Source organism: Haliotis rubra, unplaced genomic scaffold (genome assembly GCF_003918875.1).
Source record: "Haliotis rubra isolate DU_JTF1 unplaced genomic scaffold, ASM391887v1 Scf131, whole genome shotgun sequence".
NCBI lineage: Eukaryota > Metazoa > Mollusca > Gastropoda > Lepetellida > Haliotidae > Haliotis > Haliotis rubra.
In genome coordinates, this window is record NW_025765237.1 from 1 (window position 1) to 576,716 (window position 576,716).

The following is a 576,716-nucleotide window of genomic DNA, read 5'->3' on the forward strand; positions in this document are numbered from 1 at the left end:
TGCCGCTACGTGTCATTGCTGCCAGGTTCCGTTCACCGGATGCGGGCCGCGCACTACCGTATCCATAAAATGTGTCAGGTCGCCGGACAGGAGTCTCCTGGCCTATATACCGTGTTGTTTTCCAGTCGATTTCTAACGGGTTTCTGACAGAGTTGCTGATGTGGAAGTCATTGAAGTTTAACATTGGACTTGGTGCAAAGAAATAATCGCCTGAACAAATCTAACTTTAGGGCCGCGTCTTGTCCAGCTGATTCTTTGCATGGTCTGCCTGAACGATGCAGATCCCTTTACATCACGTTGTTTGAGTGATATTTCCTCATTAGTCGACTGATTATTGAGAGGTGGTGACCTAAATGCCTGGCAATGTCTCCATGGACAACCCGGCATTAACCATACCTTATAATCTTGCACACCGTTTCAGAGCCTTTTAACTGCATGATTGGTTTAAGACAATAGAAACTATGCGTTTTAAGCTCAGTTTTCTAACAAGGGTGAATGAAACTGTACTTTCATAACACGAGGGTGCAAGTGTTTCGCCGCTATACGGTTGTTACCTGCACCACGTGTTTCATGGTATATGCGGAGCATGAAAATAAACGTCGGTTTTAGATTTTCCTTCTGCAGAAACGGATAACTGTTAACTCATTTAATGTTTTGATTGTATATTTTTGACAACATCTCCAACTCTACCTGAGCAAAGGCATTCCTTCCCAAACTCAGAATGGAACCCAGAAAAATGGTCTAAAAAAGAGCGCAACGGAAGGATCTCACGGGGATGGTACGGTGTTCTCCATGTTTTTCATGCAAGTCATGCTGCACGTGCTGTTGTTCAAGGACCAGCCGTATAGAATGCACCCCAAACCTGGATTTGAAACATTCCACATTACAACGTCAGCAGGATGCCGCGACCTCACGACGGCTCGTGGTGAGGAATCAGGCGCTTGGAAGACTTTGAAGCTGGCCACCACTACCACAAGCTGTTGCCAATCACTTCGATCCTCATCTACAGACTGCAGCAACGTTTCTGGGCCACCAACACCACAAATGATCGCCCCCGTACCGGTAGACTAAGGGTGACCAAGACGACAAAGACCGCCATCTTGTGCGACAGCATGTACAGAATCCCACATGCAGGCATCCGAAACAGACGCGACAGTAACACACACGGAAGACCACCAGTACTTTATGCGCCGCCGAGGTCTTAACAGCGGAACTTCCATTGCCGTAGACCTTACCGTGGACCTTATCCTCACCCCTCGTCATCGGCGTGAACGTCTACAGTTTGCCCCAACACCAAAACTTGCGATACCCCGGCAGGTAATGGGGAACTGTTCTGTTCACAGATGAGAGTCGGTACTGCGTATCAACTGCAGATGACAAAACAAGAATGTGGCGACGTCGCGCCAGTGCGTTACCTGCAGTCCAATGTTGGCGGAAAAGAGATTCATGGGGTGGTGCAAGCATCATGGTATGGGATTGAATAGCCCGGTTCAGAAAGTGGGTCCTATGGTGTTCGCTATCCAGGGAGGGAGGTGGCATCAGCGGTGCGCCGCTGACGACCGCTTCCTCAGATCTAATGTCATACCACATTTCGCACGTCACCGGAACAACAATGGCGCATGATAACGCCCGGCCCATACTCGCCAGAGCTACACGGGACTTCCTACAGCAGAACGGTGTCAACATTATGCAGTGGCCAGCCCTCGGGTCCTGATTTAAAACCCAATTGAACATCTTTTGGATGAAATTCAGAGGAGACTGAATAATGTCATACCCGCCGAAAAGCTGATTTATTGGTGCCCGGCTCCTCTCAGGGTGTGGTTCCAGGTGCCAGTGGCTCATATCAATCGATTGGTGCACTCCATGCATAGACGCTGTGCTGCAGTATTGCCGCTCGTGGTGGTCACACTAGACTGGTAACGTTCACGGTTCGAAACAGCCGAGTTATTCATTGATGCGTCAAGATATTGTACAAAACAATGTTTTGGATCCGCTTATTAAAAACACACCACACAAATCACAAACACCACACACATCACCAACACGTGCCACAAAAACAAGCACGACAAGTGCTACACAATACAAACACAAACACAACTCACACCTCAAACACACCACACACATTACAAACACAACACCCACATAACAAACACACACCACACCTCCAAACACACTACAACACATTACAAACACAACACACACATAACAAACACACACCACACACCTCAAACACACCACACACATCACAAACACAACACCCACATAACAAAACACATCACACACAATAAACACACCACACACACATCACAAACACAACACCCACATAACAAACACATCACACACCTCAAACACACCACACACATCACAAACACAACACACACATAACAAAACACACCACACACATCAAACCACACCACACACATCACAAACACAACACACACATAACAAACACATCACACACCTCAAACACACCACACACATCACAAACAAAACACCCACATAACAAACACATCACGCACCTCAAACACACTACACACCACATATATCACCACACGTGCCATTAACACACACACAAGCACGACACAAACGCCAATTATCAATAACCAAAACACCACCACTTACACACACACCAAAACACCAAACGCCACACATACACACACACACCAAACGTCACATCAATAACACCAAACGCCATCATCAATAACCAAATGATACTACCACCAAACACCAAACGCCACACACATACACACACCAAACACACACACTAATACCACCAAACGCCACTAACATACACCAAACGTCACGCACACCAAACGTCACTGTACGCACACCAAACGCCACACACACACACACCAAATAATTAACACATCGCACCCCCAAACGACACAAACACCCCAAACGCCATTACCAATACCAAACACCAATATTGATGCACTCAAAACCACAATATCATCAATCCCAAACGTCACGCACACCAAAACACTCAGCAGCATGGGCGTGACAGGCGCAGCCCACCAAGCAATAGTGCTCTCATGGAGTTTACGTTTCTTGTGTTTAACAGATCCAACGTCTCCTGTAAATCGTGTTTATTCAGGAATTACATCACTGAGTGCGTTGAGTCAGTAGAGCGTCTGATGATATTAGAAAGACACCCCGTGTCGGTGTTCACCCAATTATCACCTGGGACACCTGGGGTTGTGTTCCTGTCAACATAAAACGTTGGTGCATGGATAAACCGCTTCTGTTGACAATAAATCACAAAGGGAAAAATGTGTGTCGCACTGTATGGTTTGCGTTGGAAAAGCATTAACACAAATCTGATGGAGATGGAGAGCGTAAGCATAGCTACCTGACCCGCTGAGAGACAAGACGGACAGTGGGTCCACCCCCGCCTAATGTCCCAGAGTGAAGTCCTCCTCCCGGATAACCTTCCCGGCATGATGCTTCACTCTCGGTTTGTACACTCTCCAGCCAGAAGGCCCGTATGTTAATGTCTTGGTCTCTCTAAATGATATCGAGAGTCTGGTTGGTCACTCCAGTCACCCCTGCTAACACTAACTGTATGAACTATCTTGCCAGCGGCGTTCTGGCTGTGAACTATGAAAATGACCATCTGTTTTCGATGAACACATACGAAGCCGATACTTATTTCTCAATTATTTAATATTCAAGATCAAGGAAGCGATATGTCTTGTTCCTTTACCTACATGGAATGTTCCTTTCTATATAATCATAGATATATATGTTTACTTTCTGATAAGTTTATACCGTTGTGATAATGTTTGATTGTGTAACACGTCATTTTCCTTTCTGATCAGGTCGCACTGTAAGTTGGAAAGTTCATGGCCAGTCAACATAAGTCAAATTTATCCTCACACAATACACGCTAATGTAATGATTCTCCCTTTCCATAAACCATTCAACCCAGGTTTGGAGGACTGGACTTAGCCGTGCACTTTAATGATCCGCACCACGCCACGCCTCGGCCTACAGCAGCGAGGTGATCTACTAAACTCTGACCTTGGCCTTCACTGCCAGTTGTACATACCTGCTCTGACCTTGTTGACCTATATACCGCCAGGTGACTCGGCTATGTTCTGACCTTCGGCCACCACCGCCCGGTGACATACTAAACTCTGACCTTGACCTATATATATACCGCCAGGTGACCTACTATGTTGTGACCTTTGGACCTTACACACCCTCGCCAGGGTATTTCTGACCTTCGACCTTGACACTACGGCCAGGTGACTCAATGCTAAGCTCCGAACCTTGACCTACAGTGATAAACTTTGGTCCTGTCTGCTTTTCTTACCTGTGGGCCTCTCCAGGTCCTTCCGCTCCAGAAATGCCACTGCACGACTCCTTCGACGGCGGATGACTCGCAGAAGAGTATATTATATGGTTGGCAAAACAGCTATAACAAACTGTCCAGCAGCGTTCTTTATCCATATGTCACAAATGGTCCACGTTTCCACAGAATCTGATCAAACAATATATGGTGTAATGTCGGAATTCAACATTCTTCCAATCTAAGTGAAATAATTCCCTAACGGAAACATTATGTCTGCCATCATAGGTGAAATGCATGATATGAAGAATATTATGTCGAGGTCCTATATGGAGACCACACATGTGTCAGTATACAATAGTCCCACCCTGTAGTGTTAGACAGTAGAGATCCTCGTATATACGTGCTGCCTTCTCCTGCTCGTCCGCTGTGTCCACATCCAGCTCTCTGTGGATCATGATGGGCAGGCCTGCTTTGGCAGCCTGGTCCCGAACGGAACTGTAGACATGTACTGTTACAGGTATGATTAAGACATAAACCGATTGAACAAACTCAGCCTCGCTTTGTAACGTTTCTTTTCAATACCTCCTCCTGTTGGTGATAATACATTTTCCAGTAGGCTAGATCTGGGCCAGGGTCAATTTCACCAGCCAGTTCACTATTCACCTGTCATTGTGTCCCAAGCTACATTGGGCCCACGTGACAGCCATCCCTAACTTAACCCACAAACTCGCATGACCAGTTGATGAGAAAAGACTGGCCATGACGGGCCGCGATGTCGAATTCGAGGCCTCTAGCGACTCTGTATCCTAACACCACCAACAGGAACTCCGGACTTCTGGAACGTCGTGGCCTGGTCCAGATGTGCCTGCATACACGGATTAAAGGCGAGATTTACGTTGTAAGCTCTACATACATGCACATGGTTTGTCCTAAATCTCCATACAGCATCGCAATCCAAACGTTTACTTTCATTTGATTGAGATATTTCAAGAATACTCAACCAGGTGCAAGATATTCTACCGAGACCTACCAACAAGTTTATTATTAAATAAATAGATAGGGACTCATTCCGAATTTAACAAGTTTTCCGTAGTGACATGTGCTTCACACAAAAACACGTGTTGTCATAAAGATTATTTAATCTGCGCAAAGTAATTCGGAACTATTCTTAACCTATTTTGTACGAGCGTGGAAAATATTGCCTTACAAAATTGTGGGGCTTTTCACGCTATAATTCATCAAACCTGCGCCAGGTAGAGGTTGACCGTATGCTTTCAAACTGGTCAATTACTTCTTCTAGTTCCCCGACTTAGTTGCTGCCGCTGCGCTGCACTAGCACTTGCGTGGAAGCTGATCTACACGAGTCCAGGGTCAACTCAGGACGGACCACAAAATTAAACTGAGCTGAGAAGCTTGCTTAAAATTGAAATCCTATCTACAATGGGTAGCTCTCATACATGCCTGTCCCGAGTAAAGATGCCAACACACATTTGACTAGTACAGAAAACTCGTACATCAAACATGGAAAAAACTTTCACTGTCCATCCTCAATACTAACGAATGTATGTCATATGGCTGCTTGACGATGTTGTAGTCGTTGAGGAAGAGCTTAACAGCTGGGTCTGCTTTTATGTGTCTCTCTGAACATCCACATGGGTGATGTTGGGGTCTTTGAGTCTCTTGCTCGTAGAAGTCGCCATGAAGATTCTCGTTGTTGTTTACGTCCCAGTGTTGGAGTCTAGGACACAGACATCCATACAATACAATTACGAAAAATGTATGCAGAAATTGGTATGTAAGAATATGCGTGTGCGTGTGTGCGTGTGCGTTTGTTAGTCCGAGTTACAGCTGCTTCAGTGCTTGTCCATTGCTAACGTCATACACGTGTAGCTCTATATGGCTAACGTCACACGTGCACCTATACATGGCTAACGTTACACACATTTAGCTCTATATGACTAACTTTACACACATGTAGTTAAACAGGGCTAACGTCATACACGTGTAGCTCTATATGGCTAACGTTGCACACATTTAGCTCTATATGGCTAACGTTACACACATGTAACTCTATATGGCTAACGTCATACACACATGTAGCTCTATATGGCTAACGTTACACACATGTAGCTATGCATGGCCGACGTCATACACATGTAGCTCTATATGGTTAACGTTACACACATGTAGTTATACATGGTTACATTGCACACATATAGCTCTATATGGCTAACGTTACGCACATGTAGCTCTATATGGCTAACGTTACACACATGTAGCTCTATATGGCTAACGTCATACACATGTAGCTCTATATGGCTAACGTTACACATATGTAGCTCTATATGGCTAACATTAGCAGATGTAGCTCTATATGGCTAACGTCATACACATGTAGCTCTATATGGCTAATTTTACACACATGTAGCTCTATATGGCTAACGTCATACACATGTAGCTCTATATGGCTAACGTTACGCACATGTACCCCTATATAGCTAACTTTACACACATGTAGCTCTATATGGCTAACGTCATACACACATGTAGCTCTATATGGCTAACGTTACACACAAGTAGCTATGCATGGCCGACTTCATACACATGTAGCTCTATATGGTTAACGTTACACACATGTAGTTATACATGGTTACATTGCACACATATAGCTCTATATGGCTAACGTTACGCACATGTAGCTCTATATGGCTAACGTTACACACATGTAGCTCTATATGGCTAACGTCATACACATGAAGCTCTATATGACTAACGTTACACATATGTAGCTCTATATGGCTAACATTAGCAAATGTAGCTCTATATGGCTAACGTCATACACATGTAGCTCTATATGGCTAACTTTACACACATGTAACTCTATATGACTAACTTCATACACATGTAACTCTATATGGCTAACGTCATACACATGTAGCTCTATATGGCTAACGTTACACACATGTAGCTCTATATGACTAACTTTACACACATTTAGCTCTATATGGCTAACTTTACACAAAAGTAGCTCTATATGGCTAACGTTACACACATGGCTCTATATGGTTAACTATTACACATGTAGCTCTATATGGCTAACGTTACACATGTGGTTCTACATGGCTAACGTTACACACATGTAGCTGTACATGGCTAACATCGTATATATGTAGCATTAAATGGCAAACGTTTCAGGCATGTAGCTATGTTCTGAGCATTGGTGAGTTGTCACACAAAGAACAACTGAGTGACACAGAGAACACAGAGATAGGAGTACAGAAAGCGGACAAACTGACAACAATGAACACACAAGAGTTACGGGATACAGCCACACAACTTACTTCCCCTTCAGTCCCCCTACAACCCCCTGGATTCGTGTCGCCATGAGAGACTTGAGCTCCGCTGCAGGTTTATTGTACTGCCATTTGGGAACACTTTTCTTTACGTCCCAAAATATGTTGTGACCTTTCACCTTCTTTCTGAAACACGGTCCCAATGTACAATGACGTATAAATGTTTAACAGAGATAATAATGGTGTGTTTTGAAAGTTCATAGCAGCCGAAAGTACCACGTTTCTTCACACAACGTCCCGTAAACCATATACCCGCAGCTTCACACATTTCCCAAGTGTGATGCCCTGCTCCTGTGAAACAAGAACACATGGAACAACATTGTACAGCATAAAACGTCATTGGAGAGATGGTCCTGACACCAGGTGATTGGCGACACAAGCTATAGAAGAATAGAAGCATAATCCTTCTCATGATCATAAAACGTCTTCACTAGAAGAAGGGTCGTTTTACAATTCCGCCTGTACTATAAAAGACTGTTTGGGAATCCTTATCCAAGCAGTCATTGCTAAACAGCAGGTAAAACAAATGGTTTTAAGAATCAGGGCCTAGATAGTCGTAAGTTAATGTTAAGGTATGACACTTACGACTATCTTAGCGCTAAGAGCTTCGAAAATCTATGCCCTGAACATCTGGCATCCTACGACCATTACAACGTCTAGGACGTACCCGTGCTGAAGGAGGGCGTCCACGGCGGCGAATGGGACTGAGTAGTTGGTATGTCCCTGTGAACAGACACATTTCCTTCAGATATATATGTGTTACAATAGCATCCTCTTGGTATCGCTCGCTTGGTATTGTCCCAAACCGCAAGCAGTATTACATGTTATCAAGCTATATGCAAATACTAGTACATGATGTCATGTTACATGCAAACAATATTACATGCTTTCATGTTACATGCAAATAGTATTACATACTATAATGTTACATACATACATACATACATACATACACATACATACATACATACATATACATACATACATACATACATACATACATACATACATACATACATACATACATATTATACATACATATATACATATATACATACATCGTCATACATATATATATATAGTGCATTTTGATGTTTTGTATTGAACGAGAAGATGTCATGGGAGCAGAGAAACAACAAGTTCGAATAGGGAATTCGTATTGCACCCCTGAATTACTATCCTAAGTTTACATCGGTATATAATAATACAGGTTATCAAACTACATTCCAAGAGTATTACATGTTATCAGATAGTGATATCACGACAGACTCAACTGTATGGTGTGTTTCAACCAGCGATTATGTAGCTGGGTTTTTCAAAGAGTACGATACTGGGGAATAATCTCTGTACAGGTAGCAACATCCACATGTGAGGAACACGTCTGTTGTTTTGTTCTTTTCCAAAGCTAACATATATACACATGACCCAAGACTGAGGTACAGGTATATGTGTGTTCTAATCCAATAACTTCAAGCGTTCTGTGGCAGCGGTATGCATCCATGAACAGAGTCGTAATTGTATTACACAATGATTGTTTCTGTTAAGATTCAATGGCGCTGGTACTGTGTATTAGGATGGAGGCCAAGGCTACTGAGAAACCTTCTAGAGCAGCCGGAATAATCCAGCACAGGCTAACCTAGCATGTTACATACTAACCTAGCATGTTACACACTAACCTAGCATGTTACACACTAACCTAGCATGTTACACACTAACCTAGCATGTTACACACTAACCTAGCATGTTACATACTAACCTAGCATGTTAACTGTGCATGTACAACCTAGCATGTTACACACTAACCTAGCATGTTACATACTAACCTAGCATGTTAGCAGCATGTGCACTAACATGGCATGTTACACTAACCTAGCATGTTACACACTAACCTGGCAAGCACACTAACCTGGCATGTTACATGCCTAACCTAGCATGTTACACACTAACCTAGCATGTTACACACTAACCTAGCATGTTACATACTAACCTGGCATGTTACATACTAACCTGGCATGTTACATACTAACCTAGCATGTTACATACTAACCTAGCATGTTACATACTAACCTAACATGTTACATACTAACCTAGCATGTTACATACTAACCTAGCATGTTACATACTAACCTAGCATGTTACATACTAACCTAGCATGTTACATACTAACCTAGCATGTTACATACTAACCTAGCATGTTACATACTAACCTAGCATGTTACATACTAACCTAGCATGTTACATACTAACCTAGCATGTTACATACTAACCTAGCATGTTACATACTAACCTAGCATGTTACATACTAACCTAGCATGTTACGTAACCTGGCATGTTACATACTAACCTAGCATGTACACATACTAACCTAGCATGTTACATACTAACCTAGCATGTTACATACTAACCTAGCATGTTACATACTAACCTAGCATGTTACATACTAACCTAACATGTTACATACTAACCTAGCATGTTACATACTAACCTAGCATGTTACATACTAACCTAACATGTTACACACTAACCTAGCATGTTACATACTAACCTGGCTAGCTGGCATGTTACACACTAACCTAGCATGTTACATACTAACCTAGCATGTTACACACTAACCTAGCATGTTACATAGCATGTTACATACTAACCTAGCATGTTACACACCTAACCTGGCATGTTACATACTAACCTAGCATGTTACATACTAACCTAGCATGTTACATACTAACCTAGCATGTTACATGCTAACCTAGCATGTACTAACCTGCTACGCTAACCTAGCATGTTACATACTAACCTTCTAGCATGTTACACACTAACCTGGCATGTTACATACTAACCTAGCATGTTACATACTAACCTAGCATGTTACATTCTAACCTGGCATGTTACATACTAACCTAGCATGTTACACACTAACCTAGCATGTTACATACTAACCTAGCATGTTACACACTAACCTAGCATGTTACACACTAACCTAGCATGTTACACCTGGCATGTTACACAACCTAGCATGTTACACACATGTTACTAACCTGGCATGTTACATACCAACCTGGTATGTTACACATACTAACCTAGCATGTTAAGCATACCAACCTAGCATGTTGCACACATTCAACCTGGCGTGTTACACCTGCATGTTCCATACCTAGCATGTTACATACTAACCTAGCATGTTACATACTAACCTATGTTACTATTATCTTCCCTGTTCATGTTACATACTAACCTAGCATGTTACATACTAATACCTAGCATGTTACATACTTTCTTTACATACCAACCTAGCATGTTACATTACTAACCTAAGCATGTTACATACTAACCTAACATGTTCATACTAACCTAGCATGTTACATACTAACCTAGCATGTTACATACTAACCTAACATGTTACATACTAACCTAGCATGTGTTACACACTCAACCTAGCATGTTACACACACTAACCTAGCATGTTACACATAACCTAGCTAATACATAAATTTGGCCATGTTACAGATACTGACCTGGCATGCATCATGTTACACACCTAACCTAAGCATGTTGCACACTAACCTAGCGTGTTGCACTTGGCGTGTTTGCACTAACCTAGCATGTTACTAACCTGGCATGTTACATGCCAACCTAGCATGTTACATACTAACCTGGCATGTTACATACTAACCTAGCATGTTACATACTAACCTGGCATGTTACATACTAACCTAGCATGTTACATACTAACCTAGCATGTTGCGCACTGGCATGTTATACTAACCTAGCATGTTACATACTAACCTAGCATGTTACACACTACAACCTAGCATGTTACACACTAACCTGGCATGTTACATACTAACCTAGCATGTTACATACTAACCTGGCATGTTTACATACTAACCTAAGCATGTTACATACCAACCTAGCATGTTACATAACTAACCTAGCATGTTACATACTAACCCAGCATGTTTACATGTTACATACTAACCTAGCATGTTACATACTAACCTAGCATGTTACATACTACACACAACCTAGCATGTTACACACCAACCTGGCATGTTACATACTAACCTGTGTCCTTAGTATGTTTACACACACTAACCTAGCATGTTACATACCTAGCCTAGCATGTTACACACTAACCTGGCATGTTACATACTAACCTAGCATGTTGCACATTAACCTGGCATGTTACATACTAACCTAGCATGTTACATACTAACCTAGCATGTTACATACTAACCCAGCGTGTTACATACTAACCTGTTACACACCATGCTACCTAACCTGGCATGTTACATACTACAACCTGGCATGTTATACTAACCTAGCGTGTTACATACTAACCTAGCATGTTACACATACTAACCTAGCATGTTTACACTGGCTGTTGCTAGCAGCCTGCGTGTTACATACTAACCTAGCATGTTACATACATACTAACCTAGCATGTTACATACCAACCTAGCATGTTTACATACCAACCTTAGCATGTTACATACTAACCTAGCATGTTACATACTAACCTAGCATGTTACATACTAACCTGGCATGTTACATACTAACCTGGCATGTTACATACTAACCTGGCATGTTACATACTAACCTAGCATGTTACACACTAACCTAGCATGTTACATACTAACCTAGCATGTTACACACTAACCTAGCATGTTACACACTAACCTAGCATGTTACACACTAACCTAGCATGTTACACACTAACCTGGCATGTTACACACTAACCTAGCATGTTACATACTAACCTAGCATGTTACATACTAACCTGGCATGTTACATACTAACCTAGCATGTTACATACTAACCTAGCATGTTACATACTAACCTAGCATGTTACATACTAACCTAGCATGCTTACATACTAACCTAGCATGTTACATACTAACCCTAGCATGTTACATACTAACCTAACCTAGCATGTTACATACTAACCTAGCATGTTACATACCTAACCTAGCATGTTACATGTTACATAAAAAAGCAACTAACCTAGCATGTTACATACTAACCTAGCATGTTACACACTAACCTAGCATGTTACATACTAACCTAGCATGTTACACACTAACCTAGCATGTTACATACTAACCTAGCATGTTACATACTAACCTAGCATGTTACATACTAACCTAGCATGTTACATACTAACCTGGCATGTTACATACTAACCTAGCATGTTACACACTAACCTGGCATGTTACATACTAACCTAGCATGTTACATACTAACCTAGCATGTTACACACTAACCTAGCATGTTACATACTAACCTAGCATGTTACAGACTAACCTAGCATGTTACACACTAACCTAGCATGTTACATACTAACCTAGCATGTTACACACTAACCTGGTATGTTACATACTAACCTAGCATGTTACATACTAACCTAGCATGTTACATACTAACCTAGCATGTTACATACTAACCTAGCATGTTACATACTAACCTAGCATGTTACACACTAACCTAGCATGTTACATACTAACCTAGCATGTTACACACTAACCTAGCATGTTACACTAACCTAGCATGTTACATACTAACCTAGCATGTTACACACTAACCTAGCATGTTACATACTAACCTGGCATGTTACATACTAACCTTACACTAACCTAACCTAACCTGGCATGTTACACACTAACCTGGCATGTTACATACTAACCTAGCATGTTACACCTGGCATACTAACCTGGCATGTTACATACTAACCTGGCATGTTACATACTAACCTAGCATGTTACATACTAACCTAGCATGTTACATACTAACCTGGCATGTTACCTAGCATGTTACACCTAAGCATGTTACATGTTACCTAGCATGTTTACATACTAACCTGGCATGTTACATACTAACCTAGCATGTTACACACTAACCTAGCATGTTACATACTAACCTAGCATGTTACATACTAACCTAGCATGTTACATACTAACCTAGCATGTTACATACCTGGCATAACCTTACATACTAACCTGGCATGTTACATACTAACCTAGCATGTTACATACTAACCTGGCATGTGTTACATACTAACCTAGCATGTTACATACTAACCTGGCATGTTACATACTAACCTGGCATGTTACATACTAACCTGGCATGTTACATACTAACATAGCATGTTACATACTAACTACGCAACTAACCTGGCATGTTACATACTAACCTGGCATGTTACATACTAACCTAGCATGTTACATACTAACCTAGCATGTTACACACTAACCTAGCATGTTACATACTAACCTAGCATGTTACAAACTAACCTAGCATGTTACATACTAACCTAGCATGTTACATACTAACCTGGCATGTTACATACTAACCTGGCATGTTACATACTAACCTAGCATGTTACATACTAACCTGGCATGTTACATACTAACCTGGCATGTTACATACTAACCTAGCATGTTACATACTAACCTAGCATGTTACATACTAACCTAGCATGTTACACACTAACCTAGCATGTTACATACTAACCTAGCATGTTACACACTAACCTAGCATGTTACATACTAACCTAGCATGTTACATACTAACCTAGCATGTTACATACTAACCTAGCATGTTACATACTAACCTAGCATGTTACACACTAACCTAGCATGTTACACACTAACCAGAAACAATACATAGGCAGGTTCCAGGGGTGGAAATAACCAATTGCCCGACGCCCGAGTCCAGTGGGTTTTTTCTGTCGGGCAAGCAAATTTGTATATCATGCTGTACCGGTGTCTAGTTGACTTTCCAATTTTAATTTTGTTGTTTATTTAAAAAATCCACAAGAAAATCGGCCGGTATAGTGGAAGAATTATCAGGGCAAGTGACTTTACATATGCCACTGTACCGGAGTACACTAGCAATTTTAAAGGTGTTTCCACCCCTGAGGTTCGCCTTTCTATTTGGACATTACATGAAGACCAGCAGTTGCGGGAAGATCACTTTTCACCTTGGACACCCAGCCTAACCTATTTTGTTGCTGGTCAGTGGATATCTTCACCACCGTCTTTATTGTTGTAACCGTTGCTGTTGTGTTATATTGTCGCTGTAATTGTACTGCCACCCTGTTGTACTGCGACCCTGTTGTATGCCACCCTGTTGTACTGCCAACCTGTTGTATGCAACCCTTTGCAGTGATTTGTATGGATTTGTAAACCTAGTTCATACTCGTCTGTAGTACTGCTCGATGGTGTCTAGGAAGGACTCTCTATTTGGGGCAGTACCTCCACGTGTTCGGTGCCAGTCCACTTGAGTGCATTAGAGGGCAGACCCCACTCAAAGTTCTTGTAAAAGAAGTCCTGGTACTTTTTATAGTTGGGATCAACGATCATTTTGGCGTCTATAGCGGAGGCGATGATGAACTCGCTGTAGGTCTGCTCCAACTGACAATCAAACACAACTTAATGACTTCAGTATATGCACTCAAATATGAAATCTGCTATGTTTTCAACCGCATTGTTTAACCTACGACTTCGATTCTTCATTAATTATTTCTCCACGGGAATGTTATTTCAAGGGGGAGGTAATCCGTGAGATGTCTGGTGTGTTATTTTCAACATAGTGAGTGAGTTTAGTTTTACGCCGCTATTAACAATATTCCAGCAATATCACGGCGAAGGACACCAGAAATTGGGCTTCACACATTGAACCCATGTGTGGAATCTATCCCGGGTGTTCAGCGTGACGAGCGTAACACAATGTGAAAATATACTGATCACAGACATTTAACTTATGGGATTGTGATGGTTTTGCAGAATGTTTCTTCAATTATACAATTTACGATCTGGCAGTCTGGAATACGAGGTATGGTAAGGGCTAATTTTGGGGTCATGAAAAGCGAAAAGGTTCCTCAATTAAACATAAACAAGAAAAAAGAACAATTCTTTCTTTTCAATTCGAGTAAATTCCTAAACTTTATAAACACAAAATAACAATATTTTACAAAGACTATGGATGCCTATAAAGTGATAAACCGTATCTCTAATATAACATCTTGCTTTGCAGACTCGCTGACAGTGATTTTTCCTTTCGATTGTTCTTTGTAAGCCATCGCTCATATCAATAAACAAATTAAAATGGTTTTAAAAATGTTCCCTTATCATACTCCACACTTTACTTACATCAACAGTTAATCCAGCAGGGTCGATATCTGTGCCAGCTAATCTGTAAGTGGAAGAGACATTGCATTAAAAGTATGTGCAATATCCATGTTGAATAGTCGTGAAATTATCATGTAAAACTATTTCTTTGGAACTACAATCAAGTACACATACATATGTTTAGTATAATCATAATGTTCGTTCTGAACATGTGCGCCAATCTAAATGAACTTAATATACATGCTCCGTGGGAAATGTAAATCTTGTCACTGATCTTTGTAAATGTCAATCATTTGCAGTGTACGATAACTATGTGTACACGTGTGCCGCGTTATTACAAAGCATTCCATACATACAGACATGTGTCACCATGGTTACCTACTTGATAGTGACGTTTGCTTTCCTCAGTGTCTCTATCCTGTCGTCTGCTGCAGACCGGAAGTTGTGTAGAGGAGGTACTTCCTCAAATATGGCAGAGTCAAGGAGGTAGTTTACTTGTGGTTGATCGATTTCAATGTACACCTTAAACGTTTTGGTGTCTGAAATTGATGTTAATTCTTTCAGAAGATGTCTTCTGGAAATGTTTCGGGCAATCAACCCAATAAACTTCATGACTGGCCAGTCTGGGCCTGAATTCCAGTGACCACATTATAGAGTGAGATGAGTCTTTAATATAAGGGTTACTGCATAATCTCCATCTCCGTGTTTTTTATGATATACCTTTCCACGAACAACTGGTGGCAACGATTTGTTTACATAATTTCCATGGCAACGGAGACTTGTTACCACACTTATTGTTAGGTATGAGATAGTCCGCTCCTATTAGATGCCACCCTGTACCAAGATGTATGTAGGGAGACTTGTTACCACACTTACTGTTAGGTATGAGATAGTCCCCTCCTATCAGATGCCACCCTGTACCAAGCTGTATGTAGGGAGACTTGCCCATGTTGTCATAATGATGGTTCCCTGCACACAGAAGGGAGATTTGTGTGATACACTTCACATAAAGCACGGATATACCAGATATTGTTTTATTGAAAATCGTCAGTAGAAGGCAATACAAAGATACAATATGACGTCAGTAAAGGTCCATTCTGATTTCAAACTGTTTTAATTTTAACTGATAAGCATAGTGAACCAAAAGGTTATTAAGCTTAACAAATACCGTGTTAGTTGACCATGTCGATCATGATGTTGACGCCATGGTACAAGTGGCTGAGAAGACAAGTCCTACCATGTTCTATGGTTGTGTTACTTGAGAATGCAATTCCTACCCTGTGTTGTCACGATGTCTACGTTGATGTTGACGCCATGGTACAAGTGGCCTGAGAAGACAAGTCCTACCATGTTATATGGGCTGTGTTACTTGAGAATGCAATTCCTACCCTGTGTTGTCACTATGTCTACGTTGATGTTGACGCCATGGTACAAGTGGCCTGGTAACTGGTTCAACAGTTTGACGTAGGCACTGAAGGTGTATCTGTGACCTGGCTGGACCGGAACCACCTGGGCAGGACCTGAGTATTTGAACTTCCTGTAACAATACCCGGTTATGTTATAGCGTGATATCACTTTAATGCGAGGGAAGACCAAGATTAAAACTTCGACGGTTGACCTCAAAAGCACGAATATAGTTCTGACAACATCGGGACGGACGGGGATTTAAAAAGACAATTCCCAGGGGAAGCAACTCTGGACAGCGAATAGGCGACCGAGCCTCCCGGGTGAAAACGTCACCTGTAACAGGCAGTATTTAGTGTTCCAGAAACCTGTTGATGTTTGGAAGATACTGCATCCTTGTTATAACGTTCATTTGAGTCTTGTTTATGACATGGTTATTTCACATGTTTTCTACGTAATTGGTCCCATTCCAACTGGGAGTCAACAAGACTGTGTTAGATGACACAGTGTCGACCATGTCCACGGCATTACGTGTCGATGACAACACAAAGACAGATTGTGAGGTTCCCGTTTGAACATATGATACTAACTAAGAACCGTATGGCCGTTGGGGAGATCGGCACAGTTCACTCAGCCTTGAAGCCCTTTCTCAGTTAACACATTACGTCAGTAAACAATCTGCAATCTGTATGTGACGTCAGTTGTTTTTCTCATGACATCCTTCTTCGATTGAGAGTGTTTACTGTCAGGTAAAATAGAGCAGTTTGTACTTGTTGTTGGATCGGATGGATGTGTGTTGGACCTGGTTTACCGGACATTGCTCCGAGGCAAAGAATTTGTTCTCGAACCTGTCCATTATTTGATTCCGTCCACATCATAAGTATATATTTGGAATCATAATTAATATAGTAAATATTCTAGGTGTTCGTGAAAAGGAGATCACGCATGCTGTCCCACCTGTGGCACCCGTCAGAAACACATGCAAAGGCACGTCAATTGTCAGTCGATCTTATCAAAAGTGGGACAAGCAGTTTTAGATAGGAAGACTACCTGTTGTCAACCTTCACACTGTGACTTCCGGTGTGGCTGTCTGGAGACAAGGTCAGGTCGCACGAGCAGGTCCAAGCCGTTTTTGGATTTCCAGCCTCGAAGTCGCCATCTTGCAATACATTCGGAGCACACCATACCCCGATGATGCATAGGATAAACACAATAGACAACATGTCTGACGCAGGTGCGTGTAGGTCCAGTCCCAGTTGTGGTGCCACGTGACAGACCTACCAATCCTTATCTTGGTATAAAAATACTGACATCCGACCTGAGATAAGTTTATCATTATTCCAGCACTGGTTTCTAAATAGACATTGCTATATGGGTGAACCTGTGTGGACCTTGAACTGTATAATCCTAGAAGTCGGCCATGGATTTGCCAACAAGCTTTCGATTTGTTGTTGTTTGTGTAAGAGTGAGGGAGTGAGTTTAGTTTTACGCCGCTTTTAGCAATATTCCAGCAATATCACGACGGGGGAACCCAGAAATGGGCTTCATACAGTGTATCCAATGGCAACTCTTTGTAAGACATTTCCATGAAGCTGTAGATAGCGCAGGTACACACATGAACAATAATCACTTTCAAACATACACCATTACTAGACAGTGTGTTATGTGTTTATTGAAGATTTAATGTGCATATTTTACAGAAAGAGACGACACCAAGCCCATGCTTCATCATCCGACCAGTATCTGGGTCACGTGCGGCTGAGTACCTGAAATACACACACCAATATATCTTCCGGGTGCTGCTCTCATGAATATTGTAATATGTTATGTTATTTTTAAGCTGGAACTGAAGTGACATTTATTGATAGCCACCGTTTAACTTGTCCTGTATAGGGATGGGAGGTTAAAAACATATTTGTTCGGGTGGGCTTCACAAGGAAATTAAACTCCATTTCCCCAAAGAAAGGTCTTCGTGGTGTATATATTTTTCACTTTTGCTCAACTATCTTGCCCTCAAATCACGACATTATTCAAACACTGAGATACACGCACCTGTTCCGCTGAGAGACACAGTGAGGTCCACCCCCGCCTGTCCCAGAGTGAAGTCCTCCTCCCGGATAACCTTCCCATGATGCTTCACTCTCAGTTTGTACTCTCCCTTGAAGGCCCGTATGTTAACGTCCTGGTCACGTGATATCGGGAGGGTCTGGTTGGTTCTCCAGTCTCCCACACTAACTGGCGAACTATCTTGCCCGCAGCGTTCGGCTGTAATCATAGACAATTTGGAATGTTGTGGATGTAATAATATCCTAGATATTTAGAGGTTTATCTTATCATGGCGATTGCCTTTCTACAATGATAGGTTTGTTATGTACTGAATGACGAATAGATCCCTATGAAGAGTGGAGCAGAAGGTTCCTTTGTGGACTGAGTGATCAGTCACAGGGGTACAAGACGTTCACTGATCAGAATCACACAACCAACAATTATACTGTTTTCTGGTAAAGCAAGAAGCATAGAAAGCCGATCTAAGAGTGTACTCTACCTCAAACCCCTGTCTATATGCCTGTGACCTTGACCTACCGTGACATCCGGTCCCTCCGTCAGCACTGCCTGAGGTTTCCGAATCTGTCGGCTCCAGAAGTGCCATTGTACTATTCCCTCAACGGCGGGGTGGCTGCCGAGAAGAGTCAGTGTAACGTTGGAATATAGCTAACACCACCCCAAGAAGATATGAATCATTCAACCTGTGGACTGGAATTATACAAAAACTCAAACACGTTCTGGATAAAACACATCACACGATAAGTGTACAGACGGTGGAGATCCTATATGGGAAGATCACACATGTCAGTATACACGTCCTACCTGTAGTACAGACGGTAGAGATCCTACATGGGAAGATCACACATGTCAGTATACACGTCCCACCTGTAGTACAGACGGTAGAGATCCTACATGGGAAGATCACACATGTCAGTATACACGTCCCACCTGTAGTACAGGCGGTAGAGATCCTAAATGGGAAGATCACACAAGTCAGTATACACGTCCCACCTGTAGTACAGACGGTAGAGATCCTACATGGGAAGACCACACATGTCAGTATACACGTCCCACCTGTAGTACAGACGGTAGAGATCCTACATGGGAAGATCACACATGTCAGTATATACGTCCCACCTGTAGTACAGACGGTAGAGATCCTACATGGGAAGATCACACATGTCAGTATACACGTCCCACCTGTAGTACGGACGGTAGAGATCCTACATGGGAAGATCACACATCACAGTATACACGTCCCACCTGTAGTACGGACGGTAGAGATCCTACATGGGAAGATCACACATGTCAGTATACACGTCCCACCTGTAGTACAGGCGGTAGATCCTACATGCGAAGATCACACATGTCTGAATGTACACGTCCCACCTGTAGTACAGACGGTAGAGATCCTACATGGGAAGATCACACATGTCTGAATGTACACGTCCCACCTGTAGTACAGACGGTAGAGATCCTACATGGGAAGATCACACATGTCAGTATACACGTCCCTACTGTAGTACAGACGGTAGATCCTACATGGGAAGATCACACATGTCAGTATACAAGTCCCACCTGTAGTACAGACGGTAAAGATCCTACATGGGAGATCACAGGTGTCAGTATACAAGTCCCACCTGTAGTACAGACGGTAGAGATCCTACATGGGAAGATCACACATGTCTGAATGTACACGTCCCACCTGTAGTACAGACGGTAGAGATCCTACATGGGAAGATCACACATGTCAGTATACACGTCCCACCTGTAGTACAGACGGCAGATCCTACATGGGAAGATCACACATGTCAGTATACAAGTCCCACCTGTAGTACAGACGGTAAAGATCCTACATGGGAGATCACACGTGTCAGTATACAAGTCCCACCTGTAGTACAGACGGTAGAGATCCTACATGGGAAGATCACACATGTCAGTATACACGTCCCACCTGTAGTACAGACGGTAGAGATCCTACATGGGAAGATCACACATGTCAGTATACAAGTCCCACCTGTAGTACAGACGGTAAAGATCATACATGGGAGATCACACGTGTCAGTATACAAGTCCCACCTCTAGTACAGACGGTAAAGATCCTACATGGGAGACCATACATGTCAGTATACACGTCCCACCTGTAGTACAGACGGTAGAGATCCTACATGGGAAGATCACACATGTCAGTATACACGTCCCACCTGTAGTACAGACGGTAGATCCTACATGGGAAGATCACACAGGTCTGAATGTACACGTCCCACCTGTAGTACAGACGGTAGAGATCCTACATGGGAAGATCACACATGTCTGAATGTACACGTCCCACCTGTAGTACAGACGGTAGAGATCCTACATGGGAAGATCACACATGTCTGAATGTACACGTCCCACCTGTAGTACAGATGGTAGAGATCCTACATGGGAAGATCACACATGTCAGTATACACGTCCCACCTGTAGTACAGACGGTAGAGATCCTACATGGGAAGATCACACATGTCAGTATACACGTCCCACCTGTAGTACAGACGGTAGAGATCCTACATGGGAAGATCACACATGTCAGTATACACGTCACACCTGTAGTACAGACGTTAGAGATCCTACAAGGGAAGATCACACATGTCAGTATACACGTCCCTACTGTAGTACAGACGGTAGAGATCCTACATGGGAAGATCACACATGTCAGTATACACGTCCCACCTGTAGTACAGACGGTAGAGATCCTACATGGGAAGATCACACAAGTCAGTATACACGTCCCACCTGTAGTACAGACGGTAGAGATCCTACATGGGAAGATCACACATGTCAGTATACACGTCCCACCTGTAGTACAGACGGTAGAGATCCTACATGGGAAGATCACACATGTCAGTATACACGTCCCACCTGTAGTACAGACGGTAGAGATCCTACATGGGAAGATCACACATGTCAGTATACACGTCCCACCTGTAGTACAGACGGTAGAGATCCTACATGGGAAGATCACACAAGTCAGTATACACGTCCCACCTGTTGTACAGACGGTAGAGATCCTACATGGGAAGATCACACATGTCAGTATACACGTCCCACCTGTTGTACAGACGGTAAAGATCCCACATGGGAAGACCACACATGTCAGTATACACGTCCCACCTGTAGTACAGACGGTAGAAATCCTACATGGGAAGATCACACATGTCAGTATACACGTCCCACCTGTTGTACAGACGGTAGAGATCCTACATGGGAAGATCACACATGTCAGTATACACGTCCCACCTGTAGTACAGACGGTAGAGATCCTACATGGGAAGATCACACATGTCAGTATACACGTCCCACCTGTAGTACAGACGGTAGAGATCCTACATGGGAAGATCACACATGTCAGTATACACGTCCCACCTGTAGTACAGACGGTAGAGATCCTACATGGGAAGATCACACATGTCAGTATACAGGTCCCACCTGTAGTACAGACGGTAGAGATCCTACATGGGAGACCACACATGTCAGTATACACGTCCCACCTGTAGTACAGACGGTAGAGATCCTACATGGGAAGATCACACATGTCAGTATACAGGTCCCACCTGTAGTACAGACGGTAGAGATCCTACATGGGAGACCACACATGTCAGTATACAGGTCCCACCTGTAGTACAGACGGTAGAGATCCTCGTAGATGCGTGCCTTCTCCTGCTCGTCCGCTGTGTCCACATCCAGCTCTGTGATCATGATGGGTAGGCCTGCTTTGGCAACCTGGTCCAGACGGAACTGTAGACATACAGACACGAGTATTCAGAGACACATACGCAGACATACAGATATACAGACACCGACTAAATACCGAGATGCAGGTCGACGCTCTGATGTCAACTTGTTGTTTCAATGCAAACTTTTACACAATAGACAGTAGGTTTTATCCCGTTCCTGTCTTTACTGCCTAGGTGGCTACCAAACAGCACGTCAGATATATGTACTGATAGACAAAAGCGCATATACTCTCAAAACATCTACACGGGCAAACACTATGGAATCCTGGAAGGGACATTGTCGCGTTGTCGCCCTCTCAAATACAAGCAAAATGAGGCAAAATTAACCAAAACGCGACACGCGACATATTTTGACCTTGAAAATTGTCGCTATGTCGCCTGTCGCCCTTTTGAGGAATAGAAAAATATTATTCAAAACGCGACAATGCGACAAATGGGCGAAATGTCGCGTTGTCGCAACGTCGCGTGTCGCGTTTTGGTTTATTTTGCCTCACTTTACTTGTTTTTGAGAGGGCGACAATGCGACATGGGACAATGTCCCTTCTCAGTTCCATACAAACACAGATGAAATTACAAACACTCCCAATACACCACTCTCACATACGATCAAACACATGCATACCTCGCTTGTACATGTCGTGCAGATAACCCTAACGATCCTGTGTAATCTCGGCCAAGCCAATGTCCCGATGTAGAAACAAGGCGAGGCGCGCCTGTCCTTCCGGAATCTACTTCTCATCTTTGTTTCTGTTTTGTTTCAACCGGATGCGTCTAAGACCTACCATTATGGCAGCAGTTTAATTATCCACCTCTCACTGTTAGCGATAATGAATGGTACAAGAGGCTAACCAGTGGTCAAGGCCTTCAACAGCTAGAGCAAGTCATCATTATGTCGTTATGTCAGCAATCCACATTCCAAACTCAAACTCGATTAGTTTCGAAATATGTTATTGGTTGTGAGTGCATTAAGACATTGACCTTGACGGCCGCGATGTCGACTGGAGGACTCATGTGACTCTGTATCCCAACACCACCAACAGGAACTCCGGACTTCCGGAACGTCGTGGCCTGATCCAGATATGCCTGTATAATGGGGATGGAAGGACATACAATGTCGTTATGTGCATGCAAATAAATCTAAAATATGAGGTTTTTGACACTTAATAGGGCTTTTTTATGAAATCTGTCAATTTGACTTACTTACCTGAGAGTAAATGAACTTAACGTCACTGTGAAACCCTGTCAGTGTTTTCAGATGACAAAATATTGAACCAAGGAAGGATTAACAATATATGGATGAACAACTTCTTTTTCACAGTGAGAGCGACGTCTCGGTGTAGGTTCTAACACCGTTAGCAAAGGATTAACAGAATAAAGATTGAGAGGCATGTATCTACAATGGAGATTAGCATTGCAGTAGCATGCGGAAGCCACATTGCTTAAGATATACAAGTGTTGACACGTAAAGCCTGCAGTATACACAAAGGGACTGTGACTGATGGGGATCCTGGATGACCCTAACCCTGTAGGGTAAGTTTCGTCTAAATGTTTAACTCCAGATTCAGACAACATTTCAGCTACGTAACCTCGACATGTAAACAGTTGAATCTGGACGATCCGATGACCGATGTCATGAGCAGCCATGCACACCCCAGGGCACGGAGACTGAGTCGCATCTATAACATCAGTCGCCTAGGACCAATTCAAACCCAGAATCGCCATGGCGTGTGTGAGATGAGACCATACATTTCTCTCTCAGAAGCCGGCCGCCTCCGTGGTGTAGTGGTTAGAGCGGAAGGTCGCGGGTTCGATCCCCGATCGCGTCATACCAAAAGACCTTAAAATATGGTACTTGTTGGTCCCTGCCTGGCGCTCGGCATTAATGGGTACAACAAGGACTGGTCGGCTTGGAGTCAGTATAATGTGTCTGAGTGGGCTTCACTGCGGCATGGTATCTCAGTGGGCTAGCACTATAAAACCTTCTTCAGTCTGGGCTAGTACAAGCAGCCGCACATACACATACACACGCATGCACGTCGTCATAAGAGCGAAATATTCTCAAGCACGACGTTAAACCCAATTTCACCTCACCTCACCTCTCAGAAGCCAGCTCCATGAGTGTTAAAAACACTGATCGGTAGGAAACAATGTACTTCACATGTAATGGTGTATGTAGAATGTGGGCGTCACCCGTGGCTCCCACGTCATTTCAGTGATAAAGATACGTTAGGTATTTATACTGAACGTTTTCGGTGTAAGAACTGGCTCTTTACATATATGTTACTGTTTAGCATGAAACAATCAATGAAAATCAATATTTGTAAAAGAAAACATTCATTGTCACAAAGACAAACAATTGTTGATATATAGATGCAAAAGTGGACCTCCGTTCAACTAGTAAATGGATCTATAAGTTCTACAAACCACTGTTATCTACTGACAGTTTTTTAATGGATGTCAACCTGAAAAGGTTCAGAACGTTCATAGCACAACGTAGACGTAGTGCGCTTAGATTAAAGATTAAACTAGCACAATAATAGACTGAGAGATCACACATTGTGAACGCACTGTCGATTGGAGGAGGATGGACGCTGTACACTTACAATATCCCGATAAAAGACAATACCATACTATGTGATTCTTCAAAATACACCCGTGAAGGTCCGGGCTAGAATATTGATCTTCAGCAACCCATGCTTGTCGTAAGAGGCAACTAACGGGATCGGGTGGTCAGGCTCGCTGACTTGGTTGACACATGTCATCGGTTCCCAATTGCGCAGATCGATGCTCATGTTGTTGATCACTGGATTGTCTGGTCCAGATTCGATTATTTACAGACCGCCGCCATATAGCTGGAATATTGCTGAGTGCCGTGTAAAACTAAACTCACTCACTCACTCACTTCAAAATACATTTGTTTCCTTGATGAAGCCAGTCGACACTGATATTGTTTGTAACCTTTGCATATGTATCTTGCCATGGTAGTTGGTAAGTCACTGTGATGCGTGTAGTGGGGGCCTGTGGTATTCCAGTATTGAGAATAAAGATGTATTGACTGAGATGGAATAACGTCCCTGACGCACTACTTACAAACGTGTCCAACTGACTCTTGACGATGTTGTAGTCGTTGAGGAAGAGTTTGACTGCTGGGTCTGCTTTGTGTGTCTCTCTGAACATCCACATGGTGATGTTGGGGTCTTTGAGTTTCTGTTCGTAGAAGTCGCCGTGAAGATTCTCGTTGTTCACGTCCCAGTGTTGGAGTCTAGGGACAATGTATTCAATGATAAAATTGCAAATTGTGGCTATGTGAGAATTTTTGTGTGTGTGTGTGTGTGTGTGTGTGCGTGCGTGCGTGCGTGCGTGCGTGCGTGCGTGCGTGCGTGTGTTAGTCCGAGTTACAGTTGTTTCAGTGCTCGCCCATGATACTAGTTTAACATGGACACCTCACCCACAGACACAGTTCTCGTTGTCCGCATCCAATGAGGGGTAGGTTTTCTTGGAGTCCGTACAGGTAGTATAGATGTCACATTAATCAGCCAGGAGTGGGTAAGTCAGTCTCTGTGATTACAAACATGTCGAAACAAATATACTTCCAGGCAAAAGTTAGTGTGATCAACACATTTGTTTATATAAATGAGAATATATTTAACGCATTTAAACATTCAGATAAAGTACACTTAATCCATAACCGAAACAGGGCCCTGTCGGTAGTTTTGCGTGCGTATTTTGTGCTTTCAAGAAGTCAAGAAAAAAGGCATAAAACGTGCCCTTTTAAAAAGTGTGCCTCTAAGCCTCGAATCATTGTCACCCAAATCATTGTTTAGACGTCGGCGGGTCCGAAAAACATAATTTTGGAAGAATCTGCTTGCTTTCTCTATGCCACGGCTAACTGAAAATTAATGATGGTGAGCCATTGGAATGCTTGAAACCGGAACGCCCCAGCGTAACGTTGTATAGCAGTTTAACGTGCACAGGGACACCATATGCCGCTTTTGGAGATGTTATCAACACAATACCGTGGAATGCTTTTCTTTCAATATTAAAAAGGTCTCATAAAAAAAATATCAGTAGTCAATTCACATATGTAACTTCAAGTCAATCACAATATGTGAGTATATGTTCAAGCAGTTATGTCAATGCAACACGTTTAACCCACCTAGCATCACGGAATGAAAAGCAGGGCACACGATCATGAAACCGACCACTTACTTCCCCTTGAGGCCGCCTACCAGTTCGTGAATCCGTTTGGCCATGAGGAGTCTGAGTTCAGATCCAGTCTTGTTGTACTGCCAGTCTGGGATGTCCTTCACGACGTCCCAAAATATATTGTGACCTTTGACCTTCTTTCTGTAACATTAACACTTTATACATTGAAGGCAAGACGGAGTGCATTAGAACCATTCAGTATACGTTAACCACACTGCAATGAGGAAACAGTGGAAACCGCGTGAAACCCTGTCAGTGCGTTCCTGTAACGTGTGTACCATCGGTGTGAGCTGACATTGTTCTCTGAAAAGGTTACTAACAAAACCACTAGAGCTTCTGAGAAATTACAGCTGATGAGGTGAGGTGAAATTGGGTTTAACGTCGTGGTTGAGAATATATCGCTCATATGACGACGTGCATGCGTGTGTATGTGTATGTGCGGCTGCTTGTACTAGCCCAGACTGAAGAAGGTTTTATAGTGCCAGCCCACTGAGATACCATGCCGCAGTGAAGCATGAATACCCCACTCAGACACATTATACTGACTCCGAGCCGACCAGTCCGGGTTGTACCCATTAATGCCGAGCGCCAGGCAGGGACCAACAAGTACCATATTTTAACGTCTTTTGGTATGACACGGTCGGGGATCGAACCCGCGACCTTCCGCTCTCCGGGCGGGCGCTCTAACCACTACACCATGGAGGCGGTCTACAGCTGATGAACTGATCAAGGCTGGTGTTTGGTATTCCTGATGATCAATGGTTTTCGACAAGCCAAAACGTTTAGTGGCTGTATGCCTGAGGATGATTTGTGGTGAGCATTATTAATAACAACCATTGGTGCTCACCATTATTTGAGATCCAGATTCGATACAGGCCGTGAGTACATGGCTACATCATTGTCATAATTTGAACATAGACAACATTCACTCACTCACTCACATTCATCCACCCCACCCCCCTTTCCTCGTCCCTCATACGTCACCACCCCATATAACACCCTCCTGTCTGTGTGGGACATACCCGTGTTTGAGGAGTGCGTCAATGGCAGTGAAGGGCCGCGAGTACCGAAGTTGTCCCTGTGGAAAGAACACGGTTCTATCTTTAACACACTCTTTACCTCACAGAATGTGTCACATGATCTGTCACACAGAAAACATCTGTGAAACGTATATTCTTGTAAACAACAACTAACCAGCATCTGTGTCATGAAATAAGGTCAAGACTTATTGGAAACAACGTGGGAAATTAACAACACTGTAAATGAAAAATGTTTCACGGTGCGCTTCTTCAGTTCCTGACAGGTGAATCTCGACAGATGTTAAAAGGTTAAATTGACAGGATGGTTGCCCGATGACTGAAGCATTTGTTCGTCACACTAAAGACGTCCAAGAGAGGGTCCCTCTCTGGTATCCCAGGAAAATAAATACCTGTTCATTTACTTGAAAACCTATTTACGAGTACTCAAAGAATGTTGCACAATTTGTATGTTACAAAACAAAATTTCGACAAAATTGGCGTTTAGTAATTCTGTTGTATTGAAACAATAAAAGCTATACTTAATTACAAGCTAATGTAAGCGGAAAAACAAGAATGTCTGCTCCGGAGGTGCTGACGTTGTCTAAGATTCTCAGAATGTTTCTGTGTACCTCCACACGTTCCGTGGCTCTCCACTTGAGGGTGTTAGCCAGGACTCCCCACTCAAAGTTCTTGTAGAAGTAGTCCTGGTACTTCCTGTAGCTGGGGTCAACTATCATATCGGCGTGAACAGCTGAGCCGATGATGAACTCGCTGGAGGTCTGCTCTAACTGAAAGTCAAACATTACTTCAGTGTTCTGCTGTCTGTCCGGGAGTTAGTAGAGTAATGTTGCCAAGACGTCATGTATGCTGGTCTATGCTGGTCTATATCAACACGGGTAGCGACGACACAAGATTAAAGTAGAACTGTCGCTAATATGTATAGTGACATACACATTAAGGACTTATTGTGGACTTGTTGTGTACTCATCCTGAACTTATTGCAGACGTATTATGGACTTATTATGGAAAGGGTTCTGTCTCGTTTTTGTTCAACTAAATTATCTTCACCATCTGTTCCATGAAAGTCGTACCCATTATGGGTATCACACAATACACCGCATGTTAGAAACTTTTTGGAATCGTTTTGCCTCAAATGAGGTCTGGAACTGAATCTCAACAAATCCAATATTGTTGTGTTCGGTAACAGCGGCATCATTAAAACGAGTGAGGTTTCCGCAATCAACCGCAAAGGTAGTGACATAGTATAAATACCTCAGTATAATATTTTCGTCGAGACTGGTTTGGACAAAGGCGTGTGAAACCCTCGCTCAACAAGCATATAAAGCCTGTTTGCCTGTATTTATTCTTTTCCAAATGAAAAAGGAAATTACCTGTGCAACCGCTCGCACGATTTTCAACAAACAAATAGCTCGTATATTACTATGGAGCCGAAGTTTGGGGAGATACTTATTCTAAGGAAATAGACAGGATCCAAACGATGTTTTTCAAAAGATTTCTAAAATTGGTAAGTTTGCATCAAACAAAGCCATCCTCGGAGAACTAGGACGTCATCCCATGTTTGTACTCACCCAAATAAAAATGATTAAGTTTAGGTTCAAGTTGCTGTCAATGAACGAGCATCGTTACCCACCCACCCCCGACAGTGTTACAATATGCTTAAAACATTCGATGATGTGGGTAAAACCAATTGGACTACAAAAGTTGGATCCATATTATTCCTGAGCGGGTTCTCGAATGTGTGGATAAACCAAGGCGTCGGAGATGTGAGATTATTTATGTACATCTTCAAGCAGAGAGTTAAGGGTATCGTCTTTCAAACATGGCACACAGAAATCAGTAATTCCAAGTTCCTCGACCATTACTCACAACTTAAACACGACGGAAACCTAGAATTATGCGTAACAGAATTGAAATATCATCATTTTATCCAGGCATTCTGTAAATTCCGAATATCCCACAACAAGTCAACAAATATAGGACTAACAAGGAAACAACAACAACAGAAGTTTACTGTCCACACTGTGGTGCTCGGGAAATTGAAAAGGAATCCACGTTTTTTTCAATGTGTCAGAAATATCAGCATATACGAGATGAATATTTCTTACAGCTATAAAATGTTTATAATGGACAATTAACTATTTCAGCCATTTTCAAGTCTAAAAACCGTCACGTAATCCATATAACTGCTTTGTTCCTTCACCATATCTTCAAACTTAGAGCAACCTTTGTACACCGATGTTGACCACTATTAATTTATTCAAATGAATTGTAAACCGTATTATAGGCTACTAGGCCCGCATTACAAATAAAACTGTCTGTCTGTCTGTCTGTCTGCATGTTAGAAATGCTGTTAACAATGCCATTATATAAGGCGTTTCCTCTTTCAAGTAAGTAAACGGTTTCAAGTTGCATGTATTTTAGTCATGTCCCCTGTTGTCAGTTTGATATTTGAAGTAATGCAGGTCTTGGCTATTCACGGGTTCGGTGAAAGACTCAACCACAGGTATGGTGCCAAGTTTGGAATGGAACCAGCTATGAAAGGTTTCTGTCGCTCATGATGTCCCAAGGAAACACAACTCTCTGTTCCCTGGATGACTGGGCCACTAATGTCCATTTCAGTTGACACTGATTACAAATTACCTGAACATGTGTTTGGTTGTACAATCATTACTCACGTGATCTGAAACATACTTACATCCACAGTTAATCCCCTTGGGTCGATCTGTGAACCGGCGAGTCTGTAATCAAACAGCTTGGGTGTGTTAACATTGGTATGTGTCGAATGAAGCATTCAGCTTTATCAACATCTTTTTTAACTCACTGAAGATGCAACTATGTAGTTTTCTTCTAAATATTTGATAAGTATTCTTAATGTCATCAGTCACAAGCAGATGAGAAATAGTGTGTGTGATAATTCTCAGCATTCTTGCTGGTCTCTAAAACAACAAAGAATTAGATACAAAAGACATCTGTCACCATGGTTACCTACTTGATAGTGACGTTTGCTTTCCTCAGTGTCTCTATCCTGTCGTCTGCTGCAGACCGGAAGTTGTGTAGAGGAGGTACTTCCTCAAAAATGGCCGAGTCAAGGAGGTAGTTTACTTGTGGTTGATCAATTTCAATGTACACCTTAAACGTTTTGGTGTCTGAAATTAGTGGGTTTGTTTTTTTAAATTTCCAATATTACTTCATAATATCGCTATTACATTATACATAGCGAGCATGAGTATGATATTATCGCAGTATTCAGCAACATTCTATACGAGTAACACATAAAATAGGTCTCGCTCAGTACACCTATGTGAAAAATCAAACACGCGAACTCTTGAGGCCCACTTGTCTGCCCCAGTGAAGTCATCACAGTGATATTTTCTGCTGAGAGTTGAAAAGTGGTGCCTCCCCTTGCCCCACGGAATACAGGACTCCCCTGCACAGAGCATCCTGTGTGGTAAACTGTGTGTCAGTCATCGTGGGCCGACTCCGAGACTGACAACTCCTAAACTTCCTATGCTTGTTGGTGACGTCTCGCAGAAGCTACACATTCTTACAATTGCAGAAATAATATCTTAGAAATACGATTTGACGTTCGCCATAAAACAAGCCATTCGTTGTTTTGGTCACTGAATACAAATTGTTCGCTTAGATCATCTTTCTAAACAAACTATTCATTTGAAAATACTTCACACATGAAATGAATGAGACGTCTTTCCAAACTTACTGTTAGGTATGATATAGTCCCCTCCTATCAGATGCCACCCTGTACCAAGCTGTATGTAGGGATACTTGTCACCACACTTACTGTTAGGTATAAGATAGTCCCCTCCTATCAGATGCCACCCTGTACCAAGCTGTATGTAGGGAGACTTGTTACCACACTTACTGTTAGGTATGAGATAGTCCCCTCCTATCAGATGCCACCCTGTACCAAGCTGTATGTAGGGAGACTTGTCACCACACTTACTGTTAGGTATGAGATAGTCCCCTCCTATCAGATGCCACCCCTGTACCAAGCTGTATGTAGGAAACTTGTCACCACACTTACTGTTAGGTATGAGATAGTCCCCTCCTATCAGATGCCACCCTGTACCAAGCTGTATGTAGGGAAACTTGTCACCACACTTACTGTTGGGTATGAGATAGTCCCCTCCTATCAGATGCCACCCTGTACCAAGCTGTACGTAGGGAGACTTGTCACCACACTTACTGTTGGGTATGAGATAGTCCCCTCCTATCAGATGCCACCCTGTACCAAGCTGTATGTAGGGAAACTTGTCACCACACTTACTGTTGGGTATGAGATAGTCCCCTCCTATCAGATGCCACCCTGTACCAAGCTGTACGTAGGGAGACTTGTCACCACACTTACTGTTAGGTATGAGATAGTCCCCTCCTATCAGATGCCACCCTGTACCAAGCTGTATGTAGGGAGACTTGTTACCACACTTACTGTTGGGTATGAGATAGTCCCCTCCTATCAGATGCCACCCTGTACCAAGCTGTATGTAGGGAGACTTGTTACCACACTTACTGTTAGGTATGAGATAGTCCCCTCCTATCAGATGCCACCCTGTACCAAGCTGTATGTAGGGAGACTTGTTACCACACTTACTGTTGGGTATGAGATAGTCCCCTCCTATCAGATGCCACCCTGTACCAAGCTGTATGTAGGGAGACTTGTCACCACACTTACTGTTAGGTATGAGATAGTCCCCTCCTATCAGATGCCACCCTGTACCAAGCTGTATGTAGGGAGACTTGCCCATCTTGTCGTGGTGATGTCTTCCTGTTTACAGAAGATACCTTGCCTTAGTAGTCGGGTGGTTCTTTAATGGCTTCACAGGTTCTTTAATGTCTACACATTCACTTAAATATTCACTTAACCGAAAAGCAAGAGGAGAATTGTCCCCGAATCCCGTGAGTGTCTGTGAAAGGAGGATTCGAAATTTTTAGGAGGAGCAACAACTCATTTCGTTTTAGGACATCAAGAGAACAAACGTTTATAGATAGGGGAACCAAATCCTTAGACAAATACAGTTTACATATGATCTATGGTTGTGTTACTTGAGAATGCAAGTCATACCATGTTCTATGGTTGTGTTACTTGAGAAGGCAAATCCTACCCTGTGTTGTCACGATGTCTACGTTGATGTTGACGCCATGGTACAAGTGACCTGGTAGCTGGTTCAACAGTTTGACGTAGGCACTGAAGGTGTATCTGTGACCTGGCTGGACCGGAACCACCTGGGCAGGACCTGAGGATCTCGACCTTCTACAGATTCAATACACATGTATATTTTATTTATTTATTTATTTATAGAAATAGACATATATGTATTTGACATTAAACAGCATTTATCTTAGGATATGTACAGTCAGAACAAGCCAGGCCCTAAACAACAGAGACTAACAGAAAACTCGAAGAAATACAAACTTTACCTTCACAACCTCGATTATCTGACGCACCGACACCACGTTGCTTACATAACCTGCACATTTTGTATCATAAACCAAAGTTTATAGAAGGGAAATACCCTTCATGCAACATTAAATATAGAATGTTAAAGCCAGAGAAGTCACTTTCAATCATCGGCTGATTCCACTGGAAAGAAGGATGTGATGAAATAATGATGAAAATGACAGTGGTGATGCTTGATGTTCACAAATATGCTAAACAAGTCCTGTCCTCGTCCTGTAGCACATATTTCCAACAATAGAATCTACTATATGAATTATAGTAAAATGATAAATAAACTCTGTCAAAAAAGAAACGCAACCCCTGTCCTCAGATATGAAAAATTCGTTTGAATGAAGTTATTGCTTCCAAACTAAATTTTATTCGAATGTATTGAAATGATACACGTAATTAATGAAGATTACCATCCAAACAACTGCATTTGTACGCATAAGTGTATTTTATTGCTTATTCCGTCACAACGCATGAAATGACCCTCATGGTGACTTCGCACAAAAAAAACACATGCAAATGATGAAAATGGCAGTTAATGTAGGGGTGTATAAAAGCCCATGTGCTTCCGTATTATATTCATTCATTTGTCGCCGAAAAGCTGTGTTAAAAATGCCACGATTGAGTGCTGCCGACCGAAATATCGCCATTGGTCGTGTTCAAGCCGGAGAAAGTTTTGGAACTGTTGCACGGCACCTAAATGTTCACAAAACAACGATATCCCGACTTTGGAGCCGCTACAACAACTTCAATTTGACCAACGATCGCCCGAGAAGTGGAAGGCCAGAATCACGACCCCCGTCAAGACCGGTACATCCGGGTCCATCACCTGCGTAATCGGCATGCCCTACCAACCGTGACTGCCACACAAATACCAGGTTTGAGGAGAGTGTCAGCTCAAACGATTAGGAACCGTCTGAAAGAAGCGGGTTTACGTGCCTGTAGACCAGTTGTTGGACCTGTACTACGCCCCTACATCGACGCCGACGACTCAGGTGGTGCATCAACGTAAGGATACGGACTTTACAAAACTGGAGGCGAATCTGGTTTTCTGATGAATCACGTTTTCTTTTGCAACGTCACGACGGAAGACAGCGTCTGTATAGGAGACGTCATAAACGTTTTGCGCCCATCTGCGTCCGACAGGTGGACAGATTTGGCGGAGAAAGCGTCATGGTTTGGGGAACCATCTCATACAACCAGAAATCAGACTTGGTGATCGTTCCAGGGAACCTGACAGCCCAACGTTACATCAACCACGTGTTAGAGCTTCACCTTCTCCCGATTATTGACCAACAGACACAGATTTTTCAACGGGACAACGCCCGGCCTCATACTGCACGTGCAACAATGAACTTTCTGCAGAATTCCAACGTCAATGTCTTGCCATGACCCTCTAAATCACCAGACCTCAACCCTATTGAACACCTGTGGGATACTCTGGATCGACGCGTACGTCAACGTCAGCCGCCGCCACAGACGCTGCAACAGCTCGCCGTTGCACTGCAGGAGGAGTGGAGAGCCATTCCCCAGGAAAGAATCCGGCGTCTTATCCGTTCTTGTCCAAGGAGATGCCGTGCAGTGATTGCAGCGCGTGGTGCTCATACGAGATACTGAGAAAGACGCCCCCCTGGTGACAAACTGGTGTCTGTGAGATGACTTTTGAAATGACAATTTTAAACATGCCCATCTGGGTTATTATTCTGCCAAATTTCAGACTTCTGTCTTAAATAATAAAAATGCCGTGTCGTCCTAAAACTTCAGATCAAAATCTCTAAAATACAGGGGTTGCGTTTCTTTTTTGACAGAGTTTACTTTCTCAGTCGTAAGGACTAAATGTTTTAACATAACTGCTTCGTGAAAGATTTTCCTAATGCTAACTTATCTTTTATCTTAATAATCTCTATTTATCTCTCGTTCTCCCAAGATAAATAGTAGTCACTCTTCAGTGTGTTCTGGCTATTCCAGCAGGTACCGTTATTCCAGATGCCACATACAAGCTGAACACCCGTAAACATGTACCGTAAACAATATTGTTGGTATACAGCGAGTGGAATACTTTGTATATTCGCTGTTCAGGCTCCAATAGTCAAGCCACTCTCTCGTTCCCAGTTAAGTGTCAGTGGTACAGCACAGCACCGTCAGACTACCATATGTTAAGGACACTTGAAGTAAAACTGAAGTGTGTAAGTACAAAGTTCTCAAGAGTTCTCTAGAGCTGGAGCTAATTTCACCAGAGGATTTCCTCAAAGGGTTACTCTAAATCGCGTGTTGATTAACATTTTGACTCTCTATGTTGCCTTTTTATTTGTTTACCCTTTAATTGTTCGTATGGAATTAAAGCATCTTCCAGAAACAGATCAGATGAATTGCGTACTGTATTGTTCTTCCTTCTATGGTAGTCCACTCGGCCATGGTTGGATACACAGTAGCCCTGCACCAGTAGTACATCAACACACTCAGTAGCGTCAACACACTAAGTGAATATGGAAACTTACAGTCATTTTACGTCATTGGAAACAATCTGATGACACTACAAAACACTCTATTTATAGTTTCCCGGAGACTACCTGTTGTGGACCTTCACACTGTGACTTCCGGTGTGGCTGTCTGGAGACAAGGTCAGGTCGCACGTGCACGTCCAAGCCGTTTTTGGACTTCCAGCCTCGAAGTCGCCATCTTGCAATACATTCGGAACACACCATGCCCCGCCCAGGGTTAGGACAAACAGAGCCACAACCACCATGTTGGTGTCTAGAGAACACATTCAGTTTCTTATCTTCGTTGATTATATGTGGCCTTGACCTTTCGCCTCTACAGATGACCACTACAGTTTTATGTGGGTCTGAGGCTCAGACTAGCTGATTCCTTCAGTGTTGTACAGGCATGTTCGTATACAGCTGGGGCGGTGGGGTAGCTTAGTGGTTAAAGCGTTGGCTCGTCACGCCGAAGACCCGGGTTCGAATCCCCACATGGGTACAATGTGTGAAGCCCATTTCTGGTGTCCCCCGCCGTGATGTTGCTGGAATATTGCTAAAAGCGGCGTAAAACCAAACTCAGTCAGTCGTATACAGCTGATCAACCAAACCGTATAACCAATGAATGTGAACTCATCACCACAGGTTCCTTATACACACAGGGGACACAACTCTGCGTAGTGTATGCCATGGCCTCAATAGTGCTTAGGAGTGAAGTGTCTGCTTCTTGCTGCCCAAAGGGGCGGTGGGGTAGCTTAGTGGTTAAAGCGTTGGCTCGTCACGCCGGAGACCCGGAATCGAATCCCCACATGGGTACAATGTGTGAAGCCCGTTTCTGGTGTCCCCGCCGTGATGTTGCTGGAATATTGCTAAAAGCGGCGTAAAACCATACTCAGTCAGTCTTGCTGCCCAAACGTTTGGGTTTATGGAAATGATAATGATAATGACAGTCTGTGAAATAATGTATGAAATAAGGATGAACGGTAACCAAACAAGCTCACCACATCCAGACTGACATTGGTACTTGACCTGTTTTAGGAACTGAATAAATAGAAGCCCTTCTGACGATGCGTACCCTAATTCTTTGCACGTGATACACGCTGTTATACATTTTCCTGTCTTTCCCACATTTGTTTATGGGGCGACAATGGGACAATACGACGTAGTTTGACTGCAGAGTCGTCACTGTGGAGAAAACAACAAAATACAACCACTGTGCAAAATATCGCGTGACAAAATGACGCGATTTCTATATTGTGTGTTGATTGTGTCACATGGTGTTTGGTTATATTAGAGTGATAAGACAACTATGTCCTTTCCGGGATGGTGATACGTGCCAACATACCGTACACCAGTGTGCTTATTTCCTGCCTTTCAAGTCAACAGGAAAGGAAAGTACCATCCGGCTCGTCATACCATGCATATCTGACATAGCCTGTCACAGTAATTGAGACACAACCCTATCGAAACGCAAATGAAGAAAATCTAGGTTTTCCTCAGGTTCACATCTCATTGGGGTTCCTTTAAATTTAAATTGTTTTTTTGTTTCGATCAAAATTATATAATTTCATAGACTAAGGGTTAGTATATGTGTGTGCGTGCATGCGTGCGTGAGAGCGTGCGTATGTGTGCTTCGAAACAGGAAACGCAGATCGGAAACAATGTTTCATGTCTCGCTGGGCCGGGCCCCTAGTTTGTGTTACGTACTTGCACAATGTGTAGCATGACCCGTCGTTATCTCAAGTCACCAAGTCCCCCCTTCCCCCATCCCCGCCCCTGCTCTGTGGGCGATTGTTTACTGTGTGCCATTTAGTATTGTGATGTAGATCTGACCTTCCCATTGTGTGTTTCTCTGTACCGTCCCGCAGCATCAACACTGGGAGACTTCAACATGGTGGCCACCGCCATTGATCTGCTGGCTGTGGTGTGGTTAGGCACTGTTGTTGGCAGGTAGGTTCTTCACAGTTACATCATTTGGTTGTTTGGATCTTCATTGGTTTCCTGCTGACAGTGTTTATGTTCCCGTGTTACCTCTAATGGTTTAACTATGGACAGTGTATCATTATATTGGTGAACACAGTGTATCACAATAGATAGGTGGAAATAATGTATCACAATAGATAGGTGGAAATATTGTATCACAATAGATAGGTGGAAATAATGTATCACAATAGATCGGTGGAAATAATGTATCACAATAGATAGGTGGAAATATTGTATCACAATAGATAGGTGGAAATAATGTATCACAATAGATAGGTGGAAATAATGTATCACAATAGATAGGTGGAAATATTGTATCACAATAGATAGGTGGAAATAATGTATCACAATAGATAGGTGGAAATAATGTATCACAATAGATAGGTGGAAATATTGTATCACAATAGATAGGTGGAAATAATGTATCACAATAGATTGGGGAAGCAGTGTGTCATTATAGATTGTTAAACACAGTGTATCACAATAGATAGGTGGAAATATTGTATCACAACAGATAGGTGGAAATATTGTATCACAATAGATAGGTGGAAATAATGTATCACAATAGATAGGTGGAAATATTGTATCACAATAGATGGAGTGGTGGAAATAATGTATCACAATAGATAGGTGGAAATAATGTATCACAATAGATAGGTGGAAATAATGTATCACAATAGATAGGTGGAAATAATGTATCACAATAGATAGGTGGAAATAATGTATCACAATAGATAGGTGGAAATAATGTATCACAATAGATAGGTGGAAATATTGTATCACAATAGATAGGTGGAAATAATGTATCACAATAGATAGGTGGAAATATTGTATCACAATAGATAGGTGGATACATTAATAATAGGTGGAAATATTGTATCACAATAGATAGGTGGAAATAATGTATCACAATAGATAGGTGGAAATATTGTATCACAATAGATAGGTGGAAATAATGTATCACAATAGATAGGTGGAAATAATGTATCACAATAGATAGGTGGAAATATTGTATCACAATAGATAGGTGGAAATAATGTATCACAATAGATTGGGGAAGCACTGTGTCATTATAGATTGTTAAACACAGTGTATCACAATAGATAGGTGGAAATATTGTATCACAATAGATAGGTGGAAATAATGTATCACAATAGATAGGTGGAAATAATGTATCACAATAGATAGGTGGAAATATTGTATCACAATAGATAGGTGGAAATAATGTATCACAATAGATAGGTGGAAATAATGTATCACAATAGATAGGTGGAAATATTGTATCACAATAGATAGGTGGAAATAATGTATCACAATAGATTGGGGAAGCAGTGTGTCATTATAGATTGTTAAACACAGTGTATCACAATAGATAGGTGGAAATATTGTATCACAATAGATAGGTGGAAATATTGTATCACAATAGATAGGTGGAAATAATGTATCACAATAGATAGGTGGAAATATTGTATCACAATAGATAGGTGGAAATATTGTATCACAATAGATAGGTGGAAATAATGTATCACAATAGATAGGTGGAAATAATGTATCACAATAGATAGGTGGAAATAATGTATCACAATAGATAGGTGGAAATAATGTATCACAATAGATAGGTGGAAATAATGTATCACAATAGACTGGTGAACACAATGTATCACTGTAGACTGGTGAACACGATGTACCACTATGGACTGGTGAACACAATGTATCACTGTAGACTGGTGAACACAATGCATCACTATGGACTGGTGAACACAATGTATCACTGTAGACTGGTGAACACAATGCACCACTATGGACTGGTGAACACAATGTATCACTATGGACTGGTGAACACAATGTACCACTATGGACTGGTGAACACAATGTATCACTGTAGACTGGTGAACACAATGTATCACTATGGACTGGTGAACACAATGTATCACTGTAGACTGGTGAACACAATGTATTACTGTAGACTGGTGAACACAATGTATCAGTGTAGACTGGAGAACACAATGTACCACTATGGACTGGTGAACACAATGTACCACTATGGACTGGTGAACACAATGTATCACTATGGACTGGTGAACACAATGTATCACTGTAGACTGGTGAACACAATGTATCACTGTAAACTGGTGAACACAATGCATCAGTATGGACTGGTGAACAAAAATCCAGCTACATAGATCTATGTCCACCAGTCCATAATGCTACCTAGACCTCTGTCCACCAGTCTATAATGCTACCGGGATCTCTGTCCACCAGTCTATAATGCTACCGGCATCTCTGTCCACCAGTCTATAATGCTACCGGCATCTCTGTCCACCAATCCATAATGCTACCGGGATCTGTCCACCAGTTCATAATGCTACCGGGATCTCTGTCCACCAGTCCATAATGCTACCGGGATCTCTGTCCACCAGTCCATAATGCTACCGGGATCTCTGTCCATCAGTCCATAATGCTACCGGGATCTCTGTCCGCCAGTCCATAATGCTATCGGGATCTCTGTCCACCAGTCCACAATGCTACCGGGATCTCTGTCCACCAGTCCATATTGCTACCGGGATCTCTGTCCACCAGTCCATAATGCTACCGGGATCTCTGTCCGCCAGTCCATAATGCTACCGGGATCTCTGTCCACCAGTTCATAATGCTACCGGGATCTCTGTCCGCCAGTCCATAATGCTACCTAGATCTCTGTCCGCCAGTCCATAATGCTACCAAGATCTCTGTCCGCCAGTCTATAATGCTATCTAGATCTGTGTCCACCAGTCCATAATGCTATCTAGATCTCTGTCCACCAGTCCATAATTGTACCTAGATCTGTGTCTATCGGTGCATAATGCTACTTAGACCTCTGTCCGCCAGTCCATAATGCTACCGGGATCTGTGTCCACCAGTCCATAATGCTACCTAGATCTGTGTCTATCAGTGCATAATTGTACCTAGAGCTGTGTCCACCAGTCCGTAATTGTACCAAGATCTGTGTCCGCAATCCATAATGCTACCGGGATCTCTGTCCACCGGTCTCATAATGATAAGTAGATCGGTGTCCATCAGTCCATATTGCTATCTCGATTTCTAACCATCAGTCGATAATGTTAAATAGATCGGTGTCCATCAGTCCATAATGCTGCCTCGATCTCTAACCATCAGGCCATAATGTTAATTAGATCTCTGTCCACCAGTCCATAATGCTACCGGGATCTCTGTCCGCCAGTCCATAATGCTACCAAGATCTCTGTCTATCAGTCCATAATGCTACATAGGTCTCAGTCTACCAGTCCATAATGCTATCGGGATCTCTGTCCATCAGTCCATAATGCCACCGGGATCTCTGTCCATTAGTCAATAATGCCACCGGGATCTCTGTCCATCAGTCTATAATGCTACCTAGATCTCTGTCTATCAGTCCATAATGCTACCGGGATCTCTGTCCATGAGTCCATAATACTACCGGGATCTCTGTCTATCTGTCCATAATGCTACCTAGCTCTCTGTCTATCAGCCCACAATGCTACCAAGATTTCTGCATTATTTTAAAAGCATACCTTCCCACTTTTGTGTTTTGAGTTGTAACGATCATGACTCTAAACACAGTGTTTATTCTTCATACATATGTTACATTCAAAACAGAAACAAATGCGACAACCACCATGGATGATCTCAATCATCTGTTTGCAGCGTCCAAGAACCTGTGGTCCTGACCGTGGCGCCGAAACACGTCCGGTTCCTGCAGCGCACGACCTTGATGTGTAGCGCCGCGGGGGTGGAGGGAGGGGGGCTCAATGTGACGCTCAAAGTCAGGGATGAGAGCTCCACACGACCTTTCTTCAACCAAACTCTGTTCTTCCAGAAAGGTGGGCTTTAGCTAAATAAAGCTATGATTAGTTAGGATATATACTACCCATCAAAAGTTTAGACTCACTAGTGTAAATGTAGCCTCTTATTTCAGTCAACTGTTCTAAACTTGATTTTGCAAAATATTCAGTTCAGTTTAAGGGTACTGTTTACACATGAACTAATGCATTGTAAAACAAATTCGTAACGTTGAACAGATTATTGTCATGAGTTCAGTAAATGATGAAAATCAGTGAAAATTGGCGAATTCTTAAGAAAACTTTACACCAAAACGCAGCTGTTCACATGAACGATATTTGCACATGCTTTTTAGCAATTTGATGCATGATCCTCGTGCAATTCATCTACATAAAGTTTGCAGTTGGCTCCCCCAAGTTAGTGGAGAAATTCATCTTCGATGTAACCATATGTATATGTATAACATATAGTGAGTGCTTTAGGTGAGTCTAAACTTTTGATGGGTAGTATAATACCCTGCCGTTTCAGAACTCTGTGACATAGGACATAATATGCTGTCGTTACACAACCCTATGACGTAGGATATAACACTGTCGTTACACAACTCTGTGACGTAGGATATAACACTGTCGTTACACAACTCTGTGACATAGGACATAATATGCTGTCGTTACACAACCCTATGACGTAGGATATAGCACTGTCGTTACACAACTCTGTGACATAGGACATAATATGCTGTCGTTACACAACCCTATGACGTAGGATATAACACTGTCGTTACACAACTCTGTGACGTAGGATATAACACTGTCGTTACACAACTCTGTGACGTAGGATATAACACTGTCGTTACACAACTCTGTGACGTAGGATATAACACTGTCGTTACACAACTCTGTGACGTAGGATATAACACTGTCGTTACACAACTCAGTGACGTAGGATATAACACTGTCGTTACACAACTCAGTGACGTAGGATATAACACTGTCGTTACACAACCCTGTGACGTAGGATATAACACTGTCGTTACACAACTCTGTCACGTAGGATATAACACTGTCGTTACACAACTCTGTGACGTAGGATATAACACTGTCGTTACACAACTCTGTGACGTAGGATATAACACTGTCGTTACACAACCCTGTGACGTAGGATATAACACTGTCGTTACACAACTCTGTGACGTAGGATATAACACTGTCGTTACACAACTCTGTGACGTAGGATATAACACTGTCGTTACACAACTCTGTGACGTAGGATATAACACTGTCGTTACACAACTCTGTGACGTAGGATATAACACTGTCGTTACACAACTCTGTGACGTAGGATATAACACTGTCGTTACACAACTCAGTGACGTAGGATATAACACTGTCGTTACACAACTCTGTGACGTAGGATATAACACTGTCGTTTCGCAACTCTGTGACGTAGGATATAACATTGTCGTTACACAACTCTGTGACGTAAGATATAACACTGTCGTTACACAACTCTGTGACGTAGGATATAACACCCTGTCGTTGCAAACTGAAAGTCAACCGGAAAATAATCCGTAAAATAACTCGGTGTGAAACAAAGTAATATGAAATAATTACCAATAATATTCTAAAATTCACTAATTTTTCAAAATAATACCAATAACTGCAAAAGGTATTACCTTGGCAGTACAAATTCAAAGTGAGCATATTGCACATTCAGTAAGTATAGACAATGAAGGTAATATCCACCTCACTGCAGCAATAATCTCCACACACCTGCTGGTCTTCATGTAGCTTAAGATGAACGGCCACAGTTATCTCCCCTTATATACCTGAGTAAAATGTCTATAGGATTTTCCAACTCCCTCGGTCAGAATATATAGTAATGACCGAAACGATTGCAGTTAATTCTTGGAGTCTTCCCAAATATAGCACACCTCTAAATATAGACCACACCATTGCCCCCCTACTGAATGTCAAATGGTGCACGATATTACACTTGGAATATTGTATCACAAGGAATAACTGCCCCACTCGTAGAGAGAGGATATGGATACACAATGCCTTCTAGAAGATGTCAAATGTAACAACTGGTATATTTGGGATTACGTTTTCTTGTAACGTACAGATTCTAGCACACTTGGCCATTTCCAAAGCCGCATGGTGTATGCATAGTTTTCGACCATTGGAGTCGTGCCAATCTAGACTACAATGATCTAGACTACAATTTTATTAAAAAAAAGATTGTGGCGGGTTCGATTCCCCACATGGGTACAATGTGTGAAGCCCATTTCTAGCGTCCAAACCGTGATCTTGCTGGAATATTGCTAAAAGCGGCGTAAAACTGAACTCACTCACTCATTCACTTTTGTTTTGTGGAAGCCTCGGTAGCTGAGTGGGTTGGGTTGATGACTGGCGATTTGGTGCTTCTAAGTCACAATATTAAACTTCAGATGGCATCCAGAGTGTTACCTTCAACATGACCCCTGCTGACGTAAGTCCGACATCCGATTATCTGATGTTGGAAGCTGAAGGCCCCTGGACGAGAGAAGATAGTATCCCGATAAAACGTGACACGGGCTATATCATGGTGCAGACCGACAAGCCAATCTACACCCCGTCACAGACAGGTGAGTCACGCAAAGACAAGCCAACCTACACCTCGTCACAGACAGGTGAGTCACACAGAGACAAGCCAATCTACACCCCGTCACAGACAGGTGAGTCACGCAAAGACAAGCCAACCTACACCCCGTCACACACATGCTGGTCACACATAGACAAACCAATCTACACCCGACACACAGGTGAGACACAGAGAGAGGGCAAATCACACCTCGTCAGACAGGTGAGTGACACACATGGGCCGGTATTTCCCGACAGGTGAAACATTCACACAACTCACTGTTGTATAGTGTTGTAGCCGTCGGTTGTGACTATCCTGTGTTTGTTTCAGTCAAGTACCGGGTGGTGGCTCTAGATGAGGATCTGGCGTGGGCTCCGTGGACGGTCCAAGTGGATGTTGTGGTGTGTAATCTTTACTGTCAGTTTCAACCTTTCAGTTAATGCTTTCGCAAAACCAACATCAAGTCTGGTGCACAGCAATGCACTGCGCACGTAGATTGAAAGGTGGTATCTCGGCATGCTATCACGTGGTGTGAGACACAGACATAAACTCTTGTAGCCGACGTTCCCGCCATGGTGAAACCACAGTCAAACATCATATTTTTGGATACTCTGGGGATTCGAAACAACGGACAGTTGATCCTTACACATCTAAGGGAGGCCATTCTGTAAAAAAAATGTTTCTGCCTTTGGACCCAAGAGTCCAGTTACATACTACACAAACGGACACATACACAAACAGAAGGACAAACACATACCACCTCAACTATTTTATGAAATGTTTGTTGCCCAAAACGTTCAAAGGTGTGGTCAACCGTCTTGTGTGTAATTCCATCTTGCAAGTAGCTAGATAAGTCTGATATCTCTACCCCCAGAGCCCAAGCGGGATCATCGTTGACCAGATTCCCAGCCTGGACGCCAAGGCTGCCTTCAACACACGCGAGTTCCGTCTGCACGAGCATGGCATGTTGGGAAGGTGGCAGGTTCGAGCCTCGTTCCAACAGGAGGTCCAGGTAGATATGTGTGGTATCAGTTAGTGCTGCCTTACCGTTGCTGTCACATACGTGTGTGCGTGCGTGTGTGTGTGCGTGCGTGCGTGTGTGTGTGTGTACGTGCGTGTGTGTGTGTACATGTGTGTGTATGTGTGTGCGTGCGTGCGTGCACGCGCACGTGTATTACCCGTGTTAGTGTTACATCAGTCGGATTGTTGTGAGATATTTTGACTTTTTTGAGATATCTTGTGTATCTGTATATATTCAATAAGCCAGTTATGGCTGCGCTTGAATGATAACGCCATTCGTCTGTTTAATGACATCATTAGTTTGTATGGTCAGCCCGTGATCTGACTGGTTCGATCATTCGGATAGCAACGGGAACTTGTCGCATACTGTAATGGTATCAATGGCCATTTGAAACACGATAACCATAGCAGTGCATTAAGCGGTGTTTCTAACGAAAGCGTGTCATTGACAGGTCAAATTTCTCTGTCTGTATCCTCTCATTGCCCCGTATTGTCCTTCAGCTAACGACGTCAGCAGCAGCAACGTTCGACGTCGACGAATATGGTATGACCTTCACGTCATTTTAGCAAGACCTGTTTCCTTTATTTTCTATCAAGAAATGTTGGAATATTTAATTCATTTAATCAGAAGTATTTTTGTTTAAAGCGCAGTGAATGAATGTGATAGAATTGTCCATTAATCATGTTTCTTTCTCTAAAATATTTCTGGAGCATTTTACGAATTGTTCAAACTTACGATACTTTTCCACATACAATAATCCTAGTGTTAATAGTGTCATGTGATACAAGGTTATAAAACATATGTTCATAACAACACCAATATATACACTGATAGACTAACAACATACTTGACCCGTGAAGATCCGGGGTAGAATAGGTCTTCAGCAACCCATGATTGCCACAGAAGGCGGCTATGCTTGTCGTAAGAGGCGACTAACAGGATCGGGTGGTCAGGCTCGCTGACTTGGTTGACACATGTCATTGTATCCCAATTGCGCAGATCGATGCTCATGCTGTTGATCACTGGATTGTCTGGTCCAGACTCGATTATTTACAGACCGCCGCCATATAGCTGGAATATTGCTGAATGTACATAAAATTAAACTCACTCACTCTCAACATACTTAAGACAGATAGAAGTATATAATCACATAACGATGATTCATTTCTTGACGTATAATTTTTGTGTCTACTGGTGTTGCGTTGTGCCATTGAAAGATGTAGCCTGTTTCAAGAGTAAACTGTGATGTACTACAGTTTTGCCAACGTTCTCGGTGAAGACGGTGGTCCGGCCATCAGCCATTACCCAGGACACAAAACAGATCAGAATAATCATGACGGCCACGTGAGTAGATCACGTGATCGCGCACCTGTGGAATTATGTCGTTAAATTATATATAAATATATTGAGTTACGTTGTGGGAATTGGCGTGGTACTGTGGGGTAGGTGTTACACTAGATGTTAGAATAAGGAGATATGTTGTAACACTCCATCTCTACTTTACTGCAGATTCCTTAGTCATTTGCAGCACAACTTTCAGCCGTATCAAATTCAAGTAATTTCTAATGTTTCATTGTGTTAACTGGAAAATTGCAAACAGAAAATTTATTTCAATTTAAATCCACTACTTCTAGGTACGTGTTTGGAGAAAGAATACGGGGTGAAGGTCACCTGAGGCTTGGCGTGAAACAAGGAGATGTAGTGCAGAGACAGACAGACAAGGTCTACCGTGTGAAGGTGGGTGAGGGGTGGTTGGAGACAGAGACAGGCGTGGCTGTTGTCTATAGTGCTTGTGGGTCACACCCAGACCTAGGGTGGGGTGGGGTGGCGTGGTTGGAGACAGAGACAGGCGTGGCTGTTGTCTATAGTGCTGGTGGGTCACACCAAAACATTAAACGTCAATGGTCTGGGCTTGCTGGTTCTGACTTTGCAAATATAAGTGACATATAGTAGGAAGATATCATGCCATACAGAAATGATACTAGTAGTTGCTGGAGTTAGGATGTCACACAGCTTCATTTCCCCAACGCTGTGACATATTTCACACAAGTATTATACGGGATATCGCACCAAGAGCATCTACTCAGACTGGAGGCATGTGCTAATATCAGTCAGCACCCGTGAAGATACAGGTTTTAGTCTTTAATATATACCTGAAGGGTGCTTCTCACTATATATTAGACATGGCTTCTTTTCCCGGAATAACCGCATAGGAGGTTTTGTTTGCTCCCAGGTTTTACCTTTGTAAGTAAGACCTCTTCCCAGGTTCCCAGGCCAACACAAAAAATATATTCAATGTAGTCTTACGTCATTTTCAAAAGGGAGATCTGCCATTGCACATAGCCCATGCTTGTAGTAAAAGGCGACTGACGGGATGGGGTGGTCAGGCTCGCTTATTTGGTTCATGCATGTCATTGTATCCCAGTAGCGTAGATCGTTGCTCATGGAACTGATCTCTGGATTGTCTGGTCCAGACTCGATTATTTACAGACCGCTGCCATATAGCTGGAATATTGCTGAGTGCGGCGTGAACCAACATCTGTAGCCCTAGATGTATTGTTATGCCAGTTCAAGTCAGGGAGGGCCGCCATCAGTATCAAGACACGAGACCTAGCAGCCCTCCCCTCGTGGTGCTCGGACCGAGTCTCACACCTGTACGTAGAGGCCAACGTCACAGAGTCGGGCTACGGGGAGACGCAGACTGTGTACCACGTGACCACTCCTGTCTCCAAGGACGCCTGGCGGGTGACGTTCCCGAGCGACCAGCTTTACTTCTTGCCCTCGCGACCCTTCCTGTTCAGGGTGAGTGAGTGAGGTATGTTTGCACAATGCACTGTTCCAGCATTATGGCGGGAACCACTAAAGAGAACGTTCTGCATGTATTTGTTAAAGGTGCCACCGACGGGGCAGGATAGGCTCACATTTTCGCGAACACCTGGTATCATCACTATTTGTTGGTGATTCATAACATACTCTCAAGGTATAGTCGGAATCGTGTAGTCGATTGTTAGCAAAGAATTCTCATGAATACGGAAAGGGTTTAATCGCTTTTGTGCTCAACATGGGTCTTGATCATGGCTGATAGCCAGGTCCTTGATCTATCGTAACACGCATAGTTTAACACGTGGAAACCTAATTGTATGTTACAGAAAACTTCCAAAGGGCCGAAACACCAAAACATTGATAAATAGTCACTCTTCTACCTCAACACAAAGTTACTACCAAAGTATTTTACGAAATGAGTAAAGTCTCTCAGTAAACCTATCATTAAACAGCATAAACCCTTCACATGTTGCAGGGCATTCTGTCTTACGCTTCCGGGTTGCCTGCGCCTGGGGTGAAGGTCAAGGTCACGATGAAGGAAACCAACCATAAAGGTTTGAAGTACTTGTGAAGAAAACATTATAAAAGTGAATAAATATGAACATTATGTATATTAACATGATAAGTTCATCGAAAATGACTCAAAAGAGCTAGTAATAGAGTTGATAATTGAAAGATGACTCCGTTCCTTTTATCTGCCAATATATGTTGTGTCAGCTCCCACACTGAAGTCGAAGCGACTGACAACAAACGCGGACGGGGAGTTCGGCTTCACACAGACCATGCCAGATGTGGACCGTGTGTCCTTCCAAGTAGGTATGGCCGTGGCGGGCTGGACACTTTGGGACATTTGGGCAGGTTTGGGACGGTTTGGATAAGTGAAATGAAATCACTTCATCAGCCTTCACAAATAATGAGAAAATGATTGGTGTGGGAAGAGTGAACACCTATAAACAAGTACAGTCGAGGCGCGAAAATAAAACTATACGTGGCACATGTTTTGGGTTTGCTTTTTGTTTTGTTTTTGTTTTTTTGTTTTGATTTTATTTGTTCAAGCACGGTGTAACCAACTGATTATAACGGGTTAACCCCTGTCTGAGTATCACTACCCATGTAACCAGGTGGAGACTGTCGATCGACGGTACAGCACCCAGATACATGCCGACCACACCACGCAGGCCCTGACCCCCGGCAGACCCAGGATCACCATGCAGGCTGACGTCCCACAGGTAACATGTCACACACATCAGACAGACGTCCCACATGTAACACCTCACACATATCACACAGACGTCCCACATGTAACACCTCACACATATCACACAGACGTCCCACATGTAACACCTCACACATATCACACAGACGTCCCACATGTAACACCTCACACACATCACACAGACGTCCCACATGTAACACCTCACACACATCACACAGACGTCCCACATGTAACACCTCACACATATCACACAGACGTCCCACATGTAACACCTCACACATATCAGACAGACCTCACACAGGTATCACCTCACACATATCAGACAGACGTCCGCCATCCCAAAAGTCAGAAAAATGTCCAACAGGTAACGTATCACAAAAGTTATGTTGATGTGGTAATCTCCACATTCACGGTAGATTCGAGACTAAAGCATGACTGAGCTGAGTCCATAACATGTACCCCTTATTCTAAACAGTAAACAATCATGTCTATTGTTGTGGTTAATGTTTCAAACATAAAGTTTTGATAACAACATACGACTGTTTGGCACGAGTTGTTTAAACATTCAACGTAAGTGAGTAGGAGAATCATTCATGCACTTGATTGTCTAGCCATCTTGGGACTAAACATCCCCTCTCTACATGTAGTAAAACCCCGTGTGTTTCAGGGCAGCGGAGAAAACATTGCCGTCCATGTCGGCTACACGTCGTCAGTTAACGACAGCATGATGACAGTTATTGTGAGTGTCCTGGGTGGAACAACAATGTACAATATGTCAGGTGAACCACGCATGATACCAACTCTTGTGTACATGGCCCATGGTCGTGGTTTAATGCACTGCACTAAATTGAACCGATCAGGGATAGATCTGTTAATACTCTGACACCAGTGATGAACCGATCAGGGATAGATCTGTTAATACTCTGACACCAGTGATGTTGTATTTTTTCAGTTACTGCTGAAACAAAATTCCTCAATATCCATTAGTAAAACCATCTTGAAATACAAAAATTTCTATGTCAGACAAATCTTTTCAACAGTGAAACATTAACATTAACTTACATCATCTTGCTAACTGAAACCTGCGAGTCGTTCTCACATGACACCCTCATCATCTCGTAGGTCGAGGCCCGAGGACAAACCATCTATAGCCACTCCTTGATAATGATGGGCACTGACCTTCATACAGTCCAGATACCGGCCTCTTACAGGGCAGAGTTATCTCCCTCTGCAAATGTCCTCGCCTTCTTCATAACACAGGGCGAAAAAAGGAGTACCGGAAGTGATCTACAACACGATGACACTCGATGTCCCGGATGTATGTCTGGAGGAAGTAGGTTGAGCATCTCATTACCTTAACAACATAAGCTGATCTTTTACAACTGTCCTACACATATACCCCTGCTTGTATTGGTGCATCCTCGATAATCTCTAGGGTATACGTTACGATCACTCTCCACTATACCCTGGATGCATCCACGGCTTGGGGCGATGACTTTATTACCTCCCTTGGCTGGCTCCGCATTCTCACAGTAGCCAATCAGCTAAGCCGCCTTCACAACCGATCTTGCCAGGGTCAACAAAGATTGCGGTCGCAGTTGCAAAGGTTTGTTCGCAGTGCCACTCAGATTTTTGGGGAAATAATAAAGACAAATTCACAGATCTGAAACTTTAAAAAGAATATATGAAAGAACTCCTTCTACTTCTTTCAGAGTACCTCTGCATCAATTGTGTTGCCAAGTTTAAACGGTTAGATAATTTAAGACGCGAAAGTGAGTAGTGATTTGTACGCTCAACTTCCCAGCGTAGGCACCTGACTGGATAAAAAGCCAGCAAAGGGAGGTAATAAAATCATCACCCCGTGGATGCATCCAGGGTATAGGGGAGAGTGATCGTAACGTATACCCTGGAGATTATCGAGGATGGCATTGGTGTTGCATTCGGTGTAAATTCAAGATGGTTGTAATTAACGGATTACTGTCACAGAGTATGCAAAAACTATCAATTGAAACTCTATTATTGCGTTGTTTCTAATGTGAAGCAGTCTAATGATACTGACATCTCTACTCATGGTCAGTAGAAATAACATCAGTTGTCAACCCTAACATGTGGCCGTTATAAGCATGTCAGCGCCATGCTCTCACCTAAGAAAGTAAGATGCTTTATGGATAACAACTTCTTTATTATATATGATGCGACGTTTCGGTATAGATAGACAATAGGTGGAAGCCGATAGTCCGAGGCAGAAACAAAATATACATGGCTGATAAGATTATTTAGCAATGACAGCTGGATTGCTCTAATCTGTTGTTTTATCAGTTCATTGTATGCAGATTGGGTGAGATATCCCTGGTCTCTGTTGATTGAGGGTTGGTGTCTCCGGGTATGAACTGCGTCTGCAAGTTTTCTTGAGATGTCTCAAATTATTTTGTGATAAGGACAGTGGATGATGTGGTGCTGGTTCAGGTTTGTTGGTGGCCAGTTTTCTTGTTGGGTGAAGGGTGGTGCTGCTGATTTTATCGACTAGCTTTGAGGGGATAGTGTTTGAATTTTGTGAAAACATAGTGGAGGTGCTGAATGTCTGCAGTAAGACTGGTGGAGGACAGGTTGATGGCTCGTCTGGTGAGGGTGGAGATTATGCCATTTTGGTTCTCAAGGAGTGGTTGGAGTCAAAATGGATGTATTCGTCGGAGTGGGTTGGCTTTCAATAGACACTGGTTTGGATCTTGTTAACTGGGGTTCTGGTTGCGAGGACATCTAGAAAGGGAAGTTGACCATTCGTTTCTGTTTCTATGGTGACCTGGACCCGGGGGTGCTGTTGGTTGAGGTGTTGCAGGAGGGTTGCTGGGTCTTGGTCTAGTCGTAGAATGACAAACATCGTCCTTCCTGTACCAGCAGGTAGGTTTGATGGTTGAGGTGCTAAGTGCTTGCTGTTCGAAAGAGGTCATGCAGATTTCTGTGAGTATTGGGGACAGAGGGGAGCCCATGGGTGGGCCGTTTGCTCATAGTAGTCGTGTCCATAGGCGATGTACGTGGAGGTGATGGAGGTCAGAGCGATGATTAAGTCAGTGGTGAGGGGTTGGTGTCAAGGGGGTTCTAATCCGGAGATGCGTTGGCGGAGGATTTGGAGAGTTTCATCTATAGGGACACTTGTGAAGAGGTCCACAACATCGTACTCTCAGGATCTGGTCTGCTTCGGTTATTTCCAGGAGTTTGGTACAGAAATGAGTGGAGTCAGAGGTGAAGGACTCCGCTGTTTTTCCAAGTGGGGAAAGGATTTCTGGTAGGTGTTGAGCGGTGCTGTAGAACACAGTGTCTCTAGAGCACAAAAGGATTCTGACCTTAGGTGGGGGTCTTGTGGATTGTTTGGGGATCTTGTGAGTTGGATGTAGTTAGCTTACATAATACAGTTGCTGGCTGATTTTATATTTATCTTTCAGTTGTTTAAGGTTGGCTTTATGCTGTCGGTTGAGTTTTGCGATGGGGTCTTTCTTGATCTTGCGGTAGGATAGATAGAGATAGATATTCTTTATTTCCTCCATAGTTTGAAGATTACAAATGTATATGTATATTATACAGTCATATTACTGGCACATGATACAACAGAAATGCTCATGAAATAATTTATACAGGGTGGTAAGGTGAAATACAACAGTTATAAATATCTTTCCATTTACATACACAATTTGAGACACATATTATAACATTTTCCCACACATCATAGTTTAGCTGGTCCTTTACATCTTCCGGTATTCCGCCAAGCAGAAATTTTAGGAATTCCTCATCATCATCGTAGGTCCATAATTTTACAAAGATATTAACATCAAGTAAGTCACAAATTTGTTCAAATAAGACATTTCTTTCAGCAATATTAATCATACAAGACATAAAAACATGCTTTAAAATATCGTGCGCCACAGTGCCACACTCACATTCCTTTGACTGAATGGGAACAGAACCAAGTTTAATAAGAAAACCAATACGTTTATAGAACCTTGGTCTGTCAAGCGCCAGTTGCCATAGTCGATTTACACCGTCCGATCTTATTGACTGATACCGTATCAATGACAGCCTTGACTGCATGGCATACTCTGCTGCTTTTCTATCACATTGTAAGACCATTTCCCGTACCATTCTTGACCATTTCCTTTAACATAAAAATTTAGAACACACTACATATTGTTTAATTTCTTCCTGGATACCATATTTAGCTAATAATTCCAACATATGAAATATAGGAGATTTCATATCTCGTTTATGCTTTCTGCCATTCATAATTTCATTGTCATATTGCGAGATTCTATGTAAAAACAACTGTTTAAAAGAAAACTTAATACTGCTTGATCTTGCGGTAGGTGGTAGGGTCTTGGAGGATCCTGTTGACCATGTGGTGGAAGTTTGGTGTGTTTAGGATGACTGTGGCCTTGCCCTTGTCGGCTAGGACAATGGTGATGTCCTTGATCTGCGTCAGTCATGGATGGCTAGTTTTTCGGCAGCTGTCAGGTTGAGTGGTTGTGGGCTGGTTTTTGGCAAGGGGTTGTGTAATCTGGTGACGTAAGTAATCAGTCTTACCTCCTGGCGCTAGTTGTTGGGGGCCCTTTTCGATGTTGGTGAAGACATCGTCGTGGTTGCGGAGTGGTGTGGTTGGGATGGACTTTAGTCCCTTCGAAAGTACGTTGACCTCTTGTTCAGTGATGTTTTTTATCACTTAGGTTGACAACAGTCTTTCTGAGATAGTTGGATATGCTGGCGGCTTTCTTGGAACTGGTCTTGGGGTGGCTGTTCACTAGTTCTTGAAATATTTTATGTGATTGGTCTTGGTCTTCAAGCAGATCTTTTGGTTTGACTGATTTACAATGAACTGATAAAAACAACAGATTAGAGCACTCCAGCTATCATTGCTAATTAATCTTATCAGCCACGTATATTTTGTTTCTGCCTCATGGACTATCGGCTTCCACTTATTGTCACCAGATTTTATACCACCATTCATTGTTACCACCATAATAAAGAAGTTCTTGTCCATATAGTATCTTAAGTTTTTACTACTCACCAACTTTTAAAATGCCAATGAAACAGATCAGGCTCTTGCCTGACAATTATTGTGAAATAGGAAACTCATGAATAAACACCAAACACTATCTTGGATGTACTACTTTATATGAAATTGTAAACAACCAGAATCTGTTTTGGTACGTGCACTAAAACTTTCACTCTGTGCAGTTAACTCTCAGGAAGTACAACCAGAACAAGGTTTACAGGCCTGGCTTCAACACAAGGTTCCGCATTGACGGCGCCAACAACACGAGAGTAGGCCTGGTGGCAGTCGACCAGTCCGTGTACCTGCTGGCCGGGAGATCTTCACTGACCAGACAGGAGGTGAGTGTGTACCTCTTGGAAAGGAGATCTTCACTGTCCAGACAGGAGGTGAGTGTGTACCCCTTGGAAAGGAGATCTTCACTGACAAGACAGGAGGTGAGTGTGTACCTCATGACCGGAGATCTTCACTGTCCAAACCGGAGGTTACTGAGTACCTCTTGGATGGAAGATCTTCTCTGTCAAGACAGGAGGTGAGTGTGTACCTGCTGGCCGGGAGATCTTCACTGACCAGACAGGAGGTGAGTGTGTACCTCTTGGCCGGGAGATCTTCACTGTCCAAACCGGAGGTTACTGAGTACCTCTTGGATGGAAGATCTTCTCTGTCAAGACAGGAGGTGAGTGTGTACCTTTTGGACGGGAGATCTTCACTGACCAGACAGGAGGTGAGTGTGTACCTCTTGGCCGGGAGATCCTCAATGTCCAAACCGGAGGTTACTGAGTACCTCTTGGATGGGAGATCTTCACTGTCAAGACAGGAGGTGAGTGTATCATGAATCTGTACGTAGTACGGCAGAATCGTGGCGTATCAACTTGAATCACGGATGTATCAACTTGAATCAAGGATGCATCATGTTGCTTCAAGGTCGTGCATGTTGTTTCAAGGTTGTATCATGCTGTTTCAAGGTTGTATCATGTTGTTTCAAGGTTGTACCATGTTGTTTCATAAGTGCATCATTAATTCAGATGTTTCAGGCACTGATGGGCCACAGTCTGGCTTCATCTTCCCAGTTTCAGAGAGACACCTTCTCACAGGTAAAGTAACATGACATCGACCTCGCCGCCAACATACTTAAAGAGGTGTTCATATTTCCTCACCAAGTATAGTACGAAATCATCATTAGTGGAAATTAGTCGAATGTCAATCATTAGCTAGTCGAATGTCACAGGTGTCATTTCTTTCTCCTGCAGACGTGGACGATGAATGGTTTTGTTCTTCGATTCCTGGACACGAGAGGCACACCCCTCTTTGATGGTGAGTTGGTGTGTGGAGTGATGGCAAACTCTTCTGTAGTAGGTAGAGGTGTGGTGAGTCCATGGAAAACAAAAAATATATGAAAAGTAACTGCTCGGAAAATGATTTTTGCTTCAGATTTTAAATAGAAGAAGGCAATCGTTGTCCCCATATGATGTTTGGTATGTTTGTTTACAATATTATTGTTCGGCTTTGCCTTCGGAGAATAAGATTACGCCTCTTAAATCATCCACTAAACAAATTGTCTCTCTCATACAAACCTCAAGAACGCAAAATGGGAAAATGAATGTTCCCAGATTGTCTGTGTCATTGTGAAACACGCACACTGTGTTCCCCAAGGAGATTCTGGAGACGGCCAGTTAGCATCCATGTATGACAAGACCCGGCTACCACAGGCTAGACTGATGCTGCTTGTCCGGCTGCCTGTCCCTGTTGTCTGGGGTCCAGACACGGCCAAGACCCGGCCGACTCAAGTGTTAAGAGCCTAGTCACTCTGGTTAGGTCGTCGTGCATGGTTCCTCTTTATCTTGTTCTGCGCAGGTCCCGGCCTTCCTAACGACCTCGCGGGAAACATTTTTGCCTCCTTGCCTTCAAATCCAGAAGTGCAGAAGACCTTTGAGACTGTCAAGTTCGTGGTGCGACAGAACTTCTCTGAAACTTGGTTATTTGAAGATATACTTCTCTCCAGGTAAGAATTGTAAGAATCAATGTTCTTCATATAGCCTCCAGTTGTTCAACCAACCGACGATATACCTCGCTACGAGTTACTTGTTCACACAGGGCACAGTCACACAGTATATTCCATCTCCAGTCACACAGTATATGTAGTCACACAATCAGTGCATTCCATCTGCAGACCGAAACTGTGTGTGTTTCACCTTCAGTCACACATGAACATACAAGTGGTCAAATGTAGCAAATGCCATGTTTGGGATTACATGTACACTTTCTCAGTACAACATTACAGGCTATGTGTGTAAGATCGTTGACTTTGTCTGTTGGCGATTTGGTGCCTCGTTCTGAGGGCGTGAGTTCAAATCCCGGATGGCGCTCAATTATAAAAGGTTCTAGAATTTGAATACGTATACGTATCTTGTTTAAGGATATAATGTCCCAGTTGATCGCTACATATCCCGTATATTCCATGGTGTGTGATATACTCCGTACCCCAGGCGTATCCTCCGACAGGACCGGGCCATCATGTACTTAAACTGGACATTGCCGGACAGCCTAACGACCTGGCGGATGCATGCGGTGGGCGTGTCTAGTCGCCGGGGTTTGTGTGTGTCCGAGGCCGTGGACTTCACCGTCAGCAAGGAGTTCTTTGTAGATATACATATGCCATACAAGGTTGTTCGACTTGAGACTGTGAAGGTGAAGTTCTCTGTCTTCAACTTCAAGTCTAAGAGCATCAAGGTAAGACTTTCGACTCGAAACATCTTGTGTTGAACATGAACTAGTGAGCTAGTAAACGGTGATCTTTCCCGTACATTTGTCTCCTCTCAGATTAAATCATCCAGTCATGTTATTCCTATTACATCTTTGGCCAAACATTTTTCGAATCGGCACCGACTGAACTGTAGTTTATGTGGAACCAGGCTTTAAAACTAGAATCATTGTCTTTGGTTCTCAGCCGTACTGAATGGAACTGACGCGTGCAGTTTGCAGGTTTCCTACCGGGGCGTATATTAATACTTACGGAAGATCCAGCAAACCGGTTACAGGAGCATTAATACACGTGTGTGTGTTTGCCTGTAGGTGACGGTGACTGTGACGGTCCCAGAGGAGTTGTGTATCGTGCGGGAGGCGGGCCAGGACGACGACACCGACGAGAAGCGAGGCGGGCGAAAATTGCGGTACACGGAGCGGATCAAACCCAAGTCGGGGGCGTGGCATGACTACACCTTCGTAGCTCTGAAGCCGGGACATCATCACATCCGCGCCGTCGCCAGGGCCGGCCGCGTCACAGACACTGTCCAGAAGGACATGTATGTTGTGGTGAGGACACAGGTCACGTGACACATTCCGTCAACTCTTCCGACACTGCGCGTCTCGTATCAATCTGTATATTATCAGGTGACTACACCTGCCATATAGCTGTTGATAAAGATCAAGGTTAAACTTTGAAGAGTTGCGCCCTTTTTGTTCCTGGGTTAAAATTCAGGTGTTGTCCGGTTTATTATCCATAACCGTGAACATCCGGGTTAGCAATGGTCTTCAGCATTCTATGCCCATAATGGCGGCTAAGGAGATCGTGGTTGGGTCATGTCATCCCATTCCAGTTGTGGGATCGAACCGCCTCCGTGGTGTAGTGGTTAGAGCGTCCGCCCGGAGAGCGGAAGGTCGCGGGTTCGATCCCTGACCGCGTCATACCAAAAGACGTTAAAATATGGTACTTGTTGGTCCCTGCCTGGCGCTCGGCATTAATGGGTACAAGGACTGGTCTGCTCGGAGTCAGTATAATGTGTCTGAGTGGGGTATTCATGCTTCACTGCGGTATGGTATCTCAGTGAGCTAGCACTATAAAACCAGCTTAAGTCTAGGCTAGTACAAGCAGCGGCACATACACCTACACATGCATGCACGTCGTCATATGAGCGAAATATTCTCAAGCACTATGTTAAACCCAATCTCACCTCACCTCACCTCACCTCACCTCACCTCACCTCACCTGTGGGATCGATGCTTGTTAGTTATTTCATCATTTGCTCTATAGACTCAGCTATTTACATACTTCCATCATAAAACTGGAATATTGCTGAGTGCGTTTCTACCCGTGAAGATCCGGATTAGAATTGGCCTTCAACTACCCATGCTGGGTGGTCAGGCTCGCTGACTTGGTTGACACATGTCATGGTATCCCTGTTGCGTAGAAAGTGGTTTCTCGCTCCTCACGCTGGTCAGCCAAGCAGTAAAACCTTTTGACGCTCTAGCCGAGGTTCGAATCCCTATATTGGGACAACAAGTGATGCCTATTCCTCGTGTCTTCGCCCTTCATGTTGCTGGAATATGGCTAAAAACTGTTTAAATCTATACTCACTCACTCACTCAATCATTCCAACTGATACGCCCTAATATAACTGTAAAACCGACCAAAACGCTCCAATTCAATTTTTCCCTCCAATATTTCAGCCAGAAGGCCGCCGGATGTCCCAGACAGTCACTTTCCAGTTAGACCCATCAGCTCTGCTTCTGCATAACGATACGGGGCCAGCAAAGGACAACATGGCGGCCGCGCAAAAAGGGGAGAGAATTATATGTACGCCTGCAATACTACATCTTGTCTTTATATCATCTTATCGGTACCATACCAAAATATATAAAAGATGGTACTTGTTGCCCCCCTGTCTAGAGTTTCAGTAATACGTTCATCAACTCACCGACTACCGACACTTAAACCTGAACGCCCTCCTCTGTTCCAGCATCGTGGAGCAAACTGGAAGACGAGCAGACGACGGTTGTTGACCTGGCGCTGCCTCTCGACACCATCTCCGGCACCAGCCACACCAACATGTTCGCCTACGGTGAGTACAGACACGAAAGGCTTCCTTTACGCTACAAAACTGTTTCCTCTCGGTATTGACCTCGGAGACCAGGGGCGCCTTTCACAAAACAACCTTTACTAAGGTTAACCTTAACTGCCATTCTTTAACATTGAACTAAGGTTACCTTAGTGACTTACGATCACCTTAGTGCTTTGTGAAAGGAGGCCCAGGGTGCTGTTCTGCAAAGCGATCTTAGCGTTAAGGTGACCGTAACTCCCATGCCTTATCATAGGTTTAAGGTAGTCTTAGCGTTAAGGTGACCGTTACTCCCATACCTTATCATAGGTTTAAGGTAGTCTTAGCGTTAAGGTGACCGTAACTCCCATACCTTATCATAGGTTTAAGGTAGTCTTAGCGTTAAGGTGACCGTAACTCCCATACCTTATCATAGGTTTAAGGTGACCGTAACTCCCATACCTTATCATAGGTTTAAGGTAGTCTTAGCGCAAAGGTTGTTTTGCACAACAGCACCATGGCCCCGATTACCCATATTGGTACAAATACATTATAGTTGACTCACTCAAACCTCTAGGATTCTACTGGAGAGAAAAATAAAGACCGCGGAGCAGGATACTAGTCATCAGTGATATTTCTGTATTACAGGGGATTTGATGGGGGACGTGGTGAGCGGCGTGATCGTGCAGTCGGAGTCGCTGATGGAGGAGACGGCGGTGTTGGGGGGCAGGAGGGTGCTGGGGGATCTGGCCCCGGCCGTGACGGCCCTCCGCTACCTACAACGACAGGGGGTCATCACGCACGACCTGGAGACGAAGGGGAAAAAGTTTGTAAAGCAGGGTATGGCGCCTGTGTTATGCTCTACACAAAATGTAGGTGATATTCGCCACAGATTAAAAACAAATCCAAAGAGGTATCTGAAAGGCTCAGTAAGTATTTGGATGGACGATGGGATGATGGATCTTATTTTTACAATCAGCGATGTTGTTCATCCATAACATATCCTTACGTAGTACTCCAACGTGTATATGCCTCTCAAAGAAGAGGTGACTCGGCCAATACTGGATTTTCTGGTTTCCATGCGTCCTTTCCGACCCTCCTGACGATTGTCCAATGCAGACTACGCAACCAGAACACTATATACACAAATAGGTACCAAATCCCCATTTTCATGATGCACCTGAACATCATGGTACCGCGAGGGGAGTTATCCCATAGATGACACCCTTACCTTGTCAGCTTGCTGACAGGGTTAACCTCTTTGGTCATGTGGACAAGGCGTCCGACAACGGATCAGAAGGTCCGTCGTTCGAAAGTTTATGGCCGCTACATATACATCTTCCACACACTTCTCCTCTCACTGACACCCATCTCTCTCTGCCACCAGGTGTTTCGCAGCTTCTCAACTACAGACACCCTAGAGGGGGGTTTCTGCTGCTAGAGGGGCAGCCACCAGCTACGTGGTATGTGCTCTATAGCGTATTTTCTTGAATGGTGAACTCGGGGTTAGGAAATCAATCAATGCTTATCGTACTCAGCGGTCAGATTCGGGCTGACCCTGGTAGATATTGTCCCCAGGCTACCTAACACTTTCTTTTGTTTCTCATACAGGTTCACGGCGGCAGTGCTACAGACGCTGTGTGTTGTCAAGGAGATGAACTTCACCTACATCGACCAAACCCTAATTGATAATGGCGCACAGTGGCTGCTGGAGGGGATCGGGGACGAGATCGAGATGACAGAAGACTCACCACGTCACACTGGGGTACACTCCGACTTCCATAATATACGTACCTTGATACAAACACATAGACGTACCTTGATACACACACATAGACGTACCTTGATACACACAGATAGACGTACCTTGGTAGACACAGAGAGACGTACCTTGATACACACAGAGAGACGTACCTTGGTACACACACATAGACGTAGCTTGATACACACACATAGACGTACCTTGATACACACAGATAGACGTACCTTGATACACAAACATAGACGTACCTTGGTACTCACAGATAGACGTACCTTGGTAGACACAGAGAGACGTACCTTGATACACATAGAGAGACGTATCTTGGTACACACAGATAGACGTACCTTGGTACACACAGAGAGACGTACCTCAGAGAGACGTACCTTGGTACACATAGAGAGACGTTCCTTGATACACACACATAGACGTACCTTTATACACACACATAGACGTACCTTGATACACACACATAGACGTACCTTGATACACACAGATAGACGTACCTTGATACACACACATAGACGTACCTTGGTACTCACAGATAGACGTATCTTGGTAGACACGGAGAGAGGTACCTTGATACACACAGAGAGACGTACCTTGGTACACAAAGATAGACGTACCTTGGTACACACAGAGAGACGTACCTTGATACACACACATAGACGTACCTTGATACACACACATAGACGTACCTTGATACACACAGATAGACGTACCTTAGTACTCACAGACAGACGTACCTTGGTAGACACAGATAGACGTACCTTGGTACACACCGATAGACGTACCTTGGTACACACAGACGTACCTTGATACAAACAGAGAGATGTACCTTGGTACACACAGATAGACGTACCTTGGTACACACAGACAGACGTACCTTGGTACACACCGATAGACGTACCTTGATACACACAGAGAGACGTACCTTGTACACACAGACTACCTTGGTACACACAGATATACGTACCTTGGTACACACAGAGAGACGTACCTTGGTACAAACAGATAGACGTACCTTGGTACACACAGATAGACGTACCTTGGTACACACAGAGAAACGTACCTTGGTACAATAGATAGACGTACCTTGGTAGACACAGATAGACGTACCTTGGTACACACAGATAGACGTACCGAGGTACACACAGAGAGACTACCTAGGTACTCAGACAGACGTACCTTGGTACACACCGATAGACGTACCTTGATACACACAGAGAGACGTACGTTGTACACACAGACTACCTTGGTACACACAGATATACGTACCTTGGTACACACAGAGAGACGTACCTTGGTACAAACAGATAGACGTACCTTGGTACACACAGATAGACGTACCTAGGTACACACCACGTCACACTGGGGTACACTCCGACAGAGAGACGTACCTTGGTAGTCAGACAGACGTACCGAGGTACACACAGACAGACGTACCGAGGTACACATCGCCTGTCAGATTTTCCAATCTCCAGATTTTATGTATAGAGGGAGACTTGTTCTTTATACACATTGGAGATGGGGTATCCTAGTGGTTAAAGCGTTCGCCCGTCACGCCGAAGACCCGGGTTCGATTCCCAACGTGGGTACAATGTGTGAAGCCCATTCCTGGTGTCCCCCGCCGTGATATTGCTGGAATATTGCTAAAAGCAAACTCACTATCTCAGTCACTTTATACACAGCAATGACCCTTGGTGCGATGTCTATGAACTACCTATATCAACTGTTTTCAAATATCTCATCTATGATCATACAAGCAGCCCATAGTCTGGTAGTGCAGGAGACGTTGAGACTGTAAACTGCAACAGCTACTACCGCCGCCATCCCATGACCTATCCACACCACCTCACCTGCCCCGTGTATATTGTGAACTGTATTGCTGCTAATCCCGTCCTGTTAGCATGGAATACATCACGATGATGCATGACTATGTTGTACAAGAGCGAAGTGGTGTGACACAACCAGTGAAGAATGTACAATGGCCGTCTTCTCCTATGTGTTACAGAAGACCGAGGCTGACGATGTCGTGACATTGGTGTCGGAGGTGTTGCTGTCTATCTTGCAGTGTGAGAAACACATCCAAAAGAAGGTAAGGTACCGCTAATACAAAGAAATAGTCACCTAGGATCTTAGCGCTAAGGCGATCGTAACTCTCATGCCTTAACATATATTTACGACTTACGGCTGAGATGGCTGACTTTATGTGCTAGCGACTATGTGCCTTACGCTGAGAGTATGGATTTGAATCCCTGATGGGACTCTAACAAATGTACTTGATTCCGTGCTTTACTGAGACAGTGTAATCCCCAAAATAACATTTGTTAGACTTATGACAGTCCTAGGGCTAAGGTGATAGTAACTCCCATAACTTAACACAGACTTACGACTGGCGTAGCGCTAAGGTGATCGTTACTCCCATAACTTAACACAGGCTTACGACTGGCGAAGCGCTAAGGTGATCGTAGCTCCCATAACTTAACACAGATTATCACAGACTCACCCAAACCAACGTCCTCACTCACTCACCCATCCACCCATCTATCAATCCACCCATCCACCCACCCATCCACCCACCAATCCACTCACCGACTCGCTCTGTGCATCCTGCTTCCAGGAGTTTCAGGATGTGTCGGAGACGTTGAAGGTACAGCTGTGGGCGTTCCTGGAGGAGAGACTGGACAACATCTCCAGCTCACTCGCCCTAACCAAGGTCAGTCTGGCGCTGACCAAGGTCAACTCAGAATATGCGCATGTCGCCGTCAGGAGCGTCATCAACAACAGGAAGAACTCCTCCCAGGGTAAAGCAGTGTACTGAGCTTGAACATGTTTGTGTGACATTGGATGTTGTGTGAGTGTATTTAGACGGTTCTAGCAATACTGGGGTAACAGCCACGTCACACCAAACCTGCTAGCCGAGAAATGGCCGGACGAGGTGTGATGGGTACCATTCTTGGTCCTCTGAAAATGTCAAAACGGTATATTGTGAAATATTGGTCGGAAACTTTTCGGTAATATTGACATTGATGGCAAATGAACGTATCTTACCGCCCTGAATCAAAGATATGTGTAGTATTTAAAATAGTTTGCTTGAAGCCGATAGTGTGTGAGATTTTTTAAATATTCATTTGTGAAAATCATGGGCGTGGTCGCTGGAGGTTCAAAGTGACAAACAACGTAGGCGGTTTGGCAGCCTTGTGGTTAAAGCGTTCGCTCGTCACGCCGAAGATCCGGGGTCGATCCCCCACATGGGTGCAATGTGTGAAGTCCATTTCTAGTGTCCCCCGCCGTGATATAGCTGGAATATTGCTAAAAGCGGCTTACAATCATACTCACTCACTCACAAATAGCGTCCACTTTGGACTTTCCACATTAAGTTGACAGGAGAATTAGTGAAACAATGTTTAAAGTTCCTCTCAGCTCACAGACTCACTCACTCATGAACCAGATGCAAACTGAACTTTACCCTCAGGCTGCTATCAGTGTCACAATGAGCATGCATTCACATACATAGCAGAACCAGCATGAACACCCATACTAAGACACTGCCCCTCACCGCCTGGTACAGGTTTCTACTGGTCCGACACTGACCCGGAAAAGGAAGTGTCGTCCATGTTCAGAAGTCAAGTCGAGGCCCACTCGGTGGAAGCTACGTCGTTCGCGCTGATGACATTCCTGCATTCGGGGACGTGGTCTGACGTTACACCCGTGGCCAACTGGCTGGTCCAGCACCGCGGCCGACATGGAGTGTTTATTGGGATGATGGTGAGACCAGTCTGTGATTCTTCAACACATGCAGTCTCTTTCGGCTTAAATCAAACACTCACATGCCCCAAAGCGTATCCGAAATCTGTATCTAATTCCGTATAATACCACGTTTGCTCCCGAAGTAAAACCATGTTTCTTGTATTACTTGATTTAAAAGACATTTATTTTCAAACAAAATACAGTCAACCAAATTTTGCAAGCAACCGTTTTATTGAAATAAGCTTGCATTTGTTCTGACTCCCAGTGGGGCACAGTTCATCAAATCTGTTGTAGAAATATGTTGTAGGACACTAAGTAAATGTTTAGTTTTCCATGGAGATGATTGTTGCTCCCCAGGATACGATGGCGGCGACGGACGCCCTTGCGATGTACAGTCACAGACGGCAGTCGCCTAACTCCGACCTCCACTGCAACATCACGTCACATCAGTCCCACACGTACCACCAGACCATAGACTTCTCACAAGAAGAAGCAGTGGTCAAGAAAGGGGTATTAGGGGTAAGTAGTAGTTCCCTCACTACATCTCACAACATGTCCACGCGACTGAAATCGAATTCCTGACTCAATATATACTCCACATGGAGTCTCTCCGAGAAGTGGCGGTTTGGAGATTTCTTCTAAAAAGACTTCATGGGTGAGCTATCGTGCCTGACTAGTGAGCAGACATCACTCACTTTCAGCACGTCGTTATAGCGGGCTGATTCAAGGCGGCATACGGCTGTTTGTGGGCTGCTATACCTCTGTTTACTGGTCTTTGATTGGCATATAAAGTTGACATCCATAAAAAATCTCTTCCTCTGTTTCCTGTCCGTCAGGAAGGTGTACTGTACCTCTGTTTGCCGTTCATAGACACCCTCATGGTTGTGTACTGTACCCCCGTTTCCTGTTCACAGGCTCCGCCAGGGAGGTGTACTGTACCTCTGTTTCCTGTTCACAGGCTCCGTCAGGGAGGTGTACTGTACCTCTGTTTCCGGTTCACAGGCTCCGTCAGGGAGGTGTACTGTACCTCTGTTTCCTGTCACAGACTCCGTCAGGGAGGTGTACTGTACCTCTGTTTCCTGTTCACAGGCTCCGCCAGGAAGGTGTACTGTACCTCTGTTTCCTGTTCACAGACTCCGTCAGGAAGGTGTACTGTACCTGTTTCCTGTTCACACACTCCGTCAGGAAGGTGTACTGTACCTCTGTTTCCGGTTCACAGGCTCCGTCAGGGAGGTGTACTGTACCTCTGTTTCCTGTCACAGACTCCGCCAGGGAGGTGTACTGTACCTCTGTTTCCTGTTCACAGACTCCGCCAGGGAGGTGTACTGTACCTCTGTTTCCTGTTCACAGACTCCGTCAGGAAGGTGTACTGTACCTGTTTCCTGTCCACAGACTCCGTCAGGAAGGTGTACTGTACCTCTGTTTCCTGTCCATAGACTCCGTCAGGAAGGTGTACTGTACCTCTTTCCTGTTCACAGGCCCCGTCAGGGAGGTGTACTGTACCTCTGTTTCCTGTCCACAGACTCCGTCAGGAAGGTGTACTGTACCTCTTTCCTGTTCACAGGCCCCGTCAGGGAGGTGTACTGTACCTCTGTTTCCTGTTCACAGACTCCGCCAGGGAGGTGTACTGTACCTCTGTTTCCTGTTCACAGACTCCGTCAGGAAGGTGTACTGTACCTGTTTCCTGTCCACAGACTCCGTCAGGGAGGTGTACTGTACCTCTGTTTCCTGTCCACAGACTCCGTCAGGAAGGTGTACTGTACCTCTGTTTCCTGTTCACAGTCTCCGCCAGGAAGGTGTACTGTACCTGTTTCCTGTTCACAGACTCCGTCAGGGAGGTGTACTGTACCTGTTTCCTGTTCACAGACTCCGTCAGGAAGGTGTACTGTACCTGTTTCCTGTTCACAGACTCCGTCAGGGAGGTGTACTGTACCTCTATTTCCTGTTCACAGACTCCGTCAGGAAGGTGTACTGTACCTCTGTTTCCTGTTCACAGACTCCGCCAGGGAGGTGTACTGTACCTCTGTTTCCTGTTTACAGGCCCCGTCAGGAAGGTGTACTGTACCTCTGTTTCCTGTTCACAGGCTCCATCTGGGGAGGTGTACCAGTTCGACAGTCGAGGATCACGTCTAGGACAGATGCAGATCGACACGACGTATAACGTCGCTGTTGGCAAGAACGACCACTGCACCTATAACCTGAGCGTCTCCAGCAAACCATTTGACATCAGCAACTCTGGGTACGTTCAAGGGAAACACTAGAGAAGATATCCCACTGCCGATACATCTCCCTTTTGTTATAACGCCTCCAGCGAGGCCCGTGGCTTCAGTCATAATGTCTTCAGTTGAGCAAGTTACGGCAATATGTTATAACGCCTCCAGCGAGGCCCGTGGCTTCAGTCATAATGTCTTCAGTTGGGCAAGTTACGGCAATATGTTATAACGCCTCCAGCGAGGCCCGTGGCTTCAGTCATAATGTCTTCAGTTGGGCAAGTTACGGCAATATTGCACTGCCTGATACCGAGAACAAATGAAGCAAACATCTGACTCTCCTCTACCCAACACTGTACGGATACTCTTTCTATACTACCCATCAAAAGCTTAGACTCACTCAAAACACTCCCTATATGTTATGTATCTATATATGGTTACATCGAAGATGGATTTCTCCACTAACCTCGGGGAACCAACTGCAAACCTTATGCAGATGAACTGCACGAGGATCATGCATCAAATTGCTGAAAAGCATGTGCAAATATCGTGCATGTGAACAGCTGCGTTTTGGTGAAAAGTTTTGTGAAGAATTCACCAATTTTCACTGAGTTTCATCATTTATTGAACTCATGACGATAATCTTTTCAACGTTGTTTTACAATACATCAGTTCATGTGTAAACAGTACCCTTAAACTGAGTAGAATATTTTGCAAAATCTAGTTTAGATCAGTCGACTGAAGTAAGTGGCTACACTTACACTTTTGATGGGTAGTATATAACATTGCTGCAAGCATCTCAACACTCATTACTTTTGTCAGGACCACATTGTGTGAGCAGTGCGGCTTTGCATGCGCACACGACACTGAAGGCGAGTCATCACGCCGGAAGCGGAGCGCAGTTGCCAGCGCCAGCATCATGTGTATCGAGGTATGCCTGACGTAAGTAGCACTGACTGGGCATTACCCAGACAGAAGGTCATTTTTTTCAGTTCCATTCGGATTTTTAATCCAACCATTCTCATTTAAGCGTACAGATAACTTAGATCATGGCAAAATCAGGAACCGATAACGACCTTGTGGAAGCATTTTGTGACGTCTTTTGGCCGAGCTGAGGTTTCTATGAATAATCACCAAGCGATGACCTGATCTGTGTATCTTGTACCTATGTCCGAGAAGATCCGGGTTAGAATTGGTCTTCAGCAACCCGTGCTTGTCGTAAGAGGCGACTAACGGGATCGTGTGGTCAGGCTCGCTGACTTGGTTGACAAATGTCATCGTATGACAATTGCGTAGATCGATACTCATGCTGTTGATCACTGGATTGTCTGGTCCGGACTCAATTATTTACAGACCGCTGCCATAAAGCTGGAACAGTGCTGAGTGTGGCGTTAAACAACAAATACACATATTTTGTATCTGATACCAGCCGTATGTATTGATACCATGTTACGTTTCTATGGTGACTGTGAAGGTCTTTAAGGAATACCACCAGCCACAACGTTCGTGTGGACACAGGACTTCCGAGTGGTCACAAGATGATCCCAGTCACACAGGCCGAGGTGAGACCAAGGTCACATTTTTGTGAGAGTAGGAGGGAGAGACTGATAGGAATATTGTTGATTGCGGCCTAACAGTTTTGACACACTCAAATGTTGTTCTTCGTAAATAGCTGAAAATAAATAACTAAAAATGTGATTATAAATTTATGCCGCACATGGTAACTTCTTGTGAAAGAAGATATAATATCTCCTTATACAAACAGTGGAGATACCTCACGTGTTATGTAGGGGGCGCGGTGGGCGAGCCGGCTAAGGCGCCAGGCTAGTGATCCAGCGAGGATGAGGTGTCGGGATCGAACCCACCTGTGACCGGGTGTAAAAACCTTGGAGTCAACTTTGTGTGCAGACTCTTTCAGTGTTGTCACAATCCCAAGTGTACAGTACACAACCCTGTGCACATAAAAGAACCCACGAATCCGTTGGTATATGACCAGATAGTGGCCACATGAATACGTGCAAACACCTAGTTGCGGGTACAGCAACGTGCAGTGAACTTGGACAAAATACTGTGACTACGTGTCCCAGTCCACCCAGCTGTGAATGGGTACCTCGTTAGGATGAGAAAGCCACGATAACTCGGTGCGCCTAGTGGCTGCAAGAGTTGTATACCCCCCAGGGAGTTGAGATTGATAATAAGATGTGCCATTGAGATTGATATCCAATGATCGAGGGAAAAAATACCAGCGCCTTGAGCAAGCACTAGTGCGTGGATGTGTGCGCTATATAAATATCCTATATTAATAATAATAATAATAATAATGTATTGTTTGTTTTCTCAGATGGCTATTATGACGAGGAGAAAGGCGATGTTCCTGTACAAGGATGGTCTGTTTTCCGTGATGTTACACAAGGTGACACATGCCGTCAACCATGCTTCCCGTATCTGTGTCATACCCGATACCTCACTTTGTCAGGTCTATCTGTCTATATCTGTGTCCCTGTGTTGGGACCCATGTGTCTGTACCTGTGTGTCTCTACCTATATCTGTGCCCCTGTGTTAGGACCCAAGTGTCTCTACCTATATCTGTGTCAGGACCCAAGTGTCTACGTCCCTCTTCATTACTTTGCATTCTTGTGACTGTTGTTTGATACCAGGTGACCGAAGGTGAGAAGATCTGTTTCGGGTTCCGAGCCATTGACAAACAGGAGGTGGCCCATCATCAACCTTCCATTATCACCATCAGGGAGGAGCTACAGAAGGGTGGGTAGTGGACAGTGGTAGACAGTGGGAGCGTTAAAAGGGGAAAGTGTGTGGATGTCAGCTTCTGTTAAATGGGGAAGAGGACGCTTTCAGAGTATATTGAAGGAGTAAGGATATCCTTCGAAACGTCGTGTTCTCCATATTACAGTTGACATCAATAGACTTTCCTCTCTATGTAGGAGAATGTATAATAGATGGTGTCATTAGTCCTGAGGGAAAGATGTGAAGGCAACAAGAGATTACTGTTGTTGGTAAAGTGTATATACTTGATGAGACTATTTAAGTATCATATTGCTTCATAGTTGTTTGCTGGGCAGACTGGGTGTTCTGAAGACAATGTTATTCTGACTGTAAAAGGGATATTTGAAAAGACATAATGTGCAGATCCTTTTTATTCAATGTCAGTTTGTTACCATAGACCCTAGGAGGGCGGCATCTTCCTATTTCAGAGCCCTCCTGCAGCCAGGCGTATGACGCTAAAGACAGCTCGGTGACTCTGCCAGTCCTGTGTTCGAACCTGTCCCAGAGACACAAGGGTGTCTGCATATGTGCTTCAGGTAATTTTAACCCGTGCTTCAGGTAATTTTAACCCATACGAGTTCATTTAGTCTGCTGATGTCAACTGGTAAAATTTTGTATCAGAAACACAAGAAGTCTTGCTCATCGGTGTCATCGAATATAATACAGTGAATATTTGTCCAAATTCACCTACTATAATATTATTAGTTAAACCAATGGTCAGCCAATAACACTCTCATAGTGCGGTATGTATCGTCCATCATCAAACTTACCTGAATAAAGGTGAGGTGAAACGGGTTTTACGTCGCACTTAAGAATATTTCGCTCATATGACGACGTGCATGCGTGTGTATGTGCATGTGTGGCTGCTTGTACTAGCCCAGACTTAGGCTGGTTTTATAGTGCTAGCTCACTGAGATACCATACCGCAGTTAAGACTGAATACCCTAATCAGACACTTATACTGACTCCGAGCCGACCAGTCCTTGTTGTACCCATTAATGCCGAGCGCCAGGCAGGGACCAACAAGTACCATATTTTAACGTCTTTTAACGACCTTCCACTCTCGGGGCACACGTTCTAACCACTACACCACGGAGGCGGTCAACTGAATAGAAGAGAAGGATACTTGGAAAGAAAATCTATATATTTTTACTTGGTGAACCGGACTCAGTGATTCGTCACATTGTCTCAATGCTCGGTGACCTTGTCTGCATGCTAAGAGACCCAGACTTAGAGCTGGATGTCACAGACAGTCCTTGCTGACCCAGACTCGGTTCTCTGTGACCTGGACTCACTGCTCGGGGACCTTGTCTCAGTGATGGGTGACCCGAACTCAGTGCTTAATGACCTTGACTCAGAGCTCGGTGACCTTGACTCATGTATGTTGCCTCGTAAAGACTTCCTGTCAGCAAGCTCCCAGAAGCAAGTATGAGCGATGCTTTGAATAGCGATGTGATGTGTGCATGTTGCAGGTACGTGCGGCAAGTGCCAGCCACGCGCCGCGGTATGAGGATGAGAACCAAACACGTGAAGAGAGAGTTATGCGGAGTTGATTACGGTAAGCCCAACCTCACTCGGCACCACTCGGCTTTTCCGTCCACCTACAAAATACCTCGGTCTCTAATTATATTTTATTTTACGAGTAAACACCAAATACCACCTTTGATATTTCCACATCAGTCAGACATACACTTCCAGCCTCTGACATTCACAATCAGACATAAATAGTCTGACGTAAAGGTTCTCCTTGTCCGTAGGTTTAGACATTCCTCCACACGGTTACTTCCGTATAGAACCACTTATTTGTTTGTCAAATACTTCCGTATAGAACCACTGATTTGTTTGTCAAAATTAATGTTTAATCTGGGCGACTATGGAAAGAAGGAAACGTCACCTTATTGGTGTATTGTTTCACTTCCATCGAAGTGCCTCTCAGAATTGACAAGGGTTTTCAACTCCCGAAGTTGTTTTATGCTTCTAGTGTACAAAGTTGAGACGCGGGGTACGGAGGAAGAAGGGGCGTGGCGGCACACGGAAACCACGGTGCTGAAGACACATATTCAAGGTAACCACCTCTAGGTTAACTGACCAGATGTAATATGAGTGAAGTTTGCCTGAACACTTTACAGGATGTGCATCAGCAGAATATCTTACCGACAATATTTGACGAAATTGTTCCAGCCTGCCTATAAATTCTGCCGCTAAAGCTGGAAGTCTCCAGCTCAAGCGGCCTGTAAATGACATCATTTTCAATGGAGACAAAGACGTTGTGTTTTGCTTCCAGGCCGAGACCGGATACGGGTGGGACAGACGCTAATGTTCACCACCCCCGGGTACTGCGCCGTGTGCCCCAATTACAGGGTGGGACAGCCCCTGTACGTGATGGGGAGGGACGGGGATCGCCTGATGGATGACAGCGGCACAGTGATGTACGTATATTTATGGAGGTCAAAGGACACGCGTGACCTTGTGCGCCGTAATTGTCTGTACAGAGTAGCGTCCCTTGAGTTGCGTGTATGTGGTATATCAGCGAGAAAGTTTCTGAATGTCCAGCAAGTGTAAAGAGAATACAGGCATTCTGACATACGTGAACCTTATAACTCCATTCACACATTCAAGTGAGTGAGTGAGTGAGTGAGTTTATTTTTACGCCGCACTCAAGAAGTAGTGTCTTCTATACTCACAGACTAGAGACACTGGCAGATCAATCTGACAACAATGCTGTAGAGCATGTAAAGCCATTATCACGTTTTGCAAGTTTTCCAAATGACGTCGCACTTCCTGAACTATAGTGACGGTGCGGAAGTAAAGGGAACAGTGAGAACACGTGCATGTGTGTATGTGTGTGTAAGATATCCGTGAGAGAACCAACGATGTATACATATTGTTTCGTGACCAGCCATCTAGTTTTGCCAACTATCCCAGATTCCCATTGATGTTGCAGTTTCAGACACGTTGTGGACGACTCGATGGTCTTTCTCAACGTCACAACGACCAGGATCAAGAAAAGAGGATCCGCTGTGAAAGAATCGTACGTGAAACGAGCCATTAAAAATCACAAAGCGAAGGGGTGCATTGGTTCCAAGTAGCAGAGTAAAGTGTTTTGGAATACTGGTTTTCTGATGTGTGGACACATTGGACGTGGACAGGAAGTACCCCAATGAAGGGTCAACGGCTGCTATCATGTTCCTGACTTTAGGAAGGCTCCTGTAACAGCGTTCAGTGTTCGGGATTAATGCTTCCTTCTTGTATTTTATATTCACCAGTGTGGATGGTATATGTTCGGGATTAATGCTTCCTCCTTGTATTTTATATTCACCAGTGTGGATGGTATATATATACATATATAAACCTGTTTATATATAGTCCTCAAAGGTGCAACTTCAACACCATTCGCTCAGAACTAATGCATATATAGCTTGGTGTCGTGAAGGTTTATTTGTATGGCCCAGCTTCTGAAAGCGTGAAGCTATATACCTTAGCATAGAATACATTCCGAAGTCCCGACCCGAGTTCTAATAGATGTTTAATTATGGGCTCTGGTAGAACAGGCAAAAAGGTTTAGACGGGTTTAGTTCTTGTCCTTGTTGGCTGTGAAGAGGGCGGAAATCATTTTTATCACTCTCATTTAGTCTTCTCAGAATCAGTTGTGAAAATAGCAGGGGTAAAACACGGTGACAGTGCAGTGGTCACTTTTTATCAGTATTTCTTTATACAATTGCTAGTTTCAAAGTTTCAGTTAAATCAAAAGATAATGAACATGGTTTTGACATACAACATAGGAACAATGTTGGATTCCATTGGGCACATAACCAACAGTAGGTTTATTGACATCGGGCACATCATTATGCAAATAGTGCATCTTTTATATGTACAATATCTTTATTAAATAGTTTGCATTAGAGTTTTTCAGTTTTTCTGTTACAGTTTAATGTAATTATGTGTCAAAATACACCATCAAAGCTAAGAGTTATGAGGTGCCTCTGCACAAGCCAATGTTTTCGTGTAAGCCCCATAGGTTGCAAAACGTAGTATTGAGGGCTTGCCCACATTTTTAGCACAACCATGTGTAAGCCCGGCCTTTTTTTTAATATTGGTAGCTACGCCCCTGGGTGCCTCTGCAGGAGTGAGTGAGTGAGTTTGGTTTTACGCCGCTTTTAGCAATATTCCAGCAATATCACGGCGGGGGACACCAGAAATGGGCTTAACACATTGTACCCATGTGGGGAATCGAACCCGATCTTTGGCGTGACGAGCGAACGCCTTTAACCACTAGGCTACCCCACCCCCCCTCTGCAGGAAATACAACTGCCTGTGTACTTGCGTAAGGCAGGAGACCATCGCTTCTTCCTACCATCAGCCCTCGTCAACAAGATGAAGACATACTCTTCCCTCACATCACTCTCATGTATACAAACTGACACACTGACATGAGAGTGAGTGAGTTTGGTTTTACGCTGCTTTTAGCAATATTCCAGCAATATGGGCTTCACACATTGTACCCATGTGGGGAATCGAACAGTGATTTGGGGCGTGACGAACGAATGCTTTAACCACTAGGCTACACCACCACCCCACTGACATGAGAAGCAACCACAGTCCGGAGCTAACCGTTATGTGATAAATATTATAATCCATAATAGTGAACACAAAAAAATGCAAAATGTGATTCCTTAAACAGTTTGGTTTTGTGATGTTATTGTATCAAGGTAAGGCATACCATAACAAAACCATCAACCTCACACTACAGGACTGACAGAGGACACAACACTGTGCAGCCATCACAGCCTCCATGCAACAAAACTTTCATGTAACAAAACAATCAATAATACTTGTGTCTTTCTCCCTCCTAAGGGACCGTTCATAATTTATGGCTATGTGGGGGTGATGATGATTTTAAGGGGGATCACCCATTTTGTTCTGGGGAGGTCATCAATTTTGTACACGTTTCAAGGGGTGGTCAGCAATTTTGTACATAAAGATATTTAAAAATTATGCTTTAAAAATATGGAAAGGGGGAGGCAGGGTCATTGACTTTGTACATGACATGCAGGGGGGGGTGTCACTTACTTTGTACATAAATTTTAGTGGGGGTCATTCACATTGTACATGCTTCTCCATAAAAATCATCATCACCCCCTCTAGCCATGAATTATGAACAGTCCCTAATTCCCAGATTTCACTACCCATGGATACAATATGTCAAACCCATTACAGGTGTTCCCAATGCTGATTTGGCTTGATCATTATTAAAATAACTAACTACCTTTGCCCAGTCCTTGCCAAGAGTGCTAGCTTACATGCAGTCTGAAATATCCCAAACTACATGACATTCCAAACATCCATGAACGTCTTGTATTTCCTAACACCACCTCATGAGAAGCTGTACAGCATGACAAGACTGATGACGACCTGTACTGCTGTTGTCAAAGCACATGGTATGAAGGTGACAGAACTCGCCGGGAAAGCAGCTCCCAATATATCGATCTGGATCCAACAGGAAATGTGAAAGTGATTGCACAGAGGACAAAAACATCCATCCACTTTAACTTCTCTCTTCTGACTCTTAGTGAGAGATTAGCCTTAAGGTTGTTCAGCTGTCTTTCTTTTCCTCCACCGGGATCTTCTGAACTGTGTCCGCGATCCACTTCAGATATGGAGGGTTGCCATTGTCAATCTGATAAAAGCAAATATGTGCTCCATTTGAAACACTGTACATGTTACCTACAACAGGCACACCATATTGTCCATGTTCCCTGACATAGCTACACAGACACACCACATGCTCCTTGTAATAGCTACATCATGTTCCTACAAAATGTTCTTCAGACAGACATGCCAGTGTACAGTCCGTTTGATATCATTTGAGACTGATGAATTGCTCACTAACACATTATCTAATGATTTAACAAAACTAAATTTTGCACAGTCCCATGAAACTGACAGACCAACTCCTGATGATTTGGCTCCTAATTTTGGACACTCGAATAAAAAATTTGTTTAACAAACGCTCATTATTTTGTTGTCACTTTTTGCTATTTCTTACGAGGGAGGACCACTTGCTGGTGGAACAGCCAGGTAATCAACAAGCGTGTGCAGTGAAATTTCAATTTCACATGTACAACTTGCACACCTGGCTGGCCTTGTAAGAAATAGCACAAAAAGTGGCAACAAAATAATGATCGTTTGTTAAACAACTTTTTTATTCAAGTGTCCAACATTATGAGACAAATCATCAGAGTTGGTCTATCGATTTCATGTGACTATGCAAAGCGTGATTTTGTTGCATGTATTAGATTTGGTGTCAGTGAGCAATTCATCGGTCTCAAATGAAATCAAACGGACTATAGTCACAGTTTAACATAAAGTCTGAACTTGGAACACAGCTAAAGGATGAAAGCCGTAACTAAACATTACCTTTACTTTCATAAATATGAGAAATGAACCTCCTGTAACAATGGTTTATTCAAAGAAAACTGTACCAGTGTTCATTCCAGGGGCCAGCATTGCCACATGTTTTCAGTAATGTTATAAGCTATAATTATCACCAGCGTGTCAACTGGACACATGGTTTCAAATACAGAACTTCTCACACAATGACCTGTGTGATCTATTGTTATTTCAATAAATATATTTATGAAACTGCTTCACTTCAGTGTTTCCTTAAGGAGCATTTCCCTCATGATATGTGTGTGCTCACGTGCACGCACGCATGCACGCACACGCACGCACACACACACACACACACACACACACACACACACACACTTCTACAAAATCCTGGATCCGCCCCTCCACTTCCTCATGTTACAGAGGAATAGAGAAGTGAGCTCCTTTAGTGTGTGTCTCCCACATTACACTCATTTTTCAGATATGGTAGCACTAGTGGTGGTCCGATTAATTGAAATAATCGAAGATTGGTAGCAGTGACTAAACCACCAAGCAGTCGATCATGTTTTCTCATAATCGAACACAAACAATTCTGAAACACTTTTTGCATTAAGAATATTTTTCACAAGGCTGGTTTTGTCTGTTACGTTTCACGAAAACAAGCTCGTTCCAATTCATGATTGAATTTATCTTCAAGACCCCAAGAAATTTGTGTTACTAACATACAAGTCACCCTTTAAAGATGTGAAATTTGCACACAAAAATAAAACCAAAGAACTACATGTTTTTTCTTTATGTTTTTGTGCAAACAAAAATAACCAGGACAATTTCATAAATGAAACTAACCAGTTATTTTCGATGATTGATCGGTTGTATAGAACCAATCATCAATTATGAGATTTTAACCAATTCCCAACACTAGGAGCACTGGGAATGTAAAGTTCCCCTTTTAAAAACTAAAACACCCTTGTGATCCCCTGATCACTTGGCCTTACCAAGGGTTCCAACTGGAATGTACACTGCACGAGAGAAGGGGATACCTACCTTTGAAGATATCACCTCCGCACAGTCATATGGGTGGTTAGATCTGGAACAACAACCACGATTCTCGGTCTCACGATCAACACAATAACACGGCCTGCATTCTGTTTCAGCTCATGTCCACAAAGCATGGTGAACTTATCAAGCTTGGCCAAGGTGAAGAAGGGGATATAAAGTGACTGATGGTACGGTCTATTCAGTCAGGAAACACAATGTGACTCTTCAGCCCCACAGGGATAATGTTAGTGATACAAGGTATCTGGAACCTTGGTGGAGACACCAGCAGAAGGTACTAGGAACCAAGTGAGTGAGTTTAGTTTTATGCCGCACTCAGCAATATTCCAGCTGTATGGCGGCGGTCTGTAAATAATCGAGTCTGGACCAGATAATCCCATGATCAACAGCATGAGCATTGATCTGTGCAATTGGGAACCGATGACATGTGTCAACCAAGTCAGTGAGCCTGACCACCCGATCCTGTTAGTCGCCTCTTACGACAAGCATCAATATCAATACTGAAGATCAATATTCTAACCCGGACCTTCACGGGTCTGCTGGGAACCAGCTCTGTCTTGGAAACAGCAATGGGAGACCAACAGAATGTACTGATCCACCAACACAAAATAAAAAGTGTGGAACTATATTTCATCTTTGGGGAAGTATTTCTGGCCTGGTCTGTTAATCATTCAATAACCAAATGAAAACATTCATTTTGTTGAATATTGATAGTGCACCTGGCTTAAAAGTTGATTTACCAGTAACTGTCAATCATTGTAACTGATGAGTTGTTGAACCTTGTTGGTCAAGGGGACATCACTACACCGGCCACATGACAACCCACTGACGGTGGATGTAATAATTAATAATTTATCAATTTCTATAACGTATCATTCACAGTCCTATGCTTGTTGGAGTTGGGGTTTTTTGTGCCTATTTCCATGAACTCTGTCTTGTCCTGATTGAGCTATAGTAGATGACACAACATCCATTGCTTGATGTCAATGCAACATTGTTCTACCTTGAAAAAAAATGTTGTTGTTCCGATTACCCAACCGACCCTCGAATTCTGGTGCCGACCCTATCTTTTTTAAGCGGTATTAATAAAATAAGCTTTCAGATACCACTGTTTTTTCCCCTTCACCGACGGACATCTGTCACTGTGATAGAGAAAGTCGACATGATGGCTGCAAGCTTGATTGAATAAACAATTACACATTGATATATGTTATTAGTTTGTACTTTACTTCTAAAAAATTGTAAAACAATCCTTCCTACCTACCTACCCTATATTTCAAAGAGGTGTAATCGGAACCACTACATTTTTCTTATTTGGCCTGATCACACTTGTATCTGCATTCCCACTCTGAATCTTATGTGTATCTGACTATCATCAGCATGCTGATGTTGATTTAGACCATGCTGAGCGATTGAGTATACAGTGTTAACAAGATAGGGCCTAATATTCAGAGCTACAGATAACTTCTTGTGTGATTGAGTTATGTTCTCGTTTGTGTTCATCTCAATTGGGTATCCTAATTTTCCTTTGAGTAACCAAATAAATTGTACCCACCTCACTCAAATCCAATTTGGTATTTTGCCATTTTCCATTAATTGTAAAAATATATTAAAGTTTAAATGTTGGTTTACGTGTTTGTTATTCATATTTGATCTGTTATATGGGAAACGATAAGAAAGACTGCAAGTTGCCAGTTCAGGTGCTGAAATAGAACCTCTCAATATACCTCAGTTATTTTATCTATTTTTGTGTGTATGCATGCAAGATCAAATTTATTGAGTATTTACAAAAATTTAAGCGTACTTGTATGCAATAGACTTAATAGGAATTGAGTTTTCACATTATTATTTGCGTAATTTACACGGATACGCAGCTTATCTGTACCTTTGAATATTGAACCTTGTGGAACTCCACAGTGGCTTTCTGTAGGGACCTACCTGACATATGCTGACAGTTCATCTACCTTAGATGACTGAGTCTTGATCATCTGAAACAACATACAACATGTCACTATGGCGACTGTGAATAACTCTGAAACATATACTGCAAGTCAGACATTACCAGAATCCTTGCCATGAAAACTGAAAGTACAGTCACCCACAAAACACAGATCTCATAAACCTCTTTTGCCACTTTTGATCAAGAAAGTCAATGTAAATATTACCATTGGACATTCGCTGGTAGGGAGGAGGTAAGAATTTGTTTCAAACAGTATTGGAACTTCCTTTTAATATCTACTGAGGGTATATTCCGTTTTCTCTCCAGAAGAGTAAATAGTTTGTTCTTATAGCAACAATTGATACTGAGGAGGAGGTGGTTGCCATACCAACAGTAGTTCCGGATCTTCTTCCACTTTGTCTTCCCACTCATACCTGTAGCAGAACAGTGTGAGTGAGTGAGTTAAGTTTATGCCCAGTTCTAAGAGTAGTTCAGTCACACATCACAGCACACCTGACTGGTGTCGGCCACCTGATTTCATGCAGATACTAATGGTCAGCTTTGTAAAATACATGTCCTGACCAAATCATACCTTTGAAACCCCTAGTACTCTTCCAATACATTGTTGTCTGATTGTCAGATATATTGGTCTTACACCCCTATACCTATCTCCACTAGTGGTGGTCCGATTAATTGAAATAATCGAAGATTGGTCGTAGTGACTAAACGACCAAGCAATCGATCATAATTTCTCATAATGGAACACAAACAATTCTGGAACACTTGTTTTCATTAACAATATTTTTCACATGGTTGGTTTTGTCTGTTATATTTTTAAAGCACTACAAGCTCGTTTCAAGTCATGATTGAATTTATCTTAAAGATTCCAAAAAATTTATGTTTCTAACATACTAGTCATCCTTTAAAGATATGAAAATTGCCAAAAACCCAAAAGAACTACATGGTTTTTTTCCTTATATTTATGTGCATTAACAAATTTCATAAATGACGCTAACCAATTATTTTCGATGATTGATCGGTAGTAATGAACCAATCATCAATTATGAGATTTTAACCAATTCCCAACACTAATCTCCACCCAGTCCCTATCTAATCCAATGTTTGACCCACCCCACAACCCCTGGCTGAAGGTGTACGGAAGAGTGCGACATGCGACACTTACACGGAGGTGATGCCAGGGAGGATGTTCACACATGCAGCCAGCCTCTGCTTCACGATGCCACTGAAACATGGAGTTCAAAGAGACACGATTAGTGAGTGAGTGAGTATGGCTTTACACCGCTTTTAGACATATTCCAGCAATATCTGGCAAGAGGACACCAGAAATGGGCTTCACACACAGTACTGTGGGGAACTGAACACAGGTCTTTGACGTGACGAGTGAACACCTTCACCACTAAGCTACCCCAACGTCTCAATAAGCTTAGTAGACTGCAATATGACACCTATATAATGTGGCACCTTAATTGTTTGATAACAGCAATATAACATGAGTGAGTGAGTATGGTTAAGCCGTTTTTAGCAACATTCCAGCAATATCACGGCGGGGGACACCACAAATGGGCTTCACACATTGTGCCCAAGTGGGGAATCGAACCCAGGTCTTCGGCGTGACGAGTGAACACTTTAACCACTAGGCTACCCCATTGCCCCAATATAATGACATATAACTATTTGATAACATATATATAACATGGCATATGACCATTTCATAACATAAATATAACATGGCATATGACCATTTGATAACAGCTATATAATGTGGCATTATATCAAGTGCATAATAAAACTATAACTGCTTTATGACATTTATATAATATGACCTTTTGTCCATTTGATAACAGCAATATAAAGTGAAATATATATTCATTAGATAGTAAGCATGTCATGGAAACCAGGCAAACCAATGGTTGAAAGTATGATAGACAATCAGTGCTATCTGAAACACAGACATTGCTGAGTGGCATCAAACAACCAACCAACCAACATGGCAACACTACATACTAGGCCACCACCATTACACATTGCTGAGTGGCATTAAACAACCAACCAACCCACATGGTAACACTACCTACTGGGCCACACTTCACAGACCACCATTACACATTGCTCAGTGGCATCAAACAACCAACCAACCCACATGGTAACACTACCTACTGGGCCACACTTCACAGACCACCACCACACATTGCTCAGTGGCATCAAACAACCAACCCACCCACATGGTAACACTACCTACTGGGCCACACTTCACAGACCACCATTACACATTGCTGAGTGGCATTAAACAACCAACCCACATGGTAACACTACCTACTGGGCCACACTTCACAGACCACCATTACACATTGCTCAGTGGCATCAAACAACCAACCAACCCACATGGTAACACTACCTACTGGGCCACACTTCACAGACCACCACCACACATTGCTCAGTGGCATCAAACAACCAACCCACCCACATGGTAACACTACCTACTGGGCCACACTTCACAGACCACCATCACACATTGCTGAGTGGCATTAAACAACCAACCCACATGGTAACACTACCTACTGGGCCACACTTCACAGACCACCACTACACATTGCTGAGTGGCATTAAACAAACAACATGGTAACACTACCTACTAGGCCACACTTCACAGACCACCACTTCACATTGCTGAGTGGCATCAAACAACCAACCCACATGGTAACACTACCTACTGGCCCACACTTCACAGACCACCATTACACATTGCTGAGTGGCATCAAAGAACCAACCCACATGGTAACACTACCTACTGGCCCACACTTCACAGACCGCCATTACACATTGCTGAGTGGCATCAAACAAACAACCCACATGGTAACACTACCTACTGGGCCACACTTCACAGACCACCATTACACATTGCTGAGTGGCATCAAACAACCAACATGGTAACACTACCTACTGGCCCACACTTCACAGACCGCCATTACACATTGCTGTAGTGGCATCAAACAACCAACCCACATGGTAACACTACCTACTGGGCAACACTTCGCAGACCACCATTACACATTGCTGAGTGGCATCAAACAACCAACCCACATGGTAACACTACCTACTGGGCAACACTTCACAGACCACCATTACACATTGCTGAGTGGCATCAAACAACCAACCCACATGGTAACACTACCTACTGGCCCACACTTCACAGACCACCATTACACATTGCTGAGTGGCATCAAACAACCAACCCACCAACATGGTAACACTACCTACTGGCCCACACTTCACAGACCACCATTACACATTGCTGAGTGGCATCAAACAACCAACCCACATGGTAACACTACCTACTGGCCCACACTTCACAGACCACCATTACACATTGCTGAGTGGCATCAAACAACCAACCAACCAACATGGTAACACTACCTACTGGGCCACACTTCACAGACCACCATTACACATTGCTGAGTGGCATCAAACAACCAACCCACATGGTAACACTACCTACTGGCCCACACTTCACAGACCACCATTACACATTGCTGAGTGGCATCAAACAACCAACCAACCAACATGGTAACACTACCTACTGGGCCACACTTCACATACCACCATTACACATTGCTGAGTGGCATCAAACAACCAACCCACATGGTAACACTACCTACTGGCCCACACTTCACAGGCCACCATTACACATTGCTGAGTGGCATCAAACAACCAACCCACATGGTAACACTACCTACTGGCCCACACTTCACAGACCACCATTACACACTGCTGAGTGGCATCAAACAAACAACCAACATGGTAACACTACCTACTGGGCCACACTTCACAGACCACCATTACACATTGCTGAGTGGCATCAACCAACCAACCAACCAACATGGTAACACTACCTACTGGCCCACACTTCACAGACCACCATTACACATTGCTGAGTGGCATCAAACAACCAACCCACATGGTGAAACTACCTACTGGGCAAGCTTCTTGGCGACATCCATATTGGGTACAGTCACAAACGCCATGGAGGCGGATCCAGCGAGATAGGACTCGGCCATGGTGCTGACAGCGCGACAGACAACACCCACAAGTCCAGGCATACAGTACACACCGACGCCAACCTGGAACAGAACACCAGTTATATACTGCTGCAAACAAACAACAAAATACATGCAAGTACAAACAACAATATATGTATAGAACGTCATACTAGTGCATTTGGAAATTTTGTATTGAACTCGAAGATGTCATGGGAGCAGAGAAACAACTCATTTCTCTGCTCCCATGACATCTTCGAGTTCAATACAAAACATCCAAATGCAACAGTTATATACTTATCTGGCATGAATCTGTTACTTAATAAAATAAGAAAGCAGAACCGGCAGGGGTTCAATACAGAATCTGGGGTGCAATACGGAATTTAACCACGTCATCCGTATTGCACCCCTGTATTACGACCCTAAGTTTACATGGGTATATAATAAATTCTTATCCGTCTTTGTAAAGCACTGGGGGTGAAAATCTGGGAATAAATATATGAACATATGTGGTTTCACTTGTTCTCATACGTTTCCATGAGAGTATATGTTACACACTAAGATGATCGTAGCTCCCATACTATAACACAGACTTCGATAGTCGTAGTGCTCTGACTGCTTTGTGTAATGGGTCCCAGGGACCCAACTCCACAGAAAATATCAGCAAAATCCTCAAATGGAAAACATATTTGCACAATTAATTCAACATACAAGATGACTTCCAAGAGGAGGCTTGTACAAAACTGCTAAAAGCACCCATAAAGAAGGGAAGAGGTTTAGTTTTACCTTATTGCATTGCGCTCAGTGTCAAAATATCTTTGTGTTTGAGATAATAAAGGTTTTCAAATTTCAAATTTTGAAAAGAGCATCAAGAACCCCTGAAAGTGTCTTTCGATTGAAATAAATAAACATAAGTAATTGAAAGTAATGCTCTTGAGCACATTGAGATGTTACTGTTGGAGGAACCAACATGAAGTTTCAGCTTCATTAGTCCAGACATAGAGTCCTTGATTTTCAGCCAGGTCAGCAAAATATCTGTAGTATATTTCTCAGCACTGGTTTGTTTTAACATTGTATATATTAAGTCTCCATGATTTCAATCTTGTTCACACTCTAGGGCATTGATTGTTACTTCAGTGTCAAAATAAGTGGCAGATGTCAGAGATGTATCTAAGATTCTTAACTGAGTGCCCTTTGCAAACAGAGAAAAGAATCGCTATTTTGTTCAAAATTTGTAAGTTCACACTTTCTGGATCCAAATGTATCTTTACACATTTTGGAAGCTGTATTTAATGTAATATTGAAAACAATCCATAAAACCATTTCCTTTTTATTGGTCTTGTCAATGAAGCAAAGATTACTTCGATTAAATAATAAAATTATCTATTTGTCATTTGTCACAATGAAGATCTACGTGAGAATTAATTGGTTCTTAGGACAAGATGCCTATTGTCATAGGAGGGGTTATCTCCCATTTGACAGACACCCATTTGACAGACACCCAATTGACAGACACTGAACTAGAAGGTGAATTAGGGTAACACCTACGGGTATAATAGAACAGTCCACTGGCTTGTGAGTAGAGCAGGATGAGCCTGAAACAGGTTCGTTACTGAGAAGTTTGATTGTGGGTAAATAGAACTTTGTTGTGATTAAATGATAAATTATTTCTCTTCTCAAAATTGATTTTACTATCAATTACTATCGAATATAAAAACAGGTTTGTCACTGAGAGCTTTGATTGTGTTTATTGATAGAAAAGCCCCCTCCCAATAATAGCATATGTACAACAGAAGTTAACTGAGAAAACATTTTGTTGGAGAGATAAAAAAATATGTGCATATTTGAAAACATTCTGATTTGCATTCTGACCTGCATTGCCATGTAAGATACGATTAATACTTTCTAAAGATTGTAACAGTTTATGTCTTTGAGTAGTATACAATGGACATTCAAGGAAGTAATGAAAAACATTCTCACATCCATGGCCACATTGACATGATGTGTCACATTTTAAATATTTATTCTTAATAAATCGTAATTAAGTGCACTCATCATATCTTAATATTGTGCGCAAAACATAATAAAAATTCAAAATTCTTTTCGTCCATTTTTCAAAATAAATAATATAGCTTCAGTTTGTTCCTGTGTTTTTATTTGGACTATTCCATTATAAGGTGTAGGTAACAGGTAGTAGATAATCTGTTCACTGAACCGTAAATGTTGTTGTTTTAAGGTGTCTGCGAACTGGCTGTCTGCGTAATGGGAGGACACCGTAGGAGGGAACTATCAGGGTTGGGTGGTCAGAACTGCTGACTCGGTCAATGCATGTCTTTGTCTCCTTGTAGTGGAGACGGATGCTCATGGCGTCAATCACTGGATTGTTTGGACCTTGACTATTTCCAGACAGCCCTCATGCAGCTGAAATATTGCTGAGTGTGGCATCAAACAACAAAGAAAAACAAATTTGTTACATACATGACTTGGGAATTTAACTCCAGTTTGAAAATCTAACATGTCAAAATATCATTTGTCTTATGGATTTGAACATGTACCAGTGATGCACATATTCCTTGTAAACTTGCCCTGCGAAATTGTGTACCTTTGTTCTGACTATCATTACAAAGTAATAATCTGTGTATTAAAGTTAAACTTTCTTGAAATGCCACCAGGTATTTTCATTACTCAATATGCCTGATATTAGTGATAAAACACTATTAACCGCTTGTCAGCCGAACGGTTAAATCCTATGAGACACGTGGGCTAACAGATCATATGATCGATATCACCGACATTCCATGGAGTAATGTGAACGTCGCGTCATTTACCACAATCAGACTAAGAAATCCAATTATTCTGGATGAGAATATCCCTGTTGTTTTGGCACCTGCCACTTTGTTAACAACATCCACTTCTCCACTGAAGTTGAGATGAGCTTTCAGAGGACCGAGTAAATACAACAAACACTTTGATTGGTTGAACTACAATAAGCGACCAATCAGATTCACTGTAAGAATATGTGTCGATAAGGTGGTTATCGTATATCTCGCGACGCAAGCGGAAATTTAACAAGAGTGTGGATGTACTTCCGTAATAGCATGATTGAGAGTTAGGTGCGACTTAGAGGGTTACAGCTTATCTGTTGCCAACGCAGTCTGTGTTGTTTCAAATTATGTAGCTTATAACTTTAAATATAAACCGACATCATCACCAGAGCGTCGGTGGTGTAAAGGTTAGCATGGTTGCCTTCCAAGCAGTCGATCCGGGTTCGATTCCCGGCCGACGCATGTTTTTTTTTTTTTTTTTTTTGTCACTGATTTGTTGTTTCTGATTTTGTTTATGCTCTGAATGAGAATTTTTAACAGAGGTTTTCTGAAAAAGCGATCTAGCCCTGTTACGTGATTTGGTTACGTAGCAATGCATTGGTTCTCCTGATCTGTTTTGTGAACGGTGGTTTTCATGAGACGCTGGGTATTAAACTGAATTTGAACATGGTGACTGTGACCAGATCAAAGGGCCCGACAGTATGACCTGAGTACGGATGAACTTCTTTATTACACGTAGGAGAGGCGGTTCCACGTTAGTTCTAACCTCGTAACTTACCTTCATTACTGGGTTTGTACTACTGGATTCCCCTGTAAGGCCTTGACAGTCACTGAGTACTTGACATGTTTCTCCGCTGCATTGTACACATACCCCAGTCAACAGTATGTAGAAACACGTCCTCATACATACGCCTCGTATAACGACTGACGCTTAGTCTCTGAATATATATAATTTTGATAAGCAACAAACAATTCCTTTTAAATTGAAAAAAGCCCCAGTGAGATGGGAAATTGGGAACCTGAGAAAATCTAGACTTGCTTCATGTTGGGCTTTAGCATTGCAGGGAGGGATGAGCGGACCGGGAAACAAAGCGGTTCAGGGACTGTGAAACAGACCAACCTGTTTTTTTTATAGTGTTGGGAATTGGTTGAAATCTCACAATCGATGGCTGCTTCATTACCAACGAACAATCATGGGAAAAAATTGGTTTGCGTCATTTTTCAGATTTTCCTATCCAGGTTGTTACTGCAGAAAAGTATAACATGATGCAACTTGTTACTTTAAAGTGATGATTAATATATCATGAACATAAACTTCCTGGAGTCTTAGTGAAATATTCAGTCATGACTTTTCAGTTTACAAGTGAGTTTTCTAAGAAATAAACATGTTTCCAGGCCCTGACAACTTCTAAGATATGTTCCATTGTCAAGTATTTCAAAGACTAAAACAGTAGTTCCAAAATCGTTTATGTTCGATTATGAGAAAATGTGATCGATTGCTTGGTCGTTTGGTCACTGTGACCAATCTTCGATTGTTTCAATTAATCGGAACACCACTACTGTATACAGACCAACCTGTATACAGTTAGTGTGAGACAGACCAGCATGTATACAGTTAGTGTGAGACAGACCAACCTGTATACAGTTAGTGTGAGACAGACCAACCTGTATACAGTTAGTGTGAGACAGACCGACCTGTATACAGTTAGTGTGAGACAGACCAACCTGTATACAGTTAGTGTGAGACAGACCAACCTGTATACAGTTAGTGTGAGACAGACCAGCATCTATACAGTTAGTGTGAGACAGACCAGCATCTATACAGTTAGTGTGAGACAGACCGACCTGTATACAGTTAGTGTGAGACAGACCAACCTGTATACAGTTACTGTGAGACAGACCAACCTGTATACAGTTAGTGTGAGACAGACCGACCTGTATACAGTTAGTGTGAGACAGACCAGCATGTATACAGTTAGTGTGAGACAGACCAACCTGTATACAGTTAGTGTGAGACAGACCAACCTGTATACAGTTAGTGTGAGACAGACCAACCTGTATACAGTTAGTGTGAGACAGACCAACCTGTATACAGTTAGTGTGAGACAGACCAACCTGTATACAGTTAGTGTGAGACAGACCAACCTGTATACAGTTAGTGTGAGACAGACCAACCTGTATACAGTTAGTACTCCAACCTCTAATTCCATATCAAAGAAGAATATGACGTGAGTGAGAGTTGTTTACGCCGCTTTAAACACCATGCTTGCTATATTAGCTTATATAAATTCAGAATAAAGTAGACGAAAGACATAATAGTATGTTTTTGCCCGGGACGTTCATAGTCAACTACGAACCGAAACAACGTGGAAAATTGGGCAACATTACATTTTTAACGTATTCTGAATTTCTTGCTTGATAATGGTGTTAGAATCTACACCGAAACGTCGCTCTCACTGTAATAAAGAAGCTACTCAGCCATATGTTGTTATCTTTCCGAAATCCTACTGTTCCGCATAATCTCAAATTCATCAGATGTTCCTGGTCATGTCTAGACCACGTAGACGTCATGTAGACGATTTGCACACTAGACTTAGCTGGAATGTTGTTATTTAACGTGCGCTTTACCTTCCAATAGTTCCAAGTCTTCGGCGGTCTGTTTCCACATATAATAGATACTTTGGCGAATCAACTCTCGTGTCCATTCTTAGAAGATAAAGCTACTCTGTTTTCAATTTTGCTGTCCTTTATCGTTGATTGTAAACCAAAAGTCACTGTGTTCTTTCATCTGATTGGTTGAAAAACGTGATCAAATGGTATTTGATTCCCGGAAATTCTCTGCGTATTAATACATACAAACATCGCTCACACCATTGTATTGTTACGTCGTCAGCTGTGATGACGTCATTAAAATCATATTGTGACGTAAAGCCCGAATGACGTCACAAATGAGCAGTTCCAGATATTACCATGGGAGACAGTCGAAACGGCCGGCTGATGACATTTCCGTACTCGATGTCAATGAGAGCAGACACAAAAAACGTGTGTGGACCTTTCGGTTTACTTTTGTGTTTACAATGTCGATAAACATCATGATGTTTATCTCCTAATTTAAGACCGATAAATGTAATTTAAAAACCGAACGCGTTGAGGTTTTAAATTAAACATTTAGCGGTCTTAAATCAACGATAAAGGACCGCAAAATTGAAAACAGAGAAGCTTTATCTTCATTCTAGCACGTACTGTTTGGCGCGCAAGAACACAAGGCGCGAAGGGGCCTTTTTCCTGGAAATCGCTTGGAATCGTCCCGTTGAGGGACAGGTTATGTAATTAGGAGATAAACATCATGTGTTGGCCAATTTCCGGGTGTTATTGAGTATTTGAAGCACGGGAATTCATTTGGAACCGACGGCGTCAAAACCAAAAGGACCACACACGCTTTTGTGTCTGTACTCATTGACATCGAGTACGGGTACAGCAGTGAAATGTCATCAGCCGGCCGTTTCGGCTGTCTCCCATGGTAGCATCGGGAACTGCTCATTTGTGACGTCATTCGGACTTTACGTCACAATATGATTTAATGACGTCATCACAGCTGATGACGTAACAGAACAATGGTGTGAGCAGAGACCATATATATCTATTATATGGTCTCTGGTGTGAGCGATGTTTGTATGTATTAATACGCAGAGAATTTCCGGGAATCGAATACCATTTGATCACGTTTTTCAACCAATCAGATTAAAGAACACAGTGACTTTTGGTTTACAATGAACAATATAACACATTTTCAGCACCATAAATACTTATTTCAGGAACCAGTATGCTTGTATTTGTAACAAGTAGCATACATAAATTAAGAAAATACAGTTAAACTGTGTGCAAGTACAATTATTTGATTTTTCTCAAGCGAATTATTGATCTCCCCTACTGTATGACAATCGACTCGCCCAAATTCAAGACGTGAACTCGCTAAGTTTAGTCGCCGCTAACTTTATTCACGGAAATAATTGTTGATAGCCACCCAACTATTCCCAATTTGGAAAAGACCTGACATGCCACGTTGTATGTGGGATACATGGACAGTGGAAGTGGAAGGACTGGGCATTACGGCCGGGACGGAAGCGGTCAGGTTAGGACGTGTGGACCGACGTGTGTTGTCGACGTCAACACATGTAGATCTTGACCCGGTTTGAATATACTGCCGCTTTTGCGCTGCTGACGGATTTTCCAGCTTCGTAGTTTCTTAACTGTGATTAGGGTCAAGAAATTCTTCTTCAAACCATTCGCTTTTTACTTTAAAAAACAGCAAAGATGCTGCCGAGATAGAAATTGCCGATGCCCGACATGTTTGTTTACAAACAATAGGGTCAACGAGTTCGTTGTATTCATACGCGGTGAATCGGTCACTTTAATTAGCGGTCTTAAACTGTCATTTAAGTTCGGTTTTGATGAGCTCCCAGCCAATCAGAATCGAGTATCACACAATGTCGTGCTAGAATCCTCGTTATAACGCCATCAGCGTTGTGCATGATAAACTTATTCCCTGAGCCACAGAGTCACCTTGTGGTGCAAGTGAGTAAATTTAGAATGCTCAGTGAGTTAAAGGTGGTTCATCTGTATCAGTGCATGTGTACCTGTGAGAGTAGACTAAGGCTTAGTCTCTGAATATATATAATTTTGATAGTAACAAACAAGCCCATTTATATTGAAAAGGAGCCCTAGGGAGACCAGAGATTCAGAAGCTGAGGAAATCTAGACTTGCTTTCTTTAGGGCTTTAGCACTGCAGAGAGGGCTTGGCAGTAGGGAAATTAATGTGGTTCAGGGACTGTGAGACAGACTACTGTGAGAGCAACGCCCATAGTGACGGGGCACAGAAATCTAAATATATAATCAGCATTAAATGGTTATCTCAAAATAAGGGGATGTGCTATATAGTGGATATCTCACAATGGTGTGATGTGGTATAAGGTGGATATCTCACATGGTGTGATTTGGTATATGGTGGATATCTCACATGGTGTGATGTGGTATATGATGGATATCTCACATGGTGTGATGTACCAAATGGTTAGTGTCTCACAGTGATGGTATGTGTTATATGGTGGATATCTCACATGGTGTGATGTACCAAATGATTAGTGTCTCACAGTGATGGTGATGTATGTGTTATATGGTGGATATCTCACATGGTGTGATGTACTCAATGGTTAGTGTCTCACAATGGTGTGATGTGTTATATGGTGGATATATCCCATGGTGTGATGTGGTATATGGTGGATATCTCACATGGTGTGATGTACTCAATGGTTAGTGTCTCACAATGGTGTGATGTGGTATATGGTGGATATCTCACATGGTGTGATGTACTCAATGGTTAGTGTCTCACAATGGTGTGATGTGGTATATGGTGGATATCTCACATGGTGTGATGTACTCAATGGTTAGTGTCTCACAATGGTGTGATGTGGTATATGGTGGATATCTCACAATGGTGTGATGTACTCAATGGTTAGTGTCTCACAATGGTGTCATGTGGTATATGGTGGATATCTCACATGGTGTGATGTACTCAATGGTTAGTGTCTCACAATGGTGTGATGTGGTATATGGTGGATATCTCATATGGTGTGATGTACTCAATGGTTAGTGTCTCAATGGTGTGATGTGGTATATGGTGGATATCTCACATGGTGTGATGTACTCAATGGTTAGTGTCTCACAATGGTGTCATGTGGTATATGGTGGATATCTCACAATGGTGGGATGTACTCAATGGTTAGTGTCTCACAATGGTGTGATGTGGTATATGGTGGATATCTCACATGGTGTGATGTACTCAATGGTTAAGTGTCTCAATGGTGTGATGTGGTATATGGTGGATATCTCACATGGTGTGATGTACTCAATGGTTAGTGTCTCACAATGGTGTGATGTGGTATATGGTGGATATCTCACATGGTGTGATGTACTCAATGGTTAGTGTCTCACAATGGTGTGATGTGGTATATGGTGGATATCTCACATGGTGTGATGTACTCAATGGTTAGTGTCTCACAATGGTGTGATGTGGTATATGGTGGATATCTCACAATGGTGGGATGTACTCAATGGTTAGTGTCTCACAATGGTGTGATGTGGTATATGGTGGATATCTCACATGGTGTGATGTACTCAATGGTTAGTGTCTCACAATGGTGTGATGTGACAAACTTGTCTATCATAACCTTCAGAACTCTGAGTCGCACAAACTTCCCCACCCACTAAATTTCTATTCGTGAGAAGAAAATAAATAAAACACAAAGCTGTGAAAGTTCTATTTGGTTTGTTTTATTCAACATGAACAGGGCTTATATTACAATGATTCTGTACATGAGGCTGTCGTCAATGGTGTGTATCACACCGGCCTGGTGTCACGACGTTCTGTCAGTGAGTAAATCTGGTGTCAGTGTGCCACATCATGACTCACGTATCTTACAGAAACGTTCAGTATTGTAACACCAGGCCATACATCTGAACTAGAGGTACTACACCCTAACCTTTGAGCAGGGCCTCTTGCAACAACCTTCATTGTAACATTGAGTGAAACTTCTTGTAATACCTTCATCAGAACATTTAAGTTGTGCCTCACGTAAAGAACTTCATCGTAACTCACTTGAAGTACATCACCTGGGATGTAACACTCATATCTTTATTGACATAATAGCAACTTACTCCAAGGTCATCTGTTTGTTCTTCAATCTAGTTTATCTTGTATTCGATAGCAACTTTCTGTGTGGGCACTCTGCATCGTAACAAAGTGTCACATCCTTTATCAATCGCAACTTACTCTACATCGTAACAAAGTGTCACATCCTGTATCAATCGCAAATTACTCTACATCGTAACAAAGTGTCACATCCTTTATCAATCGCAACTTACTTTACATCGTAACAAAGTGTCACATCCTGTATCAATCGCAACTTACTCTACATTGTAATAAAGTGTCACATCCCGTATCAATTGTAACTTACTCTACATCGTAACAAAGTATCACATCCTGTATCACTTAAACTTACTCTACATCTTAACAAAGTGTTACATCCTGTATCAATCGCAACTTACTCTACATCGTAACAAAGTGTCACATCCTGTATCAATTGTAACTTACTCTACATCGTAACAAAGTGTCACATCCTGTATCAATCGCAACTTACTCTACATCGTAACAAAGTGTCACATCCTGTATCAATTGTAACTTACTCTACATTGTAACAAAGTCTCATACACTTAATAAATGTATGGACATTAACATATCAATATATCCAGACACAGTTTACATAATGTACCCCTGGCTGATGTATCACAATGTAATTGATTCAGATACATTGCAATCTCTGTGGCATTGTCCAGTCCTTGCCAGACCTCACTGGCATCAAATCATACATGTTAATCATCACAATTATCAAAATATAATGGTTATTCTTTATTTCATCCATTCTCACACAAATTTTGACAAACAACCCATTACAACTAACATTTCTTGTGTCTAAAAGTCTAATTTAACAATAAGCAAAGAACCAACTGACACACATCAGTATTGATTCTTGCATCCGAGACGACGATGATGGTGGACAGTATCAGGTTCTGTTATGTTTAGAAGTCACATGACTAGTGGGTTTTCTTTCAGACAATCATTGATTGGTGGTTCCTATCAATCTGGACCCCGATCCACAAAGCGTTCGTAAAGTTACGACTTGTTGCTACGAACGCTTTGTGGATTGGGGCCCTGGTCCCAAAAAACTATCAAATACCATTTTCTGTGTAGCAAGTATCCTGTACTCAGTGTCTAGTACTTGGTAGGTACCGGTACTTATTCTGAGGAAATGGTAACTAGTACTGGGAAGGGGTGACACTGCAACAGTGTTCACGAGTTACTACTGGTATTTCACGCAGTAAAGTATAATAATATACCAACTGTTATTTATGTTGTGTTTAAAACAAATTTTGTGCATTAAAGTAAACTTCAATTCATTATAGAACTATTATGTCATTGTCAGTTTAGTCCAAAGTATCAAAATAGTTACAATGATATCCGCCATACAACAGTTCAGCTGCTATCCCCCACTTGGTACTCAACATAGATTTTACGAATGCTTCTGTCAGTACTGTTATTTCACTATCCACTGCACATTCTCTAAGTCTCCCGGGAAACTGTCATGGTTTCTGGAACATCCCTTCCTTACAGTGATGCTCTCAGTTTAAGTTTCTGTTTGATTGTTGTTTAAAACTGTACTTGGCTAAACTCTTGCTGCAAATAACTGACCAGACAATCAAGTGATTGACATCAACACCATTGATCTACGTATGGTTCTTTTAGTCTGTGTGTTGGACACAACATTAACACAATTAGTTCCTTGACATAAACTATATATTAGAATTAAGTCAGTTAACATTTGCAAGCTGTCTTAATTATTTGTTCAAATAATGTGAGGAATATCTGGCGTAAACAGTCAAACAATGCTGAACTATCAGGATAATTATTCATTCATGTACAATGTCAACTTTTTTTCAATCACTTTCAGGAGACCCTTTTTCAATCGCACATACAGCTTAACTGGATTTGTGGGTGCATTTTTTGTGATCCCAACCCACAAAGTACTTGGCAATTACCAGGTGACAAGCTCCCGAGTGGTTGCCATGCTTCAGTGGGTGATTGAGTGAGTTTAGTTTTACGCCGCACTCAGCGATATCCCAGATATATGACGGCGGTCTGTAAATAATTGAGTCTGGACCAGACAATCCAGTGATCAACAGCATGAGCATCGATCTAAGCAATTGGGATATGATGACATGTGTCAACCAAGTCAGCGAACCTGACCACCCGATCCCATTAGTCGCCTCTTATGACAATCATGGGTTACTGAAGATCAATTGTAACCCAGATCTTCACGGGTCTTGCCATGCTTCAAGAAGAGGCTCTGGGTCTGTACTTACTATATGTATCAGATCAACTAAAGGGTGTGGCATTTGTGTCATAGATCAGGGACTAAAACTGATCATTTAGTATGTGATAAAAGACCTTCTTGTGAGAAACACTCCATCGTTAAAAGCCTGGGTTCTGCCTGGCACAAGGAAAATACTTGAAAGTGCAGTTACAATCACAGGCCCTCGTGTCTTTGTGAGGATTAAAGATTTTATAAAATATATACAAAAATTTGAGATGACCCCAGACTCGAAATGCTTCACAGCATAATACATTATGACAAGGCCGGACACTTCAGTGCACCCTACCCGACTGATTTGCCGATCGCTACGCTACCATCGCATACGATCGATTAAAACTTAATGTAAACATAATCATGGATGATTGACCTGTCGAGCACCACTCATGACACCTACCAATTCTTTATTGTTATTTCTTCAAGTCAATTGAAACCCGATTTTGACTCAACTAAACGATCTTGACACAAATGGGTGGCGATATATCCGCACAAAACGAGGGTGTGGTCGAAGCATTTCGAGTCGGGGGTCATCTCAAAAACAATATTTTTTTAATCATTTAATCAAAGACACGAGGGCCTGTGGTTACAATAACATAATAATGTGAGTTCATAACCCTGTTGCATAGGAACATTGTGTGTCCCAAGTCCACCATTGCAGACCTGCCCTCACACAATACACAGATATAGCACAGTTGGTAGAAAAATAGCCACATGTCATCGTCTACACTAGCATGTGATACTCTCACCTGCTGGATAACAGTTTATATCTCACTCGGTGCATATCTAAGTCTTCAACATTGTACATATATATAGCAACATCATACAGCTTATAGTTGTCAACATTGTACATTGAAACAGCATACAGTTAGTAGTTGTCAACATTGTACATAGCAACATCATACAGTTTGTAGTTGTCTACATTGTATATAGCAACATCATACAGCATGTAGTTGTCAACATTGTACATTGAAACATCATACACCCTGAAGTTGTCAACATTGTACATTGCAACATCATACAGTTAGTAGTTGTCTACATTGTATATAGCAACATCATACAGCATGTAGTTGTCAACATTGTACATTGAAACATCATACACCCTGAAGTTGTCAACATTGTACATTGCAACATCATACAGTTAGTAGTTGTCAACATTGTACAAAACCACATCATGCAGTTTGTAGTTGTCAACATTGTACATTGAAACATCATACAGCATGTAGTTGTCAACATTGTAACATCATACAGTTTGTAGTTGTCAACATTGTACATTGAAACAGCATACAGTTAGTAGTTGTCAACATTGTACATAGCAACATCATACAGTTTGTAGTTGTCTACATTGTATATAGCAACATCATACAGCATGTAGTTGTCAACATTGTACATTGAAACATCATACACCCTGAAGTTGTCAACATTGTACATTGCAACATCATACAGTTAGTAGTTGTCAACATTGTACAAAACCACATCATGCAGTTTGTAGTTGTCAACATTGTACATTGAAACATCATACAGCATGTAGTTGTCAACATTGTAACATCATACAGTTTGTAGTTGTCAACATTGTACATTGCAACATCATACAGTTTGTAGTTGTCTACATTGTACACATTAACATCATACAGCATGTAGTTGTCAACATTGTACATAGCAACATCATACAGTTTGTAGTTGTCAACATTGTACATTGCAACATCATACAGTTTGTAGTTGTCAACATTGTACATTGAAACAGCATACAGTTAGTAGTTGTCAACATTGTACATAGCAACATCATACAGTTTGTAGTTGTCTACATTGTATATAGCAACATCATACAGCATGTAGTTGTCAACATTGTACATTGCAACATCATACACCCTGTAGTTGTCAACATTGTACATTGCAACATCATACAGTTAGTAGTTGTCAACATTGTACAAAACCACATCATGCAGTTTGTAGTTGTCAACATTGTACATTGAAACATCATACAGCATGTAGTTGTCAACATTGTAACATCATACAGTTTGTAGTTGTCAACATTGTACATTGCAACATCATACAGTTTGTAGTTGTCTACATTGTACATAGCAACATCATACAGTTTGTAGTTGTCAACATTGTACATAGCAACATCATACAGCATGTAGTTGTCAACATTGTACATAGCAACATCATACAGTTTGTAGTTGTCAACATTGTACATTGCAACATCATACAGTTTGTAGTTGTAAACATTGTACATAGCAACATCATACAGTTTGTAGTGCCACACAAAAACAAGTGCAGACAGTAAGTCTATATCTGTCCTTAATAAGTAAACTTTGTATGATAGTGTGTTAATAACAATAAACTATTGGTTGAGCACCCCTGTTATGTAAAGTAACATAAACATATTGTTATATATATATCACACTACACCCTCTAGATGAGTGATCTCAAACACAAAAAGCTAGTAAAATACATTCATCAAGCTTTTAATCTAATCCAACAATTATCAGTCTAATAAATACATTACAAATATATACCGTCGTATATAACAATGTGAAGACTTTTCACTATCATATAATATCATTGTTGCAAATAAGTGCCATAAATTAATTACCATTAACATAATTGTTTCATTTCAACAAGATATACAAGCTCTGATTGTTAACAATACAGTTCATATTTCATTAATCCACTCATTTCTGTAGGACTGATGTTACACTCATTTCTGTAGGACTGATTTCAGGTGTTAGATGACTGAGTTGCAGTTTGAACACTTTGGCTACATGAACTGGACATCAGATGGACCCTGACGGACACAGCAACTGCTGGCCGAAACATTTTCCTTTCTTCAGTTGCCACAGAGGAGAAGCAAGCTCACTTCCTGTTTGTACCCCTCCACGAAAAATATAGTTGGATGTGGTTAGCTTCTCTTGGAAATCAATCAAAGTCACACCGAGAGTCCATTGTCAAGTTGCAACTCAGAAACACCGATTCACCTTCACAGTGCACACAGAATGGTGGATTTATTCAAAATTTGCTTATAGAACATCATACGCACTCAGAATGCTTCTTCCTTCTGCATTTGAGGTTTTACTGAACAAAGTTACAAGCTACCGTACGTACCTCGAAATGTTGTCCTTGTCTAAACATGTCTCTCATTCAATTCTCATCTGAAGATGGCAATACTAGAATTGTCTAAAAATTTGACAAAAAATAAATTTTATTCACATATTTTTTCTCAATTCTTCATACAGAAAATAGATATTTATCCATGTGCTGTCGTCCGCTACCCCAGTGGACATGTGGATGTCATGAGTTTGATCAGAAGAGTTATCAATATGTCAAATCCATGAAATATTGATCGTTCGTGTTCCGACACTTAAAGTGTTAATATATCATGTCGAAGATGGTCAAAGTTTCAAATTATTTATAAATGACACAAGTAAGTTTGCTTAATAATGTAAAGTATCAGATGCTAATACTGGTGTACAAACTCTCCTCCCGGTGTAAGCTAGGGGGAGCTGTCTCGTGCCGGCATACACCTTATTCATGACAAACCAAAGACAAACATTGGAAACACATGTTGATAAACACAAACCTCTTTAACATCACCAACAGAGGTCTTATTCTACAAATCATACAATCCAAAAGTGCTTTGATTTTCAGTTAAATGTAAAGTATAGATACAATAGCCCATGCTGCAACACTAGGTGCTATAAGCTGGTATAGCATGTGTCGTATGTACATGGGTATACACGGGTATACATGCTGTCATTGACCACTGCGTGCCCAGACAGCTAACATCCTTTGTGACACTCTTGTACAAATGTGTGTCAGTTTGTGCTATATACAAGGTCAACATCTGACACAGTTAATGTACACAGTAAATGTGATATGCAAAGGTGAATTGTATATGCAAAATTATATTTTTTTCTAAAATAGTTCAAACTGAGCACTATGGTGTAAAATGCCACAAAAACAAATCTAAACAATATGGGTGAGTGCAACACAAAGTCTTGTGCGGTGAGTATTGGCTGATATCTGAACACATTTCTCTCAGAAAAGAAAATATTAGACCAATTCATTGAAAAGATTACAAACCTCAAAAAGCTGTTCTGAAACAATGTACATATGAGAACAGTTGAGGACCAAGCTATACAGGGGAACTAGGGGTATACAGAGGTGATTCAGGTTCGTGATATGATGGTTGCCTGTCTACAAGCAGCCTGGGTGTGGTCGACACTGCCAACACTGCTGACTCGTACAGGAATGAATCAACCACATGGAGCATGTGCAGAAGACAAGACTCTTGATGAAGAGGTACCAGGATCAGCACCTCCATGTGGAGGTGCCAGGATCAGCACGGCCATGTGGAGGTGCCAGGATCAGCACGGCCATGTGGAGGTGCCAGGATCAGCACAGCCATGTGGAGGTGCCAGGATCAGCACCTCCATGTGGAGGTGCCAGGATCAGCACGGCCATGTGGAGGTGCCAGGATCATCACGGCCATGTGGAGGTGCCAGGATCAGCACGGCCATGTGGAGGTGCCAGGATCAGCACGGCCATGTGGGGGTCAACAAAAGCACAACTGACGTCCAAACTTGACTCTACTGGGTTAACTACTCAAGGCTTCAAACTCGTCCAGAGTCATGGTGTCCAGTCGGCGTGGGCCGGTCTGTGATGGAGTGTTCGATTCCTCCGAGTTATCACTGGCGTCATCGGAGGTATAACTGATCCTCATCCTCCACCGGTTCTGACCTGTCATACCTAGGGGGCGCTGTGGACTGCTGCTCAGGTTGTTGACCTTCAGGTCAAGCTTCTGGCGTGGCGACCCGACTGTATGCACGTCACGGTTGTCGTTGAAGTTGTCAAAGCGGTTGCCATGACTACTCTTGACTGTGCTGGTGTTGCTACTGGCATAAGTTGAATAATAGTCACTGTCCGACGGAATATTGGCATTAGAATCACGATCCCCCGAACTGGATGAACCATGTGCGGTTCGCGTAGGTCTCGAAATTTGGGTGGTGGATCAATTTTTGGAGTATGTGTTGTTCCACCCCTAAGATCCAGTCTGTTCCCACTGGCATCCTGCGGAGGACAGGGCGTGATAATCTTCACCTTGTCCTCATTTATCTCCTTCCTTCCGTCATCAGAATTGTTTGCGAAGGAGTTCCTGAAAGGATTGCCATTGATGTTGTTAGCGAGTGTGGTGGGTGGCACGGCACTTCCGTAGGGCACGCACCAGCCGTTGGACTCTGTGTGGGTCAGGTTGTAAGACAAACTCTCAGACGACATCTCGCGATGTCCACTGTCTGGCGAATCTGTGTCTAGACCTGCCTTTGTGTTCTCAAACAATGCGTTTTCGGACACATTGCTGATGTAGGAATTGTCGACCTCACGGAACTCGGGGATGTACACTGGCCCAGGGCGTGGCGTTGTTGGGTCCGGCAACATCGGCACCTGAAACACCACAGGTAACAGAGTGTGTGTGAATCTGTCAAGACTTACTTGGATTTAACTGCGAAGGATTTAAGTGGTTTTAACGGAGAAAACCCTCAGGTAATTGGCCTACAGCAGTTTGTTACAAGTCATTAAAACCCACTTTGTCTGTCTTCTGACTCACATGATATAAATATATTGATACACAGTCCATCTACACAAACACTATCCATCACAACACACTATCCAGCACAACACCATGCGGCACCACACACTATCCAGCACCGCACCACACACACTCCGGCACCACACTATCCAGCACCACACACTATCCGGCACCACACTATCGGGCATCACGCACCTCCGGCACCACACTATCACACACTACACTCCAGCATCACACCACTCGGCACACTATCCAACACCACACACTATCCGGCACCACTCTGGCACCACACACTAACCAGCATCGGGCATCACACACACTCCACTGCATTCACACACTATCCGCACCACACTATCCAGCACCACACACTATCCGGCACCACACACTATCCAGCATCACACACACTATCCAACACCACACTATCCAACACACACTATCACTATCTAGCACCATCCACACAACACTCTGGCACCACACACTATCCAGCATCACACACTATCCAGCACCACAGCATACACTATCCAGCACCACACACTATCCAACACCACACACTATCCAGCACCACACACTATCACACACCACACTCCAGCACCACACACTATCCAGCATCACACACTATCCAGCACCACACACTATCCAGCACCACACTATCCAACACCACACACTATCCAGCACCACACATATCAGCATCACAAACTTTCCAGCACCATACACTATCCAACACCACACACTATCCAGCACCACACACTATCATCACACACTATCTATCCGCACACCACACCATCACCATCCAGCATCACACACTATCCGCACCACACACTATCCAGCACCACACACCATCCAACACCACACTATCCAGCATCACACACTATCCAACACCACACACTATCCAGCACCAAACACCATCCAACACCACACACTATCCAGCACCAAACACTATCCGGCAACACACACTATCCAGCACCATACACCATCACACACCATCCAACACCACACACTATCCAGCACCACACACTATCCAGCATCACACACCATCCAGCACCATCCACACACATCCAGCGCACCACACTATCCAGCATCACACCATCCAGCACTCACCACACACCATCCAGCATCACACACCATCCAGCACCACACACCATCCAGCATCACACACCATCCAGCACCACACACATCCAGCATCACACACCATCCAGCACCACACACCATCATCCAGCACCATCCACACCGCACACATCCACATCACACACCATCCAGCACACACACACCATCCAGCATCACACACACATCCAGCATCACACACACATCCAGCATCACACACCATCCAGCATCACACACCATCCAGCATCACACACATCCAGCACCATCCAGCATCACACACCATCCAGCATCACACACCATCCAGCATCACACACCATCCAGCACAAACACCATCCAGCATCACACACCATCCAGCACCAAACACCATCCAGCATCACACACCATCCAGCACCAAACACCATCCAGCACCAAACACCATCCAGCAGCACACACCATCCAGCACCACACACCATCCAGCACACACCATCCAGCATCACACACCATCCAGCAGCACACACCATCCAGCATCACACACCATCCAGCACACACCATCCAGCATCACACACCATCCAGCAGCACACACCATCCAGCACCACACACCATCCAGCAGCACACACCATCCAGCACCACACACCATCCCACACTATCCAGCATCACACACCATCCAGCAGCACACACCATCCAGCATCACACACCATCCAGCATCAAACACCATCCAGCACCACACACCATCCAGCACCACACACCATCCAGCACCACACACCATCCAGCACCAAACACCATCCAGCATCACACACTATCCGGCACCACACACTATCCAGCATAACACACTATTCAGTCCATACCTGTTGCGGCGTCTGGAACAGCACCTCCGACGATGTTGCACCACTGACCTTGATCTCAAGGTCCTGTATGCGGGACACCAGCTGGGTCACATGATCAAGGAGGTCCCGGTTGTGCATCAGCAGCTGGTGAGCTCGAGCCTAGAACAGCGAGTGAGTGAGTGAATTCTTACTACAATGGGAGCACATAAAAGTCCTCTCCACACTGTATCAGTTTTTGTCCTATAAAACCATTCACTCATGTTTCATAGCCTCCATATGGGATCTTAGGATCACAGCAATAAAGCATCTTAACTTGGCTAACATTCTGACTTCTAAATGTCTCTTTGTCGTTTGTTTTACATGGACATGAAATGGTCACACAAACCAGTGATTGATGAGCACCATCATGAGCACAATGAGCACCAACCCACACAGGTACGATAATACCATTACCCACTGAGTCAGCCAACCTACACACTGACAACCAGCATCAGTCACCGGGACCAGTTCCAACCTGACTGAAGGGCACAACACCCAACACCTACAAATGTGACAACAAATTCCCCTGAGTGTGGAATACTGTACCTGTGCCTCGATCCTGGCGGCCGTCTCCGTCGACAACTGGTCCTTGAGTAGATGCACCTGCGCTATAGCAACCTGCGTCTGGTGCTGCTGCTGTTCCAACTGTTGCCGTATCAACTGCATCTGGTGGTGAGAACTGAGTGGGAGCTGGGACTCAGGGCCGTACTCCCCTAGCATCACTGGAGACCCGAACGGGGATGTGATGGTTGTACCCCCAACCTGATCCACAAACACAGAAATGTTCATCATCAAAAAAGTGATATGGAGATGTAAGATACTAATTTTTCACTTAGTATTTTAGATGTTTCCAACATATCAGTCAATATCCTATGAGTGTACGCTATTTAATGTTATATCAACAATACGTCAGCTGTACAGCAAGGTATATTTCATGTTATCTAATTCAAACATGTCTGTACCTATGTGAGAAGGAGGTAAAATCATTTTTGAGTGAAAATATATTCTGTTACTGTTTGCGGTTTTACCAAATAAATACAACAATTTATCTTTGGTCCCCTGGGAAAATAATAGTCTCCCCTAAAATGAAAACAAATTATGAGGAAAAAAATCATATGATTGACTAAAAAAAAGTTGTATGTGTATCTCAATCTCTTCAATTGCAGCAAAAACTAAATAGGAATATTTTTTTCTGCTTCACGGACAAACTAGAATGACAACAGCTGATGTGTACCCACCGTTGGAGAGTTGCCTCCCCTGGACTGGAGAAGCTGAGCTTGTTTGAGCGCCAGTTCTGTGGGTGGGGATACCTTGCCTTCCTTCACAGGCTCATCATAGCAGTCCTTGTTCAACTCCTTCTCCTCAAGTGCATCCTTGTCTGAAACACAGATTGACACATCAACCTTCACAGATAAACACTTCAACTTTCACAGATAAATACTTCACAGATAAACACAGGTAAATTCTCATCGATAAATACTGCAACCCTCTTCATCAACTGGCTCAAGTGTTCAAGCATCCAAAGCAGACAGTTAAAAAGTATATTTAGTGACTGTACAGTTAAGTGACTTTACAGATTTGTGACCAGACATTTCAGTGACTTTACGTAGTGACTATACAGTTAAATCACTTTACAGTTTAGTGACTAGACAGTCAAGTGACTTTATGTAGTGACTAGATAGTTAAGTCACTTTACGGTTTAGTGACTAGACAGTCAAGTGACTTTACGTAGTGACTAGATAGTTAAGTCACTTTACGGTATAGTGACTAGACAGTCAAGTGACTTTACGTAGGGACTAGATAGTTAAGACACTTTACGGTTTAGTGACTAGACAGTCAAGTGAATTTACTTAGTGACTAGATAGTTAAGTCACTTTACGGTTTAGTGACTAGACAGTCAAGTGACTTTACAGTTTAGTGACTGTACAGTCATGACATTGAAAAGAAACAAATGAGGAGTGAGATTAAAAATTTCCTACATACCAGACTAGACCCATTCTGCCTCACAAACTTTCACTTGCAGGAAGGTCAACTCCAACTGACCACAGACTGAAATACTGCCTTAAAACCAGGCTTCAACAGCACAGGATGTAATAATTCTCAGAAATAACTAGAATAACAATAAAAATCCACAGTCCCTCCCTTCTCTGACACAATCCGGCTTATGACACTATTGACTTCAGCGTCCACCTCAAGCCCGTGCTGGAGGTGAAACCGGCAGTCCAACACTGGGGACACACATCCAGCTAGAGGGCCACAACAGGGACAAGATGTCCACTTGATAACGGCCCAGCAGGAAACATCATTCACACCAAGCTGTCAAAACAAATTAACTCCGTCACGAGCTATTACCCTTCAAACAATCAAATGTTGGATTCAAATCAATACCATTTCTAAACTTCTCAAAGAATGTTTTCCTTGCGCAGCGTCCACCACAAACACGCAGCGTCCACCACAAACACGCAGGGCTCCAGTGTTTCTTGGAGAAGCTACCACACGGAATGTTGTCATGATTGTAATTAATGGTTCATGTTTTTATGCATTGTCAAATTAATCTGTTCTTTCTTTCTATATAACCACAGAATCAATCCAACAGCACTTCTTAAACTACAACTTTTACAGGGGAGGAGGATCGAGGGGTTCATTGATGCTGAAATATTGCAGAATAACCCAATATTCTTGTAGACGTGCTCTAAATCTTACCTCAGTGTGTGTACAGATTGTCTACAAAACTGGAATGCTTTTTGCAATAAATATATGTTATCTTAACTCAAAAGCTGTGAGGCATTATGGATTAACTGTCCCCCATGAATAAATGTATGAATAAATAATGCAGATACTCCGCAATTTGAGAAGAGAGTAGTTTTTTCTCTTTTCTCCCCACAGTAATGTTTCTGAAAACTTATAGGAAATTTAACATTTCCCGTTCAAAACTGAGATATCTCCGCAGCCAGTCTATTGCAGGAAGGGTGTCACATGACATCCTCTGTGGCATCATGAACAATGGAGGATCTAATGTTACCTACTAAAATGTGAACGCAAGTCATCACATTAGGGACCGTTCATAATTTATGCCTAGTGTGGATGATGATGATTTTAAGGGGGTCACCCATTTTGTTCTGGGGAGCTGGGTGGGGGTGGGGGTCAACAAGTTTGTACACACATACTGGGGAAAAAAGTAATTTTGTACATAAAAATATGTTTAAAATTATGCTTAGAAATTATGGGAAAGGGAGGGGGCCATTGATTTTGTACATGACATGCCCGGGGGTGGGGGTGGGGGTGTGAGTGTTCCACTTATTTTGTACATAAATTTTAGGGGGGTCATTCACATTGTACATGCTTCTCCTTAAAAATCATCACCACCACCCCAACCCCCACCCCAGCCATAAATTATGAAAGGTTCCCTACTACCGACCTCTATCCACACCACAAAGACAATAAAACCAATAGGAACGACCTAGCCAATCATCATGAAGCTATCATCACTATACCCATGTGGCATGTTAACATTATGTTTTTTCATATTGTAATAAATTTATAATATCAAAGCATATATGTTAAAGTGTCATATAAAGCCTTTATATATAGAAGAGATAAAGGTCATAAACACAAAGACTGCCTCATGTCGTCTGAAGAAATCAGTATATGTGAGACAAATACTGCAAAATACACATCACACAACCCCTTCTCTGGAAAAGAGTAATCGATAGCATTTTTCACTCAATCTTGTAATTTCAATAGTTATTGTGAATAGTTGACCCCTTTTAAACACTGTCTATAGCTTTATACTCAAGATTTTAAAAAACATTTAACAAGGAAGGTAACTCTGGATAAATATAACTGAGCAGTTGTAAGAAAACCAGACCTCCTGATAAGATTTAGCTCATGTGGGTACTGTACCCACTGTATTTTTTTAGAGTGGGTATTATGAATGTTGAGTGGGTATTTCATTTTCCGTTACCCACTGCTTTCAAATATGTGCGTATTTCAGTCATTTTACTCACTTAAGTATTATGTCATTGAGTAAGTTTACTAAGCAGGTATGTTCTGCCTTATGTCATATCTAATCAAAACCAACTTAAATATAAGGGAAATCACTCATCCTATACTGACAGTACAACACTTGCCCAATACTGATAGCAATCGATGTCATTTTCATTACGCAAGTGATTTTTATAAATATATTCCGTACGCATTTGCTTTAAACTTTTTGCGTATCTAACATTTTAAATGCGTAATTGGTACGCAACAATTATTTTTCAATGCGTAAATGGGAATTTTCTATGCGTATTTTACCCGGATACGCAGCTTATCTGGGCCTCTGAAAAACCCATCCCATTTCAAGCAGTTTGCACAAACCTGAAAAATACTGGCCAAAGGCCATAACTCTGAAACGAAATTAATTTAAGACACTAACTTTGGAACCCATTCAGATTGTGAAAATCATCACTAAGTGAAAGTGCATGAGGCAGGGGCCATAACTGTGTCAGAAATAAAGTTACGACTGAAATTCATTTCACATCATGACCATTTGCACTGGAGTGTAAAACTTCTGCTCATCACCTGAAATAGTTTTTAAGAAATTAAGTGGCCAATGAGAATCGGAGAGACAGACAGAAAGATGGATGGGCTCCATTCCAGTATCCCCTGCCCCAGTTTGTAACAGAGAGGTCAGTGACAATTACTGACAACACTGTACCCCATTTCCCTGTCTCTATAAGTATACTGTATTCAGTCAGTTGTTTCCACCATAGACAGCAGAACGAGATGACTTTTTTCAGTTAACTTTTGTAAATGTTTCATTGACTGTCCCTCAGTTTATCAAACTTTGCACCTGAGAATCATAAAAGTAACAATTCCAATGTCATACCTATGATACAGGTAACTTATCAACATCTCTTAACTTAATTATTCGACTCCTCACTTCTACGAGATAAAGGGTTAAATTCCAGAGTGAGTGCATCAGTGTTGAATATTCTGGTATTTCCACATAAAATTAAATCTTCAAGAGGTTTGTGTAAAGGAATCCTGTTCAGCTCTGACTGGGTGATACGGAACCATATCTACGTGTACTGCTTCCCCTCCAACTACTGATAGTGTAGAGGAAGGATGCAGCCGCTATCAGGGGAAGTAATCTCACATCTACTCCACGCACGAGAGAGCACCATTTTCCTGCTAGAAGCCTTAGTCATTATCAAGATAAAGGAATTAGAAACAACACAATCATTATGCGAGAGAACAAATACACATAATTGTCAGATAATCACTCTAATATCAGAGGTAAACACCATTGGTCATATTATATAAATCCAGCTAGCATTGGATCATTTTGGACTTGTGGCTTTTGTAATGTAATAACAAGTAATAACAAGTAATAACAAGTCTTTCAGGATTTTCACTCGTCTCAGGCTGACAGACTACTGTTGAGTCAATTTTGTTTTTTATGTAACCAGTTCAGTAGAGTAATGCTTAGTCTCTAAATACATATAATTTTGATAGTAACAAAAAACAAAACCATTAAAATTGAAAAGGAGCCCAAGGCAGACCAGAGATGCTGAATCTGAGGAAATCTAGACTTGCTTCATTTAGGGCTTTGGCACTGCATAGAGGGCAAGGCAGTAGGGAAAATAATGTGGTTCAGGGACTGTGAGACAGACTACCAGTCCAGTTGTCTGGAGGGCTGCCATTACCAAACAGGAAGTCCTGATTTATAACAAAATTTCCCCTGTAAATGATAGTGTATTTCTAACAGACACTCATACAGAAAGCATCACATGGACAAGACACTGATCCTAGTTAGATAATGCATGGTTCAGGAGAATATTTGCCTCTTGATGTGGGTTAATTGCGTGTCATAAATACCAACAGGCCATGTCGGCAGCATCAATAAACACCTCGAACTAAATCATTTGATATTTGGACAGCTGATGCAGGTATGTGAGGCAGTTGTGCAGAATGCTGTATCTGCCTGTGAGATGGTTATGTGGAATGCACTATCAGTTGGTAGGCCAGTTGTGTGGAAGGCACTGTCAGAAGCCAGTGTTATCTGATAGCTGAAGACTAGCCTGCCTTCCAGCAGGTGCCTGGTAGACCTTGACAAGTAGTTGCCTTGGGGTAGGTAGGGGGTGAGGTGGGAGGGGGGTGAGATGGGAGTGGGTGATTGGGTAGGGGGTGAGGTGGGAGAAGTGGGTGATTGTAGGTAGGGGTTGAGATGGGAGAAGTGGGTGATTGTAGGTAGGGGGTGAGGTGGGTGAATGTAGGTAGGGGGTGTACACCAGTGTACACACAATATTCATGTCCAGATGTGCGCACCTATATCCCTCCTCCCTTTGTGCACACCCTCTACTAACTGTCACATTCAGTGTGAGTTATTCTAATTGACATGCCAGGTAGGTGACATTAACTCCATGCAAGGAGCTGCTAAGATCAAAGAGATTCTGCAGCCATTCTGAACATGTCCGACGTCCACAGCTCCTCATATACCACATTGAGCCTAGCATGCTCACAGTCGACATATCAAGGAAATCCCTGTTTCAGGGAAACACTGGGATTAATTTTCAGGACTGACTGACTGACTGAGTTTGGTTTTACGTCTTCAGCGTGACGAGCCAACGCTTTAACCACTAGGCTACCCCACCACCCCAATTTTCGGGAAGTATTACAGTTAAAATCATTCCCTGTCTGTAGATCTTGATGTCATAGAAGTTGAAATCTTGGAGGAGGTAAACACATCCAGGACTATTTACAAGATGAGTGAGTGAGTGAGTTTAGTTTTACGACGCACTCAGCAATATTCCAGCTATATGGCGGCGGTCTGTAAATAATCGTGTCTGGACCAGACAATCCAGTGATCAACAGCAGGAGCATCGATCTGCACAATTGGGAACCGATGACATATGTCAACCAAGTCAGCGAGCCTGACCATACGAGCCCGTTAGTCACCTCTTCACGACAAGCATGGGTTACTGAAGGCAACATTCTAACCGAGACCTTCACGGGTCATTTACAAGATGAACATCACCCTATACTATTTATTTGATTCTTACAGCAATCGTAAATAAATTCCTGGAAATAATTTACATACTTTATGTGATGTCCATGACTTACTTTTGAGCGTGATTCTTCTTTCGTTGTCCTCCGATGACCGATCACTGTTGGTTTCCTCTATTTCTGTGTTGGGGCTGGTCTGAATGGTGAGCTTGTGACAGACCTCAAACGCCTGGCCAATCGTACGCACAATGCGCATTGCTTGACTCTGAAGCAACAAGGATGACAATGTATAAATGAACACTTTCCAAAGCTGAGATATATATGATCATCACGTTATAAGTGTTTTAGTCTGACCAGTTGTCCAGTAAACAGTCACCACTACATTCAGTCATCACCAGGCTCGGTCATCGCTACATGTGTCATCACTACATTCATCACTACACTTCATCATCACTACATTCATCACTACATTTGTCATCACTACATTCATCACTACACTTTGTCATCACTACATTCATCACTACACTTTGTCATCACTACATTCATCACTACACTTTGTCATCACTACAGCCAGTCATCACTGCACTTTGTCATCACTACAGCCAGTCATCACTGCACTTTGTCATCACTGTTGCCCTACCAAGAGACGTCAAGTGCTACCCTCCCTAGAGACATGTACTGCTGCCCTATCGGGAGACATGAACTATTGACCTACATAGAGACATCAACTGTTGCCCTACCTAGTGACGTCAACTGTTGCCCTACCTAAAGACGTCAACTGTTGCCCTACCTAGAGACGTTAACTGCTGCCCTACTGTGACACTTCAACTGTAGCCCTAACTAGAGACTTCAACTGTTGCCCTTCCTAGAGATGTCAACTGTTGCCCTACATAGAGACATCAACTGTTGCCCTACCTAGAGACATCAACTGTTGCCCTACCTAGAGACATCAACTGTTGCCCTACCTAGAGACATCAACTGTTGCCCTACCTAGAGACATCATTTGTTGCCCTACCTAGAGACGTCAACTGTTGCCCTATCTAGAGATGTCAACTGTTGCCCTACCTAGAGACATCAACTGTTGCCATATCTAGAGACATCAACTGTTGCCCTACCTAGGGACAACAACTGTTGCCCTACCTAGAGACATCAACTGTTGCCCTACCTAGAGACATCAACTGTTGCCCTACATAGAGACATCATTTGTTGCCCTACCTAGAGACATCAACTGTTGCCCTATCTAGAGATGTCAACTGTTGCCCTACCTAGAGACATCAACTGTTGCCATATCTAGAGATGTCAACTGTTGCCCTACCTAGGGACAACAACTGTTGCCCTACCTAGAGACATCAACTGTTGCCCTACCTAGAGACATCAACTGTTGCCCTACATAGAGATGTTAACTGTTGCCCTACCTAGAGACATCAACTGTTGCCCTACCTAGAGATGTCAACTGTTGCCCTACCTAGAGACATCAACTGTTGCCCTATCTAGAGAAGTCAACTGTTGCCCTACCTAGAGAAGTCAACTGTTGCCCTACCTAGAGACATCAACTGTTGCCCTACCTAGAGATGTCAACTGTTGCCCTACCTAGAGACATCAACTGTTGCCCTACCTAGAGACATCAACTGTTGCCCTACCTAGAGACATCAACTGTTGCCCTACCTAGAGACATCAACTGTTGCCCTATCTAGAGAAGTCAACTGTTGCCCTACCTAGAGAAGTCAACTGTTGCCCTACCTAGAGATGTCAACTGTTGCCCTACCTAGAGAAGTCAACTGTTGCCCTACCTAGAGACATCAACTGTTGCCCTACGTAGAGACATCAACTGTTGCCCTACATAGAGACATTAACTGTAGCCATAAAACACCAGACATTGCCACATCATAAAGAGGCTTTAAACAAGAAACATCTCATAATGTTTTGACAATCACTTGTGTCATACAGCTAGAAACTGATGTCCTGAAGGGAAAAGGAGTAAAACGTTTTTTTCACTGTTCCTCTGTGAATGAAAATTGAGAAACACTCGACCTACTTGCTGTCTGTCGTCCTTCTATTTCAATATTCATCTCTCAAATATGTCACTTTTTTCACTTTTATCTTTGTCTCTTTTCCCCATCTCCTGCTGCCCTGTGTAACAACAAAAACCTTCAACATCTCAAAATGTTAATCATTCATCTGAGGCCCTTTACTGGGCCAAAACCAGTTGTCCAACCATACCAATCTCCTGGCAAGGAGGCCACATGCTTGAATCAGTGCTTGACACACTGCTTCAACTTCCAATCAGGAGACAACAAGTTTTCAAGATACTGTTTCTTTACAACTAACAGTTTTTAAATGAATTTTGCTAACTCCAGCTCTCATGAAGTGCCATGTTTCACAAAAACTCAAAATTAATCAAACGTTCTGAAGCGAACCTGGTACATAGTATTAGCCACAGTTTTACAAGACAACTTACAATAAACAAGGGAATTTGAAAAAATGCTCTACATAATGCAAGTGGCAGCAACTGAATCTAGTACTCTTCCTCATAAAAACAGGCATAGTCTATTACAGCTCAATATATAGATATTTTTTAAAGAATGCTTAAAATAGTTTTGAAAATAGCCCCGAGAGCATAATGATATTGGCGTGTTTCACAAACAAGGATGTGGATTGAATGTGATGAAATTGCAAAAATGAGATAAATGAATCTTTTGTTTCTTGAAGGTATGAGTGAGTCAGTCTGTGAGTGAGTAAGAGTGAGTCAGGGAGTGAGTGATGTCACTTCTAATCAACACAATACACTCTGATGGTCGTCTCAAGACAGATATATTGCCGTTCAAGAATTTCAACAAATTTAGTGTTTGTAACTGATGAACTCAGTCATTCATTCAGGTCCAATACTGTACACTACAGTGTTGGCAGTCTGTTTGATACTCTCTTCTGTCAACCAATGATTGACAGAAGATACAATATTTACCTTCAACTTATCACATATCATACATTGTAAAACTTTCTTCCATGACCTTAAATATCTGCAGAAATCTAAATACTTCACCACATCAACTAACAGTGGAATATGACAAACATCCTCCAAGTCAATCTCAAAATTCAAATAATTAAGAAGCAATAATCGTGGAGGAAGCTAAAGTGTTTAGAAATCATTTTCCTCAATATGATTTGACCTCATCATTACAATACAAACACTCAGTCATTATTTCTTTAGGATGCCGATACTAGGCTGTTTTCTCTCAACATTTAGAAGAAACATGAGGCAATCATTGAGAAGCATCAGTGAAGAAAGAGTCTTGAACCAAGATGGCCACCTCCACAACCTGTCACGAAAGTCAGTTAATCTCAACATTGAATCAAATCAATTTAAAGCCTGTTATTTTTTACTCATGGGACTCGAAGAGTTATTTACGTAAAGATTTCTGGCAAATTCTGTCAGTCTTAAGAAACCATTTCCTAAAGAAGGAAATTATTGAAAGTTTTCTCTTCCTTGATTACCATGCAACCTAATGTGACCTGGTATTTTAAGAGCTGGTATTTCAAGTCTTGTACGCATTCATTGATCAGCTTTGATTTACAATAAAACCTCACTCCGCGGAGAAGGAATAATCTGGCGTGGACGTCCGTCTTGCTGCTCCATAAATAAAACAATATATATGAGCCACATGACTGACTTTGATTCAGTCATGCCAGGGTTTATGAATCCTGTCAGTGTAATTGCAGACAACAATTATGTTCAAGCACCGTCATGTTCCCACTCTGAGGCATGGCAACCTGTCACCTGGGCCACAGCTTACAGGGAGCATCTTTGATTTTTTAAAACCACATTCATCAATATGCCAGCTAAATGACAGTGATCTCTGAACAATCGGTTCCGAGCCAGACAAACTAGGGATTGATATTGCAAGCAACGAACTATGTCATTCCACACACAATGAACAAAGTCATCCAGCTTACTCTACACTGATCCAAGGGATTATGTAGCCTTGCTCCAAGGCTGTACTGAATGCTGAGCCCATGGATGTATAATAATTATATCCTTCGAAGGGCCAAGTCTAGATAAGCAGACAGTACATCTAAGGACCCCAGTCTGTTTTTTATTATTTTTTAGAAATTATCATTTAAACTCTAAATTTTTACCTTAGAGACTTGTGCTAGAGAATATGGGAAATCAGACTTAATGATGACATAGAACAAGGTTCACAATTACCACTTGATTGTCTGACCTAAGGTCAATATTTTAATGCTGAAATAGTGCTGAATGCAATGTCAAGCAACAAACACCCATTGTTGGCTTGACAAACAGAGTCCCCAGAATACAGGACACAATGTCTGGAACACAGGACACAATGCCTGGAACACAGGACACAATGTCTGGAACACAGGACACAATGCCTGGAACACAGGACACAATGCCTGGAACACAGGACACAATGCCTGGAACACAGGACACAATGCCCGGAACACAGGACACAATGTCTGGAACACAGGACACAATGCCTGGAACACAGGACACAATGCCTGGAACACAGGACACAATGCCTGGAACACAGGACACAATGCCTGGAACACAGGACACAATTCCCGGAACACAGGACACAATTCCCGAACACAGGACACAATGCCTGGAACAGAGGACACAATGCCTGGAACACAGGACACAATGCCTGGAACACAGGACACAATGCCTGGAACACAGGACACAATGTCTGGAATACAGGACACAATATATGGAATACAGGACACAATGTCCGGATCACAGGACACAATGCCCAGGACCTATGTTCGGTACAGGAAACGCGCTTATCATTGCACATGGAGACTTGCTCACTTTCCCAATATTTCAGAACATAGGAACAGGAACTGAACTTTCCCAAACTGCACTTTCTTTGCACTGATACATCTTCATACATTACTTTCTTACAGATAAAACTGAAATATTTTCAAACATCTGAACAATCGCAAAACCTGTGGAATGAGAGATGAAAGAGAAGGATTAACCATGACTGTCACCAGTTGACAGCCGATCGGTCTCACGAACACTCACAACTATTTATGTCTGTATTCAAAGTGAGAAACGGAGCTAACTGACAGCAAATCACGATGAACATCTTCCGTGATTACATCATTAAACAGGCAAACAGTGTCAACATCATCACCATTCCCAACGTCACAATCAATCACAATATTCCAATAGAAATCTCTATGCATGGGTTCTCTTCTTTTCATGTTTAAATCTAATTTCTGTTTTAAAAACAACCGAATATTCTTCAAACTCAGATGTGATCTTTGTTAAGGAGAACGGGCCATGAGGTCAGTAGGTCTCTGTGAAGTAATCAAGGATAATTACAACGTTTCTCCTATGTCCCCTGGACTGAGATCAACCAATCACCCAGCACATTCTACGGTCGAAGCAAATGGTTACCCTCCATTATCTAAACTGATGAAATGTAGAAATGAAATTATCCAATAAGACCTGAGCTCTTAAGAACTTCTTGAAATGAAAGCTTCGTGTCACCCACAGAGTGTCCCCTCGTTAACGTTAAGCCGTGTTAATTCCCAGGCTGCTCGTCCATGATGTGGCTGCTTCTCTTCCTCTTGGACTCTAATCAGACTTTCTCCCCCAAAAAAGATGACCAATTTGTCAACTCACCAGGGAAAGACACCAAGTCCCTGGAATGTTCAGGGAGGGGTGGGTAGAAGAGCAGGGGAGGGGTGGGTAGAGAGTAGGGAGGAGCAGCGTGTGTGTGTGAGAGAGAGAGAGAGAGAGAGAGAGAGAGAGAGAGAGAGAGAGAGAGAGAGAGAGAGAGAGAGAGAGAGAGAGAGAGAGAGAGAGAGAGGAGTCAGAAAAGACAGGATTGGGGGAGTTTGTCGTCATATTAGCGAAATATTCTCAAGCACGACGTAAAACCCAATTTCACCTCACCTCACCTGGGGGAGTTTATGGGGGAGGCGGATCAACTGTTGGGGTTTCTGGATTTCCATTAAATTATTCAGGACAGTAATTCAGGCAAGAGTTCCCTTTACAAATCTTCCCATCAACATGCAACCTTTCAATACTTCAACACGACATATACTAAACTTAGTTTAAGAAGAAAATGGCTCCCTAGATCTAATTTCGTCCTCTCATGAACCTAAGCTTTAACCTTACTGTTAGCGGTCGGCTTAAGATCAAACGTCCTTCCTTTGTAAGAGAAACATTCTAGCAGAAAATGGCCGTGTTTTGGCTCAGATTCAGTCAACATGGCAATAGGATAACACATGACTATTGGATAACATGTGCCTATTGGATAACATGTGACTATTTGATAACAAAGACTTATTTCTTTTTTTTCTGAATGATGAAGATCTTTAGACCATAAAAAGTTCATCGTTTTTATTGCATCCCCCATAATTGCATTTGGATCGTTTTCTAGAAAGAAAAATTTAATAACCATACAAGTCCACAATCTATCAAAAAATCACAGATCTTAAAAAGACGTTAATGTTGTAAGTCCTGACTTGATGACTTAAAGAAATCTGAAAGTCATCAGAAACTCATTACTCTTCGATAAACATGTCAAGTTGATTTTAATGACATTTCCATAAATCACTTAAAAGAATCATCAAAATCACAAAATCGATCGATCAGGAAGTGAGTACCGAGTTTTCTCCAGATAGCACCATGTGGCAGGCTGGGAACTGATCTCACTTGGACAAGCCGTCTGTACTCAGCCTCGTAACACAGAACACATGGTAAAACTAAACAGAATCACAAACTGCACAAAGTGACAAACCTTTTTCCCCATCTTGGGTTGTCCAAACCTGACTGTGGCCATGTTTTGTTTACAAACCGCTACATCCACTCTGAGAATCTGACCAGGTGGGTCTGGCTGCTGACCAGGGGGGCATCTGACCAGTTGGGCGTCTGATCGCAGGGCTTCTGACCCCCACAACAGACTGCAGGGTAGAGCTTTCTTTCACCAGGTGACCACAATCTACCTCCTAGCAGTGAAGAGCTCCACACTTTCACTCAACACATCGCCACGGAAACTGATACCACGGTAACCCATACCTCAATGCTCAGATATGCCAGGTTTTCAACAATAAAGATAAGTAATATGGATGCCTACCTTCCCCAGATCCCTTCCCCGATCGTATTACCTGACCTGCACAAACAAAACCTGCACATCCGAGGAACGCTTCCTGCCAGATGTTTCTCAGGTAATGCAATGAATTGTTTCAACAAGGCTGCCATCTGTTCCAGCCTACCTACCTTGCGCGCGAAGATCAAAACCATGGTTAATACTTCAGTTCTAGCATCACCCATGTTATGTTCACATTTGTGGAACTTTATCACACTCCCATCTTATTTCCCAGCAAGCAGAACTGAACATATGTACAGTAATCACTTGGTATTCTGAATCATTTTATAAAAGAGCTCTTGACTTTCCTCACATACTTCAACCCACATTTTTTTCAATAATATACCACTCAACTTTGATTCTAACTGACTGACTGACTGAGTTTGGTTTTACGCCGCTTTTAGCAATATTCCAGCAACATCACGGCGGGGGACACCACAAATGGGCTTCACACATTGTACCCATGTGGGGATTCGAACCCGGGTCTTCGGCGTGACGAGCCAACGCTTTAACCACTAGGCTACCCCACCACCCCAAGTCATTCTAATGTCGACTGGGTGGTGGTGAAGTAGCCTAGTGGTGAAGGCATTCGCTCATCACTCTGAAGATCCAGGTTCGATACCCCACATGGGTACAATGTGTGAAGCCCATTTCTGGTGTCCCCCGCCCTGATATTGCCGTAACATTGCTAAAAGGGGCATAAAACAAAATTCACACACTCACTCATATTGACTGGACATATGATAATCAATATTCTGCTTCATACATAAATACGAATATCACAGTCTGAAAGAGACTGGTAGGCTTTCAACACTGACAAAGAGAAATATTTCCTGGTGATATTTTCTTCAATTATACACAATTTAGATGTTTACACATTTCTCACAAGGACCATTTGTTACCAGATATCTGAAGTTCTCCATAGAGACTTACATCATCATCAATGTGAGTGAGTTTAGTTTTACACTACTTTTAGCAATATTCCAGCAATATCACGATGGGGACACAAGAAATGGGCTTCACACATTGTACCCATGTGGGGAATCGAACCCGGGTCTTCAGAGTGATGAGCGAACACTTTAACCATTAAGCTACTTCTCTGCCCTCATCATCAATGTTATCAAGCAACGTGTTATCACATGACAGAGGTCAGACCAAAAGCTGACAATATGGAGATGAGATCTTTGCAGCTACATCGCCACAACATCATCAACTCTGACTGCATCAGGGTGATAGCTGAGGACGATTATCAAATAACCATATCTCTCTCAGCAGTTCCTCAACTGCTGCATCAACATCTTCACAACAACATTAGACAGCAACATCATCTACGTTCTTCACACAGACAGCAACATCATCTACATTCTTCACACAGACAGGAACATCATGTACGTTCTTCACATAGACAGCAACATCATCTGTTCTTCACACAGACAGCAACATCATCTATGTTCTTCACACAGACAGCAACATCATGTACGTTCTTCACACAGACAGCAACATCATCTACGTTCTTTACACAGACAGCAACATCATCTATGTTCTTTACAGACAGCAACATCATCTACGTTCTTCACACACACAGCAACATCATCTACGTTCTTCACACAGACAGGAACATCATGTACGTCCTTCACACAGACAGCAACATCATCTATGTTCTTTACACACAGACAGCAAAATTATTTAAGATCTGCACGCATTGCCTCCAAACACACTTGGCTCATTACACAAACCCTTAGTTTCTGAATATATATAATTTTGATAGAAACATATACTTCACATTAAATTGAAAAAGAGCCATAATGGGATGGGAGATTCAGAACCTGTCAGGAAATCTTGACTTGTTTCATTGCTTTAGCATTGCAGAAAGGTGAGGTGAGGTGAATTGGGTTTAACGTTGTACTTGAGAATATTTCGCTCATATGACGACGTGCATGCGCGTGTATGTGTACGTGTCATACGGCTGCTTGTACTAGCCCAGACTTAAACTGGTTTTATAGTGCTAGCCCACTGAGATACCATGCCGCAGTGAAGCATGAATACCCCACTCAGACACATTATACTGACTCCGAGCCGACCAGTCCTTGATGTACCCAAATGCCAGGCAGGGACCAACAAGTACCATATTTTAACGTCTTTTGGTATGACGCGGTCGGGGATCGAACCCGCGACCTTACGCTCTCCGGGGGGACGCTCTAACCACTACACCACGGAGGCAGTCTTGCAGAAAGGACTGAGTGGGAGGGGAAAAAATGAAGCTCAGGAGCCATGAGACAAACTGTCGTCTCCTATGTCCCAAGGCTTTAAAAAAGCAGAAGAGTTTAATACAACCCGTATACATTTCATGTAAATGGAACGCCTCCACCTAATATCGAGATTGCTGTGATAATGTTTGGTACCGAAGTAGTACTTTCCGATTGTGTTAGGACAGATTTCCCCTACGACCAGCAACAACGAGGATGATGATGGTGATTACAGCATCAACTTTCACCTCTATCGTCGCCATAATGCAACATGTAATATCAGAAAGGTTATGGGTTGTGGTGATGTAGAAAAACTTCCTCTGGAGCTCTGACATTCTCTGCTGTAAAGTCAGAAAAACAATCAGTTACACTTTCAATCACAACTGATTCTCTGTCTATCGTTCTGTTTGTTTTCTGGGGAGGAATCTGACAGCAGCAGGGATTACCTCCCTTTAGGAAACTCCTGGTTGGGAGATAAACTTGTGGAAGATGATCTGATATACCTGACATTATCTGGGGGCTCCTCACGCCCACATCAATCAAAACAGATGTGTCATCTCAGGAACACGAAGAAAACAAGCAAAATATAAACTCTGTAATTTATGGTAAATACAATTAGTAGCTGAGTTAACTAAGGTCATGTGTTAGCCAGTTATATGAAGTACCGAGTTCAGCTCCCATCATGCACTGATCACGATGACTGTAATATTATCACATTCACCCAGTAACACAAGTTCCTTGGGTGGGAAACTGGTGCACAGATTGATCACTGATTATTTTTGATAATTTATTGACTGACTAATGATGGATCATGACAAAGAATAGGAAAAGTCAATTTCCTACAATCTTTGTTTGTCTTTTTTTGTGTTTAACACAACACAGTTCTAGATGGATGACAGCAGGATGTCAATGGTCAAGTCCGAACCACACGAACCAGTAATTAATATACTCATGGAAACAAAGGTGAGGTGAAATTGGGTTTAACGTCGTGCTTGAGAATATTTCACTCATATGACGACGGGCATGCGTGTGTATGTGTATGTGCGGCTGCTTGTACTAGCCCAGACTGAAGCTGGTTTTATAGTGCTAGCCCACTGAGATACCATGCCGCAGTGAAGCATGAATACCCCACTCAGACACATTACACTGACTCCGAGCCGACCAGTCCTTGTTGTACCCATTAATGCCGAGCGCCAGGCAGGGACCAACAAGTACCATATTTTAACGTCTTTTGGTATGACGCGGTCGGGGATCGAACCCTCGACCTTCTGCTCTCCGGGCGGACGCTCTAACCACTACACCACGGAGGCGGTCCATGGAAACAAAGAAGGGAACACGTGAAAGTACAACTGTTCCTTAATACTTTCCAGAATTACACCCACAGTGCATAACAAAACTTGTGAAGAAACCTGGAAAAGAGAATAAAGGAACACTTGTATTTTCACGTGTTCCCTTATTTGTTTCCCTGAGTTATAATGAACAGCATCAGACAACTTTCGATTACAATCACTCACACTCCACTATGTTACAAAAATTGACCTACTGATCACCTTTAGTCAGCTGTTTGGCTACTGGGCATCTATTTTAACCGGAGCCCCAAATGAAAAAATATCATTACAAATGTTTGAAACCATACCTGTATTCTGCAACACAAACATAACGGGAATGCTGGACTACAAACACTGAGAGACCTGGCTAGCTATTCTCGAAACGTTCGTAGCCCAAAGAATTTCTTAAACCCATTCTTAACACATTGGCTACGATCAAAGTTAAGAATTCTAAGGGCTACGAACGTTTCGGGAATACGGGACCAGGTGTATAGGAAGCCTGATGTTTTATTAATTTCATCATCACAACTCCCCTGAGTTGGTCAACACAACAAACATGGCTGGAAAATAAACATATTTAACCATCCAGGTTATAACCAAGTCATCCCTGATGGAATATAAGACATGAAGCAGATGTTGATCTACGGAGTCTCCTGATACTCGGGAATGCCATCAGCAACGTACTGTCAATACGTGATGCACAAAGTTCAAAGAAATCAAATATCCTTGATATACGAGCTGTCCTAATAACAGAGATCTCCAGGCTGGTTTTATAGTCCAGTTAATAAAGCACGACCACACCTATGATAATGATGGCTTTGAACTTTAGAAAAACAATCACAGACACCTTGATGAGACAGACAGACTTGGCTGTGACCTAGGGAGGGGGTGAAGGGGGGATAGACTGATAATGAGATTGACGGATACTGATGAGACAGGGCAAGGTGGTAGGTTGAGGGTAGCTAGACAGGCACTCCACCTCGAACTTGTCAGTGTTCTGACAACATCACATTCAGTGTGATGAGCTAATAAAGGATGTCGGCGACAACTGTCTGCTTACAACCACCGGAACTGGTCAGTCAGAACAGTGCATGAAGTAACAAGCATACTTAATACTACAACGTGAGTTCCTACTACAGATGGTTACTCAATGGACAATGTTCTGCTGTCATCGTTGTGTCAGGATGGGCGCTGAGATCAGGCTGTGGAAGAACTTTAAACAGTCTTAGGGTGTGGAGACATCATCAAGCATGTGCTGTTGGTGTCCAACTTTCTCAGATACAGACAGTAAATAAGGGTGGTCAAATGAAGGAATCTGTCTGAAAACATCACATAAGACTGGTTTATGAGAGGGCTTGCAGGGGCGGATACACAACTGTCATTTAATATACTTTCAGGACAAAGGGGGGTGTCGGGGGTGGGGGAAGAAAGAAAGAGGTATGCACCTCCGCATCATCGCCTCTCTGGGCCTTGTGTGGTTTTGTGACCACCTCCATTAAATACAGAATGTAAAGAGGTGAAGGTTGGGGTCAGATGGCGGAACAATTAACAATTGGTAACTGGAGATTGATTTGAAAAACAGGGTTCAAACAGATGTTTGGACTCTAAATTCAACCACTTTCAAGCATTTTTCAAGGGAAAAAAGTTTGTTTTCAAGGACAACCTTTGTTCATAATTGAGATCAAGTTTAGTACTTAAGTACAACAGCAAGTGACACTGATGTCACGGCACAATACCATATAGATTAACCTTTTTGAAGTTTTCCCACAAAGAGGACGTCTTCCTTTCATAAAAAAACAAATTTCCAATGATTTAAACACAATCTGAAGCAAACTATCTGCCATGTTTTTGTCACTTGTCGATCTGATGTTCATAGCCTCTTTTTGGGTCCTTTGAGAGTTGAGTGCAGCGCATGACAACCGTAATTAAAGTATATACAATGTGCAAAGGAATGAGCACACATAATGCAGTAATAAACAATAGACGATATTTCTTTCTGATTTGTGGCAACAGAGGTCTATGTGAGCAAATTGATTTGTGAGAGGCAAATATCTAGGTAGCGGTACCACAAGTACAATACAGAACAAACCAGTACAATGTAGACCCATGCAGTACAATGCAGTACAATGTAGACCCATGCAGTACAATGCAGTACAATGTAGACCCATGCAGTACAATGTAGTACAATGCAGACCCATGCAGTACAATGCAGTACAATGTAGACCCATGCAGTACAATGTAGTACAATGTAGACCCATGCAGTACAATGCAGAACAACTCAGTCCAACACAATTTGTACAAATCTGTACGTTGCAGTCTCAAGAAGACTTTCAGTCCATCATCTTGGTCTGCAAACCTGAATATCTGCTGTTTGTGACTGTTGTTTTGCACTAAATTCAGCAATATTTTAGATGTATTTCAGAAGTCTGAAAATAATGTGGCATATCCGTGGCCAACATCAGTGAGTACAAAAACACCTTTCTGACAGCTTCTGCAGGGAACAATAACTTATGAGAGAAAATACTCAAGAATACTCGAAATTATATCCGATGAAAACATTTCCAAAGGAAATCTTTACTTAGTTTATTACCTCCCATTGAATGAATCTCTAGTGGCGGAGATAAATATCCTGTTGCAGAATCTCCACTGGGTTCCTCAGTTTTATGAAACGTGATATCAAAGCAATATCAAACTTCAGGTATACACCAAGAATAATGAATACACAATGATAATAATAATAATAATAATAAATGGATATTTCTTATGCGCCATAGTCCATCCAGAGCATGCTCAAAGCGCTACATATAAAAAGAGTGACTAGAGTTGAAGAAGAAGATATGACAATTAGCCAAAAATAACCGTGAGAGTATTTTACAGTTATAGGTTGTAGACTTTTTTGAAGAGGAAGGTTTTGAGTCCCGATTTGAATGCTTCTAGGGATGAAGCATTTTTATGGGAGTAGGAAGACTGTTCCATAGGGTTGGTGCTGCAAATTTGAATGACCTATGGCCAAAGTGTTTGAGACGAACTTGGGGAACTGAGAGAAGATGTTGATTCTGAGAGCGGAGAGAACGGGCAGGCATATATGTTGACAACATCTCAGAGAGGTATGGAGGAGCTAGGCCGTGTTTGCAGCGGAAAACAAGAGTGCAGATCTTGAAATGAATTCTTGCTTCAACCGGCAGCCAATGCAGACTCTGGAGGATTGGGGTTATGTGAGTCCATTTGATGTTTTAGTGACAACTCTGGCGGCAGCATTCTGGAAGTTTTTGAAGTCTGAAGAGAAGATCATTGGAGATTCCAAACAGTAGGCTATTGCAATAGTCAATCCTGGAGAGAACAAGTGACTGAGTGAGAACTTTAGCAGCATCTGTGGTTACAAGATGGCGGATGTTACCAATAGAGTGGAGATGGAAGTAGCCTACTCTACAGAGATGGTTCACATGTTGCTCCATGGTGAGACAAGGATCAAGATGAACACCTAGGTTTTTTACACTGGATGAAAGTGGGATATCTGAGTTGGCTACTGTGATGTCCGTAGAGTTTATCCTTTTCAGACATTGCGATGTGCCAATCAACATAGCCTCAGTCTTATCATCATTGAGCTTCAGCTCATTTGTCATCATCCATGAACTAATTGCCTTCGTGCACTGACTCACTCTAGATCTGGCTATTTGTACATCCTCTGGTTTGAAGGAATCCATCAATTGGAGGTCGTCTGCAAATGCGTGGTGATTCAGATCAAAGTTATCAATGACCTTCTCCAAAGGGTTTGTGTATAACACAAAGAGAAGCGGCCCAAGGACTGAGCCCTGGGGTACACCACACTCTAGGATCGTTGACTCAGAGATGCTTTCAGAGACAAGAACTGACTGACAATGCCTTTTAGAAAGTGGCAAGACGTAACGCATGTTATGTTAGGGATTACTCTTTTTCACTAATCATTCTAGTACTTTTTGGTACTTTGGGGGTTGAGTCCCACCCAGGATTCAAACCGACACTTTCAGAGTCAGGCACATACTCGCCAGCACAAAAAGCTAGCAATCTAACCCACTCAGCCAAAAGTTTCCACAACAATGAGTGAGTGAGTTTAGTTTTATGCCCCACTCAGCTATATTCCAGCTATATGGCGGTGGTCTGTATATAATCAAGTCTGGACCAGACAATCCAGTGATCAACAGCATGAGCATCGATCTGCGCAATTGGGAACCGATGACGTTTCAACCAAGGCAGCAAGTCTGACCACCCGATCCCGTTAGTCACTTCTTACGACAAGCATGGGTTACTGAAGGTACATTCTAACCCGAACCTTCACGGGTTGTTTCCACAACAAACAGAAGCCTGACAACTGAACATCTAGATCACACACTTAACCCAAAACAGAACTAGAATCTTTACTTCACTGAGAAATTATAATCCCACAAATCAGATAAGTGTCAGGAATATCGTCTTGTAATGATATTTGGCATCAAACTTCATGGTCTGCTTGGCACGGACTTACACCGATCTGGGATGCCTGGATTGAACTGTTCCCCTGCACCTGGGCTTGTCACAGCCAAGTGACTTGATTCATTAGAGGTCATCATCCCCAGATTAGAATGATTATTGCTCATAACTAGAATCACTTGTTTGTGTGGTCCTGACTGGATTATTTACTGACCACTATCTTTTAGCATGAACATTGTCGAGTGTCGTCTTACACCACAAACAAACCAGATAGAAATTTGGGAGCCAAGTGTAACATCAAAGTGTAATGCAGCTTTGAAGAATATTTCAGTCCTACCACTATGATGCAGCTTGAGAGGAGCCCAAGTCAATGCATGTCTCAGACATTTACCTGTTTGGCAAAACCCATGAGCACAGATATGGTGCCGATAGGCTAGGAACAGATTCTGGGTAAATGAAGGATTGGAACCAATGGTTCAGGTATGCCTAGTGACGCCACCAAGTGACGCCACCAAGTGATTGCGCCCTAGTGATGGCGCCAAGTACCCTGGAACAATTGCGACACACAACTTACATAAACATTTATCACAGTAGTACTACCTGGCCTTCTGACATCTGAACATATTCAAAGAATAAAGTGAAACTACGCACCTTCTTGCTGTGTTTGGGACGTTTCTTGGGACACACAGCCGACATGACTGACAATTCGCACTCTTGGAGGTGCAACATGCACTTCTGTTACCACGACAACCAGACCACACCGTTGCCACTACCCTCTGACCAAAGTGAGCCAAACTTGTATGTAAACATACCGGACTGAGTATCTTACTGACAACCTACACTTGTAGATCAACTTTCACATCACATCTCATCTCTACAGCTGCACCAAGTCTGGAAGTCTGACGCACACATGTTGTTACCAGCGCCTTGAAGGTCTGGCGCTGTGGAGGTCTAGTGTGCCAGTAGATAGTGATGGTGGAGAACATGGGGTGCTAGGATAACACTAACACTCCTGTATAACATCAATATATCCTATGTAGAAATGTCTTTCTCAAAATCAAATTGACAAACCTACTGAAGCTTCCATTCTGGTATCTACTGAACATTGATTCAGTCAAGAACAACTGTGACTGTCGGAGTCAAAAAAAACGCACACAAATTATTAAAGAAAAACACATTTGGGAAATTACTGTCTAGCCATGAGATCTGGAATGAAATGAAACAACTTTTCTTTCAGACAAGATTACCATCACATTTAGATCTGGCATTTCCTATCTGACTACCATGTCATTTTCATCATTTAATATTGTAATCATATTTTGAGAAGATCATGAAATACATTCATGAGAGACGGTTGCTCCAGAAGACATAATCAATACAAAGCTTGCACTTTTTCAGATCAAGTAAAAGCAGAAATGAATTTTGTAATTGTTTTCCCGTTATGAAAGCCAGAAAGTTTCCTACTGGTCTCGGCTGTTTAGCAGTCACATGACCTTCCCAGGGAGAGGCATTGTGGGAGACAGGAAGTGACCCAGGGTTATCATCCTCATTACAACATGCACTTGAAACCATGTCATGCATGTCTCCCAACAGTTCCGGGACAATAAGGGGTGATGGGTGGACAAGATGGTCCTGTGTGAAATTGGTGCATTTACTGGTCTTCTGGGGAAATTAGACATGAACACGAGAAATAGAGGTGAATATCAATCCATTGTGAAATAGAAGTGAATATTATGGTGCTGTCTGAAAAGGAAGTGAACATTATGGCTTTGTGTGACCCAGAATGAATATCATTCTGTGTGATTAATTATGGCTCTGTGTGTGAAATAGAGGTGAATATCGATCTGTGTGAAACAGAAGTGAACATTAAGGATCTGTGTGAAATAGAAGTGAATATTATGGCTGTGTGTGACCTTGAATGAATATCATTGTGTGAAATAGAAGTGAAGATTATGGCTTTGTGTGAAATAAAAGTGAATATCATGGCTTTGTGTGAAAGAAGTGAAAATCATTTCGTGTGAAATAGAAGTCAATATCATGGCTTTGTGTGAAACAGAAGTGAAAATCGATGCATGTGAAATAGAAGTGAATATTATGACTTTTTGTGAAACAAAAGTGAATATCAAAACATGTGAAATAGAAGTGAATATTATGGCTTTGTGTGAAACAGAAGTGAACATCGATCCGTGTGAAATAGAAGTGAATATTATGGCTTTGTGTGAAACAGAAGTGAACATTTTGGCTTTGTGCAAAATAAAAGTGAACATCGATCCGTGTGAAATAGAAGTGAATATCATGGCTTTGTGTGAAACAGAAGTGAAAATCGATGCATGTGAAACAGAAGTGAATATCATGGCTTTGTGTGAAACAGAAGTGAAAATCGATGCATGTGAAACAGAAGTGAATATCATGGCTTTGTGTGAAACAGAAGTGACAAGCATTGTCACGAAGGTGACATATTCCCCCGCTGCAAATTATGAAATCAAACTTATAAAGTAATGAATGTTTAAGATGAAGTGAAATGTCAACAAGCATTGTCACAAAGGTGACATAATCCCCCGCCGCAAATTATCAAATCAAACTTATAAAGTAATGAAAGTTTAAGTTAAATGTCAACAAAAACATGACCAGTCAACCTCTCTTGATATCTTGCTCTTTAGTTGTTCAAACACACACATATTTTGAAGACTGACTTTGACCTTGGCATGAATGTCATAGTGTATGAAATATGCAAAAATAGTACTAAAGAAATTGCTTATTGAAAACCATTCAAGGGAAGTCTTGAAAGTCTATGAAGAAAATCCAGTGAACCGTTCTTGAAATATCTTGCTGACACTTCAGGTTAACATGCTGAAATCTTCAAAGGGTCGTCGTGACCCTGAAAATTATGTGAAGTTCACCAAAATTGACTTGGCCCTAGGCCTTCCCTAGATGAAGCTTGGTGTCAAATATGAAGAAAATCCAGTGAATATTTTGTGCGATATCTTGCTGTCTATCTTAACATGCAATTTAACATCCTGAAATCTTCAAAGTGTCTCTGTGACCTTGAAAATAAAGTGAAGGTCACCAAAATTGACTGGGCCCTGCGCCTTCCCTGGATGAAGCTTGGTGTCAAATATAAAGAAACTCCAGTGAATGGTTCTTGAGGTATCTCGCTGACAAGCATAACATGCAGGTTAATATGCTGAAATCTTCAAAGTGTCTCTGTGACGTTGAAATTTAAGTGAAGGTCACCATAATTAACTGGGCCCTGCGCCTTCCCAAGATAAAGCTTGGTGTTAAATATGAAGAAAATCCAGTGAACGGTTCTTGAGATAGCTTAACATGCAGGTTTACATGGTGAAATCTTCAGTGTTGCCATGACTTTGAAAATTATGTGAAGGTCACCAAAATCGACTGGGCCCTGCATCTTCCCAAGATAAAGCTTGGTATTGAATATCAGAGAAAATCCAGTGAACGGTTCTTGAGATAGCTTAACATGCAGGTAAAACGTTAAAGTCCCCCTTGTGACCTTGAAATGAAGGTCAAGGTCACTAAACCTGACTTGGACCTTTCTTATACTGTGATGAACCTAGGTAACAAATATGAAAAATATATAGTGAACGGTTCTTAAGATATTCCAATTCGTACGGACGGACGGACGGACGTAGCCTAATACTATATCCCCCGCTTCACCCTAAACGTGTGGCGGGGGATAACAATTGATCCATGTGAAATAGAAGTGAATATTATGGCTTTGTGTGAAACAGAAGTGAATATAGATCTGTGTGAAAAAGAAGTGAACATGATGACTTTCTGTAAAATAGAAGTGAATTTATTCTCGTTCTGTTGGAAATATAGTGAATGTGATGCTCCTGTGTGAAAAAGAGCTGCATGTGGTGGTTCTGTGGGTCGAGGTGACAATAACTGCGCTATGTGATCAAGTTGGTACTATTTTCATTATTCAATGTGTTGGCTATCAAACTGAGCATACAGGGGCATGAGGTGTGAACCGTTTATGGTGTCGAACAAAAGATGCTGAAAACATCAAAGGCAGTATTTTTTTCATTTAATTCTGTTTGACTTTTACAAACTTACGGAAGGCTCAATCACACATAAAAAATGTCTGCTTTGAACATCGTTTAAATAAAAAAATGAACAAAACTAACATAAACAGCTGGGAAGTTGAATAGACTACAATGTTTTATCTTTCGGATAACTATCTGAACAGTGTACAAGGTGTGAATTCCAGAAAAGCTGAAACGTAGGAGTAGAGAAGTAAGACGTGCAAGCTATCAGCTTGATCTGATCAGTGGGCACTAAGGACCCTGGGAGCAGCTTACACCTTCCCATCTTCTCTGTACCAGCAGACGAGCTTCATCTAGATCACCTGAGTAAACATAGCACCTACCTACTTCCCCTCATCCGTCTTGTAGCACTCCACGAACATCTCGCCCTTTGCCCTTCTCATGTGCTTAATTACAATAATTAAATGTGTTGCCATGTAGCGGAACCGCCACATGAACGGCTTCATTGGCCGGTGGAGACAAGCGGAGTTATCTTATCTTGCTTTACACAACTTCAGGGGAGCAGGCTGTTAAAGCAACACCTGGCTGGATTCCATTACCAAAGGGTCCACATTTGATTACCATTGAACTTGTCATGGCAGAATTCATGCAAAGTTTGTTATCAGGTACAACAAATTGTCATGTAACTTTTTCATTTATTTGTTGTTTATGCACCCTTTAACCAGCCCCCATTACAGTTGTGATACATTTTGGCAAGCTCCACCCTCCCTTGTTATCTACCCCCCCACCCCCATCATCCCATCCTTCATAAAAGACCAGTCAAAGTCCTACTTACACAACTCACACGTCCATCCATCCTGTGTCTTGGATTTACAAGTGATTGGTTTGTGCCATGAGAATACACAAAATGTCAGGGATAGAAAATATCTACTCTCAATTATCTCCCGAAACAGATTCCACCCGACATAAACAACTTAACAGTGTTGAATATTACTGACTGACTGACTGACTGACTGACCGAGTATCTGTAATGGTACCTGGGGTTGACGCCAGCATTCATATGGACAGAATATTAAAATATCGGGGAGATGTGTGGTTCAGCTCCTGACAACGTCTTCTCCATCCTATGTGATCTTTAACCTTTTTAAGCATACAACTGTTTTGAACATTTTCATGAGGACATTAATTATCATAAAGATACATTTGACATTTAAGTTTGAAGAAAGAAAATATCACAAGACAAATTTAGACTTGTTTTCCACAGATTATTCCTTGACATTCTGGATTGACTGTAATTCCTGAACATGGAGGCCAATAAACATTTCTCAACACTGGCTACTTGATACCTCAGTAACGTTTCACTGGATACCCATCCTGTTACCATGGCAACTGACATCACAAGAGCTTAAGTCACCTCTAATCCAGTGAAATGTGGCACCTACCATCGGCTGCTTGCAAAAGACAACAGTTATGTCAGAACCTTGTTGGCTAGAAATTTAGAACTCATTTTTTGCTAAAGCAAAATTATTTGTGTATAGTATTTTCTTATTTGTGTATAGTATGTTCTACAACAAAATATTTGTATTATAAACCTCCCAAAAGTTTGTCATTACAATACAAAGTGTCACTGGTGGCCAAGTGGGCAAGGTACCTCACATCAATGGGCAGAGCAGCATCATGCCTCTCAACCTATCATGTATTTTGTATTCCTGGTTCAACCTGATTAAGTTTCTGGGATTCTCAGTACATAGGGTCACCAAACGGTGAAAGGTCTCTCAGATAGACCTCCAGGTGTTAAACATCTGTAACACAGACCTCCAGGTGGAAAACATCTGTAACACAGACCTCCAAGTGGAAAACATCTGTAACATAGACCACCAAGTGGAAAACATATGTAACACAGACCTCCAAGTAGTAACCGTCTGTAACACAGACCTCCAAGTGGTAAACATCTGTAACACAGACCTCCAAGTGGAAAACATCTGTAACACAGACCTCCAAGTGGAAAACATCTGTAACACAGACCTCCAAGTGGAAAACATCTGTAACACAGACCTCCAAGTGGTAAATGTCTGTAACACAGACCTCCAAGTGGAAAACAGCTGTAACAAAACATCTGTAACACAGACCTCCAAGTATCTGTAACACAGGAAAACATCTGTAACACAGACCTCCAAGTGGAAAACATCTGTAACACAGACCTCCAAGTGGAAAACATCTGTAACACAGACCTCCAAGTGGAAAACATCTGTAACACAGACCTCCAAGTAGTAAACATCTGTAACACAGACCTCCAAGTGGTAAACATCTGTAACACAGACCTCCAAGTGGAAAACGTCTGTAACACAGACCTCCAAGTGGAAAACATCTGTAACACAGACCTCCAAGTGGAAAACATCTGTAACACAGACCACCAAGTGGAAAACATCTGTAACACAGACCTCCAAGTGGAAAACATCTGTAACATAGACCACCAAGTGGAAAACATCTGTAACACAGACCTCCAAGTAGTAAACATCTGTAACACAGACCTCCAAGTAGTAAACATCTGTAACACAGACCTTCAAGTGGTAAACATCTGTAACACAGACCTCCAAGTGGAAAACATCTGTAACACAGACCTCCAAGTGGAAAACATCTGTAACACAGACCTCCAAGTGGAAAAAGTCTGTAACACAGACCTCCAGGTGGAAGACATCTGTAACACAGACCTCCAAGTGGAAAATATCTGTAACACACACCTCCAAGTGGAAAAAGTCTGTAACACAGACCTCTAAGTGGAAGACATCTGTAACACAGACCTCCAAGTGGAAAACAGCTGTAACACAGACCTCCAAGTAGTAAACATCTGTAACACAGACCTCCAAGTGGAAAACAGCTGTAACACAGACCTCCAAGTGGTAAACATCTGTAACACAGACCTCCAAGTGGTAAACATCTGTAACACAGACCTCTAAGTGGAAGACATCTGTAACACAGACCTCCAAGTGGAAAACATCTGTAACACAGACCTCCAAGTGGAAAACAGCTGTAACACAGACCTCCAAGTAGTAAACATCTGTAACACAGACCTCCAAGTGGTAAACATCTGTAACACAGACCTCTAAGTGGAAGACATCTGTAACACAGACCTCCAAGTGGAAAACATCTGTAACACAGACTTTCAAGTAGTAACCGTCTGTAACACAGACCTCCAAGTGGAAAAAGTCTGTAACACAGACCTCCAAGTGGTAAACGTCTGTAACACAGACCTCCAAGTAGTAACCGTCTGTAACACAGACCTCCAAGTGGAAAAAGTCTGTAACACAGACCTCCGAGTGGTAAACGTCTGTAACACAGACCTCCAAGTGGTAAATGTCTGTAACACAGACCTCCAAGTGGTAAATGTCTGTAACACAGACCTCCAAGTGGTAAATGTCTGTAACACAGACATACAAGTGGTAAACGTCTGTAACACAGACCTCCAGGTGGAAAACATCTGTAACACAGACCTCCAAGTGGTAAACATCTGTAACACAGACCTCTAAGTGGAAGACATCTGTAACACAGACCTCCAAGTGGAAAACATCTGTAACACAGACCTCCAAGTGGAAAACAGCTGTAACACAGACCTCCAAGTAGTAAACATCTGTAACACAGACCTCCAAGTGGTAAACATCTGTAACACAGACCTCTAAGTGGAAGACATCTGTAACACAGACCTCCAAGTGGAAAACATCTGTAACACAGACTTTCAAGTAGTAACCGTCTGTAACACAGACCTCCAAGTGGAAAAAGTCTGTAACACAGACCTCCTCAAGTGGTATGTGCGTCTGTAACACAGACCTCAAGTAGTAACAGTCTGTAACACAGACCTCCAAGTGGAAAAAGTCTGTAACACAGACCTCCAGTGGTAAACGTCTGTAACACAGACCTCCAAGTGGTAAATGTCTGTAACACAGACCTCCAAGTGGTAAATGTCTGTAACACAGACCTCCAAGTGGTAAATGTCTGTAACACAGACATACAAGTGGTAAACGTCTGTAACACAGACCTCCAGGTGGAAAACATCTGTAACACAGACCTCCAAGTGGAAAACATCTGTAACACAGACTTTCAAGTAGTAACCGTCTGTAACACAGACCTCCAAGTGGAAAAAGTCTGTAACACAGACCTCCAAGTGGTAAACGTCTGTAACACAGACCTCCAAGTGGAAAACGTTTGTAACACAAACCTCCAAGTGGAAAACATCTGTAACACAGACCACCTCCCGAAACCCTACACACTCACTCCTGAAACCCTACAAACACGCTCCTGAAACTGGGGCGATGAGGTAGCCTAGTGGTTAAAGTGTTCGCTTGTCACACTGAAGAGGTACAATATGTGAAGCCCATTTCTGGTGTCCCCCACTGTGATTTTGCTGGAATATTGCTAAAGCGGTGTAAAACTAAACTCACTCACTCAGGACACAAAAGATCCAGTAGCGTAAGGTAAGGATCAACAATTCCATGAGTTATCTGATCTTTAGCTGATGTAAAGAAGTTGGTACAATGAATAATACAGTAGTCCTTAGAAAGCAACATATACTACCCACACTTTGCTAAGGATCACACAAATTTGCACCTTTACTTAAACATAGATTTATAATTTGAAATTGTATCCATTTAAAACTGGATAAATAATAATATGGTAAGACATCTTTAGGAAAACAGCCACTTTAATCTAACCTTATGCACTTGATACATGAGTAACCATCAAAATGGTTTACATGGCACCAATCAACCATTTTGCAAATCATGGCCCGGGTCACTGACAAGCACACAATACCTGTCAATAGCAGGTAGGGGATCCACAAGATACAGCGACATACTGAAAACTTGGATCCATGCTTGCAATTGGCTTAGATATTTAAACCAAATTTTACCACACATCATAGTATTCTGTTGAATCAATGATTTGATCCTTAGCAAAGTGTGAATAGTATATTATTTTCTGCATTCTCTTTCTTTACAATTATACTTGCTGGGTACTGCAACTCAGCCTTCCAGTTGTGGGTTTCCTTAACTTGTTGTGAGTAGTATATAACAAATCGGGAGAGCGGAAGGTCGCGGGGTTCGATCCCGACCGCGTCATACCAAAAATAACAAATATTTTATTGTCTGTGACAGTTTCATGGACTTGAGAAAGTGAATGCAGTTAGATCTCGACTTGACAGTTGACATATCTCGATGGAGTTACCACCTCTGGCACTCCCTGTCAGGCAGATCTCCATAAACTACAGTCCATTCCTCCACATTATACAGTGTTGTTTTATCAATACCGACATTTCAACTATGTCTGATATCTGTGAAGGATAAGAGTTATCTATCTTACGCTAGATGCCTCCGCATCAATACAATTCCAGTGATCTGAGGCAGAACCAGGGCGGGACACTGATAGTCAGGCAACACAACCATTACAGCCTTCATCTCAGTACCTGTGGCGGACTTACCACAGGGGGAGCCACCTGGTGGCTTGGGAGGGAAGATCTGGTGTGCGTACAGAACATGTGGTTCAGGTGTTACACAAAAGGAATTGAAAAGGAGGTGTTCATTGGCTGTATTTTATAGTCTCCCCAGATGGCTGTCTTTTCATCCCAGTAGCAACACACTACACTCAACATCGAATATGTGGCTGATTTACCATGAATGTGGATTTATTTCTCTAATTGTAAAACTTGAAACTAAAGCAAAAGTTAGAGATATTGGTTCAACAAAATACTCTGGAAGGCCTCGATCAGAGAGCTGCGTAAGCTTTGAAGTTTGTCACAGCTTCAACAACCCTTCAATCTCCTCTCACAACACATACAATAAAATCAAACAAAGTATCGTGTCGTAAGTGAAGCCTTCAAGGTCGTTAACGAGATTACAGACAAAATGGCCCATTCCAAGCAATAGCACTGTTTCAAGTCTTCTAGTTTCATGCAATAATGCACAATTAAATCGGCCAAGGTGATAGATAGTCATATTAGGCGATAACACAATTATTGCCCGCTGTGTTGATACGTGGAGTCTGGGGAATTACAGGAACACCTTGAAGAAAGCCACACCATCTTGACAGTTTCAGGAGTTAAGTGGCAGAATCTTCTGCAATTGATTTTGACTTCTGTGTTGAAATTGAGAAAGAGTGGCCACCGCGGCAATCCTTTCTGTCAGACACTACTGAACTGTGTAGATCATTAAATCAAACTGATAAATGTGTTGCGAAACATTTGAGTTTAAATGTCTGACAAAGCCATGCAAGACATTATTACCTCTGGTTCACTGTCTATTCCCAATACAAGAATATTTTTTATCCTTTAAGCATAATGTCTACATGTCGAGATCAATGACTTCTGTGAATGGCTCTTGGATTTAGTTGGTCCGCATGTCTGATGCTGGGTCTTTAAACAACATGAATCAGCACCTGTCTTCGTTTTACATCAACATTGGTAGATGGAGACTTGGGTTGGGTAGGGTAGCACTGTAGGTTAGGTTAAATAAAATTTAGCTAATGTGGGTACTGTACCCACTGTATTTTTTTGGAGAGGGTATTATGAATGTTGAGTGGGTATTTCATTTTCCGTTACCCACTGCTTTCAAATATGAATGTATTTCAGTCATTTTACATACCTAAGTATTGTGTCATTGAGTAAGTTTACTAAGCAGGTATGTTCTGCCTTATGTCAAACCTAATCAAAACCAACTTAAATATAAGGGAAATGATTTCATAAACAATCAGTCATCCTATACTGACAGTACAACACTTGTCCTATACTAACAGTACAACTTGATAGAAATCGATGTCTTTTTCATTACGCAAGCGATTTTTATAAGTATATTCCGTACGCATTTGTTTTAAACTCTTTGCGTATCTAACAGTTTAAATGCGTAATTGGTACGCAACAATTATTTTTCAATGCGTAATTGGAAATTTTCTATGCGTATTTTACCCGGATACGCAGCTTATCTGGGCCTCTGGGTAACATCTTGTCGACTCAAACTCACCAGGTGTGTCATTGTGTATGATCACTGTTTCCTAACTGTGGGTTCTGGAGTGACTTGATGTCATTACTGGGAACCAAACCCAGACTGATGTGAGAAGAGAACACTTCCACCACAAAGCTACCCCACACACTTATGGCCTAACATATCTTGGTGTTGTTGGCTTAAAAATACTTGGCTTGATTGAGGGCAAGAGTGAAGAGTGAGTGAGTGAGTGAGTTGGTTGGGTTTTACGCTGCTTTTAGCAATATTCCAGCAATATCATGGCTGGGGACACCAGAAATGGGCTTCACAAATTGTACCCATGTGGGGAATCAAACCCAGGTCTTTGGCATGACGAGCGAACGCTTTAACTACTGGGCTACCCTACTGCCACAGGTGAAGAGTAGACCTGATATAGGCAAGAGGACACTTGCATCAGGATGATGGTCCAACTCTCGTGGCTGAGATACACCACACATTGAAGTGTTCCTATAATCTACAGCTTGATTTCTCCAGGTTATCATAAACACAATCTGGGCATTCACTTATTCAAAGCAATCTCAAAAAGAACATAAAAATCTATGACTTGATTTAATTAGTAAACAATCCTGAAAAGGACTAAAAAAACACTACCAATCTTAACAAAAATTACAATATCTAAGAAATTGAAATTGAAATGCTGGTAGTTTCCCGGCTCCTGGTGACGGTTGTGTGATGACACAGGGAGGCAGGTCTCTTTCCATCGGTCCACGTGTATTGACGGAATGTCATGAATAACAATAAAATCCAGCCATCTTTGAAATTCAAATTTGGATTGGGGAGAGAAAGAGCTGAAAGACGCGCTTCTGAAACTTTAATTACTTTGACTTTTTGGGTAGAAATTGGTCAGTTAATGCAAAGATTTGTGGCAAGCCCTGTCAATGATGCATGATGGGTATTATGAGGCTGACACTGATTGGGAGATTTATATGTGTTGGTGGCCGTGAGCGTCAAAGTATAGTAGGACGGTGGCGCTGTCAGGACACAAGGAGATGGCAACCTGCCCCCAGCAACACTCAGTACTGGTTATTCATGAATTAAAGGGATTTTCCCTATTTATTCAGATAAAGCACCAGGGATTATGAGTATAGAGCTCACTGGTTAGTAAATACTTGAAGTTAGATCATGTGTAAAGCCTGTAGCTACACAGGTCTACCAGATGATGATGTATGGTGAGGGTACATGATGGCACACTTCTGTTCAGAAGCTAATATGGAACAGTTTACAAAATGTGAAGTTCTGTCAAGAAATAGGTTTAGAAATAAGTAGAAAATAGTCATGGCTAGAATTTCAACTCATCCATTGCCAGAATGGACCCAGTTGATTCAATATATGACAAAAGTTGTTCACCAACTAAAGATAGGATAGTTTTCCCACAACAAGTAACGCTTCCCCACACTCCTGTCACAAATTGAACTTTAGGCTGGCTGCTGCAAACCAGTGCGTGAGTGAGTTGATTTTTACGCCGCACTCAGCAATATTCCAGCTATATGGCAGCGGTCTGTAAAAAATCGAGTCTGGACCAGACAATCCAGTGATCAACAGCATGAGCATCGATCTGCCCAATTGGGAACCGATAACATGTGTCAACCAAGTCAGCGAGGCTGACCACCCGATCCCGTTAGTCGCCTCTTACGACAAGCATAGTCGCCTTTTGTGGCAAGCATGGGTTGCTGAAGACCTATTCTACCCCGGATCTTCACGGGTTTACTGCAAACCAGACTCTCCTCACCTCCTAACAGGACAATACCCCCTACCCCACCCCCAAGTAACAAGTGCACTACCTCAGTCTTGTCACTAACTGAAGCACAAGGTGGCCTGTAACTCTCCTCACCCCAGGGACAACAACTCTCTTCCTATATATTTCACCAATCTTGTCATTACTGTAGCACAACATGACCAGTGTAAACAGGACTGTCCTCACCCCCCGGACAATCTGTGTCTCACACCAGCTCAAGGAACACCCCCATTCGTCTTCATTAGTTAATCACGCCATGTTTTAATTACTTTAGATTAAGGGTATCACACTGAGCATGGCGACAACGCTGCAGGCAGCAGGACTGATGGGAGCCAGATAGCCAATTATGGTTGTCTGCAGCGGCACTGTGCCGGTACAGGGATGAGGAGGTTCATGACAGTGCTGCCCCTGATGACGATCCCCTTCTTAGGCAACTGTATTATCAAATATATCATCACTCACACATTTGCAACTTCATCTCACTATCAAAGAAGTTTCAGCTTTTACTTTTTAATATAATGCAATACACATAATTAATTTTGTTTTTATTCATGTTCACAGATATATATTCACCATCAATGTAGACGACATGACAAATATAATCATAAATCTGAGAAAAAGAAATATTCCGCTCAAGGTTCATATGAACCCTGAACTTAGCTGTCTAAAATGCATGGAAAACCTCTGCTCTTTGCCTAGCATACAAACCTGGCAAGTGAGAAAGCTTGATAATGAGGAGGATCATTTGTCCCAGAGTGAGTGAGCTAGTTCTAAGTTTGCTTTAAAATAGTCAAGTTCTATCAAAGCATGTCCACTTTTTGGCAGAACACACAAGCAGTGCAGATCTTGTTTACGTATCATTTTGGTGGAACACAAACATGGTACGGTGCTGATAAATCATGACACATAATCAGGCGAACCAACAATCACAGGGGTCTGCCAAGGGACATAACTCTTCAGAGTGAATTGCAATGCCTCAGGTGACTTGGCCATGTCGGTCCCCTACTTCTGTCCCTATGAAAGTCTCACATTGCAGTAATTGTTCCTTGCCATCGTCACACAGTAGTAGTGAGTGAGTGAGTTAAGATTTAAAGTCACATTGGCAATATTTCAGCCATATCGTGACTATAACTAGTTCTAAATTCATAATACGTACATATAATACACAAAACCCTGTCAACGAAGGACAGTAAAACCACTGAATTATCACAGATTGAGTTAAAACTAGCTAGCATATATCTTTGAAAGTAGAAAATTATTTTTGGACAATACAATGTAAAAATGGGCTATAGATCGCCAACAACTGAAGGTTGATCACCATACTAGGGACCATGGGGCACACAGAAGTAACATCATGCATGTAAACATGGTTAGTACGATTACTTGTTAATGATCAACAAGACAGCATATGGTAAACTGCCATTATCAAAATCATCTCAAGGGTCACAGCAGGGCCCTTCAGTGCAAACTCTCTTCCAGCAGTGCTTAGAGACTTCAAAGATGAGACCCTTTTGTCCTCCTCCCTTGCCAAGAGAGTGTGCTCCAGGGGAGATAACTGCTGGTGTTCAAATCACTACGCCTAATTACACAATGAGTTCATCATGACAGACTTCAAAACAGGAATTAGAGAAAAAGACACACTTTATTTGCTTTCATCCTCTGGGATATGTTTTTTAAAAGATAACTGTCACATTCCCAGTAGCCTTGGGATACAGAATCCTTGACAGGCAATGATCCGCTCGATGCATCAGTAAATGCTATCACCAAGAACGGACAACGCAAGATGCACATGTGTGTGATTTTAGTTACATTCTGATCAACTTGTAAACAAAACATCACATGGATTCAACTCTAAGCAACTCAGATAATGCAAGGAACCATTTTTCTATTTCAAAGTTTACGGCCATTACAGACTAGAACCTAAAACTAAAATGAGAAAACATAACAGTTTTTATTTTCACTTGAATACTCTTCGTTAATATTTCGAATCAATGTTGCGAAGTTCATTGATGATGTTTCCATGACAAACTCATTCTGGCAAGATCGAAATCAGAATGTTTCATGAATCTATTGTATGAAGTTGTTCCTGTCAGTTCCGTCATCCTTACACCTGTGTGTTGGCAGGCTGTATTCTTTGTCACAATTGTCTGTTCATGTATTTGTGTCAGAGAAGGCTTTCATCTATCAGTAAGAGCTGTCACATGTCCTCATTTACTACTGTATGGACAACGGTAGTTTGTATCTTTGTATTTTCATAATCCATCAAAGATTGATTGGGAAGGCAAACAAAAAATATATCAAATTTTTCTTCAAAGATTTTGTGACTGTGGCATCTGGCTCCAGCTAAAGAAATGAAATAGGCCATCAGATACCTAGCAACCAAAAGAATGACAGCTGAGTTATCAAACAACCAAAATTCTGAGAGCTGAGGAAGATTTACCATCAGCTGATGCTCAGGAAACTTTATCCAAAAGCAAATCTTGGTGATTTCTTTGAAAATGGTCCTATTTAGGCAACACTGCACAAACAAACACCCTGTGACATATACTGTCATGGTGTATATAATCCTTTATTACCTACAGTGAAGCAAGGATATGCAGGGCTTAACGTAGTGTTCTCGAACACTATAAACAATATAATTATTCTATCACTTAGGGAACCACGACATTGATCTGGATGACACGAGGATAGCAAAACAACTGCTGTCTTGCCTAGTTTGACAAACTGATTTAGTCACAGAATATTTAACCATGTTTGAAATTTGAACCTGATTCCAAATGGGCAAGTGAGAATATGTTTACATTTATTGCAGGGATAATGTTCCATGTCGGGGATAGAACCTTGGACTGGAAAGTGCCTGCTTCAGCCACCTCTGCTACTCCCCTACACATGGAATACAGTGGTTTATAGTGAGTGAGTTTAGTTTTACATGGCTGTTAGCAATATTCCAGCAATATCATGGCGGGGGACACCAGAAATGGGCTTCACACATTGTACCCATGTGGGGAATCGAACCCAGGTCTTCGGCGTGATGAGCGAACGCTTTACCCACCAGGCTACCCCACCGCCCAAAGTGGTTTATAACCACACCCTGCTCTGTTTTTAGCTAAGATTTGTCCTGATTATGGGAATGGTTTGTCTGTTAAACGTACAAACATGGCCTGGTCCTCGTCACCAGTGAGGCAGACTACCAAGGATCGGAGCCATTAACTGTGAGAAAAGAGAAAAGCCCTATTTTATTGATACGTTGTCAACGAGGGAAATTACACAATGGATTATTTGTCATATGACTGTCCTTCGACCATGTAGGAAGGTTTCCCCTGACAGCTCGCATGATGTAATGACGGCCATGATGACAGACATAATAATCTGAAGCCACGCATTAGGCAAAGTAAGAGCCAGGATAAATTCATTTTCAAATGTAACTTTCCAGCAACTGTGGTCTGTCAGCGAGAACATGACAATCCTTTTAGAGCCAGCTTATAGCTCATTACACCTGCCAGTTGTTACTGATAATGAATAGATTCATATGAATAGACATTCTCAACTCCCTGGGGAGTGTAATTCTGGCAGACATTGAGCTTCTGATCGACAAATATCATAATTCACCTATTAGGTTTTCCCCTGAGATTGATGGAGAAGGTTATAGCTGTGTGTGTGATAAGTGGTGTATCGCCCAACGATGGTACAATGTATGTTTCAGGCTATACACGTATATATACCATGTAGACATAGATACTCTGTTATATATTCCTGATTTGAACACCAGCAGTTATCTCCCCTGGAGCACACACTCTTGGCAAGGGAGGAGGACATCAGAATCAGAATGTTTCATGAATCTATTGAATGAAGTTGTTCCTGTCAGTTCCGTCATCCTTACACCTGTGTGTTGGCAGGCTGTATTCTTTGTCCCAATTGTCTGTTCATTTATTTGTGTCAGAGAAGGCTTTCATCTATCAGTAAGAGCTGCCACATGTCCTCAGTTACTACTGTATGGACGACCGGTAGTTTGTATCTTTGTATTTTCATAATCCATCAAAGATTGATTGGGAAGGCAAACAAAAAATATATCAAATTTTCTTCAAAGATTTTGTGACTGTTGCATCTGGCTCCAGCTAAAGAAATGAAATAGGCCATCAGATACCTAGCAACCAAAAGAAAGACAGCTGAGTTATCAAACAACCAAAATTCTGAGAGCTGAGGAAGATTTACCATCAGCTGATGCTCAGGAAACTTTATCCAAAAGCAAATCTTGGTGATTTCTTTGAAAATGGTCCAAGTCAGGCAACACTGCACAAACAAACACCCTGTGACATATACTGTCATGGTGTATATAATCCTTTATTACCTACAGTGAAGCATGGATATGCAGGGCATAACGTAGTGTTCTCGAACACTATAAACAATATAATTATTCTATCACTTAGGGAACCACGACATTGATCTGGATGACACGAGGATAGCAAAACAACTGCTGTCTTGCCCAGTTTGACAAATTGATTTAGTCACAGAATATTTAAACATGTTTGAAATTTGAACCTGATTCCAAATGGGCAAGTGAGAAGATGTTTACATTTATTGCAGGGATAATGTTCCATGTCGGGGATAGAACCTTGGACTGGCAAGTGCCTGCTTCAGCCACCTCTGCTACTCCCCTACACATGGAATACAGTGGTTTATAGTGAGTGAGTTTAGTTTTACATGGCTGTTAGCAATATTCCAGCAATATCATGGCGGGGGACACCAGAAATGGGCTTCACACATTGTACCCATGTGGGGAATCGAACCCGGGTCTTCGCCGTGATGAGCGAACGCTTTAACCACCAGGCTACCCCACCGCCCAAAGTGGTTTATAACCACACCCTGCTCTGTTTTTAGCTAAGATTTGTCCTGATTATGGGAAGGGTTTGTCTGTTAAACGTACAAACATGGCCTGGTCCTCGTCACCGGTGAGGCAGACTACCAAGGATCGGAGCCATTAACTGTGAGAAAAGAGAAAAGCCCTATTTTATTGATACGTTGTCAACGAGGGAAATTACACAATGGATTATTTGTCATATGACTGTCCTTCGACCATGTAGGAAGGTTTCCCCTGACAGCTCGCATGATGTAATGACGGCCATGATGACAGACATAATAATCTGAAGCCACGCATTAGGCAAAGTAAGAGCCAGGATAAATTCATTTTCAAATGTAACTTTCCAGCAACTGTGGTCTGTCAGCGAGAACATGACAATCCTTTTAGAGCCAGCTTATAGCTCATTACACCTGCCAGTTGTTACTGATAATGAATAGATTCATATGAATGGACATTCTCAACTCCCTGGGGAGTGTAATTCTGGCAGACATTGAGCTTCTGATCGACAAATATCATAATTCACCTATTAGGTTTTCCCCTGAGATTGATGGAGAAGGTTATAGCTGTGTGTGTGATAAGTGGTGTATCGCCCAACGATGGTACAATGTATGTTTCAGGCTATACACGTATATATACCATGTAGACATAGATACTATGTTATATATCATGTAGACAGATACTATGTTATATATCATGTAGATATAGATACTATGCTATATATCATGTAGACAGATACTGTTATATATCATGTAGACAGATACTATGTTATATATCATGTAGATATAGATACTATGCTATATATCATGTAGACAGATACTATGTTATATATCATGTAGACATAGATACTGTTATATATCATGTAGATATAGATACTATGTTATATATCATGTAGATATAGATACTATGTTATATATCATGTATACATAGATACTGTTATATATCATGTATACATAGATATTGTTATATATCATGTAGATATAGATACTGTTATATATCATGTATACGTAGATACTGTTATATATCATGTAGACAGATACTGTTATATATCATGTAGATATAGATACTGTTATATATCATGTAGACACAGATACTGTTATATATCATCTATACATAGATACTATGTTATATATCATGTAGACATAGATACTGTTATATATCATGTAGACATAGATACTGTTATATATCATGTAGACAGATACTGTTATATATCATGTAGATATAGATACTGTTATATATCATGTAGATATAGATACTGTTATATATCATCTATACATAGATACTATGTTATATATCATGTAGATATAGATACTGTTATATATCATGTAGATATAGATACTGTTATATATCATGTAGACATAGATACTGTTATATATCATGTAGACATAGATACTGTTATATACCATGTATACAGATACTGTTATGTATCATGTAGATATAGATACTGTTATATATCATGTATACGTAGATACTGTTATATATCATGTAGACAGATACTGTTATATATCATGTAGATATAGATACTGTTATATATCATGTAGATATAGATACTGTTATATATCATCTATACATAGATACTATGTTATATATCATGTAGATATAGATACTGTTATATATCATCTATACATAGATACTATGTTATATATCATGTAGATATAGATACTGTTATATATCATGTAGATATAGATACTGTTATATATCATGTAGACATAGATACTGTTATATATCATGTAGACATATATACTGTTATATATCATGTATACATAGATACTGTTATATATCATGTAGACATAGATACTGTTATATATCATGTATACATAGATACTGTTATATATCATGTAGATATAGATACTGTTATATATCATGTATACATAGATACTATGTTATATATCATGTATACATAGATACTGTTATATATCATGTATACATAGATACTGTTATATATCATGTAGATATAGATACTGTTATATATCATGTAGATATAGATACTGTTATATATCATGTAGACATAGATACTGTTATACATCATGTAGACATAGATACTATGTTATATATCATGTAGATATAGATACTGTTATATATCATGTAGACATATATACTATGTTATATATCACGTATACATAGATACTGTTATATATCATGTAGACATAGATACTGTTATATATCATGTATACATAGATACTGTTATACATCATGTAGATATAGATACTGTTATATATCATGTATACATAGATACTATGTTATATATCATGTATACATAGATACTGTTATATATCATGTAGACATAGATACTGTTATATATCATGTAGATATAGATACTGTTATATATCATGTATACATAGATACTATGTTATATATCATGTATACATAGATACTGTTATACATCATGTAGATATAGATACTGTTATATATCATGTAGACATAGATACTATGTTATATATCATGTATACATAGATACTGTTATATATCATGTAGATATAGATACTGTTATATATCATGTATACATAGATACTGTTATATATCATGTATACATAGATACTGTTATATATCATGTAGATATAGATACAGCGTTGCAAACTCCCGCCTGCCCGACCCGACCGTCCAGGACGGTCAGTTTTAAAAGGTGGTCTGGCTGTTGAATCAGCATAATTTTGTAATGTATATAATGACTGAAAACATTTAAAAACGTGTTATTGTGACAATAACCTGACATTAAACAGTTCCCTCCTCCTATTTACCTCCTCTATATTTTATCTTAATCCTGAAAATTCTGGACTGGTAACTTTCCAGCCGCTCTGGTAACTTTTGAGAGTTACCAGACCAGTTGTCTGGCCGAAATTTTGGGGAGTTTACAACACTGATAGATACTATGTTATATATCATGTAGACATATATACTCTGTTATATATTATGTAGATACAGATACTGTTATATATCATGTAGAGATACTATGTTATACATCATGTAGATATAGATACTATGTTATATATCATGTAGATATAGATACTATGTTATATATCATGTAGATATAGATACTATGTTATACATCATGTAGATATAGATACTATGTTATATATCATGTAGATATAGATACTATGTTATATATCATGTAGACATAGATACTGTTATACATCATGTAGATATAGATACTATGTTATATATCATGTAGATATAGATACTATGTTATATATCATGTAGACATAGATACTATGTTATATATCATGTAGACATAGATACTATGTTATATATCATGTAGACATAGATACTGTTATATATCATGTAGACATAGATACTATATATATCATGTAGACATAGATACTATGTTATATATCATGTAGACATAGATACTGTTATATATCATGTAGACATAGATACGTTATATATCATGTAGACATAGATACTATGTTATATATCATGTAGACATATATACTATGTTATATATCATGTAGACATAGATACTATGTTATATATCATGTAGATATAGATACAATGATAAATACCCTGGCATCAATCTTTACTGATCTTGTAAGTGAAATACAAGTTGTCTTTATAATGCAATTTAATTAGTTAAATATTATGTACTGTGATTTTCTTGTTTTTGTTTTCAAAAACATGTGTTTTAACATCTGTTGTAGACAAAAGGTGTAAGTTTGGGTTCTGAGCAAGTCAAGATAAATCTGTTTCCAAATCCAGTCTGTTGCTATAAAGAATTGTAACATATTTCAACTACAGATTCAAAAGAGGCAGGAGACATTTCATTTCTAGATTTATTTTTCCTGACCAATTTATCACTTGGACCATAGCGTGCCAGATCTCACATGTGGCTAGGAATCTTGTACACGAAATGTGGTGAGTGTAGTGAAGTGATTGGGATGAAGTGAAATAACCCATGGCCCTGAGATGCTTCATCACAGCGTATCATGAAGCATGGGGCTGTATCTGTGTTCTGTACACGTCTTGTGTAATAACCAGCAGGTTGGGCTTGCACTTGACCACATAGGATGTCTGACCGGGGAAGTCGAACTGGTCTGTACACATTCATGTGTCAGCTGGAACTGATGGGAGCCAGCGGAGCCGACAGAAATCAGCATGTGATTAAATCACGGTGGTGTATAACTTCCCTCCGCAGGTGGAGTTGACACAAATGTTATATATTTGATGGTCATGAAGCATCACCTTTGGACATGTATAGAATCATCTGGGTCTATCTAGTGTCACAAGACTCTCCATCATATGTTCGGGAGATCAAGGTCTTGAACATACAGCATTTATAGACAGATGACTGACTGACTGAGTTTGGTTTTACGCCGCTTTTAGCAATATTCCACCAACATCACGGTGGGGAACACCAGAAATGGGCTTCACACATTGTACCCATGTGGGGATTCACAACCGGGTCTTCTTTAAAGGACGAGCCAATTTCTTTGCTTTAACCACTTAAAGGCTACCCCACAGTGCCCTATAGACAGATGACGTTGCTTGTTTGACAGATGCAATCTCACACAGCTCACAATGTATTACTAACATCCTTTATCAGATTGTGTCGACACAATATGTTCCATCCACTACCATCTTGGCTTGTGTGTGGTTATCACCTGAGGACATTCATGCCTTGTATCCAGTGTATGCAACAACTGATGGTTATACAATGAAGGAAAACCAAGTTCTATGGATAGTCAACTTCTTTTGACTATCCATAGAACTTGGTTTTCTTCATCTATACAACTTCTAAAATGCCTCTCAAAGTGGTTACACAATGTCTGTCAAATTTGATAACTAAGAACATGTCCAAACTTTTGTCTCAATCAAAATGACTAGAGGGATATGAAACACAGCAGTGGACATCTTATACACTGAGCTTATACAAAGGTTAAACAGCAGAAACATGGCTGAGTTCCGCCTGGACACAAACACATTGTCAAAATATGAGTTAAATATACACACGCTCCCAGGGCCACAGGGAGCTGCAGATATGTTATCACCATAATTGTTGATATCTGATAAAAATGTTACAACATTGATGATGTACATACACTTTAGATAAGTCTGGGTTTAATCTTTTCTTCAGCTAAGGCTCATCAGCCTCCAGAACACATCACCTACCAAAATGCCAATATCATCTACCAGTTCAATGCCAATATCACCTGCTGGAACACCAACATCACCTACCACAACTCATACCAAAACATCCAAGATAGAAAGTGGGCTTACCTTCTTGTAGGCTTTGAAGACGTTGCACTTAAAGACGTTGCTGGGTCCGTCACGGGCAATGTAGCTCCAGATCTTCAAGTCCTGGGAATCATGGGATACATAGAAGATCCTGCAACCAATCAGATAAGATGATGATCACTGGTTTACAACAGAGTGCCATAAACAAATAGACATGTAAGTGTTTAACAAAGATTTCAGTTATTTTGTGCGAGGACGTCTCACAACCACTATCAAGTACTGAGGACGTCTTACAACCACTATCAAGTACTGAGGATGTCTCACAACCACCATCAAGTACTGAGGATGTCTCACAATCACGATCAAGTACTGAGGACGTCTCACAACCACCAACAAGTACTGAGGACGTCTCCCAACCACTATCAAGTACTGAGGACATCTTACAACCACTATCAAGTACTGAGGACGTCTCACAACCACCATCAAGTACTGAGGATGTCTCACAACCACCATCAAGTACTGAGGACGTCTCACAACCACCATCAAGTACTGAGGACGTCTCCCAACCACTATCAAGTACTGAGGACATCTTACAACCACTATCAAGTACTGAGGATGTCTCACAACCACCATCAAGTACTGAGGACGTCTCACAACCACCATCAACTACTGAGGACATCTCACAACCACCATCAAGTACTGAGGACATCTCACAACCACCATCAAGTACTGAGGATGTCTCACAACCACCATCAAGTACTGAGGACATCTCACAACCACCATCAAGTACTGAGGACGTCTCACAACCACCATCAAGTACTGAGGACGTCTCACAACCACCATCAAGTACTGAGGATGTCTCACAACCACCATCAAGTACTGAGGACGTCTCACAACCACCATCAAGTGCTGAGGATGTCTCACAACCACCATCAAGTACTGAGGACGTCTCACAACCACCATCAAGTACTGAGGACGTCTCACAACCACCATCAAGTACTGAGGACGTCTCACAACCACCATCAACTACTGAGGACATCTCACAACCACCATCAAGTACTGAGGACGTCTCCCAACCACCATCAAGTCCTGAGGACGTCTCCCAACCACCATCAAGTACTGAGGACTTTTCACAACCACCATCAAGTACTGAGGACATCTCACAACCACCATCAAGTACTAAGGATGTCTCACAACCACCATCAAGTACTGAGGATGTCTCACAACCACCATCAAGTACTTAGGACGTCTCCCAACCACCATCAAGTACTGAGGACGTTTCACAACCACCATCAAGTACTGAGGACGTCTCACAACCACCATCAAGTACTGAGGACATCTAGAAAACCAGCATCAACAAACACTTCCAGATTTTTCACAATTTCACAAAATTCAGGACCTGATATAAACTGAATGACAAGACAAGAGTGTGGGTGAGGGTAAGGTCTAATATTGCTTTGAACAGCATACATATTTACATCAGCCTTTAAGCTCAATGTGGAAGAAACAGCAGAGTTGATACTAATCTTACACAATGGTGGAACCACCAAACCAAGGAACAGAACCCAGCACAAGGGACACAATTCTGCATGTCAGTTAACCGCACTCCTGCACCCTTGTCCTCAGTCCCAACCCTTGTGAGAGAAGCTAAAGTCATAATACTGTAAACCTCACAAACACAGCTTCTATGCTTGTTGGAGGCTGCCCTCTCATATACTATTAAAAAGATGACCTTGTACACTCAAGGTGAAATCCCTCTCATTAAAAAAACATGAAAATAGTGTAAAGGAGGTGATGGAGAGTGAGTTTTTCAGTTGATCCTGTGCTGCCAATAACAAGTGCTCTGACATCGTGAAAGACTCCTGCCTTCTTATCATGTCGTGTAATGAACTGAATTCAACAGACAGTGTCAGCTTACATCCAAGCAAAACACAAGGTACATCTCCTAATCATGTTTTTCTGACATGGTGAATTATCAAAATGTCATGTGAATTAAGCCTTGAGCAGTTCATGAATGACAAACGAGGCAGTTGCTACTCATGTGGTTCAACAAGATGGACTCATAGAGCCATGAAACATTTTTTTAGAAGCATTAGAGCACTTTCAAGTTTGTCGTTCACCCCCACATTTGTATGGCAGGTGAAAGCAGATTCGCGACACGACCTACAGTTTCACTGTCAAGTCACAGCTCCCTCTTGTGGCAGAGGAAGGCAAGCGTCAGGTCACGAGTTGAATCGGAAGCTTCAACACTGCCCTCTCCTACCCCAATCAATACAACATTTCACACATCTTAAACTCTCGTTAGAAACAATTAGAGGCACCGTGTTTCATTAACTGTTGCAACTCTAGACCAATATTAAGTGAAGAAACGACGATCAGATGGAAGTGAGGTGTTTGGATTTGTTTGATGTCGCGGAAAGTGAATGAAATTTGAATAATCAGGATTTATTGAGATCTTGCAAGTCTATCAGATTGAGATCTTCTGACAAATCAGTTTTTGCCTGTATTTCTTCAGCAACGTTCATGTCCATTTACCGGCAGACAGGAAACTCTGCAGGAACAGAGGGGAGAGACAGTTGGGTGAGTGAGTGAGTTGGTGGGTGAGTGAGTGAGGGTGAGTGAGAGTCTAGCAGTGTGTATAGGCATGGGACTAGAAGGATACTAGCAGGGTGTGGATCTCGTAGCATGTGTGACCCATTGAATGAGCGAGTTCAGTTTTACGCCGTTTTTAACAATATTCCAGCAATAGCATGACGGGGAACACCAGAAATGGGCTTCACACATTGTACCCATGTGGGGAATCAAACCCGGGTCTTCGGCGTGAAGAGCGAACGCTTTAACCACAGGGCTACCCCACCGTCCCGACTCACAGCCCAGTTTAAGAGAGTGAGTCTCAGCTGTGAGTCTTGTTAATCACCAGTCAGCAATATGGAAAACTGATAACTCTGAACAGTGCAAACCAGTGACATAAGAAAGTATATCCGTGGCACTGTATCTAACCCAGATCAGTAGTCAGCACTTAAAAGACCAAAGACAAAAATTTGCTGTCTGCATTGATATTCAAACATTTTCTACCAAAATTAATTTCTGCTAAATAAAATTAAACAAATAAGCAAAAAATATCATATACAATGAATGGTGAACTTTACACGGAAATTTACCTCCTGCTGGAGACCCACACCCTGCTGAAGAATCACACCCTGCCAGAGACCCACACCCTGCCAGAGACCCACATCCTGCTGGAGTCCCACGCCCTGCCGGAGACCCTGATCCTGCTGGAGACCCACACCCTGCTGGAGACCCATCCCCCTGCTGGAGGCCCACACCCTGCTGGAGACCCACACCCTCCCGGAGACCCAAACCTTGCTGGGGACCCACACCATAATGGAGACCCACGCTCTGCTGGAGACCCAAACCCTGCTGGGGACCCACACCATGTTGGAGACCCACACCAGAGATGCCAACCCTGAATCTAAGGCTGAAAGCCAGGCCTGAGCACCAAAGGTGCGAGTTGGGGTGAGGGTCTGCCATTTTGTTTCACTTTCATACGGACTATGACATGCTGGAAACATCATCGTAACATGTAATATACACAATCGACACCCAAAGAATGCTAAGCTTCTGAATGCTCTTTACCCACAAATAACTCACTGGTGACTTACAAAATTGAATACAAAAATAAATTCAGAATTTTTCTCAAAAATGAGTGGTAGAAAATCGGAGTAACCCGCCCTGGAGTGGATGGCTCTCTGCCAGCTGGAGACCCACACCCTGCTGGAGTCCCACATCCTGCTGTAGACCCACACCCTGCTGGAGAACACGCCTGCTGGAGTCCCACACACCTGCTGGAGTGCTACACCCTGCTGGAGTCCCACACCCTGCTGGAGACCCACACCCTGCTGGAGTCCCACACCCTGCTGGAGTCCCACACCCTGCTGGAGACCCACACCCTGCTGGAGACCCACACCCTGCTGGAGTCCCACACCCTGCTGGAGACCCACACCCTGCTGGAGACCACGCCCTGCTGGAGACCCACACACTGCTGAAGTACAACACTCTGCCGGAAACCCACACCCTGCTGAAGTCCCACGCCCTGCTAGTGACCCACACTCTGCCGGAGACCCGAACCCTGCTGGAGTCCCACGCCCTGCTAGAGACCCACACCCTGCCGGAGACCCACACCCGGCTGGAGTCCCATGCTCTGCTGGAGACCCAAACCCTGCTGGGGACCCACACCGTGTTGGAGACCCACACCAGAGATGCCAACCCTGAATCTAAGGCTGAAAGCCAGGCCTGAGCACCAAAGGTGGGGGGTTGGGGGTGAGGGTCTGCCATTTTGTTTCACTTTCATACGGACTATGACATGCCTTTGGAAAAACTTTGTGAAACATCATCGTCAAAAACATGCAATAGGCACAATCGACACCCAAAGGATCACACGCTAAGCTTCTGAATGCTGTTTACCAGTGTTCACTCAAATAACTCACTGGTGACTTATGAAATTGTATACCGTAAAAATAAATTCAGAATTTTGAAATTTTGAAAATCGGAGTAACCCGCCAAAATCGGAGCGGATGGCATCTCTGCCACACCCTGCTGGAGACCCACACCCTGCTGGAGTCCCACATCCTGCTGGAGACCCACACCCTGCTGGAGACCCACACCCTGCTGGAGTCCCACATCCTGCTGGAGACCCACACCCTGCTGGAGTCCCACACCCTGCTGGAGACCCACACCCTGCTGGAGTCCCACACCTGCTGGAGACCCACACCCTGCTGGAGTCCCACACCCTGCTGGAGTCCCACACCCTGCTGGAGACCCACACCCTGCTGGAGTCCCACGCCCTGCTGGAGACCCACGCCCTGCTGGAGTCCCACATCCTGCTGTAGACCCACACCCTGCTGGAGAACACGCCCTGCTGGAATCACACACCTGCTGGAGTGCTACATCCTGCTGGAGTCCCACACCCTGCTGGAGACCCACACCCTGCTGGAGTCCCACACCTGCTGGATACCCACACCCTGCTGGAGTCCCACACCCTGCTGGAGACCCACACCCTGCTGGAGACCCACACCCTGCTGGAGTCCCACACCCTGCTGTAGTACCACACCCTGCTGGAGACCCACGCCCTGCTGGAGTCCCACGCCCTGCTGGAATCCCACACCCTGCTAAAGTACCACACACTGCTGGAGACCCACACACTGCTGGAGACCCACGCCCTGCTGGAGTCCCACACCCTGCTGGAGACCCACACCCTGCTGGAGACCCACACCCTGCTGAAGTACTACACCCTGTGTGAGACCCACATCCTGCTGGAGACCCACACCCTGCTGAAGTACCACACCCTCCTAGAGACCCACACCCTGCTGAAGTACCATACCCTGTGTGAGACCCACATCCTGCTGGAGACCCACACCCTGCTGAAGTACCACACCCTGCTAGAGACCCACACCCTGCTGAAGTAAAACACCCTGCTGGAGACCCACACCCTGCTGGAGTCCCACGCCCTGCTGGAATCTCACACCCTGCTGAAGTACCACACCCTGCTAGAGACCCACACACTGCTGAAGTAAAACACCCTGCTGGAGACCCACACCCTGCTGGAGTCCCACGCCCTGCTGGAATCCCACACCCTGCTAAAGTACCACACACTGCTGGAGACCCACACCCTGCTGGAGACCCACTCCCTGCTGGAGACCCACGCCCTGCTGGAGACCCACGCCTCGTCTGCTGGAGACCCACACCCTGCTGGAGACCCACACCCTGCTGGAAGTACCCACTGTTGGAGACCCACACCCTGTGGAGACCCACACCCTGCTGGAGACCCACACCCTGTTGAGACCCACACCCTGCTGGAGACCCACTCCCTGCTGGAGACCCACGCCCTGCTGGAGACCCACACCCTGCTGGAGACCCACACCCTGCTGAAGTACCACACCCTGTGTGAGACCCACATCCTGCTGGAGACCCACACCCTGCTGAAGTACCATGCCCTGCTAGAGACCCACACACTGCTGAAGTACCACACCCTGCTGGAGACCCACGCCCTGCTGGAGACCCACGCCCTGCTGGAGTCCCACGCCCTGTTGGAGCCCATGCCCTGCTGGAGACCCACACCCTGCTGAAGTACCACACCCTGCTGGAGACCCACACCCTGCTGAAGTACCACACCCTGCTGAAGTACCACACCCTGCTGGAGACCCACACCCTGCTGGAGACCCACGCCCTGCTGGAGTCCCACACCCTGCTGAAGTACCACACCCTGCTGAAGTACCACACCCTGCTGGAGACCCACACCCTGCTGAAGTACCACACCCTGCTGAAGTACCACACCCTGCTGGAGACCCACACCCTGCTGGAGACCCACGCCCTGCTGGAGTCCCACACCCTGCTGAAGTACCACACCCTGCTGAAGTACCACGCCCTGCTGGAGACCCACACCTGCTGGAGTTCCACACCTTTCCGGATACCTACACCTGCTTGAGTCCCACATCCCGCTGGATACCCACACCCTGCTGGAGACCCAGTTCTGGATCCACATCATGACAGAGCCACACCCAGTTTGACCCCAACACACTGGCTGATCCACATTCAAGGTTCAGGCGACTCACATCCTGCTAGACAACCCATCCACGCATATCCACACACAGCTACACTTGAACACTGTTGGATCCAGAACCTATGTAATATCCCTCTCTCATGCAAGGCTAGTACTTTTTACCTGTTTTATTGCAGTTACTTCAGATTTTGTTTTTAAGAAAATAATATTTCTTTGTTTGAGTAGGTTGCATGAATCTTAAAGATGCACTTTAGTACAAAATCGTTAACTCTCGTCTCCCAGAGTGCGACCTTGCTCCGGATTCCGAGGTGACCTCTATGTCGACTGTAAGTATGATCAGAAGACAAGGAACACCGTGAAGTACATTTCTCATCACATCAAACCCCCAATTACACAGAGAGAGACACACATTTCAATGTGGTTCTCTGACGCAAGCACTTCATCATGTGTCACCACGCAAACCAGCAGCAACGTCAGATGCTTCTCTACAGCACTATCGGAAATATGGAAAAAAACATGACAAAAAACTACACATTTAAAAAGGTCAGGTGTCAGGAGACGAGGCCAAGATGCATGCTGGAGACTTGACATGTCCGTTCACAGCTCAGGGTCAAAATCTCTCAGCCCATGCAGCTGAACACATCTAATCCCAGTCCCTGAAGAGTTGGGAGTCTGGAGTTGGAGATGCTGCACACATGATGGAGGGTAATGCAACCACATCAAAGATAGCAACATGATTATTCCAATATTTCAATAACCCTTTCTTTCTTCAAAAATAGAAAATCTTATGCAAAATTCTCAATGTTGCTGAATATGGAAAGATTCATGGCAATTATCAACTGGACTGATGGCTGTATAAGCTGCTTGTTGTGTGAAGTGATTGTTGTGTGAACTTACTAATGTATAAACTGCTGCTTGTTGTGTGATCTCACTATTGTTGCTATTGTGTAAACTGATTGTTGTGTGAACAAACTGATTGTTGTGCAAACTCACTATTGTGTAAACTGTTGTGTGAACTTACTAATGTGTAAACTGATTGTTGTGTGAAATTACTGTTGTGTAAACTTACTGTTGTGTAAACTGATTGTTGTGTGATCTTACTATTGTGTAAGCTGATTTCTATGTGAACTGATTAGTATGTGAACTGATTGGCATTTTGCACTATTTCTACAGTGAACTGACTTCATGTGAACTGATTGTCATGTGAACTGATTGTTTTGTGAACTCTCGTCTGAGTTGATTGCCATGTCAACTGATTGGCATGAGAACCGATTATCTCAATCGATTATCTGATCAAACTGTTAACTGTGACACCACCTTTAATGTCATGTGAACTGATTGTTTCGTTAACTAATTGTGAGATAAGTATTGGTGATGAAGTATCATGTGAGATAAGTATTGGTGATGAAGGATCATGTGAGATAGGTATTGGTGAGGATCATGTGAGATAGGTATTGGTGATGAAGTATCATGTGAGATAGGTATTGGTGATGAAGGATCATGTGAGATAGGTATTGGTGATGAAGGATCAGGTAAGATAAGTATTGGTGATGAAAGATCATGTGAGATAAGTATTGGTGATGAAGCATCATGTAAGATAAGTATTGGTGATGAAGGATAAGGTGAGATAGGTATTGGTGATGAAGGATCAGGTGAGATAGGTATTGGTGATAAAGGATCAGGTGAGAGAGGTATTGGTGATAAAGGATCAGGTGAGATAGGTATTGGTGATGAAAGATCAGGTGAGATAGGTATTGGTGATAAAGGATCATGTGAGATAGGTATCGGTGATGAAGTATCAGGTGAGATAGGTATTGGTGATGAAGGATCAGGTGAGATAAGTATTGGTGATGAAAGATCAGGTGAGATAGGTATTGGTGATGAAGGATCAGGTGAGATAGGTATTGGTGATGAAGGATCAGGTGAGATAGGTATTGGTGATGAAGGATCATGTAAGATAGGTATTGGTGATGAAGGATCAGGTGAGATAAGTATTGGTGATGAAGGATCAGGTGAGATAAGTATTGGTGATGAAGGATCAGGTGAGAGAGGTATTGGTGATAAAGGATCAGGTGAGATAGGTATTGGTGATGAAGGATCAGGTGAGATAAGTATTGGTGATGAAAGATCATGTGAGATAGGTATTGGTAATGAAGGATTAGGTGTGATAGGTATTTGTGATGAAGGATCAGGTGAGATAGGTATTGGTAATGAAGGATCAAGTGAGAGAGGTATTGGTGATGAAAGATCATGTGAGATAGGTATTGGTGATGAAGGATCATGTGAGATAAGTATTGGTGATGAAGTATCATGTGAGATAGGTATTGGTGATGAAGGATCAAGTGAGAGAGGTATTGGTGATAAAGGATCAGGTGAGATAAGTTGGTGATGAAAGATCATGTGAGATAGGTATTGGTGATGAAGGATCAGGTGAGATAGGTATTGGTGATGAAGGATCAGGTGAGATAGGTATTGGTAATGAAGGATCAGGTGAGATTGGTATTGGTGATGAAGTATCATCTGAGATAGGTATTGGTGATGAAAGATCATGTGAGATAGGTATTGGTGATGAAGTATCATCTGAGATAGGTATTGGTGATGAAGTATCATGTGAGATAGGTATTGGTGATGAAAGATCATGTGAGATAGGTATTGGTGATGAAGGATCAGGTGAGATAGGTATTGGTGATGAAGGATCAGGTGAGATAGGTATTGGTGATGAAAGATCATGTGAGATAGGTATTGGTGATGAAGTATCATGTGAGATAAGTACTGGTGATGAAGGATCATGTGAGATAGGTATTGGTGATGAAGTATCATGTGAGATAGGTATTGGTGATGAAGTATCATGTGAGATAGGTATTGGTGATGAAGTATCATGTGAGATAAGTACTGGTGATGAAGGATCATGTGAGATAGGTATTGGTGATGAAGTATCATGTGAGATAGGTATTGGTGATGAAGTATCATGTGAGATAGGTATTGGTGATGAAGTATCATGTGAGATAGGTATTGGTGATGAAGTATCATGTGAGATAAGTATTGGTGATGAAAGATCATGTGAGATAGGTATTGGTGATGAAGTATCATGATCATGGTGATGAAGATCATGTGAGATAGGTATTGGTGATGAAGGATCAAGTGTAGAGATAGGTATTGGTGATGAAGGATCATGTGAGATAGGTATTGGTGATGAAGGATCATGTGGATCAGATAAGTATTGGTGATGAAGGATCATGTGAGATAGGTATTGGTATTGGTGATGAAGGATCATGTGAGATAGGTATTGGTGATGAAGTATCATGTGAGATAGGTATTGGTGATGAAGTATCATGTGAGATAGGTATTGGTGATGAAGTATCATGTGAGATAAGTATTGGTGATGAAGTATCATGTGAGATAGGTATTGGTGATGAAGGATCAAGTGAGATAGGTATTGGTGATGAAAGATCATGTGAGATATGTATTGGTGATGAAGGATCATGTGAGATAAGTTGGTGATGAAAGATCATGTGAGATAGGCATTGGTGATGAAGTATCATGTGAGATAGGTATTGGTGATGAAGTATCAGGTGAGATAGGTATTGGTGATGAAGTAGATCAGGTGATGAAGGATCAGGTGAGATAGGTATTGGTGATGAAGGATCAGGTGAGATAAGTTGGTGATGGTGATGGTATTGGTGATGATCAGGTGAGATAGGTATTGGTGATGAAGGATCAGGTGAGATAGGTATTGGTGATGAAGGATCAGGTGAGATAGGTATTGGTGATGAAGGATCAGGTGAGATAAGTATTGGTGATGAAGGATCAGGTGAGATAAGTATTGGTGATAAAGGATCTGGTGAGATAAGTATGGCAACATATTGGTGACGCAGGATCTGGTGTCTCAACTAGGTGTAACATCCTTTATCTACATAGTAGCAATTCATGACAGGTGAACTAAGTACGACATCTCTTACCTGTATATCGGGTGATGCATGACCATAAGACGGCTATCGTCAAAAGACCACTGTGCTTTCTGAAACAGAAGACAGAAAATTCTGTGATGTAAGACTACTGAAATCTCAACTGGACAAAACACTGAAATTATAAGTATACAACCTGTGGACAGTTCACATCCTGGCCTGTAGTCTCAATACAGACTGATACAGACCGGATGGTATATGGGACAGTTCACATCCTGGCCTGTAGTCTCAATACAGACTGACACAGACCTCGGCCTGTATGGTATATGGGACAGTTCACATCCTGGCCTGTAGTCTCAATACAGACTGATACAGACCGGGTGGGATATGGGACAGTTCACATCCTGGCCTGTAGTCTCAATACAGACTGACACAGATCCGGTGGGATATGGGACAGTTCACATCCTGGCCTGTAGTCTCAATACAGACTGACACAGACCCCGGGGTGGGATATGGGACCGGGTGGGATATGGGACAGTTCACATCCTGGCCTGTAGTCTCAATACAGACTGACACAGACCGGGATGGGATATGGGACAGTTCACATCCTGGCCTGTAGTCTCAATACAGACTGACACAGACCGGGTGGGATATGGGACAGTTCACATCCTGGCCTGTAGTCTCAATACAGACTGACTCAACAGACCAGACGGTGGGGATATGGGAAAGTTCACATCCTGGCCTGTAGTCTCAATACAGACTGACACAGACCGGGTGGGATATGGGAAAGTTCACATCCTGGCCTGTAGTCTCAATACAGACTGATACAGACCTGGCCTGTAGTGGGATATGGGATATGGTTCACATCCTGGCCTGTAGTCTCAATACAGACTGACACAGACCGGGTGGGATATGGGAAAGTTCACATCCTGGCCTGTAGTCTCAATACAGACCATCCTGGCCTGTAGTCTCAATAGACCACAGGTGGGATATGGGAAAGTTCACATCCTGGCCTGTAGTCTCAATACAGACTGACACAGACCGGGTGGGATATGGGAAAGTTCACATCCTGGCCTGTAGTCTCAATACAGACTGACACAGACCGGGTGGGATATGGGAAAGTTCACATCCTGGCCTGTAGTCTCAATACAGACTGACACAGACCGGGTGGGATATGGGGCCTGTATATGGACAAAGTTCACATCCTGGCCTGTAGTCTCAATACAGACTGACACAGACCAGACACACACAGACCGGATGGGATATGGGAAAGTTCACATCCTGGCCTGTAGTCTCAATACAGACTGACACAGACCGGATGGGATATGGGAAAGTTCACATCCTGGCCTGTAGTCTCAATACAGACTGACACAGACCGGGTGGGATATGGGAAAGTTCCCATCCTGGCCTGTAGTCTCAATACAGACTGATACAGACCGGGTGGGATATGGGAATGTTCTGACTGACTGACTGACTGAGTTTGGTTTTTCTGACTGCCTGACTGAGTTTGGTTTTACGCCGCTTTTAGCAATATTCCAGCAACATCACGGCTGGGCACACCAGAAATGGGCTTCACACATTGTACCCATGTGGTGATTTGAACCCGGGTCTCTGGCGTGACGAGCCAACGCTTTAACCACTAGGCTACCCCACCGCCCCGGATTCCATAAGATATCATACTAAGAGGCAGATTGGCATTAGTGCTAAAATCTTTTTCTGAAGACATGATTGGTTGTTCAAAATGCTGCTCTTTTGCAAGGAGTATATATACTTCTATATTCCTGTATTACCTTTCTAACTGGGATTGATCAGCAGGTCTATCATGCATTATGAAAATATCAACCTATAATACACTTGAATGAGTGAGTGAGTTTTAGTTTTACGCCGCTTTTAGCAATATTCCATCAACATAGCAGCATGGAACCTCCGAAATGGGCTTCACACACTGTACCCATGTAGGGAATCGAACCCGGGTCTTCGGCGATGATGAGCGAACACTTTAACCACTAGGCTACCCCCACCGCCCCTAATATACTTGAACACATGATAACACAGATAACTATAGTTGTATGAAAGAATTGGGTTACCTTTAACTTCTTTTGAGTAGTATACACCAAATCTCTGAGAGCTATCAGTGGCTATGAGTCTTGCAGGAATAACTCCAGCAATATTGTGAAAATTTATTCATGAAAAAATCCTGTCCACAAAACATCCTGAGCAACCTCTTCCAAAATCCCTGTAAGGCTCCGTAACGACCATCAACTAGATCAGCCAATCACATCTTACAATCACAGGGCAATAAACAGTATATAACGCATGCTGATATCAAAACAGAATTTTTATGAACCATATAACATGAACTCATCCAGAATGATGCTCCCTATTTCTGGTTTAACCTTCCAGACGACACAATTTTGATAACCACCACTGCACAAGTTAGATCAATTTTGTCCAAATGGAGATTTTTCTATCACAAAAATGGCAACTAAATTCCCTGTGCTGAGGCTGTAAAAGCGGCTCCTGCAGAGGAGGTTCCTGTGGAGATGGTCTGTCCTGGCAGTTGTCAGTGAGTCCAGGACATACAGTCAAACCTCATGCCAGGCTCAATTTCCGTGACAGCCACATGAGGTCTTTGTGATTCTATCATCAGTCACAATGAGTGATAAGGGGTGTGCAATCTCCACAGTGCCTTAGCAGGACATTCCGGTCCCCCAACCTAGCCGTGTGTGTTGGATCAGTCAGGCTGGAAGAGAACTGTGTCAGTGTTTATGTGCCAGCGATGGGAACAATTCCTTGTCTACTGAACACCTCAGTCACAAAGTTACTGTATACCCCTGTCACAAAGTTACCGTACACCCCAACCACCAAGCTACTGAACTTTCCAACTACCAGACTACTGAACACCCCAACCACCAGGCTACTGAACACCCCAACCACCAAGCTACTGAACACCCCAACCACCAGGCTACTGAACCTACTAACCACCAAGCTACTGAACACCTCAACCACCAAGCTACTGAACACCCCAGCCACCAGGCTACTGAACACCCCAACCACCAGGCTACTGAACACCCCAACCACCAAGCTACTGAACACCCCAACCACCAGGCTACTGAACATACTAACCACCAAGCTACTGAACACCTCAACCACCAAGCTACTGAACACCCCAACCACCAGGCTACTGAACACCCCAACCACCAGGTTACTGAACACCCCAACCACCAAGCTACTGAACACCCCAACCACCAGGCTACTGAACACCCCAACCACCAAGCTACTGAACACCCCAACCACCAGGCTACTGAACACCCCAACCACCAGCTACTGAACACCCAAACCACCAAGCTACTGAACACCCAACCACCAGACTACTGAACACCCCAACCACCAGCTACCAACATCCCAGCCACCAGGCTACTGAACACCCAAACCACCATGCTACTGAACACCCCAACCACCAGCTACTGAACACCCAAACCACCAGCTACTCAACACCCAACCACCAGACTACTGAACACCCCAACCACCAGCTACCAACATCCCAGCCACCAGGCTACTGAACACCCCAACCACCATGCTACTGAACACCCCAACCACCAGCTACTGAACACCCAAACCACCAGCTACTGAACACCCAACCACCAGACTACTGAACACCCCAACCACCAGGCTACAAACATCCCAGCCACCAGGCTACTGAACACCCAAACCACCAGGCTACTGAACATCCCAACAACCAGGCTACTCAAAACCTCAGCCGCCAGGCTACTGAACATCCAAACCGTCAGGCTACTGAACACCCTGGCAAAAGACGATGGAGCGGATATCAGAAAGTAAGTGATGAATCTGCCTCTCAGTTATTGATCCTGAGACGGTGATCGGCTGTGATTGTAACTGACCAGTAATTACCAGCATTCAAACTGATCACGAGAGCATCCGCGTCTCTGCAGCTAACTGTTGAGCTCCAATGCATGCAGTTAATAGACTGCGATACCTCAGCACAAAATTGTGATGTGCGAAAGATCACACAGCCATTGAATTTTGCTTTACAAGCTCAGAGGTGGAAATTACAAACTATACCGTCATTATGACTTTCATTACGACGCCACACACTAATGCAGCCTTGGCGTAAGGAAAAGGCTGAATTGCGCTTTTCATGGCGTTCAGAAGAGAGAAAATTCTGTACTTAAATTCAAAGTATAACAGCGCTGGTTTCATCCTGAGAGAGAAGGAAATGGGGTTTCAGAAGGTAATAGCAGTGATACCAACACACCTCAAAATGAAACGCAGCAGGAAGTGGAACCGTGGTGTTTGAAAGGCCATAAAAGTGGCTGTCATGATGTCTTCGAAGCCATCATGGCCGACAGTTTACAAGAACAAATTTGCCTTAAATTCACTTCTAGCTTTTTTAAAAAGCTTTTAAAGAACTAAAAAGATTCTTTCTCTATTGAATTTTGTACTTTCTTCAAATGATGCTTTCAGTGGAAGACCTGGTGCTGATGGTCCTACCATTAGGTCAACATAATTACATGTCCATGTTTCTCAGACCTCAGAACACTCTTCTGGCAGGGATGCAAGAAAATACACCAACTACATCACCTTCAATGTGTACATGTTTATTATCCTAATCTTGTGTTACTATATCTACCCTTAATTCTTATTGGTATCCATTCAACCTAGAATCTTGTCTTTTCATATGCACAATTTATATAATTGCTTATCTTTCCAATATTTAAATGGATATCCAAATATCACCGAAGCATTTGTTCATTTATAATATTTCAATTTTCTTTCCCTTTCTTCTTCTCATTGCCTTACATGTTTTGCCTGACAAACTTGATAGTAAATGAAGCCACTGTATTCCCTACAAGCTTCAAAACAAGACAAGCCTCCCTCCCTTCCGCTGTAGTCAGCTTCATCATAAAGGCAGCCATTGTAGTCTCGGCACATTATTATGTATCAGGGAGTTTTCAAGTCTTTATTTTCTCCACAGATAGTCGTGCAAACAGAAAATGCTTTTTGACTTCAAGTGAGTACAAAAGATGCAAGATGCAGACCTCAAGTCTTCTTTCTGTTGACTTCCACCAGAGAACTTTAATCTGACAGCTATTTTCCTATTTCCCTTGCTAAGTCCATATCGTAATATCAAGATGGCGGCTAATCATATACATCATGTATGACTCCCTTGGCAAATGTGTAATCCTTGTGTAGATCTCACAATGCATGATGGGATATGCCTGCCCTTATTTAGTGCTCAAAACCATAATTCCCCAACATTTTCCCATGGGCCTACTAACGGCTGTACCAACTGTTCACTTTCAAATAATTATTTATTTGAACAAGTTCCATTGGTTCATATATGTATGAGTTTCTTTGAGACTAATATCGTTGGCACGAGTGTTCCTGAGTTCTGTGCACACTAAATAAGGGGGTTAACCATGAATGGTTCAATACTACAGACGACCTTGAGCCTCTCCTACTCTGGGTACAAACCACTACTATCAACTGTCATTGTCGTGTCACCCACATGGGCTATCTGTGAGCAAATTCCCAATTTGATAAACACTGTGACAGCAAAACTATTATTGGGAACATCCACACATCAAGCCATTGTGTCATTGTGGAAGTGTAAGATCTGCACATCAGGTATTCTGTCAGTGGTCACTGTGGAAGTGTAAGATCTGCACATCAGGTATTCTGTCGGTGGTCACTGTGGAAGTGTAAGATCTGCACATCAGGTATTGTTGGTGGTCACTGTGGAAGTGTAAGATCTGCACATCAGGTATTCTGTCAGTGGTCATTGTGGAAGTGGAAGATCTGCACATCAGGTATTCTGTCTGGTCACTGTGGAAGTGTAAGATCTGCACATCAGGTATTCTGTCAGTGGTCATTGTGGAAGTGTAAGATCTGCACATCAGGTACTCTGGCTGGTCACTGTGGAAGTGTAAGATCTGCACATCAGGTATTGTCGGTGGTCATTGTGGAAGTGTAAGATCTGCACATCAGGTATTGTGTCGGTGGTCACTGTGGAAGTGTAAGATCTGCACATCAGGTATTCTGTCAGTGGTCACTGTGGAAGTGTAAGATCTGCACATCAGGTATTGTGTTGGTGGTCATTGTGGAAGTGTAAGATCTGCACATCAGGTATTCTGTCTGGTCACTGTGGAAGTGTAAGATCTGCACATCAGGTATTGTTGGTGGTCACAGTGAAAGTGTAAGATCTGCACATCAGGTATTCTGTCAGTGGTAACTGTGGAACTGTAAGATCTGCAAATCAGGTATTGTGTCGGTGGTCATTGTGGAAGTGTAAGATCTGCACATCAGGTATTGTTGGTGGTCATTGTGGAAGTGTAAGATCTGCACATCAGGTATTCTGTCGGTGGTCATTGTGGAAGTGTAAGATCTGCACATCAGGTATTGTGTCGGTGGTCATTGTGGAAATGTAAGATCTGCACATCAGGTATTGTGTCGGTGGTCATTGTGGAAGTGAAAGATCTGCACATCAGGTATTGTGTCGGTGGTCATTGTGGAAGTGTAAGATCTGCACATCAGGTATTCTGTCTGGTCACTGTGGAAGTGCAAGATCTGCACATCAGGTATTGTTGGTGGTCACAGTGAAAGTGTAAGATCTGCACATCAGGTATTCTGTCAGTGGTCACTGTGGAAGTGTAAGATCTGCACATCAGGTATTGTGTCGGTGGTCACTGTGGAAGTGTAAGATCTGCACATCAGGTATTGTGACGGTGGTCATTGTGGAAGTGTAAGATCTGAATATATGATATTGTGTCAGTGGTCATTGTGGAAGATCTGCACATCAGATATTGTGTCAGTGGTCATTGTGGAAAGGGAAAAGAAAACAACATTGTTATGTTTCTACAACATCTGAGAGAGATGTCTCCCTCTGGTGTCTGGTACACACAACAGTCAATTACCTACTGTTTGTTGTAACAGGGCAGCTGTGAATTATGAATGCTGACCTTCCAACAACTATTGTAAGCTGTTAAGATGATTTGAATTGCCAGTGGCCATTTACTGTGGTTAATGAATTTAACTGCAATGTAAGGGTCACTGTAGGCTGAGGGAGCATCTCAGTCAATGTCTGGAAGGATACAGAATTACCTTGAAGTGGCATTCCAAAGCTCCATCACTTGTCATAGTCTCAGTGGTTGTGTGGCTGAGAAGTCAGATACACTGAGGCAGTCAGGAGGTTTGGGAGGGAGTTGGGCTGGTGCGTGAGTGAGTGCGTACATGAAAAGTCTGAAACACTCAGTGAGGAGGGAGGGAGGGAGTCAGGCTGTTGAATGAGTGAGTGAGTGAGTTTGGGAGGGAATCGGGCTGTTGAGTGAGTGAGTGAGTGGGTTTGGGAGGAAATCAGGCTGTTCAATGAGAGAGAGCATACATAAGAAGTCTGAAATACTGAATGTGTGAGTGAGTGAGGGAGGGAGTGAGCTGTTGAGTGGTTTGGGAGTGGGTTTTGGGAGGAAATCAGGCTGTTCAATGAGTGAGAGGGATTGGAGTGAGTGAGTGAGTGGATGTGGTAGGGAATCAGGCTGTTGAGTGAGTGAGTGAGTGAGTGAGTGGGTTTGGGAGGTCACTTAAATCAGGCTGTTCAATGTGAGAGAGAGTCGAAATACATGAGAGTGAGTCTTGAAATACTGAGTGGTGAGTGGAGAGGCTGGGTTTAAGAAGTCTGAAATACTGAGTGAGTGAGTGAGTGGGTTTGGGAGGAGGCATGAATCAGGCTGTTGAGTGAGTGAGTGTGTACATGAGAAGAGACTGAAACATTGACAGAGCAGGTTTCATACTAATTTTAAGGGTTAAGTTATGACCTTTGTGTATCTGTGAGATTGGTTTATCGACAGTCATATACAATAAGTAGTTTTGGGTTGGAAGAAAAGCATCAATTTCAAAGGCTGGATGATAATCTTCAATATTGCAACTTGAATCTGATAGGTTTAAAACTTGGTAAGACATAATTGGCTCCAAAATAGCAGTTAAAGATGATTGGCTGAAATATTTTAACGTTTTCACAGATCCTCTCCTGCCTTCAACAAATCTCACCAGCAATACCCATCTATTAACCCTCCATAAAGAAGACCATGACTTGTACAGCCATGTGATTACCTCTCTGTCCTAATATTACTGCCAACTATCAACTTGTCTCTAGCGATATTTTTCATCCAAAAAGTCAGGACAACTGATTTTACAGTCCAGGGCCTCTGCGGTCAAATAACCAGTGATGTCCCTCTAGCACTGATACCAAACTCCAGAACTTGATAATACTCACAGATAATTAAATTGCAACAGTCAGTGCAGTGGAAAATACAATATTGATCTACTGATGAACCCATCTAATAGCAGTACAATCAGTCACCTCAAAATGTCTCCCAATAAACACAAGTACACACAGGCCAATCTGCTGCTGGACAAAGCGCCAACATGAGAGGCGCCATTTATAAGCTGTTATCACATAGCCATGAAATAGGGAATCACAGAAATCGGTGCTTCAATTGAGTGATGGTTGAATGTTCTGAAGCATGGCCCCGTCGACAGACTGAGCTTCTCAACAAGATTGATCCCACAGAAAGTTAGCGTTCGACTAAACATGCCTTCTCCCCATGGTGTTATAAATAACAAGGCCCGGCAATAAAATATCTTGCCAAATTAAAATGTTTAAATGGATTTTCTATTCAGTCTGCTAAAAAACACTACCTTGAAATACATTATTTTCGCTAGTGGCCTGCAAACGACATACATCACCGATATCCCACAAGACAATTGGACCAACAAGCACTCGCCTCGTACACCGTCAGTGCAGTTGCTAAGTGTTTTATCACATTTACAAAACAAATATTCTTCCAAAAAAGCATAAGAAAACTTTTTTCCATATCAATTCACATGGTGCTTAAATGCTTTCCTCTTTGGTAAGGTGACTAAAAGCCCCTTCGATCACGCTGACGTGCTACGTGTCCGAACGAGAGCAGGACCGTGTTCTGTGATCAGACAGCGTTCAGTACATCCGAGAATGGCCATCTAACTCTCAGTGGGGATGATCATGCAGAAGGATGTAACAACGCCCAGCTACAAGGGAAGACATTCATTAACACTAATTCCTTCAATTTGAGATCAGGTTTCAAAGCATCCAAATTCTAACTCAGTCCACAGAAAATAACTCCATCTTAAATTGAAATTAACAAGGAACAATTTGTTCACCGGAGAGTTAATGTAATGGAATTGAAAACCTTTTTCTACTACGTTAAAAATAAATGGAGGCAAAATGTATCTCTACTAATAGAAACAACATTCAGGTTGAAATGTAATCAGCCTGCTGCCCATATAGGTACAGTATTGCTACGGGTTTTTTCAACAAAATATCTCCCTTTGGGATGGGTCCTTTCATGGACGACAAATAAATTGAAAAGATAAACCAACTTCAAAACCATTTAATTTGTGATTTGTTTGCTTGTCTATTGACTCCATGTTTGACACTAAATAAGATTACATTTTTTCCCTGCCAGTGAGTGCGTTATGTTCCTGGTGCGTCCCCAACCTTCCAGACACTTGTCACAGAGGACAACTCCACACCAACCAAGCTTTGTCATCCCGCCATTATTTCTATTTCCCTGAAGCACAATCTCCCCAATGCAGCTATTTGTCTTAAATTGTGTTTGCACATTTGGCTTTCTACATTTCAATTTTCAACCAAATAAAACCATCAACCTACGGCCAATACGTACTATAACTCACTTGCAACGCCACCTAGTGGGATTACTTGTCGTAGCTTTGCGACACTGCAGCGAAACAGCCTCTGTTTATTTCATCATTAAATGACCAGCGCAGAGGAAGTGAGATGCAGATTGAAATCCTTAACTGCGAAAGATCCGAGCAAATAAAAGACTTTGCAATAACAGGAAGAGAAAATGGTTTCCAATAAGCGAAATGGTTACATTTTTATCACCAGTCTGGCCAATGTGAGTTTTGTGTCGCAATATTTGCAAAGGCAGCACCACATTACCAAGGCCGGTTGTTCAATTTACCAAATGAAGGTCCATAAGAAAGTGTGACTGGTCAAACTTGAGAGTACCTGTGTATGGCATTAGAGGCTGCTATTTCTGTTGTGTCAATGTCTTTGTGGAAATCATCATCTCACTCTGGCAATGTGTAACTTTCAAGAATGAAAATATATTCAAATACAATGTACAACTCCTCTCTACAATAAATATCGAATGAGCCCATCATGGAAGCAAATATTTACAGATAAGATCTTCTTTCGAAGTAATTGTCAGAAGACATTATAAAACATTATATGTACAATTCAGATTATAGAATGCAGAGTTTTAGTTAAGAAGTATATTTTTTCAGGGAAAACACAAACAATGTATTTCAAGTTTTGGTGACAACAGACAGCATGATCTTAGGCTGTCTGCTGTAACACCACACGTCTTGTGTCATCATAAGCAACGTGATGCCACACTAGTATGTCATGTTTTCAGTCATTTGACCAGTAACATAGTTGTACACTCAGACCACAGAAGATTGATTTCTACTTTTCAGCACCTTTAGAAGTATATGTATTTTCACCCAGTTCCTGCGATATTGGTTAAACTCACACCACCCACTCACTCCTGCAGTCTTCTGGAGTCCTAGCAACAGACCGACATATATTAGACATATTTCTACAAGTGTACATGTAATGCAGCATAAAGAAGGGAAAATATAATGGATAAACTGACAAAGACTCTTTTTATAAGCCCTTTGCTTTAATCTGTAAAACAGCGAAAATTCGATATGGTGGTGTATGCAGTCATTAAGTTAGGGCTTATTATTTCCCCTGCAGCAGGCACACAGTTATTCACTGAAGTGGTGTAGCAATAATTTCTTCAGCAAGGACACCTGCACTCAACTGTTTCAATATTCATCACCTAATTTCACCTGAACAGTTTTCAAGGAAAAATTAATTTTTCATCAACAGGGGTGCAAAGATGAATCAAGCAGCTTGGTCAGACAGATGATGTGTACTACAGAGGCTATATGTACAATGTATTTGGTGTGTTTGGGTGAGTACTCTTTCTGCCATGTACAGTGTTCTGTAAATCTTAACAGTGAAACAACCTCAACTGTTCACCTTCAGATCTGTGCATAAAGATTTGGGCTGACGTAGGGTGTATCTATAAGACTGTAGACCAGAGAGATGACCTAAGATTCAGAATTTCGAAAATACTCTCCACAAGACTGTATGGCAAGAGACATCTACCCTCACTGCAAACAATGTTCCTGCAGCTCAAGCCTTTTTGTCTACATTTCACAACTACTCATGACACACCCTACCCACATGTAATGTAAAGATGACGATTTACAAAAATACAGGGTCAAGGAGAAAAGACACACCCTGTTCAGAACATGTCAAAGGGAATCATACTCTTGCTTAAAGGTTATTTGACCATGGTAACTACAGTAGAAGCCCTCTAAACCGGCAGCCCTCCAATCCGTCATGCTCTCAATATCGGCACTAAAATTTTGTCCCGGTAGAAACTAGTTCATTTAAGAAAAGTTCTCCATACTGGCATTTTTGCCTGTCCCAACCAATGCCGGTTTAGAGAGCTTCCACTGTTTATTCAAGGGTGAGTGAGTGCGTACATGAAAAGTCTGATGCATAAATGTCAAAAGTTATGGAATTCCCTTCTTTTACTGGTACCGTGTGCTCCCATGATTCTTCATGACAACAGTTGATATGCCTTTGCATGTATTTGTGTGGGTACTACTAGACTAACAACTAGTCTTGGAAATGAACATATTTACCAGGAGAAACAGTTCATAATAAAAAACATAAAATATAATGAAAAGTAGCCCTGAGACATTCTTCATTTTCAGAAATGTGGAAATCTAGACTTGCATGGGCTTTCTTGGATATGTTTGCTTCAGGGTCTGTATGACTGACTAGGGTACCACTTGCTGGGCAGGATATGCTCCCTTCTGCATGAATGTCTGGTATTATCATAATTTGATAGTGATTCTTAAGCTTATGTGAATGGCGTCATCAAAATCAACAATGGACTGTGCTTTTAGCAGAGATTTTTTCAGGATAATGGAAGTGGTTTTTCTCACTGAGATGAAAACTGCTCAGACACATGACAGGCTGGAGAATCAAGTCTCAAATCTTGAGGAGATATCACTCACTCACTCACACACACACTCACTCACAAAGGAAATTACCAACCTTAACTCATGTGTGTTTAAAGATAACAAATCATTATTTTACAAAAAAACATTCTTGTTATTCCCCGATAAAGGACATTTGAATTAATACCTTCACAAAACAGAATTATTGACGAGATGCTTCCATGGATGAGAACACACTTCAACCCTGCACGCCACCAACATGGAGGGTGAAATATCACAACTGCCCATGGCATGGCCTTTATTGCTGCGTGTACTGGAAGCACCACGATGAAGCATTGGAAAATGTCACTACAAGGTTTTTACCTTCCCAGAAAAACTTCCACAATAGCATTACTTCAGGAGGAACAAGCACATTTGTCATCTAATGGAAATTGACAAGTCTGAAAAAATATTATCTCAAAGGAAATAAAACTTGTAGAGATTCTACTTTAACATTTGAAAGTTCCTTCTAAATTGATTGGGTACATTGACAGGATAGTCAACATAGGTGCAGTTGTGTAGATGTGTAGTGGAGGGCATACAGTCTGCTGTATTGGCATGTATGCATGTGTGTGTGCGTGCGCGTGTGTGCGTACAGTGAAGGGCATACAGTCTGCTGAATTGGCATATATATGTATGTATGTATGTATGTACGTGAGTGAATGAGTGAGTTTAGTTTTACGCCACACTCAACAATATTCCACACTATATGGTGGCGGTCTGTAAATAATCGAGTCTGGACCAGACAATCCAGTGATCAACAGCATGAGCATCGATCTGCGCAATTGGGAACCGATCACATGTGTCAACCAAGTCAGCGAGCTTGACCACCGATCCCGTTAGTCAGCTCTTACGACAAGCATAGTCGCCTTTTGTGGCAAGCATGGGTTGCTGAAGACCTATTCTACCCCGGATCTTCACGGGTTATGTATGTATGTGTGTGTATGTGCATGCGTGCGTGCGAGCGGTGAAAGGTATATAGTCAGCTATATTGGCCTACATGTCTATTGTAGTGTACGGCATATAGTCAGCAAGATTATTCATCTTTTCATGAAGCTGATTGGCTGAGTTGCAACGTGTGCCAACAGTTTTCTTGAATAATTTATGAATTGAGTCTCCTGCCTGATGATGAAACATAAGTTGTTTCTTTTAACTTATGTAGGGTTTGAAACCGTGTAAACCAATTTATAAAATGTATCAACATCGACACAAGTTGCAGAAAGTTGAATGAGCTGAGTGGTGGGACGCCATTACGGAGGCTGCATCACAGCTCGGGGCGGTAGACGAGGGACTGGTTCAGGGAGTGAGACACACTCAATCAGCTGGTAATGTACATGTACTGTTGAACACTATGTGAATAGAGGCAATGAAGTCTCAGGCATGGCCCAGCCAGCGTTACAGCCGGTGCTGACAAACTCCAGCACTCAACTCACCCAACTTCACATCATTTTAGATGCTGATGCTGAATAGGATAACTCTCGGCACGTGCTTGGGTGAATTTGAAAGAAGTTAAAGAACCTAAGGTTTTTGAACCAAATCAATGAATTCCCAATTACGTTCAATGAAAGCAACACACACATAGAAAGAACGTCGAGCTTGATTTAGTATTGCAGCAGTTTGCCCGACAGATTACTCAGTCATGCTTTGATCCCGCGATATGCGATAATTCCATTTTACGATTATTTCAACTGAACCATGAATATTAGATCATTTCTGAGGAGGACTTGGCTACAGGTGGCCTGAATGCCCTCAGTCATTCTCACAACAAGCTTTCTTCTCAACACTCGTAATGATCCATGGAATATCGCGCAGTGCATGGTGTGCTCGCTGTTACCGTCTGCCTCTACATGCTGGTGTGATCAATGAGCTGGTCTAGAAGCCATTACCAGGGATTACCACAGACTTAAGGCAACCCTAAGTGAGAAGATTAAAACATGGAGGTGGTGTCCGACGTCTTAAGAGTCATTAAAGACTTTCCAATATGGGCTTAAGGATCAGTTAGCTATTACCCAGAAGTCTGGGTATCATCACCATGTGACCTAACAAATGAGGAGGAACTGGTGATGCCTGTAGAAGAGTCTGTCACATGATGATCGCATCTGACACTTGTCTGAGCTGACAATGGTGACCACCATTCCCTGGAGAGGCCACAGGTGGCAAAATTGACTAAGCTACCACGATTTGCAAGTTGCATCTTAAGCTGTACCAGGATCTGCTAATCATTGTTTCAAAGTCCATCCTGTAGTGGGATTCGCCGTCTCCACCCGTACATCAGGGTCTCCGATGTGTCCTCCAACAACAAACTCACCACACAGTTTTAGAAAACCCTACACTACTGCACCATGTGGAAGATTTGACCACTGAACATATCAGCCGAGAAGCTTCAGTGTATTATCATGATGAGCACAAGCAACAAGATGGAGAAACAAAATCCTAAAATTCAGGGGAAAAATTATCTGTCAGAAATAATTTTCAAACAGCTTGAGTGAAATACTATAGTTATGATAAAGTTAAAAGGACCACTACATTTGCTCGCTTTCACTGTAGTTCGGTTTAAATATACAGCAAGTTTCTGGGACAAAACGTTTGTCATATCCGTCAGTTCATTATAATGATGTCCGTATTGTAAATCTAGCTTACTGTACGATGGAAGGATAACATACCAAAGAAATGTTCTGATCGAAAAGGCGTATGTGTAAACCTATACATAATAAATCCACAACTTATCAATCTAGGGACACCATTACTCTCTTCTTCAAGCTGCCCATTTCAGATTATGTTTTTTGCCCGGACTCCAAACAGCAAAGTTTTTCTTATTCTGGGCATGTAATGGCTGCTGATGATTTACATGAAAACTGTCAGAGCCAGACTCTGTTGTGTCTCCACCGTAGTTCACATGAAAAATATTGACTTACTTTTTTCTTTTTTCTCATGAGCACTTTGACTCCATCTGTTGAGACAGTGATCACCACTTTCTTCTTTTTGATCGCTTTGGCTTTGAATTCATACTGCAATAAATAAACAATAATCAATGAGGGATCCATGAATAGTGCAGGTAAATAAGTAAGTGGTCTAGAAAATAATCACAAGTAAACAATAATGAAGAATTACTCCATAAAACAAGTAGAAAACAATAATTGTGGTTGTAATTCACATTTATACAGGTGCATGTTGCTGTAAAGCATATTTGTATCAATGTGTGAGAATTTGTATCAGTGTGTGATGTGTATCAGTGTGACAACTTGTATCATTGTGTGATGTGTATCAGTGTGACAACTTGTATCATTGTGTGATGTGTATCAGTGTGACAACTTGTATCTGAGAGTGACATCTTGTATCAGTGTGTGACAACTTGTATCAGTATGTGACAACTTGTATCATTCAATGTGTGACAACTTGCATCAGAGAGTGACATCTTGTATCAGTGTGTGACAACATGTATCAGTATGTGACAACATGTATCAGTATGTGACAACTTGTATCAGTATGTGACAACTTGCATCAGAGAGTGACATCTTGTATCAGTGTGTGACATCTTGTATCAGTGTGTGACATCATGTATCAGTGTGACAACTTGTATCAGTGTGACAACTTCTAGCATTGTGTGACGTGTATCAGTGTGTGACTTGTATCAGAGAGTGACAACTTGTATCAGAATGACATCTTGTATCAGTGTGTAATAACTTGCATCAGTGTGACAACTTGTATCATTGTGACGTGTATCAGTGTGTCACAACTTGTATCATTGTGACGTGTATCAGTGTGTGACAACTTGTATCATTGTGACATGTATCAGTGTGTGATAACTTGTATCATTGTGACGTGTATCAGTGTGTGACAACTTGTATCATTGTGACGTGTATCAGTGTGTGATAACTTGTATCATTGTGACGTGTATCAGTGTGTGACAACTTGTATCATTGTGACGTGTATCAGTGTGTGATAACTTGTATCATTGTGACGTGTATCAGTGTGTGATAACTTGTATCATTGTGACGGTATCAGTGTGTATCACTTGTATCATGTGACGGTAACTGTGTGTAACATGTATCATTGTGACGAAAGTATCAGTGTGTCACAACTTGTATCATTGTGGCGTGTACGTATCAGTGTGACAACTTGTATCATTGTGACGTGTATCAGTGTGTGATAACTTGTATCATTGTGACGTGTATCAGTGTGTGATAACTTGTATCAATGTGACGTGTATCAGTGTGTGATAACTTGTATCATTGTGACGTGTATCAGTGTGTGATAACTTGTATCATTGTGACGTGTATCAGTGTTCGACAACTTGTATCATTGTGACGTGTATCAGTGTGACAACTTGTATCATTGTGACGTGTATCAGTGTGTGATAACTTGTATCATTGTGACGTGTATCAGTGTGTGATAACTTGTATCAATGTGACGTGTATCAGTGTGTGATAACTTGTATCATTGTGACGTGTATCAGTGTGTGATAACTTGTATCATTGTGACGTGTATCAGTGTTCGACAGCTTGTATCATTGTGACGTGTATCAGTGTGTGACAACTTGTATCATTGTGACGTGTATCAGTGTGTGACAACTTGTATCATTGTGACGTGTATCAGTGTGTGATAACTTGTATCATTGTGACGTGTATCAGTGTGTAATAAGTTGTATCAAAGTGACGTGTATCAGTGTGTCACAACTTGTATCATTGTGACGTGTATCAGTGTGTGACAACTTGTATCATTGTGACGTGTATCAGTGTGTGATAACTTGTATCATTGTGACGTGTATCAGTGTGTGACAACTTGTATCATTGTGACGTGTATCAGTGTGATAACTTGTATCACTGTGACGTGTATCAGTGTGTGATAACTTGTATCATTGTGACTTGTATCAGTGTGTGACAACTTGTATCATTGTGACGTGTATCAGTGTGTGATAACTTGTATCACTGTGACGTGTATCAGTGTGTGATAACTTGTATCATTGTGACGTGTATCAGTGTGTGATAACTTGTATCAGAGTGACAACTTGTATCAGAGTGTGACAACTTGTATCAGTATGTGACAATATGTATCAGTGTGTGACAACTTGTATCATTGTGTAACAAGTTGTATCAGAGTGTGACAACTTGTGTCAGAGTGTGACAACTTGTATCAGTATGTGACAGCTTGTATCAGAGAGTGACGTGTATCAGTGTGTGACAACTTGTATCAGAGTGTGACAACTTGTATTAGAGTGTGACAACTTGTATCAGTGTGTGATATCTTGTATCACTGTGTGATATCTTGTATCTGTGTATAACAAACACAGTAATACTGTCAGATTTCACCATCTCCCCAGAAACCAGACCCATGCTATTTCAGCAGACAACCTTGCGACACATCATCAACATTGTGTACTAGTTGAGGTATCTAATCCCGGACACAGAGACACCAGGCACTAGGACATCGGTACACAAGCTCAATCTGTCAAGCTTCCTGTCTGTCATCGTACCTACTTAACATCCGAGTCGGGAATGAAGACATATGCCTCACCAACCAGGACAGCCAATTTTCTGCTGAGAAGAGCCATGTATGACAAAGATTATGTTCCTGTGTGTAATATGGCGGCAGAGCTAATATCCCCGTGCGTTATACAACAATCTGTCTACACTAACAGTGCATGCAGACAATCACCCAAGCCATCACTGGCTCAGCTTATACTCATTGTCTGGAGAAAGATTAGCAGAGTTTATGACCAAAGTCTGTCAAATTTGTGGTATCAAAAGCAGCCATATTTTCACATTTCGTGCTCGATTCCCTAGGCTCTTGACTTTGCGAGCTTGAATGCTATAATTCAACAAGTAATTTTCGTAAGAGGTACTTAACAAAGCATCTTTTCCATCGTGATTCTCCCATCACTGCTCTGAATGGGACACGCTCGTAAACAAGCCCAAAATGTCCCCTTGCGGACAAATCGATGGCGTGAGTATGAACACAGTCCACTCTGTGAGACGGCAGGATACGACCATACCCCTACACCGGGACCAGTCATTAGCTTTTGGCCCTCAGAAAATCCATAAAATCACCACCAGATTTGACAAATTAGGACCATTAGTGAAATTTGGAATGAAGATGGGGTTGAATATGGAAATGGACGTCCTTCGCTTAGCTAGTGATTAGAATTTTATGCTATTTGTCAGCAAACTAATGTGAAAAGTATCACTTGATGCGTTAACCCTCTCGAGGTTTGATGGGAATACAAATTGACAAAACATCGTGGACACATTAACCCTCCAGAAGCAGCAGGTAGAGCAAGTTAAATCCACAGAAACCTTTAATTGATGTGACGATGATGAGCACTGCTTTAATGGCAACCTCACTTGACAGTGAGTCACACATTCAATGTTTTAGCTGTAATTCCACTACAGAGACACATGTAGCCATGCAGGAGGAAAGTCGACCATCATCAGTCAGCACTCACTCCTCGCATGACACTCTCCCTGAAACGGGCAGCATGTCACTTAATCAAGTACGGCCCACTAGTCAATTTTTCCGGATCAACAACATCGTCTACACCTGAAAATAAAACCCAATCAAGGAATGGTTTTATCTCATCAACAGCTTTTACGGGAAAATATATCTTGCAACTCGGCAGGACTACGGACATTATTGGACTGAAATCTTTGATTTTCTCGCCGTTCAAGCATGCGGACCTGGGGATATTAAACTCAACACCCAGGCTGATTAACTCAGCACTTTATTGGGAAAGTTTGGGAAAGTTGACAATTAGTCTTCAGATGGGGCACGACAGCCAGCTTGCATCAGTTCCATGCTGAATCACTACCTTGCACTGCCTCAGTACTGGACAACCACCCAGCCATACTCCAGTAGTGGACAACCAGCCTGCCTTACTCCAGTACTGGACAACCAGCCTGCCTTACTCCAGTACTGGACAACCAGCCCGCCTTACTCCAGTACTGGACAACCAGCCTGCCATACTCCAGTACTGGACAACCAGCCTGCCATACTCCAGTACTGGACAACCACCCAGCCTTACTCCAGTACTGGACAACCAGCCTGCCATACTCCAGTAGTGGACAACCAGCCCGCCATACTCCAGTACTGGACAACCAGTCTGCCATACTCCAGTAGTGGACAGCCAGTCTGCCATACTCCAGTACTGGACAACCAGTCTGCCATACTGCAGTACTGGACAGCCAGTCTGCCATACTCCAGTAGTGGACAACCAGTCTGCCATACTCCAGTACTGGACAACCAGCCTCCCATACTCCAGTAGTGGACAACCAGCCTGCCATACTCCAGTACTGGACAACCAGCCTGCCATACTCCAGTAGTGGACAACCAGCCTGCCATATTCCAGTAGTGGACAACCAGCCTGCCATACTCCAGTACTGGACAACCAGCCTGCCGTACTCCAGTACTGGACAACCAGTCTGCCATACTCCAGTACTGGACAACCAGTCTGCCATACTCCAGTACTGGACAACCAGCCTGCCATACTCCAGTACTGGACAACCAGCCTGCCTTACTCCAATACTTAACAACCAGCCTGCCATACTCCAGTACTGGACAACCAGCCTGCCTTACTCCAGTACTGGACAACCAGCCTGCCATACTCCAGTACTGGACAGCCAGTCTGCCATACTCCAGTACTGGACAGCCAGCCTGCCTAACTCCAGTACTGGACAACCAGTCTGCCATACTCCAGTACTGAACAACCAGTCTGCCATACTCCAGTACTAGACAGCCAGTCTGCCTTACTCCAATACTGAACAACCAGTCTGACATACTCCAGTACTAGACAACCAGCCTGCCATATTCCAGTAATGGACAACCAGCCTGCCATACACCAACCCATGGCATAACAAGGTCACAATGCCCCATGGTATAACAAGGTCATAATGCCTCATTGTATAACAAGGTCATATTGTTCCATGGTATAACGTCATATTGCTTCATGGTATAACAAGGTCATATTACCACATGGTATAACAAGGACATATTGACATATGGTATAACAAGGTCATAGTACCACATGGTATAATAAGGACATATTGCCACACGGTATAACAAGGTCATATTGCTACATGGTAAAACAATGTCATATTGCCATATGGTATAACAAGGCCATATTGCCATATGGTATAACAAGGTCATATTGCTCCATGGTAAAACAAGGCCATATTGCCCCATGGTATAACAAGGTCATATTGCCACATGGCATAACAAGGCCATATTGCCACATGGTATAACAAGGACGGTATAACAAGGTCATATTGCTCCATGGTAAAACAAGGCCATATTGCCCCATGGTATAACAAGGTCGTATTGCCACATGGCATAACAAGGCCATATTGCCCAAATGGCATCAAAACAAGAATAGTTAGATTATTGATGGGCAGAGAAATGATCCATCAAAAGTAAAAAAAACCCTTCTTTACATTACAAACTGCGTCATGAAATCCCATATTGAGTGGAGTTTTATATTACATGACAATTTCAATAAGATCAAATAAACATCAATGTTTTATCCTACTTGAAACTTGTAAGAAAAAAAGCCAGGATTTGGACCAGAATTGATGCATGTGTTTGGAAGGTCACCCTGACTTGAGTTGACAACACGATCAAAGAACAAGCTGGTGTTGACAGCTTTAAACTTAACGTCATTGAACAGACTTATTAAGGCTCAAGTCTTTGATGTCCTAAATTAAATAGAAGGGTTTTACTGAAAGGTGAGTTTTACAAGATGTATGGAGTTGGTTCCATCAGTAAGTGGAAGGGCTCTGGTCCATTGCAATCATTCTCATCTAACAAGTTGGTTAACTTCCTGTATGGCATTCTGTTTCCTACTGTACTGGTCCACTCTGTATTGTCAAAATGGGAATAAGATAAACATGAAAATCCATGTGGCATGTGCTTGGTGAGTATAGCTTTATGCTGTTTCTAGCAATGTAATGGCCATATCGCCAGGGGCATGGACTGAGTGAGTGAGTGAGTGAGTATAGCTTTATGCTGTTTCTAGCAATGTAATGGTCATATCACCAGGGGCATGGAGTGAGTGAGTGAGTGAGTATAGCTGTTTTCTGTTTCTAGCAATGTAATGGCCATATCACCAGGGGCATGGAGTGAGTGAGTGAGTATAGCTGTTTGCTGTTTCTAGCAATGTAATGGCCATATCGCCAGGGGCATGGAGTGAGTGAGTGAGTGAGTACAGCTTTATGCTGTTACTAGCAATGTAATTGCCATATCACCAGGGGCATGGAGTGAGTGAGTGAATATAGCTGTTTGCTGTTTCTAGCAATGTAATGGCCATATCGCCAGGGGCATGGAGTGAGTGAGTGAGTGAGTGAGTGAGTGAGTATAGCTGTTTGCTGTTTCTAGCAATGTAATGGCCATATCACCAGGGGCATGGAGTGAGTGAGTGAGTATAGCTTTATGCTGTTTCTAGCAATGTAATGGTCATATCGCCAGGGCATGGAGTGAGTGAGTGAGTATAGCTTTATGCTGTTTCTAGCAATGTAATGGCCATATCACCAGGGGCATGGAGTGAGTGAGTGAGTATAGCTTTATGCTGTTTCTAGCAATGTAGTGTCCATATCACCAGGGGCATGGAGTGAGTGAGTATGGCTCTATACAAGATACCTCCAGGCATCTTGTATCACCAGACCATTCAGCTGAACAAAATCCCCAGGCATCTTGTATCACACAGACCATTCAGCTGAACAAAATCTCCAGGCATCTTGTATCACACAGACCATTCAGCTGAACAAAATCTCCAGGCATCTTGTATCACACAGACCATTCAGCTGAAAAAAACCTCCAGGCATCTTGTATCACACAGACCATTCAGCTGAACAAAATCTCCAGGCATCTTGTATCACACAGACCATTCAGCTGAACAAAATCTCCAGGCATCTTGTATCACACAGACCATTCAGCTGAACAAAACCTCCAGGCATCTTGTATCACACAGACCATGCTGTAAGCCATTATGAGATTCCCAGATTTGGACATGTTAGCAAACCACCACGTACTGGGTTCAACACATTCCAATGTTTGCAGTTTACTTCTGACTGGTCCACTAGAGCAAAACCCATACACGACCCACAGAAACATGATATCCCTTAGCCAATACACATCATGCTCACACTGGCCAATGGGAATCCTTGTTACATTAGTGTAGATTAACTTGCAGATAATTTACAAGAGTTCATCATAACAATATTTTCCAATTTCTCCATAATCAGATAAGAAAGAAATAATCTGATAAGACGGGAAAAAATATTGCCACTTATCCCAATTACTGTCTGAATAATGTCCTTGGCTAACGAAGTACAACTCATGAACATGTTCCCATAATGCCATTGGGCAGACACTGAACAAGACTAATTATCTACAAGTCCCCTAAAACCTAGGAGCACTTCCTCCTCTGCCTGCTGCAGTCCAGGGCTTGAAATACTACTTTCCTGAAGGCAGTGGTTGTGTTTTTGGTTCAGTGAAATATGCACTATTCAATACATTATTAGTAATTTGGGAGGAAACAGGGCATTTCTAAATGATTCCATGCCAGGAGTTTTTGTGAAAGTTTATTGGCTGATAGAGAAACTGCCACAGGAGGTGTGGATCCCTCAGGGCTAGGGAAGCCATTTAATTGCAGTGTGAAGGAAGTGAAAAGAAGTCTAAGTTCACCTGCCCTGAAACATGAGTTCTTTCATAACTTCATCCTGGAGAAGAAACTGGATTCAGTTGTAGAATTGTCATGTAGAGGTAGTTGAGGTGACAGATATGAATCCCATTCAACGCTATAGCAATGATCTACAGGATGAGGTATCACTACCAATCTCGTGTGTGTTCTGCACTCAGGAGCCTTCACATGTCCATAGCATCATCGCAAATGTTGAACTACTTAGGCTACACAAGTTGGGTTGGGACAGGTGACCTTGGTACTGGGGTTGGGACAGGTAACCTTGGTACTGGGGTTGGGACAGGTAACCTTGGTACTGGGATTGGGACAGGTAACCTTGGTACTGGGGTTGGGACAGGTGACCTTGCTACTGGGATGGGACAGGTAACGTTGGTACTGGGGTTGGGACAGGTAACCATGGTACTTGGGTTGGGACAGGTAACCATGGTACTGGGATTGGGACAGGTAACCTTGGTACTGAGGTTGGGACAGGTAACCTTGGTACTGAGGTTGGGAAGGTAACCATGGTACTGGGGTTGGGACAGGTAACCATGGTACTGGGGTTGGGACAGGTAACATTTGTACTAGGGTTGGGACAGGTGACCTTGGTACTGGGGTTGGGACAGGTAACCATGGTACTGGCGTTGGGACAGGTAACTTTGGTACTGGGGTTGGGACAGGTGACCTTGGTACTGGGGTTGGGACAGGTAACTTTGGTACTGGGGTTGGGACAGGTGACCTTGGTACTGGGGTTGGGACAGGTGACCTTGGTACTGGGGTTGGGACAGGTAACCTTGGTACTGGGGTTGGGACAGGTAACCTTGGTACTGGGGTTGGGACAGGTAACTTTTGGTCTGACCTCCATAAAACCTAAGGACAGTTCAGTCCAACCCTCCAAGGCCAGTGTTTAACCCAAACAAACCCTAAGGACAGTTCAGTCCAACCCCTCCAAGGCCAGTGTTTAACCCACACAAACCCTAAGGACAGTTCAGTTCAACTCTTCCAAAGCCAGTGTTTGACCCACACAAACCCTAAGGACAGTTCAGTCCAACCCCTCCAAGGCCAGTGTTTAACCTCCACAAAGGACAGTTTATCTCCATTGTCAGCGTTTGACTAAGGACATCAGCCAGCGTTTGACTAAGGACATCAGCCAGCGTTTGACTAAGGACATCAGCCAGCGTTTGACTAAAGACATCAGCCAGCGTTTGACTAAGGACATCAGCCAGTGTTTGACTAAGGACATCAGCCAGTGTTTGACTAAGGACATCAGCCAGCGTTTGAATAAAGACATCAGCCAGCGTTTGACTAAGGACATCAGCCAGTGTTTGACTAAGGACATCAGCCAGTGTTTGACTAAAGACATCAGCCAGTGTTTGACTAAGGACATCAGCCAGTGTTTGACTAAGGACATCAGCCAGCGTTTGACGAAGGACATCAGCCAGTGTTTGACGAAGGACATCAGCCAGCGTTTGACTAAGGACATCAGCCAGAGGGACACAGACAAAGCAGGAACAAACACACACACAGTTCAGGAGGTTTTGAGAAGATTCCAAGTATTTGTAGGCCAAAGTGATGACATATGTCTAGACCGGGGATCATACGATGATGCTATTCCATCGACTGTAATTGTTCTGAGATATGTCAAACACTGAGACATCCCTCAAGTTACATTCCAGTAGACATTCTAAGTAGTTACCATACCCCCTCAACTCAAGCCTCTGGCCGGGTTATTCCTTGTCAAGAAAAAAAACTGCTATTTCTGCTGAATCTTCATAAGTGAGATTTCATGTGGAATATTTATGTGTTCCTGTCTGTGAGCACAGATTCATCACAGTCAGTACAACGTGTCTCACAGAAGCCACAACAATTTCATTATTTTGTCATTATGAAAAACTATGTGTCACCAGATTGTGCCACGATCCTGTCCTGTGTAGCAAAGACAGACCCTTTTGGGGCTTTAGTTCTTAAAAGTTTTCTGTCTGCTTCGAGTGTAGACCTGCTGGAGAGCAGTGATCAAACGTAACCTAAATATGAATGTAGCTTGTCATTATCAGATTAAAGTTACATACATGAGATACAGAAATATTTCCATCATTATCATCATCATCATCATCGTCATCATCATCATCATCATCGTCATCGTCATCATCATCATTGTCATCAGCATCATTATCGTCTTCATCAAAACTCAGACTCGATTATTTACAGACCGCTGCCATATATCTGGAATATTGCTGAGTGCGGCGTAAAACTAAATTCACTCACTCACTCATCAAAACTTTTATAATTATCATCCTTTCCATTATTATCATCATTATCATCAACATCATTGTAAACGTTGTTCACATGTAACACTAGAAGATTATTAGCCTCCTATTCACATTATGCAGACACAAAAACTAATTTCTGTTTACACAGTTAATTTCCCAACAGTATGAATATCATGTTTGCATTAAGAATAAAAGAAATTCCTTGATGGTTTCTCTGAATGAAATGAGAGACTGGCACCAGTGTTTATCATCTTGGACTCCAAGAAGACAAGAATCCCAATAGACAATATCTCCACATTGACAGCCTGCCGCTATAGTAATGTTATACTACTTCCCCCAAGCCTTGTCACAATATATAGTGGTTAGACAATTGCAAGATTTTACCATGTCAAGAAGAGTAATGTCAAAACATGGATTTTTTTTCAAAAATGAAATGTGCCTAAAAAATATTTTGAAGTTGTTTCCAAACCTGAGCTGAATAAAAGTAAAGACTGACTGACTGAGTTTGGTTTTACGCCGCTTTTAGCAATATTCCTGCAACATCATGGCGGGGGACACCAGAAATGGGCTTCACACATTGTACCCATGTGGGGATTCGAACCCGGGTCTTCGGCGTGACGAGCCTCCAACGCTTTAACCATTAGGCTACCCCACCGCCCCATAAAAGTAAAGAAACAAAGAAGACAGTCATGTACAAAATGTGCATCTACATCTACAGATGGCGTCAACATGCATAAGCACCTTCTCTGCTATGATGCATTCAGATCATACCATGTGACACATACTTGCTGGCATTTATAACCTCCTGAGTCTGTCAAGTCTGTACTGTGGCTGGACGTGTTAGCCAATGACCAAAGCATTTACGCAACTTTTCCTTTGAACTTGTTCTCACAGACATTCTGTCGGAGACATCCAAATCTTGGCATAACTACACACAGATCAAATAAACAATCCACTTCTTTGGTGTTACTTTTTTCAGGACATACAGTTTTGATGCTGGAAAAAGCACAATCGAATATGAATATGCATGAAAACTGTACCATGTATCATGCATATTCATGAATAAGGAAATTACTTAAGTTTCAAATCGTTGATTTTCATTCATAACTTCAGTTTGTTTGAATTGGGCATGGTAGTCAAAGATATAAAGGAAGACCCATATATTTAACAGTATTTAGAAATATAACAGCAGTTAGTAACGTAACAGCAGTCAGTAACGTAACAGCAGTCAGTAACGTAACAGCAGTCAGTAAGGTAACAGCAGTTAGTAACGTAACAGCAGTCAGTAATGTAACAGCAGTCAGTAATGTAACAGCAGTTAGTAACGTAACAGCAGTCAGTAATGTAACAGCAGTTAGTAACGTAACAGCAGTCAGTAATGTAACAGCAGTCAGTAACATAACAGCAGTTAGTAACATAACAGCAGTTAGTAACGTAACAGCAGTTAGTAATGTAACAGCAGTTAGTAATGTAACAGCAGTTAGTAATGTAACAGCAGTTAGTAATGTAACAGCAGTTAGTAATGTAACAGCAGTTAGTAATGTAACAGCAGTTAGTAACGTAACATTAAAAATAAAAATAACAGTAGTTAGTAATGTTACAGCAGTTAGTAACGTAATGACAGTTAGTAACATTGTACTAACACGCTTGGGAAAGCAGACAGTTTAAATGTTCAGGTATTGATATTCCATGTATTAATCCCATAGAGCTCACAAAGCACTTTATTAAATGCACTTGATGAAAATTATGGTAGGTTGTATCTGAAAGGTGTAAACACTGTGGTAACATCATTCTTGTTAACAAATCACTGCAACAATATACACTCAAAGGTTCATCCGCTGGGAAGCAGAAAAAGTGCATGCATATTTTAGAATGAATGCTTTCACTTCATAATTTCAAAACAATTGAAATAATGTTTTGCGTGTAATCATTACAAAGTACAATATTTTGATTATTTCAGTTGGTGAGTAGGACATATACAGGAAACTATCAACCACTGAACGAGACGGGTCTTGAAGTGGAGTACCAGGTACTCAGTTCTTTCATTTATCTGATACTCCTGACTTGTAGCTTGGGAGCCATATATAAACAGGATCCCCTACAGTTAAATCCCTGCCCATTGTCTATACCTGATCTATATCCAGACACCTGTAATCAAGGGTCATTGTTTTCTTGTATTGACTATTTCACATAACATTCACTGTGTGATATAGATTACATACTCCATGTCCCCTGAATATTGTCTTGTAATCCCTTCCTACACCCAATGGTTCATATTCCATGGGTGTTATTACAAATGTTGCCTGACATTGAGGAATCAGTAGCGCCACATTGCCTGACTGTGGGTAATACAAAAGAGGCACTCAAAGACAATATGCACTTCAATACTGATGTCCAAATTGCATGGGAAGCTGGTCCCGATTGGTAGAGATGCAGATATGCCATGGGCTCCAGCTATAAGTCTGGGACGGGTGCACGAGGGGCAGAGAATGGCAGGAAACAGTATACTGACAAAGTGGAAGGGAGCAGACCTTCTGCATATTTCATTGTCTTCTCCCAGAACTTGTCAGCAGAGCTGGGTAAATCTATCAGCTTGATGTGGTTCATATCACCACATACATGAGCTTGAAAATCTGAATCAGAGTGCTTCTGGTTTCTCAACACCAAATTGGACAACAGTTCAGTTACATCTGTAGCGGCCATATAATTTCCGAGTCCTGTGCTGGGATTCAAACCACGGACCTTCTGATCCGAAGTCGGACACCTTCTCCAGATGACCAAAGAGGTTAACCCAATCAGCAAGCTGACAAGGTAAGGATGTCATCTGTGGGCTGACTCCACGCCCTGCTACATATCAAGTCTCATCAGCTTCATGTGGGTGGACAACAGATGATGCAGGTTCTTGATGAAACCCACTAGCACGAGTGTGGAGCAGACAAACCAGGATTCAAACCCACAGTTTGTGGTGCGCGACTCGGAACATTGAAGTGAGTGAGTTGGGTTTAATGCCGCTTTTAGCAATATTCCAGCAATATCACGGCGGGGACACCAGAAATGGGCTTTACACATTGTACCCATGTGGGGAATCGAACCCGGTCCTTCAGCATGACGAGCGAACGCTTTAACCACTAGGCTACCCCACGGCCCCTGGAGCATTGAAGCCCCATAGAAGACTGTGTCACTTGCCCCTGGTGTAATCAGCCCCCACATCCAGTACAGGTTCTGTACAGTGATCACATGACACATAGATGCCAATACTTTCTCAATCACAACCACCTTACAGGAAGTTTACACTGCTTTGCAAGTCCAGATTTCTTCAACTTCAGAACTTCTTTTACGTTCTGAACAACAACAGTTTAACTTCTGCATTTTCAGTACAGATAAAGCCTTACAAAAAAAATGTTGTGGTTCCGATTACCCGACCGACCCTTGAATTGTGGTGCCGACCCTATTTTTTTTAAGCGGTGTGAATGAAAAAAGCTTTCAGATACCATTGTTTTTTCCCGGCACCGACAGACATTGGTCATTCTGATAGAGAAAGTCGACATGATGGCCACAAGCTTGATTAAATAAACAATTACAAATTTTTGATAAATGTGTTATTAGTTTGTACTTTCCTTATAAAAATAATATGTTAAAAAAAATAAAAATTCCTACCTACCTACCCAAAATTTTAAAGAGGTGTAATCAGAACCACAACATTTTTTTAATCTGGCCTAAAGTGACAAACTCTGTCCAAATGTCCTGTAGGTTGTACATTGTGATATTTGGCAAAAAAACACTTCCCCTTGCATACTTAGAGGTCGACAGCAAGCTGTAACCAAAGGCTGGAAGACCAGTCTTATGTGACATATCAGGCAATAAAGCAAACTCCTTTTTTACTTTTTCAGGTTTACGTCTACCAGTTATAAACAAGCATTGCTAAGAAGAGCCCAGTTCTGGTATCAAATCCCCAATAGCTACGTGTTGTGTTCAAATGTATTCAAATAAACTTTGAAGCAAAAAATATCCTGACAAATATAATGCAAAGTTTCTGTCGCAGCTAAATTTCCCCATTTGTCCAGGGAATTGTGGGAGCATGTTGTCTCAGCTTTAACACACTTCTGTGAATGTTGGCGTATCACTACGGGAACATGAATCGTATTTTGTGTTTTAAATTCCGGTCTCGGGTGATCAATGTACAAACGTGACACTCGCACCATGTTGTCTGTGCTTCCAAGCTTGTATCACATCCAATCTCCTCAGAGAACCTATTAGTTGTTATTTATTTTTCCATTAGAAGTTCTTCAGTGAGAGCCTTGATCTGAAACAACTGAATTTAAATTGAACATTGACTTTCTTAAAAGTCGTTCAAATGAAGTGACACTTGAAGAGTACTGGCTGGGATAAGTCGACAGCGGAGTGTGTCGGGGCGATAAAGGTCAAGGCATCAGACAAAAGACTATGTTCCTAATCACGTATCGCTACAGTATTTGTTTATTTCACCAATCATGTTGCTAAACTCCTGTCAGGTAAGTGGGTAAAATGCAAATGACCAGTGACGCTTTTTATCATCAAAAAACATTCAGAATATGTTGCCATGCAAGAAGCTTTTTAAACTCTACCCATCAGCCACTCTGTTTAACCTACCACACACTTGTGAACACACTTAAACATAGTTCGTCCTACATAATGATGATATTGAGGGGAAACATTCTCTTGAGTGAGTGAGTGAGTTATTATTTAACGTCACATCGGCAATATTCTCTTGAGACCTAAACATCATGAAACATAGTTGTTAGAGAAACAGCTTTAAAAACCAATGTTCAAGAAAAGACCACAAATTCAAAAATGTAGGAACGGCAATAAAACAAAGAAAATTAACAAGATATCTTGTCAAAAAATCCCAGAATATGTGGATAAAAAAACCCAGCTATTGACCGTTTTCGTGTGTAAACTAGGTAACAAAATATAACTTACGCAGACATATCAGGATAATCAATTATAACTTCACAAAGAAGCATACTTAGATCAAAATCAACCTTGCAAAGATCATTATTATAACAAAACATCTTATGAACACTCCAGAGATACAATTTCGTCTAGACTCCTAATCGTGTATTGCTGAAAATAACACTTATATATATCAGTTTATACAATATGCAATAGTGTATATTACTTTCAGGACAATAAATCTTACAATGCATCATATCCACTCTACTGTCTGCCACTGATAGAATCTCTGTTGGATAACGGTCTTAATCAACTGCAACTACTTCCCCCAAAACTGATTAGCGATTTTCTGGAAATGACAACACTGTGACGATCATGTGATGCTATTGATGTAATCGTATCACATCCAGTTTTACTACCATAAAACAAATAATTCTGATAAACACAGAGTATAATCTGCTGTTACGTTTCCTCGTTATTTAGTCAAATGATGGCACAACCTGCTGTTTTACTGTAAACTGATTACAAGTAATGAGTGTTAGATCTACATCAGTGTCCTGCATACAAGCTGATATATATCCCTGATACATGCGAGAAACAGTGAGTGCAACGATGGTCTTGGTGTATCAACCTGTCAGACCCGGCAGATTCCGTACCTTCCATCATCAGACATTTCTACAGTTCAGTTAAATGTCGACAAGTGATACAACTGACTGTGTAGAATAATTCACTGATTGAGGCAACTGGTCATTATAACCACCATTGAACACACACGACCACAAGCTGCAATAAACTAGCAGAAATACATGGTGCCTTAAAGCAGCCTTCCACTCTGAATAAAAGCCATGACATGGGAATTGTTCTGAATATTCGGGCAGGGATTATGTAGGTGGGAGAATGAGCTGGTTGGCGCAGAGTGAGTGAGTGAGTGGGTTTTTAATGAGTGAGTGAATGTGGGTGAGTGTTGCGTGAGTGAGCCAGGTGAGTGAGTGAGTGTGCACAAGGCAGGAGGGTGGAAAAGAAATGTTTATCATGAGTGAGTAAGAGTGGTTATGTGGGTCTTGATGAGTGAGTGAGTGAGTGAGTGAGTGAGTGAGTGGGTGAGTGAGTGAGTGAGTGACCGACCTTTTGGACAATATTTCAGTATGTTCTTTATAACAGCAAATTTTCGAAAGCCTAAGATGAAGGTCTACCATTTTGTGAAACCTATGACAAATGCTGACTGTTCATGGACTACAAAGCCATGACCCGGTTCTGGCATGACCAACAACCTGGATGGAAACAGGCCCATCCAAGCCAGCATTCTGTGGGGTCCTTTCTGTGAAATTAGGATCTGTTTGGAATAGTCTGTCCTCAAGGTGGTGGTGGGGTTGGAATTGGGTTTAACGTCGTGCTTGAGAATATTTCGCTCATATGACGACGTGCATGCGTGTGTATGTGTATGTGCGGCTGCTTGTACTAGACTGAAGCTGGTTTTATAGTGCTAGCCCACTTAGATACCATGCCGCAGTGAAGCATGAATACCCCACTCAGACACATTATACTGACTCCGAGCCGACCAGTCCTTGTACCCATTAATGCCGAACGCCAGGCAGGGACCAACAAGTACCATATTTCAACGTCTTTTGGCATGACACGGGCGGGGATCGAACCCGCGACCTTCCGCACTCCGGGCGGACGCTCTAACCACTACACCACGGCGGTCTCCTCCAGGTACACCATGATGACAGGATATCAGATGTTGACTCTAGCCAACCTGCACAGGTTGCCTTGGCAACACCAAATATCATCATCCATTCCCAGCATGCAGTTCAGCACAGATTCCATCATGGCAACACGATGCCTGATATTTCACGGATATCATGAATCTGAACCCCAACATTGAATACTTTTAAAAAAACCCTGATCAGTCAAGGATTGTCAGTCGTGATTTAGTGGCTGGTTAAGTTCCAGGAATGATTGAACTGGACCGTCGTCATCGACAATATCTGACAACATTGACAAACCAATGAATTGTGGGTAAAAATGAAATGTGAAATAGATGTATCAAAATGTAATGTGTGATCCAGGAGAGATTGATGGCCGCTGTTTACACCGACATACTGAATTTCAAACCCATTACAGCTGAAGTAGGATATAACATGATATATCACCTGACACCAACAGTTGGAAGTTATTCTTGATGCGGTTTGATGGCCACTTCTGATGTTTGATGATGTTGAGATGACTTGTGGGAGATTCCTAATGAAATGTATTACAGTTTTATGGCATGCTTAATTATGACATTACCTGATAATAACTGCTGTTCCCCTGTACAGGTGTTGCGCAGGTGTTATGCAGGTGTTGTGCAGGTTGGACAAGTTCAAGGCAGTTATATTAATCGCCAATACTTAATGCACATTCTATGGAAAACATCTTTCTAATCACTTTTTACACAGGTATTTTACTGATAATTTAAGATGAATAGAGGCGGTAATTCTTTGAAATATCCAAAATATGGGTAATTCAAGACATTGGTGGAAATTGATCTGGATTTCTGTCAAAAAATTTGTTCCATAGAGAATTCCAAATCTTCCATAAATTGTATCAAACAGCAAAATGATTTCAGAAAAATATTCTTCAAATGAATGAAACTGGATATCAACATTCTTCAAATGGTACCAGCCCCTTGTCAAGTGTTATACTACCACTCAAATATGGTACCTGAGGCCCTCAAGTGTAACACTACCTCTCAAATGGTACCAGCCCCTAGTTAAGTATAACACTACCAGTCCATGGTACCAGCGCCAAGTTAAGTATAACACTACCAGTCAAATGGTACCAGTCCCTAGTTAAGTATAACACCACCAGTCAACGGTACCAGTTCCTAGTTAAGTATAACACCACCAGTCAAATGGTACCAGCCCCTAGTTAAGTATAACACCACCAGTCAAATGGTACCAGCGCCTAGTTAAGTATAATACTACCAGTCAAATGGTACCAACACCTAGTTAAGTATAATACTACCAGTCAAATGGTACCAGCCCCTAGTTAAGTATAATACTACCAATCAAATGGTACCACCCACTTACCAAGACAAGTAATACAAAAAAATATATGTTTATACAAAGATGCCATCATACAGAACATCCTGCTCTTAAAGCTTGTGAGAGAAACCTTCTAAGCATGATCAAAGACCGTTCCCCTTACAACTAATATTCCTAAGGCAAGAGTACACAGCGTTCAAGAGGATGAGAATTACCTGGGCATGAAAATCAGTGCAATTTAGGTAAAAAATTAATCTACATGAAAAAGAAGTTCAGCTTTTTATCAAAGTAAATCAAAGTAGTGTTTTATTCAGTTATAAAAAAACATGACTTTGCTTCAGGCAGGTGGGAAACTTGTATGTTACACGCTGTTCAATGCTTTAGTGTTAACAGGAAAAAGTGACTGGCATTAGTGGGATTATCATCTCGCCATCAACAGAAAAACCTGTATGAATGTCAAGTGTATTAACTTAATAAATGTCAAGGTTGTTTTAGAGACCGACCATGTGATATTCTAAAGGACAGGGGGAGGAAAGAAATGGGGTGTAAATAGTCTTTCACAAACATCACAAAAATGTGACTGACTGACTGAATTTGGTTTTACGCCGCTTTTAGCAATATTCCAGCAACATCATGGCGGGGACACCAGAAATGCCTGTGAGGTGCTAGAAGGTTATATTCACATGACTGATCCCACCAGGTACCCATTTTCTGCAGGGCGAACAGAGGCAACTTTGAACAAACTCACTTGCCTGAGGTGAGACTACATGTATCACATGTGCTTTGTTGTGGGGCAGGACTGAAGTCCTAGAAACTCTCAGGAGTCAAGCTGCCAAACACTGTCACCCATGCAAGCACTCAAGGAATAAAAAAGTTGTCTAAAGAACAATCTTATTTTGTTGTCACCTGTCATTATTTTGTTGTCACTTTTCGCTATTTCTTGCGAGGGGGGACCACTTGCTGGTGGAACAGCCAGGTGTGTGAGTTGCACGTGTGAAATTGAAATTTCACTACACACGCTTGTTGATTACCTGGCTGTTCTCCCAGCAAGTCGTCCCCCCTCGTAAAAATTAGTGAAAAGTGACAACAAAATAATGATCATTTGTCAAACAACTTTTTTATTCGGGTTTCCAAAATTATGAGACAAATCATCAGAGTTGGTCTGTAGATTTCATGTGACTGTGCAAAATTTGGTTTTGTTGCAATTATTAGATTTTGTGATTAGATTTTGTGATTAGATTTTGTGTTAGTGAGCAATTCGTCGGTCTCAAGTGAAATCAAATGGACTATAGATCTCGTATATAAGTCGAGGTCCTAAGTTTACCCTTAAAATCAGCATCAAAGTGGTATGTTCCGTACATAAGCTGAACCAACAACCTTAGTACATCTTCTCATCATGATCAGTCTTTGGAAATAGAGTGTGAACAAATTCATGTCGAATTACGTTAGTAAATTCTGTTGTTACACTATCTCTTAATAAAACATGTTATTTGCATATCAGGATTATGTTCATAATCTAGTTTATCAATTTTACTCCAATTATCATTCAATTACTTGTATATTCATTGCTGCGAAATCATGCATCCTTCGATACTTACAATTCCAGGTGTTATTTACTGTAGCTGACAGAAAATGGATATGAATCATTAGCTGAATATGCTATGTCATTGTTCATTTTGTCTCTGTTATTTCCCAATAGGCTTTATGCCCGAGTAGAGAACATTTAGTCAACACGAACATACACCTATATATAAAATAAAACTAAATCAAAATATTTGTTCCCATACAGCTGCAAAATCCTGGATAAACGACAGTGTAAGCAGCATAGATCTGTCCTGTCTGATTACATTGCTTGCTCCTCGACACTCTGGCAAGGAGATCCCCAGTTCAGAAAAGCAGTTGTTATTCACTGTGATATCATCAGGGATGTTTGCTGCAACTGTGTGAGACAGGCTATCTGTTGGTGACAAGCGGCCACAGGGACAGGATGAACCTCATCCTACCATCTGTGGATATCTCTGTTTAGCCTGAAGCCAGCTCCTATTTAGAGACAGCTCAGGGAGAATCTGGCGGAGGATCACAAGGACATCCCAAAAATAAACATCTATAGTGACAGGAGTATCTGTGGCACTTTGGGGTGGGTTTCAAGGGTGACATTGCCACGCAAAATGATAGATTAAACCATATCTCTAAGTCATGCCACCAATTACCTCAGCTTCTGTAACAAGCCACCTATTAAAGTCAACCAATGACATTCTGAGTAAACCGATCAAACCATGTCAAGCCACCTATCAGCACAGTAGTGAGGAACTATGGTACAAGGTAGAACTAAATCAGCGAGGGGGAAAGTCATTAGCATGGCTTTTAAATAGTGATGAAATTTGTGTACAGCAATGGAAACTATCAATGCTTTAACCGCTAGGCTACCCGCCTCACCAGAGTAAAGAAACTGGAGTCAAAGTCATGTGGTGTCAGCTCAAATAATGACCAGCAATAATCGCTGAACTGAGCAATATTCCAGCCATATGGCAGCAGTAAATAATTAAGTCTGGATGTGTCTAATACAGTGATCAACATAATGAGCATCAATCTACGCAACTGTGATATGATAGAAATTTATAAAAGCTGTACCATTAAACAGATGGTGTTACAGTTTGTCAGTATCTGACTAACAATAACATGATCTATTTTCTGTTGAGTGAGTGAGTGAGTGAGTGAGTTTAGTTTTACGCCACACTCCGCAATATTCCAGCTATATGGCGGCGGTCTGTACATAATCGAGTCTGGACCAGACAATCCAGTGATCAACAGCATGAGCATCGATCTGGGCAATTGGGAACTGATGACATGTGTCAACCAAGATAGTGAGCCTGACCACCCGATCCCGTTAGTCGCCTCTTACTGGGTTGCTGAAGACCTATTCTACCCCGGACCTTCACGGCCTACTGTTAAGTAGTCATTAATATTCTGCAGATAAAACTTAAATGAAGAGGTGATACGTGCTTACTGATATTCTGAAACTCCATTCCGAGAATAAAAGAACAAATCAGATATAAAGTTGATTTGTTAATTAAAACCTGGAAAGGTGGTAGTTTATTTATTACAAGCTGTAGTAAATGAACAGCTGACAGACATTACTGCAACATAATGTGTCTTTGTTTTACAGTAGAGAGCAGATTCAGTGACTGACTGTCATGTACAGACGGATCATACTGTAGTAGAGTAACTGAACTTTGGTCAAACAGTCAAAGACATTTACACCCATATTTGTGCCAAACAGACCAAGGTAATATAATTATTTATCAACCAATGCGACACTACTGACCAGGAGTCTTGTAGTTTTTGAAAATTTGAAGAAAATTTTAAAACACTTCCACTCTGTAAACACGTCTTCTGTGTTGTCCATACAGAAAAATTATGAGAGGTTTTCAACAACTACATTGTGACGTCACAGCTAAGGGAGATAACTGCATAACTCTTTTAAGCATACCACTAGGGATAGCTATGACTTAGTTAAAATTTTCATTTCCATTCTGTATGTGTCTGTGGAATCCACAGGAATAAGGCAACCATAATCTAGAGGGAATGTTTACGCCTATAATTTAATTATTTATGAGACACAGCCCAGACACAATTCGACCCCTGTACTCCTATTCAGGTAATTTCAGAAAATCACTCCTGAGTTTACTGAATTCTCTGGTTCACTGGACTCAACTACTGACATATTCCCTACTGACATCTTCTCCACGCCATCTTCTCTTTGTCAGAGGTAAGTGAAACAAACGAACGTAGGCTAAAACAGGAAGCTGCTACCAGGACGCTGACATAGCGATAGAGTCAGACCAATCAGAAGGCATGGAGCAGTAGATCAAAGCTGATTGCTACTCTGTTAGATATGGATGACAAGTCACAGAAATAGAATCCCCGTCAAGAAATACACGGTGGTATTTTGGGATAGATATTTTCTACATGGACAAGATATTGGCTTGTCTTTTATCTGTGATATAGCATGTCTACGCCGACACTGGAAATTAACACAACCTGACTGCTACAAAACTTTAGACTGAAATAATCGAAGACATGTAAAATGATGCATCATGCTTCGTGTGGTAATGTATTCTGATGTCTTCTGTAAATAGAGCGTTCCTACCTTACAGCCTACACTATCACAGGTTAGAGCAGGTAGATTTACCAGGGAACAAGCAGTTGAGTGAGTGAGTGGGTGGATGGAGGGATCTTGTTAGAGACAAGGGCGATGGGGTAGCCTAGTGGTTAAAGTGTTCGCTCGTCATGCCGAAGACCTGGGTTCGATTCCAAACATGGGTACAATGTGTAAAGCCCATTTCTGGTGTCTCCCGACGTGATATTGCTGGAATATTGCTAAAAGTGGCATAAAACTAAACTCTCTCACTCACCTTGTTAGCGACAAGAACATTTTTAAATCATTGTTTAAGCCATACAATCAACTCCTATGATACTCCAGGACAGTTTTTCCAGCAGGAACAGGGAATCATCCAAAGTTATGTCCCTCTGGTGCACCAGACACCAGTGATCCCTGGTTCAAATCCTGGTACCTCCCCACCATGCTTCTAGGTTTGCCAGCATCATACTAGTGTTTGTGGCAGTCGTCATCCATTTGTGTCAAGATCGTTTAGTTGGGAGTCAAAATCGGGTTTCAGTCGACTTGCAGAAATAACAATAAAGAATTGGTAGGTGTCATGAATGGTGTTCGATAGGCCAATCATCCATAAGTTTTAACGATTGCGTGCGATGGTAGCGTAGCGATCGGAAAAGCAGGCGGGTGGGATGCACTGAAGTGTCCGGCCTTGTCATGATGTATTGTACTGTGAAGCTTTTTGAGTCAGGGGTCATCTCAAAAACAATATTGTTTTCATCTTTAATCCTCGCAAAGACACGAGGGCCTGTGGTCAGTGGCTGCTCTCCTGTCATAACTGTCCAAATGTACGATGTGACTACACAGGGACTAATATACCATACTGTTCTAACTGGAGGTGAAGGCTCTAACCTCCAAGTACCCCGACACCCCTTTACCTGTGAATACATTCATCATACAGTATACATTTGACAAGACAAAAGGACTAGTGTCACTCATTAATACAAATAATATATTTTTACTATTTAAAAGGCACTATTTCACCCCACTAAAAAATAGATAATGCATTTCTCTCAATAATACGAACTATCAGCCCTCAGGAAAGCTACCATACAATTTATTAAAATAAAAATTAAAAAGTTCGAATGAATTAACGCAATGTTGCATTAAATCGACTCTTGCACCCTCTACCAGCTGAACGGGGCGGTGGGGTAGCCTAATGGTTAAAGCATTGGCTCGTCACGCCGAAGACCCGGGTTCGAATCCCCACATGGGCACAATGTGTGAAGCCCATTTCTGGTGTCCCCCGCCGTGATGTTGCTGGAATATTGCTAAAAGCGGCGTAAAACCAAAACTCAGTCAGTCAGTCTACCAGCTGAACATTATTTCAAGCGAAACCCATAGAGTTATGTCCGTTGGAGCACTCTTTACGAATATCATAGGCACAACTTGTGATTGAAACCAGTTCGGCAAACATCGACAACACAGCATGCGACAGTTTTCGATGTACGGAGCAATTGTTTAGATTCCATATATGGCAAGTGTTCTCTGTTTGGAAGCTGTTCGCCTTTAAGTTTCAATTATCAATTTCATGCAAGTCATAAGGGATAATAAGTCTTTCATTGCATCAATAGGAAGCTTATGTGAGTGCATATGCCCTAATATATATATAATATAGGTGAAAATATTGTCAAAAATGTGTGAAATTGTGCCTTTAATGTTCAGACTGTCACAATGATAATGATTCCTGTATACTTTCCATGGCAACAGATCATAAATCTTCAGCTTTCACCAAAATACTGCAGTTTAGAGATCACCACTCACTTTTTTTCAAACTTTTAACTCTCCTGAGGATGTTTCTCCAACATACGTGGAAGACCAACAAGTGACAATATACTCCTTCACAGTTCATAATGGACTATTAAAACAAATATAGTGCCAAATAATGTACCAGCAATTACTGACTTTACTCAAAAATAACTTTGTTGCCTAGCAACAGGAAATCGTTGCATGTTTGATGTCTAGGCAACAGGGACAAATCTTGGCATGAGGGAATGTCTGTGGAGAGAAAGCTTTTATCCCAGGAGGGATTGACAGGAGGGGGATCTTCCCGCCAGTACTAATACGCCAGACTAGGCAAGGACTTCCCAGGTACAGCCTTAACATGCAAATCCTAACACGTCAAGGGTTAACTATTGAAAGATACAATTGTAAGATGGAATATTTTGATTTCAGCAAAAAGCACTTTCATGTAATCTTATACAAGTCTGGTTCTCTTATGTTTGATGGTTTTGGCTGTAGTTCAGACATTTGTATTTAATGATAATTGGGAAATCTATTTATATTTGAAACAAAATTTGTCCGTTTTTGGTTAAGTATTGACATTCCATGTCTCTCCAGGAAATATAGCATTATTATTGCATGCATGTAATACTTCATTGGAAACCTTTATTCTTTGCTACTTTCAGTTCCATGGAAACAAAAAGATTGTTTATGTTATTGCCAGAGAAACTTGCAATGAAGAAGGAAATAAGTTTGAATAAGTTTAAATATATTTCAAAGTGAAATACGAAAATCTATCAGTCAGTGAAAATACATCTTACTCCTTTCCTAAGATACAACAGACCAAAATTGTCACACAATGACATCACAGTGACATCACCACCACTATTTGGTAGCGATGTCTATCAAGACACTGTGTCTCTATTCAGCAGTGATGTCTATCAAGACACTGTTTCTCGATTCAATAGCGATGTATATCAGAACAGTTTATCTATACCGCAGTGATGTCTATCAAGACACTGTTTCTCTATTCCGCAGTGATGTCTATCAAGACACTGTTTCTCTATTCAATAGCGATGTCTATCAAGACACTTTCTCTATTCCCCAGTGACGTCTAACAAGACACTGTTTCTCTATTCCACAGTGACGTCTAACAAGACACTGTTTATCTTTTCAGCAGTGATGTCTACATTATTGCCCCAAACAGAAAATCATCAATAAATTCTAATTCGACCCTTTAACATTAGTTCAAAAACATTTTAATTTTTCAAACAGCTATTTCCCAGGTTTATTTTTAGTTACATGAACAAAAGCCAATATTGTTCTCACTTGACAGGGAGTGTTTCTTGTTGTTGCAATATTCTCTCAGAATTATCTCCTGCGGAACCTGTCTTTGCTGCTGATAATATCTTGTTTTTCTGAGTGATGCAGAGAATACCATTCACCTGAACCAATACTTCCAGATTTGTCAAACCAGAGCTCTCGCTTCTCGATGAAATCGGATGAAGCTTATAAAAAATTGAAAAAAACATAATCTGCAACAGTCTTTCAGAATTGAGGATAAATTTAGCGTGCACAAAGATATTATTCCAATGAGCTAATATTGTGTGTAATTTGTTTACTGCGGAAATTTCCCTGACTATCAAGAAAATCTCATCGTCTTTTTTGACAGTCATTGAATCTAATTCATCACTTACACAAAACATCTGTGTTTAACATCATTACAACACATGATGTTCACTGTAGAACATTTGGGTCGTCTTACTGACTGGCGCCATGGTAACTCCCCATCCCTAGGTACCAATTACACAATACACAAATGTTTGTTTGTTGGGTTGCTTTTATACCCCAGCTGTGTGTTCCATTCAAATTTCACATCATGCAACACAGAGCATGTAAAAAAGCTCCGTACTGTCTTTGTATGCTTGGCAATATTCCAGCAACATGACGCCACAATCAGAAGTATTTCAGCTACTGTATATGACCGCAGGTAAGCCGGATTATGACGACCAAAAAAAGCAGTCTGTGGAATGGGGTCGGCATATCTCAAGGATACACTTTCATCAAACTCATTTTTCTGTTGTTAAGAAAATTTTGTATCGCGTCGTGTGAATGAACAAGAGAAAATGACTATTATTTTACCTAGAGAAATATATGCTGGCATTGTGTGTTTTTTATTGCAGGTTTTGTCTATAAATGTAAATATTTACAACAAATAAGGTTATGTGGGTTATTTGGTGTGTTGCTGGTTACGTTTTATGTATGAAACATGCAACGCCGTGGTTTACTGTCATGAAAACCGACTTTGTTCACATGTGACTGTCCAGCTACAATAAATGTGAATTTTATCGAAACAAATTATATATTGTAATAGGTGTGGTTTTCACTAAACTACCGTCGCCCAGTGACAGCTGAGTTAAGCTGACGTAGTTTATAGGAACATGATCTTGAATCAACCTTCCTTGGACTTGGCGTTGTGTACTTTTATTTTATAGGTGTGTGTTCGGGTTGACTTGTTCTCTACTCAAAACTCAGTGACCAGTTCGCAAATCGGGCATAAATCCTATTGGGCTCACTGACTGACTGACTGAGTTTAGTTTTACGCCGCTTTTAGCAATATTCCAGCAATATCACGGCGGGGGACACCAGAAATGGGCTTAACACATTGTGCCCATATGGGGAATCGAACCCGGGTCTTCGGCGTGACGAAAATCCTATTGGGAAATAACAGCGACAAAATGAACAATGACAGGATATTCAGCTAATGATTCATATCCATCTTCTGTCAGCTACAGTAAATAAGACCCGGAATTGTAAGTGTCGAAGGATGCATGATTTCGCAGCAATGAATATAAAAATTATTGAATGATAATTGGAGTAAAATTCATAAGCTTGATCATGAACATAAGTCCTGATATGCAAATAACATGTTTTATTAAGAGATAGTGTGACAACAGAATTTACTTACGTAATTCAACATGAATTTGTTCACACTCTATTTCCAAAGACAGATCATGATGAGAATATGTACAAAGGTTGTTGGTTCAGCTTATGTACGAAACATACCACTTTGATACTGATTTTAAGGGTAAACTTAGGACCTCGTCTTATCTACGAGATCTATAGTCCATTTGATTTCACTTGAGACCGACGAATTGCTCACTACCACAAAATCTAATAATTGCAACAAAACCAAATTTTGCACAGTCACATGCAATTGACAGACCAACTCAGATCATCATTTCAAACAGAGTTTGAATCCCACCCAAGTTCTCTAAGTATGGTCTGTGTGTGGCATGTGTGCAGTGTATTGTCCTTCTGTCGGTCGGTACCTCATGTATCGATTTGGTACCTCATGTATCGATACATATCATGAAACCTGAATCACAATATGAAACCTATCTCTGTACTTAGTCATGATATGATGCCATGTGGAATTGCCTGGAAGTCTGTTGACACTGTCCAGGGTCAGTGTCTGGGAGATAACTGAAGACCATTACCCCAGACCATTTGGTGTTAACCTGCAAGACAGTAGATAATGGAAGTGTGTCTACAAAGTTCTGAATCTGATTTAGCATTCTCAGGTCAAGACCATTATAACCCAAGCCCAGGTTTTTGCGAACCATGGCACATGACCTTTTTCAAAATTGATATAGAAATATAAAAATCAATACATGAACAGGTATTGTGTGTACCATACCAGCAGGTGCAAATCTTTAATGCATCAATGTATTGAATCTCGACCACCCCGGGGCGAATTCCCACGACACCACAGCAGGCATCGGGAATGTACAAGTTTCTAGTGTGGCTGGCGATATTACTAGTCAGCAGTTTTCCCATTTCATCCGAAACAGAGAAAGTTAGGACCCCAGCTGGCCTCAAGACCCATACACTTCACCACAGAGGTTAAATACACAAACACTTCTAATTTTTCACTGAAATAAACAGAAACCTATCAATATCCACGAGCTCAAACAACAGTCACCTGCTGGTTGTTCAATCAGAAGCCATGGAAGTGCTCGCAGGTTGCTTTGACACAGAATCACAGTGATGCCTTTTGTGGCAGGGTGAAGAAGACTCGTTCCCGTTAGATCTGTGCTGGCTGGAGATTGGGAGAAGAAGTTAGTGTTGAACAAGAAGTCATCAGTTACGGACAACACGCTAAGTGAGTGCAGAAAACTTGCGATTACACTCATGCTGCAATACAATTTACATTCTGCCTTTTTTCTGAAGGAAATTGTTTCTGGATTGAGAAACATCCCACCAGCAATGGCTTGAGCTTGTTGGCTGTTATTGTGAGGGCACCCAGTGCTGGCAGACAGAGCTGATGAAACACATCCTGAAAGTTGACTGACTCAGGTATTGAGTGAGGTTCAGCAGTATTTTTGTACAGGGTTGGAAATAGCAAAATTGTTTACTTGTTAGTAGAATATTCAACAATAAAACTTTATACTGGAGACAATTCATGAATAATGATATCATAAATTATACATATTTCTAACCTCTATCTGCAGGTGCCCTGAAGTCCTGTCCCCACTCCACCAACACATGTAGGCAAGAGTCCCCACCCCACAGATCTGAACCTCCCCTATCTGCAGTGCCCTGAAGTCCTGTCCCCACTCCGCCAACACATGTAGGCAATAGTCCCCACCCCACAGATCTGAACCTCCCCTATCTGCAGGTGCCCTGAAGTATTGTCCCCATTCCGCCAACACAAGCTGTTCACTAATTGTTTCTGAATCCCCATGGAATCAGACGATAAATGAGTAAAGATAATGATGCATGTTGGGTAATTATTTCAGTGTAATGATGTATGCGTATGTCCTCCTCGTGATCCCGTTACAACACACATGGGAAATTCCCTACAAAGCCCAGCCGACGCTGCCGTAACAAGCACAACAAAAAGCCCAGCATATGTCATAAAATCCACTCACAATGATGAAACATGTACTCTGTGACATATGAATCTGAAGTAAGGGACCGTTCATAAATTATGGGTGGGGGGGTTGTGATGATGATTTTTATGGAGAAGCATGTACAATGTGTATGACCCTCCCTAAAATTGATGTACAAAGTAAGTGACCCCCCTCATGCCATGAACAAAATCATGACCTCCCACTTCCTTCCCATTATTTTAAGCATAATTTTTAATATTTTTATGTACAAAATTGCTGACCGCCCCTTGTACATGTGTACATACTTAATGACCCCCCTAGACTAACAACTAGTCTCTGAAATGAACATATTTTACAGGAAACAAAGCTCATAGTAGCAAAAATAAAATATAATGAATAGGAGCCCTGAGACTTTCTTCATTTTGAGAAATGTGGAAATCTAGACTTGCCACATTTTCTAGACTTGCGTGGGCTTACTTGGATATATTTGCTTCAGGGTCTGTATGACAACCTCAACCTCCCCAGAACAAAATGGGTGACCCCCCCTTAAAATCATCATCCCCTCTAGCCATAAATTATGAACGGTCCCTAAATGACTTCTTCTTCAGACTTCCTTAATGATTTCCCCTAATGGGAGAGTGCGGCAATACTGCAAGGGTGGACATCAAAAGTCGTCATCTATCCTGAACCTAAAAAAGAGTCCTGCCATAATTACAGTTACATATCCTATCAGCTCCACACTGAATGAAAAACACAGTCATCTCATTCAACTACTGATGGAAAAACGCAGTCATACTCATTCAACTACTGATGGATCTGATACCACACCGTATATATCTACCATCTATCATTCTGCTACTGACACATGTCACTGAAGTGATTCAGTACAACCATATTTAAATGAGTTTTAGTTTTATTTTCTAAGTAAAAGATATATCGAGATGTAATAACTGCAAAAACATGGTTATGTCACTTTCTTCAATTTCACAGAGTTGTGTTCCATTATTTAAACGTCAAATGTTGCTTCAGTCCAATCTATCAGAGACATCCTGTCAGGGTGGATTAACAGATAATCAACTATAGAGTTGCAATTTAGTCTGAGAAAGACTGAGAAGAACAGTTGGAATGCACATCCATATTTGAAATATTTTCTCTGTAAGATATGATTTGTCAGTTTTAACAGAAACATCTTGGAGAATCAAGGCCATATATGCTTATTGCTAAGTTAAGTTAACAACATTCACATTAACCATGGAGCAAGTTATTGCCAAGTCAGCAATATTCCAGTTATACTACACACGATGTAAAGTGTAATTATTTGTTGAGTCAGCAATATTCGAGTTGTTTGTCAAGTCAGCAATATTCCAGGTATACCAAACGTCCTGTAAAGTTTAATTATTTGTCAAGTCAGCAATATTCCAGTTATACCACACGTCTTGTAAAGTTTAATGATTTGTCAAGTCAGCAATATTCCAGTTATACCACACATCCTGTAAAGTGTAATTATGCAGCAGATCAGGCAACCCCATCCACACCTAGCCCCACAGATATCTATAATCACAATATTCATAATCATGTCAAATTAACCAATGTGTCACCATAGCATTGACCTCTAAGGCCACAGGATCACATTGGTAGACAAATCTCATCTGTCTTCGGAGGCTTCAGTTTGATGACTCAGCGACTATGTTGGAGCATATACAGAGTGGTATAATCTACATAAAATGACGACCTCATGAATACAAGAGGTGCATCAGTCGGACAGCAGCTGCTGAAGCCGACGAACCTGAGATAAAAACTGGACAGCAGATCATCAAGGAGCTATAACCTCAGTGTTGAAAGTTGGGATAAAGTTCCTGTTTTCTGATAGAGTATGACAGGGTAATTATGTTGTGTGCCTACCATCTGCCAAACTTTCCAGTAAAAAATAATCATGTACAAAAGCACACGATTAGATTTCTGATGATGGTGTCTGTCCTGTCAGCGAAGCAACATGAGGATGAGATCATCTGATCTGGAGACCATAATCCACAAACACTGCATCCTTGTAAAAAATATTATATAACATGGCAACAAAAACATGTTTAATATTATTCATGTCAGCGTGGCTCGTTTTATAAGTGTTATCATAACAAGTAAAGAAAATGGAAAGGCTTGTTTAAATAATGGTCATGTCGCTGACTCTCAATATACCGATGGCTGTTGTGTGGAAGCAAGATGGCGTCATAATTGGTGAAAATTGCTTAGTTTTGTCCATTGTGAAACTGACAACACTGAGCTTAGTTTTGACTCATTGTTCATGTCCCAAAGGATGGAATATCTATACATCTGAGGTCCATACAAATGCCTGAAATGACTGGTGCCTGCATAATCACCCAATCTTTCATTTGAAAACATTGGGTGCTTATGAGTTTACAATAAGTTTGAAAATCCATTTCAGGACCTTGAAGGTAAGGTCAAGGTCAAATCAACTGAAGGAAATATCATTAAATTGGAAGAATTGGGTACACGTTCATGAGATATATCAACATGAAAATTGAGGCTGATCCCCGTTTATCAACAATAATCAGGGTTTTAATTTAAACACACATTTCAAAAAACGATCTTTAGCTTATTTATGATCTACATCTCAACATGAAAATTGTCATTAATGCTGTTTTGCTTTTATGTTAGGATTTGTTCAAGCTGTTTTTGTTAGGATTTCATGCATAAAAATGTCACCAAATACCAGTGGCGAGTGATATCGGAGTTAATACCTTTTTGCAATTTATATCAAAGTTACTACTCGACAAATGATTGATATGTAGTTAAGAGTGAGTGAGTGAGATTAGTTGTATTCTGCTTTTAGCAATATTCCAGCAATATCACGACAGGGACACCAGAAAGACTTCACACATTATGGACCCAATGTAGTTAAGAATTATCAATCACTGAACTATATTGATAACCAGCCCAAACTCCTTGTCAATATGTTGTTCATCTCCTGCCAGTGAGAGTGTAAGTGAGTGAGTGAGTGAGTGAGTGAGATTGATGGTAGTGTTCTGCCCCTCAATAAACCGACAAGTCAACGATCACTGTCTCCCTAACATTGATTCTGTGTGACCTGACAAGGACAAGCTTCTGTCTGACTAAACAAGAGTGACCGACTCAGTGACCATCATTGACCACAATAACTATAATCAGGGGGGCATGGTGATTGTCAGCGAGATTGGATTCAATGGTACTGTAGCTTGCAATTTGTCCAAGTCAATTGTCAGTGTGAACACAAGAGACAGAGTGTTAAGACAGTAATGACATGAGGCAAGGTGGCCGATGACTCCCCGAGGGACACAATGTGATCCAGATTTCTAACAGGGATTGCTGCCTGTTTGACCCCACTTACAGCAATATACCAGCTATATGACACCACACTCAGCAATACTACCAGCTATATGACACCACACTCAGCAATATACCAGCTATATGACACCACACTCAGCAATATTCCAGCTATATGACACCACACTCAGCAATATACCAGCTATATGACACCACACTCAGCAATATACCAGCTATATGACACCCACTCCAGCAATATACCAGCTATATGACACCACACTCAGCAATATACCAGCTATATGACACCACACTCAGCAATATACCAGCTATATGACACCACACTCAGCAATATACCAGCTATATGACACCACACTCAGCAATATACCAGCTATATGACACCACACTCAGCAATATACCAGCTATATGACATATGACCACACCCAGCAATATACAGCAATATACCAGCTATATGACACCACACTCAGCAATATACCAGCTATATGACACCACACTCAGCAATATACCAGCTATAATATACCAGCTATATGACACCACACTCAGCAATATACCAGCTATATGACACCACACTCAGCAATATACCAGCTATATGACACCACACTCAGCAATATTCCAGCTATATGACACTATATGACACACACTCAGCAATATACCAGCTATATGACACCACACTCAGCAATATACCAGCTATATGACACCACACTCAGCAATATACCAGCTATATGACACCACACTCAGCAATATACCAGCTATATGACACCACACTCAGCAATATACCAGCTATATGACACCACACTCAGCAATATACCAGCTATATGACACCACACTCAGCTATATACCAGCTATATGACACCACACTCAGCAATATACCAGCTATATGACACCACACTCAGCAATATTCCAGCTATATGACACCACACTCAGCAATATACCAGCTATATGACACCACACTCAGCAATATACCAGCTATATGAGCTATATGACACCACACTCAGCAATATTCCAGCTATATGACACCACACTCAGCAATATACCAGCTATATGACACCACACTCAGCAATATACCAGCTATATGACACCACACTCAGCAATATACCAGCTATATGACACCACACTCAACAATATACCAGCTATATGACACCACACTCAGCAATATACCAGCTATATGACACCACACTCAGCAATATACCAGCTATATGACACCACACTCAGCAATATTCCAGCTATATGACACCACACTCAGCAATATACCAGCTATATGACACCACACTCAGCAATATACCAGCTATATGACACCACACTCAGCAATATACCAGCTATATGACACCACACTCAGCAATATACCAGCTATATGACACCACACTCAGCAATATACCAGCTATATGACACCACACTCAGCAATATTCCAGCTATATGACACCACACTCAGCAATATACCAGCTATATGACACCACACTCAGCAATATACCAGCTATATGACACCACACTCCAGCAATATACCAGCTATATGACACCACACTCAGCAATATTCCAGCTATATGACACAATCGATACACAAAATAAACAAAGTTGTTATCCATTAAGTTCGTCAATATTGTACCAACATGTCGCAGCGATGAGAAATTCTGAAACTTGTAAGACTTGTAATCTGTTCAGAAACAAACAAACACCACAGGAAGGAGTGTAAGTGAGTGAGTGAGTTTAGTTCCAACAATATCACAGCAGGGGACACCAGAAATAGATTCACACATTCTAGGGGAATAAAACCCAATCTTTGGCATGACAAGCGAACACTTTAACCACTAGGCTACCACACTGCCTCCTACAGGAGGGACCTGTATGATATACTCACTTGGTTATATAGAATACATGTCATATACGTTTCAAATGTCGCACTGTATTCTCTGTTTAAAAGAGGTATCACAACAGCTTAAAACTATCTCATGCTCCAAGTTCCACAGTCAACAACAGCAATGTGTGCAATCTTCTCAATCAAGGATATAACTCATCTGGTTAACCATCCATGGAGATATAATCTTAATCCCCTGATCCCCGTCCCAAGCATGCCACGCTTCCAACGTTCTTCCCCGTGAGACGCCCGAGAGTCGCTGCACATCCCGGAGCACCAAGCTGCTACTTACTGCCAAACAAGGTTGGTATCAGGCTGACAGACGTGGCATCACAGGTGATAGTTGGGAATCTATTTAAGGTAGAGTATAAGCTGTGATGGACTTGCTGATGAGGTGTTATGTCAGTTTAATCTGCCATGATGGAACGGTGTGTTTGTTCGTGGCTCCGCTGGTAAAATGTCAATGAATGCCACAGAGTGTCCCTGTGGAAGGTGGAGATATCGGGTCTAAATCATCCTCTCCCAACATCTCCGCTTGCTATCAGACTTAATGGAAGATGGGGTTCACAGACTTTCATACAACAAGGAGAAAATCAAACAAATTTAATGCCATTTTTGTGTATAGATTATGAGATTCTCTGAGAAAATATGTCATAAAGCCCTGGTGAGAGATGAGCCTATGAAGCTATACCGTACTGAATGTATTGAGGACCACCAAACACTGACTGTGTCACCACTTAGTGCCTACACGAGGAATATCAGCACTTAGTGCCTACAACAGGTATATCAGCACTTGGTGCCTACAACAGGTATATCAGCACTTGGTGCCTACACGAGGAATATCAGCATATAGTGCCTACACCAGGTATATCAGCACTTGGTGCCTACACCAGGTATATCACCACAGTGCCTATACGAGGAATATCAGCACTTAGTGCCTACACGAGGAATATGACCATATAGTGCCTTCACCAGGTATATCACAACTTAGCCTATACCACAGTATATCAGCACTTCAGTGCCTACATGAGGAATATCAGCACTTAGTGCCTACAACAGGTATATCAGCACTTAGTGCCTACAACAGGTATATCAGCACTTGGTGCCTATACGAGGAATATCAGCACTTAGTGCCTACACGAGGAATATGACCATATAGTGCCTACACCAGGTATATCACAACTTAGCGCCTACACCAGGTATATCACCACTTAGTGCCTACATGAGGAATATCAGCACTTAGTGCCTACAACAGGTATATCAGCACTTGGTGCCTACACGAGGAATATCAGCACTTAGTGCCTACAACAGGTATATCAGCACTTGGTGCCTACAACAGGTATATCAGCACTTGGTGCCTACAACAGGAATATCAGCATTTAGTGCCTACAACAGGTATATCAGCACTTAATGCTTACACCAGCTATTTCGCCATTTAATGTCAATAGTAAGGATTCATCACAGCCATAAGTCCTGCAATATAATATTAAATGATGGGGCACTATGCTAGAATCAGAAAGGATGGTTTTACGCTCACTGAATGTTACATTTGTTAATTATATCTGTATTTCCACTGGTTGTGAAAGGGTCACATGACCTACTCTGCCGTTGAGAGATAAAACTGGTATTGCATGATTAAACCAATGGAGAGAAATACATTCAGCCAATCAGCGAGAGTGTCCAGTAAAACTTCGCATGAAGCAGGATCCAAAGCTGAACAACATGGACACACACAAGTTGTGGGCATTACTAAAAAGGAATCGCAGCAGTTCTCAACTCAAACTGAATACAACAGTTATTGACCACAGTGAATGGTCAATGGTTGATAAGCATGAAACAAATCCTTTACAAACCTGAGACATTGTGGAGAAATCGTTTGAGATAACACAAAGAAGCATTTGACCTTGGAATAACTCAAACATAAGAAATGCCACCACGAGATGTTTTCAGATTTCTAACTTGATTTGTTTACATGGAATTTGTCTCAGGTCTTGGAATACTAATTTCAAGGAGGACTGACACAAGCTTAATGTGATTGCTGGTTGTAGTTTGGAGACTGCTTCGAGCAGAATTGGATTCTAGTTCTCGGAGGACCATGCTTCTAACAAAGTGAAATGAACTCTCGTTTTGGGTCAACTGGGATGTTTTAGATACCGTCTGTGTTGATGCTGTCTACTTCATAGATCAAGTTTTCAATGTGAGGGAGGCGATATTTTCTTGGATCGAGTCTTCAATTCTAGGGAGGCTATATTTTCATGGATCGAGTCTTCAATTCCAGGGAGGCTTTATTTTCATGGATTGAGTCTTCAATTCCAGGGAGGCTATATTTTCATGGATCAAGTCTTCAATCCTAGGGAGGCTGTATTTTCATGGATCGAGTCTTCAATCCTAGGGAGGCTTTATTTTCATGGATTTAGTCTTCAATGCGAGGGAGGCTATATTTTCATGGATTGAGTCTTCAATTCCAGGGAGGCTTTATTTTCATGGATTGAGTCTTCAATTCTAGGGATGCCATATTTTCATGGATCAAGTCTTCAATTCCAGGGAGGCTTTATTTTCATGGATCGAGTCTTCAATCCTAGGAAGGCTTTATTTTCATGGATCGAGTCTTCAATCCTAGGGAGGCTTTATTTTCATGGATCCAGTCTTCAATCCTAGGGAGGCTTTATTTTCATGGATCAAGTCTTCAATTCTAGGGATGCCATATTTTCTTAGATCAAGTCTTCAATTCCAGGGAGGCTTTATTTTCATGGATTGAGTCTTCAATTCTAGGGGTGCCATATTTTCATGGATCAAGTCTTCAATTCCAGGGAGGCTTTATTTTCATGGATCAAGTCTTCAATCCTAGGGAGGCTTTATTTTCATGGATCGAGTCTTCAATCCTAGGAAGGCTTTATTTTCATGGATCAAGTCTTCAATTCTAGGGATGCCATATTTTCATAGATTGAGTCTTCAATCCTAGGGAGGCTTTATTTTCATGGATCAAGTCTTCAATTCTAGGGATGCCATATTTTCATGGACCAAGTCTTCAATTCCAGGGAGGCTTTATTTTCATGGATCGAGTCTTCAATTCTAGGGATGACATATTTTCATAGATCGAGTCTTCAATCCTAGGGAGGCTTTATTTTCATGGATCAAGTCTTCAATTCTAGGGATGCCATATTTTCATGGACCAAGTCTTCAATTCCAGGCAGGCTTTATTTTTTTCGTGGATCGAGTCTTCAATCCAAGGGAGGCTTGAGGTGTAACAGCCTGAGTGACTACCTGAGTGGCTATTATACCTTCCTGAACACAACATCTTCAAGGAGTAATCTACAGTAGTGTGTGATTGGGTCTTCCTGTCTGGTAATGGGTTGGTCTGTCTGGACAAGAAGCTCTGCCTGAAGGTGTGACTGACACAACACCATAACCCGTCCAGCTGCACAGGTAGACACTTGGTCTCCCTGCACAATGGTTGACCATGGAGATCACGTCACCATCCCTGCCCCACAGCGACCCGTCTGATGGACACATAACAGAAAGTGTTGGTACTGAAGATGACTCAGTCACCCTGCAGCATATGACAACGATGTCTGAAGATCAGGCCAATTCAATAAATATTTAATTACAGTATCCATTAAAGAACTGTAGAATCTGCTACAGCATTAATAACGCTTATATTTGATTGTCTTGTTAAGAATCTTCATCAGTTTTGATGGTGAGGCAGCAGAGGTGAGGTGAGGTGAGGCAGCAGAGGTGAGGTGAGGTGAAATTGGGTTTTACGTCATGCTTGAGAATATTGAGCTCATATGACGGTCGACCCCTGAAGTGAAATATATCCAAGCTTGAGAATATTTCACTCATATGGCGACATGGTCATTATATTACATTTTTAGGGGTATGAACTTTTCAGTGTAAAATATGTATGTGAACTGTTGTTAGTCTAGTGTATGCGGCTGCTTGTACTAGCCCAGACTTAAGCTGGTTTTATAGTGCTAGCCCACTGAGATACCATGCCGCAGTGAAGTGCATGGATACCCCACTCAGACACATTATACTGATTCCGAGCCAACCAGTCCTTGTTGTACCCATTAATGCCGAGTGCCAGGCAGGGACCAACAAGTACCATATTTTAACGTCTTTTTGGTATGAAGCAGTCGGGGATCGAACCCGCGACCTTCTGCTCTCCGGGCGGACGCTCTAACCACTACACCACAGAGGCGGTCGAGGCAGCAGAGTGGGTTGAGTGTTTGTTAACTATGAACATCATTTAGGTTGATTCCACAACAGTTTGGCATCCTTTTCTGTGATACCATATAGACAAGTGTTGTGTATTTGACTGCAGCTTTTAAAATACTTGTCCAGTTATTTTGTAAGTTAATAGAGTTAAAGTACCTACTGCACTGCTGTTTAATTTCTGCAGAGAATTTTCATATTGCGATATATTGCGATGCAAAAGCATATATTGCGATATGTATTGCAATATATTGCAAGAATTATTTTTGACAAAAACTACTTATAATTGAGTTAATGCTTGATTTATATAGCAAAAACACAACAAATCACTATGCTTGATTAAGCTTTAATAAAAAACTTTTAATCATGACAAAATAAATAATATTTGGCACAAATGAAACAAGGAAAAGAACAATCAACACAGTGGTTACTAGTTTGAACTAGTTTTTCCACTCTCCAAAAAAGCCCTGAGATTTTAGACAGCACCTTGACCTGACCAGGACCTATCAGATATCACAGGTCATTAATGAGTAAATATTTAAAACATTCAGATCCAGAACATTGGGAACAAAACTTAAGAACACAACTTCAAACCGAACTTTAACTTGGCTTCCGGTGGGAAAAACGGCAATATCCGAATACTTCCGAATGTTAAGAAGTTTCCCGAATGCATGTCGAAATACCGGTTTTCTATCAGCGTATCGCAATACGTATCGATTTCATGTTAAAACGGTAAATACCGGTAAACCGGTTATATTGCGCAGCCCTAGTACAGACACACATAAATATGGCTGCTCACAGCCACCTAATGTACAATGCTTCCCTGATAGTGACATTTCTTGTAAGCTCACAATTTTCACATTACTGTGTATGTTCTTCTGGCTGTGTGTACTAAGTGTACTTATACTGCACTAGTCCTCCATACACAAGGGGCATGGTCTAAACACTAACATCATTACCCCAGTCATTAGATGCACATTACCATCTCCCTACGGAGTTGGTTGGTTGGTTTGTTGTTTAACGCTGCACTCAGCAATATTCCAGCTATATGTCTGTAAATAATTGAGTCTGGACCAGACAATCCAGTGCTGAATGTCATGAGCATCGATCTCCCCAATTGGGATAGGATGACAGGTGTCAATCAAGTCAGCGAGCCTGACCACCCGATCCCGTTAATCCCCTCTCGCAACAAGCGTGGGTTACTGAAGACCAGTTCTAACCGGGATGTCCATGGGTCTCTCCCTAGGGAGTATACAACGATAGCTGCCTGTACTGATATTGCAGTCATGTCACAGAGGAGAACAAAAAAATCGTGTCACACAATGTGTTAATGAGCAGAACAAATCCCAGGTCTTCATCCCACCACTCATATAACACTGTGATGGTTGAAACACAAAGAAATCAACCCTGTGTCTCACAAGCCCTGAACCACATTATTTTCCCTTCTGCCTTGCCCTACCTGCAACACTAATGCCCTAAATGAAGCAAGTCTAGATTTCCTCGAGTTCTGAAATTTGTTACCATAAAAAATATATATATTCAGACACTAAACGCTAGTCTAGCATCAGAACTGCTCGCATTTCCAGAGATGTGATATCTTCACCCACATTATCTATTGACTGTGAGGCCTGCAGAATCACATTGTGATCCGATACCACCATCTTGCAGTCATCATCAACAGTTGGGTGACTGAGGGCAAACAATCATCATATTCCTCTCATTCTAAATATGTAATCAAGGCTTACATTTCACCCAGAGGGCTTTCTTTAATCACTTGCAAAAAGTAGAGAGGTTATTTCATAATTTGTTCGATGAATCTGCAACTCTTGTCTTCTTTACAACATTCCTGCAGCTACAGCAGAAGTTATTTATTGGAACATTAACCCAGATGCCCACTCGGCAGACATATTTCTTCTCTATGTTTTTTTTAATTGAAAATTGACATCCTTTTGCGACATTTTATGAGAAACAGTTGTAAAAGCCTCCCAGACAGATCAATACAGGACAGTTGGCCATAGTTTACTGTAATGGATAGGATGGATACCGAGGGATTACTTCACCCACAGATGGAGCACCCCGGATGTGACCTTGAGGGAGGGCCATCGTGTTTCACTGATACGAGCAGCATGTGATGCCACTTCTTGAAGACACAGGCTTGACGTAACAGGAACCAGCCCTCGGATCCACTGTCGAGCATGTCAGACATGGTACAGATGGGTGAAGGTTAAGCCAGTTCTGTTGCACATACAGATGGTGTATTGGATTCTGGGAACTGACAGTGTCCACAGAGCGTAACAACAATCATTGGCCTGATGGTGTCCAATACTTACTGCAGTTACATAGTGATTTTCATTGGATTATGAATAATCATTCTGATTCACTACAGCAAGAACAACAGGGCCTCCCATACTGTAAAGAAAGGTCAAAGGACACCCAACACTACTGTGCAGAGAGGCCAAAGGGCCTTTGACATTATATTTGAAAGGTCAAAGGACATCCAACATTGTTTTGGAAAGTAACAAACACTGTGTAGAAAGGTCAAGGAGCCTCCATCACTGTATAGAAAGGTTAAAGGGCCTCCAACACTGTGTAGAAAGGTCAAGGAGCCTCCATCACTGTAAAGAAAGGTTAAAGGGCCTCCAACACTGTGTAGAAAGGTCAAGGAGCCTCCATCACTGTAAAGTTAAAGGGCCTAGAAAGGTTAAAGGGCCTCCAACACTGTGTGGGAAAGTCTGTGTAGAAAGCACAAGGAGCCTCCATCACTGTAAAGAAAGATTAAAGGGCCTTTGACATTGTTTTGCAAAGGTCAAAGGACTGTCTGGACATCCAACATTGTTTTGGAAAGTCACAACGCCTCCAACACTGTGTAGAAAGGCCAAAAGGCCTCCAATAGTGAATAAATATTAAAGGGCCTTCAACACTGAAGAATTATGGTCAAACAGCCACCAAGACTGAAGAAAGGTCAAAGGGCCTCCAACACTGGAGAAGGCCCTCCAACACCGAAAAAGGGTCAAAGGGCTTCCAATACTATGAAAAAGAGGTCAACAGCTTCCAATACTATGTAAAAAGATTAAAGGGGTGCCTACATTGTACATACACCCAGGAGTATGGAGCAGTCCAAGGGCAGTGTGTATGTCCCGGTGCTTCTCTGCCATCTGTCTCTAGGATGGCCTCTGCAGGGATATCATGTTATTCTGCCATGACACCACACAGGGATAATTGCTGTGAGGCACCACTGCTGACTTCTCCAGTGTGTAAACAAGTAGTCTGTCTCACAGTCCCTGAACCACATAATTTTCCCTACAACCTAGCCTCTCTGCAATGCTAAAGCCCTCAATACAGCAAGTCTAGATTTCCTCAGAATCAGGGTCTTTTAACATCTGCAAGAAAACTAACTCACTTTGGGGATCAGGCTACCAAGTAAACATATCTAACTGCCATGGCTGGCCCAACCAACATCCTCACCAGTGGTCTGGAATCTTGCCTCACAATTTCATCTGTCAACTCTTAATTAACAAGCACATTGGGTGACATGAAGCTATAGTGGAAGCCTTGTTTACAGTTTCTGGTCTTGAAGAGACAAATCAAGTAAAAATCTTTTCTTATTCCTGGTATAGGATTATTGTGTGAAACTCTGTTGTGTTTTGAGTATCTCACTTTATCTAATTGCTCAACAGTAAAACTCTGTGTCAACATATGGCAGGGACCTATTTGTGCATAGGTTCAATCTAATTGATTTGATCAAGGTATTACTATCGCTCCTTTGTTCATATGCCAGGATTTGCTTCAGAAACAGAACTTCACAAAACAAACGAAGCAACAGTAACTGAAGTATCGTAACTCGTAGCACTCATGAAGAGTGAGTGAGTTTGGTTTTACATGCATTCAGCAATATTCCATGTATGGCAGCGGTTTGTAATTAATCGAGTCTGGACCAGACAATCCAGTGATCAACAGCATGAGCATCAATCTACGCAATTGGGATAGTTGCCTACTCATGAAGAACCAAATTGGAATGGCACAGTGTCTCGGAATTAAATCTGTTTACCTTCCTGATGTGATTGAGGCATGCAAGGTGATATGAAGTGATGATGATCTAGTATGTAGAAATATCCAGAACATCTTCAAGCATAAGACAGACACTCGTCTTTTTACTTCCATTGAACAGTTTGTTTAAAAAAAGGTTTATCTATATCCTCTTTGCATATCATATAAATGGAAACTTATGAATTTTGGGATAAGTTCAAATTCATGAATAATTTTGTTGGTGTTCCAGATAGATCTTACACCTTGGTCATCTCCAAGTGACATTGTGGGCTGCAAGTTTCCAAACTGTAAAATGTTAGGCAGTAGTGGGGCTTGACTGGCCCACATGAGGTGATGACAGCATAGAGATGAACAGGGCTTAACACGAGGACCAATAAATATGCCCGTCACTTATACCGTTATCTGATGGTTGAATGATGTGACTTCTAATTGGTAATGACCCCAGCACGTGTAGCCCCAATGCATTACAGGTCCACGATCTACAGTGGGATGAGATTATACCGCTCCTTTTAGTGACAGGGCCCTTTGGGGCCAACTGTCCTCCTCTGATCCCTAGGTTTATCTCAGAAAAAGGCTTGAGGTGACATTTGATTTCCATCCAAAGGAGACTTTTTGTTTAATTGATGTTGGCATTAAACAGAATTCTATCTCACACAAAGGACATTCATGAGCCTTTATCGGAGTTTGAACGACAATATTTCTTGTTTAAAACCTGTGAGCACTGAACCCAAACCCCCTATATTCCAGCTCTGCACAGTCTACTTGCCCACCCACTGTGTCAAGCACCACACAAACCACGAAAAGCAACAGCTGACTGCACCAGGACAAAAAGCTGTTCCCAGGAGTCAATTCTGTTTAAAGTTTCAAGATTTTCAATCCTCCATTCTGAAGAATATGTTGAGTAAAACAATCTGATAGATCCATGTCCCAAGCACCATTGGCAAAATATTAATTCTGGTTTCTTTATTTCATTATAGTGTCTGTGTTGAACAAAATCATTAGTGCATTTGAAATTGAAATTGTTTTTAAAAAATATTATTTACAGCAAACTATGAAAGAATTAACAGTTCAAAAGTACCTTCTGTTCTGTGACTGTAACTCTAACCAGATGCTGATACTCTAATCAAGAGAAACTACAGAGTCCTCCACAAACACAAGATGGATTAACCATAGTTCTAATCAAACTTTATCTGACTTTTTTCCATATCCCTAATTCAATGAATCCACTGAACTATGATGGTTTCACATGACCTTCAAAACCATGGTGATAAACTTGTATCTTGCTGGGGTAAATGGCTCCACAACAAGACAGGCTACAAAAACTGACCAATCAAATGTTAAGGAGATTACTTCTGGCTCCAGAATGTTTGGCTTCATCCTATTGTATTTCACCCAGCTCTGTTGTTCCAGGGAAATGATCGACATCATCGTATTGACATATGCCAGCTCAGGAAACTCACTAATACATGCCAATCTGTAAACACGAGCAAACACAAACAGATCCCCCATAGACCGTCTCCCATGATGCAACAGACCCCACATCTGACATCTGAAACACGTCCCATTGCAAGAAGGGATTATTACAGATCAAATCTCAAACACAACAGACCCATCATAAACACAGCAGAACATATAACAGAAAGATTGTTTTCTCAGAATTAAGAATTTCAAGCAATTTGCCTTGAGGCGAGCATGGTGCTCTTGTGGTCTGAGATTCCTGGAATACATCACATGGAATCGACTACACTTTTGGCAAAGATTCTATGAGCGTATCACATGAGGGCAAACACTGTGTTGGCACACGATTCTTTGAATAACAGTCAACCTATTCACTGAGAAATGAGTCAAGTTTGGCATGAAACACTTGATATGGACACTGTCTGCCATTAAACGACAAAGAGCTGTGTTTGCATATTAACATTATATGTGTACACATGCAAGCTTGTGGATATTTGTGTCGGAAAAGTGTGATATTGCATCAGTTTTGTCTCTGTTCTTGTGGCACTCAACCCAAACCAGTTCTCATCTTCCTCCAAAGGTCACATGAAGGTTTATAATCCTTGCTCAGTATTCCATCTCAATGTGTGCCATGTGTGCACGGTAACAGGTTTAGACATGTGCAGCTGTATATATATATTGGCTACACTTACATTAGCAGTAATGGGATCTCTGCATCCTTGATTCCCTCTGTCCTTGAGGTAACAACAGCTCATATTGACAATCCGGAACAGAGCAAACTGATGCAGCACACTTACTACTGTTGTACAAATATTCCGCCCGATGTTTACATTTGTTACCCGTGATATATAAGACAATACACACAACATAACTGTTATACATTGTAACCCGTGATATATAAGACAATACACACAACATAACTGTTATACATTACACACAACATAACTGTTATACATTGTAACCTGTGACAGAGATGGTGTATCCATGAACCAAGTATGACACTCCGAATGTGTTACAACACAGACATAGAATATCTGCTGCTTTCAGGAACAACCATTCCATCCTGTGCCATGTACATCAACAAACATGCCTTGCTGCAGTTTCTACAAGGGGTATTACCATTCAGTCAACAAAATCTTGATTTCTTAACAATTAATCAGAAATTGAAACAACAGAACTAAATGCAAACACAAACATATTGGAAGTTGGTGTGAGTTAATACTGGAGGTCGGTGTGTGCTGCTGTTGGAAGTCGTTGTGTGTTGCTGTTGGAGGTCGGTGCGTGTTGCTGTTGGAGGTCGTGTGTGCTGCTGTTGGTGATCCGTGCGTGTTGCTGTTGGAGGTCGTGTGTGCTGCTGTTGGTGATCGGTGCGTGTTGCTGTTGGAGGTCAGTGTCTGCTGCTGTTGGTGATCGGTGTGTGCTGCTGTTGGGAGGTTGGTGCGTGTTGCTGTTGGAGGTCAGTGTGTGCTGCTGTTGGAGGTTGGTGCAGTGTGCTGCTGTTGGAGGTCGGTGCAGTGTGCTGCTATTGGAGGTCGTGTGTGCTGCTGTTGGAGGTTGGTGTGTGCTGCTGTTTGATGTCAGTGTGTGTTGCTGTTGGAGGTCAGTGTGTGTGTTGCTGTTGGAGGTCAGTGTGTGTTGCTGTTGGAGATCAGTGTGTGTGCTGCTGTTGGAGGTCAGTGTGTGGTGTTGTTGGAGGTCGTGTGTGCTGCTGTTGTGCTGCTGCTGCTGTTGGAGGTCAGTGTGTGTGCTGTGGAGTTGCTGAGGTCGGTGTGTGCTGCTGTTGGAGGTCAGTGTGTGTGCTGTTGGAGGTCAGTGTGTGTGCTGCTGTTGGAGGTCAGTGTGTGTGCTGCTGTTGGAGGTCAGTGTGTGTGCTGCTGTTGGAGGTCAGTGTGTGTTGCTGTTGGAGGTCAGTGTGTGTTGCTGTTGGAGGTCAGTGTGTGCTGCTGTTGGAGGTCAGTGTGTGTTGGAGGTCAGTGTGTGCTGCTGTTTGATGTCAGTGTGTTGGAGGTCGGTGTGTGCTGCTTGGAGGTCAGTCAGTGTGTGCTGCTGTTGGAGATAAGTTGGCTGTTGGAGGTCAGTGTGTGCTGCTGTTGGAGATCGTGTGTGCTGCTGTTGGTGATCGTTGGAGGTCGTGTGTGGTGCTGTTGGAGGTCAGTGTGTCTGCTTGCTGTTGGAGTCAGTGTGTGCTGCTGTTGGTGATCGGTGTGTGCTGCTGTGTGCTGCTGTTGGAGGTCAGTGTGTGCTGCTGTTGGGAGAGTTGCTGGTGTGCTGCTGCTGCTGTTGAGGTGTGTGTGCTGTGGGAGGTCAGTGTGTGCTGTTGGAGGTCGTGTGTGCTGCTGTTGGAGGTCGTGTGTGTGCTGCTGGAGGTTGGAGTGTCAGCTGTTGGACGTCAGTGTGTGTGCTGCTGTTGGGAGGTCAGTGTGTGCTGCTGTTGGAGGTCAGTGTGTGCTGCTGTTGGAGGTCAGTGTGTGCTGCTGTTGGAGGTCAGTGTGTGCTGCTGTTGGAGGTCAGTGTGTGTTGCTGTTGGAGGTCGGTGTGTGTTGCTGTTGGAGGTAAGTGTGTGTTGCTGTTGGAGGTCAGGTGTGTGCTGCTGTTGGAGTCAGTCGGTGTGTGCTGCTGTTGGAGGTCAGTGTGTGCTGCTGTGTTGATGTCAGTGTGTGGTGCTGCTGTGAAGTCAAACAAGTGTGTGTGCTGCTGTTGGAGGTCAGTGTGTGCTGTTGGAGGTCAGTGTGTGCTGCTGTTGGAGGTGTGTGTGTGTGCTGCTGTTGGAGGTCAGTGTGTGCTGCTGTTGGAGGTCAGTGTGTGTTGCTGTTGGAGGTCAGTGTGTGTTGCTGTTGGAGGTCAGTGTGTGTTTTGCTGTTGGACGTCAGTGTGCGCTGCTGTTGGTGATCGGTGTGTGCTGCTGTTGGAGGTCGTGTGTACTATGTGTATCTGGGTACAGTATTATATCAAATACTATCTGTATCTAGGTACAGTATTTATATCAAATACTATCTGTATATAGTTACAGTGTATAATCAAGTACTATGAGTATCTGCGTACAGTTTTATATAAATACTATCTGTATGTGGGTACAGTATTAAATGCAAATATTATCTCTAAATAGGTAAAGTATATAATCAAGTACTATCTGTATCTGGGTAAAGTATATAATCAAGTACTATCTGTATCTGGGTACAGTATATAATCAAGTACTATCTGTATCTGGTCACAGTATATAATCAAGTACTATCTGTATCTGGGCAAAGTGCTATATCCAGTACTATCAATCAAGTACTAATCAAGTATCTGGGCACAGTATATAATCAAGTACTATCTGTATCTGGGCACAGTATATAATCAAGTACTATCTGTATCTGGGCACAGTATATAATCAAGTACTATCTGTATCTGGGTACAGTATATAATCAAGTACTATCTGTATCTGGGCACAGTATATAATCAAGTACTATCTGTATCTGGGCACAGTATATAATCAAGTACTATCTGTATCTGGGCACAGTATATAATCAAGTACTATCAGTATCTGGGTACAGTATATAATCAAGTACTATCTGTATCTGGGTACAGTATATAATCAAGTACTATCTGTATCTGGGTACAGTATATAATCAAGTACTATCTGTATCTGGGTACAGTATAATCAAGTACTGTCTGTATCTGGGTAAGTACTATCTGTATCTGGGGGTACAGTATATAATCAAGTACTATCTGTATCTGGGCACAGTATATAATCAAGTACTATCTGTATCTGGGCACAGTATATAATCAAGTACTATCTGTATCTGGGTACAGTATATAATCAAGTACTATCTGTATCTGGGTATATATAATCAAGTACTATCTGTATCTGGGTATAGTATATAATCAAGTACTATCTGTATCTGGGTACAGTATATAATCAAGTACTATCTGTATCTGGGTACAGTATATAATCAAGTACTATCTGTATCTGGGTACAGTATATAATCAAGTACTATCTGTATCTGGGCACAGTATATAATCAAGTACTATCTGTATCTGGGCACAGTGCTATATCCAGTACTATCAGTATCTAAACTTTCTATCACAAACTAGTTTGGAAGAACCTATTACTCAGCTATAATCAACAGAGGTCAGTGTGACCTTGGGTAATCTCATCAGAGACAGTAATGAACGCACCTAGAGACAACAAGGGTACAGACAGACGCATTAACCACAGGTGCAGCAGGAACATTCATCACGAAAGAATCGTTGCTGGATTTTCCGACCAACCTCTTGAAATCTAGTTGAATACAACTTTTTTTAAAGTTTCGGTTATGTACATGAATGTTAACAGATCCCTCAGCACAGCAGCCATCTTTGTTTCAGAGTCTGCATTTCTGTGAAGTTGCTGCTGCTGCCATAAAAGCACATTTGTTTGAATTTCCTGTTATTTAAAACATTGATGATGCGTCCGAGTGCAGTGAAGTGTAATCCTGTTGTGTGTCCAGGTCTCTATCTCGGGACACAGCGATCATCACATACATCCACAGCCAGTCGAAACACACACACAAGGGAAATCTAAATGAGAAGGTTATTCCAGATTTATGTTTCATTAAGAGCCATAAAATATTTGTAACTTTAAATTTAAACTTAAAACGAGGTTGAGCAGCTGCAGTATCAACATAAGGTCTTTGTATGGGGTTGTCCACCAATGGAACCTGTCAACACTGAACCGCCAGGGAATAACCTGTTTCAATTACCTACAGAGTGAGTGAGTTTGGTTTTACGCAGCTTTTAGCAATATTCCAGCAATATCACGGCAGGGGACAACAGAAATGGGTTTCACACATTGTACCCATGTGGGGCATCGAGATGAACAAAGATGAGGTTTACGGTTCAAGTCATGACTGAATACAGATCTTAACACTGTTTACTGAAAGCCACAACTCCATCCCTTCCAGTGAATGAGTGAGGGAGTTTGGTTTTATGCCTTTTTTAGCAATATTCCAGCAATATCACGGCAAAGGACATCCGGAAATGGGTTTCACACGGGGCATCGAACCCGGGCTTTCGGCGTGACGAGCGAACGCTTTAACCACAAGGCTACCCCTTGTCTGTGTACAAATGTCTGTCTGTACACGTGTCTGTCAAAAACAACCATCATTAGTCAACACATCATTAAAATGACAGCACACCACACAACCCTTGAAAACGGCAAATTTCTACTATTCCTTAACTATTGTTCTCTTTAGCAAGTACTGTCGGACTAATGCCAACTTCTACCAATGTCTGTCAGTTAGTTAATCTGTCTGGATGCACTCAAACACCTGACTGGCACTGGAGGAACTTCAACCTGACAATAGTGTTGTGCTTTGATGATAATACAATATAGAAAGCAGTTATTTCTGGCAGCAGGTATCCATGTCAGACCATCAACTTGTCTGCACCGGTACCAGTAATGGCTAAGTTTGTTTTATTTTCCAGACAATACAGGGAAAGCACTTCAGAACACGACTCCAGACAGCAGTGTGTAGACCGAACCAGCAGAAGCAAGCATGTCAAAATAAACATATGTGATGTCAGTGCCAAACATGCAGCATACATTAGATATACAGATATATGCTGTTTGAAACAACCGCTTTTCATGTATTCTTTGTATTCTCCCCAGGGAGTTGAGATTGATAATAGGGGCAGTGGGTAGTAGTGGTTAGATTGATAATAAGATGTGCCATTGAGATTGACATCCAATGATCGAGGAAAATATACCAGCGCCTTGAGTGAGTGAGTTTAGTTTTATGCCACACTCAGCAATATTCCAGCTATATGGTGGACCAGCACCTTGAGCATGCACTAGTGCGTGGATATGTGCGTTATATATATATCCTATAATAATATATTAATAAATCATCACCTATAAACATTTGTAAAACTGAAGTGTATTCATTTATATCAGCAGTTGAAAGGCATTATCACGTATACAGTTGATATCTTGAAGTGTCATGACATGACTTTCGTCATTTCAGGAACTGTTACCATTTACATGACAACAGGTCATGACAGAGGCTGCCTTCATTCAGATGTCACATGACACAGCCTCACCCATCTAGCAGGTCAGCAGTTGACACTATAAGTTACGTAAGTTGGGTAAGCAAATCATTCACAAGGTCATAAGTTCCACAAACACGATCCTCTCAATTCTGTCCCGATTCATATGCCTGGGCCCCATTTCACAAAGATATTGTAAAGCTACAACTGTCATAACTCATATATTGTAACAGACTTACGACTATGCTACGATAGCTTTCTGAAACGGGGCCATGGTCTCTACACAATTCCAGGACTTCACACACAGTTCCAGCTGCTAAAGAACCTTACTTCCCTCTCCTGTCGTGGCTGTGACAGACTGGCTCTCCACGATGTTGATCCGACTCAACCACTGATACCTAAACCCACCAGGGTTCATCATCAATCATCTCTTTTGCAAAAAAACAGAAGTAGCTTTAAATAAGAATTTATTTTCGAGGTTCATTGGCTGGTTTGGGAATTTTCGGAGCCCTGAATTCCTAGTGGACTACCTTCTTCTGTAGTTGGTTACTTCGAAACAGATCAAGAAGGAGGGGGAAATAGAATGAGACATGTTTCGAAGGAATTATACCGTTTTTATAGTTCATCATAAAGTGCGAAGAAGGAAGCTATTGCTCGTATTGACATAGCTGCAGGGAATGCTGGGATTGCCAAAGAAAATATCCTCGACATCTGATAGAGCTGTACCAGCCAAACTCTCATCCTTGCTTCCTAAAGGTAATCTGGGCTTTTATCCTCCAGCAAGTGATTGGAAATGTTTCTGTAAATTGAATAAGACTAAATGTTTTTGCTCCATTAGCATGTATAAATGTTCTGGAGTTTTTTCTCTCATCAGTGTTTGGATTGGACGATATCCAGAGCCTTGATTAGATATGCTTTTTTTATGATGTTAACTAGTCAAAACATTTTTTTCCATTTCTCCAATCACCATTCAATGGTGGCGTATAGCAACAATCAAATCCTTCCTGATATCTGGTGTATGGTTTCCCTGCAAATCCAGGACCTGGTGAATTCAGAATATGCAAGATTTCCATGCACAACTATTTCAGTTATGTCAATATGTGAACAATCATCGCCTGCCCCAGCCAGACTATGGGTGGTGTGTTTTCAGAAACAGGAGCATTTATAAACATATCATCCCTAACAAGAGAGCCATGGGATGCCGGGGAACGCTGGCATGTTGAGGAATAACGGTGAATGCTGGCATGTTGAGGAATAACGTCCCTGAGGTCTGCAAACAAGCAGCCAGAATGGAGTTTAATGTAAGGCACACCCGATATTTACTTTTAGTGCAGTGTCACATTTTCATCAGACATTATAATGATCTGTTATGTCATACCATGGCTGAATATATACTACTCACACTTTGCTAAGGATCACAAAAATTCGCAACTTTACTTAAACATAGATTTATAATTTGAAATTGTACCCATTTAAAACTGGATAAATAATGATATGGTAACGCATCTTTAGGAAAACAGCCACTTTAAGCTAACCGTATGCACTTCATACATGAGTCACCATAAAATGGTTTTCATGGCACCAATCAACCATTTTGCAAATCATGGCACGGGTCATTTCAAAGTACACAACACCTGTCAATAGCAGGTATGGGATCCACAAAAGATGAAATGACACACTGAAACCTAGGATCCATGCTTACAGTAAGCTTAGATATCTAAACCAAATCTGACCCCACATCATAGATTTCTGTTGAATCTATGATATTACACCAGGAACTGTTATCTCATACCATGGTTGAATATATTATACCAGGATCTGTTCTCTTATACCATGGTTGAATATATTATACCAGGATCTGCAGTCTTATACCATGGTTGAATATATTATACCAGGATCCGCTGTCTTATACCATGGTTGAATATATTATACCAGGATCTGTTCTCTTATACCATGGTTGAATATATTATACCAGGATCCGCTGTCTTATACCATGGTTGAATATATTATACCAGGATCTGCAGTCTTATACCATGGTTGAATATATTATATCAGGATCCGCTGTCTTATACCATGGTTGAATATATTATACCAGGATCCGCTGTCTTATACCATGGTTGAATATATTATACCAGGATCCGCTGTCTTATACCATGGTTGAATATATTATACCAGGATCCGCAGTCTTATACCATGGCTGAACATATCATACCAGGATCTGCTGTCTTATACCATGGTTGAAGATATCATACCAGGATCTGCTGTCTTATACCATGGCTGAATATATTAAACCAGGATCTGCTGTCTTATACCATGATTGAATATATTAAACCAGGATCTGCTGTCTTATACCACGGTTTGCTATCTTTTACCAGGATCTGTTATCATATACCAGGATCCAGGATATTTTACCATGGTGTGTTATACAAGGGTATAATGTTCTTGTAACCATGGTCTGCTATGTTATACAAGGGTCTGCTACATTAAACCACAGACTACCATCTCAACTGTTGTGTGCCAGGTAATGGTAATATAAGATTACTAATCTTCATATAAACAGTTGTGTGGACAGTAGTTACTAGTTTCCCTGTGTGTAGCAGTAAAGAAGAAAGTCCTACCCGGATTCTTCTCATGGCCGCCACAATCTCCACACGGCTGCTTGGTCTCGGTACATCCAATGTGCCGATATACTGCAAAAAAACATTGGAATTAATTGTACGTACAAACAAAACAAATACCCACAAACAAATAGTAGACAAATCCGCAAACAGACAGTTAAACTTATTTTAGATTTTGTCAGCAAATGCAGATTTCAATAGTTTAAGGAGGTACAAACCATAAACATTTCGAAGTCATTTCTTACAAATAAAACCTGTAAGTACAGTAATGGCTTATTTGATCACTATCATACCTTTAACATAAATAACACTGATTCAGATTAATTCCTGTTGCGTCTGAAGAGCGACCAACTGTCAAATACTGTCTGCTAGTAATTCTAGAGTGTTTGTCTGAACACATGCGTGACTCACGTGTCTAGTTCTGAAGTATGATTTATCATAACCATCATAACTAATATTCAACATGAAACTGTCACTGACTAAACACATCAGAACATCATAGCAGAACTAAGGCCAAAAAAGAAAAATGTTGCGGTTCCGATGACACCTCTTTAAAATTTAGGGTAGGTAGGTAGGATTTTATTTATTTTTACAAGTAAAGTACAAACTAATAACACATTTATCAATGTGTAATTGTTTATTCAATCAAACTTGTGGCCATCATGTCGACTTTCTCAATCAGAATGACCGATGTCCGTCAGTGCCTGGAAAACACAAGGGTATCTGAAAGCTTATTTTATTCATATCACTTAAAAAATATAGGGTCGGCACCACAATTCAAGGATCTGAGTCGGGTAATCGGAACCACAACCTTTTTTTTTTTCATTCCTAATGTCTCTGTGGGAATATGAAAACAGATTCCTTTCTGCCGTTAGAATCTGGACGTAAATTCAGGGGAGATGATGAGAACACTTTATGATCATGTTGTTGTCGATGACGATGATGCTGAGAGTGGCATCCACTGGTAATTGTGAACATACATTTCAAAGATGTAAAACTAACACTACTTGAGATGCATAATTATGGATAAATGACGTATCCATGACAACACGATCAAGAGGGGGAAATAATTCAATCTGTTTATTCTGGAAATAGAATCAACAAATTCTCACAATTTCACCACAACTGAATCTAAATAACTTAAACAATTTCCTGTTCTATAAAGATTCTGATCAAATAAAATATTTCAGAAGTGACCAAGTGCCTGGTACACAGCAAATTTCAAAGCAAACATCTGATGCGCTGCACTATCACATGTACGTTTTCTCCAGGACCCTGGGACTTCCTTAAATAACCAGTGAAGCACACGCAGTTTCCCAGGGGTTGAGTTGTAGTAGCAGAAGGGAGGGGGTCGGTCTGACAGACAATATGGATGGGGTTTGTACAGACGTACCAAGCAGCAGGAGAACTAAGGGCAACTTCAGTCACTGACGGATCGCTCTGCCCAGACACCACACTTGTAGGAAATACTATTTTCATTCAGCAAGTTGCAATGACCAAAGTTGCAGCGAGGATGGAGGTAACAAAGTTGTACTAATAAAATTACCAGAGTTGCATAGAGGATCAGATGAACAGCGCTGCATTGAAGATCACATGAACAGAGTGGCATTGAAGATCAGACGAACAGAGTGGCATTAAAGATCTGAATAACAGAGCTGCATTGAAGATCACATGAACAGAGTGGCATCGAAGATCAGATGAACACAGTGGCATTGAAGATCAGATGACCAAGCCTGCATTTAGGACCAGATGAACAGTGTTACATTGAGGATCAGATGAACAGAGTCAAATCACTTAGGGTCAAAAGAAACAAGTTGTAGCGGGAATGAAAAAATATGTGCTTTAACTTTGGATGAAATCAAGAATATTGCAATGAGGATCAGATCAAGCAAATGTCAGTGAAGTTCAGATCAGCCAAATATCAGTAAAGCTCAGATCAGCCAAATGTCAGTGAAGATCAGATCAACCAAATGTCAGTGAAAATCAGATCAACCAAATTTCAATGAGAATTAGATAAACCACGTTGAAATAGATGAAACTGGAACACAGAATTTCCATGCAAGACAGCATACATATTCCTACTGATTATGGCCTGAAGTATTCTGACTTTGGCTCGGGTACATACCAATCCATATATTTAAACCATACCTGGGATACATATCTATAGTACCCATGTCAACAATGGCCCCTTTTGGCATTAGCACTGACAGAATATTTTCTACTATCAAATATGATGTTATTGTTCAGTTTCCCAGTCATATATTGGGCTTTATTTAGATATATCACAGGCAGTCAGGAGAGCAGAAAACTTCCGTCAAGATTTGGCCTCGCCTCACTTAATCCAATCCAATAAATCTTGGTGAGATTGATCACGAATGTCAAGATGAAGAATTTCACTCTGTGACAGTCAGAGCAATTATTCACCAAATATTTTAGATTTCATGTTCAGATAAAATGTCAAAAGTCCTCAATAAATCTCCAAAAATATTTTCTATCTCCAATTTCCTGATCCCAAGAAAAGGTCAGACAATTATAACCAAAGGTTTAAATAACCACAAGTAAAATAATATCAAAATAATAGAATTTGACATCCAATCAAAAGTTTATTAAAAGCATCTTCCCATATAATTCCCAGATGCCCCTTCCTCATTTATCAGCTCCAATAACTCTTCCAGGACTGTGTTGCAAGTTCAAGATGGATGACGGGAGTACTTCTGCACACAAGCGGACAAGATTTGGCCTAATCCACACCCTGACTACATGCTGGTCATTAGGAAAACAGTAGGTGACTCCATCTTGCAGGACTTAATCAATGGCTTGAATGTTCATCCTTCCTGTGGTGGATTCAACATAGCGTTTATCAATCATAACCTTCCTAGAATCAATGTCTGCTTCTTCCAGATGAAGCTAATCGCCTACTCTAGCTCAGCAGTAACGTACGCACGCTTACCCTCACTCCCTGGCCGAGACTTAGTTAAGAGGATCACAGAGGCCATCAGATCATTCCTTGACAAATAGCACAGAGCCATTAGGGACCGATCATAAAGAGACGATATAAATCTTGGTGTGAAACGTCTTCATTCTTTGTAAAGATTGCAGAATGATTATAACAAATCACCATAAAATCTCGGCCATGTTTTACCATCAAGAATGATTTTATCCTCAAACCTTTCAAACAATGACAATTTTTTAAATTGCCACACAGACTTGCATAATGTTGGTTACACAGTGAACACCGCGCAGCAAGCAGAACGATCTATATAAGTCAATAGCTACATTAGCACCTGATATCTCTTCTGACAGTTTCGTTTTCTTACCATTGATTTTGTCTCACATGAGTATTGTTGGGTCACTGCGAGGCGAAATGAAAGTCGGATCAACAAGTCGGCAGTTTTGTTGGCTGACACGGTCACAGGAAGAAAGACAACTCCCCCTACTTATCAATAACCCACATCAATCCTCATCCATCTCTGACAAAATGGAGATGTCCAAGACGACCCTACGGAATTGAATTTGGTGGGATTATCAAGGAGGAAGCCATGAACTTTGATAGCTGAGACAAGCATTGGCGCTGAGAATCAACAGTGTCTCTGATGCTGCGAGGACCCGCTGCTGATGTCGCTGTTGCTGAAGGAGGGTATTCCACTTTTGAGTAAAGGTGGTGGGGCTCTCATGAACATCAGTGGTCCATCTGAATGATTTAATCAATGTTCAGTCACCTCAATGATGAAGCTGACTGTACAGAGGTCTGACAGTGTTGCTGATCACAATATTCACCATCCTTCGTGAGTGAGTGAGTGAGTGAGCGAGCAATGGAATGAGTGAGTTAGTGTTATTGTGAAGATATGCACAAGTTAGTGCATGATAGCTTGTCAGTAACCAAATCTGGACTCTCCAAACCAGAGGTGGACAGCATGAGCACCAGATCAGACACTAAAACTAACAGGGACACCGTACTGGGTCAGGCACACAACACAGACTCAACACTGTGACAGACACAATACTGTGACAGACACACAACACAGGCTCAACAGTGACAGACACAATACTGTGTCAGACACACAACACAGGCTCAACACTGTGACAGACACAATACTGTGACAGGCACACAACACAGGTTCAACACTGTGACAGACACAATACTGTGACAGACACACAACACAGGCTCAACACTGTGACAGACACAATACTGTGACAGACACACAACACAGGCTCAATACTGTGACAGACACAATACTGTGACAGACACACAACACAGGCTCAACACTGTGACAGACACAATACTGTGACAGGCACACAACACAGGCTCAACACTGTGACAGACACAATACTGTGACAGACACACAACACAGGCTCAACACTGTGACAGACACAATACTGTGACAGGCACACAACACAGGCTCAACACTGTGACAGACACAATACTGTGACAGACACACAACACAGGCTCAATACTGTGACAGACACAATACTGTGACAGGCACACAACACAGGCTCAACACTGTGACAGACACAATACTGTGACAGACACAACACTGTGACAGACACAACACTGTGACAGACACTAAGTAATGGGACAGACACAACACTGTGACAGACACTAAGTAATGGGACAGACACAATACTGTGACAGGCAGGACGCACTACAGTAATGGATACACTGCCCCTGCATGCACCCATGTCGTACAGCAATAAGCATCAATTAGCGTCTCGCGGGAGGCCAGCGGCAGCAGAACGAGACAGAATCAAGCATGCGTCCGAGTATGACAGGTATTATGGCAGAATCAATTTACGAAGATTGTCCTTGAAGGTTTCCCAGATCTCATGCAATCATAAGGAAGAATGGTGCTAATTGGCTCCGGAAGTAGATTTCATATCATGATCGTGCTATGTAATAGAAGTGTGATATCGGTCAACTTGAAGGGGCCTTGGGCTAGGTAACTGCCAAGGTCTAGTGAGTGTTGATTGAATAAGGCAGCCACTCAATGTCCTTGATGATGACCCCTCAAGAAGAGCTGCACATTATCACTAAAGAGGCTTGCAGCCTAAACATACATACATCCAAAAAATGGATGGATCAATAAATCTCCAAATCCGACCATCTGAAAGTACACATGCCCCAGTGAGAGGGCAAGACTACCTGACTACCAAACCAGATGCAGACAGTCTCCGAACATTCTCAACAGCCTCTCCCCGAGGCAATGATGAGGAAAAGACGACATTTTACATTTTTCCTCATCCCTTAAACTACAATAGCCTGCTGAGGGGCACTTGTTCCCATCCATGTCAATTACTCTTTGTTACCACAATGTCTGATCTGGCAGGTTGCAGACTTCACTGCCACAGCTCAAGTGACAGGGTATTTCAGTGTGACATGGATTGATGTCGTTTTCAGAAGAAATCTGTGACCAACAGAATGAGAGAGTGACTGAAGATACTCTGAAAGGTACTACAGATCACTGCTGACAGGCCTGACAGAAATATAATCTGGGAGAACAGGTTCGAACTCACAACCAAAGGTTTCTGCTTCACACAAAGGATTCAAGTCTGCCTCTGACAACATGGCCACCTGTGCGCATGGCGAGTCAACACACTCTGTTCACTTCTGCCAAGAAAAAAGAAGGCTGAAGCAGGTCTTATAGCACTCCAGGGGATGACATTCAACAGACATCTAGGATTCGAACCTACCACCAAAAAACCAACACGAAGCCCTGCTGTCTTCAGGGCGAAAACATTCAACAGACATCTAGGATTCGAACCTACCACCAAAACCAACATGGAGCCCTGTCTGTCTTCAGGCCCTTACCATCAGGTCTTCTCCTGTCCATCAGGTTCTCTTGTCTTCGGTTTCTCTGGTACTTTTGGTCCACTGTTACCAGAGTACCATGGTACAAAGGTCCAACGTACCTGATTTCGCTCTGCAGATCTTGTGTATCTTGAGTTTCTTTGTCATATCAAAATTCAAGCAAATATTGTTGTCTGCTCCAGATCATTGGTATTTACTGAGTAAAACAATGAATCCTGGGGATTCAGGTCAAAATCCTTTCCCAGGATCAAGTGCTTAGCCCTGGTAACACCGAACTGGTTGAGTGTGTATCAAACAACCAACAGCTTTGATCTCAATCACTGACTGACTGACTGACTGTCTGAGTTTGGTTTTACGCCGCTTTTAGCAATATTCCAGCAATATCACGGCTGGGGACACAAGAAATGGGCTTCACTCATTGTACCCATGTGGGGATTCAACCCAGGTCTTCGGCTGAGCCAACTTTTAACCACTAGACTACCCCACCGCCCTCTCAATCAATGGATTGGCTAGTACAGATTTGAATATTAACACCCATCCCTTCATGTAGCTGGACTATTAGTGAGCAAGGAGCTGCACAACAGATGAATACTCTGACTGATGATTACCTTCCTATATTCAAATGTCCTTGAACTTTAAAGTGATATTTCTATAACTAAAATTTTCTGAAACCAACAATACTGTCTAAATATTGCAATTACAATGTCACTTAGACAGTATTTTTTCCTACTGTCTGGTGTATAAATCCAATATAGTCACCATACTTCATTTGATGTCAATCACAGACAACCATAGTACCATAAATATTCCATTTCGTGGAATTATTACATTTCCCACACAAATTCACAATGAATATTCAGCATTTTCTACGATTCAACATGAAAGTAACATTGGTCAGATCAAACAGACACGATCCCAGCTCCGACAAGATAAAATTGCCAGACTTCTTTCCACAGAATCAATTCTATCGGGTGTAATCCATACAGTCCTGTAGGAAAACAAAACATGGCTTGTTCTACCAAGTAAAAAAACTCAGGACAGAAGGATTGCAGCTGATTCCGCATCCTGTGATCAAACAGAATGATTAAACAATATGGATCGAGACTATAACCTCAGACCAGACAATTAACAACATCCGTCTGAATTCAAGTGTCGTCTGCTTCCAATGCCAGCTCAGCTTTGATGAAATACTCACTAAGTTGACTGGAAGGAGACAAGAACTTGAAAAGAACTTTACCTTTCCCTTATCTTGTAGCACAAAAGGGTTTGTTGATGAAATTTGTCAAACAATTTGATCTAAATTTTGGCTGTATAAGTTGTTTCCTGGAATGCAGCATAGTTAGTTAGTCATAGGTATTAAATCACAATAAATATGACTGAAATCGCTAAATTAGACTAAACTACTTCACTCAATATCTTGGCTGAAACCAAAGAGTTTGTGTTTTGTCAAGGTAGAAATTGTGTTTTCACTCTGGAGCTAAGTAGATTTAATTGTGTTTAATTTAGCATTTGAATCCCCACATTGTACAGTCGATTTCAATTTAAATTTAGCGCTTGTAAATCTACAAGTAACCTCGCTCTACACTGACAACAAAGAATCTCCATGCCCTCCCTTTCACTGATTGTTCAGAGGGTGAGTTCACATTTACACCATTGTTTGACAGAACCAGGAACTCAATGTTGGCAAGTCTGGGATTTGAACCTAAGACCAGTTTATCCCTACACAGTTGAAAGACAGCAAACAACTGAATCTCACTCAACTGAACCAACCACAAGCCCTTTAATAGGTACCTCGTTAGGATGAGAAAGCCACAATAACTCGGTGCGCCTAGTGGCAGCAAGAGTTGTATTCTCCCCAGGGAGTTGAGATTGATAATACGATGTGCCGTTGAGATTGACATCCAATCATCGAAGGGAAAAATAACAGCGCCTTGAGCATGCACTAGTTGCGTGGATACGTGTGCTATATAAATATCCTATAATAAAATAATCATAATAATCATAACAGCACGATAACAAGGAAGATCAAAAACACCTCAGTACCCTTAATGATTTGCCGTAATTATCTTTACTGCGTTTATACCATGTGGTAAAGTAAAAGATGTCGAAAATATCTTTCCTCCTGCCAATCTGTGACTTTAATATCACTGATCAGACATCTTGACACACTCAAAAACACAATCTTTTCTGCATTGTTCAATCCAAGGAGAATTATTGCAGGTTTAACGAAGCATGTGTCAGAAATGTTAAAGCTCACCATTAAGGTGAAGAGATCAAGCAGGCACACAAAAGAAGGGTTTTTTTCAGTGGAGTTGCCGAGGGCAACGCTGTCTCGTGAAGTTAGCACTGTGCAGGCTCCGTGAATTGGAAGACATCTTTAGTCCTAATTATTCCTTGTGTCGTGCCATCTGACAGACCATGCAAGGTGGTCCGTCACTCAGTAGACGTTCTCTCAAGATGGTCATTGTGGCTCTGGGTGTACCACAAAGGTGTTAGGGAGGTACACTTGAGTTGGGGGTGGCTGACTCAAGTCGGGGGAAGGTCCACTAAAACATGGGGGAGTTCCATACAAGTGTTAGGTAGGTCCACTTAAGTCTATAAGAGATCCATTAAAGTGTTAGAGAGATCCATATGTGATACATGTGGTCTCACCCTAGGCAAGTGAGTTTGTTCAAAAGTGTATCTGTTCACCAAGAAGAGACGGTCTTGCAGTTTTTTATTGTAGATTTACATCAATCTCGAAAATCCCGGAAATCTGCAGATCCGTAGAAAATTCTCATGTCTGCATTATCCACTCAAGTCTAAGAGAGGTCCACTTACATGTCAGGTCAATTAAATCATTGTCCCATAATGATTATTTGTATGTTTCTCTGCGTTTTGTGTCTTTCAGGGCCCCGTTCCTCAAAGAGATCGAAGCGCTACGACAGTCGTAAGTCTATGTTAAAGTATGGGAGTTACGACTGTCGAGCGCTACGATCGCTTTGAGGAACGGGGCCCAGGACTCTACTGCTGTATTACAGAGGTAAATAAATTCTTCACCTAACATATTAGTGATTGACGTCATGAGCATAGATGTACGCATTTCAAAACATCTAAACAATCCCCTCTCCTGTAATTACCCAGCATCAGGCTGCAGCCCACTGTCCAACTGGCTAGCCCTGACCACGTGACCTTACATAGCAATACGAACATTCCAGGAAAAACATCAACTGCTTGTTAGAGAAGGCTTTTTACCAAGCCTTGCTAAATACAATGTTTAGTCCTGATACAAGTTATTTACGATCCCAAAACACACTCACTTGATAACCTGTACTTTTATGGTCAGGTTTAGGAGACGTTATGTCGGCAAATGTCAGCAGATATTCACAAACTGGAATCAAGTATAGTCGAACTCAGGTGATTCTAACAATAACTCTTATATTTCACTGCTGACAAGTTAAAACAACTCCATATATGGGTTAACTCTGAACAAAAGAAAAATGGAACTTAAACAAACCCTATTTTTAAACAAAATACTGTTTTCAAATTAACAAGGCTTCGTTGAACTATATTGGTAGGATTAAAGGACTTCAACATGAGAAGTGGACTGCAAAAAAGTTGGCACCCAACAAAAGTACAAGAATCTGAACTTTAATGAGAAAATGTAATTCCAAACATAACGTTACATTTTACTGCTTTCTAAACAGCACTGTGTATTCATAGCTTACGGCTGGGTAGCCATGCCAATTTACACTTATCAGAGGGGTACACAAAGTCTGTGGTCTACACTACTAGTTGTCCAACTTCCATTTTGTGGCATTTGCGATGGCTGAGTGGGTTAGACGGCTGACTTTGTGTGTTGGCGATTAGGTGCCTGACTCTGAGGGTGTGGGTTCGAATTCTGGATTGGACTCAATCCAACAAAAGTAATAGAATCTGTACTTTATTGAGAAAGTGGAAACCCAGATATAATATGGGTCACATATGAACAGAGGAAATCTTAATAGCATTTATTCATTCACAAAATTATTTGTGGTAGCCTGTCATCATGGTTGTCTGTTGTCAAGGAGACGGGATAATATCTGCACTGAGCACATCATGGAAGCCTGTTGTCATCGAGACAATGTAATATCTGCACTGAGCACATCATGGTAGCCTGTTGTCATGGAGACAGGATAATATCTGCACTGATCACATCATGGTGGCCTGTTGTCATGGAGACAGGATAATATCTGCACTAAGCACATCACAGTAGTCTGTTGTCATGAGACAGGGGAACATCTGCAGCCAGTACATCACACCAAGGCCAATATCCACGTAATGACCACCCACAGACCAGCACACAGCATTCTCTATTTCCCAGATTGGCAGGGAATTATTTGTCTGGCAGATCATAACTGTCTGATGACTGATCAGTTTGCCTTTAACAGAATTATACCCCCTTTATATTTGTTCCAAAACGGTAGACAAGTATTATCTAAATGGATCGAACTGGATGAGTCGTTGCCATGAGTCTGGTCCATGATGTATGATTCATCTATCTAATCAGTTTTACACTAGCAGTATATGCTGTAAAGCATGCAAATTGTTGGTATTGTCTATGTTTCCACCATACGTTCAATAAAATATATATTTGACATTGTGTGAAACTGAGTTATGGATGTACAATGTATCAGGGCAAATATATTGTTCAGGCCAAATAAGTGCTACAGACTGTTATACCATGGGCTATCATCAGTGAGTAAGTGAATAGTTTTACAGCAATATCACAGCATGGGACATCAGAAATGGGCTTCACACATTGTACCCATGTGGGGAATCGAACCCAGGTCTTTGGTGTGACGAGCAGCACTTAAAACACTAGACTACCCCACCACCCAGGACCATCGTGAAGAAGTTGACATCAATCTCCATGATGCGTATCTGTATCTAGCATGAACCTACAAATGTGAGCAACTGTAGGACATTGTTACCACTAAACGGCGGAAAACTATTTCACATCATGGATCTACAGCACACTGGACATCACACTCAACACCATTAGATGAATATTTCTTCAAAACAAAATATTTTTGAAAACATGACAGCATTTAACTTTACGTACAACAAGACCATGTTTTTGTGACAACTTTGGAGGCAAAGGTTGTGATACTTCTTTGAATGGTATTTTAGAAGTTGGGAAGTACAATATTGAACAAACTTTCGATGCAGATTCTTGAAGCAGGAATTGCTTCATCCCTGTTTGACAACGGAACAAGAATCTGTATCGAAACGTCGCACTTCCAAAGTTAAAGAAGTTGTTATCCATACAGTTTGTCCAACAAAAGTTGTGACAATGTCCAAGTCAAATACATCACATGGCCAGGAACAATTGCACTTATCAGTAAGAAGTAGATATGTTATCACAAATTGTTCATGAAACCCAGACAGGAAATGGAAGGAATTCTGGGAGGAAGCAGACACAGATGGGGGAAGTCAGGGGACATGACACATAAGATGGCAGACTAGTGGAACGTGGACAATCCCCTTCCTCAGCGATCTGAGGGTTCATGACTTGCTGCAATATGAACAGAAGCAAATCAGACGTAAAAGATAAGAAAGCCAACATATTCTGTAGCATAACTAAATGCAGTCTGGATATTTTGGTCTCACAATGAAATGTTATTCAAGCGATGCTTTTCTCCATGGAGTGAGAGAAGCCAGTGGTGATGTTTTCCTCCAAACTAATTTATCATTCATCCTTCATCAAGGACTGACTGACTGACTGAGTTTGGTTTTACGCCGCTTTTAGCAATATTCCAGCAACATCACGGCGGGGGACACCAGAAATGGGCTTCACACATTGTGCCCATGTGGGGATTCGAACCGGGTCTCCGGCGTGACGAGCCAACGCTTTAACCATTAGGCTACCCCACCGCCCCCCTTCATCTAGGAAGCTCTCTCTCATTTATAACCCCCAGACAACTAGGCCCAGTCGACAAGACATCTACTTGAGTGTTGGTTGGTTGGTTGGTTTTGTCTAACACCCCACTCAGCAATATTCAAGCTATATGGTGTCAGTAAATAATCGAGTCTGGACCAGGCAATCCAGTGATCAACAGCTTGAGCATCAATCTATGCAATTGGGATACAATGACGTGTCAACCAAGTCAGCAAAGTATGACCACCCGATCTCGTTAGTCACCTCTTGGCGGAGCCAAACCACGGTCTTGTGGTTAAAGCGTTCACTCATCACATCGAAGATGCGGGTTCAATTCCCCCACATGGGTACAATGTGTGAGGCCTTTTTCTGGTGTCCCCTGCCGTGATGCTGCTGGAATATCACTCACTCAACTCTCTAAAACATACTTGTGTGCTGTGCACAGGTACCATCAGGACAAAACAGGTCCGGTGTTAGACTGCTGATTCTGATCAGAAGTACCGAGGACAGGAATCACATTGGAATTCATTACATTCACATTAGCCTTCATCCTGTCTACAAATAAATAATGGCAGACATTGAGTCAGCGCGGTCCAAATTGTTCCAGACCGACAGAAATCAGATTCGCTTTCGAAATAAAGGCAAAAGCTTTACATAAAATGAAAGTCAGAAACCTATAAAAATTTGGTTTGGTTTTTGAATTATTTGATCACTGTCTATGCTAAACATGAATAATTTGATTAAATAATGTGCGAGGTGAATATTTCGCTCATATGACGACGTGATTAAATAATGTGTAAACATGGACAGTGGATTAGGTGTAAGAAGATAGCCATACAAAATCAGTGACCTTATTCAGCACAACAATGCAGCGCAAGCCCCGCCCACTGTATCATTAGCCAATCAAGAAACAGTAGTCTGACAGGGGGTGTGGCCCAAGTATTTCATATATTATATATTCTACTGTTAACAATATTTACGTCACATTGCCACAGACACACCTATATCATCATCATCACCATCACCATCATTTAGCACATAACAGAAGATAAGCTAATACAAAATATATTATCTCGATGGATACTTTTTTTACAAGATAAGAACATGGTTCTCATGTGAAGAAGACTGCTTTAACCACTGGCCTACCCATCGATCCAGTTTGGCAATGTGTCTAAACAATATCAGCTAGTGTTTCTATACCCAGGCAAGGAGATGCTCCTGTCATGACGGTTAGTGTGTCCACATATCTTAACACCTATCCTGCTGAAGGCAAGCTAATCAGCCTAAGACGTTATGGAAGACGAAGCTGACGATACATCATGCACAATCGATACTCTGTCTTTGAAAGCCAGCTGGACTGTGGAAACCAGACACTTCTGATCACTTAAACTCCATGAAACTTTCCAATTGACATAAATCTTTCAGCAAATCTATGTGAGCTTATTAATCCCACATCCAAGGGGGAAAGAGATTGGTTTTAAATGTTAGACAAGTCACATTCTGATATATGAGATGGATTATTGCAAGTATCATGCTATGAACAAGCTCTTAAGTGAAAAGCACAATGAATGTGTTCTAAAAACATATCAAAGGGAATTTATGGTGAAAATTCTCAATATGTTCAATGTCACAAAGCGAGGAAATATTACTCGTCTATTCAATGTGGAAAATATCATGAAGTCAAACTCTTTGAGAACTAAGAGCTTAAAATGTCAGCTATTCGTGGTATTTAACCCTTCCAGTTTAACTCAGACAAGACTACATAGCATTAACCCTTGCTACACATCAATGCGTGGAAAATCTGTTCAATGCTGGACATCATCTGAGATCAAAATTGATGGTGAATGCCTTTAAAGACTCAATTCTGATTTCATCTATGGAAATGTTCAAGGAGCTGCCCCTTTAATTTGCAATCAGAATGCTAGATGGCGCTGTTGGCCTCATTGATTCCTCATAGCTTCAGCCCGATTTGAGGTCTTCATAATCCGCCGAGTAGATTCACAGGAACAAAATCTTTTGTCATGAAAACCGAACAGACAGAAGATCACGGAGAAATCAAATTGGCCAATGATTGGTGCAGCACAATCGGGAATCAACAAGCAAAGTCAAAAAGGAAACTTTCGTTGATTGTCGTAAACTCTTCTCAAATGGAGGCACGGAAAATCCATAAAGCTAACGAAGTAGAAGGATACGACTCGTCTGAAGTCGCGATTGACAGACGGGAAAACGTGAAGGTACAAGTACTGGAGTCCGTCGGGTAGAGAGAAGGATCAAGAATATCCTCAAACCAGCATGTTCTTCTCAAAACAAACCCAAAGTGTTGGCTTTGATAATTGTATCAATTTACAGACTTTGTGTTCTTGATCTTTGTTCTGGTCCAGATTACTTCTTCACACAACTCATGACCTTAGTGTGTGTGCATGTGTGTGCGTGCGTGTGCATGTCTCTCTCTGAGTGAGTGAGTGAGTGAGTGAGTGAGTGAGTGAGTGAGTGAGTGAGTGAGTGAGTGAGTGAGTGAGTGAGTGAGTGAGTGAGTGTGTGTGTGTGTGTGTGTGTGTGTGTGTGTGTGTGTGTGTGTGTATTGTCAGTACAGGATTTGTGGGTGTTCTTTCTGCTCGCAGTTACTTTTTTAAAAGGGTAAATATTAAAAATATTCATGGCATTTCATCATTTCAAACTACTACCACTTGCAAATGTCTCCCAGGAAATAGATATCTATGTGGAAGAGTTAGTTTTTTGCAAAAGGATCTGGACTTGAGAAGGATCATCATGTTTAGCTGTCACAGATAAAGACATCTTTGACTGTCATAAACAACAATGAGTGAGAAAGTGGCCATTGGCGCCATACTGACAAGCTGGCAGATAACAAATTGTACTGTTTCAGAGATATAATGATGTGGCACATGTGTCAGCTTTTGAAAAACATTTTTCTTCTTGTAAAAACAAGATGATGAATCACATGTCATTTTCAGAAATACCATTATCATTGCGCCAGTCGATTGTTGATCGAGTCAATATTGGTCCTACGCGTACTCTCCACATCACAAGCGTTAATTGTACACCACTATTCCCCTGATGATAAATTAAATCTTCACACAAAAATACTCAACACCTCGCACACCTAAAATAAAACAAATTGCTTGAGTTGATCCATGAGGTGTATATATACTTCACATTCCCCGCCAATTGGACCAATCGCAGATGGGATAGAGATTTATCGGTCTGCCTTCCAAGAACCAGGATGTTTCCTTGCTGAAATCTTACAAAAAGACAAACAGTGAGAGCATCACTGCCTTGTATGTGTATACAAGAGTACACCTCCACCTGAGCGACAACGGACAACAAGAAACATATATTTATCTTCGAGACAAACAATACATATATATTTACAATGAATAGGCTTCCATTTTTGACAGATATTATGAACTAATTTTTTTATATTAATTATAATTATTAATATAAGTTTTAGTAGAAATGGGACAGGCTACTGTTATAGGACACTCCCCTCTCAGCAATGTATCCCATCTGTTCTCAGGGGAAGGGTACATTGGGGGAAGCAATTTTGTACATAAGTATTAATAAATACGCTAAAAAATTATGGGAGGAGGGGGTCATTGATTTTGTACATGACATGCAGGGGGTCACTTATTTTGTACATAAATTTTAGGTGGGGTCATTCACATTGTACATGCTTCTTCATAAAAATCATCATCACCCCCTTGCCATGAATTATGAACGGTCAATTATCACCCCTTTTCTCTTTCATGCCTCACTCAGGTTATTTTAAAAAAGAAATTACAATGCAACTTTTGACACAGAGAGGTGCCTTTGATGCCGATACCACAGGGTGGCAGCTGATGCCGGCACCAGTAAACCCATCAGCCAATGCCAACATCAGTCAGTCATCACGCATCACATGCTTCACGCGACATGACTCCTGTTGATCCCTCGATGTGATCTGTAGTGTGAGGGACAGGGAAAGTGCTGATTATCGCTGACTGAAAGTGAATGAAGTCTCCATTACGCTCCGTGTCAGTACCATAACAAGATGGCCTTATCACAGGGGTCCATTACTGTCCTGGAGACTGTCCGAAACACTCACACCCACGGGGGTTGTTAACATGGCCACTTTCTATTATCAACACGGGAATCTGCCATGTATCACAAGCCCCGGGGATCTGGATAGTCCAGTCTGTACCGAAGCTGAACACCCATGTAATGTCCATCATAGACTAACAACTAGTCTCTGAAATGAACATATTTTACTGAAAAAAGTTCATAGTAAAAAAAAAATATATAATGAAAAGGAGCCCTGAGACTTTCTTCATTCCTGAAGCTGAGTAAATCTAGACTTGCCACATTTTCTAGACTTGCGTGGCCTTTCTTGGATATATTTGCCTCAGGGTCTGTACGACAGACTATGTCCATCACAACAGTCATCATCATGGTGTATTCAGATATGATCATTAATTGTCCTATGTAATAACTAATTCAATATACACCAGAAATTTAATTAATATTGATCACTAGAAATAAACATAAAGAACTCACAAGTCTGAAATGATTCTACTTTTATCTTGAAATCTATATGGCAATAATTAATTAACTATTCATTCCAAAACCTATACGGCTGCAAATTCCTCTTGCCTCATCTTGTTTTTATTCGTATGTCTGAAGCTCTCGAACACCGAGTTAATGACAGCAAAATGACCAGATCATTCATCATGACATTTCTTGTAAGAGACAAATTTTTCCGCCTCAGTCTTTCAGGAAACTAAGGCTGATGATCTGATAGTGACTTCCTACAGAACAACTAGCTCTGTGTCACACCTTGTGTGAACAAGGTATCTCCTGAGCAACAACCTTAAGTCTTCACAATAAACCTCAGAAATCTTTTTAATCAATGATAAAAAAGTTTAATCAATAATTTGTTTAAACCAAAACATTATCACAGGATGACAATAAAACATTCCAAAACAGTCAACGACAAATTCCTTGAATATTTTCTATGAAAGGCATGTCAAAACGTACCTTCCAACACTGTTTTGAAACATGGAGGATAGCGTATGACAGAAAAAAACATTCATTTTATGAAATTAGTATACTCCTCTCCACAAATGTTTGAATGTTTGTTGGCAGTTGTACACACTCAAGACACGATACATAATATACTATCACAAACAATTGTCAACTCTATTGATATTATATGCCTTTAAGGAGACAAACTGTTTAACAGCATAACAGGGATTGAGATTTGTATTTGTCTCGGAACATCAGATGATAACAGACTTTGTTAAATGTTTGAATGCCAGCATCCTATTGTACATCACGTCATTTACCATGAAGAGGCGAACCCCGACCCTGTTACTGTGTCGTGAATCTGCCTCTATTCTCAAGACAATTCTGGACCAGATCAGACATCCATTCCAACATCCAACGTCAACCTTGTCCATTCCATTCTTCCAGCAGGGCAGCGCCAAGTTCACTGAGAGTGGTCAGTGGTTGTTGACAGGGAAATACACACCAATCAAGGATACCCCAGACGTGTTCAGTGGGTGAAAAGTCTGAACTAAGTGCTGGCCATGGTAGGGTGATCATGTTCTCCGGTGTGCTCTTGCATTGTCATCCCACAAGACAAGATGATGTCTCATGTCAGCATGCAGACTGCCTCCAGGACCGCTTTTAGCCATATTCCAGCAATATCACGGCGGGGATGAAATGATCTTGTGCGTCAGTTGTCGCCCTTGGTCGACCAGATTTATGTCTGTCATCAATGTTATTTGTCTGTTAATATCGTGTATTGTAATCTGCTAATTACTGATTCTCTAACATTAAGAGTGAGTGAGTGAGTTTAGTTTTACGCGCTTTTAGCAATATTCCAGCAATATCATGGCGAGGGGACATCAGAAATAGACTTCACACATTGTACCCATGTGGGGAATCAAACCCGGGTCTTCGGCATGACGAGCAAACACTTTAAAGACTAGGCTACCCCACAGCCCCTCAAACATTAAGTTAATGCCACAATGTTCAGTCTTGTTCCAACTTACAACATGCCAACTGCATGTAGTTGTTTTTAATGGATGCCACATGTAAAAAATGGCTTAATTAAGCTTAAAACAATATCAGAACAACTTTCATTGGTTGTTATCACTGATGTGTACAGCAACACACTCACACTTTTAACTGTAAAATTCATAACATATGAATGGAATAATCATTTTCTAAACACATATGCAATCATACAACTTGGTTCTAAATGATAATGCATAGCCTAAAAAGCGGCATGCACGCAAGAAAGGTTCAATCCCACATGGGTACTATGTGTGAAGACCATTTCTGGTGTCCCCCGCCGTGATGTTGCTGGAATATTGCTAAAAGCGATAAAACCCAACTCAGTCAGTCAGTCTAAATGATACCACCCAAAATGGAATATCCCCTACCTACCTAACTCACTCACTACTATGGGCACAATCACGGTGTTCACATTTCTGGTGTTCCCTGCCATGATATTGCTGTAATATTGGTAAAAGCGACACAAAACTAAACTCACTCACTCACTACTATCTCCACTCTTCCTCATTAGTGCATGCAATGCACAATTACAATGATATTGTAATTATTGGAGTGATAATGGCATTTATACACCACTGTATGGAGCTTTTCATGACCTTCACACCACAAATATTTGCATACTGAAATTGATGGAAGCCACACAGAAACTGCAATTACAATTTTGCTCAATGAAGCAAACCGAGACAGCCAACCTCAATTAATCTGCATGATATTCCTCTCGATTAAATGGCTCCCCAGGTTCTATCAATTACTCAGATTTAACGAATTTATCATGAATCTGACCAAGAGCAAGTTTGGTATGAAAAGAAATCAAGATGGCTGCCAGTGTCAAAGTGTCTTCAGCAGATGCCACCTTAGTCTTGATTATCATTAATAAACACATTGACCATTAGACTGTGAGACAATAAGCTGGTCCCCCCTTCACCTCTGGCAATCACACACCACGTTGATGTTAGATGTCGGCAACCAAGATGGAGTCTGGGACTGACAGCCCCGCAGCAAAGGGCAGAAACAATTACGAGAGGACGAAGAGGCTTGGATGTGAGGTCAGGAGACGACCTTGCTTCCTGTAGAGTTGGGCCAGGCAAATCTTGGGCCATTACATCGAAACACTGTTACAAACATGCAGGGAAAATCAATACAATTTCAAAATAATTACAAAATGACAAATTTGAATAAGGATTGTCATCGAGCTACTACAAATAACTGCGTTTAGAACTCAGCAAGAGCTCAGCTTGTTTCGCGCAGGATTTGACAAGACTTCCACTTCCTACCCGGAGTGAGTTATACCAGTGTAGGAAAGATAGTCCGTCCCAACGTCTGAGACGGGTGAATTTTGTGGAGGACGGGTTAAAAAAATATCTAGTCCGTCCTCATGTCGGGTCAATTTTAGCAAACCAATGACATATATATAATGTTTCTAACCTTTTTGAATATTTACTGCCGAAGGTGTTTTATTTATATTTGGAGGACAGACTAGATTTTGGCAGAACTGGTACAAATTTGACCTGCCAGTCCTGTGGACAGGCTAGATTTTCTACATCTTTCCTACACTGGTTATACACATCTTTCATCAGAACAATATCAAATCGGGGAGGAAACATCACGGGCTTCGCATGTGGAACGAAATTATTGAAAAGGGGTTTTCACATAAAGTTGAATGCAACTGGAATGATGACACAAAAGTATATTTTTTTCAAAATATTTTGAAACACAGGTATTGCCAATACTCTTAAATTTAGAGTCATGGGGTTAACTTGGTTGGAGTGAGTGAGTTTAGTTTTACGCTGCTTTTAGTAATAATCCAGCAATATCACAGCAGGAGACACCAGAAATGGGCTTCACACATTGTACCCATGTAGGGAATGAAACCGGTCTTTGGCATGACAAGCGAACACTTTAACCACTAGGCTACCCTACTGACCCTAGTTTGGTATGAAGACCAAGTGTCGGTTTGGGCGGTCAGTCAGGGGTCAGTCTCTTGAAGACAAGATAGCTTTTATGAGGAAGCATATCAAACCAAAAATATGTGTAGATAGATTAATTGTCTTGAAGCTGCATTTCAACACTAAACAATAGTACATAATTTGTGATGAATGAAGTGTATTACAAATGTTTGATAATAGAAAATATTGGAGTATTTAAAAAAGGTAAAGAGGCACATGGTGTCTTAAATTAGGATGTACTGCTTAACCTTCAGAACGGATTCATGGACGATTTATTGAATCATTATAACCGTTGTGCCATGTTTGAAGCTGTCTTTCATTCTGTATTGATCTGTTCATAAACTGTTGCTTAGTCTCTGAATATGTATAATATTGATAGAACAAATAATCCCATTTAAATTGTAAAAGGAGCCCCAGTGTGATGGGAGATCCTGAACCTAAGGAAATCTTGACTTGCTTCATTTAGGGCTTTAGCATTGTAGGGAGGGCTAGGCAGTAGGGAAAATAATGTGGTTCAGGGACTGTTTGAAGCTGAATATCATTTTGTACTGATTTGTTAACATTATATTGACTAAACAAAATTGGCAAACATTGTAATGGAATTTTCCAACATTTAATAAATTCAAATTGTATTATTTGCATTTCTTTGACATTCACACAAATATTTCTGATAAGTTGCTTCATCACTGAAGGCCACACCAATGAGTGAGTGAGTGAATCTTTTAGTTTTATCAGCATTCTTCATGACTTCATTTAAACATTAAGACCCTGGGCCCCGTTTCACAAAGCTCTCATAAGCCTAAGATCTCATAACTTTTCTCGTAGCATTTGTACCTCCTATGTTACAGTATAGGAGATATGAATGCTACGAGAAGCTACCGAGATCTCAGGCTTACAAGAGCTTTGTGAAACGGGGCCCTGCACTAGTGCAATTTCAAATTGCAAAATGCAGCCTCATATTTATTCCACCTTGCCCTCACTACATGTATATAATTTAGTTGGAACACAGAATGTTGAGAGTGAGTGAGTGAGTTTAGTTTTAGCTATTAGCAATATTCCAGAAATAGCATGTGAGGAATCAAACCTGGGTCTTTGGCGTGACGAACGAACACCTTAAACACTACACTACCTCATCACACCCCAAAATATGAAAATATGTTTCACAATGTACCTGAAGACTTTTCATCAGCTGCTATCAGACAATAAGTAACTACTTTGTCAAACGAACTACTATTTTAGACAGACTTGTTTGTCATGATAATCAAAATAAATCTGCTTAGCAAAAAGAGACAACATTCTTTGTCAAGAACACTACTTTTCAAAGGGATTATGTTGTCATGTAAGATATGAAGATCCCCCTTGCCGACAATCGACAGATACATCTGCAGAAGTCTAGATAAGCTGCGTATCTGCGTAAAATACTCATTGAAATTTCCAAAATATGCACTGAAATATATCTGTAGCGTCCCACATATGCAAAGGAAATTACAGAAACGTCTTGGTTTATGATGACTTGCGTCCCCTGACTTACCGGTAAAAAACAAATGCGTAACAGAAAGTTGCTTACTGTCAAATGTTACGAGATCGGGTAGATTATCATGCCAACATGTTTGCATTTCAATGTGGTCACTGCACAAGTCAAATACTAAAGTAACTTAAAACTTCACATTTATTTTTTATTTCTCTTTAAACAATGACCAGGTTAATGTCTAAAGTACAAACAGTTAGCTATGGTTATCTTTTTTAACATGTTAAAATTACTGACATAGAAAATACCCAACTTTTTAATAAAAGGTAGGTGTTGAAAAATTTAAGTACACACTGAAGATCAGTAGTACCCATTTGTAACAGACACCATGGGTAAAATACCCAGATTGGAAAATGCTTATCTAGAGCTCTGCATCTGCACAAAAAGATGTGGCGTGGAAATATTACTTCTCTGTGAGTCTTCCGAGTCATGAGATCCCCGTTCAACTCAATATCTCTGTTATAGGATAAGGCCTGGCTTCAGTTCACCTTGATACGGGTCAGTGCTATCATGTTTTTGTCAAATAGCCATCAGGGACATCAAACCACGTCTATTTGGTCGAAAATCTAATAAAGATCGTGGTAAACTGTCTTTTTTTCCTCATTCTATTGCGAGCAAACTGATTTGGGCACATCAAAAGTTTCAATAGCTTGTGATGGAGATAAGATTTCGGTAAAGACCAGCCGCGAATCAATGTAGTGAAGTATGAACATTGTCACACATCCAATACCAAGACGTATTCAATCTAACACTAACGGAACCATTCCACAACCAAAGTGAATTCCTAACTCCTAAGAAACCCATTTTCCTTTTTGAAATTGCATGATTGCATTGTTTGACTTGAGCCTTCTTGTCTGCCAAGTCAACCCGCCTTCAAACCTTCAAGCGTGAACACCTTCAGTTTTAGACGAGATCAAACGCTATAATCGACACTAGTTAATCTGTATTGGTGTATGGACATCACAGACTACAGAACATGTCCAGTTGATCTTGATACTGAGATCATCAACGAAGAGACACAGCTAAGAGACACAAGCAGTTAACATGGAAGAGTTGTCTCAACACACTCCATCACCCAACACGTTGCATGTTGTCATTAATATTGTGAAGCCCTGAAGTTCACTTGGAGACAAAACAGTCCACAATGTAAATATGTCGATCTCAGTTCTTCCACATGCATTTTAATTGACAATTTGATAGCAAGCTGGAATCATGAGATTGTGATAAAAAGGTTCAAGTTGAACAGGAAATATCCACGAAAGGACTGAGCAGATTATAGCTTCACGTGCTCAGCACCCATCAGCGATAACTTTCTAGATGGTATGTTTATTTCATCATGTCTTTCAAAGAACGAAAAACATGACAATATAATTACAGCGATGAGTGAAAGAAGGCAGGTTTCAACTCTGCTTCAAAGGAAAAGATGTTGAATTGATCTTGGTCAATATCTTACGAGAAAATTACATGAAAATGAATGCTACGACTTCATTGATGTTTACAAGTAATATCCAAATTCTTTGCATTTAATTTGTTTCAAGAGAAGAGCCATCTTGTTCTAAGTAAGAAATACCCTTTAAACAACAGTTACAGTTCTACAATTCAATCAAGGAAATCCATGATGCTTATTAAACAGTTTTCACAGAGAAACATTTCATTTGAAATTATAACCGCACAATCAAAGGACTAGTTTTTAATTCTGTGTATTTTCTTCGTAAATCTGCTTCAAGTGATCTGATACTGCGTGAGCAAAGTGGCGTAAACTTCGGTCATTGTAGCTGCCTTCAGCAGAAAGAGCCTTGGGATGAGGTCTTTGAAGTGTAATTAGTTGTTAGGAAAGCAATTGTGATCCTATTGACTGTCATTGATCGAGATCGGCAGAGCAGCCATGTTCAGATCAGAGACAAGAGCATCTCAGCGGAATACAGTACACAATTCATCAGCTCCGCCATCATGACATCTCTGTTTAGCCTGGACAAAGATGAGAAAAGGGTTTGTTTGTGCGATACATATGAAAATCAATGGATAAACTGATGAGACTTCATACATGGGCCACAGGGACCGATATCCTTACAACTGCCCCACACCATAATATTTGTCTGATTATCTCTTATCTTCAAATAATATTATCTGCTATCATCTGCGCTTTTTAACAAACCCAAAGCGGAAAACACAGAGCTACCAAAGCATTATATTTTGAGAATAACAGACAGCAACAGCTCTAATCAGCTGTTAAAGGAGCTGTTTATTGGCCCTATAGGAGCTGATTATCGGCCATACAGGAGCTGTTCATTGGCCATACAGGAACTATTAATCGGGCCATGCAGCTGTTTATCTGTAATACATGAGCGGTTTATCAGTCATACAGGAGCTGTTTATCAGCCATACATGAGCTGTTTATCAGCCATACAGGAGCTGTTTATCAGCCTTACAGGAACTGTTTATCAGCCATACAGGAACTGTTTATCAGTTATACAGTAACTGTTTGACAGTCATACAGGAGCTGTTTATGTCATACAATAACTGTAAATCGGTCATACAGGAACTGTTGATTGGCCATACAGGAGCTGTCTATCAGCCATACAGGAGCTGTTTATCAGCCATACAGGAACTGTTTATCTGCCATAAAATAACTGTTTATCAGCCAGGAGCTGTTGATCAGCCATACAGGAGCTGTTTAACAGCCACACAGGAACTGTTTATCTTCCATAAAATAACTGTTTATCAGCCAGGAGCTGTTTTTCAGCCATACAGGAACTGTTCATCAGTTATACTGGAGCTGTTTATGTCATACAATAACTGTTCACCAGCCATACAGGAGCTGTTTAACAGCCATACAGCTGTTTATCAGCCATACAATAACTGTTTATCAGCCAGGAGATGTTTTTCAGCCATACTGGAGTCTATGAAACTGATCTTTGATCTTATGATCACCAGGATTAATGTCGGTTAATTTTACTAAATGGTGATTTTGGTCTTTTTGTCGAAAATAGGTAAGATAAATAATCAACTATATTCTTTCCACATAACTGGCTCAGTTAATCACCGATCCATGACGTGATGTATCTGGTTTAGGGCAACCGCAACAAGACAAGAGTTCACATATGTAACAATAAATCGAACATACATGACCTCACTTCATGTCTGCCAGTGTGTAGGGCCAGAAATCCTATAATCATACCACTGTAAAACAAACAACTTGGAACACAGAACTACCAGTGCGATATATTTTGAATCAATGCTGTAGATATGGCTGAGGTCAGACTGCCCATAGTAATGTGTTACCCAACACTTTGTGTCGACGTTACAGCCTTGTACACAATAAACCCTTCTGATCAATCAGGCAAATTGTCATGTGACTGACTGTGACGTAATCATCCTTTTAAGGTAACAACAACGTACAAACACAGATATACAATATCGATTACAGAATTATTTAAACCGAATGACTTTGCCTGGAGCCACGTACGTTGGTTTATGCTTTCATTTGATGTTCAATACAGGCTTTGACAAAAGATGATTTCCGTTACGAACCAGAACATGTGCCTTGTTTGGATGGAGTTGATTCTCTAGCTCACGCCAATATCTACACTTGGTACTCAGTTAAAGAGGCTGTTTCCTCTCAGTCAGGTGTTGTGGTCACACAGTTAAAGGGGCTGTTTCCTCTCAGTCAGGTGTTGTGGTCACACAGTTAAAGGGGCTGTTTCCTCTCAGTCAGGTGTTGTGGTCACACAGTTAAAGGGGCTGTTTCCTCTCAGTCAGGTGTTGTGGTCACACAGTTAAAGAGGCTGTTTCCTCTCAGTCAGGTGTTGTGGTCACACAGTTAAAGGGGCTGTTTCCTCTCAGTCAGGTGTTGTGGTCACACAGTTAAAGGGGCTGTTTCCTCTCAGTCAGGTGTTGTGGTCACACAGTTAAAGGGGCTGTTTCCTCTCAGTCAGGTGTTGTGGTCACACAGTTAAAGGGCTGTTTCTCTCAGTCAGGTGTTGTGGTCACACAGTTAAAGGGGCTGTTTCCTCTCAGTCAGGTGTTGTGGTCACACAGTTAAAGGGGCTGTTTCCTCTCAGTCAGGTGTTGTCATCACACAGTTAAAGGGGCTGTTTCTTCTCAGTCAGGTGTTGTCATCACACAGTTAAAGGGGCTGTTTCCTCTCAGTCAGGTGTTGTCATCACACAGTTAAAGAGGCTGTTTCCTCTCAGTTAAAGTGGTTGTTGTTCACATTCACACTCATCATGACAAGATGAGTTTACATTCACACTGATCACATGGTGACTTCAGATTCACACTGATCACACGGTGACTTCAGATACACACTGATCACACGGTGACTTCAGATTCACACTGATCACATGGTGACCAGATACACACTGATCACATGGTGACCAGATACACACTGATCACACGGTGACTTCAGATTCACACTGATCACCTGGTGACCAGATACACACTGATCACATGGTGACTTCAGATTCACACTGATCACACGGTGACTTCAGATTCACACTGATCACATGGTGACTTCAGATACACACTGATCACACGGTGACTTCAGATTCACACTGATCACACGGTGACTTCAGATTCACACTGATCACATGGTGACTTCAGATTCACACTGATCACACGGTGACTTCAGATTCACACTGATCACACGGTGACTTCAGATTCACACTGATCACACGGTGACTTCAGATTCACACTGATCACACGGTGACTTCAGACTCACACTGATCACACACTGATCACACGGTGACTTCAGATTCACACTGATGGTAACAAGGTGAGTTCACATTCAAAACAAGTGTTTGCCACTAATATGGCAATGTCCCCTCCCTCCGTCCCCTCCCCAGCCCCCTAAAGAAGAATGAAATATTTATAGCATATTTACTATTTTTTTATTTCTTGGTTACATACAACATGACTGAAATGACTGGTGTCTGCATTATCACCCAATGTAGGCTGTCAACATAATTGAAGACATTGGGTGCAATGTTTATGAGATATCACGTTTACATAAGTTTGAAAGGTGGTCAGAGTGTCGTGGTGACCTTGAAAGTAAGGTCAAGGTCACCAAAATCGACTGGTGTCTGCATAATAACCCAATGTAGGCTGTCACCAAATTTGAAGACATTGGGTACAACAGTTCATGAGATATCTCGTTCACAAGAATCGGGACGTACGTACGTACGTACGTACGTATGGATGTAAGTAAGTATGTACGGACACTGCTGAATACCTCGTCCCCCGTTCCGCGTTGCGGTGGGGATAACAATGATGATGACGTGGTTGGTTCACATTCACACTGATGATAAGGTGAGCTAAAAATGTTTCACACTAGAAAATTATATACTTTTTTTAAACGGTTCTAATGTTTTTAAAAATTCTGTAAGTTTAATTGATTTAATCTTTGAAATCTCAAACAGTGTTAATTGCTGCTTTTGTTTCAACTTTTGTTATCTTTAAGGAGAACTTCTAAACATAACCAGCTCCTCTATGTGAGGTGCCTACACTGACGTCTTTCCCTCACTTGGGGAACTGTGATTAATTCAACAAAACAGATTCTCCAGTACCCCACCAGGGGGCGCTTTTTCCATCGTCGCGAACACAACTGTAGCCACATCTACACTCTGCTTCTGTAAACTCAGTGAAGGTTCGTTAAGAAAGGTGATCGAGCTCAGGTGTGCTGCTACAATTACATGATCTGAGGGTGTTATAGTGTCGAGACACAACATTAGAGACGTGTGCAAATACCACCATCTCTCTCGGAGGCTGAGTGAGTTACGACTACACCGTGATGAATCCCAGCAACAGCAGTAACAGCGTTTACATGTCGATAAGTACCTGGATTTACAACTTCACTGCGTGTCTTGCTCAGAAACAGACTGAAATAGAATCCGTAAAATGGCTTCCAGATGAGATAAACAGATCTTCATTGATAGTGAAAAACTATTTAACTTCTCTCTTCACTACTGGCTACTTTTTCATGGTTAATAAACAAACTTCTTTATTTCAAAATCTGCACTTGAAGCATAAACTAGAAAAAAAGACAAAAACTCAGAGATTCTAATTCTGAATATCCCTGGCTAGACACTTCATTCTTACCAGCAAGAATCCCGTTGACTTAATTACAGGACATTCCACAGCTGAGGCCAACATTCAGCTCAAGTCTGTGTCAGATGTAATTAAAAAATTCCAAAATCTGAATTACAAATTATCAATTTAATCTATACAAAACAGTAATTGTATACCTTTGTAAATAAAAGTTTGACTTTATTGCGGACATGGCTGATAAACAGAAGATTTTAATGCTTAGTTTCATATTATTGGATTGAACAAAATATCTCAAAATATTACAATATAATACCTCTGAATTTAAGGAAATAAGTCAAAAGCCTTTAAGTCAGTGAGTCAGATTCAACCCACAAGCTGGGTATCATCACACACTGAAACCTGGGTATGATCACACACTGAAACCTGGGTATGATCACACACTGAAACCTGGGTATGATCACACACTGAAACCTGGATATCATCACACACTGAAACCTGGGTATCATCACACTGAAACCTGGGTATGTTCATACTGAAACCTGGGTATCACACACTGAAACCCAGGTATGATCACACAGTCGTGTAGTTGAATAACAGTCTTTGGAATGTCAACAATCTGAAACCTGGGTCCCATCTATAGCAAAATATCTTGACTGTCACATTATCCCAGCTACATACAAATATTCAACCTACATCCAATATTAAAGCCATATCACAACTTGCTATGTTAAAGATACTTGCAAAGAACTGAATCTGGGCCAGACAAGCCTGTGATGCATTGGGTACTGGATACCTATGTTGCCCTGGAAAACCTGGCAGAGATAAGCCATGTCCATTCTTACCATTAATGAGTAAAAACAGAGCACTGTGTCTTATGTTTAACTTTATCAAAAATATGATACAGGAAAGGTTTAATTATATACATCAATCTGGACTTCCAAATTAATTCTGGTGCCAGTGTCTTCAATTCATATTGATCATATTCGTGCCTGTCGGTGCTGCCATCTATCATGATCCTGGCAAGTCCAGCTGCTAGGGTGAGTGTTTGCCCTCATCAAGTCCTTCTGAGACCGTAAATGCCTGCACTGACCACAAGGTTGACCTGTTGACGATCATCATGACACGGGCTTCATTAACTCCGTGATCTCTGGGAGTGTTTGACATTGCGCTGACTTCCTGTGATTGAGGGGCGGTGATTGGCACACACCATCATGGACGAGACCTTCGGGTCATTAATCATCATGCCCAGAATCATGCAGCGATTGTCCACAGAGAAATCAGGGACTTTCCCCGGTTTGTCGGAGTTGGAGTGTGACAGGCGTTATGTCATCATTAGATGAGATGGAACAGGCAATTAGGAAGTTTAATCAATACAAAGGTCAAGGTCAGATTTAATCATTTTAGAAGAAAATCTGAAACTTGGGAAATAATTTTGAAGTTCATTACCATGGTATCAGTAAGCCTGACAGGGCAGCTCTCTATCACTTGTAATTGTATGTGATAACTGGTTCAGGAATGTGAGGATGACCTCAGTTGTTGATCTGATCATGGGGAAATTGGCTAGCGTTGCATCTCTCCCAACACCTACAGTCCGTTTGAGTCAGAAACGGACCGATGAATTGCAAATTTTATCATTGTACAAAATTGCCACATAAATACAAATAGTACACATGTTTATCATTTACTAATACCCAACAGCTTTCTTATATTTGAAAATTTTCGGACTCCACCAAAAAAGTTGTTTAAGAAACTATCATCAGTGAAAACGCAAAAGTTGTTATCTGTCGCGGCAGGGTGAAACCGCAGAAACGGAACAGCCACTATCTCGTCGTGCACGGGATACACATGCCTAATGAAAAATGAAGTTGAATGCTGACGTGAAACAGTTGATGATTAAAGTGTACGAATTTTGTACAATGATAAATTTTGCAATTCATCGGTCCGTTTCTGACTCAAACGGACTGTAGTGAGGAGTCCAAGGAGCAGTGTAACTCCTGCAACCTTTAAATTGCTAAAACTGCATAAAACAACGAAGAGCCTGCAACTTCGATTTTGCGCCTGCGCACTCGCACATGAAAGAGGAAGTCTCGACCGCATGTTGACATTTTCCAGCTTGGACAAAAGTTTCATTCATTTTTTAAGTATTTCTGTTGTGTTATTTGGCATTTATCATCATCATACTTGTGTGCACACTTGTTTAGTTTACTTTCCATTCGTTTGAAATGATTGACAGTAATTATTTCGACATATTCAATACTTTTGAAGGCGAGGCGATTCACAGTTGCTCGGAAATTGGAAAAGAAGCACGGATCGTAATGCGCATGTGCAGTAGTCTTTTGTTGCCGTTTTTACTGTTTCAGGAGCGAGGTATTATGTTTATGTTGCTATTTCCACGATCAATGTCGGCTTTTCTGCGTTTTTCTGCACAATGGCAAAGTTTTCTATGGTAGGCCTGTTGCTGGTCACAAGAGGTGACAGTAAAGATCAGGGTGCTGTTGTACAACACAACCTTAGCACTAAGACGACCTTAAGTCTATGTTAAGGTATGGGAGTTACGGTCACCTTAGCGCTAAGACTACCTTAAGTCTATGTTAAGGTATGGGAGTTACGGTCACCTTAGCGCTAAGACGACCTTAAGTCTATGTTAAGGTATGGGAGTTACGGTCACCTTAGCGCTAAGACTACCTTAAGTCTATGTTAAGGTATGGGAGTTACAGTCACCTTAGCGCTAAGATCGCTTTGTACAACAGCATCCAGATGTCACATGCCGTGACTTTATTGATTGGGTGTTACAATAGCCTGACCATGTGGAACCTTACTCATATCAATCACTGGATTGTCCCATCCATACTCCATTATCAACAGGCCATCATCATAACACTGAGATAAATCACAGACACCATCACCAATATACAATCTGAAAAGTTTTCCAGTTATGTCAGCTTGATATGAGAGGGAAGCCAACAATAACACATTGTGTTAAAAACTAATCACATTGGTGAATCCCACAAGTGCTACACTAATGCTATCTCTGGAGACTACGCACAGATACCAACATCAACACACTAGTATTTGCCATATTATCAACAAGGCAGACACAGAAGTTATTGTCAACAGACCTGAAAGGTGGAAGTTCAGACAAAGACGTTTTTGTCAACTATACCCTCTTTGCTGCATTTTTAACAATAAAACTCTACCCTCCTGACAGAGTAGTCTAGGCTGAAACTCTACCTTCCTGACAGTGTAGTCTTGGCTGAAACTCTACCATCCTGACAGTGTAGTCTAGGCTCAAACTCTACCCTCCTGACAGTGTAGTCTAGGCTGAAACTCTACCCTCCTGACAGTGTAGTCTAGGCTGAAACTATACCCTCCTGACAGTGTAGTCTACAGGCTGAAACTATACCCTCCTGAAACTGTACCCTAGGCTGACTCTACCCTCCTGACAGTGTAGTCTAGGGCTGAAACTATACCCTCTCTGACAGTGTAGTCTAGGCTGAAACTCTACCCTCCTGACAGTGTAGTCTAGGCTGAAACTATACCCCCTCCTGACAGTGTAATCTAGGCTGAAACTCTACCCTCCTGACAGTGTAGTCTAGGCTGTACCCTCCTGACAGTCTAGGCTGAAACTCTACCCTCCTGACTGTGTAGTCTAGGCTGAAACTCTACCCTCCTGACAGTGTAGTCTACCCCCTGAGGCTGAAACTCTACCATCCTGACAGTGTAGTCTAGGGCTGTAAACTCTACCATCCTGACAGTGTAGTCTTGGCTGAAACTCTACCCTCCTGACAGTGTAGATAGGCTGAAACTCTAGACTCCTGACAGTGTAGTCTAGGCTGAAACTCTACCCTCCTGACAGTGTAGTCTAGGCTGAAACTCTACCCTCCTGACAGTGTAGTCTTGGCTGAAACTCTACCCTCCTGACAGTGTAGTCTAGGCTGAAACTCTACCCTCCTGACAGTGTAGTCTTGGCTGAAACTCTACCCTCCTGACAGTGTAGTCTAGGTGTAGTCTGGGCTGAAACTCTACCCCTCCTGACAGTGTAGTCTTGGCTGTGTAGTCTAAAACTCTACCTTCCTGACAGTGTAGTCTTGGCTGAAACTCTACCCTCCTGACAGTGTAGTCTAGGCTGAAACTATACCCTCCTGACAGTGTAGTCTTGGCTGAAACTCTACCCTCCTGACTAGTGTAGTCTAGGCTGAAACTCTACCCTCCTGACAGTGTAGTCTTGGCTGAAACTCTACCTTCCTGACAGTGTAGTCTTGGCTGAAACTCTACCCCTCCTGACAGAGTAGTCTAGGCTGAAACTCTACCTTCCTGACAGTGTAGTCTTGGCTGAAACTCTACCATCCTGACAGTGTAGTCTAGGCTCAAACTCTACCCTCCTGACAGTGTAGTCTAGGCTCAAACTCTACCCTCCTGACAGTGTAGTCTAGGCTGAAACTATACCCTCCTGACAGTGTAGTCTAGGCTGAAACTATACCCTCCTGACAGTGTAGTCTTGGCTGAAACTCTACCCTCCTGACAGTGTAGTCTTGGCTGAAACTATACCCTCCTGACAGAGTAGTCTAGGCTGAAACTCTACCTTCCTGACAGTGTAGTCTTGGCTGAAACTCTACCCTCCTGACAGAGTAGTCTAGGCTGAAACTCTACCTTCCTGACAGTGTAGTCTTGGCTGAAACTCTACCCTCCTGACAGTGTAGTCTAGGCTCAAACTCTACCCTCCTGACAGTGTAGTCTAGGCTGTACTATACCATCCTGACAGTGTAGTCTTGGCTGAAACTCTACCCTCCTGACAGTGTAGTCTAGGCTGAAACTCTACCCTCCTGATAGAGTAGTCTTGGCTGAAACTCTACCCTCCTGACAGTGTAGTCTAAGCTGAAACTCTACCCTCTTTAGTGTGCATTCTACTCCTACTCTGGAACTCTACCCTATGTGCCCGGTGCCATGGTAATGACTAGTACCATATTTCAACAGCTGTTGGCAGGAACCACCAACCCCCACATGAATGTCCAGAACATCGCAGTGACAATTCTACCCCCAGTATGTCACACAACAAATCATGGTCTTGTAAACGACTGGTTCATACTTCTGGTATATATACCAGAATTCTGGCTTGGAATAACTTGTAATTACCATATCATGAGAGTTAACCTAACATTTCATTACAGTCTTTGGAATTGCCTTTAAAGGAATCTTTACCAATTGCCTTTGCACTCAAAAACTCACAATTTAATCACAGCAAAGGTGAAATTTAATACATTCATGATATTAGAGTTGAAAATAAACCCCTCGTACATCAGTCTGCTGGAAGCGATTGAAGATAGTTTCTGGATCATCATACAGCAGGCATCAGGTTAGGTTAAACTGTCCCGATTTGTCATTTGTCTAACATGACCGATCTAGACGAGAATCTAAAGCAATCATCTTTAATATTAGTGTTTGTAATGGGTCTGCCATGAGATCTTGAATTGCTGAAACAGCATGACGGCATATTCACTCACTCACTATCAGAGGGTTCTGGAGGAACTTAAAGTTTTGTACTTTTATCTAAGACCCATTCTGAATCTTAAGGTTGGACAGTGAGTGAGGGAGTTTAGTTTTACGCCACACTCAGCAATATTCCAGCGTTGGTCTGTAAATAATCGAGTCTGGACCAGACAATCCAGTGATCAACAGCATGAGCATCGATCTGCGCAGTTGGGAACCGATGACATGTGTCAACCAAGCCAGCGAGCCTGACCACCCGATCCCGTTAGTCGCCTCTGATGACAAGCATGGGTTATTGAAGGTTCATTCTACCCCAGACCGTCATGTGTAGGTTGATCCCAGTTGACAATTTAACCTAAACATCATTTGTGCACACTGGGCATCAGCAACACAACAACCAAGGCTTTGTGACTTCTTGCCATTCATCCTTTCCTATTAGCTACAGTAAAAACACCAAACACCAAACGGACCTATCAGATTTCATTACCTAGGGAAGATTTCATGATCCTCAATAGATACAGAAACATATTAGACGTCAGTTTCAATTATCATCAGTCACTAGACCAGGCATATTGTTGCCAAGGTTACTGGAGCACCAAGATAATTGTCATCAGTTACTGGGTTAGGAAGAATATCACTACAGCATACAATAACCAGAAGCCCTTTATACCCTAAATGCATCCCTACTTTAAAAACCTATTTTCTAAAAATAAAATAAGAATCAGTGAGCCAACTACATATATTTTTTGTTTTCTAAAACGGAAATAACTTGGAAATAGGGAAGAAAGTCATGCACACTTCGGGCAAGACTTTTGTTTCATCCGCTGAGTGTCGTGGTATGCTGTCAGTGATGAAATTAACAAAATCCTTGGTTTGAATCAGTTTACCTTTTTTAACTTGGCTTCTTGCATGTGACTTCAGTAGTATCAGTTGCAGCACATCCTGCACTGTGTGAAAGGGGGAGGGAGGGGGGAGAGAGAGAGTTTGTGGTGAGGGAGGGGTTTGGTGGTTGGGGAGGGAGGGATGGGAGACCAAGTGAGAAGAAGACAAACAGAAGCAATGATAAACAACAGGGGTGTAGCCAATCAGACATGGTCCCCATGATCAGTCCAGGTCAAGACAACCAGACATTTTCTTGACCTCAGCAGGGATTTCAAGGTTAATTTTAGACATCAAAAGAACAGAAATATTGGATGTGCAGGTGCTGAACACTGTGTCCCATAACCTCATCATGGCGCCTGTGAGTTTGAATCCCAGCCTAGCATCAGAACTATACCTGGGCACAGTATCGTTAAGCTGACAGATCTTAACTCAAATGGTTTCAAATTAAGTCAGAATAATCAGTAGGATCTTAAACGTTTTGTTTGTTTTTTGTTCAGAATTATTGCTTCCTGTAAGCATATGACCTGAGAATGAACACAAATAGTCCACACGAAAGGAGTGTGTGAGAGAGTGAGTTTGGTTTGTTCCACTTTTAGCAATATTCCAGCATGGCAGACGACACTAGAGTGAGTGAGTGAGTTAGTATTTAACGTCACATCGGCAATAATTCAGCCATATCGTGACGAGACGACACTAGAAGTGAACTTCATACATTGTACTTTGTCATTTTCATTATGCAAGCGATTTTTATAAATATACTCTGTACACATTTGTTTTAAACTTTTTGCATATCTAACATTTAAAATGCGTAAATGGTACGCAACAATTATTGTTTCAATGCGTAATTGGAAATTTTCTATGCGTATTTTACCCGGATACGCAGCTTATCTGGGCCTCTGACCTATGTGGGGAATCGAACCTGGTTCTTTGGCGTTACAAGTCAATGCTTTAACCATGAGGCTACCCCTCCATCCCACCACTTAGGAAAGCATTACAGTATGGCTGTTTGATCTGTTTATCTAAACTGCATGTCAAGCCTGTGCAGTCACAAGACATCAGTTAACTGTCATCAGGTAAAGCTAGGGCCATTTCACCAACCTGTCTACAATCACAGACTCCAACTACCATGACTGAGTGTCTCTTGGACTTGATGCAGGAAACACCAAGTTTACTCCAGATGAACTTTACTTATGACATTTATCTCTCAAGCCTCGAACAATAACAATGGGTTCCTTATCCAGCAGAGTGAATCAGGTATTATTCAAGTTCCTTATACAGGAGTGGGCATAGCTAGTCCAGCGGTCTGTGGCGCTGAGATTAACGGTAGGTTTGTGTCTGGTGGGCACCCAGAAACCTGCAATCATGGGTTTGAATCCAGGTTAACTGTCGATGACCTGGTCACTTCACAGCAGTACCCCAGCCTGATGGGCCACACTAGACAGAAACACATGTAGTCAGCCGAACTGGTTTCATGTCAACCTAACATGGATATGTTTGTGTCATGTTCAAGGGGAGATAACTAGAACCTGATTTACTAAAGGGAGGTAAGTGTTACAGTCACATCATCAACAAATTTCTAACATGAAAGCAGCAGCTCACTGTGGGAGCGACAACGGAGGACAGTATAATTACAATAGAGGAACAGAAATCAAAAACCTAAAAGAGACATCTTTTGTTAACTACCTGCTTGAATATAGGTTAGACTGACTGAAGTTTCTCCTTTGTTCACAGTCTGAATTTACCTGTCTTATTACAAGCAATCCCTGTCCTCAAACTTTTGATGAGTCATCTGTTTCAGCTGTGCAAGATAAAATTGATGCTTCCTTCATCTTTCTTCCCCTTCCTTCATCTTCATGGCCATGGCAGCCAAACCTTGAAACACCTTTGATTTATCTTGAAAAATGCTAAAACTGTGACATCCATCAATATTGATGAATTTAATACCATTCTATCTTCAGATGGACAAGATTACACTTCAAAATTCCTTGAATGATTAATCACCTTATAATTAGGATCATACTCTTGGGTATTTTGTATGGAACACTTCAAATGCCGTGCTGCCATATAAAATGCATCAATATGTTTTCAAAAGCCAGTTGTCGTGTCCAAACAGGCGTCAGACTCTCTGTGAAGACCCCCCTCCTCCCCGACAACACCCACAGCCACACAGGCACAGATGTGTGCTTTGACGCTTCACAGAAAATTGTGGAGATTTGAAGAGGCTGGTGCAAGATCCATGCATGGGAAGCAATTTAAATTCGGTAAAATTTCAACAAAGAGTTATTGATCAACACAGTTCCTCTTGTAATGTCTGTGACCTAATAGTTCCATGATTGAAATGATGATGTTGGAAATGCCACTCACTACTTACACAGGAAACGGTGGACATATTTGGGAAAAGACACATCATTCAGACACAGTAAACACAGGCATGACACATAAGCAGTAATAACACAGCTGTCATGTTTAACACAGATGACATGTTTAACACAGATGTCATGTTTAATACCACCATGACGTCTCACTATATATTGACATTTCACTTTGTAATGTCTCACCCTGTCTCTACCAAGTCTCAGCTCATACCTACGACATCTCCCCAAATATCTACCAAGTCTCACCACATATCAACCGAATCTCACCCTATATCTACCAAGCCTCACCCTGTCCACCAAGTCTCACCTCGTTTCTACCAAATCTCAAACCATATTTACCAAATCTCACCCTACATGAACTAAGTCTCACCCTCTATGTACCAAGTCTCACCCTGTATGAACCAAGTCTCACCCTGTATGAACCAAGTCTCACCCTGTATTAACCAAGCCTCACCCTGTATGAACCAAGGCTCACCTTGTATGAACCAAGTCTCACCCCATATCTACCTAGTGTCACCATGTATGAACCAAGTCTCACCTTGTATGAACCAAGTCTCACCCTGTATGAACCAAGTCTCACCCTGTATGAACCAAGTCTCACCCATATCTACCAAGTGTCACCATGTATGAACCAAGTCTCACATTGTATGAACCAAGCCTCATCCTGTATGAACCAAGTCTCACCCTGTATGAACCAAGTCTCACCTTGTATGAACCAAGTCTCACCCCATATCTACCAAGTCTCACCCCATATCTACCAAGTCTCACCCTGTATGAACCAAGTCTCACCCTGTATGAACCAAGTCTCACCCCATATCTACCAAGTCCCACCCTGTATGAACCAAGTCTCACCCTGTATGAACCAAGTCTCACCCTGTATGAACCAAGTCTCACCCATATCTACCAAGTGTCACCATGTATGAACCAAGTCTCACACCTCATCCTGTATGAACCAAGTCTCACCCTGTATGAACCAAGTCTCACCTTGTAATGAACCAAGTCTCACCCCATATCTACCAAGTCTCACCCCATATCTACCAAGTCTCACCCTGTATGAACCAAGTCTCACCCTGTATGAACCAAGTCTCACCCCATATCTACCAAGTCCCACCCTGTATGAACCAAGTCTCACCCTGTATGAACCAAGTCTCGGTTTAGCCACATATACGTACGAACCCCAGGCTCCATCTTTATCTCAGCCATCACTGTGAGCAACACGGACAGATGAAAGTACAAGTCTGAGACGCAGTCTACAATCACTGCCTAATGTGTTAGACAAAACGCCTGTAATTTGCTACAAATCAAGGCCAGGCGAGAGACCTACTTAAGGCACTGATTCCACATGTCCTGTGATCTGTTCTGTCATTGGAAGAAAAAAACATCCAATCAGCCCAAATCAATAAAGTGTTTATTGGCTTAGTCGACAGGACTGGGGCTAGAACCATCTGTGTAAATGACTGACCAACACATGACACAATAGGCCCCTTGGCCCAGACACACACTGCCAGTGTTTTGTTATTTCTGTCAATCTTTGATCAACTTGGAGTGGTCCTAAAGGTGTCTCTCATCCAGATATAGCTAGTGATAGGGTAAGGTAGCAACTGAACGCTCTGTAGTCTGATTATGTGGGAGAGAAAGAGGGAGAGAGAGAGAGAGAGGAGAGAGAGAGAGAGAGTTTAGTTTTACGCCGACTCAGCAATATTCCAGCTATATGGCAGGAGAGAGAGAGAAAGATGAGAAAGAGGGAGAGAGTGGGAAAGAGAGAGAGAAAGAGAAGTGAACACTGTACAGTACAAGTACGGTATCATACAGTACAGTAATGTACAGTGCCAAGAGTACAATAATGTACAATAATGTACAGTACAAGTACAATATCACGCAGGACAATGATGTACAATACTGTACAGTACAATGGTGTACATTACTGTACAGTACAGTGAAGTATAGTATATCTACAAATCATTTGTATGAAAACACAGGCAAATATCAGCGCATATCTCCTGATTAACAACTCATGATGCTTGCCACTTCCACTTATTGCCTGTGACGTCTGTGTAACTCTCGACAGACGTGCAGCTTGAGAGGCACTGACATGCAAGGCTAGGGGCCATTGTCAAGACATAGTTGTACCACAAATAACCAAAATGACAAACACTGTTCTCTGATGCCCTCTACAGATGGGTGCTTGTCTCGAGTGAGTGAGTGACCTGCAGTGTACACCGTGAGGTGTAATATTCCTGTAATTTCCCACTAGAGACACCAGAAACAGGCTTCACACTGAGTGCCCTGTGGAGAATTGAACCTAGGCCTTCTGCATGTCGAGCAACACATGGCTAACCCATTTCCCTGGCCTTGTAACGAGGCTTATGAATATCAGTCCTTGGCTAAATCACACCAACAACATAAATATCACAGGTTCTCCCAATTACTCTTAATTTCCACACAATTGACCATGCACATGAAGATTTCCTCCTCGTGAAGCCCTTCAATTAGCACATGACGATGAAGTGATCCCTGACTCCTGACACTCTGATCTCCCCATCCTACAGCAGTGACATCCATACCTACACATCTCCTGAAGCCAAACACTTCACCCTGACTGTTCTCCTGTAGTAATACCTGCAATTGAGGGATTGATGGATGGCCCAATGATACGGTGCAGCCACTGGGGAGGAGCTGCTTCAAAACAATGATAATATTCACAGCACGTCATGCGACAGGTGACATACCAAATTGGAAATAACGGTGTCCTCATGGTAATTGTGGCACAGCCAAGGACGCTAAGGGAGGGGGTGATGAGACAGATAGGGAGGGGTCTGAGTGAGTGAGTGAGTGAGTGAGTGTGACAGTGTGAGTGAGTGAGACAATGTGAGTGAGTTCAAGTCTGAGTGATGGGTGAGACAGTGATTCAATGTGTGAGACAGTAGATGGTAAATCAGTTTGTGTGTGTGTGTGTGTGTGTGTGTGTGAGACTGAGAGAGACTGTGAGTGTCTGTGTGTGTGCACGAAAGCATGCGCGATAAAAGCGTGTGTGTGTGAGAGTGAGAGAGACAGAGACAATGAATGAGAGAGAGACAGTGAGTGAGAGAAAGAAAGAGAGAGACAGTGAATGAGAAAAAGAGAGAGAGACAGTGAGAGAGAGAGAGAGAGAGACAGTGAGTGAGTGAGAGAAAGACAGTAAGTGAGAGAAAGAGAGATAGAGAGAGAGTGAGAGAGAGAGAGACAGTGAGACAGTGAGTGAGAGAAAGAAAGAGAGTGAGACAGTGAATGAGAAAAAGAGAGAGAGACAGTGAGTGAGAGAGAGAGAGACAGTGAGTGAGTGAGAGAAAGACAGTAAGTGAGAGAAAGAGAGAGAGAGAGAGAGAGAGAGAGAGAGAGAGAGAGACTGTGTGACAGTGTATGTGTGAGACAATAAGATATTGAGTCACACTGACTCCCATTGGCCACCTATTTGTGCTACAAGACACCAGCTCCCTCTTGCAGAATATACTGATAGTTGTGCTGCAAACACCAATCACCAGGAATCAATCAATAGCCCATACCAACTGTTACATAAAGCAAACTATGCAGTACAGCAATACTTCAGGATTTGGTAACACCACGCAGGGTCTATCTAGGATCCACACTAAGTGCCTAAGTGCAAACTAGGAAACAAATGGCTGCCTTGTTCAGAAATGGAATTTTTTCAATGATTCCTTCATACATGTAATTTCAGAGGAATTTGTAAATTTTTATTTCAAATTGGTACACTGACATTTTACTGCACACATGGGTCCAAACAGAGTCATGTGAACAAAATAACCCTGGCTGGTACTACAGTGTGTGGGTCAGTTGAAATACATGATGGTCATGACAGGGCCATGAAGATACCACAGGCACTGGCACCCTTGTTCTCTTCAGGATTTGAGTCAAGATTATCTTAATCAATGGTAAGGGTCCCCTGACTTTCATTATTATTTCAGACAACAGGTGCTTGCAGTTGTGACCATTCACTGTCAGCATGGCTCGCTGTAGTACAGGGTGCACTAACTGTTGACTGAGGCTTTGCAGCAGCAGCAGCAGCAGCACAGATGTTGCACATTGCTGCGTGGTGCTTGGCATGTCGGTACACCTACAGAAACAACCCACTCGTATTCCAACCATTCCTAACAATTACGACAGTCATCTCTCAAAATAAGGTCATTTTAAAGCCTTATGAAAATAATCCCCCTTTCACAAAAAACAAATTCAATTTCTTTGATGTATCAATCTTTCAAGTTTGACGTAAAGTTCTCCTCTGAGGAAAAGCAAGCACACGTTACAACTAATGCAAAACAAAGACCAGAAGAGGTTCCATAAAAACAGAATGGTGTGCCATGAAGGAGCCTCCATGATTGATGCCATATAGATAAGGCATGGCTTTTCCATTTCGTGGGGACTCCGCCAAAAGAACTGCGTATCTTGTGTTATCTCTGTGAAGAAGCTGCTTTCCTCAGCACTAAGTATTGGCAGCATGCCGACATTGGTCGTCAGCTGAACAGATTTACCTTTAGACATAGGAGGGGGTGAGGGGGTGGGGGGCAGGCTTTGGGTTCCTGGCCACCGAATTCCTAGGTCTCAGAGACTTTCAGAGGAATTCCGCTGTCTAGGAAATCCACTGTCTACAACTTGATTCAGGGGAGCTCCACTCTCTTTTACTCAATTCAGGGGAGCTCCAAGGTCACCAAGTTGGTTCATGGCAGGTCTTCTCTCTCAGACCCAATTCAGGGCATGTCCACTCTCTCAGACCCAATTCAGTGTGGGTCCACTCTCTCAGACCCAATTCAGGGTGGGTCCACTCTCTTTGGCCTAATTCAGGGCATGTCCACTCTCTCGGACCCAATTCATAACATGTCCACTTTCTCGGACCCAATTCAGGGCATGTCCACTTTCTCTTGACCCAATTCAGGGTGGGTCAACTCTCTCGGACCCAACCCAGGGCATGTCCACTCTCTCCAACCCAATTCAGGGCATGTCCACTCTCTCGACCCAATTCAGGGTGGGTCCACTCTCTCGGACCCAATTCAGGGCATGTCCACTCTCTCGGACCCAAATCAGTGCATGTCCACTCTCGCGGATTCGATTCAGAAGATTCTGCATAATTTCCGTCGTCCTTTACTACTTTACAACTACTACCATTGTGTTCCATCCATCCGAGACTTACAGTACACCGCCTAAACACATTCCACAAGTTTCATAAAACATTTCTATTTTCAAAATGAAAACACAAATCAATAAAGGATGCATCAAATGAATAGCATCAAAACAATTCCCAGAGTTCCTAGTTGTAAACTCCATGACATAATGTCAAGCTATTCCAAAACGTCATGGCAATTCTAGAACACAGCTAAAACAGGTAGAATGTCTTCCAATGAAGGTTTGCAGACAAGCCAGGTCAGAGTTGACATCAATCCCAATGTATAGTGGTGAGAAGTGATGGATGTCAACTTCTTTACTTTGAGTTTCTACTATTGTTGGGAATTGGTTGAAACCTTACAATTGATAATTGGTTCATTACCAACAAGCAATCATCGAAAAAAAATTGCTTCATTTTTCATATTTTCCTGTTCTGGTTGTTATTGCAGATAAGTACAATGTGGTTTTCTGTTGTTGTTCTTTGTTTTATTTAGGAACTGCACAAATTGCATTTGCAAATTTCACATCCCATGTAAAATGATGCAACTTGCTACTCTAAAGTGATGACTAATATATCATGAACATAAACTTCCTAGAACTTCAAGAAATATTCACAGACATGCCAACCCTAATTTAGTCCAATTAGTATTTTGGCCAAAAACTGATTCCAAAATGTGTATTTGTTGGACAAAATTAGTATTAACTTTTCCAAAGAATTTTCATATTAAATAAAAAAATATATATATATAGTCTAAGACCTTGTTTAACGTTGTACTCAACCAAAAATCAGTAATTTATATAGCTTGATATTAAATAAAATGCTATTTATATAATTTAATGTATTTTTTCTTTTAAATCATATATTTTTACTGTCCTAAGATGGGTTGGCCTATGTTATTACTTTTCAGTAAGTGAAGTTTTCGAAGTAAACACGTGTCACAACTTCAACTAAATCAGTAGTAAAGTATCCACAAATATGGTACTTGTTGGTCCCTGCCTGGCTTCATTAATGGGTACAACAAAAGGACTGGTCGAATTAACGTTGCTCGGAGTCAGTATAATGTGTCTGAGTGGGGTATTCATGCTTCATTGCGGCATGGTATCTCAGTGGGCTAGCACTATAAAACCAGCTTAAGTCTGGGCTAGTACAAGCAGTCGCACATACACATACACGCGCATGCACGTCGTCATATGAGCGAAATATTCTCAAGCACAACGTTAAACCCAATTTCACCTCACCTCACCTCACCTTCAAACATTAAAACAGCAGTCCCAAAATCGTTTGTGTTCGATTATGAAAAAAATGTGATCGATTGTTTGGTCGTTGGGTCGAAAAACTTCGGACTTGCTACGATGAAAAAATCGAATCGGACATGATCGATTGTTTGCAGTTCCAAAATCGTTTGTGTTCGATTATGAAAAAAATGTGATCGATTGTTTGGTCGTTGGGTCACTGCGACCAATCTTCGATTATTTCAATTAATTGGAATACCACTAGTTTCTACTCCGATGTTTCGGGGGACATTCTCACTCCTTCATCACCTGAACACTGTGTCCCTCAAAATAATGAAGGGGACATCGTCTTAATGTGTATCACTTCTAAATGTCGTTCAAACGACTTAGTACCATTGTATGTGGCAATGTTAACATGTTTATCATTCTATAGCTCTTTTGTTGTTAAACCCCACACTCAGCAATGTCATAGCAGTCTGAAAATAATTAAGTTTGAACCAGACATTCCAGTGAGTAATATCATGAGCATTGGAACACAATGATATCCATGAATCAAGTCTGTCAGCGTGACCATCCGATCCTCATGTCGGTCACCTCTTACGATGTACATGGTCTGGTGAAGACACACACTAAACCAGGCATTCAGTGTAATTTTATTGTAAATCATAACCAAACATTTTGGCACAAGAAATATCCTGTAATTTCTAGCTTACTTGATATTTTATTTAAACAGCATCAAAAATAGATCTGATATTCTGTTTCACTTCTGAAACATTATAAAATTGGATCTAAACATTTGTTCATTTCAGTCATGACCAAAATACAATGTTCACCTCGATAACCTCATTCTAAAGTTTCTGTAAACTTTTCACACCCTGTAATATCTTCCATGGAGCGGGGACAGACATTGCTATCTCATCTATATCTCCCCTTGTCATTATGACAAATATAGCCCAGGTTTGGGGCTGGTTTAATCCCCTCTGTCTCCTTCAGATTAGGCAATCTGTCTTAATTCAGCAGGTCTACATACGGCTACAATGCCCACTCTGGTATGGATGCAGTCCAATCACAGAACACCAGCAACCTCATGGTGACATTAAGGATTACAGGTCATTTGGCGTCGATTTCAGCGTCGTCTGTTTTGAAACATTTGATACATTCAAATTCAGTTGCTATTTCTTCATCATGAATTAATTGTTTTCATCCTCTAACAGCTCATTAGCAGCTACACGGAAACACGGCAGCTCCCGTTGCATGTTATCTGTGGCTGATGGAAGATGGAGAAGGGATGATTCTGGAGTAACTCACTAATTTGAGCTGATCAATAAAAACATGAACATCAAATTTCACTGCTCTCAGTTGAAACAGATCAATTACGTACGCCTTCGGAGAATTTTAGCTTCGGTTTATGTTTGAAAAACTAAACACTTCAAACTCTGCCTGTGATTGGGCAGGTTTTATAGACATCAAATTAGCAAAATTAGTTCCTTGTAGGAAATATTTGAAAAAAACACCAAAAAAGAAGACAAATTAATTCCTCTCAAGATAGATTTGTCCTTAAGAGTCAAATTTCAGTGAAAAGCAAAAATGTTTTCTTTAAAGCAACAACATTTACAAATAATATAACTACACAAGACTAACGTCACTGATAGGCTTGAACAGGAAATAGTTCCTACTAGTTTTTCTTATCAGTTAAATTTTCACTTTAAAAGCTTGAACACATACACGTTTTACACATGGAGTCTAAATGTCAGTTTCTGTGCTACAGATATTAACAGCTAACTCATCCGTCAAATCTTATTAAAATTACATCGAAATGGTTAAACATCTATTTACAGATAAGTAAAATTATTATAACCATGAACAGGTAAATGTTACTTTAAATGGAATGTGATGGTTGACTGATTAATTAGAAAGTGTGTATATCTAGCAAGAAGCAAGAAGCTCTCCATTCTGTCGGGGAGAGATTGTATTAGATGTCTGCAAGAAGCCATCAACAGGTCACCTTGATGGGCTGAATGTAGTTGTCTTCCTATGTCCTCAGTCCGGGTCAGAACTGAAAAGTCCCCTCGGGACCCAGCTTATCTAAAAGAGTTTACTAAAATGAGAATTGGGTGGGTATGATGTCTGATCCAGCTAACCTACACTGTCTGGGCCTGCTTGTGTCTTCTACCACTGCCTGTTCTGGATTAATGATAAGCCACTCCAAGACTGCACTCCAAGATGTGTGCTGGCTAAAAGACTGTGCCAAGGAACACACATAACTTTATGGGCAACAACTGCTGGTCTACAGCATTTATCAACATTTTCATGTAGATTCCTACACCAGCCTGATATCAGTAACGAAAATTACATTCAAACATTGTAGATGCTACAAACAAGAAGCTGTTCCATCAAGTTGCATCTTTCTTATGTACATTCCAATTTCTAAAATGCACAATAATGCAAAACAAGCCTCACCCACTCTCACACCATTCAACACAATACTGCGACACAAGCCTCACCCACTCTCACACCATTCAACACAATACTGCGACACAAGCCTCACCCACTCTCACACCATTCAACACAATACTGCGACACAAGCCTCACCCACTCTCACACCATTCAACACAATACAGAAACACAAGCCTCACCCAATCTACCATCATTCAACACAAGCCTCACCCACTCTACCATCATTCAACACAATACTGCAACACAAGCCTCACCCAGTCTACCATCATTCAACACAAGCCCCACCCACTCTCACACCATTCAACACACTCTCACTCACCACCATTCAACACAATACTGCAACACAAGCCTCACCCACTCTCACATCATTCAACACAATACTGCAACACAAGCCTCACCCAGTCTACCATCATTCAACACAAGCCTCACCCACTCTACCATCATTCAACACAATACAGCAGCACAAGCCTCACCCAGTCTACCATCATTCAACAGAATCAACACAATACAGCAGCAAAAGCCTCACCCAGTCTACCATCATTCAACAGAATACTGCAGCACAAGCCTCACCCAGTCTACCATCATTCAACAGAATACTGCAGCAAAAGCCTCACCCAGTCTACCATCATTCAACACAATACTGCAGCAAAAGCCTCACCCAGTCTACCATCAAATCATCAAGAACCAGTAGTTTATCTGTTTGGTGCTGCCTATTTAACACATTTGCTGGAGCAGGCAGTCAAATGCCACAGAATCACAAGCGTTTGATTTCATTTTCCAGATCTCTACCAGAGCTATGGAGTGTGGTTACATTCCAGCTGACCGTACACCAACAGCTAAAAGGTTTGACTACATTAGCTTAAGCCTCACGGGTTTTCTCAGAGCCTTTCTACAATGTATTAAGAGATAATGTTTAAAAACTCCTTTGTCAGAGACAAAATAATTGTCATTGGTTCAATGGTTCAATGGTTTGCACTTGCGAGTTCAGTGGTTTGGGCAACCTGGTTCAGTGGTTTGAGCCACCTTGTTCACTGGTTTGGGCCACCTTGTTCATTAGTTTGGGCCACCTGGTTCACTGGTTTGGGCCACCTGGATCAATGGTTTGAGCCACCTGGTCCACTGGTTTGGGCCACCTTGTTCACTGGTTTGAGCCACCTTGTTCATTAGTTTGGGCCACCTGGTTCACTGGTTTGGGCCACCTGGTTCAATGGTTTGAGCCACCTTCTTCATAAGTTTGGGCCACCTGGATCAATGGTTTGAGCCACCTGGTTCACTGGTTTGGGCCACCTGGATCAATGCTTTGAGCCACCTTCTTCATAAGTTTGGGCCACTTGGTTCCATGGTTTGAGCCAGTTAGTTCTGTGGTTTCGGACACCTTGTTCAATGGTTTGAGTTTCATGATAATGGTTAACATTCCTCGAGCATGGCTGAAAATCATCCGCGGAAAGTAGCCATTTCACACAAATGTGAGGCGGAATGTCCATTAAGCACTGTGGTGGTGGTGTCTGCAGGGACCTTCTCAAAACCCTGATGTGTATTTATGGTGTACACTGACCTCTCAGTGGCTTCCTGACATTCTGTAACCTTTGTACTAATTGGCATCACATGTGTACATCATATGTACATCTGTTGAAAGGTGCTCAGGGACTACACAGTGTGCAGGTTATCTCACTGACACGGAGGTGAGTGGTGGGGGAAAGGGGAAGGGGGGAGATATGTTTATGTTTGCGGGAGCAACAATTCATCATAAGTTTTTTATAAAAAATATTCCATGTAAGTCTACAATAATTGACAAATTTACATATCTTCATTATAAGTACCTGAAAATGAAGATATTCTCTGGTCTCCTGTTACGTAACATATAAAAGACAACATAACGAATAAACCCTTGAATATCATCATTTCAGAGACAGTTAGTCTGGCTTTTGTCACTAAAGCCACAAAGAGGATTACTCGGACTAACATTGGTACATTATTTACAGGGTCTTACAGAAATAATGCTATAAAGGAACCCTTGAGTCTCGTTATTTGCTACAGCTGGGGAGGAGTATCGTCTGCTGGAGCAGTGGAATGGGGGTGAATGGTCTGTCAGGTATATATGTTCAGGAGTCTGTCAGAGACCCTGTGGGGTGGGATGGTTTCATATAGGTTAGGGTAGGGAGGATGGATGGCAGGAGAGATGGGGAGCTGGTGTGGGATCTTAAAATATCATAAATATGTTCCATGTTGGAGTTGACGATTTGTTGCTGGAAATGTTCCTGCTTCCTATACTCAGGCCATTGCAAATTTCACTAAAATATATTTGAACCATAAGTGAAGCCACATCTTTCGATTGTGAAGTTTGTCATCAACATCTGAAAAGATGTGATACCAGTATAAGATTATACCAAGGATGGAAAGTTGCCTGACAAGTCAAGCCATGAAAGGTCAGGGGTAACATGGAGGAGATGGTGTTGGTTCAGATGAGATGGACGTGCACCTGTCTCTCCAGGTGAGATAGACGAGCACCTGTCTGTCCAGGTGAGACAACAAGCGGAGGCAGGCAGGAATGACCACCATGTAGCATGTTGCTCGTAGAAATGTTTGGAGCATCGTCTGTCTGAGGTACATGAATAAAGACAGGGTATTGGATACGACCATAGTACACTCAGACGGTGTCACTGTTGCTCAGATGGTGTCACTATAAGATCGCGTCACTGTCAGATGGGGTCAATGTCACTATAAGATAGTGTCACTGTTGCTCAGATGGTGTCACTGTCAGATAGTGTCACTGTTGCTCAGATGGTGTCACTGTTGCTCAGATGATGTCAGTGTCACTGTTGCTCAGATGGTGTCACTGTTGCTCAGATGGTGTCACTGTTGCTCAGATGGTGTCACTGTTGCTCAGATGATGTCACTGTCAGATGGTGTCACTGTTGCTCAGATGGTGTCACTGTTGCTCAGATGGTGTCACTGTTGCTCAGATGGTGTCACTGTTGCTCAGATGGTGTCACTGTCAGATAGTGTCACTGTTGCTCAGATGGTGTCACTGTTGCTCAGATGATGTCACTATAAGATGGCGTCACTGTCAGATGGGGTCAATGTCACTATCAGATAGTGTCACTGTTGCTCAGATGGTGTCACTGTCTGTCAGATGTCACTGTCAGATAGCTCACTGTTGCTCAGATGGTGTCACTGTTGCTCAGATGGTGTCACTGTTGCTCAGATGATGTCACTATCAGATGGCATCACTGTCAGATGGGGTCAATGTCACTATCAGATGGTGTCACTGTTGCTCAGATAGTGTCACTGTTGCTCAGATGGTGTCACTGTTGCTCAGATGGTGTCACTGTCAGATAGTGTCACTGTTGCTCAGATGGTGTCACTGTTGCTCAGATGATGTCACTATAAGATGGCGTCACTGTCAGATGGGGTCAATGTCACTATCAGATAGTGTCACTGTTGCTCAGATGGTGTCACTGTCAGATAGTGTCACTGTTGCTCAGATGGTGTCACTGTTGCTCAGATGATGTCACTGTTGCTCAGATGGTGTCACTGTTGCTCAGATGATGTCACTATAAGATGGCATCACTGTCAGATGGGGTCAATGTCACTATCAGATAGTGTCACTGTTGCTCAGATAGTGTCACTGTTGCTCAGATGGTGTCACTGTTGCTCAGATGATGTCACTGTCAGATGGCGTCACTGTCAGATGGGGTCAATGTCACTATCAGATAGTGTCACTGTTGCTCAGATGGTGTCACTGTCAGATGGTGTCACTGTTGCTCAGATGGTGTCACTGTCAGATGGTGTCACTGTTGCTCAGATGGTGTCACTGTTGGGTGTCACTGTTGCTCAGATGATGTCACTATAAGATGGCATCACTGTCAGATGGTGTCAATGTCACTATCAGATAGTGTCACTGTTGCTCAGATGGTGTCACTGTTGCTCAGATGGTGTCACTGTTGCTCAGATGGTGTCACTGTTGCTCAGATGGTGTCACTGTTGCTCAGATGGTGTCACTGTTGCTCAGATGGTGTCACTGTTGCTCAGATGGTGTCACTGTCAGATGGTGTCACTGTTGCTCAGATGGTGTCACTGTCAGATAGTGTCACTGTTGCTCAGATGGTGTCACTGTCAGATGGTGTCACTGTTGCTGGTGTCACTGTCAGATGGTGTCACTGTTGCTCAGATGATGTCACTGTCAGATAGTGTCACTGTTGCTCAGATGGTGTCACTGTTGCTCAGATAGTGTCACTGTTGCTCAGATAGTGTCACTGTTGCTCACATGGTGTCATTGTTGCTCAGATGGTGTCACTGTCAGATAGTGTCACTGTTGCTCAGATGATGTCACTTTTGCTCAGATGGTGACACTGTCAGATGGTGTCACTGTTGCTCAGATGGTGTCACTGTTGCTCAGATGGTGTCACTGTTGCTCAGATGATGTCACTGTTGCTCAGATAGTGTCACTGCCAGATGGTGTCACTCTCAGTCAGATGGTGTCACTGTCAGATAGTGTCACTGTTGCTCAGATGGTGTCACTGTCAGATGGTGTCACTGTTGCTCAGATGATGTCACTGTTGCTCAGATGGTGTCACTGTTGCTCAGATGGTGTCACTGTCAAATGGTGTCAATGTCAGTCAGATGGTGTCACTGTCAGATGGTGTCACTGTCAGATAGTGTCACTGTTGCTCAGATGGTGTCACTGTTGCTCAGATGATGTCACTGTTGCTCAGATGGTGTCACTGTTGCTCAGATGGTGTCACTCTCAGTCAGATGGTGTCACTGTTGCTCAGATGGTGTCACTCTCAGTCAGATGGTGTCACTATTGCTCAGATGATGTCACTGTTGCTCAGATGGTGACACTGGCAGATGGTGTCACTGTTGCTCAGATGGTATCACTGTCAGTCAGATGGTGACACTGTCAGATAGTGTAACTGTCACTCAGATGGTGTCACTGTCAGATGGTGTCACTATCAGATGGTGTCACTGTTGCTCAGATGGTGTCACTGTTGCTCAGATGGTGTCACTGTTGCTCAGATGGTGTCACTATTGCTCAGATGATGTCACTGTTGCTCAGATGGTGACACTGGCAGATGGTGTCACTGTTGCTCAGATGGTATCACTATCAGTCAGATGGTGACACTGTCAGATAGTGTAACTGTTGCTCAGATGATGTCACTGTTGCTCAGATGATGTCACTGTTGCTCAGATGGTGTCACTGTTGCTCAGATGGTGTCACTCTCAGTCAGATGGTGTCACTGTTGCTCAGATGGTGTCACTATTGCTCAGATGATGTCACTGTTGCTCAGATGGTGACACTGGCAGATGGTGTCACTGTTGCTCAGATGGTATCACTGTCAGTCAGATGGTGACACTGTCAGATAGTGTAACTGTCACTCAGATGGTGTCACTGTCAGATGGTGTCACTATCAGATGGTGTCACTGTTGCTCAGATGGTGTCACTGTTGCTCAGATGGTGTCACTGTTGCTCAGATGGTGTCACTGTTGCTCAGATGGTGTCACTGTCAGATGGTGTCACTGTTGCTCAGATGGTGTCACTGTTGCTCAGATGGTGTCACTGTTGCTCAGATGGTGTCACTCTCAGTCAGATGGTGTCACTATTGCTCAGATGATGTCACTGTTGCTCAGATGGTGACACTGGCAGATGGTGTCACTGTTGCTCAGATGGTATCACTGTCAGTCAGATGGTGACACTGTCAGATAGTGTCACTGTCACTCAGATGGTGTCACTGTCAGATGGTGTCACTGTCAGATGGTGTCACTGTTGCTCAGATGGAGTCACTGTCAGTCAGATGGTGTCCCGTGAGGTGGTATTGTCGAAGCTATGATAATGGGTCAATGACGGTTTCAAAGACATACAGTGATATCTCACAACTATATCACATTTATTCACAGCTCTATCAAGGTAAATTAGCGCAGTGTTACCACGTTACCAGGTTGCTAGGATACCAGGTTGTCATTTAATTACCGCTTTCTCAATCAGTCAACAGGTTCTTGACACCAAATAAGGGCATCCACTCCTGTACTCTTACAATGACAATCATCGAACCATTCGTCAAATTACATTCTTGCATGTAACGGGTGAAAATTTTGATACTCTGCAGTTTGAAATGAAGTGTTACGCTGTTCCCTAGTCAAAATTACACAGTAAAATTGAGGACAATGATATTTCAAGCAGCACATCAAAGAACCCGGAGAAATGTATTTACTTGATGTCTTTGATCTGCTCTGTAACTAACTCTCACATGCTGGGATGTAGCGAGCAGAACGAGAACAGCGATGTTATCTCGCTAACTTGCTCCGACCACAATAGCCGTATGATCTCAATAATGGCTGCTCCTGAAGACCCTTCTCAATGAAGGGATGAGAAAAACTTGCTGTGAAAGCATATTTAGTTGTCAAGTAAATGAACTCCACAAGCAGTTCAATAATGTCTGTACAAAGTCTATAATTCCTGTGAAACATTTCTAGTCCAGCAGCACCATCTATTAGCTGCAGTCAAATTAACTGTTGCTCAAATCATGCTGTTGCTTCATTTATTCATCTTAGCACCATATGTCTTAATGGAATCCCAGTTCCATGGTACCATCTTGGGAGTAAACTGTCCAATGAAGAGTACATCGGGACGTAAATCTAAATGTGAGGCTACAGCACACTACTTTGGTGAGCACCATTGGAAAATTAACAAGCAATGAGACTTTATGGTTGAGAATGAGTGGTATGAAGGATTACAAGACGCATCGGCCAATTAAATGTCCAGGAAATCAGAAGTAATCACTGGCACTGTGATGTGCAGAAGTGGGGTCATCAGCGACAAAAGCATTGTGGGAAATCCGTCAATGCCAGAAAGGAATCATCTCGTTACAGAGCCAATTCAATTTCAGCTAAACGATAAATAAACGGCAATGGAAAGAAGACGAATTACCTAGAGGAACATTTTAGTCTTGGAATAAACAAGTTTGTGATTTGGTTAAGATGGTAAGCACTTCATCATTACTGTGATATATTACAGTATGAACGCTTTTATATATACCAAAATAAATCACAATATGAACACCATAGTGTGTACCACAATACATCCCAGTATGAACCATGTCATATCTACCACAATAAATCCCGGTATGAACCATGTCATATCTACCACAATACATTCCAGTATGAACCATGTCATATCTACCACAATACATCCCAGTATGAACCATGTCATATCTACCACAATAAATCCCATATCTTACCACAATATGAACCATGTCATATCTACCACAATACATTCCAGTATGAACCATGTCATATCTACCACAATACATCCCAGTATGAACCATGTCATATCTACCACAATAAATCCCGGTATGAACCATGTCATATCTACCACAATACATTCCAGTATGAACCATGTCATATCTACCACAATAAATCCCAGACGGACATGATACTTCACCAATAGTTCACATAATGATTATGGTTCTCAAGTTTAACTATAGGCCTTTTCAAAGCACTTTTCAAGGTTTCAAAGCTTTTTTCAAGGCTGAAAGACTGAAGTGTCCTTTTAAAACAAATTTATGAGGAAACTTTATTTCATGGTCAGCATAATTCTTTTCAAACAATCACAATCAAAATATGAACATTAAAGTCTTCACACCAACAATTGCATTTGATTATTATAATAATTAGTAAACTATATTTAACAAAGTCGATTACCATACTTACCTAAATTAAGGCCTTTTCAACTAATCTTATATTATCCTTAGTCTTCACAAGATATCTTATTTGATCTTCAGGCCTTTTCAAGGCATTTTCCTTTAGTCTTCAGGCCTTTTAAAGGAAGTTATCTTTAAGCCTTGTTTATGATATTCATGTCTTCTTAAAGGCCGTTTCCAATCTGAGATGACAATATTGACGTACTGAGAAACTTGTCTCGCTAAATTTGATCTGCAGCAACACAATTTAGGAACCTTAGCTTTCTTAAATTCAATGATACGACAAATCATATTTCAGATCTATTCCGCTCATGTCAAGCTCCTACTTCATCTCATACCTCTGTATCACCTGGATCTGCTGATCTATATATAGCCCTCTTGTACAGCCAGGTGATAACAAGTCATACTACACCTCACTCAGTCTTTAGTAAACCAGTAGTTGTCTACTAATTATAAGTGACAATTGTTCCGCCCAGGTAGACTCACAGTATCCTCCTACCTGGTAGGGGTTGGGGGGTCACAACATTAATCTAATTATTTCCACTTGGCTGCAGTTGCTATGGTGACAAGAAGCCTTGAGATTCAACAATTAGTCACAGTGTGCGGTTGTTTAGTGATATAAGTGCTGGTGTCAGGAGAGGAGATGTACACCAGTGGGTGTCAGATGAACTGGCAGCCCAGCAGACACCTACTGATGGGTTGGTTGGTTTGTTGGTTGTTAAACGCCACACTCAGCAATATTCCAGCTATATGGCAGCAATCTGTAAACAGTAGAGTCTGGACCAGACAATCTACTGATCAACAGCATGAGCATCAATCTACCTGCACCAGACAATCTACTGATCAACAGCATGAGCATCAATCTGGGGCAATCAATACAAGTGCATGAGAGTGAGGGACTAGGTGAGTCAGGGGTGGAAATAACCCATTGCCCGACGCCCGAGTCCAGTGTTTTTTTCTGTCGGGCAAGCAAATTTGTATATCACACTGTACCTATGTCCAGTTGATATTCCAATGTTAATTATGTTGTTTATTTAAAAAATCAACAAGAAAACGGCCGGTATAGTGGAAAAATTATCAGGGCAAGTGATTTTACATGTGCCACTGTACCGGAGTACACTCGTAATTTTAAAGTTATTTCCACCCCTGTGAGTGAGTGAGTGAGTGAGTGAGTGAGTGAGTGAGTGAGTGAGTGAGTGAGTGAGTGAGTGAGTGAGTGAGTGAGTGAGTGAGTGAGTGAGTGAGTGAAGGGTATTTCTCCATTTCTTCTATCTCATGCAGACGACATCAATAAGCTTCATAAATATGTTTGTATGTGGTAAATCTAAACTGGACCTTCAACTCAACAAGTAAACCCTCTGCCCACTGTGCCAAACCATTCCTAAACCAGGAGAAGTCTGCATGTATATTGAGAAAATAGTTTGTACGAGGCTACACCTCATTATGAGCTCAATCTTCTTTGTCGAGGCAGACGCAAGTGCTGCAGGAAAATTAGCCTCAACTGATCGCATTATGGGATGTGTGCTCTGTGGTTGGTTATAACTAGTTGCTACCTCCGGCTATATATCCATATATATGACACGAGTTAATGTCATGATACTCTATTCTTAGAAGCTATCTTCTCCAGCAGAAAGACAATAGACTCCAGTTGAGTAGGTGGTGCTGTACAAACACGACAACTAGTCTACTTACTGAGGAGAGAATCCAGATTTTGAGTTGTGTGGAAACTGACAGAAACTTTCAAAGGAGGCAGGTGTCATGGATGAAACCAATTCACACAACTAAGTTCCAACAACTACCTGTGTCCCCACTGGATACCATGCAGACATTGTACCCCAGAACCCATTTCAATAGAACTCTCTCATTACAAGAGGGGTGGACCTGGGGCGGACGCTCTAGCCACACCAGTTTCTCATTACAAGAGGGGCGGTGGAGTAGCCTAGAGGTTAAAGCATTTGCTCATCACGCCCCAAACCCGGGTTCAATTCCCCACTTGGGTACAATGTGTGAAGCCCATTTCTGGTGTCCCTTGCCATGAATATTGCTGGAATATTGCTAAAAACGGCGTAAAACTAAACTCATTCACTCATTACAAGTTTCTACAGCCATGGTTAATAAAGTAAAACTAAACTCACTCACTTATTACAAGTTTCTACAGCCATGGTTAATGCTCCCTGATAGACAAGCAACAACCATGTAATTATATACATCCTTCAGATTAGGTTAGGAAATTTTCCATCACTATACAAACGCAAATACTGAAAATGACTCAAAAAAATCATTGAGATGAAATCATCTGAAATCTACAAGTTTTCAATCATTTTACAACCAAGATTAACCACTAAGTCACCGGATAAAACCAACTGATGAAAGCAAGTTTTCCATCTATCAGTCTACCCACATTCCCTGACGTGATACCTTCTAATACAAGCAACACTTTTCTAAGAAGTTGGGTGCATATCAATGAAACCGTGGTTCCTGGATGAAGAAGACTCATCCCATCTTTCAGTGTTACTGTTGCAGTAGTGGTGACAGTTCCCTCTCAGGGAGCTGCCGTCTTCAGGAAGCCCCTCTGTAGTACAGGGCTGAGAACACCAACAGCAGACGTTAACTGATCATAATTCCAGTCACTATTCCCAAAGCCATAATGGAGACCGGACAAGATTTCCAAGGAGCTTATTGTTATTCTTACAAATATTGACCATGGAGAGTGTAATGAAGGAAGATCCCCAGTAGTCGCTAAACTCCGCCGACGTCCTCGACTATTTCATCCACAGCCGGCCATGAATACTAATCTGCCCATCAAACTGATGAGTCGACAAATTGCTGACAGACTACGACAATTTTAACGTGTTTTTACTGTGGGACAAATCTGCTGGTATTTAAGGTAATCTGTTATAAGTATCGCTACTTCTAAAGTACAACTCATAAAGCTGCGAAGGAAGAATGCGACATCTTGTTCCAATGGTCAAATTGGACCCTTTTGCTCAGTGTTGTCCAATCATGTAGATCGACGCCATTATTGACGTAGCCCAAGTGGGGACGTCTAGCAGTAATTTGCCACGCCAAAAGTCCCCGATCACACTGAGACATGGCATGGTGCCGGAATTATGGGTAATTTTGTCAATGGATTCTCCTCCACTCCACGCTGCCACATCAGGCCAGGAGCAAATATTGACAGTAAATTTGGCCCTGCCGAGTTCAAAAAGAAGTCAATAGTTGTCCAAGTTGCTCAAGATCTTTGACTTGCGCAAAGTTTTGTATGATCTGATAAACAAAAGTTAGACAAGAGAGAGGGCTACACTGTGTGATCTAATAGTCTCTGTACCTAGAGTGCAGGACCTGCAGGATACCCAAGATGGATACCCAAGATACCCACAATACCCTACAGTAGTACAAGGAAACCTGGAAACATATTTTAAACCTGACTTGTCTTGGAATATTATCACTTGGCTTCTTTAGTTTATAAACTTTCATGCTTCCAGTTATTAACATTTTCTGTAATTAACTATTAATGATATTCAGTACAACTTACTTTTTGTCACTGCCATCGACCTTCATCTCTGCTCATTAATACTGACTCGTTCAATTTTGCGCTTGGTTCTCATTTTTAACAGCCAGCCAGTTTTAAAAAAACCAAAACATTTGTGCATCACTAATGAGTTGCTTACAACAAAAAGTAAACTTGATTAAATACCTTAAAAAACATAATTTTCAACACCTGTTACTCAAACACATATTTTCCGTTTATTTCTTCAACAAGCACCTGCTACTAAGCATGTCTTCTGTTTATGACCTGAGCAACATGTATTTCATTATTTTTGCTTAGATGACACGAGATACGAAAACATATTTCTGGGTTCGAGTTTTCTCAATTTTTGAAAACAATGAATTGATATATTTGAAATATTTACTCGCCATGCAGGACAAGTGTTTGTTCTCTTTCCCCACCATGAACTTGCTGCCACTGATCAGGACACTACAATCTATTTCCCTACTCATCATCATCATCATCATCATCATCATCATCATCATCACCACCACCAGCGACAGCAGCAGCATCACCACCATCAACAATATTATTATCACCATTACTATCGGTAATTGAAAGGGCATCATCATCATCATCATCATCATCATCATCATCATCATCACCATCACCATCATCATCACCATCACCACCACCACCAAGCAGCAGCAGCATCACCACCATCAACAATATTATTATCACCATTACTATCGGTAATTGAAAGGGCATCATCATCATCATCATCATCATCATCATCATCATCATCACCACCACCAGCGACAGCAGCAGCATCACCACCATCAACAATATTATCACCATTACTATCGGTAATTGAAAGGGCATCATCATCATCATCCATCATCATCATCATCATCACCATCATCATCATCATCATCATCATCATCATCATCACTACCACCAACGACAGCAGCAGCATCACCACCATCAACAATATTATCACCATTACTATCGGTAATTGAAAGGGCATCATCATCATCATCATCATCATCATCATCATCATCATCATCATCATCATCACCATCATCATCATCATCATCACCATCATCATCATCACCACCATCATCACCACCACCAGCGACAGCAGCAGCATCACAGCAGCAGCAGCATCACCACCATCAACAATATTATCACCATTACTATCGGTAATTGAAAGGGCATCATCATCATCATCATCATCATCATCATCATCATCATCAACTACCACCACCACCAGCAGCATCGACAGCAGCAGCATCACCACCATCAACAATATTATTATCACCATTACTATCGGTAATTGAAAGGGCATCATCATCATCATCATCATCATCATCATCATCATCATCATCACCACCATCATCATCATCATCACCACCACCACCACCAGCAACAGCAGCAGCATCACCACCATCAATATTATTATCACCATTACTATCGGTAATTGAAAGGGCATCATCATCATCATCATCATCATCATCATCATCGTCATCATCACCATCATCATCACCATCCTCATCCTCCTCCTCCTCCTACAATCTTCCTAACACACACACGTGACAATCTGTGCCAGCCCAAGTGATGACACGGCCACCTTCCTGTTGTTGACATGCCCTCCATGCTGTGTTGTTTCCCGATCAGAGTAAACAGTCGGCCATTGATTACCTGACATGATACATTATTGACAACATCATGTTACTGATAACTGTATCTTCTCTCAAATCGATAGATTACTTCATGCCAACCAACTCTTTCTGTCACTACTAATGGGGTTTTCAACATGGGAGTTTCAAACAATGGGGTTTTCAGTCCTCTTCAAAAACTTTTGAGGTTACTAATCCAAACTTGGCACAATCATTTTGAGGAAATTATACACATATTACATGGGCCATTATTTATGAGCTCAGTCTGGATTCTGGTATCAGACAAGTCGTAGGTATTGCTGACTGGGTTTTCAGTATAATTTCTCCAAGTATTAGCTTTTCAACATGGGGTTTTACAGAGAGGTTTCAAGTATCGGTTTTCCAAGCATAAAGCTTTCCAACATGGTGTTTTACAATCAGGTTTCCAGTATCGGTTTTCCAAGCATAAAGCTTTCCAACATGGTGTTTTACAAGGGGTTTCCAGTATCATTGGCATAAGCTTTCCAACATGGTGTTTTACAATCAGGTTTCCAGTATCATTGGCATAAGCTTTCCAACACAGTGTTTTACAATCAGGTTTCCAGTGTCATATTTCCAAGCATAAGCTTTCCAACATGGTGTTCAACATAGGGGTTTCCTGTATGGACGATTATCAAGGGTTTCTAGAATCTGTGCCTCGCTCTGACAATGTAATCCCAAATATAATTAATTTCAAAACCAAATGTAGGACTTCCAGCATGGGATCTCCAATATTGGGGCATACAACAAGTGACTAACGATTGAAACAATGGTTTCTAACAACCAACAAGGGTGTTTGCAAATGTTTTTTAAACATGTTGTTTTCCATTATGAGAAATTCAAACAAGGGTTTCCAAACATGGGACTTCCACAATTGGGGGTTTCTACAAGTGATAAGGGATTCAAAGGAGGGTTTTCAACACACAGTTTTCAACAAACAGACTTCCCATATGGGGGTTTCAACAAGGGTTTCAAATGAGGGTTTATATGAAGGTTTTTGCCAGCAAGCTTGTACAGCAGAACAGCAGAACTAACCAGCCTTGTACAGGAATAGTGTCCGCTACAGCAGAACTAACCAGCCTTGTACAGGAATAGTGTCCGCTACAGCAGAACTAACCAGCCTTGTACAGGAATAGTGTCCGCTACAGCAGAACTAACCAGCCTTGTACAGGAATAGTGTCCGCTACAGCAGAACTAACCAGCCTTGTACAGGAATAGTGTCCGCTACAGCAGAACTAACCAGCCTTGTACAGGAATAGTGTCCGCTACAGCAGAACTAACCAGCCTTGTACAGGAATAGTGTCCGCTACAGCAGAACTAACCAGCCTTGTACAGGAATAGTGTTTGCTACAGCAGAACTAACCAGCCTTGTACAGGAATAGTGTCCGCTACAGCAGAACTAACCAGCCTTGTACAGGAATAGTGTCCGCTACAGCAGAACTAACCAGCCTTGTACAGGAATAGTGTCCGCTACAGCAGAACTAACCAGCCTTGTACAGGAATAGTGTCCGCTACAGCAGAACTAACCAGCCTTGTACAGGAATAGTGTCCGGCTACAGCAGAACTAACCAGCCTTGTACAGGAATAGTGTCCTGCTACAGCAGAACTAACCAGCCTTGTACAGGAATAGTGTCCGCTACAGCAGAACTAACCAGCCTTGTACAGGAATAGTGTCCGCTACAGCAGAACTAACCAGCCTTGTACAGGAATAGTGTCCGCTACAGCAGAACTAACCAGCCTTGTACAGGAATAGTGTTTGCTACAGCAGAACTAACCAGCCTTGTACAGGAATAGTGTCCGCTACAGCAGAACTAACCAGCCTTGTACAGGAATAGTGTCCGCTACAGCAGAACTAACCAGCCTTGTACAGGAATAGTGTCCGCTACAGCAGAACTAACCAGCCTTGTACAGGAATAGTGTCCGCTACAGCAGAACTAACCAGCCTTGTACAGGAATAGTGTCCGCTACAGCAGAACTAACCAGCCTTGTACAGGAATAGTGTCCGCTACAGCAGAACTAACCAGCCTTGTACAGGAATAGTGTCCGCTACAGCAGAACTAACCAGCCTTGTACAGGAATAGTGTCCGCTACAGCAGAACTAACCAGTCTTGTACAGGAATAGTGTCCGCTACAGCAGAACTAACCAGTCTTGTACAGGAATAGTGTCCGCTACAGCAGAACTAACCAGTCTTGTACAGGAATAGTGTCCGCTACAGCAGAACTAACCAGCCTTGTACAGGAATAGTGTCCGCTACAGCAGAACTAACCAGCCTTGTACAGGAATAGTGTCCGCTACAGCAGAACTAACCAGCCTTGTACAGGAATAGTGTCCGCTACAGCAGAACTAACCAGCCTTGTACAGGAATAGTGTCCGCTACAGCAGAACTAACCAGCCTTGTACAGGAATAGTGTCCGCTACAGCAGAACTAACCAGCCTTGTACAGGAATAGTGTCCGCTACAGCAGAACTAACCAGCCTTGTACAGGAATAGTGTCCGCTACAGCAGAACTAACCAGTCTTGTACAGGAATAGTGTTTGCTACAGCAGAACTAACCAGCCTTGTACAGGAATAGTGTCCGCTACAGCAGAACTAACCAGTCTTGTACAGGAATAGTGTTTGCTACAGCAGAACTAACCAGTCTTGTACAGGAATAAAGTGTTTGCTACAGCAGAACTAACCAGCCTTGTACAGGAATAGTGTCCGCCCACAGCAGAACTAACCAGCCTTGTACAGGAATAGTGTCCGCTACAGCAGAACTAACCAGTCTTGTACAGGAATAGTGTTTGCTACAGCAGAGAACTAACCAGTCTTGTACAGGAATAGTGTTTGCTACAGCAGAACTAACCAGTCTTGTACAGGAATAGTGTTTCTGCTACAGCAGAACTAACCAGTCTTGTACAGGAATAGTGTTTGCTACAGCAGAACTAACCAGCCTTGTACAGGAATAGTGTCCGCTACAGCAGAACTAACCAGCCTTGTACAGGAATAGTGTCCGCTACAGCAGAACTAACCAGCCTTGTACAGGAATAGTGTCCGCTACAGCAGAACTAACCAGCCTTGTACAGGAATAGTGTTTGCTACAGCAGAACTAACCAGTCTTGTACAGGAATAGTGTCCGCTACAGCAGAACTAACCAGCCTTGTACAGGAATAGTGTCCGCTACAGCAGAACTAACCAGCCTTGTACAGGAATAGTGTCCGCCACAGCAGAACTAACCAGTCTTGTACAGGAATAGTGTCCCCAGCTACAGCAGAACTAACCAGCCTTGTACAGGAATAGTGTTTGCTACAGCAGAACTAACCAGCCTTGTACAGGAATAGTGTCCGGGCTTACAGCAGAACTAACCAGCCTTGTACAGGAATAGTGTCCGCTACAGCAGAACTAACCAGCCTTGTACAGGAATAGTGTCCGCTACAGCAGAACTAACCAGCCTTGTACAGGAATAGTGTCCGCTGCAGCAGAACTAACCAGCCTTGTACAGGAATAGTGTCCGCTACAGCAGAACTAACCAGCCTTGTACAGGAATAGTGTCCGCTACAGCAGAACTAACCAGCCTTGTACAGGAATAGTGTTTGCTACAGCAGAACTAACCAGTCTTGTACAGGAATAGTGTCCTACAGCAGAACTAACCAGCCTTGTACAGGAATAGTGTTTGCTACAGCAGAACTAACCAGCCTTGTATTGTGAATAGTGTCCGCTACAGCAGAACTAACCAGTCTTGTACAGGAATAGTGTCCGCTACAGCAGAACTAACCAGTCTTGTACAGGAATAGTGTTTGCTACAGCAGAACTAACCAGCCTTGTACAGGAATAGTGTCCGCTACAGCAGAACTAACCAGTCTTGTACAGGAATAGTGTCCGCTACAGCAGAACTAACCAGCCTTGTACAGGAATAGTGTCCGCTACAGCAGAACTAACCAGTCTTGTACAGGAATAGTGTTTGCTACAGCAGAACTAACCAGTCTTGTACAGGAATAGTGTTTGCTACAGCAGAACTAACCAGTCTTGTACAGGAATAGTGTTTGCTACAGCAGAACTAACCAGTCTTGTACAGGAATAGTGTTTGCTACAGCAGAACTAACCAGTCTTGTACAGGAATAGTGTTTGCTACAGCAGAACTAACCAGTCTTGTACAGGAATAGTGTTTGCTACAGCAGAACTAACCAGTCTTGTACAGGAATAGTGTTTGCTACAGCAGAACTAACCAGCCTTGTACAGGAATAGTGTTTGCTACAGCAGAACTAACCAGTCTTGTACAGGAATAGTGTTTGCTACAGCAGAACTAACCAGCCTTGTACAGGAATAGTGTTTGCTACAGCAGAACTAACCAGTCTTGTACAGGAATAGTGTCCGTACAGCAGAACTAACCAGCCTTGTACAGGAATAGTGTCCGGGCTACAGCAGAACTAACCAGCCTTGTACAGGAATAGTGTTTGCTACAGCAGAACTAACCAGCCTTGTACACACAAGTAATACTCTTGTAGAGTTGCCAGTCTTCAATAATCATGACATGACTTGATCACACACGCCCATGTTTTCTGTCCCTCCTATACATCCTGCCCTCACATCTTGGGCAAATCTATATTCTAGTCACAACCTACACTCATTTCTAACCACAACGATATGAATGACCTTACTGGTTGAAAGAAGTAGTATGGAGAATACAATTTATTCCTGTTTTCTCGTTTTGTTTTGCATGGTTAGTCTGGAATCCTGGCTTTCATGTATTTACATCTCCTCCGAAATGAAGCATCTCTCCAACCTGTGACATCTTTCTCTGATAATTACCATGGGTAATTAGTCCTGCTTTTGATAATTACATGGTCCTGCTATTGACAAATATGGGGTGGTGGGGTAGCCTAGTGGTTAAAGCGTTCACTTGTCATGCCGAAGACCCAGGTTCGATTTCCCACATGGGTACAATGTGTGAAGCCCATTTCTGGTGTTCCACACCGTGATGTTGCTGGAATATTGCAAAAAGCAGCTTAAAACTAAACTCACTCACTCTTCATAATTACATGTTCCTCCTCTTGATAATAAATTAGTCCTGCTCTCTGTCTTTTGTTCATGTTTTAGCAGACAGCTTCCTAAGTCAAACAATTCAACTTACAAAACACACACAAACAGCCTTATAATGATGAAACGTTAAATAAAATCATAAACTCTGGACAGCATTTTTCTTAATACTGCAAGTACTCATGTTTATTTCCAAGTGAGTCAAGCTTAACTGCCACTTCTCAAATGGAAATATATTTAGATCCTGTTTTCAAGAAAAAAAACAACTTCTAAAATGTGGCCTATTTGGAACTGAAAAAAAACAGCTTGTGCAAATTTGATTGATGATGTTCATCTAGCTGCATTAAACATGATCACAGCTACACCACAACAAGTCAAACCAGGAAATCTGTGTGGGAAGCGTGATCAAAACATATCTTGTCCACTTAAAAAAGTAACATTTGGTTCCTTTTATCACCAAAATCATCAAAATCATCTTTTTCATCTTTTACAAGTCATGCTCATCAGATAAAAAAAAAAAGCTTGTGGTTCTTACCAATTTCAGCATCAACATACAAGTCATACTCATATTACGACACATACCAATCAACGAAAATACAGGTCCTATACTCATCTCTTTTAGTTCCAACCAGTGACCCAATCCAACTAGAAATCTATTTCTGAGTGTCTTCATGAAATAATTGCTTACAATAGCTAATTTTTTAAAAGGAAAAAAACCCAAAAATTTCTTTAAATTTTAATTTTCCATTGTGGAAATTACTTTTAGTGGCAAGTAAAAACCCTGAAGGTGGAGCAGCATGGCTGATGAGACTCAGGAGTGGAGGGACGTGGGGACGACCCCGGGGACGCCCACATCACAGACAGTGGGGAGTACACAGAAAATTAGTCACATGGCTCTCGAGTAAGCTCTTAATGAGAGGCAACAAAAAAGTACAACTTTTAAGTGTAAAAACAAGGTCATGTAAGAGGAAGATGTCGGTTGTGAAATGTCAGTGGAGGTGAGTTGAATGGTGTGTAAGTATCTACAGACACCTGGCATCCATTCTCTCAGTATCCTGCCTGCTTTCATATTTTTATTTTTAAGATAAATCAAAATGATACCGGTACTAATTAGCAAAATGATATCTGATGTTCAATTATGCATCTATCAACCAATCAAATTACAATCATAAAATAAAGTATAGTAAAACTAATCACATTTTTCCAACATACTTAAAGACTTCTTTTAAGGTCACATGCAACCAAAAATCAAACATAATTAAATCACAATTATCACTTATTCATGACATATAATATACATTGCTGATTATGAAAACATATAAACAAACTTATAAGCGTACATTCGCAAATAAAAAGTGCAATATTTTGTACTTGGGTTTACTTCCCTCAAACGAAGCACCCGGGATACCGAACCCAGTCAGAGCGGGTGGGTGTGCACTCAAGTGTAACGAGGACTTTCATTGGCTGGTTCATTAGCCAATGCCCTCACAGCTCATTGTGTGTTTGTATATAGAGATGTTGGGTTTTGTAAATACATGTTCATTTTTTGTGTATAACATTTAGCAATCAACAGACATTATAACATGTCATGTGTACAAGTATCACACCTGCCTGTCTGTGTAATTACATAATGTGACACAGACCGAACTCAATGCGTTTTGTTTATGGTGTATAGCCTGATAGGTGTTCAAAGTTCAAATTGCATGTGGTCAGTGATCGAAGTTGTGTGTTGAATATTGTCATTAGCAGACAGGCAGGCAGACACATAGGTGTCAATAAAACAGATACTGAGTTTTGTCTGTGACAACGACATATCTATATCACAGTTAGAAATTCTGTCAAAGCTAAATAATGACATTGCTTTTGAGTATCGAACTAAAAAAGAGACTAGGTAAGAAGAATGTGTGGTGAAATAGACAAATGAAATTAAATAAACAGTAAATCGGTTATCTACTGTCATAACATATAAAAAGCTTGTGCCTGTGAATTATCAACAAAACATTAGAAAAATAGCTCACATCAAAGCCTTCACCGAGTATTCACCGCCAGCAAAGGTTTTCCGTCTTGAAAACGCCTCACTGGTTGACACATAGCTGAGTAGATCTATCAAGGTTCTTTTATGTAATGAGTAGATTATTTACTATTTGTTTTGATTAGACTACTCATGCTCACGACCTTATATTAAATCCGGACATCCGCTTCCAAGCGAACCTATTTCACTGCGCATGAGCTATGAGCGCAGCCCAGCGCAGCACAGCTGTTGAAACCACTTTTCACCCCAAGCGCTTGGATGAATTTAATGAATTGTTTAAACTCCGATTTCGCAGGGGGCGTGGTGGTGGTTCATCGCGTTATATTTCAACTTTATAAGTTGAATTTGCATTTTTGACGATTTGTATCTGTAAGTCCATACCGATAGGTATCAGAATCTGCAAAGTTGTGTTTCACGTTGCATGTGACCTTTAACATATATAAAATACATTCTGTTTTAACAGCCTCATCCAGAATCAAACTTAGTCTTTATAGACAGTTTCTAAACAATAACATTTTGTGATAAATTTACAAAGTTACTCTGGTATTGTAAGTTCACTACAGTATGTACAGAGATCCGAATAAAAGACACTGAATCTACTGTTGGTAAATCAACCATGTGCTGAAAACTACTTTTACTTATTTGTCTATCTGAGCTTATGAATAATACTTTCAAGATATATATGTATATCAAACAACAGTTCTGTTTCTTAAAGCAGTTCCAGCATAAGTCGACCATAGGTTGCTGCCAATGTCACTTGACCATAGTCTCCAAACAACAGAATACTAAGCTTTATTTAGATCTTCATAGCTTCCAAGTTGCTGCAGCAAATATGAATTCCTGTAGTCTTGTTTACCTGATTACCTGCACGGATGGAGAACAATCAGAATGGTGTTTGGACATCCACAAACCACCCTAACACTCTAATGGCGACATTCATTGTGCCCAGATATAACTCAATATCTGTCAATACGCCAGCCTCTGGCTCTAAAGAACAACAGAGGCGGCAATCTGGAGACAAATCATTACAGATCAAGTTTGAACACTGCTTCTTTCATTTAACGGACAATTTAATGTATGGTCAATTTCCCTTCACTTCTCCTCTATCCTTTAGTCATGCTGGATTGTCATATTGCAGCTAATTAAAGCTGTGTCTCACTGAAAAAACCTAATTAATTTATATCCCTGATCCTGTGATGGGGTCAGTGCTACTGGCTGGGCAAGGAATTACGGCTGTTAATCATCCGACCTCGTGCCTCCAGTATCAACAGTATTAACGGATTTAAGACAGATTACGTCCACAGGACATACTTGCTCTCATATCAATACATACGTACATATGTTACATACATACGTTACATACAGACATACCTACCTACCTACCTATGTACATACACATCCACACACACCTCAGAAAGGAGGGATTGACTATGTTCATATGACAGTCAGGTTTATATACATTGTTAACACCTCAGAAAGGAGGGATTGACTATGTTCATATGGCAGTCAGGTTTATATACATTGTTAACACCTCAGAAAGGAGGGATTGACTATGTTCATATGGCAGTCAGGTTTATATACATTGTTAACACCTCAGAAAGGAGGGATTGACTATGTTCATATGCAGTCAGGTTTATATACATTGTTAACACCTCAGAAAGGAGGGATTGAATGTTCATATGGCAGTCAGGTTTATATACATTGTTAACACCTCAGAAAGGAGGGATTGACTATGTTCATATGGCAGTCAGGTTTATATACATTGTTAACACCTCAGAAAGGAGGGATTGACTATGTTCATATGGTAGTCAGGTGTATATACATTGTTAACACCTCAGAAAGGAGGGATTGACTATGTTCATATGACAGTCAGGTGTATATACATTGTTAACACCTCAGAAAGGTTTCGTTTTTGGTATGTTGTAAAAGACCGCACTCGGCAATATTCCAGCTATATGGCGGCGGTCTGTAAATAATCGAGTCTGAAACAGACAAACCAGTGATCAACAGCATTGGGCATTGATCCATGAAACTGAGATACGACTAGTCACCTTTTACGACAAGCATGGGTTGCTGAAGACCAATTCTAACCTGGATCTTCACAGGAGGGATCATACATATTTACATGGAACAAAGGCTTAATTGTCTTGTAACAACCCAGAAAGAAGGGATCACAGATACTGTCATGGCAGACTGGTTTATATGCCTCGTAACGCCTCATAAAAGAGGGATCACACACAGGATCATCAAAGTACTATTCGGCAAGTACTGGCCTGTTTCAACTCATCCAAGTACTGGTCTGATCGACTCATCCAAGTAGGGATATATTTTCATGTACATGAATACTGGTTTGTAATGGGAGCATATTTCAGGATTTTACCACACATCAAAAATCAAACTGGAATTAAAATTAATCTGACATTTTAAATTTGTATCCATTATTTAACAAAGAAATACCTGCGGACAAGCTCACATACTGGGAAGCTGTGGAAACCAAGATGCAAAACTAAGTCATGTTAAAGCATGTTATCGTCAATCGTACCTCTGACTTAAACTGGAAAATAATCAATCATGCTTTTCAGGATTTATTCCATGCTTGGCAACTGAAATCAATCAATAATTGGGGAAATCAATGATTTGGAACAACACTATCTGTATCAGTTTTTCCGTTCTCCACATTCCGATACACACCAGCTTATCACGACGCAACAAAAACAATAGGTGTGTTTCAAACTTTCTCTCCTCATTTTCCAATTGCACCATAGTTTTCAACCCCATTCTGGTACTATCCATATTATATTTACTATCAATTTGTCACACTTCACTAAAGAGAAACCAGTCTTTATTTTCAGATCGATTTTGAAAGATCGTACTCATTGCAAATTACATTTTTTCAAAGAAAGGAGTAAAAACCAGACGTCTGACGACCCTATTCTTAGATCGGCTGAAATCACCAAAACACTTATCTATGATTTTTGTTTAACTTCATGACCACTAAGTGACTTTCTGAAACTAATATCTAAAAAAACATTTGATATGAAACATTTCTACCGTGGTAAGATGAGAATACCACCATGTACAACTGTCTAGATTTAGACCTGACTTTCAACAGACAGTGGAGATACTGCCTATCTTCTTGCAGATCATCACGAACAACATATAATGAGATGCTGCTTTGGTCCAAAACATCTCACAAAACATGATACCAGCGGCATCACAACTAATTACATACTGTATTTCACATCACAGCCAACAGAAGGCAATTACTTCTTTCATTCAAGAACACTTCATAAGTAGCTCAAGAGAAGCAATGGATGAGTTTGTATCATTGTTTTTGTTGTGCTATTACAGGGGTTTTACTGGTGGTGTTCGAGAGGTTTTACTGAGGTTTTACTGGTGGTGTTCAAGAGGTTTTACTAGTGGTGTTCGAGAGGTTTTACTGGTGGTGTTCGAGAGGTTTTTCCAGGTGGTTTTCGAGAGGTTTTTCCAGGTGGTGTTCTAGAGGTTTTACTGGTGAGGTTTTACTGGTGGTGTTCAGGAGGTTTTACTAGTGGTGTTCGAGAGGTTTTAATGGTGGTGTTCGAGGTTTTACTGGTGGTGTTCGAGAGGTTTTTCCAGGTGGTGTTCGAGAGGTTTTACTGGAGGTGTACAAGAGGTTTTACTGGTGGTGTTCAGGGGTTTTACTGGTGGTGTTCAAGAGGTTTACTGGTGGCATTAGAGTGGTTTTACATGTGTTGTGAGCTTTTACTTGTGGTATATGAGAAATTTCATTTGGGATGTTGGAGGTGTTTGAGGGGTTAGTGAGGTTTTGCTTTGGGTGTTTGAGGTTCTACATTAGTGTTTGACTGGTTACTATGAAGTGTTTGAGCTGTTTTATTAAAAAGTTGAAGAAGTTTTTGTTTCAATGTCGGAAAGTTTTTACCTGGAGTGTAATAGAGTTTTAATAGTAACCCTGGAGAGTTTTACTGTAGTGTAGGAGAGTTTTAATAGTAACCCTGGAGAGTTTTTACCTGTAGTGTAGGAGGGTTTTAATAGTAACCCTGGAGAGTTTTTACCTGTAATGCGAGAGTCTTAATAGTAACCCTGGAGAGTTTTTAGTACCTGTACCTGTAGGAGAGTTTTAATAGCAACCCTGGAGAGTTTTTTAATACCTGTAGTGTAGGAGAGTTTTAATAGCAACCCTGGAGAGTTTTTACCTGTAGTGTAGGAGAGTTTTAATAGCAACCCTGGAGAGTTTTTACCTGTAGTGTAGGAGAGTTTTAATAGTAACCCTGGAGAGCTTTTACCTGTAGTGTAGGAGAGTTTTAATAGTAACCCTGGAGAGTTTTTACCTGTAGTGTAGGAGAGTTTTAATAGCAACCCTGGAGAGTTTTTACCTGTAGTGTAGGAGAGTTTTAATAGTAACCCTGGAGAGTTTTTACCTGTAGTGTAGGAGAGTTTTAATAGTAACCCTGGAGAGTTTTTACCTGTAGTGTAGGAGAGTTTTAATAGTAACCCTGGAGAGTTTTTACCTGTAGTGTAGGAGAGTTTTAATAGTAACCCTGGAGAGTTTTAATACCTGTAGTGTGTAGGAGAGTTTTAATAGCAACCCTGAGAGTTTTTACCTGTAGTGTAGGAGAGTTTTAATAGCAACCCTGAGAGTTTTACCTGTAGTGTAGGAGAGTTTTAATAGCAACCCTGGAGAGTTTTTACCTGTAGTGTAGGAGAGTTTTAATAGTAACCCTGGAGAGTTTTTACCTGTAGTGTAGGAGAGTTTTAATAGTAACCCTGGAGAGTTTTACCTGTAGTGTAGGAGGGTTAATAGGAGAGTTTTACCTGCAGTGTAGTTTTAATAGTAACCCTGGAGAGTTTTTACCTGTAGTGTAGGAGAGTTTTAATAGTAACCCTGGAGAGTTTTTACCTGTAGAGTAGGAGAGTTTTAATAGTAACCCTGGAGAGTTTTCACCTGTAGTGTAGGAGAGTTTTAATAGTAACCCTGGAGAGTTGTTACCTGTAGTGTAGGAGAGTTTTAATAGTATCCCTGGAGAGTTTTGAGACGGGTGTTAGAGAACTTTCACTGATAAAGTTAAAGAGTTTTCTATTGTGGCGCTGGAGAGTATTCAGGGACACTGTCAGAAAGATTTCACTACTCTAGGTAATGAATTTTTCCATGTGGCATGTAGGTTTATACTTTATAGTCACTGAACTCCCTGACATGATATGGCATGTTTTATAGTACACATGTACCAAGCCATATCTGCCATAACTTGTAGAATCTACTACACACACAACATGCACTCACATATATACTGAGGGAAACAAATAAGGGAACAACACTTCATGGCAGTGCTCCTTTATTTATTCTCAGATTTCCCCCCACAGTGCCATTCAAAGCTGGTGATGAAAACTGGAAAATATTAAAGGAACGCTTGAATTTTCCTGTGTTCCTATATTTGTTTCTCTCAGTATATATAGACAGACAGACAACAGACACTAATGACGAGACAAACATGTTGCTAATATAGATACACAATCCTCGGTCATGTGCAATCCACAAATATGTGCATAGACAGGCTTCCTACGGCTGGGGTGTCTCCTGACATCATACGGCTGCTTACAGCTCCCCAGCACATACACAGCACATACCACATTCTTCACCAGATTCTTCACCTGTATAGTGGATACCTTGCACCTGTGCATAGTGGACACCTTGCACCTGTGCATAGTGGACACCTTGCACCTGTGCATAGTGGACACCTTGCACCTGTGCATAGTGGACACCTTGCACCTGTACATAGTGGACACCTCGCACCTGTACATAGTGGACACATTGCACCTGTACATAGTGGACACCTCGCACCTGTACATAGTGGACACCCTGTAGCTGTGCATAGTGGACACATTGCACATGTACATAGTGGACACCTTGCACCTGTACATAGTGGACACCTTGCACCTGTGCATAGTGGATACCTTGCACCTGTACATAGTGGACACCTTGTAGCTGTGCATAATGGACACCTGCATTGTACATAATGGATAAAAGATCTGGGTTAGAACTGATCTTCAGCAACCCATGCTTGTCGTAATAGGCAACTAACGGGACCGGGTGGCCAGGCTCGCTGATTTGGTAGAACTTGCGTAGAACAATGCTCACGGTATTGATCACTGGATTGTCTGGTCCAGCCTCAATTATTTACAGACCGCCGCCATATAGCTGGAATATTGCTGAGTGCAGCGTTACACAATAAAACCGAGCAACCGTGTTGTCAGGGTTGCGGGTCACCTAAGGCAGTTGTGGGGTGGCTTCAACGCTTCTTTCACCTGGGCTCATGGTGTCCACCATTATGGAAAAATAACTATGCATGATCCCTCCTGTGAAGATCCGGATTAGAACTGGTCTTCAGCAACCCATGCTTGTCGTAAGAGGCGACTAATGGGATCGGTTGGTCAGGCTCGCTGACTTGGTTGACACATATGTCACCGTATCCCAGTTGCATAGATCGATGCTCATGCTGTTGATCACTGGATTGTCTGGTCTCAATTATTTACAAACCACCGCTACAGCTGGAATATTGCAGAGTGTGACGTAAAACTAAACTCACTCACTCACACAATAGATAGCCTGCACCTGTACCCATGGACACCTGGCCATACTGTACACAGTGGACACCTGGCCATGCTGTACACAGTGGACACCTGGCCATGCTGTACACAGTGGACACCTGGCCATGCTGTACACAGTGGACACCTGGCCATGCTGTACACAGTGGACACCTGGCCATGCTGTACACAGTGGACACCTGGCCATGCTGTACACAGTGGACACCTGGCCATGCTGTACCCAGTGGACACCTGGCCATACTGTACCCAGTGGACACCTGGTCATACTGTACACAGTGGACACCTGGTCATACTGTACCCATGGACACCTGGTCATACTGTACACAGTGGACACCTGGTCATACTGTACACAGTGGACACCTGGTCATACTGTACACGGTGGACACCTGGCCATACTGTACACGGTGGACACCTGGCCATACTGTACACAGTCGACACCTGGCCATACTGTACAGTCGACACCTGGCCATACTGTACACAGTCGACACCTGGCCATGCTGTACCCAGTGGACACCTGGCCATACTGTACACAGTGGACACCTGGTCATACTGTACACGGTGGACACCTGGCCATGCTGTACACGGTGGACACCTGGCCATACTGTACACAGTGGACACCTGGTCATACTGTACACGGTGGACACCTGGCCATGCTGTACATGGTGGACACCTGGCCATGCTGTACACAGTGGACACCTGGCCATACTGTACACAGTGGACACCTGGTCATACTGTACACGGTAGACACCTGGCCATACTGTACACGGTAGACACCTGGCCATGCTGTACACGGTGGACACCTGGCCATACTGTACACAGTGGACACCTGGCCATACTGTACACGGTAGACACCTGGCCATACTGTACACGGTGGACACCTGGCCATGCTGTACACAGTCGACACCTGGCCATGCTGTACCCAGTGGACACCTGGTCATGCTGTACACAGTGGACACCTGGCCATACTGTACACAGTGGACACCTGGCCATACTGTACCCATGGACACCTGGCCATGCTGTACACAGTGGACACCTGGCCATACTGTACAGAGTGGACACCCGGCCATACTGTACACAGCGGACACCCGGCCATACTGTACCCAGGGGACACCCGGCCATACTGTACACAGTGGACACCTGGCCATGCTGTACCCAATGGACACCTGGCCATGCTGTACACAGTGGACACCTGACCATACTGTACACAGCAGACACCTGGCCATACTGTACACAGAGGACACCTGGCCATACTGTACAGAGGACACCTGGCTTTACTGTACAGTGGACACCTGGCCATACTGTACACAGTGGACACCTGGTCATACTGTACCCAGTGGACACCTGACCATACTGTACACAGTGGACACCTGGCCATACTGTACACAGTGGACACCTGGCCATACTGTACACAGTGGACACCTGGCCATACTGTACACAGTGGACACCTGGCCATACTGTACACAGTGGACACCTGGCCATGCTGTACACAGTGGACACCTGGCCATGCTGTACCCAGTGGACACCTGACCATACTGTACACAGTGGACACCTGGCCATACTGTACACAGTGGACATACCGCTAGTAGAGACCAGGTCCACAGACAGATGCATGATAGGATTGAAGCCATATTTAGAAAGTAATGGCAAAAAGTCAACAGGCGAAATTTGATCGTCATCTGATCGTCTTCTCTGGGCAGACCAGATATTGGTCCGGCGTATACAGAAGCTGAGATACCTCCATCAGCAGGATTCAGCACCAACAGCCATTAACTGTTATCTGCCAACCTCAGCAACAGCGATAACAACAGCATCCATGCAGCAGCTACAACAGCTCCCTGAACACAACATCCGCTACTCAAGGAGCAAAGAACTATGACACATTCTGTTTTCTTGTGGTTTAACATTTGTCCACATTTCTCAAGCAATAATGTTGGCAGCAGGACACGGCAGGTAGCCTGTACGTCAGGATAACGGGAGCAGCCTGCTTTCATCTCCTCCATTACACCATGGTTGATATCTCCAACAGATCTAGTATACTCCATGGCTTGGGAGGGCTGGGGGGAACCTGACACTCCCCCATGTGCAGCCTCTCCCTCCCCTTCCTTTAATCTTCAGGGTAACAATGATATACCACACCTTCCCTGCCCGCTGACCTTTAACATTGGGTTACAACAATATAATGCCATCTCTGTATCCTTTAGTGTTGGGAATTGGTTGAAATCTCACAACTGATGATAGGTTCATTACCAACAAGCAATCATCGAAAAAACTTGGTTAGCGTCATTTTGCAGATTTTCCTGTTCAGGTTGTTAATGCAGATAGGTATAAAGAAAAAAACATGTGGCTATCTGTTGTTTTTTGTTTCATTTCGAAACTGCCAATGTAAAATGATACAACTTGCTCTTTTAAAGTCATGACTAATATATGATGGATAAAAACTTCCCAGAGTCTTCACAAAATATTCAGTCATGACTTTTCAGTAGGTGAAGTGAGCTTTCTAAGAATACAACACGTTTTCAGGCCCTGACAACTTCTATGATATGTCATGCGTTTCAAAGACTAAAAGAGTAGTTCCAAAATCGTTTGTGTTCAATTATGAGGATATGTGATCAAGTGCTTGGTGATTTTGTCACCGCGACCAAACTTCAATTATTTCAATTAAATCGAACACCACTAGTATAACCTTGGGATTATAAAAAAAAGATTCTCTAGTTTTTCAGCGTCCAAGTCAAAGAAGCTATATGATAACCTTTATCAGAGGTACAGATAAGCTGCGTATCTGCGTAAATTACGCAAACATTTATGTGAAAACCCAATTCCTATTAAGTCTATTGCGTACAAGTACGCTTGAAGTTTTGTAAATACTCAATAAATGTGATCTTACATGCGTACACACAAAAATGTCCAATCGTAGCTTGCGTACCGGTGGATAGATAAAATAACTGAGGTATACTGAGAGGTTCTATTTTAGGACATGAACTTGACAACCTGCAGTCTTTCTTATCGTTTCTCATATTACAGATCAAAGGTAAATCACAAACACTAACATTTAAACTATATTATATTTTTAAAATAAATGGAAATTGGCACAATACCCAAATGAGTTTGACTGAAGTGAGTACAATTTATTTCGTTACTGAAAGGAAAGTTAGGATACCCAATTGAGATGAACACAAGGGAGTACATAACTCAATGACCCAAAACATTATCTGTAGCTCTGCTTTATGTCGAATGTAAAGGATTGATGTAACACAAAAAGCCCCATTTTCAATTAAATGAAAAAAACATTTGACATTTCTACATCTTAAATCAAAACCCAAAAATCATTAAGATCGTGAAAATTCAATTTTACCAAATATTTTTACTGCATAATTTATTGACTAACAATGCCAAGAAACAAAGTTTGTTTTGGAGACCAGTGTACTGTTAAGAAACCGGTTCCATGCATGCAGGTCGATGTTTGTATCAGTCGTGGCTATGGTGACACATAATGCTGTGTTTCCGTATATGACTCTGTCATGAAGAGGGAACAACTAAACTGAAGAAAATATCAACTCTTCATAGTGATTCCCTTGCCCCAAGACTCATTAGCTTAACACAAGTTGCATGAGGCAACACTGTCTCTAAATCAAACATCTTTCTTATCTTTTCTGACTTATCTCGTTTGACAAGTGTACCGAATTATCTGGAAAAATCATTTTTTGGGCTTACAAAAAACATTGTGATCTTCTGCATCATCATCGAAGTTGGTCCAAGTGGATGAAGATTTCAAAAAGCTTGTGACTGTTTCATGTATTTTCTATGGAGCCTCTATGAGAACAGCCAGACAGCAGAGTAGTATTTGCTGGACTGGACTTGCTGCGAGCCTGGGCGCAATATGGCGGAATGCTCAATACTTGATAACCTGTATACATGTTAACTAGCTGATGTAACAGGAGAACTTTATCTCACCAACACACTCATCAAGTCAGTCTGTCCAGGTGTCAAGTAGACTGTACCCCAGGGAGTCAAGATGACCACGCCCACAGGGAACACACAGGCACTAAACCACCAGGGTGGACTCACATATATTTGTAGGTCGAAAACTTCATTTCACGTCAGATATGTGATAATTTTTATTGATCTGCATTCAAACTTGAAACAGTACTATTTTTCTATAGTGCTGTTTCCATTATTTCTTGTCATATACCAGTTTTACACATGCTGGGGAACTACAGAAATAATCCTATAGAATTAATGTTTTAGAAATAATTAATCATGATTGTTACTACAAAATGATACTGCTGCATTATACCAGTTATTGGACATTGGTAATATCATCATATTGTACAGCTCATGGGGTACTGGTAATATCATCATATTGTACAGCTCATAGGGTACTGGTAATATCATCATATAGTACAGCTCATAGGGTACTGGTAATATCATCATATTGTACAGCTCATAGGGTACTGGTAATATCATCATATTGTACAGCTCATGGGGTACCGGTAATATCATCATATTGTACAGCTCATGGGGTACCGGTAATATCACAGGTAGGTCATACCATTCACTGGATACCAGATAATATTGAATCATGTTTATCACTGGGGAGTTAACAGTGTTGTTCAACCCAGTCTTCGGGTAGTATCATTGTTATTAAATATGACCATTGTATGAAAAGCCATAGACGTCTTTTAAACAATGAAATCTTCATTCATACTCAGCAAAGCATTTGTTTCTACAAAATATACGGGTAAATCTACATGTTTCCTGATAAAAAGCGCTTCACAGTGTTGTCGGGACGGACGTTTCCATTTCTTGACAAACAAGATTTGGCCATAGGTTCTACGTGAGTACACAATACATGCACAAAATCCCACAGAATCCGATGTAAGCCCGCTTCGGCTGACAAACGTCAAACATAACACAGCGTTTTAATCATCCAGCCAGCTGTCGACAATAAACAGCGAGCGAGTTTTGAGATGATCCCCAGGCAGTCTGGAATTCCCGTTCGGGATTCGCAATAAACATGGTGTTCTCTGCCAAACATGTAATACAATACAATACAACTCACCTTGGCGGAGAAAGGTATCCCGTGCTCAAAAGCATCGTCGTTGTGAAGGGGGATCCGACTGTCGTAGCCGTCATCGGAGACTAAATCGTATTGTTTCTTCGATGGCATTGTATTGTAAACACAGTTTACTGTCAAAGAACGAACTGTCAAAAGACCCCCTCTGCCCCTGCGGCTCGTGTCTCGAGCTGGTGCTAGGACCAAACAGACACGTCACACAAGGAACCATCACACATTCTCACAGAAGTTGGAAGCAAATCTTCTTTTCCGTGCGAAACTTGAAACCGTGATAGCGAAATTTGAATTGCCACAACTTCTCGCGGCTACCCTCTCAAGTCGGCATGTTATCCTGCGACCAGACAGACGGAATCTCCCCGCGCCACGAGCTGCTAGTCCCTCACGTGCAGGGAGCGCCGTGTTTCACGGCATGTGTAGCAGATCTTCTACTACAGTAGCAGGCGGGGGAAGTCCAACACTTACTCACTTTGATCACGATAAAAACTTCTCACTCTCCACGAGGGCTGCCGATAGCTACCTTTCCACTCACTGCCGCTAGAACTAATCCTCGGCAACGAACCACGGAAATTACTCGTCAATCAAAGCCATTTCTAGTGCACGAGCGATCAATGATTGTAATTAACCCAGGACCAGACACCCAGTCTGCACATAACATCGAAAGTTTGCAAATCTTCGTTCCACCACCATTCAAACACTTCCGTACCCCAGCAGTCACGTGATTTTCTAACCCCTGACCTCCATGACGGCGCGTGCACTTTCGCACCAAATAGACAACCTAGAGCTTTGATTGGTCTTCTCTGGCAGCGGGTGCCGACTTTGAAGACTTCCGCGGTTCCAGCTTGACAAGAGAGTACGTTTGACACTGAAACGCGCGCGGTGCGCTATGGTTTGATGTGTAGCCGGTTCGGCGAGCCGAGGACCAGTGAATATTGAATATGTTCGCAGTGATTCAGTGCAGAGGGATGCTCCCATCAATAAGAGAGACCGACGACTTGCCGCAAGCCAACCCGACCCATGCCTTTTCAGCTATTTCTGGAGCGAGACGATTTGCCTTCATTACTCACTTCTGTTGTATAAAGTCTTTGAATGCGACTAATCCCTTTACACCAAGTATATGTTATCAAGGGACTAACATACGTAATGACCGTATTCGCTACCAACCAGGTTATCATCCATAAGGGGCCATATAATCACCATAATGGCACATTTTAGAGTGATGTGCATGCATCGCGCAGTCGTCACAGACACCATTCCCGTGCTAATTACTGTGCACATAATCAACAGAAAATCACTAGAGGCAACATCGCGGTTGAATAGAACCGACACAGTGCAGTCTAACATCATAACGAGGTTCAGTCAATTCATACACTACAGAACGTAGCTATAGAAAGTGATGGATTAAACTGATGGCGTATTTTGTGTACTATGTTCACCTCCACACGGGATTCAAAATAAATGCAAAACAAATTCGATCTCATTGCCAGTAATGTACGGCCTTTCTTCCGTCCTGTTAGTGGCCAGCCTCCTGTCGGCCTGACTGATACACTGATGCCAATGTGCGCTTCACGTCCACCACTACTGACAATGCATGGCGAAGTCAAGTCGGACCTGTGGTAGAATCTGAATAGCCTTCGATGTGTCGGCTAATATGCTATATTCACCATGTCATATAATCTGTCACTATAAAGTACATATCTATGAGACCTTGCCTCAAGGTGTCTTAGCTTCAAAAAATGTATTTATTGTAGATACGTTCTTCCCAGACAAGATATGGTGACGTTATCATACGGCTGACGTCCACGTTGTGCTGGTTGAAGCTGTCCTGATAAAGAATTTTCGGAACACATCTTGACCCCGAGTGCTCATGCCAGCTTGTAACTGGGAAATAGTAACTCAGGTTTGTTTATTTGTCTCTTAACGCCGCATTCAGCAATATTCCAGCTTTATGGCGGCGGTCAGTAAATAATCGAGTCTGGACTAGACAAACCAGTGATCAACAGCAGGAGCATAGATATACGTAAAATGTAAGTAACTTAGGTATGAGACAGTGAGCTGAATGCAGCCACGAGAAGTGTTACGTCACGGTGTGTGACGGTAGTCCAAGAAACGTCTACGAGAGTTACGGTTTTGGTGGAAACCCATGCACGGACATTGTGCTGATTGTCCGGGAATGAGACCTGCCTGGGATCCTTTGTCCTGAACTGTTTATTCTTTTAACTAAGAGCGAGCGAGCGAGTTTGGTTTTACGCGGGCTTCACACATTGTACCCATGTGGGGAATCGAACCCGGGTCTTAGGCGTGACGAGCCAACGCTTTACCCACTTGGCTACCCCACCGCCCCTTTTAACTAAGAACAGCAGTTAACATGTTCATAAGCAGCATAATTGTCGTGAACATGATACACGGTGAGTACTGCACGTATATCAGGATTGGGCGGTAGGGTAGCCTGATGGTTAAAGCGTTCTGTCGTCATAACGAGGGCCTGGGTTCGATTCCCAATATGGGTACGATGAGTGACATGATATTGTTGACTTATTGCTTAAGTAGCGTAACACCATTTACACTCTCTTGGATGTCGATGGCCTCATTGATTATTGAACGTGATCACGAAATATAATTTGTAATCATAATCTGTAATCTTCGAGGGCGGTTGGGTAGCCTAGTGGTTAAAGCGTTGGCTCGTCACGCCGAAGACCCGGGTTCGAATCCCCACATGGGTACAATGTGTGAAGCCCATTTCTGGTGTCCCCCATCGTGATGTTGCTGGAATATTGCTAAAAGCGGCGTAAAACCAAACTCAGTCAGTGTAATCTTCGAACCCCACAATCATGGGATTTTTTGTTTGGGGGGCGCGGGGGTGTTTGTTTTGTTTGTGTTTTGTTTTTGTTGGTATTTCTTGTTGTTGAGTTTAGTCCCTACAGTCCATACAGCGATATCTCAGATCAACAGGGTCCGGTGATTACAGGCCGAATGACCACCAGATAAACGGTCAGCTCTCAGTCTTGACAAACGGGTTGACTCCCGTCATATGCAACAAGTCATTAACACATGGTTGTACAAGTTTAGCAATTCTCCAACCTGATTGGACAGACACTGCTGCAATAGCAATGCAAAATAACGTCATTTATTGTTTATGACGTCACAGGTTCATGACGCTATTTTCTTTATACTATGACGGAGCATGGTACAGTTAACAGTTACCCAAGCGAGAAACTATCCTGCCGATATGGGTTTCTATTTCTTATCCACGCTAAATTGAAATTGCTAAAGTAGTAAAAGAATAACGCTACGTAATCGACCTATCCAGCGAGCCCCAAATGGTTTAGCCGATCCTGAACTTCGAAATTCCAAAGTGAAATAAGATTCGTAAGAACTATAGGCCTATATGGTAATATTTCATTTGATGGTGTCTGCAGTTAACATAGGACGCCCATACTCCCTGATGTTCACGTACGTCTTCAGGAAATCTATATGCTACAGGGGCAGTGGGGTAGCCTAGTGGTTAAAGCGTTGGCTCGTCACGCCTGAAGACCAGGGTTCGAATCCCCACATGGGTACAATGTGTGAAGCCCATTTCTGGTGTCCCCGCCGTGATGTTGCTGGAATATTGTTAAAAGCGGCGTAAAACCAAACTCAGTCAGTCTATATGCTACATGACTAATTATATCGAGAGTACGAGAAATTGTGAGACTTTGTGATATTTAAGTCACTTGTGTCATTTTGCCATGTACTGACATTCAGAAATAGTCAGACATTCGCCACTGAGACAGATCAGGGGGAATGGGTGTAACCTGCTAGTTAAAGCCGAAAGGCTCTCTCAACGTCAGGATGACCTTGTGCAACGTCCCTCATGTAAAGAACGTTACATCACTCTTGCACTCAAAAACGCACACACATACACGCGCGCGCACAAACCACATACACACTGTTTTCTTCGTGTCCAGACTCACGCGAACACTAGTTACCTAGCGTCTCAACACAAGACGGATACCTATACACGCCCACGTGACTACGTCCCTCCCTTCTGATGGCTCTATGTGCTTTCCCTTTGATGTTCCCAATTGGATTTCTCGCCTGTAACCGATCCCTTCTAGTGCCATCCTTTGTGTGGCCACAGCTAATGTGTGTCGACACATCGCACAGTTTCCATTATCGTTTTTTGTATTATTCATGTTGTCTGTGAAATCTTATTGAAACCAACAAAAGCTGTCGGTAAAACGATTTGACGCGTTGTACTCAATTTACTTTGTGAGAAAACATTCGATTATGGAAATAAGAATTACTGGAATAACTATTAATAATTTGACAGATCAAAAGCATCTATTAACGACGTGTTAATGCATTTGGTTGAAAGGATGTTTTAAAACTGTGGAATAAATATCTCATCTATTAGGCTAGCTCGTTCACCGAGTTTGGTCGTTGTCGGCGATGTTGCAACGGGTGATCAGATTCAAGAAATATGAAGAGTCTGACTCGCATTTACTGCTGTCATTGAAGAGGTATTTAATCATCCTCCGATTGACATCTGACCGGGGGAAGGCTGTATCGACCTTCTACATGGAAGGAAGGTACAGACACTGGGATAAACCTTTAGGTCAACAGACTCAGCCGGTTTATCAATTCTGCACACTCGTTTTCTATACACCGTATATTGATGGTCATGTGATCGACATTACTCACTCACTCACTCACTCGTGATACTGGCAACACGGTCCACGTGCATATTGTATCACAATTCACCAATTGTGACAAATCGGTAAGAAATATATCTATGTTTCAGTATACACAATACATCACACTGTACACATAAAGAGTATTATATGCAATATAGATTATGATACCATCCCCCATTGTTTGATTCTTTAACCGAGATTAAAAAAGAATCCAAACAGTGTATCATTTACTTATATTCTGCCATGACTTGCCCTCGGGTTTCCAAGGCAAATTGTTATTGTGATTAAACTAATTATAGACTGCCAACTAGTTTCGTTCATGTGCACCCATGCGAGTTTTTCGACTTGACTGGGTTTACCTGTTTCCAGCGACATATACATGTACTCGTACCTATTTAGCCATGGCGTTCTAAAGTTAACAGTGCTTGATGTGAAACTTGGATGTAAATTTAAAAAGTCCACCCTTACTTATGAAGTTTAGAGTGTCGTCACATGAATATCTAGCCGCGAAGACCCATGGAGCTGCTACCGGTCTAGTCCCTGTTATTGATTGGTGCATTTTTTGTACAGCTTCACTTCAATTAGGGCTTTTATGTAAGATTTTCCCCCTCCGTGGGTGTATAGAACCATCTTTATGCTCTGTGAAATGTCGATAAATCACCGCGAAGAGTTGAACGATTTCTATATAAGCCAGAAAAGTTACCAATCTGTTACAGTCCATGAGCTATACAAATATGACGAAAACTGAATATGTTCTTAAACATCATGTCCGCTGCAGATCTCTTCCCCGTGCCCCCAAGCTGGCTTCAGGAGGAAACTCATTGCAGGACCATTTACATTTTTTTTTAAATAAGCGAAATTGCTGTGGCATCATCAAAAATGGAAAGTCAACACTGCGTATTGAGCACCCGACTGTGTGAGCGAAGATAACACAGTTTATCAATTGACAGACTCGCGTGACGAGCACGCGCTCAGCCCAAGATCAATGTTCGCCAATTGTCGCTGTGATGCGGTTGCGTGAATAATGCTTTGTTTTCCTCCAAGACTGTGGAATTCGTCGCAAACTGTCTCTGGAAGCCACGCACAATCTACCTGCGATGCCCTTAAGTGCTGTATAACGAGATAGAATGTACCCCGATATATCACTTATAAGACGGAAAGACAGAAAGTCTCACATGTGACCTGCTATGGCAGACAATACCGCTTTTGACTGACCCAAACGGATGTATTTGAAAAGTACTGTTTTTGACATGGTGACCTCATACACCTGACGTCAGACGTCTATTGTTCTTGTAACTAGGCAATCGACATATCTGCAAGACACAATTGAACATTCTCTTCGAAAACACTGCAGATCAACATTTTCAGTTTCAGTTTCATGTATAGTCTGTTTGCAGTGAAAACGTACCGATGAATTTCAATTTAAACAAAAAAGTAAATCGAATAAAGTGGAATTATGATTGCGAATCCTCATTGTTTTACCTTGCCAACTGAACATTCAAATCTCAGAATTTTATTCAACTTAGGATAAAAGTTGTTTAACAAACGATCATGGTTTCAAACCGCTATTATTGGTCTGTATTACGAGGGAGTATGCAATTTAAATGAAACACCGAGAACAAGTAGAGTTGGTTTAAGTGAACGCTCATCACGAACCGCACGTGCATTTGTTTCGCTGTTCCATCTACTGCGCTCACCCCTTGTAATACAGACCAATGATAGCGAGTTCAATGTATGATCGTTTGTTAAACAACTTTTATCCTAAGATGAATTTCTGAGATTTATCCAGTAAGATAAAATAACGATTCGTAATATTAATTTCACTTTATTTGATTTACTTTTTGTTATGACATCGGTATTTTCACTAATATTAATTTCACTTTAACACAGAGCGAGTGACTGTCCTTTGTTTCACGTCGCAGAAAGTTCGATTTCAGTTATATCGAGGGCTCACGCCGAAGACCCGGGTTCGAATCTCCACATGGGTACAATGTGTGAAGCCCCTTTCTGGTTTCCCCCGCCGTGATGTTGCTGGAATATTGCTAAAAGCGGCGTAAAACCAAACTCAGTCAGTCAGTCAGTATATCGAGGGCCTAGACCAGACAACCCGGTGGTGGATATCATGACAACGACCCACTACATGAAGTCTTACAACCCGCACTGGTTGCTAGGGACCATTTATAACCAGGAATACGAGGAAGGAACAAACAGGTCGTCACTCGTCAGGCATTAAATATCTTGCCATTACTAAGATAAAATAATCTTCAGTTCAATCAAGACGCGGGAGCAGCACTGAGACCCTCTATGAGTGAGTGAGTGAGTGAGTGAATGAAGGAATGAGTGAGTGAGGGAGTGAGAGAGTTGGGTTTGACGCCGCGATGAACAGTATACCAGTTACAAAGTTGCTGTCATCTTCGTGTGGAGGAAAGCCCAAAGTGATGCATGGTCCCGTCCCATAAATCAGTCTTAGCGCTATGATAGTGGTAGACTTATCCTAAACTTGGGGATTACGAGCGCCTTAGCATTAAGATCGCTTTGTGAAACGGGGGGCATGTCTTAAACTGTCTGGATTGACCCTTTTCCTGAAATTAAGATTTATTTATTTATTTATTTATTTATTTATTTATTTATTTATTTATTTATTTATTTATTTATTTATTTATTTATTTATTTATTTATTTATTTATTTATTTATTTATTTATTTATTTATTTATTTAATTTATCAGACTGCTGTGTCCCCTTGAAACTCAATACGAAAACATGAACATGCAGAGTACTTGAATCAACTCCGTGATGTCTGAACCACTGGAGGGGCGGTAGGGTAGCCTAGTGGTTAAAGCGTTCGCCCGTCACGCCGAATGCCCGGGTTCGATTCCCCACATGGGTACAATTTGTGAAGCCCATTTCTGGTGTCCCCGCCGTGATATTGCTGGAATATTGCTAAAAACGTCGTAAAACCATACTCATTCAGTCAGTCAGTGAACCACTGAAGATCCGGGTTAGAACTGGTCTTCAGCTTGCCGTAAGAGTCGACTAACGGGACCGGGTGGCCAGGCTCGCTGATTTGGTAGAACTTGCGTGGAACGATGCTCATACTATTGATCACTGGATTGTCTGGTCCAGCCTCAATTATTTACAGACCGCCGCCATACAGCTGGAATATTGCTGAGTGCGGCAATACAACCGAGCAACCGTGATGTCAGGGTGCGGCTCACCTAAGGCAGTTGTGGGGTGGCTTCAACGCTTCTTTCACCTGGGCTCATGGTGTCCACCATTATGGAAAAATAACTCACGCATCTGCATGCTTTCCTAAACATTAATGTGACTAACTTTATTTATTTTTTGATAATTGAAATTTTTTATTTCCTGCTTCCCCTGTTACAGAAAAGGCCGTAGAGCCAGGGAACTCTAAGGTCCTTTGCAAGAAGGTTAATTGATCACAGGAAAAACAGGATTGTTTTCTAACAAAGCACAAAACAACAACACCAGACACCACAACACATTCACTCACCAATCACACTTACAAGCTTCAAATATTTACAGTAAGTTTAAGTTCAAGTCCATTCAGCCTATATTTTTCATTAGGGAACAAGAAGAAAGAATTCAGAAAATCATTTAAAATTTGCAAAATCATGATATAACATCCACTTTTTATAAAACTTATCTTGTTCACTTTTACTGAAGGATATATTCTTTTCAATAAAATACCTATCTTGTAAATAATGTCTAAAATGTTTAAAACTAAGAGTAGTTTTTAATACCTTACATTTATATATGAAGAATTTAGTTAACAACAATATTAAATCAAACACATCATCAGTATATACATTTGTTCTCATTCCAAACACAATAAGTTGCAGGTCCAATTTCATGTTGTGAACATGTTGACATTTATCATTCAATAATTCTAGAAAACATTTCCAAAAAGTTTGCACATGTTCACAATACCAAAACAAGTGGGAGATTGTTTCAACCTCACATTGACAAAAGGTACATAAGTTGCTTTCAGTTAATTTGATCTTAAATAGAAATGAATTAGTTGAGAGAATGCCTGCGTTACCAGCTTCGTCGTCATCATCAACACCCACGTCCACCGCACTACGTATATGTTGACGGTGTTGCTACCTTGTTTATAACAAACGAAAGACGACGGTTACAGAAAGGGATTTCTTCCTTAATGATATCACGTGACAATGAATGGCTGAAACTCCGTAAACAGCCGGAGGCACCCGAACTACTTTAATGGCAGGTGATATTTCAAATGTCGAATATTGCAATTTCAAAGCAGTCCAAATCCTTTTCCCAATATACTTCTTTGACGCTATCCTTCTTTCAAAAAATCTCGACAGATTTATCTGGTCCTTAATCATCAGATTGATTTCAACATAAAAATATCTAGCTATGTTTTTGTTGAATGTTTAATGTTTGTGTTGAAGTGGAAACGATAATTTCCAGTGCCAATGGCTCATCCATAATACTAGGCTGTGACAAGAAGCACTCAATTTATAATGGTGTAATTTCATGGGAGATCTGAGGTTCTCTTTGTACTGCGTGTGACATCGATTGAGCATGTGTTTTAAATCACAACTGGAATTACACAAACTGATTAAAGATGACATAACCGCTCCCCCTCACCAGCTTGATCTCTCCGCCAGCAGGGTGATGAATCAGCAATATTTCACCTTCACGACACTGGCTGGTGATAGTCGAGTCTGGAGGAGATGCCCTGTTGACTGATATCGTGATCAACGATACACGCTGTCCACCCGTCCACCCAGGCACACAGTCAGCGACAATGACCACCCAATACACCAGGTAAGCGACTCTGGCCACCCAATCCACCAGAAAATGACCACCCACCAAGTCAGCGACAAAGTCTAGCCAATCCACTAACTCAGCGACCCGACCACCCAATCCACCCAGTCAGCGAGCCTTGTCACCCAATCCACGACCCTGACCACCCAATCCACCCAGTCAGCGAGCCTTGTCACCCAATCCACCCATTCAGCGAGCCTTGTCACCCAATCCACCCAGTCAGCGACCCTGATCACCCAATCCACTCAGTCAGCGAGCCTTGTCACCCAATCCACCCAGTTAGCGAGCCTTGTCACCCAATCCACCCAGTCAGCGAGCCTTGTCACCCAATCCACTGACGCCACTTACGAGCGCGTGGTACTAGGGCGCATCTGGAACCCTACGTGCAATAACTGATGAAAACTCCCACAGTCAAAATGGGATCTTAATTTATTTTATATACACATGTCACAGCGGGTTGGCGTAATATTCCCAGAAACCTACACGTTTTTGAAGAAGGTAGGAGGGCTGCTTCCAGGTTCTGGAGAACAGATGAAAACGTGAGTTCAGTCTAGACTGATTGAGGAAGTTTACATTGTCTCGCTCTAAGAATTAAGAATGCATCGTTCTGGGCTGTATTTGGATTATATGCGTTGTATGTTGTAGATATATATTTCTAAAAAAAGGTAATATTATTTCCGGGACCCCATGTGCCGTGTCGACACCGGTCATAGCCAAGGGAATCATGTCAACAAGAGCTGCATGTCATGAATATATGTGTATCTTCCAAATCATCCAGCCAAGTCACTGAAACCACCCAAGTTGCAAACACATCGGCTTAATGTCTGTTCAGTAACAACATTATATCTACCGATTGTCCATCTTCAGGATTAGGGAAGTTTACTTACAGACGGGCTCAGTTATCGCGTTCTAGGAGAGGTAACTCTAAGCAGCAGAACCCATTCAAGTGACGTAAAAATAGCTACGGCTAGTTCGCTGTGTCGGACATGGGTTGGCTGAAAGATTTCAGCATTTTCCAAAAGAGAGAACACATGCAAAATATGTTATATTTGGGATTACATTTTCTTAGTAAAGTACAGATTCTAGTACTTTTTGTTGGGTTGAGTCCCATCCAGGATTCGAACCCACACCCTCAGAGTCAGGCACTTGATCGCCAGCACACAAAGTCAAACGCCTAACCCACCCAGCCACACATTATAAATGAATTCAGATTTTAATATTTATCAGGCCACATCAGTATAGACAAGCAAGTAAAGGGTCAACGCCGTTCTACAACTACTGACAGTGACTACGAGGTTTGTTCTTTGTTTGATTTTAACGACACACTCATCAATGTTCGATCTGTATGACGGAGGTTTGTAAATAACTGAATCTGGACCAGACAATCCAGTGATTAACATCAAGAACATCGACCAACGAAATACCTGGATGCGATGATTGTTTTTGGTTGGTTTGTTGTTTTAGGCCGCACTCAGCAACATTCCAGCGATATGGCAGCGGTCTGTAAATAATCTAGTCTGGACCAGACAATCCAATGATCAACATCATGAGCATCGGTCTACGCAATTGGGATACGATGAGAAGCATCAACCAAGTCAGACCACCCAATCCCGTTTGTCGCCTCTTACGACAAGCATGGGTTACTGAAGATCCAAGTCTGAACCGGATCTTCACTGATGACTACCCGGAAGTAGCGAGAGGACGTTGTTCATGTGTGAGGTCACCAAAGGAAAGGTTGATGGTTCCTTTGGTGCTTAGAGATTGTGCCAGTCTTAGTTCTAAGCCTACCCATATCTACCCATATCTACCAAAACTCCAGCCATTCCCTGGAACTAAGGCGAGTGATGAGATGTCAGCACGTTGTCGACATCACTGCCTCCGTTTGTATTCAAGTAGAACAATCCGCCAGCATAAACCAATAATCTGTTGTGAAACTGTCAGCCGATAAGTGACCCGTCATGTGAAAATAAGCAAGTCTTCAAATTCCCACTGTCCATAAAGAAGAGAAAAGAAAACTTCGTATTTTGAGAAAAATGATGAGCAAACAGTGTATGTAGGAACTTCTGCAAGCGCACGTAATATCTCCACACTCCGGCACAGCGATGACTTAACATAACATCACTGCTACAGGCTAATTTTGCATATCACGTGACCGGACTTTTCTCTTGTTTGTAATCAACCGCGCATATTCATAATAAGAAGAGACTGGACTCACGAAAGCTTTTCGGCGCTCTCTTCATAATGTTTTACATTGTTACATATATATTCTTCCACAACTGCGACAGTTAGGTCTATGACAGTACATATTTAGATATCAAACTGGCTGCATCGTTTGCTCTCCGTCGGCTTCGATGACAGCACGTGGAGCCGTATAACCTATGTAAACAAAGTATCGCTACGCAAATCGAAATAGTGTTACATGTTTTTGGATATTTTCTCAGTGAAACTAATTCATTCCATTATGATTAAAGATGTTTAGTTAGATGTGTAGACTCGTCAAAAAATTAAAGAGTAAAAGAAATCTGTACATTATATTGAATGGACGGTGCAAGATGTGACGAATCGTCACATTTTTATGGCCTGTGGCAGAGGTACTATGCTGGCTTGCGGCATGGAACTCTGGGTAGGAGAGTGGTAATATCTCCTGAGAATGTTCCAGTTCCACTTACAAACGTACAGCCAGTCACGACACAGTGTTCGGTCGATGCATGTTCAGTACACAAATCGATCCAATTAAATCCTGAGCGTGAAATTGTTACTGAAACATGGCATCAGTGTTACAGCATTAAAGTTAACAATGTGATCCTAACTAGCCTTTGTAATATATCTGTTACCTAATTTCAATATTGAAAACATTGAAACACGCATGTATGTATCGCCAACATCACCCACGTTCAGTCTCGCCATACTCCATCTACCGAGTTCAGTCTCGCCATATACCAAATCTACCACCTCCACCATCCCAGTTCAGCCTTGATATACACCCATCTACCGCCTTCACCCTTCGAGTTCAGTCTCGCCACGCCTACATATACCGCCTTCACCATCCCAGTTCCGTTCTGTCACGCCCACGTCTACCGCCTTCATCATCCAAGTTCAGTCCCGCCATGTCCACTTCTTACGCCTTCACCACCCCAGTTCAGTCCCGCCATGCCTACATCTAGGGCCTTCACAATCTCAGTTCAGTCCCGCCACGCCTACATCTACTGCCTTCACCACCCCAGTTCAGTCCCGCCACGCCTATCCCTCCACGCATATCATCCCACCTGCCTTCACCACCCAAATTCTGTCCCGCCATGCCTACATCTAGGGCCTTCACAATCTCAGTTCAGTCCCGCCACGCCTACATCTAGGGCCTTCACCAATCGTGTTCAATCCCGCCATATCCCATCTATCGCCTTCACCACCCAAATTCGGTCCCGCCACGCCTACATCTAGGGCCTTCACAATCTTAGTTCAGTCCCGCCACTCCTACATCTAGGGCCTTCACAATCTCAGTTCAGTCCAGCCTACATCTAGGGCCTTCACAATCTCAGTTCAGTCCCGCCACGCCTACATTACCGCTTTCACCAATCGTGTTCAATCCCACCATATCCCATCTATCGCCTTCACCACCCCAATTCGGTCCCGCCACGCCTACATCTAGGGCCTTCACAATCTCAGTTCAGTCCCGCCACGCCTACATCTAGGGCCTTCACAATCTCAGTTCAGTCCCACCACGCCTACATCTAGGGCCTTCACAATCTCAGTTCCGTCCCGCCATGCCTACATCTAAGGCCTTCACAATCTCAGTTCCGTCCCGCCACGCCTACATCTACCGCTTTCACCAATCGTGTTCAATCCCGCCATATCCCATCTATCTCCTTCACCACCCCAATTCGGTCACGCCACGCCTACATCTAGGGCCTTCACAATCTCAGTTCAGTCCCGCCACGCCTACATCTAGGGCCTTCACCAATCGTGTTCAATCCCGCCATATCCCATCTAACGTCTTCACCACCCCAATTCGATCCCGCCACGCCTACATCTAGGGCCTTCACAATCTCAGTTCAGTCCCGCCACGCCTACATCTAGGGCCTTCACAATCTCAGTTCAGTCCCGCCACGCCTACATCTAGGGCCTTCACAATCTCAGTTCAGTCCACCACGCCTACATCTAGGGCCTTCACAATCTCAGTTCCGTCCCGCCACGCCTACATCTAGGGCCTTCACAATCTCAGTTCAGTCCCGCCAAGCATACATCTACCGCTTTCACCAATCGTGTTCAATCCCGCCATATCCCATCTAACGTCTTCACCACCCCAATTCGGTCACGCCACGCCTACATCTAGGGCCTTCACAATCTCAGTTCCGTCCCGCCACGCCTACATCTAGGGCCTTCACCAATCGTGTTCAATCCCGCCATATCCCATCTAACGTCTTCACAACCCCAATTCGATCCCGCCACGCCTACATCTAGGGCCTTCACAATCTCAGTTCAGTCCCGCCACGCCTACATCTAGGGCCTTCACAATCTCAGTTCAGTCCCGCCACGCCTACATCTAGGGCCTTCACAATCTCAGTTCGGTCCCGCCACGCCTACATCTAGGGCCTTCACAATCTCAGTTCAGTCCCGCCACGCCTACATTACCGCTTTCACCAATCGTGTTCAATCCCGCCATATCCCATCTATCGCCTTCACCACCCCAATTCGGTCCCGCCACGCCTACATCTAGGGCCTTCACAATCTCAGTTCAGTCCCACCATGCCTACATCTAGGGCCTTCACAATCTCAGTTCAGTCCCGCCAAGCCTACATCTACCGCTTTCACCAATCGTGTTCAATCCCGCCATATCCCATCTAACGTCTTCACCACCCCAATTCGGTCACGCCACGCCTACATCTAGGGCCTTCACAATCTCAGTTCAGTCCCGCCACGCCTACATCTAGGGCCTTCACCAATCGTGTTCAATCCCGCCATATCCCATCTAACGTCTTCACCACCCCAATTCGATCCCGCCACGCCTACATCTAGGGCCTTCACAATCTCAGTTCAGTCCCGCCACGCCTACATCTAGGGCCTTCACAATCTCAGTTCAGTCCCGCCACGCCTACATCTAGGGCCTTCACAATCTCAGTTCGGTCCCGCCACGCCTACATCTAGGGCCTTCACAATCTCAGTTCAGTCCCGCCACGCCTACATTACCGCTTTCACCAATCGTGTTCAATCCCGCCATATCCCATCTATCGCCTTCACCACCCCAGTTCGGTCCCGCCACGCCTACATCTAGGGCCTTCACAATCTCAGTTCAGTCCCACCATGCCTACATCTAGGGCCTTCACAATCTCAGTTCAGTCCCGCCACGCCTACATCTACCGCTTTCACCAATCGTGTTCAATCCCGCCATATCCCATCTATCGCCTTCACCACCCCAATTCGGTCCCGCCACGCCTACATCTAGGGCCTTCACAATCTCAGTTCAGTCCCGCCACGCCTACATCTACCGCCTTCACCAATCGTGTTCCGTCCCGCCACGCCCACATCTACCGCCTTCACATCCGACTTCATTCCCGCCATGCCTACATCTACCGCCTTCACCACCCCAGTTCCGTCCCGCCACGCCTACATCTAGGGCCTTCACAATCTCAGTTCAGTCCCGCCACGCCTACATCTACCGCTTTCACCAATCGTGTTTAATCCCGCCATATCCCATCTATCGTCTTCACCACCCCAATTCGGTCCCGCCACGCCCCCATTTACCGCCTTCACCACCTCAGTGCCGTTCTGCCACGCCTACATCTACCGTATCCCCACCCAAGTTCCGTCCCGCCACGCCCACTTCTACCGCCTTCACCTTTGAGTTCAGTCCCACCATACCCAATACCCCGTCTTCACCACCCCAGTTCTCTCTGATAAGGTAGGGGATCTGACGTAGGTAATATGTACAGGCATATATAGTCCCGATACACCATCTCACTTCACATACCCGAGGCCCCCCATCAGGCAGGAGTATGGCGTTGCCGTGTGTGTACAGGGGGAGTCTACCTGTGTCTGGTCGGTGTCTACCTGTGTCTGGGTGGTGTCTACCTGTGTCTGGTCGGTGTCTACTTGTGATGTTCTTTCTGTTCTGCCAGGTGTGGCATGGACAGGGTCACGTGACATACATTGCGGCAAGACTTCCTCTGCAGGTGAGTGACATTTTCTTTAAGTGTAACAACTTTTTTACCAGAGGACAATATGGATTATTTCTGTGTCGAGATTTTGTTTTGTTTGTTTCTTTGTCTATTTTTTTTTATAAGCCTGATGTATAGTTTTGCCTGTGTTTTAACATACGCTGGAACTGTTTTCCTACTGAGCAGACAAAATCCTTTGATGGCGTTTGCCGAACACCGGCCCACTTTGTATACAAAAAGTGACCTTTAATGAATCATCACAACTTTATCTCGCGGGGATAGTTTCAAGGACATGTGGAAAACTCAAACCTTATGTCAAGATGACCTCAAATTGCCAATTAGTTCAGGTAAGGTCACGAAGATAATATCTTCATAGAAAAAATAAGAGATCGTGAACTACATATGTTAATACAAGCCGACCCATAGGGTCTATGAAATAGTCGTGAAAGGCTTATATTACGCCATCTACAAATCTCCTGTCACGAACATTATCTCTCGGAATTGGTACACGGTGTAGACGACGCTATGTTTCACCCCACACGTGATTTATGATGGAGAGATCCGGGGAATTTGCAGAGCAAGGCCGTACTCGAACATCGTCCTGTTGGGGAAATGTCACAGCAACACTAGCCGTGTGAGGACGGGCATTATTCCGTCTGAACGTCAATCCTGGGACATGACGTTGAAGAACCATAATTGCCACTGGTCCAATAATCTGATCTCCGTAACCCACACCTGACAAATGGCTATGGGCGACAACAAAACGGCTCCTCTGACGTGCACTGATCCAACCCCAAATCATCACGGAACCACCCCCAAAGCGATTCCTCTCCATGACACAGGCATGAGTATAACCCTACCCATGACGTCTGTGGACATGTCGACCTCCGTCATCACGGGAAAAGGTAAATCCGGCCCCGTCTGCTCCAGCAACAGACCTCCAAGAAAACCGAGGTTGATGGACGTGATGTCTGCACCACCTTTGAGGATTATCTGGGTGACGTTACGTCAGGATAGGTCGTACGTCGAGGCGGACGTGGTCGTGTCCCGTAATGACGTAAGCCGTTCCTGACTGTGTTGGGGTGGATACGCTGAAGTCCTGGGCCTAGATTTTCGAAGCTCTCTTAGCGCTAAGATAGTCGTAAGTGCCATACATTAACATTAACTTACGACTATCTTAGCGCTAAGAGAGCTTCGAAAATGTAGGCCCTGGAATGGTCTGAGCAGTGGTCACTGCAATCTGGATTCTGTGCCGGACATTTGTCAGCCGTATTCATCTGTCCTCATGGGCCACCATCCCACTAGTTCCTGGCCTCGTTGCAAGATGTGCGGTTCAGTTGAAAGCTCCAACGCCAAATTGACATCAGTTTCTGACATTTATGTGCTCGAATGTTGCACTTGCACAAAGAGGTGCACTTGTACACATGTAGTTCAAATATAAATTCAGATGTTTTTATGTGCATGGTTTCTTTTTGTGCCGAGTAGATTTAACAAAGTTAAGTGAAAACGACCTGTCACCTATTCTGCTTTCACAACCTTGCCAGGGGCGTCACGTTACGTCTGTAAGTAGTTCTATCGTCTGTAGGTAGTAGTTCTTAATAAAACCCATGCTGTAGGTAGGTTGGGCAAGCCAATACTATTTAAATAAAACGCTTTGCACGTTCGGGCCTTCAATCAAACTTGCCTTCAATCAAACTAGCAGACGTCAGCCTGCAGTGGTCAATACGTTAAATATTTCACAGTCTGTGGCCAGCAGACGATAGTACAGGCTAGTTGGAACAGTTGACTGACGATATTGGCCATCGAACCTGTTCAGGAGCAAGATCAATAGATCCAAACCATTCTCTTTGAAATAGTGTTCAAATGGCGAATCCAATTGCTGCCGACTTCAAGCTAGAACGAACTAGGGTGAGGCGAACGTTGAGATGTCGAAGACTTGCAGCTCATCTCCATGCTCCATCCCGCGTGCTGTGCCCCCCCCCCCATTCCCTACCATCCCTCCCTGCAATGCTAAAGTCGAGAATGAAGCAAGTCTAGATTTCCTCAGGTTCTGAATCTCCCATCTCACTGAGGCTCCTGTTGCATTTAAATGGAATTATTTGTTTCTATCAAAGTTATATGTAATCGCAGACTATATGTGCACCTCTGCGCACCCCAACCCCACGATCCACTCTGGATCCGCCTATGCGTGTCAAAGTACGTGTAACTAATCACGTCTTTTAGAACGACAACGTTCGTCAAAGCTCACCTCCAGCAGCACAGCATCCATAGAATGTCATGGGCAGCATTGAGCCCAGATATTTCCCCAACTTAACATGTCTAAGAAATGAGTGAGTGAGTTAAGTTTTACGCCGCTTTTAGCGGGGAAAACCAGAAACACGATTCCCCATATTGTGCCCATATGGGAACCGGGTCTTCGGCGTGACGAGCGAACGCCTTAACCACTAGGCTACCCCACCGCCCCTCAAAGATATAATCGGGAAACCAGTGCAGCAATGTGGGTTCATGCTAACAAAACAGAAAACGCACAGGAGATAATGATATTGTTGATTTTCATGAAACATTCAATTCAAATGTGATATGTTATATTAAATTGCTCGCCACACGTTCGAAAGCAGATGTACTGCTCAAACGCAGTTTTTATAGGATTGCCCGGAAATGTTACGGAAAGGAAATTCTAGGCAGAATGTTGTGTCAGTCATGTGGAGTGAGTATAACAATAAATGGTGAAACTGGTTCAGTGATGAAAAACAAATTCTTCTCTATCTTTCACTTAACTGATTGAGTTTGGTTTTTACGCCGCTTTTAGCAATATTCCAGCAACATCACGGCGGGGGACACCAGAAATGGGCTTCACACATTGTACCCATGTGGGGATTCGAACCCTGGTCTTCGGCGTGACAAGCCAACGCTTTAACCATTAGGCTACCCCACCGCCCCCTTTCACTTAACAGTTTTGGTTGTGAGAGCCAACACTGTCCTACCATTGTGTGACATTATGCATGAAGCCATTATCTAGATTAACAAATGAGCCTTGCTATCTGCAGTGTTTGTTGAGACACGCCTGGCTGTTGGTGGATGTCTCCGGGGTTGATGGGCGGGTGTGTACCGTGTGTGACCCCCAGGTGACAGAGCGTTACATACAGCTGGCCACACCTGTATCCTGTAAAAGCTCCATGTTTATGTCGAGGATCAAATGTACCTTTCTACGTACTCTTCTTTAATAGTATATTTATTTATAAAAACAACAGATGATGCGCAGATATATTCCTTACTCTCACATATGTGAACGGGGTTGTTTTGGTTGCCCCGTCCACAGACTGGTTATTGCCTGGGCCCCGTTTCACAAAGCTCTCGTAGCGCTACGACTTTCGTAAGTCAATGTTACAGTATAGGAAGTGCGAATGTGACGAGAAAAGTTACGAGATCTTAGGCTTACGAGAGCTTTGTGAAACGGGGCCCTGGTTATTAAAGGGGCACTGACATGTGGCCTCAACCCGCCAGTCGAACACCCAGGTCTCATCGCTGGCGCTGGCGTTAGCAGTGTTACGTGTAGAGACAGGTTTTGACAAGAAAATTTTAGGGACCGTTCATAATTTATGGCTAGAGGGGGTGAAATTATGAATGGTCCCTTAGGAAGGGATTCCATATTGTGAAACCTATCGCCCCGTATGAAAGGGTCTCTTTTATTATTTCAAATAAGTTACTTTTCTCCATTACAAGGGTCAACGGGCAAGGCCTGGTAGTCCATGGCCGGAACCTGCGCACAGTACTCAAACTGGTCATATATGGGCATTGGATCCAGCCTCGTTTTCATTTTCCACCAACATTAAGAGCTGCGACATTTTGGGACAGGCGTTTCAGCGATACCGGAAGTTAAGTTTCTTTGACCGGAAATCAAGTAAGCCTACAACAAATGTCCTTGAGGGTCTGACGGTGAATGTCAAGGACGCGGCCTGTGACGGATACCCCAGTTTCGAGATGGATGAGTCTTGTAAGTGGAACAAGGACAGTGTTTACTCTTGTCGAGTATACCGTCGTAGATAACCGAGCATGTAATGAATGTCGTAAATCATAAAATAGGGTAACACGTCAGTGGCAAAGATTTATCACAGTTTGGTATTGTGCTCAAAGAAGTAGGAGAAAATAATCTTACAATATTTTTATTGATCCATTTTGTATTATAAAGTTCAAAATTCACCCTGACAATAAGTGTTGGTTGGTGTGTCTCCCCAGAGCGTTATTCGTTAATGACCAGCACCACTTAAGGTGTTTCGACATCAGGATTACAATTGTCTCTGTGAATCGATGTGGCACTCATTGTTCATAGCCTGAGGTGCAATGTACAATGTTGTCAGTGGATTCTAGCACTCACATGTTAAGACTCTGACCCGGCTATATCGGGTACATCATCCGCACAATTATGAGATTCGAACCTACCTCTCACATTCCTCTGAGCTAATCTGTGAACAGCACATATATTATGTTTCTTAACTCACTCTGAATGACTGGCACAGTCGTCGAAGGCATCGCCAGATTTACTTACAGAACAGAGTTACGGCCCTTCGTCGTACCAGAATCTGCTTACAGAGGTTCGAATCTCATCATCCAATTATCCTTACTTTATCATTCACCATACTGGTTCTTGTGGATTCTGTAAAATCAGTGAACGTTTCAGACTTCAGATTTTCCCCCGCATGACAGAATGAGGTTGTGGACAAATTGTTTCTACTTGTTACTATAGTCTGTTTGCAGTGAAAACGTACCGATGAATTTCACCTTAAACAAAAACGAATAAAGTGAAAATAAGATTGCGAATCCTCATAATTTTACCTTGCCAATTGAACATTTAAATCTCAGAATTTTATTCAACTTAGGATAAAAGTTGTTTAACAAACGATCATGGTTTAAAACCGCTATTATTGGTTTGTATTACAAGGGGGTATGCACATTAGATGAAACACCTAGAACAAGTATGGTTGGTGTAAGTTAACGCTCATCAGTACCGCACGTGCAGTTGTTTCACTGTTTCAACTACTACGCTTACCCCCTTGTAATGCAAACCAATAATAGCGATTTGAATCTATGATCGTTTGTTAAACAACTTTTATCCTAAGATGAATAAAATTCTGAGATTTAAATGTTCAATTGGCAAGGTAAAATTAAGAGGATTCGCAATCTTAATTTCACTTTATTAGATTTACTTTTCGTTTAAAGCGAAATTCATCGGTACGTTTTCACTGCAAACAGAATATACTTGTCACTAACGCAGTATGTTTATTACCTAGATACCCTCAACGTGACGTCTTCGGCTGTCATGGAAACACAGTCCGTTTGGGGAGCTCTGAGAGGTAGGAATCTTGGTTCCATTGTCAGAAACTGGTTTCCTTCAATGTTGCAACTAACTGTATCCTGCAGGATGACTTGAACGTTTGTTTACCACACGGAGAGTGTGTTACACGCTGTTACGTCTGTTACAGGTCTGGAGACATTCAGTCAGCTCATCTTCCTGGATGCAGACCAGGTAAACCAATCAACAACAGTAACAACACTTTCGCAGTCAGCAACCTCAACAACAGTATCACACAGCAAACAGGTCAACTACGCTGACAGCAGCTCCACACTGTCAACAACCTCAACAACAGTATCACACAACAAACTTATCAACAGCGCCGACAGCAGCTCAACAACACACACAGCAAACAGGTCAACAACGCTGACAACAACCAACAACCTCAACAACAGTATCACACAGCAAACTTATCAACAGCGCCGACAGCAGCTCCACTGTCAACAACCTCAACAACAGTATCACACAGCAAACTTATCAACAACGCTGACAGCAGCTCCACACAGTCAACAACCTCAACAACAGTATCACACACCAAACAGGTCAACTACGCTGACAGCAGCTCCACACAGTCAACAACCTCAACAACAGTATCACACAGCAAACAGGTCAACAACGCTGACAGCAGCTCCACACAGTCAACAACCTCAACAACAGTATCACACAACAAACTTATCAACAACGCTGACAGCAGCTCCACACAGTCAACAACCTCAACAACAGTATCACACAGCAAACTTATCAACAACGCTGACAGCAGCTCCACACAGTCAATACCTTCAACAACACAACCACACAGTCAACAAAATCAACAGCACCTACACTCACTCAACAATGGTTACAACAGTGTCACGCTGTCAACAACATTAAGAACACTTCCACACAGTCTCACAAAGTTAAAAGTTCACAGTTTGACGTGTTTATAATTCTGTTGTTGCAGCACAAGATCCGCGAGACCTACATCGAGGACAGGCCCAGGTTCCAGCACCGAGGCAGCATGGTTGACACTGCCCGTCACTACATCCCCGTGCCCCTCCTGCTGAAGCACCTGGTATGGGGGCGTAGTCATAGTACCCAGTAAACAACAACAACAACAACAACAACAACAACAGTGAAAAGAAACCAAATACAGTTGAAACGATCTTGTCCCAACCTCTCCCTTTTTGTTGTGGGAATGTCAGGGGAAGCTGGGTGGGCATGGTGAGGGTTGTGTTTAAGTGTGTAGAGTGTGAGGGGTTGTGTGTTGGGGTGATGCGTGTGTGTGTCAGTATTGTAACTTTTAATAGTGCTTCCACGGAACCTGTCCCCGTGACCACCAAGGCTGAAATATGCTCCAGCACTCTTTTGGGTGAGTGAGTGAGTATGGTTTTACGCCGCTATAAGCATTATTCCAGCAATATCACGGCGGGGGACACCAAAACTCTTCACACATCGTACCCATGTGGGTAATCGATCCCGGGTCTTCGGCGTGACGAGTGAACGCATTAACCACTAGGCTACCCCGCTGCCCCTAGCACGCTATTGCCTGTCGTTATTTTTGAAACTAAATTACACACACAAGCACTGTCCTGCTACGCCAGACAGAAACACGCTGCACAACTAACAGGTGATCTGATTTTGTTGTTTGCGGACTAGGACGCCATGGCCTACAACAAGCTGAACGTGTTCCACTGGCACATCGTGGACGACCAGAGCTTCCCCTACGTCAGCACCAGGTTCCCGGAACTGTCCCAGAAGGTCAGTAACGCCGCTTTGAACTGAACGATAAGTGTGTAGCAGTTCATAGATGTCACGACTCGGTGGGACCGTGTGTCTTAATGATGTGTGTGTGTGTGTGTGTGTGTGTGTGTGTGTGTGTGTGTGTGTGTGTGAGAGAGAGAGAGAGAGAGAGAGAGAGAGAGAGAGAGGGCATAAGGTCACACACTATGGACACCAGATCCTGATTTCAAACTGTGTGGCGTTCTTGATGACAAGGTACAACTTACAAAACATGTAATCATAAATTAAGTAATTGAGGAATCCTAAAATACATTTGAATATTTTTGTTCTCAATAATGGAAAATGGACTTAGTCACTTTAATAGATGAAACAAGGTCAGATTCAATGACCATGTTTGAAGTATCAGTGCTATTGCCATAACTGAGTACAATGGTATGTCTGTGCGTGTCTGTGAGTGTCTGTGCGTGTCTGTGTATACGCTGTGCGTATAATAATCCATGTAATGTGTGCGTATGGTTATGTGATTCTCTCGCTTGTCGAATTCTGTGCGTGAGTGAGTGTTTATCTGAGTGAATGACTATGTAGTTGGTTCCATACAGAGCCTGTGAGTATCTCTGTGTGCGTGTGTACTACTGCTTGTTTAATGTGATGGGCCTTGGTGAGTGCGTGGATCTCTGTGTGCGTGTGTGTGTGTGTGTGTGTGTGTGTGTGTGTGTGTGTGTGCGTGCGTGCGTGCGTGCGTGCATGCGTGCGTGCGAGCGAGATAGGGGAGGTGAATGTCTACATTGTCACTATGCCTGTTGCACTCTATTTCAGGGGGCTTATTCCAGTAAACATCTTTACACCCAAGACAACATTACAGCCATAATCGAATATGCGCGCATGCGTGGTATACGTGTGATTCCGGAATTTGACACACCTGGGCATGCGCAGGGTTGGGGCAGAGCTCTGAAGTGTGAGTAGAGACTTTACATTAACACATTGGTCGCATTTATGTAAAATAAGGTCGGACAAGATTTGAGATGTTTGAGTGTGCAGGTTTAGTTACTTACACCACGGAGTTAGAAACATAAACGGAAAATTTAGACACAAACTTTTGGGATCCAACACTAGATTGGGTGTTGTCACACAAATATCATTCGTCATCTCTACGTGAGATTGTGTCGTTACACAAGGTGGTTCTTCGTCGCACCATGATTATGTGTTCAATCGATGATTGGTAGTCATCCGACGGTGTCCGTCATAATAAGTTCGTACCTTGTTTGTATTATCCTATGTCCGTGTGTCATTACCGGATTACCAAATGGGAGTCTGTAGCTGTCTCTCCACTCACTCACTCACTCACTCACTCACTCTTCAGATCTGCTGACCACTTGCTGGGCGGACGGAGAACCAGCGAGAGCCAATTATTCCGATCACGCCGAATATGAGAACCTAGACCCTACCCAGAATGCAACCTACGACTTCCTGTCGGAATTCTTCTCAGAGGTGAAGGACGTTTTCAAGGACGAGTTCCTCCACATGGGGATGGACGAGGCTCATTATATGTGCTGGTAAACCACTCGTATGTACTCACAGGCAAAGTTAGTTACACACAAACAACACACAGAATCAGTGTTAAACTTTTACTGCCGTGAATGAAATGTTATTACATAGAGTGAGTGAGTGAGTATGGTTTTACGCCGCTTTTAGCAATATTCAAGCAATATCACGGCGGGGGACACCAGAAATGGGCTTCACACATTGTACCCATGTGGGGAATCGAACCCGGGTCTTCGGCGTGACGAGCAAACACTTTAACCACTAGGCTACCCCACCGCCCCCTTATTACATAGAAAGACAATGTTTCAAGGTATGGCAACAATCAACAATCCACACGAACAGCGAACCTTTCTTATGCAAAGGTGCCATAAAACAAGTGGGGGTTCAAAAGCAAGTTCACATGGTCAGTGGCGTGAGTGTCCACCTTGTGCATTGATGCAGGCCTGGCACTTTCGACATCATTGAGGCCACTAATAAGTCCTGGAGAAGATCATTTCATATCCGAGGAATTATTTGGCGGAGTTCCTGCAGCGTTGTTCACATGTCACCACAAAGTATGAAGCTTGTTAAAGAGGACTAGATAATTACAATGAAAGGTCAGTTACAAGTGAATGACCTATCGTGATCTGCGTACTCCACGAATGCTGACACTATGCAATGTGAAGCTAATTAGAAATTGTCAGATAATTAGAATGGCTTTTCGTCGCCATTATCAACCTTTCAAAAATGATCAGCTTAGCTGAATAGTAGTCGTTCATCTGCCTTAAAAGCAGGCATTTTAAAGCAGGCACAGACCCCGGTACAACGTGTGAGCCCATTTCCGGTGTCCACCGCCATGATATGGCTGGAATATTGCTAAAGGCGGAGTAAAACCCAACTTACTCACTCACTATATCATGTTACAGGATGTCCAGCCCGAATATCTCTGACTTCATGTCTCAGATGGGTTATAAGCCAGGGGAGTTCTACAGACTGGAGCAGTACTTCAATGTCAGGCTTCTTGACATCATTTCCGGAATGCGCAAACGGTATCTGGTGTGGCAGGACCCAATAGACAATGGCGGGAAGGTAGGACATAGCACTGAAAGCAGCCTTCAGCAGACATAAGACCAACACAGCAGTGTATGCATGTAAAATGCCGATAATTGCGAGGGACATTAATTCTGATGATTACTCTAGCTGGAGATGTGGTTAAACTTTGCTAATAACTGTATGTACGTTTTCATCAGCGTAATACATGAACATGAACATGACAATAGTTTTGTCCCAACTGAATTTCTCAAGAGAGATAGGAAAATTGTTATAAATAATATCGTAGAACTGGTCCACAGATTACATAGCATAGTTAAAGTCAGTCACTTTATGTAATCATGGCATAGGTAATAACTCACAAGGCACAGAAAGATAGAATGTTTGTTGTCAAACGGGCACGGCCTGTGATCTTCAGAATAATGGATTACATGTTTCCGCAATCTAAATGCCAGTATTCTAGTTGGACCAAAAGAATCCGGGGGCGGTGGGGTAGCCTAGTGGTTAAAGCGTTCGCTCGTCACGCCGAAGGCCCGGGTTCGATTCCACACATGGGTACAACTTGTGAAGCCCATTTCTGGTGTCCCCCGCCTTGATATTGCTGGATTATTGCTAAAAACGTCGTGAAACCCAACTCAGTCAGTCAGTCAGCCAAAAGAATCCGAGTCTTTCTTCATTTCCCCAACCGCGTCATACCAAGAGACGTTAAAATATGGTACTTGTTGATCCCTGCCTGGCGCTCGGCATTAATGGGTACAACAAGGACTGTCGGCTCGGAGTCAGTATAATGTGTCTGAGTGGGGTATTCATGCTTCAGTGCGGCATTGTATCTCAGTGGGCTAGCACTATAAAACCAGCTTCAGTCTGGTCTAGTACAAGCAGCCGCACATACACATACACACGCATGCACGTCGTCATATGAGCGAATTAAACCCAAATTTCACCTCACCTCACCTTTCTTCATTTACTGTAGCTCATGTTGTGTGAGAGGCTGGTGCCGTGGGATAGTAGTCTAGGACGGTGTACAGACTGCGTCCCTTAGATCATATGTTCCACTCCCCTGTAAAACAGCTGACCCATACACCCTTCAGCTTCTGTCTAAACTGGCACGTTTTCATGTAACTCAAATAGTGTCATATAACTATTACATTATTATAAAAACAGTAAGAACGATATTCGGGGTATTTTGTACACTGCCAACTCGACAATGATGATGATACAGCAGTAAGAGTTTTCCTGGTGAGGGTGTGACAATGCCCATTACGTCATTGAAGTATCCTCATTTTCAGTCACCCATCCACCCTACAACTCAACCACTCACTCACACACAAGCTCACTGTATCTGCTACATTGCCATTCGTAACTACTCGTGTCATTCCGGCAAGCCGGGATGGCGTCTCGTACCCCTCTCGTGGCCATGTTTACGACTGGGCCCTGTCTAAGCGCAAACGGGCATGGAGATGAAAATAGTCTAGTACTATTGCCAAGGAAAGATAACTCTGAATTTCCAAACATGGCTCCTAGAATATCCTATATCCCGTGGGCAAAACAGCAATACAGTCATTCCCTTTGTAAATATGTTTCAGTGTTTAAAGTTTCTGATCCTTTAGCGCAAAGTTTATGTTTAACTTGTGCTTTGCATAGTTTAGCGAAGTTTCAAACTTCAACGGCGCCGCCATTTTCATGCTTCGAAATGCGTTTTACTACGCGCGATTTGATTGGTTTGCCACGATTCTTGGCAATAATGGCGTACGATAGGGGTACGAGTCTTCTTGTAGGTCACGGAAAGAGGCGAGTAGTTACGAATGCTACATTGCAGGTGGCCCTGAACGCTCTGGTGCAGGTCTGGAAAGACACAAAACAGTGGCCTGCTAAATTCGAGGACTGGCGGAAGTACATGAGACATGTGACAGAACAAGGTTATGACGTCATCTTCTCCTCGTGCTGGTATCTCAACGTCATCAGTTACGGCGAGGACTGGGTAGACTACTACAAGTGCGACCCGCTGGACTTCAACGGTAACACTAGTGTGATTACCAAAACCCTGTCTTGGATTGCGTGGAGTCAGTATATCCTCATCTGTTCATTGTTAACTGATGCGAGAATGCTCCAACCACAGCAACCCAAGACAGGCATCTTGCTCTGAAATATAAATCCCCACATGTCGAGTCTAAATATTGTACCGGCGTAAAACCAAACTCAGTCTGGGAACCACAGCAGAGCTCTGCATGGTTCCTCAAATTTCCCTCAAATATTCCCCATTTAACACCATAACAGAACCGCCGCGATGAATTTCCCACTAAATGAAAACCGACTATAGTGAGATAATGCCGTAAAACATACAATCGACATCAAATTGTGAGCGTAGCACCTCCTTTGGTGCACTGTGTGTGTGTATGAAATCTGGAGTTTCCAACTTATGTGAAAGTAAAACTAAAGGTGACACTCCATCCCTCCAGGCACCGACACACAGCGGCGTCACGTGGTTGGGGGAGAGGCGTGTCTGTGGGCGGAGTATGTGGACGGCACCAACTTCCTCTCCAGATACTGGTGAGACCTTGGCAAGTCCTCGGTGTTTTAAAGAACCACTAAACTTTGTTTTTGTCACTCTTTTAACCATTACATATGAAAGATTTGTGGTTAGTCTTATGCGGAACACCAAATTTATTCTTTAAAAACTTGTGGTTAATTAATACCGAGCGATTAAAAGTGGCCAAAAGTCCGCCTGCTTCCCCTCGCCCGCCAACGAAAACCACAGACAGGTTACGTAACTCTGTCGCCAGAGCACTGCAGTGACGTCATATGAGGAACGATTTTCAGTTAGTTGTATAGAAAATGTAGCACGCTCATCATTTTGATGATTTCGACATCAACGACGACATGCCGAATCGTTGCTTTGTCGTCAATTGCTCCTAGGGTCGGGCGATGGTGTCCCCATGCACAGATTTCCACAGGACCCCGCAGTTCAGCAATGGGTTATGTTTGTGAGTGCGAAGCGAGCGTTGTGGAAGCCTGAAACGATATCTTACTTGTGTTCAGATCGCTTCACGGAAGTTAAAGAATCAAAACTACTTACTAGTTGTTGTAAAATATGCATATGATTGATGACCATAAAGATTTTCTATGACACAACTTGTAACATAACGATTTCTTCCTCGGAAGTGAGGTTGTGGTCGAAGTAACAATAATATTGTAAGTAGTATATATTGACACCCACCTCGCTGCCACGAGAGAAATTGTTATGTTATACGCTTTGTCATGCAAAATCTATTGGCCATCAATAAAATACATATTTACTACCAGTAGAAAGTAGTTTTGATTTTAACTCGGTGGAAACAAACCTAAATACCATTTATCCTCAGACTGGCGGATGTTCCCGACAGAGCGCCGCCATTTTAAAAATAAAAATCTGTTAGAATTAAGGAGATTATAGTTTGTTTTCATCAAGTTAGAAAATCAAGACTACTTCTACTCGTAGTTAAATATGTATTGAAATCATAACCAAACGGATTTTGCATGACACAACTTATAACATAACGATTTCTTCCACGGAAGCGAGGTGGGGGTCGAAGTCACAATACTGCGCGATAAATTTCTTGCTACATTCATGGTTAATGTCCACTCACCAGTATGTAGATACTAGTCAATGTGCGTCTTTATATTTGGTCTTATAATCCTAATTAGTTTATTATCATACTTGTATGCATTTTGAAACTAAATAAAAGTGCAGACGATCTGCTGATACTTATAGTGAATTTATAACAGAACTGTAATATCTAGACATTTTATAGTTTGCCAATGTGAATCATAATTCGCACACACAATTAGTGCATGTTGTCTGTCTCATTACACTTCACGGTGAAAACAATGATTCTGTTGAATGCTACGACAAATGAATAAAACAAAATGCAAATATTAAAATTAAAACAGATTAAAGTTATAGGAACAATATCAGGCCATTACCTTGTTCGAAGAATGTATCCATCAATATCCACAAAACTGTTCCAAATGATGTGTCTTTTAACAGTTTAATATACGAAAAAGTGATAAATCTTTTCAGGTATTGGTGTATAATCTCATTGGTCACCCAAGATAGCACACCTGGCAACTAATTTACATAATGTCCGCCTTTCTTTAAAACAGTAATTTAGTTAGCCAATAATGGGCAATCAATCAATGTATTGCCGGTTAATCCTTTGAAAGAAGGACGTTGTTTTACGCAGACACCGACACGACAGAGTGTATTCAGTATAGATTAGTAAATCTACATACATAAACACTACTGCTTTTGACAATTCCGCTGTGTCAGATAAAAGTAATTAATCAATCAGCGTGTTATCGGTTAATCTTTGATCGATGTTTATAATGTTGAATATTTACTCCAGACACAAGAAATGCCAAATGGGAACCTTTGTCGGGTAATTTAAGTGTGTTACCACTAATTATACCTGTTATAAATTCATTAACTGACCATCAAGTGAATGATGACAAATAACATGTGTAGGTTTATACCACCTAACACGGGTTACAACAAGGGAGTATTAATTGCTGTATTGCATGTGAAAACTTATGGGCCGACACTGTTTTGAGAATACAAACAGATTTTTACATGACATGATTAAATATCGAGGTAAAAAAGCACAGAAATGGGATCAATTTGGATCAGTCATTATACAAATAGGGCCTAACGACACCAATCGATTTTGACAGAATCGTCTATGAAAACAAGTTGTAACTCGGAAACCAGGCAAAGCAGGAGACAAAATTAAATGACAGTATATATATGACGTCACAGAGTCGCGCCGCTCTGATTGGTTGAAATTTCGTTCGCGGGTGAGAATTGTGCACTGTTGTCAAAAAGGTCGATTTAAGTCAATTAAAGGTCGAAATGAGTAGTTTTAATGACGGGGTTTCATTTATAACGATGCGAGATAGTGATTTATGTATTTTACCCCTAGGGTTTATGTGACCTTTAACATTTTTCTACGCGTGTATGTATTCAGTACCAGATGATTCTCGGGTGAGATTCTCTATAATATTCTAAATCAATAATCCAATTGAGTCATATCTACTTAGTTTTTGTTCATATGTCAGTATCAATTTAAAGGTCACATAAACCCTAGGGGTACAAATACATAAATCACTAACTGGCATCGTTATAAATGAAACCCCGTCATTAAAACTACTCATTTCGACCTTTAATTGACTTAAATCGACCTTTTTGACAACAGTGCACAATTCTCACCCGCGAACGAAATTTCAACCAATCAGAGCGGCGCGCCTCTGTGACGTCATATGAGGAATAGCTTTGAGGGCCGATGCAGAATTCATCTACATTTTAGGGGTTAAATTATCTTGTTTACAGGCTTGTATAAACCTGAAATCGTGACAATTGTTGTGGAAAATGAAAGCTATATGTTCTCACAATCTACTGTCATTTAATTTTGTCTCCTGCTTTGCCTAGTTTCCGAGTTACAACTTGTTTTCATAGACGATTCTGTCAAAATCGATTGGTGTCGTTAGGCCCTATTTGTATAATGACTGATCCAAATCGATCCCATTTCTGTGTTTTTTTACCTCGATATTTAATCATGTCATGTAAAAATCTGTTTGTATTCTCAAAACAGTGTCGGCCCATAAGTTTTCACATGCAATACAGCAATTAATACTCCCTCGTTGTAACCCGTGTTAGGTGGTATAAACCTACACATGTTATTTGTCATCATTCACTTGATGGTCAGTTAATGAATTTATAACAGGTATAATTAGTGGTAACACACTTAGATTACCCGACAAAGGTTCCCATTTGGCATTTCTTGTGTCTGGAGTAAATATTCAACATTATAAACATCGATCAAAGGATTAACCGATAACACGCTGATTGATTAATTACTTTTATCTTACACAGCGGAATTGTCAAAAGGTAGTGTTTATGTATGTAGATTTACTAATCTATACTGAATACACTCTGTCGTGTCGGTGTCTGCGTAAAAACGTCCTTCTTTCAAAGGATTAACCGGCAATACATTGATTGATTGCCCATTATTGGCTAACTAAATTACTGTTTTTAAAGAAAGGCGGACATTATGCAATTAGTTGCCAGGTGTGCTATCTTGGGTGACCAATGAGACTATACACCAATACCTGAAAAGATTTATCACTTTTCGTATATTAAACTGTTAAAAGACACATCATTTGGAACAGTTTTGTGGATATTGATGGATACATTCCTCGAACAAGGTAATGGCCTGATATTGTTCCTATAACTTTAATCTGTTTTAATTTTAATATTTGCATTTTGTTTTTATTCATTTGTCGTAGCATTCAACAGAATCATTGTTTTCGCCGTGAAGTGTAATGAGACAGACAACATGCACTAGGGTGTGTGCGGAATTATGATTCACATTGGCAAACTATAAAATGTCTAGATATTACAGTTCTGTTATAAATTCACTATAAGTATCAGCAGATCGTCTGCTTTTTATTTAGTTTCAAAATGCATACAAGTATGATAATAAACTAATTAGGATTATAAGACCAAATATAAAGACGCACATTGACTAGTATCTACATACTGGTGAGTGGACATTAACCATGGAATGTAGCAAGAAATTTATCGCGCAGTATTGTGACTTCGACCCCCACCTCGCTTCCGTGGAAGAAATCGTTATGTTATAAGTTGTGTCATGCAAAATCCGTTTGGTTATGATTCCAATACATATTTAACTACGAGTAGAAAGTAGTCTTGATTTTCTAACTTGATGAAAACAAACTATAATCTCATTAATTCTAACAGATTTTTTTATTTTTAAAATGGCGGCGACTCTGTCGGGAACATCCGCCAGTCTGAGGATAAATGGTATTTAGGTTTGTTTTCACTGAGTTATAAAATCAAAACTACTTTCTACTGGTAGTAAAATATGTATTTTATTGATGGCCAATAGGATTTTGCATGACATAGCGTATAACATAACAATTTCTCTCGTGGCAGCGAGGTGGGTGTCAATATAATACTACTTACAATATTATTGTTACTTCGACCACAACCTCACTTCCGAGGAAGAAATCGTTATGTTACAAGTTGTGTCATAGAAAATCTTTATGGTCATCAATCATATGCATATTTTACTACAACTAGTAAGTAGTTTTGATTCTTTAACTTCCGTGAAGCGATCTGAACACAAGTAAGATATCGTTTCAGGCTTCCACAACGCTCGCTTCGCACTCACAAACATAACCCATTTAGCACGAACTGCGGGTCCTGTGGAAATCTGTGCATGGGGACACCATCGCCCGACCCCTAGGAGCAATTGACGACAAAGCAACGATTCGGCATGTCGTCGTTGATGTCGAGAAATCATCAAAATGATGAGCGTGCTACACATTTTCTATACAACTAACTGAAAATCGTTCCTCATATGACGTCACTGCAGTGCTCTGGCGACAGAGTTACGTAACCTGTCTGTGGTTTCTGTTGGCGGGCGAGAGGGAAGCAGGCGACTTTTGGCCACTTTTAATCGCTCGGTATTAATTAACCACAAGTTTTAAAGAATAAATTTGGTGTTCCGCATAAGACTAACCACAAATCTTCATATGTAATGGTTAAAAGAGTAACAAAACAAAGTTTAGTGGTTCTTTAATCAAAAGTGTGACCTTAATACATCACACATTGAGATCAATAATTGTCAAGTTTTTCAGTCTATTTACATTCAGTGTGTTTTCATATCATCATATAAGGATGAACAAAAGATCACATTATCACAAGTGTTTCATATCAACATATCAGGATGAGAGAAAGACCACATTATTACATTATCACAAGTGTTCAAGTGTCAGTGTTACAGTCTATCCAAGCTTGAGCAGGTAGCCGACGGCGTCAAGAAACTGAAGAGGGATTTCTGTCCACGCTGAAGCTGTTCCTCGAGTCTGCACAGACGGTTGTCGATCTCTGTACACTCGTTTTCTGTTTGTTGGCGCAACACCAAAGTCAATCTGAGCAATCCTCACCTCTCGGCGTGTTCGACTCTCCTGATGACTTCTACAAATCTGTAGATGTTCGGGTGCCTGTGTGGAATTTCTCGATTCAGACGGTTGTGGAATCCTTCCAGGTTGTTGTTTGTCCTCGGCCCAGCTGTCAAGTTGTGGTTCCACAGGTGAAGAAAAAATCTGGCAGTGTCGTCGACCCATGTTGTCACGATGTAGTCGTTGAAGTCGCTAGTTGTGACTCTTCCTTTGCATGTTGACTGCACACACTTCCAGTGTACACAGGTCTGTCGCTCAACATTCTTAGTGTGAAGATATCCATCCAACAGAACTTGACGGCTACCTCTCCGTGACATAACAAACTCAACATTGCGAAGACCAGCCATGTTGATGCCATGTTTGTTTCATGTCAGCACTTATATACTGTATGGAACAATCTCAATTTCCTGTATCATCTCCACGTTTTATTTCTCTCAACTTCTCAACATTGTAATATATGTAACATTAAAGTGCACTATAACAACTTTTCTTAACAACATTTAGCAATCACAACACTTTTCCAATTGTATGTTTCTTCTACTCAGGGTTGAGGTTTGTTTTCATCATGAGACCACTAATTTCCTTGCCACAAAAGACTAATCACATTTATGCATCCCTTGATCTCATCTATGCTCCATGCACTAATCCCTCTTTAGGATTAGTCTATTATATCAGACAGGTAAATGCTAGGTGTTGTTTTAACTAGCTGTAGGGGTACTGGAGTGTAGGGGTAGTGGCATGTAGGGTTATGGGTGTGAACCCCCAAGAAACGAAGCAGTCGGGATACCGAACCCAGTCAGAGCGGGTGGGTGTGCACTCAAGTGTAACGGCTGGTTCATTTGCAGATGCCTTCACGGCTAATTGTGTGTATATATATAGAGAGATGTTGGGTTTTGTAAATACATGCTCATTTTTTGTGTATAACATTTTGCAATCAACAGACATCATAACATGTCATGTGTTCAAGTATCACACCTGCCTGTCTGTGTAATTACATAATGTGACAGAGACCGAACTCGGGCCATAAATCAATGCATTTTGTTTATGGTGTATAGCCTGATTGGTGTTAAGTTCAAATTGCATGTGGTCAGTGATAGCAGCTGTGTATTGAATATTGTCAAAAACAAGACATTGAGTTTTGTCTGTGACAACGACATATCTATATCACAGTTAGAAATTCTGTCAACGCTAAATAATGACATTGCTTTTAAGTATCGAACTGAGAAAGTGTCTCGGTAAGAAGAACGTGTGGTGAAATAGACAAATGAAATTATATAAACAGTTAATTTACTGTCATAACATATAAAAAGCTCGCGCCTGTGAGATATCAACAAAACATTAGAAAAATAGCTCACACCAAAGCCTTCACCGAGTATTCACCTGACAACCCGCTTCCAAGCTGCGCGAACCTATTTACTTGCGCAGCTGTTGAAACCCAACTGTTGAAACTCCGTTTTCCCAGAAAAGTCTGGGGAAAATTAGTGAAACGTTTGAACTCCGTTTTTCATCGCGTTATTTTTCAACTTTATAAGTTGAATTTGCATTTTGACGATTTGTTGCGGTATGTCCATACCGAGAGGTATCAGAATCTGCAAAGTTGTGTTTTACGTTGCATGTGACCTTTAATGATGTCTCAAGATCGAGATTTTGAACTCAATAAATTGATTAACGGATGTATTAAAAAGGGAAAAATAGTTCAATTAACGGCGTCTCAAAGACCTTGGTAGTCAGGAAGCTTGGGAGTGAGTGAGTTTAGTTTTACGACGCACTCCAGCTGTATGGCGGCGAAGATGCTACGGGGTTTATTGTCGGAATCAAAGAACGACAACTCAATTATTGTGCGTTATAGGCGCTTCCCCATACTCGGGAGAGAAGTGGCTACTTTGGGCAGTGCTGGTCAGGTACGACTGGACCAGCCGATCGGTTCATGTCACGGATTTAAACCACTGAAAATGTAGTATGTCCGTCATACTTAGTGCCAGCTTGTGTTTCCAGGCCACGTGCGTCAGCTGTGGCGGAGCGTCTGTGGAGTCCGGAGTCCGTGACGGACGTCAACACCGCCAGGTTCAGGATTGACCAGCAGAGGTGTCGCATGGTCAGGTAAGAGAGCAGAGGCATGTACTGGCAACAGTAAATGTAAATGTTCCATTTTTGAGGTACAGTGAAATTTGGTTAATACAGATCTAAACAAATCCGGATTGAGGAATTATTAGTATGGAATCTGTGCCGAGTTCGAGACAGGATTGTTTCAGAGTTTGTTTTGTAAACCACTGGGACAGCATGGCCTGTATGTCAGTTTACCTGACCACCCTACTTCATCTGTCGCCTATTGGGAAAGAAAAACAAACAAACTCTAACCCGAACTTTCAAAGGAACGTTCGGAAAGAAGGGTGTCCGGATTATGCGGTGTCAGGATCAACGGACTTTCACTGTAATACTTTAACGAAATTATATTATGTTAACCGTATAACTGTATGCTAAAAAACGGTAGACCAACTGTGTATTCATTCTGTCTCTCCTCACTGTTGTCTACAGACGTGGTATTCCTGCACAGCCCATTCTCCCCGGTTACTGCGGAGACTACGACATCGGATTTCAGCCGGAACTGGAACCAGCGCAACAGACCCATAATACAGCCTGCACCGGAAGTTCTGCGGTCGCCATCTTGAATATATATTTATTCCTCGCGTCAGTTCTCATATCAGCACATTTTGCTGCCAGCAACTGTATATTTTATCAACGATAATCTTTTTCTTTTTAATTATAAATATAGCATTAGAAGGCACAGTGTACCCATAATGCACTCTGTTGGCATCCCATGTGTTGTGATGAACGCTGTGGACGTCCCCGACCAACCATATTTATATTTTCATAAATTAATGTGAACTTCAACTCATTTGTATTTTTTTCAAGTGGTACCACTTTTGGGTATTTGAGGGGGTTTAGTTGGTGATTTGGTTAACGTGTTTACTAAACTATCATGTAATGTTATATAGTTAGTGTTATCCACTTACAGTAAACTAACCCCATCTACATGCGAAGGAAGGATTAGGGTTGAACGCCGCTTTGGAAAGTGTGACGGTTTGTATATTGCAGCGCGTCGTTTCAATACATAGTTGAAAAGAACACGTATAATTCTCTATGGTAGTTATCCCAGTTCTGGTCGCAACACGCGTCAACTCCATGTGGGAGAAACGTCTCCAGTGACCCTCCAGTCACCTGCGGATGCTGCAACGGTCATTTGAGAGACATACGTTTCCACAGATGCCTGAGACCATTGCGCACGCCCTCCTCTCCACCTCACCCAGAGACTCCCGCTTGTGTGAATTACTTAATAACATGTCTATAGACAAGAAACACCTGTGATTCTAAGGTACATCCGTTATATTTCATCTAGATACATTCGTTATATCCCATGTGCCTCCTGCACAGAGCATCATCCACCCTGTCACTGGTCAAACACATTGACATTGGGGTCAAGGCTTACAGAATCATCTTCATCCTAGCTAATACTAATAATAATGTATTCACAAATGTAGCGGTGGCTATTCCGTTATTGGGTGTTGATGCACCAAACACTGGATCAATCTCGTGTCCACTTCCGGGTATATGGTCTGCCATCATGAATATCATGCATTGTCTGTCACACAACAACACTGCATTATGTAACACGAGCGCCGGGATACACAGGGCAATAGGGTACACGCCGATTGTTATATACATGGTGGTGTAATTAGAGTCAGTGAGTTTTGTCACGGTGTGAACATCGTCACGTGTGAACATGAGACTTTCGTCGACACGTACATCATCGACAGGTGATACAGAAAACACCCGCGTCTCCTGTCAGGGTCCTGATGTCTGCTGCTGTAGTTATTCAACAACACACAAGGAGTGGCAACACGAGTCTCTAAACAAAAATGCCGCAGTATTGTCGATTGAAACACTAGATCTAACCCATTCACAAGATGATTCTCTCTCTCACACACACACACACACACACACACACACACACACACACACACACACACACACACACACACACACACACACACACACACACACACAGAGAGAGCGAACGGACACCATTTGACTAACACACAGTTGTTGAAAACTTAGATGAGTGATTCTCTCACACAGACTGATGACGCTAGATTGACACTCACACAGCCTGGTGACGCAGCTCTCACAGTCACCATCAGATGAGGCCAGATTGCTCACTACAGTCATACCTGATGACGCCAGATTGCTGTCACAGTCACACCTAGATGACGATAGCTCACTCTCACTTAGATGAGGCCAGATTGCTCTCACAGTCACACTTAGATGAGGCCAGATTGCTCTCACAGTCACACTTAGATGAGGCCAGATTACTCTCACAGTCACACTTAGATGAGGCCAGATTACTCTCACAGTCACACTTAGATGAGGCCAGATTGCTCTCACAGTCACACTTAGATGAGGCCAGATTACTCTCACAGTCACACTTAGATGAGGCCAGATTGCTCTGACAGTCACAATTAGATGACGCCAGATAGCTCTCACAGTCACACTTTAGATGACGCCAGATTGCTCTCTCTCACTGTCACACTTAGATGACGTCAGATTCCACTCACAGTCACACTTAGATGACGCCTGCTGCCCTCAGACAGTACTGCGCCAGGACGGGGTCAGTGTTGACGGCGATCGCCATGGCCAAACGCAGCTGGAGGGGAGACACGGGACCACCCCCCGTCACGTGACTAGAGCCTGGACAGTCTATTGCGTCACACATGTGATGACGTAATTCCTGCGCTCGTGCCTCGGGTGTCGTCTGCCGTTTCCATTTAGTTCTGTAAGAGAGACATATTTCTGCAGTTACTTCCTGACATATGACGTGACTGAATCACACAGGAATTTTGTTAGGACTTGGTTATAACGGTAACTACCACCTGACACTAACACTGTTACAGTACAGAGTCGACACTAAGAGTCTCTGACAATGCCTGTGTTCTACTCCTCGCAGTGACCTGTCCGTGCTCCACGAATCTGGGTCCCGTTTCACAAAGCTATCGTAGCGCTAAGGTAATCGTAAGCCTCTGTGAAAGGATGGGAGTTAGGATCTCGTAAGCGCTAAGATCGCTTTGTGAAACGGGCCCCGGGCTCATCCATTGTACTGTCGCTAGCTTTCCATTGTCTTCACCCTGTGTCTCTTTGATAGATCCAGTGATCTGTAGCTGATTCTTACCTTCTGTTCTGTTCTTCCCCAGTGTCTCTCTGATAGATCCAGTGATCTGTAGCTGACTCTTACCTTCTGTTCTTCCCCCTGTGTCTCTGATAGATCCAGTGATCTGTAGCTGACTCTTACCTTCTGTTCTTCCAGTCTGTAGCTGTGTCTCTGATAGATCCAGTGATCTGTAGCTGACTCTTACCTTCTGTTCTTCCCCTTCCCAGTGATCTCTGACTCTTACCTTCTGTTCTTCTCTGATAGATCCAGTGATCTGTAGCTGACTCTTACCTTCTGTTCTTCCCCCTGTGTCTCTGATAGATCCAGTGATCTGTAGCTGACTCTTACCTTCTGTTCTTCCCCCTGTGTCTCTGATAGATCCAGTGATCTGTAGCTGACTCTTACCTTCTGTTCTTCCCCTGTGTCTTTGATAGATCCAGTGATCTGTAACTGACTCTTACCTTCTGTTCTTCCCCTGTGTCTTTGATACATCCAGTGATCTGTAACTGACTCTTACCGTCTGTTCTCCGCTCTGTGTCTATGATAGATCCAGTGATCTGTAGCTGACTCTTACCTTCTGTTCTGGTACCAGGTCTTCACTTGTGTCTCCGACAGATCCAGTGTTTTGGAGACTTCTGCTCTGTCGCTGACACTGAGATATTTTTGACAGCGGAACTTCTTCTCCAGATACTGCAGCTGGGGGTTGGTGAACGCCGTCCTCCGGCGACGTTGACATTTAGCTCTTTGCAACGATTCCGATGATAGATCAGTCGTCTGAAGCTCCCGTATGTCCAACTCCGCTGACGAATCTAACTTGGGAGAATCTACAACGAAACATGTTAATGAAAGTCTCTTACGGGTAATGAATACCTGGAGGTCATCTTTATCTCTGTCCCCTGTAACACACCGAGTATCATGTCGGGAGATCCTATAACGATACACTGACTGACTGACTGAGTTTGGTTTTACCCCGCTTTTAGCAATATTCCAGCAACATCACGGCGGGGACACCAGAAATGGGCTTCACACATTGTACCCATGTGGGGATTCGAACCCGGGTCTTCGGCGTGACGAGCCAACGCTTTAACCACTAGGCTACCCCACCGCCCCCTATAACGATACAGATCGGTACTTATGCAACGCATGTTATATTTGAGACTACACTGTCTCAGTTAAGTACAGATTCTAGTACTTTTTGTTGGGTGGAGGCCCATCCGGGATTCGAACCCACACCCTCAGAATCAGACACTTAATCGCCAGCACACAAAGTCAGCCATCTAACCCACTTTCTAAATGGCATTGTGTATTCAAATCGGTACTTATATGTATAATTGTCACATGTAAAGTGTATGTAATTAAAATTACATCGGGTGCCTTTATCATTAACAAAACCGAGCTACTAAATTTATATAGAGATGTTTTTATTGCTTTTGATAACGGAATATGTGTTCTAACATTCCGATCCCTTGTGGAGATATCGTGTATCCCATCCTTGCCTTACTATTGAGATGTGCACGGTATTCCAGAGAGTGAACGATCACACTTATAGACAAAACTTCCGAGCTAGACCAATTGAGCACAGCTCCTTAATAATTATACAAGAAAAAAAAAATAATAAATAAATAAATAAATAAATAAATAAATAAATAAATAAATAAATAAATAAATAAATAAATAAATAAATAAATAAATAAATAAATAAATAAATAAATAAGAATGAAACGAAACATAGTAATTAATGTATCAAGTCAATTATCAATAATTTAAGTCAATACACAACATTTTGTTCTCTTTCATAACATTTAACAACACTGAAGTGTAGATATATTAATGTTTCTCTTAACGCTTAGACATCATTAAAGGAAATAACAAAACATGGTGCTTCAAATAATCTCAACACATATGCACCGACTTTGGTGACGCCTTCCTTTCAACGACTACTACAGCAGGCACGCCATCTAGGGCACTAATTCCTTGTCATTGACAACTCTCGTCCTAACAACCAGGCACTTCCGCTTCAGTGCACCTCATCACTCCCCAATTTGTTCATCACTTAGCGCTAACGCGGAGTAATACACGCGCATTATTGGTCAATCAGAGGATAAGCGGTTCCGAGTGTTTTTAAGATAAGTCCGGATTAGTGAGAAAGTATGGACAATGTGATTGCCGACAGTGAAGGCCGCACCGTCAGCAGCTACTACGTGTATGGTTACGACAGTGGTGTTGGCGTTGTTGCTTGCAGAGCCATACGGACCTTATCAACCATTAGGGACTATATTTTGGTATCTGGGGTGGTATTAAACGTCACCATGGTGTTGATATATTTTAATAAATTGCCTTATTTGTTGAAATCTCTCCAAAAGTTTGTACGGAACAGTACAGAGACAAACAGAGAGTTGTGAGTGAGTGGCTACGGGAATGGTTTAAAATAGTGAGTGAGTGATAACAGATCCATGCTGTTCCCTTTTGCGGATAGGCAAAAGGGCGTCCAAACCTGAGAATTAGGATCATTTATCTCTACAGACGCCTTCCGTTCTAACACCGCATTCATGTCTGACATGCATATATACTTGATCGTCATATAGGGACTTCGAGGTATGGCAGTAGAGTTTAGTTTTACGCCACACTCAGCAATATTCCAGCTATATGGCGGCGGTCTGTAATAATCGAGTCTGGACCAGACAATCCAATGATCAACAGCATGAGCATCGATCTGCGCAATTGGGAACCGATGACATGTGTCAACCAAGTCAGCGAGCCTGACCACCCGATCCCGTTAGTCGCCTCTTACGACAAGCATGGTTACTGAAGATCAATATTCTAACCCGGCCCTTCACGGGTCAGGTATAGCAGTAACTGAGTTTAACAGAAGACTGGTCGTAGCAGTGTTTGTACAATCACACTTCAGTAACGTGTAACCCCTGGATACCTAGTATACACAACTGTGTAACGAAGGGTTGGCGGATTACCTGTCTCGCCAGCGGCTTGCCCCAATCATTGCGGATTATCTGTAATCCTGGATTGTGCCACGTAGTACCCATTGTCATTAAGAAGGAAATGAAAGAAGGTGTGAGTTAAGTTTTACGCCGCTTTTAGCAATATTCCAGCAATATCACGGCGGGGGACACCAGAAATTGACTTCACACATTGTACCCGTGTGGAAGAATGTCGATTCACTATTTTAACGTGGTAACACTTTAACGTCAGCCTTGTGTCTTTGGTGAAAAAGCAGCAAATAGCGACACTGAACAACCAATTATCACTATTTATCACTAACGTTGATTTGAAATATTTATCAACTAATTAATCAAGGACATGTGTAATATAATAAACTGCGTATGAATACATAATAATTATGATTATTTAATTTGAAGTTAACACGATACCATTTATCATTTTTTAGGACGAAAAGCTGGTCGCATGACCGAGAAACTGACGTTCCTAAGCGTATGAACACATTTTCACGTCATCCATTAGACCACATGATGGACTACTTCCACATTCCTGGGGAAACCCTTGGAATTCACTACCACGAATACATGCGGAAGCTTTGTTTCAGATAATTATTGCCACTGAGACGTGACAGTCAACAACAATCAATAAATCCACCATGATGCCAATTGACCAACGATGACTAACACTTGTAATCGCCACAGGTTTATTAACAACTTCAGAAGTCTCTCCCGTCAAGCCTGTCATGTCCACCATGTTTACTGCCGGCATTGGATATAGTACGACGTACTCTCGCCGTGACTGACGAAATGAAGTAGTTCATAAGAAACAGTTTAATCTAATGATGATATTATTTGAATCTATTTGTTGTAACTCAACAACAAGAGATGTTCCAACAGCACGCTGAGCATACAACAGATCATTTTGAAGAACTATTTTATTCCGCGTCGTAGTTGGTGGCTGTATCTAAGGCAGCTAACATGGGACGAGGTGAGGTGAGGTGAAATTGGGTTTTACGTCGTGCTTGAGAATATTTCGCTCATATGACGACGTGCATGCGTGTGTATGTGTATGTGCGGCTGCTTGTACTAGCCCAGACTTAAGCTGGTTTTATAGAGCTGAGATACCATGCCGCAGTGAAGCATGAATACCCCACTCAGACACATTATACTGACTCCGAGCCGACCAGTCCTTATTGTACCCGTTAATGCCGAGCGCCAGACAGGGTCCAACAAGTACCAAATGTTAACGTCTTTTGGTATGACGCGGTCGGGGATCGAACCCGCGACCTTCCACTGTCGGGCGGACGCTCTAACCACTACACCACGGAGACGGTACATGGGACGAGACAGCAAGATGTTGTATTCTACAACCAGGCTTGTCCCATCGTGGTATCATCAGGGGGCTTTGAAATCTGAACTCCCTTACTGGTAGTTACAACAGTTTTGTCACAGGCAGAAAGGAATTCCATTTTAAAGTAGTTGGGACACGTGGTACTTCAGGTCTTCCAGTCTTTTGGTATTGGTCGATAAGTTCCGTATTCCGATGGTCAGAGACTTGCATCTAGGGCTGGGATGGGTACTCGGGTACTCGGGTACTCGAATCCGGGTCGGGTACAGCTGGAATCGAGTACTATTTCTAGGAATCGAGTACCCGGAAAAGGAGAGAACTCTGTAATGGCAAGGGTACATAATAACTTGCCTACGTTCAGTTTCAGTGTCTTATTGCCATCCTTTCAAGTTTTCTATAATAATCTCCGTCAACTCGTGATTGAATATTCAGAAAGTTGACAGAAGCGCTTTATTCCTTACATTTCCGGGTACTCGATTCCGATTCGGGTAAGTACATACGGGTACCCGATTCCATTTTTCCCTACCAGTCCCAGCCCTACTTGCATCACCCTCCCTCGTCAGTATTGGCAGTCTGCCCCTGACCTAACTGTTTAAGGATTGAAGATTTTCAAGAGAAAGAAATGAGAGCTCTATATTTGCTCTCGGAAACCGTAAACGTTCATTCTTACAACTCCTCGTATTACTTCTTTGATTGGCATTTTATTAGCTGATTTGATGAAAAATGATGACAACTTTATGGATATACAACTCTTTTATTCTGTGAAGGGAGACGCTTCGACGTAGATTCTAATGTCGTTGTCAAGCAAGTGATCATCATTCTTCAACTCCTCATATTGAACAATTATCAATCGAACAATTATATGCCAAAGCCAGAGAATAACCAGTATCGATTTTCTATAAACCCATTTGGCGTAACATGCAAAGTGTCCCGTACAAAGTTGTTGGATATCAATGAACTTTAACTCCGTGTAAATGTATTTTTCAAAGGCCTGACCGGTCCCCTTTGTTCGACACTTGATCCATGTATTACATCAGAAACCAGGTCGATTCTACACGCAAAACAAATTCATCTCTACATATATCCAGATCTATAGACTTATAACATTACATTTTAAATATAAGTGTAAATTGTTGTGCACCCGTGGGTTTGGTAGATTAGCGCAGTGGTTAAAGCGCTTCTCTCTCAATCCCGGGGTGCAAATGACTCACAAAAGTATTGAAAAATAAATCCAGTTGTATTTGAGTGAAATCGTTTATTTTGCCAAGGTAACATATTAAGCTGCTTAAAGCCAACGGGAATTCAACAAGAATTGAAAGTATTTAAAAATATAACACGCTAACAAGATAGGTACACTCTCAGAGAATCCTAACACTGAAATGTTCGTTATAACAAGAGATAACCACCTAAGCCGATAAAAACACGCACCTACTGGCAGTAGAAAGAAGCCATGGCCCTTATTAAACTAAAAAACTAAAAATCGACATTATCTTTATAAATCTTAATTTTTAAAGGGCAGAAAAGTAAACTATTCTCAAATTCAAATCATTCAACCTTTTGGGGGGTATAAATTTCAAATAATGGTCGTGTAATTATATAGCATGAGACTTACGACAATTCTGGAAATAACAGGACTGTATCTCAATTTAATCCAATCGAAGCGACAGAAATATCCGCCACTAGGATGAAATGTTCCTTGTGGTTGTTATTGATGTTATGGTAATGTTTCTATTGCCCAAATGTAAGCCTGTCTTATCAAATACAGAGTGACATTACTTTGTAAACTCGGAACACGTGACTTATAACTAAACAGTAAGTAATGGTGTCGATTTTGTATTTGGAAATGAAATGTTCGTTACATCGTAACTTCCTATTTCAGATGACTCTCAATTTCAAGTCTTTAGTGATTGTATACATCCTCTTTGACCCTGATGGGATAGCAGTCACGTGATATTTGAAAACATAGTATCAGAACTTCACAAACAATATAGTTCGAATATCCTGGTAACGAACATCTCAGTAACGGCGATTTCATTTTCTGGCAAATCAAGCAGTAAGTTACCATTAACCACACACAAGCTTTTTTCCTTTTCCCATGTGACATACTTTGTGTTCTAAATGTAAATTAAACCATGTGAAAAAAGAGCACAATTCCCTAATTTGGCAGTGGTAACGGATATTTCACTCTTATTTCTACGCATGGGAATATTTTCTATGCATTGAGATATAATATGCAGAGAGATATTCTAAGCCCCAAATAATGACAAGCATCATTAATGTAAACATAAATTGTATTCATTCAAAGTGAATGGGTAAGATTATGCGTTGTTCTACACATGTAGATGTCAAGCTGAAAATTAGCCACGAACATTTCCTCAAAACTGGCGACATGGCATCAGACCAAATCCATTTATCTAAAAATAATTGACTGGCTTAACAATTTGCAGAAAATGAAACATTTGAACAATATCAATGTCCTAATGTACTAATATCCAGGTATTTGTACACCAACCTGTATGAAGTTTAACTGCAAAGTAAGGTTTTGTTACCGTCAACAGTAACGAACATTTCAAACTGACCTATTACCTTAGCTGTAACAAATATACTTTTGGGGTTATTGGAACTGTTTATGCAAGATGAAGGTTGACCATTATCCAACCATACCGATAACAAGAAGACAAAGTCATCAATATCCCCCGCATTGGCAAATTACTCTTCATGATTATGTCTACGAGTTATGATGATTATGTCAAATATTTAGGTGTGTATATAGAAGAGTGGAAGGAGAGCATTGAAAGGTTTTTAAAGTTCTGCTCCAGAAAGGAGCACTATCACCAATTTCAGTCTAAGTCGAACTTGTTGCCATAGAACGCCAAAAATATTTTATTCAGAATTCCAAAACTACCAAAAGGCACCAGTACACCACCAGATCTATGTATGTGCCAAGTTTGGTGAAGAAATATTGAACGGTTTTAGAGTTCTGCTCCGGAAAAGACAAATGTGCACGGACGGACGGACGGACGGACGCACGGACGGAATCCATTTTAATACACACACACACCGCAAAACGCGTTGCGGGGGTAACAACATTTACTTATTAAGTTTAAAGAAGCATGGCGGCGACGGCATAACAGAGATTTACCGTAATTGAGTTTAAGAGAAGCGATCATGTCCCTACGGCTTAGGCAGAGAGATTTATATGAGTGCCGTTCATAGCGCTAACAATTTGATTCTGACGTTATGATAATCACATCATGTTCAAGTCCTAGAATGAAGCTGTCAAACACGGTTCAAACCTTTTTTTGTGTTGCAAAATTACCACAAACTTGTTTGCAAAATTATTGTTTGGATAATAAATTAATAATACATTTTACCATAGTGTTAAACCAAACAGATTCCAGCATGTATACCCACGTTTGTTAAACAACTGATGAAATATTCAAGGATCACTGACGTGGTAGTGTGCGTACTTGATCGCCATGGTATCAATCACTACTTTGGCAGATGCTTTCAAGGACGTCGTCATACTACAGAAAATGCTGATGAGTGCGGCATTACACAACAAACAAACAGACAAAACTCACCATGGTGATTCCCCATCTGGTCGTCAGCTTGGGTCTCCTCTGCAACCGACAGGATATCAGCGATCAGAAACGACTTGCTCATTGTTGACGTTGCAAGACGTAGTGGCTACCGTTGTGCACGACGTTGACGAGAAGTGTGATGTCAAATGTCTCTAACTACGGCCATATTCAACATGTTGCCGGTAAATGATTAATTTTTCACCTGGGTGAGTTCATAACGACGGCAAAAATGAGCAATTTGTGTTCGTTTAGCTCGTTAATGTCCCACCGTACCAATCACAGCCGGGTGATTCTCCCTGTCCCGCTAAAAAGAACACAACCATACTACAACCCAACTGTTGTATCTTGTGTCAAATATCCAAATAGTGTTGTTGTGTGTTTTGTGTTGTTGTTTGGAGTGGGTCGACAAATCTAAGGACATTTTTTAGTTATTATTTTTTTAAATGATTATTTTGTTATATAACCATTAAATACCTGAATTTGGGTACATAAACCATATTTTCTAGTTAAGTTGTTTTCAGTATTTGAGAGATGATGGGTTATCAAAACAAGGCACTGCTAACGTGTTACTGGCGGGAGTATCTAAACATTACAATCTTGTGGTCTGTAAACTGTGAGAACAGTAAGTGAGTGAGTTAAGATGTTAAGTCACATCGGCAATATTTCAGCCATATCGTGACTAAAGCAAGTTATAAATATATCAAGAATTTAAGTGAAATTATAAAATTCTGCCGACGAAGGACAGTAAAATAACTAGATTATCACAGATATAGATATAAAACTAGTAACTAAATCTAAAACATCTCTGAGAACAGCTTTAAGGTATATGCATGTCAGGGTACCTTGGCTGGGGATAGTCATACAGGGCTTATTATACTTATTAACAGGAAAAGATAATTGTGCATAACATAAAAGTGCACAAAATAAAAATACACAAAATTTATAAGATCAAAAACAATAACCCTAAATAAACATGTAACAAAACACTTACTTTTTGCATGCTTTTTGACACCAGAAGTTCTCACACCTGATAATGAAAATTGAAGAACGGTTGTTGATAGCAGTAGTAAATTTTTAAAGATCACATATACTCTAGGGGGGTACAGATACATACATCGCTAATTGGCATCGTTATAAATGAAACCCCGTCATTAAAACTACTCATTTCGATCTTTAATTAACTTAAATCGACCTTTTTGACAAAAGTGCACAATTCTCACCCGCGAACGAAATTTCAACCAATCAGAGCGGCGCGTCTCTGTGACGTCATTTGAGGAATAGCTTATGAGGGCCGATGCAGAATTCATGTACATTTCAGGGGGTAAATTATCTTGTTTACAGGCTTGTATAAACCTGAAATCGTGACAACTGTTGTGAAAAATGAAAGCTATATGTTCTCACAATCTACTGTCATTTACTTTTGTCTCCTGCTTTGGGGGCGGTGGGGTAGCCTAGTGGTTAAAGCGTTGGCTCGTCACGCCGAAGACCCGGGTTCGATTCCCCACATGGGTACAATGTGTGAAGCCCATTTCTGTTGTCCCCGCCGTGATGTTGCTGGGATATTGCTAAAAGCGGCGTAAAACCAAAACTCAGTCAGTCAGTCTCCTGCTTTGCCTAGTTTCCGAGTTACAACTTGTTTTCATAGACGATGATTCCGTCAAAATCACTTGGTGTCGCTATGCCTTATTTGTTCGAGTCAAACGCTAGTGACAGGGAAAACGATGATCAGCCTCGCTCATCACGGTTACGGTAATTTCTTCAACCTAAACAGTGCGACATTAAGAAGGGTGGATGCCCATCAGATGCAGTTATTTGAAAATATCCCCGGTAGTTCTTGTCTGATTGTAACAAAGCATCAAAGCAGTGTGGGCTTTTCCAAGCTTTCTAATGCCTGGATGGTATAATGACTGATCCAAATTTATCCCATTTCTGTCTTTTTTTTACCTCGATATTTGATCATGTAAAAATATGACGTCTATTACGTATGATATTAAAAATTGACATTTGATTGATTTGAATCTGTAAACTAAACAACCCTACTTTGCCATTGCTAGAAGAATCTAAAAATTTACTTAGGTAAACAGGTACATACAGGACTAGCACTCAGCAAATGCTTATATGTATGTCTTATACAACAATGAAGTTCTGTTCGCATTCTCAAAACAGTGTCGGACCATAAGTTTTCACATGCAATTAAGATTGCATGCAATACAGCAATTAATACTCCCTTGTTGTAACCCGTGCTAGGTGGTATAAACCTACACATGTTATTTGTCATCATTAACTTGATGGTCAGTTAATGAATTTATAACAGGTATAATTAGTGGTGACACCACTTAGATTACCCGACAAAGGTTCCCATTTGGCATTTCTTGTGTCTGAAGTAAATACTCAACATTATAAACATCGATCAAAGGATTAACCGATAACACGCTGATTGATTAAATACTTTTAACTTACACATCGGATTTGTCAAAAGGTAGTGTTTATGTATGTAGATTTATTAATCTATACTGAATACACTCTGTCGTGTTTGTGTCTGTGTAAAAACAACGTATTTCTTTCAAAGTATTAACCGCCAGTACATTGATTGATTGCTCATTATTGGCTAACTAAATTACTTTTTTTTTAAAGAATGGCGGACATTATGCAATTAGTTGCCAGGTGTGTATCTTGGGTGACCAATGAGACTATACACTAATGTGAAATACCTGAAACGATATATCACTTTTTCGTATATTAGACTGTTAAAAGACACATCACTTGGAACAGCTGCAGATGAATGGCATATCACTCGTTTTTGTGGATATTGATGGATACATTCCTCGAACATGGTAATAGCCTGACATTGTTCCTGTAACTTTAATCTGTTTTAAATTAATATTTGCATTTTGTTTTTATTCATTTGTCGTATTCTTTTCCACTGAGAACCTATAGTGGGGAACAGACTGCAGAACATTTCATGACACACCTTTTGGATGATTATGATCAGATCATGGACATATTACACCACCCTGTTCCCATGAAATTGTCACATGAAGAAAGGTTAGCTTTAGATTTGGAAACCCACTGATATCTTTGTGGAGAGGAAGTACGAGATGGTGAGAGACACATCGATCACGATCACCTGACTGGTCAAGTCAGGGTCTGTATCACAATCACTGCAATGTCAATTTCAAAGAGTCCACATTCGTGAATGTAATTTGTCACAATGCCTCTCGATATGACAACCATTTGATTCTTCAGGCTGCCGAATTATTTGCTGATCGCAAATTGACGTGCATAGCTCAAAATTCTGAACACTTTATCATGTTTCAAATTGATCACCTGCGTTTTTTGGACAGTTACAATTTTTGAATACCAGCTTACAAACATTGGCAAACAATTTGAGAAGCAAAGGTCAAGAGGAATTTGTCTATGTGGCAAAGAACTATCCCGAACATGTGACTTTGTTGACACAAAAATTACCCTACTGTTATGAACATCTAAAAACATTTGAAAAATTAAACCAAACAGAATTTCCAAGTCGTGACGACTTTTATTCCTCTTTAACGGAAGATACCATTTCGGAAGAAGAGTATGCCTTTGCTCAACACATTTGGCAGACTTTCAAAATCACATCCGTGAGAGAATTCATGGAACTGTACGTTGCTGTTGACACTTTGATTCTGACCGATGTGTTTGAAGCATTTTGTAACATGTGTCTGATCTACTACAAGCTCGATCCGTGTCAATACTACACCCTCCCTGGTATGGCTATGGACGCATGTCTCTTGATGACAGGGGTGAAACTAGATCTCATGACCGATCCAGACATGTACAATTTTGTCTCCAATGCGGTAAGAGGGTGTGTGGCTAGTATCAATCATCGATACGCTCAAGCCAACAACAAACACATGTCCGATTTCGACCCATCCAAACCCGAATTCCATCTGATGTATTATAACATTAACAATTTGTATGGTGCCCCCATGAGTTGTCCTTTACCGCGAGGCGATTTTGAATGGGTAGATGAAACAGAGGTAGATGCCATTGACTGGATGCAGCTAGACCCCGAAGGCGATGTAGGTTACGTTGTAGAGTGTGATTTGGAATATCCACATCATCTTCACGCTGCCCATCAGCCCTTGCCCCTCGCTCCCACCAAAGAAAGCATTCCTTTCGACGACTTGTCACCTTATCACCGAAACTTGCTTGCAGAGTTAGGTTTGTTAGGGAAGAAAGATGAGAAGAAGCCACCCATGGAGACCAAACTGTTTTCGACCCTGAAAGACAAAGAGAATTATGTCATTTATTTCGGAACTTTACAGCAATACTTGTGATTGGGTTTGAAACTGACAAAAGTACACAGAGTATTGAAATTTACTCAATCCAAATGGATGAAGCCTTATATTGACTTTAACACACAAAAACGAAAAGAATCCACAGATGACTTTTCGAAAGATTTGTTCAAATTGCTTTCGAATGCTGTGTACGGGAAACAACTCCAAAATGTAAGAAATTACAAGCAAATTGAATTAATCACCACCGAAGAAAGACTGAGAAGGTTTACGGCAAAATGTAATTTCAAAAGTGTCAATATATTTTCGGAAAATTTGGTCGTGGTGAGCATGGAGAAAGTGTGTGTGACTCTGAATCAAAATGTGAGCGTTGGTTCACGATCCTGGAGCTCGCTAAAAGACTTCTCTATGATTTCCATTATAATGTCATGTTAAAGGAGTACACTAGCGATCAGGTCAGGGTCCTCATGACAGACACAGATAGTTTGTTTTATCAAATTTGGTCCCCTGTTGGTACTTCTCTTCGCGATCCTCAAGAGTTCATGTTAGCGAACCTCCACCTCTTTGATACTCGAAAGACCACTCGCTTTATTCTATGGAAAGACACAAGGTCATTGGCTTGATGAAAAATGAAGTAGGTGGTAAGACAATCAGAGAGTTTGTTGGACTTCGACCCAAGAACTATAGTTGTATTTTTGACAAAACTCCCAGTGAACAGGTCGAGAAACGCACTGCCAAAGGAGTTCAAAAAAGCTTTGCCAAAAAACATCTTCGTCACCAGATGTATAAAGACTGCCTTTTCAAACACCAACAAAACATGGCCACTTATCATCAAATTCGATCAACTCACAACACACTTTACACAGACAAAGTGACAAAAATAGCCTTGACTCCTCAAGATGATAAGCGATACCTCTTGGCAGATGGCATTACGTCACGACCATATGGATTCAAACCTCTTTAGAACTTTCGAAACATTTCCAACATTTTTTCAGAAAATTCCTTTAAAGAAAAAAATACATAAAATCCCTCACTCTAAGTACATTAAGAGTCTAGCAAACATGGATGATACCACGAACCTCCAACGCCCTGCGTTCCTGATATGTGAAAAGGTATTTCTTACAACATTAGTTATCTATTTGAACATTAACATTTAGAAGATAAATAGTTTGGTTTGTTCAATTTCCGGGATTCATTGGAATTCAACATAGGCAAATTTAGTTTAATATTGAACAAACCAAACTATTTATCGATATTGTAAACCAATTTGTAGTGAGAAGCCTTTTTCCAAGGAGTTCTTTGAATGTAGCGCGATCGTGTGTCGCAATGCGGTTAGCCTCTCGTGGTCAAGTTCGCTGTCGCCCCAGATACGAGAAACGACAAAAGAAGGGTTACGCTATTATCTAATGGGGGAGATAGGTTACGTCATGTTCGAAATGAATAACTGTCAATATAATACACAAAACAAAATGTATTCAGTCATGTTTAAAATTAAACTTGATGAGTAACATTACAATCTCAATTACTGCAATACCACTGGAATTGCAATGACAATGAAAGAATTCCATTTTATGCTACCTTCTCCACCTCATGTAATCTTACGTAGACTGGTCCAATCAAGAATGACCACAAGGATTTGATCGTGTAAAGTTAGGCATACTGTCGATTAACGAAGCTGACATTTATGGTAGAATTGTGTATGCCCTGAAACATTCCCATCACGGATACAATTGAAGAACTTTGCAAGTGTGAAAAGGGCCAAGATGATGAAACAGTGGCAACGGCACGAGAATCGACGCGTTGGCGATCAGACCCTGCAAAATGGCCGAGTACGACCTCTTCTGTACACTGCTGGATTCGGTGCAGTATGATTTTAAACTTTCAACTCGATTTCGGCATGGGATAGCAGAATGACGGCTGTTGCGCGAAGGCAGTGATTTGTGTATGTGTGTGGCAACTTGGCATTCTTGGAGATGTTTTTCATCATTTGTGACAGTGAATTTTTGCCAACGCATCGTGACTGAAGTGAGGTGTACCCAACAGAATCGCGGATATCGACGACAGATTTCGGATGTTGAAAGAACGATTCATTATTGGGATTCACGTGGGATTTGTACAACATGAAGGATGAAACCGGACACAAAAGGTAAGATTTCAACATTTTTAATTGTTTTGATATGCTTGGGCTTGTGTCAGTGGGATTTTTCTAGACTGCATTAGATCTAGTACCTTTTCATTATTACCGATTAGTATTTATTTTTTGCTATTTTAGTATATCATAATATTATCATTCGGTGTTAGATCAGATGTAAATCTTGTTGAAAGCTGTTTTTGAGAAATAATAACTATATTTGCTTTTATGCCTTTGATAATTCTGTTTAGAAGCCTTGTGACAGTCTAGCGAAAGGGAGGTAACTAACATGTAACTTCCTTTTGGTTTGTTTACAAAATGTTAAACGTTGCACACCTCTGAAGAAAATTGTATTTCTCTCAGTTGCTTTCGATAATGACCTATCAATTATTTCCCTCAGGCCATTCTCATCAACCTTAGCAAAGCGAGACTGTGGAGGGACGCTCGGTGTACAAGATGGAGCCGGGTCAGCGTTAGCGCTGGAATTTCGAAGTGGAAACGTCCGGAGTGCTGGCATTGGTGTATTTTGGAAGATCATTATCTAGAAACAAGTATCATTAACTTATTCTTTGGCTGAATAATAATCTTGAAACTTGGAATATTGTACCAAATTAAATACTCGAATGCTTGAAATTTGCGGAGCAGTTCATTTGTGAATAAACATCATTGAAGGATATTATTTTATGGCTCTTCAATCACTTTACTGTTATCTGATCACATATGATTATGTGCCATGTGATTGTATACACCATCATCTTTGAATAATTCTTCCAAGAATTTGTCGTCTTCAAAGATTGTATCAAAATCCCAGAGAAAGAATTTGAGGTGGTAATGTTCCTCAATTATGCCAATTCATGCAGCGAAAATAGTACAGTATTAGTGCCAACGTATTAATGTGCGGTTATTAGGCCATCATTTTCAGGTATGTCGAACAATATTCGACAAGGGTAATTAACCAATCAGATTGCGGAAAGCACTCACTATTGGTTTACAATAAGAAATAATGCAAGAAAAAAAAATATACAAGTGTTTTTTATAAAGTAACAATCCTAACAAGTTTATTCACCTATTTCTTTTTTGTTGTTGTTGCTTTTATAGGATAAGTAGAAATCTGAGATACCGCTACAGGGTGACTGGAAGAAATGGACAATTAGTGAGACAAGGAAGAACACTACGAGGGAGTCCTCTTGCAGCCTGTCTTGCCGGGGTTAGACATCTCGAGACGACACTGAGACATCAACTGACCACACCAACGGTCAGAGCGGAAGCATACCACTGACCCTTCACCATAACCACCCAAGAGGTCACCGTGGAACAACGAGCTGCAGCAGCAGCAGTAACATGTGATAATACTGGTGCTAACACAATTGTTACTAGACTGTTATTTGATTGTGTGCTCGAATCAAGAGAAGGTTCATCAGTTGTGTAATAGACATTGTTATGGGTGTGAAACTGACCATCCATCACAGGTTCATCACCCATGTCTAATGATGGATGATGATGAGCGAGTTGAATGTTATGTTGATGAAGCATTGTCGGAAACGCCACATCAGACCATTCTTGCAAGAGCGAGAGAGCGATTGAGACCAACCGGACTTCAAATTCCGGAGATCGCTCAGTATGAAAATACTGACTATCTTAACAAACATTTCTTCACATCAACTAGAAAAGAAGAACGGAGACTTAGGCTTGAAGAGAAAATGAAGGAAACTTAAGAGTGTGTTAACTATTTTGTACCCGTTTGCATGTACGTGTTGATATTAATCATGAGTGTAAAAGTATTTTGTCAACAAGGTATTCAGCTCATTGTATAAAGTTTTGAAGCAAAAAAAATAAAATAAATAAAAAATGTCCTTTATCCAATTTCTTGTTGGTGTATGTCATTCTTTGTTGAAAGATAACACACATGTCATGAACATGATTTCATCACGGATCCAATCATTTATGATTTTAGTAAACACGTGATAAACAAGAAGCCTGTCAACCGATGAAATTTCAACCACTAACAGGAACCTACACAGAAATATTCAAAACTATAAAAAGTGTCAACAGTCACACAGATAGATCCAATCATTTATGATCTTAGCAAACACGTGATAAACTTGAAACCTATCAACCAATGAATTTCAAATACCTCAACAACTTGACATACACACATAGACACACATTTGCGCCTAAAAGTAATTTCATCGACTAGCCCTTAAAGACAGAAGTTTAGCTTGTAACACTGAGTATCATGTCAGCAAGGTTTGTGCGTTTTGTTTTTCTCATTTCACACATTTTACATATTTTATCAATCGAGACAATAACCATAAATCACGATAGTAAAGAACATTCTTGAGAAACTGGACGGAACAAATAGTAAATTTCTTAATGCAATACCACGAACCTAACATACCTTATCACGAGAGTTCCATATCACAAAATGGACGATAGGAAAGGATGTGAAAGATGCCTAAAGCCTCCTCAAAATCTCTCTGTTAACAGGGGAGGAAGAAAGGACAAATCTACCTTTTACTCATGGAAGCAAGACATGAGAATGCCTCACACTCTGAACGAACCCATCACTGAACAATCTCATGACTGGTTTTCAACTCGTGACAAATGTGTGAACGATGCCAAGCGAAAGTTTCAAGGCGATTTCAACGTCACTAAGCGAGTCATTATTAAAACATCTCGCTGGGCACTCTCCGCAGATGAGGTTGCCATGGTGGAGAACATGACTCTCGTCGAAAACCTGCTGACTCTCTGCTATTGTCTACAACTCACTAAGATTATCAAACGACTGTCCCGTGAATTGTGTTTTGGGTGTATGTTTGACACAGAAGGTGAACGGGTACATACTTGTGACATGTCTGAACAACACTTGGTGGAGAAATACTTCAACATAGCATTGTCCGAAGTAGACGATGAAGAGGTGCATGAAAACTGGCGAAAACTGATGGCAGATGACCCGACTCTGCGAGATGTGAAGGAAGTCAACTTAGTTCCGTATCAATGCGGGGAATATCGTTACTCTCAATTTAAGACACCTCAATGGATTGAAAGGATGAAAGAACGTCTGGAGAAAATGTTAAAGTTGGATAAAAGAATGTAAAAACAAATGAAAAGATCTTGGCAGTTGTTCAAGTTGTATGTTCTACCCTTGGTTGACCTACTTATTGTGGGAGGGACTGAATAATGATCATAACGAGGTGACGACCTATTTTGGTTATTTGTATTAACCTTTCTGACAATCATATTGTGACATCAGACCAGGATGATTGTTTTGTATTTCTTGATCCCACGAAGAGAATAATAAATACTATGTTATTTATTCCTTTTTTATTTGGTCATTATGTTTTCATTTTATTTTGTTGTCTTATCTTACGCTTCTCTCATTCCATCATGAGTTCTCAGAAGAGTAACACTGTGGCTTCTGACACAGCTTTTGAAGATTATTATTTTGACCCGCAGAGACCAGGTGCCTATTATGGGCCCTCGAAACTCTGTCGTGTGTTACGAGATAAGGGTGAATCAAAGACGTCACTGCGTCGTGTAAAAATGTTTGTCAGTGACCAAGATGCCTACAGCTTACATAGACCTGCCAGATATCGTTTCAAAAGGATGAAAGTCAGAGTCTGTCACTGCAGCGTGCTCCCCTTTCCTCGAATTTGCTGAAATTCGTGAATGATGTATAGCCTTGAGTACATATTAAGTCACAATTGTACATCATAAAAGGCAGTTACAAATTTATACTCTGTTCATTCACCAACAAAAGAAATAAAAATTAAGCAGTGCGTTAAAGTCTTAAATCATCTCTCTTTAACTAATGAGATAAATATTTCAGCATTCATTAAGAACAAAAAAAATATGTCGGTATAGAGGTTGTGTTGGTTTGGAGAGCTTCCACTTTTTTCATCGTGGAAATGGTGTATGAAGTGACATCAAGGTTTTCAATGTCGATAGTAATCCACTATGTTGTTAACACACATGCAATCAATCAACGGACGGGTCAAGCTACCGGATGCTGGTTTGGAGAGCTTAATTTACAATAGAAACAGTCAGTTGGGGCGGTCTTTGTTGTGTCGAAGTAAGGAGTAGAAGGATGTTGGATTAGAGGCTGTGTAAATGATCATAAATCTACTACCTTTTGTCGGGAGTACAGTTTAGTGTCGATATAAAAGAACTTATTCTATAATTCAACCTTATGATTCCCACATTGCAATTTACTTTGGATAACTCACACGTATTTTATGTATTAATTTTTCATTACTTACAGAATGTTCTCACATGTTACATGATAATTAACTTACTTTCAGCTTGGGAAACAATGTTATATTTATCTCCATACGATTCCTCAGTCCTTTAAGGAAAATCATATTTACGGACTATATTCCACCCTTAAGGTGAGTGTAGGTCCCACCCCCCTTGGGGACATTTCATCACTCCACCCCTTACGTTGCAGTGGGTGGCTGGTGATGACAATCCGAACTTTAGATATCCCGTCGCTAGGAGTAAGGTCAGTGTAAACCACTTCATGTCGGAGATGCAACTAAACTGATTGAGTTACACTGATTGAGCGAGTGGTTTGAATGAAGTAACTACATATTTTCGTGATGCACGTGTAAGAGCTAGTGACGGTGACCCTTTGATCTGAAAATCTCTTTGAACTTTGTCCAACCTTTTACTGTCACCGCCATTCAATTTTCTAATCTAGAGGTGAGGTGAGGTGAAATTGGGTTTAACGTCGTGCTGGAGAACACTTCGCTCATATGACGACGTGCATGCGTGTGTACGTGTATGTGCGGCTGCTTGTACTAGCCCAGACTGAAGCTGGTTTTATAGTGCTAGCCCACTGAGATACTATGCCGCAGTGAAGCATGAATACCCCACTCAGACACATTATACTGACTCCGAGCCGACCAGTCCTTGTTGTACCCATTAATGCCGAGCGCCAGGCAGGGACCAACAAGTACCATATTTTAACGTCTTTTGGTATGACGCGGTCGGGGATCAAACCCGCGACCTTCCGCTCTCCGTAACGCTCTAACCACTACACCACGGAGGCGGTCTTCTAATCTAGAGAGATAACTTTGTAACACACATTATATAAGGGTTAGGAATATATGTTTACATTGTAATACTTTCTGTAAAATTCAATCCTGTCTAACATCAAGTTTGTCACGTAATTTAATGTATATGACCTCCATACCTAGTTTCATTAATAACATGCTTGCAAGACAAAGCAAACAATGTAAACCTCAAATGACCCCCTCGATGATAGGTGGATAGGTATATCTGTTACAATAACCTACACGTCGACATGCATTAACCCCATACAGTCAAAATGATTGTTTACCACATGAATTCTCATTCTCTACGCTAGAAAACCCCCTTATCAAGATGTTTCATAGACTTGCACAAGTCTATAAGGTGATAATAAACAGTTTAAATGATAATTCTATAAAATATAAACATTCCTCTAAGATATCGAGGAACTTTGTACTGTCCTCTGATCTAGAGTCACGATATGGCTGCAATAATGTCGATGTGACGTTAAATTTTAACTCACTCACTGATCTAGACTTGTCTCTTTAAAGGATAGAATTACTATACACCAACGGGCCTAGCATTCAGTACAGCCTTGGAGCAAGGCTAGATATTTCATTACAGGAAAAATCAGCATTTGCTGTTAATATATATATGTTAAGTTGTAATACTTACATTTCAACATAAATGTTTGAAGGTGTTCCGAAAATGATGCTTCTCCAAATCAGCTTCGGCTCCTATTATGAAGCTACCCAATTCTTTGACTTCCTCCAAGTTAAGGAGAGGTTCAATCGAATATGATCTTCCCTTGATTACTAGTGTTCTCTTGTCTCTGTTGTAAGAGAAAGTGGTGTCGTCCTCTTCCATCAATGACAAAATACTATAGGCCGGAATGAAATTTCGAATATTGTACAAATTCTGCTCCCCCCAAAACTCGTTAACAATCCGCTTGAGTCGGGAGGAGACGTGAAAATTGAGAAGTAAACCTTTGATTGAAACTTGAAATTGAGTCTTTTCTTCGTTAAAGAGCAACATTTTCTGCAGTCAAGTGATGACGTCCGATAAAAACCCACACCGACCATAATATTGAACCAGATGACACAAAGGAGCAGTCAATAATTCGAACTAGCCGCTACGGTTATAGTTTTTTGGGGGGCGGTGGGGTAGCCTAATGGTTAAAGCGTTGGCTCGTCACGCCGAAGACCCGGGTTCGAATCCCCACATGGGCACAATGTGTGAAGCCAATTTCTGGTGTCCCCCGCCGTGATGTTGCTGGAATATTGCTAAAAGCGGCGTAAAACTAAAAAAAACAACTCGTATGATTACACTTTCTTAGTAGTGGAAGCCTCGGTGGCTGAGCGGGTTAGGCGGCTGAGTTTGTGTGCTGGCGATTAGGTGCCAGATTCTAAGGATGGATGGGACTCAACCCAACAAAAGTACTAGAATCAGTACAAAGAAAGTGTAATCCCAAAAATAACAAATGTTACGTTGTGTTCATCAAAATAAAGACGTTGACATCCATAAATTCATTGCCGTTGTGTGTATCACTTCTAAATGCCGTTCAAAGACTTTGACAATGAAACAGCTGTCAGATATTTCTATACTTTCCTGGATTATTCCGGCTGAAAAGAAGCTTCCCGATTATTCATAACTCCGAGTGTAAATACAGATACCACTGCCCTCCACTTAATCTTAAAACCCAATGTGCCATAATACCAACACTATCTCACAACCACTGCCACATAGACATGAAGGATGGGAGGGATCCTCAGGTTGTGATTAAAATATAATGCGTTGTTTTGAATGAACATTGCGTCCATTCAGGGATTTGTGAAACATGGATACTTGGAACTTTACTCATTCTGTCTAAGGTTCATGGATCAAGTTTAGGTAAGAAAGAAATGCGGCTTTTAATGATTTCATTGTCGGTCGACCTAGTCTCTCTAACCTTCCTCGGAGGTTCACTAGAAGGAAAAGCACTTAGCAGACAGTGGTAATACCTACCTGTCCGGAAGATGCTTTATCTCACGGCCTTTATGATAACAATCTTTATACAGACTATAGTGCGTTTGGCTCAAAAGCGGTCCGATGAATTGCAATCTAACTCGAAAACTAATAAACATATAATACTCAATGAAACGCTGATCATAATCAAAACATCAGACCAACTGTGATTTGTTTGCAGAATTTATGTCCTAAAATTAAAAAAGTTGTTTAACAAACTATTATTAAAATATTGACACAGTTCACTATTTGTTACGAGGGAGGAGTGCAGAGAAAGGGACAGCCAAGTGTTACAAGTGCCGACAAAGTTATTGATTCATTAACCTGTGCTGTGCCGCCTCCATCCTTGGTATTAGGAATAGTAGAGTTTACTCTGTGAGTGAGTATGGTTTTACGCCGCTTTTAGCAAAGTTCCAGCAATATCACCGCGGTGGACACCAGAAACGGGCTTCACACTTTGTACCCACGTGGGGAATCAAACCTGGGTCTTCTGCATGACGAGCAAATGCTTTAACCACAAGGCTATCCCACCGGCCTGGTTACACTGTGCATATTTAGAGACTAAATTCGGTGAACGTGAGGAATCCAGCTAGTTGAGAAAATACTGGACGACGTTGATAATGTACCTTAATGCATTTTTAACAAAAATGTCAGCTATTCCCTTTAAGGTACGGAATTATCTCGTCATAAAACGACAACAGAAACAAATACAACAATCGAAATTCACACTGGTGGTTGACTATATCAAGTAGAAAGTATTTAACAGAACAACAGATATCTGACATTTGGAGTGGTTAATGTTTTACATACGTTTGTAAAGTTTATGTGACGATTTTGAAATTGCTATCCACGGCTGTTTATGGGCTGCAACGACGGGGTTGCGCCCCTTGAATATATTGCTCCGCTAGGTGAATGTTGTTATGGGTCAGAGGTTGCAACCATAGTTACGGACGCCATTATTTACACACAAGTAGGTTTATCGCAGATACGGCCATCTCGGCGACATTCAGGAGGATACCCGCATTTCACATAGTCGCCTTTCATTCTCAGAACTATGGCAGCGTCCTTCGAAACCCCCTTCACCTACACGGCGACAGGTGACCTGGGCTGTCAGCGAGATACCATGCTAAATAACGAGCTTCTGCTGAGGGTAAGTTTTACGTAGCAACCACACAGTGCCATGTTTGGCTTGTTGATTCGCTAATCGATCTTGCTATTTATGTTGAATGTATCGGAATAATGAATCCATTGTAACACGTTTTGGGAAAGGATACACAAACCTGCCTCCCATGATGTTGCGAAAATAAACTGTGCTGTTCACCTAACGGTTATAACTTATAGCCCCAAGGCATTAAAATTCTTGGGAATTGCTCCAAAGTCCCGTTTGACAAGGTTATAGTTCTACGGCTGTCTAAAGAACTCATAGATTAAATGTCGAAGTCAGTAATTAACTTCCAAAACAAAGTTTATTCGCATATCATCCACAGAAAAACCATCATAGTGAATGTGTAAAGCATCTTATTTTTATTAAAGGGTCCAGGGTACTGGTCCTAAACACAAGTCTACAGATAGTTCACTGTTCATATGAATAAACTCGTATTCCAGCCAAGCACAACTTGGTATAGTGCAAAGTCGTCTAGTTATATGCTGGACTAGTCTACAGACAGCTAGTCTTGGCGCTTGAAAACATGTATTTCTTTGGTTAGATACGTTTTTCTTGGTATATACCTAATTTCTTTTCATGCTATATTGTGGTAAACAGGTTCTAAAACTCACAGGGTCAAGTGTGTTATCATGGATCTAATAAGAATGACTCATTATACTATAACTATAATATTTTTGTTCATTATAATTAATAATAGGTAACTGAGGATGGGGAGTGTGTATGTCTTATTTGTATACATGTATATATATGATTAGTAACCAAAGTTTGCAGGTGGCTTTGTGTTCAGTAGATTTTTGGGTGATATCAAATGACCTGATGTTACAGAGAATGCTTGAATCAACAGAATTTTACTAGTGTCTGTCTTTGGACCAGCCCATGTATAGTCAAGATGTATATATGGACACAAAAACTCTTGAAGGACCGATGTTCTCTATGCTCATTTGATATTCTTGTGTGTGTATGATATTATTCAAAAGAAATGCTTCCAAATTTTAGAAACATGTCATGCTCCTATTGAATGAATTCTGTAATCTGTGATTTTTGGTTTGGGCTATATAATTGATTGTATTCATTACTAATGTAGAGATTATGAACAAATTTTTCCAGTCTGACAATACATCACATGAATTGTAGGAGTTTGTTTTAAAGAAATACTCTGAACAACCAATTTTTAATATATTTTTTTAAGCTAATGATTTATGTTTTCTTCCCAGGATCAGCTCGGCAGACCCAAGAGGCGTGGCTACCTCTCTGCTGATGGTTTCACCTTTGGCAGGCCTAATGAAAAACGTGACAACAGTGCTGGCGATGGTGAGACACAGGGATTCAGGGATCTTATATGTCCCTTTCTTCTAGTATAAGGACAAATAACTCATGCAAGAATTTCTGGACAAATAACTCATGCAAGAATTTCTGCAGTGTTGAACAAATGATGGGGCCTCCTCCTCCTAATCTATCTCCCAAAGAACTGTTTTCAGGTTAAGAATCCTAAATGTAAGGAGCAGAAAATAACAAATAAATATGAAATCAAGTTTGATAATTATGAAGATATGCTTGTTTGCTTTTTGTGTGCAGGTAGTGGATATCTTCACTTGATTTCTGCCCTTACAGGTAATGAAGTGACTATGTTTCTTGACATTCTAAAATGTAGCATGACCTGTTTCTATGGCAACAGCTCTGCGTGGATGGAGCGGCACCACCTCATCCTTGCCCTTCCACCACCAGGAGAAGAAGGCAGAGAGAGACTTCATGTCCTTGAACCGAGCTGCAGTACAGGCAGGGCTAGTCACAGCACCGGAGCACTACGAGTTCCGTGCTACTCATGATGTGAGAAGGCGTGCATCAGGAGAGGAGAAAAAGAGGACACGAGTCCGGCGAATTCCCCCAACCATGGTGTTCGGCATCTCTACAAGGTAGATGGGGTTTAATGACATCCAGAGGGTTTCTGTAACAAGGTGCCATCTCAACAGAGTTGTCTCTCTTAGTCATGCCAGGGCCCCTATTCTTGAAAGGATCCTAGCCCAAGGATATCCTAACTTTGATCCTAAGGTCAAGGATAGGTGTCTTACCTTATTCTCGAAAAGTATCCTAGCGCTAGGATATCCTAACTTATGACAAATACTAGGATAGGTTCTAACTTGTCCTAAGTCTATCTTAATGGAAGTCAACATAGTGTGGTTCTTGTTTGTTCACCAATTTTGACGTTGTCAAACAAAATAACTCGCCTAAATTACATATGAATTTTCAACAGCACACAGTTTTGATGTGATTCGAAGAGTTTTTTGAGTTTATATTGTCAATTTATCAGTAATGAATAGACACGCTTGTTGCGATGCACATATTCTTTAGATCTACAAAAGAGATTTGTTCAATTCTTACCTATTCTCGGCCTTTTTAATCACGACATTGCTCTTTTCAGTCACATTGCCATGAAATGTCAATGTCAAGGCCAACTTGATAGGGGAAGTAACTCCTGTTTATTTCCTAGGTGATTTTTTCAGTTTGTGAGATGATGCATAATGAGAGTTCAAATGATGATTTTCATAAAAAAACAAATATAATGAACATATTTTTGCACATATCTTTAATATCCTTATTGTTTTTTTGTCAGACTTTCAAACTCTGAAGTAACAAATGTTATCGCCTTGTCAAAAAATGAATTTTCAAAGACTTCAAAACTACTATATAATGTGATGAAAATATCGAATAATTTCTTCTAGATCTACTAAGTCCATCAAATGCTGAATTTGCTCATATTATGTGTTTTTTATTAAATGAATCATGGGTAATATTTAGGGGAATACCCAACTTAATGAGGGTTTTTCTATCTCACCTACTGAAGAGCTCGCTATCCTAGCTGGGATCGGTAGCTCAAGTTAGGACAGGGATAGGATCGTTTCGAGAATGGGTCTTATCCTAACGGTAGGATGTCCCAACTTCTGTCTTAACTACTTAGGATCTGTCTTAGCTGGGATATTTTCGAGAATAGGGGCCCAGGATCTTATGTTTGTGGGTTCAAATAAAACTAATGGAACCATACCCATACTTGTGCAGTGTCCAGTGTTATGCATGAAAACAAAGAAGTCCTTATCATGATCTTAACTGGAATGTTGAAAACTTAGTGGTTCCTATACACTGGAGGATCAAACCTATATAACTATTCCAGGAACCCGAGAGGTTGAACACTGCTAAACACTGCCCTCCAGTATTAACATATGTTTTATTTGGGATTACACTTTCTCAGTTAAGTACAGCTTCTAGTACTATTTTATCTACAAGGCATTGTTTACTCCAGTACTAAGCTGGTATAACTGAATTCTGATCTCAATGTAGTTAATCTAGCCTCTTTCTCTCTTCCTAATAATATGGTACAGTGGGGAAGCCTAGTAGTTAAAGCCTTTGCTCGTCATGCAGAAGACCCGGGTTCGATTCCCCACATGGGTACAATGTGTGGAGCCCATTTCTGGTGTCCTCTGGCGTGATATTGCTGGAATATTGATATAAGCGACGAAAATCCATACTCACTCACTTTCTGTCCTGACTGATGTGTGTCTTATTGTCATGTGAACTATATACTTAATACATCCTTAAATTGAACTCGCTACCCCATTTTATCCCCTTCAGACCATCAACACCTATCTTCGACCTGTTAGAGCACAAGTACCAGGATCGGTGGCAGCAACAGCGCCGACAGCAGGAGCTAGCCAAGAAGCAGGAGGACACTAAGGTGAGCTACAAGTGACCTGCTGTGGGGGAGATCCTGTGTGTGTGTCTTGATCTGTAGGGACATTGAATACAATACAGGTCCTGTGGCTTGGTGTATTTGTTGAGGTCCTCTGTGTGTGTGTGTCTTGACCTGTAGGACAGTGAACACACAATAGCCCTGTATTTCTCTTATTGTCGACCTGGTGTGACATAGGTCCTATGTGTATGCGTCTTGATCTGTGGGATATGCTACATCTCCATATTGCAACGTGGAACCCTAGCACCACAAAGAATCTTATGCATGTGTGTGTTCACCCGTGGGACAATAAATACACTACAGCCCCTATTGCCGGCCAGGTGTTGGGAGATCCTATGTGTATGTGTATCTTGTAGGACAGTGAATATGCTATTGCTGAAATAAATAAGCTTAAATCTTTTATTTGATGCAATTGTTTAAAACATTGTTTACACTTGTCAAGAGCACTGTCATTCTGACATATTATCAGTATTTCCACATCAACAATAAACCATTGGTTTTATCAGAGGAGAAGCCACACTGCCCCACCTTTACGTGTAAGTTTTCTTAAATCTATAGCTTACATCCCTCAGGCCAGAGTAGTACATGTTTTAGCTGTACATGGTTCTCTCTCTGCACATGTCATAGTTAGATCATATAAAATACCTTACAGTCTGCTATCAGTTATGCTTCAGTGCTTATCAAATATACATATTTCGAAACACACTTTGTTGCAAAGTTAACAATTGTACCATCAGCCTGAGTATGGTTACAGCCTGCTTTAAATAATGTAGCATTCTAGTCAGTAGTCCCTCACTGTAGACAATTGTGTATAGTGGTATAAAGCTTCCTTTGGTCACTACGAAACACAACTGTGGCCACTCTGTAGGACTGCCCAGACAAACTAGAAATACTTCTTTGCAGAGTAGCCAGATACATCTTACTTTTGAAAATGAATTATTGTGCACTTGAGTTGTCTCCCTTCCTTGTCACAATCATGTTATCCCCTTCCTCACTCAACCCTTCCTAGATATTGGTAACTCTCGCAGACAAATGTCTTTCTCTGTAAGGAGGACTCTTGTCTCACATAGATCTGATTTTCAGATGGGTCATTATCTTTGGCCATAACTTTCCCAGATTGCATCCAGGGTTTCATTGTCTTTGTGATCAAAAGACAAATGTCTGTAGAAATCATAAGAAGCAAACTTTTGGATATTATTCCCATGGCACCATAACTCCCTTATATAACTCTCAGAAATATACTGATGATGGGCTTATCAGCTGAATTATTTGTGTAGCAGCCATAACAACAGGTTGTTTTAGGTCTTATTTGCTTTGACTTAACAAATTCCATTGAAAGAATAAAATGATACTTAGTACATGAAACTGACATTTGCATGAATATGTTAGTCAGATGTGAGATGTCCGACTTGTCATCATTGTTTTATATTACTATTTCAGATAGTTTTAGGCATCACATTCTGCTTCATAGTGCTTGTTTTTTCTGTCAAAACCTGCTGAACCATATTTTTCCTAATTCATAACCATAGTTACACTAAAAATGAAAACATTCATGATACTTATATTAGTTTAGACTAACATGTTAACTTGTCATAGCTTATACCTGTAATCCTCAGTTATAACAATGTTAGATTTGTTAGAGACGACGAGACTAACATGTTAACTCGTCACAGCTTATACCTGTAATCCTCAGTTATAACAATGTTAGATTTGTTAGAGACGACGAGATTGTTAAAGGAAGTGAGTGTGTGCAGTTACTTGTTGTTTCTCTGTCGATGGTGCACCATCCTTAATGAGGTCGTGTTGACTCACTTGAATTGTGTCCCTACTTTAACAGTAAATTATGGACACTGTATAAGGACAGTCATTCATATAGATCCAGTAATACAGTAAAATATGGGTATAACTCAAAGTGACCTCTAATTTTATTTATAACTGTTCATTTATGTAGTTCATTGTACACATTTTGACCAAATACACAGCAAGTGGTTGGTCAGCAAGTGTCTGCCAGTTTGTAACAAGCATTCTGGGCCTACCGGTAGATTTTCGAAGCTCTCATAGGGCTAAGATAGTCGTAAGTTACGACTATCTTAGCTCTAAGCGAGGCTTCGAAAAGCTGTCAATATCATACACTTTTATGTAGACACTTGGACAGCTAGCAGATGATTAAATGAATCAAGTTAGGCCTCTTCACTCAGTGCATTAGGATAAATGTTGGGTCATTAAACAGCAACTCACTGACACTTACAGACATAAGCAAGTTACCTAAGACATAGTACGATTGATTTCTCAGTGTGGAAAATATCTGGCAGCTTATCAAACAGTAAGAATCTAATGTTCTAAAGTAAGGTAACATGTAATTTTGTTGTCGCTTCCATGAATCATACAATGAGTTTAGTTTGTGGTTTATGATGAAAGCTAATTATTCAGGTTTTGAAAGTATCATGCAATGGTTATGATAATGTTATACTAATTCCCTAAACTGTTCTGTCTGTAGAAACAACACTCCAGAGCAGTATACAGCACCAGAGCCTCCCTCCTGAAGACGTACCAGAACCCCGTGGACCCAGCCCCACTCTGGCAGATGCCCAGGTTCACCAGGAATGTAAGAACACATATCATGGGCTTTACATTATATTGAAGAATATTGTTAGCTGTAAGAATATGCTCCAGTGTCAATATGGAGAAGTACACTGCCCCCCTTCCCTGACACCAAGACTCCGATACTGACGTTTGTGTCCCCTCTCGGACAACAACCCACCACAGCACCCCATACAAGCCCCATTCTACAATATAATACCCGTCTAGCATACAGCACCCTATAAGGTGTGGATACAGGTTGTAGGAATACAATGGCAAATGTATTTAAAGTATGAAACTGCACGTACCATTTGTTAGGCAAAACTAGGTCACTGGTTTGACATGCGTCGAGTATTCAGTCCCCTGCATTTTTATACAGTGACTGCTTTGTGTGCTCATAAAATGTGTGATGGGATGGACCTCCCCTCAGGATCAATGTGTGTAGCCAGACTTGATGTTCTGTGTTCCAGGCTCGTCCCCATCTCCAGACATTCCGCTCTGCACGTGACCGAGGGGAAGCGTTCACTCACTTCGAACATGATGGAATTTCCAGGGAGGGAAACCTGGGACATGGTGTATACGAAACCGCCAAGTCCTAAAACGTCTATATTTTGTGATAGCATGGACCGAGTCAGTTACCTGTGATGTTTCATATTTGCCCATCAGTATTCTTTGTGGCGCCAGATATTACATGTCCATGGGATTGTTTGTTGAGTTCTGTGTACTATTTATTTTCATTATGTGTTTCAAGATGTGTCTGTGCTTTCACACTTAAGCATTGCTTGTATGTCAGTACATGAAGGATTTTATAAGAAGTTGTATAACATTTCCAGGTATATAAGTGTGGTTTAACTCAGTGGTATTTTACGGTATCTTCATCTGTTTTCATGGTGATACAAGGACATGTTGATGTTTCGTTTTCGATTCAACATGTCTGCAACTGTTATATTTTATGTCAGGGGTAGGTTTTCTAACAGATAAACAGTTTGGAAATGTATAACCTCTGACAGGTTTGAATGTTAATCTTGCACTTTCACAAAAAGACGCTGTTACACTTTACACTACAATACAGTTTCAATGAGACATTGTTAGAGTTACACAAAGATATTGAGGCATTGTTAGAGTTTCATGAAGAACATGTTTGTGTCTACCAAGGATTCCTTGTCTAGGTGGTCATCATCAGGTATTTGATATTTGCATCTACAGTATTTTTGGTAGAATATTTTCAGACACAGACACATTTCCAGGCCGATTGTGTGGCCGTCATCTGTACATACCTTCATCTGTACGTTCATTCATACACCACTCTGTCAGCAGCGGGTAAACTTTATCTGTCTCACATGGCCTCAAGTCTGCAGTGTCGCGGACAACGCTAGTCGTGAACAATAGCCATCCTGTTTATACACTTGTATAGGGGAAACACTCTTTAGGAATATAAATTAAGCTGGGTGTATCTGTATGATATGTTCCACCATACCTAATGTAACCATTGTGATCATTCTCTCATTTCCATACAAATACAACAAGTGAACCTTTCCCCAGTATCTGCAAAACTGTCGGGCATCCTCTGAGGTAGTGTTATCGTGAACTGTGATATTTTTAGAAATACTTTATTTTACATCAGTCTTTTGTCCAGACAGGCATGTTCCCGGCACTAAAATATTGACTTTTTTAAAGCTGTTTTACTGTGATTGGGCACAGGTGAACACTGTCTCATTTACTGGTTTTGATATACTTGTTAGTTGTATTCCAGGTAGTTGTGACTGCCGTGGTTATATACATAAGGCTGCTTTACAGATGTACAGAGAATATTTGTTGTAGTGAATCTAGAGCTGTTTATGAATAAATCTGTATATATTTCATCTTCATCCCTTGTTGGTTTTATATAGTATGACCAGAAATTATTGAGAATTTTAGGAATATGTTTAATTGGATTTCTAGTATAAACAACCTTGACCAGCTATCAAGTGCTTGGTTTCATTCAAGAGAGACAACTCTGTTAATCCTTTTTTCATTAGTTTGTGAAGAGTTATCCCCCTTTGTTTACTTGCTAGCAGACGACATTTTCCGTGATCCTCAGTATGGATGATTTAGAGAAGAGGAAGATGATTTTAGAGTATTATAACAAGGACAACAGATCAGCTAAAATGATTTCAAGTAGAACAGGCATCCCTTTGTCCACTGTTTATCGTGTTTTGAAAAATATTGCAAATGGATATGGCATTGAGCACCAGGGGAGGCGCAGGTAGGCCCAGAAAATTGACTGTCGGTGACAGGAGGCTGCTTGGTATTCTTGTTTCTAAAACAAACGAAGGAGTTAAGAAAACTTAAGGCTGAATATGATTGATAGAGGAACTGTGGCTGTCTGTAAGGAGACAATTAGAACTGAGCTGCATGCAATGGGTTGGCAGAAAAGTTTGAGGAATTCCATCACCGATCATGAAACCTGAACAAAAGGAGCGAAAGGTTGAACTGGTGCTTACAGCATAGAAATTTTAACTGGGACAATGTGATTTTCTCAGATGAAAGTTCTGTGTGGCTGTTTCCTAATACACAAAAATTCTGGACCAAACAAACTGAAAACCTTTGTATCAGCACCCAAAGTACAGTCCAAAATTTAATGTTTGGGGTGGGTTAGGGGCATATCTGTGTACTTGAAGGGAATAGGAACAGTAAGCGTAAACACTTATATTCTCGAGGGACATTTACTTCCATCTGCTCATGCATGGACAACGATTTTCCAAAACATCGTTCAAAACATCGCTCAAAGCATTCACATGCCTGGTTTCGGACCCAAAATATGACATTATTAGAATTGGCAAAGCTATAGCCCTACCTAAATCCAAATAGAAAATGTTTGGGGACTTATGAAGGAAAGTGTCAATAAGAAAAATCTGACAAATATTGCTGAAATGAAAGAAGAGGTGGTCCGATATTGGGACAGCATGGACCACGACTTTCTAACTTCTTTGATCAGTAGTATGTATGCCCCACCGCATTGAAGCCTGCATTGCTTCCCATGGTGACTTGACAAAATACTAACTGTTCACCTGTCTTTGAATTATGTTCTGCTAATATTCACATTTAATACGTGAGTAATGAGTGAAAAAATAAATAAAGAATACAATCTTAAATTCTCAATAATTTCTGGTTGTACTGTACATGCATTGTGTTTCATGATTTGTAGTTTAGAACCCGAGTGGATACAACACACTATAAAAGGTGTCAGATTAGTTCAGATTTTAGAACACTGATAATTTGTGACCAAAATGTCATACAGATGTTTTTCACAATTAATGCTGATATACTAGTGCATGATATACTGGTGCATCATGGGCGGATCCAGGAATTTTCAAGGTGTGTGTGTGTGCGTGCGTTCGTATGCGTGCCTGTTTTTTACTATCGATAAACTTTGTCATGGCAGAATTATGCACAATAATTGAACAGCCCAGGATGATTGAAGTATGGGTTCAAAACTTAATGCAATGCTGATATAAAGCTCATGTGCATGATATACTGGTCCAGATGAAGTGATTAAGCATGGTATTCTGAGACATATGATGAAGTGATTTGGTATTCAAGACATGTGATGAAGTGATTACATGGTATTCTGAGACATATGATGAAGTGATTACAAGGATAAGCATGGTGACATGTGATGAAGTGATTAAGCATGGTATTCTAAGACATGTGATGAAGTGATTAAGCATGGTATTCTAAGACATGTGATGAAGTGATTAAGCATGGTATTCTGAGACATATGATGAAGTGATTAAGCATGGTATTCTAAGACATGTGATGAAGTGATTAAGCAGTATTCTAAGACATATGATGAAGTGATTAAGTATGGTATTCTGAGACATGTGATGAAGTGATTAAGCATGGTATTCTGAGACATATGATGAAGTGATTAAGCAAGGTATTCTAAGACATGTGATGAAGTGATTAAGCATGGTATTCTAAGACATGTGATGAAGTGATTAAGCATGGTATTCTGAGACATATGATGAGGTCATTAAGCATGGTATACTGAGACATATGATGAAGTGATTAAGCAAGGTATTCTGAGACATATGATGAAGTCATTAAGCATGGTATTCTGAAACGTATTCTTACCTGAATAGTAATATCACGTACCCTTGACAAAAGCCAAAAATTCAACAAGGCCTTTGTCACATAAATAGAAAAGTTGCATCCTTGGCTAGTCAATATTTAGTGGTTGTTACCATGAGCACCGATCTAATCATCTTCGATATTATGACAAAACTATCAGCTTTGGCCTCATTTCACAAAAACATTATAGCAATGGATCAGGTTAGCTGGCAACAGCCAACAGTGATTCCTTGCCACATATACAAGTCATTGTGGACATCTAATCCCCATGTAGCTGTCCTAATGTACATGTTGCTGGAGATGTATTCAGCTCTGGCCGGCAAGCAGAAAGATGTTAGAAGATGGTATTTGTTGTTACCTTGTGTGGTGCTTGACATAAGGGAGATAACCAGTGAGTGAATGGGTTCACATTGTGCCCATGTTAGCAATATACCAGCAACCGGGTCTTTAACGTGCCCATGTAGGGAATCAAACCCGGGTCTTTAACGTGACGAGCGGACGCTTTAACCATTAGGCTACCCCAAGATAACCAGTGTCAGAGTCGGGTCATGTTTAACTATTGCACAGTATCCCAGCACTGAAAACCAGCATTAGTTGGGGCTGGTACAAGCAGCTTGATAATCTCAATAACCAACACTTTACATGACACATGATCAGGTCATTATTTAATATCACCCAGATATGAACTATAACATTAACTGTAATAGTTTATTCTGAAAATAGTTTATGTATATTATAGTATAAAACATGACAGTATAAGGACACACATATACATATATATTCTAAAATATATGACCTAATAAAAAGTCCTGTTACATGTATCATATTCAAAATCACATATTGTTCTGAAGTGAACACATACATAGCATACACAATACAGGCCTTTCGGCAGTGTGTACTGAACCTAGTTGTTCAATAGTCTGGTCATCTCTTAATCGGCTGTTAGTACTAACTAGCTATCAAGTTAGTGTTAATTAGCTAGTGAGTTGGGCGACCAAGTCTTCACACTGCGGAAACAGCTGAATCAGGATTTAGTGAGACGGGTGATCAAGTCTTCATGTTGTGGAAACTGTTTAATCATATCTGACCTTTTCCCTTCGATCCAGTCCTTGAACTCGAAACCTGAAGATAATGGAACAATGGCCGGATATGTAGAAGCAAACTGTGTATATATATATATATATATATAGAGAGAGAGAGAGAGAGAGAGAGAGAGAGAGAGAGAGAGAGAGAGAGAGAGAGAGAGAGAGAGAGAGAGAGAGAGAGAGAGAGAGAGAGAGAGAGAGAGAGAGAGAGAGAGAGAGAGAGAGAGAGATTATCTAGCTTGTAGAAGACATTATCTAGGGCCAGCAGAGATACGACATACCTGGTATGACAGCAGCACTGTACAAGACATACTCTCGGTCCACCAGCTCACAGGCATACCACGTCTCATGGGGAACAAGCACCTGGTAAGCACACTGTGGGTTCTTCAGTGCATCGCCAAGAAGCACATTACTGTGCTTGCCATTGTTGTCCAGGAAGTGCACCTTCAACAAACATGTCAGCAGGGTGTCAGCAGGGTGTCAGCTCAACGCTGACACCTGAAAATACTGGGCTTCATAAGGACTTGCTCAGAGGCTGATATTCTCTGTCCCGGCAATCCATTAAAAATGTCCCTCTTCATTTCAACATGATCTAAACATGTGCAGGTTTGATAACCTAGAGACCATATACCGGTATATGGTCTCTGGATAACCATACCAATATAGAAGCAGAGGCTTTAACGCTCAATTTATAATATCAAAATATGCTTAGAATTATTAAAAATAGCAACTGGATTGCATGCAGACAGCTGGATGCTGCTTTAACAAATTTCAAACACTTAATGTACAGATTCACTGAAACAATATTTCACATTCTGGCATGTCATATACGTAAATTGGAAAATACATATTTTATCATTAACACTAATTCAATGAATTTATATATAAGTATACCCTGACACTTTCTACACAAAGCGACGGTTCCATTTAAAAAGAAATCTTTCTAATTTATTTAACTTTCCTAAACTTCTGTAAACGATGTGAGTGAGCACAGCAGCTCACCTTGGCTGTGCCCCCTGCATGCCAGTAGAAGAACTCGTCCGACAGCGCCTGGTGCCAGGAGACGATGTTAGGGGCTTTCAGCATGTAGTAGATGCTGGTGCCGAGCATGTCATGACTGCAGATGATACCATTTGTACTGCACCAAATGCTACACCCACAATTAATTTACACAATAACTGACAACCATCACAATGACTGCACTTCTTCCTGACAACTATTCCACCCACAATTCTACAATTGCTGCTTCCTGACTCTTCTCCACCCACAATTTACACAATATACTGCTTCCTGACAATATCTCCACCCACAATTATGCTGCTTCCTGACAACTATCTCCACCCACACAAATATACTGCTTCCTGACAACTATCCACCCACAATTTACACAATATGCCCAACTATCTCCATTTACACAATATACTGCTTCCTGACAACTATCTCCACCCACAATTTACACAATATGCTGCTTCCTGACAACTATCTCCACCCACAATTTACACAATATACTGCTTCCTGACAACTATCTCCACCCACAATATACACAATATACTGCTTCCTGACAACTATCTCCACCCACAATTTACACAATATGCTGCTTCCTGACAACTATCTCCACCCACAATTTACATAATATACTGCTTCCTGACAACTATCTCCACCCACAATTTACACAATATTCTATTACAATATGCTGCTTCCTGACAACTATCTCCACCCACAATTTACACAATATGATGCTTCCTGACAACTATCTCCACCCACAATTTACACAATATACTGCTTCCTGACAACTATCTCCATCCACAATTTACACAAAATACTCCTCCTGACAACTATCTCTACCCACAATTTATCCAATATGTGTGGTGGTGGTGGTGTCGAACCCCCTGAACCCCCACCCTGGATCCGCCAGTGCTGACAACTATCTCCATCTATACTTTAATATAATCTATAACTTCAATGAACTTACGCTGTCTTCTCTGTGAAATTGACCATTCTTTCCCCTCTCCACATCTCCCGGAACGCTCCCCCCTCGGGATGCTGGATAAGACTTAACTGGTCAGTCAGCTGCTTGATCTCGGGGTCACTCATATTGAAACTGCTGACTTCAACAGAAAAAAGTGTTCTTATCAGTTGGTCCCCTTTATGTCAGGTAATAAACTCATTAGAATTGAACCAACCATGCAAACAATAATAACTTGTTGGGTTTTTTTAAATCTCATAGCCGACATGTTAATCCACAGTATCCAATTGCTTATAGCAGTGGCGGATCCAGAGATTTGAGAGGGGGGGTGGGAGAGGAGGAGAAATTCTACCCCTCCCCCGGAAAATGACTAAAGACCACATTGAAGTTAATGTTTTGCAATGGCGGAGCCAAGGTGGGGTTCAAGGGGTTCGAACCCCCTCCTTTGAAAATTTCTGGATCCGCCTATGTTATAAAGAATCGTTATTGAAAAAAACATAAAACAAACCTGAGACCTTTTCCGATTATTTGGGGTTATCTACCTGGGTGAATTGATTTTGTGTGACAAGGTCAGCAACACACTATGAAGTGACTGTCACCTGTGTTTCCACCACACTCACCTACTTATCTAGGTCATATCACGATGTATATGTCACCCATTATCGGGCGCTACAACCTACACATATAGGTCAGTGTATTATAACCACAACATGGACGATTTTCAGTAACATCTAGACTGTAGTTTACATATACGTGTGTGGCTGTTGGTAAACATGATTACAACTCATGCCATACATAAAACCCCGTTAAACCCTCGACAGTGAGGGTCTGCAACGTTTACCTGCACGTGTTGTCGGCGACGAGTCTGTGGATTGAATGAATCTGATTGGTCGCTTAAAATGGCTCAGCGAATCAGAGTGCTTGTTACTTGTCATGTATCTGTTGATGTTGGTTAGGATAACGGTGTTTGTATAGTGTTCACTGTCCAGTACGCTGCAATATAATGAGTGAGTGAGGGAGTGAGTTTGGTTTCACGCCGCTTTTAGCAATATACCAGCAATATCATGACGGGTTTGATCAAGACAGAATTTGAGAATCAGTGTGTGAAATATTCACAGGGTATGTTATTCAGGGCATTTTCAAATATGATTACGTTGCGTTATATAGCCTATATTGAAAATGCCCTGAAAATCATGGACCATACCATCCCACTGTCATTTTACACTCTGATTGACTGAGATGGTTTTACGTTGTTTTAGCAATATTCATTAATATCACGGTGGGGACACCAGAAATGGTAGATGGGCGCAAATCGAATCTGAAAACAAATTGCGTGAGGAGCGACCAACCACTAGGCTACCCCACCGCCCTCTCATTTTACACAAAACTGGTGAAAATACACGTAGAACAGTGTCAGTAGTACAAAGTTTAAAACGACGACGCCTCCGAAGTTATTTTTGCGAGCACTTCTTCTCTTTCGCTGTCATGTCTTTCATGATCATCCCTCCCGCCACCCGACAACCCTCTGTCATAACGTTTCCGAAACCGTATAAATTCACGATAATATAATGTTTCCAGAAGCATGGAACACTTTCCACTGAAAACCATTTTAAAACATTAAAACCAAATATTGAGAGAGAATATTGCTCATACCATTCTGGAAGTACACAAAATCACGTAAAACAAAATTGCTAAATATTTTGCAAACACTTTTCAAAACGTTACAACCAAATGTTTAAAAAAATGTTTCCAAAGCATATAGTCTAGGACCACACCAGTTCACGCAAATACAACATAAACAAAACAACATTTCCGGAACGCTATCTAGGATATCGGATGTTTCCGTCTCACAGTGATATTCTTTCAGAGCCAGAAATGGAATTTTCTTTGACCTCGAGGTGTTGGTGACTTCAACTTCCAATATAGTCTATTTTCTCTTCATGCAACATTCATTAACCTCAAGCTGTCTACTTTTGACAACTTTGGAGTATTCCTTCCGCGGACAGTTCAAAAGGCATCATTCGACTATTGGCATTCATTAACCCCTGTGTACTGTCTACATTTGACATCTTTGAAGTTAAGAACGTCGCTCCACTTCAGCTTGACTCCTGAGAGTTTCTAGTTCCTGCAAACGAAGTCATATGATACGACTCTCATTAGGCTAGACGCTTTTACCCATCAGAAAATGGGTACCCGGTTGCTAAAGTCATTGAAGGCCTAACGTTGTACCTTTCTTCTTAAGACAATATTGGTGTTTGGAAACGTTGATTATATATTTTGCGCGCCATTGGGAAAATCGATGTCCGATGCAATCCATATTTTGACTTGTACCATAATGTTTTGTTTCAGTTGATTTTGTTTCAGTTGCAGTGTTTGCCCTTAACCCTGAAATGCTGTGGGTCGGCCCTAAGGACCCAGTGCCATTAAAAGTTGTGGGTCGTGATCAGAAATGTGAAGGCCCTATATTTTAGCTACAACATAAGTAATTCCCAGCAAAAGAAATATGTGACAACTAAGCAACAGCTGCTGATCGAGATAAAAACTAGAAATTACTGAATATTGTCTGAAAAATAATACTCTAAGTTATTGGGGATGAAAAAGCTGTTGCCCATAAGGACCTGCAGAAGACAAAAGCTGTGGGTCCGAGTGGTTTTAGTCGGCTTCGACCGCCGCCATATATGTGGACTATTGCTGAGTGCGGCGTTAAACAAAGAAATAAACACTCTGGATCCGCCTATGAAAATGTGACATTTTGCCCCTTTAAGGGACCGTTCATAATTTATGGCGGGTGGGGGGTTTGTGATGATTTCAAGGCGGGTCACCCATTTTGCTACTGAGTCGGAGCGTTAGCGCAGGCGCAACAGACCCAGGGAACCAGGCTGCCCATTTTGTTCCGGAGGTGGGGGGTGGGTGGGTGTGTCATCAATTTTGTACACGTATGCTTTAAAAGCAATATGGAAAGGGGGAATTATGCTTTGAAAACTTTGTAAAGGGGAGAGGGTCATTGACTTGGTACATGACATGCAGGGTGGTGTCACTTACCTTGTACATACATTTTACGGGGGGTCATTCACATTGTACATGCTTCTCCATAAAAGTCATCATTACACCCCCCTAGCCATGAATTATGAACGGCCCCTAAGAACAGTCAGAGTTGAGTGCCATATAGATCATCCATATAGAAGTCCTGCATGTCTGTCTGCCCACAGGGGCGTGTCACGCTTAGAAACAGCGTTAGAAAGACATATAGGTATATAGACCCTACCCAAGTATTATATAAAAGGATCCTTTTATATAATACTAGGGTAGGGTCTATATACCTATTTGTCTTTCTTACGCTGTTTCTAAACGCGTGACACGCCCCTGTGTCTGCCACTATATGAACTTCAGTGCAATTTCTACTTATATTCTGAGACTAGTCCATTTCTGGTGTCCCCACGGTGATATTGCTAAAAATGGCATAAAACCACTCCACTAACCCTGAAGCTGGTTGAAAAGAAAGACATACATTCAGATCTGATCAATAGCATTTTATTGTGGTGGTCATGAACAATTTACAGGAGAGACAGAAAGAAACACATCATCCAATCATTTCCCTCATCTCCAGCAGCCTGGCGCTCAGAACCAAACACAACATTCTCACCCTAGATACGGTAACCAGGGATGACAGAAGAATAAACAGCCTACAGCTGCACAGAGACAGATCAGTGTAGCATGTTGTGGAACATTGTATGTACATATGTAGAAGACAGGTGATATTTGAGACACCATCACTGAGATTCTGCCTGACAGAACAACACTATACAATAGGTATTTAGCAACAGAGTGGGTTAATGTTTTTCTTACAACAGATTTCATATGATATCTCAAGAAGTCATTTAGAAGAGTATGTGAGAAAGGCAAGGGAGTTAACTGACTATACTGGTTGAGTGGAGACTGGACGTTTACACTCAGTTATCTCCCTTGCCTTGAGATGATGTGCAACAGATGAATGTATTTCACAGGCACATGACCCACTAAGTTAATAGAATAGATTTAGGAAGAACTATTTGTTGTAAACATCCTCAGACATGTCATCCCAAATATTCAACCTGGACCAGTTAATATGTGTCAATCAGTTAAATATGTGGTGGTCTGCAGTATCCCTTACATGTAAACTAACTACACCAGGAAATAACTTATGTTATGAAAATACACTCTGTGATTATAGCAACTAGGATTATGGCATATCTTCATAAATACATATTACATAACAAAACCATGTACTTATATACTATTCATACTCAACTCCTCCATATTGCATCAGTAACACCTCTGGGCCATCTCAAAGGTCAAGACAAATATTTTAATTTTTCTCTCATTAAGTATATTGCAATATATTAAAATACATTGTGTACCCCTATATTTGAGATGCCCCCCACAGTTGCCAGGAGCTGCTACAGGTGCCTATCATGTGGTATCTCCAGAGTTCTGCTACACGTTGGCTATCACAGCGTCCGCAGGTTCAACTAAGGTATGTACAATAACATAAACACAGGTCCATACATCCTGCTGTGAAGATCCGAGTCTGTGAGGTTGTGATGATGCAGTACATTGTGATACACTGTGCCATGATGAGAGTATGGTGTATTTGATTGTATCAGGTCGTATTGGGACACAGACATTACCAATAAATACAATAGAGATATAACATGTCACAAAAATGTAATGTAAGATATTATCTTCTCAACCACTGTTAGGTCAAATGATTTGAACTGACTGAATACTGTAAACATACTTTTTCGCTTGGTGCAAATTTCGCGGAATTGACAGTTTAGACTACATTGCGCGGTCAATTATTCGAGCAATCAGTAATTGCTGGAACTGCCAGCTGTCTCTTAGGCCGCCACTAATAGCAATGAAAACAACCAGAGTGGCTTAACCTGTGTAGACCGTCACTCACTCCATGGAATAATTAATGAAGCAAGTGTTGAGACTTATGTGTCGTGTATCCCTACAGCCTTATCCACGACCATGTACATACAACAGTCATGTATCCCTACAGCCTTATCCACGACCATGTACATACAACAGTCGTGCATCCCTACAGCCTTATCCACGACCATGTACATACAACAGTCGTGCATCCCTACAGCCTTATCCACGACCATGTACATACAACAGTCGTGTATCCCTACAGCCTTATCCACGACCATGTACATACAACAGTCGTATCCCTACAGCCTTATCCACGACCATGTACATACAACAGTCGTGCATCCCTACAGCCTTATCCACGACCATGTACATACAACAGTCGTGTATCCCTACAGCCTTATCCACGACCATGTACATACAACAGAAAATGATGAACAAAATACATGCTCATGGACTCATTGCTAAAACAGGAAGCATGACACATTATGAGGCTTGGATGATGATGATGATGATGATGATATGATAATAAACACATCTATCTACTCACACCATGCAACTGCTTTCCCAGAACCAGCAATAGCGGTAGTTATTGTAAAGAACCATCTCTATACCAAGCCACTGTTTCCATAGAAACAGATCTATCACATACATTCTTCAGCAGTTAATATTCAGTAGCTTGCGGCAAAATGACCTCAAATACAATAAATCCTATAAAAATATGGCAGGTTCTAGCGTTGTCTTGAGTGTATACTGTAATACTTTCTGCTGGAAGACGAACAGTGGAAGAAGTGATTCAGCTTTATAGTTTAAGTGTGGGAGGTCTGTACTATCAACATTTAGCATTTATGTTACCTGTTGTATACAGTTGAAGACACAGCACCATAACATGTCTGTTTGTGGTCTCTGATCACACTAATATGTGTGGGATGCTATATCTTTCCACTTCTCCACCTGGCACGTATTTCAGGCACACTCCATAATACATATATCAGGGATGACTGTATCAAAAAGCTAGCGGAAATTGTTGGGAAGACCAAGATTCCTCTGAACTAAATACACCCATAGCCCCTGATCATTCATTAACACGATGGCAAGTAGTTCCTCGGTCTATACAGGGGAGATAACTCCACATATGAACAATACATGGTCAAGTAGACTTGAAGCTCATTAAATATATGTTCAATATGTGTTTGACAGCTCTTGTGAAGCGTAACCCTTAAAATATCTGACTGCCTTTAGGAATGAATTGATAATTTCTACAAAAACTACACTGAAAGAAACAATTTTGTACTGCCAGAAAACTGTTATCATCCGTTGTACGAAAGCGAAATGAGGAAAACACTGCATCCATTGTTAGTGTGTTAGTTGGCTGGGTGAAGATCGATGCTCCATAACATCTTGTTGATGACAGTAACACTATTTCCCACTATCTGTAACACTATTCCCAACTATCTGTAACACTATTCCCCACTATTTGTAACACTATGCCCCACTGTACGTAGTAACAGACTGGAGCATTATAACAACCCTGGGAATAGTGGTCTTAGTGTTTCACAGTATCTCGGTCCCCGAAGACACCCCCAGTACACACGACCAAGATGACATAAAACAGGCTGAAGCATCAGTTTACGATAAGTGAGATTTAAAAATGTGTTGGGAACAATGTATTAAAATGCTGTCAAAATGGTTACGATGAAGAAGAGTTAAAAAACACTGAGGTTTTGAAACGACTGGAAAGACAAAATCAAAATTAATTCACATTTGCTTTTTGGTCCCTTGATAATAACAACTTGAGCAACAGCTCCTTACAGTGTCAGCAATATTTACAACAGATGACATCTGCTCACTCTGCCAACACAGGAACACCCTGTCAACAACACGAGTTTGACCTCTACAACAGTCACACCATCACGGACATCAACGACACGGTCTCAATTAAATCAATAAAAATGCAGTTGCTCAACAAACTCTGCACCTAATGAGAGGTTCATTTCATATCAATATTTCAACATGACAGATGTTTCAAATTAATCATCAACATGAAATGCAAACATGAACTTGATATGCTCACATATACCAATTAATGGAAGATTTTGTGATGGATGACCTTTGTATAATCTGTAGTGGAAACTATCCACAGATAATGCTGGAAACTAACTATGAGAATCCAAGAAGCTGACACATCAACCAGATGCTCCAACTCAACAGATGAATGACAAATCTTCAGCAGACTTGTTCCTTGTATATACAGCAGCCATTGTTGATTGGGTCATGTGATCAGCTCCCTGGTTGCCAGGTTTTAATATGATGGAAACAAGTCCAGTAATGCTTGTGATGAACTATATATCATGAAGACACACATCCCCAGGCTGACATCATCTTGAGTTGGGTGTTTGTCAGATTTGAATGACGTCATTGTGGGTCTGTGTTTAAATGACGCCATTATGGGTGTGAGGTTTGTGTGATGACCTAGCGGGTTGGGGTCGAGTACACAGGTTCCAGGACTGGCATCATCTTTTAGTGGTGGGTATCTTGAAACCGGACTCTCTTGCCGACTTCTCCATGTTGGAACCTGCTTTGTGCAGCACCTTGTACGTATGGGACACTGCAATACAACAAGGAGAATGTCATCAACATCAAACAATGGAAACATTACAGCATGAATCTCTACTACCAGCAGAGAGTCTGAAGATATCAGCTATTATGAAAGAAATCTCCAACAAGAAAAAATTGTGTCCAGTGACACGGATGCCCCCGCTGCTGTAGGAAGAGTTCCCTACACTGAGTGTGCTCTGGTGATTAATTTCTACAAAATAAATATCATGGTTGATTATAACATAAATATATCCCAAGTGTCCAATGTAAATACTTATTTGTAAATGTATGTCACAATGAACTTACTTACAATGTGTTGAGGGGTTAGATAACACAACCTATTATCATATAAAGATCAATAATTGAACAAAATTCACGAACAAGTTCAATAAACATCTATGCAACTATGAGATGCACACCTTTCGAGTCCCAATGAAACACACGTATAAGCTTAATCAATTCTGTTGTGCAGTTTTTGTGGAGAAGTGGATAGACTTAATCCCCTATTTCACTATCATCAGAGAGAAATTCAACAAATTTTATAAGTTCACATGTCTCTAAACATACAAAAAAATATAAAATACAAAATCAAAATGAGTTGCACACCATTAGAGTCCCAAGAAAGCCCATGTATAAGTTCATTGAATTCCACAGAGCATTTTTTGTGGAGAAGTGGATAGAGTACAGTCCCTGTTTTTTACGTACGGACCCCAGCCATATATGGTGGGGCATAAAAATATTCCTGCCTGACAATAGCTGCATACCTTAAGCATTACACTACATACAAGCCTGATATAGATGGTGGAGGTGTTTACAGCAAGATTGTCAGGGTTTCTGCTATATGCACAAACCCTGACAATCTTGCTGTAAACATTGATTGAAATCTCAAACAGTAACCCCCAAATGAAACAGTATTCTGAGCTGGATGAAAAGACAATAACATCTATAGTTCCTCCCAATTATATACACTGAGCCATCTATGCATACTACTAACACTATCGCGATATACAACCAAATACGCAGAAACAGCCTGGTTCTAGTGGGGGAAACAAGCCAGTGCTCAATGCTTCCTTGACATCTGTATTACCTTTTTAAACGATTGTAGGAAAAAAAGGTGATAGAGAGCAACAAGGGAGGCAAGAAGCTTTGCTGGAATGGGTACACGTACACCAGAAACTGTACAAGAAAGAACAAGGTCTGGTGGAAGTCTTAACTGCTGTCAACTGATTCTTTTTTTCCTGTTTCCTTTATTCCTAGCAAAACTTGATTCTTTTTGTCCGATTCTTTTTTTCCTGATGCTTTTTTCCGATTACCTTTCAAACATGTGCTGTGTCCTTGTTTCAACCTGGTCTATACTTCTTTGACATGAATCAATAGCACGGTTCAAGCACATCTGTACATGTGGGCTCAGTGATTCCCACAGACATTATTACCCTGCAGTGTGACCTACACACTCATTGGTGATCAAGACACATAACATAAAATTTTTTACAACGACCTACAATTTGAATAAGAAACTTATAAGCAGATCATAGGACAAAAAACAGAATGAAAATGGTTAGTACTGTAGAAGCTCTGCCACCAAAACACTGGAGAAGATTATCACACATTTATTGATATCAGCAACCTGTAAGAGAAGGGCACCAAAATCTCTGAATATATACCACAGAGGAGAGGAATATGATATAAAACACATCTAGAAACTGTAAACACACAGACACACAGCTGCAAGAGTTTATGTTGCCTGTACCTGTCTCCCAGCTTCTCACAACACAGAGTACATCACACACAACTACTGTCACGTGGGCTGTGAGCAATCTGCATGTAACTCCAATATATCACACCTCCATTCTACTGTGACACATACCCTGGACCCACTCACTGCTTCAGTCAGCTCCATTACATGCTGCTAACAGCTTCCTTTTTAAGTTACTGTCATGGGTCAGACACCCATGTGTTAGGTTACAGATGGAAGAGATGGAGATCGTGATGGAACGAAGCTAAAGCGGATTCTAGGTGTTTCTCATCACAGAATGGACATGACGTACATTGGAGTATACAGAGCAAAGTTTCAGATGGCGTCTATAATGTACACTGACCATTAACAGTCTAGTTATAAGGGACCGTTCATAATTTATGGCTGGTGTGTTTGTGTGTGTGTGTGGATTGTTATGGAGAAGCATGTACAATGTGATTGACACCCACCTAAAATTTATGTACAAAATAAGTGACTTCTGCATGTCATGAACAAAATCAATGACACCCCACCCCTTCCCATAATTTCTAAGCATAATTTTAAAATATAATTATGTACAAAATTGCTGACCACCCTAGTATGTGTGTGTACAAATAAATGGGTGACCACCAAACCAAAATGGGTAAACACCCCCAATCATAGTCACAACCAACCAACCAACACCCCAAAAAACCCCCCCACAAAAAAAAAATAAATAAATAAATAAATAAAAAAAAATAAAAAAAAAAATTATGAAAAATAATTAAAAATAATGAAAAATAATAAAATATAATAAATAAATAAATATTATGAACGGTTCCTAATTGAGATAGTTTATTGAGGTATTATAGGTAACTTCACATGTGACAGCAGCTCTGATGTGTCAGGTAGGATAAATGAATACACAACACACAAGACAGACTGATGGACAACCTGACAGACTGACAGACACAGGACACAGACAAGGTTTGCACCTAGAGGTCCTCCACCCACCGGTGTTTGTCCAGAAGGGACTGATCTGTGGAACACATGCATGTACACATTACTACACTACCTGTTGCATGCAGTCTTGTAGTGGTGGTCCAATTAATTGAAATAATCGAAGATTGGTCGCAATGACTAAATGACCAAGCAATCGATCATATTTTCTAATAATCGAACACAAACAATTTTGGAACACTTGTTTGCATTAACAATATTTTTCACAAGGTTGGTTTTGTCTGTTACTTTTCATAAGCACGGGCTTGTCATGTTTGAATTTATCTTAAGGACTCCAGGAAATGAATTTGTAAATGCATTTTGTGCAATTTGCAAGTAAAACCTGAAAGAAATACATGTTTTTTCTATATTTTTTTTACGCATTAACAAACATAACCAGGACAATTTGACAAATGATGCTAACTAAATATTTTCGATGATTGATAGATTGTAATGAACCAATCATCAAATGTGAGATTTTAAACCAATTCCCAACACGACAGTCTTGTATAAACCCATGCAAGTCAGATGGACGGTCTGTACAGATATCGTGATGTCATATCATTACATGTAAATTGTAACATACAGACTGATCTGTGAAACACATGCATTTACACATTACTACACTTTCCTAGATGCTTCGCTAAAAGATCAAAGGTGCCAACAGTACTTTATCAGTACATTTACTGCATTATGTCACACCGTATTGACGTCACTTCGCTATTCTAGTCTGCCGCCTCACTTGTTCTACTGCTCTCCCTCTCTATCTACTCACATTGTTTGTACATCACTTGTTCTACGTTCTCCCTCTGTCTGTCTACTCACATTGTTTATATAGCACTTGTTCTACATTCTCCCTCTGCCTGTCTACCCATATTGTCTATACAGCACTTGTTCTACTTTCTCCCTCTCCCTGTCTACTCACATTGTTTGTACCTCACTTGTGTCTACCCACATTGTCTATACGCACTTGTTCTCCTCCTCTGCCTGTCTACCCACATTGTCTATACAGCACTTGTTCTACGTTCTCCCTCTGCCTGTCTACTCACATTGTTTGTACAGCACTTGTTCTACGTTCTCCCTCTGCCTGTCTACCCACATTGTCTATACAGCACTTGTTCTACATTCTCCCTCTGCCTGTCTACCCACATTGTCTATACAGCACTTGTTCTACTTCTCCCTCTGCCTATCTACTCACATTATTTATACAGCACTTGTTCTACATTCTCTCTGCCTGTATCTACTCACATTGTTTGTACAGCACTTGTTCTGTTCTCCCTATCTACTCACATTTTTATACAGCACTTGTTCTACGTTTATCCTATCTACTCACATTGTTTGTACAGCACTTGTTCTACGTTCTCCCTCTGCTTGTTGGTGGCCTGGAGTCTGTGGTCAGCCTCGCGGACCTGATGTTTCAGAAGGTCGTACTTGGAGCGCAGGTGGACCAGGTTACGCTTCAGGTCCTCGTTCTAGGGGAGAAAGTATCCAGTGAAACATGCAATGTAAGATTAAAGTGGGGTTCACAAAACTAGCGTCACTAATCAAAGAAGAGCCATGACTTGGATAAGCTGAGCACTGAACCAATAGGCTGCTCCATCACCCTTAGACTCTGGTTCATAGCTCCTGTTATATGGAATCTTCTGTTCATACATTATGAGATGCACACAGATCACCAGATGACCTTGTAGTCAAGGGCTATACCTAAATACTTGCTAGTGAAATTGATCATGTCGGTACTACCCATATTTGAGGTGGAACAGGAAGGATACATACTTCAAGTACACTGCTGATGCTGTATCTCACCTCAGAGGCCATCTTTGGGTCGAAGAATTCACCTAGCTCGTTGATGGGTGGCAGCTGCGAGACCCAGAACGCGGACACCAGTCTCTGCTCCTGCTCCAGGCAAATGCGGAGGTTCTCTGCCGACATGCCCAAGCTCCTTCAGGGTGCTGTACTCCACACTCTGGGGACAGACAACATAGCCGTCATCAGTGTCGGGGACAGACAACATGGACGTCATCAGTGTCGGGGACAGACAACATGGTCATCATCAGTGTCAGGGATAGACAACGTGGCCATCATCAGTGTCGGGACGAACAACATGGCCGTCATCAGTGTTGGGGAGAGACAACATGGCCGTCATCAGTGTCGGGGACAGACAACATGGGCATCATTAGTGTCGGGGACAGACAACATGGTTGTCATCAATGTCGGGGACAGACGACATGGCCATCATCAGTGTCAGGGAGATACTAACATGGTCGTGATCAGTGTCGGGGAAATACTAACATGGTCGTCATCAGTTTCGGGAGAGACAACATGGTCGTCATCAGTGTTGGGGAAATACTAATATGGCCGTCATCAGTGTCAGGGACAGACAACATGGTCATCATCAGTGTCAGGGACAGACAACATGGTCATCATCAGTGTCAGGGACAGACAACATGCTCATCATCAGTGTCAGGGACAGACAACATGCTCATCATCAGTGTCAGGGACAGACAACATGCTCATCATCAGTGTCGGGGACAGACAACATGGTCATCATCAGTGTCGGGGAAATACTAACATGGCCGTCATCAGTGTCGGGATGTCAGACAGACAACATGGTCATCATCAGTGTCAGGGACAGACAACATGCTCATCATCAGTGTCAGGGACAGACAACATGGTCATCATCAGTGTCGGGGAAATACTAACATGGCCGTCATCAGTGTCGGGGACAGACAACATGCCCGTCATCAGTGTCAGGGACAGACAACATGGTCATCATCTGTCAGGGACAGACAACATGGCCGTCATCAGTGTCGGGGAAATATTAACATGGCCGTCATCAGTGTCGGGGACAGACAACATGGTCATCATCAGTGTCGGGCACAGACAACATGGTCATCATCAGTGTCGGGGATAGACAACATGGTCATCATCAGTGTCGGGCACAGACAACATGGTCATCATCAGTGTCGGGGATAGACAACATGGTCATCATCAGTGTTGGGCACAGACAACATGGTCATCATCAGTGTCAGGGAAATACTAACATGGCCGTCATCAGTGTCGGGCACAGACAACATGGTCATCAGCAGTGTCGAGGAAATACTAACATGGCCATGATCAGTGTTGGGCACAGACAACATGGTCATCATCAGTGTCAGGGAAATACTAACATGGTCGTCATCAGTGTTGGGCACAGACAACATGGTCATCATCAGTGTCAGGGAAATACTAACATGGCCGTCATCAGTGTCGGGGACAGACAACATGGCCGTCATCAGTGTCAGGGATAGACAACATGGTCATGATCAGTGTCAGGGACAGACAACATGGCCGTCATCAGTGTCAGGGAAATACTAACATGGCCGTCATCAGTGTCGGGGACAGACAACATGGCCGTCATCAGTGTCAGGGATAGACAACATGGTCATCATCAGTGTCAGGGACAGACAACATGGCCGTCATCAGTGTCTGGGACAGACAACATGGCCGTCATCAGTGTCAGGGACAGACAACATGGTCATCATCAGTGTAGGAGACAGACAACATGGTCATCATCAGTGTCAGGGATAGTAACTAATGCCGCCATTCGTGGCACGTCATGGCACGAATAGACAACATGGTCATTATAATTGTTAAGAAATCATCAGAAATCATGTTGGACCATTGCTGCCTTAATACCATGCAATATGATATGCTGTCAGAGATGCATTGAAATAACAAGTGGACACTGCAGTGATAAAGGTGGAATATTCCATCTATGCAATGTTGGCCAGTGTCTGGATCAGACAATCCTACAATCAATATTGTGATCAATGGTGCATGCCGTCAACGGATGATGACCACACCCATTTAGTTGCCTCTTGCAACAGTGAGTGAGTGAGTGGGTTTGGCTTTACGCCGCTTTTAGCAATATTCCAGCAATATCACAGCAGGGGACACCAGAAATGGGCTTTACACCTTGTGCCCGGGGAATCGAACCCGGGTTTTCGCCGTGATGATCGAACGCTTTAACCACTAGGCTACCTCACCGCCCCTCTTACAACAGAGGTTGCTGGCGACTAACATGTCTGTTGTCAAGACCATTAAATGATTAAACAGATACAGGACATACCAATTCAGGGGGCATGCACATAGGGTGATTTATGAATTTTATGAAATAAACATAGTCAGATAGAGCTCTTTTGTAAAGTTTTGACAGTTGATCAAAATAAAGACTATATTTAGTTCATAGCCTGACTAGTTCTCTGATGCACTGGATGTTACCAAGTTTGTTTGACTACCTTCTATGAAGCGTTGTTAGCGAGGTAAGATATGAGGGAATGAGAGAGAAACCCTTCATGTAAACATTCATTGTGGATCTACAAGTAGGTGTCTCTGTTCAACACATTCATACCATTTTACCTAGACTGACTGACTGAATTTAGTTTTACGCCGCTTTTAGCAATATTCCAGCAACATCACGGCGGGGGACACCAGAAATGGGCTTCACACATTTTATCATCCAAAACTGTGTTCCACAGGAGATATCGCTTGTGTGAGATCAAACGATATCTCCTAGGAGATATCGTTCTGACAGTAGATTTTGTACAATGCCCTGACAATGCTATGACGTCATGTACTTGATGACGTCACAATGCTATGACATCGCTGCACTGCAAGTCTAATGGCAGTACCATGTCCAGAGATGTACATTTTTCATTGAAAATTAATGAAGAGTGATTTTTGATGATAAATAGAATCTCACCCTCGTGTCTTCTGATATCAAATATATCAACACTTTCGTTGATAAAAGTAAAAATATCCTCGGCAAGCCTCTGATATTTGTAACTTTATCAACTCGTGTTGATATAATTGATATCAGAAGACACTTGGGTGAGATTCTCTATGTACCCATGTGGGGATTCGAACACGGGTCTTCGGCGTGACGATCCAACATTTTAACCACTAGGCTACCCCACCGCTCCATATTTTACCTAGAACACAATACTCATAATATATAATACCTGAATACTGTACACCATGAGCAAATACAGCGGATTATAAGTTTCAAAGTGATTTCACACAAACTTTCTTTAATAGCTTCTGAATTCTTAATTTCCACACAAAAGCGTAAGTAATGAAACTAGAAGGTATTGTAATGTTTACTGTTTCAAAACATAGGTGTATAATGTATCATGTAGGAAACATGATGTTCTCATGCTACTTCTGCCATAATAGAGGGCCTGAACCCTGAGAATGATTGAAAACACAACCGTCATAACAACCATGACCATTTAACCAACAACGCCACTGTGACGTCTAGTTTGTGATCATGATGCTGATGGCAAGGCTATATTGAGTAAAGTAACAAGGGTACAGCAGCAGCAGCCTGACATGACCCTGGGTTTCTCTGTACTGGTGTTGGGATTCAAACCCGGGCCATCAATTTCATCAGCATTTACCATTAGACCACCATAATAAAGCATACTTTTGATAAATGAGCAGCAAATATTATGTGTTTGGAAAATACAGGAAGAAGACAGGGAATGCACAAATTCAGGCTAGCTGTACAACTGCTTATATGTTATATCAGCGACATGGATGGCAGGATCATGCAGGCTAGAGGACTTATGGCACTAAAACTGACTGACTGAGTTTGGTTTTATGCCGCTTTTAGCAATATTCCAGCAACATCACGCCGGGGGACACCAGAAATGGGCTTCAGTACCCATGTGGGGATTCTCTTTGGCGTGGCAACGCTTTAACCATTAGGCTACCCCACCGGCCCTATTGCACTAAAAACACATAGTGGGTACACTGTACACGATTGACTAGACATGCACATACTGCTGGCCAACCTAGCAACATGGGTTCAATGCCACATGGAATGCTACTACTTAAGTCAGTTTCCAACTCTGGCCTGCTGGCTTAATGTCAACTTGGATGTTTACGTTGATGAAGGCCCATCTTACCTGGTGGCCCATACAGAAAAATATGAAGGTTTTCAAGCAACCATGCTGTGACGTCACAACCAAGGGAGATGATCATGTAACTTCATCGGCATACCACTAGGGATACACTATGACTTAGTTTAAAATGTCATTTCCATTTCTGTATGTCTCAGTTCTACCCACCATAATCCAGAGGAAACGTTTACGACATAATTACATAATTTTCAAAGCAACTTTGCATTGTGAGTAGCATTTTGAGCTATGAGCAACTGTTCCATGAATCTACATGAGTGAGTTTACTTTTAAGCCGCTTTAGCAATATTCCAGCAATATCATGGCAGGGGACACCAGAAATGGGTTTCACAGATTGTGCCCATGTGGAGAATCGAACCCGGGTCTTCGGCGTGACTAGCGAACGCCTTAACCACTAGACTACCCCACCGTCCCGAATCTACATGAAGTGTGTAATATTTGTAACCCACCTTATAAAAGCCTGTACATAATAAGGTCTGTGCCAGGCACCACACTGACTGACCGGAAGGTATGGTCACACAACTGTGGTGTGATAACAAGCCATCCACCAGGTCGTAGATTCTCAACACCCTGTTCCCAGGTTAGCAAGTCAGACCTATACCTTTTCAGTTACCATGGTTACAGGGATGAATTGTTGTGAAATGTAGTTAGACATTTGCCAAATGATGAATATACATGAAGGAAGGTTATATGACGTTTCTATGACAACTGACAATGTTTGAGCATGCAATAATGTATGATTGCCTGTTGCTATGGCAACAAGCAATGTTTGACATGCAATGTACAAGCACAGGCATAGAAATTGAGGTTTACCTTCAGTAGCTGACAAGAGAAGGAAGAAAACATCTTGTGAAGTCATTAAACAAACCATCTCACAATACAATATGACATTGACATTACATACTGTGTATACAAAGGTGCACAATATCTTCCAAACCTAATTTCCAAACTGCCACCCCCACCCCTAATTTCTGAAGATTTTTAAAGATAGTAAAACACAAAACATAAAAAGAAATTAAAGTCTATCAAATACATATTTCTACTATAGACAGAAACAATTTTATTGCTGGAACTAGTGTAATTTTTATCAAAAGATTGCTGGGTCACAAGTCAAGGAATTCTTGTTAGGTCATATTGAAAAAAGAGTTCAGGTAATCAATGGTTACTACAATGATAGGTTCCTGACATGCTAAAGGCAGGCAACTCTTCATGGCAAATTACAATATCTCGGACAAATGGGCCACAAAGCCCCCCAAATGTTTGCACTGTTTAACGCTGCAGTAAGCAATATTCCAGCTATGTCACGACAAAATGTAAATTATTCAGATGTGCTCTGAACAATTCAGTGACTGATGTAGTCACCAGATGTACAGGTGGCCAGTTCCAGCCCAGGATCCTCCGCACCCTACTTCACAGCTGTGATAGTATAGGATGAAACTAACCTCTGTGGTGGACAAGCCCTTGAGCGTCTTAAGTCGGTCGCTGACCCGGGCCTGAATGCTGCATAACGTGGCCACACACTCTCCATTCTCCTTCCGCAGCTTCTCAAAGTCATCCAGCTTCCCAATGGCAAACAGTCGACGGATGTCAGAGTCTACCCTCACAACAGGGAAGTCTGTCGACGATACAAACACAGATCTCAAACAGGATTCAGCACCAGTTTGAATTTGTAATTTGAAACCATACATTCAAGAATCTCAACTTAGTATCGTTGATATCAAACACACGGACACAGCGATACCTGTCTTAGCCAATGTCTTGGATGACAGATAGAATCTCACCATCATGTGTTGATGTCAAGCTTATCTATACTCAGCAAAAGGAACAAGCGTCACACAATGTTTTATCTTCAGTATATAGCATGTCAACAAATGTAATATAGAGCAAAGATGTTAAATGTTGTAGAGATATCATCTCCAGTGATATTTATTATACACTGAAACAACTGAAAATGCATAATGCATTTCAGACTGACTGAGTTTGGTTTTACGCCGCTTTTAGCAATATTCCAGCAATGTCACGGGGGGACACCAGAAATGGGCTTCACTCATTGTACCCATGTGGGGATTCGAACCCGGGTCTTCGGCGTGATGAGCCAACGCTTTAACCACTAGGCTACCCCACCGCCCCATGCATTTCAGAAAAGATGTACTTTTTGTACTAAAGTGCTTCACAACAGACTATTTCATGGCAATAAAACCTGAATAACTTACATTCTTATCGTCATTATCCAAAATATTACCAAAACCAATATGTTTTAATGTACAGAATGACTACAAGGAGGAAGAAGTAAATCAATGTAAAGTCTAAGGGACCTTTCATGACATCTCCTGGTTGACTGTCAACCCAGTACTTGATGTTCTCCATCGACGCCAGGTGCCGGCGCCGCTCAGGGAGGGTGGTGAGGTAGTCTGGCAGTGACATGAGACTGGTGCCATGTGACATGGCTGCTGGGGGCACTGGGAGGGACTGAGACATGTGGACGTCCTTGCAGGGGAACCACCTGTCTTGTCGGCGTGGTGGTGCGAGTCGGTGGTGCTGGTGAAGTCACTGTACACGTGGTCTATACACGGTTAGAGAGAGAGGCACACAGTTAGAGTGAGTGAGTGAGTGAGTGAGTGTAGTTTATTTCCCAAGTGATGCAGAGATAAAGGTTGTTACAAGGTTGAAGATTGTCAGAGAAATTACAGTTTCAGACAGGGTCTGATCCTCATCATATTTAATGAGTTAGGACAAACATTCCAACAGACCCCAAGTGATGTCAGCAGGAGTCTTTTGTCAAGTCAATGAAAACCAAGATGATGATGACGTTGATTGAGTCGAAGTCATTCCATCATCAACTCATCCCCGCCCCCCAGCCCACACCTGACCCCGGCACACATGTGAGTGGTGACCCTCACAACATGATAGAATAAACCAATATAGTACCAGCAAACACTCAGTGATTAGATGCACATGTAAGGTGAACAGCTCTCCACATCTAGTTAGGATAGAACATCAGATTGTTTTCAAGAAAGGTGCCCGTTACCATGGAAACATTAGCTATTATGAGATTGATCACAGCACACAAGGGAGATAATATTTACTGACCTGCATCTTCATGGAGACCTGCCTCACGGGTGATTACACTGTACTTGTACTCTTTGTCTGATCGGTACGTTCGAATGTACGTGTCTTTCGTCTTGGAATCAGACTTCCTCTCTGGTCTCAACGTAGACTCGGGGCTGGGTCGTCCATCTGGTGCATCAGTGGCTGAAATAACATCAACAGATACACACTATTTACACAACAAATAGTCTCAATAGCATCAACAGTTACATCCCATCCACATTCAGTAATAATCTCTTCTCTTCATAATCAAGTCAAATAATCAATAAAATGAATGACACCATGACTACTGATCTGTGCTGGGAACCGATGACATGCATCACCCAAGTCAGCGAGCCTGACCACCTGATCCTTCTAGTTACCTCTTACAACCAACAGGGATTTCTGATGACATCACTATCCTGTCTTCAGGGATGTGTGTGTGGAGGCTAGGGTAATAACTCACTGTGAGAACCAGTGGGGCTCTTGTTGCGCTGTTGCTGCTGCTGTTGTTGGAGCTGTTGTCGGAGGATCTCCTCCAGTTTGGATCGCAGGGTGTCATTGGCATCGATGCTTCGTTCCAGCTGGACCCTCAGCCTCGGATCTCTGTCAGCAGCTCCCGGATGCAGGACTTCTCGTCGGTTCTCTGTGGGCGACACTTGGACATGTTACCTAGGGAGGTAGTCTCACATGCATTGTTCACAGTGAGTTAAGCACAGGGACAACCCAGGGACAACAAAGATATCTTGTCAAGAAATACTCAGTCACTCTACCTACTCCAAGAACATCACTTTCATTATTTATCTCAAGTCATTCCTCATCCAACCTAGCCCCAATGAAACTGCATGCACCAAGTACTGAACATCTTGCCTGTGGGAGAGTGGACTTACCTTGCTCACCACCTTGCAGTTTCTCATACACGCTGAAGCTCCAGTCGCAGAGTCTTGTTCAGCTCTGCCTTCTCCTCCTCTCTGTCCCTCAAGTCTCCCACCTCAAGGTTCAATCTGCAGCAGAAACACACAACATATCTAAGCTGTGCTTACTAAGTTACTGCTTCAGCCAAGTCAATACTGAACTATGATAATGAACTGAAAATACACAGAAAATACCTGACACTACATAATGTCATGTGTATCAACATCATAGATCACCAAGTGATCTGGGCCACTTACCTCTTGATCTCCTTCGAAGCTTTCTTCAACATGGCCTCCATCTTCTCCTTCTTCTGCTGCAGCCTCTGATACGTCTGCTCCCGCTCACTGATGGTCTGTTCCGCTCTGATATTGTCTTCTCCCTTTCCATGATCGTCTTCTCCTTCTCTGCAAGCTCCTTCTTGTGTTTGGCTGTCGCATGCTGTGATTCTTCCACTTTGTGCCTCATACTTTCAATAACCTTGTCCTTCTCAGCAAGCTCCTTCTTATGCCTCCCCATCACTGACTGCGTCTCTTCCATGTTGCGTCTCAGCTTCTCTATCACCTTCTCCTTCTCGTCCATCTCCTGCCGCTGTCGTTCGATGATGACCCTGGTGTTCTGGATCACCTTCTCATGCTCGTCAATGATGTAGATCTTCTCGGTGACGTTGGTGTGAGAGGCGGCCAGCTTCTGCTGCAGCTGCTGGATGGTGCGCTCCAGCTCATGCACCTTCAGGTCACAGTCGTGGTGTAAATAACCTGGGGAGGCGGAACACATGGCTAGCTCGGGATATACTCAGGATGATATTACGACACCATATCAGTCTCCATCACCAGATGGATATTGTTTCATTCCAACACTGTACCTCTCCCTTCGTAACCTTGCCCTTCTACAATGTGACTGAGTGATTAAGCCAGCTATTTATTGCTCTTGTAAGCTTCATGCTGATTATATCAAGGTGACCTGTATGTAATCTACTTCGGAAAAGAGAAACCAGTGTTTGAAAGAAACAAATCTCACAACCCGATCTGAGGATCCTCTTAAGTCAACTCTAATGAGAAGCATGACAACATGTGCACAATGTCTTCCACTGGTACTCATGTACCTGTCCTCTAACTCCACTATTCTAACTGCCTACCGCCAAAGCATTCACTTTCACCCGTACCTCCCAAAGTGTATTCCATCTGTCCTCCTTCCTACCAACTATATTCAACTTAGGATAAAAGATGTTTAACAAACGATCATAGATTCAAATCGATATTACTGGTTTGTATTACAAGGGGGTAAGCGCAGTCGTTGGAACAGTGAAACAAATGAAACGTGCGGTATATGAAGAGCGTTAACTTATAACAACCCTTGTCATTTTCGGTGTTTCATTTGATGTGCATACCCCCTTGTAATACAAACCAATAATAGCCATGTGAAACTATGATCGTTTGTTAAACAACTTTTGAGATTCTACATGTTCAACTGGCAAGGTAAAACCATGAGGATTCGCAGTCTTAATTTCACTTTATTTGTTTTACTTTTGGGTTTAAAGTGACATTCATCGGTATGTTTTCACGGCGAACAGACTATACATACCCTTACCCTACCCCATCCCTCAATAAGGTCACTCACCTCCAGCCTTCTCCAGGCGGCTGAGCAGCTCATCCCTCATCCTGTCACTATGCTCCAGACCCTGCTCCAGCTTCTGTCTCATGGCTCGGATCTCGACCAGATGCTCTCGCAGGGACAGTGAATCTATATTTGTCTTTACAGGAGATGTTGCCTCTCCTTGAGACTTCTGTGGGGTGTTCTGGATGCCAAAAGATTTACACAAAGTCTCATAGATACTCAGTTCATCTTTGAGAGTCTTGTTGAGATCTTCCATGGCACCTAACCGGGCCTGTAGCTGTCCCACATTGTTTAGTGGTGTCTGACTGCGCTCCCTGGAACTCACCAAGTCACTATCACAGTCGGACATCTTGAATGTAGTGGACTTCTTACTGGTTGTCCCTGAACTGTCCATGAAGTCCCGTGCCTCCTCTGTCCGGTCCTCCAGAGACGGGTTGAGCGTCATATCACAGAACCTCAGTCCGGACTGGTTGGAATACAAGGGGAAGTCTACACTATCTCTCTCCATCACCTTTCTCTGGAATGATAATTTCTCTGGACTGATACTTTTGGGTGATTTAAACACTGACATATCTCCACCAGCTGAGTGGACAGAAGACAGTTCATTAGTTGCTCCACTGGCTGTCCGGTGTCGCATCCTCTCAAGGACATCGTCCTTCTCCACTCCGAGCTCCAGGCCAAGAGTGTCCCTCCTGTTATCACTACCAGTTCTGTGCCTCATCCTCTCCAAGTCTTCCTCGCCACCGAGCTCCAGACCCAGTGTATCTTGCCTGTCATCACTGCCAGTACTCTGCCTCAGCTGCTCCACACAGGAGTCACCAGCAGAGTCACGTAATGGCCGCCCATAGTTCTCATCCGTCTGCTTGTGTATGTCTGCTATATCATCAGACTCCATGCTGCCACTCTTACAGAGCCCAGCAGGGACCCGAGACAGTGGGGGGAAGGAGGGTTGTGGAAGACCGTCACAAGGACTGCTGGAGTCAAGGGTGTCAGAACCTCCCAGTTTCCGAACAGCTGAAACACGTTTCTGAGACAGTGGACTTCCGTCTGCCTCACCAACGCGGAGTTTCCCAGCTGCTTCTAGTTCCTGTTGGAACCTCTCGGAGATTTGCTGAAGTTGACGAACTTCGGCTGTCTTGGAATGCAAGTTCTTCTGGTACCTGTCGTGAACACAAACAAAACTGACTGATTATTTGTGGATGAAAGAAGGAAGAAGACAGCACTATTAGAGGAGGGACTGTCTCTCCCAATGAGGTAGACAAAGAGGTGGAGACTACAAAAGGTTACAAAAGATGCAAATCACAGTGGATCTAGACAGCTTATGCTAGTCACAGTGAACACTGTCAGCTTGCCAATCAGTCATAGCCAACAAGCACCTGGTGATTGGAGAAGCCTGTGTTTTCCAAGCAGCTTGCACTGGAAATGCAACAGGGTGAAAGGATACAGTACACTCTGAATCACATGTTGTATTTCATCCAGTTTGTATGTAAGTGCCAAATTGGCAGCAATATGGAGAAAGGTGGATTAATACAGTTTTTCTTAATGGATTTCTGTAACCATGTTCTGTCTTAGTACATGAACAGATATAAGCTGATCATATCAGAATTGGCCTTCAGACAAGTGTCACTTGATCGCACTGACCTTGCAGATGTGTACCTACTGCTATCATAGTCCCTTATCACACGGTAAGGCCACATCTCACTGAGAGGGGGTAAGACATTGATAATTGTCCATCTGTCTGTCTGTACTCACATGTCCTGAAGCTGTGCCAGCTGATGTCGCAGCTGTTGGTTGCTGTGGAGAGCTTCCTGGTACTTGCCATGGAGGAAGGAGTCGGACATACTGGTGGCCACGCCCCCTGCCGCCCTGCCTCGCCCAGACTGGGGCTCTAGTACTGAAACTGAGACGGAGAGGAAATCAAACTATGTTCATTACTGTAAGGGACATTTTGACAACTCCCAGACAACATATTCAGTTTTGCACACTTCATCAAACTCCCTGACAAACACACCCTCATAAGCACACTTTATCAACTCCCAATATTTATGAATACTCCAATATCATAACTTTATTCTAAAGAAAATAAATACAATAATCATGTAGGGATGAACACCTGATGGTGGGAGGCATGACGAGGAAAGTGTTCACATGTTATCCAAGTAAAGTCAGTGAGATTAAATGCACTCAGAAAGATTTGAACTGTGTATGATTAATATATCGATTTCTGTCCAACACTTTCTGTACACTGAACAACAATGTAAGCCTTCATTCTATGACTCATCCACACGCATACCTCCAAAGCATCACTATGAAAAAGTACTCACTGTCTGAGGTAGTTGTTCTCAAGACATCCAGACTTTGATTTAGCTTTGACCTGATGCTGTTGATGTCAGCCAGTCCGACATCAGAGCTGTGTCCATTTTGGTCATGCACCATCAGCTCCGACAGGAAGTGACTCAGCTCCTCCAGCTCGTCCTTGAGCAGCGTGTTGACATTCTGACTGTCCTGTAGCTGCTTACGGAGAGATGCGATTTCATGCCTGTAGTCCTCCCCTGAGTCTGTCTGCAAGGCTGGAATATCACTGCCTCCTCGAGAAGATGGATAATTTTCCTTGTTTGACAGTGGTGACGTTCCTCGATCAGCAAGGCTGGGTTGTCGGACGGGATGACTGTTAACACCCTTGCCTGGTTGTGAGTTCTGTAACTCTTTCAGCCTCAGCTGCAGATCTGAATTGAGCTTCTTGCTTTCCTGGAGCTGAGATTCCAGACTCCAAACTTGTCTCTGAAGCTTCTCCAGACTTCCAGACATCTGACACACTTGAGCGACATTGTCTGTCGACTGAGTGCGGAACTTTCCTAAAGAAGGAGACAAGGACCTCCTTGCTGGACTGGCCAGTCTCTCACTGCTGCCCGATGCACTGTTGTATCGGTGACTCAGCCCCAGGGACTTCTCCAGCTTCTCCTGCATGTCCTTGATCTGATGCTTCAACTCATACACATTGTCTGTGTTGCCATATTCCTTCACAGACTCCAGACTTAAAACCCTCACTGGACTCAATCCATCCTGAGTATTCCTAGCAGCCAGGTTCTCCACTGAGCCTGTCCATGACTTGTTCCCGGACAGTCTGGTGAGGCAGGTCTCGCTCTGTGACCGAGAGTCCTGCAGAGGCACAATTCCAGCATCCTTCAGTAGTCCCCTGTAGTACTTGACTTTCTGAGACTGGTACCTGACTGTTTCCTCCGTCGCAGCCAGGGTCTTCTCCAGCTGCTTGATGTGGTCTGCAGCATCCTGCAGCTGCCTCTGGAGGATCACAGGATGATTCTCATGGGTGGTGTTTGATGTCACTGGCTGGTGGTTCTTCAGCCGAGGAATCTGAGAGCCCTTTCTACCATGGTTCTTGACTGACTGGTTGCTGCTGTGTGACACTCCTGATCCCATCCCACTGGAGTTCGATGCACCGTCAATCATACCTAATTCTGAATGACACGCATCATCATTCCAACTTGGAATTCTGGAAGATTTCACTCCATTTGTATCAAATGTCACTCTCTTCTGCTCTGCAATGAGCTTCCTGGATTTTTCAAGCTCTGATTTCAATGCCTCAAGCTCCCTTGCCATGTCAATAATCAGACTTGGGTTGAACCCTGCAGGGTAGTCATCTGTCTGACTACTGATGTTAATCTGCTTCTTGAGCAGTTCGTTAGCATGGAGAACCTCCTTGAGTTGTGCCTTCAGTTTGTGCAGCTCATTTTGAAGGTCATGCAAGTAGGGCAAATCCCGGGAATCAATCTGGGTGTCCTGATCCAGACCTAAATGAGATCGGAGTACATCATTTTCCTTGTCCCTTCGGTCTACTGATGACCTTAGCTCATCTATCTGTTGCTGCATCTGCTGGAAGTCTGCGACGGTTGGGTCTGCCTCATTGCGTCCTGGTATCTCACGTGTCTCACACTCTCCAAACACCTGCCCCTGGAGGTCATTGTTCTGTTTCAGAGCAGCCACCAGATCCTCCTGCAGCTGCTGCACCAACTTTCGTAACATCGAGGACGACATTTTGGACAAAGATTCTGAGTCAATACTAGAGGCTTCTGTCGTTGGTAAGATTCCTATTGGTGACACAGAATTGTTCAACGTGGCAATGGGTGATGTTTGAACATCGTTGTAAGATGGTGGAGATCGGTGGACTGGTCGTTTGTTCTCAGACCCCGATGATAACCTGGTTTCTGGAGACACAGTTCTGTTGGGGGCTAGCGGAGAAGTTTGAACACTGTGATATGTTGCATGTGGTGACGTCAATGTTGATCTATTCTGTGTGCTGTAAGGACGATGAGGTGACGTTTGAACACTGCGATGGTCTGCCCAGGGGGAAGTCCCTACACACTTGGTGATGCCAGAACCCACAGTTGTCTGCCCTTCTGGCAGGAGATCCCTTCCTGTTGCGGAACACTGCACCTCATGGTGGTCTATGTCTGGAGATGCAGACACTGCCTGGTCATGCGTGCTGACTCGGTGGAATGGTGACGAGTGAGCGTCTGTTAGATCGTGGTAACCACTCTCACCGGGACTCGGCCCATTGGGGACAGGTGACGTCTGGGCATCCACAAACTGTGACCTTGTCCTCAGAGAACTACCACCATCATCCCAGATGGGACTGTGATGTGTGCTGTTGGTGTGGTGCCGTTCTTCAGTAGTTGATGATGAATAGTGGTTGTCTAAAATGAAAGGGAACTATTGAGATACAGCCATGAAGACAAAAAGTACAACTACAGCAAGAACAGATACGTTTTCTTATTTTCTCATGAATGCCACAGTCAGCAATATTTCAGCAACATCACTTTCATCTTTGACTAATCAAGTGCCGACCAGACAAACCAAAGATACACATTATAACCAATGTCCCAGTTACTGGGGAACAAAGATGTCCAATGACAGAAGCCAATCAATACATTTAAACTACCACTGTTTCCAACTCAAGGGAGAGAAGCAACAGCATCATTGTACATGACCACAAGGTAACCTACCTGAGGTGGAGTGTCCAGGAGGCGGAGCTGGTGCTGGTCCGGTGATCTGGTGCTCAAGGATGACACGGAGGTTGTTGTTCCTCTCGACGCCCTCCTGCAACTGCTGCCTCAAGGCTTGCACTGCCCCCAGTTCTGTCAGGAAGGCCTCGGAACGGTCTGGCTGCGGCACATCACTGTAACCAAGTACTAATGATGATGACAACTGATGCACCTGCTGCTCACAGTGTTACATTATTCTAAGTCCACACATCAGTGCTCTAGCATTTCCTTCTTAGTTTGGTGGGGAGTCCACAAATCAAGCTGCCTTAACATAATGAGGGACTTAAAGCACTGGGTTACACAACCAATGACTGACTGACTGAGTATGGTTTTATGCCGATTTTAGCAATATTCCAGCAATATCACGGCGGGGGACATCAGAAATGGGCTTCACAAATTGTACCCATGTGGGAAATTGAACCCGTGATGAGTGAACGTTTTAACCACTAGGCTACCCCACCGCCTCACACAACCAATGAAGGAAGGTCATCCTCATGCTGCTGGTTCTTCAGAGGATAAAGTCACATCAACCTTGACTAGGTCTCAAAACCTACTAACATACTTGTAGTTCAGAATTTTAATATTTTTGTGGTTTTTTTTCCGAATGATATCAGATGATGTTTTTCCCAAAAGGTACATCTCAAAAGAGGATGGTGGTACATATTGTCCTCAAAATTGGAACACATCAATGTAAGGCAAACCATATCCGGTGAGGGGGTGAGTGGGTTGGTTTAATTTAAACAGAACTTCAGTATGTCAGACAGACATGGGAAGAAAGCCTGAAGTGGTCTTTGATATTGCCCACTTTGGTGTACGCATACGAACGGATTACACGAAACTGAAAATACAGATGATTCACATGACTGAGATCAGAGAGTGTGAAATCAGTTTTAAGACCCATTCACCCTCAAACATCCTGCTTAAAAAACCCATCCATCCTGCCTTAAACCCCACCCACCCTGCAAACATCCTGCTTTAAACCCCACCCATCCTGCAAACATCCTGCCCTGCAAACATCCTGCTTTAAACCCTTCCTCCAAAACATTCTGCCTTAAACTCCACCCATCCTGCCTTAAACCCTGCCCTTCCTGCAAACATCCTGCCTTAAACCCCACCCATCCTGCCTTAAACCCCACCCTTCCTGCAAACATCCTGCCTTAAACCCCACCCATCCTACAAACATTCTGCCTTAAACCCCACCCATCCTGCCTTAAACCCCACCCTTCCTGCCTTAAACCCCACCCTTCCTGCAAACATCCTGCTTTAAACCCCACCCATCCTACAAACATTCTGCCTTAAATTCCACCCATCCTGCCTTAAACCCTGCCCTTCCTGCAAACATCCTGCCTTAAACCCCACCCATCCTGCCTTAAACCCTGCCCTTCCTGCAAACATCCTGCCTTAAACCCCACCCATATTGCCTTAAACCCTGCCCTTCCTGCCTTAAACCCCACCCATCCTGCAAACATCCTGCCTTAAACCCCACCCATCCTGCAAAAATCCTGCTTTAAACCCCACCCATCCTGCAGACAAAGAAGCTAATGGGGAGGGGCCATGATGGGGATTACATGGAGCAGTCAAACATCAGCTGACTTAACCAACTGCCAAGTCTCATCACTCACTCATTCACTCACAGCACGCTCGCTCATACGCACACACGCATACACACACTACATGTTGATGCTTCTATTTGGGTGTGACTAAATTATGTCTGAAGGGACATACTAAATTCACAACTGTATGGGTTATGACAAGGACTCATTTACCTTCAGACTTAATTTTGAAGACTGAGAAAGCATTTTCTAAAATATATATCTCATTAGTTAACAGTTGCTATTTGTTAGAACTTTGTTGTCATTCATTTTCTTTTTCAAATACATCCAAGAGAGAGCAATCATGGCAAACAAATAGATATTCAAATCATTTTAAACTCAGGGCTGTTGAAACCTTATACTAAAGCGGCAGACTTGTCATATGAATTGACTGAAGGCTCTACCCTACTATCAGGTTCTGTTCCCACAAATGGTGTCATCACACAACTTGGTGGAGTTGCCCTCAGACAGGTTGTAAATGGCAGACCTGCAGTGACTAGAGTCACACTGATGAGTTAACCACCATATTCAGGTAAAACCATCACAAGCACCTGCATATTGCTATAATGGCCCACATTAGGGCAACATGGTGGCATTGGAACAGACAGGTTGTGACACCTGCCCTGACATAGAGCCTCCTGACATAAGAACACTATGGATGGGAATCACCTTATTGTGAGAGAGATATGACCACAGATTACCCCAGCTAGCTCTCTGTATATCCTACAGTACATATCAACTTCTTGATGCCCATAAAATCCTGAAGTCATCCCAGCTCAGTCAGCCCCTTTGTGTGTGAGTGAAGTCGGTGACAGATTACATCTAATGGCAGCAGTATATATTATTCATTGTCCTAGGATTACAAACCAAATTGTCCATTCTTCAACACAATGGTGGCTATCAGTGGTCTATGAATATGATTAACTTCTTGACATGGATCTATTTAGGGTTGAGAGAGAAACGCTGATTTTTGTAAGGGTGCCATAGGGCACCTGACACATAGTCAAGTTTACCAGTTGGGATACCCCTTGACAGTAACAAAATGATCTGGTTTACCACCCCTGCTGATTGCATGAGCAAACTTTCAACAAACTTTGCAGAATAAACACTTTTGCACCTAGTCACATTCGAGCCTCAAATCATATTTCTTGGGTGGCCAACATTTCTTTTTATTTGGGTTGTGATTGCTTACGGTAGGCCTCAGACAGTTCCTGATTTATGGGATCATTTGGAGTGTTTTCTGTAACATCATGAGGTGAATTATTCTTATTTGTCACCATTGTCACTCAGACGCTGACACGCTATCACACGATTACCCCTCCTGAATATGGAGACAACTAACAGATGGCATGACAACTCACAACTTTCTGAAACGTCTCATTCAGAGAATGTCAGAAACAGACATATAAAAAATATTTTTTAAAATCATCATACAAATAAATATGATACGTTTTTTAGTTTTAAACCGTGTGGACAATAAAGCATCACTTTCCACCCCACACCACACAGCAAAACACAAGTACCATTCATCTTTCATGGAAGCCGATGTACTTATGTCTCTGTCTGTATGTTATGACAATTCTCCTCTACCTCACACTCACACACATTAACTTTCAAACATGTCCTCTCACTCATGTCTCTCCAGCAACTACAAGCACCCCAGAGCAGTGTTGTTCTCTGGCAGACTTACAGGTATCCTCCTCCCACAATGACCAGTGTGACATCTCCAGCTCAGTCCCACCTGACCTCCTACAGCAGTACATGGGTCAGTACCATCTCAGCCCCTCCTTCCATGTCTGTGTGGTCACGCAGCCTGCCACACCGTGGCCAGATCTGTGATCCCCCATATGTGATCAGGGTTTAATACTATAACTAGTTCGTAATGTCTGTCTGTGTAGCCAGTGGCCATATGGTTCATAATCAGATTACCGCCTGAACACTGGCCTGTTTCCATACCCTCACAACAGAGGTCTTAACTCACTTGCGGGGGCAGTCATCCAACAATCAACATTACATAACACTGTGACCATTGTGTTTAACAACTTCAAACACATTTTGTATTATTCCTAATTAATCCTGTAATTCATAATCACTACAAGCAAAATGATCATGCAAGGTGCTGTAGTTGCAGTGAGGACTGAGTTTACAAGGAGCTCTACTGAATCATTTTAAATCAATTACTCAACCTTGTCTTCAATACGAAAACACAATAGTGATTCATGATAGGATTGTGGCGACACTTTGAGGTTAAAGAAAATCTGATTCCTAAGTGTTTTGGGCACAAACAAATAACCTGTAAATAGCACCATTTTCATTTTGATCATAATGTAAGAAATATTTGACAAGTGAGAGAGTGAGTGAGTTTTAGTTTTACGTCACTTTTAGCAATATTCTAGCAAATCACAGTGGGGACACCAGAAATGGGCTTCACACATTGTGCCCAGGTCAACGGCGTGATGAGTGAACGCTTTAACCACTAGGCTACCCCACCACCCCTATTTGACAAGGATCACGAATGCTATATTTCAAGAAATGATCTCATAAGCAACAAGTCATGTTTTTGTCAACATACAAAGTTGTCTCTGTCAAAATAGGAAAGTATTATTTTTATTTTTGTAAAATAAACATGACCTGTGGTCAAGAACAAAACAAAAACTAAATTCTTCACACAATACTACAACATGTTACCCGGGCACATCTCCAAACTTGAACCCCGCTACAGACATACTGGTCCAGAGCCCACCAACTTATCCAGGTAACAGCGTGTCACTGACGACTTAATGGCCGACTCTGTCCACTACAGGTGACAATCACTTCACACACGCTACCTACTTCAGTGTAATGTGTGCTAACTAAAGAGTTAATGACGGCTGGACGTTGACACGCCACTACAATACACACATCAGCTCAGCACACAATGATCCCTCTCATGTAATATTAATATCACTTGTTGACTTATCTTTCTTTATGCAATATTAACAGATCAGAATGTGTGGAGAATGTTGTACCAGACTCAGTGTACATGTTAATGCCATTAGGTCAATAACACTACATGCTTGTCTCCCTGAACAGGGGAGTCGGAACAGGTCCCCCGTACCTCCTGATCGTCTCCCTGTGTGCAGTCCCCATTAAGTCATGTCGGAGAGTCTGCTAAAGGGAAGACTGGCTGGTTGCAATGCCTGACTAATTGTATGGCCTTAGTGTCTGATGTGTGGAATGTTCATGATATCAGTCACTGGGTTGTCCAAGATTTGATGGTTTACTGACTAGTATGATGCTGCTAGAATACAGCATCAATCAACACCATTCACCCAAACTAACAATAAACAATATTCATCCAATCCCCTATCTAACACCATTCACCCAATCCCTTATCCAACATCATTCACCCAATCCCATAATCAACACCATTCACCCAATCGCCCAACAAATATCATTCATCCAGTCCTCTAATCAACACCATTCACCAAATCCCCCCAGTCAACATTTTTCATCCAATAGCCCAATCAACACCATTCATTCAATCTCCCACTCAACACCATTCACTCAATCCCCCAATCGACACCATTCACTCAATCCCCCAGACAAACAAATCCCCCTGAATGACATCTTTCACCCAATTAACACCATTCATGCAATCTCTCAATCAACACAAATCTGTAATCAACAACATTCTCCTAAACTAACAATTAATAATATTCACTTGATCCCCTAATCAACATCATTCACCCCCAATCAACATCATCCATAATAATCAACATCATCCACCCAATTTCTCCTAATCAACATCATCCACCCAATTATCCTAATCAACAATCATCATCCACGAAACCTCCAATCAACATCATTCACCCAAACTCTCAATCAACATCATCCACCTAAACTTCCAATCAACATCATTCACCCAAACCTCCCAATCAACATCATCCACCTAAACTTCCAATCAACATCATTCACCAAACCCCTCCAATCAACATCATCCACCTAAACTTCCAATCAACATCATTCACCCAAACCTCCAATCAACATCATCCACCTAAACTTCCAATCAACATCATTCTCCCAAACCTCCAATCAACATCATCCACCTAAACTTCCAATCAACATCATTCACCCAAACCTCCAATCAACATCATTCACCCAAACCTCCAATCAACATCATCCACCTAAACTTCCAATCAACATCATTCACCCAAACCTCCAATCAACATCATTCACCCAAACCTCCAATCAACATCATCCACCTAAACTTCCAATCAACATCATTCACCCAAACCTCCAATCAACATCATTCACCCAAACCCTCCAATCAACATCATCCACCCAAACTTCCAATCAACATCATTCACCCAAACCTCCAATCAACATCATCCACCCAAACTTCCAATCAACATCATCCACCCAAACCTCCAATCAACATCATCCACCAAACTTCCAATCAACATCATTCACCCAAACCTCCAATCAACATCATTCACCCAAACCTCCAATCAACATCATCCACCTAAACTTCCAATCAACATCATTCACCCAAACCTCCAATCAACATCATCCACCTAAACTTCCAATCAACATCATTCACCCAAACCTCCAATCAACATCATTCTCCCAAACCTCAAATCAACATCATCCACCTAAACTTCCAATCAACATCATTCACCCAAACCTCCAATCAACATCATTCACCCAAACCTCCAATCAACATCATCCACCTAAACTTCCAATCAACATCATTCACCCAAACCTCCAATCAACATCATTCACCCAAACTTCCAATCAACATCATTCACCCAAACTTCCAATCAACATCATTCACCCAAACTTCCAGTCAACATCATTCACCCAAACTAACAATCAACAACATTTATCCAATCCCCCAATAATCAACATTCACCCAATATCCTAATCAACACCATTCACCTTATTACCCCCAAAACATCATTCACCTATCATAGACAACACATTTACACAAATTCTTAAAAAATGATAATCAATGGAAATATTACAGAATTCCCACAGCTCTTGTGGAAATCTTCTCAGTGTATTCATCACACATTCCTCTTTGACACGGACACCTATGAAAGCAACGGCAATTCTGCAGCCATAAACCTCACAGAGAGAGATGATAATTCTATAAAATGACTTCAATCAGTGGCCAATGTATTAAAACCCATAACTCCATGAAACTACCAAACACAACACCAACCTTCAACAGGGAATGACAGCAGACAACCCCCAAATGGACCACCAACATCTCAGGAGCGAAACCCTCCAGTGTGGTAACTCCCTCACAATTAATCAGTTCAATAAAACACAGGTCAATCCTGTAGCTTGTCCTCTCCCTACAGAAGGATCACCTCAAATACCGGGCGCTCATCGGATTACAAGGTCGACAGACCGTGACCTCACTCACAACACATTCATCCAACCACAGAGGATAGGTTACATCTGGGAGTGCGCTCCGATTGCCGATAACGCCACAGATGTGTGATCTTATCTCGTCAAATGTCTCAATTGACACTGAGCATGTCACACACAGGGCATGTAGGTGGACATGGAGTCAGCTTTGTTGTAGAAATGTTCATGATGTGTGTTTTGTGATCAATGTGTGGCCATGATTGACATGTGCTGTTGTTGGGGTGAACGTGGACGGACTCCATGTGATATCAATTAATGACAGGCGACTACACCTGACAATCAAGTCAAAAGTCAGGTTACATTCATGAAAGGTTCTACTTATCAGTTGCCTAACATTTCAAATATCCAGCCATAATCATCAAGTAATTGGTTTACAACATACACACTACCTTAACTGAAAAGACATTTGGTTTTAAATGATAACAGAATGTAATCTGGTGAGATGATGTTCAATGCAAGGTAAGCTTGGTGATCAATATTGAACACAGAGGATCAGCATGCACAACAACTTAAATCTGTTTCAAGGGATCAGGCAGGCTGGGACTATATTTGATAAAATACATCATGTTACGATTACTGTTACTTGGCAGTTATATTGGGTTTATATCCCTTCCGAAGTACTGTGTAATGGTGACCAGGAAAAAACATACCACTTCTACACACTGTAATATACACAAGGAAATGTCAGGAATTTTTTTTATCTTAGTTGGGACATTTCTAGAGATTAATTACAGACTGGTCTAGAATTAAGCCAGGGGAGCAGGGTGAATACAAGAATTCCGAGATATAGTATAGAAAGTCTCAACATTACAATATTGAGTCCTTTTACTTTCTTAGCAATCAGCAACATCACGCTGACACAAGAACATAAACCCGTGCTGAGGCATCAACTAGGCTGCCCCACCGCCTCAAACAATGGATGCATCAACTATGCACACTCAAACAATATCACATGAAATCCTGTGTGATGTCATAAAGGTAGGAAGACATTATCACTTCACAATGCATTGTTCTGAAAACAATGTAACAAATATACATTAAGTAGAGGATATGATATGAGTGCCCATGTCATACTGTTTACAACACGAGTGCCTAAATGTTGGTATTTCCAGAGCGAGAGCGAGGGATATACCGATATTTAGTGATGAGTGTCGTAAACATAGTATGATATGGGCACGAATATAATATTCTGTTTATTACCGAAGTCGTCACATTGAGGAAAATAAGCCCAAATCTACTTTCAAACAAAGGCTGGCTAGCCGCAGTCACATGTAGAACGCAACATCACAGAAGAAACGTGACGTCATAGCATTGTCCATGACGTCACGTCACCATGAGAAAGTGATATTTAGCCCTAGGGCATTGTATGAAAAATATGAACCCCGTTATGTTCGCCCTCGGAGGTAATAAAACACAATACCACCCTCCCACTGTGATAGTATTTTTTATCATCATCAAAAACATCTATAGGGCATACTGAGTTATTTGTTGTTGCAGACATATCAGGCAATAGTACACAGTTGGAAGTCATGGCACCATATTTCAAGACATTTAAATAAAATACATTACACACTTTTACAGTACAAGAAAACTGTGTGGCAGGTAAATGTAATTCTTACAGACAGTGCAAATAATTTAAAAAATTCTTTTCCATAAAAGCCTTCTCACTAAATGCAGCCATTTTGGAACTTTGACTGCTTTCATAAATATTTTATGTTATGAAGAAGAGATAATCAAATATTAATACCATGACTATTTTACAAAGCAGTTTATCTGCTACGGATGCTGTGTCACGCCAACCTGGCAGTAAATGTTAGTCTTATGTGTCACAACCAGACCATCATAAATCACAGCCATTAATGATTTAATATCTGTTGTATTGATCCGGACTCAGGTCAAAGTCAGCAATAAAACAGTTGACTGGTCCCCTTGAGTCTCCAGCCGACTGAGGCATCATGTTACATCTGGACCTAGTGGAGCATGGCCAGATCTTTGGGGTAAAGCATACCCACACACAGTCAGTGGGGGTTGGGGGTGTGTCACTGGGAATACCTGGCTTGTCAGCCCATTCATTAACAGTAATCCTTGCATGTCTTCATTGTGCACATATCCCACCATACAAACAGTACTGAAGCTCACCTTTACATCTGATAATTACTTGGGAGATTGGAGTGAGTGAGTGATAATAAAACACAGGAAACCATTCACAAATATCGTATGTTTCATGGCATGTTTGATAACAGAATCCCAGGATATGTGACCCCACACATTCAACATGGGTAGCCCTAGCTGGTTGTGGCAGTCCTAACCTCCTGGTTAAGGGTGATGAAGATCTGTCCCACCCCAATATGTAACACTGTCTCCCTACCTGGCTGTGCTGGTCCTAACCTCCCGCGTAAGGATGAAGATCTGTCCCACCCTATGTAACACTGTCTCCCTACCTGGCTGTGCTAGTCCTAACCTCCCCACATAAGGGTGATGATCTACTGTCTCCCTACATGTAACTCTGTGTTAGTCCTACCCTCCCCTCCTTAAGGGTGATGAAGATCTGTCCCACCCTATATATAACACTGTCTCCCCTCCTGGTTGGATGATGAAGATCTGTAAGGATGATGAAGATCTGTTCCACCCCTATATGTAACACTGTCTCCCTACCTGGCTGTGCTGGTCCTACCCTCCTGGTTAAGGGTGATGAAGATCTGTCCCACCCCTATATGTAACACTGTCTCCCTACCTGGTTGTGCCAGTCCTACCCTCCTTGTTAAGGGTGATGAAGATCTGTCCCACCCCTATATGTAACACTGTCTCCCTACCTGGCTGTGCTGGTCCTAAGGGTGATGAAGATCTGTCCCACCCCTATATGTAACACTGTCTCCCTACCTGGTTGTGCCAGTCCTACCCTCCTGGTTAAGTATGATGAAGATCTGTCCCACCCTTATATGTAACACTGTCTCCCCTCCTGGTTAAGGGTGATGAAGATCTGTCCCACCCCTATATGTAACACTGTCTCCTACCTGGCTGTGCTGGTCCTACCCTCCTGGTTAAGGGTGATGAAGATCTGTTCCACCCCTATATGTAACACTGTCTCCCTACCTGGCTGTGCTGGTCCTACCCTCCTGGTTAAGGGTGATGAAGATCTGTCCCACCCCTATATGTAACACTGTCTCCCTACCTGGCTGTGCTGGTCCTACCCTCCCAAAAGGTTAAGGTGATGAAGATCTGTCCCACCCCTATATGTAACACTGTCTCCCTACCTGTCTCCCTACTGCTGGCTGTGCTGGTCCTACCCTCCTGGTTAAGGGTGATGAAGATCTGTCCCACCCCTATATGTAACACTGTCTCCCTACCTGGCTGTGCTGGTCCTACCCTCCCGGTTAAGGGTGATGAAGATCTGTCCCACCCCTATATGTAACACTGTCTCCCTACCTGGCTGTGTTGGTCCTACCCTCCTGGTTAAGGGTGATGAAGATCTGTCCCACCCCTATATGTAACACTGTCTCCCTACCTGGCTGTGCTGGTCCTACCCTCCTGGTTAAGGGTGATGAAGATCTGTCCCACCCTATATGTAACACTGTCTCCCTACCTGGCTGTGTTGGTCCTACCCTCCTGGTTAAGGGTGATGAAGATCTGTCCCACCCCTTATATGTAACACTGTCTCCCTCCTGGTTGTGCTGGTGATGAAGATCTGTTCCACCCCTATATGTAACACTGTCTCCCTACCTGGCTGTGTTGGTCCTACCCTCCTGGTTAAGGGTGATGAAGATCTGTCCCACCCTATATGTAACACTGTCTCCCTACCTGGCTGTGTTGGTCCTACCCTCCTGGTTAAGGGTGATGAAGATCTGTCCCACCCCTATATGTAACACTGTCTCCCTACCTGGCTGTGTTGGTCCTACCCTCCTGGTTAAGGGTGATGAAGATCTGTCCCACCCCTATATGTAACACTGTCTCCCTACCTGGCTGTGTTGGTCCTACCCTCCTGGTTAAGGGGTGATGAAGATCTGTCCCACCCTATATGTAACACTGTCTCCCTACCTGGCTGTGTTGGTCCTACTCCCACTGCCTCCTGGTTAAAAGGGTGATGAAGATCTGTCCCACCCCTATATGTAACACTGTCTCCCTACCTGGCTGTGTTGGTCCTACCCTCCTGGTTAAGGGTGATGAAGATCTGTCCCACCCTATATGTAACACTGTCTCCCTACCTGGCTGTGTTGGTCCTGCACCTCCTGGTTAAGGGTGATGAAGATCTGTCCCACCCCTATATGTAACACTGTCTCCCTACCTGGCTGTGTTGGTCCTACCCTCCTGGTTAGGGTGATGAAGATCTGTCCCACCCTATATGTAACACTGTCTCCCTACCTGGCTGTGCTGGTCCTACCCTCCTACCCTCCTGTTAAGGGTGATGAAGATCTGTCCCACCCCTATATGTAACACTGTCTCCCTACCTGGCTGTGTTGGTCCTACCCTCCTGGTTAAGGGTGATGAAGATCTGTCCCACCCCTATATGTAACACTGTCTCCCTACCTGGCTGTGTGCTGGTCCTACCCTCCCAGGTTAAGGGTGATGAAGATCTGTCCCACCCTATATGTAACACTGTCTCCCTACCTGGCTGTGCTTGGTCCTACCCTCCTGGTTAAGGGTGATGAAGATCTGTCCCACCCTATATGTAACACTGTCTCCCTACCTGGCTGTGCTGGTCCTACCCTCCTGGTTAAGGGTGATGAAGATCTGTCCCACCCCTATATGTAACACTGTCTCCCTACCTGGCTGTGCTGGTCCTACCCTCCTGGTTAAGGGTGATGAAGATCTGTTTCTCCCAGCTGCTCTTGCCAGAAGCTGGTACAGCTGCAATCAAGCACACAAGTGTGAACTGTTGTATCTTACTAACACTGTACTACCAGCTAGGTCAAATACAATAGAATGTTTACTGTATCAAACATATATACCATGCATGACCATAGATAAGCTGAATTTGTGACGATCAAAAAAAGCAGTTTGTAGAAAGTCTCAACATTACAATGGTCCTTTTGTCATGCAGGCACAAGAACATACTTACTGACTGATTGAGTTTGGTTTTCGCTGGCTTTTTAGCAATATTCCAGCAACATCACGGTGGGGGACACCAGAAATGGGCTTCACACATTGTGTACCCATGTGATTCGAACCGGTCCCTGGTAATGAGCCAACCCTCTAACCACTAGGCTACCCACAGCTACAAAGAACATGAAGTGGATGCATCAATAATGCACACTCAAACAATATCACATGAAATCCTGTGTGATGTCATAAAGGTAGGAAGACATTATCACTTCACAATGCATTGTTCTGAAAACAATGTAACAAATATCCATTAAGTAGAGGTATGAGTATGAGTGCCCATGTCATACTGTTTACAACAGGTGCCTAAATGTTGGTATTTCCAGAGGCGGCGGGGATATACCGATATTTAGTGATGAATAAATGGCTTATAGTATGATATGGGCAATACTAATATTCTGTTTATTACAGTCGTCACATTGGGAAAATAAGCCCAAATCTACTTTCAAACAAGGCTGGCTAGCCGCCCGTCACATGGTATCACAGAAGAAGCGTGGCGATCATAGCATTGTCCATGGCGATCGTCACCCTATGAAAGTGATATTTAGCCCTAGGGCATTGTATGAAAAATATGAACCCCCTATATGTTGGCTACTGTGTAGGTAATAAAACACAATACCACCCTCCCGCTGTGATGGTATTTTTTTCATCATCAAAAACATCTATAGGGCATACTGAGTTATTTGTTGTTGCAGACATATCAGGCAATGAGTACACAGCTGGAAGTCATGGTGACCATATTTCAAGACATTTAAATAAAAATACATTAAGCACACTTTACAGGTACAAGAAAACTGTGTGGCAGGTAAATGTAATTCTACAGACAGTGCAAATAATTTAAAAATTCTTTTTCCATAAAAAGCCTCACTAAATGCAGCCATTTTGGAACTTTGACTGCTTTCTTACAAATATTTTATAAGCCACGTAAGAAGAGATAATCAGAAATATTGATACCATGACTATTTTACAAAGAAGTATATCTGCTTACGGATGCTGTGTCACGCCTACCTGGCTGTAAATGTTGGTCTTATGTGTCACAACCAGACCATCATAAATCACAGCTTGATTAATGATTTAATATCTGCTGTATTGATCCGACTCGTGGTCAAAGTCGGCAATAAAACAGTTGACTGGTCCCCCTTGAGTCTCCAGCCCACTGAGGCATCATGTTACATCTGGACCCTAGTGGAGCATGGCTGTAGATCTTTGGCCTACCCTCCTGGTTAAGGGTGATGAAGATCTGTCCCACCCCTATATGTAACACTGTCTCCCTACCTGGCTGTCCACCCCCCTGGTTAAGGGTCTCCCCTACCTGGCTGTGCTGGTCCCACCCTAGGGTGATGATCTACTGTCTCCTACCTTGCTGTGCTAGTCCTACCCTCCTGGTTAAGGGTGATGAAGATCTGTCCCACCCCTATATGTAACACTGTCTCCCTACCTGGCTGTGTTGGTCCTACCCTCCTGGTTAAGGGTGATGAAGATCTGTCCCACCCTATATGTAACACTGTCTCCCTAACCTGGCTGTGTTGGTCCTACCCTCCTGGTTAAGGGGTGATGAAGATCTGTCCCACCCCTATATGTAACACTGTCTCCCTACCTGGCTGTGTTGGTCCTACCCTCCTGGTTATGGGTGAAAGATCTGTCCCACCCCTATATGTAACACTGTCTCCCTACCTGGCTGTGCTGGTCCTACCCTCCTGGTTAAGGGGTGATGAAGATCTGTCCCACCCCTATATGTAACACTGTCTCCTACCTGGCTGTGTTGGTCCTACCCTCCTGGTTAAGGGTGATGAAGATCTGTCCCACCCCTATATGTAACACTGTCTCCCTACCTGGCTGTGTTGGTCCTACCCTCCTGGTTAAGGGTGATGAAGATCTGTCCCACCCCTATATGTAACACTGTCTCCCTACCTGGCTGTGCTAGTCCTACCCTCCTGGTTAAGGGTGATGAAGATCTGTCCCACCCCTATATGTAACACTGTCTCCCTACCTGGCTGTGCCAGTCCTACCCTCCTGGTTAAGGGTGATGAAGATCTGTCCCACCCCTATATGTAACACTGTCTCCCTACCTGGCTGTGCTGGTCCTACCCTCCTGGTTAAGGGTGATGAAGATCTGTCCCACCCCTATATGTAACACTGTCTCCCTACCTGGCTGTGCTGGTCCTACCCTCCTGGTTAAGGGTGATGAAGATCTGTTTCTCCTTCAGCAGCATGTCACTGAGGTGTCGAATCTCCTGCAGCTGCTCTGCCAGAAGCTGGTACAGCTGCAACAAAGCACACAAGTGTGAACTGTTGTATCTTACTAACACTGTACTACCAACTAGGTCAAATACAATAGAATGTTTACTGTATCAAACATATATACCATGCATGACCATAGATAAGCTGAATTTTGACGATCAAAAAAGCAGTTTGTAGAAAGGGGTCAGCTTATCTAAAGGTTGCACTTTCATCAAACTTATCTTTCTGGGCCTAGATTTTCGAAGCTCTCTTAGCGCTAAGATAGTCGTAAGTTAATGTTAATGTATGGCACTTACGACTACCTTAGCGCTAAGAGAGCTTCGAAAATCTAGGCCCTGGTTGTTAGTAAATATTATCACATTGCTTTGTGTGAATGAACAAAAGAAAATGACTTTAAGTCCTCAAGGTCTGTCTCTGAAACTGAATACGACTACCGATGACATCTGCCACTGCCTGCCACCTACCTTCATGTCATCGGTGCCACTCTGCCTCTCCTTCAACTCGTGCAGAAGGTTGCGGTTGGCACGTTCACTCTCCAGGACACTCCGGTTCTTCTCTGCCATCAGCTCCTACATCAACAACACCAGCTACGTCACAAGACACATACATCCAACAGCACCACACAACACTGAGCAAGAACTTCCTACAACCGGAGACCATGAAAGCACTGTCAGGTTTTTAATAAGGTATTGTGTTAGGTTATCTCACAATGAGTGAGTGAATGAGTTAAGTTTTACGCCGCACTCAGCAATATTCCAGCTATATGGCGGTATCTCACAACGAATGTATATCATGCAGTGAGGGGATGAGTGACATGTTTCAGCACATGTGATATTACATTACATCAACTTCCTCAATAATAATAATAATAATAATAATAATAATAAAGTGTCCATTTATATAGCGCCAAACTCTACACTAGGTATGCTCATAGCGCTAACAATCAAGGCACAGCACATTATTACCCCGGATAACCCAAGCTGCCTGTTAGGCGCTAGAAGGTTTTAGTCATATGACTTTTTCCACCGGGTACCCATTTTCCTGCTGGGTGAACAGAGACAATTTTTAACAAACTCACTTGCCTAAGGTGAGACCACATGTGTCACATGTGCTACGTTGTGGGGCAGGACTCATGTCCTAGAAACTCTCAGGAGTCAAGCTGCCAAACAACTCAATGAGGATACCATGGCTACACTTTACACATACCATACGGACCTCAACCCAGTTTGTGGTGTTAAGGCCTCAGGCTATCCGCTGCTTGTCTATCATGGACGCCCTGGACAGTGTCCAGTGAACCTGTCACTCACCTCAAGGAGCTTGTCCTTCTCTCGCAGCTGATCCCGGAGAAGACGGAGACGACTGCCATCACCACCGTTGTACTCCAGTGCATCCTGGGAACAATACAAACACTTTTCAGGCTCTTTTATTCAATTGTTTGACAGGCTTTCTTAGAAGTCGATGGATGACAAAATAAATACAGCTTTTAGAACACAACTCCTTTAAATTGTGTTTAGCAATGTTTTGATCTAGATTGTGTAAACTGAGATTAGATTGTATAAATTTTGTCTGTTCTGTCAATCACCTTATTGCAAACAGCCACCTGAAGTGTAATGTAACCCTGTGGCAAGTCTAGAGTGCTACAAGATCCTGTGACCCACCTAGAATACCACAAGACCCTGTGACCCATCTAGAATACCACAAGACCCTGTGACCCATCTAGAATACCACAATACCCTGTGACCCATCTAGAATACCACAAGACCCTGTGACCCATCTAGAATACCACAAGACCCTGTGACCCACCTTGAGTACCACATTATCCCATGTCTGGGCTAGAATACTACATGATCCTGGGACCCAGCTAGAATACCACATGACCTAGCTAGAATGCTAAATGACCCAGATAAAATGCCACATGACCCACCTAGAAGGCCACATGACCCTGTGACTCACCTCGAGAACCACATGACCCTGTGACCCAACTAATGAGCCACATGACCCACCTAGAAGGCCACATGACCCTGTGACCCACCTAGAATGCCACATGACCCTGTTACCCAGCTAGAGTGCCACCACATTACCCTGTGACCCACCTACAATGCCACAATGACCCACCTAGAATGCTACATGACCCTGTTACCCAGCTAGAGTGCCACATGACCCAGCTAGAGTGCCACATGACCCACCTGGCTGGGAGTGCCACATGACCCAGCTGACCCACCATGACCCTGTAACCACCTGGAACCTGGAGAGCCACATGACCCAGCTTAGAGTGCCAAATGACCCACCTGGAGAGCCACATGACCCAGCTAGAGTGCCACATGACCCTGTGACCCACCTGGAGAGCCACATGACCCAGTTAGAGTGCCACATGACCCTGTTACCCACCTGGAGAGCCACATGACCCAGCTAGAGTGCCACATGACCCTGTGACCCACCTAGAATGCCACATGACCCACCTAGAATGCCACATGACCTGTGACCCAACTAAAGAGCCACATGACCCTGTGACCCAACTAAAGAGCTCACATGACCCTGTGACCCACCTAGAATGCCACATGATCCAGCTAGAGTGCCACATGACCCAACTTCAATGCCACATGACCATGTGACACACTCAGAGTGAAAATGATCCTGTGACCCGTCTCTGGTACTATGGTACTATGTGACCCTGTGACCCACCTCTGGTACTATGTGACCCGGCTAAAGCTTGACTCACCTGTAGTGCTGCATCCTTGTCAGCCAATAGTGCCTCCAGGTGTTTGACAGCCCTCCGCTTGTCCTCCATCATCCTTGCTTGACCGTCCACAGCAGCCTGACAATACCATGTCATTCAGTGAGTGAGTATTACAAGCCAATGCTATACCACTAGGCTACCCCACAGCCCAAACACCATGTCAACTGACCATCAAAACACATCAAGTGCAAGAGACAGGACAACAAAGGCATGTTTTGGTCTTATCACGTACTTTGTCACATTTAATCCTGTGAGGACTAACAGAGTGAGTTAGTGAGTGAGTTTAGTTTTACGCTGCTTTTAGCAATATTCCAGCAATATCACAGCGGGGACACCACAAATGGGCTTCACACATTGTACCCATGTGGGGAATTGAACCTGGGTCTTCGGCGTGACAAGCGAGCGCTTTAACCACTAGGCTACCCCACTGCCCTGAGGACTGAGAGAAGCTAAATGAATTGTTTCAAAGTACAGATAAGAACCCTGGTAGATATCTAACACATCTGATTGAGACATCCACCCACCTCAAGTTCCTGCTGTGCTGTCCTGAGTTGTCCTGTCAGTTGTCGGACGTAACTGTCTCTGTCCCCTGTCTCACCATCAAGTGCCTGCAACCACATCATTATCATCATCATTGTGCACCACACATAGACATCATGGATGGGAGATTTAAGGTTTATGCCTCATAACCAAAGTGACTACAATATATTACTAATTGTCAAACATCCTAAGTAATAACAGTTTGTTTGACTTCCTCAATGAGGAAACAGTTTAAAGAGGTTTAGTTCTCTTGTCAATATAACAATGACTCTTCTGAATGTAAATTTATGTTGTGAAATCCCAACTGAACACTATTCCAGTTGAGTGAGTGAGTGAGTGAGTTTGGTTTTACGTCAATTTTAGCAATATTTCAGCAATATCACGGCAGGGGACACCAGAAATGGGCTTCACACATTGTACCCATGTGGGGAATCGAACCCCGGGTCTTCGGGGTGACGAGCCAACACTTTAACCACTAGGCTACCCCACCGCCCTAAATAATCTAGCTTGAATAGCTTGATATTACTAGTAACAAACCACATCATGGGTTTGGTTTGTTGTTTTACACCACACTCAGCAATATTCCAGCTATATAGCAGCAGTCTGTAAATAATCAAGTCTGGACCATGCAATCTAGTGATCAACAGCATGAGCATCAATCTACCCAATTGGGATATGATGACATGTGAGTCAGCAAGCCTGACCACTCGACCCCTTTATTCGCCTCTTACGATAAGCTTGGGTTACTGAAGACCAATTCTAAACCAGATCTTCACGGGTTCCAAACCATGGGAGTACGTTGACAAAATATCAACTATAATCTATAAATAACCCCTAAATCCATAGGCTGCTTTCTACGTCTATCTCATAGGTTGTTGGGAAAATCCCAAACGACTGACTGACTGACTGAGTTTGGTTTTACGCCGCTTTTAGCAATATTCCAGCAGCATCACGGCAGGGGACACCAGAAATGGGCTTCACACTAATCCCAAACGGGAAATGCAACACCTCCAAACACCAAACTCACCTGCAGGGCGTCTTCTGCTGCCTTCAGCTGGCGTTTGGTGTCCTCCAAGTCGGCGTCATGCCCTGCCAACTTCTGCTTCAAGTTCCTCAACTCTTGGTTCTTCTCTGCCAGAGCCTTGTGCAGGTCGCCCACACCAACCTACAACGCAACAAGACCCTCACAACACTGAAGCCACATCCGTGTCCATCAATAACACTATCTCCTCTGTGGTACCATGGACCGAGTGGACCTCATTATACTGAAGAGATCTGAGCGATGGTATCTGGTGTTGTCGTGTATACTGCTCTACAAGGCAAGGAGGAAATGACTGATGCCATGGTGTCAGTACACTGTGTCTGAGTGGTGTGTCAACCATAAACTGAGACATGGCATCTCGGTATAGACTGGCAGTTAGTGCATACTGGTACAGGAAGTCATACACATCATTATAGCACAGCAATCTGGAACATAACATTACAGGGCTCCAGATAAGGGCCGTATCGGCGTATGTACGGATAAAAAATATGCAAGATACAGTAGGAATTAATTTAGAAAACGTAGCACATACGGACCACTGCATTGCTGCACTGTCTTAGAATCATTTACAGACGTATTTATCTGAAAAAGTATTGTTTTATTGTTTATTGACCTGTTTACACAAGAGTAGCAATGTTGTGGTGCATATATGAAACGAAACACAAGATTACCGATCCGCAAAATTCCACTCAGTACTCTAAATGTACTCTTAAGTTTTTCCAGTACTCTTATATTGCAAAAATAAGGAGTACGTACTCCTGATGTTGAAAAATTATCTGGAGCCCTGCATTAGATGAAATTGTGGCTCCACGTCCATGTATGGACTGTATCCTTCCATCACACTTAATCTGGCCCACCGACCCTAGACGTAACTGTTCTTCTTGATACCCCATATTGTCACCAAGTATTGTCATTATTTGTCTTTATTATTAGCAATGTTATTAGCTACATATGTATGGGGTCCCAAGGATCAAATACGACAGAAGACCTGAAAGCCCCCCCTCCCTTCTACCAAATCATTGTTCTGTGACCTACCTGGCCGTCCTGGGACAGAAGTCCGACATACTCCTGCAGCTGCTTGTCCTTGTCCTTTAGTCTATCCTCCAGGACCTTCAGCAAGTCTCCCTTCATCTTCACCTCGTTCTGTGCATCATCCAGCAGACGCTGCAACAGAGAGTAGGTACAGCAGGTGCTATCAGCTGATCTATCCTTCATCACAATGATTATTTCAGCTGTGAGCAAGTAGTGGTTCTCTGTCCTCGCTTAGTCCCTTGTTTAGCACAAACCCACAGCTAATGGAGAAATATCAAAATGGAGTTGTTCCACCTAAAATCTCACCTTGACTTGCCTGTCCACCATGTAAGTCAATATCTCACCTTGTAGAGCTGTGCCTGTCCACCAAGTAAGTCAATATCTCACCTTGTAGAGCTGTGCCTGTCCACCACGTAAGTCAATATCTCACCTTGTAGAGCTGTGCCTGTCCACCATGTAAGTCAATATTTCACATTGTAGTGCTGTGCCTGTCCACCATGTTAGTCAATATCTCACCTTGTAGTGATGTGCCTGTCCACCATGTAAGTCAATATTTCACATTGTAGTGATGTGCCTGTCCACCATGTAAGTCAATATCTCACCTTGTAGTGATGTGCCTGTCCACCACGTTAGTCAATATTTCACATTGTAGTGATGTGCCTGTCCACCATGTAAGTCAATATTTCACATTGTAGTGATGTGCCTGTCCACCACGTTAGTCAATATCTCACCTTGTAGTGATGTGCCTGTCCACCATGTAAGTCAATATTTCACATTGTAGTGATGTGCCTGTCCACCACGTTAGTCAATATCTCACCTTGTAGTGCTGTGCCTGTCCACCACGTTAGTCAATATCTCACCTTGTAGTGATGTGCCTGTCCACCACGTTAGACAATATCTCACCTTGTAGTGATGTGCCTGTCCGTCCAGTCTGTCCTGGGCCTGGTCTCTCTCCTGCTGCAGCTGCTCCTGGAGAGTCTGAAACATACCCACTCACTTAGCTCGAACCTTTTTGCACATCAAGGATAGTTATACTATCTCATGGAGCATCCCCACACTCCTACACACACACACTCTGACCACTCCTTGTCTCTATCATCCTCTACCTTCACTCGTTCTCTCTGACCACCTACTGTTGTTTCTCTCCACCCATCCTTCACTCATCCCAACCATGTTCCTCTGTATTACTCCAGCAGAACAGACCACATCACAACTACTGTCCTTATATAAGGAAACCTCACCTCGAGGGACTTTTCACTCTGTTGGAGGGCATTCTCTGCCTTGCCCAGCAAGTCCTTGAAGTTGCCCAGCTCACCATCCTTCTTGCCCAGAGCACGCATCAGATTCTACAAGCAAAAACACCACAGTTCACACACAGCTGGTGACAGAAAGTGACCTTCAACAATCAGGGTGCTGTTGTACAAAGCGATCTTAACGCTAAGATGACCGTAACTCCTATACCTTAACATAGACTTAAGGTAGTCTCAGCGCTAAGGTGACCGTAACTCCCATACAACATAGACTTAAGGTAGCTGGTGACCGTTACCTTAACATAGACTTAAGGTAGCCTTAGCGCTAAGGTGACCGTAACTCCCATACCTTAACATAGACTTAAGGTAGACTTAGCGCTAGGTTGTTTTGTACAACGGCACCCAGGACTATCTGCATGTGTGCTTGCTTGCTTCCACTGTCAGCTGTATTCCAGCTGTGTGAGGGCAACACGACAGAAGAAGGGTCTTCATTGTGTGACCCTGCACAACAAGGTTAGACAAGATGTCGCCATGCAGAATACGCTGATGGATGGAATATCAAACCTGCACTGTACATGCACACTGAAACTAACACTGACTTTATCTGTATTCTACTTCATACCTAACCAAACTTCAAACCCAAAAAGAATATTTCCTGTCTTGACAACCCAACCAGAAACAAGGTGTAGAGCCAAACTATTCAGCGATACTCCCTCTTGGCAAGAAAGGAATAGCGCTGACAGAAAGAATAGCTCTGATACATAAACTAACACTGTGAACGTTATACAACAAAGGGGTTACTTGTTAAAATACAACACTAAACTACCTATTTTAGAATTAAGTGTAATTGGAAGCTCAACATTATCATGATTCCTAACTTCTTGACACATGTCACAGCAGGTTCACTATATTCTACACTATGAGATGTATAACTAATACATCGTGAATACACATGCTAGCATCACCATCTTCTGTAACTTCGTCACGATATAGCTGAAATATTGCCGATGTGACGTTAAATATTAACTCACTCACTCACTCTTCTGTAACTCCAGAAACCAATGCCTCACTCACTGGTATTTCGTAAGTTTCATCTTGCTACAATAAACACCCGCTACTGCCCACTATATTCTATCTTAGCATGATATACCATCTATATTTACCACATTATTCTATCTTAGCATGATACACCATCTATATTGCCTCCTTTATTCTATCTTAGCATGTGTTGATCACTGGTTTCTGGTCCAGACTCGATTATTTACAAACCGCAGCCATATAGCTGGAATATTGCTGAGTGCGGCGTAAAAAACTCAATCACTCATATTTTAGCATGATACATTATCTATACTGCCCACTTGGAGTTGAGACCAATCTCCTGCAACAAGTTATACCTCAAGCTGGAGTTCATTTTCTCGTAGAGTTTGCTCAAGCCGGGCTATTTTAGCATCAGTGCCGTCCATGTCTGTCTGAAAGGTCTCCTCGGCCTGGTTATTGATGACACACAAAACACGCAACACAAGTCAACACAACCAAAGTTAGTCAACACAATCAACAGCAATATATACATAATCCACACACGGAATGTTGTACTGACCATCTGGCAACGATGGGAAGGGGAGACAACTGCCACCAAATATTGAATGGATGCTGATAGTAGGGGAGAGTAATCTCACCTTGTATGCCATGGAAATATTTCAATTTGATGGGGTTCATTTGGCTCAGATATTCCATAAGGATATAAGATGGTAACAAGTTTCAAAATATTGTTTATCATGCTCATTACGGTCAGTTAAACATTGCCTCAAATGATATACTATGAGCATGAAATAATCATGAAAAACATGCTGTCTACTTTATCTGTGTTTTAACATAAAATATTTAATCATGCTTAATGACAAATGAGAATGAATAAAATAAAAGTATTCAAACATCTTCACAACAAAATATGATTCCAATGAATAATGACATAACATAAGCCATGCATCAACGTCTCTTCAAACAGGCAAACACTGCAAACTAAGTAGGTAGGAGTTACCTCCCATTGTCAGCAAGTTTATACATTGAAGTTATTACGTGTATGTGTGTGCTGTTGTAGTCATACAGGGGTTACCTCCCTTACCTGGTGTCTTGCCATCCTGGCTTCATGTAGCTCTGCTCGGAGTTTCTTCAAGTCTTCCTCCGATTTCAGCAGGTGCTCCTCCAGGGTGGCCGACTACAACAGAACAAGGGTTGCAACATAAAACACACAGGTGTACACCTCAGTAGGTCCTCCTCAAGGTTGCTTTAATACAACACAAGACAAGGGTTGCAACATACAACACACAGGTGTACACCTGAGCAGGTGCTCCTCAAGGTTGCTTTAATATAACACAAGACAAGGGTTGCAACATACAACACACAGGTGTACACCTGAGCAGGTGCTCCTCAATGTTGCTTTAATACAACACAAGACAAGGGTTGCAACATACAACACACAGGTGTACACCTGAGCAGGTGCTCCTCAAGGTTGCTGGAATACAACACAAGACAAGGGTTGGAACATACAACATGTAGGTGTACACCTCGGCAGGTGCTCCTCCAGGTTGCTGGAACACAATACCAGACAAGGGTTGGAACATACAACATACAGGTGTACACATCTTATCCCTACACCATATCCCTCCGCCACTCCTCACCTCCTTGTTCTTGTCGTGCAGGGCGACCACCAGCCCCTGTATGGTCTTGTCCCTCTTGAGACTGTTCTCCTCAAGACGGCTGATGTCTCGTTCCAGAGGGCGGAGTTTATTTTCCAGGTCCTGACCCAAAGAAAAGTCTCAGTCATACATCATGTCATTAAGATAATTCAGAGATTGATATCACTTATACAAAATCTACACCGAGCCTGTCAAGTATCCATAATGTGAGTGAGTGAGTGAGTATGGGTTTACACTTTTAGCAACATTCCAGCAACATCACACCAGAAATGGGTTTCACACATTGTACCCATGTGGGGAATCAACCCGGGCCTGTGTGAGCGAACGCTTTAACCACTATGCTACCTCACCACCCCAGTATCCATAATGATTCCTGGAGATGTCCTTTTAATAGCTGTTGTCACAGGAACTCCCTTCAGGAGGATTCCTTACAAGAGTGATATAATAGGACACGAGGGGACACTAGGACCTCTCATCCCAAACACTGGTCCCCAGTGTAATCCACACAGGGATGATGACATTGTCTGCTACAACCATGCTGAAGTAGAGAAATAACCTCACCTTATTTTTCTCGTCTTTGTCCCTCAAGGCATCTTCAAGTTTCTGAAAAAAGAATTGTACTGTCAGCATCCAGAGTTTTTATCACCTATCGCTACAGCTTACATGGGTATCCACCCCTATGATGACCTACCCCTACAGCTTACATGGGTAAGCACACCTATGATGACCTACCCCTACAGCTTACATTGGTATGGACCTACCCCTATGGTGACCTACCCCTACAGCCTACATGGGTATGGACCTACCCCTATGGTGACCTACTCCTACAGCTTACATGGGTATGGCCCTACCCCTATGGTGACCTACCCCTACAGCTTACATGGGTATGGACCTACCCCTACAGCTTACTACATGGGTATGGACCTACCCCTATGGTGACCTACCCCAACAGCTTACATGGGTATGGACCTACCCCAACAGCTTACATGGGTATGGACCTACCCCTTCAGCTTACATGGGTATCCACCCCTATGATGACCTACCCCTACAGCTAACATGGGTATGGACCTACCCCAACAGCTTACATGGGTATGGACCTACCCCTACAGCTTACATGGGTATGGACCTACCCCTATGGTGACCTACCCCATATGGGTATGGCCCTACCCCTATGGACCTACCCCTATGGTGACCTACCCCAACAGCTTACATGGGTATGGCCCTGGCCCTAAAGCTTACATGGGTATGGTTTCCACCCCTATGATGACCTACCCCTACAGCTAACATGGGTATGGACCTACCCCAACAGCTTACATGGGTATGGACCTACCCCTACAGCTTACATGGGTATGGACCTACCCCTATGGTGACCTACCCCAACAGCTTACATGGGTATGGCCCTGGCCCTAAAGCTTACATGGGTATGGACCTACCCCTATAGCTTACATGGGTATGGACCTACCCCTATAGCTTATATGGGTTATGGGTATGGACCTACCCCTATGGTGACCTACAGCTTACATGGGTATGGCCCAGGCCCTACAGCATACATGGGTATGGACCTACCCCTATAGCTTATATGGGTAATGGGTATGGACCTACCCCTATAGCTCATATGGGTAATGGGTATGGACCTACCCCTATGGTGACCTACCCTTACAGCTTACATGGGTATGGACCTACCCCTACAGCCTACCCTTACAGCTTACATGGGTATGGACCTACCCCTACAGCATACATGGGTATCCACCCCTATGGTGACCTACCCTTACAGCTTACATGGGTATGGACCTACCCCTATGGTGTTGTCTTTATCCTGTAACTGACTCTGCAGGTTGTCCAGCCTGTCCTGGAGTTTGCCCAGATTCTCTTGTTGGTCGTCCACCACATCCTGCAACACAACACTGTCAGTTCACAGAACCAAACCACCATTCCCTTCTGTAATAAAATCAGGAACCACTGAGCAATGGCGACCAAAACATTCTTGCAAATAGAAGACATTGTGGCTGAAGACAACATGAAATATCCTTCGACATTCCTGGTAAACCATAGAACAATGAGGGGTCAGCAGATAAAGGAAGGCATGCAACAGAAGGTACAGAGGGATAGCAAGGCAACATACCAAGTCCTCTCACACAGTCCCAAACACAGGAGCTACTGAACTAAGGATACATCACAGAAGATGAAGGAGAAGGTATCATACAGAGGGATTACACATAATCTCAACTTCTACAAAGGAGGGCTGTTGGTCCATATCAAAAGTTATTAACTTTTTGCTTTGGTTTTCAAAATCCTTATTATTCAATAAGAAAAGGAAAAGTGTTAGTTTTCATTTCATTGCCCAAGGCACACTCGTTAATGGGTGGTGACCGATATAATTTACAGTGGGGCCTGGACGGGTTGACCAACCTGGAGGTGGTTCTGAGCCAAGAAGGAGTCGGAGTCCACAGTGCGGGCTTCCTTCAGGGCGCTAGACAGTTGCTGCATGCAAGAAAACATTCACAGTCACAACACAGAGACAGGCTTCACAGCAGCTGATGATACAACCTGACCCTCTAGACACCTGTTTCCCCCAGATTTCTTAAGAAAAAGAGTACACATTTCTCAAGAGAATATAGTATATATGCTACTTTGCATGGTTCTGTGATCTGTTCTGATAGACAATACATATGTCTTATATCGCTCTTATTGACAAAGTGTGACCCTGCAAGTTGTATGATCCCCAGGGAGTTGAGATTGATAATACGACATGCCGTTGAGATTGGCATCCAGTGATCGATGGAAAAAACAAAGCTCTTCTGAGCAGCTGAGATGGATATCGGCGCTATACAAATGTATGTATGTATGTATGTGTGTGTGTGTGTGTGTGTGTGTGTGTGTGTGTGTGTGTGTGTGTGTGTGAGTATATATGTATATATATCAGTTATCTATATCAGCCCTACATCATCCAGTAGCTACATCTCTGTACAGAGTCTGCTGTGAAGCTGCCACTACAACATCAATACATGCACAATAGTTAGATGAAACAACAAAAGCTGATTTAGTTTCACACGTTTCATGTACCAAGAAGTTCAGAGACGTAACTGGACCCAACATTCAAATAGCTTACCTGCAATCAAATGGTGTGTTACAGCATGCGGGTCACATGCTGAAGTACGTTCTCTTGGAACAGGGATCAGACCATGCAAGGGATGATTGCATGCTTGGTAAGTCACCAATGTGTGTCGCCACTCTCAATTGACCCACTCCTTGCTGTTATTCATGCCTTCCTTTTGACCAACCAACAACCCTGTTTAATATAACTACCCTAATGTCTGACCCACCCATCCAGTCACATGTGTCTGTCATGACCCACCCTCCTGCCTATTTATTCACGTGTCCGATCACTTTGACAACATACACGTGTTTCCTCCATACATCTACTAAGATTTGTCGGTCTGAGAACATGCCCTGCAAACCTTACCTGTTGGTCTGAGAACATGCCCTACAAACCGTTCCGGTCTGCCTGACTCACCAACAAGTGTGCCACACCCACCTACACATCTACATGTTTACTATGTCCACCTACTCACCAGCATGTCTGCCACACCCACCTACACATCTACATGTTTACTATGCCCACCTACTCACCAGCATGTCTCCCCACCTACCTACTCACCAGCATGTCTGCCCCACCCACCTACTCACCAACATGTCTGCCCTGCCGACCTACTCACCAGCATTTTTGCCCTGCCCACTTGCTCACCAACATGACTGCCCCGCCTACATACTCACCAACATGTCTGCCCTGCCCACCTATGCACCAGCATGTCTGCCCCCCCACCTACTCACCAACAGGTCTGCCCTGCCCACCTACTCACCAGCATGTCTGCCCGGCCCACTTACTCACCAACTTGACTGCCCTTCCCACCTACTCAACAACATGTCTGCCCCCACCTACTCTCACCAGCATGTCTGCCCCGCCCACCTACTCACCAACATGACTGCCCCACACCACCTACTCACCAGCATGTCTGCCCCACCCACCTACTCACCAACATGACTGCCCCACCCACCTGCTCACCAACATGACTGCCCCCACCTACTCACCAGCATGTCTGCCCTGCCCACCTACTCACCAACCACATGACTGCCCCACCCACCTACTCACCAACATGACTGCCCCGCACACCTACTCACCAACATGACTGCCCCACCTACCTACTCACCAACATGACTGCCCCGCCCACCTACTCACCAACATGACTGCCCCACTTCCACCTACTCACCAACATGTCTGCCCCCTCCCCCACCTACTCACCAACATGTCTGCCCCACCCACCTACTCACCAACATGTCTGCCCCCACCCACCTACTCACCAGCATGTCTGCCCCTACCACCTACTCACCAGCATGTGTCTGCCCCACCCACCTACTCACCAGCATGTCTGCCCCCACCCACCTCTCACCAACATGTCTGCCCACCCCCTACTCACCAGCATGTCTGCCCACCCACCCACCAACATACTGCCCCACCCACCTACTCACCAACATGTCTGCCCCCACCCACCTACTGTCCACCTACTCCCAACATGTCTGCCTACTCACCTCACCAGCATGTCTGCCCCACCCACCCTACTCACCAGCATGTCTGCCCCACCCACCTACTCACCCAACATGTCTGCCCCACCTACTCACCACATGTCTGCCCCACCCACCTCACCAACATGTCTGCCCACCTACTCACCCACCTACTCACCACCATGTCTGCCCCACCCCCGCCTACTCACCAACATGTCTGCCCCCCACCTACTCACCAACATGTTCCCCCGCCTACCTACTCACCAACATGTCTGCCCCGCCCACCTACTCACCAGCATGTCTCGGTCACGTCGGTCAAGCTCCTTCTGCAGATGGTCCAGTCTGCCCTGCAGGTCCTGTCTCTCATGGCCAGTCTCTGACAGTCTGGTGTCCAACTGATGTGCTCGTTCAGCTTCTGCCTCCAGTTTCCCAGAAAGTTCCCCTATGTCTCTGTAGCAGAAGTACATACTTGATCACCATCACAACAGTGGCAGACATGCTCATGTCTCTTCAAGTAGGATAATAATCTATGATAAATGAAGTGCTAGCAAATATAACAGCCGTTTTTAACCTTTATACATATGCACAACAGACAAAGATGTTTTTTCTGGACACAGAGGTCATCTCAAATCTATGACTGAAACTGGAAAAATGAACATCCTCTACAACACTTACTTTTCTTTGGCATCCACCATCTCTTGGAGTTTCTGCAAACAAGAATTACAATAACTTCAAGCTTAAATACACTTTTGTATCTTTACTTTTGTATCTCATTACAGAAACAAATCAACACCACTTCATACTGATCTACCTGTTGTTTTATTGTATGTGTGTGGCATTACTGACCTGTACTTCCTGAGTGTGTTTGTGGGCGGCGGAGGTTTTATTGTATGTGTGTGGCGATACTGACCTGTATTTCCTGAGTGTGTTTGTGGGCGGCGGTGGATTTATTGTATGTGTGTGGCATTACTGACCTGTACTTCCTGAGTGTGTTTGTGGGCGGCGGCGTGTGCTGTGTTGAGAGAATCCATGTGGAGCTGAAGCTCATGCTCCATCATCCTCATCTTCTGCTGCGTCTCTCGCAACTCCTCCAACAGCGGCACTGACTCCTGCAACATCAGCAACAGTCATGTCAACCATGCAGTGAATATTAAACGAGGAGCGAGGCAATTCTAGCCCCAAAGCTGGTTTAGATGATGTGGTGGTGAAGCAGGTGCTTGTGTGAGTGACCTACCCTATTCCTCTCCTGCTGCATCTGACTGCGGATCTGGTTCAGTTCTGTTTCATGGTTGCTGGTCAGGCTCTCCATGGCCGTGCTGCACAGAGGGAAAATAACTTCTACACCAAGTCTGCTTTCATCATCTTATTATTTCTTCTCTTACTACCATGTAATCAAAGTATTCACCACACACAAATAAAAGAATAGTCAACACAGTGTATAATTCCTGATATAACAGGGAGAATTCTTATACACTGAAAGTTTTCTTTAAAAAATTCATAACTAAACTGTCAAAATTATTACACAACTGTCAGTGAAAGAATAAACCCATCTCTCTGCCTCTCACCTATCCCCTCACCCCCTATCCATCTTTCAAGCACTCTGTCCAATCTCCCTGCCCTGCTGACCACTCTCCACCCTGCCGACCCATCTCACAACCGTGCTCACCAGTCTCCCCACCCTGCTGACTGCTCACCCCACCCTGCTGACCAGTCTCCACACCCTGCTGACTGCTCACCCCACCCTGCTGATTGCTCATCCCATGCTGACCCATCTCAACACCCTGCTGACCACTCCCCACCCTGCTGATCAGTCTCCCCACCCTGCTGACCCATCTCAACACCCTGCTGACCACTCCGCGACTGCCGACCCATCTCACCGCCCTGCTGACCAGTCTCCCCACCCTGCTGACTGCTCACCCCACCCTGCTGACTGCTCACCCCACCCTGCTGACTGCTGACTGCTCACCCCACCCTGCTGACCTATCTCAACACCCTGCTGACTGCTCACCCCACCCTGCTGACCCATCTCAACACCCTGCTGACTGCTCACCCCACCCTGCTGACCAATCTCAACACCCTGCTGACTGCTCACCCCACCCTGCTGACCCATCAACACCCTGCTGACTGCTCACCCCACCCTGCTGACCCATCTCAACACCCTGCTGACTGCTCACCCCACCCTGCTGACCCATCTCACCACCCTGCTGACTGCACACCCCACCCTGCTGACCCATCTCAACACCTGGCTGACCACTCACCACCCTGCTGACCACTCCCCACCTTGTCGACTCCATCTCAACACCTGGCTGACCAGTCACCCTTCTCACCTGGCCTTCTTGAGCAGCTCCTGTTTGTCCATTAGCTCCTTCTTCAGACTCTCCACTTGGACCTTCAGCTCTATGTTCTACAACAGCACAACACACACTCTGTACCACAACCCAACCTGTACCTCAACACTGTACATTAGAGTAAACATACACCAACAATGTACAACAAATTCACCAATATACTCACCACTGACAACAAAGAAATCCATGTGTATACATTTACTTAAATTAAAACACCACAATCATCTACAGAACACAGTCACAGGTCTACAGAACACAGTACCCAGAGCTCCACTGAGTAGGTACTCACATGTTTTCATTTTAATTGGATATCCTAACTTTTCATTGAATAACCAAATATATTTTACTTGCCAAATAGTAACTCAATTTTATTGAATATTTTCTCTGACACAACATGGACAACTTATGTGCACAACCTTTCTTAAAATTAGTTTAGTATAAAACATACTCATTCGATGTACTCATATGCAATAACACTCAAAGTAATTGAGGTTTGAACATTATGTTTGCCTAATGTATGCAGATACGCAGTTCATCCAGAGCTCTGGTACCATGTCTACAGAACACAGTGCAACAGAGAATCACAACACTTATTATACATGTAGTAATCATCACTGACTTCCTAGAGAAACCAAGGAAATCTTATCAACTAAATTGTTGTTAATGAATACTAGGGAGGACTAAATATTTGAATTTGGAAAATATTTAATTATTATTATTTATTATTATAGGATATGTATATATAGCGCACACATCCAAGCAACAAGTAGATGCTCAAGGTGCTGGTATTTTCAGAATCAAATAATATTCTGTGTCCATAGGTCATATATTTCTTTGTTAGTACCACTCTTGGCAATATTCATGCTATATGACAACAGCCTGTCAATAATTGATGATGGTTCAGACAATCCAATGATTGACATTAACCAAGTCACCGGGCCCAACATTCCATAGTATTAAGTTGCCTCATACATCTATTACGAATCTGACAGACTACATCCAATATACATTACCTCTCTCATTTCATCCCCGACCAGTAAGCAGCAACGAAACAACAAATACATGTTATAGGGAAGGAATTTGCAGATTTTTCCACAATGTGAAGAATAAACTTACAAGACTGGAGGAACAACACATCTGTATACACCACAGTTTTGTTGACATTCTCCAAGAGATTATTTGAGGAAGATGTGCACCACAAACTGACAAACTATAGCTAGGCAGCATGTTACTAGACTAACTGGTGCCCTTAATTCACTCTCTTCACCATTCTGCTTACTATCTTCACCAGGACATGTCAGTGTACTACTGACTATCTGCACCTGTAAATATCAATGTTCTACTGACTATATGCACCTGTAAATATCAATGTTCTACTGACTATCTGCACCTGTAAATATCAATGTTCTACTGACTATCTGCACCTGTAAATATAAATGTTCTACTGACTATCTGCACCTGTAAATATCTATGTTCTACTGACTATCTGCACCTGTAAATATCAATGTCCTACTGACTATCTGCACCTGTAAATATCAATGTTCTACTGACTATCTGCACCTGTAAATATCAATGTTCTACTTACTGTTTTGAAGACATCCTCCCCATCCCCAAATTTCTGCTGCATACGTTCCTCCAGGAAGTAGATTCGCAGCTTCAGACTGAAATTCTCCTTCTTCAGCTCTGCAATTTGCTGAAACAGAGAACGACTCCACTCAATTGTCAGACACAGATTCTGTGATCAAACAATGTTCTACAGCTACACAACCTGTCTAAATCATTTGAAAACTACCATAACCAATATCTGATGACATATCCCAACACAGACTTACATTCATGCTTGAAACACATAACATTTCCAGTCAGCATGAAGTTCTTATCTCCCATGCACCAGGGTCGTGATAATGCACCTGCTCCAACTGGAGTGATTACACAAGGGCACTGAATGCAACCTGAGCAAAGGGGGGTAACTCTTCCAACAAAACACAACATTAAAGTTGTAACCTCAGCAGCTATTATCTTGATGTAACGGTGCTGCTCAAGTTAGGCACCGCTCATATACAGTCTATCATTACCTGGGAAGGGGTTGGGTTTGTTGAGATCGCAATCTCTGTCATTCAACAAGATGACGTCTACAAACATTCTACCAGAAATATCGGTGGGATGCTGCTCTCCACACTATCAGGATACAATGAGATGCACCAAGGTTTCAAAAACATGGCGCCATGAAGATATTTCTCCATATCAAACTGAGAGGCTGCCTGTGAATCGTAACAATGAAACCACAATGATTCATGTTTCTATATGATCCCACTGTTGTTGAGTGCCTCACCTGGTCGTACTCCTTCATGGTGCGAGCTCTGATTGGAGACATCCGCCCATTGTTCTGTTTTGTTACCACTGCAACAAACAAAAGACATGTTTAGCAAATAATCTCACATGCATATCATGGCGTATCAGCACAATGTGTGAGGGCAGTCTGACGTGATGAAGGTGTCAGACATTTACCACATTGATGACACCGACAAGCACAGGTATGATACATTGATGAGCACAGGTAAAACACCGACAAACACAGATATGACACACTGATGACACCGACAAGCACAGGTATGATACATTGATGAGCACAGGTAAGACACCGACAAACACAGGTATGACACATTGATGACACCGACAAACACAGGTATGACACATTGATGACACCGACAAGCACAGGTATGATGCATTGATGAGCACAGGTAAGACACCGACAAACACAGGTATGACACATTGATGACACCGACAAGCACAGGTATGATACATTGATGACACCGACAAGCACAGGTATGATACATTGATGAGCACAGGTAAGACACCTACAAACACAGGTATGACACATTGATGACATCGACAAACACAGGTATGATACATTGATGACACCGACAAGCACAGGTATGATACATTGATGAGCACAGGTATGACACATTGATGACACCGACAAACACAGGTATGACACATTGATGACACCAACAAGCACAGGTATGACACATTGATGAGCACAGGTAAGACACCAACAATCACAGGTATGACACATTGATGACACCGACAAGCACAGGTATGGTACTGTTAAGAAACACAATTCAGGGATTTTAACCAACGACCAAAGAATTCTGGAACACCAAAGGGTGTTGGCCCAGCAGACTGTAGTGGATGAGATGGCCATACACTCCTTTTGGCCCATCCACCTCATCACTGCAGATTCAACTGCCCACCAAACTCATCACTGTCCATCTAAAGGCCCACCTAACTCATAACTGCCCATCAAACTCACCACTGCCCATCAAACCCATCACTGCCCATCAAACTCATCACTGCCCATCAACCTCATCACTGCCCATCAAACCCATCACTGCCCATCAAACTCATCACTGCCCATCAAACCCATCACTGCCCATCAAACCCATCACTGCCCATCAAACCCATCACTGCCCATCAAACTCATCACTGCCCATCAAACTCATCACTGCCCATCAAACTCATCACTGCCCATCAAACTCATCACTGCCCTCATCACTGCCCATCAAACCCATCACTGCCCATCAAACCCATCACTGCCCATCAAAACCATCACTGCCCATCAAACCCATCACTTCACAAACTCATCACTGCCCATCAAACCCATCACTGCCCATCAAACCCATCACTGCCCATCAAACCCATCACTGCCCATCAAACCATCACTGCCCATCAAACTCATCACTGCCCATCAAACCCATCAAACCCATCACTGCCCATCAAACTCATCACTGCCCTCATCACTGCCCATCAAACCCATCACTGCCCATGAAACCCATCACTGCCCACCAAACCCATCACTGCCCATCTAACCATCATGTCCATCCACCATCACTGCCCGTTACTGCCCATCAAACCCATCACTGCCCACCAAACCTATCAAACTGCATCCATCATCAAACCATCACTGCCCATCAAACCCATCAAGCCCATCAAACTCATCACTGCCCATCAAACCCATCCTGCATCAAACTCATCACGCCCTTCATCAGGCTCATCAAACGCATCAATTGCCCATCCCATCCACACCCATCACTGCCCATCAAACTCCATCATAGCCATCATCCACTGCCCATCAAATCCAATCACTGCCCATCAAACTCATCACTGCCCATCAAACCATCACTGCCCATCAAACCCATCACTGCCCATCCGACATCACTGCCCATCAAACACATCAAGTATCCATCCCAATCATCACTGCCCATCAAACCCATCCACTGCCATCAAACCATCACTGCCCATCAAACTCATCACTGCCATCACTGCCCATCAAACCTCATCCCACTGCCCATCAAACCATCACTGCCATCAAACTCATCACTGCCCATCCAAACCCATCACTGCCCATCAAACCCATCACTGCCCATCAAACTCATCACTGCCCATCAAACCCATCAAACCCATCCTTGCCCATCCATTCCATCCATTCCATCCATCCACCCATCCACCAGTCCATCCATTCCATCCATTCCATCCATTTCCTGCCCATCCATTCCATCCATTCCACCTTCCATCCACCCATCCATTTCCATCCACCATTATCCATATCCTCCATCCACTCCACCCTCCATTTCCATCCACTATTATCCTTCCATCCACCCTTTATATCCATCCATCCACCATCCATTTCCATTCCATCCACCATCCATTCCATTCCATGTCCTTTATTCCATCCATCCATTATCCATTCCACTACCATTCCATCCACCCCATCCGTGTCCACCATATATTCCATTCCCTCATTATCCACCGTCCATGCTTTCCATCCATCCACTGTCCATTCCATTCCATCCACCCATCCATCCATCCACCACCCATCCCCATCTTTCCATCCATCCACTCCATTCCATTTCAGTGTCCATTCCATCCACTGTCCATTCCATCCACTGTCCATTCCATCCACTCCCTTCCCATCCATTCCATCCACTGTCCCTCCATCCACTACCCATTCCATCCACCCATCCTTATCCACTACCATTCCTCCACTGCCATTCCATCCACCCATCCATTCCTTCCATCCACCCATCCATCCATTCCTTATCCTTTCCATTATCCATTCCTCCACCATCCATCCACCACCCATTCATCCACTGCCTCCACCATTCATCCACCCTCCATCCTTATCCACTTCCACTGCCATATCCGGCCATCCTTCCTCCACTGCCATCCACCCATCCATTTCATCCACCTCATCCACTGCCATCCTTTTCAGGCTCATCCACTGCCATCCATTGCTGCCCGTCAAGACCATCCACCCTATCCATTGTCCACATCCGTCACTGTCAGGCCAGGCCATCAGGGCTCACTGGGGCCATCCTTCATCCGTGTCCGGCCATCCATTCCATTCCATCCATCCTTTTCCGACCATCCTTGTCCGTGTCGTATCCGTGGCCATCCATTTCATCCGCGTCGTCCGTGTCCTTCCGTTGTCCGCCGTCCGCCTCATCCTGCCATCCGGCCTTCCGTCCACTGTCCTCGTCACTGCCGTCGGCTGCCATCACTGCCGTCGGCTGTCGTCGGCCATCCTTGTGTCCTGCCTGGGCTCATCCGGCCATCGGGCCATCCTGCCGTCCGGCTCGTCCGCATCCTGCCGTCAGGCTCATCCGCCTCATCATCGACCGTGCCATCACTGCCATCAGACCCATCGGCCATCAGGAGCCATCACTGCCATCGTAGTCAGACCATCCATCAGGACCATCATGCATCAAGACTCATCCTCATCACTGTATCAGAGCCATCACTGCCCGTGGGCTCATCGTATCCGTCATCGTATCCGTCGGCTCGTCCGCCGTTATCCGGCCATCCGTGTCGGCCGTATCCGCCGTCGCCATATCCGTTATCCACTGCCGTCGTCGTCCGTTCGTCGACCGTCGTATCCGTCGTTCATCCGCCCTGGAACCGTCCGCCGATCAAATCGTCATGATCAGATGTCGTTCCGTCGTCGTCAGACCGTCGATCGATCCGTCGATCGTCATATCGATTATCGTCGATGGTCGTCGATATCAGATGATTCGATCATTCGTATCTTCCGTCAGATCGTCGGAATCGTCATATCCATCAAACTCATCACTGCCCATCAAACCATCACTGCCCATCAGACTCATCACTGCCCATCAAACCCGTAAGACCATTAAAAATCATCTACTACCCACCAAACCCATCACTGCCCATCAAACTCATCACTGCCCATCAAACTCATGCTGCCATCATGCCCATCAAGCCATCACTTGCCCATCTGATCCATCATTGCCCACAAGCCCATCACTCTTATCAAACATCACTGCCCATCAAGCCCATCACTGCCCACCAAGCCATCGCTGCCATGGAGCCCATCTGCCCATCAAGCTCATCACTGCCCACCAATCCCCATCAGATGCCCATCAGATCCATCACTGCCCATCAAACTCATCACTGCCCACCAAACCCATCACTGCCCATCAAACCAATCACTGCCCATCAAACCCATCACTGCCCTTCAAACCCATCACTGCCCATCAAACCCATCAAGCCCATTAAAATCATCACTGCCCATCAAACCAATCACTGCCCATCAAACCCATCACTGCCCATCAAACCCATCACTGCCCATCAAACCCATCACTGGCCATCAAACCCATCACTGCCCATCAAACCCATCACTGCCCACCAAACTCCAGCACTTCATCTTCAATCCAACTCAGAATCACTAAATGTGTACCAATCATTTAACAACTCTCCGCCAACTCAAATACCCATCGCCCACCAACTCAAATACACATTGTCCACCAACTCAAATACCCATTGCCCACTAACTCAAATACCCATCGCCCACCAACTCAAATACATTGTCCACCAACTCCAAATACCCATCAGCCCACCAACTCAAATACATTGCCAACCAACTCAAAATAAACATAAGCCTACCAGCTCAAATGCCCGCCAGCCCACCAACTCCAGCAACACATAAGCCCACCCAGCTCAGCAACTCGCCGCAGCCCGTAACTCAGCAACTCGCCAAGCCCGCCCAACTCAGCAACTCTGGCCCACCAGCTCAGCAACCTATAAGCCCACCAACTCAACAGCTCGCCAGCCCACCAGCTCCAGCAGCTCGCCATGTAAAGCCAACTCAAATGCCCGGCCCACCAGCTCAGCAACTCGCCAGCCCACCAGCTCAAAACACATAGCCGCTTCAGCTCAGCAACTCGCCATGCCAACCAGCTCAAATGCCACCCGCCGCCCACCAACTCAGCAACTCGCCAGCCCACCAACTCAGCAGCACGCCATGACCAACTCAACAGCATACAAGCCACCAGCTCAACAGCACGCCAAGCCAGCAACTCGCCAGCCCACCAACTCAAATACCCTTTGCCCACCAACTCAAATACCCATTGCTCACCAAGCTCACATACGCATCACTTACATCAACAACCAGTACTCATTTGCCCACCAGCTCAAATGCCCATTGCCCACCAACTCAAATGCACATCCTTGCATCAGCTCAGCTACCCATCACTTTGACCAGCTCAAATGCCCATTTGCCCGCCAGCTCAACAACACATTGCCTGCCAGCTCGGCTGCCCCATCGCCCGCTCAGCTACCCACTGCCGGTACCAGCTCAATGATGCATTTTTCTTAGCTCGGCTACTTGCATTGCCCGCCAGCTCAAATGCCCATTGCCCATCAGCGCGTTGCACCATCAAATGCCCAGCATCCAAATATGCCCGCCGTATCACTCTGCCCGTTGACCTACCAGGAATGGATCCATCTTGATATTTCCGGTGATTGCCAAATGTATGATCTCGGCAGCAGATCTGGGTTGGCACTGAAACAATAAGGATGGAGTTAAGAAGGGGTTATCTCTCTTTATAGCAAACACATGAACACAAAGATTTGCCTCGGTGGCAATAAATCCTTAAATTTGTCTTGGAAAAGTTCTTAATTGCAAACAACTGACATTGCATATGATATATACAGAACACTATCTGTCCATGTTCATGATGAAACTGAAACATAAACTTCAAGTAGGCCTGGCACAATAGCAATGGTTCTTCATTAATTCAAACTACACAATATGTAGGTCTTCCATGACAAATAACCAATGAAGGTCCGGTTTAGAACTGATCTTCAGTAACCGATGCTTGTCGTAGGAAGTGACAAACGGGATCGGTATGTCAGGCTCGCTGATTTGGTTGACACGTGTCATCGGTTACCAATGCGCAGATTGATGCTCATGCTGTTGATCACTGGATTGTCTGGTCCAGACTCGATTATTTACAGACCACCACCATATAGCTGGAATATTGCTGAGTAGGGTGTAAACCTAAACTCACTCACTCACTCCATGACAAATGCTAGTACAGCAGCCTGACAACATCGAAGACCATTGTCTTCTTGAGAGACAGAAGTCTCTATCAGATTACTGTTATGCTGATCCAGTCAGTATCAATCTGCATCTGTCAAAATGTGCTACCAGTAAACTCTTACAAAATGATCTGATTCAGCATCTGCTGATATCCAGAAGAAGCCTTCAGTCACAGAAACAACTAGGAAGCTCCTCTCATCAGTACTGTGTGCCCTCTACAGAACTCAATAAAATTGACTGATTTACTTATTACCGATTGATTAATTGTTAGATAATCAATTGAAACAGTTTCCTCGAGTTATGTTCCTTCTGTCTATATATTTGATGTGGACCACACACTTTGTTCATTCTCCATTTCCAAAACTCTGTTGAACTTTCATCTCTGTGGAGCAACACATCTGGTATCTAAACCATTCAAGATTCATACACTTTTATTTAAATTGTCATTGTGTTTATTGTAATTCCTGCATTCTGATTACATCCATTTCCGAATGAATGTAAATAATTAATCCACGCCCACCAATGCGCACATCTTTCACCATGTTGGACACCTGGGGAATCCAAGTTGTAGTTTATGGAATTCATACAGTTTGCACTTTGGATTTTCAATTCATACATGAATGAACTGAAGAAAATACACCTCTAATCTGTATAAGACTGAGACCACACCTCTTCATGTTGATCTTTAAGTCAAGTTTTCATCTTGTTATCAATGCCATCCAAACCATGCAAACATACTGAAGATATTTTTATTCAAATTCATACTTCTTTCAATCCTTGGATAAGTATATATCCATGTATTAGGAAAGATAAGCTTCAGACATGACACAAGTAATGATATGTGAAGGTGAAACTTGAAGCATGGTTCCCCACTGGGTACTTGGTCATCAGGTGAGGAGGCATGTTCCTACCGACAACAGGAGCTGTAGGTCCAACAGGAGGCTGGCTATCTTGTCTGCAGATGGGGAAGGAAGTGGGTGGGGGAGGAAGTGAGGGGGCAGTGGAGGGAGTAGAACGGTGGAGGGGTTAGAGATCATAGGCAGATGTACATTGGCAAACGCCTGAGTCAATTCACCTCTAGCCAAATGTTAAAGGTACCCCCAAGGCAAGCAAAACTTTGGGCTTCCAGGGGGTGAATGTTTTCCCTTTTTGTGGCTAGACATTGATAATATGGGGAGGAGAGAAGGGAAGGGTGGGGGATAAACTGATATGGCTGTGCAGCAGGGAGGAAGTGTCTCTGATAACAGCGCAGATGTAATGGTCTCTCTGCCTGTCCTCTCTCTCTATCTGCCAGGTTGGGCAACCACGGACAAGATAACAGCTCATCTGTATCCAGCAAAGATGCCACAGTGGGGCCATGCAACGTCAAACACACCCGGCTACATGACTCACTGCAGAGAAACATTAGGAAAGTGAAACCTAATAGTCATATCACTGAGCTATTCATGGAGATTTACAAATTTTCTTCATAAATACGAGACGTTATCAATCCTACATTAATCTGAATACAGACTGAAGATGATAAGATGTTTCTACATGTTCAAGTGTCACAAGTGAGGAAGCACAAAGAGACAGCAGAACATGGATTGCACATGTAAACATCCCACCCTAACAGGGCCCCCCACTGTCACATGACCATCACATGATACTGCAGGATTTTGGTTTGCAGCATTGGAAATCAGCATTGAGTTAAAACACCACACACATGAACTTGTGTGAACAGAATCAATCATGTTACATAAATATGATAAATTTGTTAACATTATTATCAAGATTGTGTGCTCCAATTATAATAATTCTTCTATTCAATTTATAATGCAACAAAAAATATTTGCTGTTGGTATCGTTAATATGTCTTCATCAATAAATATACAAAACTTGCAAATAATATGACGAAAATGCAGTTCTAAATGTTATTGTTGACACACATCCCCTACAACCATCCCAACCCATTGTGTCTCCTCACCCTTTACCCAACACTAGCACCGGAGGTGACAATTCCCCACAACAATAAACATGATCGAGCCAGGCAGATTTCAGTTGTGATAATCACACCAATTCCATATCATCAGAGTATTGATTCCATGTGAGATTAATCCAGGCCTGTCATGGCATAATCCACATAATCCCCTATGCAGATGATAGCCTGATAGACCAAGGCTGCAAGACGCTAACAATTACATCGTTTAACACCTCAGATCACAATTGATAAACACACTATCATATAAACCACAAAAACACTGGTCGTCCCATCCTGACATAATGGGCCGTGACGTCCTCCTGGGTACAGAATTGTTCAGACTTTAGCCTGATGTGTCCACTACACAGGATGTTATCCTCGCATGTTTGACGAAGCATGTAATGAGTTGTGTTATAAATAGTAGATTATCAGCTTACACCCACATGATGTGTCTGTGTATTGTAGACAACAGGACCCTCTACCCGACCTGTCACAAGTAGTGTATTCTAGAACCATGCCCTGTATATTCCTGTATACCTGTCATCAAACTACCTTAGTTTCAGAATTATCTCTTGGTCCATCTAACATCCAAATGGCTTCCATGGGAGATATTGTTTGGAAACATTCAACCCTGTTTGCAGACCGACGTCATCAGTTTCTGTCACTTATTACTGTTACAAACTGAAGATGTCGGAAGTATGATGTTGGCCAACAAATGGCATCTTACACTTGGGTCAGCAAACCTTGCAGTATTAAACTTTGATCAGATCAAGTTGATGTTTCTGATATCTACAAATACTTCAGTGAGACTCTATATATACAATAGTGCACCCTTACCAAACTCAGATACAGCCCAGAGCTCTAGATAAGCTGTGTATTTGCGTAAAACATGAAAGATAAAGACCCACCCACCCAAATTTTGCATATGTCAAGAGTATAATATATGCATTAATTATGATGCTTATGCTCTGTTTATAATAAATGTGTAATTCAGAAACCAAATTAAACCTCTTGCGTTTCAGATTCTGTCAACCAATCAAAATGATTCATTTGCAAATTCATGACATTTTATACACAAAAGAATCCGAATGTAAATGTATTTATGACTGCAGTGGAAAGCAAATCATATGTCAAACTTTCTTAAATGATTCTTCATTGGTGCACCTAGAAATCCAGTAGAGTCCAATGGCAAATATTCTCCTAAACTATACCTTGAATCATAAATAGTAAGCAACATTATGGCATGGTTGGTCAGAAGTAAGATTGCAAATTATCTAGCTGTTATTTGCTCAAGCAAATTGGAGAAAGATGTCATTAACGGTCAGAATATATTGTCAATCAAACCCTAGATGAATTGGTCTCAGCTGCTATTCACTGGGTTCAGCTTCAGGTGCCAGGGAACCATGATGAGGTATCAATGAAAACACTTGATGACCGGAAAAGCAAATATCCATGGCTAACAATTAATTAAATATAGATTAAATGATGAAATATGGTTGTGCTGTAATGCTTGTCAGTCGGCAAAATCTAGTGTGCAATTAACCAGTGTCTGACCTTCTGAGGGCTCACTGAGCATTCAGATTCCAAGTGTCAGGAGAATGAGGTGAGGTGAGGTGAGGTGAAATTTGGTTTAACGTTGTGCTTGAGAATATTTCGCTCTTATGACGACATGCATGCGTGTGTATGTGTATGTGCGGCTGCTTGTACTAGCCCAGACTTAAGCTGGTTTTATAGTGCTAGCCGCAGTGAAGCATGAATACACCACTCAGACATATTATACTGACTCCGAGCTGACCTCCCCTTGTTGTACCCATTAATGCCGAGCGCCAGACAGGGACCAACAAGTACCATGTTTTAATGTCTTTTGGTATGACGCGGTTGGGGATCGAACCCGCGACCTTCCGCTCTGTGGGGCGGACGCTCTAACCACTACACCATGGAGGCGGTCCGTCAGGAGAATGACAATGTGACAACTTTGTCATTTGAACAACTTGTTGTTACCACAGTCACCAGTGTTTTATTGTTGCACACCAGCATTCACCTCGGAAATACCACTTCAATGGTCAGTAGAATGACAATGTGGACCGTTGAGTGGTATTTCCGAGGTGAATGTTGGTGTGCAACAATAAAATGCTGGTGACTGTGGTAACAACCAGTTGTTCATATGACAAAATTGTATTTGACACTGTTAACTACTGTAAACTACTCCTTCACAGGGATTTTAGCACTGCAAAAACATAATTTTGATCTTTTTCATTGAGTTTTGGCACTATCAGTGATCTGGCAGTAATACATATTTTTTAAAATCCAGAATTAGGTGGTTAATGAAAATCCTGAAACCCAATTGAAAATGGAAAGAACTAAATTGAAAAGCATGGGTAAAATACCGAAATTGCCTCTTGCTTATCTAGAGTTTTACAGTCGCTGGCAGCAATCAGTTAGGGATGTCTGCTTGTAGGATCTTAGAACTAGAGGAGCGTTTTATTAGCCTAACCTAAGTGTTTCACGCATGTGAATTTGGAACCATGTTTATTTCACACGTTCAGTGTTGCTCAGCAGTTCTGTGTACAGCGCCATGTCCATGTAAAGCTACACAATGCTTGAGACAATGGACTGTGATAATAGCTTCTGTCCTGGATGATTACAGCTTTGTTTGGGTGTATACGGACAATATCCCACTATGTCCACCACCACTGCAAGGTGCTCATTAGATGCATTACTGGACACTGTGTTGCCAACACTGACCTGTCAGTACATGTGGGACTAATTCATATATACCCCTGAACACTACCTCTTCTGCATAAAGACCACCTCCTAGGTGTAGTGGTTAGAGCGGGTTCGATCCCCAGCCACGTCATACCAAAAGACGTTAAAATATGGTATTGTTGGTCCCTGCCTGGCGCTTGGCATTAATGGGTACAACAAGGACTGGTCGGCTCGGAGTCAGTATAATGTGTCTGAGTGAGGTATTCATGCTTCACTGCGGCATGGTATCTCAGTGGGCTAGCACTATAAAACCAGCTTCAGTCTGGGCTAGTACAAGCAGCCGCACATACACATACACACGCATGCCCGTTGTCATATGAGCAAAATATTCTCAAGCACGACATTAAACCCAATTTCACCTTACCTCACCTCTTCTGCATAACTTGTCATTTGTTTATTGTAGTACTGTATACCTATCTGCCAGCTAAACCTATCCATGTGTACTACCCAGTGTTCCCATTACAACAGACACTGTAGGTGAAAGGCCATGTAGCTCACCTTCTTCAAACACACCTGTTTTGTGAGTGAGTGAGTGAGTCTGTGCAAGGTTATCTGGTAGACTCCAATTAAATCTAACAGGTCCACAGCTTAAATGGGATTAGTGGTTCAGATTTACAGAACCAAAGATTGAGAGAAACAAGTATTAGATTCCGACTGGATTCAGGATTTGTGTATGAGAATCACAGTTGAACATATCCAGCTAAAGGCTTTGGTCTGCTCTGACTTTACTATTTACTGGCTCCAATATTCCTGTTTACATTCAATGCCTTCAAACCAATGCATCATACTGGCTGCAGTAACTATGTGCACTTTCAGTGAAACTGATGAGAACATCCCAGTGACCTATAAAGATCCCATCTACATCCTCCCATCTCAGCAGAGATATACCACTCAAGAGTAACTCACAGCAAGCACCTGTTGCAGCTAATTCACTAAACAGATACCCAGGTGCTTGGATGACATCTTTCTGCAGTTAACATTGGCTCCCTGCCCTGACAAGCACCAAGACAGTCCCTGCCAAGACAAGCGGAGTCCCTGCCCTGACAAGCTCCAATTGGAGACCCTGCCCTGACAAGCACCAAGTGGAATCCCTGCCCTGACAAGCACCAAGTGGAGTCCCTGCCCTGACAAGCACCAAGTGGACTCCCTGGCCTAACAAGCACCAAGTGGAGTCCCTGCCCTGACAAGCACCAAGTGGAGTCCCTACCCTGACAGGCACCAAGTGGAGTCCCTGCCCTGACAAGCACCAAGTGGAGTCCCCATGACAGGCACCAAGTGAAAGTGATGGTTGAACCATATATGCCGAGATGCAGCCAGGGTGACCCAGGAAAGCCAGGGGCACTATACCTTAGCCACAGATGTTCCTTAGGATGAGACCTCTTGCAACTTGTATCCCTACCAAGATTTAGTGGACAGCAGGCACCATAAATACCACTTCTATAGCTGGATTACTGCCAAATCTAATGGGTTGTGTTATCTGCGGGGTGCTTCCAACTGTAATCATTAAAATAACACTGATCAGTGTTTTCACCTGACCCTGTCTTCACCATTATAATAACTGAATACAACGTGGCTAAGCTTCAACTACTTTCAGAGCATCTTAACCTTTACAAAAGCTTTTTTCTGCCTTTGGGACACCATGGTGTCTTCAGATGCAGCCCTTTCAAATCCATCTCCCAAAGAAAATAGGCCTGGATTCACTCCTCCCATAGTTCAGTTGTGAACTCTAAAACAGATAATACTGCTGCTGATATTATGATTACTGTTGTTTAAAGTCACACCCTGCAATATCCCAGCTATAAGATGACAGTCTGTACAAAGTTTAGTCTGAACATCATGAGCATTGATCTTCTAAGTGGGTTTACGATGACATCAACCATGTCAGTGAGCCTGACCATCTGATCCTGTTTAACACATGAGCATTGATCTTCTAAGTGGGTTTACGATGACATCAACCATGTCAGTGAGCCTGACCATCTGATCCTGTTTACCACATGAGCATTGATCTTCTAAGTGGGTTTTCGATGACATCAACCATGTCAGTGAGCTCTGACCATCAGTGAGTCAGCTGAGCCTGACCATCTGATCCTGCTTAACACATGAGCATTGATCTTCTGACATCAACCATGTCGTGGTTTACGATGAGCATTGATCTTCTAACTTTTAGATGACATCAACCATGTGAGCCTGACCATCTGATCCTGTTTACCACATGAGCATTGATCTTCTAAGTGGGTTTCACGATGACATCAACACATGTTAGTGAGCCTGACCATCTGATCCTATGCTTTAATCCTGCTTACATGAGCATTGATCTTCTAAGTGGGTTTACGATGACATCAACCATGTCAGTGAGCCTGACCATCTGATCCTGTTTACCACATGAGCATTGATCTTCTAAGTGGGTTTACGATGACATCAACTATGTCAGTGAGCCTGACCATCTGATCCTGTTTACCACATGAGCATTGATCTTCTAAGTGGGTTTACGATGACATCAACTATGTCAGTGAGCCTGACCATCTGATCCTGTTTAACACATTCTATGTTGAACATGGAAGGCTGAAGGCCAATTATTACCTAGATAGACCTTCAGTAGGAAAACCATATATGGGCTTCACACATGAACAGTTCGTGATTTTCCAAACATGTTATTGTATGTCGGCCATGGCATTGCAGGTAAGTATGTAAGCTTTAAATGATCAATGTAAAAGAACCTATATCATCATTTGGACCTTTAATCTGTCACAAGTGTGTGTATTCTCACTAACATATAGTTAACACTGCACTGTTTTTTTCACGTATGTCATATGTATGTGTTAAAACATTGTCTTGATTTCATCCTATGGTTGGATTAATTTTGCCATCATTTACAACGCAAGACATAATTGAACATATTCAATTCTTGCATGAAAACTGCAAAATACATGACTGTCCATTACTTTTTCCCCAATAATCTTGAATCTGGAAATATATACAAATGTATCCCATGACAAATGCAGGATTGAATGAGTCCCCTGCTGCCAATAAACCTGACTACAGCACCAAGAAATCTTGGGGCCAGAAAATACACAGAGTGTAGAGAACACTGCACCAGTTGTAAGTCTCTGTTACAGCATGGGGCTGATCCTCACTGGGAGACTACAGCCCAGTCAGCATTAATTACTGCCAGGCTGGCATGTTATGTAGAACAACCTGTTGATGCTATACATACCATAAGGCTGCCAACACTATATAGTACTATCCGTGAAGCTGCCAGCACTATACAGTACTATCGTGAAGCTGCCAACACTACACAGTACTATCGGAAGGCTGCCAGCACTATACAGTACTATCGGAAAGCTGTCAACACTATACAGTACTATCATGAAGCTGCCAACACTATACAGTACTATCGGAAAGCTGCCAAGCACTCAGGTACTATCGCGTAAAGCTGCCAGCACTATCAGTACTATAGTGAAGCTGTCAACACTATACAGTACTATCTCATCGAAGCTGCCAGCACTATACAGTACTATCAAAAGGCTGCCAACACTATACAGTACTATCTTGAAGCTGCCAAGTACTATCAGTAACACAATACTATACAGTACTGTGAAGCAGCACAATACTATACAGTACTATCGTGAAGCTGCCAGCACTATACAGTACTATAGTGAAGCTGTCCAACACTATACAGTACTATCGTGAAGCTGCCAACACTATACAGTACTATCGTGAAGCTGCCAACACTATACAGTACTATCGTGAAGCTGCCAGCACTATACTGTACTATCGTGAAGCTGCCAACACTATACAGTACTATCGTAGAAGCTGCCAGCACTATACAGTACTATCGTGAAGCTGCCAACACAATACTGTATACAGTACTATCGTGAAGCTGCCAGCACTATACAGTACTATAGTGAAGCTGTCAACACTATACAGTACTATCGTGAAGCTGCCAACACTATACAGTACTATCGTGAAGCTGCCAACACTATACAGTACTATCGTGAAGCTGCCAGCACTATACAGTACTATCGTGAAGCTGCCAGCACTATACAGTACTATCGTGAAGCTGCCAGCACTATACTGTATACAGTACTATCGTGAAGCTGCCAACACTATACAGTACTATCGTGAAGCTGCCAACACTATACAGTACTATCGTGAAGCTGCCAACACTATACAGTACTATCGTGAAGCTGCCAACACTATACAGTACTATCGTGAAGCTGCCAACACTATACAGTACTATCGTGAAGCTGCCAACACTATACAGTATACAGTACTATCGTGAAGCTGCCAACACTATACAGTACTATCGTGAAGCTGCCAACACTATACAGTACACTATACGCAATTACTATCGTGAAGCTGCCAACACTATACAGTACTATCGTTGAAGCTGCCAACACTATACAGTACTCATCGTAGCCGCCACACCATACAGTTGCGCACCATCGAAGCTGCCAATTATACCTATAATTGAAGCTGCCATACTATACGAAGCTATGGTGAAGCTGTCAACACTATACAGGTACTCATCGAAGCTGCCAACACTATACAGTACTATCGCGGATTGGAAGCTATACAGCTATCAAGCACTATACTGTACTATCGCGGAGCTAAACACTATACAGTAATTCATCGCGCTATACGATTGCCATTCGCGGAAGCTGCCAGCACTATACTGTATACAGTACTATCGTGAAGCTGCCAACACTATACTAGTACCATCGTTGGAAGCTGCCAGCACTATACTGTATACAGTACTATCGTGAAGCTGCCAACACTATACAGTTACTATCTTGGAAGCTGCCAGCACTATACAGTATACAGTACTATCGTGAAGCTGCACTATACAGGGTACTATCGTGGAAGCTGCCAGCGCTATACGGTACTATCGTGGAAGCTGCCAACTATACTGTATACCAGTGCTATAAAGTGAAGCCGCCAACACTATAACTATACAGTACTATCGTGAAGCTGCCAACACTATACAGTACTATCGTGAAGCTGCCAGCACTATACTGTATACAGTACTATCGTGAAGCTGCCAACACTATACAGTACTATCGTGAAGCTGCCAACACTATACAGTACTATCGTGAAGCTGCCAACACTATACATATACAGTACTATCGTGAAGCTGCCAACACTATACTGTATACAGTACTATCGTGAAGCTGCCAACACTATACAGTACTATCGTGAAACTGTCAACAGTAAACAGTACCTACACATAGTGTAACTGATAGTTTTCCCTCAATCCTAGATTAACACTTAGTCTCTGAATACTAGTATATAATTTTGATTGCAATAAATTTATATTGAAAGGAGCCCAAGACAGACCAGAGATTCAGAGGAAATCTAGACTTGCTTCATTTCGGGCTTTAGCATTGCAGAGACGGCTAGGCTGTAGGGGAAATAATGTTCCAGGGACTGTAGACAGATTACCTCAACCTACGCATAAATAACATATGGCCAATGATTTTGCTGAAAATAATGACCTCAGGACATTTTCACAATTGCATCAAACAATATTCTTCTGTTGTGCACAAAAAATATTTTTGGAAACATGTTGGATGACAATAGGTCAAAGTCCTCAAACATGTAGAAAATTAACTGATCTAAGACCTGTTGGAGTATAATGTACCATAATCATGGCCGTTAGATTTTTGAGTCCATCAAGCTAACTTTCAAATATGTTATAATTGTTTAAATGTGGCCATTCTGAAATGGGGTCCATCCTTTTTCAACATTTAAAAAATCTTCCCACAGACAATGCTGTCTACAAAATGAAAGGTCTTGGTGACAAATATTTTTACATTGACTATAGTATAGATCTTTCCTCAGAGTTTTACCTCCAGGGGATCACAATAACTAACTCCAGTAGTCTTTACAGGAAATCCTGTGAAGTAATTAAAGGACATTACTATGCCTTGTAAAATAATTGTCTTTTTACAGCAACCATTCTTTACAATTGCAGGGCTCCGATAATTGTTCAACATCAGGAGTAGGTACTCCTTCTTTTTTCAATATAGGAGTACTAGAAAGCCTTAAGAGTACATTTTGAGTACTGAATGGAAATTAATGGCGTATTAGTAATCTTGTGTTTCGTGTCATATATGCACCACAACATTGCTACTCTTGTGTAAACAGGTCAATAAACAATAAAACAATACTTTCAGATAACTAGGACTGTAAATGATCCTAAGACCGTACACCATTGCTGTGGTGCGTATCTGCTACGCTTTCTAAATTATTTCCTATCATATCGTGCATATTGTTTATCCATACATTCGCCAATACGGCCCTTATCTGTAGTCCTGCACTTGTGTGTACCGGATGCACATTTCAGCAGCATGTATAACCATGCTAAGTCAGTGACTGAGTGAATCTTGTTTTAAGCCACTGTAAGCAATATCACTGTCAGCAAATAATGGACCAGACGATGAACTTTAATCAATACCACTGGAAAACAATAAGTAGAAGTCCTCAAACCTACATTGTGTACAGTTCAATCTTTATTTCGTACTGAAGAGGCCACAGGCCTTTAGTACATATACATATATAATGGGGAATTGCATAAATAAATATATTTACATTACAGTGATAAAACTTTTGTTCTATACAACATTGCAGTGTGGATGAACATGGCAAGATGTTTGTGTACATTGTAGAGGGCTTTATGACCTCGGACAGGACACAAGGTCAGAACCAGGAAATTTGTTACGCACATGGAAGATACAGAAATAGAGGTTGCAAACAGGGAAGTTTGAAATTCCTGATTGGTAACAAAGCACAACTTAAGACAAAAGACACATGAGGCTGGCACTACATGGGAGTACAGCAGCCGTAAAAGACAAGAGACTACAGCTGTTCACGCAATCAGCTCAGCTGGTGCTTGAAAGAACTGATTCAAGTGCTTGTAACTAACAAATGACAATTCTGACAGACTCTTCCTGATGCCTGACCATTTACTGGCCTGAAGAATCAAACCTGAAACAGTGCCATTCATGCCAACATGCTTCAAATATATGGCATAATTAACATATACATATATATCAGTTACAATAATGTAACTGATGCGATTTTACTGACATTTTCTTAGATAAATTACTATTTTCTGTTGGACTCAACAAAATCAGCTTGTCCACCATCACAACTGACATCTTACACAGTCACCTCCGACATGTCACCAGATCGTGAGTGTGGTCCAGTAACAGATTATAAGCATGAAAGCAGACTTGTTTAAACTGTTTTTACACACAATAGGAAAAGACTTATCAAATACGAGTAAATTTATACTAATAAACTGCTGCCATGCACTTGTGGTGGAAAATATTAACCGAACTGTGCAACCTGGATATCGCGAAATCGATCCCTGATGTAGTGTACAACAATTACTTATACCATGGTAAAAACTGGTAAGTAACACTATAGGGCTTTTGATTTTTTAAATAAACAACACTATAGAGTACAATAAACAACTTATATACCAAGGAATAAAACTGGATAAGTAATATCCACGAGTCCAATAAGCAACCAATATACAATGGTATAAACAGGGGAAGTTTTATCCTTGAGTACAACAATTAACCTATTTACCATGCTATATCACTATGACCATGATTGCTGCATTGAACATGCTAAAGGAGACACAAGTCACATCTGGTACCATCAACAGCTAATACAAAACAGGTTTGTCTAATATAGCACGCCTTTGTGCAAGATAATGTGAGAATTAGAGCACCCTTCAGTGACGTCATCACTGAGCATAGTGGCAGGTACCACCTAATTAGATTACAGCAGATCTGAAGGGTTATTCTTAGCAGCATACACAGGAGAATATCAACATGATTGTCTGACCACATGTGTAGCAGGCGGCAAATGATCAATTATCATCTTGTATGCCAGTACCACAACCTCCACATAGTCCCATGATTACTGGTGGTATATGATCAGTTATGGCCCACCATCACCACCTCAACACAGTCAAGGTCAACACTACAGACAGTCCCATGGTTACTGGTGGTATATGATCAGTTATGGCCCACCATCACCACCTCCACACAGTCAACGTCAACACTACAGACAGTCCCATGGTTACTGGTGGTATATGATCAGTTATGGCCCACCATCACCACCTCCAGCACACAGTCAACCTATGGTTACTGGTGGTAACACTACCAGACAGTCCCATGGTTACTGGTGGTATATGATCAGTTATGGCCCACCATCACCACCTCCACACAGTCAACGTCAACACTACAGACAGTCCCATGGTTACTGGTGGTATATGATCAGTTATGGCCCACCATCACCACCTGTACAGTCAGCACTACAGACAGTCCCATGGTTACTGGTGGTATATGATCAGTTATGGCCCATGGTTACCATCACCACACCACCACCTACAGTCAACACTACAGACAGTCCCATGGTTACTGGTGGTATATGATCAGTTATGGCCCACCATCACCACCTCTACAGTCAACACTACAGACAGTCCCATGGTTACTGGTGGTATATGATCAGTTATGGCCCACCATCACCACCTCCACACAGTCAACACTACAGACAGTCCCATGGTTACTGGTGGTATATGATCAGTTATGGCCCACCATCACCACCTCCACACAGTCAACACTACAGACAGTCCCATGGTTACTGGTGGTATATGATCAGTTATGGCCCACCATCACCACCTCCACACAGTCAACACTACAGACAGTCCCATGGTTACTGGTGGTATATGATCAGTTATGGCCCACCATCACCACCTGTACAGTCAACACTACAGACAGTCCCATGATTACTGGTGGTATATGATCAGTTATGGCCCACCATCACCACCTGTACAGTCAACACTACAGACAGTCCCATGGTTACTGGTGGTATATGATCAGTTATGGCCCACCATCACCACCTCCACACAGTCAACGTCAACACTACAGACAGTCCCATGGTTACTGGTGGTATATGATCAGTTATGGCCCACCATCGCCACCTCCACACAGTCAACACTACAGACAGTCCCATGGTTACTGGTGGTATATGATCAGTTATGGCCCACCATCACCACCTCCACACAGTCAACGTCAACACTACAGACAGTCCCATGGTTACTGGTGGTATATGATCAGTTATGGCCCACCATCACCACCTCCACACAGTCAACGTCAACACTACAGACAGTCCCATGGTTACTGGTGGTATATGATCAGTTATGGCCCACCATCACCACCTCCACACAGTCAACGTCAACACTACAGACAGTCCCATGGTTACTGGTGGTATATGATCAGTTATGGCCCACCATCACCACCTCCACACAGTCAACAACACTACAGACAGTCCCATGGTTACTGGTGGTATATGATCAGTTATGGCCCACCATCACCACCTCCACAGTCAACACTACAGACAGTCCCATGATTACTGGTGGTATATGATCAGTTATGGCCCACCATCGCCACCTCAACACAGTCAACGTCAACACTACAGACAGTCCCATGGTTACTGGTGGTATATGATCAGTTATGGCCCACCATCACCACCTGTACAGTCAGCACTACAGACAGTCCCATGGTTACTAGTGGTATATGATCAGTTATGGCCCACCATCACCACCTGTACAGTCAACACTACAGACAGTCCCATGATTACTAGTGGTATATGATCAGTTATGGCCCACCATCACCACCTGTACAGTCAACACTACAGACAGCCCCATGGTTACTGGTGGTATATGATCAGTTATGGCCCACCATCACCACCTCGTACAGTCAACACTACAGACAGTCCCATGATTACTGGTGGTATATGATCAGTTATGGCCCACCATCGCCACCTCAACACAGTCAACATCAACACTACAGACAGTCCCATGGTTACTGGTGGTATATGATCAGTTATGGCTCACCATCACCACCTGTACAGTCAGCACTACAGAGAGTCCCATGGTTACTAGTGGTATATGATCAAATATGGCCCACCATCACCACCTGTACAGTCAACACTACAGACAGTCCCATGATTACTAGTGGTATATGATCAAATATGGCCCACCATTACCACCTCCACACAGTCAACACTACAGAGAGTCCCATGGTTACTAGTGGTATATGATCAAATATGGCCCACCATCACCACCTGTACAGTCAACACTACAGACAGTCCCATGATTACTAGTGGTATATGATCAGTTATGGCCCACCATCACCACCTCCACACAGTCAACGTCAACACTACAGACAGCCCCATGATTACTGGTGGTATATGATCAGTTATGGCCCACCATCACCACCTGTACAGTCAACACTACAGACAGCCCCATGGTTACTGGTGGTATATGATCAGTTATGGCCCACCATCACCACCTCCACACAGTCAGCACTACAGAGAGTCCCATGATTACTAGTGGTATATGATCAGTTATGGCCCACCATCACTACCTGTACAGTGAACACTACAGACAGCCCCATGGTTACCACCTCTACAGTCAACACTACAGACAGTGGTACTATATGATCAGTTATGGCCCACCAACACCACCTCTACAGTCAAAACTACAGACAGTCCCATGGTTACTGGTGGTATATGATCAGTTATGGCCCACCATCACCACCTGTACAGATCAACACTACAGACAGTCAGCACTACAGTACAGTCCTACAGACAGGTTACTGGTGGTATATGATCAGTTATGGTCACACCATCACTACCTGTACAGTCAGCACTACAGACAGTCCCATGGTTACTGGTGGTATATGATCAGTTATGGTCCACCATCACCACCTGTACAGTCGGTACTACAGACAGTCCCATGGTTACTGGTGGTATATGATCAGTTATGGCCCACCATCACCACCTGTACAGTCAGCACTACAGACAGTCCCATGGTTACTGGTGGTATATGATCAGTTATGGCCCACCATCACCACCTGTACAGTCAGCACTACAGACAGTCCCATGGTTACTGGTGGTATATGATCAGTTATGGTCCACCATCACCACCTGTACAGTCAGCACTACAGACAGTCCCATGGTTACTGGTGGTATATGATCAGTTATGGTCCACCATCACCACCTGTACAGTCGGTACTACAGACAGTCCCATGGTAACTGGTGGTATATGATCAGTTATGGCCTACCATCACCACCTGTACAGTCAGCACTACAGACAGTCCCATGGTTACTGGTGGTATATGATCAGTTATGGCCCACCATCACTACCTGTACAGTCAGCACTACAGACAGTCCTATGGTTACTGGTGGTATATGATCAGTTATGGCCTACCATCACCACCTGTACAGTCAGCACTACAGACAGTCCCATGGTAACTGGTGGTATATGATCAGTTATGGCCCACCATCACTACCTCCACACAGTCAACACTACAGACAGTCCTATGGTTACTGGTGGTATATGATCAGTTATGTCCCACCATCACTACCTCCACACAGTCAACACTACAGACAGTCCCATGGTTACTGGTGGTATATGATCAGTTATGTCCCACCATCACTACCTCCACACAGTCAACACTACAGACAGTCCTATGATTACTGGTGGTATATGATCAGTTATGGCCCACCATCACTACCTCCACACAGTCAACACTACAGACAGTCCTATGGTTACTGGTGGTATATGATCAGTTATGTCCCACCATCACTACCTCCACACAGTCAACACTACAGACAGTCCTATGATTACTGGTGGTATATGATCAGTTATGGCCCACCATCACTACCTCCACACAGTCAACACTACAGACAGTCCTATGATTACTGGTGGTATATGATCAGTTATGGCCCACCATCACCACCTGTACAGTCAACACTACAGACAGTCCCATGATTACTGGTGGTATATGATCAGTTATGGCCCACCATCACCACCTCCACACAGTCAACACTACAGACAGTCCCATGATTACTGGTGGTATATGATCAGTTATGGTCCACCATCACCACCTGTACAGTCAACACTACAGACAGTCCCATGATTACTGGTGGTATATGATCAGTTATGGCCCACCATCACCACCTCCACACAGTCAACACTACAGACAGTCCTATGGTTACTGGTGGTATATGATCAGTTATGGCTCACCATCACTACCTGTACAGTCAACACTACAGACAGTCCTATGGTTACTGGTGGTATATGATCAGTTATGGCCCACCATCACCACCTCCACACAGTCAGCACTACAGAGAGTCCCATGATTACTAGTGGTATATGATCAGTTATGGCCCACCATCACCACCTGTACAGTCAACACTACAGACAGTCCCATGGTTACTGGTGGTATATGATCAGTTATGGCCCACCATCACCACCTCCACACAGTCAACACTACAGACAGTCCCATGGTTACTGGTGGTATATGATCAGTTATGGCCCACCATCACCACCTGTACAGTCAACACTACAGACAGACCCATGGTTACTAGTGGTATATGATCAGTTATGGCCCACCATCACCATCTGTACAGACAGTCCCATGATTACTGGTGGTATATGATCAGTTATGGCCCACCATCACCACCTGTACAGTCGGTACTACAGACAGTCCCATGATTACTGGTGGTATATGATCAGTTATGGCCCACCATCACCATCTGTACAGACAGTCCCATGGTTACTGGTGGTATATGATCAGTTATGGCCCACCATCACCACCTGTACAGTCAGCACTACAGAGAGTCCCATGGTTACTGGTGGTATATGATCAGTTATGGCCCACCATCACCACCTCTACAGTCAACACTACAGACAGACCCATGGTTACTGGTGGTATATGATCAGTTATGGCCCACCATCACCACCTCCACACAGTCAACACTACAGACAGTCCCATGGTTACTGGTGGTATATGATCAGTTATGGCCCACCATCACCACCTGTACAGTCAACACTACAGACAGTCCCATGGTTACTGGTGGTATATGATCAGTTATGGCTCACCATCACCACCTGTACAGTCAGCACTACAGACAGTCCCATGATTACTGGTGGTATATGATCAGTTATGGCCCACCACCACCACCTGTACAGTCAGCACTACAGACAGTCCCATGATTACTGGTGGTATATATTCAGTTATGGCCCACCACCACCACCTGTACAGTCAGCACTACAGACAGTCCCATGATTACTGGTGGTATATGATCAGTTATGGCCCACCACCACCACCTGTACAGTCAGCACTACAGACAGTCCCATGATTACTGGTGGTATATGATCAGTTATGGCCCACCACCACCACCTGTACAGTCAGCACTACAGACAGTCCCATGATTACTGGTGGTATATGATCAGTTATGGCCCACCATCACCACCTGTACAGTCAGCACTACAGACAGTCCCATGATTACTGGTGGTATATGATCAGTTATGGCCCACCATCACCACCTGTACAGTCAACACTACAGACAGTCCCATGATCAGCACCTCTAACATGTTTGAGTCATGCATGTAACTGACAGAATACAGAAAAGCATCAAGAAAAGACATTAACATGAAGACATTACCATGATCAAAGCTACCACCACAGGCAGGCAACACAGGGTTCCTATCTAACAATTAAAGGTTTCAGCAATTAAAACTGAAATTTGCAAGTGATGTTATTAACATAATTCAAAGACTGACAAACACTGCTGAGAACATAACTCATGACTACAGCACTTGCCCCCATCCCGTACAAGTCCTTCAGGGTAATGTCTGCTGGCACAGATTCACGTGGTAATAACATTATCATGCAACAGTTCACCCAAAACACGCTCCTGACATCCTGATAGCAGTTTCAACAGCCCTGAACAGAAAACATTCCTCCAGGGTCGGCCACACTCTGGCTTTCTTTCATTCTAGCAGATTCAAAATCATCAAGAACTCTATGAACTTTGGTCAAAACGTGCCTTTTTAAGCTATATTTTGAAAACGGTTCCCCATCACCACGATCACACAGGATGATGATGATGATGATGATGATGATGATGATGACGACGTCGACGACGACAAGATAATGACAACTGCAATGTCTGTTGTCTCAATGTAGCACCTGCCAATATTCCAGCTATGTGACAACCACCTGTAAGTCTGAACCAAATAGACCACTGACTGACATGATCAATGATCCAAAACATCTGGATATGAACCAGACAATCAGTAACAGAGCCGGACTTGACAACAGAAACCAAACATACAATGTGCAAGTTGTGTAAATATCAGTATTATCATAAGAAATTACACAGGGAAACATCAGAGGTGAACAAATGTCTATGTTGATTTTTACTTAAACCTAAGATATGATGACAAAACATATAATTAGGTATCCAATGCACTGAGTGTCATAAAAATACTGCAATTCATATTTCTGAAATGCCTTTTATTTCATACTGCTAATACTGTGCAGTCCTACCTTTAAGTACTCAAATTAACCTGTGGGTGAGTATGAATGGTGGAACGTTGAGCTTTGACCGACACTTTGGTCAAGTCATTTTTTTTATGTGGCCTAACGTGGCATGATAAACATGATAAGCATGGGTATGGGGCTGACAAACCTAGAAACATAGCCAGCCATGGAAATCTTAAAACCAAACAGTTTCTGGCAAGCCTGAGGGCTGACACTTCACCACTCAGGGCCCCTCATTGTGTCCTGGGTGAGAAAGCAGAGTTACATATTTCACACAAACTAAGCAAGCTTGACATGTTGCACAAAGATGCACCTCTAAGGAAGCTGGAGTTAAAGAGGCAAATGAAGATTCCTCCATCCAATGAGCGGAATCCCAGCCAGCTGACACAACAGTTGAAGCCATGCTGCCTCACTGCCCAGCATCTGGCCTTCACAGCAGGATTGGCCAACAGACAGGACTTCATGACTGACATACATAGCCCATGACATGCTTGAAATTATGAGGTTTCCTTGGTTTATTAAGTTTGCTGTAACAGTGTTTAAATGAATGCACCATTCCAGTTATGTCACAACAACCCCATTTACGTTGATGCTCAACTTCAAGTGACAGGTCTAAAGGTTTAGCAGTAAATAACCATAAAGGAACACAAGAATCTCTTAGGTCTGAGAAAGGGAAAAGAAATTCTAGGATGTCTGAGCAGTGTCCATGAGAGAGTGTGTCATATTTTATGCTGATTTCAGCAACAGTCCATCCTTATCACTGTCAGAGCTGTATGGTCTGAAAGAGACAATAACCATGCTTGCTGTCATGTGTCTGGGTTTGACAGGAACTAAATTCTTCTTACTCAAAATCACAGTTCCAGTGTGAAGCAGTCAGGCCGACATGTATCCAAGTGAATATATTCCTCCTGCCGACCCACCTTTCTGCTCAACCATCGTCTGCCCACTATGCCGTCTGCTGCAATAATCTTGTCTGCCCATCCATAAGGCCTATGTTTATATCATGTGTCCACCTCATGTCTACTGACAGGTCAGGCACATAACATACACCTGTCAATATTTCAGTGTCATGCATTCTGTGAGGATATCCCAGTTTAAAATACTTGTAGCAGTTGTATACACTGATATGACTCAGAGTTATTAAATTGGATGCCAAAACAAATTAAACGTTAAGCTTGATGCCTGGTGTGTGTGCGTGTGCGGGTGCGGGTGCAGGGACGGGTGCATGTGGGTGCATGTGTGGGTGAGTATGGGTGGAGTGGTACCTTCACTACAGTGTACAACATGTACACTGACACATGTTAAGAAGCGTAGACACAAAGCTAATGAATAATCAACCATCCCTTTAAATTTGATCCAAAAAAAACCCCCAAAATAGCTTTGAAGATATCTTTCGACAATAATCCTGGTAATAAATTATGAAAATGTCTTTTTGCACTCAAGTTCTGGACCAACTTAGACACAGAGTGTTCCAAGGGTCGAGTGAATCAGTGAACCTGACCTCACTGTACACTGGCCGTCTGCTGCCACCTGCAGCAAGCAGACGGTCATTACTACAGAGGGGTTTATTATGTGCATATAATGTCTGTGTTGGAATGTAGATGAAGCACAATTTAAGCTGCCTGCATCAGAGCGTGGTACATTAGAGAGAAAAGTCATCCCGAAGATTCAGTCAGTTGTGATGCAAATGAGATCCTCCTGCCTACCACACTCAGTTAGCATGGCCATATTTGTCCAGAAGCTTCACTATTCTGATAATAAATTGATCACTTTGTCAGAAGGAAAGGTTGGATTATTGTTAAATAGATCATGTTACACATTGTGATGATCACGTAACAATCAATAAATTGGATTCTGGAATTTGCTTGCATGGCAAGTCTTAAAATGTTACAGACTAACCTATGCCAGTGTGGAATATGTCCCTACACTGGATCAGATAGTTCAGCTCGGTGATTTGTTTGAATGTCTGTCATCTACACACAAGCACATGCTCTCAACCACTGGTCTGACATTGAGGGAGGGAAAGAACACTTTGAGAGGGCAATTTGGCAGCTATTTGCATCAAGTTGCAGAATTGACTGCTGGCATACAACTCAACAAAAGACATCCCAAATGTGAGAGTACACTTCATGCTTTCATGATGGGACGGACAACATGAAACCAGTCTCTGTGACCCCATATAGATATATCATGTACATACCTAATAGGGATGTCACATACATAAGTTTCATGAATCAATACATATCATGATACCCATGTCACGATTCGATACGTATCACGATACCTATATTTGCGGCATTATTGCGCAAATTTAGTTACATTTTGAACATTAATATTTAAGATTATATAATTGTCCAAAGATCAACATTTTTGATTCTCAGAGATTTAAAATTTCTAATTTCCCATCTTTGTGCATGAAAAATAATCATTCATAACTCTCATAACATCAAAAAACATGATACAATTGCAAAATGTAAACGATACATAAACATATTTAAACCTATACTTTCAAAACTAAATATCGATACAGTTTTGAATGTATCAATAATTGTATCGTCTTAGAAAAAGTATCGATGCATCAATGTATCGATATATCTTGGCATCCCTAATCCCTAATATACTCATTTATGTTTCTCTGCAACTAAGCTCAGATTTTCCTTCTCTGTGGATGTGGAAGAACTGATGGGAAATGAGGGGGGAAATGTCAGGAGGAATGTGACTGGTGTCTGTGATCCTGACTGCTTGGACGCATTCCCACAATTCCTGAGATGGGTTCATGCAGTAACACTGCCAGTGATATACCCTGCTTCAATACGATACATATCTACACAGAAGCTTACGGTGTGCTTGTGTGTCTGTTGTGTAATATAAGCGACAAAACCCTTTCTACATTCATAAGAAGTGGATTGTACATTTGTGACTACATCATGAGTAAATATTTGTTTCAGCAGTAATTCAGCTATATGACAGCAGTCGGTAAATAATCGAGTCTGGACCAGACAATAGTTTTGGGAATTGGTTGAAATCTCACAATTAATGATTGGTTCACTATCAACGAGCAGTCATCGAAAAAAATTGGTTTGCATCATTTTTCAGATTTTCTATTCAGGTAGTTTTGGGGTTTTGTTTTGTGGGGTTTTTTTTTGTTTTGTTACTTTTGTTATTTTTTCTTTTTAGTTAGAAACTTGGAAATTGCATTTGCAAATGTCACATCCAACGCAAAAATGATGCAATTTGTTACTTTAAAGTGATGGCTAATATATCATGAACATAAACTTCCTCGAGTCTTCAAGACATGCTCAGTCATGACTTGTCAGTAAGTGAAGTGAGTTTTCTAAGAATGAAACACGTTTTCAGGCCCCGACAACTTCTAAGATATGTTCCATCGTCAAGTGTTTCAAACACTAAAACAGCAGTTCCAAAAACGTTTGTGTTAGATTATGAGAAAATGTGATCGATTGCTTGGTCGTTTGGTCACTGTGACCAATCTTCGATAATTTCAACTAATCGGACCACCACTACCAGACAATCCAGTGATTGACATCATGAGCATAGGTCTATACAATTGGGATACGACACATGCCAGACCACTAAATACTGTCGGTCACTTCTATCAACAAGCATGGGTGGTGAAGACTTAATGGGTGTAATGAGGCCACTGCTAACAAAAACCTGACATTTTCATGTACAGGATCTACGCTCCATTAACAAAGAGAATGAACTAAAGTCCATCCCAATGGTGCAGAACACACATTTCCTACAGCCTACCAGAACAACAGCAAGTTGAGAATCTTGTATCAACAATTTCCATAATAGAGAATATTTTGTTACTGTTGTCAAATAACATGTATATTTCATCGAGTCGTCTGACAAAGTTGATATGTTATTTGACAACATTAACAAAATATTCTATTTATTATATTTTGATCATTGTTTATAAATGATCGAGACAACGAGTATGTCTGCATTTTATCCCACAACCGAACTACAATCTAGCCGAGATAACTCTTTAAAAGTAGTTCCAGGCAAAAGTTATAATCTACTCTGTGAAACTGAAATAACATGTTATTCTACTCAGTGAAAATACCATTTTTATTTTCCCCATATTTACAGTATTTCACCCTTAAGAATATAATAAATAGTTGTATCACACTTGATATTTTCTTTTCATGATGTCTTTGTGTATATATATATATAAGTATCTATGAATCGCACTGTTCAATCATTTATATATTGCATTTATTCCATAATCATGCTGATGAAACGTTTTCTGCAATAAATGTAATGCTTCCCTATCCATACATCATACCACAAAGACTCAAGTGAATCTGTAACTCTTCCAGTCATTAGGCTGTAGACTAGACCATTGAGTTTCCCTGATGATTTCAAACACAGACAACAATATTGCCATGTATTGGAATAAACTGAGTAAGCATGTATTAGCAGCAGTTAACAGTGTTAACATGAAGTGGCAGAGCCTCCTCAGTCCATATGGTCAACAAGACTCCAGGCTTGATAAACACACATAGTTGTCTCAAAGTGTTAACAAGCAAACATGGCTGGAAGCTCATATCTCCTGGGTCAGAGTCAGAGATCAGTTGTGTAAAACAGTTTCATGATAAGCAAAGGAACAATAAGTATCACAACAGCTTTATCATCATGATATAAACTTACTGGACTCTGCAGACAGTGAGCAAGGGCTAGTCCAGATATAATGCATACATGATCCATGTTATGCAAAATTCTCTGTATATCTTAGCAATATAGGGTAATGCTAATTTTAAGGTATTAGGACAAACCAAAAGTGATAATTAGTGAAAGCCATTAGTTCCTGGAACAACAAGGGGATGCAACTCTCCACAGAAGAGTTCATGGCTGAGACAGGGGGGGGGGGGTCGCTCTGCTCATTGAGGGGAACAAGTTAGTGGTAGTAAGAGGAATACCTCCCTAAAACTGGGACATACAGAGAAAATATCTGATTGGACATGGTGTATATTCCAACAGACACTGACAACATACTCTTCATGTATGAGAGAGGAATATAATAAGTTGTAATGAACTATGGCTTTTTCAGGTTAGTGCAAAGCGGTGATGACCTATTTTTATGCTGCGGTCAGATTATAGACAAGGGTGCCACACAACCAGATGAGACATAGGTGCATCTAAGGCTGAAGACCAGGAGGAAATAAAGAAATATTTTCATAGCTGATTCAGGTTACACTGGTAATGTTGATCTGCTACTGGAAGCCAGCATAAAACTAATGTTGAGAGAGAAACTTCACAATTCTCCCAAAATAACTATTAGCATTACCAGACACAAACACTAATTGTTTTCTGTGTTTATCCATATACTTTCTACAATTACAGTTCAGGTGAACCTGATTCTAGATAACACTGTGAAGAAAGCCTCGAGTGGTAGCAGAAATATTTACCAAGGTCAGAAGCGATGGGCATTACTTATAGGTGAGGTGAGTTTAAATTGGGTTTTACGTCGTGCTTGAGAATATTTCGCTCATATGACGATGTGCATGCGTGTGTATGTGTATGTGCGGCTGCTTGTACTAGCCCAGACTGAAGCTGGTTTTATAGTGCTAGCCCACTGAGATACCATGCCGCAGTGAAGCATGAATACCCCACTCAGACACAGTATACTGACTCCGAGCCGACCAATCCTTGTTGAACCAATTAATGCCGAGCGCCAGGCAGGGACCGACAAGTACCATATTTAAACGTCTTTTGGTATGACGCGGTCAGGGATCGAACCCGCGACCTTCCGCTCTCCGGGCGGACGCTCTAACCACTACACCACGGAGGCAGTCCATTACTTATAAACTAACCAAACATTGTAGTAAAGGTGAACTCCACATGGGCTCCTATCAGCAAAGTGAACTGCTCTTGACATAAAAGTATATTTTCCACCTTCAAATGATGATATAGATATATGGTATCACTTTGTGCCATCATCCAGTTATCGGCACGAGTGACTCACATAAACAACTTACAAGTGTGCCATGTTTTATAGAACATATCCTCATCACAACTGTCTGTGAGAACATATGTCCGATTACCATGGTAACACGACACCACAAAACAACACATTGAACCACATAAACCTCCCAGGCGGCCTTACTTCTGGGGAAAAACATCCGTTTTTATTGACATCTGTGTAATCATCAGATATGAATTTCCATTTCTGAGCAATGATTCCCCATACCTGTCTATGAAAGCCGCTAGCTTCATTTGAAAAAAACATGGCTGTGTGATGTGTATCAGTGAACTCATAACCTGATACACATCGGGCGGAGGATCAGGATGAAAAACAAACCGGGACATCTTCTACTGCTGTAAAAACATGCAGTTTATCATGCTCATAGATCCTGTTTCATATCATCACAGTTTGCCTGAGTATGTGGTGGTGAGTGTGCGTGGGTGTAGTGTATGTGTATGTGTTGGTGAGTGAGTGAGTGGGTGGTAGTGTTGGGAATTGGTTAAAATCTCATAATTGATGATTGGTTCATTACAACCGATCAATCATCGAAAATAATTGGTTAGCATCATTTATGAAATTTTCCTGGTTATTTTTGTTAATGCACAAAAAATAAAGAAAAAACATGCAGTTCCTTGGGGTGTTTTCTGCAAATTGCACATCTTTAAAGGATGACTAGTATGTTAGGAACATAAATTTCTTGTTGGTCTTTAAAATAAGTTCAATTGTGACTTGGAATGAGCATGTAGTGTTCATGAAAATGAAATGAGTGAGTGAGTGAGTGAGTGAGTGAGTGAGTGAGTGAGTGAGTGAGTGAGTGAGTGAGTGAGTGAGTGAGTGAGTGAGTGAGTGAGTGAGTGAGTGAGTGAGTGATGGAGAGAGAGAGACAGCAGTCTTCACTCTTATAGAACACAGAACACTGCCATGGGTTTCAGATGTCAGTTTTGGCCACAAGAACTAGAATGATCAACACAAGGTTTCAAATGGTCTCAAAGATTTTCAACTTATGTTTTTCATAATGGTAATTAAAAATGTTCAAGAAATATTCATTACATTGTGCAAATGCCCTCAATTTGTTTTCAGTAAAAGAATTATTTATATTTTCTTGCACTCTTTCCTGCTGTCTATCAGCAAGGCTTTGAAATATTTAAAATGGACCAGATTGATCGAACCACTACGACACCCCCATTCCTTTATCACAAACAAAAAACTAGATGAGGACAGACAAAAGTTCCTGGGCTAAACAGAATATGCCCAAAATGTTTACAACTGACATTGATGTAAGTACAAGGACCAACTGATTTCCATGAGAATTTTGACAACTGCTGGGCTTGACTGAATTTAGAACTTTCTGTCCTGCACACAGTAACTCACCTTTAATGCCAGTGTATTATCTGTCTCAACCTCTTACTTAGACTAATGCTTAGCAGGGCTCGATTTAGTGCTTTTTTACTTGCACTGATGCTAGCCAATATTACAAAGTGCAACATAGTTATTTGTCTAACTTGCACAAGGTGCAGGTCAATTTTTGAGTGGGTAAACTTCTGAATAAAACATCTAAATAATTCAATAGCATATTCCATTCATTACATATTGCCATAAAAGCAGTGCAACTGGAATTTGGTTGGTGCAACTAGGTTTTTATCTCAGGTTGCACCTGGTGCAAGTAGGTTAACATCTCTTAAACCGAGCCCTGCTTAGTCTCTGAATATATATATAATTTTGATAGTAACAAACAACCCCATTTAAATTGAAAAGGAGCCCCAGGGAGACCAGAGCTGAGGAAATCTAGACTTGCTTTATTTAGGGCTTTAGCACTGCAGAGAGGGCTTGGCAGTAGGGAAAATAATGTGGTTCAGGGACTGTGAGACAGACTACCTCTTACTCTAATGGCATCACCTCAGCAGCCATAAAACACAAGACAATGTCAACTGTACAAAACAGTTAGCATGTTTTTTTAAAAGTACACATCTGTTAAAATACTGTTTATCAGAATAATTGTAGAAAACTCCTGTAATTCCTGATATGAACTGTGCTACAAAGATACTAGCTGATAATGATATCTCTTGACAACAGCTGATGTAAATGCTTGGTTATGGGGTACTTTCAATGAAACCCTTCTCCTTAACACTGACTTTGTCCCTCACCTGGGTATTGCGTTGAACACACTTGGGAGAACTTCAAACCTCCCCCTCGGTGTGTTTAATCCCCTCCTTGATGCACACATGTTTCAAGCACCTGTTATCAAACACCACATCGCTGTAGTTCCATCGAAATTTCTGTAATTGAATGCCTTCTTCATCACAGTCACCATTGAACAACAAGCCAAGATTGACGAAAATATTAAATTCTTCCAGAACGAAAGTATCACCTTGAGAAAGCTTCCGAAAATGTAGAATGTGATGGAACATACTGGGTTTAGTCAAACATGACAAGATGTCGTACATATTTCTGGCTGCCTGTTTTGTCCGAGATTATCGTGTGTCCAACTTGTAAGTGACTTCTACAATGAGGCCCCTTCATGCTCACATGGCTGGACAAACACACTAACTCTGTGCCCTAATCCTGCACAGATACATAGGGTCTCGGAGGATTCCCAATGTACGGACGACAGATTAGCTAGATCCTTCTGTTAACAAGCCACAGAGGAACAGCTCACTGCTGAATGGGAGGAGGGATAAGTGGGTTTCATTAAGTACAAGAAGCAGCTATATGCTGGCAAAGGAATTAGGTAATATGGGTTACGTGTCACTGCATCAGTATTCCGCGAGAGATACAGGGAAATTAGCCCTGCGTCATTACATTTCAGAATATAACCATGACAACAGGATCAATAAGCATGATTATAGTCTGTTTGCAGTGAAAACGTACCGATGAATTTCACTCTAAACAAAAAGGTAAATCGAATAAAGTGAAATCAAGATTGCGAATCCTCATAATTTTACCTTGCCAATTGAACATTCAAATCTCAGATATTTAATTCAACTTAGGATAAAAGTTGTTTAACAAACAATCATAGTTTCAAATCGCTATTATTGGTTTGTATTACAAGGGGTATGCACTTTAAATGAATCATCGAGAACAAGTAGTGTTGGTTTAAGTTAACGCTCATCACGTACCGCATGTGCTTTGTTTCACTGTTCCATCTACTCCGCTCACCCCCTTGTAATACAAACCAATAATAGCGATTTGAAACTATGATCGTTTGTTAAACAACTTTTATCCTAAGTTGAAAATAATTCTGAGATTTAAATGTTCATTTGGCAAGGTAAATTTATGAGGATTCGCAATCTTAATTTCACTTAACTTCATTTACTTTTTTGTTTAAAGTGAAATTCATCGGTACGTTTTCACTGCAAACAGACTATAGCAGCAGTATAGAAAATTAAGAACACTTCATACTTCAAATCAGGGCTGTTCTTGCTCATGTTCCGAAGAACATAAAGCTTAACAGTGTATTATTTCAACATGATCAATGCCAGACACCAGATGCTTACTGATAGTGACATATTTGCGTTGATTGTGTAAAGGCTCATTACCTGAATTTAGTTGACATCCCCTCAGCAGTAGCAGAAGCATGTATCTCCAAATCGACCACAAAACGTTTCCATCTCACTGGCAGCTCATGAATTGCAAATGTCACATTACCTTGACTCAAACCTTCACATTTACCTACATGAACTCTACATGAATATTTCACATCGATACCAAGTATTATTAGACAACACTGCCTACTTCCACCGTGAATCCATGCTTAGAATTTCACCACTCCACTAAAGAATTTCCTCTATTGAATGTTGAAAGGGGCAGTTCACAAGTCCTTACTGGATTTAACTGGGAATCCTACTGAATCCCTGAATTTGGCCAAACATAACAGCATGGAGCCTGATAACAATTCTTCAGTGATAAGTTCTTGCAATGATGAACATCGAAAAATGAAAAATCTCAAACTTTTTTCTCTGTGTAGCTTAGTCTGACAATGATCCCAATCACTGCCAGACAGGTTCCAAACTTGAATGTTTTATCTTCCAACATGTCCAATGCAATATTTGTTTCAAGTCTTTTTTGACCATGCTGATGACAAACAGTAAATCAGAGTATCTCCAAACGACCAACTATGGCTTCTCAACAGTTCTCTCCTATTTCCTGGTCATGGTTGGAAACAAAGCCAGTTGGCTGTCAGTTTCAGCTGCAGCTACTGCTCTGAGGCTAGTCAAGTTGTACACATTAATGAGATGCAGGTTATATAGCCAGTAAACTGGGACTAGTCAAACAGTTGTCAACACGACTGAACACCACTGGTCACAGGTACTAGTCCGAGACTAGTCAAACAGTTGTAATCACCACTAAATATCATTCAGGTACCGGTACTAGTCTGAAACTACTCAAACAGTTGTGAACACTACTGAACTGCATTGGTCATAGGTACTAGTCTGAGACTAGTCAAACAGTTGTCAACACCACTGGTCACAGGTACTAGTCTGAGACTAGTCAAATAGTTGTCAACGACACTGAACTGCATTGGTCACAGGTACTAGTCTGAGACTAGTCAAACAGTTGTTATCACCACTGGTCACAGGTACTAGTCTGAGACTAGTCAAACAGTTGTCAACGACACTGAACTGCATTGGTCACAGGTACTAATCTGAGACTAGTCAAACAGTTGTCAACACCACTGGTCACAGGTACTAGTCTGAGACTAGTCAAACAAATGTCAACACCACAGGTCGCAGGTACTAGTCTGAGACTAGTCAAACAGTTGTCAACAACACTGGTCACAGGTACTAGTCTGAGACTAGTCAAACAAATGTCAACACCATCTGAAACTAGTCAAACAAATGTCAACACACAGGTCGCAGGTCTGAGACCAGTCAAACAAATGTCAACACCAGTGTTGCAGTTCTACTGTTGATACACTATCACAGCAGGTGAACTGGTGAGAAGTGCTTCAACACTGTTAGCCTGTCAGATGAGGCGCCACACCTCTCCCATCAGACATGAGACCTTCACTACAGCCATGGTGCAGGTCCTGAACTCCTGCAGTCTTTCTTCTGCTGTTTGTCCTGGTCAGTGAATAACAATTGGACTTGTGAGTGTCTCTCTTCATTAAGCCTTCTACTGCAGAGTGTTACACAATGTCATCGCTAGAGCCCCGCTGTTTGATCCTGGGCAGTGTAATCTAGAGGTTGTGCTGTAGACAATGCTTTGTTTGCATTTCCTGCCCCTGATCAGTTCAAGTGCTAAACCGAATCTCCCTCAAGTCATCCAGGAAGCAGAACAGATTAAAATGACAGATGCTTCATACATGTCATAATTTCCTGTTTCATCTGTAGTTCTTAATCAGTTTCTGATTTTTTAAAAATTCTTATGAAATGTCAACACCAAGTGAAGCGGGAAGTGAGCAAACTGCTTAACAACAACAAACATTTGTCACTTAGTGTATCTCACTGTCTGTCTTTGTGTGGTGGCTGCCATCACAGATCTGAACATCAGCCAGCTGCCATCAGTGCATCACACCAGGTCAGCAGACGTCACCTCAGCTCCACAGATGTCTGATCTTTCCAGATGCCTGTTCCTGGAGCGGCTCTCCAGACTGATACAATGTCAACAAATACAAGCTTTACCACGTGTACAGTCTCATCTTGTCAGTTAGGAAAATATTCCTTTGTGCAAGAACGCCTACATTCTTTCATTACTGTAACATAAGATACTGTTGTACATTTCACGAAGTAACAACAAAATTGTTTCATATTTACATTAAAACCAGTTATCCTGACATGTGGCCCCAGGAGGCCCTTGGAAGTGATTATTGAAGATACACAATCAATTCATTCTTTCCCCTCAACAAGGAAGCCGACTGCAGCACTAGCAGCTGGCTGACAAGCTCCACAAACACCCTGGTGGCCTGCTGGACAAACTCTCAGGAAAAACTTCAATGGACAAGACAAAAAAGTACTAGAGTACTTCATCATGTTCTCACAACACTAGACAGTCACACAAAATATGATATGTATGTTGTATGTAACATTTTTAATACTGAGCCACAGTACAAAAACAGATGTGACAAAACCATAATATTAATAAAATTATCAATATGTATGAAGTTGGGCAGTATGTTGGACTTACTGATTTGTTAATCATGTTAAATGATAATGGTAGTGAGTGGCAGCAGGGGACACCAGAAATGGGCTTCACACATTGCACCCATGGGGGGAATCGAACATGGGTCTTCCACGTGAAGAGCGAACGTGTTAACCACTAGGCTACCCTACGCCCCTCAAATGATATTAGACAAAGTGACAGACATGCTGATAATAAGTTTCTCAAGTTTAACCTGTTGGACCTTTTTTAATAATGTTCCGCATGCTCCTCCTCAACAAAGGCTTTTGTATTTATTGTCAAAATGTCAAAAACTGATTTACATCACAAATATAAAAACTTGTGTGAAATTACATAATATTGTTACTGTGTGACCTGTGATAGGTTTATAGCACAAACCTATTGTTAACTGTTGATGTAAGCAATATTTCAGCTGTTTGACAGCAGTTTGTAAATAATCAAGCTTGGACCAGACAATACAGTGATCGACATCATGAGCATCGCTCTTAGCTACAGAGAGATGAAGCTAACCATCAACCAAGTCAGCGAGCCCGACAATATTGGCTATCTGACTTCAGTTGAACTCTAGCCTCAGCACGCCTGGTGTGATGCCCCTGATAGAAGCTGAGTCAGATAAAAAACAAACCGCACTGGTCCTCATACTGATCCTAATGGTAAAAAGGAGGGTCAGATGTAAACTCCCCCCCGTCCCCCCCCTGCAGTACTTGTGTTCAAGACCTGATGAATAATTATCCTCACAGTCAGTATAGTATTTTCAATTTTCACAAATTATCAATTTGATTTCTGGCGCATAGTACCCAGCACCATCAGAATTTCACTGTTCACAAGTTATTCGCAGACACATTCAGCTACAGCATGTATATCATATCCAAACTTCAAACAAATTGACCCAGTTGTCCCACAACATAACCAGTCTGCATCCAGGTCTGCTGTTTTCAGCTGACTTAAACATCCCATGAAAGGCAAGTGATTTGCTGAAGTGAATAATTGATGGACAAAGAGTAAACTGATCCACAGTTATGAAACTTGAGATTTCTGACAGAACATACAGTTAAATATTGAAGCAGATGTAGACCATCAATGTACAAAAACATGTGTTTTGGTAGGGAGGGAAGGGGGAGGGAGAGAAACTGCAAATTATGAATTTAATGCACCATAATGTTTTTGTAAATGTTGAAACCCAGCAATTAAAATGTCATGATTTTATTGAGAGTACCCGTACCTCATTATCAAGTACAAAGACTGAAGCAGTGCATTTACAGCATCATGGCAAAGTAAGCATGGCAAGGAGTATGACTGACTGACTGAGTTTGGTTTTACGTCGCTTTTAGCAATATTCCAGCCATATCACGGCGGGGGACACCAGAAACGGGCTTCACACATTGTACCCATGTGGGGATTCGAACCCGGGCCTTCGGCGTGAAGAGCCAACGCTTTAACCATTAGGCTACCCCACCGCCCCACAAGGAGTATGAACAGTAGACAGTGAGTAGTAGGGATGCCACGATATATCAATACTTTTTCTAAGATGATACAATTATCGATACATTCAAAAACTGTATCAATATCTAGTTTTAAAAGTATCGGTTTAAATATGTTTATGTATCGTTTACTACATTTTACAAATGTATCATGTTTTTTGATGTTATGAGAGTTATAAATGATTATTTTTCATGCACCAAGATTGGAAATTAGAATTTTTAAATCTCTGAGAATCAAAAATGTTCATATTTGGACAATTATAAAATATGTAATATTAATGTTCAAAATGTAACTAAATTTACGCAATAATGCTGCAAAAAACGGTATCGTGATACGTATCGAATCGTGACATGGGTATCGTGATATTCATCGATTCATGAAACTTATGTATCGTGACATCCCTATTGAGCAGTGATGAGAACTGACTTCAATATTTGTTTGGGTTTAGGGAGGCATAAACATATATAATATACCAGTTTCCACATTTTATTTATGTTTATAAGCAAGTCTTGGACATGGTCAACAGTTGTAAAGTGTTAACCTGGAATGAGACTACCCAGATTTAATGTTAGAACTCAATTTTACTACTTTTATTTTGTTGTGTCCTGAACCAGGAAGCTTTTACATTGCACTGAACTCTGGCGCAAGCCTTGAGTATTTCCTTCCTGTCAGTCTCACACACATTTAAGACAGTTTCACTCCCTGTACAATACTCCAACACGACAACTTGTGAATTGAAAACCATCAACACAGTACTGACAAACAACTTGAAATCTCCCAACAAAACAAAGTTGGTTGGATGGTGTGAAGACAGGAGATGTTCTGTAAATCCATTATTTTCCCATCCTTTCCAGGGTGTAAATGTGAGTGAGTGAGTGGGGTTTTACGATGTTTTTAGCAATAATCCAGCAATATTACAGCGGGGGATAACCGAAATGGGCTTCACTTATTATGGAGAGTGAGAGAGTGAGAGTGAGAGTGAGAGTGAGAGAGAGAGAGAGAGAAAAATGACTGAATGTTACTATGACACTGTATTATATTATGTGCAGACATACAAGATGATCATATGCTCTGCTCATGGGAAGATCCTTGGAATAATCAGTTTGCCCACACCCATCAATCATACAGTCTGTCCTGATATTGTACATGTCAACAGTCCACACAAAAACACAAACATCTGCTGCAAATAATGCAAAAAACATAAGTTTTGCATGGTATGCTTTGTGTTTGGAGCTGTCTGGACACTACCTGTAGCAGAAAACGACAGCTGAATTGTTTTGTCTGCTGTAGTAATCATGATAATAGTCATAACTAGGGCTGTGTATTGGCAAATAAATTGTATTGCAATATATTGCGATTTAGGTAGCCATTTTGCGATATGTATCGCGATATAATGATAACTTAAGTGTTTGACAGTAAGTGACACTAACTGTACATGCTGATCCGATTTTCTACAATATATGTCCCTAAAAATATATGTTATGGTTCTGATAACAGCAATTAAGTTGCATGGTCAGGGATTCTAGTTTCTTTCTTTAAATTATACAATTTATAGTATTACAGTATGCTGTTTTGCCATTGAATAACGAAGGAAAATATCTGTTGTGAATGAAAATCTGTGTAGATTTTAATCTAAACCATAAAGGTAATCACAAAAAACTTCTTTACCCAATATACTGGTTCTCAGAAAATAAAAATAAAAATATGTATTGTCTGAAAAGCGCATTGTGGTATACCAGTATATACTGTGCAGTCCTAGTCATCTGCTGTACAGAATATCTTCAGAACCTTAAGTATAGTCAGCTAAATATATTACTGGTTGTCAACAGAACACTAAAATCTACTAAAACTGGTGTGAAGACCCATGTTTGGCAAATTTGCCCATATCTGTATGATTTCAATAAAATTCAAATTCAACAATGACATAACTTCATGAGTTGAAACATTTCTTGTTCCTTAGCATTACCAGGAAAACAGTATCTGTACAAGTTATACAACACATTCTAATAAACAACATGTTCTTATGTCTCCCAAAGAGTTTATTTACAGGTAACCTAGCAACAGATTTGTGCACTGCATGAGCAGGAAGCAGAGTTTTTGTTGGAGGAGGAGTGTGGAATGCTAAGCATGTGCCCCATTATGTTGTAACAGCTGAGAAGTTCCCTGTGTGCACCTGGGGAAGTGATGAGATCCAGGCTGTAGGGGTACAGGTTGGAATGACACCTGTATTGACTGCTGATGCTGCAGAGGCACACCTTGGCCAGACAGACAAAATGATAGGAACAATTGAGAAACATGAGCAGCCAGAACAATAAGTTACCATACCAGAGATTTACCGTACACAATATCCTGCATCAAATATGCATACAAATATACATTATATATCTTGTTTATGTAGCTTATAGAATACTGTCACTGTTTCTGCATGGAACGTTTCCGCAATAAAATTCCATCTTTTCTTATCTATCTTATCATACAATCGACAAATATAGGTTATTTCAGGCAATCACTAAATTGTGATCAAAACAATGACATCTCTACCTATAATACACAGAAGGCATCATACATACTTTGTATTTCATTTGGAGATGGAATGACACTATGTTTGGACCCTTGAATTAGCTTAGTTACACAACACTGTACAACCAAAGTGAACATGACTATCAATTATATAAAACAAACAGACTCAACAACTGATCAGAATAAGTACTGTAATGCTGGCTGAAAATCCCATAATTGTTAACTTTATTATTCAGGGTAAGATTTTAGTGTTGGTTTGGGTTGGGTGACTTATGTTGTGACTGTTAACCTAGCACCATGGAGACAGGGTTGTATACTCCATAAGGAGCTGAGAATAATAACTCCTCGCTGATTCACTGACCATAGCAAAAATAATGCAAAGGTTTGAGCATTCATATGGTGAATGGAAACTGCTAATTTGGTTGCAGAAACGATCAGGATGTTCAGCAAATAAACTCAGAATAAGCAATGATAAATGTGATAAGCACTAACATGTATACAGTGGAGTATCACTGCACGTGAGAAAGACCCTCCCCAACACATGTAAGTCGACACTGTATCAGCGGGAGGTGATGGCACCATGCCAACATTTCACAAAACATCCTCCACGTCAACACATACTACATGCTGACTCGCTTACAACTACTTCGATAAAATGTAAACAACACTGGAATAGTGTCATTAACTGATTTGTTCAAGCAGAACAAATTTCAATTGAGAGACAATGTCTTCAAACTTGACCATTTGGAAATGCTTGTGGGGAATTATTACTCGAGAGCTCATATTTCCTTTGGATCAGGACTATTTAAACTAGCACATATCATGATGAAACATGCTAAGGAATGAGGTGGAAAATTATACATGACTTGTTTCTTGAACTGTTATGATTAAGAGAGTTGATACTACTCAAACTTGTTGAATGGTACCATCATACACATTATCAGCAGTTTGGGAATTTAAGGTTTGTTTCAGGGTGAATCTAAGGAAGAACAACGTGGAGAGTTCTATGAATATACAATTTCTTTATTATTGATATCATAATGAGCTAAGGGCCCTTAAACATGTTAACTCTGTTATTTTTAGCACTAGGGTTATGACATTTTTTAAGGAACATTTTTATCTTGATAATGTATGTTTTGATTAAAAATGAATGTGATATACCATATGGACCAAGTTCTACATCCTAAGTAATAATAGTATTCATCTGTAAACATATGAACTAAATACCAACTCTGTGACATCAGTGTGGCAAGTAAATTATAAGAGAAGTGAGTCTGTATCGAAATTGTATATTAATGTTAGCATGATTACAATTATTTTTTACACATGCTTGCAGAAATGTCATAGAATCATTGAATTGACAGTGTGCTTGATACATATAGATGATAATTACCAATAATTATGGGGATAGATGCAATGATAACTAGATTATTTATCATTTGTTTCGAAGGTTTTTCAAGATAACCTTCGTTTGACTATTGCAAAATTGGTATTCTAAATTGAACACTAAGTACATGAACGGCCCATGGCCCCTAACGCAAACTTTTGAACTCACTCTGAATCGCTCGAGGATTCATTTTGAAAGCTAACCCTCAGCGTTCATAAACTTTTGAACCGTATCATGTCCTGAGGCATAACAACGAACCACGATACACAATCCCAACAAGCCCCGAACAAAAACAACTCTCAATTAACACCTGTTTATTCCTATGCATCTATACTGCATTTGAATATACACGGCCACACCTGTCCCGGAAAGTTCGTAGTTCGCGCGCTCACCTGTAGTATTGACATAACACAATTGACAGGTAAAAGTCCGCGTATTTTGAAAGTCCAATCTGTCAACCAAAACAAAAACGATACATCTACGCACATTCAAATATGAGAAAGGTGTCCATATGACATCAACCTACCTGCCATCAAGGTCGATTGGCAAAGTGGGATCAAATCCTACAATAGAGTCCATGACTCGTCGTTTGGTAATCCTTAATCAAGTCATGTACGTTAAACTATTCAAATACTGTCGCACTGTTCATTTCACGACACGGTTCACAAGTACTTCCATCTTGGATTTAAAGGTAGGTCGCGCATGCGCGGCTTTGCTTCAGAGGCGGAAATAGATGTTGAGGCCCTGCTTGGGAGATGAAGGTTGAGAAGCTGAGTGTGATACGAGGGCAACGCACGTTAGATTTTGGAGGGCATTCGTGTGTTTTTAGCCAAAATATAAAATATGAAAACACCACCCGAACATGCTTAACACCATCACCATGATCTGAAATCATTCGTTTTGTATCCTTTCAAAATAAAATAAACCCCAAAATAATAATCACTACGTCAGTCCAGAGACCATATAATAGATACTTTTGTTCTCATAAATGACATACATGTAAATCGTTTGTATGAGAAGATAGAGGTGACGCAGCATTAACAGGAGAATGTTAATACTATAGTATATACGTATACGTACTGTTCGCTACAGCGTACTGGATGTCCCTAAGCACCAGTCAGTCATCAACCAAGTAACTCAGCCCGATCACCCATTCGCCTCTTTCAGTAAGTGAGTGAGTGAATTTTACATTGTATCAGCAGCCCTCTTACAGACAATAATGGGGTGCTGAAGACCAATTGTAACCCGGATCTTCACGAGATTGACATGTAGAACCTGCATAAAGACCCGACATAAGATTTGATCTAAAATGCGTGAATGACTATGAGAGATATCACTGACTGACTGACTGACTGAGTTTGGTTTTACGCCGCTTTTAGCAATATTCCAGAAACATCACGGCGGGGGACACCAGAAATGGGCTTCACACATTGTACCCATGTGGGGATTCGAACTCGGGTCTTCGGCATGACGAGCCAAATGAGAGATATCACAAGATGGTTCCACCCACCCTCAGGTCATAGATACAGGTCATCTTAATCTTATCGTCCAAACACGGTCAAGTTTCGTCAACATTTGAGCTTTTTCTTGTTTCTCTACAGGTACTTTTGTGCCATAGTGACGTTTTGTATGGATTCTCCATTCGCACTTGATAATATCGACAGCGGTTTCCTGGAATACAACATCTAACTTGACTGGCACAGACGGGGCAGGTGCCAGGATGTTAACTGCAGGAACAGCAGGAACAGCATGATACTGTTAGGGTTAAGACAGAGGCATTAACATGTCCTAGTTTCATAATTGGATTCGAACCACAGACCATCAGATCCGAGGTGAGACGCCTTGTTCGGGAGCACATGTACCATGTCAGCAAGCTGAGTTAAGTGAGTGAGTGAATATAGTTTTACGCAGCTTTTACCAATATTCCATCACGACAAGGGACACCAGAATTGTACATCACACAATGTACACATGGAATCGAACCAGGTCTTCGGCGTGACGAGCGAACGCCTTAACCACTAGGCCATCCAACTTTCCACTGAGTTAAGGATATCAGCTGTAAGATGAACCCAGGTTCTCGTAATACTACTCTCTACCAGTGTTGCAGTAAACATGCACTACAAAATGTCCAACTTCCATCTATAGTCTGTTTGCAGTGAAAACGTACCGATGAATTTCACTTTAAACAAAAAAGTAAATCAAGTTAAGTGAAATTAAGATTGCGAATCCTCATAAATTTACCTTGCCAAATGAACATTTAAATCTCAGAATTGTTTTCAACTTAGGATAAACGTTTTTTAACAAACGATCATAGATTCGAATCGCTATTATTGGTTTGTATTACAAGGGGGTGAGCGCAGTAGATGGAACAGTGAAACAAATGCACGTGCGGTACGTGATGAGCGTTAACTTAGACCAACTCTACTTGTTCTCGATTTTTCATTTAAAGTGCATACCCCTTGTAATACAAACCAATACTAGCGATTTGAAACTATGATCGTTTGTTAAACAACTTTTATCCTAAGTTGAATAAAATTCTGAGATTTGAATGTCCAATTGGCAAGGTAAAATTATGAGGATTCGCAATCTTAATTTCACTTTATTCGATTTACGTTTTTGTTTAGAGTGAAATTCATCGGTACGTTTTCACGGCAAACAGACTATAGTCTCTTAGAAGGTAGAACTTGGTCCATAAAAATGGTATATCACATGAATATAGTTTACAGAACAAACAACATTTGTTCAGTTATCTCCATAAAGTATATTAAAAAGGAGCCCAGTTGCCCTCTATGTTAGCATTGGTACTTAGCATCCCATAGTTGTCGTTGCAGGCGGCTAACAGGATCGGGTGGTTAAGTTCGCTGACTTATTTGCCATGACGTCGTAGAGCGTGACGTCGTACGCCATTTGGCGTAGAGCGTTGCTCATGCTGTCGATCATTGGATAGTCTGGTCCAGGCTTGAATATTTACAGAGAGCCGCCATATTGTGTGTGTGGCGTTAAACAACAATCAACAACAAAAAGCCTAAAAAGTGGAAATTGTCAACAGTTGAGTTAATTATTTCCCATCAACGTCCAAAATGAGAGCTAAGCCATGCTGCAGACTTGTAAGAAGATTACATATCCACAGTAACACGTAAAGATAATCAGCTAATTGCAAAAACAATGTTCTTTTGATCTCAAGAGAAGTCGCCTTTTTTGTGACGTGTTGAAAAATCATGACGGGAGACATTTAGAGATTTTACTATCGCTTTAAACAATTGCTTCGCATTGAGTTGATTTCGAAGTTGACAAGCATAGGTTAACATATATGATAACACAGAAATCTATGCGAGAGAAAGCATCCAGCGTAAAACTAGCTAAGTGACACCCAAAAATGTACATCTCTGGCTTCAACGCCTTTCCATTGTCAACTCGCTGGCTTCATCAGCTTACTGTCTAGACAATTATGTTAATTGTGATGTTTTCTTTGCTACATTCCTACTTGCCAACGGCACAAGAATCTGTATCGAAGCGCCTCACTCACGAAATAAAAGAACTTGGTAACCATAAAGTTTGTTCTATATCAGATCAGTAAAATTACATTGACAGTTCAAAACATTTATCAGTTTGTAATATGAACAGCCAGCGACTGTAGTACTGACCAAGCATGAACTGTGGCCTAGGCTGGATAACCAGGGTGAAAAGATTAGCTCCACAAAACTGTAGATCTTGATTGATGCCATTCAGTATGTTCAAAGCTCACTCCGTCCAATGAATCACGATATGCAACTACCTCATGGCAAAGCAAAGGGATGATTGTACGAACGCTTCAAACAATTGAATGATTCCACAAACATTTCATGCGAGTCAAGATAATAACTTATGTCTATGTATCTGTACAGTCCGTTTGATTTCATTTGAGACCGAGGAATTGCTCACTAACACAAAATCTAATAATTGCAACCAAACCAAATTTTGCACAGTCACATGAAATAATAGTTAATGCACACTAAAAAAAAAGAAAAAAAAAGAAAGAAGAGAAAATAAGGCATTTAGAAGATGGAACATGTAGGAGCTCCTTCATCGTTTGTTTCAGGGTCACCTCTTGCAGCTTCACCAGGTTAAGTCTGTGTGTTAATTCTGGCTTTAACAGGTTAAGTCTGTGTGTTAATTCTGGCTTTAACAGGTTAAGTATGTGTGTTAATACTGGCTTTAACAGGTTAAGTCTGTGTGTCAATTCTGGCTTTAACAGGTTAAGTCTGTGTGTCAAGTCTGTGTGTTACTTCTGGCTTTAACAGGTTAAGTATGTGTGTCAATTCTGGCTTTAACAGGTTAAGTCTCTGGCTTTTAACAGGTTAAGTCTGTGTGTTAATTCTGGCTTTAACAGGTTAAGTCTGTGTGTTAATTCTGGCTTTAACAGGTTAAGTCTGTGTGTCAATTCTGGCTTTAAAGGTTCTGGCTTTGGCTTTAACAGGTTAAGTCTGTGTGTTAATTCTGGCTTTAACAGGTTAAGTCTGTGTGTTAATTCTGGCTTTAACAGGTTAAGTCTGTGTGTTTAAATTGGCTGGCTTTAACAGGTTAAGTCTGTGTGTCAATTCTGGCTTTAACAGGTTAAGTCTGTGTGTTAATTCTGGCTTTAACAGGTTAGTCTGTGTGTTAATTCTGGCTTTAACAGGTTAAGTCTGTGTGTTAATTCTGGCTTTAACAGGTTAAGTCTGTGTGTTAATTCTGGCTTTAACAGGTTAAGTCTGTGTGTTAATTCTGGCTTTAACAGGTTAAGTCTGTGTGTTAATTCTGGCTTTAACAGGTTAAGTCTGTGTGTTAATTCTGGCTTTAACAGGTTAAGTCTGTGTGTTAATTCTGGCTTTAAATTCTGGCTTTAACGGGTTAAGTCTGTGTGTTAATTCTGGCTTTAACAGGTTAAGTCTGTGTTATAATTCTGGCTTTAACAGGTTAGACTGTGTCTTGATTCTGGCTTTAACAGGATAGTCTGTGTTAAAATTCTGGCTTTAACGGGTTAAGTCTGTGTGTCAGTTCTGGCTTTAACAGGTTAAGTCTGTGTTATAATTCTGGCTTTAACAGGTTAAGTCCGTGTGTCAATTCTGGCTTTAACAGGTTAAGTCTGTGTGTCAGTTCTGGCTTTAACGGGTTAGGTCTGTGTGTCAATTCTGGCTTTAACAGGTTAAGTCTGTGTGTTAATTCTGGCTTTAACAGGTTAAGTCTGTGTTTAATTCTGGCTTTAACAGGTTAAGTCTGTGTTTTAATTCTGGCTTTAACAGGTTAAGTCTGTGTTATAATTCTGGCTTTAACAGGTTTGTCTCTGTGTTAATTCTGGCTTTAACAGGTTAAGTCTGTGTGTTAATTCTGGCTTTAACAGGTTACTTTGTGTTTTAATTCTGGCTTTTAACAGGTTTGTCTGTGTGTTAATTCTGGCTTTAATAGATTATGTCTGTTTGTTAATTCTGGCTTTAACAGGTTAGGTCTGTGTGTTAATTCTGGCACCCACCAGGTGAACGACGGAAGTAGTAGCCCCCAAACATCGATACAGGCAGTAGAACAGTCGTTAAGTTTCACGTCTTCATTTTAATGAGCGTGTTACAGGTTGTCACAAGGTTCGCAGAGAGATTCAAGGTTTAGGATTCTTAGGAGCCACAGAACCGGTGAGTTGAACTGATGACCTGCCTTATCCAAACCCCAAGTTGTGGACATCGGGACGTCATTGACTCAAGCGCACATAAAATCATCACATACCAGTTCAGGAAAACGAGACACTGATTTTGGCAAATGGTTGCATTATTAAATACTGAACATGTTAGGTGTGTTGGAGAAAAGGAACACGGTTCCTGGTTCCTGTGCCCTCGACAACCAGAATCCCGTCCTCCACCGACACAGGGGCGCAAACAGGTTGCCCAATTAGGTCGCCTCTTACGACCAGCGATGGGGTACCGGGGTGCTGAATACCTATTGTACCCCGGGTCTACACCTACAGGTATTAGAGTTACCAAGTGACTTGGCACCAAAATGCAAGACTTGGAACGCTTTATATATGTTGCTATCAGAAGTGCATTTGGAACGATATATACAGCTAAACTAACCTGTACATTTTCCGAGAATAAGTACTTACCTTATCTGAAGTGTTTTGTTAAAGTTACGAAGGAGTCATTGTTGGAGCTCCCTATAGTACATATTCACATGCATCGGGGGTGGAACCCTCATGTTATCTAAATCCTTTCGAACTTGCTTCTTGTCAACTGTACACAATGCACGTAAAACCACCAAAGCAAACACTCTAGAGACTTTTTGAAAGCAACGAGATGTGACAATGCAAGTGTATGGAATACAGAAAAGTATCCATGTTCTCTTGGGCGGTGGGGTAGCCTAGTGGTTAAAGCGTTGGCTCGTCACGCCGAAGACCCGGGTTCGAATCCCCACATGGGCACAATGTGTGAAGCCCATTTCTGGTGTCCCCCGCCGTGATATTGCTGGAATATTGCTGAAAGCGGCGTAAAACTAAACTCAGTCAGTCAGTCAGTCCATGTGCTAGACATCTGATTCTACTAAGAATAAGTTCCTCAAGTGGGATTTTGTAAAAGGGTATTAAAATGCTGACTGGAACATATAATGTCCGTAAACAGAATGAACCATTTTGGTATTTGTTAGCAAGACTGATGTTTAGGTGCCTGACCCTGAGACTGCTAGTTCCAATTCAGGATTGGACACAACCCACAAAAGCTCCATATTCTGTACTTATCAGAGAAAGTGTAATCCCAAATATATGTATTTATTCTGCTGCAGGTTTAAACGCCATATATCTAATTGTAGACTCGAGCCGAATAATTTAGCAATAACATCAGGCCTCTAGCGTAGAACTCAGATGCATGACAACTCTCAGCCACATCACATCACTACATCAGTATATGAGACAAACGTTGAACCAAACAAATACTTCAAGAACAATACTTCAGTGATAATTGTGATGACACAGAGAGCGACTCTTCCCACGATACAAGTTGACTGGTCAGGGCTACAGTATGCGCCGATTGTGGAGATTTGATGGAGGCAACATGCACGTCTTTCAGCACCGAGGAACAAACAATGGAAGTCGTTAAGAAAACGTACGAAGGTACGGCGACATCGACGACGACGACGAAAATGAATCTGTGTGTGATCAGAAAGGAGGTCGAGCCTGAATATAACCAGATTGGAAAAGAATTACAAGAAGTCGGGCTGCAACAGGCGTGGGCTTGTGTCGTTGATATGTATCGAAAGGAAATGAAGTACCGAGAGCAAGGAAAGCGGTGGACTGATAAGAAACTGAAAAGATCATGGGAAAACATGTTCGTCAATTCACATGCATTAAATTTCGGTTTTATAAAGAGGTCGCGGAAGAGTTTTGTACTGTAGTACAATGTTTGCATGACGTCACACTGTAATGATGTCACTGCCTTGGTAACCGACGTCACGATGCATGTCAGTTGTCATCGCCTCGTACAGCCTCCTACAGTAAACTACTCCATAGCACCTCGTTTCTTGGTTTCCAGTTACTTCATTCGGCTAACATCACTGGTGGAAACATTGCGTTTATGTTTTTCGACAGATATAATGTCTCAGTTCGACTCACAAATAAACAGCGACAGGGCAAGGTTCGCAATGTTTACATTCCCACAATGCATGTAAGTTGTAGAATGAATGAATTCACGTGTTTGTTATGAATGAAAAAATAGTTACGTCAGAATGTGACCTAATTGAGAGGTCATCGGTTATCCAATCAAATCGTTAGAATCTCAGGTCAAGTCGTTACGACACAGGTCAACGCAATACGACACTCGTGTGACGTACGAGATTAGTATGCAACTACCCATACGTTGACCTCGTGGGTAATAAAATATTATATGGTCTCTGATGAAACTGGATACAACTCATATGCTTGTTGAATCAAAATGGGACACACCCTTTACTGCCTTTAATAAAAGGAACAAACTACAGAACCGTTCGTGATTATTTCGTGAATCATAAAAATCTATATAGATCAGTATATTCTCTGATAAAGTGAAAAGAATGTAGTCAGCGAGATTTCCTCAATTTGCCTGCTGAGTGAATATAGCGGATACAGCTATTTTAGCGTGACGTCATACACTCAGGACATGCGCAGTTGGAGTTTTACAAGGTTTATTCAATGATTAAATTACATGTCTTCCGATTTTGTTACATTAACCCCCTGGATGCCACAGGGACATATATGTCCTTCCCCTTATCCCAAACAAAATATTCGGGTGTTGTGAAATATTATTTTTATTTACGTTAAATTGATGCCAAACAGGTGCGCGTGTTAGTCACAATAAGATACGCTGTCAAACTGTCTAATTGTTGATATATTCAGGACACTATTTAAATGGAAAAATCAGTCATTTTATGTTTTGTCTAAAGAGTGTTAAATTCTGACATAGAAGTCTAGACCTTTTATACAATGAATGGAAATTAAGTGAGATATACACAATGTATACTAATCAGAATGCCAATGTCGTCGTTTTCCAACGTCGCAAAATGCATAAAACAAGCAATGACGTCAACTAAAATGTTGTATTATTTTCAGCAATTTCGTTACATTTGAAGATATGGCTAATACTCTGGTAATAACGATGCAAAATTAGTCAAATTACATCTACACAAACAGGAGAATATGGGAATCTAAGAACTAACTTATATATCGGATAGGGCCATTCAAATCGCTAGTACGTGCTATCACATGTAATACGTTGTCATCTTTTCTTATAAATTGTGAAACTACCAAAGCACATCCGTTCACATTGGGGAACTTTGAATTGGAATAGTGAGGTTCACCATGAATATAAAATAACGAAAATATAGCGTCCGTATCCACAACACATTTTCTCCAAGTGATCTGAGGTACATTGACCTAGTGTTACGCATAACGGAGTTATGCCCCCTTATCATTATACGTGTATGACCTCTCTTTCGTCGTTTGACGTCATAGAAGAAAATACATTTTTGACATTTATTGCGAGTCATTTTTAATGTTGAGCGTATAACGCTATCAGGCTGTATTTTCTTCGCTCACACTTTCCGTAAAGATGCCCCATTAAAAAATTCGTAGCACACTGCTTTTATCGGTGCGCGATAAAAAGCGGAGAAATTTACTGTTTTTTAACGCATAACAAAAAATTGGACAACATTTAGCAAGGTCTATTTCTCAAACCGCCAAGGTAATTGTACTTATATTTATACCAACGGATAGGAAATTTAATATTCTACATTTCTGTGTAATTTTATAGCCTTACGTAGATCCAGGACCACGCGAGGGCAATTCTCGCACAACGTTCACTTTTCAAACTGTATGAAAATGTGCGCCTGAAAAAAAACTCGGCAGCCAGGGGGTTAATGTCAGTGGTAGTATGAGAACTATTAGTTGAATTTGAATGACACAATAGTTTAGGGATTTGTTGAATGAAATAACATAAAAGCTGATAAATAAAGTATTTCAACGATGGCATGTTACACGAGCGAGATTCTCGTGTTCTGACGCAAGAAATACCGTGATATTATACCGATATTTCATGGCGTTTCCCGTTATCTCCTGTCATTTAGTATTGTACATGGGTATTAAACAAATGATGCTGTTGTAAACTAACAATCACCGCAAAACATGTGTTTGTTAACAGTATTTCGTTGTAAATGACCGGTTTTTAATGAAGATACAATGGGAACAGGTCAAAAGGGCCAAAGGACAAAAGGGCCCAAACTGGAAAAGTCAACAGGGCCAAAGAATAGTAAAAAAGGCCAAGGGAAAGTCATAAGGGCCATAGATTAAGGAAAAAGGGCCAGGTTATAAATAGTAAGATTAGAAGAAATTCATTACTTTTCGTTGGAGTAGTTACAATCCTAAACATCTCAAAGTGTCTCTGTGTTGTTTATTTAAACCTCACAGACTGGTTAAGTGGTTATTTTATGAGTAAACATCTCAAAGTGTCTCTGTGTTGTTTATTTAAACCTCACAGACTGGTTAAGTGGTTATTTTATGAGTAAACATCTCAAAGTGTCTCTGTGTTGGGACTCAAGCGCACATATAAAATCATCACATACCAGTTCAGGAAAACGAGACACTGATTTTGGGAAATGGTTTGCATTATTAAATACTGAACATGTTAGGTGAGTGGGACAAAAGGAACACGGTTCCTGAGTTCCTGTGCCCTCGACAACTGCGAATCCGTCACTCCATCGACACAGGGGCGCAAACAGGTTGCCCAATTAGGTCGCCTCTTACGACTAGCGATGGAGTACCGGGGTGCTGAATACCTATTGTACCCCGGGTCTACTACTCACAGGTATTAGAGTTACCAAGTGACCCGGCACCAAAATGCAAGACTTGGAATGCTTTTATATATGTTGCTATCAGAAGTGCATTTGGAACGATATATACAGCTAAACCTAACCTGTCATTTTCCGAGAATAAGTACTTACCTTATCTGAAGTGTTTTGTTAAGGGTTACGAAGGAGTCATTGTTGGAGCTCCCTATAGTACATATTCACATGCATCGGGGTGGAACCCTCATGTTATCTAAATCCTTTCGAACTTGCTTCTTGTCAACTGTACACAATGCACGTAAAACCACCAAAGCAAACACTCTAGAGACTTTTGAAAGCAACGAGATGTGACAATGCAAGTGTATGGAATACAGAAAAGTATCCATGTGTTTCTCTTGGGCGGTGGGGGTAGCCTAGTGGTTAAAGCGTTGGCTCGTCACGCCGAAGACCCGGGTTCGAATCCCCACATGCTAAGGGCACAATGTGTGAAGCCCATTTCTGGTGTCCCCGCCGTGATAATTGCTGGAATATTGCTGAAAGCGGCGTAAAACTAAACTCAGTCAGTCAGTCAGTCCATGTGCTGGACATCTGATTCTACTAAGAATAAGTTCCTCAAGTGGGATTTTGTAAAGGGTATTAAAATGCTGACTGGAACATATAATGTCCGTAAACAGAATGAACCATTTTGGTATTTGTTAGCAAGACTGATGTTTAGGTGCCTGACCCTGAGAACTGCTAGTTCCAATTCAGGATTGGACACAACCCACACAAAGCTCATATTCTGACTGTACTTATCAGAGAAAGTGTAATCCCAAATATATGTATTTTATTCTAACGCAGGTTTTAACGCAATATATCTAATTAGACTCGAGCCGAATACCAGAATTTGCTAGTAACATCAGGCCTCCTATGCGTGTAGAACCTCAGATGCATGGCAACTCTCAGCCACATCACATCACTACATCAGTATATGAGACAAACGTTGAACCAAACAAATACTTCAAGAACAATACTTCAGTGATAATTGTGATGACACAGAGAGCGACTCTTCCCACGATACAAGTTGACTGGTCAGGCCTACAGTATGCGCCGATTGTGGAGATTTGATGGAGGCAACATGCACGTCTTTCGGCACCGAGGAACAAACAATGGAAGTCGTTAAGAAAACGTACAAGGTACGGCGACATCGACGACGACGACGAAAATGAATCTGTGTGTGATCAGAAAGGAGGTCGAGCCTGAATATAACCAGATTGGAAAAGAATTACAAGAAGTCGGGCTGCAACAGGCGTGGGCTTGTGTCGTTGATATGTATCGAAAGGAAATGAAGTACCGAGAGCAAGGAAAGCAATGGACTGATAAGAAACTGAAAAGATCATGGGAAAACATGTTCGTCAAATCACTGAATTTGTTCTCGAATTTACAAGCTATTTCTCAGGGCGCCATCGTTTCGCTCTGCAAGACATTCTTATGTCGACGTGACAGTGGAAGGAGGTGACACTGAATCAAGTAATAGCGATGATGAAACGAGAGACCATGACTAGTTATATCAGTATATTCTCTGTTGATAAAGTGAAAAGAATGTGGTCGGCGAGATTTCCTCAATTTGCCTGCTGAGTGAATAGAGCCGATACAGCTACTTTAGCGTGACGTCATACACTCAGGACATGCGCAGCTGGAATTTTACAAGGTTTAGTCAATGATTAAATGACATGTCTTCCGATTTTGTTACATTAATGTCAGTGGTAGTATGACAACTATTAGTTAAATTTGAATGACACAATAGTTAAGGAATTGTCGAATGAAATAACATAAAAGCTGATAAATAAAGTATTTCAACGATGGTATGTTACACGAGATTCTCGTGTTCTGACGCAAGAAATACCATGATATTATACCGATTTTTCATGGCGTTTCCCGTTATCTCCTGTCATTTAGTATTGTACATGGGTATTAAACAAATCATGCTGTTGTAGACTAACAATCACCGCAAAACATGTGTTTGTTAACAGTATTTCGTTGTAAATGACCGGTTTTAATGAAGATACAATGGGAACAGGTCAAAGGGCCAAAAGGACAAAAGGCCCCAAACTGGAAAAAGTCAACAGGGCCAAAGAATAGTAAAAGGCCAAGGGAAAGTCATAAGGGCCATAGATTAAGGAAAAGGGCCAGGTTATAAATAGTAAGATTAGAAGCATAAATAGTAGGATTAGTTAAGAAATTCATTTTACATCTCAAAGTGTCTCTGTTTGTTTATTTAAACCTCACAGACTGGTTAAGTGGTTATTTTATGAGTAAACATCTCAAAGTGTCTCTGTGTTGTTTATTTAAACCTCACAGACTGGTTAAGATTCTCTATGAGTTAAGCTCTGTGTTGTTTATTTAAACCTTTGGTTAAGTGGTTATTTTATGAGTAAACATCTCAAAGTGTCTCTGTGTTGTTTATTTAAACCTTCTCAGACTGGTTAAGTGGTTATTTTATGAGTAAACATCTCAAAGTGTCTCTGTGTTGTTTATTTAAACCTCACAGACTGGTTAAGTGGTTATTTTATGAGTAAACATCTCAAAGTGTCTCTGTGTTGTTTATTTAAACCTCACAGACTGGTTAAGTGGTTATTTTATGAGTAAACATCTCAAAGTGTCTCTGTGTTGTTTATTTAAACCTTCTCAGACTGGTTAAGTGGTTATTTTATGAGTAAACATCTCAAAGTGTCTCTGTGTTGTTTATTTAAACCTTCTCAGACTGGTTAAGTGGTTATTTTATGAGTAAACATCTCAAAGTGTCTCTGTGTTGTTTATTTAAACCTTCTCAGACTGGTTAAAGTGGTTATTTTATGATAAACATCTCAAAGTGTCTCTGTGTTGTTTATTTAAACCTTGGTTAAGTGATGTAAACATCTCAAAGTGTCTGTGTTGTTTTATTTAAACCCTCTGGTTACTGGTTAAGTGGTTATTTTATGAGTAAACATCTCAAAGTGTCTCTGTGTTGTTTATTTAAACCTAAGACCTTCTCAGACTGGTTAAGTGGTTATTTTATGAGTAAACATCTCAAAGTGTCTCTGTGTTTGTTTATTTAAACCTCAGACTGGTTAAGTGGTTATTTTATGAGTAAACATCTCAAAGTGTCTCTGTGTTGTTTATTTAAACCTTCTCAGACTGGTTAAGTGGTTATTTTATGAGTAAACATCTCAAAGTGTCTCTGTGTTGTTTATTTAAACCTTCACAGACTGGTTAAGTGGTTATTTTATGAGTAAACATCTCAAAGTGTCTCTGTGTTGTTTATTTAAACCTTCTCAGACTGGTTAAGTGGTTATTTTATGAGTAAACATCTCAGAGTGTCTCAGCGTTGTTAATTTACAACATCTCAGAACGGTGAAGTGTGTATTTTATGAGTATAGTCAACCATATAACTGTTATTTAATGATTACATGAGGTTTTAACTGAGTCACTGGTGACAATTACACTATAGTCAGTAATGTAAACAAGATTATGTGAATGATTGACAATGTCGGTTGTGAAACTTGTGTGATGATGTGTGGAGTGAAGATGTCAGCAGTGAACATTAAAGATGTGTGAATTATTATTATTAATCTATATATATGGCGCCGAATTCCAGCTAGGCTGCTCATAGGCGGGTTTTTTTAACATTTGAACTACTTAAGCAAAAACGAATTGGCATAAATAGTAAAGTTGCATCTTATGGTCTGATAATTTTCATTGTTCCTAAGATTGTAATTACTGTTGTCAGACACATTCCCTAGAACATGATCACAGAGATAGTCGGGAACCATATGGTTTACCATGTTATAAAATAATGTTAATTTGGAAGTTTCTCTTCGTTTCGCTAAGGTCTGGTTTGTCTCATTATATAGTTTTGCATGGCTCGTACCTCTGACTACACCGCATAGTGTGTGTGAGGCATCTAAGTGAAAGTGTTCTAGTGATAAGGACTGTTCGTTTGTACACTTGTCCCAGAGATGGCAGCAATAATCAAATAAAGGTATACTGGGAATCTCTATTATCGCGGGCTCTCTGTTATCGCGACACGCGAAAACATCGGGAAAGCAGAAACACCACGCCCCGCATCGGCTGTTTACATATGCAAATTACGTAAATATATTCATCGCTCTTGAAAAAGTCATTTATTTCATTTGGAATGTCATGTCTAATCGTAGAAATAGTAAAGCATTCATCTTTTCAGTAAGTTCTAGAACATTTTGAAACTAGTATGACCCCTACTGCCATTACATCTAGCATGAATCAAAACTTACTTCGTCAAGAGTAATCCCGCGACAACTATAAGGTCATTTGTATGGAATACTGTAAGGCACATTCTCGCGATCTCGCATTCTCGCGATCTCGACCTTTGGAAACAAGCTAAAAATGCCAAAAGTGCGAGAATGCGAGATCGCGAGAACGCGAGATTTGGCTAAAATCTCGTGTTCTCGCGATCTCGCATTCTCGTGTTTTTGGTACATAGCACATTTTGTCAAAAGACGAGATCGCGAGAATGCGACATGTCTCTTACAGTATTCCATACATTTGCATAGTTTCCGTGCTAAAAATATAACAGGAAGTGACGTATTATGCAACTTCACTCTACACACGCCAGCAACTTGTATGGTACGTTTTAAGGTCGAAAAACAATATCTTGTAACGTTATTGTTACCTTGTATCCAAATGAATAGAAGTTTCAGATGTTTGGGTTGATGATATTATTAATGTGAATGAAGTTCCTAGAAGTTTTAATGATCAAACTATTTAGATTCATTACTTGTCTGAGTAAACGTTTCACAGTGTCATCTGCTTGTACCGCGTGCCATAGTAATAGCAATACCGCGATAATAGAGAGTTGCTTCAATTTCCGGGTGAAACAAGACAATTGGAATTGCCGCAATGATATTAAACGCGTTGTAACCATGTGCCACATTATTTGTGACAGAAATGAAGATTAAACATCAGTCAACTGAAAATATATATAAAATGCTAAATGTCAGTAGCCGTTCATAATCCCGACGGCGACAACATTAACTACCGCGATAATAGAGGGTCCCATGATAAAATGAAGGATGTATACATTGTTTCGATAGTTGCGTGACAGTCTGTATTTAAAACTACAAAGGCAGTTAATCACACGATATATATCATTATTACATATTGATACAAATATGATAAAACATATCAGTATTGGTATGAAATATATATTAGTTTGTATATTCTTATTTGAATTTGATCTATGACCCTTTTGACTTAAATCTACGGCTCTTTTGGCTTTCCTTTGGCCCTTTCGACTTTTCTTTGGCCCTTTTGACTTTTTTCAATTTTGGCCCTTTTGTCCATTGACCCTTTTGACTACAACCCGATACAACAGGGCGATGCGTGAGCTGGCTCTGTCTTTGCATGTTCGAGTTGTCCCATTTACTCGGGAACTAAACCGGAAGTGTGAACTTAGACCGTCGCTTACTTCCTTTCAAGAGGAGTAGATTTATCGCCCTTCGGAATAAAAAGACCGCCCATTATGTATACGCAGAATCTATCGGAAATTATTACACACGAGTTCTGGATATCTTAATGAGATAACTTTGTTTATTTGAAACTTGTGTTGTGCAACCAGTTGAAAGTTATCCAACGAGTCTTGTGTAACCAAACTAGGTTATTCAACGATAGTGACGTCATAATGCCGAACCGTCTATTGCCACCTCAATAGTTTAAACTCCATTCAAACAAACAAACATTAGTTTTGTGGACAATTAGAATTCAATTTCGGAGTCCTGGGGATAAGTATCATTTATCAATTGAATAGTTTTAATTCTTTGTTTTCATCTATAAACTAGTTATGACATAGTTGTCTCCCTTTTGTTTTGTTTCCAACCGGCATCGTCTGCTTGATCTGTGCAATGAATAGTGTGTAATTTGATTTGTGTAATAAATAGATCACAAAACTCGTGGATGTTGAATATGGAAAATATTCCAACGATATATTTTTAAACGTTTTGATTTATTCACCAGCGAAAGCTCTTGAATAAATCAAAACCTTCAAAAATATCTCGAAGCTCGTGAATAAATCAAACGTTTAAATATATCTCGTTGGAATATTTTCCATATTCAGCACCCACACGTTTTGTAATCTCTATGTATATAATAATCATAATCTTTTTCCAATCGAGAACCTGTGTCTTGTGCATTCTAAAAGTTTCATCCCTTAGTGTTTATATACTATACCGAGACTGACTTCTTCCTTGCAGTGTGGCTCCCAATTACCCTTTTAAGGCTTTCAAAGTCCTTTGATTCCCACAATGGCAGGAACATCACTTTCTTGTCAGTTCTTTCAGGATCTACTATTCATGTCAAGTCATGTCAATCACTGATTAAGTTTCTTAATCATAATGGGGCGGTGGGGTAGCCAGGCTTGTGGTTAAAGCGTTCACTCGTCATATTGCTCATATTGGTAAAAGCGGCTTAAATCTAAACTCACTCACTCTTAGTCATGATCAAAATTACTTGTGACACCAGGGGTTTGCGAAATGGTGAACATACCCTGTAGGGCTGGGATACCCGGGACGGGTGGGTAATGAGTTGGACCCAGGTACCCTTCTCAATATCCAGACCCATTATGATCATGTGACTAATAGATTAAACAATGTCATATGTTAGTCTTTCATGATTAAAAAGTTGTATTGTCTTTGAAGATTTAGACATAATTACAGTCACTTCTTTTGAATATAATACATGGTTAATACGTTGAAAAAATCGAACTTTTGGTCTCCGAGCTGAGAAATCTATTGCCCTTCTTACAAATTTGATGTCAAGAATTAATATAACGGGTATACGGGTAGGGTAGGGTAATAGAGGGTGGGGTACCAGTGTATAAAATTTGGACCCGTCCCAGCCCCAATACCCTGATTCACCAACGGAAACCGTCATCAACATATACAAAGGCAAGTCAACTGTTCATCTAACACAAATCAGGAATATATGGTACTGGTCGAACGAGGGAATTGCATGGGACACCAATTTTGTTCAATTTTTGGAAGTTCCTAAATAGGTCTACTACAAAAAAAATTTGAAAGCTTTCCTGAGGCCTTGAATGTTGACAAGACTTTTTTAGAAATGACGGATGCATGCTATTACTTGGCAATTAACGTTTGCTAATCACATGAATTTATTAAAATAACAACAACGAAATTGTTGTGTTTTAATATGTTTATTTTGAGTATATTTTCATTATTCCCAACTAGAACATTTGAACAAGTGGTGTGTACGTAGGCAGTACAAGGCCTGATCAGTTCCATATTTCTGAATGTAAAATACTTCGTTCAGCTGAAAATGGGTGTGGGACAATTCCCCGATGTCTCAATGGATCTGCGTAGGCTCAGAATGTCAGCATCTTCATCCCGGCTCCACCAATAGCTCCGACAACCTTTCTCGCTGCATTTCCAATCCAGTTCCAGACTGAACGGAATCCATCTCTCAGTTTCAGACGTAGACCTCGGCTGACACACTGGGATGTTATGCCATCATTATTGATACACACAACATACTTGTTGTCTCTGTCGCCGGAGTAAAACATCACTGCAAGCTGTCTCCCATGCACCTCGAGACTCGCGTGCCTCCACACCCAGCTCGACTCTTCAGCGATGACCGACAGGCAGCACTGCAAGACCCGCCGATCACACGCCAACAACCTATCTCGCTGACTTTGCATGAACAAGCTGATGTCAGAACAAGCAATGTATGGGCTGCAGTTGATATTCTGAAACAAAAATGTATTGGATAATATACTTTAGTTGCTGTGAGGAGGAAGGAGGAGAGAGTGAGAGTTTGGTAAGAGTTGTCGAACTGTTGGATGAAAGTCTGGGTAGAGAGTTGAATGACAGTTGGGTGGAGATCCTGATACTGGGTCTTGTGGAATGATTGGGGAGAGGGTTCGATTGAGATATGGACAGAAAATGGAGTAGAGGGTTGGCATCAATGCATCACCGCCACCAGCACCATCAACACCAGCAGCACCGCCACCAGCACCATCAACACCAGCAGCACCACCACCAGCACCATCAACACCAGCAGCACCGCCACCAGCACCATCAACACCAGCAGCACCGCCACCAGCACCGCCACCAGCACCATCAACACCAGCAGCACCACCACCAGCACCATCAACACCAGCAGCACCACCACCAGCACCATCAACACCAGCACCATCAACACCAGCACCATCAACACCAGCACCATCAACACCAGCAGCACCGCCACCAGCACCATCAACACCAGCAGCACCGCCACCAGCACCATCAACACCAGCAGCACCGCCACCAGCACCATCAACACCAGCAGCACCGCCACCAGCACCATCAACACCAGCAGCACCGCCACCAGCACCATCAACACCAGCAGCACCGCCACCAGCACCATCAACACCAGCAGCACGTCCACCAGCACCATCAACACCAGCAGCACCGCCACCAGCACCATCAACACCAGCAGCACCGCCACCAGCACCATCAACACCAGCAGCACCGCCACCAGCACCATCAACACCAGCAGCACCGCCACCAGCTCCATCAACACCAGCAGCACCGCCACCAGCACCATCAACACCACCAGCATCACGACCAGCACCATCAACACCAGCAGCAACACCACCAGCACCATCAACACCAGCAGCACCGCCACCAGCACCATCAACACCAGCAGCACCGCCACCAGCACCGCCACCAGCACCATCAACACCAGCAGCACCACCACCAGCACCATCAACACCAGCACCATCAACACCAGCAGCACCGCCACCAGCACCATCAACACCAGCAGCACCGCCACCAGCACCGCCACCAGCACCATCAACACCAGCAGCACCACCACCAGCACCATCAACACCAGCACCATCAACACCAGCAGCACCGCCACCAGCACCATCAACACCAGCAGCACCGCCACCAGCACCATCAACACCAGCAGCACCGCCACCAGCACCATCAACACCAGCAGCACCGCCACCAGCACCATCAACACCAGCAGCACCGCCACCAGCACCATCAACACCAGCAGCACCGCCACCAGCACCATCAACACCAGCAGCACGTCCACCAGCACCATCAACACCAGCAGCACCGCCACCAGCGACAGCAACCACACCAGCAGCAGCAACACCAGCACCATCAACACCAGCAGCACCACCACCAGCGACAGCAACCACACCAGCAGCAGCAACACCACCATGTGCCCGCCATCAGTAGCACCGCCATCAGCACCATCAACACCAGCAGCACCGCCACCAGCACCACCAACACCAGCAGGAGCAGCAGCAACACCACCAGCACTAGCACTATCAACACCACCAGCACCGTCACCACCAGCAGCGTCACCAGCACCAGCACCACTACCACAGCACCAGCAGAAATGAATGACTGCTATAACACTCACCCCACATACAGTGTCGTCATACTCTTCCTGTAATAAAAACATCACATCTTGAAATATGGCGTCTAAGGGAGATATAGCATGGCAATCGCAGGTTGCATCTTCCAGTTTTCAAGAAAGAAACCATACAGGAACCATACAGTAACATCTAAGAAGAAAAGTTTCAATCTTATGCTATCCAAATACGAAATGAGTAGCAATAAATCAATCTGCGTGCTCATTACGCTACAGCTATGCACCCCCACACTATGGGTTTATTGGCTTCATGCGTACAAGAACACACTTGAAACAATAACAGCAAGTCTAACAATTATATTGTGACAATATGCCTTTCATTTAAAATGCAATTTTAGATAATGCTCAAAGAGGTATTGAAAACCCTCAGAAAATAAAGGTGTGAACGATAGAATTATTTCATGTTGTGGAGCCAGATACATGGTTTTAGTGGCATACTCACAAATTGATGAACAGGAAATGTTTTCGAAGCACCCTAAAATTGAAAAAGAGGTACAGGGTAACAATAGCGATGGGAACACAACCTACCCAGCCCGTGCCTGGTGTTACCTAGCCCGTCCCTGGTGTTACCTAGTCCGTCTCTTGTGTCTAACGGTAGGTGCTGAAACTTTTTATTTTTTGGAAAAAAAAAGCAACCCGTGCATACGCGCCATTCTTCAGGCCTACAACGGTCAGCTCTGTGTGCAAACCACCTGTTTGAATTGCTTAATTGGCGTCCTCTATCTGTTCTAATCATACCCTGCCTGTCCCTGGTTATGCCCTGCTCGTCCCTGGTGTTACCTAGCTCGTCCCTGGTTATACCCTGCTCGTCCGTCCCTGGTGTTACCTAGCCCGTCCCTGGTGTTACCTTACCCGTCCCTGGTGTTACCTAATCCGTCCCTGGTGTTACCTAGCCTGTCCCTGGTGTTACACAGCCCGTCCCTGGTGTTACCCAGCCCGTCTCTGGTGTTACCTAGCCCGTTCCTGGTGTTACCTAGCCTGTCCCTGGTGTTACCTAGCCTGTCCCTGGTGTTACCTAGCCTGTCCTTGGTGTTACCTAACCCTTCCCTGGTGTTACCCAGCCCTTCCCTGGTGTTAACAAGCCCGTCCCTGGTGTTACCTAGCCCGTCCCTGGTGTTACCTAGTCCGTCCCTGGTGTTACCTAGCCCGTCCCTGGTGTTACCTTGCCCGTCCCTCGTGTTACCTTGCCTGTCCCTGGTGTTACCCAGCCCGTCCCTGGTGTTTTCTAGCCCGTCCCTTGTGTTTAACGGTAGATGTTGAAACTTTTTATTTCTTTTTACAAAAAGCAACCGGAGCATACCTGCCATTCATCAGGCCTACAACGGTCAGCTCTGTGTGCAAACCACCTGTTTGAATTGCTTAACTGGCGTCCTCTATCTATTCTAATCATACCCTGCCTGTCCCTGGTTATACCCAGCCTGTCCCTGGTTATAGCCTGCTCGTCCCTGGTTATACCCTGCTCGTCCCTGGTGTTACCTAGCTCGTCCCTGGTGTTACCTCGCTCGTCCCCGGGGTTACCTAGTCCGTCCCTGGTGTTACCTAGCTCACCCCTGGTGTTACCTAGTCCATCCCTGGTGTTACCTAGCCCGTCCCTCGTGTTACCTTGCCTGTCCCTGGTGTTACCGTGCCCGTCCCTGGTGTTTTCTAGACCGTCCCTTGTGTTTTACGGTAGATGTTGAAACTTTTTAATTTTTTTTACAAAAAGCAACCCGAGCATACGTGCCATTCATCAGGCCTACAACGGTCAGCTTTGTGTGCCAACCACCTGTTTGAATTGCTTTATTGGCGTCCTCTATCTATTCTAATCATACCCTGCCTGTCCCTGGTTATACCCAGCCTGTCCCTGGTTATAGCCTGCTCGTCCCTGGTTATAGCCTGCTCGTCCCTGGTGTTACCTAGCTCGTCCCTGGTTTTACCTCGCTCGTCCCTGGTGTTACCTAGCCTGTCCCTGGTGTTACCTAGCCCGTCCCTGGTGTTACCCAGACTGTGCCTAGAGTTACCTAAACTGCCCCTGCTGTTACTTAGCCACCTCTTGTGTTACCCAGCCTGTCCCTGGTGTTACCTAGCCCGCCCCTGATGTTACCTAGCCCGTCCCTGGAGTTACCTAGCCTGTCCCTGGTGTTACCCAGCCCGTCTCTGGTGTTACCTAGACCGTCCCTGGTGCTTAACGGTAGATGTTGAAACTTTTATTTTTAAAAAAAAGCAACCGGAGCATACGTGCCATTCATCAGGCCTACAACGGTCAGCTCTGTGTGCAAACCACCTGTTTGAATTGCTTTATTGGCGTCCTATATCTGTTCTAATCATACCCTGCCTGTCCCTGGTTATACCCAGCCTGTCCCTGGTTAAAGCCAGCCTGTCCCTGGTGTTACCCAGCCAGTCCCTTGAGTTACCCAGCCCGCCCCTGGAGTTACCCAGCCAGTCCTTGGTGTAACCCAGCTTGTCACTGGTGTTATCTAGCCCGCCGCTGGTGTTATCTAGCCCGCCCCTGGTGTTACCTAGCTTGTCCCTGGTGTTATCCAGCCAGTCACTGGTGTTACCAAGCCAGTCCCTGGAGTTACCTAGACCGTCCCTGGTGTTACCCAGCCAGTCCCTGCTGTTAGCTAGCTCGCCCTTGGTGTTACCTAGCCCGTCCCTGGTGTTACCTAGCCCTTCCCTGGTGTTACTTAGCCTGTCCCTGGTGTTACCTAGCCTGTCTCTGGTGTTACCCAGCCAGTCCCTGGTGTTTCCTAGCCCGCCCTTGGTGTTACCTAGCCTGTCCCTGGTGTTACTTAGCCCGCCCCTGATGTTACTTAGCCTGTCCCTGGTGTTACCTAGCCCGTCCCTGGTGTTACCTAGCCTGTCCCTGGTGTTACCCAGCCTGTCCCTGATGTTACCCAGCCTGTCCCTGGTGTTACCTGGCCTGTCCCTGGTGTTTCCTAGCCTGTCCCTGGTGTTACCTTGCCTTTCCCTAGAGTTACCTAGCCTGTCCCTAGAGTTACCCAGCCCGTCCCAATCCCTGGCGACTGAGTTTAGCTGTAAAGATCACATACGTCAGTGGACGTCTTGCTTTCATGTGGGAGGCATAAAGACGGCGTCTAACGGTAGAAGTTGAAACTTTATATTTATTTTCTTAAAAAAGCAACCCGTGCATACGTGTCATTCTACACGCCTACAACGGTCATCTCTGTGTGCATACCACCTGTTTGACTTGCTTTACTGGCGTCCTCTGTCTATTCTAATCATTCATTGGCTCAGGGCCAAAATTCGGTAAGTGAGTGAGTGAATAAATGTTTATCGTCACATCGGCAATATTTCAGCCATATCGTGAAGACAAGCAATATGACATTGATAAAAAATAAATGTTAGTATAAAACCTGTCGTCAAGGGACAGTAAAACAACTAGAGTATCACAGTCATATTTAAAATAATAGCATTATAAGGACATTACATAATATATAAACAGGCTATAGATCGCCGGCAACTGAAGGCAGATCACCATACTAGGGACCATGGGGACATACATTACATTTGCTACCTGCATGGACCCTGGCTGGATTTACACCATAACTTCAGATGCTTCAGGAGCCAAATCTGGCCATAAATTAAATTCTACCAAAACTTCAATGAATACTGGATTGTGATTGGTTAACTAAAGTCATTCAGAGGTATATTATCACGTTAAAGAGTTTTCTGATTTTCCGTGCACAATTATACATGGTTACGAGGATGCAGTATTTTCGCCTGTCCATCAAAATGGTGGACACCAAACAAACTACCGATACATCGATGGATTATGTCGGAAATTGCACATATGTCTTTAAAGATGGACTTAACTATGATGGGCTCGACACATTTCACAGAAATAGGTGTTTATACGTATAACAGTACTGTAAAGTATTACAAGGGGGTAAGCGTAGTAGTTGGAACAGTGAAACAAATGCCCGTGCGGTACGTGATGAGCGTTAACTTACACCAACCATACTTGTTCTAGGTGTTTCATCTAATGTGCATACCCCCTTGTAATACATTCCCATAATAGCGGTTTGAAACCATGATCGCTTGTTAAACAACTTTTATCGTAAGTTGAATAATATTCTGAGATTTAAATGTTCAATTGGCAAGGTAAAATTATGAGGATTCGCAATCTTATTTTCACTTTATTCGATTAACTTTTTGGTTTAAAGTTAAATTCATCGGTACGTTTTCACTGCAAACAGACTATGCATATACTCAATAACGAATAAGGGAACACATGAAAGTACAAGTGTTCCTTTATTTATTTCCAGAACTTCACTCACAGTGCACTACATACCTTGTGAAGAAACCTGGACAAGAACAACGGAACACTTGTACTTTCATGTGTTCCCTTATTCGTTTCCATGAGTATACAGATATAGACAGTTGTGTTATCAATTCAAATAAAATGATATATTTATGAGAAATATGTACTGTTACAAATTAAGCAGTAGTGTAACACAATTACAGAATTCACTTAATACCTATTCCTCATATGACGTCACAGAGACGCGCCGCTCTGATTGGTTGACATTTCGTTCGCTGGTGAGAATTGTGCACTGTTGTCCAAAAGGTCGATTTAAGTTAATTAAAGATCGAAATGAGTAGTTTTAATGACGGGGTTTCATTTATAACGATGCCAATTAGTGATTTATGTATTTGTACCCCCCTAGAGTATATGTGATCTTTAACCCAACATATCTTCTCTAAACATATAATATCGATGAAATATATTAAAGACATCAGTTTTCGGGTTCAAATACTTTTTTGCATAACCTCATTTGCATAAGAGATTGTGACGGGAGTTAATCGATTCAGCTGTCAATACAAGAAGTGCATGTGTGAAGGACACGTAAAGCACGGGCTCCGAAGCCAATTTTCTAACTGACATGTTGCATTATTTACAATCCAGTTTGTGTATTCCAGGAGCCCACCACTAAAGCCAACTAAATCTAACACGCAGAATGGACCCGGAAGATCGACATATGGATTATCATGACGGTGTCCTATCAACAGCGATCCGACAGTTACGCATGACTAAATGTTGGCAAGCGTTCAACGGTTTAAGCAATAAAGTGTTTGTTAGTTGGTCGTATCTGTTGGCAACTGTAGGTCCACTCAAACAAACGTATCACTGTCACACAGCTAAAGGTTAAACAGCAGCAATACCGTCCTCTTAGTGTCGAATTTTAATGTAGTTTTACTCATAATCGATTTTATGCCTTTGTGTACTAAATCTGAGTGTTTGAAGTGTGAAATAACTTTAGACTGTATCACAGTAACACAACGACAATGATAGCGTGGGTGAAACGTGAGCCATGTCTATGACGCCCAAGGCGACTGGACAAGTCGTGATGGTTTGATAAAAAATACTGAGTTTGAACATTCTTTATAGAGTTTAAAGTGTGATATTCTTTATAGAGATTAAAGTGTGATATTCTTTATAGAGTTTAAAGTGTGATATTCTTTATAGAGTTTCAAGTGTGATATTCTTTATAGAGTTTCAAGTGTGATATTCTTTATAGAGTTGAAAGTGTGATATTCTTTATAGAGTTGAAAGTGTGATATTCTTTATAGAGTTTAAAGTGTGATATTCTTTATAGAGTTTAAAGAGTGATATTCTTTATAGAGTTGAAAGTGTGATATTCTTTATAGAGTTGAAAGTGTGATATTCTTTATAGAGTTTCTTTATAGAGTGTGATATTCTTTATAGAGTTTAAAGAACGTGTGATATTCTTTATAGAGTTTAAAGTGTGATATTCTTTATAGTTTAAAGATGATATCTTTATAGAGTTTAAAGTGTGATATTCTTTATAGAGTTTAAAGTGTGATATTCTTTATAGAGTTTAAAGAAAGTGTGATATTCTTTATAGAGTTGAAAGAGTGTGATATTCTTTATAGAGTTTATATATTCTTTATAGAGTTTAAAGTGTGATATTCTTTATAGAGTTTATAGAGTTGAAAAGTGTGATATTCTTTATAGAGTTTAAAGTGTGATATATAGAGTTTAAAGTGATATTCTTTATAGAGTTTAAAGTGATATTCTTTATAGAGTTGAAAGTGTGATAGATGTGATATTCTTTATAGAGTTTAAAGTGTGATTCTTTTTATAGAGTTTAAAGTGTGATATTCTTTATAGAGTTTAGAGTGTGATATTCTTTATAGAGTTTAAAGAGTGATATTCTTTATAGAGTTTAAAGTGTGATATTCTTTATAGAGTTTAAAGAGTGATATTCTTTATAGAGTTTAAAATGTGATATTCTTTATAGAGATTAAAGTGTGATATTCCTTATAGAGTTTAGAGTGTGTTATTCTTTATAGAGTTTAAAGAGTGATATTCTTTATAGAGTTTAAAGAGTGATATTCTTTATAGAGTTTAAAGAGTGGTCATCCTGGCTACTCACAATGCGTCTGGAGGTTATGCATGCACAAACGTGTTTCAATCTTCATACTGTGATCTGCATCCGTACTGTGTAGAGAGTGAGTATAGCTTTTAGCTATATTCCAGCAATATCACGGCGGGGGACACCAGAAATGGGCTTCACACATTTATCCAACCAGAGTCTTTGAAACGACGAGCGAACGCTTTACCCGTATGCTACCCAACCGACCAAATATTTTACAGAAAGTTAACGTGGATTTTAAAAACAGAAATAAAAGTCGTAAGTAATAGTGAGTGAATGAGTGAGTTTAGTTTTACGCCGCACTCAGCAATATTCTTGCTATATGGCGGCGGTCTGTAAATAATCGAGTCTGGACCAGACAATCCAGTGATCAACAGCATGAGCATCGATCTGCACAATTGGGAACCGATGAAATGTGTCAACCAAGTCAGCGAGCCTGACCACCCGATCCCGTTAGTCGACTCTTACGACAAGCATAGTCGCCTTTTACAACAAGCATGGGTTACTGAAGACCTATTCTAACCCGGGACCTTCACGGGTCGTAAGTAATAAGTGTATAGATGAAGATATAGGAGTATTATATTCTCATCATTTGTTGATATTTGTACACATTTTTCGGGTTTAATTTATTGAAGTATTTATAACCCTGACTATATTTTAAAACACTTAACCAACCAGATGTAATGTTGTCTATACTGAGCAATGTTTTCTAATCATGAATATAGTGAAACCTTGTTAAACCGGACGGTTTCCTTTGAAAACATATTTAACAAGTTTCCCAGCATCATGGGGTGAGTTAATATGGATTTAAACATCGCGGTTGGGAACGCCAGACAAGTGTTTCAAACATTGTACCCATGAGGATGATTAAACCTGGGCCTTTACTGACTGACTGACAGGTTATCCATTTAGGCTTTTAGCAATAATCACGGCGAACCAGAAATGGGCTTCACACATTGTCCCATGTGGGGATTCGAACCATTGTATCCATTAGGTCCAGCAACTGAACGTTTCCATCAAAACCAGACCGGAAAGTGGATTGTCTTAGACTCGAGTCTTCACGGGTTTCAGTGTATAGCAATACAGCAAGAAAACGTAAACTTTTCTAATCAAGAAATAACGATTACTTACGCTTCCCATTTTCTCAGTTGAACTTGTCCGGGTAGATGTTTGCTGAGTACTTCCCAGTAGAGTATGTTGCTTCGGTTCTTGGTATCAGGGTGCTATATATATATTTCCACGAATTGTTCCCCTGTATGGTGTCAGTGCAGTAGACTGGTTCAGCCGCTCCCCATTTACCTGGGGCAACGTGAACATGGGCAACACGGTATGTAGTTTCCATATTGTTTACACGACTTCAAATAGGTATATTTTGTAAATACACATTTCGTTATGTTTCCTGTTGTTGATTCGGTGACTTACGTTCGATGTTTATCTCATGACAGAATTCCTTAGACATTGCTGTGGTAATATGTTGTGAAGAGACACTGTCTTTTATTCATGGTTGATGTCATTCTGAATGATTTAGAGTTAAAATTCATAGTCACATTGTCAACATTTCAGCCATATCGTGACTTCAAATGTTATAAACTCATAACAAACAGAATTAAATTGTGAAAAACTGCCAACGAAGGGCAGTAAAATAACTAGAATATCACAGATAGAGAATTAAAACTAGCATGTAACTGTAAAATTCGACAAACTTTTATAGACAATACAATATAGAAAACGGGCTAGAGATCACCAACAACTGAAGGCAGATCACCATACCAGGGACCATGGGGACGTACAGTACCTTTGCTACCTACACGGACCCTAGCTGGATTTACATCATTCCTTCGATGTTGTTGTCATTCTGAACTACACAACTGTCGGTTTTGCTGGAACCGGAGGGATCACAATGACAATAACCAGTCGCTGACTCAAGCGACACCACGGAGCTATTATGTATTAGAAGGCTCTTCTGTACTGGTCGGAAGACAGGTTTTATATTATGTTTTGGTTCAAATTGTCGAATTAATTAGAACATAGACGGATCTAGTGTGTGTGTGTGTGTTGTACCATTGAAACTCTCGTGAAAACGGGTGAAGATGAACTGTGCTTGCCCCCCACCTTTTCTCAAAAGCTGTCTGTATCCGTCCCTGTAGATTATCTAAATATCAACTGCATACACACACTACACACTGCAGAGTATAGGACCTCGTTGACAGGATTATTTTCCCCGATGGTGTAAATGATATTTAAGCAGTCCAGTAAACGTCTACTGAGGCCGGGGCGGTGGGGTATCCTAGTTGTCAAAGCGTTGGCTCGTCACGCCGAAGACCCGGGTTCGAATCCCCACATGGGTACAATGTGTTAAGCCCATTTCTGGTGTCCCCCGCCGTGATGTTGCTGGAATATTGCTAAAAGCGGCGTAAAACCAAACTCAGTCAGTCAGTCAGTCTACTGAGGCCCTATTATGAGTATTGCCTGTAAGCCATGGATATGTTTAGGTATGTTATCCGTGTTGTCATTGGCAACGGCCCAAATATAACAGCTCTGAAACAAAGTCAGTGGGCATCCCCACACGTCACGGGCCACTTTGTGTACTGACAGACATAGAGTTCTGAAATTATGCCCATAAATACCCATAATCCTGTCGAGTCGTTGTTCGGGTGAAGAGGGTGTGGCGTGTGGTAGATTACACAAGTCCGGAATGTCATAGTTGTAATGCTGTAGACGATTCAAACCAGGATCTTTACAGGTAACGCAGTATACGGGCGTGGCGTGGCACATACGGCAAATCGCATATGGACTCCGTTTAGTAAGCACTTAAAGTTTCGTTCATGAATATGCACGCACACACAATATTTACTTAGGCTGGATTTACATTACGTCCGCATGTTTTTGACGCATGCGTTACCGAGTGCGTTTTTTCCAATACACTAGGTGCGATCATCTGCGATATAAGACGGATGAATATAAGATGGAGGAAAAATCCTAGCATCTCTGGCAGTTTCTGTGCATGAGGAAGAGAACAAAACACGGAGATGGTGGGTACATCCCTTAAACCAACAAAGATTACTTGAAGGAGCCTATAATAGTCTTATAAAGGGAATTATTAGGGAATTAAATAACATCAATCTTTTATGTGGTTTCGAAATATTGAACTAAAAGTATGTAGAAAATATTTACTTTCATACCAACATTGTTCTCTCATACACTCAGGCATTACAGATTCCACATATATAGAATTTGAGCAGTACTGACTTCCCTGGGGAACATAGTTCTGAGGGTTCTGTTGACATGAACCAAATTGAGCCTCATGAAATATCAGGGCAATTTTATTTTTCATAAGACTTTTAGAAGCATCTTGAAGTAGGTTGTTCTGAGAATGAATTTTACCAAAGGTTTGTCATATTATTGTATATGTTATGCACAGACAGGCGCAGAAAGACATTATAAATAATATCTCATAAAAAACACAGCCTGTCTGCAATTGGAATCGCGTGTTTTTATCGTAAGATGAGAAAATAACCTTACCTGATTGTCAACGTGTTGGGGAAATACCTTATTGGAATGACGTCATCAGGGGAATTCCTCATGCGAGCTCATTTGCGTTCCGTCAAAAATAGGAGGCCTACCTATCTAAATCGCTTCGGATCGCAACGCATGCAAAATTCGCACCTAGTGTATTGTCTAAATGGAAAATGTACTGCTTGCGTTTTTTCGGACGCAACGCATGACGCAACGCAGAGAAAATCGGACGTAGTGTAAATCCAGCCTTAGCCGTTGACGTATTTGGAGAATTGTGTTTGGTTGGCTTTATGACGTGTATAGGATACTGGTTTACACTATATGTGTCGTGTTTGGACCACCGGGTGTCTTCTGTTTGGCGTTCCTGTTGATATTTAAAATCGTTATATTTTCTCTTTACACCAAAGGGAACGCTTCTGAGGATATTCAAGACTGGATATTCATCAGGCATTGTAGTAACATATGCTATTTTTGGGATTACTTTTTCTCGGTAAAGTACAGATTCTAGTTCTTTTGTTGGGTTGAGTCCCATCCGGGATTCGAACCCACACCCTAAGAGTCAGGCACCTAATCGCCAGCACACAAACCCTGTGGAAGCCTAACCCGCTCAGCCACAAAAATGGAAGTCGGACAACTTGTAGTCCAGACCACGGACTTTGTGTACACCTCTGATAAGTGTAAACCGGCACAGCTCCCACGGCCGAAAGCTATGAATACACAATGCCATTTAGAAAGTGGTCATTTGTAACGTATGGTATATTGGGATTACACTTATTCAGTAAAGTACAGATTCAAATCGACCGCCTCCGTGGTGTAGTGGTTAGAGCGTCCGCCCGGAGAGCGGAAGGTCGCGGGTTCGATCCCCGACAGCGTCATACCAAAAGACGTTAAATATGGTACTTGTTGGTCCCCTGCCTGGCGCTGGGCATTAATGGGTACAACAAGGACTGGTCGGCTCGGAGTCAGTATAATGTGTCTGAGTGGGGTATTCATGCTTCACTGCAGCATGGTATCTCAGTGGGCTAGCACTATAAAACCAGCTTAAGTCTGGGCTAGTACAAGCAGCCTCACATACACATACACACGCATGCACGTCGTCATATGAGCGAAATATTCTCAAGCACGACGTAAAACCCAATTTCATCTCACCTCACAGATTCAAATCAGCCAATCAGGGTGGGGTGATGATGATTTTACGGGGGGTCACCCGTTTTGTTCTAGGGAGGGAGGGGGTGTCATCAATTTTGTACACATGTACTAGGGGGGTCAGCAATTTTGTACACATAACTATTGGAAAATTATGCTTTAAAATTATGGGAGGGGAATGGGGTTATTGATTTTGTACATGACATGCAGAGTGGGTCACTTACTTTGTACATAAATTTTAGAGGGGTTATTCACATTGTACATGCTTCTCCATAAAAAATCATCATCACCCTATAAATTATGAACGGTCCCTTATGGAAATAGTTCGGTCGTTTTTAGTTTGTTTAGTTTAGCTTTTAGTTTTCCTTATTTGTGATCCTTTGGCTGGAACTACCACACATGATATATAGCACACCTCTATTAGACGCAGGGACTTCATTGACACCAAGTCAAATTCAAATTGTGACAATATTGGCACGGTTTTAAGAGGAAATGCGGTACATGTCGAGCGTCCCACCCCCAAAACAGGATTTTTTAATTTAAACCTGCAGGATATGGGATAATAGTTCTGCATCCGCCTTAATAATATCCTCATGCCCGACACTGGTTTCGTCAAACAAAAGGATGCAGTGGACATTGAATTACTCTCACCGTTATTTCAGGTGGAGTATCAAAAGAAATCGTCAGCGCTTGCTCCAACTGTGTCCGTGAGTATTTCTGTCCTGTTATACTAGTCAGAGGACCGTTTGAAGTTTATACCCTGTATACCCAACATGTACATTCAGTCAATCTTTACCTCATCTTTAATCCAATAAGAGGGGCGTTGGGGTAGCCCTGTGGTTAAGCGTTCGCTCGTCACGCCGAAGACCCGGGTTCGATTTCCCACATGGGTACCATGTGTGAAGCCCATTTCTGTTGCAGCCGCCGTGATATTGCTGGAATATTGCTAAAAGCGGCGTAAAACCAAACTCACTCACTCACTCACTCAATCCAATAAGAGAGATGCAACGTGGTTGACGTTCTGACTTTCATTCGTTGTTCCAATGTCCTCACTTCCGACTGTTGATTACTAACTATCTCGACTGTTGATTACTAACTATCTCGACTGTTGATTACTATCTATCTCGTCTGTTGATTACTAACTATCTCGACTGTTGATTACTATCTATCTCGACTGTTGATTACTATCTATCTCGACTGTTGATTACTATCTATCTCGACTGTTGATTACTATCTATCTCGTCTGTTGATTACTATCTATCTCGACTGTTGATTACTATCTATCTCGACTGTTGATTACTATCTATCTCGACTGTTGATTACTATCTATCTCGACTGTTGATTACTATCTATCTCGACTGTTGATTACTATCTATCTCGACTGTTGATTACTATCTATCTCGTCTGTTGATTACTATCTATCTCGACTGTTGATTACTATCTATCTCTCTATCTATCTCGACTGTTGATTACTATCTATCTCGACTGTTGATTACTATCTATCTCGACTGTTGATTACTATCTATCTCGACTGTTGATTACTATATCTATCTCGACTGTTGATTACTATCTATCTCGACTGTTGATTACTATCTCGACTGTTGATATCTATCTCGACTGTTGATTACTATCTATCTCGACTGTTGATTACTATCTATCTCGACTGTTGATTACTATCTATCTCGTTGATTACTATCTATCTCGACTGTTGATTACTATCTATCTCGACTGTTGATTACTATCTATCTCGACTGTTGATTACTATCTATCTCGACTGTTGATCTATCTATCTCGACTGTTGATTACTAACTATCTCGACTGTTGATTACTATCTATCTCGACTGTTGATTACTATCTATCTCGACTGTTGATTACTATCTATCTCGACTGTTGATTACTATCTATCTCGACTGTTGATTACTATCTATCTCGACTGTTGATTACTATCTATCTCGACTGTTGATTACTATCTATCTCGACTGTTGATTACTATCTATCTCGTCTGTTTATGATATCAACCTCTTGCTTGTCCAGTGCAGTCACATTAATTTCATTACTTTAGAGTTTCATATAGTGACGAGATGCATTAAGAAGGATTAGTGAAAGAAAGTCTCTTGACAATAATTTACGAGTGACGAGGAAGGCCGGATTATCTGTTCGAGTGAATTTAAGTTTTAAAGTCACGAACTTTGACTACTGACTTACAAATTATCATTCATGACGGACAGATATTCCGGCCTTCCACGTCATGAGCAGTTTCATGTTTTCATTACCCATCGTGAAATCTATTCCGAAGCTGAAAAGAGTCTTACCGTAAGAGAGGAAGACGCATATTTCCATTTTCCTCAGTTTGTGAAACAGCACCAAATTCTGGGAATTTCACTGAGGCACAATACAACTACATAGTGAGTCCGCGGTAGTCAAATAGTTCGATAGTTCTCTCATCTCGCATCGCTTTCTAGGAAAATTAAACAAAATATTCCAAAATTTAGCATTGAGAATAATTTTAGTTTCAATAATTATGAACGTGAAGTATTTCAAAGTAAACGACACATTATATCTGATAAGCAGTCAGGTAAGTGTAGATTACTTCCAACCGTTCGCCAGCCAGTTTAGTCCTCGTCACCTTAGGTTTACGTCATAACAGTGGAAAAGGGGAAAACCTGGTAACGATTTCTACAACGTCAACTCCAAGTAATAGCATAAAATGATTAAGCAACAAGTTAAGGTTTATTCAACGAACAGGTTTATGTGAACAAAGGTTTGTAGACGACAGTCAACTTAAATAAAACTATTGGGAGATCCGATACCCTAACCTTCATGTGATCGGCGTTAATGAACCAGGAAGTTACGGAACCAACAGGGAGTTACTGTTGCAGTTACTGTTCACATCTGTATGAACATCAAAGCGTACTCTTTCAATACCTCGTCATACATTACCCTAGTTTATAGTCCTCTAGGCTTGCTAGTGTTTGATTTGGTTCTTTCAAATAGGTGACTTTACTAATTGTCTTTTTCCAAATGACAATATTCTTATAGTTATTCATCTCTTCATTTCAGTATTTTGTTTAAAAGTTTTGATACTGAAAATTCACCTCCTTGCTGTATCCTCCAAGACTAGGTGTTATATCTTATATTCAGCCCTAATTAACTGATTAAGTGATGTCTTTCATTTGTCCTTTGCCAATCACACAAACGCCAGTTACATGTTGGCTTCCATTGTTTGGCCTCCATGACTGTTGCCGTAATATTCTATTTGTTGTTCTTACATGTACATGTATATGCTCTCTGCCTCATACCATCCATTCACCCAATGGAGGAGTAAGGATATACTCCGAGAGTTGACATCCATAAAAACTCTCTCTTTCTTATGTGTATCACTTCTAAATGCCAAAGACCTAATTTAAGGCTGTTGGGATTTCCGGTTTGAATATGTCACAAGTGACCAATGCTGCCCGTAGGGTGACCAGACTTGGTGACCTGGTTGGCTGCATCCCGACGATGTTGATCGTTGCTCATGATATTCATCCCCGGACGATGTTTGTCACAAGACAAACTGCAATATTTACAGGCCCTCAGATTGCTGGACGATGTTTGTCACAAGACAAACTGCAATATTTACAGGCCCTCAGATTGCTGGATGATGTTTTTCACAAGACAAACTGCAATATTAACAGGCCCTCAGATTGCTGGATGATGTTTGTCACAAGACAAACTGCAATATTTACAGGCCTCAGATTACTGGACGATGTTTGTCACAAGACAAACTGCAATATTTACAGGCCCTCAGATTGCTGGATGATGTTTGTCACAAGACAAACTGCAATATTTACAGGCCCTCAGATTGCTGGATGATGTTTGTCACAAGACAAACTGCAATATTACAGGCCCTCAGATTGCTGGATGATGTTTGTCCAAGACAAACTGCAATATTTACAGGCCCTCAGATTGCTGGATGATGTTTGTCACAAGACAAACTGCAATATTTACAGGCCCTCAGATTGCTGGATGATGTTTGTCACAAGACAAACTGCAATATTTACAGGCCCTCAGATTGCTGGATGATGTTTGTCACAAGACAAACTGCAATATTTACAGTCCTGCAGATTGCTGGATGATGTTTGTCACAAGACAAACTGCAATATTTACAGTCCTGCAGATTGCTGAATGATGTTTGTCACAATACAAACTGCAATATTTACAGTGAGGTCTAAATGATCGTCTGGATTACCCTGATCAGAATCAGGTGTTTGAATGGTATTTAGAAGTGATACACATAAGGAAGATAGTTTTATGGATGTCAACTTCCTTATCACGAGGAACACAACGTTTCGGAGTATATACGTACTACTTCATTATAATAAAGAAATTGACAGCCATACAACTCTCTTCTCTAGATCACAATTGATAATACATCAGAGCTGGTTCAAGGAGCTGCAGTTTGTGTCTACCATTTATTGAGTCATTTATGAGTATTTCCTGTTTCAGCTTGAAGTACCGGAAGTGAACAAGAGGACATTGGGGAAACTGATCATCAAGACTGTGGGCCATGAGGGTACAGAGACAGATGAAGAGGGGACGTATCTACGGCGACAGATACAAGTCTGCATCTCCAATCTGGAACGTTACGGGCCTGCAGTGTGGCGAGATGCTATCGTGACGTTCATTGGTTTACAGGGCCATGAATACACAGTAGTCTCTGGCCGTGGCCATCACAGATTCATGGTACACCTTGATGCTCGAGACGAAATTACCTTTACAAAACTGAAATGACAATCTGTCCCTGTTATTATGAGAGTAGGTGCCACAGCTATGGTATTGCTATTCTGCTGTCGCCATTATGGATCCAACGTGTCACAAGTATCTGCTTCTTCCCTATTTACTTTTACCAGACGTAGAAACAAGGTTGTACATTGCTTGTCGTCAAGTCAATAATGCATAAATCTACTACATAACAGGAGGCACAACACAACAATATGTCTGTCTATCCCAGTACTCTCTACATTTGCCGTTAACATCCCACGGGGATTCTCTGTTCACATGAGCATGACATGCAAACCTACTTGTTATCTGGACTCGTGTTTTATGTCGTGTCGTAACGTGACACTTAATTATCTTCAGATATTTCTGTGAAAATTGGACGCTTGTGTCATAATAAAGTACTTTTTTCGACAATGGTATCATTTACTTTGGTTATTTCACGATACTGGATTTGTGACAGTATCGCTACCTGCTGTTGATCACTTGATTGTCTTGTCCAAAGTCGATATTTACAGACCACCGACATAGAGCTGGAATATTGCGGCTGCAATACAAGTGGAATGAACGCTTTGTCAGTCCACAATAGCACCTCAGTTACACGCTTTTGCTGCTTCTTCCAGGCTTTCCACTGTCCTATCCTGAACACTGGATAAATTACGGATTCTAATCTCTTAAACGAGTTTGAATGGTCGGTCCACGATGACCTTTGTGGAAGTGACCACTTCCCAACTATTCTTACTCCTATCACTCACACGGATCAACCACCTTCAACAAGATGGAATTTTACTAAGGCCAATTGGCCATTATTCCAAACTCTCTGCTCTGAAAAGCTTATACCAGAGAACTTCAGGAATCTTCCTGATCCCATGGAACTATTTTCTGATATCTTAAATACTATTTGAGACGAAACCATTCCTAAGTCCTCTGCAAACCCGCACATACGCAAACCATGGTTTGATACAAACTGCAAATAAGCTAGGAAAAATAGGAAGAAGGCGGAAAAATACTTCCGACAACATCCTACTGTGCATAACCTGAATGTCGTTAAAATGACAAATGCCAGGGCAAGACGTACATTTAAACAAACTAAACGCCGGTCATGGAGGAAATATGTCTCCAAAATCAACTCCCGCACACCCATGTCCAAGATGTTGAACATGATTCAAAAGATTAAGGGCAAAGGATCCAAATAGGGTGTTCGCCATCTCAAAGATGGTGACTCCCTTTTAGCCAATAAAGTTGAAATTGCAAACAAACTTGGCGAAACTTTGGCAAATCACTCCTCCTCGTCAATGAGGATTACAATGAAACTTTTTCTCTCCATGAACTACGTACTGCCCTTGGGCAGGCTCACGACACTGCAGCAGGAGCTGATGATATTCATTATCAGCTTCTGAAACACCTCCCTGATTCAAGTTAAGAAACTCTACTCAAAATACTAGTATTTGATGACATTTGGACAACCGGCAACCTCCCTCCTTCGTGGCACAACGCCATTATCATCCCTATACCAAAACCTGACCCCTCAAACTACCGTCCTATATCACTAACTAGCTGTGTTTGTCAAACCATGGAGCGCCTGGTCAACAATCGATTAATCTGGTACTTGGAGACCAATAACCTCCTTAGTGACCTCCAATGTGGTTTCCGAAAAAACCGAAGTACCATTGACCATCTGGTGCGTCTGGAATCTTTCATCAAAAATTCCATCGTCAACAAACAACATACTGTATCTATCTTTTTCGATTTAGAAAAAGTATACGATACAACGTGAAAACATGGTATCTTAAAGGATTTACATGAATTTGGACTGAGGGGCAGATAAGGGATTTAGTTTGAGAGGAGTCTTATCAAGAGTCTCAATAACCAAAAACCGTGGCCAATAATCAATAGATACAGAAGGACGTTCCTGATCATCATTTTCAAGTGGACGTTTGGTGATTTGGAGGGAGTGTGATATTCCATGATTGTTAGTATAGTGGTCGTCATCCAAGCTCCCCACCCACCACGGAGTATCATGAAGACAATGCTAATAACAAGTGGCTTTCCTACTTGCAGCACCAAGGATACTTCGATGATATACTCCAGCAGAATTATTAAATAATAATTAATACCAGATTGGACCATGAGCCACCGCCTTCTGGGCAGAGGACTCTAGGCATATTTAACAATTGTTGAAATTTTGAACCAGTACATATTCAGTGAAATAATTTTACCAATACCCAAAACAGGATCATTTACAAAAATCTAATTTGTGCAGTATCAAATACAATGCACAGGGCATGGCATGACCAGCCGATTGGTTGAGCCGGGCCCATTCAACCACCCGTCTAGGTGAAGGAAGGGGCGAAGTGGTGTGTTGGGCAAGAGGAACACTGTTCCTGGAAACAGTGCTCTCAACCACCAGACTCCCGTCCTCCATTGACACAGGGGCGCAACCAACGGCATAATACATAGTACATAATACGATCAGGGCCTGTGACAGTGAAATGTGAGTATATACTACGATCAGGACCTGTGACAGTCAAATGTGAGTACATTCCACGATCAGGACCTGTGACAGTCAAATGTGAGTACATTCCACGATCAGGACCTGTGACAGTCAAGTGAGAGTACATACTACGATCAGGACCTGTGACAGTCAAATGTGAGTACATTCTACGATCAGGACCTGTGACAGTCAAATGTGAGTACATTCCACGATCAGGACCTGTGCCAGTCATTCCACGATCAGGACCCAGCCAGTCAAGTGAGAGTACATACTACTATCAGGGCCTGTGACAGTGAAATGTGAGTACATACTACGATCAGGACCTGTGACAGTCAAATGTGAGTACATTCCACGATCAGGGCCTGTGACAGTCAAATGTGAGTACATTCCACGATCAGGACCTGTGACACTCAAATGTGAGTACATTCCACGATCAGGACCTGTGACAGTCAAATGTGAGTACATACTACGATCAGGGATAGTGACAGTCAAATGTGAGTACATAATACGATCAGGGCCTGTGCCAGTGAAATATGAGTACATACTACGATCAGGGCCTGTGACAGTGAAATATGAGTATATACTACGATCATGACCTGTGACAGTCAAATGTGGGTACATTCCACGATCAGGACATGTGGCAGTCAAGTGAGAGTACATACTACGATCAGGGCCTGTGACAGTGAAATGTGAGTATATACTACGATCAGGACCTGTGACAGTCAAATGAGAGCCTGTTTTTGGAAAATTCAGAAGACACTGTGAAAGCTTTTCTTTTCGTTATCTCGAAGGTGATTTTGTCATAAGGACATGTTCAACAAATGATTGTAAATTTTTTGGTAACATTAATAGACCACAACATGTGATATTATTGTATATGTGCAAATAAAGTAGGCTACAGAAATAGGAGATGAATTTATACATTTTTTAAATCGCAATGAAGACAAAGAACAGAAAGCAATGAAAACGTTGATGAGGATGGGTTCTTGGGATTTCAAGATGATATTTATAACCCGATTATTTCAATTAAATATTCATGTTGATAAGATATGTTTTTAATAAACTGAAAGCACGAAAGAAAGTCTGAATCTGGAATACGTGAAGGTTTTATTACAATACAGATACTCATATTGGGGATTAAATACACATTTGTATGCAGGATTGAACTCGTGTGAATACGGGTTTCACCTCGACGAAGAGGCTATCACCGGAAGTAGTTCTAAAGGATCCAAGACAAAGCCTTAGGCCTTGGTGGTGGACAGAATCTAATAGTTTAATGAAAGTTTTCATCGGAAGAGAAATCTGTATAAATGAAGGAGGGTTGTTTGATCCCCTCCGCACTTGAGACGGATGGGAAATAACCAAGGCTATTTTATATTCATGGTATATATATTTGTGTTATGAAGTGTAGCACACGGTAATGACACTACTGATTGCTACAGAAACATACATTGGTACGTGGCGCCAACATCACGCCAGTAGTACATGGAACTTATTCTACTGAGTGGTACACATAATGCAGTGGTGGTGCACACCCAGACACCAGGGTTACATGGGACTTACTCAGTCAACAAATACTCAGCTATTAATATGACACTGCAAGGTCAAGAGTTTGATTACTTTAAGAAAGAATACAAAATAGCATCATTCCAGTTGTCTGACGGCATATTCTGCTGGGACTGGGGACATAAAAACGGGCATTTCTCACTGAAGAGTTCCTTAATTTTGTTACGGTTTACGAATTGCCATGGTAAAAGGTTTGTGAGTCCCCTTTGAACCAGCAAACCACACAGACAAGTCTAAAACATCCAATAATATATTGATTAAACAATTACCAGGGTACAGATTGCAAATGCAATGGAAAAACACTGGGTCACAAATGTAAAATATTGACTAAATGTCTATCGTTACCACAGTCTTGATTCTCGTGATGTACTGACTGAAGAATTGTTGACGGCAAACCAGGTGCACGAACGATGTCGACATATAAGGGGAAATCCAAAGCAGTCCTCAGCAGAACACTTTTTTTTTTCTTTTTCTTTAGTTTAGTTTTACGCCGCACTCAGCAATATTCCAGCTATATGGCGGCGGTCTGTAAATAATCGAGTCTGGACCAGACAATCCAGTGATCAACAGCATGAGCATCGATCTGCGCAATTGGGAACCGATGACATGTGTGAACCAAGTCAGCGAGCCTGACCACCCGATCCCGTTAGTCGCCTCTTACGACAAGCGTAGTCGCCTTTTACGACAAGCATGGGTTACTGAAGACCAATTCTAACCCGGGACCTTCACGGGTACAGCAGAACACAGAGATCGAAATGCTTCTCGATCCTTCCGGAAGCAGAATATGAACAAACATCGACAAAAGGGCAGTCAACTCAAATCGCAGCTCCTTACCTCACTCTCTCAACAGGCGGAATTACATCCTAAGCAAGATGTGACTCATAATTATGAAAGGTTAATCAATGTGACATCAAAATCCCCCCCCCCCAAAAAAAATAAAATAAAATAAAAAAAAATAATAAATAAATAATTAAATTTAAAAAAAATATATATTAAACAACAACAACACCACCAAAAAGACAACAAAAAAATCACACTCTCATAACAATATAAACAAAATAGAAAGAAAAAGGTTAGGATTTATGGATGTTAAGTTCTGAGTATGTACTCAGTTTTGAAGACTAGGTGGGCAGGGTGACCATTGAGTGACTTTTACACTGTTAAGATTTTTCTTTGTCGATTTATAATCTGAATTAATGTTTCTTCCCATAACAAAATGCACATGCTTTTCATGATAGTAAATCCAAATCACAGAGTCAATGTAAATAATATGTCCTGCTTTCTAAGCCATCAGAAGAATCACATCACAGACTACCTCGTGATTTTAGAAAAAGATGTACTTCAATCTTTCCACTCACGTAAGCCATTAAAGCTGGATTCCAGCCGTGTATGTTCACCATGGTCCCCCATGTCCCGTGAGAGGATATACTTCACAGTCTCGACATCTCCTCCTTTACTGGCGGAGTGAAGGATGTTGTTACCTTCACGGTCAACACACTTAACATCTGCTCCTTTATTTACAACCAATTCCAACACTTCTCTGCCTCCTTTCATTGCTGCAACCATCACAGCTTTCACCCCTCTATCATCTTTACCGTTGATGTCCAAGTCTCTGTGAGAGAGAATATATTTGGCTATCTTCACTTGTCTTCTATAACAAGCCCAGTGAAGGATAGTATAGCCCGTAAATTCATGTGAATTACTCACAATATAGATAATATCCAGGTTCCGTTTTTCGTCCAGTATTAATATATGTCCCCAGGCCTGCTGCCACCCACTGTTAATGTCCGCCTTACTGTCTGACAAGATGCTTTGAACCGAGGCCAGGTCACCCGTGATGGTTGCAACGTGGATCTTGAGGTTTTGCCCTGCAACAGGATATATATTTGGGATTAGACATTTTATGTAAAGTAGTGATTATGGGGTTTGGGGGCCTGACGTTTTTGTTTGTAGATGTACTTTGAACCTGCAAGAAAATATAAACATATATTTGCGATTTCACATTTTCTGTTAATCAGCGATTATGGTGCTTTTGGTGGGTTGTGTCCAATCCTGGATTGGAACCATCAATCTCAGAGTCAGGCACCTGAACATAACCGAACGAAGTCAGCGATCATGCGTATTGAGCCACCGCAGGTTCCACAAAATGAAGATCTAAAATTGGTAGTCCATATCACCTACTTTGTGTACGCCTCACTGACAACTAACAAAATGGTTTATTCTGTTTACGAACATGATGTTTGCCAGTCAGTATTTCAATACCCTCCTATTATCTAAATCCTTTCGAACCTGTTTCTTGTTAACTAAGCACAATACATGTAAAACCAGCAGAGCAAACAAAAGGGACTTTTGAAAGCAACGAGATGTGACAAATATATGGAATACAGAAAAGTATCCATGTGCTAGACATCTGATTCTACTAGGAATACGTTCCTCAAGTGGGATGTTTTCAAATTACGATGTACGAGGCAGACAGGTGGATGTTATCTAACTTCTTTCTCCAATGAATATGGCGTTTGAGTGTATACATTGAGACCATTATCACGAAGTGATGTGCAGAAATATGCGGAAGGAAGGTTATATACTCGTAGATCATTGGCACGTGGTTTGTCGAATGAAGATTACACCACAGATAAGGCTGAAGCATGAAACCTGATTCATATACATAACTGAACAAACAGGATTTACAAGACGGGAAGAGTATACCAGCACAGGGATTGATGTTGACAACTTTTTTTTTTCAGATGCTAGTATAATGTCCTCCACTCCAGAAATGGTGCGTGTGACTCGTTGTGTATCAGCCATGGTTTGAAGTTGGTTTAAAATAACCAAAATAACAATTCAAGTGTTGATAAATGTATCGTAGGTTGTGATTTAGCACTATATTTGCCACTTTCGGGAGTTTATAGCCGAGAATATATCCTCTTGTTTGACGATTAGATGGATTTTCTCAGGGGTGGCGAGAGCCGGCGAGACACGTCAAGCTCGAACCATGCGCAACCGGAAGTGTCGATGTTGATAACTTGACTGGAAGCTATTGATATAGTCAGAAGGATTCGTGTGGATCTGGAGTATTTCTCAGCACTAAGGTTTGACTTCCATAAATTGTACTGCATGTTTCTCCAACATAAGACCGGGCGTAGGGGTAGCCTAATGGTTAAAGCGTTGGCTCGTCACGCCGAAGACCCGGGTTCGAATCCCCATATGGGTACAATGTGTGAAGCCCATTTCTGGTGTCCCCCGCCGTGATGTTGCTGGAATATTGCTAAAAGCAGCGTAAAACCAAACTCAGTCAGTCAGTCCAACATAAGACCACTATATTCATGGGAAGATCAACGTACTGACCAGAAATCATGCCAACATGATCCGTAAAGCCATCCCTTGATTGGTTTGTGTACACAGAAACGAGTGAGTGTGTGAATTAGTGAGTGCGTGCGTTAATATTTAAAGGCACATCGGCAATATTTCAGCCATATCGTTACTAAAACATCGTGTAAATATATGATAAATACAGACATGAGTTATAAAAACCTATCGACAAGGGACAATAGAAATCAACAGAAGATAACAGATTTAGATATATAACTAGTTTGTAAATCTAACACTTTCTTACTATAAACACAATAACATATAAATATAAGCTATTGATCACAAATAATCGAAGTTCGATCACCATACTAGTGAACATGGGGAATCACAATACTTTTGCTTCCTGCATGGACTACACAAAGACTATATGTAAAGGAAAACAACCAAAACCAATTAACATTTATAATGTAGGTGATATTTGTTGTGAAGCCTAGCATACGTAAGTACACAAGTCATCGGTACACAAAATACATTGACGCCAAGATCACGCCAGTAGTACATGGAAGTTATTCTACCGAGTATACATTATACAGTAGTGGTGCACACCAAGAAGCAAGTGAGCAGTACTCAGCCATATATGTGAAACTGCAATTCCACGGGTATAATTACTTAGGAAAGAATAAATTGATGCTATTTTACTTATTCTTTTTGGCTGACTACATATAATGATGGGACAGGGGATATAAAAACGGAATCTATCAATTAGTCCATGTTGAATCTTTGCATACTATAACTCATAAACCTTCTATGTCTTCTTCTACGTATTTCTGTTCTTGGCCTAGTAGCTTTTCTAAAGATGAATTTGAGAATATTTGACAACTGGCCGTTCCAAGACAGCAATTTAGACACATCTGGTCAGCGTTCACTGTCTGAAGTGTACAACTTACAAACAAATTTATTAATGCTATGTATTCACATCTTATATATTATACATTAGTTCAAGAATTGTTCAATGTTTATTTGGTTTGACATAATTTAAGCTGTCATACTATATATAAACACATCAACTATTTTTATTTATACGGTTTGTATTTATGGCAAAAGTGAATACAATGTGTTTTGGATGTCGAAAAATGCAAGCCATTTTCATTGGCCCGTTTTTGAATATTGTTAAGGCAGAGTTGTAGCTGCCTTTCTATTGCGTGCATATTCCTACCACGGCATGAAATATTTAAATCATCTACGAAAAGGGAGGGATCCATCAACACAACTGTTCAAAACTTCAGTAAGGCTGTTAAAGTTTATGCTGAAAAGTGTGACAGACAGGAAGCTGCCTTGCACGCAATAGAAAGGCAGTTGGTCAACTCAACTCAACTCAACTCAACTCAACTCAACCCAACTCAACTCAACTCAACTCACATGTTGATAGGTGTGAGGCGATCTCATCCTCCAACACCATAATCTAGGTCCAACTGCACCTACCAACAACCGGACTTTTTTCCTTTTGTAAATAATAGGGCAAACAGTAGTGTTAGCTGACGCAACACCCTAAGTTCTTCTTTAACAACCGATAACTCTAAGATCACTTTGGGGCAAACAGTAGTGTTAGCGTGTTAAGTTCTTCTTTAAAATCCCGATAACTCTAAGATCACTTTGAGCAAAAGGAACCAGAAACAAACAGGCGATAAAACTATATCATGGCAACTCAAGAAAATTCCTACGAACGCCTAGTGCTGACAATTTTGTTGCATAAAATATTTGTTCTCGTCGGTTCGATTATTTAAATGCTCGCTGCTAAAAGAGAATGTTTTTGGTATTTCAAGTATTTTCTCGTTGCTTCAACTTTCTGTCAGAATCTTTAAATTTCGAGCATATACTGGTGACTTCAGTTGTTTTTTCGTTGCTTTGATTAAATTCTCGTTGTTTCTAGTTTCTATCAAATACTTGAAATAATCGAAGCACCGGTTAAATACTCGAAATTTCGTGTTTTAGGACAGAAACTTAAATTGACACGAAAATATTCAAAGCATCGGGAAAATACGCAAAGGAACGACAAAATAGTTGAGAAAATGATCGAAACTCCCAGAACTTTGCTGAAAAATATCTTATGCTACAAAAGTGTCAGCATTAGGTTTTCATACATCCCGGCTGTAAATCTGAAAGAAATTGTTGTTAATGTTCGTTATCACTGTGTTCACAACCGATGTAACATTCCATGTGAAAATGTGTGACTCAGCGTCTTACCCTCATCACGGGGGTTACCTCCTATAGCGGGCTTGATCATCCTTTCCCCTTCATTTTCTGCATCAGTGGCTGCATGAGAAAGGGAGAGGATGAAAGTATCAAACTTCTGTGCTACATAAATAAATTCCTTTGGGCGTACAGGCAAACCAGCAGATTTACTGCTGTGTATTAGAGGAGTCATCGAAGTTTAACACCATTCCTATGAAAGCCTAATGCTGCCAATTTTGTAGCATAAAATACTTGTTCTCATTGCTTCGATAATTTGGTTGCTGCTTAAAAAAGAATTTTCTCGCTATTTCAAGTATTTTCTCATTGCTTCAACTTTCTGTCAAAATCTTGAAATCTCGAGTATTTACTGGTGTATTCAATTCCTTTTTTGCTGCTTTGATTAATTCTCGGTTTTTCTAGTTTCTTTTCAAATGCTCGAAATTTCAAGTTTTGGGACAAAAACTTAAATTGGCAAGAACATATACAAAGCATCGGGGAAATACGCAAAGGAATAAAAAAAATAGTTGAGAAAATGATCGAAACTCCCAGAACTTTGCTGAAAAATATCTTATGCTACAAAAGTGTCAGCATTAGGTTTTCATACATCCCGGCTGTAAATCTGAAAGAAATTGTTGTTAATGTTCGTTATCACTGTGTTCACAACCGATGTAACATTCCATGTGAAAATGTGTGACTCAGCGTCTTACCCCCATCACGGGGGTTACCTCCTATAGCGGGCTTGATCATCCTTTCCCCTTCATTTTCTTCATCAGTGGCTGCATGAGAAAGGGAGAGGATGAAAGTATCAAACTTCTGTGCTACATAAATAAATTCCTTTGGGCGTACAGGCAAACCAGCAGATTTACTGCTGTGTATTAGAGGAGTCATCGAAGTTTAACACCATTCCTATGAAAGCCTAATGCTGCCAATTTTGTAGCCTAAAATACTTGTTCTCATTGCTTCGATAATTTGGTCGCTGCTTAAAATTTTTTTCTCCTTATTTCAAGTATTTTCTCGTTGCTTCAACTTTCTGTCAAAATCTTGAAATCTCGAGTATTTACTGGTGTATTCAATTGCTTTTTCGTTGCTTTGATTAAATTCTCGGTGTTTTTAGTCTTTTTCAAATACTTGAAATAATCGAAGTCAATTTTCTAACCGTTTGTGTTTACATTTGCATTTGAAACATTAAAATCCCGATAGTTTTAAGATCACTAAACCAAAGAGAGCTTTTATGTTTGCTATCACAGACTTCACAGCTATAGTAAGTATCCATGTAGTTCTATCTGAGCCTGCATCTTACCCTGTACAGTTTGATCAGATCCTCTTGGGAGCCGGGTATTCATCTCCTGTTCCTGTACTGTGTGAGCCTGCATCTTACCCTGTACAGTTTGATCAGATCCTCTTGGGAGCCGGGTGCTCATCTCCTGTTCCTGTACTGTGTGAGCCTGCATCTTACCCTGTACAGTTTGATCAGATCCTCTTGGGAGCCGGGTGCTCATCTTCTGTTCCTGTACTGTATCAGAGGCTCCGTGAGTGAATACGGTTTTAAGCCGCTTGTAGCAATATTCCAGCAATATAACCGCGGGGAACATCAGAAATGGGCTTCACACATTGTACCCATACGGGGAATCTAACCCAGATCTTCGGCGTGACGGGCGAACCCTTCAACCACTAGACTTCCCCACTGCCCGGTCGACTAGTGTGTGAGTTCAGGTGTGTGACGAGCGAACGCTTCAACCACTAGGCTGCTACTGCATCCTTTGCAATAAATAGAAAAGTACTTGTTCCAGTTTGTAGGCATTGTTTTGCAAAGTAGAAACTGACAAATGGGTGAAACGCTTACCGTGAATGCAAGTCACTTTTCCCGATGGAGCCTCAATACATCGAAAGGCCACACAGCAAGTCTCACACTAAAAAAACATTTCAGAAAGTGTGGTGTAAAGTGGTAGTTTAATGTGAGCAGGCTGTTGGGCATGTTTCATGAGTGAGTGAGCTCAGTTTTACGCCGCGTTTAGCAATGTTTCAGCAATATCACGGCGGGGGACACCAGAAATGGGCTTCACACGTATGTTTCATGAACACAGACTAAGTACATAATTCTCAAATAGCAACAAAGAGCGCTTGGGGAGACAAGACATGGTCAACATGATTTAAGTACACCCACCAAACAAACGCTGTACACTTTATACAATAATACAGTAGTGTCTATAAAAAAGTCAAATATAACTCAAAATATCAACTATCAAAACTAAATTTTATAATAAAATGGATGGGATGTTGTGTTTTTCGTTATGGCTGCCGTGTAACGTTTGTGTTATTTTCCATGACAGGTCTGTAAGTGTTGCAGCACTGAAATCTAACAAGCGGCTTCTTCACTACAACTGACTTGGATGCGGCAGATATGTTGTTTACTTGGTGTTTTGAGTTATCACATGTGCTAATGTATTGATCCATTTCACCGCCTCAGCTGTTTCATATTTAGATTTATACATAAAGGCGCAGGGTGACAACAGTCTCCACAAGGCTGTATGACAAAAGGAATGATTTCAACTTCCTAAAAGTCAACTTTCCTTTCATGTCGAGCATCCTTTGGTGTTTACATTTCACACCTTTTGAGATACATTCGAACATGCGGTTTTTACCAAGACTTCAAAGAGTGCCACTCTTTCTCAGAAGTTGTTTCATCAACATTTCAACATTTAACACCGCAGTAAAACTTTCCTAAAATGCTATGGTAGACATATGGAGAGCATGCGACACAAATTATGTCTGATGCAATTCCTTATTTTGACTTGTACCATCCGTTCCCGAATTATTTCAGGTGAACAATTGACTAGATTTGGCATATGTTTAAGACGGGTGCTACCGGTGGGGCAGGTTATGCTAACCTTTTCGAGAGCACCCGGTGCCATCACCATCATAAACACATGCTCTGTCATCGTAGTATCGCATTTTTTTTTTTTAATTTTTTTATTTTATTATTTTATTTGGGGGGAGGGGGGAGGGGGCACTCTGTCTAATACCGACTTGTTTTGTTTCAAAACAGCATGATACAGTTGTAATATCTTGAAAAAAATATATTGTATATATGCTCAGGATGTAATCACAGTTGTACAGTTTAGCAGAGATTTCTTATGAAGGTAGAAGCGGTTTTATTGCTTCTATTTACAGAATTCTGATACCTCTGCTCTTAAAAATGGATGTACAGAGGCGTGTCCCCACAGAAAACACATGACACTGACCACCACAGAAGATGTGTGTGATGCAAGTGATACTTCATCTTCTTGTTTAGGTAACTTATGTTGACAACATATTTTCCATACATCCCAGACACTGTGCCTCAGTAGCTATATACCTTATTTTTATTCAAAAATACTTCATAACAACTGCAGTATTATGTCTGTTTATCAGGCATTATTCTGATATAGAGTGAGTTACATCAGCAATATTTTAGCCATGTCGTGACGACAAAAAGGTCATATAGTATGAATAGATATGTTTAAACTATAAAATGCTGTCATTGAAGGCCAGTAGAACAACTAGATTACCACAGATTATAATTAAAAACTAATTTGAAGCAATTTTAAAACGCTAAATCATTGTTCTACAACACAATATAAAATCGGGCTACAGATCGCCAGCAACTAAAGTTAGGCCACTATACTGAGGACCACGGGGTCTTACAATAATTCTGCTTCCTGCACAGTTCCCCATTCGGGTTTACACCTGCACAGTTCCCCATTCGGGTTTACACCATCCCTCTAGATGCTGACAATTGTACGCGAAGTTAGAAAACAAACCAAACATACAAAAATACTACGATAAAACCTGTGGTAGAAATAACTGTCTTTAAAAAACAGCACCCATTCGGAAGGACAATAATTTTAGAGAGCATTAAACCCTATCAAGGGCATGGCCACGAACAACTTCAGCGAATTATTATACACTACCAAATTTAGAAGAAACAACTATGCACTTCCAAATTTATCAATAATATCAATGATTAAATGAGAATTAATGCTATTGAAAAGATCCTTCATAAATGCTGATTGACTAACTGCATCCATTTCTTTCGTAAATAAAAACCACATGAACCCAGACTTAAATATATCGATCCCTTGTGATGCAAAAATCAGTCAAGCAAAAGGATCAATACAGTCGAGCCAGTCAATAGGTGCTCATGTGTATATCGAGAGTGGCTAATACCGCATCGTCTTATAATAACCTCTTCAAATCTGGACTGACGGTCCAAGTAGGTGTAGCAGACATAGCGTTTTATTGCATGTATTTTATTTATACCCACTTGCGTGTCTTACTTCTTCTGCATTAGATCTCGGATGTAGCTTTTAATAACAGGTTTATAGTCACTGTAAGATGTTTGTTGGGTGCGACCTAAGCAGCAGAATCGGCCACTGTGTTACCGGTGATCCCAACACGTCTGGGCAACCAACAAAAGACGATGTCATATTGGCCAGTAGCAAGATCATTTTGTAATTCAAGTATTTCGATTACACGTTCATGTTTATATGACATATTGTTAATGGTCCGAAGACAAGAAAGATAATCTGAAAATATTATGCATTGTTTATATTTAGACTGTTCATTGATATATTTAAGTGAGTGAGTTAAGATTTTAAGTCACATCGGCAGTATTTCAGCCATATCGTGACTAAATCAAGTTTCAAATATGTTAACAATTAAAGGTAAATTATAAACTTCTGTCAACGAAGGACTATAAAAAAACTTGATGATCACAGATATAAATTTAAAACAAGTACTTAAATCTAAAATATTTTAACTATACATGACAATACAATATAAAAACAGGCAACGGATTGCTAACAACAGAAGGCAGATCACCACACTAGGGACCATGGGGACTTACAGTACTTTTGCTTTCTGCATGGGCCATAGCTGGATTCACTTTTGTTGTAAATACAAACCACACAAGGATCCAGACCTATCTTTAAATGGTACTCCCATCAAGGTAGTAGAAGAGGCCAACTTCCTGGGACTTATATTCGACCGTCACCTGACATTCTTACCACACATAAAATATATATTTAAAAACAAAGTGCTTGAAGGCTCTGGACTTGCTAAAAGTCGTTTCAAATACAGAGTGTGGAGGGGATCAGGCTACGCTCCTTCACTTGCACAGATCATTTGTTCGCTCTAATTTATATTGTGGCTCCATTGTCAATGGTGGAGCCTGCAAAAGCAATTTAGAAAAAAATAGATTCTGTCAACCACCAAGGCCTTAGGCTCTGTCTACAGTAGACAGTATATATGCAGAGGCTAACTAACCTACGCTAGAACAACCTCGCATTAAACGCCCACTGCAGTATATCACTAAATTACGTTCAAATCAGTCCAATCCAGCAAACAATTGTGTTTTCAACCCTCTCTATGAAAACTTGTTTCCTAATCTGCTAAGCCTGGTTCCACCACATGGAATCAGAATTCAACCCACATATGTGTAGCTAACATTGATGTCAATATCATAGCACCTTGCCGACTTCTGTCTTCACCACCATGGCAGATGGTGAAGCCACAGGTGGATCACACCCTCACCCAACTCAAAAAGTCCGAAACAAATCAAACAGGAATACAACCAGCTGTGTTCCAAGATTAACACCCATACATCCATTTCTACAGACGGATCCAAGGATGATGGCCAAGTTGCAAGTGCCACAGCCAATGGATCCAAGACTGTCTCCTCAGAATTCCCAACAATAGTTCAATTTTCACCGCTGAGGCCAAAGTTATGTTCACGGCTTTGACCTACATTAAACAACAGAATCATTCCCAAAACTTCATTGTTTTTACCAATATACCGATTATCTTGCCTTCAGGCACTCCAAAATGTTACCTCAAGTCACCCTATCAACCTGGACATTTTCTAACTTTACAACTATCTCTCTTCTTGCCAATGCGAAACTGTCCTCAACTGGTTGCCGGGTCACCCAGGACTAGCTGCTCAAATGGAGATGGACCTCTTACGTGTTTCTCTTGTGATGAAGTGTTCACCATTAAGCATATACTGCTTGACTGTGTGGGCTTTTCAGCTGCAAGGGACTCGCATTATGATGCGATGAATCTGTAAGACCTGTTTTCCCGCGTCATTGTTAGCATTGTTAGCTACCTGAGGGAAGTCGACCTGTACCATAAATTGTAACTATGCAATGTGAATGACGGATTGCTTGTTTTTGCAGTTGGTATTATGACATTTGGCACCCGTGAAGAGCCACCTTCTCGTGGTGGGTGCTGGGTAACGCTAAGCGCTCAACACCCCCCCACACACACACACACACCCACACCCACCCCCACCCCCACGTTGTGAACCCGGGGGTATAATTGGTCCACCAACCCGTTTGCCGTGGGTTGCGCCCCTGTGTCGGTGGAGGAAGGGTTCTGGTGGTTGAGGGCACTCGTCCCTGCGCACTCTATTTTCATTGCTCTATCACTTTTTGGGTTGTTTTTTTATACATATTGTTAAAACTAATTGTGCTTGTAAGTTTATTATTATACACTGCTTTTTGAAACGTCTGAAAAGTAGAAATTTGCCTAGATGCTTGTACCAGAAGGCGATGGCTAATGGGCCAATCTGGTGGAAAAATTAATCTTTCAGTTTTTCTGCTTGAGTATATCATCCGAGTATCCTTGGTGCTGCAAGTTGAAGACCCACTTGCTTTTAGCATTGTCCTTGTGATACTCCATGGTGGGTGGGGAGCTCGGATGATGAACCATTAAAAAGTAACCATGGCATACGAAACCCCCCTTAAAAAAACAAAACGTCCACTCGAAACTGATCCTGTTGATAGTGACCACAGACCGGCCCTATCGATTGAGTATTGGCCATGTGTCCTTGTGATTGAGACTCTTGACAAGACACCGTTAAAGTTGAACCCTTTCGCAGTATCAAAGGGTATTCAAGGTATTCTGGGGATGTCAACAACAATAAAGGCTTACGTTCGGGTGCGCTGCTAGTTCCGTGCTGGCAAAAACGACAATCAACCAACCTGATGAGTACAAAATCGTTCGTGGGCATTCCGGTCACGGTCTCTGCTCACAAAACTTTGAACACAAGTAAAGGTATCGTCAGAGATCGCGATCGATTGTTTGCTGATATGTCAGAACTTGACATAGTATCAGAGATGAAAGATCACTGAAGGCAGGTTACTGTAACATCCAAGTTGACACTTATATCCCCAACCCACTCAGGTGTTTTAAATGCCAGAAATATGGACACGGGGTAAATACCTGCACACTGTCTGTTGTGTGTGCTCACTGTGGTGAGAAGACACACACAACAGAAGATTGTAATAGCGATTAAATGCACCAACTGCTCAGGCGACCATTCATCTTTTTCAAGAGTGTCCGATTTGGAAAGAGCAAATGGCGATTAACAAAATCAAATTTACCCAAAATATCACTTTTTCTGAGGCAAGAAAACTGGCAAAGAAATCCGACCTTCCAGAAAGTTATGCTGCAGTAGCCAAAACACCATCTGAGTCTAGCTCTAAAATAACAAAATCATCCACTAGCTGCCAAACAACCTTGACTTGGGTCAACTGCGACTCTCCACAGCTTTTGTACCCTGCGATATCATCTCAGACTGATGACTCACTTCCTAGTACGCCAAAGACTTCTTCTGATCATAAATCATCTTCTCAATCACGCTCATAGTCTCAATCGTCATCCGATAGTCAACGAATTGTTAAAAGTAAAATTAAATCTAAGCCTGATGTTTAAAAAAAACCAAAGTGGCAGAGCCTCAAAAGGGTCGCACAAAAGAATTCAGTTGTTCAATAAAAATGGATCTCTTGAGGACATTGACGTATCTGAAAACGTCCATTCTTGGGCACATAGCTTGTCGCCCTCCAAACAAGTGCGGGGTAGATCCCCCAATATATCCCCAAACAAGATATTTTATTCCAATAGTGTTGTGCAGTTGAACTGCAGAAGGCTGAGGACTAATTTAAGCGATTTACAGCTATTAGTCCAAGATTTTATAGCACCAGCGATATGTCTACAGGAGACATATTTAAAACAGACAGATACTTTTGACCTTCGTCATTTTAATGCATATCATTGTTTTTCACCTCCGGGTGATAGGGCCACTGGGGGATCTTCCATCCTAGTCAAACAGAACGTTATCCATAGCCCTGTTGCACTTACTACTAATCTTCAGGCTGTTGCAGTGCGACTAACTTTGCACGTTGTGTTTACATTATGCTCTCTCTACATATCTCCGTCTTCAACGTTTCACAAAACTGATCTTCAAGCTCTATATGACCAACTCCCGAAGCCCTGTATTATTATGGGAGATTTAAATAGGCACAACCCACTCTGGGGTAGTGCAAATACAAACGCTAAAGGTAAATTACTGGAGGAGTTTTCTTCAGAAAATGATTTATGTATTTATAATGATGGTTCCAACACATATTTACACCCTGGTACAGGAACCTATTCTGCTCTCGACTTGTCAGTCACAAATTCAGAACAACTACATGAATTTGAATGGTCTGTTCAAGATGAGCTATGTGGAAGTGACCATTTTCCTACTATACTAAAACCTGTAGCTCCATCTGATGTACCTCCATCATCAAGGCGGAATTTTAAAAAGGCTAACTAGGCTTTATATGAGACACTGTGTGCTACAAAACTGAAGCCTGAACTTTTTATTGACGTTCCTGATGCTATCAACTGTTTTTCTGATGAACTGAATACCATAGCTGATGAGTGTATACCACAGTCCTCTGCAAATCCGCATATCCGAAAACCATGGTTCAACGGTTCGCCATCCTGTGGGGCATAATTTAAAAACATTTAAAATGTTAAACGCTAAAGCGTGGCGTACCTTTGAACAGAATAAACGCCAATCTTGGCAAAATTATGTATCGAAAATAATTCTCGAAGCCCATGGCCAAGGTATGGAACATGGTCCAGAAAATTAAAGGTTAAGGTACTTAATCTAGTGTCCATCATCTTAAACATGGAGATCAATTACTTACCAATAAATCAGATATTGCGAATACTCTTGGTGAAACTCTCGCTAAACACTCTTCCTCTTCTAATTATGTGCCTAATTGCCAACAATATCAAAAACAAGAAGAAAGGAAATCTATTAATTTCAATTTAGATAATGGGGAAGATTATAATGAAACATTTTCTATTCATGAACTCCATACTGCTCTTGAGCAAGCTCACGATACTGCTACAGGTGCTGGTAACATACATTATCAACTCCTGAAACACTTACCAGAATCATGTTTAGAGACGCTCTTACACAATTTTTATGATATTTGGACGTCAGGGGAATTTCCTTCCTTATGGCGTGACGCTATAGTAGTACCAATACCTAAACCTGGACGTGACCATACGGATCCGTCCAATTATCGACCGAATTCACCAACTAGCTGTGTTTCCAAAACCATGGAACGCATGATAAATAATCGACTTGTTTGGTACTTGGAAACTAATAACCTTGTAACAGATATACAAAGTGGTTTCCGTAAAAACAGATATACCGTCGATCACCTAGTGCGTTTGGAATCATTTGTTAAAAACGCTCTAATTAATAAACAGCACGCAGTGTGTATCTTTTTTTATCTTGAAAAAGCATATGACACTACGTGGAAATAGGCATTTTAAGAGATTTACATGGCTTCGGATTGCGAGGCCGTTTGCCTCAATTTATAGCTAACTTTTTAAATGACAGACAATTTCAAGTCCGCGTGGGTTCTACCCTGTCTGATCATTACAATCAGGATCGAGGTGTCCCACAAGGCAGCATTTTGTCTGTGACTGGTTTTACGCCGCTTTTAGCAATATTCCAGCAACATCACGGCGGGGGACACCAGAAATAGGCTTCACACATTGTACCCATGTGGGGATTCGAACCTGGGTCTTCGGCGTGACGAGCCAACGCTTTAACCATTAGGCTACCCCACCGCCCTTTTGTCTTTGACTTTATTTAGTATCAAGATCAAAAGTTGTGGATGATTTTAATATTTCTTGTCGTGGTAAAAATATGCATACTATTGAACGGCAACTGCAGTTGTGTTAAAACAAAATAAATAAATGGTGTCTTGAAAACGGCTTTAAATTTTCTAAATCCAAAACTAATTGTATACATTTCTGCCGTAAATACAAACCGCATAAAGACCCTGAACTATCTCTAAATGGCACACCCATCAAGGTTGTGAAGGAGGCCAAGTTCTTGGGTACTAATTTTTACATTGTATTGTCAAAAAATAGTTTTCTACTTTTAAAGTTATATGCTAGCTAGTTTAAACTCATTTTGTGATAACCTAGTGGTTTTACTGTCCTTCGTTGACAGGGTTTTATATATTATATGTATGTATTATAAATTTAGAATTAGTTTCAGTCACGATATGGCTGAGATATTGCCGATGTAACTTTAAATTTGAACTCACTCACTACTATGACATTTTCTGTTTGTAAATATTAATGTAATGAATATATATGTTGTTGTTTAAAAACAACAAAACAAACAAACAAACAACAGCAACAACTCTTTTTGGACTTTGTATTTGGAGTGTGTATGAGTTCAGACTTGATCTCGTCACTAAATGGCTGGAATAATGCCGATGTGACGTAAAATACAACTCAACTCAACTCAATTATATGATAAGATACCGACCAGTAATGGGTGCTGAGGACCTATTCTACCCCGAGTCCACAAGGCAGAAGAGCCGATATCGTTATCCAGCACTGACCAAGATTCACACTATACGAGTGCTTGTGATTTCAGATAAGAGCAACGAATATATGTCCAATAAACACAAGCAATCTTTTAATCATTACCATAAAGACACGTAAATCTGCTGTTTGATCAATAACCAATTTGAAAAGTCATTTTGTAATGCTCTGTGAGTCAGGCTTCGATCTCAGCTTCAAAGGGGACTTTTAAGTGATATTCACTCAAAGTATTGTTTTGTTTAAACCATGTACTCACGTGCAAACCATTCTTCGGGGAGGCAATGTACATCTTCTTTATTTCATGACTGGACTGATGACAGCTTAAACGTTCATAGATATGCTCACACTTGACAGTTATGCCAGAATCAATACACTTTGTTTTGCACACTTTGTTGCCAATGGTCCTGAATACGGCAGACAAATGAGTTCTACATTGTTCTGGTTTGCATGTTGGAAATGCAAACATCAAGAAAACTGTGAAGGCCAGGAACTTGCGTAGTGATTCAGATGAACTGGGCGCTATCATCTTGATGTGTTTTAGTACAAGGAGAGAACTGGTTAGGTTACCCGCATCAACATCCAGGGACTGCCATAAGACTGGTATCATCAAATAACAACCAACGCACATGCGCAGGATGTACCACCTGAACGGCCCGAGTGACAGATAAAAATCAGTATATAGGCATGCTTGTCAGTATCGTTACATTCATTAACAATATACTCTTTCAAAAGTAGGTATAGTGAGTGGGTTAATATTTAACGTCACATCGGCAATGTTTCAGCCATATCGTGACGAGAACAAATTTGACGTTTATATAGAATTTGTATATGTTATTAAACTGTAGTGGACTATCACAGTTCGAATTAACACAAGCATGTGAAGTGAAAACTAATAGCACTGTTTGGACAATACATAATATAAAAACAGGCTACAGATCGCCAACAACTGAAGGAAGATCACCATTCTAGGGACCATGGGGACTTACAGTACTTTTGCTACCTGCATGGACCCAAGCTTGATTTACACCATCCCCTAGGCCACTGGCGATTGTACTGATATTTAACCATTATAAAACAACAAATATTGTACGAATAAAATGGTTGGTAGACCTTACTTGACTTTGAAGTTTTGAGACTTAGGTACCCTCTCAGGAAGAAAATACCTTCACGATACTTTCACCCCCTTTCAGGATACAGACACAAACAATCTCAGTTGCTAATTTAATCTACCAAAATAAGATATATATCTATATATAAAAAAAATTCAATCAAAATGCATCAGTTTGTTCTATTTCTTTCAAAGATTCAACAATTTAAATGATAATTAACTTTGCCAAAAAGATCCTTAACCAGGGATAGTGAAATATAAATAGTAATACGAAGTAGTGAGTGAGTGAGTGAGTGAGTGAGTTGGGTTCCACGCCGCTTTTAGCAATATTCTAGCGATATCACGGCAGGGGACAGCAGAAATGGGCTTCACACATTGTACCCATGTGCGGAATCGAACCCGGACCTTCGGCATGACAAGCGAACTCTTCAACCACTAGTCCTCAAAGGGGGTTGAAGTAGCGTAAAATTATTGTCCTCCTGAGAGGGTACGTAAGTCCCAACACATTTAAAGTAAATTTAAACTTTCCACCTTTTTAATCGTAGAATATGTGTGCTTTTAATTTATTGCTAGATTTCTCTTCCATCACCAATGGCTGAAGGGAGGGGTGTAAATCCAGCTAGGGTCCATGCAGGTAGCAAAGGTACTGTAAGTCCCCATGGTCCCTAGTAGGGTGATCTACCTTCAGTTGTTGGCGATCTATAGCCTATGTTTATATTGGGCTGTCCCCTGTAGTTGAAATGTTTTAGATTTAATTACTAGTTTTAAATTCGAATCTGTGATAATCTAGTTATTTTACTGTCCTTCGTTGACAGGTTTTTACAGTTTACCATTACTTACTATGTATAAAATTAATTGTTCTCGCCACGATATGACTGAAATATTGCCGATGTGACGTTAAATTTTAACTCACCCACTCACTCACTTTAACCACTAGTTTAACCTACCGCCCCTGTACGAAGTAGTGGACGAAAGATGTGTTGACCACAAACAGTCAATACACTAACGTTTATAGTTCTTGGAAAGCATTTAGAGGTTGACGAACACGGCTACATGTCCACATGATAAAGGAGCAGGAATTGGTTCTGAAACGTCTTGATAAACAACTAGGTGAGGTGAGGTGAGTGAGGTGAAATTGGGTTTTACGTCGTGCTGGAGAATATTTCGCTCATATGACGACGTGTATGCATGTGTATGTGTATGTGCGTCTACTTGTACTAGCCCAGACTTAAGCTGGTTTTATAGTGCTAGTCCACTGAGATACCATGCCGCAGTGAAGCATGAATACTCCACTCAGACACATTATACTGAATCCAAGCCGACCAGTCCTTGTTGCACCCATTAATGCCGAGCGCCAGGCAGGGACCAACAAGTACCATATTTTAACGTCTTTTTTGGTATGACGCGGTCGGGGATCGAACCCGCGACCTGCCGCTCTCCGGGCGGACGCTACATGATAAAGGAGCAGGAATTGGTTCTGAAACGTCTTGATAAAGAACGTCTTGATAAAGAACTAGGTAGAAGCGACAAACCCTTTACACATTCATACCAATCTCTGCCAAAAGCAGAGTCGATCGTACAGTTGTGACCATATCATGAGCAGATACTTGTTTCAGCAGTAGTACATCTGTGTGATGTTTTTTGCAAACAAATCGGGTCTGAACCAGACAATTCAGTGATTGTCACCATGCGATACAATGGCAGAGCATGTGTTTATGAATCACTATGAAATAGTAATGATACTAGGTGTTCCCAAAAAGGTGAGCTTATCCTGCTCCACCGGTGGCAGAAGAAGGTGTCGCGTATTCATGAACATTTATGGATGTGAAACGTGCGGTACGCAGTAGCGTCACATATTTAGGTATTATTCCTCATTTTGACAATCAAGGAAGTTAAATCTCTGTAGACCATTGCTTCTGTCAGTCGTACTGATTCTGCTAAGGATCTTTACACCTGTGATTTAACTGATTTCATTTATTGTTTGTGTATGAACTAACGACGCCGTGTCTGTGGGTTATTGGCTACAAATATCAGTCCTTGTTATCCCCCGCAACGCGTGGGATTGCTCCTTTCTGGAGCAGAACTTAAAAACCTTTCAATACTCTCCATCCACTTTGCTATATACACGCCAAAACATTTGACATATTCATGAAGAGTATTTTGCCATTGCGCTGGATATTGATGACTTTGTCTTCTTGTTTACTTTGCACTTCCTTGATAGGCGTACGCGTGGTCATGTCTAGCGACATCGAAGTGAAAGTCATGTCTTGGATATGAATTTTTCACCGAGTACGTTATCATTGACAAGAGCTGCATGAGAAGTGTTTGAACGTTTGGCACATACTTGCGTTCCTGATACCAAAACGTAAAGAATAACTATTTAAATATCTACAGTCATATGTCTTGTTGTAATATGTTCCCAATTTGTTCATTATGATCATACCACTTGTATCTACAATATCTAACCAATATATCAAATATTACGTAAGTTTCAACATCAAGTTTAGCAATTAAGTATGCAAAGAAATCATTTCGTTGTTGTATTAGGTTTTCACAGTGAAGAAGCATGTGGAAATCATAGTCAAATGTTTGTTTATTACAAAGAGCACACTCTTTTGAGATTTTACCTCTTGATAATATTTTGACACAAAATTGCAAGGAAGATTTATAATTAGGGTGTTTATATGCCAGTTGCCAGAAAGTATGATAAGAGAGTGTAGTATGAGTTGTTGCGTAAAATGACATGTTTGAACGATAGAGAGTTTGTGATCGCCATAATTGTTCTTCATAACTATGTACAGTAGCATTTACAATTCTTCTCCATACCCGTTTTGGAGGAAATATGCCTTGAGCAATATAATTGTCAACAAATGTATTTAGATTATATTTTTCAGATATTGATAAAAGATCATCACAGATGTTGTTAGAATTTACTGAAGTTGTAATAGCAGCACAAAAGATATGTTTTGCAAAGTTGTTACACTCAGTGTTACATAGTCGCCCAAAAAATAGTAGTTTACATTTATCGATATACCCAGTTAGTGACGATAATCCCAATTTTGCAATGGTAGATATTGATGATGACCTCTTATCAAGACCTTGCACAAGACGAGCAAAGTATCTTTGTGTTTGTTCAAAGGTGTCAGCCTGTTGGACTTTGATGTTTGGTAATACTTCACAGCCATAGAGACTAGTTTTAAGAATCACTCTGAGCCATATTTTAACACAAGTGATTGGATGTAGGCCAGAATCATTCAGTCCAATAGATCTAAGTGAGTTTACATTCTGTCTTGCTTTCTGACAATACTTTTCACTTCTAATTTTTGTTGAGAGGTTACTTGTAAAGAGTACACCCCCATATACGGTAGATTCAGATAAGGGGATTGGGATGTTACCAATGCTACAGTGGACGTTTACATCATAGCCTTTTCTTTTGCTAAAAACGATGATGGTACTTTTTGATGGGATATATGTTAGCTATAGACGCCATTTAGAAGCGTATGAAGAGACAATGTCCAGTGATACCTGTAGGCCATTAGGGGATGTGCTTATGGGTGTAGTATCGTCAGCAAGCAAGACAGTTGGAACGCCCATACCAAAGACACGGATACCACAGCCAGCTTCTCTTAAAGATGTAATTAGGTCATTAATAAAAATGAGAAAAAAACAAGAGGATATAACCCTCCCTTGTCCAACACCTTGTTTGACCAAGTACATATCTGACCTCTCGCCGTGGTATGCAACAAATGATTGGCTATTGGTGTAACAGTGATGTAACAGTTTCCATGTATTACCTCTAATACCAAGTTCATGAAGGTTATAGAATAAACCATCATGCCAAATTCTGTCGAATGCTTTTGCATTGTCGAGAAAGGCTGTAAAGACATGGGAATCTCTATGGTTATAGTACTGTATACTCTCCATGAGAGTAAACACAGACATTATGGCTCCATGCTCTTTTCGAAATCAAAATTGTAACTTATCAGGAATGTCCGGATTTGATTTAAGCAATTTATTTTCAATTCGTTTGAGCAAGTGCTTTTCAAATAATTTACCAAGGCAAGATGTTAGTGTGATACCTCTGTAGTTTCGAGGGTCGGTTTTATCATATTTACCTTTGTATATTGATATTACCATTCCAGTCCTATATTCGTATGGGACATATTGAGATTCAATCATATGATTGAATAGTTTACATACATAATTAATGAATATATCACCTGCATATATTATATGCTCGTTTGTAATTTTGTCGGGACCTGGGGATTTGTTTTCGCTGAGAGACTTAACAGCATCCTTTATCTCATCAAATAGAAAGTCTCTGTCTAGTTCCTCATCATAATCCTCAGTGCTGCTATTGTCAATTTCCTTAACCAATTGAGATATGTGATTTTTGAAATCATCATCAAATGTTTCTGACCCATGTGGTTGAGCTAGGTCGGTATAGTATTTGCCCCATATTTTACATAGTTCAGAGGGCGTTGAGCCGCTCTCGCCTCCGTAATCAAGTGTAGATACATTTGTAACTACTGACCGTTGCTTTCGGACAGTTTTGTAGAAAGTGTTTACGTCCAATTCAGCAGATAATTCAATTTCTTTTAACATTTCTTTGTTATGGGATCTTTTTGATTTCCGAAACAGACATCGGAATTTTCTTTTCTCATCTTTATAGGCCAAACGTTGTTCAGAGTTCACGAGGTTTACCGGAATTGATCCATGCACGCCTAGCTACTCGCATATCGTAGTGAGCATCATTTAGGCAATTAGATTTCCAAACAGGTTTTAGGTATCATGGTTTGTAGTTGCTGTGAGGTATAGAGTTTGAGGAAGCATACAATAGAGCAGAGCTTATCATATCATTGAAGTGATCTATATTGTCTGGTTGTTTAAAATCTACATGAGAAAAATTCCGAGAATACATTACGTCCTCGAATAGTCTTTGATAAGCGTTAATGTCATTTTCATTAGCTAATTTCCATTTTGGAATACCATAAGGAAGATTGCTATAACATTCCTTTACTGGCATACTTATGGCCATAGAGCAAGGCAGGTGATCTGATACACTAAACGGACAAGTGTCATCTACCATAGCACTGGTAACACATGTGCGTAGATCGGATGGTATAAGAATGTAGTCAATCATACTTTGGAATAAATTATTTTTTGACCTACAAGTATATTTACATGTATGTGAATTCATAGGCATAAGTTTGAGAGCATTTATAAGGTCTCTATCTGACAAAGCACATTTTTGTATGCACAGTTTCTTTATGTGCCTAGTATATATGTGGGCAAGTGCTTGCCTTTCTCATCTCACATTACATCAAGAGTAACGGTTGTCTAAAGGTCATACTTCCGCTGAAGATGTTCAGCCAAGGACTGCTTTAGAAGCTTAAACACCGTCGCCGCTTGGTGCACTTCTAGTCTCTTGTAATTACGATTGCAGTAATGTGTATCGATTCTAAACCTAGTTAAATATAAAAAACACTTGTGAAATGTGAAATATTTTCATGTTTTTTTTGTGGTTTCTACTGCGTTATAAATAATGATTATATTGCAGTTTTGGAATTTTTGGTTGTAACTAATCCACATGTCATTGGTGGGGTGTCTAGTGGGTTATAACTGATATATGTAATTTGTGGAGTGTCCAGTGGGTTATAACTGACATACGTTATTGGTGGGATGTCTCGTGGGTTATAACTGATACATGTCATTGGTGGGGTGTCTAGTGGGTTATAACTGATATATGTCATTCGTGGAGTGTCCAGTGGGTTATAACTGACATACGTTATTGGTGGGATGTCTGGTGGGTTATAACTGATACATGTCATTGGTGGGGTGTCTAGTGGGTTATAACTGATATATGTCATTGGTGAGGTGTCTAGTGGGTTATAACTGATATATGTCATTGGTGAGGTGTCCAGTAGGTTACAACTGATACATGTCATTGGTGGGGTGTCTAGTGGTTATAATCCATATATGTCATTGGTTGACTGTCTAGTGGGTTATAATCCATATATGTCATTGGTGGGATGTCTAGTGGGTTATAATCCATATATGTCATTGGTGAGGTGTCTAGTGGGTTATAACTGATATATGTCATTGGTGAGGTGTCCAGTAGGTTACAACTAATACATGTCATTGGTGGGGTGTCTAGTGGGTTATAATCCATATATGTCATTGGTGGGCTGGTCGGCAGGTTTTTATACTATCTATATATATTCTATTTTAATGTCAAGTGTTCTCGTCACGATATGGCTGAAATATTGCCGATGTGACGTTAAATAATAACTCACTCACTCACTCACTCATTGGTGGGCTGCCTAGTGGGTTATAACTGATATATGTCATTGTGGTATGTCTAGTTGGTTATAACTGATATATGTCATTGGCGAGGTGTCTCGTGTGTTATAATCCATAAAGTCATTGGTTGGCTGTCTAGTGGGTTATAACTGATATATATCATTGGTGGGGTGTCCAGTGGGTTATAACTGATATATGTCATTGGCGAGGTGTCTCGTGTGTTATATCCATAAAGTCATTGGTAGGATGTCCAGTGGGTTATAACTGATATATATCATTGGTGGGGTGTCCAGTGGGTTATAACTGATATATATCATTGGTGGGGTGTCCAGTGGGTTATAGTGAGTGAGTGAGTGAGTTTGGTTTTACGCCGCTTTTAGCAATATTCCAGCAATATCACGGCGGGGGACACCAGAAATGGGCTTAACACATTGTACCCATGTGGGGAATCGAACCCGTTTCTTCGGCGTGACGAACCAACGCCTTAACCATTAGGCTACCCCACCGCCCCCCAGTGGGTTATAACTGATATATATCATTGGTGGGGTGTCCAGTGGGTTATGACTGATATATGTCATTGATGGGATGTCTAGTGGGTTATAACTGATACATGTCATTGGTGGGGTCTCTAGTGGGTTATAAGACCGCCTCCGTGGTGTAGTGGTTAGAGCGTCCGCCCGGAGAGCGGAAGGTCGCGGGTTTGATCCCCGACCGCGTCATACCAAAAGACGTTAAAATATGGTACTTGTTGGTCCCTGCCTGGCGCTCGGCATTAATGGGTACAACAAGGACTGGTCGGCTCGGAGTCAGTATAATGTGTCTGAGTGGGGTATTCATGCTTCACTGCGGCGTAGTACCTCAGTGGGCTAGCACTATAAAACCAGCTTAAGTCTGGGCTAGTACAAGCAGCCGCACATACACATACACACGCATGCACGTCGTCATATGAGCGAAATATTCTCAAGCACGACGTTAAACCCAATTTCACCTCACCTCACCTCACCTCTAGTGGGTTATAACTGATATATGACATTGGTGGGGTGTCTAGTGGGTTGTAACTACTGAATTTATTTAGTTCTACAGGGAATGCATTGTACCAATTAGGCATTTAGTTACTTTGGTATGTTCATAAACTATTTAATAAAGGGAAGACGAAAACATGTTCTATCAACAGTTATTTACATTGAACTATAACTATTGCATTAACTATTGCATTAACTATAACTATTGCATTAACTATTGTATTAACTATTGCATTAACTATAACTATTGCATTAACTATTGCATTAACTATTGCATTAACTATTGCATTAACTATAACTATTGCATTAACTATAACTATTGCATTAACTATAACTATTGCATTAACTATTGCATTAACTATTGCATTAACTATAACTATTGCATTAACTATTGCATTAACTATAACTATTGCATTAACTATTATTGCATTAACTATTGCATTAACTATAACTATTGCATTAACTATTGCATTAACTATAACTATTGCATTAACTATTGCATTAACTATTGCATTAACTATAACTATTGCATTAACTATAACTATTGCATTAACTATTGCATTAACTATTGCATTAACTATTGCATTAACTATTGCATTAACTATTGCATTAACTATAACTATTGCATTAACTATAACTATTGCATTAACTATTGCATTAACTATTGCATTAACTATAACTATTGCATTAACTATTGCATTAACATTAACTATTGCATTAACTATAACTACTGCATTAACTATTGCATTAACTATAACTATTGCATTAACTATAACTATTGCATTAACTATTGCATTAACTATAACTATTGCATTAACTATTGCATTAACTATAACCTATTATTGCATTAACTATTGCATTAACTATTGCATTAACTATAACTATTGCATTAACTATAACTATTGCATTAACTATTGCATTAACTATAACTATTGCATTAACTATTGCATTTACTATTGCATTAACTATTGCATTAACTATTGCATTAACTATTGCATTAACTATAACTATTGCATTAACTATTGCATTAACTATAACTATTGCATTAACTATTGCATTAACTATAACTATTGCATTAACTATGCATTAACTATTGCATTAACTATAACTATTGCATTAACTATAACTATTGCATTAACTATTGCATTAACTATTGATTAACTATTGCATTAACTATTGCATTTACTATTGCATTAACTATTGCATTAACTATAACTATTGCATTTACTATTGCATTAACTATCGCATTAACTATAAGTATTGCATTAACTATTGCTTTACTATTGCATTAACTATTGCATTTACTATTGCATTAACTATTGCATTAACTATTGCATTACTATTGCAATAACTATTGCATTAACTATTGCATTAACTATTGCATTAACTATTAACTATCTATCATAAACCCTATAACAAATCACTTCCAACACTGTTAAAAGTGACTTATAATGACAAAGTAACGCAGGACATTCAGCAATTGACAATAGTATCTAACAAGGAAACTGTTATTCCACTTTGTTTAGAGGATGGCTCATATCTTGTATGATCATACCATTTATAGGCGACTTTACTGCTTACAAGACGCTGTTTTTCATGCGTTTTTATTATGTGTGTGAATCTGCGTCTAATTAATAACATGGAAATGAAATGAAGGGTCCTCTGTTTTCCAGCCAATCGCGGCATTAGGGGCTGATGGAAAGGGTCATCATACTGGAGAGATACTGATGACATTGATGGAACAATTACATGAACATTTAGCTCTGAGCGTTGAAGAGACTTTACATCGTTAATACTGAAAACTCTGTATTGGTACCGGAACATACATCAACTTGAGTGTTGACGTGTAATTTGTATTCTTTTCAATGATTGTGGAATTTCATCAATCGCGTGATGTGTTCATGTGGACTTAACTGGTGTTCTTTGAAATAACTGAAGGTGGTAAAGAAAATGCAGCTGAAGGCTGAGACTTGGTGAAAAGTTTTGTCTTCAGCAGTGATTTCAGACATTAAATTATTTAGAAAGTATCAGCTATCTAATGTTCTGCTTAGGGGAGTAACATAAAGTAAAATGCTGTAGTTCATTTAATGTAACACAACGCTGGGAATATTAACAATGTAGAGTATCTGCTTAACCCGATCTCGCAAAATATTGGTAAAACGTGTGAACGGATCACTGATAACCATTAATATTATTATATTGTTTAAATACTTCAGCATTAAACGTTCTAGGAATGCGAGTTTTTTAAATAGGTTTTCTCAAGAAAATTCACAATGTTAAGCATACTGAGAAGTTTTGCACCAAGATCATCACATCATATCATCGCCAAAACAAGCAGCGTGAATATATTATAAGAAACATGGCAGTTAAAGACAAAATGGTTTTCAGGAAATAATAAATCCCTGGATTGCGCTGAATCCCCGACCAGACAGTGCGCATGCGGGAAGACGGACTTTTTCCCAGAAGACCTGTTGGACACACTTCAGCAAGAGAATCAAAACATTCCCCAAGACAGCATTCGGCATTTCCTTTCTTCTACGGGCCGCCGCTGCCAAGCTGTTATCGAGGCTCGTGGTGGTCACACCAGATACTGACATTTTATGACCAAGTTGCTTTAGTAGCAAAAAATCTTCTTTTTTTTGTTTGACGAGTGTAGCAAACGCCAAGGCTCAACGTACGTTTAAACAAACAAAACGGCAGTCTTGGAGAATATATGTATTTAAGATCAATTCCAGAACTTTAATTTCTAAGGAGTGGAACATGATACAAAAAAAACAAAGGTAAAGGATCAAAATCTGCTGTGATCAATTACTTTCTAAAAAATCCCTGATAAATAAAGTCGGTGAAACTTGGTGAAGCACTCTTCATCATCTAATTATATACCTAAATTCCAACAAGAGAAGATAAATGTTAATTTTACTTCTGATAATGGCAAAGACTACAACGAGGTATTTTCAATCCACGAACTCCACACTGAACTTGGACAAACCCATGATACAACAATAGGTGCTGGTAACATCCATTATCAACTCCTGAAACATCTGTCCGAATCGTGTTTGGAAACTGTTTTATATATTTGATGACATATGGACTTCTAGGAATTGTCCATCTTCTTAGCATTATGTCATTGTGGTCCCAACAACTAAGTCTGGTCGGGATCATTCAGACAGATCCTTCCAATTATCGACCTACATCCTTAACTAGCTCCGTCTGTAAAAGTATGAAAACTGTAAAACGTATGGTAAATAACAGATTATACTTGGAAACTAACAGTTTAATCAGAAACATTCAATGTGGTTTCCAGAAGCACAGAAGTACTATACACCATTTGGTACGTTTAGATTCATGTATATGAAATGCCATTGTAACTAGGCAATATGCGGTGACAATCCTTTTTTGTACAGAAAAAAGCGTATGATACCACATGAAAGAATGGTATTTTAAGAGTTTTACATGAGTTGGGGCTGACCGTCCGTTTGCTGCATTTTGTATCTCAGTTATTAAAAGACAGACAATATCAGGTTGGCGCGGGTTCTACCCTGTCTGGTCATTATAATCAGGATCAGGGTCTCCCACAAGGTAGTATATTGTCTGTTACATTATGTAGCATCAAGATTAACGGTCTTAAAAGTTTAACATGACTCAATTGATGGGTCTTATTTGTTGATGATTTTAGCATTTCGTGCCGGATCAAACATATGCGCACAACTGAATGCCAGTTACAATTGTTCCCTAATAAAATCCAAAAATAGTGTTTTGAGAATGGTTTCAAATTACAAGACAAATTGTATTCATTTTTGTCTAAGATACAAACCCCATAAAGATCCTGAATTATTCCTTGATGGATCTACCATTAAAGTTGAAGGAGGAGGCTAACTTTCTTTTACCTTTTTTGACAATCATTTGACATATGTGCCGCATATTTGTCATCTAAAGACTAAATGCTTGAGGGCTTTAGACTTGTTGAAATTCGTGTCTCATTCAAAACGGGGAGGGGACCAAAAGACCCTCCTTCACTTACGTACAGAACACGTATTCGCTCAAAATTAGATTATGTTTCAATTGCATATGGTGGGACATGCACATGTAATTCAGAAAAAAATAATACAATACACCACCAAGGCCTAAGGTTATGTCTTGGCGCCTTCAGATCATCACCTATTGAAAACCTTTATGTAGAGTGAGTGAGTGAGTTAAAATTTAACGTCACATCGTCAATATTTCAGCCATATCGTGACGAGAAATGTTTTACACAAACAATAAAGTTAAGTTGCTAAATAATCAGTCATCGAAGGACTGTAAAATAACTAGAATATCACAATGACAACTAAAACTAGTATGGAGAGTTAAAACTGATAGCACTATTTGGACAATACAATATAAAAACAAGCTATAAATCGCCAACACCAGAAGGTAGATCACCATACCAGGGACCATGGGGACTTACAGTACCTTGGCTACCTGCATGGACCCTAGTTGGATTTACACCATCCCTTCAGCTGCTGGCGATTGTAAGAAATGTTAGCCAAAATTAAAATGACAAGAATGCTACAACCAACAATAAAATATTTAGCTATTTACAGATCAGTCAACAAATCTAATTCTTTTAAAAATTCAACTATTAAATGATAATTAACATTATAAAAAAGATCCTTCAATGTTTTGACATTGAAATACTTATCCCTTGCGATGGAATATTCAACACAGTCAAGCAGGACATGCTTGACTGTGATTCTTTCATCACAAGGGATGCATTTATACCTACACCTTTATGTAGAAGCTGATTAACCTTCTCTTCATCAGAGCCGCATTAAAATATCTCTTCAATATATCACAAAATTATGTTCAAATCCTGCTTATGACACAGTTTTCAATCCACAGTATGAGGAACTAATTAAAAAAAAAACCGAAAAAATTTCCACCTCTGGGGATTCGGGTGAGATCCCAAATTACAGCTGCAAACATTGAACTGGAGACTATATATCCATACAGACCTCTATCAATGCCGAGATCTTACCTATCATAAGCAATGTGACACAAATGACTTAACATACCAACAGGATAAATCCATTTAAGGAGCGAATATACTTTCCATCGTTCCATTTTCACTGACGGGTCTAAGGATGGTGGCATTGTGTCCAGTGCTACTGTCGTTGGATAAAAAAATCTCTGATTACCAGACAATAGCTCCATATACACAGAAGAGACCATGGCCATACTGACAGCCTTGTAATACATTAAACATCCACCTCATCATAAACAATTTGTATTATTTTCTGATTCATTGTCAAGTCTTCAGGCAATAAGAACAAATCTTTTTGCTGGATTGTGTAGGTTTCTCTCTCACAGGGGATCTATCATTCCACTACTTTGAAGGATCTTTTTAGTTATGTCAATGCTCATTCTTTTCTTGGCTTTTTAAGGCGATTGAACTTAAAGATAAATTTTGAAATCGATATGTGTTTTAAAATTAGATAATTATTATGATCAACTGAGACATAGATGTTTCAGGTAGTGTAAAAATATTCTCCTTCTTCCGGTGAACATAAGTCCATTGTTGATCAAAGTAATTAATATTGTTAAGTGTTTTGATTTTTTTATGCCTAACTGACAAATAACAAAATGATTCATTTTGTTTACGGGCACTCAGCTTGACACTGAGACTGCTGGTTCCAATCCAGGATTGGACAATCACAATCCGTCAGACAGCAGGAATCAGTATAAGACGAGTATATGGATGACAACTTCTTGTTTATTGTATAACACAACGTTTCTGGGCTACTTCTTGCCCCTTCTTCAGGTGATTAAAGACAGAACGAAGTTTGAAGTTTAACGTCGGCTTTAAGCGGGGCCAACGTCACCGACGGGGTAGTGGGATTTTAAGTAAATGATGAAATAAAGGAGTAATAGTAGGGAGGTCAGGCACGGCGGCCATCTTGTTTTGAAAGTCAAACTAATCAAAATTCATCACATTTCAGCTTCATTAACAGAAATAAAAATAACATATATGCTTGTGAAAAATGTGTTAATAAAAAAGTATGTCTATTGTTGTTTTGTTTTCCTTGTTCTTTCATAATGAATAGAATGTTTCTTCACATAAGCAACTTGTTAAGTTTACTGGGGCATGCTCCCATTTGCCAAAATGGCACCACCTAATCTTCGTACCCTCAGGGTTTACGATAAATGTAGGAGGTGTGCCTGGATTCACATGACTAGAATATTTACATCACATGACAGATAGAAGAGTCTATTTCATGAATTTGACCTCGTTCTGAAGCTAGAGGCGGGAAATTCGAAAAACCAAATCATTCAAAGGTAAGTTTATCAAAATGTTCTGAGAAATTTTTTAAATGGCGGGAAAAAGAATCGCCACCATACATTTTCAGGTTATTTAGTTTCTAAAAACCATAACTGAAAATACGTAAAATACTAGGCACACATACATATTTTGCAAACAAAGTTCCATCGTTTCTCCTCTCTCGCAGCAGACAGAGCTGACTCGCAATCAGACGAGTTCACTATGGAAGGGGAGAGCGGCAAAGTTGAAAGTATCCCCACGGACAATGCGACAGGTGAACCCCGACATAACTATATAAGACTTACATAAAGTAAAATGCGCGTTATTTCTTTGGTGTGAATTAATGTTAGATTTTAGAGAAAAGGTAAATCATAAAAAATACCGATTTTATTATTACTATCCCTCCCCATGTAAATAAGTGTACTCTTCCAATTTTTACCGCTGTCACTAACAGTGAAAGGTGTTGACAACCAACATATTCAAGACTTCGTATGTTCAATGACAAACCTGAAAATCCCTTCCAAACACTATTATTACTGACAGGTTGTCTTAGGAATGCCTCCTGTTTACACTGGATCGTAATTAACCCCAATTTCCATCGCAGCAGTGCTGACATGTCAGTCTCTGAACGAATGGGCTTGGTCCGTAGTGGGGGTGACAAGGGAGACCGTGGAGGACCTGCTGACACGCCCTGACCTGACAGGTAAGGGCTGTACCTCTTGTAGACAAATATATATGGTCCCTGTTAAAGTGCAGTCTACCCATAATTGGAACAAACACTTCATCTGTGCCACAACACCACTTAAAACAGTTTTTTATGTACACTATTGTTTTCATGACAACGAATGTCCTCGTGTCATAATGGACTAATCCATGTTGGTTTGTGCTGCACCTCGTCACAACTTAATTGAGAACGGCATTTTGTGTGCTTTCATGTCTGCTCCCATTAAACACACCCACCTTGAAATGAGATTATGTCAACAAGGCACAGCTAACTTCTAATAAATTGCCGACCGAATGTCTATCATACACCATGAAAACTACCGAAAACTATTTGTCAATTACACTTCCGGTTTGCTTCGTGTACCCACGTACCTTTATCAAAATGAAATAATTATTGGTGAAATGTTTTTGCTTTGACTTGACATGAGCATGGTATTAAATTTCATAGTATAAATTACGTAATTATAACGAAATATTATTAATAACAGATTTGAACTTTCCTACATTGGGGGTGGGGGTGTTGTGTATTTATTTATTTGAAAAATTGTTACATGGGTTGGTGTTCTTTGGAAGCCAAACCTTGAGCAGTCCTTAGAACTATCCCACCAGCTTTAACCAAAAAAAACCCCTTGAAATAAATGAGCTGTCCCATTATAAAACAACAATATTTACCAAATATTTTTCAGTTTTAGGGGAACTGTTATCCATATATTTACTATCAAGATATCATCACATATATCTGTAGATTATGAACATTGCACATTTAAACTGCGGATTCAGAGTTGAATGGTCCTTTCTTGAGATAATATAAACATTCTTATAATCACATGTTTAGGTCAGGCAAAAGTACTTTCCCTGAATAAATATGTACATCATTATGAATGCTTCTATATATTCTTGTATTCAACTTGAAGTTGAAATAGATGAAGATCAAATGATTCCAAATATTTGTTTTAGATGATTGGGCACTAGATGAAATCAGACAGCCTGTCTTCCGTTCACTGGGATTCTGGGTGCTATTATGCCAGGTGATTGAAGACAGCGAACACTTCACTTTTAATATAAATTTGAAATGTGCATTGGAAATTCTCTTGCAGCATTGCAAGTGTATTCGGAGTTTCCTCAGGAAAGTCCGGAACAAATGTTGTTATTTCTCCAAACATGAATGGAACCTTGATTCTTTGATGTTTCCAATTATTTCTTTACCTGTTGATGAATTCCCTGAGATTTTGAGAGAATTTGGTATATCTGAACAATGGCTTGAAAACCCTATGCCGACTGAGGTTATTAAAACCTACATCAACAAAGCTATGTTTGTGCTCTTCGCACATACAAAATTCGCAAAAATGTTTGTTACCATAAGTGTTCCTTGTGGATTAAACATATCTACAAATTGGACAGAAAACCTAATCCTCACACATTGAGATCACAACGGGATTCTATTCACAGAAAGAAGCAAAAATTAAGTTGTCACAGAGATCAACAAGAGACGTTTCTGAAGTCTAAATATATTCCAGTTGTAACTCGTCCAGTGTCATCTGTGTCTAAATCCACGCTTTGTTCAAAAACAAATTCTACTGCACAGAAGTCAGAGTCAGTGAGAGCTAAAAATTAGAAGCTTTTAGTTGAAAATGAAAATCTAGAGCATCATATTCAGTCTCTCACGTACAGTAAGAAGAGTTTATCTTTATGAGTGTGAAAAGAAATTAAAATCTCTAGAATCTAGAATACAATTGATAAAATCAAATCATTTTCAGTGAGAAATGTTAATAAACGAATAAAGAGGAAACAAAAGAAATTAATGAGATTATTATCTGAAAATAATCATCAAAACCTGAAGCTAGCAGCTATGATGGGAAAATGCAAAAAAATCCAGAAGCGTTATGAACGACTTCGTACACAAAAGATTTACTACCAAAACAAATCTACATCTCAGAAGTCACAGCTTGAAAATTCACACCGTAAAAGTGAAATATTAGAAAGTGAAGTGAAGGAATTACATTTGCAAAATGCTGAATTAAATAAGTTGATTGTTGATCTAAAGCCAGAAATTGAAACATTTAAAATGGCAGCTATACAGATGAGGTGCGAGTTGTGTGTTATGAACTGTTAACTCATGGTGTTGCTTCAAAACACATCCCAGAAATTATACAGATTGTTTTGAGAAATCTTGCGAATATATCTGTAGATCTAAAAGATTTGCCTAAGTCTACATTGCTGAAGTGCATGTCAACTGAGGCAGGTGTCATAGCTAAGACTGTAGCTGCAGTGAATATGAAAAATGCTAATCTTTGCACTTTACAGACTGATGGCACCACAAAAAGGCACAATAAATATGTAAACTATGTCTCTACTAGTAGCACAGGACAAACATATGGTTTAGCATTACAGGATCATCACAGTGGAGATGCTAAATCTCAGGTAGAAGGACTGGAACTGATGTTAGAGCAACTAGCCTCATTCATAGATGATAATGAAGAGAAGGATTCTTTTGAAGGAAAAGAAAATATTATTCATGAGTTATTAATAAAGTTTAAAAACACAATGACAGACAGACATGTTGTCAATAAAAAAATTGTTCAAATCATTGAACAGTGGCGTTCAAGAATATTACCAACTCATTGTTTCAAACTGGACATCTCTGTCTACAGAAAAACAGAGGGAACTGATTCAAATTAATGATTTTTATTGTGGATTTCATTTCATATTGGGTCTACAGGATAACTTTGAGACTAACATTAAAAAATGGGAACAGGTAGAATCCAATGGAAATAAAATTGGGAGAGAAAGAACATTAAACTGGCACAGAAAAGGTAGTGCTACCCTTGAATTTATAAGATCATCATGTACAGCATTTGGCAAAGATGCGTGTGAAAAAAGTGGGAAACCAAAATAATTCTTTGAATTTATTGAAAAGCCAATTTTATTAGATTCATTGAAGCACAATAGATTTAATGTACCATTTGTTAATGCTTCTTATGCATATTACCACTTGCAAGATATGCTTAATTTTATTCGCACCTTAGGCCCTGACAAAGACAAACTAATGAAACAATTGAAATACAGTCCGTTTGAGTCAGAAACGGACCGATGAATTGCACATTTTATCATTGTACAAAATTGCCACATAAATATAAATAGTACACGTTTATCATTTACTAATACCCAACAGCTTTCTGATATTTGAAAATTTTCACCAAAAAAGTTGTTTAAGAAACTATCATCATTAGTAGTATAAGGAATGAGAGTCCGGGACCAGGGTAATCTAAAGCTTCATTTAATAGATAAAGCTTTAGTCGGACCCTTCCCATTACCCTCTACTACCCCTCTACAAAGCTTTATTTCACAAATAAGACTTTAGTTGGGGACCCTTATCTCTTGCTACCATTACCTCTACTATAGTGGGATAACCGGGTATCTTGCCTCTATGTCGTGTTGACAGGAGGTAATACTGTGTCATACGGTATCCTCTGTTTTATTTTCACTTTATTTATGACACTATGTCACGTTGACCTCAATGAAACAGTTTAACGTGAATCGCCTATGATCTCTTTGGTGTTCGTAATGAAAGCTTGCTGGGCCTTTCGTACCCCCTGTTCTATGTACTTTTTTTTTCTCGTCTTCGCTGATAGCAGACTTACGAGACTTGGATCGAATCTCTTGTTTCATTTTGTCATATTTTGTGAGTTCAGAGAGGATTGAACGAAACTCCTCCTCTGAGATTTTATTGTCAGTGAGTGCGGTGGAAATACGCTCACTCACCGTGTTCAGCTTTGCTTCGGCCAGAACCCTGATTTCGTCGTGTTTCAATGCTTTACGATGCAGTCTGCGGGATACAAGCTTAAGCCCCAATCCCAACACCCCTGTCACCCCAGCGACCCGTGAAGATCCGGGGTAGAATAGGTCTTCAGCAACCCATGTGCTTGCCATAAAAAGGCGACTATCTTGTCGTAAGAGGCGACTAACGGGATCGGGTGGTCAGTTTCGCTGACTTGGTTGACACATGTCATCGGTTCCCAATTGCGCAGATCGATGCTCATGCTGTTGATCACTGGATTGTCTGGTCCAGACTCGATTATTTACAGACCGCCGCCATATAGCTGGAATATTGCTGAGTGCGGCGTAAACTAAACTCACTCACTCACTCACTCACCTGTCACCCCAGCTGTTATTTCGAGCCCCATCACTATAGGTGCGGCCACGATGGTAGCTAACAACCCAACACCTGCCACCCCTAGGCCCATGCTGGCTGCCATAAGGGTAGTATCAGTCCCGTCCACGGCATTGAAAGCTCTATGGTACTTTTTATATAGTGCTTTCCGCTTATCGCGGTCTTGTTCTAGTTGACGTTTTACATCGCATAACTGTCTCAAGCGGAACCCGTCTACGGTTTCCAGGGTCTTTGCTACTTCCTCTATGCCTGGGTACAGCCCCATCCTATAATATATATTACTAAAGATATTTTAATTGGGTTTCAGTTAATAGCCGATCTAGTTTCCAACTAGTGTTCTGGTACTAGTTCAGGGATATAGCTCAACCCCATAATATATTTTAATTGGGTTGTATTTAACCTTCGATTAATGTACTTAAAGCCGATAATACTTAGATCAGCGTGCGTGTAAAAAAACGGGGTCTTAGCTCTACGCCCATTAAAGAGACGAACCCCCTCAAGACTTGGTACAGGGTTATTTCCCGATACCTTAATAATACGGCAACGTTGGTTACTAGCCCTGTCTTTCCACCGTATCAACATATCATCTATAATGTGACGATTCCCAGGAAACGAGGTATCTCCGAGATAGACGTCTATGATGAATGTGAAGTTTTCCGCGACATTTCTAAAAACCTCTTGGTCTTCGAGTAATTTTATCTCTGTCTTTACCCTCCCACTGGAAGTTAACATGTTGCCCGAATGGTCTGGTATTGGTATGACTTGTACACTAGATTCCGGAACGAATGATCCTATAATCATACCGTTGTTCCTAATCTCGGAGATAGTATTATTTTGTTTCAAGGAGATATAAGGTGAGGTGAGGGTTAAGTTGACTAACCATTCAGGCTCTTTAAAATCTGATAACGACACCGCCTATACACGTTGTCTTTCAAGTGCAGGATGTATAAAAGCGCTTCCTCACCAGGTTGATCGAATCCCTCCGTATCCCTAAATCGCTAAGTGTAGTGTTGGGTCGAAGCCAAGACATTGCTATAATACTATTACGATATAATTTCCAACTGGTTTTCTGATAATAGTTCAGGGGTGCACTTCACCCCCATGAAGTGTATGTTGTCGGGTAGGAAGATCTTGGTTAGTGATATCGTGTCTTCCACGATCACGGTGACACCCTGCAGACTGGTTTGGAGTCGACACCCACCCGCACGTAAACGTTGCCAAGCGTGATGCTGGTGTTGTTTCCCCACTGGAGTTTGACCCCCTTCACGATCTCTACATCATCCGCGATGGTTCCCCTAGGTAGACGGATGATCAGTGTTGAGTTCGCCGGTAGACTCTCCAGGATCCTGACCACGCCTTCGAATTCAGACACCAACTGCAATACCGCGTTTTGCATCCCCGCTTTACTTTCGATAGCATGTGGGCTGCCATATACTGGCGAGTGGGCTGATGACTTCACGCTACGTCTATGAGTCGGGATGTAAGCCACGAGCAGGGTTCCGTTGTTCACGCGACTTTGTTTAGGTGGTTGTCTTTGTTATCCGTGAACGTAGGGGGCAGAGCCTAATATTGAGAAACCAGTCGACTTTATCTGGTAATAACACCCTTATCATCATCGGTGAAGATGAGGCGTATATGGTTTATTTTTGGTGATAGCCGTCACGTTGCTCTCAACATCGTCTAAATCGAACAGTTTGCCCCCGAACGATGGGTATATCATCCAATTATCACCGGTGTTGACAAGGGTGTACTTAGTGTTGACTGCCGCTCTTGAGGTATCTACTATATCACTTAGGTTGCTAGTACCACCGGAGGGGACTTCAACGCGTTTGTAAATGCTGTTTTTAAGTTGCAAGGCGTACACTTTACCATCTACTCCGGGGTCGTCGAATCCGCGTGTGTCCCCGAGATCGGAGATCCCCACATTGATGCATTTTTTCAACTTCATTCCGGGACCTTGTGCGCTGGTCATTTTATGTGCAGCGTTACGCTGAGGTATCCTATATTCACGAGATTATGATTTATATCTAACACCGATATTATCAGCTCAGGGATGTTGCCCTGGGTTAACCTCTTATACTGCGGCGGTGAAAACGACTCGGTTCTGCCGTCGTTGTATTTCTCCGTTTCACCCACGTGCGGCTCTCAGTATAGTGGAAGGGTGATCCCCTTGAATGTTGTCCGTTGTGCTAACCTGGCTGAGATGAATGCACAGCTCGGTGCGGTACTAGGTCGGGTAACTTCGTGCCTATGGCTGTAGTCGTTGGTTTTATCTCGTCAGGCTGTATACCGAGTGTCCTCGCCAGTGGTCGACCGAGCCTCAAGGAGTTTCTTCCGTTGTTGATTAACACCACTGTACCGTTTGAGTCGTTCATCTTGAGTTCGGCTCCCAGGGGTTTGAAGACCTCGTAAACAGAGAGAGCACACGCTATAGTAACCGTCAATTATCTTGTTGCTAGCGCCACCTCACGAACAGTTTATTGTTGCTAGCGTTGATGTTAGTCCATCGTGGTAGGTAGGTGATATCGCTGCAGTCGCGACTTGAGTTGACCCGGCGTGTTATCGATCGCGTGCGTCAGCTGAACGGCCTCGCCGCTAGTTATTCCTGGAAGTGTTATGTACATGTTATATAAACTCATTATATAATAGTTTTAAAACATGAAGATCGTGGTCGCTGATGGGCTGTATTTCGGCCCCAGTTCATAGATGTGTTCGATAAGTATAAGTTTTCGGTGACTAACGTTAAGACAGTGCAGCTTGGTTGAACAATCCGATGCAGTTCTGGCAGAATCAACTCAACCGCGGTGTGGTGCTACAGCGGGGTGTGGTGTGACATTGACCGACACTTTCGGCGTGGACCGCTGGAGTCAGTCTGTGTTCACATTTCACGTGTACTACCAGGTCAGGCGTATCCTCAAAGAGATCAGCCCCGCTCTCACAGGAAAAGGCGTGGAATGCAGTAAACAACCAATACGATAGACGGGCCTACGAACGTATTTGCAACGAATTCGGAATCGACACTAAAACGGATTGGCGTTTGCGGGACGAACCCGCAGTTGGGTATTCCTATCGTTCACAACATGCCTCGTGGAAGCCAGCGAGAAGTTGCAAGATTGGGGATACAAGTCGTATCATCATATCACAACCAACAAGTGGGATGACCGTTACATGGCATTCGGCGACAGCAAGGATTACCGAGTTTGGAGGTTCGAGCAGGGGTGATTGGAAAAAGTTCATGTTGGAATCGAAAAGGGTATACTCGTGCGGCACGAGCGCTTGAATGACTCGATTCGAACGTACGTGTGGGCAACTGTTGGGTGCATGCAGAGGCATAAGCGGCGTTCAATATCCTAGGTAAAGGGGACTGCTTACGGCTCAGAAACAGTTAAGTTGTCAGCGTTGAGGAGGCTATTAATGCTCCAGTTGATCTACCGAGTGCCATCAAACACTACCAAGGCGTGTTGGAATATGCCAGGTCGAAAGTCGACTTCGTGTTCGACGTGGGACTGTACATGGCTCGAGTGATATGCAACTGAGAGTAAAAAAAGTGGTGGGCTACAACAGCGAAATAGTTATAGCCACGGCGGGTCAAAAGTTGAAGTCAACCTCGATGTCAACGTCCCCGTCCCACCACCCACGACCGGTGAAACGGGTATAGTGGCGCCACCCCCGGAGCCTAGGGTTCAACACACACACCTACAGACCCAGCCTGCAGCCTCCAATCAGCAGCACATCGACCGTAAAACAGCCATGGTGGTTGGTGGGGTAGCTTTGGGGCTCATTTGGTTAAAAATTCCTTAGCCGCTACGTACACCAGACCCGCCACGGCGACGATGGCTGCCCACAGGTTTTGACTAAGCCACGTGGCAGTTTTAGCCAGGCTCAGCAACCACGAGACGATGCTACCCAGGATGCCGGGCAGGGCTTCGGCGGCCTTACCAGCCAGTTTAGCCAGGGCTTCCCCTAGTTTTTTTATCCAGGATTTAACACCCCCACTTGGTTTGTCACCACTTGGAGGTGTGTGGGTACCGCCGGCAGGCGTTAATGACACCACCAGGGTTGATATGATGAAGCCCAATGCAGTCAGAATGCTGGCGATGGTGATCCCTTGCTCCCGGAACAGGATTCGGATCCTGTCAGCTAACGTGGTGTCTTGGTGGAGGACTCGATCAACGGTTTCCCGCACACGGCTGACCTGGGATCGAAGCTGGTCTCGGAAGGAGGATGCCGTTTCCAGCCGGGTCTTCCTTTCCTCTTCCAAATTACGTATTCCCCTGATGGTGGCTTTCAGAGACTCGTCCTCCGTTTCACCGAGTTTGGCCTTTTCATGGGCGATATGGTCGTCTATCGCGTCCAGTTTGGCCGTGTTGTTCACGAGATGGCCGCAAATGGTTTGCATGGCCATGTCCAGCCCCGCGCCAGTTCCCGCCAGCGGTAAATTCAATCCGGGTAAGGGTTTGTCATGGTAGGTGGCCAACAGCTTTTCAATGTTATCAGTCATGTCTTGATCCGATGTGGCCCTGATGTCTTGCAGATCTTGAAGGGGAAGGGTTTTAGGCCGTGCGCCCCGTAATCTATGAAGCCTAGTTCATCGCGGATAAAGTCACCCCATGGCGACTGCCGAGTGTTGATAAAGCAAAGCGGTTCTCTAGTGCGCTTATTCATGAGATCGATCTCTGGGTGAGCCCTCAATCGCAGCGTGCCCTTGCCATCGACAAAAACTTGGAATATTCTCGCCCCCACGGCTCTCGTAATTTCTATCCTCTTTTAAACCATCGTAAAACCCGTTGGCGGCCTGCTTCACGCAGTTCGTTGCCTTGCGAGAATGAGGTTTCATCATCCTCGAATGTTAGGGCACTATCATCCCACATATCATCCATAGGTATTTCTTCATGACCGCCTTCAGCCATTATTTAGTATTAAAACTTATATATTTCATTTATATAACAATCTACGGTAGAAAACTAGATCCTTTCAGAAGATCGAGAGAGCCACTAGGTGTCAAAGCCGTGCGTCAGTCGGTGACCATCACCAACAATCCCAGCAAGATAGACCAGAATCAAACGCTGCTGGTTAGATTTCCAAACCTTGGCGCGAATGACCTCATTGTACCAGGCACTGTTCGACTGGCGTTCAACATCACGTTGACCTCCGACAATGACAAACGCGAGCTAGTGCGGAACGTAGGTCGAGCTATCATCAAGAAAACCACCATCAAGTGAGTGAGTGAGTGAGTTAATATTTAACGTCACATCGGCAATATTTCAGCCATATCGTGACGAGAACATGCGATATTAGAATGAAATATATGTATATTATAAAAAACCTGCCGACGAAGGACAGTAAAAATACTAGATAATCACAGCTATCAATATAAAACTAGCGAACAAAGCTAAAACATTCTAATTAAAGAAGACAATACAATGTAAAAATGGGCTATAAATCGCCAACAACTGAAGGTAGATCACCATACTAGAGACCATGGGGACTTACAGTGCCTTTGCTACCTGCATGGACCCTAGTTGGATTTACACCATCCCTTCAGCCATTGGCGACAGAAGAGAAATCTAGCCATAAATTAAAAACACACTTATTCTACGATTAAAAAGCAGGTACACTTAAATTGACTTTGAAAGTTTTGGGACTTACGTACCCCCTCAGGAGGACAATAATTTTACGCTACGTCAACCCCCTTTGAGGGTACAGCCACTCACAATCTAAGTTGCTAATCTAAACTACCAATAATAAAATATATACCTATTTACAAATCAGTCAACAAATCTAATTTTTTTTAAAAATGCAAGAATTAAATGAGAACTGACATTATTAAAAAGATCCTTCAGTGTTTTGGATGTGAAATAGATATCCCTTGTGATGGAATATTCAATGCAGTCAAGCAAGACATGCTTGACTGTGATTCTTCATCACAAAGGGATGCAAACGGAGGATCTTCGCCTTTAAGCAAATATTCATGGGTATATCTAGTATGGCCAATGCGACATCGCCGCATAATGACCTCTTCAAATCTGGACTGACAACCCAAGTAGGTGTAACCAATGTAGGGTTTTATTGCATGTAATTTATTAATACCTACTTGGGTGTCCCACTTCTTTTGCATTAGATCGCGGATGTATGTTCTAATGCTGGCTTTATAATCAGAGTATGGAATAAGAAGTGGTGTCACAGATTTGTTGAGGGCTGCCTTAGCAGCAATATCAGCCATCGTGTTCCCAGCAATGCCAACGTGGCTGGGTAACCAACAAAACACGATGTCGCATTGGCCAGTAGCAAGATCATTATATAATTCGATTATTTCAATTAAAAGTGGATGTTTGCAAGAGAGATTTTTAATAGCCTGAAGGCAAGAAAGAGAGTCAGAAAATATTATATATTGTTTATGTTTGGGATGTCTTTGAATATATTTAAGAGCTGTTAAGATGGCGTTTGCTTCTGCTGTAAATATAGAGCTGTTATCCGGTATTCTAGAAGATATTGTTCGGGATCAATAACAGTGGCACATGCCACTGCGCCACAATCCTTGGACCCATCTGTAAACAAGGATTTGTATGTAGTATATTTATTTCTTAATTGACTAAATTCTTGTTTATACTGTAATTCATTTGTTTCTGATTTTTTAAATGTAGTTAATGTTAGGTCAACTTGTGGCTAACCAATTGCCAAGGCGGAGAAGAAAGAAGACGGGAAGGAGCTATATGTTCTAGCTCAATGCCAGCTGCAGAAAGGAAAGGTTGCACTCTTATCCCAAGAGGCGGAACAAAGAGAAGGCTTCTTGTTATACAGATCTTCATATAGTGGACTAAAGACACAGTTATATGCAGGGTTTGACTCATTGGAATAAAGTTTTGTAATATACTGTAAAGTTAATTTTATACGGCGTTGTGTAAGAGATGGCTCATCAGCCTCAACGTAGAGACTGTCAACAGGAGAAGTTCGAAAGGACCCAAGACAAAGTCTCAGACCTTGGTGGTGGACAGAATCAAGTAGGTTTAGGTTGCTTTTGCAGGCTCCACCATACACGATGGAGCCATAATCAAGTTTCGAGCGGACCAATGAGCGATATAGGTGGAGGAGTGTAGTTTGATCCCCGCCCCACTTTGAGTTTGAAACAACTTTCAACAAGTCAAGTGCCTTCAGGCATTTAGTTTTAAAGGGATTTAATATGCGGAAGAAAGGTTAAATGGGAGTCAAAAATTAAACCCAAGAACTTGGCTTCCTTCACAACTTTGATGGGTGTGCCATTTAAAGATAGTTCAGGGTCTTTATGCGGTTTTGTATTTACGGCAGAAATGAATACAATTAGTTTTGGATTTAGAAAATTTAAAGCCGTTTTCAAGACACCATTTACTTATCTTGTTTAAACACAACTGCAGTTGCCGTTCAATAGTATGCATATTTTTACCGCGACAAGAAATGTTAAAATCATCCACAAAAGTGATCCATCGATTGAATCATTTAAAACATTGGATAAACTGTTGATCTTGATACTAAATAAGGTAACAGACAAAATACTGCCTTGTGGAACACCCTGATCCTGATTGTAATGATCAGACAGGGTAGAACCCACGCGGACTTGAAATTGTCTGTCGTTTAAAAGTTAGCTATAAATTGAGGCAAACGGCCTCGCAATCCGAAGCCATGTAAATCTCTTAATATGCCATATTTCCACGTAGTGTCATATGCTTTTTCAAGATCAAAAAAGATAGACACAGCGTGTTGTTTGTTAATTAGCGCATTTTTTACAAATGATTCCAAACGCACTAGGTGGTCGACAGTACTTCTGTTTTTACGGAAACCACATTGTATATCTGTTATAAGGTTATTAGTTTCCAAGTACCAAACAAGTCGATTATTTATCATGCGTTCCATGGTTTTGCAAACACAGCTTGTTAGTGAAATCGGTCGATAATTAGACGGATCCGTATGATCACGTCCAGGCTTAGGTATTGGTACTACTATAGCGTCACGCCATGAGGAAGGAAATTTCCCTGACGTCCAAATATCATCAAAAATGTGTAAGAGCGTCTCTAAAGATGACTCTGGTAAGTGTTTCAGGAGCTGATAATGTATGTTATCAGCACCTGTAGCAGTATCGTGAGCTTGCTCAAGAGCAGTATGGAGTTCATGAATAGAAAATGTTTCATTATAATCTTCCCCATTATCCGAATTGAAATTAATAGTTTTCTTTTCTTCTTGTTTTTGATATTGTTGGAATTTAGGCACATAATTAGAAGAGGAAGAGTGGTTGGCGAGAGTTTCACCCAGTTTATTCGCAATATCTGATTTATTTGTAAGTAATTGATCTCCATGTTTAAGATGATGGACACTAGATTTAGTACCTTTACCTTTAATTTTTCTGGACCATGTTCCAAACCTTGGACATGGGCGTTCGAAATTTATCTTGGATACATAATTTTGCCAAGATTGGCGTTTATTCTGTTTAAAAGGTACGCCGCGCTTTAGCATTTAACATTTTAAATTTATTTAAATTATGCACCATAGGATGGCGACGGAAATAATGTTCTGCTTTTTTCCTTGCCTTCCTAGCTTGTTTGCACTCATCGTTGAACCATGGTTTTCGGATATGTGGATTTGCAGAGGACTGTGGTATACACTCATCAGCTATGGTAGTCAGTTGATCGGAAAAACAGTTAATAGCATCCATAACGTCACTAAAAGTTCAGGTTTCAGTTTTGTAGCACACAGTGTTTCATATAAGGCCCAGTTAGCCTTTTAAAATTCCGCCTTGATGATGGAGGTACATCAGATGGAGTTACAGGTTTTAGTATGGTAGGGAAATGGTCACTTCCAAAATAGGTCATCGTGAACTGACCATTCAAATTCATTTAGTAGTTCTGAATTAGTGAGTGACAAGTCGAGAGCAGAATAAGTTCCTGTACCAGGGTGTAAATATGTGTTGGAACCATCATTATAAAGACATAAATCATTATCGGAACAAAACTCCTCCAGTAATTTACCTTTAGCGTTTGTATTTGCACTACCCCAGAGTGGGTTGTGCCCATTTAAATCTCCCATAATAATACAGGGCTTCGGGAGTTGGTCATATAGAGCTTGAAGATCAGTTTTGTGAAACGTTGAAGACGGAGATATGTAGAGAGCATAATGTAAACGCAACGTGCAAAGTTAGTCGCACTGCAACAGCCTGAAGATTAGTAGGAAGAGCAACAGGGCTATGGATAACGTTCTGTCTGACTAGGATTGAAGATCCCCAGTGGCCCTATCACCCGAGGTGAAAAATAATGATATGCATTGAAAGAACGCAGGGCAAAAGCATCTGTTTGTTTTAAATGATGGAGTTAAATCCTGGACTAAAAGTTGTAATTCACTGAAATTAGTCCTCAGTCCTCTACAATTCCACTGTATAATATGATTGTGATAAACTATCTTTTGGGGGGATTTATTGGGGATCTTCCCCGTACTTTCTTGTTGGGCGACAAACTGTGCGCCCTAGAACGGACAGTTTCGGACACATCCATGTCCTCAAGGGAACCATATTTGTTATACAAGTTGATTTGATTTTCTGACCCTTTTGGGGCTCTGCCACTGAATTTTTTGAAAGAATCTGGCTTCTTACCTTTGCCTTTAAGGGGCTGTGTAGACTTTGATGTCGACTGAGATGATGCGTCAAGATCAGAGGATGTTTCACATTGGCTTTGAGACGTACTAGGAACTGATTCAGTTGTTTGGGTCGATATTGCAGGTGAGAATATCACAGGAGATTCAGATTTAACCCAGGTCAGGTTTGTCTGACAGCATGCAGTTGACTTTGTTATTCTAGTGTTTGCTTCTGACGGTGTTCTGGTGATAGAAGCATAACTCTCCTTATGCTCTGAACTTTGAACGAGCTTTTTTGCATCGGCAAAACTAATGTTTTGGGTAAATTTGATTCTATTTATCTCCATTTGATGTTTCCAAACAGGACAGTTTTTAGAGTAAGATGGATGATCCCCTTCACAGTTGGTACATTTTTTTACATTACTGTCACAATCTTCTGTTGTATGTGTCTTTTCACCACAGTGAGCACATACAACAGACAATGTCTGAAATATTGACGCCATGACCGAACTTTTGACATTTGAAGCACCGTAGAGGGTTCGGAATGTACGTGTCAACATTGATGTTACAATATCCTGCCTTTAGAGATTTTGGAGCATTTGGTGAAGAAAATGAAAACAGGTAGGTATTTGTTTTGATAACAGTATCATTTTTCCTGGTCGTGAAACGTTTGACATAGAGTACGCCTTGTTCTTTCATCTCAGAGACGATGTCAAGTTCAGACATATCTGCAAACAATCGATCACGGTCTCTGATGATTCCCTTGCTCGTGTTTAAAGTTTTATGAGCAGTGACGGTGACCGGGATGTTCACAAACGATTCTGTACTCATGAGGTTGGTGGCTTGGTGCCTTTTCCCACACTCAACCAACAGAGCACCGGAACGTAAACGTTTAATATTCTTGACATCACCAGCAATGCCCTGTATACCCTTAGATATCGCAAAGGGGTTCAACTTCAATGGAGTCTTATCAACAGTTTCGATGACAAGAAATCGTGGCCAGTATTCAATGGACGTGGACAGTCTTTGATCAGTATCAACTGGATCAGTGTCTAGTGGACGTTTGGTTTTTTATGGGGTTTTAAGTAAGCCATGGTTAATTTTTCAAGGTTCGTCATCCGAGCTCCCCACCCACCATGGAGTATCACAAGGACAATGCTAAAAACAAGTGGATTTCCAACTTGCAGCACCAAGGATACCCGGATGATATACTCCAGCAGAAGAATTAAAAGGTTAATAATTCCACCAGATTGGCCCATGAGCCACCGCCTTCTGGGCATAAGACTCTAGGCAAAGTTCATAACATAAGAATTCAAAATCACAAACGTTTTAGATAAACAAGTAAGCCCGAAATTAAAACAATTCCAAATGTAATTTGTGCAATGACATATATAGATATAGTCTATACACAGGGCTTGGCGTGACCAGCCGATTGATAGAACCGGGCCAGTTCTACCACCCGTCTAGGTGAAGTAAGGGGCGAAGTGGTGTGTTGGGCAAAGGAACGCTATTCCTGGGACCAGTGCCCTCAACCACCAGCCTCCCGTCCTCCACCGACACAGGGGCGCAACCCACGGCAAACGGGTTGGTGGACCAAATATCCCCCCGGGTCCACAACGGGGGGTTGAAGGGCGCTTAGCGTGACCCAGCACCCACCACGAGGAGGTGGCCCTTCACGGGTGCCACCACCATCAAGATCACCGGTAACGTAGAATAGATAATGGCAGCGAAGGAATTACTATCCAGATTACCAAGAAGGCTCAACCCGCTGGCAAGTTGAAATTATATCTGTACGTTATTATGGACGCGCAACTTAATATAGACAATGGGAGATTCGTGCAAGCCATCTATTAATTTACCTGCCAGTATTAATTTTCCCCGCGACCCACACTGCGCAATAGTGTGCGGGCAGACTGGCTGTGGAAGACCGTTTTCGTGTTGGATATGTTGGAGGGGTACTACAGGGATGTGTTCGACCACATCGTTATCATGTGTCCTACTCTGAGCATGAATAAAACGTACACGGAAAGACCTTGGGTTATGACGGACCCTGACGTACACAGAGTCGATCCGGGGCCACGTCTACAGGACTGGTTGAAAGCTTACCATATGAAATTTAAAGGGGAGTCGACGTTGTTCATACTGGACGACTGCAGCGCTAATCGCGAGATAACAAAAAAGAGAGATATGCTATCGTACCTGGCCTTCTCCGGCCGACACGCAAAGCACAGCGTCTGGGTGCTAACGCAGAAGTTCAACTCGGTGTTGAAAGACCTCAGGGAGCAGACGCGATGGGTTGCCTTATTTCACTGCAAGGACAGGGATTCGTTCGAGGAGTGTTTGAGAGAGAACGATGTGATGAGCAAATTAGAACGGGAACGGGTGAAGAAACAGCTAGCTGAAACTAAACACGCTAAGCTCGTGCTCAAGACCGACCAACCCGTGGATTATAGTGTGTTTTAGCTTAGCAATGCTTAGCAATGCTTAGTAAATGCTTAGCAAAGCTTAGCAATGCTTAGTATAAATACTTAGCATTTAGTTATAGCTATGGCATTTGAAGTGTTTGTCGTGTTCAACTTAACTTTCATTTCTCTGTGTTTCGCTTATATCGTATATTATATAGTTAAAACTAAAACTTACTTGTTATATTATAGGATGGAGTGTGAGGAATTGTTAGAGCAACTGTTGGTACCCCAATCACCACAGGTGGATGATGATAAGCGAGAGAAACTGGTGGCGTTGGCTGTTGGTGGCAAAGCCAAACATTACTTTGGGGAGTACACTCCGGATAAAATTCACAAAATGTCAGCCGAAGAAATCGATAAGTTGTACGCTAAATACGAGACTAGACTAGGTGCAGAGATGACAAAAACAATAGGATCGGCTATGACCCAGATATACACTGGTATTGCGTCATACTTCCTTCCCATCCCCCCCCGGAGCGCCGACTTTACTTGTGGGAAGACTTAGAGAAAGACCCTTTTATCGAACACGCCTTGAGCTCTATTAGCTGCGAGCTGTACCACAAATACGGTATGTTGTTAGCCCCGGTGACGGCGGCGATTATCACGGCAAAGCATTGTCAATTTGAGAGGAAAAATAATAATAATAGTATAGATGGATGCTGCACAGGAGACCCCACAACTGGCGGAGACACCAAGGGAGGAGACCCCTTCAGAGGAGACCCCACCCCAACTGGAGGAGACCCCCTCACTGGAGGTTCCTACAGTCACCAGGCAGAAGAATCCTAAGAGAGTAGCTGCCGGTAAAAAACGGTGGTGTAACCAACATAAAATTATCAAGGTGACCCACCCGTCTCGATTATTGTTGGTTGTATGCGCAACTGCTGCCGTGGCTATCTCGTGGTTATATACACGACGCAGTGAGTCCCCTCACCCGGAATTAAAGGTCAACCCGCATATCATGCAATAAAATATATATTTTTATATCATATACATAATGTCTGAGGGGAAAACGTTCGTCAACGACGCATACCACGCCACAGTGGTCGCCAGTCTAGCCGTAGGATACGCTCGGTTGACCAAAATGGTGCTTAAACAACCAACTATCAAGCTAGATTTCAACCTGCAGGATATGGGTATGCTAATAATGAACCTTGGTATGGCGATGGCCACAAAAGACATCCTAGTAAAACAAGGAATAATACCTGAAGATATTATGAAATAAATATAAGGATGGCTACGATAGCTATGATGGTCGGTGGTGCGTTAGTGAATGCCCTGGCATTTTCCGGGAGTAATTTCCTCTTTTCGAAACTACGAGAGTCACACGCGGCTGAAATACAGGCAGAGAGAAAGCGGCACGATCTCGCTATTGAACGATTACAGGCAGCACAGGCTGAGTATGCTAAACAACGCCTCCAGAGGATCGATTACATTAACGAACAACTCAGGCGTGAAAACCATGCCGTTCAAACATTCCACGATGTCGGCCTTGCAAAGCGAGAGACAATACTACTTATTAACTGGTAAACGATTGGAGCCACTACAGAAGCCAACACTCGCTCAGTACTACACACCATCCAAGGGGCAAATGGACCGTGAACTGACCTTCATAGCGCTGGGTATAGCGGCGACTGCGTTGGTTGCGAAACAATTAGACTAATACACATATAAGTATGCTAAACATGTATCGATGCAAATACATACTTATGGGTAAGACCGAGACGTGTGGTAGGGAATGCGGTACTCATGGGTACTGTTGTTTCCACATGGGAAGTCCCAACTACTCGTGTTCTGTGTGTGGTATAGGGGTCAAAGGTCACTACTGTCGATGTAAAGCTCACGGGGCGAACGTAGTCAGACATCACCTCATCTACGAGAATAAAAAGGCCTACATAAAAGAACGTAGGCGATTTCTCAAGATAGCAGTGTGAACTATGCCCCAATTAGAGATTATTACACACTTACGTATAGATATGTTTGTGGAACTTGATCCCAGTGAAGACATCGAATCTCAGGTAAAAAACATACTCAAAGATAAACTAAACTTCAGATTTCAGGTAATATTGAAAGTGGTATGGATTAAAGAGGGTGTTAAGTATACTCGTCCCTTCGTATGTTGGAGGACCATCACGACTCAACATCAGATAGATTGTTTTACAAGTATATCGGAATACATGATCAATTTCAAGGAACACTTTATCCAACAATGCGAGTACTGGATCGAAACAGCCCATCTAAAAATAGTTGATTGGGGCGACGGAGAGGATATATAGACGCCTTATCATTTTTTCGGTGACCCAATTAGACATTAGTTATTATGTGTGTACACAATGACTACTATACAGTTCGTACGCACTGAGCGCGCTGTAGGTAAGTATTTAAGAGGCTGGCGCATGCATGTTAATAGGAATATAGATGTCGCAGATATTAAGCCACTGATAGATGATAAAATAAAAGAGGAACTAGTCAGTCTGGGAAGTATCAAATTTCAAATCACAGTTAAAATGACACTCGAGAAGAACGTAGGGGATGTTACCGAGTACGTTCAGCCTTACTTCCGAGGTAAACAAGAGGTCGTGACCCAGATAGAGACTATAGACACATCGATCGATACTAGTTTTCAGCAGATACAGGAACACCTAGAACGCTACACACACTTGGGATCCGGGTGGGCTGTAGATAAAATCGATATTGTCTATCTAGACATAGCTAACTACGTGCCGTTCAGAGGCGGGTCATACCTAGACTTGCCTCCATACTATAAGAAAAAACAGGCCATAGTAAACGTTAAGAATAGAGGAAACGATTGCTTGAGATTAGCTATCAGATCAGCCTTGTTTCCAGCTGACACTCATTCAGACAGGCTTTCTAGCTATCCCCAAGACGATGGACTCAACTGGGATGGTATAGATGAACCAACCACCATATCTCAGATCACTAAAGTAGAAAAACAGAATAATCTAGCTATAAATGTCTTTGGACACGAAGACAATACAACAATAATACACAGGCTCAGTCCGTTGGTGGGGAAACGTGTTATCAATATATTCATGATCCAACGAGGTGAAAAGTATCACTACACGTGGATAAAACATTTCAATCGGTTGTTGCACGACCAGTTGAAACACAATGGGAAAAAACACTTTTGTATGCGATGCCTACACGGCTTCATACGAGCTGATTTATTAGAATCCCACCAGGAGTATTGCCAAGGTGTGGGGCAGACGGCTATACGCGTCGACATGCCCGAGGAAGGTGACAATATCCTAAAATTCTACAACCACAAGCACCAAATGTCCGTGCCTTATATTATATACGCCGACTTTGAAGCATTGGTCAAACCAATTACGGCTGCCGCCGGCATGGCCACATACAAAACACAAGAGCATGAAGCATGTGGATTTGGATACATAGTCGTCCGTTGTGACGGTGAAACGAAATCTCCCGTAGTATACAGGGGTCCTGACGCGGTTGAAAGGTTTCTAAATGTTTGCAGGAGGAAGAAGAAATTATTAGGAACGCGTTGTATAGAATCGCTCCCATGCGTATGACCCAAGCCGACAGGTTAGCTCACTCCCGTAGCATTAACTGTCACGTGTGTGACTCACCACTTAACGGTGATTCGGTGAGAGATCACTGTCACATAACCGGTAAGTATAGAGGCGCCGCTCATAATGAGTGTAACCTCAAGCTTAGAATCAACCCTAAGACAATAAACATCCCCGTTGTCTTTCACAACTTGAGAGGGTACGACTCTCACTTGATCATGCAGGCCATCGCGAAAATCGATGGTAATATAACGTGCATCCCCAACAACATGGAGAAATATCTCTCTTTCAGCTTAGACGGACTTAGGTTCATTGACTCGTGTCAATTTCTATTGTCGTCATTAGCCAGCCTGATCAAAGCCAACGATACCTTCCCTATTACCGATCGATACACAGACGCCGAGACTAGATCTCTGCTTATGAGGAAGGGTGTGTATCCCTATGAGTACATGGATAGTTGGACTAAGTTCGCCAAGACCAGACTACCTCCCATCAGAGAATTTTACAGCAATTTGACCGACTCGGAAATATCCGAAGACGATTACTCGTACGCTATTAATGTATGGAATAAACTTGGTTGTAAAAACCTGGGTGACTATCACGATCTGTACTTGAAGATGGATGTACTACTATTAGCCGACGTATTTGAGACATTTAGGCGGACATGTATCACGCAGTATAAACTAGATCCAGCATGGTATTACACCAGCCCAGGTCTGTCGTGGGATGCCTTGCTTAAAAAGACCGGAGTTAAGTTGGAATTGCTTACTGATTATGACATGCACCTGTTCATTGAGAAAGGTTTGCGAGGTGGGATCTCCATGGCAACCAAACGATACGCTAAAGCAAATAATCAATACGTGAATGGCTACGACCCTAGCAAACCAACTAATCATATTCTCTATCTCGACGCCAACAACCTGTACGGATGGGCTATGAGTCAGTATCTACCCACAGGGGGATTCGAATGGGTGTCATCCGATTTCGATATTATGAGCATCGCGCCGGATTCGAACAAAGGTTATATCCTCGAAGTTGACTTGGAGTATCCCAAGGCATTACACACATCACACAACAGCTACCCCCTGGCTTCAGAACGTATGAGGGTTAACCCAGACTGGATGTCTGAATACCAACATAACTTGTTAGATAGGCGGGTGACGGGCGTTGAAAAACTCGTGCCTAACTTAATGAATAAGACCAAGTACATCGTACACTATCGCAACCTACAGCTGTACCTGTCGTTGGGTATGAGGCTGACCAAAATACATAGGATGCTCGTGTTCGACCAGAGCCCATGGATGGAGCCCTACATCAGAATGAACACAGACCTCCGAAAGCTTGCCACCAGTGACTTTGAGAAAAATCTCTACAAGCTCATGAACAACTCGGTGTTCGGTAAGACTATGGAAAACCTGAGGAAACGCGTGGACGTAAAGCTGGTTCGATCGAATGAGGAGAACAAACTCAGGAAGCTGATAGCCAGTCCGACATTTAACCGTAGCAAGATATTCACCGATAACCTAGTTGCCTTACACATGAAGAAAAGCCACATAAAATTCAACCGGCCTGTTTACGTGGGGATGAGCATCCTCGATTTATCCAAACACCTGATGTACGACTTTTACTACAACGAGCTTAAGAAACAGTACGACGACAGATGTGAAGTGCTGTACACTGACACGGATTCCCTGCTCATGGAGATTCGAACCGAGGACGTGTATGAGGACATGAAAAAACGCCTCGATTTGTACGACACCAGTGACTACCCCAAGGACCATACCATACACAGCACGGTAAATAAAAAGGTCCTAGGTAAGATGAAGGACGAGTGTGCAGGCACGTCCATAGCCGAGTACATAGGGTTGAGGCCTAAGATGTACTCCATACTGAAAGCCGACAATAGTGAGATCCGGAAGGCTAAGGGTGTTAAGAAGTACGTGGTGAAACAACACATCAAACACGCCATATTCAAGGAATCCCTGTTCAAAACCCGTACCTTTAAACATAAAATAAACACACTTAGAAGTGATGGTCATAGGATATATGGGCTGACAATAAACAAGACGTCCCTGTCGCCTATGGATACTAAACGTTGGATAGCTATTGATGGGATAAACACGCACGCAGCGTCACGGGCATGAAAAATTGAACCAAGAACGGAACCAGAAAAGTTTGAGGCTATTTACTACAGCCCGCGTGGGTACTGGAAAGGAGCTAGCTGTAGATAAGTTAGCTAAAATGGCGCGAGTACCGCGGGAGGAAGCCAAAGCGTGGCTTGAAAAACAAGCCCTGTGGCAGATCTATTTGCCACCACCACGCTCACGTGCCTAGAAGGAAGTTCGGTATTAACATACCTAATAGCGTTCACCAGGCAGACCTACTGTTCCTACCCCACGATAAAAGGTACAAGTATGCCTTAACAGTCGTGGATGTAGCCAGTCGCTACAAAGGAAGCCGAACCCTTGACCACGAAAGATTCGGTCCAGGTAGCCAGAGGATTCGAACGTATATACAAACGCAGTCCGCTGGCGTGGCCAACAGAGCTGCAAGTTGACCCAGGGCGGGGAGTTCATGGGTGCCGTGTCACAACTGCTAGCCAAACACGATACAAAGGTCAGATGTGGCACGGCCGGAGCCCATCGCAGCCAAGCCATAGTTGAGAGATTCAATAGGACTTTGGCTGAGCGCTTATTCGGACATCAGTATGCGAGAGAGATGGCTGCCCCAGGGAAGCGATCGACTGAATGGAGTCACGAGGTTACCTAAGGTGGTGTCGGCAATCAACCATGAAGTCACTCGTCTCACCGGTAAAAAGCCGGCAGACGCTATAAAATTAAAATCGATAGCAGCAGAGCCGGCCGCTCCTTTGCGTGGGAAGGAGAAACAAATACCAGATAGGTCTCTAGTGAGATATTTATACGAGCCTGGGGAACACGAGGGTGATACTCGGAAACGAGCTACTGATCCTATATGGTCAGTCAAAACTTACAACATAGATAAAGTAGACATCAAAGCCGACGAACCTAACTTGTACTACTTAATGGATGGTCCCGGCAGAGGGTTTGTAAAAGAAGAATTATTAATCATACCGTATGACACAGTATTACCTCCTGTCAACACGACATAGAGGCAAGATACCCGGTTATCCCACTATAGTAGAGGTAATGGTAGCAAGAGATAAGGGTCCCCAACTAAAGTCTTATTTGTGAAATAAAGCTTTGTAGAGGGGTAGTAGAGGGTAATGGGAAGGGTCCGACTAAAGCTTTATCTATTAAATGAAGCTTTAGATTACCCTGGTCCCGGACTCTCATTCCCTATACTACTTCATTGAAAACGCAAAAGTTGTTATCTGTCGCGGCGGGGTGAAACCGCAGAAACAGAACAGCCACTATCTCGTCGTGCACGGGATACACATGCCTGATGAAAAATGAAGTTGAATGCTGACGTGAAACAGTTGATGATGAAAGTGTACGATTTTTTCCGTGCTGAAGCCGAAAGGGGCAAACCATATTATGCCATTAATAAATTCCGTAAGCTGGCAGCAAAAGCTTTAGGAGTATCAGCAAGGGTACTGACAAATGTTCTGGAACACAAACATTGTGAGGGTTATGCGAAGCAGGTAGGGGTCGTGTCAAAATCACACAAATTAAAACATTTAGACAACTTTCAAAAGAACCTTGTAAGGCAGTCTATCAACAAGCTCTATTCTGAAAACAAATACATGTCGCTGAAATTTTTTAAAAAGCATTTGAAGCAAGAACACAACCTCAGAGTATCAAAGTACACACTTTGGCGACTCTCACACTCTTCCGGGTATCGTTATAAGAGAATTTCGGGGGAGAATAGGTCAGTACTCTGTGAACTCCCTGATATCGTTCGCTTGAGAAATAATTTTCTCGGGGTTATAAAGAAGAAGCGCGAGGAAGGGTTCGAGCCAATGTACTTGGACGAGACCTGGGTCAATGCCTCGCACACTGCCAGCAGTCAGTTGGTACCCGATGGGGGTGATAAGGGGTCACTTAGAAAGCTGCCTCTAGGGAAAGGAGAGAGACTAATCATTCTCCATGCTGGTTGCTCCAGCAAAGGCTTTCTCCCAGGCTGCGACTTGGTATTCAGGGCAAAGTCCACAGATAACAGAGACTACCATTCCGAGATGAATGGTGCGGTTTTCCTTGATTGGGTTAAAAACAAGTTGGTACCAGCTCTACCAGAGAAGTCTTTTATTGTAATGGACAATGCCCCATACCACAGCGTGCAGAACCCCGACAGTAAAGCCCCGATATCGAACAGTCGAAAGGTGATATGATATCATGGCTCGACAAATTTCGGTTCGCACGGCCTTCAAAGGCAACGAAGCCTCAGCTATATGAGATCATAAAAACCCACAAAGGTGAACCTTTCTACAAAGTTGACAGTTACATAAAAAAGTAAGGGTCACGATATTCTGCGACTTCCACCCTATCACTGTGACCTTAACCCCATTGAAATGATATGGGGTATTGTCAAAGGAGATGTTGCCAGATCAAACACAACTTTTAGATTATGTGACGTAGAGGTTTTGGTTAAGGAATCCCTTAACAAAATCACGACTGAAACTTGGCAAAACTGTGTCAACAAGGTAGCTAACGTCATTGAACAAGGCTACTGGTCTCGGGATGGCTTACAACAGGCAACTGTGGCACCACTTGTCATCCCTTTAAGTCGTGACTCTGACACTACGACAGACGAGGAACCGACAGGTCTCCCGGAATAGATTTTGAGATGTCCCCCGCCATGACTGGCTGTTCCGTTTCTGCGGTTTCACCCCGCCACGACAGATAACAACTTTTGCGTATTCAATGATGATAGTTTCTTAAACAACTTTTTGGTGGAGTCCGGAAAATTTTCAAATATAAGAATGCTGTTGGGTATTAGTAAATGATAACACATGTGTACTATTTATATTTATGTGGCAATTTTGTACAATGATAAAATGTGCAATTCATCGGTCCGTTTCTGACTCAAACGGACTGTAGATGCTGAAGATAAACTAATCATTGCAGGTGTCCGTGCTATGGGAATTCTGGAAAAACACATTTCAACTCCATTGATGTAGTTGATGGTTAAAAAAAATATTCCTGCAATAGATGTTTCACATTATTATACAATTCTCCAAAGTTTGTTGAAGAAATGGTCAAGTGATCCTTCAGAACTACTTGATGGAAGTTCATGTTTATTCAATGATCTTGAACCTGTAAAAGATGATGTTTATGACTGTTTATACAAGAATGTTGACATAGATATTGAATCTCTTACTTATCAAGCTCTCTCTGTTGGCTGCACTAGTTTTCTTGTCGTAACTGAGGGTATCCTCAAAGACCATTTACCTGGAGGAAAATATCATTTCCCTTTTCCAGTGATCATTCACGAGACATCTTCTGTTCCAAAACATAACATTGCTACAGAAAGATTATTTTAAGGACTTGACCATTTGGTTCACAAAATGCCAACTGCAAACACAATTGGTATTGAGGGAATTTTACTTTGGTCGTTAAACAAAAGTACACATTATCTTGATTCTTATCAACTCCAGAGAGAGAAAGATTAATTGGAAAAGCAAGGTCAGCTGCACCAGATTTACTTGTAAAATACAGAGAAAGAAAAAGACTTATTAAACAAAAAATAAAAGTGAGTGAGTGAGTGAGTTATTATTTAACGTCACATCGGCAATATTTCAGCCATATAGTGACGAGAAATGTTTTATATCAACAATAAATTAAAGTTGTTAAATAATCAGTCATCGAAGGACTGTAAAATAACTAGAGTATCACAGATTTATACTAAAACTAGCATGAAGGTGTAAAATTATTTTATTTATGAAGACAATACAATATAAAAACGGGCTATAGATCGCCAACAACTGAAGTTAGATCACCATACTAGGAACCATGGGGACTTACATTACTTTTGCTACCTGCATGGATCCTAGCTGGATTTACACCATCACTTCAACCGCTGGCGATTGTAGGAAAAATTTGCCAACAGTTAAAATAACAAAAATACTACGTTTAAAATGGGATAATTTATATTTGACTTTGAAAGTTTTTGGACTTACATACCCTCTCAGGAGGACAATAATTTTACACTACGTCAACCCCCTTCGAGGGTACAGCCACTAACAATCTCAGTGACTAATTTAAATTACCAATAATAAAATATTTATCTATTTACAAATCTGTTAACAAATCTAATTCTTTTAAAAATTCAACTATTAAATGATAATTAACATTATAAAAGAGATCCTTCAATGTTTTGACATTAAAATACTTATCCCTTGTGATGGAATATTCAACACAGTCAAGCAGGACATGCTTGACCGTGATTCTTTCATCACAAGGGATGCAAAACGGAGGATCCTCGCCTTTAAGCAAATATTCATGGGTATACCTTGTATGGCCAATGCGACATCGCCGCATAATGACCTCTTCAAATCTGGACTGACAACCCAAGTAAGTGTAACCGATATAGGGTTTTATTGCATGTAATTTATTGATACCTACTTGGGTGTCCCACTTCTTTTGCATCAGATCACGGATGTAAGAT

General features: G+C 41.9%; 10 protein-coding genes, 3 long non-coding RNA genes, 1 other non-coding gene and 1 pseudogene across 19 annotated transcripts; 5 read left to right on the forward strand and 10 right to left on the reverse strand.

Annotated features, from left to right (window-relative positions):
• Positions 1 to 3,071: 3,071 nt before the first annotated feature.
• LOC124267393 lies at positions 3,072 to 3,383 on the reverse strand. Its single transcript, XR_006896019.1, has 2 exons — positions 3,350 to 3,383; positions 3,072 to 3,203 (listed from the first exon to the last, which is right to left on the reverse strand). It is a non-coding gene; the product is annotated as an uncharacterized LOC124267393 (long non-coding RNA).
• A 1,255-nt stretch (positions 3,384 to 4,638) lies between these two features.
• Positions 4,639 to 18,458, reverse strand: LOC124267438 (endo-1,4-beta-xylanase 3-like). Its single transcript, XM_046702361.1, has 10 exons — positions 18,228 to 18,458; positions 17,162 to 17,310; positions 16,650 to 16,742; positions 16,156 to 16,312; positions 15,795 to 15,837; positions 14,898 to 15,056; positions 8,315 to 8,370; positions 7,636 to 7,773; positions 5,853 to 6,032; positions 4,639 to 4,789 (listed from the first exon to the last, which is right to left on the reverse strand). Exons 1-10 carry the CDS (start codon positions 18,398 to 18,400, stop codon positions 4,639 to 4,641), a joined length of 1,299 nt encoding a protein of 432 aa, XP_046558317.1. The 5' UTR covers positions 18,401 to 18,458.
• Positions 18,459 to 18,827: 369 nt separating this feature from the next.
• Positions 18,828 to 36,477, reverse strand: LOC124267392 (annotated as a pseudogene).
• Positions 36,478 to 50,818: 14,341 nt separating this feature from the next.
• On the forward strand, positions 50,819 to 73,932 carry LOC124267389 (complement C3-like). Of its 2 annotated transcripts, none has more exons than XM_046702299.1 (26): positions 50,819 to 51,003; positions 54,894 to 55,049; positions 55,734 to 55,802; positions 55,959 to 56,022; positions 56,563 to 56,710; positions 57,195 to 57,438; positions 57,781 to 58,020; positions 59,155 to 59,281; positions 59,445 to 59,546; positions 60,171 to 60,362; positions 60,910 to 60,985; positions 61,134 to 61,287; positions 63,296 to 63,379; positions 63,905 to 64,088; positions 64,856 to 65,052; positions 65,392 to 65,553; positions 67,119 to 67,273; positions 68,067 to 68,186; positions 68,719 to 68,806; positions 69,586 to 69,657; positions 69,902 to 70,007; positions 70,457 to 70,564; positions 71,501 to 71,586; positions 72,010 to 72,093; positions 72,313 to 72,457; positions 72,973 to 73,932. In XM_046702299.1, the coding sequence occupies exons 1-23, from the start codon at positions 50,968 to 50,970 to the stop codon at positions 71,536 to 71,538; spliced, it is 2,922 nt and encodes a 973-aa protein (XP_046558255.1). In that variant the 5' UTR covers positions 50,819 to 50,967; the 3' UTR covers positions 71,539 to 71,586; positions 72,010 to 72,093; positions 72,313 to 72,457; positions 72,973 to 73,932. The 2 variants fall into 2 exon arrangements, with proteins under 2 accessions (XP_046558255.1, XP_046558256.1); XM_046702300.1 differs by having other exon boundaries at positions 55,734 to 55,797; positions 55,954 to 56,022.
• A 1,173-nt stretch (positions 73,933 to 75,105) lies between these two features.
• Positions 75,106 to 86,413, reverse strand: LOC124267390 (protein CutA homolog). Its single transcript, XM_046702301.1, has 7 exons — positions 86,297 to 86,413; positions 83,407 to 83,552; positions 80,597 to 80,656; positions 79,802 to 79,847; positions 79,413 to 79,462; positions 77,463 to 77,505; positions 75,106 to 75,705 (listed from the first exon to the last, which is right to left on the reverse strand). The coding sequence occupies exons 2-7, from the start codon at positions 83,529 to 83,531 to the stop codon at positions 75,622 to 75,624; spliced, it is 408 nt and encodes a 135-aa protein (XP_046558257.1). The 5' UTR covers positions 83,532 to 83,552; positions 86,297 to 86,413; the 3' UTR covers positions 75,106 to 75,621.
• A 270-nt stretch (positions 86,414 to 86,683) lies between these two features.
• Positions 86,684 to 86,755, forward strand: Trnag-ucc. Its single transcript has one exon. It is a non-coding gene; the product is annotated as a tRNA-Gly (tRNA).
• An 11,704-nt stretch (positions 86,756 to 98,459) lies between these two features.
• On the reverse strand, positions 98,460 to 303,133 carry LOC124267394 (carboxyl-terminal PDZ ligand of neuronal nitric oxide synthase protein-like). The gene is made up of 10 exons (XM_046702302.1): positions 302,056 to 303,133; positions 225,571 to 225,642; positions 173,269 to 173,361; positions 158,246 to 158,304; positions 147,770 to 147,878; positions 109,916 to 110,063; positions 104,044 to 104,183; positions 103,352 to 103,567; positions 102,788 to 102,925; positions 98,460 to 100,717 (listed from the first exon to the last, which is right to left on the reverse strand). The coding sequence occupies exons 1-10, from the start codon at positions 302,161 to 302,163 to the stop codon at positions 100,064 to 100,066; spliced, it is 1,737 nt and encodes a 578-aa protein (XP_046558258.1). The 5' UTR covers positions 302,164 to 303,133; the 3' UTR covers positions 98,460 to 100,063.
• A 14,047-nt stretch (positions 303,134 to 317,180) lies between these two features.
• Positions 317,181 to 338,265, forward strand: LOC124267395 (beta-hexosaminidase subunit beta-like). Its single transcript, XM_046702304.1, has 13 exons — positions 317,181 to 317,726; positions 321,435 to 321,705; positions 323,000 to 323,062; positions 323,192 to 323,235; positions 324,002 to 324,112; positions 324,697 to 324,798; positions 325,597 to 325,735; positions 326,141 to 326,333; positions 327,228 to 327,390; positions 329,171 to 329,369; positions 329,811 to 329,901; positions 337,369 to 337,473; positions 337,909 to 338,265. Exons 1-13 carry the CDS (start codon positions 317,550 to 317,552, stop codon positions 338,117 to 338,119), a joined length of 1,869 nt encoding a protein of 622 aa, XP_046558260.1. The 5' UTR covers positions 317,181 to 317,549; the 3' UTR covers positions 338,120 to 338,265.
• A 24,566-nt stretch (positions 338,266 to 362,831) lies between these two features.
• LOC124267396 (cilia- and flagella-associated protein 77-like) lies at positions 362,832 to 371,263 on the forward strand. 2 transcript variants are annotated; one of them, XM_046702305.1, is made up of 7 exons: positions 362,832 to 363,058; positions 364,288 to 364,384; positions 364,749 to 364,986; positions 366,698 to 366,800; positions 367,322 to 367,351; positions 369,313 to 369,420; positions 369,866 to 371,263. In XM_046702305.1, exons 1-7 carry the CDS (start codon positions 362,963 to 362,965, stop codon positions 369,992 to 369,994), a joined length of 801 nt encoding a protein of 266 aa, XP_046558261.1. In that variant the 5' UTR covers positions 362,832 to 362,962; the 3' UTR covers positions 369,995 to 371,263. The 2 variants fall into 2 exon arrangements, with proteins under 2 accessions (XP_046558261.1, XP_046558262.1); XM_046702306.1 differs by lacking the exon at positions 367,322 to 367,351 and having other exon boundaries at positions 362,833 to 363,058.
• Positions 371,264 to 374,197: 2,934 nt separating this feature from the next.
• LOC124267397 lies at positions 374,198 to 375,704 on the reverse strand. The gene is made up of 3 exons (XM_046702307.1): positions 375,596 to 375,704; positions 374,875 to 375,037; positions 374,198 to 374,630 (listed from the first exon to the last, which is right to left on the reverse strand). Exons 1-3 carry the CDS (start codon positions 375,701 to 375,703, stop codon positions 374,533 to 374,535), a joined length of 369 nt encoding a protein of 122 aa, XP_046558263.1. The 5' UTR covers position 375,704; the 3' UTR covers positions 374,198 to 374,532.
• Positions 375,705 to 376,570: 866 nt separating this feature from the next.
• Positions 376,571 to 378,068, reverse strand: LOC124267398. Its single transcript, XR_006896020.1, has 3 exons — positions 377,983 to 378,068; positions 377,401 to 377,552; positions 376,571 to 376,701 (listed from the first exon to the last, which is right to left on the reverse strand). It is a non-coding gene; the product is annotated as an uncharacterized LOC124267398 (long non-coding RNA).
• Positions 378,069 to 380,074: 2,006 nt separating this feature from the next.
• Positions 380,075 to 388,252, reverse strand: LOC124267401. 2 transcript variants are annotated; one of them, XR_006896021.1, is made up of 2 exons: positions 388,118 to 388,252; positions 380,075 to 384,081 (listed from the first exon to the last, which is right to left on the reverse strand). It is a non-coding gene; the product is annotated as an uncharacterized LOC124267401 (long non-coding RNA). The 2 variants fall into 2 exon arrangements; XR_006896022.1 differs by having other exon boundaries at positions 387,834 to 388,252.
• A 7,591-nt stretch (positions 388,253 to 395,843) lies between these two features.
• LOC124267399 (centrosome-associated protein CEP250-like) lies at positions 395,844 to 479,689 on the reverse strand. 3 transcript variants are annotated; one of them, XM_046702309.1, is made up of 32 exons: positions 479,539 to 479,689; positions 441,766 to 441,837; positions 436,309 to 436,376; positions 435,562 to 435,669; positions 433,956 to 434,032; positions 432,863 to 432,944; positions 432,603 to 432,737; positions 432,304 to 432,335; positions 431,922 to 432,078; positions 429,478 to 429,549; positions 428,864 to 428,959; positions 427,630 to 427,671; positions 427,051 to 427,170; positions 426,495 to 426,587; positions 425,767 to 425,859; positions 424,364 to 424,468; positions 424,026 to 424,100; positions 423,126 to 423,254; positions 422,076 to 422,213; positions 421,033 to 421,116; positions 420,491 to 420,586; positions 419,079 to 419,162; positions 418,236 to 418,340; positions 417,679 to 417,794; positions 403,385 to 403,557; positions 400,688 to 403,075; positions 400,116 to 400,263; positions 398,367 to 399,523; positions 397,007 to 397,504; positions 396,725 to 396,838; positions 396,301 to 396,480; positions 395,844 to 395,999 (listed from the first exon to the last, which is right to left on the reverse strand). In XM_046702309.1, exons 1-29 carry the CDS (start codon positions 479,543 to 479,545, stop codon positions 397,032 to 397,034), a joined length of 6,525 nt encoding a protein of 2,174 aa, XP_046558265.1. In that variant the 5' UTR covers positions 479,546 to 479,689; the 3' UTR covers positions 395,844 to 395,999; positions 396,301 to 396,480; positions 396,725 to 396,838; positions 397,007 to 397,031. The 3 variants fall into 3 exon arrangements, with proteins under 3 accessions (XP_046558265.1, XP_046558264.1, XP_046558266.1); XM_046702308.1 differs by lacking the exon at positions 479,539 to 479,689 and adding an exon at positions 471,043 to 472,240; XM_046702310.1 differs by lacking the exons at positions 429,478 to 429,549; positions 479,539 to 479,689 and adding an exon at positions 471,043 to 472,240.
• Positions 479,690 to 496,509: 16,820 nt separating this feature from the next.
• Positions 496,510 to 506,346, reverse strand: LOC124267402. The gene is made up of 4 exons (XM_046702311.1): positions 506,285 to 506,346; positions 499,195 to 499,227; positions 498,741 to 498,767; positions 496,510 to 497,070 (listed from the first exon to the last, which is right to left on the reverse strand). Exons 1-4 carry the CDS (start codon positions 506,291 to 506,293, stop codon positions 496,690 to 496,692), a joined length of 450 nt encoding a protein of 149 aa, XP_046558267.1. The 5' UTR covers positions 506,294 to 506,346; the 3' UTR covers positions 496,510 to 496,689.
• On the forward strand, positions 506,346 to 514,990 carry LOC124267403. The gene is made up of 3 exons (XM_046702312.1): positions 506,346 to 506,480; positions 510,478 to 510,522; positions 514,304 to 514,990. Exons 1-3 carry the CDS (start codon positions 506,469 to 506,471, stop codon positions 514,586 to 514,588), a joined length of 342 nt encoding a protein of 113 aa, XP_046558268.1. The 5' UTR covers positions 506,346 to 506,468; the 3' UTR covers positions 514,589 to 514,990.
• Positions 514,991 to 576,716: the final 61,726 nt, after the last annotated feature.

Bases quoted from the DNA above. Each gene is read 5' to 3' on its own strand.
- LOC124267399 (XM_046702308.1), bottom strand. From the start codon at position 471,082: ATGCTTCTGCTACTGCTGAGGGGATGTCAACTAAATTCAG. The intron at 432,945-433,955 runs GTGAGAAGGGTG...CCCTCTGTGCAG, and splicing joins GAGCTGCTCAAGAAGGCCAG to CACGGCCATGGAGAGCCTGA. The intron at 418,341-419,078 runs GTGAGTGACAGG...TTGTTGATGTAG, and splicing joins AGAAGGACAAGCTCCTTGAG to GAGCTGATGGCAGAGAAGAA.
- LOC124267438 (XM_046702361.1), bottom strand. From the start codon at position 18,400: ATGTTGTCTATTGTGTTTATCCTATGCATCATCGGGGTATGGTGTGCT. The intron at 15,838-16,155 runs GTAGGTAACCAT...TTCCACTTACAG, and splicing joins AAAGCAAACGTCACTATCAA to ATTAGCTGGCACAGATATCG. The intron at 15,057-15,794 runs GTAAGTAAAGTG...TTTGATTGTCAG, and splicing joins CTGCTGGATTAACTGTTGAT to TTGGAGCAGACCTACAGCGA.
- LOC124267395 (XM_046702304.1), top strand. From the start codon at position 317,550: ATGGCGTTGCCGTGTGTGTACAGGGGGAGTCTACCTGTGTCTGGTCGG. The intron at 324,799-325,596 runs GTCAGTAACGCC...ACTCTATTTCAG, and splicing joins TCCCGGAACTGTCCCAGAAG to GGGGCTTATTCCAGTAAACA. The intron at 326,334-327,227 runs GTAAACCACTCG...ATCATGTTACAG, and splicing joins GAGGCTCATTATATGTGCTG to GATGTCCAGCCCGAATATCT.
- LOC124267397 (XM_046702307.1), bottom strand. From the start codon at position 375,703: ATGCTCGGCACCAGCATCTACTACATGCTGAAAGCCCCTAACATCGTC. The intron at 375,038-375,595 runs GTGAGCTGCTGT...TGTTTGTTGAAG, and splicing joins ATGCAGGGGGCACAGCCAAG to GTGCACTTCCTGGACAACAA. The intron at 374,631-374,874 runs GTATGTCGTATC...CATTATCTTCAG, and splicing joins CAGTGCTGCTGTCATACCAG to GTTTCGAGTTCAAGGACTGG.
- LOC124267390 (XM_046702301.1), bottom strand. From the start codon at position 83,531: ATGCCTGGACTTGTGGGTGTTGTCTGTCGCGCTGTCAGCACCATGGCC. The intron at 79,848-80,596 runs GTAAGTGTCGCA...GTTCTGCTACAG, and splicing joins CTCCCTGGCATCACCTCCGT to GTATGAGTGGGAAGACAAAG. The intron at 75,706-77,462 runs GTAGGTATCCCC...TGCTTTTATCAG, and splicing joins CGGAGGTGATATCTTCAAAG to ATTGACAATGGCAACCCTCC.
- LOC124267394 (XM_046702302.1), bottom strand. From the start codon at position 302,163: ATGCCATCGAAGAAACAATACGATTTAGTCTCCGATGACGGCTACGAC. The intron at 147,879-158,245 runs GTAAGAGATGTC...GATTGGTTGCAG, and splicing joins ATGCATCACCCGATATACAG to GATCTTCTATGTATCCCATG. The intron at 100,718-102,787 runs GTATGGACTGAA...GTGGTGTTTCAG, and splicing joins TGTTCCAGACGCCGCAACAG to GTGCCGATGTTGCCGGACCC.
- LOC124267396 (XM_046702305.1), top strand. From the start codon at position 362,963: ATGGCAGCGTCCTTCGAAACCCCCTTCACCTACACGGCGACAGGTGAC. The intron at 363,059-364,287 runs GTAAGTTTTACG...TTTTCTTCCCAG, and splicing joins ATAACGAGCTTCTGCTGAGG to GATCAGCTCGGCAGACCCAA. The intron at 364,385-364,748 runs GTGAGACACAGG...CTATGGCAACAG, and splicing joins TGACAACAGTGCTGGCGATG to CTCTGCGTGGATGGAGCGGC.
- LOC124267389 (XM_046702299.1), top strand. From the start codon at position 50,968: ATGACACTCGATGTCCCGGATGTATGTCTGGAGGAA. The intron at 55,803-55,958 runs GTAAAGTAACAT...TTTCTCCTGCAG, and splicing joins AGAGAGACACCTTCTCACAG to ACGTGGACGATGAATGGTTT. The intron at 67,274-68,066 runs GTACGTTCAAGG...TACTTTTGTCAG, and splicing joins TTTGACATCAGCAACTCTGG to GACCACATTGTGTGAGCAGT.
- LOC124267403 (XM_046702312.1), top strand. The intron at 510,523-514,303 runs GTGAGTATTTCT...TTCCTGTTTCAG, and splicing joins CGCTTGCTCCAACTGTGTCC to CTTGAAGTACCGGAAGTGAA.
- LOC124267402 (XM_046702311.1), bottom strand. The intron at 498,768-499,194 runs GTGAGTATGCCA...TTTTTATTACAG, and splicing joins CATTTCCTGTTCATCAATTT to GAAGAGTATGACGACACTGT. The intron at 497,071-498,740 runs GTGAGTGTTATA...TTTTTGTTTCAG, and splicing joins ATGACGACACTGTATGTGGG to AATATCAACTGCAGCCCATA.